The following is a 548,222-nucleotide window of genomic DNA, read 5'->3' on the forward strand; positions in this document are numbered from 1 at the left end:
ATGATGCAAACCAATGTACAGAATTTGTAAATATAAGTATGTAGATAAGTGTATATATGACAGCATCTAGCTTTAGATGGCCCACAGCAAACTTAGGAGTTTGCGTAACTAAAATGGATAAAGACAAAACAATGTGTAAAGTTAAAACAGAATGAAGTAAGCATTTAGACATGTGTAATATACATCTGTATATAAGAGAGATACTAAAGCATTATTTTTTTATCATTTTTTAGCCACACTAACTATAGTACAGAACAAGGCAGATTTCCTGAGGAAGGAGACAGCCGAAACGCGTTGAAGGAATTAATTCTGCGTTTACATTAAGTTTCTTACAATGATTGTGTGGTTATTTTAAAATAAGCAACTATTTATGTGATAATCTCTGAATGTTTTGTATATGATAATGTTTTTGGTAAACAAAAAAAGTAGATATATGAGCAAAAGTACAATAAGTTAAAAAAAAGGTAAAAAAACAGAAACTTATAATATTCTAAAAATCAAAAAAATAAATAACATCAACCATAATTATATGGGTGAAGAATGATTTATTGTCAAACACATGTCTAAATTACTCTTAGATTAACAATACACGAAACCCGGTGTGCATTTCCCCCTTTTTTAAAAACAGAAACTTTTAAGGGCCTTATTCAAAAAGGACAAGTCCACGGAGTTAAACGTCTTCTCGAAGTATATTAAAAGAAGTGCACAGGGATCTCCTATGGGTTGAAGGTGGGCTAGGGCCTCATAGACGGGCCTTATACAGTGGCAAGTGCCATGGTTGGGCATAAAGCTGCATTGGTCTGGGTGGATAAGGGTAGTCAGAACTCATTGGAATCTTAGCGAGGACTTAAGCAAATATTTTAATTTGTGAATTGATGAGTGATCCAGGCTTAAATGAGTCACACTGGTTTGCATGTCGACCGTACTTGGGGATGGCCATGATGGTGGCCATATTGAGTTCTGATGGAAAAATATAATTCGTGGTTGCTTCAGTGTAGACTTTGAGCAACCGAAGGAAGAGAATATTTCTGAATTTATGGTAGTACTTCAGGGGGAAGCCTCCTTGTCTGGGCATTTTGCTGTAATTCATCCCTTGCAGGGCCTCGTCTATCTACTCTACTGTAAGGGGCAAGTCTAGATTACTTTGAAAGGAAAGCGAGATCGAAGGAAGAGGAATATATAGCAGGATGGAGCTGGCTTGCTCTTGTAAAGGTTGTGGTTGCCGAGCATAGAGTGTTTGATAGTGTTAGGCAAAGACAGTTGCTATCTTTATGGAACTGCATCTTCTTTGGCCCATTGAATCCACGATCGCAGGGATTATTCTGGAGGCTAGCCAGTAGAGCAGCTTCCCAGTTTGATCTCTGTGTTCATACACTCACCTCCTTGATGCCCTCCAACACTGGAGGACCTCTTCTAAGAAGGTCTGACGTAGTGAACTGCTAGCGTGATCAGTTGACAACAGAGTTTCTGACATTCTTTTCAGACATTGACATTTTAGGCTCAGGATTTAGGCTTCAAGATGGTTCATTGGTTCAGCTTTTCTTTCTCTTTAAGTTTGACATAGCTCTTCGCCATCCCCTTATGGTGGCTTTGCCCACTGTCCATAATGTACCCATTGAGGTCACTGTACCCGGGTTTATGTCAAAGTTGGCTTGGAGTTCAGTAGACAGATAGTCCAGACATTGGTCAGCTCTTAGATACCACACATTAAGGCAGCAAATGGGTCTTTGGCCCACTTCAGCCACCCGGACATTAACAGTAAGCGGCAAGTGATCTGAAATACCTCTGGGGAGGATAGTTGCTGCTGTTACATGGAGAACATCCATCACAGGCACGAGAAGAGAGTTGATGCAGGAGAGTGACTTGTGTATTGGTGAAGTATGAGTATTCTCTGTGACATGCGCCCCACACACTCCAGACATAACACAGACCTAGTGACTCCATCCAGTATGTCAGTTGCTAAGCTCTTTTCAAGCAGCCTGACATGGGGTGAAGAGAGGCAGAAGAGTCCATATATAGGCCAGGTGAGGCGTTCAAATCACCCCCTGAAATTGTTACCCCTTGTGGGAAATTCAGGATGGTTGCTTCAATAATTTCTAGAGTAGGAATGGGTAACTGGGGTAGCATATTGATACTTAAAAGGTTGTATTGTTTCCCTTCAAGGAGACCCTCCACCCCCACAAATCTACCCTGTGAGTTAGAGGTAGTGGCTGTTGCCACCAGAGAGAAGCTCCCATGGATAAGAATGTCCCCTCTCTTGAATCCCCACGCAAACCCTACTTGAAAAAATCTGTCAAAGCCAAAGTACCTCAAGAAGGAACATTGGGACCCCAAGAAGTGAGTATCTTGCAGCTTAAGGATCGCTGGCAAGGTTTGTTTGGCATCGTAAAGAACAGCTGTCCTTTTAATCTGATCCAGGACGCCATTAACATTTCAGGGAAATAATTGAAAAGATGGTAATGGGGGTTGTGGGATGTTAGTATAGAGGTGATTAGTCAGTATAATTCCCCAGATAATCGACCCAGAGGATAGAAAGGGCTGCTCAGTGGACATGGAGCATCCAGTGGTCATATATGAGTGCAAGGTGTGTGAAGTGTGAGCATGGAAAAAAAAAACAGATTTATACTGAACTTCCCAACCCCCAACAACCCGAGACCTCATACTTTTTTCTTTGAAGCATCTGCCACCCTGTAAAATCCAATTAAACAAACCATTGCAACAACCTATGTAAGGCATTTGAAATGGACCTTATCCTATTTAGGATACCCTGCCAAGTCAACATAACATCTGTATTCATAAAGAGCAGGTGAGAGCTCTATTTGTGATGGAAACATTAGAACTGCGGCTCACAACCTGCCGTCAGTTAGCAACATAACCCTAGTCCGTGGGCCTTCTGCACCAAAATCGTCTGTTTTTGTGAACACTAGGTCAGTCTGGGTTGGCTCGAGGTTGGCTTCACAACCCACCTTACTGCTTGAATATTTTATTTTTCAGACCCAGAGGAGTGGTCAATCCCAGTTTCATCTAATTTCCCACTGGGATATTGATAGCCTTCTCAGTTTGAGTTGCACATTGGTCGATGGTGGTTTAAATATTTGGTCACGGGAATTTCGGTTCTGGGCAACAGCACGTCTGAGATCTTTTCTTTCAGTCACTCAGTTCCAGGCTACTTTCGGAGTTTCAAAGTGAAAGCGAGAGTTATAGATCACTTTAAGATTGGTGGGGAAGATTAGCAAAATATTGGAGATTCAGCGAACAGGGCTTCTATTAACTTTGTCAAATGATTTTCTGGACATCTTCAATAATCTGGGAAGATCATGATGCGAGTGTACTGCAGTTCCAGGTTTTCGACTTTCTGCACCAGTCTGAGGATGGCGTATCTGCCTCTTTAATTACGTATTTGGGCTATCATGGTGCACGAGGAAGCACCCAGAGGGGAGTGTTAGGCCAACCATATATGAGCCGGCTCATTGCAAACTATGTTGACAATTTCCCTTTCAGTATTCTGGAATTTCTTTGGGCTAGTAAATTTGACGTCTTCCAGGAATCTCACAAACCTGAAGTTATTATGTCTTGATCAGTTTTCAGCATCTTCTGCCCTGTCTTCGACTATTACTATCACAAAAAGGAGTCTGGACATGTTATTGTTAAGAACAGGACAAACACAACAAGATGATGACGAGTGCCGAAACTTTTCAACCACTCACCTCCAGTATATGTCCCACTGTAAACCTGATTGGGGAGGGCTGCGGGCTACAGACGATAGCTTAGGACATTCAGATGTCATGTATTAATCTTAATGTTTAACTTGTAATTTCTCAAGACTGTCTCCGTTACTTTGCCATCTATTAGCGCCAAGACACCTTCGGTAAATGCTGAGCTTTATAAATGCCCATAACATAAGAATGTTTCCGTTATACAGTCTATTATTGAGAATAAAACTTTTAAAAGGTATAACTCTTTTTTTTATGTTATCACTTGTGTCATGCAGTTTTTGAGACCCAAACCCTTATCACATACAAGATTAAACCTCGAGTGCTCGACCACACTACTCACTGAAGAGTCAACATCCAACCAGAAACGCTTGGCATCCACTGATATGTAAAACAGTATCGAGGGGCCTATGAAACAGTGGTAAACAGTTAATCCATAAGAGCTATCCACCAATGACTGCCCCAGTGGCTGTTCTCTCACTTCTCTTAGACACAAAGCTGGCTACACAAACAGTTGTCCTGGATGCCTCCAACTCAACTCTGATAAAACCGAAGTACTGATCTTCGGGAAGAACACCTCTGCCTGGGACCAGAGCCGGTGGCCTGCAGAACTCGGACTCACATGGACCGACCATGCACGCAACCGCTGCATCATCCTTGACAGCCAACTCACTATGAAACGACAGATCAACGCAGTCGCCTCCTCCTGCTTCCACACACTTTGCATGCTCCGCAGGATCTTCAGATGGGTCCCAACCAACACCAGGAAGACCGTCACTCAGGGTCTCGACACCAGCTGCCTCAATTACGGCAATATTCTCTACACAAGCATTTCCACATAGGTCCTCAGAAGACTCCAGACCGTATAGAAAGCTGCAGCCAGACTCATCCTGGACCTTAAACAAACCCACATCACCCTCCACTTGAGAGAACTCCACTGGCTCCCCATCCAGAAGAGATGCCAGTTCAAAATCCTCACACAAGCCCACAAAGTCCTTTATGGATCAACCACTGACTGAACTTCCACCAACCCTCTAGACAGACACCTGCGCTCCTGCTCGCTCACCCTCACACAACCCCCGCATCCGTCACAACGGCAGCGGTGGCCACTCCTTCTCCTACATCGCTGCCAAGACCTGGAATATTCCCCTCTAGCTCCGTATAGCCCCTTCGCTGCCAGACTCCAGAACGAGACTCAAGACCTGGCTCTTCAACGGAGACACAGAGCCCAGATACCCCTACGGGTGACAGTGTTGCGCTTTACAAATGCTGTTGATTGATGGAGCTGCACTCTGACCACCTCGCCCTCATCCTACGACAACTACATTGGGTCCTCTACCAGCCTCCGTTAAACGCAATCCAATTTTAACTCCTGCATGCAAGAACTGGTGGTTTGGATGAGTGAGAACTGCCTTAAACTGAACAGGAGTCAGACAGAGGTTTTGGTTGTTGGTAAGGCACCATCTGTGTGGACATCGGCATGGTGGCCTCAGTCCCTGGGTCCCGCCCTGGCTCATAGTGATCAAGTTAAGAACTTAGGGGTGTGGTTGGACCCCAGGCTCTCGTTTGAGCTTCAGACGAGGCGGGTGGCAGGAACTTGTTTTGATATCTTGCGTAGTTTGCCCAAGACCTTGGACATCCTGCCCACTGGAGCTAGGAAGAGTATGGTTCATGCCTTAGTAACTTCAAGGTTGGACTACGGGAATGTGCTCTACCTGGGGGCCAATGTCAGCTGTGTACAGAGGCTTCAGCATATACAGAATGCAGCAGACCGCCTGGTTCTGATGCTGCCCAGGAGAGCATCTTCAAGGAAGGCGTTTGTTGCTCTCCATTGGCTCCCGATTAAGGAGCGAATCCAGTTCAAAGCTTTGTGTGTGTGCCACTGAATCTTGCAAAGGAAGGGGCCCGCATATCTATAAATTCTTCTGAGTCCGTATGTCCCCTCCCGCCAGCTAAGATCTAGTGGGATGGGACAGGTTACTGTCCCTAGAGTCAAGACCGTAAGGATGGGCGGGCGCTCCTTTAGGTTTGTGGCAGCTCAGCAGTGGAATAGACTCCTGTGGGGGCTTCGGATGGAGACATCGAAGGTGACCTTCCATAAAAAGCTGAAAACTTTCCTTTTTCCAAATGAGTAACGTCTGAGGTTGCTCTCCGTTCGGGAGGTGACCTAAGTATGATGTTTTTATGTGCTTTGTGCCGCAGTGCGGGGACACACTAGTAAAGTGTAACCAAGCGCTTTATAAATGTCATTATCATCATCATCATCATGTATACCTTACTGTGTGATCAGCCCCCTACTCACCTCACAAAACTAGATTACCTTTCATACATCCTCCAAATCGGCATTCTTTGCACAGGGCTGGCGGTCCAGGAAGTCCAGAAAGGACAAGAAAATAAGGATTCCATGTCTATGAACCGAAGCTTTGAACCAACTTAACCTTCATTCTAGACTCATCCACTTGGAAACAAAAGTGTTACCGTTTCTGCAGCCATGAGAATAACTCGTCTGGCCAGTCCTGACCAACTCACACTTCCTCAGCTCCCCACCTCGCCTCAATTTCACTGCATGTTTGTGCACCCCTGTGGCTCTGTAATGGTCTGGTTGCACACCAGACACATCTGTAGGTGCATTATTGTGTTGCGGCAGAGGTGGATGCGGATGCCCTATATATCGGAGATTTTAATAACCCGATATCCATGTTTAAGGTATACAAAGGAAAGACACACTGGTCGCTTGTGGACAACAGAATCATTTGTCTGCTCCATTTAAAGCTAAATAAAGAGTACATTCAGGGCAGCATTCTTTAACCTATGAAACCTAAATTTGAACACTGACTTTTAAAGGGCACCTTACCAGGATCCTGGTGTGACCATGGTTTACTTTAAAGTTGAAATTTCGTATGTGTGAGGTATTCAGTATGAACTTTTAAGCTGTGATCCAACAAACGGCTGAATGTAGGCGGAGATAGTGATTGAAGTCCCTCTTTTACCAAATCCATTGTTTGGATATTTCTGATGTTAGGATTTCCGGACACATGTTTTATGAAAGCCTGTAGAAGGTGGCTTGGACCACTCATTGCCACCGAAACGCGTTGCCTTTGGTCATTTTTATCTATTTGTTATTTTTTTATGTTATGTTATTCTATATGTTTGTATGCATATAATATGCCCTTTAACTGTGATTTGGAAATTAATGCGGATTACATTTTTTACCTGCGAGAAACATATTTATTTAAAGTGCTTCACAGCAATGAGAACATTTTGTTTAAATAGATTGCATTTACTATGTGAATGTGTAACTTAATGCTTTGTACTGACATTTTTTATATACACAAAATACTGTTTTAGATTGAGCAGCTATTTAGCAAATAAAGCATTTTTATACTGTCCCTTGGCGAGTGCTATGATTTCTACATGAGATAGGTGTGAGAGAAAAGTGAGTATTCTGGTATGCTATTGACGAGTCCCAAAAGGAATTTTCTTTGACTTGGTGACATCTGTAGGCGCTACATACATACCATTGATAAAACAAACTGTGGATAAAATAAACAGATTTGTTCATTCTGCCCATGCCTCAGCAGTGGCATGAAACCTTCGTGAACCCCATTGAGCTTAAGTGCCTGTGGCTCAGCTGAACATCTGTTAGCGCGGAGTGTCGTTGCCACTATACTCCCATGGTATACACTTTTGCACAGTGAAGCAATAAAGAAAGCACCAATTATTGAAAATGAAGATTGTGCATTGTGAAATATTTAATAATTCCGTATTCTGTCCAGGGTGTGCTCGGTAGGAAAAGACAGGAAATATATTTCACAAATGTCATAGTTCACGTTTAAGGATTTTCAGTTCCTGAATGAATGAAAAGAACAGATGTGTCCTGATACCCACCGCGTGCTTCTCACTATATTCTATTTATTTTGGGAATGTTTTAATCTACAAAAGTATTTTAGCAATAACCCAAGCTTCGGCTGAAGGTGCCAGGACCGTTCCTGCTGGGTACTGGATAGAGAATCTCCTTTCGACAGGCTTCACGTGGTGTCACATTCAGGGTGTCACTTCGGAGACCGACCATGTTGCAACACCTACATGTATCTTTATGTCCAAAGTACCAGCCCAGCAAGTGCCAGGGCTTCTTCTGACTTTCCAGTTAATAGAATGAGTGAATGAAGAAACTTGTAGAGCACAACAAATATCCGGAGTCGTCTTGGCGCTATAAGACCAGGCACCCCAGTGTAAGAAGGTAGTAAGAAATAAATCATTCACTCTGACAACCCTTGAGAGTTGCACCAGTCTACTGATGTCATCACCAGAGTGAGTGGCAGCTGCGGGAGCCTCTGGTGTACCATTCAGAGTGACGTCATCACCTGAGACAGCATGAGCCCCTGGTTTTTATCATACACCGTGACGTCATCGCCAGTGCGTGGGAGGTGCAGGAGTACCAGACAGCTCCTCCCTCACTGAGTGTACACCTTGGTGACGTCATTGTACTTCCCTTCGGGCGCCTCGTAGTTGGGGATGGGCGGGGTGTGGCTGGGCCCCTCGCTCTCGAAGGGGAAGAGCCCCGAGTCTCTGCGCACCGCGGCCTGGTATAGCTCCTCGGACTCCAGGCGCAGCTCTTGCAGCGCTTTGGCCTGGGCCTCCATCAGGGAGGTGATGGCGGCCATCTCCAGCCTGTGCTCCTCCTGCTTGAACTGGGACCATCTCTTGAGCAGCACGGCGCGTCGGTCGCTCTCCTCGATGGACAGGGCGGCGGGGGCCCGGACCCTGAGGGAGAGAAGCACAGGAGAAGCATCAGATCAGTGACCCCCAAACCTGGGGGCAGCAGTAACACATCAAACTTCCAATGGAAAGGGGGCTTCTGGCAATCTGAACATGCCCACAGCTTCAGGATGCACAATCGTCAGTTTTAAAGTTGTGGACTCACTGAATGGACTCTCACCCCATTCGAATATCACTGTAACACATAAGCTTACTTTTTTCTTTTTTTAGACATGCTGGTTTAGAACCATTTTTCGATGACGTAAAAGTTAATCAGGGTCTGCAGTCTATTCACAGATAACACACTTTAGGGAGATCGGGCCAGATGTACGAAGTGCAAACTAGCGCCTTGCAAATTGCGACTCATTTGCAACTCGGAATTTGCGAGGCGCTATTTTGCATGTACAACTGTGTTTAACACCGTTTGGGTTACCCAATGGGGTTGCAAATTGCGAGGCTAATGAATATTAATGAGCCTCTCGCAATTTGCAAGCCCATTGGGAATTACAGGCCCTCCCAGGTATGGTGGCCTGCTGGGCTCAGCAGACCACCATGTCTGGGACTGCTTTTAAATAAAGCATTTTTTTTAAATGCAGCCCTTTTTCCTTAAAGGAAAACTGAATGCATTTAAAAAAAGAAAAAAAAATGTTTTCGTTTCATTGTTTTAAGGGCAGGTAGTGACCCCTGGGGACCCCTTCCAAATTGCGACTGCATTACCACCTTCTTAAAGAGGGTGGTCATTTGTGAGTGTTTTGTCCGCAAAACATTCATACATGGGGTTGCGGTCGCTATTAGGAAGGGAACGCCCTTTCCTAATAGGGCCTCTCAATTCCTAAATAGCGTACGCAAATAAATTGCGACTCGCTATTTAGGAATTGTACTTAGCCCTTCCACAATTTGCATGCGCAAACGGGTCGCAAACCCGTTTGTGCAGGCAAAATAGTGTCGTACATCTGGCCCATAATATTTTATTCGAAGGAGGCATAGTGCTCTCTCTGTCTATATCTATTAGAAGGCGCTTTCCTGTAGAAGGCACAGCCAATGGAAATATGAATCTAGACAGATGACATAAGTCTGCCAAAGTTAGCTCAGGAGATATATAGCTGGGCAAAGAACCATGCACTCTCAGAAGCCACAGATCATGTAAATATAAGATGTAAATAAAAAAGGGACCATGCAGTATTAAGAGTGTGGGACCTAAATAGGATATAAGCTGCCAATTGGAATCATAGACATCAAGGATCCAGCCTACTTTAGCTGAATCGTGTGCTGAGTGGGCGCTACGAAGTCCTCAATGGGGATTAGCTCCGGGGCCACGCGCTCCAACTTCTTCAACTTCTTCCGCAAGCGGTCTCGGGTTGCCAGGTCTCGTCTGGGGTCCACTCTCTTCTTTTTCTTGGGTTCAGCCCTGGAGGAAGAGATACATAATGAAACATTTATTCTCAATGGGACTTATACAGACAAAAGGACTCCTGCAAATGGTGCTTTCATGAAAGCCCAGTTGCTTGCAGACACTGCTCCTTCCAGAAAAATTTACATTTATCTTCTATTCCATTAACCAGAGTCCAAAGGTATTTCTCACCGGAGGATGCCTCTTATTTTATGTAACGTGCACTCCTTAGCTAAACACCCTTACAAAATCTGGGACGTGATTACCTCGCACTCTCCTGAGGTTTGCTATTTCACGGAAACTTGGCTGAATCCCGCTTATCATCCTACCGTAAATGTTGCTATCCCAGAAAACTATAAATTCATTCACCTAGATCGCATCGGGAAAGTAGGCGGCGGAATTTCCATTGCCTTCAAAAGCCACCTCAATATATCCTGGGTCTCCACTATGACAAACGAGAACCTAGAAATAGGCATTTTCAAGGTCTCCAAATCCCCCACGGAAAGCTGGTTGGGAGCACTAGTCTATCGTCCTCCGGGCCCAAAAACTGACTTTGTGGACACTTTAATTGATTACATAGCCATCCAAGTCCTTGCATCAAACAAATTCTTGATGTTGGGAGATTTTAATCTGCACTGCGAGCCCAACACAAATCAAGAGACTACTAATTTTCTAGGTGACCTGGAACAGTTAGGACTCTCACAAAGAGTAGTAGGCCCCACACACCAGGCAGGCCATACTCTGGACCTAATATTCTCAAATATTGAGCAGTTAAAATGCGATCCACCGTGGCCTCTTACATGGACCGACAAATACATGATTAAGTTTGCAATGACCAACTCTGCTCTGCAATCCTCAAAACAGTTGATGGTCAGAAAACCAACATTACGTAGACCCTGGCATAAGCTTACGACCTCGGCTTTTAATCCCTTTTTTCAGGCCGAGCAACTTACACAATCCCACGACCTAGAGGTATCAGACATGCTGTCATCCTTCAATAAAGCTCTTGAAAATTGCTTTGACAAAACCAGTTCCGACAAGCAAAAACCCCAGATCCACCCCTAGTCGAACGCTCCATGGTATTCGCTAGAGCTGCAACAGCAAAAATCCTCATGCAAACAATTAGAGAGACACTGGCGAGCCTCAAAGTGTTCTCAAAGTAGGCTAAAGTTTAAACTAGCCTTAAACAGCTATCACCGAAATTTAAAGACGGCCAGACGCCTATACATCCTGAACCAAATTGAGAATGCCAGTAACTCCTCTAAAACACTTTTTAGCATTGTCAGAGACTTCACATCGCCTGAAGTCTGTAAACAATCACCAGTGGAATCCCAGGAACTCTGTGATTCCCTATCCACTTTTTTCAGGAAAAAATCTCAATGATTTACTCAAACTCCCCTTCACCTGACAATTCCACCACTCCCACTTTGTCCAGCTTAAAAGGCCCTATTATCAGGCCAACTTGTTCCTTGGACAATTTTTCTCCAGCCACATTAGAAGAAGTGATTAAAGCACTAAATGTAGCCAAATCAGGTTCCCCTGCTGACCCGTGCCCCCCAAAAATAATGACTCTCCTATCCCAGTGCTGCGCACCTATTATCCAAAAAAATTTCAACCTCTCCATTCAATCAGGCTCTATCCCCAACTCCTGGAAGGAAGCGTTTGTCAGACCCATTCTAAGAAAAGCCCTGGCGAACCCACAGGAGCTCAGTAATTATCGTCCCATACCACTGCTCCCCCTGTTGGCCAAAATACTCGAAAGTATCATAAACAGACAATTAAGCAGCTATCTGGAAGCCAATGATATCCTGGACCCCTCGCAATCTGGGTTCCGCCCAGGCTTTAGCACAGAAACTGCCCTCCTTGCTGTCACTGACTCCTTGAGGCTGGCCGAGGATGCGGGGGGATCGGCCATCTTGATCCTCCTTGACCTCTCTGCGGTTTTTGATACCGTTTCCCACTCCCGGCTCGCGGAGAGATTAATGTCTTATGGCATTCATGGCCAAGCCCTTAAATGGCAAAAAAACTTCCTAACAGACAGAGCCCAGACAGTTATCCTGGGCCCGTTTCACTTAGATAAAACAACTTTGGACAAAGGTGTCCCACAAGGCTCCTGCCTCAGCCCTACCCTCTAACATTTATATGGCCCCATTGGCTGAGGCAGTAGAAGCACTGGGTTTTGAAATGGTCTCCTATGCCGATGACACCCAGCTGCTGTTCACCATCCGCCCGAACCCAGAGCCAGACAGGCTCCGTTTTACTAAAGGAATACTTGCAATATCAAACTGGATGACTGACAACTTTCTCCAGTTAAATTCGGGTAAAACGGGGGTAATACTGCTGGGGAAGGCCGCAAACATCTGGAACAAGGAATGGTGGCCGCCACAACTGGGTGCCCCTCCTGTCTCAAAACAGCATGTGAAGAATCTGGGGGTGAAGCTAGACCGCTCACTGACTATGCGGGATCATGTAGCAGCTACTACTGGCTCCTGCTATTACAGTCTCCGCCTACTCCGGAAAATCTTCCCATATATCCCTACTGACCACCGTAGAACACTGATTCAAGCGATGGTGATCAGCCGCCTGGATTATGGAAATGCCCTCCTAGCCGAGGTTGGGACTACACTCCTAAATAAACTCCAAGTCATCCAAAACACTGCTGCAAGAATGATCCTAAACATGCCTGCTGGTTCACCGTTACTGCCCCTGTTAAAAACTCTGCATTGGCTGCCGGTAAAAAAATGCTCCATTTTTAAAATCGGCTGCCTGTCCTTTAACGCTCTAAACGGTCGAAGCCCCAAATATCTACAAAAAAAAACTAAAGAGATATACCCCAGGTCGCCTGCTGAGATCGGGTACGGCAAGACTGCTAGAGATCCCACGCATTCGCCTTAAGCGAGCGGGCGGGATGGCTTTTTCCTACCTTGCCCCGAAATATTGGAACAGTCTCCCCAAATTCCTCAGGGAACTCCCACTGTACACATCATTTAGGAAGCACCTAAAAACCTTTTTGTATTAAACGCCTCTCAGCTCATCGGATGTCCAACTATGTGCGTCTCTAGGCAGCGCCGAGATGCCCCAGGGTGATTTGAGCGCTATACAAGAGCAGCTAACATAACATAACATAACATAACAAGGCTCACAGCTGCAGACTATTCCAAGCCTGGTAAACACTGCACTGTGGCCCAACAGAGGCAGAAGCAAAAGGGGAGTCAAATATATATTCTTTAAAAAACGTTTTATTGCACTAAAATGAAGAGAAATGGTCAGGAGTGAGAGGAGCTGCCATAAAGGGGGACAATTATGGGGTACACAGTAGTGGTAGCAAATGCAAGAGGTGAGGGAGGAAGTGGCACCCAGTTCTTATTCCAGCTGCTAGAGGGAACCAAAGACACAGTAAAGGTAAAATCAGAAAAGGCAACACAAGCTAGGGTTTGGTGCTCATCCACAGGTGTTGTGTTCTGGCATGGGTGGGATCCGAAAGTGAAAGTCCTGGGTAGAACAGAGAGGGTCAGCTGAAGGGATAGCACAATAAGTTAAGATAACATTGAGGCACATGATAGGGCTACCCTGCCTTTAGCAAATATCACTGCATAAAATTATACCTCCCTTCTGAACTCACTATCCTTTTGGAACAAATAGGGCAAGTTTAGAGGCCTCATGTACCAGTGTGAGCTCTTTTCTCTGTGTGGTACTGACATCATGGGGTGTGTGCGTCTCCGTCTTCAAAAGAATAAATATTGCAAGTGTTGGAGGCGGGAGATAGTGAGAATATCAAATGGGGCCAAAACATCAAGGCCTAACTATTGAGAAGCAGAATATTATGAAGGTCAGAACATATAGGTTTAATACACTTATACTCACACTTTCCAAATTCCAGAACAATGTCCTTGGTGGCTTATTTACTTCACCCATAATATTAGCTATCATAACTGACGTCACTCACTTTATTTACATTAACATACATTCTAAAGCATTTCCTATCACAGAATCAACGGATCAATATATGTTATAGGACCGAATACAGACCGTTTTCCTAACCCTCTGTTGTTTATAGGTGTGTGGTAAATAGGCAGGAACCCACAGTCATGTATGTGTATATACATTCACCTAAACCTGCTACACCAATCATCAAGAAAAGGATGACATGTTTTGGATTCAAAGTTGTTCGAACAAAATCATCTTCATTGGGGAGATGGGGCACTGTATGTGCCCCAGAATACCTTTTGATTATCAAGTTCATGTTATTTACATAGATAAGTTAAGGAGCATGTCATTTCACCAGTTACTACCAAGTCAGCAATTTACCTCATGGGAAGAGACGTCCTGAGAGTTAGCACTGAAGCCTGCCAGTGGCTCGCGCGCGTCTGCAGAGGCCATGTTCTATGGGAACTAAAAGTGACACAAAATACGAGGTCAGTTCAACAGCAAGCATGCAGAGAACACTGTGTATCTTCTTCAACAAACTCATGAAGCCATGTTATCTACAATAGAAGGTTTGGGTCCTTGAGACCATTTAATCTGATACTGGTCAGCGCCGCTCGCTGTGGAGGAAAACAATTACTGGACCCTGACCCTAACAAATACAGGATGTACCATTCTAGCTTAATTGCAGGGTATACCATTCTAGCTTAATTGCAGGATATACCACTCCAGCTTAATTGCAAAATATACCACCTAGATTAATTGCAGGATACACCACTTTAGCTTAAGTGCAGCAAATACCTCTCTAGTTTAATAGCAAAATATACCACAATAGCTTCATTGCAGGATATAAAGTTCTAGCTTAATTGCAGGATGTAGCAGGTTAATTAAAGGATATACCACTCTAGCTTGACTGCACCATATACCACTCTAGCTTAATTGCAGCGTGTACCATTTTGGCTTAATTGCAGCATATATATCACTAGCTGAATTGCAGGATATACCACCCTAGCTTAACTGCAGCATATACTACCCTAGCTTAATTGCACCGTATACCACTTTGGCTTAATTGCAGCATATATCACTCTAGCTGAATTGCAGGATATACCACTCTAGCTTAACTGGAGGATATAGCAGGATATACAACCCTAGGGTGATTGCAACTACATTGCAGGATATACCACTCTAGCCTGATTGCTGCACATACCACCCTAGCTTAGCTGCAGGATATATTACCCTAGCTTACATGGAGGATATACCACTCTAGTTTAATTGGAGGATATACCACTCTAGTTTAATTGGAGGATATACCACTCTAGTTTAATTGGAAGATATACCACTCTAGCTTAATTGGAAGATATATCACTCTAGTTTAATTGGAGGATATACCACTCTAGCTTAATTGGAGGATATACCACTCTAGCTTAATTGGAGGATATACCACTCTAGTTTAATTGAAGGATATACCACTCTAGTTTAATTGGAGGATATAGCAGGATATACCACCATATGGTGATTGCAGCATAATCCACTCTAGCTTAATTACAGAATATACAACTCTAGCTTAATTGCAGGGTAGGCCACTCTTGCTTAATTGCAGGATATACCATTCTAGCTTAATTGCAGGATATACTACTCTAGCTTAATTGCAGGATATACCATTCTAGATTAATTAAAGGGTATACCATTCTAGCTTAATTGCAGGTTGTACCATTCTAGCTTACTTGCATGATATAATACCATTCTAGCTTAATTGCAGGGTAGGCCACTATTGCTTAATTGCAGGATATACCACTCTGGCCTAATTACAGGGTATACCACTCCAGCTTAATTGCAGGGTATACCACTCCAGCTTAATTGCAGGGTATACCACTCCAGCTTAATTGCAGGGTAGGCCACTCTTGCTTAATTGCAGGATATACCACTCTAGCTTAATTGCAGGATATACCACTCTAGCTTAATTGCAGGGTAGGCCACTCTTGCTTAATTGCAGGATATACCATTCTAGCTTAATAGCAGGATATACCACTCTAGATTATTTGCAGGACATACTACCCTAACTTAATTGCAGGGTATACCACTCTAGCTTAATTGCAGGGTAGGCCACTCTTGCTTAATTGCAGGATATACCACTCTAGCTTAATTGCAGGGTATACCACTCTAGCTTAATTGCAGGATATACCACTCTAGCTTAATTACAGAATATACAACTCTAGCCTAATTGCAGGGTAGGCCACTCTTGCTTAATTTCAGGATATACCATTCTAGCTTAATTGCAGGATATACCACTCTAGTTTAATTGCAGGGTAGGCCACTCTTGCTTAATTGCAGGATATACCATTCTAGCTTAATTGCAGGATATACAACTCTAGCTTAATTACAGAATATACAACTCTAGCTTAATTGCAGGGTAGGCTACCCTTGCTTAATTGCAGGATATACCATTCTAGCTTAGTTGCAGGATACATCATTCTAGCTTAATTGCAGGGTATACCACTCTAGCTTAATTGCAGGATATACCATTCTAGCTTAATTGCAGGATAGGCTACTCTTGCTTAATTGCAGGATATACCATTCTAGCTTAGTTGCAGGATATAGCTTAATTGCAGGTTATACCATTCTAGCTTAATTGCAGGATATACCATTCTAGCTTAATTTCAAGCTATACCACTCTAGCTTAATTGCAGGGTATACCACTCTAGATTATTTGCAGGACATACTACCCAAACTTAATTGCAGGGTAGGCCACTCTAGCTTAATTGCAGGATATACCACTCTAGCTTAATTGCAGGATATACCATTCTAGCTTAATTGCAGGATATACCATTGTAGCTTAGTTGCAGGATATAGCTTAATTGCAGGTTATACCATTCTAGCTTAATTGCAGGATATACCATTCTAGCTTAATTTCAAGCTATACCACTCTAGCTTAATTGCAGGGTATACCACTCTAGATTATTTGCAGGACATACTACCCAAACTTAATTGCAGGGTAGGCCACTCTTGCTTAATTGCAGGATATACCACTCCAGCTTAATTGCAGGGTAGGCCACTCTTGCTTAATTGCAAAATATACCACCTAGATTAATTGCAGGGTATACCACTCCAGCTTAATTGCAGGGTATACCACTCCAGCTTAATTGCAGGGTATACCACTCCAGCTTAATTGCAGGGTATACCACTCCAGCTTAATTGCAAAATATACCACCTAGATTAATTGCAGGGTATACCACTCCAGCTTAATTGCAGGGTATACCACTCCAGCTTAATTGCAGGGTATACCACTCCAGCTTAATTGCAGGGTAGGCCACTCTTGCTTAATTGCAAAATATACCACCTAGACTAATTGCAGGGTATACCACTCTGGCTTAACTGGAGGATATAGCAAAGTATACCACCCTGGGGTGATTGCAACATTTTCCACTCTAGCTTGCAGCATATAACACTGTAACTTAATTGCAGGATATACTACCATAGTTTAATTGCAGAGGCCGGGTCAATGAATACTGGTGCTCTTTCAGGAGGCTTAATGTGTGCTTATGGCACAAAATCCTGAAATATGTTGTAGTATGTATTTGGTATCTGTATAGCACGAATTAAGCCAGAAGGCAGGAGAGCGCAGTGAAATCAAAGGAAGAGATACAGCCAACGAGTGATAGGAGAGGTAGCTGGGTTCAGACGTGGACGGTTATGTTACTGCATAGTGCTGTAGTGTCCTTTAAAATGTTGCGGCTTTTTTCGCAATTGGAGCAGGGTTGAGTAGTTCTGGTGGATAACAGAGATGTTCTTTAAGATCCTGGCTGCATAGATGGTGGCAGATCAATAAACAATTTTTAAAAAGCCAGCAAGAACATTACATACACAATCTCTATTACCAAGGTGAAGTGTTAGACCAGGGTCTGCAAAGTTACAAGAATAGGTAGCGCAGGCCCTGAGATAGTTCAGCTGGGTAACCACCCATTGCTAAGACGTGTTTAAACTGCAGGCTACATGTTATTATCCACAGCAGCCTATTCAATATCCTTAGAGGAATAAAATAACCAACTTGACTGACACAAATATTACATATATATTTTTCTTTTCACAACTTGGAAGATGCTTGGCTCCACCTCTAAGTGTTGTACACATTTACGACAAAGTATGTTTCATTTTCATATTTTGACACCTCCCTTTGGATATCTTTTTAGTCTTCGACTGCTGTTTTATGTTCCAAAAGGTATCATTCTTATTCTATTGGATAATAATATCGTACAAGTGGATCATGGAGGCTGAAACGCTTCACGAGGCCTAGCAGCTCTGCCCATTTCTGAAACACTGTAGACTCTCCAGGTCTCCACATTTGGCTTTTCGCTTACATCAAGAGTACTTCCATGTGTCTCTCGGGTCTTTAACCTTCTGCATTATATAATCTTTCTGACTGGAGCAGCAATGAGTACACATGTAGAGTGTACCTGTTGCACCATGGTAATGTGGCGTCTATTTGTTTTAGTGAATGTCTGAAAAAGGCCTTTCTTGGCAGAAAACATGTTGAAGTCAGGCATTTGCAGTAATAGCCTGTGTGTATATAGATCACTGTATGCTTCATTAGTAGTTAATCTAGTTTTAAGCTTCTCGTGTCCCACTAAAAGCATGTATAGCATGTGGCACTTGGTGGTTACAAGGATATGTAAACACAGGCTAATTAAAAAGGTTTGAGTGCAGAGTAAAAGAACAAGTGCAGCTTTTCTCCTACTCAACCAGAGGTTATGGGGGTATATTTTTCTTTCTTCCTTGCACTGGGGTATGCTACACCACTGGCCTCCATTCCTTTCACAGTGTCAACTGATGTGCATATGTCCAGTTCTGCTTCGCCAAAGACACAAATAATGTATGTAAAAGCCACCGAAGTCATCTGCGGTGTACCACAAGGATCATCACTCAGTCCAACCCTCTTCAACGTTTACATGAGTCCACTCGCTTCCATCGCGCGTCTACACAACCTTAACATCATCTCCTACGCTGACGACACCCAGCTGATCCTTTCCCTCACCAAAGACCCCAACACCGCCAAAACCAATCTTCACGAAGGCATGAAAGAAGTAGCTGTATGGATGAAAAACAGCCGCCTAAAGCTTAACTCGGACAAGACGGAAGTGCTCATCCTAGGATCATCCCCCTCTGCCTGGGACGACTCATGGTGGCCTTCGGATCTGGGCTCAGCACCCATACCCACAGACCACGCACGTAACCTTGGCTTTATCCTAGACTCCTCACTCTCGATGACCAAACAAGTCAACGCCGTCTCAGCCTCCTGCTTCAACGTACTTCGTATGCTCAAAAAAATCTTCCACTGGATCCCCGCCGAGACTAGAAAGACTGTCACCCACGCACTAGTCACTAGTCGACTAGACTACGGAAACACCCTATATGCCGGAATTACAGCCAAATCACAGAAAACACTCCAACGCATCCAAAACGCATCAGCGAGACTCATTTTAGACATCCCTCGCCAAGATCACATTTCCAGTCACCTGAAAGACCTCCACTGGCTTCCCGTCAACAAGAGAATAACATTCCGTCTCCTCACCGACGCACACAAGGCCCTCCACAAACTAGGGCCCGAATGCCTCAACACTCGACTATCCTTCTACACACCCAGCCGCCAACTAAGATCCTCCAATCAAGGCCTCGCCGCAGTTCCACGTATCCAAAGATCCACCATGGGAGGTAGATCCTTCTCCTACTTAGCGGCCAAGACCTGGAACTCACTCCCCACTCACCTCCGCCTTACACAGAACCACATCTCCTTCAGAAAAGAACTTAAAACCTGGCTATTCGATAAATAATGAACCCCCTCCGCAAGCGCCTTGAGACCCTCTGGGTGAGTAGTGCGCTATATAAATTCCTGAACTTGAACTTGAACTTATGGCTAAATGCATGAGATAAAACATTTTTTTAAATAAAAAAAAGAATATTGCATATTGCTCGGGTCGCGAAACCAATAGACCAATAATGCCCGTCCTGACTCTGCCATATACAGTGTTGTCCGTTGCCTTTGTCATGTGGTGAGAACATCTCTGGTCTGCTCTGCAGTCACCGTACTTTCCATAGGGGCATATCAGTAATGCCACCAAGGGAGCTAATCATCAGATGAGCATCCTAAGGAAACTTAAAAATTTCCTCCGGCAGACTGACTTAAAAATGGTGGTACAAACCCTAGTGCTACCAAGATTGGACTATGAAAGAAGCTCCAATCTATGCAGACTTCCCAAAAACAAGCTGGCCACGCTGATGGCATCTCTTAACACTGCGGCCAGACTGGTATCTGGGACAAAAAGAAATAACCACATTTCTCCGACTTTGAAAGATCTGAACTGGCTACCCTACGAGGCAAGAATACAACTAAAGATCGCTTGCATGACTCCTAAAGCCCTGCATAGCAATACCCCCAGTTACTTAGCACAAAAGCTAGAGCGGTCGGGAGGATGCAGACAATCGTGAAGTGCGAGTTCACTACTACTGAAACCACAATCCTTCCACAAAAAGAGAACCAGTTGCAGAGCATTCTCAGGTATGGTACCATAGATTTGGAACTCCTTACCTCCAGATGTACGCAGAATCTCTTCCTTTACCTCCTTCAAAAAAAGAAGTAAAAATGCTTCTAATGAACAAATTCACATCCTAAGACTTTAACTCATACGTGACCATTAGCCACATATGTTATCCTATATACTACGGTCTACCTTTTTTGTATTGACTGTTGAATATTGAATGTATGTATATTACCCTAATCATCTAATATTTCAAAGCAGTGTAATGTAAAGCGCTCTGATATCATTTTGGGTCATGTTTGCGCTATATAAAACTTTATAAATAAAAATATTTTGCTATTTTCTCCTCTGCAAGCTCTTGTTTCACAGCACCCCATGTCCATCTTGACTCCACGCTCCCCATGCTATGTCTTGCCTTACTTACTAGATCTGCTCCACTAAAGCATGGCTAGACCATCCTGTTCTCGTTTCGCCCCGCCTGCTCTTTCATCTCTTTCTCATTCCTAACCGGCCTATTTTCGCCCATCATCTACTGAAACATTTCGACCTTGCCTGCTGCCCTCTCCCAGTGGCCTGTTTTGGCCCCATTCTGCACTTGAGTTACCGGACTTCCAACCCTAGATGGCCCTAACCCTGCCCTTGTCCAGTCTGCACCCCAAACCGGCCATGCCCCCCACCCCCCAACTTCTGCCCTTGCCTTGCATGTATATGCTCAAGCCTTGTTTAGCCCTGTACCATGTCCTTTCTGGCCACCTCGATCTCCCTCCACGAGAAGTGCTGCACCCAGGGCCGCACCTGCAGGGCAGCCCATGGCTGGTGCTGCTATGTCTCCTGGGGGGCTGCTGAGAAAGTACCAGTAAGGCCCTGCTTCCCCATCAGCACCCTGATCCGCTTCCCCTCCGACTCACCACACCCGGGATTTGAGCCCCCCCTATATACCCGGAGACTACTCAGATCCTCTTCAGCTCATCACATCTGTTAAATGTCCCCAAGATCCGCAGAGTCCCATGGAGTGGCCGTTCAGTGCCTTTTCTAGCCCCTAAATCTGGAATACTTAACCCGTAGAGGAATAGTACACTTTCCCCTTCACACTTTTACTCTACCTGCCATTACCCCGCAGTTTTTACACCGCAACATCTTTTACAACACAGGGCTTTACACCGTAAACTATTACAACGCATTCCCCATTAAAACGCAATTTGCTTTTCTAACTCCACCATGGCGTTACTTTGGGGAATGCGTTGTAATAGTTTGCAGTGTAAAGCCCTGCGCTGTAAAAGATTTTGTGGTGTAAAAACTGTGGGGTAATGACACTGCGGAATAACACATGCGGGGCAAGGAATGTTTCCCCCTTAGAGTTACCTTACTGGAGCATGAACTTCCCTTCCGAAAAAGCTTTGAAGACTTGGTTGTCTAGGAACTAACTCTACCGCACATTGATTTGATGAGTTGCGATGTCGGCTTCAGCGCTAGGAGGCCTTCGGGTAGCCAGGCGCTATATATGTAAAACTCCAGACTGGACTAGAGCAGACCAGCGGCCAGCAGCACGGTGCAGCCCCATTAGCATTAAAGCCCTGCCACCTCTCCCTGATCCAGGTACTCTCACCAGACCATGGGATCAGTCTAGCCACATTGGCCTGCCTGCAGCCAGCAGTATGCACAGCCCTTGTAGCATTACTGCCCTGCCACCCGCCCCACATTCTGACTCAAGTGTTCTCAGCATACACCGCATACACAAAGCAGCGCCCTTCCAGAACCGTGATGGAAGCCCAGGCACCTGCTATGCCCTTCTACATCCCGTCCTGCCTTCCTTCCCTTCAGACTGGCACAGCCTGGTCTCCTGCTCCACCCAGGCTCCTGTAACCTCAGCACCAGCCCTGCCTGCTCCAGGACCTCTCACCAGACCCTGGACCCCTGTAGCAGCTCCCCCCCCTTCAGCCAATAGCCCAACACAGCTCTGCTGCCACCACACAGAGCTTGGCTGTGCCCTTCAGCCACCCCTCCTGTAACCCTGCTTGCCCCATGTCTCCCACCAGACCCTGGACCTCTGTAGCAACGCCCCTACCTCCCTGCGACCAGCAGCATGGCACTGCCCTGTCTCCAGCCGGCCCAGGCTCCCCTAACCTCAGCACCCAGTCCTGGCAAAGCTCTGCCCCAGGTCTCTCACCAGACCCTGGACCCCTGAAGCAGCCCCCCCCCCCCTCACCCCTCCCCTTCAGCCAATAGCACAACAAGGCTCTGCTGCAGCCCCACAGAGCTTGGCTGTGCCCTTCAGCCACCCATTCTCTACCCCTGCTTGACCCAGTCCTCTCACCAGACCCTGGCCCCTGCAGCAGCCCCCCCTTCAGGCAATAGCACAACACAGATCTGCTGTACCCTCACAGAGCTCGGCTGTGCCCTTCAGCCACCCCTGCTTCCCCAGGTTTCTCACCAGGCCCTGGATCCATGCATTAACGCCCTCCCCCCGCAGACAGCAGCATGGCACTGCCCAGGCTCCTGATACCTCAGCACCAACCCAGCCTCCCCTTTATTTTTATTTTATTTTATTTATTTTAAAGGATTTATATAGCGCTGGCTAGACCCGGAGGTATCAGAGCGCTTTACACGAGTATCAGACCATAATTGCAGGTTACATCGTTACAAAGGTTACACAGTTATTAGAGCCTGGCTACATAGTGACAAGTAAGGTCGCGACAAACCAAAAGGACATATACGTAAGGGAAAAAGCAGGCCAGGGGAGAGATTCAGGGGAGGTTGAGGTAAGAGCAGGGGAAGTAGGCAGAGAATGCAGGAGGGAAAGAGGAGGGGAGGGTGAGAAACACAGCATGGAAGGGGGAAGGGGGCGTAGACACACACCGGTAGACGAGTCAGAGCTGCGTCCAAAGTCCAGTAAGCTGTGATCCCAGGGGGAGTGGTATCATTTGCCCATCTCTGTTGCGAGAGGCTCCCTAAATGCAGTGGACTCTCTCAGAGGGGTCTCTCAGACTCCAAGGCCTACATACTGGATCCTTCCCCAAAAAGGGGAGTGGGAGTGCTTTGGCAAGGGATGCCATACCATACCTCAACTGTGAGTGGCTCCCTAGGCGCTATGGATTCTCTCAGCGGGTTCGCTGAGACTCCAGAGAGTAAATATTGGATTCTTCCCCAACAAGGGGGGGGGAAGGAGTGCTTAGTCAAAAGGCACAAAAGGACAGGGGGCTAGGCGGTGTAGCGGGCAAGGGGAAAGATTCGGGTGAGAGGGAATAGGAGCAAAGGAAGTAAGACAAAGAAAGAAAGTGCTAAGTGTGAACAGATAGATCGATAAGATACAAGGAAAAAGGAGAGTTACAGAAATATGATGGGGGGGGGGGGGGGGGGCGAGACAGGGATACGAGGAGAAAAAGTCCGGTTGGGTAGGTGACGGTCAGGGCATGAACCTGTAGTGTAGTTCCTATATTCCCAATAGGCTCTGCGCATTGGAATAACATAAACAGCAGTGTAAACGTAGGACTGAGGTCATCTAGTTCTCTACTGACTATGTTAGACTTAATTAGTTTTGCCAGCTAGCTCAGAGGTCACTAGAAACTTTCTCGAATGAATAGGGAGGGGTTAACTTCCCTGATTTCGACAAGAAGGGATTAGCTTCTGACAACCATATAACATGACAACTTTGGTCCCCCAGAATAAGGAGTATATCTCCAGAGTTGTGTGAAAACAATAGACAGCTATTTCACTCAGTCAATCATGCATGCTTAATTTCACCAGAGTGCAGAGAAAGAGAGAGACGGGCGTTTTCAATAAAAGGTGTTATTTTATTGAGCAGTCTTCTTTCTCATGCAAGAGAAATGAATTGCCACAATTGCAATACTTATCATTAAGTAAAGTGCGTACAGTAAAAGAAATATGAAATAATACTGTAAAAGCATTGATATGGTTTCTTAGCCATATGCTACTTGAAAACTGATAAAATATTTACATACATAAAAACATTGACTAACGAACTCAACTGGTGCTTCTAAGATACGCCTACCCCGTTGTACCTGACCTAAGCTGAATACGTGGGAAGGAGTAAGTAAGTTGCAGTTTTAAGTTAAGTTGGGTTTTTGCCAAGAATCTGAATCAAGAATTCTCTTTACGGTTTTAATCAGCTCCGTACCTTGGTTATAGAATGAAGGAGGTCTTGTATCTCTTTCTCAGGACTCGATCTCCCAGTTACCCGCAAGGGTGACTGGAAACATCGGAGCTGGATTTCTCGGCGTGAGAAAAGGCAGCTTCTTTCCCGGTGTGTCAAAGGGGAGGGACGGCTTCCTTCGGCTCTCGCATCATCTGGCCTTCGGATAAGTAGATAGCCGCTCTGCTCCACACCACCATGTGTTGCTTAAGGCAAGTGTTGGTATATTTATACACTGAAGGTGCTGTGTTTGACGTAAGGTTGGACATAAGACGTCAATACAAGATGTCACTAAGCAGACCCCCCAGGATATAGCGGCATGGATTAGCAAATTTTGCGGCACAAAAATTGAAATTTTGCGGCACAAATATGAAAATTTAGCGGCAATTTTGCGGCATTTTATGTGGCCATTTTTCCTACAACAAACACAGATATCTTAGTTTTTTTAGTTACTTAACAACATGAAGCTATGTATATTTGGTTTCTTTACAATGTAGACACTTTGGGGCAGATTTACAAGCCCCTTGCGCTGCTTTTACGCCGCCGTTGCGTCACATTTGTGACGCAGCGGCGGCGCAAAAGATGCACCATGGTGCAGGGTATTTACTATGTGACGCATCTCCCAGATGCGTCACGTTGCAAAGCCTTGCGCCAGAAGAGGCGTACCATTGCAGGTCAGTTTGTGTCTTGCAATAGCCTTAGAGCTTGGTGCCACTGTACCTGCTGCACTAATGATGGCTATACCCATCGCCCCTTTTATTAGTAAGCACGTTAAATAGTACAGTGTATTTTGAACATGATCTGATATCCCACCGGATGCCCGTTCGACAGACCTAAACACTAGAGAAAGAGCAGTCAAAACCGCCAAGTGGTCACTTGTTAAACAGTAGCGAACTGCATGTTGGTACTTGTAGTTTTGTTGCAAATGTCAGCCTGCAAATCGTCTCAGATTTAAAAGCGGGGACTGATTGAAGTTGACACCCATGACATGGGGCCACTTGACGCCCGCGTTAAATTTCTCGCCTCTAGGATTTTTCCCATGGCTCACTCCCAGGGGGAAATGGTCTGCAATAGGTGAGCTCAACCCTCTGACTTCATCCCTTGTCCAGCGCGCCTCTGCAGATACCCCGTCCCGTGTGCGCCTCAGCTCTCTCGGCTGAGTGGTTCTGTCTGTTTATCTCGAGGGACAGACATCTCTGCACGGCGCCCGTCTCCAAGCCAGCGAATAGGGTGACCAACTGGCATTGGTGCAAATTCAGGACGGTGAGTGTAAAAATTCAGGACAAAGGGTCAAAATTCAGGACACAAATTCAGGACAGGAGCTCAAAATTCAGGACAAAACTTCAGGACAATAGGTACGTTTTACAGACACATCAGAGGTCGCGCAATAGTATATAAGTAAGCCCAGCCATTTCCAAACATATTCAACCATTTGCAAACCTATCCATCATGTATCCTTCCATCTATCATTTCACTCATCCATCCCTTCATCCATCCCCTCATCCATCCTTTCACTCATCTCCATTATCCATCCACCCTTTCACCCTATCCATCTGTACACTTATCCATCCACTCTTCATCCCATCCATCCATTCACTCATCCATTCAGCCATTTACCCTTTCACCAATCCAGCCATCCTTTCACTTACTAATCCTTCCACCCATCCACTATTTTAGTCATCCATCCATCCTCCCTTTCTCTCTCCATCAACCCTTTCACTTAGCCATCCTTCCTTCCATCCATCCTTTCACCCACCCATCATCCATCCATCCATCCATCTGTCCTTCCCCTCACCATCTGTCCTTCCCCTCATCATCCATCCTTCCCCCCATCACCCATCCATCCTTCTCCTCATCCATCCATCCTTCCCCTCCATCCATCCTTCTCCTCATCCATCCATCCTTCCCCTCCATCCATCCATCCATCCATCCTTCTCCTCATCCATCCATCCTTCCCCTCCATCCATCCTTCACCTCATCCATCATCCTTCCCCTCGTCCATCTTTCCCCTCATCCATCATCCAGCTACCCTTCCATTTCTTAATTTTCTTAAATTATAGACTGCATGTTTGAAGAACCGAGGTTTGCTTTCAATTTAGTGACAGTAATTACGCTCTGTGAAGAGAACCACGTGCTGCCTCGGTGTAATCAGGGGTGTAATCTGGCCGAGTCTCGGATGTTTGGGGCCCTGGGTAGAAATGGAATGTGTGAGCCCCCCTCTAAATAGCAGAGACATGACACATTGCCTCGTACAGGAATTCACAGACGCAGAGCGCTTGCTGCCCCAGAGCTCGAGAGACAACCCTCCAACCTCACCTCTCCCTAGCCCCTCTTCCACCTGCTGGTGCGAGCTGCCCTCCTGGGACCCTGTGACCTCTGCGGCTGGCCCCTCTCGGGCTCTCCGTGGCTGGATAGCTGAACCTGTCTGCTCCTTAACAAGCACGTGCGAGGTGGGATCAATGGGGCGCAGGCTAGCCACTGAAAGGTGCTTTTATCTGATAATTAGCATCAACTTGGAGACAAATTGATTGTTGGCTCTGGGTAACAAGAGGGAAATGGCAGTCGCGGATTCCACCATCAGGCAGGGCTGTTTGCATGTGAATAGATGTCGCTGCTCCTGAACCTGCAGCCCCTCCCTCTCAGTCACCTTCGAAGCACCTCTTAACAGGTCATCAAGGGCTGGAGGTGTGAGGGTTGCAATCCCGCTGTGCCTCTCCAATGCTGCTGATAAAGCAGACCCCCAGGATATAGAGAAAAAAGCCGCGATTTCTACAAAAATGCCGATTTCGCTGGCATTTTTGTAAAAATCATGGCATTTTTTAAAAAGTGCCGATTTCGCGGCAAATCGCGAAATCGCGATATCCTGGAGGGTCTGAGTAAGAACGGGACGTTCTTTTAGTGCTCGCAGGAGTTCTATGACAAATGAAAACAAAGGCATGGGGAATTCCCAGGTTGCTGGAGGTTTGGTCTGTTGAAAGAACTCGTTGTGCTCTCTAGGAGTCTAAGGAAGTAGCCTTGCCGTATTTGGGCTGCATGGGCTATGACTAAATATGGGTATGATTCTTATGCCTTTATAAGGACATGATTTATTATAACCACATAAGGGCATAAATCTGGAATATTTAATTAGGGTCCTAGATACATTCACAACAAACCAAGGCCGATCTCCTCAATAGCTGAACAAAGCAGCTCCACCGGGCGTCAGACATAGTGCTCAGACTCCGCAGTCAGGATGGGGTTTAGGAGTACTCAGAGATTGTCAAATTGGCGGGGGGGGGGGGAGAGAAACCACTGTCCGAATTCACACAAGGGAAGCTGTAGATAACAAGTTCGTGTCAAAAAAGCTCTGTATTACAGACCAGAACCCACGTCAGCAGCCTATCTCTATACTGAAGTAAAACCACTCTTCAGAACATGTACTTCAGTAAGTGGCACAAACATCAAGGGGGGTGGTTTAATTGGGTCAGCCTCCTTTACAAGATGAGAGACATCAAGGGCTGTTCAGCAAATCTCCCCTCCCTGCCCCATGAGCTCTCAACGGACCCTGGACCACTGAAGCAGCCCCCCCTTTCAGCCAATAGCACAACACCGCTCTGCTGCAGCCCCACAGAGCTCGGCTGTGCCCTTCAGCTACCCCATCTCTATCCCTGCTTTCCCATGTCTCTCACCAGGCCCTGGATCCGTGCATCAACGCCCTCCCAGCGCCAGCAGCATGGCACTGCCCTGTCTCCAGCCTGCCCAGGCTCCTGTAACCTCAGCCCCAGCCCTGGCTCCCCTCCCTGCCCAGGAGCTCTCACCAGGCCTTGGATCCGTGCATCAACGCCCTCCCTGCAGCCAGCAGCATGGTGCAGCCCTGTCTCCTGTAACCTCAGCAGCACCAGCACCAGCAGTGCTCCCGTGTGTCACACTCTAAGAGCTCCGGCCGGAAACCGCTGCCGCCGCCTTCGTTCCGCTCGGCACTGGGAGGGAAACACGGAGGGCGGGGTCAGAGGGCCAGCCCTCATTGTTCCTCTGGTGGTGAGGCGGGGAGTACCACTGGAAGTCTAGACCAGCCTGGTGGGCACCGTGCAGAAACCGCAGACACACAGTGCTGTGCAGGCAGGAAGTGTGCCAGGACCCAGGCTGGGCTTGCACACTGTCCACATTACATATTCACCTCAGCTGCATCTGCAAAGCTTAACTACCGGCAGCCATGTGTTTTTTTTTTAATGTTTAATATTCTGACATTATCAGATAATACTGATGGAAAGTGTTTATTAAAATATTTTACAATTCAATAAAAATGTTTTCAGATTTTTTTTTGGGGGGGTGTTTCAGAAGCACTATTCAGTAGCATCTATCTTGTAATGTTTTAATGTACGAGCAGATGGGTCAATAATGCAGTTATGTTAATCTTTTGAGGGGACTACAGACAGACTTACCTTTACTAGAATTATGGGTAAGAATTATATTGTTGTGGAGCGCCTGATGGGGTTTGACATTAAAAAAAACAAGTATTTTCAGAATAAATGCATTTTATTTTTACATTTTCATAATCATCTCTTACACCAACTATGATGGTGGGCTCTACAACACAGCTTTGCAATCCTCTACAATAATACAATCATATTGTAACAATTGCTTTTATGTTGCTGCGCGTGACTTCTTAAAATGCTCATCGTTACTCTTTAGCAATATATAGTGCCTGGTTACTGGTAGCCCATTAAATTGCCATCCAATCGCATTTATAAGTGGTGTGACGTTTATCACACTCGGTAATCAATCACTAGATGCAAAAAAGTTTGTACCCTTTGTTAAATTTCTGCAGGTCAAATCTGACGGAATTTAATGGTTAAAATGTCTGGTATTTACCAGGACTGCAGGATTATGGTGAGGTAAGGACAATATTTACTGCATTCAGTACATTCCTAAACATCGGTGTCAGATTTGTATCAAGTGTTAGAATTATCACATCCAACACATGAAGTGGCAGATTTACAATGAGAATCTGTCCACATTTCCCGAAACCTGTTTTGCCTTTATTAAGCTAAATACAGAAAATGACATAACACTGACTCAGGCACACATTATGAGGTGCTTCTTAAATTGTTATATGCCAGAATTCCCAAATTTTGAGGCAAACACAACAGCTCCATAATTTTCCCCAGGTAAATTATTTCAGGTCTAATATAGATCCCTGTGAAATTAACTGGAGAAAACACTCTGATAAGCAGATTTTAGTAAAAGTAAGTACTAAAATCCACATTATTCCCCACATTGGGAAAAATAAGTTATAAAAGGTACTATTTATCTCACCTAATAAATTACGACTCCTAGGGAGTGGCCCTTTTAGTGGTGGGCAATGTCCTCTGATTACTTGAATGAGGCAGTTTTTGCCTTCTAGTACTTAGCCTATGTATCTATGCCTATCGACTTTTATAACACATACTTAAAACTAAATGGAGGGTCGTACAGGTGATGAGTGGTACAGTGTTATGTACATAGGGTGGGTGGCGTAAGGAGTAATAAACTAAAGGAAAATGAAAGCCAGAGGCTGCAAGGCCCTAACATAGAATGGAAAGTGGAACAAGGAGAAGAGGTGGCAATTTTAGATAGTTTGATGATCAAGAAGTCACAGATGAGATGTCTGTTGTTTGAAGACCACATCTTGACATTAATTTGGTCTACCATGATATCCCCAGTTTCTTCTTGAAAACATCTGCTGGATCCAGAAAGAAGATTGTTTTAGGTTATGCCTTTCCTCTTGGCAAGATTTCAATTTGTCTTTATCAACTCAGATACGCGCCCAGGGTTCCATATTAACATGTGAGTTATTAAGGCTTAAAGAGTGCCCTGGTTCCATTGCACTGATTATCACATGCAATGGAATCCAACAACGTAATGTTTGGAATTGATCTGGTGTAATAAATATTACCTGTTCTGAGTTGACCCTTCAACAATAGGACATTACAAGGGGATTTTTGTGCTTTGTGCGTCAAAATCTGCATGTCTCTGCGCTTGCTAAGTATTTGACTCTGGTAAATGTTGTTAGGTTTGACTTGCTAAAATGTATCAGACAGATGTGGACACCCCTTGGAATTTTGCAGGAAACTCATAATTGAGACCTAAATGTTTAAATGGTGGTGCTGGAACATCTGGTATTAGCACTTTAGAATTGTTTATTCAGACATCTTCAGTGTGTGATCTAAGATTTTCCTTTTCTGAAAATCAGCTTTGGATCACCTTGACTATTCTGTAACAACACTATCGCTGCCATTTACCAAGTCCTTCCCCAGAACTTGGCCCCAGAGCAACCAGGAAGTATGCCTAACCAATACTGCTCCAAAAGCCTCGCTAGGGTGGCAACCTCACTCCATATTATCATTGATACCGTTTATAATCCTTTCCTTTCTCAACTACAAATCATTGCTGTCAGGAGTGTTTATCTAATATCTAAAATGCATGAAACCATGTCCTTCGGATAGTCACCTTAGATTTGGCCATGTTTGCCTTCCGTTTAGGGAACTTGCAAGTCAACTGCAAATATCTCAAGCCTCACTCATCATGCGTGAGACTCACACATTTTTAGACTGTGTTGAGCTCTCCCTCACAATAGGTAATTGGCTTGTCTGGTGAGGTGGGTTCTCGCCTGATCTTTAAATGTGACTGAGTGTAGAGCTGTACATGGCACAGACCTGCTGTAGAGGCTTCAGGGTACCCCATTTCTTGTGGTGTGGAGGGCTCATAAGTCCCCTCGGTTGATGGGATGAGTGCTGCTCCACTACATGTATAAGTACAGTGAAGTGTGTTTACTGACGTTTTGAGGCTTCCATCGTTCCAATGACGTCACGCATTTTCATGCCGAGGGCCTCGTGACGTCATTTCCGTGACGTCATCAGCACGCTCACTGGCTCCCCCCGGAAGTTTTCGGGAGCTCGAGAGCACTGTCCACCTGTGACGTGGCGACCTTCAGAGCTCCTTGTCAGAGGGCGCCCCTCCCCCACCGCCTGGGAAGCCGCCACCCGCCGCCCTCACAATAGGCCTCTATCCCCGCAGGCGCTGCACCGCCCGCCCCCGGGGCCCCGTCACAGGCGATTGGAACCCCGGGGCCCCTTCCAGTCCATTCCACAGGAGCCGCGGCTCCTGGCAGTCTCAGCCCCCCCCGCCCCCACAAAGGCCGCGACCCCCACGGCCGGACCGTCGAGTCCCCAGGCCTTTGTCACAGACCCCCCCCCCCCCGCCGGGCCCAGTTCGAGGCGGGACCCTCGGGTCCCCAGGCCTCATTCTCAGCCCACCCCCCTCACAGTATCTCCCCCTCACAGTAATCCCCCTCCCCCCCCTCCCGGCCGGAACCTCGGGGCCGGGCCCTGTTCCCGGCCGGACCCCTTTGCGCCGCGCTCACTTCCTGCCGGGCCGCAGCTCAGGCCGGGCCGGGGATGGAGCGGCGCTGAGGGGCCGGCGGAGGGCGGGAGGGCGCGGAGCGGCGCGGCAGGCCCATGGAGGGGCTCTGGCGCTGAGAGGCCCCCGCGGGACACCCCCGGGGGGCAGGCGGGCGGACCATGAAGCTCGTCAAGCCGGCCTGGGTCAACCACAATGGTAAGTGGGGGGCAGTGGTCCTGGGAGGGCAGAAGCGGGAAGGGGCATCTACGAGCGCTGGGCTTCTAACTGTGGGGTTCGAGGGTTAGATCCAGGGGTGTCAAGGAAGAGTGGGTACCTGAGGAGAGGAGCGGGCATCCCTGGAGGGCGAGGAAGAGAGGGACCACTTGCACAGGGCAGTGTCAGACAGGAGCCACCTGCACAGGGCAGTGACAGGGGGCCACCTGCACAGGGCAGTGCCAGACAGGAGCCACCTGCACAGGGCAGTGACAGGGGGCCACCTGCACAGGGCAGTGCCAGACAGGAGCCACCTGTACAGGGCAGTGACATGGGGCCACCTGCACAGGGCAGTGACAGGGGGGCCACCTGCACAGGGCAGTGACAGGGGGGCCACCTGCACAGGGCAGTGACAGGGGGGCCACCTGCACAGGGCAGTGCCAGACAGGAGCCACCTGCACAGGGCAGTGACAGGGGGCCACCTGCACAGGGCAGTGACAGGGGGGCCACCTGCACAGGGCAGTGACAGGGGGGCCACCTGCACCGGGCAGTGACCGGGGGGCCACCTGCACAGGGCAGTGTCAGACAGGAGCCACCTGCACAGGGCAGTGACAGGGGGCCACCTGCACAGGGCAGTGACAGGGGGCCACCTGCACCGGGCAGTGTCAGAGAGGGGCCACCTGCACAGGGCAGTGACCGGGGAGCACCTGCACTGGACAGTGTCAAGTCAAGTCAGTAAATTTATATAGCGCGCTACATACCCAGAGGGTCTCAAGGCGCTTGAAGAGGGGTGGGGAATTACTTCTCGAATATCCAGGTTTTAAGTTGCTTTCTGAATGCTAGGTGGTTTTGAGTGAGGCGAAGGTGCGTGGGAAGTGAGTTCCAGGTTTTGGCCGCTAGGTAGGAGAATGATTTTCCTCCCATGGTGGTTTTGTTGACGCAGGGAATAGCAGCGAGGGCTTGGTTGGAAGAGCGAAGCTGGCGGGAGGGGGTGTAGAAGGAAAGACGTGTATTGAGGCATTCGGGTCCAAGTTCGTACAGAGCTTTGTGTGCGTGGGTGAGGAGGCGGAAAGTTATCCTCTTATTGACGGGGAGCCAGTGGAGGTCTTTCAGGTGATCAGAAATGTGTTCTTTACGCGGGATGTCTAATATGAGTCTGGCTGATGCGTTCTGGATGCGTTGGAGTTTTTTCTGAAGTTTTGCGGTGGTACCGAAAGGCCACCTGCACAGGGCAGTGTCAGAGAGACACCACTTGCACAGGGCAGTATCAGAGAGAGAGGCTACCTGCACAGGGCAGTGACAGGGGGCCACCTGCAAGGCCACCCCCCACAGGGCAGTGTTAGAGAGAGACCACCTCCACAGGGCAGCGTCAGAGAGAGGGGCCACTTGCACTGGGCAGTGCTAGAGAGGGGCCACCTGCACAGGGCAGTGACAGGGGAGCACCTGCACTAGATCGTGTCAGATCACCATCACAGGGCAGTGCCAGAGGGGAGCCACCTGCACAGGACGGTGTCAGAGGGGAGCCACCAGCACAGGGCAGTGACAGGGGGACACCTACACAGCACAGAGTCGCAGCACCTTCACAGGAGAGTGACAGGGGAGCACCTGCACAGGGCAGTGTCAGAGAGAGGTCACCTTCACAGGGGAGTATCAGGGGTGTCGGCACCTGCACAGGGCAGTTACATAAAGAAGTCTGCTGCCCAGGGCATTGACAGAGTGAGGCCACCTGCACGAGACAAGGACCAAAAGAGGCCACGTGGTAGGGCAACAGAGATTTTTCACCCGAACAAGATAATTAGAGTAAGGCTGTATGCCCATGCAACAGACATAGTCTTTGTGCTCAGTGATGGGGCACAGAATTACTTAATGCGCAGGGTAGAGGCAGAGAGAGGCCACCTGGGCAGGGATAGGGCTGAGAATTGCCACATGCATTAGAGTGATGACAATTCGGGGTGGGTATAAAGAAGCTTCATGCACATGGACGGAGGGTGCGGGGGGGCTGAATGCACTTGGAGATGATACGGAGGCCATATGTAAGGGGACGGTAAGAAGAGAGCCTACCTAAACATGGAACAGTGTTTTTATAAATTGATGGGGTCGAGAACTGACCTCTGCACATAAAGACTCCACCACACTCCTCCCCCGCACAGGTAAGGATCCTGGAAGTCACCGAGTGCTTTAAAAATGAATACCATGCCAGATAGTCTGATTCTTCTTTCTAACTGAAGTTCTCACAGGATGGGAGTTCAGGGGTCAAATTTATTTCCCCACGGGGCCAATTTGACTGCAGAATTATAAACTGATTCAGGGGAATGTACGGTGGGTCATTTTGCTACCACTAGGAATTGCATGTGTAATCACCTGTTTGCAATGGGGTCAGAGTTCTGAGTTGTATTGTGGTTACCACACTAAGTAATTACCCAGTACATTAAATACCTCACCCTTTGTTGAACTTTAGCGGGTCAAAAGGGGAAAAAAAGTACGTTATTTACCGTAACATGGATTTTGGTGCTGTAAGCACCAAAAGCTACATGTTAGGTCCCAGAAAGTCAGGCTAGGTGCTATCTATCAGACCTGATGAATTCCAAACCTTGGGGAGTCAGATTTTAACTTGTTATAAATAGCACCGACTCCCTACAAAATTACAATCAGGCCTTATTATTAAACGCTTCTGACAAATAGAGGACAGGAGACAGGCTTCACCTTTGTGTAGCATGCAATGGGTGTTGAGTATTTTCATTGTTGTAGCATATTTTCAATTACTTGTCCAGTGATGTTTGGTCGGTGACAGGTCTGAAACTGATCATGTGATTGTGATCTGCATGTGGTTTCTTTAGGAAGGGGAGAAGTTGCCGACCTATTTTAAATATATCTAAGAAGATGCCAATTTAAAGCCAATAATTAATAAGCAAGCACCTGGCCTTTGCTAAGTTTCCAGAAGTTATTTTTGATGATTGTTACTGGAATGATGATGTTGTCACCTTGGATTGTGGAAATTAGGGTCTTAATAACTTTAGTTTGGTATTCTTCAGATATTGGGCGAAATATGGACCTGGTGTTAGTAGAGATCAGTGATAATCTATTTTAATGTTTGTTTTAATTTTGTGAATTGTGTGTTGCAATGACACAATTTCTGGAAAGCTTGCAATTGATATGCATTTCAACTGAAACGGAAGTAGGCCCTTTAATCAATTTGAATTAATTGTAACTGTGAGTGTGATGTTTGCATGCTCAATATTTATTGAATAGAATACGTTTTTTTAAGGCAAAGCATTTGTAAAATTCTATAGACCAATATTTGTTTAAGATAATTTCATCTGTGGTAATCTATCGACTGATCTTATAAATGAGAGGTGAATTAATACTTGCCTAAGACCGGAATATCCCTAGGAACGTAGACACCAACATTATTGTTGTATACTATCTCTGACACGAGATGGCACGTGGCTTGACCCGGGATATCTCGTGTCAGTCGCTTTCTGTTTTGTGCACATGCTACTGCATCTTTCAAATATGTATGCTGTGCGTGTGTTTGGAATGATGCGGCATTAACTGATTGGACTGGACTTACTCCAGACGTGTTTTAATAAACTCTCTCTTCAACAAGCTTCCTGAGTCCTCCAGTCTTTCCTACAATTATCTATGTAATGAACACCAATAACGTACAGACCAGTAGTTATCTTAAGACAATATTAATGTGAAACTTAATTATCAGTATTGTTTTCCATGCTAGTGACTGATCTGGCCGAGGAGAACAATATCTTGCCACTTGAACAAACTGGCTTCCGTAGGGGGCACAGTACTCTAGACAACCTCACCACCCTCCATGTGGTAACTGATAAATACGTGCAGGTGAGAGGGGGGGTGGTGTATGCGGCTTTTATTGATTTCTCCACAGCGTTCGATAAAGTGGACCGTAGAACGCTGTGGAGAAAATTGGCAGCTCTTGGTGTTCCATCCTATCTATTGGAGCTTGTTCGTACACTCCATACAGAGACTTAGTGTAGTGTCTTGCAAGGGGGCGAAAGGGGGCTCTCCCATCAAATTTCTTCTTTGAATGGCCTTAAACAAGGCTGCCTATTGGCTCCCCTTCTGTTCTCCTTGTATACTGTAGACCTGCCTGTTGCCTTGTCCGTCAGTGAGGGTATTGCTCCAGTGATTGGGGGGACCCCAATATCTTGCTTGATGTATGCCGATGACGTCCTTATTTTAGATCTGACTCCCAAAGGCCTTGCAAATCGGCTACAAGCCCTTCATGTTTTTGCTGTTGCTCATTGCATGAAGATTAACATATCAAAAAGCAAAATTATGTGCATAGCCGGGAAAAAGAAGTGCCGATCTGAAAACTTTGGATGGTATATCGGCGGCCAAAAACTGGAGGTTATTAAATCTTATACTTTCTTGGGGAAAATTATTGTGGCTAACTTGAGCGAGAGGCCTCATATTGAGCATAGTTCACGCAAAGCCCTCGCCCATGGCAAAGGTTTAAATTCCCTCTATCAGGCCACTGGAAAAGGCACTTTTCGTGCTTACTGGAGGTATATAGGTCCAAAATTCCCGCTACGATACTATATGGTATCGAACTTATAGAGGTGAAGTATTGGGACTTTTGCCATAAGATTGAAGGGAAACTCTTAAGATCCCTATCCTCTCTAAATACCGCGTGCCCGTTGGCCGCTTGTAGGCTCGATTTCGGTCTCGGGAGCAGCTGGGTACAGGGACTATGTGCCCTAGTAAGATGGGTGGCCTGCCTGGCTAGAGCTGAACTGGGGACGATGAGAGCTCTCCTCAGAACTGAATTACTGGGTAATTTCAAAGAGTTTTCACAACTTGTAAGGAACTTTAGAAAAGCTGTAACTCTTCTAAAGTTAGATGAAAACACCTTGTTTTTGCATTCTCCCTTACAGTTAAAACTCTTATTAAAACAGGCCTCGTGGGAACTATGTTTTCAGTCAGATAAGAACATAATCTATGAAAAAAGGGATGTAGACCTTCTCCTTAATTCTTATTCAATTAAGTTGGCCCAACCCTATGTCACATGGAACTTGCCGCATGGTATCCGTCGATTATGGTTTCTTTTACGTTATGATCTATTACCTTTAAATCTACTTTTATCCAAATGGTACGGTTCTTCTCCTATGTGCAATTTATGTAACCTGAGCACCCAGGATCGCATGCATGTTTTGTTGATCTGCCCTGCGCTTCGTATATTGCGTCTCAGATGGTTAAAACCTATTTGTCTCCGTCTGGGCATCTCTACTCTGAACAGCTTTCTCCAATCACTTTATTGGCCTCCTAATGAAATGTTTTGTTTCTATATTTTTAATTTTTTTAAAGGTTTTTTAGCTATTTATTAATATGTTTCTGGAGATGTTTGACATTCATTCCTGTTGTAGATTTGTCATCGTATGTTATTTTGTATTCAAATGTGTTTTTGAATGTCATTACTTTGATATGTACTTGTTCTTTCTTTTATTACTGTGAATTTTTATGTGGCCCTCTTTGAGAGCCAAAACATAATAAAATAAATTGAATCTCTCTTCAACAAGCTTCCTGAGTCCTCCAGTCTTTCCTACACTGGCGACGAGGGAAAAGGACATTATATTACCTAAATCTCTTTAATTCTCAAGAAGATTTCATTAACGGATTTAAAAAAAAAAAAGATGATTCTCGCTTTAAACTATTTCTGAGCTACTGGAACCTGCGGACTTCTACAGACTCGACTCCAGCGACACTCGTTTCCGTCTTCTGAGGTATTTAAATTAATTATCAATTTACCTCGAAGATTTCGGAGAGTTGTCTTCAGCGCGAGTTTCTTTCTGCTCGAGCTCCAGCCAGCGCGAGTCCTTTACAGTGCGCGAGCTACGTGGACTTGAATACAACGCAAGACTACGTCATACGCTTTCAAAACAAGGCCATCTCCTTTAAAAAGAAAGCAATTTCCATAGCGGCCATCTTAGATTGGTAAACTCCGTTTGTTTAGCATTTTTTTCTTTTGAAGTCCGTTTTTTTTCCCTGAAATCAATTCTACACGATGGTTTCTCAACTCGACCTTATCTAAAGGTATTATTTTGGATTTTACACGATTGTTCTTCAACTCAACTCTATCTATAGGTATTGTTTTGGATACTTATTTCTTACACATCAAAAGTAACTTTTAACATTAAACATTTTAACATGAGTGGAATTGTTCCTCCTCCTTCGTTTTTGGCCAATAAAGGCGACCCTCCCATAGAATGGGAAATATGGGAACCTGTTTTCTTAGCTTATGTTGAGGTCATGGAAGGTACTGAATGCGAACCTGAGAGGAAATTATCTCTTTTAAAACATTGTCTTGGGGGGATTGGATTAAAAGAATTCGTCACTCTTCCAGCTTTAACCAATCCTGGTGAAAAGGATGTGTATGAATGTGCAGCAGAACAATTAAAAATTAGATTCGGAAAGAAAAAGAACATTGTCATGGAGAGATTTATTTTCTATTCCCGCAAACAATCTGCAGATGAACCAATTGATGATTTTGTATCTTCTCTCAGATCACTTGCTGTGACTTGTGATTTTGAACATATTACCTATGAAGAAGTATTAAGAGATCAAATACTGATGAGAACAAATAACAAAAAGGTCCAGGAAAGACTTTGGACAGCTTCGGATATGTCTTTAAATGCAGCCATTGATATTGCAAGGTCAATTGAACATTCTGAGAAGTTTGTGAAGGAAATAAGAGGAAGTGAAAAAGGAGATGTTTTTAGCTTTTCCAAAGAAGGAGAGAAATTTAAGAAACCGTTTACTTTTAAAAATGAATTTGCTAACAATAAGAGTGACTAAAAATTTAAGTACACTAAAAGTGATAAGAAGAGCAATACTCAATGGATTTGTTTTAGATGCGGAAGTTCAAATCACTTAGCAAACTCTAAAATGTGTCCTGCCCTTGATAAAATGTGTTTGAAATGCAATAAGAAAGGGCATCTAACAAAGTTTTGCAAATCCACTACCAGGAAAGTTAATATTGTCCAAGATTTTGATGACTATGATTCAAATGAAAATGATATCAATACTGTTATCAATATTTGTGGTAGTGAAGGTGTAAGTAAATTTCCATCTTGTGACGTGATTATAGATGGAAAGACAATTAATATTTTTGTTGACACTTGTGCATGGTATACCTTATTGGGTTTAGATGTTGTAAAAAAAAATTGGCCAAACAAAATTTTACTTGAATCTGACATCTCTCCAGGGGGTTATACTGGACATAGAATTGAATTAGTAGGGTACTTTTGGGGGAAAATCACATTTGCCAGTGAATCCACATATGGTAAGATCTATGTCGCTAAGTCTGGGCAACCTTTGTTAGGATGGCCACACCAGGATCAATTGGGCATTAAGATAGACCCAAGAGCCAATCCTCCAGTTTACTCCGTTGCAAACACCAACGACCCTGATCGTAATCTCATGCTTGATAAATTGAAATCTGAATTTTCAAATGTTTTTATTGGGAAACTTGGTCAGTATTTAGGTTTTAAACACACTATTAAACTCAATGATGGTGTTGTTCCTGTTCGGCACAGTCAGGAACGTCCCTCTTACCTACAGGGATAAACTTAAAGTTCTACTCAAAGATTTGTGTGACAAAGACATTATTGAGCCTATTGAGTCCTCGCCGTGGGTTTCCCCGATTGTGATTTCGGTTAAATCCAACGGCGAATTGAGGCTCTGTGTAGACCTTCGCAGTTTAAATAATTCAATTTGGGTGGATGCTCATCCCTTGCCAAATCTTCATGAGATGGTTTCAACATTAAAAGGTGCTGAGATTTTCTCGTGCATAGATTTGGCAAGTCCTTATCATCAAGTTGTCTTGGATGATGATTCCAAAAATCTGACAGCCTTTATTACGCCAGAAGGTCTTTTCAGATATAAACGCATGCCTTTTGGATTGGTAGTGCCGCTTCCGTTTTTCAAAGGCTAATGAAAGAGACACTTGAAGGGTTGACAGGGGCAATCGCCTTTCAAGATGATATTCTTGTATTTGGAAAAAATGTGGAGGAGCACGATGATAATTTAAGAAAAGTTATATCCGCATTGTCCTCTAAGGGTCTTACTCTTCGTCTTGATAAATGTAAAATTAGAGAAAAAGAAGTGGAATACCTGGGACATTCCATAAGTGGTGCTGGGATTAGACCTAAGCAAAAACACATTGAAAGCATTATCAAAGCTCCTGTTCCAGTTTCAAAAGTACAATTGGTAGCATTCTTAGGATTAATGGAATTTTATGGCAAATTTATTCCAAATTTCTCTTCTAAAGTTGATTCCTTTAGACCACTTTTAAAGAAAAATGCAAGGTTTTTATGGTCTGATGTAATGACGGAAGCATTTCAAAATCTGAAAGCCTTTGTTGTGAATGCACCTTGTCTAAGACCTTTTGTTGTTGGAAAAAAATGTACCATCATGGTTGACGTAAGTAGCACAGGGTTAGGGGCTGTGCTCATGCAAAATGACTGCGGAAAAGAGTGGATAATTGCCTATGCTTCAAGGGCGTTGAAGGACGCTGAAAAACATTATTCAGTCATTGAAAGAGAGTTATTAGCGTCAGTTTGGGCAGCTGAACATTTTAAAACTTTTCTGTGGGGAACAAAATTCACTATTAAGACTGACCATAAGCCCCTTATTTACATGATGGCACCGGGTGGAGGTCGAACCTTATCGGCTCGCCTTGCCAGATTGGCTTCTAGACTACAATCTTTCCATTTTGAGATGGTGTATGTAAAAGGGAAAACTAACATTCATGCTGATTGCATGTCCAGATTGCACACTCCTTGTGATGTTCCTTGTGATGATGATGAGTGTGAAGTAGCTTTCACTTCCCAAGACATTATGTTGGTGTATGGGGAGAAGTTTGATTTGAGTAAGGAGTCCTGGGTAAGAGAAATGGAGAAGAGTATTGAATTAACTGAAGTTAAAAATTACATTTTACAAGGATGACCAGAACAAAGGAAGTTTTCAGGCGAGATGATGAGTTATGCTAAAGTTCAGGATGAGTTAGCAATCGAAAATGGGGTTCTCATGAGAGGTGATACATTTATTCCTCCCTTTTCTTTGAGAGACACTATCATTGGTATTGCCCATGAGGGGCATTTAGGAATCTCGTTTACTAGGAGACGTATAAAAGACTTCTTTTGGTGGCCAGGAGTAGATGGTTGTGTGGAACACTATGTCCAAAAATGTTCAGAATGCGCCCACAGTGATAAGTCTGCTGTCCCTTTGCGTCCTGAACCTTGTCCTGTGGAATGTCCTTTCGGTCCTTGGCGGAAGTTAGGTCTTGATTTTATTGGTCCATTTTCTGTCTTACCTGAACATGAGAGATTTGGCATGGTTTTGATAGATTATTTCTCAAAATGGCCAGAGGTAAAAATGGTTAGGGAGATAACAACTAGAAATGTAGTAGAGTTCTTAGATGAGACATTTTGTAGAGAAGGAATTCCAGAAGAGTTAGTGGCTGACAATGGACCACAATTTACCAGCAAGGATTTTCAATGTTTTATCACCAAATGTGGGATTACGCACAACAAAATTGTTGTGTTCCATCCTGAAGCCAATGGCCAGGTTGAAAGATTCAACAGAGTTGTGAAGGAGGCTATCCAACTTTCTGTTAAAGGTCACTTGAACTGGCGTAATGCTCTTCAGTCTATGTTATTGTCTTATAGAACATCTCCCAACTCTGTCACTCTGGTTAGTCCGTTTGAACTTTTAAGGGGTCGGAAACCCAGTACTCGTTTGAATCCATGGTGGCTGAAAAGAAGTTTGAGTGACCATTGTGGTTTTTCAAAGGTAGATTATGATTTGGTTCGAAACGGAATTAGCGCATATAAAGATAAGATGAAGAAAAGGATGGAGGCAAAGCAGGGATCAGTGAGTAAACACGTCATTTCTGTTGGTGATTTTGTTCGTATTAAAAGAAAGGAAGGTGTTTTGAAAGGGGGTCAAATTTGGTCACGTCCAAAGGAAGTCATTGAGGTTTTCAAGCATGCTGTCAGAATTGAGGATGGGAGTGTTTGGAATTTGAAAAGAGTTTCCATATTTAAAGGCAAAGATACTGTTGTGTCAAACGATGGCAGCAGTGCTTTATTTAAAGGCAAGGATGCTGTTGTGTCAAGTGATGATAGAAATGTTTTTTTTTACTTTGAATCTGACAGTGGGGTTTCTGGAAATGTAGAAATCACTTCTGGGAGTCTTTTGAGTGAGAATGTCACCCTTAGGGTTGTAACGACCACTCCATCTATTGTATCCTCAAAAAAGTGTCCTAGGTCTCACCGCCTTCCTGAAAGATACAAGGATTTTGTCATGAATTAAGATTCTCTAGAACTGTATAGGCTTTGTTGTTTAAAATTTTATTGTTATGTTGTTTTTTTTTTTTTCTTTTCATTTACAGGAAGGGAGGTGTGTTGTATACTATCTCTGACACGAGATGGCACGTGGCTTGACCCGTGATATCTCGTGTCAGTCGCTTTCTGTTTTGTGCACATGCTACTGCATCTTTCAAATATGTATGCTGTGCGTGTGTTTGGAATGATGCGGCATTAACTGATTGGACTGGACTTACTCCAGACGTGTTTTAATAAACTCTCTCTTCAACAAGCTTCATGAGTCCTCCAGTCTTTCCTACAATTATCTATGTAATGAACACCAATAACGTACAGACCAGTAGTTATCTTAAGACAATATTAATGTGAAACTTAATTATCAGTATTGTTTTCCATGCTAGTGACTTTTCTGTTGAATGCGTGAATCCTGATCATATAACGAGAACCTGAATGACACTTAGCTTAGGTTCTCATTACGAGGTACATGGAATTACTGTAAAGTAAAATCACCCTTTGATACTTCTGTAAGTGTAGGACCTTGGGGAGGATTTATTTTCCCGTTATGAGTTAGCAATCAGATTGTGGAATAACATGCAGATGCAATTTACTGCACCCAAAATGTGCACATTTCTCCATTACTAACCTTGTTTCCCCGGCAAGCTATTGCCGCAAATCTGCAGTTAACATGCTGAACAATTTTACTCCATCAGAGTTAAGACCTGTGCTCTGCTACATTCTAATTGTAATGTCATCAAAAGGACAATGGTCAAATACCTCAAGAATAGTTTAAACCCCAAAAAGTGGGGGGAGGTGTGGGACAATTGGAATGAATACAGAGGTAACATCTGTGAAGCCCCCCCGCCCCCAGCCTCGACGGACGGTACTTGAGGCTGATGTCTAAGTTTTTGTAAGGTATAATGTGCCTATGCTATGCCACTGCTGTAATGTTGTTCAATGTACATGATCCCTGGTGCGTCTCAACAACCCGAATGTGCGACTATGTTGGCCGATGTTTGGTCTGTAACCTAAATAAAATGAATTAAAAAAAAAAATCAGTTGGAGATAGTGGGATTGCTTTTACAACCTAGAACGTATTGTTAAAATCCCTAGAATTCAGCTGAAAATGGACCTTTTATCTTTTTCAATGTCGACCAGTGAGCACCTGGAGTTAGGGAAAAAGAGAGTTATGGAATATTTGCCTCTCGTACGCTCCGCAAGTGTTGAGCCCTACCTCTCTTTTTATTTTTGTCACACAAAAATGTTTTATCTTATTAGATTCAGCTTCTGCATTGAACACTTCTTGGTTTCCTACCCACGCAAAGCTTGTTGTGATGCTAGACTGGATTTATGCCTGTGTGACTCTAAATCAATATAAAAAATGATTTTTTTGTCACTTGTATACCAAACAGAGGCAGGATTTTATTCTCCCCCTATTAAAACTCCTAAATATCAGGAAGTGTTGGTCTGCCGTATACCACCTCCAGCTCCTAAATATACATGTCTAATGGTTTACAGATATATTTCAACAACTGTTCGCTTACGGAATGAGGTTGGGAAATGACCCTTAAATCTATTCTGATTTTAACAAACAGTTTTTGAACATCATGGTTTTTAGGGATACAGTGTTGTTTTAAAGATTAATATATGTTGATCTATGGCTGTTGTTTGATCATTTTTATCTTTTCTTTTTATTTGTTAACTAGTGCCATGTTGCTATTTGTTGGAATATTAATTCAACTTATCACTGCCACTTTGCTGATTATGAATTGCTGTTGTCAAGAAGTCTATTATGCATTGCTGGTTCTATATCTTAAATGTTTTTAATCATTGGATGTATTCTTTTATGGTTGCAAGTAAGCTGAATAAAGATTATTTGACTGAAAAAAACACTAGAAACTTGTGCAATTCAGCCATTAAACCTTAAAAAAAACAAGCACTGGCGTTGCCAATAGGTTTTGCATTTGGAAAGTTGGAGCTATTGGTTTTGTAAATGGCATTTTATATTTATACATCGTTATTGGCATTGTCAATAACAATATATAAATATAAAATGTAATTTACAAAACCAATAGCTCCAACTTTCCAAATGCGAAACCTATTGGCAACGCCAGTGCTTGTTTTTTTCCCCACTGGTTTGTCTTTTCAGCTGAGCTTTTGTCAAAAATGTGACTTTGAAGACCTCAGGTGCTATTTCGTATTTTATTTTTGTTAGCTGTCTCTCTAGGAAACATTTTATATTTGTACAGATGTTTTAAACTGAGAAAATGTTTTTCATTATGTTCGTTGGTGGGGAGATAGTTCAGCGGGTTCTGCTTTCGCTGCAGATAGCCAACTCCGTGTGAGTTTTACACATTAGAATTGAAGCTGGTCCAACTCATTTCCCCTTCGTTGTGTGGTTGATGAACTGAATGTTATTATAATCGGGCAATAATACGCTTGAATTCCAATTTCCACGTAGGGGATTTAAAAAATCCGTGAAAAATAGTATTTAAAACACCAGGGGATGGATGGATGGAGTGGGATGGATGGATGGAGTGGGATGGATGGATGGAGTGGGGGGATGGATGGATGGATGGATGGAGTGGGGGGATGGATGGATAGAGGAAGGAGTGGGGGGATGGATGGATGGAGTGGGTGATGGATGGATGGATGGATGGAGTGGGGGATGGATGGATGGATGGAGTGGGGGGATGGATGGATGGAGTGGGGGGATGGATGGATGGAGTGGGGGGATGGATGGATGGAGTGGGGGGATGGATGGATGGATGGAGTGGAATGGATGGATGAAGTGGGATGGATGGATGAAGTGAGATGGATGGATGGAGTGGGATGGATGGATGGATGGAGTGGGATGGATGGATGGAGTGGGATGGATGGATGGATGGAGTGGGGGGATGGATGGAGTGTTTTTAGGTGAATACACACACACGTTCACAAGTAATTGATGTATTTAAAAAAAATGTTACCTAAAATAGGGTGACACATCAATAGACAGTTTGCTCTAAGATGATACCCACAGGTATGTGCCTACTAGAAAATGTTAACAAAATTAGATGTTACTATTCGAGTAGAGCCCTGTTTCCAGGTTATCATTGGTGTTTAAGTCTAATTCCAAGTCCTTTAATGGCGGCTTTTATTCATTTATTTTTTACTTCCGTTATCACTTGCAGAGTTTTTGCCCTGCTGAACGTACTGGCTTTGTCGACACTAAACTTTAGAATAGTGACTGCATTTGTCTCGAGACTAGTTTTGTTGTTGCGGGGTATTTCTTAATGGATATGTTTTGCCTTCTTAAAACCACCACATCGTGCGGCGCCGCAGGCTGACTTTTTCTGCGAATCTTGATTTCTTTGCCTTGCTTGGAAGCCGGTTGAATTTAATGAGGCTTCTCTAGTTCGCGTAGTGCGATATTAAGTGGAGAACCGAACGCTTTCCCCATTTGGAGGCGACTATTTTTGTATGCAGATGTGTCTACTGTGTAGAAATAAGACAACAGAACTACGCGATGCACGCCTTAGCAAATGCCACAGAGGTCTGAATATGAAATCCGACTAATAGCTCGCGGAGTTATTTGAAATTCAAAATGCTTCATAAGGGGCTTTTCCACAACCTTCTGTGGGATGGTTTCCAGGGCACAATGCATGTTTACTTGCACAACCTGTGAATGAATGTTACGTTACCAGCATGTGTGCAGCCCCGTCTAGCATTGTTATGGACGGTCGCGTTTTCTCAATCCGGTTGCCCTTGTTTTTTTACAATTCTTTGATTCCCATCCTTCGGCTGTGCATGGCTGTTTGCTGCTTCGGGATCAGCAGAGATCGGTTAAGTGTCTCGTTCAGCAGTGTCTCACGTTGACGTGCCCCCGATCCGCCACCTTGCAGCTTGAATACCGACCAGCTCAAGCAGCACTGTGTGTGGTGGCATCAGAAGGCGCTGCCGACAGATGGACGGCGCCAGCGCTGTGTGTTCCAGCTGCTCCCCTCTCGTGCAGGCAGATTAGTGTACTTGCAGGGCAAATGCATGGCTCTGCAGTTACAAATTTGCTTTCTGTCTTTATATCATAAAAATATGAAAACATATGGTACAGCGGTGTGGGTGCCATGTGCCTAACATCAGGAAGGAAACCTGATGTTAGCGCCTTGTTTAGGTAGCAAAATACAGCCATTTTTATAACGTCTTTATTTACAGTGTCAAATAAATAACATAATAAAGCGTGAATCACAGCTCTGCACAGATTCGATACTCATCATAATTTTTCACAGACATTTTATATTACAGTCTTGTTTTAACTATTCGGTCTCCAAGATATACAATCTAAAGGGCATGCCCATCGCAGGTCCTTTGTTGTCCAATACATACACAAGTGTACAAGACCGGTTTCATGGTTATCACACCTCATCAGTCCGTTATGGTTTGATTCTCTGGTAGCACTTGTGCATGCGACCCATGTCTAGGTATATCCGTCCCACTTAGGGTGTTGCGATAAAGGACACAAAAACTTGATGGATGGAATGCTTGTATTAATCTCACTATTGGCAATTACTCTGGGCCACATTCCAGTCCATTGTTAGTTTACAAATCTTTTAGGGGCGGGGGAGCAGATCCCTTTGAAGCACGGCCTCGCAGCCGTGAAAGAAGTGTGAAACAGCAGGGATTAAGTAGATGTAATTAGCGCGCGCTGGGGTGAATGCCTGAGGCCGAGCTGCCTGATGCAAGGTGGCTGGGAAGCAAATGGCAAGCTCGTGCATGAGCACATGCACTCTTGGAAATCAGCCCGATCGTTTGACGGCTTATTTGGCTACTATACTCTCGTCCTATTATCCCTTGCGGGATTAATAGGATGAGCCCTATCCGCTATGCATTTTTCATTTACGGATCAAGCTCGTTAAGTAACATGGCTATCACAGAGTGGTTTTAAGAACATCTAAAAAAGAGGGACAAGTAAGTATGACAGCTGGTTTTGAAGTGCTGAAAACAGTGTTCATATGTGCCTTGCTGAGGGGGGCTGGCGGCCGCTAAAGTTTTTGTTGCAAAGAGATAGCTGGGCCAGCCGGCAAAGGAATTGCTGCCTTTTCTTTCCCCAGCGTTTTTGCAGCTCTGGCGACAAATTTGGTGAACCGGATGTTCTGTTTTGTGTTTTCTTGAGTCCTAGCTGCCATTATGGCCTGACGTCATGTACGAACGCCTAGTTCAGTGGTTCCCAAACTGTGCGCCACGGCTCCCCGGTGGGCCATTAGAACATACGAGGGGCGCCGTGCACATCTTGGGAACCTGGAAAAGGTAGTATTTTCTGCGAGTAACCCATTGCTAACCAGAGTCAAAATTACATTTATCACGGACATCACATTGCACATATAGTGGTTGAAACCTCCCCAACCCCTGCCTGGTTCTTCAAGGTGTAATGAAATGAAATACCTTCACCTACCTTCACCTACCTTCTGACAGGGCTGCTCCGTCAAAGCATCATCTCCCATTATGTACTTGTTAACTACACAAGCCTGGCGGTTTCCAAATAATAAAGATGAAATAGTTTTACAGATATACAGGTAATTGACGCTGCTTCCCTCTGCACTCGCAACCCCGTGTCCTCTCTCCCTCCAGAGTTTTCCGTGTTCCTTTTCACTTCTGAAGCCACTGTGTGCACCCTTTCACTAATGTGCACCACTCGGATGAAGGACATTTTTAACAGAGTGATAAAACGTTATATTTATTTTAAATAACTCCTTTCTTAATTTATCTAGATCACCTAGTGCCAGAAAAACAGTACCTCGGTAACCATGTGCTTTATAAATATTTAAAATAAAGTATACCAGACAGTCCTCTTCTCACTGTCTGACACCTCACACTCGTGCGGGACCGCAGCTTTTTTTGCGCACATCGGCGCTGGCGAGAACAGGCTCCGATTGGTTGGTTGTTTTATACTCCTACTTGAAGCCACCATCGTTGCTAACTGCTTCTAGAGAAATCCCCTACTACTACTGTAATTAAGTATTTGCTAGTCTTCCTGCATTATGAGTCCACACTCTCCAAAGACCTCCAAATGCTGTTGTCCATTTGCTCTCAGGAGGAAGAGACCATGTTATGGAGGACCAGAATAGTTTGCCATTGCTTCAAATGTATTCATGGGCTTTCCTCATGCTATATAACTCAGACAGTATCTAAGGAGCAAAAATAAACTCCCTAACCCTCCCTGGATGGAACTCGATTCAAAAGACAAAAAGTCTGCTTTCCCACAATTTCCTACCCAGAAACATCTGGGAAATCTCATTCCTTTGCTCCTTCAAAAAAAGGAACTACACGTGGCTCTTTACTAGGTAACTTAAATATCTGCTCCAAGAGATCCTAAGGTAGTGAGCAGAGGCTGGGTTTATATCCCACCACTACCCGAATAAAATTAAAATGGCATAAGGGGGAGCCAAGGCCAAAGGCCAATAAGTCAAGGGAGCCGCAGGTCGAAAAAGTATGGGAACCACTGGCCTAGTTTGATCCACTCCATTCTCAATAAGGTCCTTCTGCCATGTAACAGAGCTGGGCATGCGCAGGCTACGTGTTCTAAGCTTTGAGAGTGGTAGCCGCATTCCCTGCATTCGGTTTTGTGACTAAGGAGCCGCCATTGTGGCAAATACTTTAAAAAGGGCCATTCGCCTAGCCTTAGGGCCATGAATTTGACCTTCCAGAAGAGTGAATAAGTACTTAATAAGTATAAGGACTAAACTCCTGGTTTGTAATCGGAGACAACGGCCCAAGCGTGCTTCCTTCTGGACAATTTTGCTCTGTCGGGGTGGAAAGACCAGAGCCGAACGCTTCGCTTGACTACGCTCTTCATGGCTTGTTGTGGTGGATTTCTTCCCTAATATTCCGAGACTCAGAGGAGCTGTAGGGATTGGTCCAAGTGGTGCCGATATTTTTGGCTAGATGGGCTGGTAGATATTTTGTTCCAGATTTTGATCTCAAGACTGTCATCCCGGGAGTTACGCAGTCTATTGCAGAACTTGATCAAAGCGCCAGCCTCAATGCCATTGTGATCTAGCAGGCATAGTTCTAATCTCACTTGTGCCGGAGATGAAGACCGCGGCAGACGCCATGCTCGCTTGAAGATTCTGGTGGTTGATTTATTTAGTAAGATGTTAGTTGAGCCCATCATAATCTCGTGACCATATGATAAGGAATTTGTGATCTTGGCCTTCATCACTTTGAGCAGGGGGGTTAGGCTTGGTCCTAGTAGGTGTTTTGAGATTTTTACCGACGCAACCTCCAGCGACAGTGCTTTAGCCTTGATGGCGTCTTTTTGTTTGGGGAGAGAAGCTCTGGAGTCAAGAAAATTCCCAAATATTTATAGTGTGGAACTGTGTCAATGCTTTTGTTGTTAAAAAAACACCTGCTTTTCCGCTGCTTCCGTTTACTAAAATTAATTTTTTTTGTTTTTGACACGTTTAATTCGAGAGCGTTTTCAAGTGTATGGGGAAGGAGTTAGTCAAGAAGCCTCTGTAGACCAACCTTTGTGTGGCTAAATAATATGAGGTCGTCGGCGTATAGCAGATTGCTGATGTGGGTCCCGTCCAGTTAGTGCGGATCAGAGTTAACCTTGTCAAGTAAAGGTGATAAGTCGGAGAGAAACCGGTTAAAAAGGAGGGGTGCTAAGATGCAGCCTTGTTTAACAGCGCTTCCTGTTTGGATCTTTTTTTGAGTTCTGGGACCCGTCGCCCAATTTCATCCTTATCCAGGTCTGTGTGTGGAGTTAGATGATGGCTTGTAAGAGGGCTGGGGGTATACCCCAGCAGACTAATTTTTGCCATAGGCAACCGCGTGGCACTCAATCAAAAGCTGCCTTAAAGTCAACGAAGCAGCTATATAGTTGCATGTGACGGATGTCAGCCTTCTCCATCAATACAGATAATGCCAATAGATCGCTGGTTGTGCCTGACTTGGCTACGTAGCCGGTCTGGTTGAAGGGGAGACGCTGTGTTGATTCAACCGAGGTTGTCAGTTCTTCTAATAAAATGCTGGTGTAATATTTGGATTCAATATCAAGGAGGGCTATCGTTCTATAATTTTTTGGGTCATTTCTTTTCCCACTTTTATAGATTGGATGAATGATAGCACCTTTCCAGGAATTCCGGGTTGTGGCCGTTGAGCCTGCAGTGTAGGAACAGTGGTACAAGGAGACCTGACCACAATGTTTCATCTGACTTAAACAAGGCCTGGGGTAGTCCGTTGGGGCTTGGTGCTCCATCTGACCTCCCCTTCCTAATAATCCGGGTGATGGTGTTTATTAGAATTCTGTGTGTCTTTGGTGTCCCTGAGGTAGAGTCGTTTTGTGGCTTCTCGAGTATGGATCTGTCCAAGTCGCCTTCAACTTTAGTAGTAGGCCCAGTTGTTGTATGGCGTTTTAGATTCCAAATGAAATTTACAGATTCATGCCCTTATATAGGTACAATTCGTGTTGCCCTTATATAGGCATAGAAATCAAGCCCTTATTTAGGCATAACCCTTGCTACCCAAATACAGGCATGGCTTCTTCCATCCGTTCGCCAAACCTCACAACGATTTCTTGGAAAACCAGACTCTTAAGCAGAAGGGACTACCCCTAGCCTGGATATTGATTCCTCCAAGAAACTCATTATTATGCATGAACAACTATTCCTTAGGGGTTCATCCATGACGTTCATATGCTCGACTTTACCTCAAAGGTGGCATTCCTAAACACCTTGAAGGTATAAATATACCTTCGCTTACCATGGCAAAGCAGGGTGTGGTTCGGTGCAGTTCGACGACCTACTTGCCCAACGCAGCTCGCTACAGCAAGTGCTGAAGGAAGCCGACTCTCCAGCTGACTCACTGAAAGGAAGCTGTCCTCCTCTGCTGAGATTCCAGCTCCAGTGTTTCTGACTTCCCTTGCGGGGTGTTGGGAAATTGAGTCCGAGACAGAGCTACCAAACCTCCTTCATTCTAAGGTATGGAGCTGATTAGAGCCTAGAGAAACCTTTGGTGATTCTTGGCAAAACTAAACCTAAGCTAAAGACCACACTTAATTCTTCCCTCGTACTAGACCTAGGTTAGGTACATTGGGGTAGGCGTATTTTAGAAGCACCAGTTGATTATTTTAGCCTGTGTTATTTATGTATGTATTTTTATATGGCTTAGAAACCATACAATGCTATTACATTATTTTATATTACTGTTTGCGCTGAACGCATTATACTTTGCATTCTGTCTAACGATTGTAGCAGTTCACCTCTCTTGTATGAGAAAGAAGACTATTCAATAAACCATTTTTATGGAAACACCCATCTATTTTCTCTGCAACTCTGTAGAAACGAAGGATGCACGATTGACTCGGTAAAATAGTTATCTATTGTTTCCACGACTCTGAAGATATTTGTTCCAGTCCTAGGGAAACAAAGTTGTCATGTTTATGCGTTTGTCAGAAACTAATCCCTTCTTGTGTATTCGAGAAAGTTTCTAGTGACCTCTGAGCTAGCTGACATTCACAATTAAGTTTAGTATATTCGATAGAGACATACGGACATCAGTCCTATGTCATATCTATAGGGTATATTATTCCAATGCGCAGAGCCTATTGGGAATACAGGAACTTCACTACACAGTGTTGCCTGTGGCATGGTCATCGGTGGGTGGTGGTCGGGATTTGAATGTTGAGTGAGGACTAGGGGTTTGTGGCTTGCTTGAATTTTCTCTAAAGTGATTAAATAGAAACTTAGTCCAGTCGTCAGCACTTATGTTTGCAGTGATATGTCCACTTCCTCCTAGTTGGCCTCTGTTTACAAGGGCCCAGAATAACTTTGTGTTGGAATTTTTGCTGGCGTGGACTAGCATCAGCCAGAACTGGTCTGACGCTGATTGTTTATCTTTATGCACTGATGCCTTGAAAGCTTTTTGAGCTTGCTTGTAATGGTTAAATAAAATTACATTTCCTGGGCTTTTTCTGGTCCAGCGCAGGGCAGCATTTCTTAGTTGTTTTAAGGTTTTTGTTGCAGGAGAAATCCCAAGTTGACGGGGATCTGGCCGGGGATGGTATTTAGATGGAAATTCATTTAATAAACTGGTCACAAGCGCTTCCCATCCGTTGATGATGGGCACGCCCTTTTCACCTCGTGGACTTAGAAGATGACAGCATTTCTCCATGATAGTGGGGACAGCGTTTGACAACCATTTCATTTGTCTTAGATTCTCCGTTTGACTGTCTGATATCGTGTGGGCCAGTGCGTGGTGGCGAGGCATGTTGAAGGATAATGATATTATTTGGGGTCGATGATTACTTTTCCCCCAGTGCTGCAATGTAATGGCACATAATTAGGGTGATAAATATAACAAAAGGGGGAGTGGAGAGAGGAAGTGTCCACCTGGACACACAAGTGGATTCGATCTCCACGGCCACAATTTTCAAAAGGAATCCACCTGAGTACGATTGGTATGGTCCCTACAATGGTGGGGAGCACACTGTGTTCTTTAAATACCCCTCACACACGAAAGGGCCCTTGGTTTCATGCTTTCATCATAAATGTCTTCGCATCCCTCTACGGAATGCGGTGTGCTGCTAACCAACGACTACGCGGGAGCACAGTTGTAATAACTATGTGTGGTGCGTGAGGGTTTTAGATGGTAAGTGAGTAGTGGGGTCAGATGTGAATTAATGCGTGAATGTTAAAAAATACCTGGCATGTGAGGGCTAAAAATATTTTAATAAACCTCCGTGCTGGTATTGCTAAAAAGAGTGTGGTGGAGGTATTTTTTATTTAATGTACAATACCTCTCGTGTGCGTCGACATGTTTCGAAGCGTAAAGCTTCTTCTTCAGGACGGGGTGCACAGATCCCCACCTTACTTACTCCGCAGAGTGCTATTAAGCACAGGGTCCCTCCGTATTACAGGCTCATAAAGCAATTCGCCAATCTGTAGCAAGTATGCACTGTTCCTTCCTTACCTCCTTGCTCTTTTTACACCTCAGCAAAAAACCTCTCTGGAACATCAATCAGTATGATAGTGTGTGTTTTATGTTATTCGTTAGTCAGTCATGTACGTGTCTATCTTTTTTCACAGGGCACTGCACTGGATTAGGATGACATATTATGTCTAGAGAGTGCTTTTTCGCCTTTTTAGGTCATTAGCCCGGCCTGCTAGATGTTGCAACTAAATACCCCATGTACCTTTTTTCTTCCCTGTGTTCTTTTGGTTTCAGGTCCACACTGCAGGAACTTTTAATTTGGAATCTAGTAATTAGGCACATTCAGACTAATAATGGCATTTATTTCACATATGTTGTTTATTTGACAACAGTACTCTACCATGACGTGAGTATGGTGGGGATCTGTGCACCCCGTCCTGAAGAAGAAGCTTTAAGCTAAGAAACATGTCGACACACACAAGAGGTATTGTACATTAAATACAAAATACCTCCACCACACCCTTTTTAGGTCTTGCGGGACGTACTGTGCGCATGCACAGTCGAGCTCGCAAGATTTTAAGTTTCAGAGTGAACTTCACTAGCGAGGGTTAAGCCCCGCCCCTCTTCTCCATTGGCTGGCCTCCTAAACGGTGGCCAGCCATTGGAGAAGAGGTCCTAGTGATGTTCTTCTTTCTCTTTTAGCCCCGTCCTTTTCAGACTGGGCTCCCTGACTTACTGCTGTGATAAAAGGTTTCTTATCTTCTTTATGGGGTGACAGATTGCCCTATAAAGAAGATAAGAAAACTTTACGCCAGCAGCAAGTCAACCCGAGCCCGTCCGAGTGGGACGGGGCTAAAAGAGAAAAGGCTGTTCTGCCCTATTAATGGATGCTTGTCTCGTCTTAACATTATCTCTGTTCGGGTTTTAAAAGACTTTTCGTGACCCATAGTGCTGCTCTTGCAGGAGAAAAACAGTAAGGAGATAAAACCCATGCTCTGCCTTGTGAAAATCTTCAGAAGAACAGCCACGTGTGAGGTAGGAGGGGCATCGACTTTTCAGGGGGCACAGATGCGTAGAGGCGCAGCTTAACAATGAATAATGACTCAGGGCGACACTGAAAAGCATGGGCAGCGCTGAGAGATGGTTACATGGGTCTTGTTAGCTGACATCTCTATGATCTTAGACCATAGAGTCAGCAGGCTGTCGAGGGAGCGGCAAACACAGACACTAGGCTAGAATGTTGGACACTTCAGGGTGCAGCGAGAATGTTACGCGCAGGTAAACCACAGATCACCAGTGCCGAGAAGCTCCCGGCTACTAGCGCTACATAAATATCACAAAAGAAAACTCGCAGTGGGAAACGATGACGCACTCAATTCAGCGATGACATCACAGACTTCGTCAGCCCACATGCCCTCGCCTCCGAGAACTACGTTCTTTTAGGAGACTTCAACTACCACCTTGAAAACAAACACGACAACAACACCACCACCCTTTTGGACAACCTGGCCAATCTCGGATTCAAACAACTTGTTGACACCCCCACCCATGTAGCCGGACACACGCTCGACCCTATCTTCACCTCCAGCAAGCACATCTCCTTCGATCGCACCACAGCCCTCCACTGGACGGACCACAGCTGTGTTCATTTCAGCTACAAAACCTCCCTGACCCACAACCGCCCACAACCTATTCCTCGGAGAAACTGGAACAAAATCACTTCCGACCAACTCCTCACATCACTCAACCAAAACCCTCCCACCCTCTCATTGGACCCAAACCAAGCGGCCACCAATCTCAAGCAATGGATCACCCACAGTGCTGACGAATTAGCACCCCTGAAAAAGCACCAGACCAAATCAACCAGCAAAAAGGCTTCCTGGTTCAATGACGACCTTAAAAAATCCAAGAAGCTATGCCGCACCCTGTAGAAAACATGGAGAAAAAACCCGACCACAGACATGTCCACCCTCAAGGCAGCCACCCGCAAACACCACCAACTGATTCGATCCGCCAAGAAATCAGCATTCAAGGATCGTCTGGACAACAACACTCACAACAGCAAGGAACTTTTCAACATCGTCAAAGAATTCACCAACCCCACCGCAGCATCCAACGACATCACTCCCTCCCAAGACCCCTGCGATGCGTTATCCTCCTTCTTCTACAACAAAATTGCCGACATCCACAACAGCTTCGAGAACACTCCCAGCGTTCAACCCTCCCCACCCCCCTCAGATCCTACTCCGCCAACTAACAATCTGTGACGATGATAGGACAGCCCCTTCAATAGCTCCCACCCAGAAGTTGTGTAACTCTCTGAATGAATTTTTCAGAGAGAAAATTGTAACCATAAAACGCAACATAGCTAGCTCTCCTAAATCGTCTCCTTTGGATGATATTTTTAATAACCCTATTACATTAGATACCCTTCCTGCTATAGACCCTAAAACCTTTTCCACCCTCCTGGCACGGGTCAAGTCTGGCTCACCCGATGACATCTGTCGACCCCACATTTTTGCAGAGATTGGGCACTCCATCCCTCACGGGATCCTTTCTCTGCTTAATGACTCACTTGATCAGGGAAAGGTACCTACAGGGTTTAAACATGCTCTACTGATTCCCTTGATCAAAAAACCCGGTCTTGATCCTCACGATCCATCTAACTATCGCCCGATATCCTTGCTGCCATTCCTTTCTAAAATTCTGGAGGCACACGTTGCTAGCTGTCTCTCTAGCTTCGTCGAAACCACAGGCTACCTGGAGCCCAATCAAGCAGGGTTTCGACCAGGGCATTCGACTGAGATGGTGACACTGGCGGTCCAGAATGTACTGAGATGCAATGCAGACAAGGACATTCACCAAGCACTGGTACTTCTTGACCTATCGGCTGCATTCGACACGGTCGACCACACCATCTTGGTCGACCGTGTCGAACAGGCAGGCCTGAGAGGCTCGGCACTTAGATGGCTGAAGTCATTTATCTCGGATCGCACCCAGGCAGTGAGAGTAGGAACCTATACAGCCCCCAAAATCAAAAACGAATGTGGAGTCCCTCAGGGCTCGTCCCTGTCCCCACTTTTATTTAATTTATACTTACGACCCCTGCTATTTTCATTAAAAAAGTTTAGAGCCTTAATTTTTAATTATGCAGACGATCTGCAACTGATCTTCTGTTTGGACTCCCCTGGCGCGGCCACCGAATTTCGGGAGGCCATGGTCCACATCCAGAGATGGATGGGCCTAAATCACCTGAAACTCAACCCAGGCAAAACTGAATTGATTTTGCCTGGGAAGAGTGAACTGTCTTGGGGATCACATTTTTGGCCTCCAGAGATGGGAAACCCCCCGGCTAAGTCCCAAACAGTTAAAAGCTTAGGAATCACTTTCAACGAAGATCTTTCGCTCAAAAGTCAGGTAGGGACTGTGGTATCTGCAAGTTTTTTTCAACTTCGTAAGATTAAGAAGATCGCCCACCTTTTAACCCACCCTGCTCTGATTCAGGTCATTATCGCTCTTGTGCTGTCCCGTCTGGACTACTCTAACAGCTTGTACTTGGGTCTTCCAGCGGGGCAGCTCAAGAGACTTCAACTGGTCCAGAACCAAGCGGCCAGGTTGATTTGTAAGATTCCTAAGTGGCAGTCCATTAGACCGGGACTGGCCAGTCTTCACTGGCTGCCAGTAGCGCAGAGAGCAGCATTTAAAGCGGGATGCATTATCTTCAGGGCTCTACAAGGTAAGGGCCCTGGATTCATTAGCAGCCTGCTTGTCATTTACACTCCCTCTCGCGCTCTCCGCTCAGGCCAAAAGAACCTGTTAGTGGTGCCTCAGATCAGGAAACAACGCCAGGGAGGTGGATCTTTCCACTTCCTGGCCTCCTCCCTGTGGAACTCTCTGCCACCGCCGCTAAGGCTTCATGAAGATCTGTTGGCCTTTAGACAGGCTTTTAAAACGTGGCTCTTTAAGCAAGCTTATCCTTAGTTAAATCCGTTTTTTTCTGTTACATGTTATGTTTTGCTAGTCTTCCACAGCGCCATGAAGCCTACGGGCGTTCGTGCGCTTAATAAATTTAATTTAACATAACATAACATAACCTTAGCGCCCGGAACCCAATCACCACTGAAAACACCATCCGCCTAATGAACTCAATCCACTCTGTCTCGCCAACCGATCCCTGCCCCCACCACATCTTCAACAAAGCGGACTCCATCATCGCACCCCATCTCCGTGATGTCATCAACTGCTCGTTCAACTCTGCCACCTTTCCAGAAAGCTGGAAACACGCCAAACTCAGCGCCCTTTTGAAGAAACCCACAGCAGACCCCTCTGAACTTAAAAACTACCGACCCATATCCCTCCTCCCATTCCCGGCCAAAGTCATCGAGAAAGTCGTCAACAGCCAGCTCGCCGCCTTCCTTGAATCCAACAACTCCCTTGATCCATCTCAATCCGGGTTTCGAGCCAAACACAGCACCGAAACTGCCCTCATTGCAGCTACTGACGACATCCGAACACTACTGGACAACGGTGAAACTGTTGCCCTCATTCTACTCGACCTCTCTGCCGATTTCGACACAGTCTGCCACAGCACCCTTATACAACGCCTCAGCAACATCGGAATACAAGGAAAAGCCTTGGGCTGGATCACCTCATTCCTCGCTGGGAGAACTCAAAGAGTCCGACTTCCCCCATTCAACTCTGAGGCCACTGAAGTCATCTGTGGCGTACCACAAGGATCCTCACTCAGCCCCACCCTCTTCAACGTTTACATGAGTCCACTTGCCTCCATCGCGCGTCAACACAACCTTAACATCATCTCTTACGCCAACGACACCCAGTTAATCCTTTCCCTCACCAAAGACCCCAACACCGCCAAAACCAATCTTCACGAAGGCATGAAAGAAGTTGCCGAATGGATGAAACATAACCGCCTAAAACTCAACTCAGACAAAACGGAGGTGCTCATCCTAGGACCTTCCCCCGCTGCTTGGGACGACTCTTGGTGGCCTTCCGCTCTGGGCACAGCACCCACACCCACAGACCATGCACGTAACCTTGGCTTCATCCTAGACTCCTCTCTCTCGATGTCCAGACAAGTCAACGCAGTCTCATCCTCTTGCTTCAACGTACTTCGCATTCTCAAAAAGATCTTCCGTTGGATCCCCCTCGAGACAAGAAAGACTGTCACCCACGCTCTGGTCACGAGTTGACTGGATTATGGTAACACACTATACGCCGGAATCACAGCAAAATTACAGAAAAAACTCCAACGCATCCAAAACGTTTCAGCGAGACTCATATTAGACATCCCTCGCCAAGACCACATCACCGGACACCTTAAAGACCTCCACTGGCTTCCCGTCAACAAAAGAATTACATTCCGCCTTCTCACCCATGCACACAAGGCCCTCTACGATCTAGGACCCGAATGCCTCAACACTCGCCTGTCCTTCTACAAACCCACCTGCCAACTAAGATCGTCCAATCAAGCCCTTGCCGCTGTCCCGCACATCCGAAAATCCACCATGGGTGGCAGATCCTTCTCCTTCCTTGCCGCCAAGACCTGGAACTCACTCCCCACTCACCTTCGCCTTACTCAAAACCACATCTCCTTCAGAAAAGATCTTAAAACCTGGCTATTCGACAAATAATGAACCCCTTCCCCAAGCGCCTTGAGACCCTCTGGGTGAGCAGTGCGCTATACAAATGCCCGAACTTGAACTTGAACTTAGTTTTTGAAAAATAGTTTTGCCCCAAAATGATATAATTCCGATAAGGCAGTATCTTAAATCTGACTCTTTCTCTATTTTGTCCTGTAAAAAAACAACATGGCAAGAAAAAATAAGAGTATCCCTGAGCACTGCGAGAGAACACACTTGGAGGGCACAATCCGTAACCCCTATTGCTCCCCACCCATGGCAAGTGGCCAGCCCTCAATCAATAAAAAAATGTAAAGTGTTGTTACAATGAGGACTGATGCGTTTATAAAATATACATGAAAATATGCACAGGTACTACTCCCACTAGCAACATGCAATGGGGAATCAAGTTATGACTTTTGATGCAATTGCGCAAGATTGGTCGAAATAAATAGCAGGCGTTAGTTTTATTTACACACTTCGTGAGTTTGGGCATCATAGCTTACCTCAGACACGTGCTGGGCAGCGCTGCCAGTCAGAATCCGACAAGATGCTTGGTCCTCACTTCTGATGCCACCTGGGGAGAGAGGTACAAACACGTATTTATTCCAACGTGACGCGCAGAGGCTGAAGAGCAGGTGCCCTCCCGAGACGTGGATGCACATGCCCCAAGTCCTCGAGGGCAAAGGCCTGCCCTGCTGAACTGACAAATTTAAAAATATTACACATGAGAGTAAAGGTGTATATTGCAAATAACCCCCCCCACCCACCCAACCAAAAAACTAAAATACATAAATAAAAACACAGCTGGTAAACACACCTGCAGCAGATTTTAATTTGGGCTGGACTGGTGCCACCCCAGAAGTCACTATTTGTATTACATTATGTATTTATGGCATTTATAAAGCGCACTAAACAGAACAACGATGAGTTAGAAAATAGCACGTTGACGTTTTTGAGGCGCCAAACGATGCACTCTACAGATGCCCCTAACTACTGTCTTGTTCAAAAATATAGATTTGGGGACAAACATGTTACCCTTTGTAAAATGTTTAGTTATTGTACAATTGTTCAGTTTTGTTTATTTTTGTTTACCGATGCCTTTATCTAAAATAATTTTATTTCAACTATGATAGGGATATGATTGGTAACTGTGGGGTGGGGGCACTGTGATAGCGAAATAAGTGCAATAAAAAAGTCAGGCAAGTGAGAGAGAGTGTCTGTGAACAGTGGCTTTTTTGTATAGTGATACAATACAATGGACGCAGTATCGGGGAGTTTTAAGAGCTGATTGTGCCCAAATTCGCAGGGCGGTACCAAACATTCGGCAAACTACACTACATTAGCTTCTGCGTTTGAGGGTGTGTCTGGCTCTGTGTGTGTGTGTGTGTGTGTGTGTGTGTGTGTGTCTGGCTCTCTGTGTGTGTGTCTGGTTCTGTGTGTGTGTCTGGCTCTGTGTGTGTGTGTGTGTGTGTGTCTGGCTCTGTGTGTGTGTGGCTGTGTTTGTGTGAGGCTCTGTGTGTGTGTTTGTGTGTGTGTGTGTGTGCAAATGCAATGGGTCTCGCATTTGTGAGAGATTAAGCTATTGGCATTGTAAATGACAATGCCATTTATTTATCTGTTTTCCAAACCAACACATACATAAACATTTTGTCATTCACAATGCCAATAGCTCTAACTTTTGCAAAGGCGAGACCGTTGCATTGTAAATGCTTGTTAACAATACCAGCGCAGAGGTTTATTAAAATATTTTTAGCCCTCACATGCCCGGTATTTTTTAACATTCATGAATTAATTCACATCTGACCCCACTACTCACTTAACATCTAAAACCCTCACACACCTCACATAGTTATTACATCAGTGCTCCCGCGTAGTCGTTGGTTAGCAGCACGCCGCATTCTGTTGAGGGATGTGAAGACCCCTATGATGAAGCATGACACCAAGGGCCCTTATGGTGTGTGAGGGGTATTTAAAGAACACAGTGTGCTCCCAACCATTGTAGGGACCATACCAATGATACTCAGGTGGACTCTATTAGGGTGAACATTTCACTGTTCGCCAGTGTGAAGTCCAGAAATTAGTGGGTTCATCCATTGGTTCTTCTCCAGGCCCGGGGGTGTCTGTGGGTGAGTGGAGGACCGCTTATTCGCCCAATTTAGATGGTTTAAGTCCAGGCGGTAATGTTTGCGTGGCGAGGTGTGAGAGGACTGCTGAAAGAATGATCCCGAGGTCTTCAAACTGGTTATAAAAGAGGTTCGTATTCAAATCTCCAGAGATTAAACATGGTATGTGTAGTATCTGGTATTTTCCCTTTAAATGTCTCGTTCTTGCATGCCTTCACATCTTGTGTATCCTTTTGAATTCTGGAGTTCTGTATTCTACAGTGCACTGTTAAAATTCTATGATGTACCTTTATGTCATTCTACTACCAGACACTGAAGTACATGGATGTGCTTTTTTCTTACATTAACCCCTTCGCTGCTGATGACGAGCTCAGCTCGTCATCAGCCACGGGTGGCGTGTGCTGATGACGAGCTGAGCTCGTCATGTAATGCGGCTTTTTAAAAAAAGCCGCACAGCGCAAAAATCGCCGCAGCAGCGATGCGGTTAAAGCTACAACTTAAATATAAGTTATTGGACTTCTTTGAATACTACAAACTGGCGACGATCGGGATAAAGAAGAACAAACCCTTGTAATTTATAATTTTGGATCCATGATACCAACTCTTCATTTTTATGCCGTTTTCTTCTTCATGAGAAAATTTTTGTTCAGCTACATTATTGTACTTCTACTTCAGCTAACCAACGAAGCATCCTACGATTCTACTCCTGTAAGCCATTGAAATATAGATATATATATATTTTTTGAAATATTTTACGATTATAAAAAAAGAAGAGGGAAAGAAAAACAACTGCTGGAGCTATATTAAACTACTCGAGAACTGTGAGTAAATATACAAGTTTTCGTGAAAACTGTAGCATTTAGTGGATTTTCTCGCACTCTGACACTGTGCGTTAGTGTTTACCTTCAAACGCTTCCTTCGTTGTTGCATGCTACCTTGCGCTTCAGTGCTCCATTGCGCTAGTGCTTAGCAACGCTTCAGGAAGACGTTTTCCTCGCACTTGTGACACGTCAGAGGTCAATCAACGTGACCCTACGCTACGTGTACGTGCAATCAACCTGCCGCTGTATTGGATTTCTGTGAGTTTATGCTTTTAGCTTCATTTCTTCTACAGGCTATCTCGCATATTTAATGCGAGCATCGGCATCTCAACACGCGTCAATTATTGAAAGGTTACGCTGCTAACACCTTCATACAAGCACATCAGTACTTCGTTTTCTTCTTCATCTTCATTGTTTTTGGCAGCGTTACTAAGAAAGTGAAGCAAATTTGTAAGTTATTTTTTATTTATATTGTTCCATTTTTTTTTCTCTTCATTCAATTAATTTGTCTTCACTGGCCTCATGACAAACACTACTCCTGCTTCCAGAAAGCTGGAAACACGCCGAACTCAGCGCCCTCTTGAAGAAACCCACAGCAGACCCATCTGAACTTAAAAACTACCGACCCATATCCCTCCTCCCCTTCCCCGCCAAAGTCATTGAGAAAGCCGTCAACAGCCAGCTTGCCGCCTTCCTCGAATCCAACAACTCCCTCGACCCCTCACAGTCCGGCTTCCGAGCCAAACACAGCACCGAAACCGCCCTCATCGCAGCTACAGACGACATCCGAACGCTACTGGACAACGGAGAAACAGTGGCCCTCATCCTACTCGACCTCTCTGCCGCCTTCTACACAGTTTGCCACAACACCCTTATACAACGCCTCAGCAACATCGGCATACAAGGAAAAGCCTTGGACTGGATCATCTCATTCCTCACCGGGAGAACCCAAAGAGTCCGACTTCCCCCATTCAACTCCGAGGCAACTGAAGTCATCTGTGGAGTACCACAAGGATCTTCACTCAGTCCCACCCTCTTCAATGTTTACATGAGTCCTCTCGCCTCCATCGCGCGTCAACACAACCTTAACATCATCTCTTACGCCGACGACACCCAGTTGATCCTTTCCCTCACCAAAGACCCTAACACCGCCAAAACCAATCTTCACGAAGGCATGAAAGAAGTAGCCGAATGGATGAAACATAGCCGCCTAAAACTCAACTCAGACAAAACGGAAGTGCTCATCTAGGAACCTCCCCCTCGGCCTGGGACGACTCTTGGTGGCCTTCTACCCTGGGCACCGCTCCCACACCCACAGACCACGCACGCAACCTGGGATTCATCCTAGACTCCTCTCTCTCGATGTCCAGACAAGTCAACGCAGTCTCATCCTCCTGCTTCAATGTACTTCGTACTCTCAAAAAGATCTTCCGCTGGATCCCCATCGAAACAAGAAAGACTGTAACTCACGCAATGGTCACGAGCCGACTGGATTATGGTAACACACTATACGCCGGAATCACAGCAAAATTACAGAAAAAACTCCAATGCATCCAAAGCGCATCAGCGAGACTCATATTGGACATCCCTCGCCAAGATCACATCACCGGACACCTAAAAGACCTCCACTGGCTTCCCGTCAACAAGAGAATTACATTCCGCCTTCTCACCCACGCACACAAGGCCCTCTGCAAACTTGGACCCGAATGCCTCAACACTCGACTGTCCTTCTACACACCCACCCGCCAACTTAGATCGGCCAATCAAGCCCTCGCCACAGTCCCGCGCATCCGAAAATCCACCATGGGTGGCAGGTCCTTTTCCTTCCTGGCTGCCAAGACCTGGAACTCACTCCCAACTCACCTCCGCCTCACTCAAAACCACATCTCCTTCAGAAAAGAACTCAAAACCTGGCTTTTCGACAAAAATTGATCCACTCCTTCCCCAAGCGCCTTGAGACCCTCTGGGTGAGTAGTGCGCTATATAAATCCCTGAACTTGAACTTGAACTTAATGTACCTAGTACTAGTTCGATGCCTACATCTGCTTCGTGTATTAATATAAACATTAGCACACCTAAAGACTTTTTTACTTCACTTGGAGAACCAATTATAAAATGGTCTGAATGGAAAGAGTACTTTTTTAATTATATTGCTACTTTGGAGGATAATGTTGGACTATTATCTCCTGAACGGAAAATGCGTATGCTTTTACATAGTTTAAGTCCTGAAGGCTTGAGAGTTTATAATCAGATGCAGAAACCGGATAGAGCAGGCGATGTTGACATCTTCAAAAATGCAATTTCTGACTCTCCTACTGTTTGTATTGGTGTTACCAGACGAGCTTTCTTCAAAAGAAAACAATTGGAAAATGAGACAGTGGAGGAGTACGTTTCTCAATTAAAATTGCTAGCCATGCATTGTAAATTTGGAGTTCTGCACAATGAATTTATTCGTGATCAAGTTGTTGTGTGTTCTAAGAATAAAAGTATTCAAGATAGACTATGGATTGAGGGAGAATCTAGTCTGAAGGATGTGATAACTTTATTGAAAAAAGCTGAATTATTTGATAGAAGCTCTAAAGCTTTAGCTGATCAATCTGGAGCTACTACTTCTACTTCTACGGTTAATAAAGTTTTGGCAAAAACTAATAAGGAGTTACCGGACAAGAAGGATGATAGGAAGTTTCAATCTAATATGAATTCTCTCAGAAATTCTTATAACTCTAAATCCTTCTCCAAGAAAATGTATAACGGTAGTAATTCTTTTTCCTTTGCTTGTTATCGTTGTGGAGATAAGAGCCACAATGCAGGGTTTGAGAAATGTCCCTCTAGACCTGTTAAATGTTTTAATTGTGGGGTTGTGGGGCATTATGCTAAAGTCTGTAATAGAAGTTCTTCACAGCCATCTAAAGTTTCCAATGTTAATGATACTGATTCTTCTGATTATGATTCTGACAACGATACTCAATCTACATCTGAAAAGTTTCAATGCAATATGGTGATATGTACTGACAAGAGTGTTGAAAGTTACTGTTAAATACAGTGCATTGTTGTGGATAGTGAAATTTTCTATTTGTACTGTAGGGATTTTAGAAAATTGTTATGTGTTTTTATGGAACGTAATTTAGGAATATTTTTTTTGTTTGTTTTAGTAAAAGGAGGATGGTAGGTATTTGTTGTTTCAGAAAAAGGGAGGATATGTAGTATCTGGTATTTTCCCTTTACATTTCTCGTTCTTGCATGCCTTCACATCTTGTGTATCCTTTTGAATTCTGGAGTTCTGTCTTCTACAGTGCACTGTTAGAATTCTATGATGTACCTTTATGTCATTCTACTACCAGACACTGAAGTACATGGATGTGCTTTTCTTCTTACATTAAAGCTACAACTTAACTATAAGTTATTGGACTTCTTTGAATACTACATATGCTGCTGTATGTACTTAGGATGTTGCATAAAATTTCGATCAAGCAGTCCAGTTTGAATTTTTTCGCGCGGGGGCATAGAGAGATGAAACCATTTAGCAGTAGTAGCTTGCTCTCTGACCAAATCACCACCTTCTTAAAAAAAGAAAAAGCAAGGCTAAAGGCTTGAGCCGGCAGAATTTAAGACCAGTCTCCAAACATCTAATTCTATCAAAATTTATGAGAAGGCTTGCCTCTACACATTTTCTAGTCCACGTTTCTGAAAACAACTCGCGCCAATATTTTGAAGTAAGGATGGTTTTCCAAGATTTTGTATAATTTTTTTTGTTTCATATTTAATTCAAACGTATATTAAGGTTTTATTTTGAATGGTTACTTTAGTCCATGTTACCCCTTTAGGAAAATCATGTCTCAATACAAAAATATATCATTGATATTTCTAGTTTGCATAATGTCTTTGAGGTGGTATCACTTCCTGCTAGACAGTGCAAAACAGCATTTGATCTGGGCCTGCTCCTCCACTGCTAAGACATAAGTTTCTGCCACAGTGAGACACACTGTTTTTTGTCTGAGATCCCGCCTCAGCATAAGAAAGCAAAAGACACACAATTGATGGACAGAATGCAGAACAAATCAAAACATTCACCCTCAGTCAAGAGATTTGGGTTAAATCCATCATTCTTTTGCTCACCATGCCACCCCAGTTTAGACCTGGCCATATGCAAATCAGTCTTGACCCTGTGCCTCATAGGAACAGTTCAGCCCGAACTGCCAAGCCAGGTCCTCCCTGGACCGGAAACAAGCATCCTAGGACTGGTTTCGGGGTTTCACCCCTATTCAGCCAGGCTTGATTCCAGTGGCACAGTGAGCCCAGGACCGATGTCTGGGCATACCTGGCGCACTAAGGGCGAGAAAGCAAAAGACACACTATTGATGGACAGAATGCAGAACACATCAAAACATTCACCCCCAGTCAAGAGATCTGGGTTAAATCCAGTCAATCCTGAATTCCTCCTTTTTTTGCCTAGAGAGATATCCTCAGATCATTTATGGCCTATAGTATAGTTTTAGCAGATGAGGTCCACCCCTACTCGCTTGGGGTCTGGAAAGTCTCTGAGGTGGCCTCTACTGCATCATGAGATGTTTTAATATAGTGTTCTGGTTTGGTTTGACAGTGATGGGTGGGTTTATAGTTAACCAGGTCCCCTTCAGCCTTTGTGCAGAGGGTGCAGTCATGACCTTTCTCCTGTTCTCTTATCCTGTAGAGGATTTGCTGCTACGCCCCTCAGCTCCTTCTGGTAGTTGCTACTGTCCCTCGTGTGCTGCTGACCCAGTGGTCAGGATTTCGAGGCCCTCCTCCGCCTGCAGGCTTCCGCCTGCGCCTCATCCCTGGTGGTCCAGTGGTAGAGCATCACTACTCTGCTGCTTGAATGCCCTTCTGTCTCTCTTTCTGCTTTTTATGTCTCTGTTTCCACTTTTTCTCTTTCTCTTTAATTCTGCCTTTTGACTTTGCTTTCTCCCTCGTTGCCCCTGCAATCTCCCGCGCCCCCCCCCCCCGCCTGTGTCCTTCTCCCTTTTTAGGTCTCGCCCTATTAATCGCTCAAGCGATAATAGGGACGAGAGTATAGAGGCTCAACTAAGCTCTGAAACCATCACGGATTTCGTCGAGTGCATGTGCTCGTGCACGCGCTTGCCCGAGCCTCCTGCCTCCGAGAGCTTAGCTTCACTTTAAAGGGATCCGCTCCCCCGCCCCCTGCTTCACACTTTTTACGGCCGCCAGGCCGTGTCTCGCATTTCTCCTCCCTCCCTCCCCACAGCAATGCCAAGAGCTTGTCTCATTAGTCTCCCAGCGGCCGGCACAGGCTTACTTTCCCCTCTACTGCCTTAGTATCATCTTTATTATATTAACAGCATATACATGGGCTCTGTTGCTTCCGACGTTACTATACCGCCAGCCGCATCCCTTTTCAGTTACCCGCCGCATGTCCCTAAATGTATACAGCTGATTCCGGTGCTACCGTCATGCCAGCCGCATATACTTCGGTCAGCCGCATGGACCAATTTGTGCACAGTTCACTCTCGTGCACACCCTTACCCGCAGCATCTCCTGCCCCATTTCTGCTTCTCCGGTACTGGTGCTCACCGCAGACCCTTCACACGGCTCACACCCCTGCATTCAGTTTACCATGCCATTTCCCATCTTTCCCCCAGTGTTTTTTGGGCAGTACGCGTGCACCCATTGAAATCTCGGCCTTTGGCCCGTTTTTAGGTCGAGCTTAGAGCAGCTTGCTTGACTTTTTGTAAAGGGTAAAAAAGTGCTTCCTACCAGTTTAGCTGGCCTGAAGCTTGAGTGCATGTGTGCGTGCACGCGTCGCCATCTGGCTCCTCCGTCACAAGTCAATAAGTTGCTTTCCGATAACTTTCACTTTCGTAGCTTGGATTGTTGTTCACGATTCAGCAGTGTTTCTGTGCACATTTGTTCCGTTTTACATACCCAGAACTGGGGTAGCCAAAATTGTCGAGTCAGTAAGGAAGAATGTATTTAGGTTAGGCCCCTTTAGCTTGCAATATATTTAAGCATTTTGTCTTTGCTCTTCAAGGTCAAACATGCTCTTACAGTTAAATATATTCTTTTAAAATCTAAAAGGGTCCCCTGTACCGACTTCAAATCTCTTAATGACCTCGGAGATGAAAAAAAACCCAGATCTTTTTATTAGACTTAGCAGGAACGGCATCAAGGACTAACTAAATTAAGGTAATACTGGCATCATTAAGTACTGAATCAGTGAACGTGGGTCTCATCATACAGTGTTCACACGTTTCAAGTTTGGTACATTTAAATAATTAACATGACTGGTTCCCCAAGCTCTGGCTTTCACCAGCGGAAATCCTGCCTACTAGCCACCCGCATCTTTTTCTCCACTATTCAGTATTCATTTATTGGAAACCGATCTATGCATATGAGTAAGTTGTTGCAAAACGTGCACACAGCACATCAAAACTCACGTCTGAAAAGACGTCAGTAAAGGTCAATAGAAAGATCTATGAAAGGCCGATGGGCAAAGGCTTTCATCGCGACAGGGATAATGCCGATATTCATCCTCCCAAGAACACTGAAATGAACATCGGGTCAATTAGGTAGAAGTCCTTCTGTTCCCAACATTGTTAACAAGCTTGGCACGCTGGGTGGACATACTACTGCTCCTATTGAATAGGTCTTCAGTTGTCCTGCTTATTTAATTGTCCCTCAGTTTTACCTTGCCTCAGTTTCTTCTACATTTAAGCTCATTCAGACACCGAACCCTATGGTGTGCCAGTGCAGCTAAAAGTCGCGATAGCAGAATGGGAATCATACACCCTTTGCACGCCGACATTTGCTCCCCGAGCCGCCTGCCTCTGAGACCTTCACTTCAAAGGGATCCGCTCCCCCGCCCCCTGCTTCACACTTTTCACGGCCGCCAGGCCGTTTCTCGCATTTCTCCTCCCCACCTCCCCACAGCAATGCCAAGAGCTTGTCTCATTAGTCTTCCAGCGGCCGGCACAGGCTTACTTTCCCCTCTACTGCCTTAGTATCATCTTTATTATATTAGCAGCATATACACGGGCTCTGTTGCTTCCGACGTTACTATCCCGCCAGCCACATCCCTTTTCAGTTACCCGCCGCATGTCCCTAAATGTGCACAGCTGATTCCGGCGCTACCGTCCTGCCAGCCGCATATGCTTCGGTCAGCCGCATGGACCAATTTGTGCACAAAAGATGTTAATATTTCACTTCTGTTCTTGGATTTTCATCACAATAAAATACACTGAACATAATCTTCCCAAAAGTTATTTACAAAAGTTTAAGCTATTGCCATTATAAATTACAATAACTTTTATTTAAGTATTAATCATTAAAAAAATAAAAGCCATTGTTATTTGTAATATTAATACATCTAAGTCATGAAAAAACAACACATATTGCATTACAAGTGTCAAGTTTGCGAAAGTTAAAACTATTGGCATTGTAAATGACAAAGCTATCAATTTCGTGATTTTCAAAACCAAAACATAAATAAAAAATTGTCATTTACAATACCAATACCTCAAACTTTCCTAATGCGAGACCTATTACATTGCAAATTCTTGTTGCTTATTCTGTCTCTTTGAGCTATTCTCTTTTATTCTGCGCTTTGGCTTTGCTTTTTCCTTTTTCCTTTACTCCTGTTTTCTCCCTCGTTGCGATACCCTGGTCTGCCCCCCCATGTGTCCCTTCCTGGATTTCCCTGCCTCCCATCTGTCTAGCAAGGATGTATGTTGTTACAACGCGATGTTTTACATTGCAGTACTTTAAGACGCATGTTTTAAAACGCAAGTCGTTACCACGACTTGCATTGTTGGGGGCTGGATAGTGAATAGTTTAATTTACTATTCCAACTCCAGTCCCCGTGGATAATAGAAAAGGAGTTGGATAGTAAATTAAACTATTTACTATCCTGGAGCGCCCCCCAGCGCAATTCATTGTTACAACTTGCGTTGTAAAAGTTGCGTCGTAAGGGAACTGCGGTGTAACATCCGCGTTGTAAAGGATGTTCCCCGCCTAGCCCCCATAGCACTCCTTAATTACGGCCACTGCACGGATGTGCAGCTTCCTCACCTAAGGCAAAGCCCGTCTGTGCCCCACCGTGCCCAGTGCCAGAGTCCCTGGTTTGCGGACATTCCACAACTACGACGCCAGCACTCTCCTTGCCCACAACCCTAGATGCCACGCCCCCTGCTATCTAGCATCACCGAAGAAGCCCCATGGAACGTACGCCTGCCGGAACTGCAACCGTGCCTTTACCCACACCAACACACCAGCTCCTCTCACAGCCCAGCCGACCAACAGCACACCCGACCATCTCAACTGCATCCTTCTCAACATGCGATCCCTCCACAAACACCCCACAGAAATCTGTGACCGCCTCAACGCCACCTCAACTGACATCGCTTTCTTCACGGAAACCTGGACTAACCCCTGCTCCGGCCCGGACCTCGCCATTGACATCCCTGCCGCTACAAAATCACCCGCAAGGACCGTCCCGATTGCCCAGAAGGAGGCATCGCCACTGTCTACAATAACACCATCCGACTGACCGGGCACTCTGAGCAACCAACAAAGACCATGGAACACCTCCACTACCACTTCCAGTCCCAGACCAACCCCACAACACGACCCTCCATGGCACCCTCGTCTGTAGGCCCCCCGGCCGACTGCCCTTCTCCAAAGCCATTGTAAACCTCATCACACCCCAGGCTCTGGCATCCACCGAATACATCCTTCTTGGGGACCTCAACCACCACATGGACAACCCCAGCAAACAGGACATCGCCTTCCTAATGGAGAACCTCACCAACATCGGACTCGAGCAGCTAATCACTGCACTAAACCACACAGCCAGACACACACTCAACCTGTCTTCTCTGCAGTGGGACTATCTGCTGCAGCTACACAACCAAACTCCTGGATCGACCACCACTTCGTACATCTCGCCTTCACCACACCTACCGTACACCGCCCACTCCGTTGCAGCTGGATCAAGGCCACCGAAGAACTTCTCATCAACTCCCTCAGCACAACCACTCCGCCAAAGCCAACGGATGCCAACACTGCAGCTCGCAACCTCCACCGATGGATCTACAACTGCGCAAACACCCTGGCACCCCCCCAGAAAAGACCGCACAAGCAACCCTCTAAGAAAGCCTGCTGGTTCACTCAAGCCCTCCACTAATCCAGATGCACCTGCAGACGACTCAAGAAGAGATGGAGGATCAACAACAACCCCGACCCCGGAAACCCACGCTACCTTCAAATCTGCCATCAACACACGACTTCCTCCTCAAAACCACAAAGAAAACGTCCCTCCAAGACAGAATCAGCGCCATCGCACAAAACAGCAAAGAACTCCTCACCATCACCAAGGAGTTCGCAAGGCCCAACAGCTAGACCACAGGTGTCCCTTCCTCCCAAGACCTGTGCAACAAACAGCTTTGACACCCTAGACCTTGCCCGCCACCAGCGCACGCAACCACACCACACCGCACCCCAACTATGCCGCACCCCAACAGACTGTGCTCTGCTGCACTCTGCTCACAACAGAGGACACGCTCAAGACCATGAAGAGCATCCACTCATTAGACCCGTCTGATACTTGCCCGCACCACATCTTCCACAGATTAGCCGCCAACCCCCACCTAGGGCACACCTTCAACTGCTCCATCGAAACCTCCACCTTGCCCGACGACTGGAAACACGCAGAGACCACCCCCCTGCCCTCAGATCCGATGGACCTCAAGAACTTCATATCCATCTCCATCCTTCCCTTCCCAGCCAAGATCATCGAGAAGGCCATCCACGCTCAACTCTCTGCGTTCCTAAAAGTAAACCATGTCCTGGACACCTCCCAATCCGACTCCTCGCTGCCATCGATGACATCCGCTCCCTCCTCAAACCGGGGCAAATCCGAAGCCCTCATCCTGCTGGATCTCTCGGCCTACTTTGACACAGTCTCGCAATGCACCCTAATCACAAGTCTCCACGACGTCAGCATTCGCTGCAGGGCACTGGACTGGATCCATTCCTTCCTCACCAGCCGGACTCAGCAAGTCTGACTACCTCTGTTCCTCTCAGAGACTAAAGAGATCAGCTGAGGAGTGCCCCAGGGTTCCTCCCTGGGCCCCACCCTCTTAAACGTCTACATGGCCCCCCTTGCAGCCATCGTCCGAAGCCACAGACTCAACATCATCTCCTACTCCGACGGCACCCAGCGGATCCTCTCCCTCACCAACAAACCTAAAACCGCCAGAATGAAGGACGTTACTACCTGGATGAAAGCTAGCTGCCTCAAGCTGAACTCTTAACAAGACTGAAGTACTCATCCTGGGACCCACCCCGTAAGCCTGGAATGACGCTTGATGGCCAGCCACACTGGGACCCCCTCCCACCTCGATGGACCACGCATGCAACCTCTGCATCATACTGGACTCATCGCTCACAATGAACCGCAAAATCAATGCAGTTTCCTCAGCCTGCTTCCACATGCTCTGCATGCTTCGAAAGACTTTCAGCTGCATCCCCACAGAATCTAGAAGACGGTCACACACACACCCATCACCAGCAGACTCAACTACGGCAATGCACTCTACGCCGGCATCACCCAGAAACAGCTCAAGAAGCTACAGAACATCCAAAACTGGTCCTCGAAATCCACTGCCTCAGCCAGATCACGCAGCACCTTCGACAACTCCATTGGCGTCCAGTCAATAAGAGAATGACCGTCAAGCTCCTCACACATGCCTACAAAGCTCTCCATGATGAAAGACCAGCATACTTGAACCACCGCCTCGCATTCCACGTACCTGCCAGACAACTCGGTTCCGCCAAACTCCCCCTAGCTTCTGTGCCCGGGATCCACAAGACCAGAACCGGAGGCAGATCCTTCTACCTCATCACCAAGACCTGGAACTCCCTGCTCCTTCACCTCAGGCAATCCGCGTTGCTGACCCAATTCAAGAAGGACCTCAAGACTTGGCTCTTTGAATGATCCTACACCCAGAGGGACCAGCTGACCCCCGCCCCTGCGCCTTGAGACCCTCACAGGTGAGTAGCCGTGCTCTACAAGCCCCTTATTGATTGATTGATTGATTGATTGACTGATCGATTGATCTTATGTGCACTCACCCCCCTGTATCTGGTCTGTCATCACTCACAGCTTGCTAAGATCGCTAATTAATATTCACTCCATCACCCTTCCCATGTTCAGATCTAAAATTGGTAGAGCCACAGGAGCCAAGCGAACCCCCAAATAGAGACCACAGGCAACTGCGCTTCCTGCCCCTCCATCAGCCTTCCCAATGGGAATAGCTCAGATTTATCCAAATTAATCCTAAAACGTAGATCTCTCCGAACATCTGCATAATTTTGAGTAAAATATGTGCAGAATAAGCCGGTTGTCGAAGGTATTCTAAAGCATCATCTGCATAGAGGGAGACCACATGGTTGGTGGCCTCTAAGGGTATGCCCCACATTTGCATCATGCTGCTCAGGGTTTCTGCCAATGGCTCAATGGCTATAGCGAACAAAAGCGATGACAAATGACATTCCTGTCGGGTGCCCCTGTATAATTAAAATGAATCTGAAATCACCCCCCCAGATCATACCCTAACATATGGAGCAGAATAAAGTAAATGAAGCTATCAAATAAATCCAGAACTCGCCTCTAGTTTCTGGAGCACTTGCCACAGGTATGAGCAATTTACAGAATTAAATGCTTGCTCAATGTCTAGCAGTGCCAGAGCCAAGTCATCTGTCAAAAGCTATGGGGCGTGCCACACATGAGCCAGTTGCCTTAAATTATGAGCAGTACTGTGCCTAGGGATGAATCCAGACCGACGAGTATATAAGTTGGGGCAGATGTGGGAGGAGTCGAGCCACCAGAACTCCGCTCAGCATTTTTACATCTATATTTCGAAGCGATATCGGTCAGCATGAGGAAGCATGCGAAGGATCTCTTCCGAGTTCAGTATCATGACCACTAGGGCTTCCCTGATGGAGGCTGGCAAAGAACTGGCATTTAGGGCCTCATTGTATACCCCTAGGAGTTGGTCTGCCACTGATTTATGATAAAATTCCACCGGCAATGCATCACTACCCGGGGTTTTTTGCAGGCTTTAGATGTGTGATTGCCGAAAGGATTTCTTCCTTTGTAATTGGGCCATCTATGGTCTCCATGGCATCCAATTCAAGGCTCGGAAGCGCAACACCTGTAAGAAACCCACAGATTCCAGTCACATGTCTACTCTGCCATCTTGTCTTGCCACTCCCCCCAGTGTGGATATGGAGCTTGCTGTACCTATTCCTTAGTTGGTGTCCAGGGCACCTCCGCCCGTTCCCGGGTCCTCAAGGGTAGGGGCGAGTGTGGTTGCCACCTGCCCATGCCTCCATGACAAGAAAAGGCCTAGCGCAGCCTCATGTAATTGTGCTCAGTATTGTGTGGAGCACCTTGCCCCACCTGCCATCTTTAGTGTGGCCTTGCTGAAGGTCATGTTCTCTTTTTTGATATTTTTCAGGCCATGGCCAAAATGTAAAAAATATGAACCCCTCACTATGCCCTTGGATAGGTGCAGCAGGCTGTTACAGAACCAGGTTAGGCTACTTGGTGTTCAGGATGTCTGCAGATGGTGGGGATTGCAACAGAGATACTGGATTATACATCTGCCATCTGGACTGGCTAGCCAGGCCTCTCGACATAATAAGTTAGTTTCTCACATTAATGCAGTGCACTTTGAGATTGTTTGTATTGTTTTATTAGATCACCCATGTCTAATGACCAATAATTTATGCCACAGTGTTAGATCACCAGATGGTTACTTAATGTTTCTTTCAGAAAGAATTGCAAGATCTAATATACATCTTTATAAACATAAGCCAGGAGTCTCTTTGGGTATATGACATGAGGGGAGTCATTTTCTGATTTACAGGGAAGATGAAAACCAAAAGTTCGAACAAATAGGAGGTGACTTTGATATACCATAAGTTATATTATCTGGGTAGATCATATTCCCCATTCACTAGACTAAAGGGCCTACAATATAAACTTAATTCAGTGTGAATTGCACAGGAACTGTTTGCCATGCTTTAAATTAAAGAGGCTTATTGTGAGTGAGAGAGAAATGTAAGAGATCATCCTGCTGGTGTTAAATTAAACAAGCATTTGCAATGCAATAGGTCTTGCATTAGGACATTTTGAGCTATTGGTATTGTAAATGACAATTTATTTTATTTCTGAGTTGGTTTTGAAAATAGCTAAATTAATAGCTTTGACATTTACAATGCCAATAGTTTTAACTTTCGCAAATGTGACACCTATAGCATTTCTAATGCAATATGTGTTGTATTTACGTGACCTAGATGTATTGCTATTACAAATAACAATGGTTTTTAATTTTTTTAAATAATTAATACTTAAATAAAAGTTATTGTAATTTACAAGAGCAATAGCTTAAACATTTGTAAATAACTTTTGTGAAGTAACACAAAATAGTTACAGTAAGTATTTGACCATGAATGAAGCCATAATGCATGCGCTACAGAAAAAAATGAAGAAAACAATAAGAGAAAGGGGGATATGGAGACAGGACGAAAGACGACGATGAGAGAAATAGGAGGCAGAGGGCGAGAAAAACGAGACATCGAAAAAAACAAACAAACAAGCATACACTGCATTCCAAACGGAAACACATACAATAGTTTGGAGGCCCTTCCTCACCCCTCGGTGTGAGGATAGGCTCTCTGCTCTGACTACAACATCCAGAATGCATCTGGGGGTAAAAATAATTGCTTCAGAGATCGGAAGTAGTCTAAAGTGGAAGATGCTAGGACAACAAGCACGGAGGGTGTGGAGCAAGAGGGGTGGGGTATAGGAAATAGATAGACTTGGAGAGGAGAGGTTGGAGGGCAGTGGGAGAGAGATGGACAGGACAGGACAAGAGGGGATTCGTCAGGAAGGACTGGGAGGAGGGGAAGGGAAGGGGGAGGAGGGAGGGGAGTGGAGGATAGTTAAACTTTAAGAGGGAGAGAAAGAGAAAGTTGTCAGAGAATTGGAAAAGAAGGAAACAGGAGAGTGAAGAGAGATGTCAAAGAAGATTGGGGGTAGGGTTAAAACGGATGGGGATAGTGGTGAAAAAAGAGTGTGTATGTGTGCAACTCTCAGCTGTTGTCTTTTGTCTCCATTCGCAAGATGATAATAGTGTCCACAATTACAAACATGACCTGCAGTGCCAGGTGACAGGCACTCAATTTCATCGCTATAGTTATTGATTTTTAGTGCGATAAATGCATATTTGCCCAACCATATACCATAAGCACCGAGTTGCATGAAGAAACAAACACGCTTTACGTACAACTTGTCATGTATGAAATTAGCATGAATAGTATAACATTTGCAGTGTGCAAAATTATAAATCCATACGCACATTTTGTGGAAGTTGTAATGTTTACCACCTCCACAAAACTTAGCCTGCAACCAAAATTTTCAGACAGAAAGATTTTTTGTTGCGAAAACTTTTTTGTGTGCAACAAATGTCCCTTTGCCCCCCTAAAACTCAATTTTTGCAGGCATCACGGGACCCAAGTTAGGTAATTTCTCATCCAATATTTTTTTTTGTAAAAAAAAACAAAAAACTGTCAATTTCATGAAGTTGTTCCATTGGAAGCGCTTGGCTGCCTATGTAGTTAGGTCCACGCCATATAAATACCACAATAATAAAGACATGAATAGGACGAAGTTGTTTTTGGTTTTTTAAAACGTCTACAGTTGACGAAGCTCAGCTTTGTAGAGTGAATCAGAATCAGATTTCTCTATTCTCTGGTGTTGCAGCTGACACATCATAGATTGAAATATTTTTTTATGTTATCTATTGGTAATTGTCGCCTTTTAGCAGATAGCTGCCAGGGACATCACAAAACCGAAGCCGACTTTAGTCTATGAAGGAAAAGTTCGGTAGGGGACTGCCGAATGGCGCTGCGATGCCCTGCCAATGGCAGATTACGCGCTATAGGATTGCTAATTGACAGTAACAACGTACTTATACATTTAGTAAAACAAAATACAAGAATCCAACATAAAGACACGACTTTTAAATGAATAGCACATTGGATGAAATTAGTTATGGTCATTCTAGAGGCACATTTGTGCCAAGGTACCTGTGCCTTAGGCAGTGTATGAAGTATTGTAAACGTGTCTAAACAGACCTGTGCGGTTTTTGGGTGCTCGGTCGGGCGCTTACGTTTAGTATTGGTATTAGCCGGCTTGGTTTCAATACTACACACAGCAGCCGTGCAGGGTCATGTTTAATATGCTTTAAGTGTGGGGCTGGAAGTCTGCAAAGACTGCTGTGCAGCTCAATAGATTCCAACAAACCTGAACTTTTTCAACGCGAGTGTCTGTGGGAAGGAGGCAGGAGCAGGATTAAATCCGGATTTAAAACCGCACATTGTAAACCAGCAACCATAGACCTCTAGCGCTGCGAGGCCGCTGAGCTCCAGGATTTAAAACTGCACAATGTAAACGAACAACCACAGCGTCTAGTTCCTTGAGGCCGTTGAGCTCCACGAGGTAAAACCGCACAATGTAAACCAGCAACCACAGACCTCTAGTGCCGTGAAGCCGCTGAGCTCCAGGATTTAAAACTGAGCAATGTAAACCGGAAGCCACAGACACCTAGCGCTGCCAGGCATTTGAGCCCTATGATATAAAAAAGTGCAATGTAAACAAGCAACCACAGCTTCTAGTGCTGCGAGGCCGCTGAGCCCCTGGATTTAACCTGGGCAATGTAAACCAGGAACCACAGCCTCTAGTGCTCCAAGGCCGCTGAGCCCTGGATTTAAACTTGGACAATGTAAACCAGCAACCACAGAACCTTTAGCGCTGCGAGGCCGTTGAGCTCCAAGATGTAAAACAGCACAATGTAAACCGGCAACCTCAGACCTCTAGCGTTGCGAGGCAATTGGCCTCTTGAAACGTCTAGGTCCTCTTTCTATGCAGACCACAGGGTCCGGAGGAGGAAGAGTGGGAGAACGGCAAATCAGGAGGGAGTGAAGCCTGAATAGGTATGAACTTTGAGCAGAGATGGAGCGGTAGAAAAGGTGGGAAGACAAGAAGAGAAACCGCGGGCATAACTCTGCCTCCACTGTTGTACTATGAGTATCACTGTACAAAACAAATCATCCTGCCAGCTTCACAAAAGCGGAGCAGAGGTCAGAGGAGCACCGCCGGAAGATCCCTCAGGAAAATATCCACTCAGGAAGCAGCGTCATGTAAGACGATATCTGATTGGCTGAGAAGACTGTGTGCTGATGGGCTAAATGGGCCGAGCCTCTGTCTGCTAATGATTTTTATTGGTCTGGGAATGTCTGTCTAGAGCAGGCTCAAGGAGCAGGGGAGCGGATCCCTTTGAACTGAAGCTCGAGGCCGTGAAAGTGAAAGTAATTAGTTGGGAGGAGAAGTGAGGCCGAGCGCGCACTGCGCACGCTGGGGAAGCAACAGATGCCTGTGGGAGGGAAGCTGATGGCTTTGATGTGGATGCGCTTTCCACACGAGTGCATCACACGAACTGTCCCAAATCCGCGATGGTTTCAGACCTTGGTTTGCCCACTATACTCTTGTCTATTATCCCTTGCGGGATTAATAGGCGAGACCTAAAAAACTGGAGAAGTGTGCATCATTATCAAGGATTTTTCTAAAGAATCACATAAATGATCATGATATTGGTACACTTGTTAAAAGATATTACCCAACACTGTATTTTTAGGTCTCTCAGATCTGCGTTGCAGGGCATGCGTGCTGCTCGCTCTGCGAGATCTCTTGTGATGAAGGACATTTCAGAAGAGGACTTGAAGCCCCGTCCCTCATTTCATTGGAAGGCTTCATCGTTTATGGTAAACTGTGGCCTTCCATTGAAAATGAGCCTTCTTTGTTGCCTCCCTTTCTGGGACGGCCCATCTGGACTGGATTGCCTGCTTTACGGCTGTCGTGAAGCAATTTCTTATCTCAAGGAGTCGTGTTATATAAACATGCCCGTTGAGATCCAGTTCAGAGGGGCCATCTCAAAAGGAGGGCGCCGTGTGTTTTGCATCAAGTGAAAGCGCGATGCAAAAATAAACAACGACTGCCTTTCCGCAATGGCGAGCATGTGTTCTTTACAGCGGGTGCCCTCACTCCGCCGCTGCCCTCCCCACTCCGTCCATACGCTTTTTGCCACTCAAAACTGCGGTGCCGTTGACTTAAGCGCTGCAGCGCAGGTGGTGAAATGTCCGTCGGCATAATTAGAGCATGCTGCGCTAAGCCATGTTTTCAAAGCCATTCTCTGCGCTTTGACACATCGTTTGATCTTGTTACCTCCACTGGGAGTTTCTGAGATCGGCTTTCCTGTAGGCTGTCCGAATGTAGGTATTCTTGAAATGTGTTAGCAGGTTGCGACGTGGGAGGTGGGTCGGATTCACAATGGGTCTGGTAGGCATTTTTTACGAACTCTGTGTCAGAACCATTCTAAGACCCTGTTGTCGGGGTACATTGAAGCTGGCTTTGGGTTGAGCGATCACCGATCCTGCTTGGTTACGTTTCATCCTCTGGCTGCATCAGAGCGGAAGTTACTGAGGCCTGAAATGAAGGTTCATCAGTCGGCTTTGTGCACCGAGCATCCTTTCTCAGCTGCCTTCGCATCGGAGAGCAGCGCCTCCCATACAAATGTAGGTATTCTTGAAACGTGTTAGCAGGTTGCGACGTGGAAGGTGGGTCGAATTCACAATGGGTCTGGTAGGCATTTTTTAAGAACCCTCTGTCAGAACCATTCTAAGTTCCTGAAGTCGGGGTACATGGAAGCTGGCTTCGGGTTCAGAGATCACAGACCCTGCTTTGTTACCTTTCATCCTCCGGCTGCATCAGTGGAATTTTTATCTAATCGCGCAATGGCAACAGCTTTTTTTCTTTATTTTAGGACTTCTGCCCTGTGCCTATCTGTGAGTGAGGGAACAAAGCAAGGCGCATACATACCAGTGGGCGTGAGGATGGCACATAGGCTTCTGGAAGGGAACATGGCACGATTTTGTAGGCCTTTACGCGCACACCATGCGCTGTGCTACCCTGGCCTTTAAATCAAGCACGTCGTCCATAGAACTGCCTGCTCTACACACACACATTTGCGCTTGCAGTGGACATCGCCGGAGTTCTGGACGGCACATGCTTATTCTCTGTCCCTGTTTATCTGGCACGTGCGCGCTTCCACCCAGCGGCAGCCGTGCATGTCTCCAGCCGTGTATGTCTCCACCTCGTGCCTCAAGTTTAACCTGTGGCGATTATTAGAGTCGAAGGGACACGCCGGGTGAGCTGCATGCAGTCACATGCCTGCATGTGCAGACTGGGAGGCTCACAACCCACTGAACAGCGGCCTCACAGGGGTGCATGGTGGATGCAAGGAGTGGGATGACTGCGCAGGGAACAAGAGTGCCCCTCAGTAAGATGGACGCCTTCAGAGTGGACGCTGTCTTCCCACACGCAGGCAAGGATTCACTCTGGGAGCAGTGGGGCAATATTGTGGCCGTGCTACAGCAATTTCTAACTATTATTTAGTGACAAATTAGAATAAATGATGGATATTTGCACAATTTAGTTACGTTATTACACAGTGTACTGTTAGCAGTCAGGTGACGGATACAATCTAACTCCACTAACTAAAAGCATGTTGCATCTGATGCAAATTACGAACCGCGGCTGCTCGGTCCCAGTGCTTTTCTCGTGCACTGGAAGGGCAGCACACTTGACCAACTGTGTCCGGGGCAGTAATATCTCTCACCCCCAAACGCACACACTTTCAGTAGACCGGTTAGAAGGGTTTGCCAATTGTTCAATTGCGCTCAGACTCTGGGGATTTGATTTGACATCCTAACATATGCTGGCGTCGCCCAGTGTGTGATAATTGACTAACACGATAGGACCATTTAAACGGAAAGGCCCAGGACGGCGGATGTTTTCTAGAAACACGAAGGGCACAGTGTGCATATGGAAGGAGGTATGGCTGCTATTCGGGAAGAATAGGTTTCTCCCTGGAGCCTGATGGGGGAGAGGGATGGTGGTGAGTGTGCGATGATGGGTGGGGTCCGATTGAGCGAGTTTTTGGTATTTTTTTGGGGTCGGAGTTTGTGTAAACGTTAGCAGTTGCAGTTGGTATCTCAAGCCACGCCGTTGAGTTTCATCTTTAAAACAGTTCGAGATTTCTCTAACTGCAATACTTGCAATGTAATCTATTTGATTAAATGTCCCTGTTTGAAATTGTATATTGGCCAGACAACGCAGTAAATAAAAACATTGATTGGCCAGCACCGAAGTAGGATCAGGTGCAAAACACCGAATGCACCATTGGTAGAACACTTCACACAGGCTAATCATGATGAAGATGACATTCAGTGGACAATTCTCAAAGTACTGAAACTACCACAAAGACGGGGCAACATGGCCCAGCTATTGAATAGAGAAGAACTCAAATCGATAATTCTCTTTGATACCATCAGGAACGGGCTAAATAGGACTGAAGACTGGACAACTCTGCTTTGAAGCTCAAATAACTGAAATAACTATATCTGTCTTGGTTATAGTTGTCTAGAAGTTGCTCCCACGCTGCCAAAATGCCTTGTATATAATTCATTTTGAAATGTATTACATCTGTAGAATATATCCACGAAATGCCGTTTATTCACCTCGTTTTATATATATATTTTTTTTAAAATGCCTCTGTAGAAAAGGTACATTTTGACCAACTTTGGTTACACTTCCCTTTTTGTCACTTTATTCTACACTTTAAAGTAATTTCACTCCAGGCACGTATCACCGTAATTACTCTGTCAATTCCAGCCTTTTCCCAGTAATCGCGCGCCCAACTAACGTTCTGGCATAGTCAACCCCGGACCGCTTCAACTGCGGATAGAAGTCTTTCCACCCTTTCCATCCCGACACTCACTCAAGATGGCGACAGCGCGTGGTCTATTTAAAATTCAACCACACGATAGATTCCCAGTTCCTGCCATCGTGCCTTGGAACTGAAGGCAGACCGTTGCCGCTCTGCATTGAAGGTAAGAGACGCCGCCGGCTCCGGCTGCCCCACACCTTACTCGCTGGTAATCCTCGCTCACTTGCGGTTCCTAACGCTCTACATGGGTCTCCCTTCCCTCTCTTCCCCCCCCCTCAGCATTGCCTACGCCCTAACACCGCTGACATACCTCCAGTATCAAGGAGGTAGGGGTTGCACCTTCCCTACCAAAGGCTGACGCTTAATTCAACCAATTTCTACTCCTCGAGTGGTCTACAAATCCAAGGTACGCACTCCGCACGGCCAATTTTACAACATTTTCACATAAGGGTATGGCAGCTCATCAATCTAATGTAGCACCTATTTCCTTATTACAGTGTGCATAAGCCGCCGCTCCCTATTACTGAAGCCGCTCCGCGGGGTTCCTCAACCCCTCATTACACATTCTTACGAGGCCCATTGTGCGGTAAGCTCATTATTAATTATGAAACCCGTCCCTAGGAACTCACAAGCTTCAGTTGGAGCCACGCCGCTGCATGCCAAGTTAGCAATTGTTGTATTAAGGCATGATTAGTGTTGTGCACTTCACCACCATGTCCCGCAGAATTACGATCGATCCTTCTGGCACCTAATGAGCAACTCCACCACTGCATGCAAATCCTATTATTGTGCCAAAACTTTGTGCTCTTTGAAATTCTGTCTTAACTATAGCCATTATCAGTACCACCATCTGCAATTTTAAGCGAATGCCTTTGTCACCAGCCACTGCACACCGCTTCCCTGTTTTTAAACACAACGTGAGACTGGGTTTCACATAGGATTTATGTGCTTTACTTAGCACGGTCATTCATTACTTCCTTGTTCCTCTCACACGCCGTTTTTCGAATACATCTTATCGGTCTGTTGCCAATTTAAAACAGTTGCTGACCTGTTGTAAATCTTGTTACTTACCTGAAATCTTGACAGGCTCCCTGTTGTTTGTTTACCCTTTTCAACCCAACAGGCATTGTGGTCTATACCAGGCAATTTTAATTGTTCAGTCCTGATGATGATCCCTCTATTTAATGAGCTTGGGATCGAAACGTCGTCGACAATTCAAAATAGTGCTACTATGGTCCAATGTGCATAAATAATGTGGTCACTATTTTTGTTAGCTTGCTTTATTCCTTGACTAGTACAGGCTACCTTAGCTCCAATTTTGCCTGAAACCTGTTTTGTCTATTGTTTGTTTGCTCCTTTTCCTCTGTATCAGGTGCAGGATTGCGTCCCGTTGTATATATTTTTTTCTTGTATTACTTGATATTCCAAATATATTGCATATTAAAAATTCTCTGTCCGGCTGGACATTGAATATATATAGTACCCACTTAGGTCTATATCTCATTTGTCTTTTATACTTTCGCTCTAAGGACCATTGTTTGCATCTCAGAGAAGCACAAATGATTAACAAGGTGTAATTATTCTAGCAACTATTCAGTACTTTTTCAAGCACATGGAAAGCAAAAGAATTCAGTGTCAGCACGTACATGGAAAAAATTCTCAGACAACGTTGTACAAAGTTAGGTAGAGTTAAAAAAAATTCTGTACTCCTGTTCATATCATATAACCTTTTCCTCAAATGGTCCTTTAACATAAGTTCAACATTTTATAATTTCCTGCTATCACTAACCTACAGTATCAGTAGTAGATAATTTGGATGGACCCTTCATATCATGATAGTGCTGCATTTTCAGATATTCTCCATTATAGGGTTGGCAGCAGGGAAAATAAGAAACAAATGGGACTTTGTTAGAAAGCTAATCTGTGAGGGCAGTAACACTAATATTAATTAAATTCTGTATTTCTTCTTCTTGCATAGCATATTGAGTGGTGGAACAGAAACTGGAGGGGCCTTATAGGCTGAAAGAAGCATTCTGCAGCACATGGGAATACAATTCACACAAAGACAGCACCCTTAAAAAATCCCACCTATAACCAAGGCTATCACTAATAGTTTCCAACCCCATGTGTGTAGTACTTCTGACCAACCTGACCAAGTCCAACCTCCAGTATCCTAATGTTTTTCAGCAGCAATTTTGTGAAGTTTCTGAATGGCTAAATTCACATTAGGACCGTTATCTGGGTTATACTTGCAACCTTCACTACCAATTAAGTGGCATACTCCCCCCATCTCTGCTAAACGAATGTCTAAAACCATACGATTTTGAAGGGTAACGACCAGTAGCTTGTATTTCTACATTAATGTTATTGAATGCACCACAGTCTTATTGCTAAAAGCTTCCACCACCCTGGTCAATTGGCAAACATGTACACTACTGGCCATGGGACCCCAGAAAGGCACCAGGCCCTTCATTGCATCAATAAATTGCTGCAGCTTGGTATCTGTCTGGTCAACCGGTACTTCCCGTTTATTAAGCCGATGTGTCTCGTGATAATCAGAGGGTGCAAGGTAATTGGGAAGGAGAATAAATGCAATATAGCATCTGCCATCATTCAGAGCCAGACATAAGCCTGATTACCACAACCAAAATAGGTGTTTTGCTAGGCAACAAATGATGGGGAACAAGTGCAATTTAATATCACTGTACTGGAGCAAATACTATTCCCAACAGCAAGGGGCCCTTCACCTTGAACACAAAAGGGAGCGCTACTTGCATGCTCAGGTATGGGTATCAAGCCACCATGGACAGCTTTCTCACATTAAAGGATAATAGTGGAGAGGAGTTGTTAAATTCCTCCCTCTCCTTTACGGTGCCATAGATGCTAACAGCATTTGGCCAGCGTAGATCATAGAGGTGAACCCTAAACTAGCTCTGTACAGTCTTATTAGTAACTTTGATATAGGAAGCTAAATTTAATTCCCACCAGGCAATGCAAGACCTATTGGAGAATAAAAGTCGGGAATAAGAGATACTCTCCTTTTGACTGAAGATGGCAAGAAGCCACATATCCAACAATCTGTAGCACTATTGCCAAGCTGGGCATTATCTAAAACCTGAATTAATGTATTCACATATTGCAAACGGTGTGCTTGCTTATGAGGGGCAATTGTTATGTACTGATGCTCTGGTATTGGTGTGGTGACTGATGTCACTGACTTAGCGACTGCGTGGTTTTCTTCTAACCATCAGAAATACCCTAGCATTCCTAATGTGGTGTTCTGTGTTTTTTGATAATAACAATTTTCACTTTCTTGGTCCACAATTATATACCAGACACTGGAGTCTTCCCATCCTGCCACAGATCAGAGCATGACATCCCATGCGGTCTCAGTTCAATATTCCTAGTCTTTCCCATAATGTATTTATCGTATATGAAGTACAAATACCTGTTCTTGATGATTGTTCGATGCTTCTCTTAATATTTGTCTGTATGTTCAGACTATTCTTTTTTTCTTCTCTTTTTTACCCTTCCTTGGATAGATAACCTTGTTTCTACAGGCCTCGTATTTTTTTCTCTCAAAAAGAGAAACCAATCAAACACACCTAACAGCCAAAAGCAATGTAGCATGGCTAAGACCTCCTAAAAATCCCTACCTATTTTACCAAAGAACATTAAGAGCTCCCAGTGTCCTTCACTTCAAAGCCTCACTGGCAAGCTTATGTGCAGGTTCCTGCGTGGGTGTTCTTGACCCATAGATAGTTTTTTCATTCAAATCTATTGTTTTTGACAGTCCTCGGTCTCAAATTATACCTAGGTGAATCCCAATCCGAATGCTCAAATAGAGGTATTGGTATCAATTTGGGCAGTGTGGATGCACTACTTCGCCTTCTACAACCAGCTCCCCATCATTATAAGGTACATGCTGTGGAATTTGTTCACTTTCCAAATCAAGAATCCCCTTCTTCACACATTGATCATAGGACAAAGGCAGTGGAGCTTTCTTGACGTGGTGGCATGTAACCAGTGTTTGAGTCCCATGCACTTGACAGCAGTTTGATTGGCCAGTAACACTTGTACCGGTCCTTTCCAGGGTGGCTCAAGATTGGATTTTCTCTGGAATGTGCGGGTGAAGACCCAGTCTCCAGGTCTCAGTCTACGACCTGGACTTTCAAGATGAGGAGGGAGACTGATCTTCACTTGTGAATGAATCAAACGCAAATGTTTAGCCAATTGTTCACAATAGTCAACCAGCAAGGGATATGCAATTTCTGAGAATTACTTTGGTTTAGGTATACCCTATACATTTGCAGGTCTCCCTATGATAATTCATAGGGAGATAAACCCATCTGTGAGTGTGCAGTGGCGCAAATAAAAAGCAACGCTATTGGTAAGGCGTCGGGCCATTTCAATTTTGTTTCAACGCATACCTTTCCCAGTTTTCCTTTCAAGATACCATTGTATCTTTCTACTAGGCCTGCAGCCTGTGGATGGTGTGCAGCGTGAAACATTTGCCTTATCTGCAAGCCTTTGCAGACCAGGTACATCACTTGGCCAATGAAGTATGGCCCATTGTCGCCGAAAGAACTCTGGGCAAGCCAAATCTCGGGAAAGTTCTCCTCCACCTACTAAAGGTGCAAACCACCACTAAGACCTAATTAAGCTTGTCCACTAGTTCCATTTCTATGAAATCCCTTTGCAGGACTTCAAAGGGAAAATCGGGGTGTATAAAATGGCCGGTCGGGTCTGGGGTACCCTTTCCTGGGTTATAAGTAGCGTATATCATCCATATTTTGACATGGGACTCTGCTACTCTGGGAATCTGTTCCTTGAACCATACATGATCTAATGTAGCCACTACTCCTTTGGCACTAATGTGATTTGGGCTGTGTGCCATAGTAACAATAGCGTTAACATAAAAATTAGGAAGCATCCATCTTTGTTTCTCTGACAGATCCATCCAACAACCAGTATCATCTAATCTGCCATACATCTGACATGCCTCTTTCTCTTCCATGGTACTTTCCTGTTGTATCTCTCTAGCACATTGTAAGGTATTGTTAAACATTGGTACTCCAGGGACCCAGTTTGTTCTGTAGCATACATTAAACTATATTCAGATCTGACTTTTTGCTTGGCTGTTTCATCTGCAAAAGAATTTCCCTGACCTATGTCATCAATAACCTTTTTATGGGCACTGCACTTAACAATGACAACTTTTCTTGGTAGCATCTGGGCATCCAATAACTTTACTATTAATTCCCCATGCTGTATTTTAGCACCAGGTAAGGTCAAAAAACCAATTTTTTTCATAATCGCCCAAATGAGTGGGCAAAGCCAAAGGCGCACTGTACTGGCTGTCAGTATAAATATTTACAATCAATTCACATACCCGTGTAAGGGCAATTACTTCTGATGACAATGGCGGCATTTTTCATGACTCTACCGCTGTTTTCAAAGTGGTGATGGCCTATGCAGCAGTGTTTGTATCATTTGGTAATTTGAAACATAATCATCCACAAACAACTCTCCCTGTGGGTCAGATATGGGAGTATCAGTTAAGTCTACCCATCTGTTGGTCTCTTCTTCAGTGGTAAACACACAATCATGATGTTCTTCCCCTGAATCACTGGGGAGGGGTAGCACTGCGGTCTTGTACAAAACATTGCAACATTTCAGAATGATATTTGGAGCACAAATTGGTAACTCATACCTTGTTAAGCGGGCACTGGTCAGGTGCTGGGTCTGAGTTTTGTTTAGTAGCACATCCACAGCGTGCGGTACCATAAATGTCAAATCGTGACCTAGAACATATATTTCAGATTGTCTGACCGCAGCAGTTGCTACTGAGCGCAAACAATTTGGCAAAAGCCTTAGCTACTGGATCCAATGTGGAGGAAAAATAGACACAAGGTCTATTCCTCCCCCATGGGATAGTGTTGAAACAGATAAAGCACAGCCATCTTCCTCATGGATAAACAAACTGAATTCCTTAGCATAATAAGGGTTACTCAAAGCAGGTGTATTGCATAAATAATACCTTAGTTGTTGAATAACATGCTCACATTCCTCTGTCCAAGGTAGTGGGTTACTAATATTCTTAGATGTTAGAGCAAACAAAAGTTTTGCAATTAAAGAGAAGTTAGGTATCTATTGCCTGCAAAAGGAAGTCATAACTATGAAGGTGCGAACATCAGATTGGGTCTGGGGAAGTTTTATTTTCTGTACCAAATTAATTCTTTCTAGGTGCAGTCTTCCACCACCCTTTGACAGGAGGTGACTTAAATAGGCAACCTCCTGTTTACTATATTGGATTTTAGATAAGAACACTTTATGTCCTAGGAGTGCTAAATGATGTAGCAAATTAACTGTTGTCTCCTTACAACCTTCCTCCGTATCTGAGACAATTAATAAATCATCATTGTATTGGAGTAATACAGAGCCTTTTGAGGGGGTAAAATGGTCTTATTGTTTCTTCAAAGCTTGACTATATATACTAGGACTTTCTGTATACCCCTGAGGAATTTGAGTGAATTGAAAGGAACGCCCTTTGAATGAAAATGAGAAAAGGTGTTGACTTCCTTTAGCAATGGGCACACTAAAAAATGCATTCTTGTAAAATAAAGCACAGTAAAATATTTGGCTGAAGACTGAATCATGGTAAAAATAGAATTCATGTCGGGAACAAAAGGATATTGGGGTATTACAACTTTGTTAATGGCTCGAAGACCAATCACTAATCTGTATCTATCATGGATTCCCTCTGTGTTTTTATTAAGAACAGGAAGTATAGGACTATTACATAGGTTGCCTTCTGTTTCTTTTATTATCCCCTCATATATTAAATCAGAAGAAAACATCTTTGAGACCTTCCTCTCCCCCTGAGATATTTTGTATTGAGGAATGCGGGGTAAGGGAACAACTTGTTTAACTGTGATTACTATGGCATCTATTTCCATTTTACCAACATCATTATCTCCTGTTGCCCAGACCGTTTTATCAATTATCTGTAATAATCCAAGGGCATGGTGAGCAAAAGAATGCACAATGTCAGCACGTACATGGAAATATTTCTCAGACAACGTTGAACAAAGTCTGCTAAATGTAAAATAAAATGTCTGCACTCATGTTCATATCATATAACCTTTTCTTCAATTGAAACTTTGTTTCTGGGCCCATCACAATTTCTGAGAAAAAGGCTCTAGAAAGTGAAGATTTACCCTTGGTCTACCCTACTGTAAACAGTTGGGCACTTCATCTAGAATGCAAGACTGTTGTTTTGTTCCTCATTTTGTGTTAGAAAGAAGTGGGAAGAATTTAATTCTGTATTTGTCTCATCATTTTTTTTAATTTCTTTCAGGGAAACCAATTTTTTCTGTGGATATCCATCCAGATGGCTCAAAGTTTGCAACCGGTGGACAGGGTAAGTCTATTATTTTGTAAGATTGTTGCTCCTAGCCTGTGTACTAAAGCACTGATTTTGAACTTGATTTATCATTGGTGCAATCTTGGATCCTTTTCTAGTCTTTAAATCCGGGTCTACATTCAACATGATTTAAAAGTTCTTTGTGGACTTTGTCCTATAGCAACATTGATTATTGACTGCTAGAAATGGGTAAAAAGATTAAGAACACAGTAAAATGTACTTCTGTATTTACCTTTGTTCCCCAAAATTATAACATCTTGCATTTTATTTGTCATGTGTTGTTTGAAAAAATCAATAGAAATGACCTAATAAAATGAATAAAACTGTTCATTTTTGCCTAACTAAATGTTTGTATTCGAAAACATCCAATACAGGCATGTTTGTTCAACCGTCATTTGATATAATTTGTGTCTGGGGCCTTTCTCTCACCGATTATGATAATTCTTTACGTAAAAAAAATGTTTACCTTCATTTTAAAATGAAATTTTAATTCATGGTACCACAATATTCAAAATGTAGGGGGAGAACGGAGTACAGTTTGCTGCAATTAAGATCCGCTATGTATTAGAAGTACACAGTACCAACTTTTTGAGAGACTAAAGCCCAAAAAAAAGCTGATTTAAACTTCAGCGGCAGTGTCTTTTTGTGGTTTTTGGAGTGAAATTACTTCTTTTAGGGTGAGTTTCTTTGTCAAAATTACAAATACACCAAGGCTCTATCATCACTCAGATTTCCAAAATTGACAGTATTATCCCTTTACATCAGTTAAAATATTAGGTAGGCTTTTGAGAAATGTACCCACGTTTCCAAAATTTACAAGGTGCTTATAATTAAAGTTAGTATTGTTTTGCAAGTATGAAATTGTTACAAGTTTGGATGGTCGTGAAATTTTCGCAAGTCCACTTTGATCAGTTATGGAATATTTATGTGCTTTTGTCAAGGTGACGCAAGCACTCTCTTTATTTAATATAAATGTTATTAGATTTTTCTGATATGCAGTGGTTAAATAAGGGCAATCAAGGAGGACCATATAGTACACACTTTTTTGCCTTTATATATCTTGTGTGCGGGGATATATGCCTGACGTGACAGTGATAAGTCTGTTCCAAATTAGTGCAGTACAGTTTGTGTGTGTTCCAAATATAATACAACTTACACCATGTGAGAATGAATACCAAGTTATCAAACACAAAGAGCTAGAAACTTTCTCCATTTATCCTAAGTTAGATAATTTGATTTTTAATTGTACCAAAATGTGACTGTTTATCCATTAAGTGACTATTGTTGTTCACATACATCGTTCTTTAGTGGATTAAGAAGTCTTTAAGGATACAAAGTTAGTCATATGGAGTCATATTGTTGTGTGCGTATAAAATCCATTGAGCATATGTAGGGCTTTTTTCAGAGTAAGGCTTAGAATTATTAGATGATTAGCTGGATCTCCTTCAAAGAATTAAACCTTCTCAGTCGGATAGATAGCCTCGCCAAAACGAAACCATCCTTGCAACAGTGGAAGTCCATCCCCTCCTCTGCCCTTAAAAGAAACAAAGGACCCTCTAGCTCCAAGCTGGTTGGGAGCAGAATTTGATGACCCTAACAACTTCCATCCTATAACTATCTTCCCTTTCTTGCTAAGATTCTGGAAAGCTGTGTTGCTTTACAGCACAAACTCTTGTAAAAAAAATAAGCTATTATATGAACTCCAATCTGTTTCAAATCCCGTCACAGTACAGAAATGGCTATTGTAAAAATGACTGATGATACCCTGCTCATCCTTGATGAAGGCGGTTCCTGTCTGCTCGTCATCCTAGACCAGTCTGTGGCCTCTGACACAGAAAACTCCCTCCTGCATGTCCTGAAGATTAACACCAACAGATATTTTTTCCAACCCATGAGGCCGATGCCAAGGCTTCCCCCAAGGAGCAATCTTTCCCCCCACCCTACTCAGTATTTACATAAAGCCTGTAGACCATTTTCTTAACAACGTTAACATCAACCTCATTTAAAATATTATCCCGCGTGGGCGTGGCCAAGATGGCGGCGAGGTAGGGAGCAACTTGCGGAACTCCCGCCAGTCGTCCACCACATATAGCGGCACATAGCTTCTTGGTGAGCCCCCGACCATCCGGAACTGCAGCGGAGTATGCCATCGAGCCCCCCTGGCCCTAACGGCTCCGGGGGCTCCGCCGATTGACTCCTGTTGGCGCCGGAGGCGGCCGACCGCCGGGAACCGAAGCAGGCCCCGCAGACAGGGGCAGACGTTAAGGGGCCTAACTTCAACGTGAGCACCGGGGCGCTGCAGGCCTGCGGAGGTGTCGGGACCGGTGACCCGGGATTGGCCCCCACTGCTGCCGGGGGCAGGCGTGAGCGTCCCGGAACTTCGCACAGCTGGCGTGGCGACCGGTGCAGAGCTGGACTAGTGGTCTTTGTCCAGCGGGGAGGCCCACTGCGCTTGAGGACGACGACACGGCCCAGCGGCTCCAGACGTCAGAGGTGAGGCGGCGAAAGGGGCATCGAACGCGGGGGCGGCTGAACCCCTGGAGCAGCATTTGAACCCCAGTGGTGGGTCCGGGGACAGGCCGCCCATCACCCCAGACCCTGGCACGCCAGTGGGCCCCAATGGCGAAACCAGGGGCGTGAACAGGGGCACAGCGAGTGAACCCATGGCGGTAAGATCAGGGGCACGAACGCTGCCCTGCGAAAGGACGGACCAAGACACGCAGCGCAGGCCAGGCAGGGAGTGACACAAGGACTGCGGCTTGCGAGGCCTAGTCCTGAGAGGTGAGGAGCGCGGAGGCGGCGCCAGGGGCCCAGCAGCTTCGTGTGAGGCCGGGGAAGTGGAGGTGACCCGGGGGAAGCGGAGCACGCCTGTGATGACTATATAGGTCGGGAACCTTGGGCTGGAGGCGTGTGTATCGGCGGTCTACGGGGAGTCTCCCGGAGAGCCTGGCAAAGATCGAGCGCCCTTGGGGACCCCCTGGTTCAACGTCCGCGGAAGGGGCTGAGACGTGAGTGGAAGGTGCACTGCCCGACCACTCCCTGGCCATCGTCTACACCAAGGGAGTCCCCCAGGAGAGGCGGCGGGCCTGCACAGTGGGAGCGTTGAGCTTACTTGTGGATTGTGGTGAGAGAGGATCTCCCCTGGGCCTGGACTGGATCTGCTGCTGGCTGCACGCTTTGAAGCGGAGAGGTTTGAGCAGTCAATATCTCGCTCCTGAAATAGCACTGGCGCCCTGAGGATTATGTCCACGGCCAGGAAGCGGAAGCCGAAGTCACTATAAGAACTTTTTGAACAGACCTCCTCCACCCCTAGGGCCCCGAACCCCTCGTCTCTGATGGCGAATACGCAACCCCGTTCCGAGGTGGGAGAAGTACCCATCACAAAGTCATTTATGGAGTCACTTTTCAATACTCTCCGGTCCGACGTACAATCAGTCAAAACAGAACTGACTGCTGAAATGCTGGAAATTCGCAGAGATGTGGACAGCGTGGGTGAGCGGGTGGCCACTCTTGAGGGAAGGAGCGATGTGGTGACGACGGAGCTGAATGCTTTGCAGCAGGAAGTGATACCTCTACAAGATCAGCATCTTGATATGCAGGTTCATCTGGAGGATCTGGAAAACAGGTCTCGAAGACATAGCATCAGGATCTGGGGGGTGAAAGCTTTGGACGAGACCAGGGATCTCTTCGCCTTCACGGAGGGCTTGTTCAGACACATCCTGGGTGCCCCGGCGGATTCCCCATTATCCTGGACAGAGCACATAGGGTTGGCCCGCCTCGTGCATCCAACGCTCCTCCAGCGGACATTTTGGTCTGCCTGCAAGACTTTAAAACAAAGGAAGCAATATTGGCTAAGGCACAAAGCATGCACCCTATCTCCTACCAAGACCTTGCTCTAATTACTCTGCAACACTGAAGGCAGTTCCGCCCGGTCACGGAGCACCTCTGACAACAGAGCATCACATACTCATGGGGACATCCATTTCGGCTTATCTTTCGCTTCAAGGACTGGCTACACCAGATGCGCTCGCTTACTGAGGCTTGTCAGCTGCTGGTTCTAGCGGTGCCCCAGGAAGACGGACAGGGGAAACGCGACTCGGAGCCTGGGACTTCACCATCAGGATGGCAGAAACCCCGGAGAAGGCGCAGATTCCGGAAACCGAACCAGCGAGCCATAGAGCAGGGACAACGGGAAGCTCTTGCCGCTGCCACCCTGGCGGGGCCTAATTTGGACGTGGAATGACCGTGTACTATGAGGTTGTTGTGAACGTATCTAGGACCCTAATTAAATATTCCCGATTTATGCCCTTGTGTGGTTATAACAAATCATATCCTTATAAAGGCATAAGAATCATATCCATATTTAGTCATAGCCAATGCAGTTCAAATACGGCAAGGCTACTTCCCTAGACTCCTAGAAAGTACAACGTGTTCTTTTAAACAAACCAAACCTCCAGCAGCCTGGCAATTCCCCCTGCTTTTGTTTTGATTTGTCCTAGAACTCCTGAGAGTCCTGAAATAACTGCCAGTTCTTAGTGACAGTTCTTAGTGACGTCTTATGTCCAACCTTACGTCAAACACGGCACCTTCCGGGTATAAATATACCAGCATTTGCCTTAAGCAACACAAGGTGGTTTGGAGCAGAGCGGCTATCTACTTACTGTAAGCCCAGCTAATGCGAGTGCCAAAGGAAGCCGACCCTCCCATTTGACGCACTGAGAGAGACGCTGTCTTTTCTCCTGCCGAGAAATCCAGCTCCAGTGTTTCCAGTCACCCTCGCGGGTTGCTGAGAGATAGAGTCCTGAGAACGAGATACAAGACCACCTTCATTCTAAAACCAAGGTACGGAGCTGATTAGATCCTTAGAGAATTCTTGATTCAGATTCTTGGCAAAACTAACTTAACTTAAACTGCAGCTAACTTACTCCTTCCCACGTACTAGCTTTAGGTTAGGTACACAGGGGTAGGCGTATTTTAGAAGCACCAGTCGAGTACGTTTAGTCAACTTTTATCATTGTATGTAATTGTATATATTTTATCCATTTTAAGTATCATGTGGCATCAGAAACAACCATATAAATGCTTTTACAGTATTATTTCATAATACTCCTTTTACTGTACACACTTTACTTTATGATAAGTATTGCAATTGTGGCAATTCACTTCTCTTGCATGAGAAAGAAGACTGCTCAATAAATAACCACTTTTATTGAAAACGCCCGTCTCTCTATTTCTCTGCACTCTAGTGAAGCTAAGCATGCACGATTGACTGAGTGAAATAGCTATCTATTGTTTTCACACGACTCTGGAGATATACTCCATATTCTGGAGGGAGCAAAGTTGTCATGTTTATGCGGTTGTCCGAAACTAATCCCTTCTTGTCTAATCAGGAAAGTTAACTCCTTCCTGTTCATTCGAGAAAGTTTCTAGTGACCTCTGAGCTAGCTGGCATACTTAATTAAGTCTAACATATTCAGTAGAGACCTAGTCGACCTCAGTCCTACGTCTAAACTACCGTTTATGTTATTCCAATGCGCAGAGCCTATTGGGAATATAGAAACTACGCGACATGGCGCCCAACGTTTGGTAAGGCGATAATCTAACGTAAGATACTAGAGTAACTCAGTCGTGCTTTTCACACAGACCCCTTTTCCTGTAAAAACTCCCAATTGACGTCTGGAGTGGGTGAAAGGTTAATATCCGCCGAAACTTAGTAGGAAGAGATTCCTATGTATTAGTTTTTGGTTTAGTCAATGTTAAAGGATACAGTGTTCCAAAATATTGTGCACCTAATCTTTGTTTACTTTAAACGCGCTCTGCCATCTTTCATTAAACAATGTCAACTAACGGCGACAACAACGAAACCGGTGGAGCTGTAGTAGATGCGAATCAACCGGGTGCAGACGTTACAGGGTTTAATGAAGACGACTAGAATGCTATAATCATCCCGGTCAATATAAGAAAAACCATAACTATAAAACTTCTAGAAATGGAGTATCATCAAGAGGTGGTACAGTAGTATTGGTGGTAGAGGCCCATGAATATCAGCAGACAGAGGTATTCTATTCCTGGATAACTTTTCCAGCAGCACATGCTGTGACACGCGAGTTCCACTACTACAAAATAGAGGAATACTCTCCTTTCGAGGAAGTTGAAATTCCACTAACATACCAAGAGCAGCTGCTCTGGTTTAATGGCGCCCTAAAACATCAAAATCACATTACCAGTCTCGGTCCACTAGGTAGACCAGAAGCCACATGGCCGGTTCTAGCCAGCTACACACCACATCCCGACATTGAAAAAATGTCATGCGGAGAACTTTTAGTTCAGCTAAAACAACTAATTAAAATACATAGACAATTGGTCCAATATGTCATGCGGACTTCAACAGTCCAAGCTGCAATTAAAATTCCACAAAACACCCCTCAACAGGGGAACACAAATGAAATTACACCACAGAATATACAATCATGTCTTGGTAAAATACCCGCAAAACGGGAACAAATTCCATTCTGGTTAGCTCAAAAAATCACTCAAATAGAGGCAGTATTTCCTGATACTACCCCTCACGAAAAATACAGAATCCTGACTATCTGTCTTCCAATGAGGATCGCACCACATGTGGAGGACTGTGACACTTGGGGCACAGTCTTTGCTTCTATCTACACAAAGACACATGGTGTTCCGTCTATGGCGGTTATACCAGATGTACTAAGACAGATTCAAAATGAATACGGTCCAGAACATGCTTTAACTATAGGTATGAAATTACTGAAAGACTTTAAGCAGGTCTCGGCTATATTACTAGCCAACATAAAAGGAGAGGCAGCATCTGTGGCGCCAAAAATTGAAAGAAACAGATATAGCAGACCAACCTTTTGAACTTGCCAGAATAATTGAAAAATCCTATGAAGAATTAGGTAGAGATAGTTTGGGTGGTAAACCAGTAAAACCCCAACTAATTGAAAATCCTGAAAAAACTTTCATTAAAAATAACCTCAATTCACAAAAGAAGAAGTGGGAGGGTAATAAACAAACCTCTCCCAGAGAAAAACAGTTTCAGACCAGAGGAAGGTCTCCCCAACGAAGAGATAGATCTCCAGAAGGGGGGGGGCAAGTCTCCACAACGGGAGCCCTCTGAAAAAAGATACAACCTTAGAAATAGGGACAATTTGAGAAAACCTGACAGATATCAAGAAATTGATACACGTCCCTCTCTATCTTTTTAGACTTCCTCAAAGAAATCGGAAAGAAGAGGACGGTCAGAACATAAAGAAGAGCACGTCAAGTCCAAAGACAAAGAACCTGCTCATCAAAGTAAAAAATTACAATTTCAGAAAGAAGGTAGCCAGTATTAAAGTAAAACATGCCGAGAATTCTGAGGACACAACTGAAAAACTGAGAGTGGGCCCAGACAATGCTAGACAGCGCAGCAGAAGTGACCATCGCTCGCAAGATCCTGATGAATCTTCTGGAGACAGTGGACACAAATGAATACATTCAAGTGGAAACTGCAGACACCCGAGTTAGCGTGCCCCATAAACTATATGAAATTACATTACGTATAGAGGGAGATAAAACTAGGAAAATAAAAGGTCCCTTCTGAGAAAATCTATCTAAAGATTATGATATCCTTCTAGCAGAAAAGGACTGGCCACCAGAGTTTGTCAGGGAGTGCCCACATGGCGAAGAAATGATTATGCCTGACTTCTCAAATCACATTCCAATTCATAAAAATACACATTTGCAAGAAAATGGGCAGTGGCCCAAGCACCTGCATTATATAAAAATCATGTAGGATGGGATGAGGATTCTCCTCCCCATAAAATCCAGTTAAAAAATCAACCTACTGCACAGAGGCTGTATCCTGTTAAGCAAGAAGCTAAGAAACAAGTTGGAGAAATCTTATATCAACTTGAATATCAGGGGGTGATTGAAACATGCACCTCACAAATGAACAATTCTTTGTTTCCTGTCTCCAAGCCAGACGATTCAGATAGTCTAGTTTTTGACTACAGACACCTAAACTCCTGCTGTAAAACATTTGCAGTACAAAACTCACACAGTGCAGCACTAATGAATTACATTGTGCGCAAGAAATATAAAACAACCTTAGATATTTCAAATGGTTTCTTCTGTCAAAACATAGCACCTTGAAAGCAGATATTTGACCGCTTTCTCCAGCATGGGGACCCAAAAACAATTTTGTCGTCTCCCACAGGTATTCAAGAACAGCCCAGGATTATTTTCAGCCAGGGTAACAGAGTTACTACAAATATACGATGATGAGGCATTATCTTATGTCAATGAAATTTATCTTACTGACAATGACCTGGAGTCTCACTTGAAAAGAGTGAACACCATCATACTTGGGTTCGCATCTGAAGGGTACAAATTCAACTTTAAATAATCACGAATTGCCCATTTAACAGTCCTATTTTTAGGATATGAGTTATCAAGTGTAGGCAAAAGCCTAGCAGACAATCAATTCTAGGTTTCCTGAATTTCGGAAGAACATACATTCTAAATTATGCAGAGAGGGTTAAACCTCTATACGAACTAATAAAACCTGATTTTAAACCAATTATTTGGACTCAAAAACACACAGAAATTTTAAGATCATTACAAACGGACATGTTAACTAAAACAAAACTGCAAACACGCGCAAACGAACTAAACCTTGTAATCCGAGTCATCCCAGGAAGATGCGTATTCACATGCCTGACCTCTAATGAGGGAGAAACGGTACCAATAGCTTACAAATCACTCTTGTACACACAAGCTGAAATGAAATTCAGTTCTACTGAAAAAATTCTAACTGCGGTTCAAACTGCTGTAGCAAAAGAAAGAGCCCTAGCCCAAGGGAAGAGGATATCTGTTTTAACAGCAGTATCAGCCCTTGAGGCAGTAACAAGACCAGGCATTCTAAATGCTATAGCTCTAGATCCAAAATGGATACAATGGGAAAATTCTCTTGCTACAGAAGATGTGAAGCACGCTTTTGATCCGAAAATGAAAAATCTAGAAGATCTGGAATACGAACATGAATGCCCTCTGTCAATCGAAATTCTGCCTCTCGAACAGTACACCTGTGTAATCTACACGGACAGATTTGCACAACACTACGTTGTGGGAAAACATATTTACAATGCTGCGTGCGCGATTGTTAAAGGTCGCTGGCGCTTAGGTAAATTCAGACCGATGGTCACTAAAACTGAATCACTCAAACTGTACAGCTCAGCGAGCTGAAATACGATCTTTAAAGATGGCGCTTGAAAATGCAGATCGCGAATTTCCGACACTTGTAGTGTGCGATTCACATAACTGCGTCCGGTCTTACAATAACAGCATGCAGACCTGGATAAAAAACAGTTACAAAGATGAGACAGGTGCCACAATGAAGCATAAGAAACTATGGGAACAAGTAGTTCTTTTGCAGAAAGAACTACGAAAGACTCACGTGATACATACGCAGTCTTCAACGTGATGGCGTTCACGTTGCAGGGAATTCATTGGCTGACAGAACCACAGCGGCAGCTGGTCAACCGGCTTCCGTCGCCACAAAAAAGCGTTCTAAAAAACAAATAGATGGAGAAACGCTACTAGCAGTGAAAGCCTCAATGGAAGGCAATTATGTGGTGTACCTCTAAACTATCCACTCGGCAATACATACATAATTGATGCGAACTCCGTTTCGTTTGCTCAAATCCCTGGAGTGGGGAATAGTAATTCCAAACACGAACCGGAGAGTCTTCTTGATTGTAGAAGCACACATGGGATTGGGTCTGAGGCACCAAGAGATCCTGAAATCTCTAATAGAATTACAATAAAAATACTGGTGGCCGGGGATGAGCGTGCAAATTTATAACTTTGCAATGAATTGTCAGGACTGCAACAGAGATCGCAGTTGTGAACCGGACCAGACACCTGCCCAGACACCTCTATTAGACAGCATCAGGCTATCTATACGCAGACATCCAGACGGAAGAATGCGATCCCATAATTATTAGGACGAGATTCATTTGGATGTGGCCCCAGCGCTCGGCTGACGCCAGAACTGTTATAAAAGATTTGCGAGTCTTTATCGGCACATACGCAATTGGCATGCTACATTCTGACCAGGGTCCTGCCTTTAGCTCTCGGGCTTACAAGGAGGCCATGGCCGGCATGGGCATTGCATTGCGGTACTCTAGTCCATTCCATCCCGAGGGAAATGCGGTAGTGGAGAGAAAAAAACGTGACATAAAGCAATCTATAACAGCGAGGGTATTAGGTTCGGGTGACAGGTGGGTCAAACATCTAATAAGTGTCCAACGTAGTCTTAATAATCTGCCAAGAAATTCTCTAGGAAGTATCACTCCGTACGAACTTTTGTTTGGTACAAGAATGATCATTCATGATCTCGATTGTTACACTTCACTTCAGTGGTGAAACAAAAACCTTTTGATATCCAAGATCGTTTGGCTGATTTACAGGACTTAAATGAAACAAGAAAAAGTCTAAGTAACGAAAAGCAAAAACCAGCGACCACTGAAGAAAAACCACCTGTCCCAGCAGGACCTGTCTGGATTCCAAAGATTGGGGATCTGGTCAGAGAAAAGATTGCGGTGAAGAAGGAATTTGGGCCTTCTTACAGAAAAGCAGTACCAGTCTTAGCTGTCAGCGGAACAAGATCAGTAGTACTACCGCCCCTTGCTGGTAAAAAGGAGAACCGAGTTGTATCAATCGACCTGGTGAAACCACAACCGTGGCCAATAATAAGTAGCAGGCCCAGTGGACTCCCGAGAAATAGCGTAAGACCAAATCTTGCTACAATCCAAGAGGTTCAAACTGAGAGACTAATCACTTTTGATAAACCTGCAGTGAATAAAAAAGGACTATGCAACAATGCCATGGAACAGTTCGTCAAGAAACACCTGTCTACAACGATGTAGCCTCTGACTATACAAATGTAACAAAAGAAAATCCAAAGATCAATGGAAATCCGGAAGCAATCCCACCAATTGACAGAACTGCATCTGGCTACTTCATCAATTTCGATGACTTTTCTGATGATCCAAGTGAACATGGAGACAAGCCAGCAACAAAACTTTCAAAGAAAAAATTACAGAGCTCTTTCATCAACTGAGAGAAACATATCTAATTTCACCATGGATTAAATTATGGATTGTGTTAGGTGTACTTTTCCTCCTTCTGTGGCTCATCTTGGTTTTAAGTTTGGTTAGATTTATTGATGGAAAATATATCACAATGGACACAGCAAGTCAGAACATCAACTTGGTCCTGAAACCACACAGATCTTCTCACATCGAAAAACGAGAACTATCATCAGTGAACATCACAGCCATTCCTACACCTGGTAGTGTAGCATGGGACAAAACTGACTATGAAATCTATGGCCTGGTTGAGCTCTTGAAATATCCACACCAATTCAAGATCTCCTTAAGTGACTTCTTATCACCTAGTACTTTCTCTGATGATTGGGACTTTGAAAATATTAATAATATGATGTCAGATTTAGAAATGTCAGCAAAATTTACAGAACATGATTATTTACAGGGTTCATCGAATTATGAGGAAATGTATTGCTTCAATCCCTTTGGGCATCATTATCTGCGTAAATCTGCTAATCCTAGAAATGTTTTCAGTTGTAATCAGTGGGAACATTGTCCAACTCCGCCAAAAGGCAGTTCGAAATTTTTTTATGAGAAATTCCCATACTTCTCAGGGTTTAATATCACGAATCCAGAAACGTTTTATTTCAAAATGTTAAATAAGACAGGAATGAAAAACATGTTGACCAATACTAAACTGATTTATTCTGAAAAATGTTATGAAAAAATGTCTACATTTGGTTTTGAATTTTGGAAAAACAACATTGAGACAAAAACCATCTGGGGTACAAAAGAGTGGCAGGTACAAGGTTTAGAATCATTATTTAGAGCCTGCATGATCCCAGAACAAAACAACAAAATAAAATTAAAAGAACTACAAAAATGTTTTACAAACTTTTGATCTAGTACCATTGAAAATTACAACTAACATTAGGTCACTATTCATTATTTATAACATTTTTAAAACATTGTGATTTGTCAGATCAATACATGTAAGACAGGGGAAAACTAAACATGTACCTTTACTAATGCTATAGATGTAACATTTGCTAAATTTATAACTATTGGCATTTCAAATAACAAAATTAATACTTTTATAATTTGCAAAAGATAAACAAAAATTTAAAAATATTTACATTTACCACACCAAACGCTCAAACTTTTCTATTGCGAGACCTATTGCATTTCCAATGCTTGTTTTAACTTGAATCTCTGTGCAGCTAGGTGCCAGTGAATACCTTTTGTCCCTTGAGAAATATGGCCATGTTTGCGAAGTTGATAGATCAGCAGAGGATCCTGGTTTTGTTCAACTGGATCCTCCGCATAAGATGTTTGAAAAAACCCAAGTAAAGAGAATTGGCATAGTCCATTCTTGACATGACCAGATCTATTATAACTTGGACCAAGGCGTCAGTAGTAGGATATTTCTTTATCTTCTTATTTCGGCGAAGTTGGAAGAAGCATGAAGATATCACTTAACCAAGCAGCTCATCACTAATGAAGCCAAGAAATTTTAACGACTTCTTTGGAGGGGGTGGGGGCATCTCATTAGGCCAAAAGAACTGCAGCTTCACAAGCATCCGCCCCACCGTGCTGCCGACCAGGAAAGAACCCAACCACCTCAGATGCATCCTTCTCAACACCCGCTCCAGCCGCAAACACGCCGTTGAACTCTGGGACCTACTCGACTCAACCTCCCCAGACGTCGCCTTCGTGGCGGAGACCTGGCTGAACCCCGCCTCGGCACCCGACATAGCAGGGACCGCACCAACGATGCAGGAGGAGGAATCGCTATTGTCTACAGGAACACTCTCAGTCTCGACCAACACCGACGACACCCTCAGCACCGCTTAACACCTGCACTTCCATATCCACACCGACCCCAACACCACCCTCAGGGAAGCCCTCATCTACAGATCCCCCGGACCTTGACCACAGTTCAGCGACTCCATCGCCGACTTCGTCAGGACACACGCCCTCGCCTCCACAGACTACATCCTCCTTGGGGACCTGAACTTCCACCTCGAGAACAACGACACCAACTCCACCACCCTGATCGACAACCTAGCCAACCTCAGACTCAGACAACTTGTCACAACACCCACCCACCCACTCCGCTGGACACACGCTTGACCCCATCTTCTCCGCATGCCCCCACGTCTCCTTCAACCACACCACCGATGTCCACTGGGCCGACCATCGCTGCATCCACTTCACCTTTAAGAAACCCACCATGCACCACGCACCCAACAGATGCCTTGCCCCTGCTGGAGCAAAGTCACAAAGACCAGCTAACCACCACCACCATCGCCCAGAGCCCACCCGCCTACCCCATCCAACCCCGACACCGCCGCCCGCAACCTCAGACAGTGGATCAACGACTGTGCCAACACCCTCGCCTCGATCAAGAAACCCTCCAACAGTCACACCTACAAGAAAGCTAGCTGGTTCACTGAAGACCTCCGGGCCTCCAAGCAAACCTGCCGAAAGCTGGAGGAGATCTGGCTCCGTGAACGAACACCAGACAGCCACGCAGCCCACAAGAACGCCACCCGCAGACACCATCACCTCATGAGATCCGCCAAAAGGGCCTCCTTTTAAAACCGCCTAGACAACTCGCACAACAGCAAAGAGCTCTTAAACATCGTGAAGGAACTCTCCAACCCCAGCTCCAACACATAACGACTTCCCACCCTCGCAAGACCTGTGCGACTCGCTGGCCAGCTTCTTCCACCGCAAGATCGCAGACATCCACAACAGCTTCATCGCCACGACCGCCCGACAACCACTGAGACCTCTGCCCCACGACCACCATCCGCACCAACCGCCTGCTCTCCTGGACCAACATCGACGACTACACTATCAAGATCACGAACACCATCCACTCCGGATCTCCGTCAGACCCATGCCCACACCACATCTTCAACAAAGCCAGCACATCCATTGCACCCTATCTCCGGAAAGTAATCAACACCTCCTTCGAGACCGCAATCTTCCCGGAGAGCTGGAAGCATGCCGAGATCAACGCCTTACTCAAGAAACCCTAGGCGGACCTCAAGAACATCCGGCCCATGTCCCTGCCCCAGTTCCCGGCAAAGGTCATTGAGAGGACCGTCAACGAACAACTGACCCGCTACCTCGAGGAGAACAACATCCTGGACCCTGCCCAGTCCGGGTTCTGCAGCAACCACAGTACAGAGACTGCCATCATCGCCACCACCGATGACATCAAGTCCCTGCTGGACAACGGAGAAACAGCGGACCTCATCCTCCTGGACCTGTCAGCCGCTTTCGATTCGGTCTGCCACCACACACCTTGAACACGCCGCCACAACGTCGGGATCCAAGAGAAGGCCCTGGACTGGACCTCCTCCATCCTCTCCGGCAGAACAGAGCGTCCGCCTTCCCCCCTTCCGCTCCGAAGCCACCGAGATAATCTGCGGCGTACCCCAGGGCTAATCCCTCAGCCCAACTCTGTTTAACATCTACATGGCACTGCTCACCCACGTCGCCCGTCGGCACGACCTCAACATAATCTCCTACGCCGATGACACCCAGCTGATCCTCTCCCTCACCAAGGACCCCCACACCGCCAAAACCAACCTTCACGAAGGAATGAAGGCCGTCGCTGAATGGATGAGGAGCAGCCGACTGAATCTGAACTCGGACAAGGAGGTCCTCATCCTCAGATCCACCCCTTAGGCCTGGGACGATTCCTGGTGGCCGACCGCACTGGGAATCGCTCCAACACCCACTGACCAAGCACACAACTAGGGGTCATCCTCGACTCCTCCCTCTCCATGACTAAACCGGTCAACGCTGTCTCCTCCTCCTGTTTCAACACCCTCTGCATGCTCTGCAGGATCTACAAGTGGATCCCCACTGAAACGAGAAGAACGGTCACTCAGGCCCTTGCAGCAGCAAGTTGGACTACTAAAACGCCCTCTACGCAGGAGCCTCGGCCAAACTCCTGAGACGACTCCAACGCATCCAGAACGCCTCTGCACGCCTGATCCTCGACATCCCTCGCCGCAGCCACATCATACGCCACCTGAGAAACCTGCACTGGCTCCCGGTCAACAAGAGGATGACCTTCAAGCTCCTCACCCACGCACACAAGGCACTCCACAACACCGGACCAACGTACCTCAACAGACAACTCGGCTTCTACACCCCCACCCGCCAGCTCCACTACGCTGACCTCTCCCTCGCCACAGTCCCCTGCTTCCGAAGAGCGACCTCCAGCGGCAGATCGTTCTCCCGCCTCGCCGCCAAGACCTGGAACACCCTCCCCATCCTCCTACGGCAGACCCAAGACCTGCTGACCTTCAGAAAACTCCTTAAGACCTGGCTTTTCGAGCAGTAGCAGCATTCCCCACCCCAGCGCCTTGAGACCCTCACGGGTGAGTAGTGCGCTTTACTAATGAAATTATTTGATTGATTGATTGATTAGACTGGAGTAGAGGGGGTCAATTGTGTAGATTAGAGTAGAGTGGAGTGGGGTACAGGGGAATGGGGTATTGTGCTAAATTAGAGTGGAGTGGAGATTGGAGTGGGGTAGATTGGAGTGTAGTAGAGTGGGCTGGATTAATGTGAGGTAGATTAGACTAGATTAGAGTGGCGAGGGGTAGATCCTGATAGATTGGAGTGGAGCTGGATATATTGGAGTGGAGATTGGAGTGGAAGGGTATATTATGGTGAATTGGGGTACATTGGAGTGGGGTGAATTGGATGGATTAGAGTAGGGTACAATGGAATGGAGTGGGGTAGATTGAGGTAGATTGGAATCAGATATATTGGAGTCTGGTAGATATGAGTGGGGTATGGTAGATTGGGGTATATTGGAGTGGAGTAGAGTGGGTTGGGGTAGATTGGGGTGGGGTAGATTGAAGTGTAGTAGAGTGGAGTGGAGTGGAGTGGTGTAGATTAGCGTGGAGGTTGAGGTAGTTCGAGGTAGAGGGGCCGGTGGCAGATTGGAGTATAATGGGGTAGATTGGGATGGATTGCACTCTTTGGGCAGCACTTCCTTATGGTAGATGGCCCTCAGGTGTGGCCTCTGGCAGTCCTCTACCTTAAAAGTGTTTAGTTATCCAGCACAAGATCCTTGGTGCAACAACATCAACTGTTGCATAGCTAAACACTTATAAGGTACCAAAGGCGAGACCTATTGGCTATGCCAATGCTTGTTTGTATTGCAAGGTAATATCACTACCCTTAGTGAGGCAGTGAATTGCTTTACAACAAGAAAAATAGTACTCGGGAATGAAATGTTAGTGGTTAATCCAGCGGTCATTAGTTAAATAGTTTTGTTTACACTTGTGCTCTTAAAATAATGCCATTATATGCATTAGTGCCGGATTCTTGTGTTTGATAAGTTTTTGGCCTGTGCACGTATGATGAACCATTTCATCCAAACGGAAGAATTCTATATTTAATGGAGTGCTTCAATTAGTTAAAGTAAGTTGCATTTTAATCATGTGATTAATTAAATTGAACTAAAGGAGTTAGCAAGCCATTGTTAGCAGGTGAATTGTTGATTCATGGGAAATATTTAAGAAGTGTGCAGCTGTATTACGAAGAAATTAGGAGATTGTTATTCTAAGGGGGAGGATGCATACAGAGCCAAAGGGACAGAAGGAATACCATTTTGCAAGGTTGATTTAAGAAGAGTAAAGCAACCAAAAGGTGGGTAGGGGATGATTCGATCGACAAGACAAGTGAAGCTCATTTTCATGCAGGTCTTAAAAAAGAACAACAATCTTTTATGTGGGACGGCATTGTCTCCCAACTACGTACACTAATTGTGCAGATGTTTCTTGGTGATTATGTAGGGAACAGCTAGCACTGTTCTGAATCACAGATGCACAGTGGTATTATCTTTGCAGGGATGAAGTTTCATAATGTGGCAGTCTGTAGAGAGAAAATAGTACTGCCAACCGTTTTTTTTCTCTATGCTCGCATTATTGGATGTGATACAAGCATAGAAAGTAAGCTCCTAGCTTGGAATTATTTGTCAGTTTTACCCAAAGGAATTTAGGAACTGTGCTGTTTTCAGAGGAGAAGTGATGATATTGCTTAAATCTTATGAGGTAATGCAAGAGGTAGCCAAGTGTCATCATGGGCTTGAAAATGAATTACGGCAGGGCGCATTAGGGCACGAGGACTACCAGTCTCAGAATTCTCTTAGAAAGGAGTGAGGGGAAGGCAGCGGCCTCTACATCCTGCTGCGCTATAAACCATTTTACACCTACCCATTGCGGGACGCACCAGGCTCGTCTTCGACCGTAGGAGGCTGGGATGGGCCCCCCTGGCCTTGTGATAAGCTGTTCTTCCACCGTGCAAGGTACAAGGTTAGATAATGCCACTAGCTGTGCATACACATTAAGGCCTTTTCATCACCATGTATCACTGTGGCTAGTGTGCCAACAGCTTGTATGAGACAGTACACATCTGGATTGTGACTGGCCTGAAGAAAAAAAGAAAAAAAAGTCATAACCTTGGCAAGCTTAAGTTGGAGGTAAACATTCCAACTAAACCGAAAAACTCCTCTCTGGATGGGTTTATTGAGAGGGCAGTGGCAGTTTTGCAATGCTGTGTATTAAGATTATCTTCTTGGTGGCCCAACCTACCAGTGAATATAGGGGATCAATCTGAGATTTTTGTTGACAGGTAATTGTTGAGTGAGACCCCTCCGTCGACTGCCAGTTGTATTTATTATCTTACATATTAGATTGTACTGTTATGTCAGTTTGTGTGCTGTGCTACTCAAGTTGTAAATGTTTTAACCTGATGTTTTATTGCACTTTTAGGGTTTATTTTCAACCAAATAAAGTAAACTAAAAAATGTTGACACTTTGTTAACTTAAGTTTTCCTGGAAAGTGTGGGGCTTATAACAATTTCAAGAGCTCGTATAACTTTAGAAATGTTGACTGAGGTATGGTTAGTCTGGCTAGAAGGATAAAAGATGGGAACTTTTCCATTTATTACAGGTGAGTAAAATGGCATAATAATACTATTACGTATGTAGGCCATTCTCAATAAATCCTTTTTTTTCAATGTCTAAATGTTCCTCGAGCACTAAGGTGATGCACTGGGTAAGTGTTTACCCAGAACTATCCCAATTACGAGGCCCAATCTCTAAAATACCAGCAAACACGGCTCCCATAGAGAGAAATGTCCTATCCATGCAAGAACTCTCCCATTAGAAACGCCCACCCTTCCTCAACATGTCCCAACATACCAGCCACAATAAAAAAATTATTCAGCAGTCTTCCCGATGTCTGCAGCTCAGGCAGTCCAAAGAGATCTCCCAGCCAGCCTGCATAAATAAGGACGTTCACCACTGTATCTTATCTCAGTACCAGACAGAGGACGCCAATGGTCATCAAACACCTCAGCCTACATGTGCCCTTCCCATCTGCATGCACTGCATGGTGCACCCCCTTGAGGTAAAAAGAAAAAAAAACATATCAGTCAGTAACAACAGAGTCCTTGGGGAATTCCACGGTTTTCAGCAACAATAGCGCATCCATACGTGGAACACCTGAAACAACAATCTGGACAGAAAAACGTGTGCTAGTAAAAGTAAGAACACGCACCACACGTGTCCGAATAACCACCAGGAACCAGCAGGAAAAAAAGACAGACCGTCCACAAATGCTGTTTGGACCTCAGATACAGCACTATGGCACCCTATGTTTACAATGCTCGCGCTAGCAAAAAATCTAATAAATTGTGGGACAAACTACGCATGTTGGTTTTAAAGCACAGAAGAGAAATAATAAAGAAAAACATATTGTCAACTAACTTGCATCAACTAAGAGAGCGACAGAGAAAAGCCCGGGAGTGCTGCATGATTGCGCGCACAGTCTGCTCATTTTCAAGCACTGCACTCATGCTGGTGGCGCGCCACTGCGCGCTCCCGCAATGTGGATGCACCACGAGCACTAGTGTGTGCTTGTAAATTACCAGAGCAACGGCTAAAGGTCCTCCTATTCAGCGCATGCGCGCTGCGTAGGCGAGACCTACAAATTAATATATATCACCTAGTTTTCAATAAAACACTAAAAACCTCCCAGCGTACCATATGGAGAGTGACCATATATTGAGGCTGCCGTTTCTTGGTTTCCCAAATTTTTTGAAGATTGAAGGGTAGGTGTGTGCTCTACAAGAAACAATATCAAAACATATTAGGGTGACCCTTGACTCCATTTTTGCTGTGGTGACCCTATGGTTTTCACACCACTTTAAACCGGACTCACTTCCCCCGCCTATCCCCCCTCACACATTTCCCCCACCCTCCTTCTACTAGCTCCCATATAATCACTGCCTACTCCTACATGCTTTCTCATCTCCACTCTCCCTCTTCGGTCTCACCCTCCCTCCTAACGTTCCCCCCTGCAACCCTGGCATCCCACGCTTACACATCTATCCAAATCCTGTTATGGACTAAATGTACTGCTTATTGTTCTGTTTAGGTATTTACTGTTCTTCACATTTTGCTCATATTTTCTCATGCTTTTCCTTTTTGTACGAACGCTATTTTGTAACTTGTTTCCACTTCCAACCCCTGTAAAGCGCTCTGATACCTCTGGGTCTAGCCAGCGCTATTTAATACCGTTAAATAAATAAATAGCCTCGGACCATTCAACAAGATGCCATGATATGGTGGTTTGCAGAATGCAAACTGTTTTGGGGTCATTAAGATTTGGCCACTTTGTCCTCCATATTTTAGGGTTGGCTCATTTATAAAGTCTAGGTTATAGGCTACGTTATCAGGGGGGTGAGGCCTGTCTTGTAGGTTTTCTGCTTTCAGGAGAGGACCGCTTCACTCTCTTTGGTGAAAGATTTAAACTATGCCTTTTGCAGCTTTCTCAATCCGGTTTTTAAATACCTTTTAGATGTATGGTGAATCGTGTTTTGGCAATTATTCTGGTCCTATTACTGTCCATTCTAGGTTTAAGTTTGTCATGGTGTGCGTGTGAAGAGCCAGAGCCTACTCTTTATGTTCCCTCAATTTAACATAGAGCATAAATCAAGACTTCTTTTTATGAACTATCATGCTACACGTCTCCCTTTTGTTTTTGTTACCAAAGCAAGCAGTGCAGTGCAGTCTCCAAGAACGTAAGGTATGTTTGGAGCAAAGGAACCTTGTGGCCAGCATTCAGTGAAGTAGGTGTTAAGGAATTAAAACTAGAGAGACCGATGAATGTCCACTTTTAGGGTGTACACAGTTAAAAAGAGGGAGATATTTACTACCATCAATACTAATGAAACCTTTGCAAAAGCGACCGGATGTATGGTAATGGTCATAATAATTAAGCACCACTCAGCCACCACAACTACCACCTCCAGAGTATCTCTCCATTACAGAATTTTTTGAGTGGATTGCTACTGCTTTTGAATTTTTTTTGAAGGGCAATTTCCTTGTTAAAGAAGCTTTCGGAATATGGTTGCTTCATTAAAGAATGCTTATGAGCATGGCTGATTCTGGGGAATATTTGTAGGAGCACCACTGCTTTGTTAATGTGTAGTTTTGTCATCTCTTTTGTAAATTGCCTCTGTCTAAACAAAATAACTATCGAAACATTTACTTAACAAAACATACTTTTTGTGGACTACTCGTTGTTAAAAAAGTAATTTGTAAATAGTCCCCAGATTCAGACATATGTACTGCTGGAGAGCAGTGTCCATGCAGTCACCAGTCCTGGGAGTGAGAAATCAGTCCTAAGTGCACTGAGGCAAGAATGAAGGAAACTCAAGGTTCTTTGATGTTGAAGACTGAACTATTGATGTGATGAGGTTAGTTACTAACTGTAAAATAAGAGCTTGGCATGTCTTCAGTATTAAGGAACGGAATGTAATGAGATCAAGGAATCTTTATTTGAGAAATGGAAGAGGCTGTGTAAGGCGGATACAGAAAGAACGCAGCAGGCGATCTGGGTATGGTGAATGCAACTCAAAGTGTTAAAAGGTGTTTTGGACGTAGAATTTAAGTGATTGAAGCTGGGCGGGACTTCTTGGGGTGATGCCAGTGTAAAGACTCACTGCAGCAACTGTGGGCCGGTGAAATGCGTAGTGAATGGGTTCAACAGACGATCACCAAGTGTAAGGACTAGGGGTGGTTCAGATGGTTCGTGAATAGTTTGAGCAGCGAGTCGTCCAATGGATTGACTGGGGGAGAGTGAAGTAGTTAGTGAATGCATTGGACAGAGGGTCACCTGGTACAATGACTGGGTTGACTCAGATGGTTCATCAATTATTTCTGTAAAGTTAACCAGTGTATCAACTGGTAGAATGAAATACTAGGTGAATGCGGGTGGGACAGAGCATTGACTGTGGAAGGGTAAAATGGTTAATAACTTGATCTGGACACCATCATTGTCCCGAACACCAGTATTGGTGCTGGATTTCCCATTTGCTGCATTTCCTATGTACTGAAAAGACTGAAGTGTGAAGGACTTTATTTGGACAGTTAAAGTTAGGGCTGCCACTCAGGGCCACCTTGGGCATTGTTAACTGGTAGAAAGAGTGTCACCCGGTTGCAGTGACTGGGACTGTATCGGATAGCTGGTGAAAAAGCTGAGCAGCAGCATCCTGATTGAATTAGAATTGGGTCAGCTTTGAGCTAGAAATGCCAATGCCATAATGCATGTTGGATATGATATGGACATGTGCCCAGGGTGCATTGTGACTGTCTCACCGGGTTCATGTTCAAAGTGAGTTAAAATTGGAACAAGAGGCCAGACTAGACACACAGGGTTTTAAGCCTATGACACAGTGGGCTTCACTCATCATCCAGATAATGTAATGGGGAAATCAGTGGTTGAGGTTATTCCCTGAGTGTGATATGATGTAAGAGCAAATTTCTATATTTCTCATGGTAAGAAAAATCAGACATTAAAAATTAAAGAGGTTGGTTTTGTTTATTAATTTTCAGGGCAGGATTCTGGAAAGGTTGTCATCTGGAACATGCCACCGGTCCTCAAAGAAGATGCTGAAAAGAATGAAAGTGTTCCCAAGATGCTGTGCCAGATGGACAATCACTTAGGTAGGTGCCTTAAGTTATTTTTGATACACCTCTAGATCCAAAGAAGCGGGTGCAAGGCTGCAGGGCAACTAGAATATTGGTTTCATCAGACACCCCTTGAACTTGCCAAACTGCTTTTATTAAAACTATCATACCGGAAGAAGGAATGGTTTTTCTATGCCTCCGCTTCACCAATAAAGTAACATGATTCCATGAGGTCGGATATATAAGTACACTGCCAAGTCAAGAGAGAGTTAATATTTATTGTAAGCTGAACAGACCTGCCAGGAATTAGCGGTCGCTGGTCTACAAATGATATTTTATTAATCATTACAGTATCTGTTTGGAACACACCGGTTGATCTTTATTTAGTGTTTCAGATGGTGTATTGATTTTTGTTTTTAGGATAGAACACGCCTTCCAGTCCCACAATAATATTGCAGTATTCTAATGGTTATGTCTGATGTACCTAGGTTTTTTGTAGCTGCAAAGCCGGCGATTTGTAAAATAACTTTGAGCTATTTACAAAAGCACTTTTAGGAGTCGTAAAAGTCTGTTAGTCTTGTAAAAGATCCTACTCAAATCTCTAAACGGACGAGGTGTGAAATTGGCACCCCTCACCTAGGTGCGATCTGGAAAGGGGTCTATCAGTGGTTTACGACCGCAGTAGTGGGCTAAAACCGAAATTATTATCAGAGCGCTTTACATGAGCATCAGATCATAGTTACAGGTTACATCGTTACAAAGGTTACACAGTTCTTAGAGCATGGCAACATAGTTACTTGTAAGGTCGAGATAAACAATAAGCACAAATACGTAAGGGGAAAAGAAGGCAAGGTGAGAGATTCAGGGGAGGGGGTTGGAGTAGGGGAAGTATACAGATAATGAAGGTGGGAAAGAGGAGGGGAGGGTGAGAGACACAGCATGGGGAAAGGAGGTGAAGATGACTGGTACACAAACCGGTAGACGAGTCAAGGCAACGTTCAAAGTCCAGTAAGCTGTGAACCCAGAGGAAGTGGTATCCCTTCCCTATCTCTATTGCGAGAGGTTCCCTTTACGCAGTGGACTCTCTCAGAGGGGTCTCTGAGACTCCAAGGCCTACATACTGGATCCTTCCCCAAAAAGGGGAGAGGGAGTGCTTTGGCAATGGGTGCCATACCATACCTCAAGTGTGAGTGGCTCCCTTGGCGCAGTGGACTCACTCAGCGGGTTCGCTGAGACTCCAAAGTATAAATATTGGATCTTTCCCCAACAAGGGGAGAAGGAGTGCTTAGTCAAAGAAGCAGGGTAGTATCTGCTTTGCAAGGTGGCATCTTTCTCTTTGGGAATCATATTGGACAGCCTTTGGGAAATCAGGCAGTGGTCGCACATTCAAACCTGTTCAATGAACGTTCATTAAGCACGTCTTTTTGCTACCCCTGGACATGTTTTGTGAAGGTACCTGTTAGTACATAATTCACATTGCAAATTGCAATCTCATTTGCAAACCATCTCTATAGCAATTCCCAAAGTGCTGTTAAACAGCTAGCTTTATAGATGGCTTGCTAGGCGTTACGATTTCGAAATGATGTGATCACCTCCTATGTCTTCTCCTCTCAAATTTGCTGTTACTGTCAGTTTCATATTTTGACCCCACCCCTTCTATTGTTCGTTTGAAATGGATCTTGCTCCCACATTTTCTCAAAGAGCCCTTACATAAAATAGTCTCCTCTCTGGCACTGCTCCAAGTGAAAGAGAGAAGCCTGCTTTGTGCACAGAAGAATGGGACAGAAATGAAATAATGGAGCCTTAACCTAGCATTGCTCATCGCAACTTCATAACTCAATACCTTTTTTTGTGTTTGTAAGATGCACTCTGTATTCAGTGTGCAGAGCTAATGGAGCATGCTTCTCTGTAACAAAGATTTTAGCAAAGAAAGCCAACTGACTCAAAACATAAACCATTGCTCACCTCCCGTATTCCCATACTTAGCTTTCACTTTTGACCCTTTTCTTCTAATCGTAGTTACCATATTTCACTTGGTAAGATAATGTAAAACACAAAGGTTGTCTGGAAGGGAACCCTATATCACTAGGTCACAGTGTAAGCCGCATGCAGACCGCTTGCAAACCTGTACAATTTGGGGTTTTTTCTAATTCCTCCAAACTCCTTTTGAAACAACTTACACCAACTTTACACCTACTAAGAAACTTGTTCTTGTGTGTAGGTTTTATAGTGGCTCCCAATATTTTTTTGTTGATACAAAACAGTGTATCCTGTCGTAAAACGGCAACTATCCTTTAATCTGGCTTTTCTGTAATCCAAAGAAATCCATAGAAAAGAAAGTCTCATCCTTCACTCTCTCATTTGCAAGGTAGATTAGTAGTTGGCACTTCTGGAGAGATCTGAACATTGTGGGACACACATTGTAGAATCCTGACATGGCCAACCCTGTCTAAGTTTAAAAATCTATACATAGTGTATTTAATGCTTTCTGTGTACAGTAGGAAGTGTTGCTCTGAGTCTTGTTGCAAACCACCAATACCAACCTTGCTTATGTGTTTTCATTCCTTGCTTATGTGTTTTCATTCCAGCCTGTGTCAACTGTGTGCGGTGGTCAAACAGCGGAGTCTATTTGGCATCTGGTGGCGATGACAAGTTGATTATGCTCTGGAAGCGAGCTGCGTGAGTTGAGCTCAGCATTTGGCCTTTATTATTTTTATCTTTAATGCATGGGTGATGGTGTTATTCTCATCTGTAGTAGAATGAAGAAGAACTTGAGGAAGCTTAGGTAACAAATGTATTCTAATCGGTACTTTTCCCCAGCAATTTCTCATCTTAATAAATATCTCCAAATGTCAAACTGGATCAAGACATTTTTCAGTGCTTCCGTTCAGGATTTGAGCGGTGCAGCCATGTTGGTGCAGCCATATAAATTGAAGTACATGGTTCACATAAAGGCATCATTTTTTGCATGCTCCACATGTGCTCTCCGCTCTCAGGTTTCCAGTCAGTAATTTTCTCCGTTTGTTGTTTATTTAGTTTTTGACTTTGAAGCCATAATGGTTTCTAAAACTTTGGATTTTACACAGTGTATATATTTTTTTGTAATATCTTTATTGCATTTCGTTCACTTTCTTGCACTTGACTTGGATAACGTAAACAGCATATATACATTGCCTGCTGTGGGAATGGAAGTAAGCCATGTTCAGTATTGCAGTAAATGACAATATAGCCACCAAGGCTAGTTACATTGTATAGTATCCCCCCACCCAATTAATCGACTCCCAAATTCGGGCGCAGATGTCTCCCCAACTCATCAAATAATATTATATGTGCCATTGGTGGATTTTGAGTATAGTGTCTCACATCACCCGTCTTTACCTCAAATGTGTTAACATATTTCACAAGTACATACTGAGTTGAACGTTAATCAGAACAGTTAATCTTAACGATAGGAGCAACTTCCCTCTCCCACATATGTGTGTGTGTCCATGTACAGTGCAGAATCTAAGCATGTAATACTCTCTGTATGCGGGCAAAGACTCCTATCAGTGTGCCTTCTGCAGTTATTGGTTTCATCACCTGGAACATAGAAGGGGAAGACAATGCCGGGCGCTTTGCCTGCCCTCTATGCCCATGTCTTGGGGGTGGAGCGCCTGGCATGCTGCCTACTGCCTTCAGCCAGTATGGGCTTGAGACGACTATTTGCTCCCTTCTCCAGGTGTGAGTTAACAACAAGCAGCTTTGCTTCCAACTGGAGCAGGAGCGAGAAGAGCATTGCTGGCTCACGCCTGAGGAGGGAGCTGAAGATCTTGATTCTGGCTCCTGTGCTAGGTAAGGAAGGTGTGCGGGGAACCTGCTGGTGTTGCTGGGGCTTGTGACTTGCCCTGCCAAGAAGTCAGCAAAACCACCATCAGGGTGCCTGATTGTGTATGGTCTCCCGGCACCAGACAAAGGTCGCATAGTCAAAGGTTGTTGGGAGCACCCCTTGTGCCCCTGTGGGGCCCAATTTACATATTACTTTCTTCTCTGTGGTGCTCCAGAAGATCAGTGGTACGACCAACACTTTCAGAGCATGTTTGGGGTCTGCAGAAGGAAGTTGCCCTGAGTTTCCTGGAGCCTCATAGCAATGACCCTTGGAGAGGCTTTCCATTAATTCCAAAGCACTCCTAGAGTTGAAGCTTTTGTTCTCAAACTTTGCAGTGTGGGGACTGCTATTGCATGGTCCTATGACTGCAGTAGCATTCTAATCAAAGTAAAAGAACGATTCTGGGACACATTGTAGGAAAGTGCCCTTTTTAGGTTTTGCCTCGCCAAAAAGATGCGCTCTGCGCATCTTTTTCGGCGCAGGCGAAAACCTGATGAGAACAGTATTGTGGCTTTGGCTCGGCCCTCGTCATTGATTGGCTGGCTCCGTAAACGGAGCCTTGCCATTGGACGAGAGGGCCTGTCCGTCAATGCCGGACCAGACACGGGGGCGTTCCCGACATTCTTTGGCTTTTGCCGACGTCACGCGACGCCGGGAACGCCCCCGTGTCTGGTCCGGCATTGCCGGCACTTCTGCGTCTCTTCTCCCCCGTTTCCCGCCCCGTGACTGGCCGGCCGGCCAATCCTAGCGCGGCCGGCCGGAAGTGCCCGCCCCCCGCAGCCCGGGGGAAGAAGGAAGACGGCAAGAGTATACGGAGCTCGCCTGGCCGGGACCCTCAGCAGAGGAAGCTGACAGACAGTGCACGGAAGTAGGAAGTTATGGATTAAGTAACGGGCTCCTGTATTAAATAGTTCCTATATGAATGCCGTGCATGCCAGCGTGCATTGCGGATTTCCTGTTCTCGTGAAATAGGGGGGAGGTACATACATCAAGATGGGGCTTAAGGTAAATGTAGGAAGTTATCCATTATTTAGCAGATATCATGAATTCCCTCAGTGACGCCTGCTCACCTGCGGCTCACGCGCTCCAGGAAGCGGTTGACGAGCTGCTCGTGCCGGCTGCAGATGTTGCGCTGGAAGGCGCTCTTCATGCAGTCCTCCACGTTGCACACCTTGACCCGGCTCGAGTGCCAGCGGATGTTCAGGTGCCTCAGAGCCGGCCCCAGCACGAAATTGTTCCTCTGCAGCTCCGCCGGGGAGTTGAAATTCAGCAGCGGCCACAGGGCAGGGTTCGAGAAGACGTCCAGGAGGTCCCGGCAGGTGCGCGCCAGGCTCCGCCGGCTGTCCTTGTCCAGGAAGGAGAACACGTGCAGGAGGCACTCCCGGTTCAGCTGAGTGACAAGCATGGCCCGGGAGAAGGGCCCGGAGCGGGGCCGGGCCGGGCCGAGAGAAGATGCCGGGACGAGGATGGGGCCGAGTCTCTCTCTCGAGACGGACCAGGCCTGGGTGTGAGGCGGGAATTATGAGGAGACCCGGCCTGTGGAGAACCCCCACGATGGGGAAGACCTATAATGAGATGGGATAGGCCTGACCCCGTGACCCGAACACTACTGTGTTGAACAATCTATAGCATTCAACGGGGCAGGCGCGTCCCTGACCGACCAGGTCTATACACAGCACTGGGCGCTATGTGGAAAGTGTTACCTTAGATTGCGTTAAACAAGAAAAGGCGAGACCTTGAGGCACAGAAAGTTTGTAGACAAACGCGACACTGAAAGGGGCACAGCTTGGAGGCAGAGCTGGTCTGGGATCTACATAGGGAGGTGCAGAGCAGTGAGCCTGAGAGAGGAGTATACCGCGCAGAGAGTCCTGTAGAAACCAGAGACCGGCCTGTAGGACGGGGTATGTGCACAGCAGCGAGGGCTCCAAGCTAGGAGAGGCGTCTGTACGGAAGAGAGAGGCCTGCAGTGCAGACGGTGCCAGCTCGAAGGACGGGCTGCACCGGAGCAGCCTGTCTGCGGCCTGTGCGGCGGGGAGAGCTCTGCGCCTGCCAGGAGCGCTGGACGCCTGGACATATATGGTCGAGGAATGGAGTTTATTTTAGGACCACAACTGGTGTAGCAGATAAAAAAGAGCCCCAGGCACTCGCTCACCCCCCACCGTCATCTCAGTGTGAACCAGGGAAAACTCTAACAGTGCCATTTTTGCAAAGAGAAAGTGAAAGAAACGTAGTCCACTGGAGTGTGCAATTATTAATTATCACCCTCGTCTAATTGTGTGCAGCAAACCAGGTAAAAAACAGAGAGTTTAAATGCTAAGGAAACGTCCATGTTCTTGCGCGTTGATTCTTGCGTGAACGCCCCCCCTCACCCCATGTGAGTGAGGCTTGTCTTCTAAATATTTCATTTCTGCTAAGAAGAATGCACGTGCAAGCCGCTCACGTCTCCCTAAACCCGAGGGAACCCCTTTATGTGACCCCACAATCACTGGTTTTATTCTTAACCACAAATCTCAATGGCGTTAGTTTCATTGTATCCAAATGTCCACGATAAAATATTATAATGATCCCAGATCTGCTTGAAATTAATTTACCACGCATTGAGAGACCCTGAAAAACACATTGAAAATAATACAATTAACATGGACTAAATAAACTTTCTAACGAGAGAGAGAAACAACGGTCCCTCTTGTGTTATTGCCAAACTTGGGCGGCTTCTGGCTAAAGAATTCAAGCTGCTGAAATGGGTAATAAGACGCATTTTTTAGGAACTACTTTCTAAATCGTGTTTCACCACGGCGAGAAATATTTGCTTTAGAATAACCCCTTGAAAATCTACACGTGCCTCATCTCCAGGGATGCATTTACAATCTGAGGCCGGAGTATGAACATGCCCAGAGATCTGTGGAGGGCTTGTTGCTGCAAACCGGCTGTTCTGTTTCTAATGAATATACTGTGTAGAACGTTTCGAACAGTTGTCAGCCCCCAGACACCCCCCATCTCCGCCCAGTAGCACATGGCACGTAGGTGATAGCAGCCACATTTTTTTCTAGCCAAAACTTACCCAAGGCCTAATTTTGGGATTGAGGGACATGAATCAAAGCGCCTCACGTATTAATTTTTCTGCTAAGAAACTGCGTTTTATTTCACGATGGTGGATTTCCCACCACAGACAGACCACAAGGCAAACTTCTCGCTGTAAAAGTAGAACTGGACCCAAAAGCAGCTGAAACCAGTACCATAAGCGACAGAAAAAGCACAAATTGTATCTCTAACCCCAAAAGTGCTTCGTTGCGTGGATGGCGCACGTTCCAGTAAATAAGATGACTCGGGCAGTGGCCAACAATGACCACGCCCACCCACCATTCAGAAGCGCCGTTGTAGGAGCACCCCTGTGAAAAGGAGGCGTCCCGACTCTCTGGCAAGCAAAAATACTGGGTTATTGTACGCAGAATAATATACCCAACACTTAATAATACAATTACAGGATTCTTTTGTGCTGTAGTATTGCCATAAGGATGACCATGCAGAAAAAATCCAACACCTGAAACAACACCAGGTCGGTAGGAATCCTTCAATCAGGGCTTTAAGTGGGCCGGGGCTCACCGGTGCTGAGCACCACCAGTTTTTAGGTTTTGCCTCGCCAAAAAGATGCGCTCTGCGCATCTTTTTTGCGCAGCAAAAACCTAATGAGAACTGTAGTGTGGCTTTGGGTCGGCCCTCGTCATTCATTGGCTGGCTCCGTAAATGGAGCCTTGCCATTGGACGAGGGGCCTGTCCGTCAATGCCGGACCAGACACGGGGGCGTTCCCGACATTCTTTGGCTTTTGCCGACGTCACGCGACGCCGGGAACGCCCCCGTGTCTGGTCCGGCATTGCCGGCACTTCTGCGTCTCTTCTCCCCCGTTTCCCGCCCCGTGACTGGCCGGCCGGCCAATCCTAGCGCGGCCGGCCGGAAGTGCCCGCCCCCCGCAGCCCGGGGGAAGAAGGAAGACGGCAAGAGTATACGGAGCTCGCCTGGCCGGGACCCTCAGCAGAGGCTTTGATTGTAAATCCAAAAAAAGACTGGAAAAGAGCCACTTTGGTGCCACTGCCAGGGTTGTAGGTTTTCTGTCCTAGCAGCAGTGTTTTGAAGCAGCCACGAGGAGGCACGCATTCAAAGAGAGACGGGAAGCTGGCTAGGACGTGCCTCTGTCTGGTGGTGCATCCCCTGCCAGTAGCAGTCCGCAGTAGCCCCCCAAAGTACGTCGTTTTTAGTGGGGCGCCCCTTTAGTGCTCTAACCTGCCACCTGCAGTACGGGGAGAACCCTCCTGCGAGTATCCCCGGAACAGTCCCTGAAACGCCGCCTGGCTCGCGCCAGGTGCACGCGGCCGCTCGGCTGCAGGTTGTCAAGTGACAGGTGACGGGGCTGTAGTCGGAGAGACCTAAAGCACAAAGGGGCGGGGCCACGGAGCTTGCGCTCCGCAGCCACGCAGGCGTCCACACGGGAAGGCAGGGGAGTCGAGGCGGCGAGATAGCTCAGTGGGTTAAGTCTTTGACGGTTACGGGCGAGTGTACACTGCAGCCAGGTAGGGTGTGGAGTTCACGAAGGCAGACCTATTCTTGCATCTTGACGAATACACCAAAGGCCAGGACCTCTGTGGCGCAGCAGGACGAAAGAGGAAGACCTGCAAGGAGCGCGTAAGCAGCAGGTTGTGCTCATAGTGCTGCTTACCAGAAGCAAGGCCGGTCGTAACAGAGGCGCAGTATCCACGATGCACATGTCCATATTTGATACTCTCACGCACTGTTGCTCTAAGCCCCGAGTCGTCGGAAGACGCTCTGCTTCGTGGGATAAAACACACGGCATCCACCCTGCCCCCGTCTGCAGACGCCAGAAGCGTGCCGGGCTCCGCTCGCAAACACTGATAAGTCACCCTGCCTAAGCTCGCTCCTTCTGTCGTTTGAGGTGCACCTGGGGTGATCCCCAGAGCTGGGGTCCCCTGCGGGGAGGATTTTATGTTCAGTGCTGCAGTGAACAGCTCGCGCCCTTCCCCCGTCCCCTCCTCTTTGATAATAGTTAACCCCTTCGGTGGCACAACAGGTAGGTGCAACACTAGATCACTAGAATACTGCAAGGGTGGCGGTAAGTGGTCAGTGGCTTGTAATGGACGTCAGTCCTTCGGCACACAAACCCTCCTCCGGTATTTCAAAGCACGTCTGCGGGAGCACGACCTGACCCCCTGAGCACAGCAGCTGACCCCTGCACAGCAGAGCTAAGCAGGAGGGGCACAAGGCCGAGCATTCGATCTCACTACCTCTGTTCCCACATAAGTCTGCGGGGCGCCACTGGAGCACTGGCCCCTTCAGCCAGCAACTACAACCTGCACAGAAGCTAACCCATGCACTGCGCAGCAGAGCGAGGCAGCAGGTGCTGCGCACAGCCGGGGCACGAGTTTCCACCTCTGTTTCCACACTACACACTAGTCTGCACAGTACTATTAGCGCCCTGGTGCCATTAACACAGCAGCTCACCCCTGTACAGAAGAGCGAGACAGGTGCAACGCTAGACCGAGCACTCGTTTCCCCCACCTGTGCTTCCACACAAGTCCACAGAGCACAACTAGCGCCCATCTGGCGTTAGCGTAGCAGCTAAACCCTGCGCAGCAGCTACCCCCTGCACACTAGAGCGAGGCAGGTGCAACGCAAGAGCGGAGCCCTTGTTTTCACCACCTCTGTTTCTAGGGCACTCGTATCCACACAAACACCCCATCCATTTCTACACACGTGTGCCGTGCACTGCCGTCTCCCTATCCCTATCTGACAGCAGCACAGCATCACTCCACCATCAATAGCTCACCCCACACTCTGGAGGCAGCCGGCTACAAGGCTGATTAGTGCTTTATGGTGGTCGACGCTAGCCCCACACAAACACGCCTCCAATGTGTCCACGGACATACCCCAGCCCTTATGACAGTGCACGTCGCGGATGGGCGGGGAAAACTGCAGCTGGTGCAGAAATAGTTCATCAGAGTCCCAGGAGCTCTGGTGATAAGATGGTCCGTGCTTAATAGTGAGCATTGCTGCAAAAGACGGCATCACGGGACCCTTAGAGTAGCAGTTAACCCCTTCAGTACACAGGGAGGCTTGGGCGGAGAGCCCGTGCTGGTACATCCGTGCTTGGGGTGGGTAAGGTGGGTTTATGGTGATCGGCACTGTTTTCACACCAGCACGCGCATATAATGTATGGCTACCTCGGGACCACACACACAAGTTAACCCCTTCAACACACAGCAAGGCTCTGCTGGAGAGCCCCTGCTGGTGCCTCACTAGTTTACCAGATCCCCAGGGGGCTGGCGACACGGTGGTCAGTGGCTGAGAGAGGCCGGCGATGTCCTCATAAACACGCCCCCAACGTTTCCCCACTAGCAGCTTTTCACTCAGCTCTTCGCAGACGCACAAATAATACATGATGGGAAAATGAACCGGGCAGCTGAGCCCAGGGCGCTGCTCGCCAGACAGCAGCCCGCTGGCTACTCAGGAACAGGTAGGACTTTTTTTTTTACAAAGTAAGCGCTGACTCCACCTCTTGTAGACTCCTGCAGTTTTAACACAGGAATCTAAGGATCTGCACATGTTTTAATAGAGAACACCCATATTTTGCTTCCAATGTTCCAGAGATGCACGTTTTCCTCCTTTGTCGTTTGCTATATCTCCTAAGAATATGTGGTAGTGAGAATTGTACGGTGACATAAGTTCAGTGTGTTCTTTCAAGGCACGTGCGCCTGTAGCGCAACACTACCTGGTGCTTTACTTTTGGGGCTTGAGAGCTGATTGTTGGTAAACTTGGATGAGTGGGCGGATGGATGAGTGGGCGGATGGATGAGTGGGCGGATGGATGAGTGGGCGGATGGATGAGTGGGCGGAAGGATGAGCGGATGGATGAGTGGGTAGATGGATGGATGAGTAGGTGGAAGGATGAGTGGATGGATGAGTAGGTGGAAGAATTAGCGGGCGGATGGGTGGGTGGAAGGATGAGCATATGGATGAGTGAGAGGATGGATGAGCGGGTGGAAGGATGAGCAGATTAATGAGTGGGCGGATGGATGTGTGAGCGGATGGACGAATAGGTGGATGGATGAGTGGATGGATGAGTAAGTGGGCAGCTGGAGGGAGGGACGAGGGAGCGGATGTATGATGAGGTCGGCGGGCGCCTGCTTTGATAGATGAGTGGGTACCAGAATGGACAAGTGGGCAGCTGGGTGGGTGAATGAAGAGATTGGCAAGTGCATGCGTAGATAGATGAGCGGATGGATCAGTGGCTGGGTGTTCAGATGGGTTAGATGATTGGTTGAAGTTGCTATTGTAAATGACAATGCCATTTATTTATGTTAAAAAAAACCAAATAAAAATAATGTCAAGAGCAATGCCAATAGCTCTAACTTTAACAAAGGCAAAACCATTGCATTGTAAATGCTTGTTTGTCTTGGTCACCCCCACTTCTTGCCACTGGTATAGAGGTTTTTTGAGTAGGGGGTTTGGCGACAGACCCACACCTGTGGACAATGTACGTTGCTTTTGCGTCATCTTTCAGTATAAGCACATATGCTTCTATCGGAATAATTAAAAAAAAGAAAATGTAATCATTTATTGAGAGCATTAATCCCATCTCCGTATTGTTCCATATCGATTATATTTAATGTACAAATAAAGACCACCAAGCTTAATGTTAGTATTGTTCAATTCATTCAGAAAATACTGTCATTAATGTAACAGAGAATTTTGTGAAATACTTTTCTCAAAGGCAGGATGTGCTGCGGTAATACTGCTACATATAGTGCTTGTGCAAAGAGATATTAAAAGCAACAAACTATTTCTTAACCCCTTGCGTGCGGCGCAAATTTTCGTGCTGCGCTGGGGTTTTACAGAGTCGGCGGGATTCGGACGGCTGGGGGCTGTCCTGCGCACACGTCCACCGTGACGCGTGACAGCTCCCGGCCGTCGCGAGCATGCAAGGGGGTAATCAAGATTTCCACCTGTATATGACTCTGTTGCTGGAGGTGAAGATGGGGTCTAGCTTATCTCCTTAGATGTGGGTAGGGTCTGTGATTAGCTGCTTGAGGTGGAAGTTAAGGTTCCCTGAGAAGATGTAGTGGTCAGAGTAGATTGCGGACGGGGTGATGAGGTCTGGGGTAGCTGTTAAAAATCTGGGGCGTGGTCTGTAAGCAAGGGTACCTTCTAATGGTGCTTCTTCTGTCTACATGGAGTTGGAAATTGAGGTGTGCCGTTAACGGAGTTGGGTCGTCTGAGGATATTTTGCAGATGTAAATGTAAATGTAAATGTATTTGAGCTTATATAGCGCACAGCTACCCGCAGTGGGTTTCCCGGCGCTTGCTTAGGGAACCCGTCCTGGTATTCCCCTGTGAGATAACCCCAGCAGGGTATCCACAAGGTGAAAGCCAGGCATCCCGCCGCGAGGGGCCGTTGTGGAGATTAAGCAAGCTATTGCCCAGAGTCGCAGAGTGTGAACCCGTGAGTCGAAAAGGCACCGGAGCGAGAATTATCGAGTCCGTGGAATTTTTAGCCCAAGACCCGCCGAGGCGGGGAATTGAACCCTGGTCCAGGGCCGATCTCAGCTTCCGGGTCTGCCGCCTCTAACCCCTGAGCCACACTTCTCCACATAGGATTAATGTTATCTCCAGAAATGTTTAAATGTTTTTTAAATAATTCAGACGGAACCAAAAGTGTACCATATATGTAAACTGATTGGTTACCCAGGTACTAATCACCACAGTGTCTCCCCATCAGCAGATACTCTTTGCTTCATGTTTGGCAATAAACTAGACAGTTCTGCTCAGATAGTGACATTGTCATCGGTTGGTTTTCTTCATTTGAAAGCATGTAGTAATATTCTTTGTTACCTTTAGACCATAGCTTCCTAATCATTCCTGCCATAATTGGCCCACGTTTAGATTACCTTAATGAGCAGTATTTGGTATTACCCAAGTACAAGCAACAGCAACTTAAGTTCATTTAAAACCTGGCTGTCAGAATTCCTTTGGGACTCCCTAAGTTGGCCATTTCAGACCGCTACACTGGCTGCCTATCGAGGAAAGGGGGACATTAAAAAGAACTTGTATCTATTATAAGGTAGTGCATCGTAAAAGACCATCATTCTTCCATAGAATAATAATTCCTTTTTTTTTTCTTTCTTTTATTTTAATTTTGAGAACAAACATTTGACAATACCAATTCCAACTTACACAGCAGAATTGGTTATTAAGACAAATTAGCAAACAAAATTATTGATCAATATGAGCATACGGTACAACAAAACATTAATTAAAATTGAGAATAAGGAAAACAGAAAACAAGGAGAAAAAAAATAATCAGTACACCAAGAAATCGTAATTCTTTTAGCCGTCCCATTCAGCCACCGGCGCCCAGATCCTGGTTGCCAATTGTCGCCTCCCCCCCCCCCCCCCCCCCCCCCCCCCCCCTGGCACGAAAAAGCAGAAAATTCAAGCCTATGAATAGCTAACAATCTTGCTCGCCAGTGCAAGAAGGTTGGAGCTTCCGGAGACAGCCACTGAGATGTTATACACAGGCGGACCTGCAACATGCAATAAATATAAGGGCTGATTTATATAGAGAAATACTACCTAGTACACTATTTGAACATCAACCCCAAATATCACTAGTGCTGGGGTCAGTACACAGCTAATCTTGAGTGTAGTATTAATAAAGCGCTCAATATCTTCTAAAAACCCACTAAGGGATGGACAGGAATAAAACATATGGATTATGTCAGCTGCCAGCAGCCTGCATCGTGCACAAGCATTGCCCTTTCTGGCACCCCATTTTAGCGGGCGTGTAATATAAATAATAATTCCATACAATTCTCCACAGAACTTGCGTTCTAGCAAAACAAGAAACATGGTGGTACAGTTTCCTTTGCTGCACCCATGCTTCCTCAAACATCACTACTTAGTCAAAAACTTATTTCCTTTAGGAAAGTGTTGAAAACATGGCTGTTCGGGGAAAAAAAGTAAACGAATTAGCTTTGTACAGGTTTTGATTAGCGCTGTGATGCCAAGTAAGGTAAGAGGGCTACATGTATCAAGCTCTTTTTCGGTTGCAAACAAATCTGCTTGTTTACAGCAGCACAAAAAGCATTTTGCGATGTATAAAATCCAAACTGCGATTCGGTAGCACCTTACTGAATCACAGTTTTGGTTGGCGACCAAATACTGAATCGGAACTGTATGTACTAATGTTTTGTGACTAAATTCAGGTTGCAAGAAATTTATAATTTACCGACTACTGAAGTGTAGTGGTAATGCATTCGGAAATTTGAAGGGGTCACCTTGCGACCCCTTTCTGTTTGTGAATGTGTAAAAGAAGGCAGTGGTCCACAGGACCACTGTGTCTTCTTAAAGAATTAGCATTAAATAAAAAAAGTTGCCTTTTAACCCCTTCGCTGCTAGGCCTCCCCCGCTCCCCCGTGCTATGCCTTTTGGCGATTTCGGGTAGTTTGCGCTTGGGCCCCTGGGTATCCACGCCAAATTTGCGTCCTTTAATTAAAAAATCATGGGGATTCTAAAGGTACCCAGGGTTTGTGGATTCCCCTGGAGGGAACCCAGAAATTAGCCAAAATACAGCCAAATTTAGTTTTTGGGGGGGAAAATGGGGAAAAAAGTGCTGCAAATGATAGTGTCTGTTTTTTCCCCCGCAAATGGTATCAAAAAAGGAGTTGTCGGGCTGAAATCACCATTTTCCCAGCTTTTAGGGAATGACAGACTTTTGTCAGAAAACCAAAATATTTTATACAGTTTTGGCATTTTTCTGTGACGTAGCCTATTTTTGCTATTTTTTGTGCTTTCAACCTTCTTCCAGTTAATGGTAGAAATGGTATGAAAGCAATAATGGATCCTGGAAAGCTATACATTTTAGAAAAGTAGACACAATTCTGAATTCAGCAACCGGTCATTTGTGTTAGGTCCTTCAAGGTTTCTTTATAGAAACTAACAGTTAAATCTGAAAGAAACACGTTAGTTAGATTCCTTACCTTAGAATATCCCCAGGCGTCAGACTGGATCCGGAAAGTTTTCGTTAGCAGTACCCCTGTGTGTCGGTAGGCGTCGTCTGCGGCTCCGTGTCCGTCGTCGGCGTTGTGATCGCAGGGAAGACGTCGTTGGAGTACTTAGACGCCGCCCTCGCTCGCTGAAGTCAGTTCTTCTTTTTTCCGAGCCAGCAAGCGCAGATCCGGGAAGAGCTAGTACCCCAGTCACTTTTTGACGAACTTTTTGGTCTATTTTGGACTATCTTTTTGAGTCGACTTCCCGGTAGGGATGCCTGGATTCAAACCCTGCGACGCCTGTCACCGCCTGATGTCGGTGACCAACCCCCACCGCCGGTGTCTCTACTGTCTAAGGGCCGACCACAACGACAAGTCGTGCCCCGACTGCCGGGCCTCGTCCTCAAAAGCTAGGCGGGAGCGATCCCGTAAGCTTCTCGAGCTCCGGCAGTAGGCTCCTCGCCCCTCGAGGCCCTGGTAGAGGAGGAAGTCGAGGGACCGGTCGCGGAGCCGCAGCCATCGCCACTCGTCGAGCCATCACCACTCGTCGGGCTCCAAGTCCTCCGGAAGTCGTCAAAGAAGCGATATTGCTCTTCTGACTCCTCTCGCGCGACTCGGCCCAGGGTTTGGGTGGCACCACCCACGCGGCTACGCCGGAGCCGCAGGCGTTGCATCCGGCCCCACACCCTCCGGTCCCTGGGCTCAATGCGACGCCAGGCGAGATTCAAGACTTCCTCGTGGCCATGAGGAGTCTCTTCCCGCTGTCGAGGCCTGCCGGTGCGCCTATCGGCCCCGCAGGTCCGACTGGGGGTCCTAGCGCGTCGGTGGCTTAGTCGGCGACTTCGGCCCCGGCGCTGCAGGACCCACTGGGACCCAGGCCTGGATCCCGGTCGACGCCAGTTGACCTCACGACTCCTTGCTGGCGCCGACCCCTATGGAGGCACCCCCGGCGCTGTCCTCGGTCGACGCCGTCCCCGGTTTCAGCCCCGGTCTGGGTCCGACGTCGGAACGGCACCACTCGGCACCGTCTGCGGCGCCGATGGGTGAGGACTTCACTTACGACCCGGCTCCGTCTTTTATGCCTGTCTATCAGGACACAGATGAAGGGGAGGCCTGGGAGGGGTCTGAGGACCCTCTGGCACAGCACTGTCAGTTAAGTCCGGACTGCGCAGAGGAGCTGGAGGAGGCCAGTCGCCTTGACACGTCACCAGACACTGGGTTCATCTCTTCTCCCCCCCTGTGGCTACGGAGGAGGGTGCTACGTAGAGCGTGGTGTTGCGCAAGGCGGCCAAGGCCTGGCGCCTTGAGCTCCCTGCAGCAGCCGTGAGGACTAACCTCCTCACTGAGGTGCTTCAACCACCAGTAAGCTCTTCGGAGCCTATGCTGCCATTCAACGAGGCCCTCACTGACGTTCTGATGGGCACTTGGTCCAGGCCCTTCACAGTGCCCCCTCTGGATCGGAATGTAGCCCGACGCAACCGCCTTCTTCGGGCCGTAATGGCATGCGTTGTAATAGCATCTGCGTTGTAATGGCATGCGTTGTAATGGCATGCTTTGTAATGGATCTTGCGTTGTAAAAGTTGCGTTGTGATGGTAGTGCGTGGTAAAAGTTGCATTGTGATGGTTGTTTCCCTGGAGACAGGATGGTAGCTTTGGACTTGCAGGACGCTTATTTCCATATCCCCGTCCTGCCGGCCCATCGGCGCTACCGGCGGTTCACGGTAGGCCACGAGCACTTTCAGTTCACTGTGCTCCCCTTTGGCCTCACCAGCGCCCCTCGGGTGTTCACGAAGGTGATGGCGGTGGTCGCAGCTCATCTGCGCAGATCAAGGGTTCCAGTCTTACCCTATCTCGACGACTGGTTGTTGAAGGCAGGCTCACCCCAGAAAGTCATTTCCCACTTCCAGACTATGGCCGATCTCCTGTGCTTGCTGGGGTTCTCAATCAACATGCCAAAGTCACACCTGAGTCCCTCCCAACGGCTGTTCTTCATCTGAACAGTTCTGGACTTGGCGCAGTTTCGGGTTTATCCTCCGGAGCAGCGGGTTTAGGATATTCAGGCTCTGATTCCGATCTTTCAGCCTTTATCCCGGGTTTCGATCAGGCTGACGCTGTGGCTCCTGGGGCTGATGACCTCCTGCACCCTGCTGGTACATCACGCCAGGTGGCGGATGTGGGCTCTGCAGTGGGACCTGAAGTTCCAGTGGGCACAGCATCAGGGCAACCTGTCCGACTACGTCCTGATCTCGGAGGGCACTGCAAGTCAGTTGCAGTGGTGGCTCACGGACCGCGATTGGGTCAGTGGCAGATCCCTCTCCCTTCCCCAACCGGAGCACACAGTGGTGACGGATGCGTCCCTCCTGGGAAGGGGGGCCACATGGGAGAGGCGGAGATCAGAGGTCTCTGGTCTCCGGCGGAGTCCCGGCTCCTTATCAACCTTCTGGAGCTACAGGCGATCCGACTTGCACTGAAGGCGTTCCTTCCCTCTGTCCGGGCAAGTGTAGTGCAGGTGTTAACGGACAACACCACCGCCATGTGGTATGCAACAAACAGGGCGGGGTGGGGTTGGGACCCTTTGCCAGGAGGCTTTGCGCCTCTGGCAATGGCTGGAACACCCGGGCGTCACCCTGGTGGTTCAACACCTGGCAGGTTCCCTGAACGCCAGGGCGGACAAACTCAGCTGTCGGTGCATGATGGATCACGAATGGCGTCTGAACTCGGACGTTGCACAAGGTCTCTTTCGGAAGCAGGGTAAGCCTTGGTTAGATCTATTCGCCACAGAAGAGAACGCGCAATGTCATCAGTTCTGCACGCTGGAATTTCCAAGGCGGCACTCGCTCGGAGACGCTTTTCGTCGTGAGTGGAGTTGCGTTCTGTTGTACGCCTTTCCGCCTATACCACTTCTGCCCAGGGTGCTGAAGATGATCAGGCGCGACCGGGCCCAAGTCACCCTTGTGGCTCAGGACTGGGCACGAAGATACTGGTATCCCGAGCTACTGAGCATGTCAGTCGATCCCCCGATTCGTCTGCCTCTTCAGGAGGATCTTCTGTCGCAGCAGCAGGGGACGGTCCTCCACCCGAACCTGTCCAGCCTCCAACTCCATGTGTGGAGATTGAGCGGCGGCAATTGAGGCCATTTGACTTACCACCTGAAGTCTGTGATGTCATTCTTGCAGCCAGGCGTCCCTTCACAAAAACAGTATACGCCTGCAGGTGGAACAGATTTGTGGCATGGCGCACAGCAAAGGTTGTGGTTCCCCTTTCTGCCCCTCTTTCAGAGGTTCTCCTCTTTCTTCTTTCACTTGCCCAGCACGGCTCTGCTCTTGGCACTATCAAAGGCTACCTCTCTGCCATTTCAGCCTTCTTAAGACTTCCTGATCAGCCTTCTCTTTTCAAGTGCCCTGTTATAAATAGATTCTTGAAGGGCATCACTCACATGTTTCCTTCTGTTCCTTTCGTGATGCCTCAGTGGGACTTGAACCTTGTTCTATTTTATTTGATGTGCGCTCCCTTTGAGCCACTTCACAATTGCCCTTTCCGTCTTCTTACTCTTAAGACTGCATTCCTGGTTGCCATCACCTCTGCCAGGAGGGTGAGCGAGCTCCAGGCTCTTTCTTCCAAGCCTCCTTTCCTTTCTGTCCATCAGGACGAAGTTATCTTAAAAACACATCCCTCCTTCCTGCCCAAGGGATTCTGGGTAAGGGGCCGTTGGAGGATCCACGCAAACCATACCTCCTTGGAAGCCCCCCGGGTGTCTACTTTTCAGCAATGTGTGGGTTTGGTAGGTTTCCCTAGATGACCGTCTAGCACGGGGCCAAAAACCCAGGTGACCCCCTTTCAAAAGCAGGTGGTTTTGAGATAGGCAATTTTGATGTCGCCTCACTACGTTTAGGGCCCTTGCCTGTTGCGGGTACTTGCGCCTCCCACACAAGTGAGGCATAATTTTTATCAGGAGACCTGGGGGAACGCTGGGTGGTAGGAAATTTGTCTGAGCCCGTGATGCCATACTTTCCCCCACACACAAAAATGTGTGAAAAAACTGATTTTCTTCAGCTAAAATTGAGGTTTGCAAGGGATTCTGGGTAAGGGGACGTTGAAGGATCCACGCAGGCCATACCTCCTTGGAAGCCCCCGGGTGTCTACATTTCACAAATGTGTGGGTTTGGTAGGTTTCCTTAGATGGCCTTCGAGCACGGGACCAAAAACCCAGGTGACCCCCCTAGCAAAACCAGATCGTTTTGACAAAATTAGTTGTTTAGTTCTGCAGCGGGACAATTTTAGCACAATATTGCAAGGAAAATGTGACCGACATTGTGAGTTTTGCAGGACATTGTGGATAAAATAACTTGTTAGAATTCACCAGAGAGACATCACCATGTACTCCCATGGGTTTTCAACAAATTCTACAGTTGGTAGGCTATGCTTAGGTTGAATGTACACCTTAGCAGAGAGACTAAAAAGACAAAGATTCCTGCACAGCCATCTATTCCTCAAACACACACACATACTGGTTGGATTTGGCACAAGGGCGAGTGATGGTTAAGTATATAAAATTTTATTAACAAGAGATTTCTCAAAAATGAAATGCACTGTCAATTAAATGGACAAAAAAAAAAACAATGACTCAGCTCGTGAGCTGTAAAGCCACTTTAAGGCACCAACCGCTTTACAGGCCATTCACACACCTTTCATACTTGATACATAGAAGACCAGGCACGAAAGCAACACATCACAACATTCACAAAAAGGGACAAGGGGCACCCTGCTTCAAAAATACAAAAAAAAATATTACTGCCCAGCCATCGATTCCTCAAACACACACACATACTTGTTGGATTTGGCACGAGGGTGAGTGATGGTTCAGTATATATAATTGTATTAGCAAGTGAATTCACAAAAATGAAATGCACTGTTAATAATTGAAAGGACGAGAAACTGAACCATTGACTCACAGTTCGTGAGCTGTAAAGCCACGATAAGGCACCAACCTCTTTACAGGCCATTCATACACCTTTCTTACGTGTGACACATATAAAACATTCACACCGCCAGCCGAGGGCCCATCACATTACAACACTTCCACCAGCAGACAGCGCCATTCAAGGGCCCATCACTTTCCCACGCCCACATTCTTGACACAGCAACTACACAAACTGACGGATTGCATGGAGTGGCGCTCAGCTAGCAGTATGTGTAGTGACCAGCATCAAGTCACTACTCTCACACCGCCATCCGAGCACTAGTCCACGCACACCACCAGCCAAGCAGCAGTCCATGCACACCACCAGCCAAACGCCAGTCCACGCACAGCGCCAGCTAAACGCCAGTCCACGCACAGCGCCAGCCAAGCACCAATCCACGCACACCGCCAGCCAAACGCCAGTCAACGCACACCGCCAGCCAAACGCCAGTCCACGTACACTGCAAGCCAATCGTCAATCCACGCACACTGCCAGCCAAGCGCCAGTACAAACACACCACCAGCCAAGCGCAAGTCCACACACACTGCCAGTCAAGCACCATTCCAGGCACACCTCCAGCCAAGCACCAATCCAAACACACCGCCAGGCAAGCGCCAGACCACGCACACCGCCAGCCAAGCACTAGTCCACACACACCGCCAGCCAAACGCCAGTCCACGCACACCGCCAGCCAAACGCCAGTCCACGCACACTGCCAGCCAAGCGCCAATCCACGCACACTGCCAGCCAAGCGCCAGTACAAACACACCACCAGCCAAGCGCAAGTCCACACACACCTCCAGCCAAGCACCATTCCAGGCACACCTCCAGCCAAGCACCAATCCAAACACACCGCCAAGCAAGCGCCAGACCACGCACACCGCCAGCCAAGCACCAGTCCACACACACCGCCAGCCAAACGCCAGTCCACGCACACCGCCAGCCAAACGCCAGTCCACGCACACCGCCAGCCAAACGCCAGTCCACGCACACCGCCAGCCAAACGCCAGTCCACGCACACCGCCAGCCAAACGCCAGTCCACGCACACCGCCAGCTAAACGCCAGTCCACGCACACCGCCAGCCAAACGCTAGTCGACGCACACCGCCAGCCAAACGTCAGTCCACGCACACCGCCAGCCAAGCTCCAATCCACGCACACTGCCAGCCAAGCGCCAGTACAAACACTGCCAGCCAAGAGTCAATCCAAACACACCGCCAGCCAAGCGCCAGTCCACACACACCGCCAGCCAAGCACCAGTCCAGGCACACCGCCAGCCAAGCACCAGTCCAGGCACACCGCCAACCAAGCACCAATCCAAACACACCATCAGACAATCGCCACTCCACGCAAACCGACATCACATTTAAGAATATTTTTTAATAGAAGTAAGAAAACAAAAACAAATTGCAAATTGATACAAAGCTACTAACACAACAACTAAAACTAACTGCACTCCTAACCCTTACATTGAACCTATAACTTCTCCAGTTCAATCTCCTGCATCATCACACCACACTGACTAAGAGTATGATTTAGGTGGGGGCAATGACGTAACATACCCTTTAAATGAGGATGTCAACCCCCAATATCCCAAAGAGGATGAGGCATACAGTTTTACACCAGACATCCCTGAGCCTCCGTACTACCCAACAAAACCTTTCCCTACAGAAGATAGTATTGGGTTTAATCATTTATTAAACAGAGCTGCTCTTTACCATGGGGTGTCAATGCACTCTGATGCCATGGAGGAGGATTTCTTACTAGACACTTTTGAACAGTCACAAAGGTCTACTCAAATATTGCCTATGATTAAAGGGGTTATTAAACATGCTCTTGACATTTTTAAAGATCCAGTAAGATGTAGGGTGCTAAATCCCAGAGTAGAAAAAAAGTATAGACCAGCACCAGCTGATCCGGTCTATATTAAGGGACATCTGCCACTAGACTCTTTGGAAGTGTCAAATGCACGTAAAAGAGCTAACTCCCAAACTTCTGGTGACACGCCCCTGCCTGACAAGAAATCAAAAATTATTGATGCGTCGGGAAAAAGGATTGCTGGACAAGCAGCAAACATATGGCGCATAGCAAACACACAAGCCTTACGTTCGAGGCATGTGGGCTGCTGAATTCATATCTGTGCATAGATCGCCGCCTAGTGTTGGGTCCGGATGATTGCACGTTGTTGTCCTGGAAGAGTCTTCAAAGTATCACGAGATAGGTGGCTCCTCCTTCGGACTACAGTGCGCATGGGCATCCTCTCCATCCTCAGATTGTTTTTTTCCACCATTGGGTTTGGATGTACTTTCCTACACTCCAAGTTCGGAATTAACTTCCTCTTCTGTAAAGGCCAACAGGCCTTCGGTTCCGTCGGTATTGTTTAGTGCTCGGTACCGAGACACTTTAGAAACATCTATTGCACTCCGGTCGTCGAATCGGGCCGTGAGGCCTTCTCGACACCACGTGGACCGACCGTCGATGGAACGAAGTTCATTTAAATACTGCCAACAGTGCAGCTCAAAGTTCCCGCACACAGATAAGCATCTCGTGTGCAACAAGTGCCTATCTCTGATCACAAGGAAGATAGTTGCCTAGCTTGTGCCCAGTTCCGGTCGAAAAAGACTATCCGGAATAGACGGGCAGCAAGGCAACAAATGCAGAGGTTGGCGCCAGAACCCAACAACATCTTAGACGATGAGGAAGAACTAGCTAGCGCCGAAGAAACGGATCAAGACGAAGAACAATACTCGGAGCACGATTTCGAAAATTACTTAGAAGAGGACAAACAAATCGTCGATCACGAGGAATACGATCAAGACATCGTAGCTGTTGAAGACGACTCGGATGACGACGAGGTGCGAACTGTGAGTACACCGCCCCATATAGACACTACACCAATATCAGAGACTCAGGTCGAGGCATCGCCACTGGGCCTTAGCCAAGATCAACACTTTCGTTCTACAGCCCCGCCGTACCGGCCGGCTAAGAACATATTTGAAAAGTTCTCTGAGACACGCCAAACGACACCGGTTCCATTGAAACCGAAACTCGTCGACAACACAGTCTTCGGACCAAATGTCGTCGATCCAAAAGTAATTAAGCCAAAGGTCCTCGAGCCGAAGGCCGTAGTCCCAACACAACCTTCGAAGCCAAAGACCGTTGAGTCGACATCGAAGATAAAACCTGTCGAGTCGAGCTCAAAGCCAAAAGCCGTCGAGTCCACCTCGCGGCCCAAACACGTCGATTCGACGCCAAAGCAAAAGCACGTCGAATCAACCTCTAAACCAAAGCACATCGAATCGAGCAAACCAGCCTCAATTATCGACAAAGGGAAAAACACTGTCGACGAAAGTAAAAGGCCGACGCCCAAGACTAACGTCGAACCGAAAGTGAAACCTACTGTGGACAAAAACAAATCGGTCGAGCCGAAGCCCCTCGAACCGAAAAAAGGCATCGAGCCAAAACAACATACACCTAATACACCTAAAGATACTGTCGAACCGAACAAACCGCTTGGTCCGAAAAAGGTGGTGAAGCCAGCTAAAGACATCCAGCCGACAAAAAGTGTTGAGAAACATCAAAAACCGATCCAACCACCAAAAGCGGTCAAACCCAATAAACCTCCAGACCCAAAATCTGGCAAACCAAAGGCTACGGCACCAAAAAAAAAAGACTGTGGAGGAACAGCTTATTCACCCAGACCCCTCCACAGAGGACCAATCAAAGCTGTATATTGACCCAGCAACAGGCAAAGTGACTGTCTGCACAAAAAAGAAAAGGCCTCTGCCAATAGCAGACTTTCCTAGAATACCACTCAAAAAGAAACAAGACTGTGCTACCTCTCCTATCCTTTTTGAACCTATCAGTCCAGCCATGCCTACAACCCCATATGCCCCAGCATCACCTGACTACAACCCAGATGAAGATCAGGATGCAGATGTGGGGTTTGGTTATCCACAAAACCCAACTGGAGACCCCAACCTACAGCCATGGGGTGCAGGAGGAGAACCAGATAATGAGGGGACTCTGCCCATTACAGAACCAGCAGTTTACCCAACTAAGCCATCACCCACTGAAGATACAGTGGCCTTTGATTCTTTACTTGATAGAGCAGCTACTTACCATAACGTAGATATGCACTCTGATGGTATTGAAGAAGACTTTCTTTTTGATACACTCACAACATCTGAGAGACATGTAAAAACACTCCCCATGTTAAAGGGCGTCTTAAAACATGCATGTGACATTTTTAAAGACACTGCTAGGGCACGGGTCATTAACCCTAGAATTGAAAAGAAATATAGGGCTGCACCTATAGATCAACATTGATAAAAGGGCAGCTACCCCTGGACTCCCTAGTGGTGTCCAACGCACGTAAGAGGGCTAACTCCCAGACTACCGGAGAGTCTGCTCCTCCAGACAAAGAGTCAAAAATCTTTGAGGCATCAGGCAAAAGAGTAGCAGCTCAAGCAGCAAACTCCTGGAGAATTGCCAATATACAGGCCTTGCTGGCCAGATATGACAGGGCACATTATGACAGCTTAGAAGAAATTCTCCAACACTTACCTGACCCTTATAAACAGCAGGCAGATGAACTGATACAAGAAGGGAAGCTCATCACCGATGCCTCAATTAAATGTGCCTAGACGCGGCGGATACAGCTGCCAGATCCATCAATACAAGCGTGCTAAGACGCCACGCATGTCTTCGCATATCAGGTTTTAAAAACAAAGTCCAATCCACTGTTCTTAATCAGCCCATCAACCCAGACTTTTTATTTTGTCCAGCAGTTGACTCAATTCTGGACAAAATGAAAAAGGATGCGGACACAGCAAAGTCCATGGGAGCTCTCCAGTCCCAACAACACCGGGCCTCCTTTCGTCGCTCCAATTATAGAGGAGGAGCCAGAAGTAATACATCACAGCAATCCTCCACCTACAAAACTAACACGCAATCCACATACAACAAAAACACCAACAGGGGTGGATACAGGGGCAATAACACCAAAGGAAGGGGTCGTGGAGGCAATGCAAATAGATCCTCCACTAACACCAAACAGTGACTTCTTGGCACTACCTCCAGACCATACAACACCTGTCGGGGGAAGACTACAACAATTTCTGCCGGTCTGGTTAAATATCACTACAGACAAGTGGGTCAGGCAAATTATCCAACATGGCTATTGCCTCGAATTCACTTCAACACCTCCCAACATACCACCCGTGCACCGTCCAATGTCACAGGAACATATAACATTGCTACAGCAAGAGGTCGTCCGTATGCTGCAAAAGGGGGCCATAGAACCAGTCCCACTACAACATCAAGGAACAGGAGTATACTCCCTATACTTCCTTATTCCAAAGAAAGACGGGTCTCTAAGACCAATATTGGACCTCAGGCCCCTCAACCTGTACATTTTGTCAGAGCATTTTCAAATGCTCACTCTTCAACAAGTCTTACCATTGCTTCGCCAGGGAGATTTCTTGGCAACTCTAGACCTCAAGGACGCATACTTTCATATACCAATACACCCTGCTCACAGAAAGTATCTAAGGTTCACCATTCAAGGACAGCACTACCAGTTCAAAGTCCTACCATTTGGTGTCACAACAGCTCCACGAGTGTTCACCAAATGCCTAGCTACAGCCACATTCGGTCCATCACTTGTTGTTTTTGCAATTGCCGCCCTAAGTGCGCTGGGGATGCCCAGACGTGGGTCCCAGGCACTCCACACCACTTGGAGTCAAGCTAGCCGGGCTGATGAGAGGTGTTACCTCGAAACCGGTCCGGTCCTCGGATGCTTGATTCCGTTCTGGGAAGGACATGGCTTTTGTAGTTCGGACTGGACTGTTCCCATGGGGCAACAGGGTCAGAGCTGATTTGCATATCGCCATTGTCTAACCCAGGGTGGTGTGGAGTGCAAAAAAACGATGGATTTGGGCCCAGAATGTGTGACATTGATCCACATTCGGTCCATCACTTGTTGTTTTTGCTGTAGCTACAGTGGCGGCACATCTCAGGAGGCAACACATCCATGTGTACCCATATCTGGACGATTGGCTAATACACGCGCCATCAGCCCAGCAGTGTGCCAACCACATGTCAAAAACCATCCATCTCCTGCACAGTTTGGGGTTCTCGCTGAACTACCCATAATCGCATTTGCAACCCTCCCACTTCCAACAGTACCTGGGGCAACAATAGATACACTGGCAGCAAAAGCATATCCCAACGCAGCACGGATCAACGGAATGCAAACATTGATCCAAAGGTTCAGACTCAACACTCATTACCAGCTCAAGTGTTTATGCAACTAATAGGCATGATGGCCTTGTGCATATTCATAGGCCCTCATGCCAGGCTACATATGCGTCTGCTCAAGAGTGCCTAGCAAGGCAGTGGAATCAGGCTCAGGGGCGATTATAGGACCTAGTGTTGGTGACCAGTCGTGCATACAACTCTCTGCATTGGTGGAATCCACAAAACCTTTGCAAAGGTCGACTGTTCCAAGAGCCTGTCCCACAAACATTGTTAACCGCGGACGCATCCCTACTAGGGTGGGGAGCCCATGTACTAAATTACACAGTCCAGGGACTCTGGACTGTACAACAAAACAAGATGCACATAAACCTTCTGGAGTTGATGGCAATATTTCTAGCCCTAAAAGCGTTCAAGACACACTGTGTTGATCCGGACGGACAACATGACAGCTATGTATTATATTCAAAAACAGGGAGGAACACACTCACCACAGCTGTCACACCTAGCTCAAGCAATGTGGAAATGGGCCATTCAGAGGAACATGTTTCTCATGGCAGAGCACCTCCCCGGCAAGGACAATCAAGTAGCCGACCTGCTCAGCAGACACAGTCAACAAATGCACAAATAGGAGATTCACCCCAAAGTGCTCCAACCATTCTTCCGGAAGTGGGGACACCCGGAGATAGATCTGTTTGCTACAAGCGAAAACGCAAAATGCCAGTACTTTGCCGCCAGGTTCCCACACCCACAGTCGCAAGGCAATGCCATATGGATGAACTGGTCGGGCAAATTTGCGTACGCTTTTCCCCCAGCTCCATTAATACCGCTAGTGGCACGCAAACTACGCCAACATTCACTAACGCTAATCCTAGTTGCTCCCACATGGGCGAGGCAACCATGATACACAACGTTCCTAGAACTGTCAGTGGTGCCTCATCAAAGACTGCGACTCACACCCAATCTCCTAACTCAGAGCCATGGAGAAATCCAACATCCAGATCCGCAACAGCTGAATCTGGCGATCTGGCTCCTGAAATCCTAGAGTTTGGATACCTAAAGTTGCCTCCAGACTTTATGAACATTATCAAGGAGGCAAGAAAACCCACTACCAGGGCATGTTATGCAACGTTTCATCATTTACTGCAGAAACAATAATATAAACCCACTTGAACATCCTCGACCTTATCATCGCCAAAGAGGACACTACCCAAATGGGGGAGATCCAACCCTGAGACTGGTCAGACCACCACATTATCACTTTCTTCATCAATGAAAAAGTTAAACTTAACCCGGCTCAACTCACCAAATCCAAGAGCTGGAAAAGGTACATGAAGAATCTTAACCCTAACTCCTTGCCTCCCCACACCTGCAGTCTCCTCCTTCCCCCTTCGGGCACCTCTGATGTTCAATCACTGACCGACCTCTACCTCGATTCTATGAACTCAATAATCAACGAAGCCGCCCCCCTGCAACTGAAGAGAGTCTCCACCAAAAACTCGAACCCCTGGTATGATGGTAGACTCAATGAAGACAGGCGCGCTATGCGAATGGCTGAGCGCACCTGGAGATCTGACCCCTCAGCACTGCACCTTAAAACGCTTAAGAACAAGAGAAATGCCTACTTTAGGAAAATCAAGCGCTTGAAATCTGTCTTCTTTAGCCACCAGCTGGACCAAGCAAAAAACCGACCGTGAAAACTGTTCGAACTAGTCAAAACTCAAACCAAGATGCAACCCTTACAAGCAAACACCACAACAAGCGATATTCCACACTGTGAAGACTTCTCTGCTTTCTTCAAGCTAAAGACCGATAACTTAAGAAGTGATCTCATTGATGTAAGCCGATACTCCAACCACACCAGCATGACCACAACTCAACCTAAAAACAACGCATCATGGTCGTCCTTTGACACCTACTCTGAAGAAACAATCCACAAACTGCTCGGCACCTTGAAGCCCTCTAATCACTTCACAGACCCCCTACCTGCCAATGCTGTAAAAGACTTCACCCCCCTGCTCCTCCCACTCTGGACTAAAATCATTAACAGCTCCCTTCAGCAAGGACTCACCCCAGACTCCCTCAAGGTGGGGCAAGTCCCACCTATACTCAAGAAACCTACAGCTGACCTGGCTGACCTACACAATTGCCGTCCTATCACAAATATCCCCACCCTGGCCAAACTGCTGGAAAAATGCGTACAACTCCAACTGACAAAACACATTGATCAGTTTGACCTCCTCAACCCTCATCAATCAGGCTTCCGAGCGAAACACAGCACGGAAACGGCTATGACGCACATAATTGATGACGCCCTCCAAATCCTTGATCGCAATGATTCCTGCCTCCTCATCCTTCTTGATCTCTCCTCAGCATTTGATACTGTCAAACATGAGAACCTACTGGAGCTGTTAAATACCAGAATGGGTGTATCCGGGACTGTTCTCAAATGGTTCACTTCCTTCCTACATAACCGGTCTCAGAAGTTCAAGATCAACAACGTGCTGTCCTCAGCTGTACCTGCAACTTTAGGCGTCCCACAAGGATCTTCCCTATCCCCCACATTGTTCAACCTCGTCATGGAACCACTCACCACCGTGCTGCAAGCATCTAATGTACACTTCCATATGTACGCTGATGACACTCAACTGTACCTCAAACTACAATCCCCGGAAGACATCAAACTTCTGAATTCCACACTCAGAAACACACAATCATGGTTGTCCGATAATCACCTCAAACTAAACGCTCTGAAGACTGAGTTCCTTCTGACCTCACCTCCTGCGAAAATCGCCACCACCCAAACCTGGCTCAATCACCTAACTGCCCTCAATGTCCAACCCACTATTGTGGAATCCGCGAAATCCTTAGGCATCACACTTGACGCCAACCTCAATATGCAGCAGCACATTAGCAAAGCAACTAAAGGAGCTAATTTCCAAATCAACACTCTGAGGAAACTTAAACCCTTCTTCCCAGCTAAGTACTTCCAAACTGCTGTACAAGCCCTAGTCATCCCTCGCATAGACTACGGAATCGTGGCCCTCAGCGGACTCCCCCTTGCAACAACTGCTCCCCTAAGAGCCTCCTTGTAAGCTGCCGCGAGACTCATCACTGGTTCTAGAAAACATTCGCATATATCCCCTGACTTGAGATCTCTGAACTGGCTGCCTGTTGAAGCCAGAATACAGCTGAAAATTGCCTGTATGACACACTCGGCCGTACACCACAAGTCACCCAACTACCTCACTCAAAAGCTGACTATATCTGGAGGCTCGAGATCCAATAGAAGCACAAAAAATCTCCTCCTGAAACCTTGAAGATTCCGGAAGGAAAAAACATACAAACGCTCCTTCTCAGGAATGGCACCCAGGATCTGGAATGCACTCCCTCCTAAAACAAGACTCATCTCCTCCACTGCAGTTTTTAAGGAGGAGGTCAAAGCCATCCTTATGGCCAAGTTCACCTGAACTCTATTATTGCTGGATCAAAGACTTTGCACCGTTGGTGTATTATTGGTTACCTGATCGTTTATTGGTATTATATTGTTACATGTTTGCTATCCTATTTTGCTACTCACTCACTATCGACTACTATATTGTACCCAATAGTTGGTTTAATCACCCTCCTGTTGCCCCTACCCCTTGTTTCTGTAAAGCGCTCTGATATCTGCAAAGATCTTGTTCGCGCTATATAAAACTTTGAATAAATAAAATAAATAAATAAACTCAAAACATAATTTGCTATCTCTTGCACCTACAAGGCTGCAATTTAGCCTATTCATCCATCAGGATACATTTAGCTGCGTTAGCAGCATATCTTCAAAACGGGCAACACCTTTCACTATTTAGGGTGCCAGCAATTAAAGCGTTCATGGAAGGACTTAAACGCGTAATTCCTCCAAGACGCCCACCTTCACCAGTCTGGAATCTAAACATCGTTTTAACCAGACTTATGGGACCACCTTTTGAACCACTACACTCATGCGAACTACAATTTCTTACTTGGAAGGTGGCTTTCCTTATTGCCATTACTTCACTTCGAAGAGTTAGCGAGCTGCAAGCCCTAACTATTCAAGAGCCATTCATTCAAGTACATGCAAATAGAGTTGTTCTTAGAACAAACCCTAAATTCATGCCAAAGGTGGTATCCCATTTCCATATAAATCAAACAATAGAACTGCCAGTGTTCTTTCAAAACCCACAGACAGTAGCTGAAAGGGCCTTCCATACTCTAGATGTCAAAAGAGCTCTGCTATACTACATAGATAGAACCAAGGCATTTCGAAAAACAAAACAGTTGTTTGTTGCTTTCTCACCGCAACACAAAGGCAACCCTATCTCAAAATCAGGTATAGCCAGATGGATCGTTAAGTGCATCCAGATATGTTATTTAAAAGCAAATCACACCTTAACTGTTCCCCCTAGGGCACATTCCACACGCAAGCTAGGGGCATCCATGGCTTTCCTGGGTAATATTCCTTTATACGAAATTAGTAGAGCAGCCACATGGAAAACCACACATACATTTACAAAACACTATTGTGTAGATGTACATTCAAAACAGCAAGCTGCTGTAGGACAGGCTGTTCTCAAAACTCTTTTTCAGACTGCTGCAGCTGACACAGGTAGCCACCGCTAAGGGAGATACTGCTATACATTCCATGCACAGATATGAATTCAGCAGCCCACATGCCTCGAACGGAATATGCTACTTACCAGTATGCGTCAGTTCTTGGCATGTAGGGCTGCTGACATTCATATCGCCCACCCACCTCCCCGGTGTCCATTGCAGCTGTAGCATTCACTCTTTACATGGCCATCTCTTACTATACTATACCCCATCTCTGCCACAATGGCGAAAAACAATCTGAGGATGGAGAGGATGCCCATGCGCACTGTAGTCCGAAGGAGGAGCCACCTATCTTGTGATACTTCGAAGACTCTTCCAGGACAACAACGTGCAATCATCCGGACCCAACACTAGGCGGCGATCTATGCACTGATATGAATGTCAGCAGCCCTACATGCCAAGAACAGATGCATACTGGTAAATAGCATATTCCTTTGACGCTACGACAGGGCTCACTACGACCAGCTAGAAAAGTTAATGGAACATCTCCCTGATCAATACAAAGATCAGGCAGCAGAGCTCTTACAAGAAGGCAAACTAATATCTAATGCCTCAATTAAATGCGCACTGGATGTAGCTGACACAGCATCCAGAGCAGTCAATACTAGTGTGACTCTCAGACGTCATGCATGGTTACTCATTTCAGGTTTTAAACCAGAGGTACAAACTACCATCCTGAACCAGCCCTTTAATCAAAACCAGTTGTTTGGGCCGGAGGTAGACAACACACTAGAGAAGTTGAAAAAAGACACAGACACAGCTAAGTCTTTGGGTGCATTACAATCCACCCAAAATAAAGTTTCTTTTCGCCGCTCCTTCTATAGAGGAGGCTCAAAGCAAACAGGCACAGAGACCACATCATCTTTTAAAACAAATACACAAACCTCCTCTAATAAAGGATACTTTAGAGGAGGATACAGAGGCAACAACAACAAGGGAAGAGGCAGAGGTAATAACAACACCCGTTCCTCTTCCACTCCCAAACAGTGACTTTCCTCTGCCTCCCCTTCAGCATTTCACTCCTGTGGGGGGCAGACTTTCACAGTTCCTACCTGTCTGGAACTCCATCAAAACAGACAGGTGGGTAAGACAAATTATCCACCATGGTTACTGCCTAGAACTCACAGCAACTCCCCCAAACATACCACCCAGGCAGCGTCCAATGTCCACAGACCATATAACCCTGCTTCAACAAGAAGTTCTAGCACTTCTACAAAAAGATGCTATTCAAGTAGTTCCTTTAGAGGAACAAGGAACAGGAGTTTACTCACTGTACTTCCTAATTCCCAAAAAGGACGGGACATTAAGAACAATTCTCGACCTCAGGCCTCTCAACCATTACATACAAGCGGATCATTTTCACATGATCACTTTACAACAAGTACTCCCATTACTACAACAGGGAGACTTTCTGTGCACACTAGACCTAAAGGACGACTACTTTCACATTCCTATACATCCTGCGCACAGGAAGTATCTAAGGTTTGTCATACAAGGACAACACTATCAGTTCAAAGTCCTTCCATTCGGTATCATAACAGCACCACGAGTGTTTACAAAGTGCTTAGCAGTAGTAGCAGCACATCTCAGAAGACAACAAATACATGTCTTCCCTTACCTCGACGACTGGCTTATAAAAGCAAGATCGTTCAACCAGTGTGTACAACACACAAAACAAACAATTCAAACATTGCACGACTTAGGGTTTACAATAAACTACACCTAGTCGCACCTAGAGCATTTGCACGTTCATCAATATCTAGGAGCTTCCTTAGACACATCTGCAGCTCTAGCGCATCCCAGTCAAGCCAGGATTCAAAGTATTCAGAACTTAGTCTCCCTCTTTCAATGCCAACACTCTCTCCAAGCCATAGTGTTTATGAAACTAATAGGCATGATGGCGTCTTGCATTTTCATAGTTCCTCACGCAAGACTACAAATGCGCCCACTACAAGAATGTCTAACACAAAATGGAATCAGGCTCGGGGTCAGCTCACAGACCTGGTGTTGGTAGACAGCCGTACATATCGCTCTCTGCAATGGTGGAACACCAAAAACTTGACAAAGGGACGGCCGTTCCTATGCCCAGTTCCACAAATAGTGCTCATGACAAATGCATCCCTCACTGGATGGGGAGCCCATCTCTTGCATTATACCACACAAGGGCAGTGGAACAATCAACAGAAACAGTTCCACATCAACCATTTGGAGTTGCTAGCAATTTTCCTAGCACTCAAAACTTTTCAAGTACAAATACAAAACAAAGCTGTCCTAGTCCGGACGGACAATATGACAGCCATGTATTATATACAAAAACAGGGGGGGGGACACACTCTCTGCAACTGTCCCAGCTTGCACAGAACATTTGGAGATGGGCCATTCTTCAAAACATACACCTGACAGTAGAACACCTTCCAGGGGTTCACAATCAGATAGCAGACCTGTTGAGTCGTCAGTCACAACAGATTCACGAATGGTAGATACACCCACAAGTTCTACAACCATTCTTTCAAATGTGGGGGCATCCACAGATAGACCTGTTAGCCACCCATGAGAATGCAAAATGCCCAACCTTCGGCGCCAGGTTCCCACAACCACGGTCGAAGTGGAATGCAATATAGATGAACTGGTCAGGTAGATTTGCGTACGCTTTTCCGCCTCTCTCACTCATTCCACTAGTAGTACGCAAGCTCAGACAACAGTCTCTCAAACTAATACTAGTGGCCCCCACATGGGCACGCCAGCCGTGGTTCACCACGCTACTGGATCTCTCACTGGTTCCACATCAGAAATTTCGGCTCACGCCATCCCTGTTAACACAGAACCATGGAGAAATAAGGCACCCAGAACCAAGCCAACTGAATTTGGCGATCTGGCTCCTGAAGTCCTAGAGTTTGGTTACTTAAAATTACCACCAGACTGTATGAATATCATTAAAAAAGCTAGAAGACCCACTACCAGAGCATGTTATGCTGCTAAGTGGAAAAGATTTGCAATATACTGTAACAACAATCACATTGATCCACTGGATGTTTCCATCCAAAATATCATCTGCTACCTTATACACCTACAAAGGGCCAATTTGGCTTATTCTTCCATATGCCTGCATCTAGCAGCAATTGCAGCCTATTTACAAAATAGACAACATCTATATCTCTTTAGAGTACCTGCAATAAAAGCATTTATGGAAGGATTAAAACGAATAATCCCACCGAGGTTACCACCTGCTCCAGTATGGAACCTAAATGTGGTCCTTACAAGACTCATGGGCCCCCTTTTGAGCCTTTACATAAGTGTGAACTGCAATTTCTAACATGGAAAACTGTCTTCCTTGTTGCCATCACCTCTCTCAGAAGAGTTAGTGAAATACAAGCATTCACACTAGAAGAACCATTTTATCAAATACATCCTAACAAGGTGGTTCTTAGACCCAATCCTAAATTCCTGCCAAAAGTGATTACTCCTTTTCACCTAAACCAATCAGTAGAGTTACCAGTGTTTTTTTCAAAAACCGGACTCTGTTGCAGAAAGGGCTTTACACACCGTAGATGTTAGAAGAGCTCAACTATACTACACAGACAGGACTAAATCCTTCAGAAAGACAAAACAACTATTTGTATCTTTCTCTCCCCCACACAAAGGCAATCCCATCTCTAAGGGAGGAATTGCCAGATGGATTGTGAAGTGTATTCAAATATGCTATCAAAAAGCTAAATGTACACTAACCGTTCCTCCTAGAGCACACTCCACCCGCAAACTAGGAGCCTCCATGGCTTTCTTAGGAAACATACCACTAGAGGATATATGTGTGTGTGTGTGTGTGTGTAAAACATACCACTAGAGGATATATGTGTGTGTGTGTGTGTAGTGTATTTTGTAAAGCGCACAGCTGTCCCAACGGGGCGTCCCGGCGCTGTATAACGCTGGGAAACCATTTCTGGCTCTCCCTGTGAGATGCCCCTCCTGGGCACCCCCAAGGTGAAGCCAGGCATCCCAGTGTTGTAGGGGCCGTTGTGGAGATTAAGCAAGCTATTGCCCGGAGTTGCAGCGTGGGACCCATGATCAGAGTAGGCGCCAAGGCGAGAATTATCGAGTCCGCGGACATTGAGCCCAAGACCCTGCCGCGTCGGGACTTGAACCCTGGTCCCGGGCCGGATCTCTGCTTCAGAGTCTGCCGCTCTAACCAGTGAGCCACTCAAGGCAGCAACATGGTCTACAATACACACCTTCACTAAACACTATTGTGTTGATGTGCAAGCCAAGCAGCAAGCTGCAGTGGACCAAGCTGTCCTTAAAACACTATTTCAGTATGCTGCAACGGATACAAGCGACCACCGCTAGGGGAGACACTGCTGCACAATCGTTGCCAAGTGTAGGATCTGCAGCTCAAATGCCTCGAACGGAAAATGCTACCTACCAGTATGCATCTGTTCTTGGCATGTAGAGCTTCAGAGTCCTACACGCCCTCCCGCCTCCCCGGGACTTGTATCCGTTCCAGTACTCATCCTAATTAGATGCACACGGATGGACATCCTTTCTCTTAACTTCTACTAACTCCATCATTTCCCATCATGGCAAAAAACAATCTGAGAATGGAGTCGATGACAATGCGCAGTATTGTCCAAGGGAGGAGTCACCTATCTCATGACTACAAAGACTTCTTCCAAGAAGACAACAACCTGCAATCATCCAAGCCCAACACCAGGTGGCGATCTATTGCTAAGTGTAGGACTCTGCAGCTACATGCCAAGAACTGATGCATACTGGTAAGGAGCATTTTCCATATCACTGCGGTCCGTAAGGTATTATTACACTTGCATTAAATTGCAAACTGTAAACAACTGTAAACAAACATTGGCAAAGTCGACCGGTCGGGCGTTGGTTGCCATCTTTTTAGCTTTGTCAGTACTTGTTACATTTGTTGTGGTCCTCTACGGCCAAGTTAGGTTCCTGCGAGTTCGTACTTTGCATCCAATTGCAATAAACTTTGAGGTTAATGAGACTGACCGCACGTCTCCTCATCTACCGCCTATTTTAAAGCACATGCCTAAGAACTAGTGCTGAAAAAAATGTAAATTAGGATGGTGCTTTTAAATATTATTTACAACTCGTGTTACAGTTAAATTGATTTAAGGTACGTTACTTCTCTGTCTCTCGTGCAAAATGGTGTTTAATAGGAACACATTTTCCTGCATTAAACACCACCCTTTACAAAATACAAATAACACAATGGGTTGTAGCCGCAGGGTGCACTTCATGGCTCCATAAAAGCCAATCTCCTGTTTCTTGCAAACTGATTACACCACTTGGAGGCAGTTTTATGGTTGCTCCAGGAAGGAGAGAGCCCTATAAAGATGAGGAGTATCTGTTTGTTGACCTGCTTATTTTTTTGCAATTTTATGTAGCAGAAACTCGACCTGAAGGAATTTGAGCGGTTTACATAAACACCAGTTGCATGGTTGCGCCAACAAAATGTGCATTTTCCTGCGCCCACTGGAGTGCATTATTCTGTCCATATTAGTAGGTTGGCGGTAATGGCAGCGCTGAGACGCGCGCTTCGCCATATAGTCCAGAGTCGCCTCTACAAGGGGCTAATAGATGTGCCATTTATGAGAACATACACAGTGATAGGGGGGCCTGTGTATGTTGCATGGGTGATTTAGTTTAAAAATGAAAGCATTGCAAGTGTCTGCCACTCAACATCTACATATACAGCTCTAAAACGGTCAATTCTCCATGGGTCCATGTTATATCAATTGCTTCTAAGAAAAAAAGAACATAATGTGAACAGACTGTACTTATCTCCACACAATATTGAATATGTGTTAATATTGCCCTCTAGATAGGCTGCATTGTTATTTCTGGTGATTGATCGAACTTTCATGCACATGACCCCTGTGTACAGAGGAAGCATCCCCAGAAGGTTATTTGATGCCACATGTGTTTAATGGGAGAAAGGTTAGAAAGCATGCAGAGTGTTATATTTTACGGTTTTCTCAGTGTGAGCAAGAGCTTGCACGTCTGTGCCCCAGCTCACAAGGTGTTCATGGAGCCCTGAGCACAGTGCTTGCACAGGTCTGAACCCGGGGTCGGCAGCCATCACAACATGGCGTCCCTGAATTATTCTATGGGAGCCCGAAAAACTCCTTGAATTATTGGACCTAGGCACAGCCTCTGACTTTTGCAGAAATAGCATTCCATGTACCCCGCGATGCAGCGATTCTGGTAAATTGACTACAGACACACAGACACACCTGTGTCTACAAACTACTTTCACACACATCCATACCTGACTTCTGTACATTGACTGTGTCTACAAACTACTTACTCTCACACACACATCCAAACCTCCAAAAGTGGACGGACAACCAGGGGGCTTAATCCTGGATTCCTTACCGGTGTACACCCTGAAATTAAAGACTTATTCAGTCCTACTGTTACACAGCATATACAGCTTAATTCCATAGCGTTCCCTCTTACTAGGAATGTATTGCCTAAAAACCAAGCGGCCCTTGAACAACACCAAAGAGTCATCCACTGCTATTTCTTTCCCTGGAGCATAGATCTCAGAAAATCGGTCAACAAAGTGATCAATGACAGGCCTAATCTTAAAAAGACGGTCACAATCAGGGTGATCTTGTGGCAACGCTAAACCATTATCGACAAAATGCAGCATCCAAAGCAGAAGCAAGTACCTATCACGAATCATGACTGCTGGAAATATAGGGACTGGTAGACCAATATGAAGACATTGATGACTTCCTTAGCAAGCCAATCAAAAAAGTTAAACCAAAGAACTTCTTCATGTCTTCCAGATATATGAGAGTCCACGGGTAGCTCTAGAGTGGGGCCTAAGGCTGGCACTGTTGTCCCTCAAAAACAGTTTGGCATACAAATTAGTCTGCTCAACAATCTCTGCCAAAACACATTGTCCATAAACAACAGAAAATATTTTATCGGCAAAACATTTTCAGTATTTACTCTACACCCTGGAACACCAGTAAGTCTGGCAATGCCGGCTGCACCATCCCGAGGGCAACCTAGAGGTCATCACTTACAATTGAAAGCCTTGCAGCCCCAGGCTGCATGCCCAGATGCTTCTTGCTGCACTATCAGCACGTCAATGTCCTCCACTAAAACAGGCACTTCATCTGCACTAAGAGTAGCTTTATCCGCACTGAGAGTAGCTTCATCATCCAATGATGCCAAGTGGAGAGAAAACTCACTGCCTGAATCTTCCCCTGCCTTGTCTGCCTCAGATGCAGAGTCAGTCTCTGAACCATGGTCAGAGGAAGACTCGAAAAGCATACCAACAACCTGCCGAGCAGTAATCCTGCAGCTAGCCTTTATCCTTTCTAAGAAAGGAGACTGCACAAACAAGTAAACAACAACCAACACTGTGCAAACTAAGTAAGTAAAAAAAAGTGTGCCTGTATTACAAAGATCTATATACTCAAAAACTGTACGATTCACTTGCAAGAGACAGCTACACTCACCAGCACCTACTCTGCAGAGATATAGCAAAAACGATATCCCACTAGAAAGAAAGAACAAACAAGCACTGGCGTTGCCAATAGGTCTCGCAGTAGGAAAGTTGGAGCTATTGGTTTTGTAAATGACAAAGCCCTTTATGTATTTAAAATGATAACCAAAGTGAAAGGCATTGTTATTTGCAATTGTAATGGCTCCAACTGTCGTACTGCGAGACCTATTGGCAACGTGAGTGGCGTTGTGTGTGTGAGTGGCGTTGCGTGTGTGAGTGCCGTTGCGTGTGTGAGTGGCGTTGCGTGTGTGAGTGGCGTTGCGTGTGTGAGTGGCGTTGCGTGTGTGAGTGGCGTTGCGTGTGTGAGTGGCGTTGCGTGTGTGAGTGGCGTTGCGTGTGTGAGTGGCGTTGCGTGTGTGAGTGGCATTGCGTGTGTGAGTGGCGTTGCGTGTGTGAGTGGCGTTGCGTGTGTGAGTGGCGTTGCGTGTGTGAGTGGCGTTGCGTGTGTGAGTGGCGTTGCGTGTGTGAGTGGCGTTGCGTGTGTGAGTGGCGTTGCATGTGTGAGTGGCGTTGCATGTGTGAGTGGCGTTGCATGTGTGAGTGGCGTTGCATGTGTGAGTGGCGTTGCATGTGTGAGTGGCGTTGCATGTGTGAGTGGCGTTGCATGTGTGAGTGGCGTTGCGTAGTTGCGCGGCGCTGCGTAGTTGCGCGGCGCTGCGTAGTTGCGCGGCGTTGCGTAGTTGCGCGGCGTTGCGTAGTTGCGCGGCGTTGCGTAGTTGCGCGGCGTTGCGTAGTTGCGCGGCGTTGCGTAGTTGCGTGGCGTTGCGTAGTTGCGCGGCGTTGCGTAGTTGAGTGGCGTTGCGTAGTTGAGTGGCGTTGCGTAGTTGAGTGGCGTTGCGTAGTTGAGTGGCGTTGCGTAGTTGCGTGGCGTTGCGTAGTTGCGTGGCGTTGCGTAGTTGCGTGGCGTTGCATGTGTGAGTGGCGTTGCATAGTTGCGTGGCGTTGCGTAGTTGCGTGGCGTTGCGTGGTGTTGCGGCGTTGCGTAGTTGAGCGGCGTTGCGTAGTTGAGTGGCGTTGCGTAGTTGAGTGGCGTTGCGTAGTTGAGTGGCGTTGCGTAGTTGAGTGGCGTTGCGAAGTTGCATGGCGTTGCATGTGTGAGTGGCGTTGCCTTGTTGCGTGGCGTTGCGTAGTTGCGTGGCATTGCGGCGTTGCGTAGTTGCGCGGCGTTGCGTAGTTGAGTGGCGTTGCGTAGTTGAGTGGCGTTGCGTAGTTGAGTGGCGTTGCGTAGTTGAGTGGCGTTGCGTAGTTGAGTGGCGTTGCGTAGTTGAGTGGCGTTGCGTAGTTGAGTGGCGTTGCGTAGTTGCGTGGCGTTGCATGTGTGAGTGGCGTTGCGTAGTTGCGTGGCGTTGCGTAGTTGCGTGGCGTTGCATGTGTGAGTGGCGTTGCATGTGTGAGTGGCGTTGCGTTGTTGCGTGGCGTTGCGTTGTTGCGTGGCGTTGCGTTGTTGCGTGGCGTTGCGTAGTTGCGTGGCGTTGCGTAGTTGCGTGGCATTGCGGCGTTGCGTAGTTGTGCGGCGTTGCGTAGTTGAGTGGCGTTGCGTAGTTGAGTGGCGTTGCGTAGTTGAGTGGCGTTGCGTAGTTGAGTGGCGTTGCGTAGTTGAGTGGCGTTGCGTAGTTGAGTGGCGTTGCGTAGTTGAGTGGCGTTGCGTAGTTGCGTGGCGTTGCGAAGTTGCATGGCGTTGCATGTGTGAGTGGCGTTGCCTTGTTGCGTGGCGTTGCGTAGTTGCGTGGCATTGCGGCGTTGCGTAGTTGCGCGGCGTTGCGTAGTTGAGTGGCGTTGCGTAGTTGAGTGGCGTTGCGTAGTTGAGTGGCGTTGCGTAGTTGAGTGGCGTTGCGTAGTTGAGTGGCGTTGCGTAGTTGAGTGGCGTTGCGTAGTTGCGTGGCGTTGCGTAGTTGCGTGGCGTTGCATGTGTGAGTGGCGTTGCGTAGTTGCGTGGCGTTGCGTAGTTGCGTGGCGTTGCATGTGTGAGTGGCGTTGCATGTGTGAGTGGCGTTGCGTTGTTGCGTGGCGTTGCGTTGTTGCGTGGCGTTGCGTTGTTGCGTGGCGTTGCGTAGTTGCGTGGCATTGCGGCGTTGCGTGGCGTTGCGTAGTTGCGTGGCATTGCGGCGTTGCGTAGTTGTGCGGCGTTGCGTAGTTGAGTGGCGTTGCGTAGTTGAGTGGCGTTGCGTAGTTGAGTGGCGTTGCGTAGTTGAGTGGCGTTGCGTAGTTGCGTGGCGTTGCGTAGTTGCGTGGCGTTGCATGTGTGAGTGGTGTTGCGTAGTTGCGTGGCGTTGCGTAGTTGCGTGGCGTTGCATGTGTGAGTGGCGTTGCGTTGTTGCGTGGCGTTGCGTTGTTGCGTGGCGTTGCGTAGTTGCGTGGCGTTGCGTAGTTGCGTGGCGTTGCGTAGTTGCGTGGCATTGCGGCGTTGCGTAGTTGCGCGGCGCTGCGTAGTTGCGCGGCGTTGCGTAGTTGAGTGGCGTTGCGTAGTTGAGTGGCGTTGCGTAGTTGAGTGGCGTTGCGTAGTTGAGTGGCGTTGCGTAGTTGCGCGGCGTTGCGTAGTTGCGCGGCGTTGCGTAGTTGAGTGGCGTTGCGTAGTTGAGTGGCGTTGCGTAGTTGAGTGGCGTTGCGTAGTTGCGTGGCGTTGCGTAGTTGCGTGGCGTTGCGTAGTTGCGTGGCGTTGCATGTGTGAGTGGCGTTGCATAGTTGCGTGGCGTTGCGTAGTTGCGTGGCGTTGCGCGGCGTTGCGTAGTTGAGCGGCGTTGCGTAGTTGAGCGGCGTTGCGTAGTTGAGTGGCGTTGCGTAGTTGAGTGGCGTTGCGTAGTTGAGTGGCGTTGCGTAGTTGAGTGGCGTTGCGAAGTTGCATGGCGTTGCATGTGTGAGTGGCGTTGCCTTGTTGCGTGGCGTTGCGTAGTTGCGTGGCATTGCGGCGTTGCGTAGTTGCGCGGCGTTGCGTAGTTGAGTGGCGTTGCGTAGTTGAGTGGCGTTGCGTAGTTGAGTGGCGTTGCGTAGTTGAGTGGCGTTGCGTAGTTGAGTGGCGTTGCGTAGTTGAGTGGCGTTGCGTAGTTGAGTGGCGTTGCGTAGTTGCGTGGCGTTGCATGTGTGAGTGGCGTTGCGTAGTTGCGTGGCGTTGCGTAGTTGCGTGGCGTTGCATGTGTGAGTGGCGTTGCATGTGTGAGTGGCGTTGCGTTGTTGCGTGGCGTTGCGTTGTTGCGTGGCGTTGCGTTGTTGCGTCGCGTTGCGTAGTTGCGTGGCGTTGCGTAGTTGCGTGGCATTGCGGCGTTGCGTAGTTGTGCGGCGTTGCGTAGTTGAGTGGCGTTGCGTAGTTGAGTGGCGTTGCGTAGTTGAGTGGCGTTGCGTAGTTGAGTGGCGTTGCGTAGTTGAGTGGCGTTGCGTAGTTGAGTGGCGTTGCGTAGTTGCGTGGCGTTGCGAAGTTGCATGGCGTTGCATGTGTGAGTGGCGTTGCCTTGTTGCGTGGCGTTGCGTAGTTGCGTGGCATTGCGGCGTTGCGTAGTTGCGCGGCGTTGCGTAGTTGAGTGGCGTTGCGTAGTTGAGTGGCGTTGCGTAGTTGAGTGGCGTTGCGTAGTTGAGTGGCGTTGCGTAGTTGAGTGGCGTTGCGTAGTTGAGTGGCGTTGCGTAGTTGCGTGGCGTTGCGTAGTTGCGTGGCGTTGCATGTGTGAGTGGCGTTGCGTAGTTGCGTGGCGTTGCGTAGTTGCGTGGCGTTGCATGTGTGAGTGGCGTTGCATGTGTGAGTGGCGTGGCGTTGCGTTGTTGCGTGGCGTTGCGTTGTTGCGTGGCGTTGCGTAGTTGCGTGGCATTGCGGCGTTGCGTGGCGTTGCGTAGTTGCGTGGCATTGCGGCGTTGCGTAGTTGTGCGGCGTTGCGTAGTTGAGTGGCGTTGCGTAGTTGAGTGGCGTTGCGTAGTTGAGTGGCGTTGCGTAGTTGAGTGGCGTTGCGTAGTTGCGTGGCGTTGCGTAGTTGCGTGGCGTTGCATGTGTGAGTGGTGTTGCGTAGTTGCGTGGCGTTGCGTAGTTGCGTGGCGTTGCATGTGTGAGTGGCGTTGCGTTGTTGCGTGGCGTTGCGTTGTTGCGTGGCGTTGCGTAGTTGCGTGGCGTTGCGTAGTTGCGTGGCGTTGCGTAGTTGCGTGGCATTGCGGCGTTGCGTAGTTGAGTGGCGTTGCGTAGTTGAGTGGCGTTGCGTAGTTGAGTGGCGTTGCGTAGTTGAGTGGCGTTGCGTAGTTGAGTGGCGTTGCGTAGTTGAGTGGCGTTGCGTAGTTGAGTGGCGTTGCGTAGTTGCGTGGCGTTGCGTAGTTGCGTGGCGTTGCATGTGTGAGTGGTGTTGCGTAGTTGCGTGGCGTTGCGTAGTTGCGTGGCGTTGCATGTGTGAGTGGCGTTGCATGTGTGAGTGGCGTTGCGTTGTTGCGTAGCGTTGCGTTGTTGCGTGGCGTTGCGTAGTTGCGTGGCATTGCGGCGTTGCGTAGTTGTGCGGCGTTGCGTAGTTGAGTGGCGTTGCGTAGTTGAGTGGCGTTGCGTAGTTGAGTGGCGTTGCGTAGTTGAGTGGCGTTGCGTAGTTGAGTGGCGTTGCGTAGTTGAGTGGCGTTGCGTAGTTGAGTGGCGTTGCGTAGTTGTGTGGCGTTGCGTAGTTGCGTGGCGTTGCATGTGTGAGTGGCGTTGCGTAGTTGCGTGGCGTTGCGTAGTTGCGTGGCGTTGCATGTGTGAGTGGCGTTGCGTTGTGGCGTTGCGTAGTTGCGTGGCGTTGCGGCGTTGCGTGGTGTTGCGTAGTTGCGTGGCATTGCGGCGTTGCGTGGCGTTGCGTAGTTGCGTGGCGTTGCGTAGTTGCGTGGCGTTGCGTAGTTGCGTGGCGTTGCGTAGTTGCGTGGCGTTGCGTAGTTGAGTGGCGTTGCGTGGCGTTGCGTAGCGTTGCGTAGTTGCGTGGCGTTGCGTAGTTGCGTGGCGTTACGTAGTTGCGTTGCGTTGCGTAGTTGAGTGGCGTTGCGTAGTTGAGTGGCGTTGCGTAGTTGAGTGGCGTTGCGTAGTTGAGTGGCGTTGCGTAGTTGAGTGGCGTTGCGTAGTTGAGTGGCGTTGCGTAGTTGCGTAGTTGCGTGGCGTTGCGTAGTTGCGTGGCGTTGCGTAGTTGCGTGGCGTTGCGTGGCGTTGCGTAGATGAGTGGGGTTGCGTAGTTGCGTGGCGTTGCGTAGTTGCGTGGCGTTGCGTAGTTGAGTGGCGTTGCGTAGTTGAGTGGCGTTGCGTAGTTGCGTGGCGTTGCGGCGTTGCGTAGTTGCGCGGCGTTGCGTAGCCTTGCGTAGTTGAGCGGCCTTGCGTAGTTGAGCGGCGTTGCGTAGTTGCGTGGCGTTGCTTGGTTGCGTGGCGTTGCTTGGGTGAGTGGCTTTGCATGTGTGAGTGGCTTTGCATGTGTGAGTGGCGTTGCATGTGTGAGTGGCGTTACATGTGTGAGTGGCGTTGCATGTGTGAGCGTTGCGTAGTTGAGTGGCGTTGAGTAGTTGCGTGGCGTTGCGTAGTTGAGTGGCGTTGCGTAGTTGAGTGGCGTTGCGTAGTTGCGTGGCGTTGCGTAGTTGCGTGGCGTTGCGTAGTTGCGTGGCGTTGCGTAGTTGCGTGGCGTTGCGTAGTTGAGTGGCGTTGCGTAGTTGAGTGGCGTTGCGTAGTTGCGTGGCGTTGCGTAGTTGCGTGGCGTTGCGTAGTTGCGTGGCGTTGCGTAGATGAGTGGCGTTGCGTAGTTGCGTGGCGTTGCGTAGTTGCGTGGCGTTGCGTAGATGAGTGGGGTTGCGTAGTTGCGTGGCGTTGCGTAGTTGCGTGGCGTTGCGTAGTTGCGTGGCGTTGCGTAGTTGCGTGGCGTTGCGTAGTTGAGTGGCGTTGCATAGTTGAGTGGAGTTGCGTAGTTGCGTGGCATTGCGGCGTTGCGTAGTTGAGCGGCGTTGCGTAGTTGAGCGGCGTTGCGTAGTGGCGTTGCGTAGTTGCGTGACGTTGCGTAGTTGCGTGGCGTTGCGTAGTTGAGTGGCGTTGCGTAGTTGCGTGGCGTTGCGTAGTTGCGTGGCGTTGCGTAGTTGCGTGGCGTTGCGTAGTTGAGTGGCGTTGCGTAGTTGCGTGGCGTTGCGTAGTTGCGTGGCGGTGCGTAGTTGCGTGGCGTTGCGTAGTTGCGTGGCGTTGCGTAGTTGCGTGTAGTTGCGTGGCGTTGCGTAGATGAGTGGGGTTGCGTAGTTGCGTGGCGTTGCGTAGTTGCGTGGCGTTGCGTAGTTGAGTGGCGTTGCGTAGTTGAGTGGCGTTGCGTAGTTGCGTGGCGTTGCGTAGTTGCGTGGCGTTGCGTAGTTGAGTGGCGTTGCGTAGTTGAGTGGCGTTGCGTAGTTGCGTGGCGTTGCGTAGTTGCGTGGCGTTGCGTAGTTGAGTGGCGTTGCGTAGTTGCGTGGCGTTGCGTGGTTGCGTGGCGTTGCGTGGTTGCGTGGCGTTGCATGTGTCAGAGGCTAAATGTAGCACAGGGAGACCTCCAGTGGTAAGACAATCAAAAACAACTTAGAAAACATTTCACAGTATTAAGAGATCACACTCATGAACAAGCGTGATACACCTCAGCTAAAAATCATGATAAATAACAACACACATTAGAAGTGAAACTGCAAGTACAGAAGGACCAGCTTTGCTTGTTTAAAACTCCCACTTCAGGCAGATGAGTGTAATGTGTAAAGCGTCTTGTGCACATGAGCAGATCGGAGTCTGGAAGCAAATACAAAGAAGAGGAATGACTGAGGCGCATTGGTGTGAAGCACATCAAAGGGCTTCTCCTCCCCTAATTAGCCGTTCCGGGACAGCCGGCTGGCCGGCCATGAATAATTAGGGGAGGAGAAGCCCTTTGATGTGCTGGGCTGGCTGGCCCTGAATGCGCGTGCATGTTATCACGTGGTTCACGTGAACAGCATGAAAACCGCGGGGCTGAAAGCCCTTTGGTTTGAAGCTGTTTTCGCCACATGAATTCTCGCTCCGCTCGATGCGCTTGCGCACATCGATAGGTCGCGAGACCTAAAAACAAATAACTCACAAGACAACAAAATACACATCGAACACGAATGCAAAATGTTTTTGACACTCAAAAAAACAGAAGCCAAACATACTGCTATTATTACACCATTTGCAAAAAACACATTCATGCAGAGAAATGAAAAACATTTACATTGTATAAAAAAAAGTCTCTTACCAAACTCATGCAACTATACAAACAGCAGAACCACCAGTAACGAAACCGCAACCTGGAACAGTCTAAAGAGCAAAAGCCTTGAAGTAGAACAAAAAGGGAGAAATAAAGCATTACAATTGCAATTCACAAGAAATAAAATAATTAACATTATAACACACTATGTCACTACCCAAATGGGGGCAGAAAGGCCAAATAAAAGGGCCGATCTGCCCCCAGGGTGGGCAGATTACACACAAAAAAATGTCCCCTGGAAGCGACCGTTGCCCAAGGGTTCGCTTCAAGTATATTTATTTTTAAATCCCTGGCTCTAATGGGCTTTTCTGCCCCCCTCCTGGGGCCAGAAACGCCAAAAAATGCAGGCGATCTGTCCCCAGGGGGCTGAAAAGTCTTAAAAATGATTTAGGCCCATAAGGAATCTACTCTTGCCCAAGGGGTCGCTTCCATTTAAAATTTAAAACACTCCCTGGTGTCTAGTGGGGTTTTCTGGAAAGGCCAAATAAACAAACCGATCTGCCATTCGGGGGGCGAGGGGGAGCGCAGAATATACTTTAAAAAAATCTGGCCCCTGGAAGCGACCCTTGCCCAAGGGGTCGCTACCTTTTCACAAAAAAGATATCCCTGGTGTCTAGTGTAGGCATTCCTGCTGCACGATCGTGACGCTGTGCGCGATTGTGTAGCAGGAATGCCCTGCATTGAGACATCAGGGGAGAGGAATTGCTCTTTCCTCTGGAATTGCTCTTTCCTCTCCCCCGATGCCTCAATGAGACCGGATCTGCCCCCTCCCCCCCCTTGCCCCACCGGAGCCCAAAACTCACCTTCTCCTCATCTGGACACCTCGAAACAAATGGTTTCCAGGCGTCCAACGCTTCCTGATTACATCAGCGTGCGCTGTGCTCGCTGACTTCACAGGAGCACCGAGAGGGGGTCGGGGGTGGCAGGGAAAACTCTTCCCCTGCCATCCCTCTCTGTGGGGGCTAGATCGGCTGCCAATGGGGGGAGCGCCAGCGCTTCCCCCATGGGTGGGTGCCATGACGAAGCGGTTCCATCATGAGCACACGCCGACCGTGGCTCATGACGAAACCGCTCCGTCATGAACACGGAAAGGGTTAAGCTCATATCATTTTCTTTTAAGGAAAACAGGTTGCATTTTAAAAAATTCTTTATTTAAAAGTAGTCACAGACATGGGGGTGTTATGACCTCAGCAGGCCTCCATCCCTGTGATGATGCTGATTCCTAATGGGCCGCAAATTGCGACCTACCTCATTAATATTCATTAGGTAGGTTGATTTGCGACAAAACCTTGAATCGCTAAATGAAACTCTGAGTTTCATACATTAGGAATAGCAATTTCCCAATTGTAATTGGCAGAAAATCTCAATTAGGTAATCACTATTCCTAATATTGATACATTTGGCCAAGAGTACTTAATTAAACCTCGAATAATAATAAAATCTATTCTGTGGAAGATTTTGTTATTCTCCAGAGGAGTAGGTATCATAATTTCCAATACCCACTTCAGGTTTGCCACACTTTACTGCAGAACTCTGTCTCCACAGACCTTTGTTAGGCACATTGTGTCTTTTACAGCATAAAGGCAAACACCTTTTAGTGATAATACACAAGTCTGTAATGCAGCATGTGTATTTATATATTATTATTATTATTATTATATTATGAAAGAGCGGCAGATAAACTGATGGGAGATTATGACCTACCGACTCAAGCTTACCCTGAAACGTTTCCTTGCTTTGCACAGGTACATTGGACCAAGTACTGTGTTTGGATCCAGCAACAAACTTGCAAATGTGGAGCAGTGGCGGTGTGTGTCTATTCTCCGGAGTCATACTGGGGGTAAGTACAGGATAAGAGTCACATGCTGCACAATGTTTACTTCTCATCAAAGTAGCGCAAAACCAAGTTTTTCATAATATAATGCCTTTGTTTTATCGTCTTATTTTTTTAATATAGGAAGCAGTTACGTTGGCTCAATGCTCTGCAACTCCGCTTCAGGGCTTTCACTGAAATTGGTATTAGTCACTGACTTGTGCCAGCTTAACTGGTTACAATATTTGTCTTTAACATGCCCACATGCTTGGCAGATCATCTGTTCTGTTTGGAATCAGTAGACATGATTATTCAGCATCGCCGACAGGGTTGTGTGGTGGCCATCAGGGGGTGTTTCTGGGAAAGACTGAGGTTCATTGGTAGAAGTGTGGGTTAATTGTTTTGGTGAAGTTCTGTAGCTCGGAGCCTTGCTTATGAGTTGGTATTGTATCGGGAATGACTGAGAGCATCAGCTGTAGAACAGCTGGTAATTCATTTTAGACATACATCAGTAGAACTGTCTGGAAGGATGAGACTGGAGGGAGTTTTGCATATTATTTGGATTGAGATTTATTTACATATTTAAAGATTGGAAAATATCATGTTGTTATCAAGGTCACAATGATGTAGCTCGGTAGGGCTGTGTGGCTAGCTAAGAATATGACAGATTATTTCTAGTGTCCGTACACCTCATCGCTCTTACCTGAATAAGCTTCTTCTTTAATCTCTTGAATTCTTATATTTAAATGGAATAATCGAAATGCTTCATGGAGCTCACTCTCTGCAGACCATCCTACTCTGTAGCTGATGTACCTATTACTGCCCATGAATCCCATCATGTAGTTGCAGAATGAGCGGCAACGTAGAAGCTGCTGGATCTGGCTTATCATTTGTTTTTCTTAATGATAGATGTGATGGACGTGGCCTGGTCGCCCCATGACGCTTGGCTGGCATCCTGCAGTGTGGACAACACCGTCGTCATCTGGAATGCTCTGAAGTTCCCAGGTGTGTACTCTTTATTTATAACCAAAGCTGCAGACTAGGATCACTTGATATATTTTCATGTGTGATAATGCTTAGGCTTTCTGACAAATAAGTAGGGTACCACAAAATCTCAGACAAAATCCTAAGATCTGGAAAATGCAAAAGAAGAAATTGGAAAGTAATTCATGTTATATTATCCCTCTGTATTTTTACACCAGAGAACTCACGAAAGCGAAGCCGGTAAAGAAGAGGGGGACTTTTCTTTTTCTTCCTAAATTGTTTAACTTTCTGTACTAATTGTTCAGAAATACTCCCTATTTCATAACTTACAATGTTTTCCCCAAATCTCTAATCAGGCTGAACCCGCATCCTATTTTCTTGTGTATTTAATCTGGAAAGAATGATTAAGTGCAAACTTTTTATGAGAGTTGAGCATTTACAATAATCTACCCCCAGCTGTTTGAAGGGTTGCAAGCTCACTCTGTGTTGCCATTACACCTAGGTACTTCTACAAATCATTGAATTTATTGTTTTTTGGGCCAAAGTGGCAGTTTTTCAACACAAATGATGTTTCTTGCAATTAAACATCTTTCATCTATCATACTACTTCAAAGACATAGATTGATGAAATAAGGATGTATTACATAGATGACCTAATCATGGAAAACAGGGGTGTAACTTTGAGGTGAGGATGTGCTGGGAAGAATTGGAAACGAGTGATGAGGTTTAGATGTGAAAGCCTTGGCAAACTATTCTGTATCTTTCTTGGTACTCCATGCCAGTTCATGTTAAGTCTTTAATTTACTTTCCATATTAAGTGGTTTACTTACCCTGACATTTCTTTGTAGTTGGCTGTTAAGTGTGGTGAGAGGCAGAAATGTAAATGTACTGTTTGCCCCAGGATTGGAACTTTCATAGATTCCCATGCAGTGGAGAAGTGTGGCTCAGGGGTTAGAGGCGGCAGACCCGGAGGCTGAGAGCGGCTGTGGACCAGGGTTCGATTCCCGACGCGGCAGGGTCTCGGGCTCAAAATTCCACGGACTCGTTAATTCTCGCGCCGGTGCCTACTCAACTCACGGGGTCACACTCTGCGACTCTGGGCAATAGCTTGCTTAATCTCCACTACGGCCCCTCGCGGCGGGATGCCTGGCTTTCACCTTGTGGATACCCTGCCGGGGGTATCTCACAAGGGAATACCAGGACGGGTTCCCTAAGCAAGCGCCCTGAGACCTTCGGGTGATTTGTGCGCTATATAAGTCAAATTACATTACATTACATTACATTTTACATTTTGTATCATTCCCCGTCGTTGGAATGGGAGTCTCGGTAACAAAAATAACATAGCAGTAGGTACAAAAGAGAAAGAAAAAGGCCTAGGCCTCATTCCCTTTTGTAGCATATCCACCTCTTTGTGTAATGGAGACCAAATCAGGCATCAGCCAATCAGAAGAGCCTCACCCCATAGAACCCTCCTGAAGGAACCTCAGAGCCTCAGATTTTCTACCGCACGTTGTGCTTAGGGAGTCTACTTTGAACTCTGCTCAATCTCCGTTCTTCAGAAGTTTTTTCTTCAGGTTTCTCTTCAAATTGCTAGCTGTTCCTGCTAGGATGTCTGACACTACTCACCCGCAAGGGTCTCAAGGCGCTTGTACGAATACCGCTGTGGAACCCATCCTGGCTTTCCCTATGAGGCGTCCACTCCTGGGCACCCCCAAGGTGGAGGCCAGGCATCCTTAGCGTTGTGGGGGCCATTGTGGAGATTAAGCAAGCTATTGCCCAGAGTTGCAGAGTGGGACTCCATGATTGGAATAGGCACCGAGGCGAGAATTATCAGGTCCGTGGAATTTTTGAGCCCAAGACCCGCCGAGGCGGGGAATTGAACCCTGGTCCCGGGCTAGACCTCTGCATCAGGGTCTGCCGCTCTAACCATTGAGCCACACTTCTCTACTTAGCCAAGGTCCAGGCGAATCTCCTCACCACAATGAAAAGGAGAGGGTGGGACCATCTACGCCTTCTGTGGGTGTGAAGACTGATTCAGCCTTCAAGAAACCCTCTTCTCAATCTTCTGGTAAATCTGACAGAAGTTCCAAGTTCTCTACGATTAAGGCGTCGTGGACGGAGGTTCCGTCGACGAAGAAAGTGAAGGCTAAACTTAAATTGGTCCCGTCGACGGGCAATCGGCGTCGACGGGATCGTCGACGAGGATGGAGTCGTTGACGGCAGTTACGTCGACGGGGGAGTCACTGATGACAGCGGCGTCGACGAGGATGTCGACGACAGCGGCGTCGACGAGGATGTCTGCGACGACAAATTGTTCGGCGACGGTGGCGACAACGACGGTGTCGTCGACGAGGGCCTTGACGGCGACAACATTGATGATGACGACGGCTGGAGTGTCATCAGTCTCATCGTCGATGGCATCGACGACGCCCATCTCGTCCTTGAGTGTCCTTTCGCCGACGACGATTATTCCATTGACGAAGCCGACGGTGGCAGTATTATCCATACCATCGTCGACGGGACCGTCGACTATTTTGTCGTCGGAAAAGAGAATTACAATCTCAATGACCAGAATCACACCGGTTAGCCCCTTGCCACCAGCTTTCCTTTTTGATGAGGATGAATCGGGGGGATGATGATCAGAACTCGTATGGCTATGCAAATAGTCCATCTCAACTTCTGGTTAAGTGCCAGGAAACGGATTCTGAGTGAGAGTACGACCAGGAGTGGCTATCATCATCATTCTGCCCAGCCACAGCAGTACTCCAGACAAGACATGGTTTCTGCACCGTCATCTTTCTTACAGGACCTTCATAACATGCTACAGGATTATAAAGCGAGAAGTGCACATCCTGCTCCAGCTTCGGTTGCACAAGCCATGCCTATCCCTGCAGCTTCCTCTATGATTGTTCCGGAGTTGCCGGCCCAGGGATCACCTCAGCCACAGACATCAGTTCCACAGGCGCCGTCTAGACCAATGGACACCCATGATGATTCCTCGAACGAGGATCAAAATTTGGATGATGTACCTGATCAAGCTTCAGAATGGGATGAGTATGTCATTCCAGACCCGGCATCTCCATGCCCGGATCCGGTTGACTCCCCGCCAGCAGATATAGGGGGTTTCATCAACTGATGGAGAGAGCGGCTGGCAGATTCAAATTAGCAATGCCTTCTGTTGCCACCGAATGTTTCTTATATGACTTTAAGGAACCTTATAAAAGCAACAAGATCCATACCTATTGTCCAGCATCTGTGGCATGAAGGTCTTAAGGCAATGAAAAATCCAGCGACGGTGGTCCCTGTACTACTGCGTCTAGACAAGAAATACAAGGCGCCTGAGGATGGTCCGGCCTCGTTGACAGGACACCCAAGACCTGATTCGGTCATCTCTCAAGCGGCGCAGAGAAAGTCCCGCAATCCATCTGCTCCTTTACCAACTCCTCCGGATAAAGAGGGAAGGAGATTGGACAATGCCGGGAAGAGGTTCTCCTCAATGGTGAGTCTAAGAGTGCGGGCTGCGAATGCCCTGGCGATTTTAGGCAGATATGATTGCCAACTTTGGTGTGATATGTCACCGTACATGGAAAAGCGTCCTCCTGAGTCGAAGACAGAAGCTAGAAAGGTTCTGCAAGAAGGTGAGGCAGCATCAATGGAGATCATAGACTGTGCCATGGATATTGCTATGACGGCTTTTCGTTCTTTGGCTGGGGCCGCAGTCCTTCGTCGCCAGGGTTGGCTTAAGGTGACCTGGTTTAGGCCCGAGATCCAAAATAAAATCTTGGATCTTACTTTTGATGGAGAGGAATTATTTGGAAAGGTGATAGACAACACTCTCCAGGATATTACAAAGATACTGAGACCGCTAAGTTGTTGGGTACGCTTCAGTACCGTAAAGCTCCTTTTAGAGGATCCAGAGGCAAAAGCACCACCTACAGAGGATCTTATCAACAACAAAGGTACTCGTCCTATGGCTCAGGTTTGCAGCAATATCGCCAACCTTATCACCAGCGGCAAGGCCAGTCCTCCAATTACTCTGGACCTAATAACAGAGGGAAACAGGCTCGCCAAGGACGAGATGCGTCCAAGAGACATTAGCAGCCTACTGTGCACACCTCCGCATGTCCATCAGTAGGAGGCAGGGTGTCACGATACCTTCGGAATTGAACCGTTGGGTGCTCAACATCATTCGAAAAGGCCATACTTTGGAATTCACCCACATCCCACCATCCAACCCCTCTGCTGCCATTCCGTCAAAACATCTGCGTCTCCTGCGTCTCGAAGTCCATCAAAGGCTCCTGAAGGGTGCTATAGAGCCGGTTCCCCCCGACCAAAGAGGAGAGGGATTCTATTTCAGGTTCTTCCTGGTGAGGAAGACACCAGAGAAATGGCGTCCCATTTTAGATGTCACGGAGCTCAACACCTATCTCATCTCCCGATCTTTTTTCGGATGGTCTCTCTACAAGACATTCTACGGCTTGTCAATTCGGGAGATTTCATGGCCACACTCAATCTCAAAGATGTGTATTTTCATGTACCAATTCACCCAGCGCACAGAAGGTTTCTACGGTTTATAGTAGCCAAGAGCCACTTTCAATTCAAGGTTTTACCTTTTGGTCTTCGCTCAACCCCCAGGATCTTCACAAAGGTGCTGGTGCCTGTAGCTGTGTTTCTTCGAAGAAATCACTTTCAAGTCTTCCCTTACCTGGACGACTGGTTAATAAAGGCTCCTTCCAGGGAGGCAGCGAGGGAAGCTGTCCGAGCATGTACACACCTGTTTCAAAATCTAGGACTCACTTTAAACTAAGAGAAGTCATCTCTGATCCCGTCCAGGACAGCACGCTTCCTGGGAGCCATCCTGAACTCTAATCTCTCAAAAGCTTTCCCAACCTTGGAGAGGCAAGAGAAATTGCAGACCATGGCACTAGACTTACAAAAAAGAAGGTGTCTTTCAGTACGCCGCTACAAATCTTTTCTAGGGGTAATTTTGTCATGCATTCCTCTAATTCCACACTGCAGATTTAGGATGCGTCCCCTTCAGGAACAACTGGAAATCCAATGGAAGCAAATCCTTGGATAATTCGACTACAAGGTGGCCATGACCCCGACGATGAAAAGAGCGTCCTTGTGGCGGACAAAGCAAGAGAACTTGTCCCAAGGTCTATCCTTCGTAAGCGATCCGTCTCCTCAGGTGGTGATAACTGATGCGTCATTGGAAGGTTGGGGAGCGGTGATGTAAGACCTGCATGTCAGTGGACATTGGTCTCCTCAGTACCGTCGACTCCATATCAATCTCTTGGAGCAAAGAGCAATCAAACTATCTCTTCAAGCTTTTCTTCCACGCCTAAGAGGTGAAAAAGTTCTCATCCGGACAGACAACACCACGGCAATGCATTACGTGAACAAGGAAGGAGGAACCAGGTCTCTCCCATGTCTCAGGAAGCTCAAGAGATCTGGGAATGGGCGATCCTTCATGGAATGTCACTGCAGGCAGAACACCTGCCGGGGATTTTAAACGAGAATGCCGACAGACTAAGCAGGTTATCCACGGTCAGCCACGAGTGGGAGCTGAACTAGCGGGTGCTGGACGAGGTCTTCCGTCAGTGGGGCAAACCGGCAATAGATCTATTTGCCACATCGACCAACAAGAAATGCCGGTCCTATGCAAGCAGGCTTCACCACTGAGGATCATTGGGGAATAGCCTGGTCAAGGACATTTGTCTATGCCTTTCCCCCCATTCCACTGATCCCGAGGCTTATTAGGAAGATCAAGATAGAACCATGCAAGATGATCTTGATAGCCCCTGCTTGGCCGAGACAGTTCTGGTACACGGAGCTCCATCTGTTGTCGCTGGTTCCTCCTCTTCTCTTGAGAACCATCCTGGACCTTCTCACAATGTCAGAAGGGCAAGTTTGGCATCCGAATCCAGAGTCATTGCACCTGACAGCATGGCTTCTGAACAGCGAGAATTTATGAATCTTCCCATTTCGAATAAGATAAAAGATGTTCTCTCCCAGGCTAGAGCTCCTTCCACGAATAAAACTTACCAACTCAAATGGAAGAGATTCTGCATTTGGTGCAGAAAAGAGGGTGTGGACCCTTTTTATTCGGAACCTCACCAGCTGTTTCCCTATCTGTTGTCCTTGGCTAAGACGGGACTTGCCCATTCATCTATAAAAGTTAATTTGGCTGCGATTTTGAGATACAGACTGTAGGAGAGTATGGTCTGCAATCCTATGGTCACCCCAGATTTTAGCTTTTTGCTTCACTGGTTTACGACTTTCCCTGGCTGTGGGCCTGCTAATCAGACCCACAGCCTAGCTGTTCTCTCTCTAAATTGACACCCATGTACTTTAGGTCCATTTACCAATTGGTATTGGGTCACTCTTGTAAGTCCTTGTACAGTGTCCCATAGGTACCCAGGACATAAGTGAACCCAAGGCCTACCAGGGGCTGCAGCATGTATTATGCCACACCTGGCTGGCCATCCAAATCTGACACAACTGGCTGATCAATCAGCTGGGGCGAGGTGGTGTAGTCACCCCTTGCTTTAGATATAGTATACCTATATCTAACCCTAAAAAGGACACATATACTCCTATAAGTCACTCCTATGGCAGGCCTTAACAATCCTTGAGGCAGAGTGCTTGGAATTATGTGAGATGGTGCTCTAGCATGAGCTGAGCCTGTCTGCAGCTTTCAGAACCAATTCCTTTAGCTGTTTCCATGATAACGCTATACCATATACTCGTAAGTGCATTATAATCCTCGCGGTTATTGCTAACTTTGGCATAGCATTATAAAAAACATGTCGAGTGAGGTGTCATACGAATTGGAATACTACCCTCTCGCCAGTTCTGGCGACGGGGGTAGTATTCCACCCTTTTAGAGGGACACGACATGTATGTAACTGTGAACCCCGGTTAATGTTAACTCGAGCCTCAGCATCACAAAATGGATGCTGCCACCACAGACACAAGTCTGACCTCCTGCTGCTGGGAGTCCTTCCAGCGAGGGAGGCCTGGACAAAGGGTTTCCTGCCTTGGGAGGTGCTAGCACCACCCCAGACAAGATTGTGTGTATTAGGTAGGACAGGCCTGAAAGGAATGAGACATGCCTGGGGCACACAAGGTGCCCTGTGCATACACCGGTTCAAACCAGTTGCTGGGGCACTCCAGCCCCAGCTCTGGCGCGAAACCGGACAAAGGATAGGGGGTGTAACCACCCCCCTTCCTGGTCCCACCCATAGGAGGGACCCAGTCATAGTACAGCCCCCTTTAGGAGAATAAAGGTAGGAGCTGGTCCCATTCCAAATTAGATTAATCCTGATTTGAAACTCTACAAGAAGAAACTCTGGACTTCGACGTTCTGCTCCACAGAAGACTGACGAAATCTCCCTGGTGGCCAAGGAGTGACCACCCTGCACTAGCAGGCACCACCAAGCGTTCCAGCGGTTCACTTTGTCGTCTTCCCGAGGGGATCCAGACTTCAGAGCCCGACGAGACCCGGACTTCCAGACCTCCAGACCTTTCCGACCTCTACCTACATCGGCAGCACAGCTGAGATCCGTGGGTGCGACGAGACACGTGGAACCGGCCATCTTGAAGAAACTGCACTTCGCTTCCAGCACGACTTCAGAGGCATCCTCAACGAAGTGCTTTGGGAATTGAGAAGCCCCAGCCCCGAGCAGCTCCTGCACAGAAGATCAGGCCTCCAGCATCCACGAGATCTGCGTGGGGCCCTTTTGCTTGATTGCTTCTCGACGCGTTGTCTGGTCACTTGCCGGCTGGCTAGTGGCCTCCTAGACGACGATCCTTGACATTCACACCGCTGGTCTGGTTGTTCCAGACTTGCCCCTGCTTCCCTGCAAAGGAGAAGCACCCCGGATGCTCCTGGTCCGCACCAGTCGCCTTTTCCACTCACCGCGTGGGTTGCCTTTGCCAAGGCCTGTTGACGCTGAATCCGGAACCAACACCGCCGACAGAGAGAGCCTGCGTGGGACAGTTCGTGCCTCCATCCTGGTCGTCCAAGACACCTCCTGGTCCACGTGGCTGCAGAGTCAAGCGTCCACTCTTCACCTGATCGCGACAACAGCATCTGGTTCCTTCCTGGTTCCACTCCGGTCACTGGCTAGTGACTGTGAACATTGTCCCATCTGCTTTCAGGTCTTCATCTTCCTTGATCCACCCTTGGGTCGCACCGGACATCTTCCTTCTGGCCGCCTGCAGCATCTTTTCTTCCAGGCTCCATGGACTTCAACGCGGAAACCCGACACACTTTGACACCTATGCACCCGCAGCCCGTGGGTGAGGTAACAAGAGCATTTCAGTGCTCAAGGGTAGATTGACTCTCCTAGTGTCCAGATTTCGAGTCGTTTTAGTCCTAGCTAGTCGGAACTGTCTAATACTTACCTTTTCGTAATTTGTACTGTCCATTGACTTTGTTACGCATCTCGCGTGTGAGTTCACACTCTGCACACGCGTCCCGTGGGCCTCCTATTACTTACCTCAGGTTAGGATAGTGTAGTCCCAGCGATCCTACAGCCTCTGGACAGCTCCATTCCTTCTATCAATTTCCTTATACCATTTACTTAGTATATGGTTTGTCATGCCCCTAGGGCACCATTGTAATTTGTGCAACTTAACGTATTTTTCTTAAAAGTCTTGTCATGTGCTTAGCCCTCTGATCTCATAAAGAGTTCAGAGGTGTTTGTTAGTTAATACATGTAGGAAGGTACCTCCTGACTATGGTTGCCCCCAACTTTTTGCCCTGTGTTTTAGCGGTTTTTGACATAGTCGACCTGGGGCCCTGCCAATCAGGACCCCAGGCCTACTGCTCTCTCTCTAAAATGGATTCCATGTACCCTCGGTACATTTCCAATTGGTACTGGGCCACCTTATCAGACCCTGTAACTCAGGGCACAGGTGTACCCAGGGCCTACCAGGGGCTGAAGCATGTATTATGCCACCCCTGGCTGGCCTCCTAAATTTGACACAACTGGCTGCATGACAGCTGGGGCAAAGTCGTGTAATCACCCTTTGCTGTAGATATAGGATACCTATATCTAACCCTAAAAATGGACACACAGATTCCTATCAGTCACTCCTATGGCAGGCCTTGACAATCCTGAAGGCAGAGTGCTTGGAATCGTGTGAGATGGTGCTCTGGCATGAGCTGAGCCTGTCTGCAGCTTGCGGAACCAAGTCCTAATAGCTGTTCCATGATAACGCATACCATATACTCTCCTCGCGGTTAAATGCTATCTTTGGTATTGCTTTATCAAAACATGTCGAGTAAGGTGTCATACGAATTGGAATACTAACCCCTCGCCAATTCTGGCGACGGGGTTAGCATTCCACCCTTCTAGAGGGACACGACATGTATGTAACTGTGAACCCCGGTTAAAGTTAAACGAAGCCTCAGCTCCACAAAATGGATGCTGCCACCACAGACACAAGTCTGACCCCCTGCAGCTGGGAGTCCTTCCAGCGAGGGGAGCCTGGACAAAGGGTTTCCTGTCCGGGGCGGTGCTAGCACCATCCCAGACAGGCTTTTGTGTATCCTGGGTAGGCAGGGCTTTACAGGAAGGTGACTGCTGAGTGGCACCTCAGTGCTCACTACGCATAGGCCGGTCAGAACCAGTTCCAGGGGCACACCAGCCCCTGGCCTGGGGAAAGTCCGGCATGGGAGAGGGGTGTAACCTCCCCCCTCCTAGTCCCACCCATAGGCAGGACCTAGTCACCGGGTCAGCCCCTTTTCTTAGTATAAAGATAGGAGCGGGCCCCCTGTTCAAATTAGATCATCTTTGGAATCAAGACACGACTTTCTGCGAAAGGACATCAAGATTTCTTCTTTCAAGATTCTCCCTTGTGACTAAGGAGTAGTCACCCTGCATCCGCAGGCACCATCAAGAACACTGCGGTCTGCTGCAAGTCCTTCCTCAGGAATCCGACGACACAGCTCGACGAGACCCGGCTTCCCTGGCACCTCTGACCTCTACTCACCTCTACAGCCAAGCTGAGAACCGTGAGTGCGACGAGACCTCGAGGGACCGACGATCGCCAAGACTGCACGACTTCTGCACAACAAGCCCACCGAGTGTCCCTCTGGTGAGTGCTTTGGGGTCCGAGAAGCCCCATCCCTGAGCAGCTCCAGCACCGAAGATCAGCCCTCCAGCATCTCCACGATCTGCGTGGGGCCCTTCTGCTTTTTGCTGCTCACCGCGTTGTTTGGCTACTAGCCCGCTGGCTTGCGGCCTTCTTAACGACGCCCGACGACATCACTGCTGCTGGTCTGGTTGCTCCAGACTGGCCCTTGCTCCCTTCCAAGAGAGGAGCACCCCGGACCCTCCTGGTCCACTCCAGACGCCATTTTGAGTCCACCGCGTGGGCTTGAATTTGCCAAGGCTTTGTTGCCCAATCCTGGGTCCAGCGACGCCGACAGCTTCATCCATCGTGGGACAGCTCGCTCCTCCATCCTGGTCGCCGACAACGCTTCCTGGTCCGTGAGATCTGCAGAGCACAGCGTCACCCACTCACCTAGTCGAGGTGACTACCATCCGGTGCCCTCCTGGTGCCACCTGACTACTGGCTAGTAGTCCCGAACTTGGTCCCCTCTGCTCTCAGGTGTCATCCATCTTCAAGATCCAGGCTTGGATCACTTCGAACTCTCTTCACTGGTCGCCTGCCAGCATCTTTCTTCCAGGCTCCTGGTTCGTCTACGAGGATTCCCGACGTCTTTTGAGACCTATGCAGCTGCAGCCCCTGGGCTAGGTAACTTTGGCATTTCGGTGCCCCAGCATAGCCTCACTATCCAAGGGTCAGAATCCACTTTCGTTTTCCTCCTACCAGGTCGGGTTCGCCCGAGAACACTAACTCTGTGAAATCTAGCTACCATAGACTTTGTCCCGCATCACGCGTGAGAGTGCACACTCTGCACCCGAGCCCCTGGGTCTCCTTGAAGTAATCTAACGATTCTATAGTCAAGTCCTAGCGATTCCAAAGCCTATTAGTACTGTACTTACCTGCTAGTAATTTCGCATTCCACTTTCAGAGTATATGGTTTTCCGTGCCCCTCGGGCATTTGTATATACTGTGCTAACTTAAGTATTTTCGTAAGAGTTTTGTTTTGTGCTGAGTACCCTGTCCTCATAAAGAGTACAGGGCTGTTGTGATTCTTAATAAATATACTGTTTATTTTCATAACACTTGTGTGGTGTCCTTTCACTTGGTGTTCAAGGGGTATATGTGTGGTATAACAGCTGGCTTAACACGCCCTCTCGAGTCTTTAGCCTTAGACTGCTCGTATCCACGCTACTAGGATAGCTGGTCTATAAGGTTGACTTATAAACAATCATCAATAAGGGTTGCTGGACTGATACATAGTGTTCACTAGAATAGTGAGCACTGCATATCAGGCCACCTTCTCACAATACATATCTTGTTTATTTTCATAACTACCTGTGTGGTGTCCTTTCATTTGGTATTCAAGGGGTTATATGTGGTAAAACAGCTGGCTTCACATGCCAAAAGAGTTTAGCCTAAGACTGCTTTGTTCATGCTACCATTAGGATAGCTGGTCTATAAGGTTGACTTACAACCAATCACCATAAGGGTTGTGCGGACTGATACAAGGTGATCGCTAGAATTAGTGAGCATCATATATCAGGCCAACTTCTCACACAGACGTTCTGGGTCTGGACCTTTTCTTTGGTCGTCCAGGATAGTAAAGCAATTTCTCGAAGGATTGTTCCGGGCGTAACCCCCGGTGTGGCCTCCTCCTCCTACTTGGCATCTGAATCTGGTCCTCACTCAACTTATGAAGAGTCCATTTGAACCGATACATCGATCAGACATAAAATTTCTTTCTTGGAAATTGGCTCTCCTTCTTGCCCTCACATCAGCAAGACGTATTGGGGAGTTACAGGCTCTCACAATCCAAGAGCCGTTTCTCCAATTCAAAAGGAACACTGATCTTGAGAACAAACCCAAGGTTCATACCCAAGGTGCCCTCGGACTTCCACTTAAATGAATCGGTTATTCTTAAAGCTTTCTTTCCTCACCCTAATACACCAGCGGAGAGGTCACTACATTCTCTGGATGTGCAAAGGTGCTTAAAATTTTACTTGGATCGCACCAAAGGATTTCGGAAATCCTCCCAATTGTTCATTGCTTTTGGTGGTCCTGGCAAGGGTCTCCCTATATCAAAATAGGGGATTGCAAGATGGATTACCAGTGCCATTCTTCATTGCCATACTGCAGCGGGTAAACCACCTACCGGCAGAGTTCGAGCGCATTCCACAAGCTCAGTGGCTTCTTCAACAGCTCTCTTCGCGGAGGTGCACATCAAAGACATTTGCAGGGCTGCGACTTGGAACAGCGTTCACACCTTTACAAAGCATTACTGCTTGGAATCCTTGCAACAAGAAGACACGGCTGTGGGCCAGGCAGTCCTGAGGAACCTCTTCCACTAATTGGTGAGCTTTCCTTTCTCTCCCACCTTCTTTATTTGCACATTTTGTATCTTCATGTATTGGTGGCTATTACAAGGTATATTTATGCCACAAAATGTCTTTTTTATTGCTAACTGCTTGCTACTCTGATACAAAAGCATGGGAATCTATGAAAGTTTCAATACTGGGACAAGAAAACAAGTACCTTACCTGTATTTTTGGTTCCCCAGTATTGGTAACTTTCATAGATTGCCATGCGTCCACCCACCTCCCAGAGGAAAGCTCAGCCTTCAGCAGATATGGTGACTGTTACACAACGGCTACGAAAATCTGAGGCTCTGAGGTTCCTTCAGGAGGGTTCTATGAGGTGAGGCTCTTCTGATTGGCTGATGCCTGATTTGGTCTCTTTTACACAGAGGCGCATATGCTACAAAAGGGAATGAGGCCTAGGCCTTTTTCTTTCTCTTTTGTACCTACTGCTATGTTATTTTTGTTACCGAGACTCCCATTCCGACGACGGGGAATGATACAAAAGCATGGGAATCTATGAAAGTTACAGGTAAGTACCTTGTTTTCTTATTGATGACTTGTGATCAGGTGTAGGAATCACATGCCAGAATTGTATGCAATGAGGAGAGAAGATTCCGCCAAAATTGTTCCTTATATAAAAACTAGATTGTAGGGTACTTGCATTGGAATGTGATGGCTTGGAAGGGCCTTTCTAATAAAAAATAGTAATTTGGAGTTGGATAATTGTTCTGTAATGATGTCAATAGGGGGATTTTGAGGTTGGTATTTGAGATATGTTAAATTATATAGTGTTGCTTCTTAATGATATGTGCATTAAAAAGTTTCCAGTTTTGGATGGCCTTCTGCAACACAGCTTCTATGATTTATGGTGGTAGAGCTTGACGTGTTCTGGAGCAGTCGTTTTACTCCCGAGTTTTGTTGTTGGCCATTGTCCCTGTTGTTCATGGGTCTGAGGTTGTCAGTGGAATGGACAGAGCAAAATGATTGCAATGGCCACAATGCCTCTGCGGGTAGGTTTCTGAGGTTCAGAACTTCAGTTCATGCCAATTTTCCATGGGTGTTTGGAATTTCCACCGATCTCTAAGTGACAAGGGATGGGAGCTGCAAGCAGCTGAGGGTTAAAAGTTGTAAGGATCTTGTGGAAGTATTGGTCCTACACCCTATATAATAAGTAATAAGGCCAAAGGACCTAGGGCTTTCATCAGGAATACATCAATTCAATTTGTAATGTAAATTTGAAATATTCGTCAACTTGACTCTAATTCAGTCGGGACATGTAAAAAAGGGGTTCTGTATATACTGCACCAAAGTAAGGTACAGTGTGTACAGAGTCCCCAAGAGGTTTGGCAGAGGCTAAAGTTAGATATAACCTTACTCTCTAAAGTGGTAGCTTGATCGAGCAGTAAGGCAGTACAGAGGACAGTGTAAAGCATTTGTTGTACACACTCAGTCAGCAAATGGTCTCACACACTCAAGAACTGAACTCTAGGCCAATTGTTTTGTATATAAAAATATATTGTTTTATTTTAGAACCACAAGTAGGTATAAAAATACTTTCTCTGAATGAGATGCTACAGTTGAATACTTTCAAATTGCAATAGACTTTTCAATGCTATAGATACAGTTGTTGCAATATACAGCCCAATCCTAACACAATAATAACATTGAGCTCAATGGGAATTTTAAGTAAAATGCAATATCAATTACTTTGCGTATGTTTTTCTTACTCTGGGCTGGATACTGTATTCAGCCCTGGTGCATCTCCTGTAAACAGTTGAAATAAATCGTTTTTGTTACACAGTCAATTTTTAAGAATTTCTGTCAAAAACCAGGCAATGTTATCCTATGGAGGAAAATCAAGTTATCGGAAAATCACAGTTGTAATTACTTTTTAGGGTCTGTGCTGGGCACCAAGATCCAGCACTGGGATCTCTTCTGGTAACAGGTGAGTAATTTCGTTTTTGTTGATCGGATGATTTTTAGTGAATATTTCAAAGTTTCAAAACTCAACATTTGGAAGAATTTCCAAAGGTTCTGGGGCAAGACTCTGGGGTCTCCCAGTTTCAGGTAGGTACAGTTGTTACTCCCTCAGCGGCACAGGGGCAGCCGGGTGAAGGGTGAGTAGGCCCAATGTTAGCCTTTGGCGGGCCGGGGGCCTTTGGTTGGTGGCTGCTAGCAGGCAGGCCACGCGGCCGTGGGAGCTGAGCTCCTGGTCACTTACACAGGGCAAGTGGGGAATTAGAATAGAACAGATGCTGCACTTCCAGTGGCACTCGGGCGGCTGGGTGCAGGGTGCTTTTGGGCCGTCGGGCGCCCAATGTATTTCAATCGGAAAGCTGCAAGACTACAAAGGCTGCAAGCTTGGGGACGGAGATTCTTCAGGTGTGACCACCACTTCGAGAGGTAAGTTGGGAAGCTGTAGGTTAGGTAGACACCCAGGAGTTGGGCGCTGGGGGCCGTGGGGCGCTGGGTGCAGGGGTGTCTTTTGGTGCCATTGAAGGGGTCCCTGGTTGTGAGGCTGCAGGCGTCGTTAGGAGCGCCGAGAAGGGTCCTTGGGTGCTGGATTCTTGGTCTCAGTCACCGGGGGGACATCCTCGTGGTCTTTGTCCGCTCAGGCACGGGCTCCGCGGGTGCAGAGTGTGCTGAATTTGCGGTTCCTGGCTGGCACCAGGGGTTGTAGATCTTTGAGCGGAAACACTGCTAGTGGGAGTCCCAGTCTTTGTATGAGCAAGTCAGGTCCTCCGGGGTTTTCGAGGTTGCTGACCACAGGAGAAGCCGGGTTTTAGCATGAGCAGGTTCGAGGGTCGACAGGCCGGTAGGGCTGGGGCCAAGTCAGTTGGTGTTGTCCTCTTGTTAGCAGCTGCACGGCAGGTCTTCTTTCTTCTTGTTCTTCTTTGTAGTTTCGAAATCTGGATCTGAGGAAGGAAGGTTCAGGGTGCCCCTAAATACTAAATTTAGGGGTGTTACAGGTAGGGGAATGTCAGGGACCAATGGGTCCCTTCCCTGTGGTGAGTACACCCCCTATCTGGCCACTCTCCAGTGGGAGGGGGGCAGGAGCCTGTCTCTGATTGGGTAGGGCTCCCCATCCTTAAGATGGCGTTAGCCCGGAGTTGTGCTTCACCTCGCCTCCCCCACCTGAGGGATGGGGTTGGCAAAGGCTGGCACACCCCCTTTCCTCACTTAGGGTGTTCCGCCTGTCTTCTCGCCAGAGTGGGGGTCAGAACCGGTGGGGGCCAGTTGCTGAGTACAGCAAGTGGCCTGGAGAAGCTCACAAAGGCGACCTGGCGAAGCTTCCCCTGCCCATCCTGGGGGAGGAGGCCAGGATGTGCATTGTTGCAGGCCCACGAGAGCGGATGGCTCTCTACCCAGGGGTCCAGCAACTTGTCTGCTGGGTGGCTGCCTAGACAGCCTCTCAATCAAGACACGGGTTGTAGGTTAGTTGCAGGGAGCAACTCTAAGTTGCCCTCTGTCGTGCATTTTACATTAAATCCCACACTGCCATCAGTGTGGCTTTAATGTGCTGAGAAGTTTGATACCAAACTTCTAAGTCTTCAGTGTAGCTATTATGGTGCTGTGGAGTTCGTAATGACCACCTCCCAGCACCATATACTCTTTAATGGCAGCACTGCACTTACAGTGCCCAGGAATGGACCTGGGTACAATAGGGGTACAGGGCTCATACACCTGTACCCACACCACTGGCACCCAGCTAGAGAGGTGACTGAGTTATGCCAGGGCAGTGTTTTGTGGGCATGGCACTCAGGGATGTGTGCTATGTCGACTCTGTGCTTTGTTCTGCACCAAGACACGCAGCCTGCAAAGGCAGTGTGTGTTAGGGCACACAGCCTCTAAGGGTGGCACAATAAGTGCTGCAGCTCTTAGAGGTCTTCCCAGGTCACAGTGCCCTGGGTACCTGGGGGCCCATTTACCAGGGGCTGACCTGTGGCCAGAGGTGCCAATTTGGTTTTGGGGAAAGAACACAGGCCCTGGGACCCAGGGCACATCACGTCAGAGTGCATCAGAAATCCAGCACAAGCGGAGGGGAAGGAGGGTGGGTATTGCAACAGAAACCCACTTTCTCACAGGACATACACGAAATACAAACATATATAGCATGCAACGGGCTGGCTTGCCTATTCCCGCAATGCACTCATCTTGTAACCCTGAATTATCGGGCTTTTATGCTACAAAAGTGGTATAGAGCCATTACTTCCACAGGCACCTTTCCCTTAGAATGTGGATGCACTTTTTCATCATAACCGGAATAATGCGAAAAAGGGATGCCTAGGTGTTCCGAGGTACTTTTGTCGTAGAGAACCCCAGCAGGAAAATATTGAAAGTGCTTCTGAGAATGGAAACCATCCTGATTTTTAGGGACCAGGATGAGATCCGATGATGAAACATGATACCAATAGGGTGTATGGGGATCTAACAAAGAAACAAAAAAAGTTGTGGACTTTTGACAACTAATCTTCCTCTTTTACTTAGGATAACTTTTTGTAATATTGGTTTAATAATGGAGGGTGTATCATAGCCTTCCCTTTCGTTCCCTGGAGGAAGCTGGCTCTCTATGTGCTATATCAATCTGATATACTGTGTAAAGAGTCTTAAGGGTTCTCTTATAAGTGGACAGGGACTTGCTCTGGCAATCTTAAGGTGCCCTATTAGGAGGGGTAGTGTGGTCAAGCAGCCTTAAGCTTAACTGAGAGGAGTGCAAGACATCTGCAAATGCACACAATGATTAATAAATGAAACGCTTGACTCAAGAACGAGATCCACACCAATTTATAAAAATAGCAAGTATCTTTATGTTTAGGCATCAGACAAACATTGTATAGGTAAGTAAGTTTTTAAATATGAATTCTTTTCAGTTCAAAAAGTGGATACAGTGCAATTTTTGAGTGAAGAACTTGTTCTTCCTTCCATAGGAAGACATTGCATAAAACAGGTATAGTACAGCGACTTACGGGCCCAATCTCCAGCAGTTAAGGTGAGTGGTGGGCGAGGTCCAAAGCAGCAGCAACAGTACACCATCAGTATCATGAGGGCAGCCGGGTGCTTATTGCAAATCCGCGTTGGGAGCCCAATGTTATTCTTTGGAGATCGGTCTCTGTGCTGTCACAGCTCAAACGCCCAGCTCTGCCCAAATGCTGCAGGAACGAGGATTACCACAGTCCTCCTCCAGCGCCCCTGCAGCGCACACTGAAATATGAACACAGTGTGCTAATCACTGGGGTACCGGGAGAGGGTGGGAAAAGACAAAACAAGGACATCCAAATGAAACACTGCTAGCGGCCCCTTCCCTCTTGGGATTCATGGGTGAGACTGCGCCTGTAGTTAATATACAAAACAACCATAAGTCATGCAGAAAAGAAAGTTTCAATGCTCATGCATCCCAAATCCCAGCTCCGTATGATGATGATAATAAGAAAATATTCTCACCAGTTCAGCAGGGATAGCTTCCTCAAAAATAAGTAGGAGGAAAATGCAGGAGAATGATTTCTTATTGTACTCAATATCCCATGATGCAATTACTTCCTTGAGCAAGTCTCTTCAAAGATCCAGGGGAAAAAACTCTTGAAATCAGAGAAAAACCCCTCTCAATATAGGCAGGGAAGGAATAAAATCGTATTTTTATTCTCTACTATAGTGGCCACTATAGTTTTTATAACAAAACAAGGAAAACGCGATCCCAACAAATCTACTCGCATTTTGGCCCAAACTCCACATAACGATGCAGAGCTACTACAAAAATACCGGAAGAGCACTGAAAATCTAGCTTCACAGGCAGGGAGAAAACAAGCTAATGCTGCCAAAAGCCAGTGCAAAACACAAGCGGTTCTTCTTTCTAGGTCCTGAGGCTCCCATTAGTGTCATGAAAGCCCCAAATACTAGCAGTTCCAAAAAGCACGATTGTTTGGTCCAAAAAGGCTGCCAAAGTAACGGGGAGAGCAAAGAGCTCCCAATCAGCGGTCCATAAACTAGGTTCCCAAAGGTGGGGAGGTATCCAAAGAGCTCACAAAAATACCTTAGTCTCCAAAAACACAAGATCCTTTGGGTGGGCTGTAACGAAGGTAGATAACAAGCAAAGAAAGAAGCACTGAACCTCCATTAAAGAGGAAAGGAGCCCTGAACATGTGACCTGGAAGCATGAGCACCGAAACAGGACTGCGACAAGAGAGAAAGAATCTGACTAATTCCTGACATGTGCAAAGAGACTGCAGGTTCTGGCTACAAGGCTGGTCCTGCTGAGCCAACAGAGGTGTTAAGGCCTCACAATGCTCGAGGATATAGGGAGACCTTTGGTCCTCTTCTCCATGGGTGCAAAGGAGCCTTTAAGCTTTGGGTTTTTCCTTAATGGAGCAGTTGCAGAAGAGGGTCCACGAGGTGTGAATCCACAATGAACTCTAAGGGCTGAGGGACCTTAATGACACAGTTGGCCCACTTTGACTTGGTGTCAGGTTTTTGCTATTCCAAAGGCCTCTGAGTCCTTTCTTTTGGAGTTGCTGCAAGATGCAGGGAACAGTTCTGCTATCTCATGGGAGGTCTTGGTTCTTGATCGAAGGGATGTAGTTCTTGCACGATTCTGGAATCAATAGCTGCAGGACGAGTCAACTTTGGTGCAGTTTTCTACAATGGATGCTGACAGGTCAGTGGGGCTGCTGCCAGGTCAGCTGCTGCTTTTCTCCTCTCTGCTTTGCGGTTCTTCAGTGTCCTCTCTCTTCTTAGGTCATCAGGAACTGCTCTTCTGGTGCCAGTGGTATCCCAAAATACTTAATTTAGGGGTGTTTGGGGAGTGTAGGGTAGTAGCCAATGGGCTGCTGACCCTTGAGGTCACTATCCCCTGCATATGACTACTTCCTACTGGAAGTGGGGCTAACTATCCAGAATTCTTAAATATGACACACACACACACACACGCACACACACGCACACACACACACACACGCACACACACACGCACACGCACACACACGCACACACACACACACACTCACACACACACTCACACACACACATTCACACTCTCTCACTCTTTTTTTTTGGTGCAGAACTAAGTGAAGAGTCGACATGAGACACGTGCCATGCCTACAACCCACTGCCCTGGCATAGGTCAGCCACCCCTCTAGCTGGGTGCACCATACCGGTGGTGGCGCACAGGTGCATGAGTCCTATACCCCTACAGCGTCTAGACCGATTCTTAGACATTCTAAGTGGAGTAATGTCATTAAAAGTATATGGTGCTGGGAGTTTGTAATTACGAACTCCACAGCGCCATGATGGCTTTACTGAAAACTGGGAAGTTTGGTATCCAAATTCTCTGCACATTAAACCCACACTGATGCCAGTGTCGGATTTAATGAAAAATGCATTCAGAGGACATCTTAGAGATGCCCTCTGAAAACCGGCCATCCTCCGGTGGGTTCCCTGACTGTTAAACACCAGCCTGTCCATACGAGACATGTTTCTGGACCCCTGGGGTGGGAGCCTTCACTCCCTGACCCCACAAAGAAAGCCTTTCCTGGGCGGAGGTGGTCACGCCTCCCCCGGGTCAGGAAGAGCCAACTGTGGCAGGGGAAGTTCAAAGGCCATGCCGCCTTTGTAATGAGACCCCCAACCTCTCCTGCTATCCGAAGCAGGCCCCCTTCCTGTCTCCCCTCCTTTTTGTCGGGAAGACTAGTGGGAAATTTAGCACAGCCCAGAAGGTGTTATATCCTCTGCCAACCCAACCCTCTCTTCACTCCTGAGGCGGAAAGCCGGGAGCATACATGTAAATTGTCGCATTTCTAAAATTTTAATACTTTGAGTGTTATTCTGCTGTGTTTTTAAAATCATTTCGCCTACCTGGCAAAAGCATCTTTTACTCGCTCTGGGAGCCTGCTGAGTGCAAGCAGCGCCTCCCAAACGCCGACATACGCCCCCTGATCGCCACCATTGACGGCGTGCAGCGAGGCCACGACCCCCTCTCTGGCCACGCCCCCCCGCCCAGTTCAAATAGCGCTGAATGAGAGCGCGATTTGATTGACTCTTCACTCCTGAGGCGGAAAGCCGGGAGCATACATGTAAATTGTCGCATTTCTAAAATTTTAATACTTTGAGTGTTATTCTGCTGTGTTTTTAAAATCATTTCGCCTACCTGGCAAAAGCATCTTTTACTCGCTCTGGGAGCCTGCTGAGTGCAAGCAGCGCCTCCCAAACGCCGACATACGCCCCCTGATCGCCGCCATTGACGGCGTGCAGCGAGGCCACGCCCCCTCTCTGGCCACGCCCCCCGCCTCTCCCTCACTATAAAATGCACCACTGGAGGAAGCGCAGCGGGCGAGCGCAGTGGGCGAGCGCAGCGGGAGCGCCGAAGGCGCGCTTAAGGCAAGCTCGTCTGCGCTCGTCCGCGACGAGGACGCGACCAGCGCAGACAACTCTGCTCAAATTTGCTCGCAGCCCCCCACGCTATACGCGGGAAACCCTGATTAACCTGCGTGAATTCGCTCACGAAGGTAAGCTCATCTTTGATGACACTGCCTTTCCACTGCTTGACTTCACTTATAAGGGTCTGCTCCTGGGAGGCCTTCTGAATGTCAGATCACTGCCAAAGCATGCTAACGAAATACTTCTCCTCATAGAATCCCACCACCTGGATGTCCTCTTCCTAACCGAAACGTGGACTCACGCAGACTGCGACATTGAATTAGCATGGGCTTGCCCTCAAGACTTCAAAATTTTGCACCTTCCCAGACCCAAAGGCCGTGGTGGCGGAGTAGGCATTATATATAGAGCCTCCTGGCACATTAATACCATTGACATGGACTCAGTTGCCGGGACTGAGCTCTTCGGCCTTTCCATAAACTGCCACTCCGGAGGCATCTTTACGGCAATTATTTGCTACCGACCTCCAGGGTCTTTCACCTCCCAACAACAGCAAGCGCTACTGACCACCTTCACGAACATGGCAACCTCCCATAATAAATTAATCATTCTAGGGGACTTCAACCTCTGGCCAAACGGGAGCCTAGACACTGGTCTAGAAAACCTCCTGCGAAAGCGTGGGACTCCACCAACTGGTTCAGCAACCTACCCACTCAGCAGGCAACCGACTTGACCTCATCTTTTCCAGTCATGGTTTAACACATTTGAACGACATTCTGCCCATGAGCTGGACAGATCATGCTCTTATCAAATTCTACATTACCACCACAAAAACTAGAAAGCTGAATAATAGCGCCCCATCAGAATTTATTTATAGAGACTGGAAAGCTCTGGAAAAACTGAGTTCCACCACCACCGTCTTCAACGTAGAAGATAGCTTCTCCCCAATCAACCCGGTTGAAGACAACTATAGAGCCTTTTTCACGAGGATAGTATCCACCACGGACTCTATTGCTCCACTAAAAAGATGCAAACCTAAAAGCAGAGCACCAGCCCCATGGTACAACGATTCCCTGAAAACCCTCAAATTAGCCTGTAAACAGGCCGAGAGGAAGTGGAGACAAGGCTACTGCGACTCACACAAAATTAGCTGGAAAAACAAGCTCCTTGAATACAAATCAGCCATCGCAGAGAGCAAATCCACCTATTACTGCTCCACTATAGTCAACGCCGCAAATAGCTCCAAAAGCATCTTCCAGATCCTTGACAACCTTATCCACCCTGACTGTGCCAAGAAAACTATCCCCCCTTCTCAGACCCTCTGCGATAATCTCGCACAGTTCTTCACGAACAAAATTGAGACAATCATTCAGAATCTTGCAACTCCCCCTTCTCAAGTTAATCTAAACTCCTCCGGAGCCGCTATTACCAACCTTGAGCCGCCGAGCCCAGGACACCTACCAAGGGAACGCCTACAGGCTCTCCCCCCTATCCCCGAAGCAGATTTTGAGAGACTGGCACACGGAATCACTTCTGGGTCCCCCCTCGACCCTTTGCCCCCTAAAACCTGGAAAGCGTGCGGAAATGAACTATTCCACACCCTCCGCAAGATCTGTAACCAATCTCTGGGCTGTGGATTTGTCCCCACCCCCTGGAAGCAAGCACTCATCACCCCGCTGCTGAAAAAACCCTCCTTGAACCCCGAGTGCCTATCCAATTTTCGACCTATATCGCTCCTACCCTTTCCAGCAAAAGTGGTGGAACGCTGGGTTAGCTCCTGTCTTTCGGCACACCTTGAGCAGAATCACATCCTGGACGACCTCCAATTCGGTTTTCGCCCAGCCCATGGCACCAAAACGGCGGTGCTTACAGCCATGGAAGAACTTCAGATGCGTGCAGACAGGGGCCACGCAGTAGCCTTGATCCTATTGGACCTGTCTGCCGCATTCGATACGGTTAACCATGTGATTCTGCTGAAGAGGCTCAGAGAGGCAGGGGTCGACGGCACCGCCCTGCTCTGGTTCCACTCATACTTGAGAGATAGAAAACAGGCTGTGTCCCTCCCCCCTTTTCAATCCGCTTTCTCCCCAGTACCTCACGGTGTACCCCAGGGCTCGTCCATTAGCCCGATCCTTTTTAACGTTTATCTAAAACCACTGATCACGTTAATCAAATCCCACAGATTGAAAACGGTAAACTACGCGGACAACACCCAGCTCATCCTCTCCTGGGAGGGGGAGGACTCAATCTCGATGGAATCGTTCCATGACTGCTTAAGAGACACAGCCGGCTGGCTGCACATGAATTCCCTGCAATTCAATTCCTCCAAGACCGAGGTCCTGTTCTGCTCTGCGAGCCGGATTCCTCGCCTATTTCCTACAGAATTCTGGCCTCCGGAAAACCCAGAAAAACCACAGCCGGTCACTAGTGTCCGCAATCTGGGTGTTATGCTAAACAACAACCTCAGCATGGAAACGCAGGTAACTAAAACAGTCTCTACTTGCTCAGCCCTACTGCGTTCTTTACGTAAAATCATGCCACTACTCCCCGCCCAGGCCCGAGCACTAATAGTCAGGTGCACTATCCTTAGTCGCCTTGACTATTGTAATGCTCTTTTGCTCGAGTCTCCAGCTGTTCTACTGGACAGACTCCAAAGAGTCCAGTCAGCTGCAGCCAAACTGGCCCTTGGTTGGACCAGGAGATCCTCAGCCACAGCAGCCTTAGCCGAGCTACATTGGCTCCCTCTGAAGCAGCGAATTGCTTTTAAAGCACTCTGCCTCGTCTTCAAGGCACTACACGGAACGGGCCCCAGATCCCTACAAAAAATGTTTTCCTGGTACACCCCCTCCAGAACTCTCCGATCCACCTCAGCCTGCCTTGTGTCGGTACCCAGATTTAACAAGGTAAGGACCGGGGGAAGATCCTTTAAAGTGGCCGCAGCCAAACTTTGGAACAGTTTGCCGGTCGACATTCGCCAAATTCCAAAACTCCTGCCTTTCAGAAAGCGAATCAAAACCTGGCTCTTCCCCAAACCCGTTCACTGCTAACCCCCTAATTAGCCTCCCGTCTCTTTCCATCCTAAGGAGTGAGCCTCAGCGCCAGGATACCTGTTAGGTGACAGTTGCGCTATACAAGTGTTTTAAATAATAAATAAATAAATAATAACCCCTCAGGTGGTTGAGGCGCGGTGAAGCCCACTCTTCAGTGTCTGCCATCTTGCAGATGGCAAGCGCTCCCCAATCAGGATTAGGGATTGTGCCCACTCCCCCATGTGGGGTGAGCACACTAAGGGTGTAGTCCCCCTAAGGTAAGTAGCCCATTGGCTTCTGACCTTGAGACCTCTAAAACGCCTCATAAATACAGTAATTATGGGGCATCCCGAAACCCAGAAGACAGATTCCCGCAACCTACGAGGAAGAAGGGTGAAATAAGACGCCCAGCAGAGGAGACTGCAGAGAGGAACTGACTTGGCCCCAGCCCTGCCGGCCCGTCTGCAGTTTTCAAAGATCCTGTGCCAAAAGTTGCCTTGTCCTGCAGCCAGCGACCTTCAGAACCCTAGGAGGACTGCCTGCCTTAAAAAAAACGTATCTCCTGTGAACTGCAGCTCTGTTCAAAAGAAACACCCTAGACAGACTCTGAGCCTGCTGAGGACAAAGACACCAGACACAGGGACCCAACCCTCCACCAACGCCTACGGCCCGAATCCAGATGGCCCACCATTCCCAGCAAGGTCCCCCAGCGCTCCAGAGTCCTGAGTCCACCGTGGGTTGACCACTCCATGACTCCCTGACGTCACCTGCAGCCTCTCCATGGAGACCCCCCCAAAACGCGAGTAGCCTGATAAGGTGAAAACCGGCCTCAAAAGACACGCCGGCATCCGGTCACCCTGCAGAAGAGCACCAGAGGTGCACCTATGTTTCTGAGCCCGCCAACTTACCTGGCCAGCTGTTGGTTCCACCCGGAAGACTTCCTGGACAAGCCTGCAGCTCAGAACTGGCAATACCCATTGAAAACAGGGCACCCGATGCCAAAACAGCACCCTGCACCCGACCGCCCTAGTGCCATTGAGGGTGCTTGAAGAGTACATCCTTGACCCTGGGGGAACCCTGGTGCTAACCCCAGAATACCAACTCCCACAACAAAGTACTTACCTGTAAACCAATAACTTCATTTCCTTCCATAGCATTGACTGCTTCTCATTGACAAATCTTCTAAGTGTGGAGTTGGTTTGTATGAAAACTGGAAAAACTGTAAATATCCAAAACTGGGGGGCGTGGCTAGCAGCCGATCATGGCGCCAGCATAAGGGACGAGCTCCGCAGCTGAAGCGGCCTCTTCGTCTATCCGACACACAATCCGATACAATTTTCAAGCCCTACAGGAGGGTACCAGAGCCCAGGACCGGGTGGTGTAAGCAGCGACAAGCGGCGTTTAAATCCGACGTCTGGAGACCGAGAAACGTCGTGGCTGCGGTTTGGCCTACTCCGACCTCCGGAGCCGGGGTCTCCCCTGGTCGAGTGGCCCAGCAGGAAGTGCAGGCAGACCTGGGAACCTGGACCGGAAGTGCCCGCAAACCGCGCAGGACGACAAGACGAGTGCCTCCCGGGCAGCCAGACGCGGCGAAGCACGCAGGCCACAAGAGTGTGACGGACAACAGCGCTATCGCCGGTGCCCCGGCCATCCCCGACATCGAATAGGCGGCTGTAAGTGTGAAGGATCCTGCGACGTCGAGGGGCAGCCGCCATTTTACTAGACCGAGGAAGTTGGTGCGCACTTGGTGAATACAGGCATTCTTCGCCCTACAGAACACCCCACCGAGGCTTGACCACAATACATTTGGTTTTGGTAGTGCGACCACGCCGCTCCGGACACCCTGGAGCGGAGAGGCACGAGGAGCACGAAATCCAACGGTATGGCGGGGAAAGGTCCCAAGGGCGGCGCCACACAGACCCGCATTGAAAGGTACACCTCTGACAAGCCAACTACCTCCCCGGTAATGGGGAAAGATCCGGGAGGCAAGACTGCTGATACCCCGGGAGGTAAGAAGGCGACACTGGACGATGTGATGCATGCTCTGACTCAACTACAGGCGACAGTGGGTGCGATCTCCACGGATGTCACCTTGCTTAGGGCCGACCTCCACAAAATGTCGGAGAAGGTTAAGAACATGGAGGTGGTTACGAAATCCTTAGTGGAAGACGTCTCCGAACTCCGACGGGAAATGGGGAAGATGGCGCAAGACAATAAAATGCTCCGTGAGAAACTTGATGAACAGGAAGGGCATTCTAGGCGGAACAACATCCGTATTATTGGCGTACCGGAGTCGGAGGGACTCAAAGCCATGGACCTATTTGTGGAGAGCTTGATCACGGACGAACTTAAACCGAAAGGCTTGTCTACCTTCTCCATTGAAAGGGCCCATCGAGTACCGGGAGGTCAACCAAAGCCTGGGGCAACTCCGCGGCCCATAGTAGCCCGTCTATTTAACTTCTGCGACCGGGACGCCATCTTGCAGGCGGCCAGGACTTCTCCTCCTATTAAGATACAGAACGCTACTATCGCCATCTTCCCCGACTACACGGCGGAGGTCGCACGTCGGCGACGAACCTTCTTTGATGTTAAAAAGGAACTGAGGTCACGAGAACTACTGTACTCCATGCTCTTTCCTGCAAGGCTTAGAGTGGTAGCTGAGAACAAAACGTGGTTTTTCGACAACCCGGAGACGGTACAGGAATGGCTGGAGGGGTGGAGGCCGGGACAGAACCCACGACGGACAAATCGACCCAAGAAGGACCGAAATGCAGGTCAACGCCAGGGCTCCCAGGCTTCGGGAGGTGGACCAGAGAGCAGTGAATCCTTGGGGGCAGACGGCGGCCAAGAAGAGAATGAGGAACAGTGATCTTCAGACTTTACTACTTTTATAGACTTTAATGCTGTACAAGCGCGTCCCATCATTGGACACTGGGTGAAGGGCCTCCGAGGGTGTGAATGAGAGACTGCCGGCAGCGGAGAGTCCCTCACCCCAATGCGCAAGTACACTGTTTTGGGGATGGGATATGCACTCTGCTCAGTTGGGGGGGCGGGCAGTTCTGAGTCCGTGCAGCAGGGGGGCAGGGAGGGGGGTGGGTAGGGGCTCGGGAAGGTTTGCAATTCAGGGCCCTTTGGCCCTGCGAGTTTTTGTTTTATGCACACACATGCTTATTGGTATGTTTCATTCTTCTGATAGCATCTTGTCTATTTGGGACGGTGAGGAATTGGAATGATGGAAGGGGTCACATCTACCCTACACTTGTCTCCGTACGCCACCTCACTTACGGCGGGGGGGCCTCATGGCTGTTCACTACTTTTCTCATGACCGGTATAGATAACCATACTACACCGACCCCATTGCATGTCATGCCGTGGAACGTCAGGGGTCTAGGGGACAAGATCAAGAGGGGTCTGGTGTTACAGGGTATTAGACGACAGGGACCTGCCCTGGTTCTTTTGCAGGATACACACCTGACGGGGGCAGCCACGAGGGCTCTCGATAGGCGAGGTTATCGTATGATAGTTCACGCGGAATTTACTTCAGGGTCCCGTGGCACGGGTATTTTGCAAAAGAAATCCTCCCAATTTATATTGAAGTCAACAGCAGTCGATGATCAAGGCCGCTTCGCGGCAGTCCATGGCCAGTGGGAGGGGAAATTGTTAAATGTGGTCTCCGTATATATACCGCCGGCACTGCACTCAGTAGCCCTGCCGGACCTCGGCAGATTCTTGCTAGATCTCCCTGATGGGGAATTGCTCGTAGGTGGGGACTTCAATATGACACTCACAGACACCCTCGACCGATTCCCCGCCCGAACACACACAGAGGGTCCCAGCAGGCTACAAACTTTTTTGGATGCACAGGGTTTGGTGGACATATGGCGTACACTACACCCAGGTCAGCAACAATATTCCTATTACTCTGCCACCCACAATAGTCTTTCAAGGATCGACTACTTTTTCATACTGGGCAACGGACATCTTACCATGGCCGAGGCAAGCATACAGCCCAGAGGCATCTCGGACCACTCACCGATCACTCTGACAGTCACCACCACAGGCACTAAACGACAACGGATATTCCCGATCTTCCCGGGATATCTTAAAGTCCCACAGATAAGTAAGGACCTGAAGAAAGCTACCCGGCTTTACTTTGAGGAGAATCGGTCCTCGGTAGACTCCCCCTCCACATTATGGGAAGCGTACAAGACCGTGTTTAGGGGCCAAGCCATCACCATCATTGCGAACCACAAGAAAACACATAGGAAGGAAGCATTAGATTTGGGGTTGGGCCTCGAAAGGGCCAACACCGCCCATATGGCAAGCCCATCGGAGGACACACTTCACGATTTACAGGCTCACCAGCGTCGCCTCACCGACCACTTGAGAAGGGTAACGTTGGCGGACATTGCCGCGACTCAACACAGGGTCTACGATATTAGGGACAAAGCTAGCAAACTCCTGGCGTGGCTGGATAAGAAGCAGGGGGGAGGGAGGAATATAGTACAGCTCACTGACTCATATGGCGTCGTCCATACCCACCCAGGCGATATAGTGGAGGTCCTGGCTGATCATTTTAGTGATGTGTACACTCCTGCGACAGTGGTAACAGAGGATGAAGCTCGAGATGCCCTTGAATGTGTGCCTCTACCGAAATTAACAGACGAGGCGTCGAAAGATATCGACGCACCCTTGACTGTCGACGAAATCCAATTGGCCATCGGCTCCCTTCATTCGGGTAAGGCTCTGGGCCCCAATGGGGTACCCATTGAGTGGCTTAAAACTATGTCAGAATCCCGGAGTACGCCCCTTCTCCAGATGTACGAAGAGTGTAGGTTGAAGGGAACATTACCGCCGGACCAACGGATGGCGACTATTGTAGCCATCCCGAAACCGGGTAAACCCCCCAGCAATTGCACGTCGTATAGGCCTGTCTCCCTCCTGAACCCAGAGGCCAAAATAATAGCTAAAGTACTGGCGAACAGACTCCTGCCGTGCTTAACTCAATTGATTCACCCAGACCAATCCGGCTTCATGCCGCATCGAAGTACGGCCCTAAACCTTCGCAGGGTACATGGGGTTGTGGCGAGGCTCTCGATGCTACGGGAGCCGGCCGCAATACTATCACTGGACGCCAAGATGGCGTTCGACATGGTAGAGTGGAATTACCTCTTCGCAGTGCTCGCACGTATGGGCTTTGGTCCGGTGTTCATCTCCTGGATACGTATGCTTCATAAAGACCTCATAGCCAGAGTGGTAGCTAATGGCCATATTTCTCGAACCATACATTTAGGACGTGGCACACGGCAGAGATGTCCACTTTCGCCCCTCCTTTTTGCTCTGGTTCTGGAACCGCTGGCGGTTACTATTCGTACCACGCAGCTCTTGAGGGGGGATCCAATGGGATCCACATTGGGAAGATAGAGTGTCCCTCTACGCGGACGACATGTTGATATATCTCACCGACCTGGAAGACAGCCTTCCCAACCTCCTGGCTCTATGTAATTCACATGGGCGAGTATCAGGGTACACCATCAATTGGGCAAAGTCGACAATCTTTGAGCTCAAGGGGCCACTTCCGCCACTCCCGGACTCCTGTCCGCTGGAGATAGCACCCTCTTCCTTTAAATATCTGGGTATCCATATTACCCGCGACGAGGCGGAGTTTGCACGGCTTAATTTGCAGCCTCTCTTGCTCCGACTCCGTAACGACGTGCAACACTGGAAAGAACTCCCACCGACATTGCTGGGTAGGGCGGTGTTATTTAAAATGATGGCCCTGCCGCGCTTTCTGTATGTTCTTGAGAACGCCCCACACTTGATACCGGACAGCTTCCTCCAAAAAATAACGGCACAGATCACGGGCCTGCTCTGGGGGAACCGGCCAGCCCGGATCTCATAATCAAAGCTGAATAGGAGTTGGTACGATGGGGGCATCGCATTGCCCAATATACGACTGTATTATTGGGCGGCCCAACTTAAGATCCTTTATCAGTGGCTACACGCCCCGCAAGATGATCCAGCGTTCAAGGCTGACAGGGCACAACTGGGCACGAACAGCCTGCTGGCCCCTCTATCACCGCGGCATTGCGGCGAAGCTCATAGTTCCCACGAAACACACTGTTCACCTGTGGTACAAGGCGCAAGCGAAACTAAAATGGGATGGGACCATCACAAAACTTACACCTTTATGGGACACTAAGGCACTGGGACATCTGCGGCGCACTAAGGGCTTTACCCAATGGGATAACATCGGGATTTCAACTGTGGGGGACATGTGGACTAGAGAGGGGGTGGTTTCCTTTGCAACTCTTCAGGAACAGTATGAGCTGGGGGATAACGAACTATACAGATACATACAAATTAGACACGTCCTACAGGCGGCAATCCCACCAGACACATCCCCACCAGAATCCTCTCCGCTAGAAGACCGTCTGCTCACGGACTTCTTACAGGAGGGTGCAACCTCGCTGACATACCGCAAATTGATCAATAACTTACCTGACCCACTGGAGAAGCTAAAAGACAAATGGATGACTGAGGTCGGAGACCTAGACGAGTCCGATTGGAACGCAGCAATGGCGTCTCCCCGTGAGGCAGGTATATCCTCCAAATTCCGCCTAGTGCAGTTAAAAATTCTACATAGGATTTATTACACCCGCACGACACTACACAAATTGCAAAGGGCGGATCATCCCTATTGTCTCAGAGGCTGCGGGGCAGAGGGCACGTTTCTGCACACGCTGTGGGACTGCCCATGCATTGTTAGTTATTGGCAGCGGGTTCTACGTACCATCGCACAGACACTTCACACCTCACTCGCACTGGACCCGCGGATGTGTCTACTGAATGTGTGGGGGCCTACTGATCTTACCTTCTACGCAAGGGCGTGGACCACGATAGGGCTGGTCACGGCCAAACGAGACATCGCACAGAAATGGGGGTCGGCGGACCTACCCACATTGGCGCAATGGATCCGGAATATGGACATGCTCATGCTGACAGAAAGAGCAGTGTACAAACTACGGGACAACCCTCGTAAATGGAACGGGGTCTGGCAACCGTGGAATTCCTACAGGGGGGATATATGTGAGCCGCTGGAGGAGGAGGATCTTGAATGTTCTGATGATGAAGAAGAACTCTGAATGGGGTTTGGGACAGGATGGGGGGCAATATACATGGAGGAATGGGATGGTTTTGTAGTAGGGGTTTATGGCGGGGGGGGTAGGGAAGGGCTCAGGGTACGGAGAATGTGTGATTGGTCCCTCACATGACAACTATGATGCTAGATGCTATACCGAGTCTAACTTAACGACCTGCCGATTCATGTGTGCACTTTCTTCTAGTTTATGTTCAATGTTACACAAAAAACACAAAAAGCAAATTGTAAATTTTTACGGTACATTTATACGCTCCGTTAATCTGGTCACTTTGATAAATGATGCTGCTACATAATCAGAAGAGGTCCGAAAACACACGCACTGTCTATATTAACTTTGTACCATGAGCCCGCCTCAGGGTTGTAAGCATTTATGTGATTGATGATGATACTATTTGATTTTTGCAACAAAAATAAAAATTAAAAAAAAAAAAATATCCAAAACTGTATTGCTTACCTTTTGTCTAGGAGATGTCCCAGTGTGATATCTAGGCATATCACACTGGTTAGCAAAAGTAACTTAAAAAATAATCCAATAAATAACATGTACAGTATTCTGTAAAGTAACTAAAAAGTAATTTACTTGTAACTCAACCAACTGCATTTGAACCTTTATTCAACTAATTGACTGCATAAAAACTTGCGAAGTATTATTTCACTTACCTGCACCAGGCTTGGCTTGGTTCTATAAAAAAATAACTAAATGTTTTTTATACAAACAAATTGGTCTGAGTTTGTGAGTGTGTGACATAATTTCTTGCCAGAGTATGTACAACAAATGCCTAACACTACCCTCTGATAAAGCCTTACTGTTCTCCTATACCACAACAAATAGAGCGTAAGGTGCTATCTACTTTTAACTCTGCCTACCTTTGGCGTTTTATTGGAGTCTGTGCACACTATACCTTACTTTGGTATAGTAAATACAGAGCCAGCTTCCGACACCCATTACCAGCTTGCTGCATCTTTTTCCCAGGATTGTTTCCCATTGAAACCAATGGGGCACCCAGTGCCAAAAAGCACCTCTGCAACTGTCCACCCCATAACCTACCAAGGTAACATGTTGGTGCTGCAATGGACCTGGCCCTATTCTTACATTAACTCCAGAAGATTGTTCCTATAAGTTGCTGCTAAGTACCTGTATGCAGTATATGTGTTCGTCTTTATAGGGTAATACTACATACAGCATTAAAGACGATACAAGTGTATTTACCAATTGTCCTAACAACTTTTATTTTAAAAAGTACTTACCAAATAACGAATTTCTTGGTGTCAAACATTATATAAAAATACATGTTCTTTTTCTACATCGGTGTGGATCTCCTTAATTAAGTGTATGTATCATTTATTGACTGTGTGTATACAACAAATATCTAACACTGCTCCTTGATAAGACTAGGGCTGCTCAACCACACTACCTCAAAAAGAGCACCTTCCCCTTATAGGGGATACTGGGACTCTCCAAACAATATATCTTGTTTAGGTATATTATATAAAGAGCCACCTTCCTACACATACCTAATAATAAAAGCACCAGTTGTCGTGAACTAGACTTGACATTAGTAGTATCCATCATTGATCATTGACAAAAAGTACCAAGGCCAAACTCTTGTCTAATGTTAGCCGGGTCTGGTGGCTCAGTGGACTAATGCATCCACTGCAGGGGCCTGTGTTCGACCTCATGGTCACAGGTTCAAATCCCAGCGGGTCCACTCATCCATTTGCGGTCGATAAAATGAGTACCATTGAGTTGGGTAACAATATACATCTGTTATTTTAGCTCCAAGATGCCCTGTTGCTGGGGTAAACGTGCGCTTTACAAATGCACGTGTTAGGTTATGTTATGTTATTGTCCTGCTGAAGATTTTCTTTTAAAAGGACACCACTATAATGGGAACTATTGCTTTGGACAAAGCAGGTTAATTGTAAATGTTCAGCAAGATTATCTGTAAGCTTAGTTTATCTTTTCTATTCTGTGTGTTAATTTTAACCGTCCTTTTAATGAACATTTCTTTCTGATAGAAATTATTGCCACCTTGCAGGGGCACTCGGGCCTGGTAAAAGGGCTGACCTGGGATCCTGTGGGGAAGTATATTGCCTCCCAAGCTGATGACCGCAGCCTGAAGGTGTGGAGGACACTAGACTGGCAGCTGGAAACCAGCATCACAAAACCCTTTGATGAGGTAGGTGTCCTGCATCTCACTGATGTGCATCTGATGGCATTTACGCTAATCCGATCATCCCATTTATTCTTTTCTTTAAGCAGACTGTGTTTTTTTTACAGTAGCTCTGTTTGTGTTTGATTTGTTGCAGCATGAGAGGTACTCTAAATCTATATTCAATTAATTTTTTAAGGAACATACTACTTACATACTACTTATATTTTAACAAGTATATGTGCATGTTTGCTTTTATATGCACATGCATGTATGCGGATGCATGTTTGCGGTGTGTGGTAATTTTAGCACCTCGAGTAAAGACCCATAGCTCTTTTTAGGGTTGAAAATTTTAATCTTGGTACATTCTGGTACCGTCTAAGAATGGGGAATCAAACTGATTTTTTGACTTTATAATCTGATCCAGGAGAGTTTTCCACATGGTCTCCTCAAAAGATTAAACATCTGTAGGCCGTAGAAACAGCAGACTTGATGGCATATAGGGATCTCAAATTTGTGAGTTTGGACAGACCACATGGTCATTATGGGATTTTAAGGTGTGCCGTTAAAGATCAGTATTGTCAGTAAAGATGCTTATTTATTGTTTCAGCAGTAGCCTTAACAAATGCAAACATAAAGAAGATAATAAAAGCATTAGAGAAACCCTTCAAAGAAGGTAAAAAGTATGAAGAAACAAAAACTACCGAGAGGGAGACATAAAAAGTGAAATTTCATGCATCATACCATCAGATTAAGATAAAGTGGTATTGACAAGCACATGCATAAGATAACACTTATGAAGTTAAAACCCTTCTGTAAAGGGGACATAAAAAAAGATAAACACAATTTAAATTTCATGCATCAATAAAGATGTCTTTTGTCTGGCCTATTCTCTATTCCCAGATCAATTATGTTTTCATTAGTGCTGGTGGATCTTTGTTTACAGTTAATAACATTTGTCTTACCTCCAGTATATAAAACGCCCAGGGTTTTGAACAAGCATGTCTGTTTATTGGAGCAATAAACGCTTGTCATTTCCATATTTGAAGAAAGGTAGTGCTGTGGCCAAAATGATCTGATGCTTCCCCTCTATCATTGGTATCGGCACAGAGGTGTTCATAGATTTATGTGCCTGATGACCTTGGGTATCTTTATGGTCTCTGACAAGATTTCTAGAACCCTTTAACGACAAGTAGCGCTCACCTGGTTCCAGTTTTGACTGAAGCAATGAAAGAATGAACTTCCTAGCCACATACTGGATTTAGGAGATGAAACTTGTAAAGAGTTGTTTCTTTCAGCCCCGGAAGACTTGTATGTTCGAGGCATGTGGGCTGCTGAATTCATATCTGTGCATAGATCGCCGCCTAGTGTTGGGTCCGGATGATTGCACATTGTTGTCCTGGAAGAGTCTTCGAAGTATCACGAGATAGGTGGCTCCTCCCCTGGACTACAGTGCGCATGGGCATCCTCTCCATCCTCAGATTGTTTTTTTCCGCCATTGGGTTCGGATGTACTTTCTTTACTCAAGTTCAGAAACTTTTCTGAAGGCCAAAAGGCCTTTGGGGTCGTCGGTATTGTCATTTCGATCGGTGCCGAGTACTTTGTTCCAGTTCTTTTCGAGCAGGACGTCGAAGAGAGCCGCGTGGCCTTTTCGACACCAGAGGCCCGATCGTCGATGGAACGGAGCCCGTTCCAACGATGCCCCCTTTGTAATTCTAAGTACCCACACATCGATGTACACACGGTGTGCAACAAGTGCCTATCTCCGGAGCACAATGAGGCTAACTGCCTAGCTTGTGCTCAATTCAGGTCGAAGAAGACGCTTAGACTTCGACGCGCAGCGAGGCAGACGATGACGAAGCCAGCGCCCGACCCGGTGAATATCTTCGATGAAGAATACAAGCACATGATAGCCCGGCACACTCTGTACATAAGTTATTACAAATTCAACAACAGTTCAAAGGATTTTGTTCCTAATGTAAGTCGATGTTCGCTTTCAAATCATTCTTTATTTTTCATTCTTTAAAAACTTTTGGAAACGCCACTTTTGAAACCGCCAACGCGTTTCGTCCCATCCAGGGACTTCTTCAGGGCTTGAAATGTAAATACAGAATGTTCAAATTGGTATTCTTTCATATATTCATAATTTGTAATTTTTGGGTTCTAAGTTTAGTGCACTTCCCCATATTTAGATGTGGTATTGGCAGGAAAAGAATCCTTGATAAGAAACAATCCCGAACGTAGTAATTCCGGTCCTGCAAAAGGGGGGTCCTCAGATGTGTTCGTCTGGTGTCGACCAGGAAAGCACAGACGAAGAGGTCATCGAGACTGAGGATCCAGAACAGCAGTCGGATCCCGGTTCGGAGCATGACCCAACTATTATGAAGACGACGAAGAAAACGTCGAGGATGAAAACGTCATCGAGGTAAGGGACGACGCATCAGCCATCGGAGCCGTCGATGACGACTCGAGCGATGAACCAGGCCCAACAGTGAGTACGGGGCCCGGTACAGACACTGAAAGAATTCCAAGGGCTCAGGTCGAGGCATCGCCAAAAGGCCTTAGCCAAGATCATGACGAACATTCTATAGCCCCCTATAGAGCAAGGATTGTTAACCCCAGAAGCGAAAGAAAATACAGACCGGCACCTGTGGACCCTACATATATTAAGGGACAGCTGCCATTGGACTCTTTGGTGGTATCAAATGCTCGTAAGCGTGCCAACTCATAAACCACTGGTGATGCTCCTCCTCCAGACAAGGAGTCTAAGATATTAGAAGGTTCTGGGAAAAGGGTGGCTGCTCAAGCAGCTAATATATGGAGAATTTCTAATACACAAGCCCTATTAGCCAGATATGATAGGGCTCATTATGACACACTAGAGCAACTGCTACAACATTTGCCTGATGTCTACAAGGAGAGAGCAGAAACACTGATACAAGAGGGAAAACTCATATCTAACGCATCCATTAATTGTGCGCTAGACGCAGCAGACACCGCAGCCATGGCCATCAATACAAGTGTCATGCTCAGGAGACATGCTTGGTTACGCATCTCTGGGTTCAAACCTGAGATTCAAACCACATTATTAAATCAGCCTGTGAACCCTGATTATTTATTTGGTCCTGATGTGGACACAATATTAGAGAAGATTAAAAAGGACACAGAGACAGCCAAGTCTATGGGTGCCTTGCAGTCACAACAATTCAGAGGAGGCTCCTTTCGTCGCTCCGGTAATAGAGGAGCTGCACGAGGCCAGGCATCCCAGCAGACTCCATACAATAAAGGGAGCACGCAGACCACCTATAATGAAAACAATAGAGGTGGATACCGTGGCAACAGCAACAAAGGCAGAGGACGAGGGAATAACAACACCAGATCCTCCGCCAATACTAAACAGTGACGCCTTGTCACTGCCCCCAGACCATGTAACACTGGTCGGGGGACGATTACAACAGTTCCTGTCAGTCTGGGAAAGCATTACCACAGACAGGTGGGTGAGACAACTTATCCAGTACGGCTATTGTCTAGAGCTAACCTCCACTCCACCCAACATACCCCCAAGACACCGTCCTATGTCCGCAGAGCACATACACTTATTGCAGCAAGAAGTCATCAGCATGCTGCAAAAAAGGGCCATAGAACTCGTACCTATACAGCTACAGGGGTATACTCGCTGTACTTCTTAATCCCCAAAAAGGACGGGTCTCTCAGGACAATACTGGACCTCAGGCCCCTAAACCAATACATCTTGTCAGAACATTTTCACATGCTCACTTTACAGCAGGTTCAACCATTGCTCAGTCAGGGAGATTTCCTCGCAACACTAGACCTAAAAGACGCATATTTCCACATACTGATACATCCAGCACACAGGAAATATCTCAGGTTTACCATAAAGAATCAGCACTACCAGTTCAAGGTCTTGCCTTTCGGGGTGACAACAGCCCTCAGGGTGTTTACCAAGTGCCTAGCGACAGTAGCTGGACACCTACGGAGAAACCATATTCACGTCTACCCCTATCTGGACGACTGGCTTATCCAAGCAAAGTCAGCCCAGCAATATGCCAGCCACATGTCCCGCACTATTCACCTCCTTCACATCCTCGGATTCTCATTAAACTACCCAGATTCTCATCTTCAACCCGCCCACGTACGACAGTACCTAGGAGCGACAATTGACACTCTGGCAGCAAAGGCACAGCCAAACTCAGCAGGAGTGCTTAGCACGGCAGTGGAACCAGGCTCAAGGACAATTAAAAGACCTAGTGTTGGTGACCGGTCGCGCATACAACTCTCTGCATTGGTGGAACCCACAAAACCTTTGCAGGGGACGACCGTTCCAAGAGCCTGTACCACAAATAGTGCTGACGACGGATGCATGTTCTCCATTACACAGTGCAGGGACTATAGACGACATAGCAAAAGAGGATGCACATCAACCTGCTGGAACTGATGGCAATCTTTATGGCAATGAAGGCGTTCAAAGTACATTTGTGCAACAAAGTCGTGTTGATCCGGACGGACAACATGACTGCCATGTACTACATACAGAAGCAGGGAGGGACACACTCTCCACAGTTGTCACATCTAGCGCAAAGCATGTGGAAGTGGGCCATTCAAAGAAACATATTCCTCATGGCGGAACACTTCCCAGGCAGGGACAACCAGATGGCGGATATGCTCAGCAGACACAGCAACCAGATCACGAGTGGGAGATACATCCCTCAGTGCTACAACCGTACTTCCAGCAGTGGGGTCACCCAGAGATAGACCTGTTCGCCACAAGGGAAAACGCTAAATGCCGAAGCTTCGCCGCCAGGTTTCAACATCCGCAGTCTCAGGGCAACGCGATATGGATGAACTGGTCAGGCATATTTGCGTACGCTTTTCCCCCAGCCCCGCTCATACCACTAGTGGCACGCAAACTGCGACGACACTCAATGACACTCATCCTAGTTGCTCCAACGTGGGCGAGGCAACCGTGGTACACCACGTTCCTAGAACTTTCCGTGATGCCTCATCAAAGGCTGCGATTAACACCCAGTCTTTTAACGCAGAGCCATGGAGACATTCAGCAGTCAGATCCGCAACAGTTGAACCTTGCGATCTGGCTCCTGAAGTCATAGAGTTTGGTTACCTGAACTTGCCTCCTGACTGTATGAATATTATCAAGGAGGCAAGAAGATCTACGACCAGAGCATGCTGTGCGGCAAAGTGGTAACGATTTGTCATCTATTGTAACAATAATGACATAAATCCGCTAGATGCATCAACTCAAAACATCATATGTTATTTGTTACATTCACATAGATGCAATCTAGCCTACAGTTCCATACATATACATTTAGCTGCGGTGGCAGCTTATCTTCAGAACTGGCAGCACCTTTCACTCTTCAGAGTACCTGCTATTAAAGCTTTCATGGAGGGACTCAAACGAGTGATTCCTCCAAGACACCCACCTTCACATGTCTGGAACCTGAACTTGGTTCTAACCAGACTGATGGGACCACTTTTTGAACCTCTACACTCGTGTGAAATACAATTCCTAACGTGGAAAGTGGCTTTTTTAGTGGCGATTACATCACTTAGAAGAGTTAGTGAGCTGCAAGCCCTAACTATTCAGGAGCCATTCATCCAAATTCACGCAAATAGGGTAGTGCTACGTACAAACCCTACATTTATGCCAAAGGTGGTATCCCAGTTTCACATCAATCAAACAATAGAACTGCCAGTGTTCTTCCCAAATCCAGATTCAGTGGCAGAAAGAGCTCTACATACACAAGACGTTAAGAGAGCTCTCCTGTACTATGTAGACAGGACAAAACATTTCAGGAAAACTAAGCAACTTTTTGTTGCCTTTTCACCACAGCACAAAGGCAACCCCATTTCCAAATCAGGTGTAGCCAGATGGATTGTTAAATGTATCCAGATCTGTTATCAGAAAGCTAAGCGCACATTAACAGTTCCCCCAAGAGCGCATTCAACACGCAAGTTAGGGGCATCCATGGCTTTCCTAGGAAACATTCCTCTAGAGGAAATATGTAGAGCAGCCACATGGTCTACCATACATACATTTACCAAACACTACTGTGTAGATGTACACTCCAAGCAGCTGTAGGACAAGCTGTTCTCAAGACTCTTTTTCAGACTGCTGCAGCTGGCACGGACAACCACCGCTAAGGGGGAGACTGCTATACATTCTATGCACAGATATGAATTCAGCAGCCCACATGCCTCGAACGGAATATGCTACTTACCAGTATGCATCTGTTCTTGGCATGTAGGGCTGCTGACATTCATATCGCCCGACCTCCTCCCCGGTGCCTGTCGCAGCTGTAGCACTCAGAATTAATCTCTAGCATGGACATCACTTATTGTATCATACTCCATCCCTGCCACAATGGCGAAAAACAATCCGAGGATGGAGAGGATGCCCATGCGCACTGTAGTCCAGGGGAGGAGCCACCTATCTCGTGATACTTCGAAGACTCTTCAGGACAACAATGTGCAATCATCCGGACCCAACACTAGGCGGCGATCTATGCACAGTTATGAATGTCAGCAGCCCTACATGCCAAGAACAGATGCATACTGGTAAGTAGCATATTCCTTATATGGCTACAATCGCTTCACATTACACTGCAATGCCATTGGATTCTCATGCTCTGGATAGCTCTGAATGTAGAACATCACTTCTACCATTCTAGTCCAACTTCTTCTGTTTCAAATCCCTCTTTCCCCAATTGGTGGAATGTTTTTAGTCCCTAACAGACAACATTACCACTGTGTTTTATTTAAATAAGCAAGGACATAGCAAGTATGATTCCCTTAGTCATCTGGCTGTTTGTGATGGATCTTAACGCCCCTTTGCTTGCAGTTCATCTAGAAGGAAAGTAAAGTGTTAAAATATGGACTCTGATACATTGCAGCGGCTCCATCATGTTCCACATGAGTGTTGGATTAATCACGAAGTGTTGCTGACTATCTTCAAACGTCAGGGGCTAATGCAAACCTATGTGTTTGCTACTCAGATCAACTCCTGAAGTCGAGTGTCTGCCTCCAGAGGAGTACGACTTGGAGGGTGTACTCTTCTTGCATTTATTGGGAATGTTGCATTATTCTTCCCTGCAATCCGTCAGTTATGAAGTTATGCAGACTACTTTGCAGACCAACTTTTCCAGAAGGATTAACTGCTCCATTTTAACCCCACAAATGTTAGTTCTTGTTTCTTTAGCTTTTCTCAAAAAACAGGTTCATATCTTTTCAGGTTCTAGAATACCTAGTGGAGCATATAGAGTTGATCCTACACCCTCCTCCCCCCCCCCCTAAGCTTAAGGTCTCCAAAATAAACCAGTTTTTATTTATTTTTAGAAATGTGCACATTGGAGAAAGAGGGGATCCAACAGGAGGCTTTAAGGTTCGTAAACTAATGATAGGCAATGCTTAAGAGAGCCAGGGAGCAGAACACATTTTCAGTTGGCTGCCGCAGGAATGAGGGGAGCGCTGTACTATGTAAACAAGGATATATCTGGGCATCTTGCAGTAACTATCTTTTTAGTGATCAAAAAAATACATGGCTATGAGAAATCTCGAGTTTCTGCAAGAGTTGTAGGCACATCTACAGGTGCAGACCTTTCATTGCGTAAGCAGAAAATTTCAGTTTTGAGACCTCTAAGAGGGGATGCTTTTACTTTTTCAGTGTGGAGGGACAACTCATGTCTTGCGCCTCAGCTGGTCCCCAGATGGACACTACCTGGTCTCAGCTCACGCCATGAATAACTCTGGCCCCACGGCTCAAATTATCGAGAGGGATGGATGGAAGACCAACATGGATTTTGTGGGACACCGAAAGGCAGTCACAGTAGTGGTAAGTTGGCCGCACAAATATCAATGAGCAATGAAACACCATGCATGAGAAATGGTTGTAGCATAGCATTGAAAGAGTTGCTGGGGGAATCATAATTATCATCTATGAGTATTCATTTGTAGAGTGTTGAAACTTTAGTGGAAGCAACCCTGAAAATGTGCATACTGTGCCTCTGTAAAAAATATTTGTTACTGAAGCGCAGTCGCAGCTCTTTAGTAAAGATTTACACCAAACCCCATAGAAAATTCCATCTTTGTACCTTGTAATTTTATTCTCCCTTGACCAATCTGTACCATATTTTGAGAAAACATGTATAATAGGATATTTACCAAGTTGCCAAATTTGGTGCAGCTCAGTCAAACGGTTCATCAGTTACAAGAGGTCCAAAATTGTTTTTCAGTAGTCTTTACAAAGGGATTGGCAATAGAAATCTTTTCTTATGTACAACTGTAAAATCACTGAATGGATGGTTACCAACCTTTATGGCCTGGCAGCCTTTAGGACATTCAGGGTCTGATTAACAAAGGGCCTCCGCACTCTTGATGGAGGCCACAAAGTCGTGTCCAGTCCTCTGTCCTTAAGTTACCCATTGCGGGGGCCCCGCCACCACTGCAAAGCCTCTGCCACGAGTGTGGAGGCCCGCTCTGAATCTTTTATTGGTCTGGTAAAAATCCTTTCAGATGTTTTGGAGATACTAGGCAAATTGTGAGTTTCTGGTATTTCTGCCAAAGTTTCCATGGTCATGGAAAAGGCTTTGCAAACACCAAGAGCACACACAGACATTCGGAGATTAATTTTTGCATGTGCACTAGGCTTTCAGCTGTATTTTACCCCTTACTGTTGGCAAGTCTAGTGAGTATAAGCTAACAAACAAAAAAAGCAGTGCAGCCGCTGGATAGTCGATGCTGCTGTACTCCTTCTCTCCTGCCTTGCTGGCTGATAATCTGCGGAATCGGGGGCTCTTTGGATCGGCATTAGATCTCTTAACTTCCTGGTCGAGGCATGTGGGCTGCTGAATTCATATCTGTGCATAGATCGCCGCCTAGTGTTGGGTCCGGATGATTGCACTTTTATAAAGGCCAAAAGGCCTTAGAATTCGACGGTATTGTTATCGCTCGTTAGCTCTCGACTCGATAAAGCTTTCCATCTCGAATCGGTCGTCGATGCGGGCCATTGGGCCTTTTTTAGACGTGGGCCTGCTGTCGATGGAAAGGAGCCCGTTTAAAAGATGCCCACAATCCCACTCCAAGTTCCCGCATACTGACAATCATCAAGTATGCAACAAGTGCCTTTCTCCAGACCATAAGGAAGAAACCTGCCCCGCCTGCTCCCAGTTTCGGTCGAAGAAAACCATACGGAATTGATGGGCCACTAGGCAAGAGATGCAGAGACAGGCACCGGAACCGGACAACATCTTCGATGATGACCAGGAACTTCAAGAAGCTCCACATTCGGACCTAGAGATAGTCACCGTCGAGGACTACTCGGACCCCGATGACAAGATCCCACCGGGGCAAATCGTGAGTACACTGCCCCCAACACCGATTACCCCGTTACCAAAGGCTCCGGTCGAGGCATCGCCAAAAGGCCTTAACCAAGATCCAAAGAAACATTTGCCAGCACCGCCATCCGCCTCTGCTCCGAAACCTTCAGAGACCCCAGGGCCAAGTACCGCAATCCCAAAGAAGGATCCAGAGCCTAAAAAGGTCGTCGACCCGAAGGCCGTCGACCCCAAGAAAAACGTACAGCCTAAAGACTTCGATCCAAGGAACACCGTCGAGCCGAAGAAGGCCGTGCAGCCTAAAGGCTGCACCGTACCTCGCATCAACAAGACCACCATGGGAGGCAGATCCTTCTCATACCTGGCTGCTAAAACATGGAACTCACTCCCCACTTACCTTTGCCTTACCCACAACCACCTTGCATTCAGAAAGCAACTTAAAACGTGGATATTTGACAAGTAATCCTCCTCCCCTCCCTAAGCGCCTTGAGACCCTCTGGGTATGTAGTGCGCTATATAAATTCTTTGACTTGACTTGACTTGACTTGACCCCAAGAAAAACGTCGACCTAAAAAAGGCCGTTGAGCCGAATGGCACCGACCCGAAACAAGCCATCGAGCCCAAAAAAGGACGCCAAGCCGAAGGTCGCCGAACCAAAGAAGGTCGCCGACGGGAAGGGTGCCGTATCGAAGCCTATAATCCGGCCGGAGAAGGCTATCGACCCGAAGACCAGTGCTCCAAACACACCAGTCGATCCTAAAAAGACCATCGACTCAGGAAAGGACAGTCAACCGAAAAAACCTGTCGAGCACAAGAAACTTGACGAACCGAAAGACCCGGTCGACCCGAAAACACTCGCCGACCCGAAAAAAGGGCCGAGCCGAAAAAAAGCACTAAGGCACCAAAAGTCGTCGAAGCAGAAGGTGTTGTCGACCCAAAAAAGTCACAACCAAGAACAGTGGAGGAAGAACTCTTCCATCCTGATCCAGAAGACGACCGGGCAAAAATATATATTAATCCAGAGACTGGTAAAGTGACAATCCTGCACAGGGAAAATAGGCCACTGGACACTGACTCTCATTCCCCTATTCCACTAAAAAAGAAGGACTTTGGGACTTCTCCATCTAAACCCTTCATTCCATTCTATCCCATTATGCCTACTACTCCTATTCCTCTTTACTCTCCTTCTCACTATGGAGACAATGAGGGGAACACAGGGGAGGATCCTTAGCCTGATTATGATTATCCACAAGATCCTGAGCCACAAAATGAACCATGGGAGGAGCCAACTGACCCTTTTAACACCCATCCCATCCCTGATGTCTCCTTTTATCCAACTAAGCCTTCACCCACTGATGACACCATTGTCTTCAACCAATTAATAGACAGGGCAGCACAGTACCACAATGTAGATATGCTTAATGACCCTGTAGAGGAAGACTTCTTATTTGACACCTTCCCTTCTTCGGAAAAAAGTGTCAGAACACTTCCTATTCTAAAGGGAGTGTTAAAACATGCACCTGACATATTTAAGGATACAGTTAGGGCACGGGTAATCATTCCTAGGATTGAGAAAAAGTATAGAGCAGCCCCTACAGACCCTACCTACATCAGAAGGCAATTACCATTAGACTCACTAGTGGTGGCTAATGCACGAAAAAGGGCTAAGTCACAGACAGCGGGGGAAGCGACCCCCCCCCCCCGATAAGGAGTCAAAGATACTAGAAGCCTCAGGTAAAAGGGTAGCAGCACAAGCCTCCAATTCTTGGAGGATTGCCAAGCTCTGCTAGCTCGTTATGACAGGGCACACTACGACCAGCTTGAAAGCTTAATGCAACACCTACCTGAGCCTTTTAAAGCCCAAGCTGATGACCTCATACAGGAGGGAAAGTTCATCACAAACGCCTCCATCAAATGATGCAGCAGACACCGCAGCCATGTCGTCTTACTAAGACGACATGCATGGCTGCGTATTTCAGGCTCTAAAAACGAGGTGCAATCCACCATCCTTAATCAACCGGTTAACCAAGACTTCCTTTTTGGCCCTGCTGTCGACACCATTTTAGATAAAATGAAAAAGGACACAGAAACCACAAAGTCAATGGGAGCATTGCAGTTTCAGCAACACAGAAGTTCCTTTCGACGCTCCTCATACAGGACAGCTACACGAGGCAATACTTCCCAAACATCATCATCATCATACAAAGGCAACACACAAAGTTCCTTTACCAAAAACTGCAACAGAGGAGGTTATCGGGGAAACAATAATAAGGGAAGAGGACGTGGAGGCAATAACACCAGAGCCTCCACTGCCACAAAACAGTGACTTCATCACGCTACCTCCGGACCACCTAACACCGGTCGGAGGCAGACTCCAACAATTCCTAGCTGTCTGGAACGCAATTACCATGGACAGGTGGGTGAGACAAATTATCCAGTATGGTTATTGCCTGAAACTAGCTTCTACCCCCCCAAACATACCACCCATACACCGTCCTATGTCCAAAGAACATATCACCCTGCTACAATAAGAGGTGAAATGCATGCTGGAAAAGCGGGTCAAACATTTTGGTCACTCCCAAGAGAGAGAGGTGGGCTGGCGTTACCGGACTTTAAGGCATATTATTGGGCAACGGTCCTGCAATACATCAGAGGTATGCTCGGGGGGAGTGTTACAGTCAGATGGACAGGTAGAGATGGTGTCCCAGACGTATACGAACTTGTAGTGAAAGATTCTAATCAATGGTTACTTACATATGAGGAGAGGAGTTATTACAAAAAAGTAAGGTTCAAGACTTTGGTGGCCGCAAGGTTAGTCTGGTCTGGGATAAGGAGAAAATTAAAACTAGGGAGAATGAACTATTATACCCCTCTATATGGGAACCCATCGCTGCCGGGGGTATTTCATGACCCAGTTATGAGGGGCTGGGATGCATTAGGGGTTAAAACTATTGGGGACCTTATAGGGGCAGCCGGTCTGATCTCTTTTGAGCAGGCACAACGCCTATATAATTTAGGGCGTAGAAACTTCTTTAAGTACCTACAACTGAGGTCAGTTTTGCTAAAGAAACAGGGGGGAGACATGAACTTTCAAAGAATCGAATTGTTGGAATGTGTAAGGGATGAAGGGGGATCCTCTATCTCGCAACTATACGGGGAAATTTGTAAATATAAAAAGGATGATTGTGGTAGAATGTATGAGAAGTGGAGAGTCAAACTAGGTCTAACAGGAAACGAGGCAGAGAAGTCATTAAAACTGTCAAATTCGGTTCTAAGAGTGGCAAACTTACAATCTCAACAATATAAGTCTATGTTTGAACTTTACTACACTCCTCATAGAATAGCGCAGTGGGGGGGGGGGGAAGCGGGGGCATCTGTCCAAGATGCCAATCCACGCAAGCAGATACAATTCATATGTTTGCATCATGCCCCTCTCTAGATATATATAAAAAATCTTTGGAACAATTTTTTGCGGATTCTCTGGGGATTCATTCAACTTTGACTGATGAAGTTATGATTTTGGGTGTAGTGAGGGAGGGTGTAGATGTTCATCACCATGAGTTTCTGTATTTAGCTATGACCCTCAGTAGACTATGCATAGCCACACTCTGGAAGGATCCTAACCCCCCAACATTACAGCAATGGATCTCTCAGGTATTGGCCATATATATCTTACAAATGGCCCTATATGAAACAAGCATTAGAAATGCAATAGGTCTCGCAGCATTAGAGTTAGTGCTTTTAGAATTGTTAATGGGTTTTTTTGTAAATCTTTAGCATGAGGTTGAGGGTGAGTGAGGGTGAGTGAGGGTGAGTGAGGGTGAGTGAGGGTGAGTGAGGGTGAGTGAGGGTGAGTGAGGGTGAGTGAGGGTGAGTGAGGGTGGGTGAGGGTGGGTGAGGGTGGGTGAGGGTGAGGGGTTGAGGGTGAGGGGTTGAGGGTGAGGGAGGGTGAGGGGTTGAGGGTGAGTGGGGGTGAGTGAGGGTGAGGGGTTGAGGGTGAGTGAGGGTGAGGGTGAGGGTGAGTGAGGGTGAGTGAGGGTGAGTGAGGGTGGGTGAGGGTGAGTGTGGGTGAGTGAGGGTGAGGGGTTGAGGGTGAGGGGTTGAGGGTGAGGGGTTGAGGGTGAGGGGTTGAGGGTGGGTGAGGGGTTGAGGGTGAGTGAGGGTGAGGGGTTGAGGGTGAGGGGTTGAGGGTGAGTGAGGGTGAGGGGTTGAGGGTGAGTGAGGGGTTGAGGGTGAGTGAGGATGAGGGGTTGAGGGGGGTTGAGGGTGGGTGAGTGTGAGTGAGTGTGAGTGAGGGTGAGTGAGGGTGAGGGTGAGTGAAGGTGGGTGAGGGGTTGAGGGTGATTGAGGGTGAGGCGTTGAGGGTGAGTGAGGGTGAGGGTTTGAGGGTGAGTGAAGGTGAGGGGTTGAGGGTGAGTGAGGGTGAGGGGTTGAGGGTGAGTGAGGGTGAGTGAGGGTGAGGGGTTGAGGGTGAGTGAGGATGAGTGAGAGTGAGGGTGAGTGAGGGGTTGAGGGTGAGGGGTTGAGGGTGAGTGAGGGTGAGGGGTTGAGGGTGAGTGAGGGTGAGGTGTTGAGGGTGAGTGAGGGTGAGGTGTTGAGGGTGAGTGAGGGTGAGGGGTTGAGGGTGAGTGAGGGTGAGGGTAGGTGAGGGGTTGAGGGTGAGTGAGGGTGAGGGTGAGGGTGAGTGAGGGGTTGAGGGTGAGTGAGGGGTTGAGGGTGAGTGAGGGTGAGTGTGGGTGAGGGTGAGTGTGGGTGAGGGTGAGTGAGGGTGAGGGGTTGAGGGTGAGTGAGGGTGAGGGGTTGAGGGTGAGGGGTTGAGGGTGAGGGGTTGAGGGTGAGGGGTTGAGGGGTTGAGGGTGAGGGGTTGAGGGTGACATGGGCGTCCCAAAAGTGGGGACCCCGGTCAATTGCAGCCTCTTATGTGCCGTTGGAGGACGATGAAGGCATCCCACGGGACAGGTTGTTCAACGTCCTCAGCCCAAGAGGGTCAGCAGCTGTTTGCGCTCACACGTGGGAAATGGGGCCTCCTCTTCTGAGAGGCAGCTTTATAGTACTTTAAGGAGTGGAACATGGTAATAAGTCTCCCTCATACAAAACAGAACATGATACCAAGTACCACATATCTGCGAGGAATGCGTGGAAGGACTTACTACATGCCCTTATCAAAACCCTCTAAATTCTGTCTGCATGCATTGCCCCCTCCCCCCCCAATTTCTGGTATGCCAGGGATAGTTTAAAGCACATAGATAAACATCTCCCACGAAAAGCAGACGTACATGATACACCCAGAAACACCCACTAGATAACAAATACAATTTTAAAACACTATAGCAGGTTCCCCTCCAGTACGGTTATTCAGTGGTTAGGTTCAGAAACGTCATGGCTCTCAGTAAATGCATTTGTTACAAACTGCCACAAAACGCTTAGAAGATCAAACAAGCAGCTCAGCTAGTATTCTAGCACTGAGCACTTATCAGTACCTCATGTCAACCCTTTGACAGCGGGTGACATGCCTGGCCGCCATCTTGAATTGTCGTGTATTCCGATGAGCTGCAATACAAGTACGCCTACTTCTCGGGTCTACATCATAAAAGCATAACGTTCGTACTATCGGCAGGGCTCGGCACTACGTAATACATATGAGGCTAAACCTACTATTTTAACATAATGTATTTACTGTTATACCTAACAATTATTAACTAAGATCTTAAGAGTAATTTCAATGATTTAGTAACGTTTGTAGTACTTTACGCTAATGTGCTCAAGAAGTACCCCATTCTAAAATGGCCGCTAAATTTGCAGTTTTCGGTCATCAAACCCACGATAACCAACATCAAATTGGTTTCTATCTCAGTTAAGGCTCATTGAAGTACAACCTTTGTATTCCTAGTTAATATATGTTTATGCAATCAAGAGCATTTCGAAGCGGCCGTCACAGGTTATCAACTTCAACTTTAGCCTCTCCTCAACCGCGCCTTCCCTCTATCTGCAATCCATTCAGATCGAGTAAGACACAATCCATGTGGCTCGGGGAGTACTATAAAACTGAAAGCGTTTGTGATTGGCTGTGGTAGAGCGAGCGCTCACTGTCCGGCTATCCGATTTGCTGGCATTGTGCGTAATTAAATATGCTTTGCTACTGTGTTTGTGACTGGCTCAATATTCCATGAGCAGCTGTGCCATTAATACAAAACTTTTGAGGAAGGACTGATGAGTAATGGAGCCTGCCGTTAATAATCGTGCTCCTAATTTTGAAGGGATGTCCTCCCCTATAGGGGGTGGCCCGTGTGCCCTGTGCATGACAGTCCCTTCGCGCTATACCTGCCCCCGATGTAACGTGTCTTACTGTGGCTTGAGCTGTTACCGTGGCGTGCGGCATCGTACTTGTTCCGAGGCTTTCTACCGGGATGAGGTGCTTCGGGGACTACAGGAGGCAGCTAGGAGCGAAGGGCGAAAAGGGGATATAGAAGGTATATTAACAAGGTGGAGATGAGGGTGAGCGAGGAGGGGACGGGGGGCGGGGGGGGGGGGGACTTTCACATCGAAGGGCGGTGGGGTCAGGGAGACGAGAAAGGAGCAGCGAATGGAAACTAGCGGCAGGCAGGCAGGGGAGGAGAGGAGGAGGGGGGAGGAGAGTAGGGGAGGCACGGCCTAGCGGCCGTGCAATCAAGTAGTGAGGGGGCGGAGCTGGGGAGCGGGTAAACAAAGACTGACATGCACGCGCCCGTGACTTTTAAGGTCAATGCGCATGCGCATAAGCTTAATGCGCATGCGCATTGACCTTAAAAGTCACGGGCACTGCAAGGAATCGCCACGATTCCTTGCAGTGTAGATAAGAGTGGATAACTCGCAATACTCTCGCCTTGCTCGATGCGCATGCGCATCGACAGGCGAGACCTAAAAAGGGGGAGGGAAAAAAAGAAGCTGGACGGAGGATATGGGCCCCAATAATTGAATGGAAAAGGAGGCTGGGTGAGATATAAGATGAAATGGGGGGAAAGTTTAACGCAATTAAGACTGTATAGTATGTTCTTGGGATGAATTCTTCCCTTTTTATAACTCACTTTTCCCAGTCTATAGCTCTTTGTGTTTTTGAAAAATGCTTTATTTGTTTTGAACCTGATGATAATGCTTTCTGAATTGTAAGTTATTTTTGTTTCTCTGGCAATGTCTTATGAATTTGTAATTCTGATGTTGATGAAAAATAAAAAATAAATTTTAAAAAAAGGAAAAGGGGGCCATAGAGCCAGTCCCTTTCCAACATCAAGGGACAGGAGTATATTCCCCATACTTCCTTATTCCCAAGAAGGACGGTTCCCTCAGACCAATATTGGACCTCCAACCCCTAAATCAATACATACTGTCAGAGCACTTCCATATGATCACACTACAGCAAGTGCTCCCACTACTACAGCAAGGAGACTTCCTAGCAACATTAGACCTCAAGGATGCGTATTTTCACATACCCATCCATCCAGCTCACAGAAAATATCTCCGGTTCACAATAGAAGGTAAACACTACCAATTCAAGGTCTTGCCCTTTCGGGTAACCACAGCTCCAAGAGTGTTTACAAAATGCTAAGCGACAGTAGCAGCACATCTCAGGAGACAACACATTCATGTGTTCCCATACCTGGATGATTGGCTAATACAAGCAAAATTGTACCAACAATGTGCAGAAAACACATCCCAAATACTCCAGCTGCTTCACAGCATAGTCTTCTCCATAAAGAACCCAAAATCGCATCTGCAACCATCCCACATACAACAATATCTGGGAGCCACTATAGATACCTCATTAACAAAGGCATACCCAAATTCAGCGAGGTTAGCCAGCATGCAGATGCTCATTCGCAAATTTCAGCCACAACACACTCTGCCAGCTCGAGTCTTCATGCAGCTCATAGGCATGATGGCCTCCTGCATATTCATTGTCCCCCATGCCAGACTTCAAATGCGTCTGTTGCAGGGATGCCTAGCACAGCAATGGAACCAGGCTCAAAGACAACTAAAAGACCTAGTGTTGGTGGACAGTCGCGCTTACAACTCTCTGCAGTGGTGGAACCCACAAAACCTTTCCAAGGGGCGACTGTTCCAAGATCCGGTTCCACAACTAGTACTAACAGCGGACGCATCACTGACAGGCTGGGGAGCCCACCTCCTTCACTACACAGTACAAGGGATCTGGACAACCAAGCAAAAGAAACTGCATATCAACCAACTGGAGTTGCTAGTGATATTCCTAGCCCTGAAAGCATTCCAGAAATACTTGTACAGCAAGACTGTGTTGATTCGGAAGGACGACATGACCGCAATGTACTATATCCAGAAACAGGGAGGAACACACTCTCCACAGTTGTCCCTCTTGGCACAAAGCATATGGAAGTGGGCAATTCCAAAAGACATCTTTCTCCTTGCAGAACACCTTCCAGGGAAAGACAACCAGATAGCAGACCTGCTCAGCAGGTACAGCCAACAACTACACGAATGGGAGATTCACCCCCCAAGTTGTCCAGCCATTCTTCAAAGAGTGGGGTCACCCAGAAATAGACCTGTTTGCCACAAAAGAAAACTTGAAATGCCAGTACTTTGCCGCCAGGTTCCCACATCCATTGTCACAGGGCAATGCGATATCGGTGAACTGGTCAGGCAGATTTGCGTACGCTTTTCCCCCAGCACCGCTGATGACACGCAAACTGCGGCAACAGTCACTCACGCTAATCCTAGTTGCTCCCACATGGGCGAGACAACCATGGTACACAACGTTCCTGGAGCTCTCAGTAGTTCCTCATCAAAGGCTGTGCCTCGCACCCCATCTTCTAACTCAGAACCATGGAGAAATCAGGCACCCAGATCCCAATCAAATGAACCTAACGATCTGGCTCCTGAAATCTTAGAGTTCGGATACCTTAACTTGCCTCCTGATTGCATGAACATTATCAAGGAGGCAAGACGGCCAACTTCTAGAGCATTCTATGCAGCTAAATAAAAAAGATTAGTTATTTACTGCAACAATAACCAAATCAACCCATTAGATGCTTCCATACAAAACATTATATGTTACCTGCTGCATCTTCAAAGATGCAACCTAGCATACTCTTCAATAAGGCTACTCCTAGCTGCTAAAGCAGCATACCTTCAAAACAGGCAACACCTTTCACTGTTTAGAGTACCAGCAATCAAGGCTTTTATGGAGGGTCTTAAAAGGGTGATCCCTCCAAGACACCCTCCTTCCCCAGTCTTGAATTTAAATATAGTACTTACCAGACTTATGGAACCTCCTTTCGAACCTCTACACTCATGCGAACTGCAATTCTTAACGTGAAAGGTGGCGTTCTTGATTGCCATTACCTCACTCAAGCGAGTTAGCGCATTACAAGCACTAACAATTCAAGAACCTTTCATGCAAGTGCATGCTAACAGGGTAGTTCTTCGACCAAAAACCCTAAGTTTATGCCAAAAAGTCACCTATCTTGTGATACTTCGAAGACTCTTCCAGGACAACAAAGTGCAATCATCCGGACCCAACACTAGGCGGCGATCTATGCACAGATATGAATGTCAGCAGCCCTACATGCCAAGAACAGATGCATACTGGAAAGTAGAATATTCCTTCTGAAACATAGATGACAGACGTTGTTATGAACCAACTTAGTTCTGATCCCATTCTTATGCTCATCTCTTTTTAATCTCGGTCTTCCCTCTGGCCAAATTGATATGGTCTTCTGTATTGCAGGTCCTATCCTAATGGTACACAAATTATCATGTCTATCACCAAGGATATGGAGGCCACTGCTGTCAACTTCAAGAAATGTATGCAGGTTGTAGGGTATTGGATGGGTAGCATCTATCTTAGACTGAATGGGAACAAGTCTGAGGTTTTACTTTTTGGCAACCATTGCACCATTTGGAATAATTCTTGGTGGCCTGAAATACTAGGGTATTGCACATCCTGGCAGACTCCGCTAAAAATCTTGGAGTATTAGTGGATACCAAGTTATTGTCTGACCTTTAGGTCAGTCGCATGGTATCCACTTGTTTTTGGATTATTAGGAACTGGAGGAAGATTTTCAGTTTTTCCCTTTGAAAGCATGCATGCAGGTAGTTCTTGCCTTGATTTCCTCAAGGCTAGGCTATTTTAATACACTTTATTTGGAGATCAATAAAACAACTAGAGCTAAACTACAGTTAGTACAGAATGTGTCTGTTCGACTGATACTTGAAATTCCTAAACACCAATCAGTCTCAGTGGGGATCTCCAAATTGCATTGGTTACCAGTGAGCTAACGCAAGGCTTTATACATTTTTCATAGGGTGGTGCAAAATATCGGGCCCAGAGGACTGAAAAAGATACTCCAGATATATATCCCCCCTAGATATCTTAGGTCTACTAGGTATATTCTTGTAGTTGTTCTTAAATTCAGGAAGTTTAGGTGGGAAGGGCAGCGATTTTCCTGTGGCCACAGCAAAATTGTGAAATTCACTCCCACGAGCCATTAGTGATTTGCAGGAACACAATAGTTTTCTAAAAGTGTTGAAGACCTGGATTTTGAGTCTTTAATTATGGGCTAGCATTTTCTTTTTTCTCCATTATTGTATCTTTTATAGATCCACATGCTTGAATCTTCCCCATAGTCATGGTGGGCGTCTCACAGTAACAGTAGAAATAGCAATACTGAATACATTACCATAGACCTCCATTGGAAAGAAAAGCCAGTTTAGCAACCTTTCAACCTCCTTTTATAACATCCAAAGTCCAGCCAATCACTGCAGAGACCTTCGAGTAACCCTCTACCCAGAGTCACCACACCCCAGATTTCTTACCGCACGTCGTGTGTTGGGGAGTCTCTCTGAGCTCTGCTCAGTGACAGTTTATTTCTTCAACTTTTGACCTCCAGGTTCCAGCTACAGACAGGGTACTTTGAATTTGTGATTTCTAACCATGCCCGGGTTGTTCAGGCCCTGTAAGACCTGTGGGAAGTGTAGATTCATTTCTGAGGACCCCCACAAACGGTGTCCCTATTACCTTTACCCTTAACACAAACCCAGGAAATGCAAATATTGCCAAACATTTTCTGCCAAAATCCTTGAGGACAGGGAGGGTGGGCTGCTTCTCTGTCTTCAGAAGAAAAAAGCAGCTTCAGACTCAGGCTCTGAATCTGAGGCAAAAGTTCAGTCTTAGTCTCAAAAAAGAAAGGAAGGCAGCTCATCTTCTCATCATGGGGACACAAAAGATCCATGTCCCAGAAACAAGAGAAATCTGATGTAAAACTTAACAAAAACCCTCTGGTGGTGACCTCAAAATCTTCCTCCGCACCGTTTTCTGCTTCTTTGACTCCTGTAAAGGATTAATCGTCTAACCGTTGACTGCTTCGTTGTCGAGAGCTATCACTGCAGGTAAGCCAGATGAAGTTTCTACACCGTCAACAGTCTCTTTGCTGATGGGTTGCAGTTAACTTCGATGGCGGCATCATCGTCGACAAGACCTTGACCGCTGACGAGACCTTCAACGTCGCTGACGCTTTCACCGATGACAAGGATATCTCCATCTACTACCACTCTGTCAACGGCATTCACCATAATCTCGCAGACGACAGTGGTATTGACGACGACACCGCAAGAATCAGCCTTCTGCATTCCAGACAGTTACAGGTTTTTCAAAAATGTCTCCTTTACCCCCAGAACGTCTTTTGGACTTTCAAGAGTCTGAGAATGAGGGTTTGTGCTTATAGTCCTTCTTAGTTGAAAGCCAAAAGTCAGGATTCTGATGACGAGGATATTGAGGACGATGACCCTTCCTTTTACTTAGCAGGGGAATATTTGTTGCATTCTTCTGCACATCAGCTGGAATCCTTTCAGGACTGCTACCCCTATGATGACAGAGAAGAAGAATCTCATTGTTTTAGGGAACCATCTGTGAATGTTCCTTTCTGTAGTAGGGCATCTCTGTGTATAGTCATAATCTAGTGAGTAGTCCCGCCCATGTGCGTGGACCCGGGGTCCACGCACATGGGCGGGACTATTCCCCCTAGATTATGACTATAACAGAGATACCCCTACTACAGAACTGGAGTTAAAGGACAGAAACTACTCCTACTGTTCTGTCGCAGTTAATGCGACCTCCATTTGAACCAGTGCACATGTGTGACTTGAATTTTTTTCTTGGGAGGGGGCTTTTCTATTAGCCAGTATGTCAGCTAGGCATATCAGCGAAACCCAAGCATTCAACTTAAAGGAGCCATATCTCCAGTTTCTGGCAGACAGAGTTATACTACATACTAATCCTTCCTTCATACCTAAGGTGCCTTCATCTTCTCTAAACAAACCTATAATCTTGCCTAAGTTTTTTCTAAATCCGTCCTTGGCGGCGGAGAGAGCGGTCCATTCTTTGGACATCAAACGTTGCTTGAAGTTTTATTTTTAAAGAACAAAGACTTTTTGTAAATTCTTTCAATTGCTGATATCCGTTTCTCCACCCAAAAAGGGACGAGCCTTAACTAGGGCCAGTATTGCACGTTTTGTCACTCCAGTGATTACCTTCTGCCATGAAAAGGCTGGCCATCTTTTTCCTGCAAAAGCACAGTCTCATTCAACGAGGAAGGTGGCAACTTCATCAGCACGGATTGCAGGGGCATCTCTACCTGACATATGCAGGGCAGCACCGTGGGCGAGCATGCACACGTTTACAAAGCATTTCTGCCTCGATGGTTGGAGTAAGACAGATACAGCAGTTGGACAGGCTGCACTTCGTTCCCTCTTTGCTTAAGGTATGAGGCGTTTTGACCTCTTGCTTATTTGTTTACGTCTATTTTGATATTTATTGCTTGCATTATATGAACTGTTATGTAGGCATATTGTTATATGGTCTTTCTTGTGTTGTCATGGTGGGATAGTTCGCCTACCCACTGCCGATGTTGGCTTCTAATAATTGATATACTGCTGACTCGTCGGGTTCAAGCATGTGAATCTATAAAAGATACAATACTGGAGAAAAAACAAGTTACTTACCTTAACACTTTGGTTCTCCAGTATTGATATCTTTTATATATTTACATGCTACCCTCCCCGTTTAGGCTCACCATTTTACCATTGAGTACTATTTATCTGTCTGTCTATCTACTTGTGCTCAATCTCAGATGTGGTGACTCTCGCGAGAGGGTTACTCTAAGGTCTTTGCTGTGAATGGCTGGACTTTGGATGTTATAAAAGGAGGTTGAAAGGTTGCTAAATTGGCTTTTATTTCCTATGGAGGTCTATGTTAATGTATTTAGTACTGCTATTTCTACTGTTAATTTGACACCAAGACAACGTGGAAGATTCAAGCATGTGAATCTATAAAAGTTATCAATGCTGGAGAACCACAGTGTACAGGTAAGTAATTCAACCTATGACCATAAGCCCCAGTGTATTTTCTCAAACCCCATGCATGTCAGAGAAGAAATAGAGTGTAACAACAAATGTTTTGCATCTGTCACTTGTCTCTAGATAGGTGTGAATTGCTGCCATACCCCACTCCCCTTGCCCAAGTGAGGGGGGTTTAAAATGTCTTCATCCCCAATTATCTTGCCAAGACTGGGGGTAAAATGATTTCCTCTGACCCCTCCATACTGTCCCAAGTATTGTTTGCATGCGTATATATCAGATCAGTGTCGGTCCTGGAGCTCTGTGCTCTTTGCTGCTGTTGCCCACACCAGATGACCCCTCTATTAATATCTTGGTATTTCTCTCTGGAGAGTGTGGCTCACGAGGAGGTGAATGAATCCTTTATTGTGATAACAGTATAGTGCACATGAACATTTCTATATAAATATATCTGTAAGGTAGGAAGAGCTTTATGTTTGAGGCATGGGAGCTGCAGATAGTACACTGTGCATTAGATCGCCACCTGGTGTTGGGCTCGGATGATTGCAGGTTGTTGTCTTCTTGAAAGAAGTCTTTACTAGTCCCGGTAGGTGACTCCTCCCTTGGACAATACTGCGCATGGGCATCGGCTCCATCCTCAGATTGTTTTTTTTCCGCCACTGGGTTCGGATGAAAGTTTCTCCGCTCTGACCAGAAACAGTTTTTCTGCAACTTCGATGCACAGAACTTCATTAAATAACTACTACCTGCCTTCGACATCGACGGCAGCAACTTTCGATGCCAATGTTTACATTCCGGTCATCCAAGTGGGCCTCTAGGCCTATCGACGCCGTGCGGCCTACACCATATGGAAAGGACTCCGTTCCGAAAATGCCCGAAATGTCAAGCAAAGTTTCCACATAGCGACCACCACGAGATCTGTAACCTTTGCTTGTCGCCAGACCACAACGAGTCGACCTGCGCATCCTGTGCTTCCTTCCGCTCGAAGAAAACCATCCGAGACCGGAGGGCCCGTCAACACAAGATGAGGAGATCAGCCCCAGCATCGGAAGACATCTTCCACGACAAGGCTCCACTCGTTCCCGAAGAAGACTCACCGGATCTCCAGATCGTCTCCGAGGCAGATGACTCAGACGACTCCATTCCATCGGGTCAGCTCATGAGTACTACTACCCCTGCACCACATACATTAAGGCAGAAGGCAAAGGTCAGTACTCCGCCCGCTGGGCCCAGTCGAGACCGATCATCTACTTTGAAAGTCCCGCCTTCCGGCTCGACTCCGAAGAAATCTTCCACGCCTTCCGGTGCCTCGACACCGACCAAGAGTCTTCCTTCGGCTCCTAAACAAGGCCCGGCGCCTCGTCACCGAACAAGACTCCGTCGACACCGAAGCCAAAACACCCTTCGGCTCTGACACCGAAAGAAGTGCCGACACCGAAACATGTTTCGGCACCAATATCGAAACCAAAAGACGCACCGGCGCCGCTCACTGTGCCGAAAACAACAAATCCCGATTCAAAGACCTCCGAGTCCGTGAACAGGCCTTCCAAGCCAAAATCGACCCCTTCGGCGCCGAAACCTAAGCCACAGGACCCTCTAATACCTCCTAAGGCTAAATACACTTAACAACCTACGCCGGCACCGAAAAAAACAGCGCCGAACAAGGTTGTGCCTCAAGAGGACCTTTTTCGACCAGATCCTCAACAGAAAAAGATCTTCATCGACCCGAAAACTGGTCATGTTGGTACCATACCACTCAAGAAGAGACCTGCAGCTACACCACCTACACCTGTGGTTCCTGCCAAGAAGAAGGACTGTGCAACCTCTCCTCTGCACTTTCCTTTCCTGTCTCTCCTCCTTCTCCCACTCCTCCCTATGTTTCACCTCAAAACTCTCCTATACAATCTCCATTATCATCACATTCACCACAGAATTATAATGAATACGATTTAGGTGGAGGGGACGGGGAAGGAGACAATACATACCCTGAAGGTGAGGGCACATGGACTTTTTGCATACACCAAACCTGTACCTCATGATGTCCATGAGGCACCCTCATACCCATCTAAACCTTCTCCTCCTGAGGTTACTATTGGGTTAGGCCAGCTGATCAACAGAGCTGCTACATATCATGGGTGTCCCCATGCATTCTGAGGCCATTGAGGAACATTTTCTCTTAGATACTTTTGAGCAGTCTCGGAGATCCGCTCAAATTCTTCCCATGATCAAAGGGGTGGTTAAGCATGCTACTGAGGTCTTTAAAGATCCTGTGCGTACCAGAATTTTAAACCCCTGAAATGAAAAGAAATATTTGTAAAGCGCTCTGATATCTGCAAAGATCTTGTTCGCGCTATATAAAACTTTCAAAATAAATAAATAGACCTGCACCCTCAGACCCAGTCTATATTAAATGACACCTACCACTAGACTCATTAGTGGTGTCCAATGCACGTAAAAGGGCCAATTCTCAGACTTCTGGTGAAGCACCTCCGCCTGACAAAGAATACAAGATTATTGATGCGTCAGGCAAAAGAATAGCTGCGCAGGCTTCCGATATATGGCGCATAGCTAATACGCAAGCCCTCCTCTCCCGTTATGATAGGGCTCATTACGACCAATTGGAGAAATTGCTTGAACACCTCTCAGATCAGTATAAAGATCGAGCTACTGACCTCATACTGGAAGACAAATTAATATCTAACGCTTCCATCAAACACAGCATCTAGAGTTATTAACACCAGTGTCGTCATTAGGAGACATGTGAAGCTGCGCATTTCGGGATTTAAGCAGGAAGTACAAACTACCATTCTGAACCAGCCTTTTAACCACAACCAGTTATTTGTTCCGGAGGTAGACACTACCCTCGAAAAAATGAAAAAAGACACTCACACTGCCAAGTCTATGGGGGCCTTACAGTCTACCCCAGCTCGAGGCTCCTTTCGTCGCTCCTTTTACAGAGGCGGCTCCAAACAAACTGGAACAGACACTAACACGTTTTTCAAGACACAAACCTCCTCTAACAAGCAATCAAAAATTCTCCATCCTGTTAGACAAATTAAAATGACTGATCCTGGCAGAATCTCGATAGTGTTGTAGAGTGCTTGCATAGCAAAAACTAAGCAAACACAATGGATCTCCGAAACGTTTCAAACACTCGACCCCGTCACAGATATGGGTTGAATCCACTGATCCAGCGGTAATTTCACGGTAATTTCTCAATGCAAAACATAATGTTCGAGGCATATGAGCTGCAGATCGTACACTATTCATTAGATCGCCTCCTGGTGTTGGGCTCGGATGATTGCAGGTTCTTGTCTTCTTGGAGAAGTCTTTGTAGTCACGATATAGGTGACTCCTCCCTTGGACAATACTGCGCATGGGCATCGGCTCCATCCTTAGATTGTTTTTTTCCGCCACTGGGTTCGGATAAAAGTTTCTCCGCTCCAGCTAGAAAAACTTTTTCAGCAACTTCGAAGCGCAAAAACTTCCTACAACTAATATCGAATATACAACTTTGGCGCCATCATCTCGATTCCGGTACATTGATGCGGGCTGTTGGGTCTATCCACGCCGTGCGGCCTACACCAGATGGAAAGAACTCAGTTCAAGAAATGCCCGGTATGTCGAGCATAATTTCCACATAGCGATCATCACGAGGTCTGCAACCTCTGTCTATCGCCAGATCACGACGAGTCGACCTGCACAGCTTGTGCGTCCTTCCGATCGAAAAAGACCATCCGGGATCGGAGGGCCCGTCGACATGAGATGAGGAGATCAGCCCCAACACCGGAAAATATCTTCGTGGACGAGTATTCGCCTGATCTCCAGATCAAATCAGAGGCGGTGGACTCGGATGACTCGATTCCGTCACGTTAACCCGTGAGTACTCCTGCCCCTGCACCACATACACTGCCCAAGACAAAGGCAAAGGTCAGCACTCCGCCCAAGGGGCCCAGTTGAGACCAAGTACTTCCTTCTAAAGCCCAGCCTTCGAGCTCGGCTCCGAGGAAAATAACTACGCCTTCAGGTGCTTCGGCACCGACCAAACTACACGTGCTGATTCCACCACCTCCATCCTCACCGAAGCCCAAAGATCCTTCGATACCGAGGCCAAAAGACCCTTCGGCACCGAAAGCGAAAGATCCTTCGGCACCGAAAGCGAAAGATCCTTTGACACCGAAGCCTAAAGAGGTGCAGGCACCGAAAGTAGCTCCGGCTCCGAAGCAGTCGACTTCCAAAACTAGAGAGGGAAAGCCAGCGCCTGACGCCACAGAACCGACAAGGTCAGCTTCCACTCCGAAGACTCCTGCTTCAGTGCCAAAACCCACGATTCCGAGGTTCCTAAGTCCTCGGACACGCCTACCAAGCCGTAAACAACACCTTCGGCACCGAGAACTGTGCCACAGGACGCTGTAACACATCCCAAGGCAAAACGCCCAAAACAACCTCTGTCGGAACCGAAAAAATCGACGCCGAAAGAAGGTTATAGAGGAAGAAGAACTGTTTAAACCAGATCCTAAACAAAGGAAGATCTACATAAACCCAAAGACTGGACATGAAGGTGCTATACCTCATAAAAAGAGACCAGCAGAAACACCACCTTCACTTGTGGTTCCTGCCAAAAAGAAGGACTGTGCAACTTCTCCTATGCACCCTCCATCTCTTGTATCTTCTTCCTCTTCTGTCCCTCCTTACATATCACCTCAAATCTCTCCTGTCCCTGCTCCTGCACATCACATTCACCACAAACTGATGAGGAGTATGACTTAGGTGGTGGAGAGGATCCACATGCAGACCCAGATGCATATCCTGTAGATGAGGATGTCTATACTTTTCCACCACACAATGTGCCTGATGTCTCTGATCCACAGTCATACCCGTCAAAGCCTTCTCCTCCAGAAGACAGCATTGGTTATTATCACCTCTTAAACAGCGCTGCTCTCTACCACAAAGTCACAATGCATTCTGAAGACATTGAGGAAGATTTTGTTAGATACATTTGAGCCCTCACACAGATCTACTCAAATTCTTCCCATGATTAAAGGAGTCATTAAGCATGCTCCAGAGATCTTCAAAGATCCTGTACGCACTAGGGTATTAAATCCAAGAATAGAAAAGAATTATAGACCTGCACCCTTTGATCCAACCTATATTAAAGGGTATCCTCCACTAGACTCTTTGGTAGTGTCCAATGCAAGAAAAAGGGTGAATTCACAGACTTCTGGTGAAACGCCCCCACCTGACAAAGAATCCAAAGTTATCAATGCGTCAGGTACAAGCTACAAGCTACAAATATAGGGCGCATAGCAAATATACAAGCCCTTCTCTCACGTTATGACAGGGCTCATTACAACCAATTAGAGACACTACTACAACACCTCCCAGATCAATATAAAGATCAGGCAAGAGAGCTCATACAAGAAGGCAAGTGAATTTCAAATGCCTCAATAAAATGTGCGCTAGATGTCGCAGACACAGCAGCTAGAGCCGTAAATTCTAGTGTCATACTCGGAAAACATGCGTGGTTGCGCATTTCAGGGTTCAAACAAGAGGTGCAAACCACAATTTTAAACCAGCCTTTTAATCAAAAACAATTATTTGGCCCAGAAGTAGACACTACACTGGAGAAAATGAAAAAAGACAGACACTGCAAAGTCTATGGGAGCTCTACAGTCAACACAGACTAGAGGTTTTTTTCGTCGCTCCTTTTATAGAAGAGGCTCCAAACAAACTGGAGCAGATACAACAACTTTCAAGACGCAAACACAAACATACTCTAACAAAGGGTATTTTAGGGGAGGATACAGAGGCAATAATAACAAGGGAAGAGGTCGCGGTAACTACAACAATCGCTCCTCCTTCACAACTAAACAGTGGTTTCCCTCCGCTCCCCCAACAGCATTCCACTCCTGGTGGGGGGCAGATTAACACAGTTCCTGCCTGCCTGGAACTCCATCACTACAGACAGGTGGGTGAGACAGATTATCCAACATGGCTACTGCCTAGAATTTACAGACCCCCCCCAAACATACCACCCAGGCAGCGTCCTATGGCTATAGATCTGACTCTGCTTCAACAAGAATTTCTAGCACTTCTACAAAAATATGTTTTTCAACTAGTCCCATTAGAGGAACAAGGAGCAGGGGTTTACTAGCTGTATTTTCTAATTCCCAAAAAAGACGGGACACTAAGACCAATTCTCGTCTTCAGGCCCCTCAACAACCATTACATACAATTAGATCATTTTCATATGATCACTCTGCAACAAGTGCTCCCACTACTGCAACAAGGCGATTTCCTTTCAACGCTAGACCTGAAGGACGCCTATTTTCACATTCCAATACATCCTGTTCACAGAAAGTACCCAAGGTTTGTAATACAAGGACAACACTATCAGTTCAAAGTCCTTCCGTTTGGTGTCACAACAGCTCCACGGGTGTTCACAAAGTGCTTAGCAGTAGTAGCAGCACATCTCAGAAGACAACAGATACAGGTCTTCCCTTATCTGGACGATTGGCTCATAAAAGCCAAGTCATTCCACCAATGTGTACAACACACACAGCAGACAATTCAACTGTTGCACAACTTAGGGTTCACGATCAACTACACAAACTCGCACCTAGAGCCTTCGCACGTGCGTCAGTATCTAGGAGCTACCAAAAACACGTCTACAGCTCTAGCGTATCCCAGTCCAGCCAGAATACATAGCATTCAAGCCTTAGTCTCGACTTTTCCACACCAACAGTCTCTTCAAGCAATAGTATTCATGAGATTAATAGGCATGATGGTGATGGAGCGGTAATTTCTTCTGGTAGTTTCTCAATGCAAAACCCTCATGCTACCTCTAATTTACCGCTCAAAAGGTGTTGGGCCCTTCACACCATGTATTATCTTCAGGAGACTTTTAATAAAGATGAACAGTCAAAATACAATTATTATTGTAAGCCAATAAAGAGAGTTGTTGATTATTTTAAAGGGTTTTATTTTCTAGTCAAAAGTTAATTTTTCTCTGACCCTTTATTCATTAATAAAATATCAATCAGGTTACAGAATTTGGAAAACAGGAAAAATAGCATTAATACAGAACATATTACAGTCTGCATATAAGCATAACATATAGGAATGTGGCGCAAAATGTCATTCAAAATTCTTAAAGAGTTTCTAAGAAAAATATAGTCTTGCAAGGCTAATCAAAAATCAAATAGTTTGCAAAAATCTAGAGAAATAAATGCATAAAACAAATAAATCTTTTCAGACCTAATTAATTAGTCAAAGCATAAACCTATAGTTTAGCATCTAAATCTAAAAAGCCTTTCTATCTGCTTGGTGCCCTGTGCATCTGTGTGTCTAAAAAGCAAAAAGGAGCGAGACAGCCCGCCCTTCACCAGACCTCAAAGGAATGTGGCCTGAAGTGCCAAGATATGACGTGGAAGCAAGAAACCTCCCCCTGACACTCCTCGGACGCCACTCCTCCCTTCAGCAATCTCCCGGGACGTTTCTCGTACCTAACCCATAGAATGAAGCAAAGCCTAAGCCAAAATGAGCAAGAAGCCAGCTGAGCTAAGAAAGCCAGCCCCTCCTCCGGAGAGGTCAGTTTTTATACACAAAAGTTTGGCAGACTACACAAAATGTTGCTGTTAGAACTGGCTATTTCTGGTAGGCTAAGGCTGACCCCAAAGCCAGGCAGAAACCACCATTCTAGTCAGGGCAAGGAAGTCACACACCAAGATAACCTCTGCTCACCCCCTTGGTAACTTGGCACAAGCAGTAAGGCTAAACTCGGAGGCAATGTGTAAAGCATTTGCGCCAGCGCACAACAGCAACAACATACTAGGCACACCACAAAAGAGACTCCACACAAGGTTATTATAAAAATAACTTTTGTATTGTAAAAACATATCAGATAAAATCACACATATACATTGTGCCAACTGGCACAGGCAATATTCACAGGGATTATGTACACCAGACAGGGCCACATGGGCGCCTGTCAGAATCAGATGTAGAACTTCTAGATAAAGTGTAGAATATAAAATCACTTCTAGAATAAAGAATAAATGTAACATAAAATATTAATCAAAGATAACCACCAGTAACCACTGGTAACAGGAACCAGGACCTTACTAGGACCACCTGTACTAAGAAAGAAGAACCACCTAAGTATCACTCAGCATTAGGGGTCTAAGAAAGGATACATTACTCATGATGTAATAAACCTACATTCAGAGGAGTAGAAAAGACAACCACCTAAGAATAACCACATTTAGGGGCATAAACCAGGACACCTTACCCATGATGCATGAACACATTCAGAGGAGTAATAAGGAGAAACACATGATGACTAAACATTCAGAGGTGTTAAGAATAGAGCACATGATGCAATAAAATCACATTCAGGGGTGCAGCGCAAGAAGACACATGATGACTAAACATTCAGAGGTGCAGCGCATGGAAAGGAAGACACATAATGCATAAACATTCAGAGGTGCCATAACATAAGTCAATAGCGCAAAAACACACAGTAGGCAATTACTATTTAAAAGCATAGAAATCACATTGCGCCTACACTACATAAGCCACTACCTGTGGCAGTCCCTAGGCCAACTGGCCTTGTGGAGCAAAGATGCCCTGAGTCCAAAGTCAGGGTGCGCTGCCATGCAGCGCCAGTCCAAAGTACAAAAGCCTAAACGTGGCAGCTGCCCACAAAGTGCTGGGCAACTGGGAAGGCCGGGCACCACTGTGCCCTCTCTGTCCCACACAGGGGGACTCTCTTGAAATTGCGCCTAAACGGTGCAGCTGCCCACTAATTGCTGGACAGCTGGGAAAATCATCAACACTGCAGCTGGGGGCTCTCACTAGCCCCTAGACAAACTGCGCCAGGGTTGGAGCCACACAGGCTCTGTCGCAACACATGCCCCCAGCGTTGGAGCTCTCAGGCTCTGGTCTTAGAAAATGCCCCCTGAGCCTAGCAGGCTCTTGAAAATGACGGTGGGGTCGTTGGAGCCCCCCTCTGGGGCTCGACATCACTCTCTGGGCTTTATACTGAAAATGCTGCCTGAGCCACTCATGGGCTCGAGAACGCAGTGCCCACTGAGCCTCCACCGGCTCTACACAACGCTGGGGCGGCCCACTGCCATCCGGGGCCGCCCTATCTCCCACCAACATCTTGTGGCTCTAAATACGAAATGCCCATTACGGTGGGGCGATCCGGGGCCGCCCTAGCTCTGCAGCACACAACCGGCACCGCCAGCCCCCTTAAGGAGCCCCCACAGCCCTCTTAACTCACCGGGCTGTCTTGCAGGCAGGGGCTCCGGCTCTCTCTCGGCTGCAGCGGGCGGCTCCTCCTCACTCGCGGTGGGGGCAGGCACCGACAATGTGCCTCGCGCCCCCTCCGCTCCGCTCCTCCAGGCGCGCCTCCTCCTCCTTCTCCGGGGCTCCCTCAGGTCACGGGAGCCCCGTAACGGCCGCCATGCTTCTCTTCTCCCCCGGGCCCGGCGGTGATCACTTCTCGGCACCCTGGCTGCGGGGGCGGGACTTCCGGCCGGCCGCGACCGGATTGGTCGGCCGGCCAAGCGCTTCCGGGTCACCGCGGGCAGCGCGGCGGCCCCTCTCTAGCTAGGCAGGCGGGGAGGCATTTTAAAATATCGGCAATACCGAAAAGTACAAATAAGCGAGGTGGGCACTCGCAATGTAAATAAAGCGCTCCTAGCGCTACATGACGACCCACAGCGCTCCCAGGAGCAGGAATAAAGCGCTCTTAAGCGCCAAAGGAAATCCAAAGCGCTCCCTGCGCCAAGAAAGACGAATCCAGCGCTCCCAAGCGCTATAGCCAAAAAAAAGCACTTCAAGGTGCTTAGGGGGGCAGAAAGTTCAGCAAAGTCCCCCCCTCAGCCCAGGCAAGGCAGAGGGGTCCCCCCAGAAGTCCTCCAGGCATCCAGGAGCTGGGCAGCGCCCGCCCCTGGTAGATTCAAGTCAGAAACAAGAACATTTTGGAAGGGGATACAACCCCTTCTTATACAGTGCAAAACCTTTGAAGTACTTTGAAGTCCTTTGAAGCAGGCAGCGTGAGAACCAGCTGGACTGGTTTAGAGGGAAGTCCCCCTCAGTATCAGGGACAGAGGTGTCAGTCGCCCAGCGGGAGGTGGAGCCAGCTTTGTAGTTACACAGGAACAGCCCTTCACTATCAGGTGCCACCTCCTCCCACTTCCCTGGCAGCAGATGCTGCCTTTCATCCCTGGGCTGACTCAGACAACCTCCTGGGCTCTCCAGCCCCTGTCATCCTCAAACCAGACAGTCAATCCACAAGCAGGCCCATGCACTCTGGGCCAGGCTCACCAGCCAATCACACGCTAGCAACAACCTATACAAATATGCCAACTTCCAAAAGTAGTACTTCTAGACTAGACACAGTCATGTCGCATACATCATTTTGCAGCATTCACTCTCACGAGTTGATACATACCAAACTCGCCCCTGCACTCCCCACACATCAGGAACTACCATGGGCATACATACTCCCCATTCATTCCTATGGGAGGGCAGGTCACTCACCACACATACAGAGAGCTCATGCACTTTACACTGTACCACAGTGAGAAAGTGCGCAGAGGCCTAAAATCACCAATACCAGGTTCCATAAATAGGCTAGGAAAACGCAAAAAGTCTAGGGGTGAACCTGCCTAATGGGCCGGGTCCAACAGTTGCATTTCAGGAAAACCTGTACATGATTGGTCAGTCATGATGGCATGAGTTTGCACAACCCTGACTCATTCTAAAAACCTGACTAGATCAGTTTTAACAAAAGAAGCATACATAATAAATACATTTTATAAGTTTGCAACAATTGCTAGGGAAAATGTTTCTATAGTTTTCCTTCCTTCCTGCCAAAGCGCAGCAGGACGGATACTTTATCAAACTGGTACATTGGCAGAATCACAAGAATGTACAGTTCAAGGTGTCCTTGACTTCTTTGTGGTTTGAGTCAAGCTGCCACCGTCTGCGCATGCTCTCTTCTCTTTCAAAGCAAGCCATAGCCTTGCTGGTTTCACAGGCAGCCATTTAATGGTAGCCCCCAAAATAAAACAAACACAAAGATAATATTAGTTTCATGTTTAAATGTTTATCTAGCCAAGCTACTAGTGTAAAGCAGCTTTTCTATTATTTATGAAAATAAATGTGCAATGTGCAACAAAGTAAAAGAGAGGTTATTAACTGAAAATATTTATCAAAATATGCAACAAGTCAAAGTCTATTAAGACAGAAATAGTGGATGTAGATTATAAGGGATGAGCTGGGAAGAGAGAAACACATTCTATTAATCTTCAAAGCTAAAAAGGTCACTTTTCTCTACATTGCAAAAACACATGTTAATTCAGCAAAAGCATTTTAGACTGAATAGGCCTCACTTTCATATTTTTCATGTGCCATGTTTTCAACTTGCACCAAAAGGTGCGTGGCAATTTAAATGCAGTCTGTCTGGAGCACAAAAAATAAAACAATGCCTGACTGCAGATGAAATCTGCTCCATCAATGGCATCTTGCATCTTCATAGTACCACATGCAAGACTGCAAATGCGTCCATTACAAGAATGTCTGGCACAAAAGTGGAATCAGGCTCAAGGTCAGCTCACAGACCTGGTGTTGGTAGACAGCCGTACGCATCACTCTCTGCAATGGTGGAACACCAAAAACTTGACAAGAGTACGGCCGTTCCTCGAGCCTGTTCCACAAATAGTGCTCACAACAGACGCATCCCAAACAGGATGGGGAGCCCATCTCTTACACCATACTACTCAAGGTCAATGGAACAACCAACAAAAACTGTTCCATATCAACCATCTAGAGCTGCTAGCGATATTCTTAGCACTCAAAACTTTTCAACTTCAGGTACAGAACTAAGCTGTCGTAATCTGGATGGACAATATGACCACAATGTACTATGTACAAAAACAGGGGGGGGGGGGCACACTCTCAGCTCCCAGCTCGCACAGATCATTTGGAGATGGGCCATTCCTCAAAACATATATCTGTTAGCGGAACACCTTCCAGGAGTTCACAATCCGATAGCGGATCTGTTAAGTCGGCAGTCACAACACATTCACGAATGGGAACTACATCCACAAGTTCTTTCACCATTCTTCCAACGGTGGGGGCATCCACACATAGACCTGTTTGCCACCCACGAAAATGCAAAATGCTCAACCTTCGCCGCCAAGTTCCCACACCCACGGTCCGAGGGCAATGCACTATGGATGAACTGGTCAGGCAGATTTGCGTACGCATGCGCGGGACACCGGAAACACAGCCATATATGTGCCCCACATATATGTATCGCTATATATGTATGTGTGTGTGTGTGTGTGTGTATATATATATATATCAACTGCAGCCTTATACACACCAGAGCTGAATAATGCTGTAAGGACTCCTCATTATATCATAAAAGCATACATTAGAAACAAGGAAAAAAAACAGCAAAACATGTTTTGAATCTGTTTTATTGCTTAGCAGTCAGAAGAAACTCTCACATAGGACTGAAAGCATATACAGCTCCCAGGCTGCATTGCAGAAACAAAGACTGAAAAGCTAACTCATAGCAACATAGAGCTAAACTGTCACTGTGCCTTTAAGGCAGTCATGACCCCCAGCTTCCCATCATGCCTCAGGGGTGACAGTTAGGTCAATTGTTCTTTCCGGCTCCTTCAGGAAGGATCCTGGTTACACAGCTCCACTTCTTTCTGATTTTAGTCAGAAATAATCTTCACTTTTTTGAACTCTTGACTTACTTTGACATTTTTCACCTTCTGAAGTAAGGTTCTGTTTTTTTAAACTATTTTAGGCATTTTTTTCCACTCAAAATGCCTTCACTTTTTGACCCCTGCCCTTCTTGTGGTAAAAAGGAGGCCAGGTCAGACTCTCATGAAGTCTGTATCCTTTGTTTGCCTAAGGTCCATGACCCTAAAGCTTGTCCTCTTTGTCATACCCTGTCCAAAAGGACTTTAAAGGACAGAGAAAGAATTTGTCTATATGGGCTGGCTGAAAAGTCTGCAAGAGGCAGGTCGCCCGTGAAGAAGGGTTCCAAGAGGTTGAGATCTCCATCTAGAAGCAAGATCCCTCACCCTTCGACCTCAGCGTCGGGCTCGGCGCTGAAAAATATACCACCGGTAGGTCATTTGTCCAAGAAAATGTCATAGACGGCGGTCTCGCCGTCGAGAAGACATCGACATTCAGGTACGTCATCGACGTCGATGACTCGTGATCCTCCGTCGTCGTCAACCCGGCGACGATCGGCGTAGAGGAACAGAAGCCCTCCGCCATCATCAACTCGGTGACAATCGATGTAGAGGAGTATCAACCCTCTGCCGTCGTCAACCCGGCGCCGATCGGCGTCGAGGAGTAGGAGTCCCCCGCCGTCCTCAGCACGACGTTCGGCGTCGAGGGCAGGCTCCCCTCCGTTGCCGTCAGTCCATCGGCGGTCGACGTCGAGGGGCAGGAGTCCTCCGCCGTCGTCAACCCGGCGACAATCGACGTCGAGGATGGGAACTCCTCCACCGTCGTCTCGACGACGATCGGCGTCGAAGATCGACACCCGTCAGCCGTCGTCTCGACGACGATCGGCGTCGAGAAAGAAGAGCCCTCCTCTGTCATCTCTACGACGATCGGCGTCGAGGAAGAAGAGCCCTCCGCCGTCGTCAACAAGACAACGTTCGGCGTCGAGGAGCAGAGCCCCTTCATCTGCACAGCGCCGTTCGCCGTTGAGTCGACGTTAGACAACGAGACGAAGGGAGGTCCAGGCGTCATCTGCAAGGGAGCCGACGTCCAGGAGTAGAGAAACGTCGAGACCGGTTCCAACATCAGACAGGAGATCACTGTCGAGGAGGTCTGGTTCGACGTCGAGAGACGCACGTCTGACATCAAGGTCCACCTCGGTGAGGTCCAGAGAAGGATCCGTGGTTCTGGTGACGGAATCTGCGTGTCACCATTCTTCCTCTCATTCCTCCAGACGAGATCAGCCTCTCCAGAAGGGCGTTCCAGCCGACCTATTCATAAGTCTCCAGCTCATAAGTCTCCATCTCACAGGGAGGCTTCCCCTGCTGTGCACTTGTCTCCAAGATGGCTTCTCCCCCTGCATCACTGGGACAAGTAGAGAGGGGCGACATTGTGGATGCAGGAATATGCCAGTCCCATCCACAGGTCACCGTTACAAAGGTTGGTGCAGGAGGTGGACAGATCGCGTTCCCCAAGACATGAGGAACACACAGGCAGGTCCAGTGAACGAAGACCTAGTTCTCATTGCAGAAGGAGAAGGACACTGTTGTGGTCATCTTCTTCCACCCTATCATCGAAGAGGGATTATTCTCCTACCCTATCGGACAGCCCTGTTTCGAGGGTATCTCCGATAGATGACATCAACACCTACCATGATGTTCTTCAGAGAGCGGCTCAGAAGCTGAACATCGAGATGTCTGCCCCTCAGGTGGCAACAACGGTGATCTTTGAGACTCTAAATCAGAGGGCAGCATTGTGAGAAGTTGGCCTGATATATAATGTTCACTATTCTAGTGAACACTTTGTATCAGCCCAAACAACCCTTATGGTGATTGGTTGTAAGTCAACCTTATAGACCAGCTATCCTAGTAGCGTGGATACGAGCAGTCTTCGGGCTAAACTCTAGAGGGCGTGTTAAGCCAGCTGTTATACCATCACATATACCCCTTGAATACCAAGTGAAAGGACACCACACAAGTGGTATGAAAATAAACAGTGTATTTATTTAGATCACAACAGCCCTGTACTCTTTACGAGGACAGGGTACTAAGCACACAACAAAACTCTTACGAAAATACTTTAAGTTGCACAATTTACACAAATGCCCGAGGGGCACGAAAAACCATATACTCTGAAAGTGGAATGCGAAATTACTAGCAGGTAAGTACTGTACTAATAGGCTTTGGAATCGCTAGGACTACGTTACTGAACCTTCAGATTACTATTAGGAGGCCTAGGGGACTCGGGTGCAGAGTGTGCACTCTCACGCGGGATGCGGGACAAAGTCTATGGGAGCTAGTAAAGGCAAAGTTTGTGTTCTCGGGCGAACCCGATAAGGTAGATCGAAAATGACAGTGGATCCTGACCCGTGGATAGTGAGGCTATGCTGGGGCACCGAAATGCCGAAGTTACCTAGCCCAGGGGCTGCAGCTGCATATGTCTCAAAAGATGTCGGGAATCCTCGTAGACGAACCAGGAGCCTGGAAGAAAGATGCTGGCAGGCGACCAGTGAAGAGAGTTCGAAGTGATCCAAGCCTGGATCTTGAAGATGGACGATACCTGAAAGCAGAGGGGACCAAGTTCGTGACTACTAGCCAGTAGTCAGGTGGCACCAGGAGGGCACCGGATGGTAGTCACCTCGACTAGGTGAGTGGGTGACGCTGTGCTCTGCAGATCTCACGGACCAGGAGGCGTTGTCGGCGACCAGGATGGAGGAGCGAGCTGTCCCACGATGGATGAAGCTGTCGGCGTCGCTGGACCCAGGATTGGGCAACAAAGCCTTGGCAAATTCAAGCCCACGCGGTGGACTCAAAATGGCGTCTGGAGTGGACCAGGAGGGTCCGGGGTGCTCCTCTCTTGGAAGGGAGCAAGGGCCAGTCTGGAGCAACCAGACCAGCAGCAGTGATGTCGTCGGGCGTCGTTCAGAAGGCCTCAAGCCAGCGGGCTAGTAGCCAAACAACGCGGTGAGCAGCAAAAAGCAGAAGGGCCCCACGCAGATCGTGGGGATGCTGGAGGGCTGATCTTCGGTGCTGGAGTTGCTCAGGGTCGGGGCTTCTCGGACCCCAAAGCACTCACCAGAGGGACACTCGGCGGGCTTGTTGTGAAGAAGTCGTGCAGTCTTGGCGATCGTCGGTCCCTCGAGGTCTCGTCACACTCACGGTTCTCAGCTTGGCTGTAGAGGTGAGTAGAGGTCAGAGGTGCCAGGGAAGCCGGGTCTCGTCGAGCTGTGTCGTCGGATTCCTGAGGAAGGACTTGCAGCAGACCGCAGTGTTCTTGATGGTGCCTGCGGATGCAGGGTGACTACTCCTTAGCCACAAGGGAGAATCTTGAAGAAGAAATCTTGATGTCCTTTCGCAGAAAGTCGTGTCTTGATTCCAAAGATGATCTAATTTGAACAGGGGGCCCGCTCCTATCTTTATACTAAGAAAAGGGGCTGACCCGGTGACTAGGTCCTGCCTATGGGTGGGACTAGGAGGGGGGTGGGTACACCCCTCTCCCATGCCGGACTTTCCCCAGGCCAGGGGCTGGTGTGCCCCTGGAACTGGTTCTGACCGGCCTATGCGTAGTGAGCACCGGGGTGCCACTCAGCAGTCACCTTCCTGTAAAGCCCTGCCTACCCAGGATACACAAAACCCTGTCTGGGACGGTGCTAGCACCGCCTTCGACAGGAAACCCTTTGTCCAGGCTCCCCTCGCTGGAAGGACTCCCAGCTGCAGGGGGTCAGACTCGTGTCTGTGGTGGCAGCATCCATTTTGTGGAGCTGAGGCTTCGTTTAACTTTAACCGGGGTTCACAGTTACATACATGTCGTGTCCCTCTAGAAGGGTGGAATGCTAACCCCGTCGCCAGAATTGGCGAGGGGTTAGTATTCCAATTCGTATGACACCTTACTCGACATGTTTTGATAAAGCAATACCAAAGATAGCATTTAACCGCGAGGATTATAATGCACTTAAGAGTATATGGTATGCGTTATCATGGAACAGCTATTAGGACTTGGTTCCGCAAGCTGCAGACAGGCTCAGCTCATGCCAGAGCACCATCTCACATGATTCCAAGCACTCTGCCTTCAGGATTGTCAAGGCCTGCCATAGGAGTGACTGATAGGGATCTGTGTGTCCATTTTTAGGGTTAGATATAGGTATACTATATCTACAGCAAAGGGTGATTACACGACTTTGCCCCAGCTGTCATGCAGCCAGTTGTGTCAAATTTAGGAGGCCAGCCAGGGGTGGCATAATACATGCTTCAGCCCCTGGTAGGCCCTGGGTACACCTATGCCCTGAGTTACAGGGTCTGATAAGGTGGCCCAGTACCAATTGGAAATGTACCTAAGGTACATGGAATCCATTTTACAGAGAGAGCAGTAGGCCTGGGGTCCTGATTGGCAGGGTCCCAGGTCGACTATGTCAAAAACCAGCTAAAACATAGGGCAAAAAGTTGGGGGCAACCATAGTCAGGAGGTACCTTCCTACAAGCATCTCATCCATTACTCCCCTTGGTTCCCGGCCTTCTGGAATCCATGATGGACATCTTCCTGACATCAGCTACGATCAAGGTCGCACCGGCTCAAATTCAGAAAATATACAGGCCGGCTTCCTCGGACCCTGTCTTCTTGAAGACGGATCCGCCTGCAGACTCGGTGATCATTGCGTCCGCGAGGAAAACTCATGCTGTGGCTGCGTCTTCATCGGTTCGACCCGATAAGGAAAGTAGGTCCCAGGACTCTTGGGTACGTAAGGTGTGCGGCTCAGCAGCTTCATCATTAAAGATCTCCAGTGCAGTAGCCTTATTAGGTCGCTATGATAGAGCCTTGTGGGGCTCATTGGACCGCTTCAAAGAGAAGCTGCCAAAAGAGGATCAGAAGGACTTTGAAGAGATCATCACCGAGGGGTCACTTGTTGCCAACCAAGTGATCAGTACGGCACCGGACGGCGCTACTCTATCGGCGCATTCATATGCCCATGTCGTTTGTGTCGGAAGATCCTCCTGGTTGAGGCTGACAGCACAATAGCCAGATGCACAGCAGAGAATCCTAAATCTCCTGTTTTCCCGGCTCCTCTCTGTTTGGCAACCATACAGATGAGGAAATGGGCAGGATGAAGACGGAACTGAACACCCTCAAAGCCGTGGGCTTGGAGAAAAAGGAGTACAAACGTCGATACAGACCCAACCAGCGCAAGGGATACCAGCAGAGGGTTCAAACCCCTCAATTGTCCCAAGGAAAAAACCAAGGCAAGTCGCAGTACCAGTGCCGTAAATCCAACAGAGGTAGAGGTGGTCACCAGCAACAGTCCTCTACCACGGCCAGATCAGCAGGGAAGCAATGAGCAGGAGCTTCCTCTGGAGCTGTTGCCCACTCCAGGGGGGGGAGGGGGGGGCGGACCTCCAAGATGCGTACTTCCTTATACCCATTTTGCCACGTCATCGCAAGTATCTGCGGTTTGTGGTCGGAGTCAAGCCCTATGAATATAAGGTCTTGCCCTTCGGGCTGAAGTCTACCTCGCGAGTCTTCACCAAGTGCATGACAGTGGTGGCGGCCGCCCTTCACAGAAAAGGTCTGTTCGTCTACCCTTAGACGATTGGCTCCTCAAAGAGCCATCTCCTCAACAAGTGAGGAGCGATTTCCAAATCTGTCTACAGCAACTACACAAACTGGGTCTTCATGTCGGCATGGAGAAGTCTGTACAACAGCCCACCCAGACGATCCACTATCTGGGATCGAATCTGGATACAAACAAAGGAAGAGCATTTCTGTAGTAGGGGATCTCTGTGTATAGTCATAATCTAGTGAATAGTCCCGCCCATGTGCGTGGACCCCGGCAATCAAAAATAATCTCTTAAGTTGTCAAAATAATGCAGAAACTGCAAAGACACTTAAGAGAGAATTTAAAGACAAATAATGCAGCCTATATCCACAGGCTACACTGTCCAGTACTTCAACTAGAAATTCCACCAAAAATCACCACACACAGCACAGCCTGCTAGTTTCTACCATAGAGAAACTTGCCTCCCCCAGTCACAGACCCAGGAATGATAGAGAGGAAGGCAGGGACAGACAAGCCCCATAGGCTGCCATTATGTGGCTTAAATAGGATACTGTGCCTTTAAGAGAACTTTCCAGAACTTCTCCCAGTATCCCAGAATGCATAGCAGGTCCCTCTACTTTCAGTTCTTTTTTCCGGCTCCTGCTTACAGGACCCTGGCATTGAGCTCTCCCTTTTACAAGGGTTTATTGAATTCGTTTTTTGCACTTTTAACTTTTAAAAGTGTTGCTGTTACTGCTTGGTGTTCTCTTCTCACTTTTGTGCTGTTTTTAGGCGTTTTGGGGCTCCGAAATGCCTGGCCTTTTTGTCAAGTGCCCAGCATGTGAGAGGAAGAAGGCCAAAAGCGACCCCCATGATGTCTGCATCGTGTGCCTTCCAGAAGATCATGGCCCTGAGGAGTGTGTTATCTGCCAGCAACTTTCTGCTAGGACCCTCAGGGACAGATTGAAGATCAGGCTGGCTGGCCTGGAGGATAGGCGCCAACGTGCTGCAGGTGGGTCTGGGCAGCCTGGGAGGGATCCCTCTGCCTCTGCTGAGGCCCCTGGGGGGCTCCCCAGGGGCAGGAAGTCCAGCCAACGATCCCATTCTCCGTCGGCGTCGATGGCATCGACGACGGCGTCGAGAGGGATGACGACGGCGTGCTCCCCTTCTCCCCGGGGCTCCGGGTCGAGACGGCGCGACGGCTCGACGGCGAAGGAGAAACCGACGTCGAGGCCGCCGTCGACGTCATCGTCTTCGTCGACGTCGAGGTCATACCGACGCCGAAGGCACAGTGACGTACATCGACGCTCGCCGTCGAAGCGGCGCCGACGCTCGCCGTCGAGGCGACACCGTCGGTCGTTGTCGAGGCGACACCGTCGATCTCCGTCGCGACGACACCGCCGATCGACGTCGAGGGGCTCCTCGACGTCGGGAACATCAAGGCGACGGCGGCGCTCGTCGTCGAGGGCGGACCGCCCGACGTCGAGAGGACGGCGAAGGTCGACGTCGAGGAGTCGGCGTTCGACGCCGAGGAGGAGGCGGTCGACGCCGAGGAGGAGGCGGTCGACGCCGAGGAGACGGCGCTCGACGCCGGAGTCCAGGAGACGTCATTCGACGCCGGAGAAGCGTCGTTCTGCGTCCAGCAGACAGCGGTCAGCGTCGGGGAGCAGGTCACCCGCTCCAAAACGGCGGAAAAGGGACTCTAGTCCCAGGAGTCACGCTGCTTCCAGCGGTGGTCGCAAGAGGAAGAGGTCGCCTGCGGATGGGGATGGATCTCCGCGCCCCTCGCCTGGAGGGACACCGGGCTCGGTGTACTCGGAAGTGTACACTCCGTCCCGGCCCAGGACTCCGACTCCTCCCCCCGTTCCTAAGGAGGACCCTCCGCCCAAACCACCACTGCCTTCAGGGGACACTCCTCCACCTCCGGTCCCTCCGCATGGGCCCGCACCGCAGCCGAAGGTTCCTCCTCCGAGGTCCACTTCCCTGCCGTCCCTGCCTGCTCCTCCCAAGGGGACTCCGAAACCGAAACCCCGGGAGGAACCGAAGACGCCTCGTGATGAGCCGAGGAAGACCCCTCCGCGCAAACCGAAGGAGCGCCCACGAGCTGGCAGGTCTCGCTCTCGCTCTGGGCGGAGGGACAGATCGAGGCACAGATCATCCACGAGATCGAGGCACCGCCATAGGAGGCGCGAGTCTCGCTCTCACACGAGGTCCTCTGGGACCAGGGATTATTCACCTACCCTATCGGGGTCTCCGGACACCAGAGTGTCCCCGATAGATGACCTGGTGGCCTTTCAGGACGTACTGTTGCGGGGCGCAGCGAAGCTCGGCATCTCCCGGACGGTGCCTACACCGAAGACATCGGTCATCTTCGAGACGCTGCATCAGAGGCATCTGTCTCGTCCTCTCCTGCCCCTGGTGCCGGGCCTGGAAGAACCTGCTATGGCTCTGTTTCTCACCCCGGCTGTGACGAGGGCGGCCCCTTCGAGATTACTTAAGAAGTACCGAGCTCCCGAATCGGATCCGGCCTTTTTGAGGGCTGAGCCTCCACCTGACTCCGTCATCGTCACGGCGGCCCGCAAGCAGCATGCCACCACCCCGACCTCCACGGTTCCCCCGGACAAGGAATCGAGATGGATGGACTCGGCAGGAAGGAAAGTTTGTGGTACTTCCGCGACCTCCATGAAAGCGGCGAGTGCCACGGCTTTGTTGGGTCGCTACGACCGCGCCCTCTGGGACTCCCTTGAGCGCTTTGCGGAGCATTTGCCCCGGGAGCAGCGTGAAGACTTCACGGAAGTCCTGAGCGAGGGGATGCTGGTAGCCAACCAGATAATCAGCGCGGCTGCGGACTCTTCCCTGTTGGCGGCTCACGGATTTTGCCACGGGATCAACCAGCGGCGTCACGCATGGCTCCGGCTTACGTCCCTGAAACCGGACGCACAGCAGAGGGTGGCCAATCTGCCGTTTTCCGGTGGGACCCTCTTCGGGAAACATGCTGATGATGAAATGGCCCGCATGAAGGCAGAGGCCGAAACGCTGACGGCTGTGGGCCTGGAAAAGCCCAAAGAGACCAAGAAGCAGTACCGCCCCTTCCAACGGCGGTTCGGCGGACAGGGCCGAGGTCGAGGACAGGCCTCAGGACACTCCCAGCAGCAGCAGCAGTTCCGGAAGCCGTTCCAGAAGCGGCAGAGGGGCAGGGGAGGCCAGCAATCGGCTCCGGCGCCCAAGGGCCAGGCGGGGCCCAGGCCCTAGGAACTTACTTCCCCCGGATCCGTTACCCACTCCGGTAGGGGGAAGCATCCAACTTTTTCTGGCAGAGTGGAGAAAAATTACTCAGGACAAGTGGGTGCTGAATATTGTTTGCAATGGATACAGTCTTCGGTTCACCAGCCCTCCTCCAGCTATTCCCCCGGTCAGCTCGCAGTTTCAGCTGCGCGAGCTTCAGGCGGAAGCGGATATCCTGTTGAGGAAAAGGGCGATAGAAGACGTACCTCGGTCTCAGAGAGGAAGAGGTCTGTACTCCCGGTTCTTCCTGGTTCGCAAGAAGGACAAGAACGAGTTCAGGCCCATTCTGGATTTGCGACAGGCAAACAAATGGATTCGCAGAGAAAAGTTCCGCATGCTGTCGTTGCATCAGATTTACCCTCAGTTGCAACAGGGGGACTGGCTTTGCGCTATAGACCTACAGGATGCTTACTTCCATGTGCCCATTGCACACAAACACAGGAAGTTCCTGCGGTTCCAAGTCGGCACCAATCACTATCAATACACAGTACTCCCATTCGGACTGAAGTCTGCGCCGAGAACGTTCTCGAAGTGCATGGCGGTGGTAGCAGCACACCTGAGGAAGAACAAGGTGTTCGTCTACCCGTACCTGGACGATTGGTTGATCAAGGCATCCTCCTTCTCGGAAGCGCGAGCACACTTCCAGAAGACGTGCGTTCTCTTGAACAAGTTGGGGCTGCACATCAACATGGCCAAGTCTGTCCCGACTCCGGTCCAATGCATACAGTACTTGGGAGCCTCCATCAATACGCTGTCAGCAAGCGTGTCTCCTTCGGAAGAGCGACGATTATCACTCCTTCGAAAGGCTCAGGCTCTTATGACGACTCCATCTACAACAGTGAGGACGGTGTCTTCTCTACTGGGATCGATGGCCTCTTGTATCTTCCTGACGCCACACGCACGGCTGCACATGAGACCGCTGCAGGAGTGCTTGGAGGACCAGTGGGATCAGAGGAAAGGATCTTGGGACGACAAGATTCGACTGTCACTGCATGCTCTTCAGTCTCTGAAGTGGTGGTGTTCGGCGGAGAATCTCCTCAGAGGGGTTCCCTTTCACAAGGACATTCCCACGCAGACTGTCGTGACGGATGCGTCTCTTCTGGGATGGGGAGCGCACTCCGGGACTTTGCAGATTCAGGGCACGTGGTCACCGATGGAGGCCACGTATCACATCAATTTCCTGGAACTCAGGGCTGTTCACTTGGCGCTGAAGGCCTTTCTTCCGTCCTTCCAGAACAACTCTCTGCTTGTACAGACGGACAATACCACCACAATGTATTACCTCAACAAGCAGGGGGGCTCGAGATCGCGCACACTGTCACAGGAGGCGCAGACGATCTGGCACTGGCTCCTGGCCAGAGGACTGACGATAACGGCCACCCATCTACCAGGTGTGCAGAATGTTCAGGCAGACGCACTGAGCAGACTGCTTCAGGAAAACCACGAATGGGTCATAAATGACGAAGTACTAGGAGAAGTCTTCGCAAGGTGGGGAACTCCAGACGTAGATTTGTTCGCCACCGCCGAAAACAGCAAGTGCAGAGACTTCGCCTCCAGGTACTTCCAGCAAGGGACGCTGGGGAATGCGTTATGGATCAACTGGACGAACGGCTTTCTGTACGCCTTTCCTCCCATTCCCCTGATTCCGGCGGTACTCATCAAGCTGGCCCGGTCCAGAGCTCGGATGATACTCATCGCCCCGGAGTGGCCCAGGCAGTGGTGGTTCACAGACCTTCTTCACCGGTCTCTCCTTCCTCACATTCGGCTGCCGTGCAGGCCGGACCTTCTCACGAAGTTCGGGGGACGGATGTTACACCCCAACCTCTCGTCTTTGAGTTTGGCGGCATGGCTCCTGAGATAGTGCAATATGGCCATCTGAATCTGCCCGATGACTGCATGGACATACTGAAGGAGTCTAAGAGACCTTCCACTCGGACTTCATATGCTTACAAGTGGAAGAGGTTTTGTATCTGGTGCCATTCTAACAACCATGATCCTACGACCTGCAAGGAAGATGTCATCCTTCCTTACCTTTTACATTTGGCGCAGTCTGGCCTTAGTGTCCATTCCATTAAGGTACATCTTGCTGCATTGACTGCCTACAGGAAATGCCCTTCGCAGACTTCCTTTTTCCAGATCCCTGTGATCAAAGATTTTCTGGAAGGTTTGAAGAAAGTGTTCCCTCCTGTCAGGCTTCCCTCGCCTTCATGGGAATTGAACGTGGTGCTGTCCAGATTGATGAAGGAGCCTTTTGAGCCTATTCATAGGGCTTCATTGCAGCACCTGTCCTGGAAGGCGGCGTTCCTCGTGGCCATTACATCGGCCCGCAGGGTGAGTGAAATTCAGGCGTTGTGTTGTAATGAACCTTATACTGTATTTCATGCTGCTAAGGTTGTTATGCGTACTCACCCTAAATTTCTTCCCAAGGTTATTTCTGATTTTCATGTCAACCAGACCATAACTTTGCCTACGTTTTTTCAGAACCCTTCGTCCCCAGCGGAGAGGTCTCTCCATTCTCTGGATGTTAGGAGGGTGTTGAAATTTTATCTGGATAAAACCAAGGATATTCGTAGGTCTGACCAGTTGTTCATCAATTATGGGTCGGTCAGGACGGGTCTTGCGACCTCGAAGCAGTCCATTTCTAGGTGGATTGTGTCCTGCATACAATTGTGTTACCAAAAAGCTAATAAGACCTTAGGAGGTAAGCCTAAGGCTCATTCCACCAGGGGCAAAGCTGCCACGACAGCTCTGCTCCGTAATGTGCCGATTGCGGAAATCTGCAAGGCAGCCACTTGGAAGTCGGTTCATACCTTTGCTAAGCATTACTGCCTGGACGCTGACGCCAGGGCAGACGCTCAGGTTGGGCAGGCTTCGCTGCGGAATTTGTTCGCACAGTAGTGGCGTTATGGATTTTTTCTCCACCGCCGCTTTGGTGTGGGGATGGGCTTGCCATTCTATTCACTAGATTATGACTATACACAGAGATCCCCTACTACAGAAGGAGTAGTTTCTGTCCTGTAACTCCAGTTCTGTAGTAGGGGTATCTCTGTTATAGTCATAAGCGCCCGCCCTCCTCCCCGGTGGAGATTTTCATCATGTACTGAATGCGACAGGTCTGGCATGCTTCGCCTTCAAAAAGAACTGAAAGTAGAGGGACCTGCTATGCATTCTGGGATACTGGGAGAAGTTCTGGAAAGTTCTCTTAAAGGCACAGTATCCTATTTAAGCCACATAATGGCAGCCTATGGGGCTTGTCTGTCCCTGCCTTCCTCTCTATCATTCCTGGGTCTGTGACTGGGGGAGGCAAGTTTCTCTATGGTAGAAACTAGCAGGCTGTGCTGTGTGTGGTGATTTTTGGTGGAATTTCTAGTTGAAGTACTGGACAGTGTAGCCTGTGGATATAGGCTGCATTATTTGTCTTTAAATTCTCTCTTAAGTGTCTTTGCAGTTTCTGCATTATTTTGACAACTTAAGAGATTATTTTTGATTGCCGGGGTCCACGCACATGGGCGGGACTATTCACTAGATTATGACTATAACAGAGATACCCCTACTACAGAACTGGAGTTACAGGACAGAAACTACTCCTTCCTACGGAGGAGAGACTTTCCTCAATTCTGCCTAAGACGCGCCGAAGACAAGCCAAAGAGAAGCCCGTCTGCGCCCGTCCGCGACTGGATGGGCAAGGGGCCATGAACCCAGATCCATCAGACTGGGATTCTAACGTATCCAGGCATATTAGCTATTCGGCCCAGTCATTGCTAGATTTACAGGCTACCCCTTTGCAGGGCTGCGCCAGGGAGACCTGGCCATGTCCAGAAAGTCCGTTTTCATGCCGGCACTGTCAGTTTCAGGCCTCATATGTCAATCAATCTTTAAGCCCCCCAGGCTGCCAAACACTCACCAAAGGGGTGGAAGAACCTGCTTTGTAATGTGAGATCCCTGCCAAAATATCATACTGAGGTTTGGGACGTTATTTCCACTGCATAGCCTGAGCTGTGCTTTCTGACGGAGACGTGGCTGAAGCCCCACTCTGTCCCTGCAATCGCCATGGGTATCCCAGAAGGATATAAAATGGCGAGGCTGGACAGACCTATAAAAACCGGTGGCGGTATTGCCATAGTTTATAAAAGTGGGATAACCATCTCCATATTGGATCACAGTTGCACCGCCAACATGGAACTGATGATCTTCAGGATCAATACCCCCTCAAAGGCTGGTTGGAAAGGGGCCTTGGTTTACCACCCACCGGGCCCATGTACGACATTAGCCATCTCTCTAGTCGAAGCATTGGCCCCGCATATTTAATCCGGCAATGATTTTCTATTGCTGGGGGACTTTAATGTACATAGTGATTTAGCGGACAACACTGAGGCCCAGTCCCTTCTAGCCGATTTATCTGTACTAGGACTGATACAGCAGAATAAGGGCCCTACCCACCTAGCGGGCCATACATTAGATATGGTTCTGTCCAACTCCCCCAAGATTGTGTGTAATCCCCCCACGCAGGTCAATTGGACCGACCATTTTGTTATTGAATTCGCCATGTTTAATACAGCCAAACCCAGCAATCGACCTGCCCCCCCACCCTTGCTGCGTAGGCAGTGGCACAAAATATCTCAGGAAGTTTTTCGGGAGACACTTATTGAACCCCAAATTACAGCCTCGGACAACATAGAGATGACAATGTCTAAATACAAGCATGCCATTCTCACTGCGGTGGACGCCATAGCTCCTATAAAATTATGTAAGCTGCGTCCCGCACAACGGCAGGAAGTTTGGTTTTCTGACCATCTACGCTCTCATAAAAAGGCTTGCAGAAAGTTAGAAAAGACCTGGCGATCATACCGCTCTGAGGACGATAAAAACTGCTATTACACCGCCTTGGCCTTGTATCATAAGAATATCAGACTGGCCAGAAAGAACCATATCGCCTCGCAACTTGCTGAGGCGGGCAACGCTCCCAAGGTGTTGTATCGGATTGTTCAATCCTTTACTAAACCCACTGCTTGTGAGAGTCTAGATTCATCATCACAACAATTATGTGATGATATCTCTCTATATTTCCCCAACAAAATAGAGATGATTTATGATAAAATCATTAGCACTAGTCTCTCCTCGAGTTGCCCTTTGTCATCACCTCAGAAGAGTGGGGCCTCTAACTCTCTCTCATTTTCTGAGTTCCCGGCTGTCTCCCTGGGTGAGGTAGAAGCTCTCATGGGTCAAATTAAGAGTGGATCCCCTCTAGATCTTATCCCGGCTAGAGTTGTGCCATCAATAGGCAAGTCGCTCGACCCTATGATCCAGTCTTTAGTCAACCTCTCTCTTTCCAAGGGTAGAGTACTTCAAGAGTGGAAGATGGCTCAGGTTAGACCCATCCGTAAAAACTCGGCCATCCCCTGAACGGAACTGTCCAACCTCCGTCCCATTTCTCTCCTCCCGTTTCTGAGCAAATTAACGGAAAAGCACATCAATACTCATCTGTCGAGCTTTATCGAACAAACTGGAGGCCTGGATTACTCACAGTCCGGCTTCAGGCCAAATCATAGCACCGAATCAGCTCTCCTCTCAGTGACAGATGACATCCGAATGTCCCAGGATAAGGGGAACTCGATGATTCTGGTGCTGTTGTACCTGTCAGCAGCGTTCAATACGATATCCTATGACATTCTGCTTAGTCGCTTGGAAGAGGTGGGGCTTGAAGGTCGGGCACTGTCCTGGATGAGGAGCTTTCTATCGGGCCGTACACAGTGTGTTAGCATGGGCTCATTTCGATTTGCTTCTGTTGAGCTCACTAAGGGGGTGCTGCAGGGCTCTTGTTTGAGCCCGACCCTTTTTAACATCTACATGGCCCCCCTAACTGGCCTTAAGAGAACATACGGATTCACCCCAGTGCCATACGCTGATGACACTCAGCTTCTCTTCCCTTTTAAGACACTTAGCGCCACGGTCAAACAGTCCTTCTCTGAAGGTATGAACGCCGTAGCGAGATGGATGGCCTCAAATTTCCTACAATGTAATTTGGGAAACACCGAGGTGAGGCTCTTTGGGGAAGCCACATTAACGGATCAACGGATCAAATTTAAGACCTGCTGTGTTGTTTACAAGGGCCTACACGATTTGGGCCCTGCGTATCTGGCTGGTAAGTTTGTCCCCTACAGCCCAGTACGCAACCTTCGTTCCAGCAACCAGTCCCTTCTTCAAATTCCAACCATTAGAAGGGCTAGACAGGGTGGAAAAGCACTCTCCTATCTGGGCCCATGCCTTTGGAATAAACTCCCTGACTCCCTTAGGCTGTGCACCAATCATTTGACATTTAGGAAACTGTTAAAAACATTCTTATTCCAACCTTAGCACCTCCTCTAGCTCTCCAGTTCTTCTATCTCTGAGCTGTTTTCTTGCCTTGGCGCGGAGATACTCCTTCGGGAGTCGATTCCAGCGCGGTACAAACTCAATAAATAAATAAATAAATGCAGCAGAAGTGCAAGGCTCTGCTTCAGACTGATCGCCCAGCAGTCCGACAAGTGGCATCTCTGCTGGGGTCGATGGCCTCCTGCATGTTTCTCATCCCCAACGCCAGGCTGAGAATGCGCCCGTTGCAACAAGATCTAAAAGACCAGTGGGACCAAGCAACGGGGCGTTGGGAGGATCGGATCGTGCTCTCCCAAGCAGTGAAATCCTTCATCAAGTGGTGGACTTGGCCGCAGAATCTGTTGGTGGGAGTCCCTTTCCATCAACCAGTTCCACTGCAATCGTTGATAACGGATGCATCTCTACAAGGATGAGGGGTACACATGAGGTGCCTTCAAATGCAGGGCTGGTGGTCCACGAAAGAACAGTCCTACCACATAAACATGTTGGAGCTACGAGCAGTCCATCTTGCTATGAAAGCTTTTTTGCCTTTGATCACGTCCAACTCGGTCCTGATCCAAACAGACAACACAACCACCATGTATTATCTAAACAAACAGGGTGGTACGCGCTCTCGCCCTCTCCCTGGAGGCTCAAGCGATCTGGCACTGACTTCTGGCTCGGAACCTCTCCATAGTGGCAGTGCACCTTCCGGGAGAGCAGAATATCAAAGCAGAAGAACTCAGTCGGCACTTTGAAGATCAGCCAGACTGGGTTCTGCACGACGAGGTGGCGGCAGACATTGTCCAACAGTGGGGTCGTCCATCAATAGATTTATTTGCAGACGACAAAAACAAAAAATGCCACGCCTTCGCATCCAGATTCCACCGTCCAGGGACAAGGGGGAATGTGCTTTTGATGGATTGGTCACAGACATTTTCCTACGCCTTTCCTCCTCTGCCTCTGATCCCGAAGGTGATGTCCACGCTCATCAGATCCAACATGAAGATGATTCTGATAGCTCCAGACTGGCCACGGAAGTGGTGGTACCCGGACCTTCTTCAGTTATCTGTACACCCCCAAAGGAGGCTACCGCACAGAGGGGACCTACTGACCAAGATGGACGGGAGGATTCTCCATCCCAGCCTTCCCTCCCTGAACTTGGCAGCATTTCTCCTGTGGCCCCACAATACGGACACTTGAATCTGCCGCACGACTGCATGTATATCCTGAAAGAGGCTAAGCGACTCTCCACAAGAGCGTCATACGCTTTTAAATGGAAGAGGTTCTACCTATGGTGTGTTGAAAATCATTTTAACTCTACATAGGGGCAGGAAGACGTCATTCTTCCCTACCCCCTATATTTAGCAAAAGCGGGTTTGAAATATGCCTCAATCAGGGTTCATTTGTCAGCCATTACGGCATACAGAAAGTCACCCAGCCAACCTTCCTTTTTCCACATGCAGGTGGTTAAGGATTTGTTGCAGAGGTTGAAGAAAGTGTATTCCCCGGTTCGAAACCCCTTTCCTCCCTGGGATTTGAATCTGGTGCTGTCTAGATTGGGTCCTCCTTTTGAGCCCATTCACAAAGCCTCTTTACAGCACCTGATGTGGAAGGCCGCTTTTCTGGTAGCTATTACATCAGCGCGCAAAGTAAGTGAGATCCAAGCGCTGTGTGCAAAAGAACCTTATACTGTGTTTCACCACAACAGGGTAGTGTTAAGGGCTCACCCTGCTTTTTTGGCGAAGGTTATATCCGATTTCCATATTAATCCGTCAATCTCCCTAACGTCTTTTTTTTCCAAACCCTGCGACTCCTGCGGACAGGTCGCTACATTCCTTTTACCTCATAAGAGTGCTTAAATTCTATCTGGAGGTACCTAGGGCATAAGGAAATCGGATCAATTGTTTCTGAATTATGGTGCTATCAGAACAGGTTTCCCAGCCTCCAAAAGATCAATTTCAAGATGGATAGTGTCCTGTATAAAATTGGCTTACCAGTTGGCGCATAAACCCTTGTTGTTGTCTCCTAAAGCACACTCCACTAGGGGAAAAGCGGCCACAGTAGCTTTCTTGCATGATGTTCCAATGTCAGAAATTTGCAAGGCTGCAACCTGGAGATTGGTTCACACTTTCACAAGGCATTATTGTCTGGAATCCGATTCCAGGGCTGATACTTAAGTGGGCCAGGCCTCCTTGAGGAATCTATTCGGATAGTAATCTATCTATCCAGGCTTAGTTATCTGAGCTGATTGGTTAATTTACAGTTATGTTTCCTTTACCTGCAGGTGGATGAGGTGAGGCTCGCTATTCTATTCTAGTGCTTATGACTATTGATGAGGATCCCCTGGAAAAGAAGGATTAGTTACTTACCTGTAATCCTAGTTCTCTTCCAGGGGTATCCTCATCAAAGTCATAAGCAACCCTCCCACCTCCCCCGGGCAAAAGATCATTGTGTGTTTTTAATGAGGTAATGTCAACTCTTTGTGTCATGGCTTTTTGAGTCACCGCAAAGAACATTATGGGAAGCTGGGGGTCATGACTGCCTTAAGGGGCACAGTGCCAGTTTATCTCTATGTTGCTATGAGTTAGCTTTTCAGTCTTTTTAGACTGTGTTTCTGCAATGCAGCCTGGGAGCTGTATATGGTTTCAGTCCTATGTGAGAGTTTCTTCTGACTGTTAAGCATTAAAACAGATTCAAAATATATATTGCTGTTGTTTTTCCCTTTTTGTAATGTATGCTTTTATGATATAAGGGGGAGTCCTTACAGCATTGCTAAGCTCTGGTGTGTATAAGGCTGCAGTTGCTTATTTCATATATATGTATATATATGTATATATACGTAGAGATACATATATGTGGGGCACATATATGATTGTGTTTCCCGGGTCCCGCACATGGGCGGGAATATTGTAGTGCTTGTGACTTTGATGAGGATACCCCTGGAAGACAACTAGGATTACAGGTGAGTAACTAAGCCTTACAGAATTGAAAAAATAGAATTAATACAGAACATATTATAGATTGCATACTATGCCCTCCATAAAGAAAGGGAAACCACTAATTGTATGGCATTCAGAACTCTTAAAAGATTTTCAGGAAAAATATAATTCAAGAGTGAGTTTTGCCAGGCTAATCAATCATTAATATTTAGCAAAAATCTCACATAAAGAAAAATAAATGCACAAGACAAATAAAATTGTTTCAAAGCCAGTTAGTCAAAAGCATCAAAGTCTGTCCTGATCCTTCGCCTCCCTAAAATATGTGAACAAAGCCCGCTCCTTCCTCGGTCTCCTCAGACGCAATCTACACCCAGTCTGCACCGCGACGTTCAAGTACCTAACCCAAATTATGCCTGGTCAGAGCTGCTCCTAACACGCCCCTAAGGGGTCATTATTTATACCCTAATTCTTGGCTGACTATACTATACTAACAATATTGCAGTTTCAATAGAAACTCACACTGTGATTGGTTGGTTCAGGTGACATAGGGTTAGCATCCTGTTCTCATCGCAAGTCCAACCTATACCGGTTCTGACAATAGGGGCTTAATGCTAAGAACAATATACATAACATGTATCAATAAGAACATCTCTTGCAACATCTTAAGCGACAAAATGTATCAATCAATTTCCTTCTCGCTTTCACATCACACACAGGGATGACACACTTCCACATATACTGGTAGGTTGACACGGTGACAGGAGTGTGCAGATCATTGTGGCCTTGACCAAAGTGTCTTTACTTGAGGCACTTGGCAGTTCATGTATCTGGTTCTGCGCATGCGTCTCCCATTCAACACACTGCTGACAATTCTCAGCCATGCCGGATTCCTAGGCAGCCATTTATTGTGGGCCCCAATGTATACTAAAGCAAAACAAACACAACAGAATATTAATTTTTGAAGTAAAGCCCATTATGTTCACCTCCCACCATTCTAATATAAATTGTATTAATTATTACCTAGCGAAAGCTATTAATTTAAAGCAGCCTTTCTATTATTTGTGCACAACATGCAAAATGTACAGTGTACAACATCGCATAAACATGCACTAGTGCACATTTTCAAAGCACAAACAGTTAATACATGCTCATAGCAACATGCTCTAATGTTTTAGATAGCTTTTCATGCAAAATGCATTTGCCCCACTTGTAGTGTTGGTGCATGGTTGACTAATTAGTACCTATTATAAGAAAGATGTGTTATGAACATAATATGCGTTGTCTAAATATGCAAGAAAGCCAAGTTTCTTGAGACTGGAATAGAGGAACAAAGGAACAAAGGACTTTCATGGAGAGGAGACAGGAAGAAACATTCCATTTCTTATCTCAAGGTTAGTGAGCTGCTGCTTAAAGCAAACTTAAGTCATGTGCTGCTATACACTGCAAAATACCTGTTCTTTCAGCACAATTATGTGCTACTTTAAAAGTTAAAAAAAAATTCTCAAATTAAATGTACATTCTATAGTGAGGTTAAATCTACACATTTTAACCACCATGGATTAATTAATTGAGCATGGGTTTTAAATGAAAGCGTTTCAGACTGAAAGCATTTTGACCATGCCTCTTTTCAGGTTTTCACTTGCCATGTGTTTTCATTTGCACCAAAATCTGCGTGCCATTTTAAAATGCTGTCTGTCTGAAACACAAAACAGAGCAATGCTTAATCTGATGAAATCTGGCCCATCACCACCATTGTTCTTTAGCTCACTTCAGGATATGGACATCAAGCTCCGCTTACTTTCCGCCTATCATTTTTAATTGGCTCCTGTCCCTGTCCTTTGTAAAAGTTGGCTTTTTATTGGTCATTAGGCTTAGTAGTCCCTCCTTAGTACCGCCTTGTCTCTTCTTGTAACCTCCCATGAAGACACCCCCAGTTTCATGTATTGTTATGCCCTAGGTTTGAACTACAGCCTCAAGGCACTATTTTCTATAGTGTGGAGTAGTGTGGCTCACTGGTTAGAGGCGGTAGACCCAGAAGTAGAGATCGGCCCGGGACCAGGGTTCAATTCCTGACGCGGCAGGGTGTTGGGCCAATGTCAGTGGGCTCGATAAATCTCGCCTTTAGTGCCACTCTAACCATGGGTTCCACTCAGCAACTCTGGGCACTAGCTTGCTTAATCTCCACAAACGGCCCTATCAACGCCGGGGATGCCTGGTTTCACCCTGGGGGTGCCCAATAGGGACCATATCACAGGGAAAGCCAGGACGGGTTCCCCAGCTTATACAGCGCCAGGAAACCTACGTGTAGCAGTGCGCTTTAAAAGCTCAAAAAAGTTATTAATTAATTTATTGAAGGCCTTCAGAGAGGACACTCACTAGGTCCAAAACTAGGTTGGCAGTGGTTACTTTACTAGCTAGCACATTTATATTGGACCTTCTATAAATTTCCCTTCATCAGCTCCACATAGAGTACAACCTAATCCGGAATTAATATAATAATTATTTTGTCATATTTCAAAGCTACTAATTGTATATATGGACATAGCTATTTGAATGTACTTGTGGTACTGTCTTGCATGCAATGCATTATGGGTAGCGTGGATTTACCATATCTTCTGCAGGGTGCAGTACCATATGTGACCAAACGTTTATGATGCTCAATAGGGACCTCTAGGATCAGCTTGCGGTACTGCACCTAGACAAGCAGTGCTGGTGCCTTTCTCACTAGGGACCTCTAGGAGCAGCTTGCGGTACTGCAACTGGACAAGCAGTGCTGGTGCCATGCTCACTAGGGACCTCAAGGAGCAGCTTCCTGTACTGCACCTAGACATGCAGTGCTGGTGTCTTGCTCACTAAGAACCTCTAGGAGCAGCTTTCGCTACTGCACTGAGACATATACGGCTGGTTCCTGGCTCACTACACAAGCATTTGCAATGCACTAGGTCTCGCATTACTGAAAGTATGAGCTATTGGTGTTGCATTATTATTGCTACGCCAATACCTCAAACCATCAGTAATGAAGACCTATTGCATTGCAAATGCTTCTTTTATTTGTCTTTTATTTGTCGTCTAGTCTCACGATGTTGTAGTTTGGAGGAACCAATAGATCCATGCATGGCGAAGATGATTCGGTGAGTCATGATTCTGTTCAGATCCCCACGTCTATCTCTTGGCAATATGAGTTTGAGGATGTCAGAGGCATGCTTCACTGCTGATCGTCAGTTGAGTAGTAGGCCTAAGAGAATTTGTGTTGTGATGAAAGATACTCTCTTCAAGTTATGGATGTTGAACTTTCTATTTTTCGGTATGGATGTTCTACTTGCGTTGCTTGTAACCGTTCCAATTTTGTTTTCGCCTCCATTGCAGGGGAGAATAGATGAAACGGGTGTCGACTCGTAGGTTAGTTGTAAGGCTAGACTTTCATCATCCGATAAATACTTAAGTAGTTTGCGAAGGCGATATTACCTATTTGACAGCGACATGGGTGAAGGTTTAGGCTTGCTTTGTAGTTTGAGTTCTGATTTTTGAATGAGCTTGATTTTTAAGAGTGAGGTGTAAAATGCTCTTAATTTCGAGAGTAGAGTTTTGAATGGTCTGAGATGTGTTGTCGGTTTGAAGTTTCAGTGATTCTAGATCTGTTTGTGTTGACTGTGATGGATCCGAGAAGTCCTAGGGGTTTGAGCTAGGTTTTCTAGAAAATGTGATGCCCTTGTGAATAGGGCTAGATTTAGACCTACCAGTAGTTATTTTTCTATTCGGAGGGGTGACTAAGGGACCTTTTCTATTTGTAGGGGTGACAAAGGGACCTTTGGTGGAGTTATACGATGAACTCCACTTGACGAAATTGTGTGATACTAGGCAATTGGTACATTTCACGTTTGGCTTATATTTCTTCATTACCACATATGAGAACTCCTTAAAATGTACGAGTTCAGGATCTGTGCTGTACAAAACCTTCTCTTGTGTTTTTTTTTTATAAACTATAATGTTGTTCCAATTATGTAACAACCAAGGCTACACACAAGGTGCACCAGACAAATCCTTGCCTCTTGGTTCACTAACTAAATACCTCTCAATGGGTGATCTAAACTGATCTGCTAAGGTAAAACTCTCAAGCGTATTAATAAAATATACTTTTTTTTAAGTTTGCAGAGACTGTATCATGTTTTTACATGTTTAGTGCAAGATGTCTTTAAAACTAAAGGTGTTCCTAAAGATAAGTTGACTAGGACACCGTTTTACTAAAGTATGCCTGTTTGTTTCACAGCTGTCTAAATGTTCCTGCTCTATCAAGGGAACAGCAGCCCAGTGCGTTTTTCTTTGAGCCGTGTTAATGAGTTGTACTTTCTTGATCTTGCCCAAAGAAGCGCAAGAGCAGGAATTTGCAGCTGTTCTTCGTGGTTGTTGGGGACAAGAATAAACAAGAGAGGCAGGGAAGTAAGGAGCTAACATCCACTGATCTTGAATATAAGAAACTGAGACAAATAAGAGTAATGCAACTGCAGTTTGGAGGTGGAGGTGGAGGAGGGAGAGCAGGGCTTTGACTAGGAGGAGCAGGGGCACACAACCAGTCACAGAGATACAGACTTCAACCTCCTATTGGATGGCAAGAATCCCTTTGGTCACTCAGCGAATGACATACTAAATAGTAAAGAAAAGCATGGTCTCTACTATGTCAATGAGCTTTATCTAGGCTATAATGACCAGACTGTTATCTTCTTCTATTCACCAAGGCTGTGTGTACTGCCATTTGGTTCAAGCCTTTTGCTAGCTCCTCCTCCCTGACCTCCTCGCCGAGTCCAAGAAAAAGAGGGGCAGCCCCAGTGTGCGAACTTGGCCATTGCCTAACCCAAAACATCCAGTGGCAATGCTGCCCACCAACCTTTTATGTCAAGATGCACCCTAGCTCATTGGAAGGGAATGCTTACCACCATGTCCACAGTGGTCCTAAATCATGCAAAATTCCTGTTCTCACTTGTCAACCGTGCAGTACCCTTAGAATCTTATAGTTGTAAATGACAAGATTCCCCTTTTCTCAGTAAGCATTGAAGCTCCTCTAGAGTTGCTTTCCGTTAATAAATAGGTGGGAGGATTCTGCCACATTGTGGATCTGTAGGACCTTAATTTCTCGAAAGGGAGCAGTTCTTCCATAGACAGTAGTACAGAAGAGTGTCTTTGGCTCGGATGTTGGCAGCAATCCACCACAGCCGGTTTTGCTCAGCAAACTTGCAGTATGCATAAATCCACGTACCTGTGCTTTTGGTTTGTCCTAGGAAATCTGCACTTCCTGTATGGGATGGTCACCTCTGGTTTCTGTGGTATTGTTCTTGAAACTGTTAGTGCTATTGCACTATTTTGAACCTTTGGATTGTTCATTTTGACCCCTATCTGGATGGCTTTGTCTTGTCTAGAAACCACCATCTAAGGACCTGGGTACTTACTGCTTTGCCTTCTGGACACTTATGAATCTAGGGTTTATCCCAGGCCATTCGGAACGACTGTCTGATCTTTTCTGAAAGTTTCAGCTCATGTGGGCATTCTGCATATAACACTTCTGAAAGCCACCTCACCTCGAGAGAGGTAGGGGTTATAAAGGAGTGTCCACCTATTTTTTTGCTCTGCAACCTTTATTGGTTGCATGGGCTATTTGGACTTCAGGTGTCTTGTATCAGCATGTTTCTCAATGCTGAATGAAAGAGAGCCTCTGACAGTATCACCAGGTGGAACTCTTGGACCATGTGTCTGGTTGCTAAAACATACTTTTTCAGTCTTCCCATTTCCCCTTCCTATTTTGAGCTGATGGGCACTTGCTACTCTTCTGTAAGTAGGCAGCCCTCTTTGCTTCCAAAAACTTGCAGGTCTGACCACCAGAAGGATTCTCCAGAGTTCAGATGTGGGCCCTCTGCAGTGATCTGTCAATAATTGCATTTTGGGACAGATAAGATGCATCCTGTTAGAGTTGAAACTGGTCCTCCTAGCTGCTGTGGCCTTTCCTAAGTGAGGCACTTCAGACGGAAGCCCTAGCATCTCCTCCTGCGTCAGATAGTCATAATTCACATGGACAATCATGCCTTCCTATTATTTTTATTAGGAACGCACAGGCACTTCTTACACTTCCCTGTCTGGGTCTGTGGTAGGGGATATATCTCTTAAGACTCTTCTTTCTGTTCCATATGGCAAGGGTGTACCTCCCGAAGGTAGTCAATCTGAACATGTGCCTTCACCCTGCTTTTGAGTGGGAGCCAAAATAAACAGTCTTTGACTCCCATATTTGATGCTTGAGATTGAGTACCTTGTTAAACTACCCCGCTGATCCCCTTCCCATTTCATTTCAACACCATGTTACAGAGCTTCTTCTGGGTAGATGGGGCCTTCAGTTCTTTGTTGATTGCTTTCATGATGGCAGGGCCTTGAGAGTTCTTTTATGGCTCTCCTCTGTCCTTACTACAGTTCAGTAGAAGTTTGAGATACTCCGAAATGCTTGTGGCTCCAGCTTTGCTACACCGGGTGTGGTTCTTAAAGCTGCTGCACCTCCATTAAGGACAAGGATTCTGTCCCCCAGAAAGAAGGTCATTGAGTAGAGAGGAAAGTGGTGACGTCAAAGCCTTTTCCTGCTCTGAGCATAGCTGCAAGTCTGTGAAATAACACTAAACACGCTGCTGTACAGCATCAACCTGCTCATTTTCTAAACACAGTAACAACATGTAAAAATCAAGCACAGAAAAAAAGAAACATTAACATGTATTTGACAAAAGAATAAGGCAGGAAGAAAGCTTTAATGGATTAAATTGGCATATGCCTCTTTATATAATGCAGACTTTGTCTTCATCCCTTCCCCAAACGAGAATGTGACATCAGAAGAAGTCGGGCAGAGTAACCTGTAGATCAATCACTGCTGCAATTGAGCAAAGCTATAAATGTTGCATTTCTTTGCTAGTGGAAAGTAACATATGATGTTAGGTCTGAATTGGACAGTTGCCTTTGTGATATATCTACAGATGCCTCTTTCTATCCTTCTCTCAATTCTCTGCTCAGGCCAAAGGTTGACGGTACCCAAAATAGAAGACAGCCTAAGTAAACAAAATACGTACAAAAATGTAATAGGTCGCTGTTAAAAGTTTAATATCTAAAAAAATCTAGTCGAAGTTAAAAACATTACTAGTAAGGAGGAAAAGAAGTATTGTATTTGAAAAACGTTTTTGCTCTTTTAAAGCTGTTATTCTTAATGTTTGGTTTTCTGTGTCTCCAGTGTATTTCAATATTCTTTGTTTTTGTTCCAGAAATTCAATCCCAAAATCTTAAAAAAAAGGCAAAAGAATGGGAGTTCAGCAAAATCAAGTAATCCGTACTGCTGCTGTGCTGTGGGTAGCAAAGACCGGTCTCTCTCTGTCTGGGTGAGTTGTCTTTGTTATTCTACTTGGGTAAATGAGAACTGTGTAGAAAATGGATTAGAGCAGTACGTTTCAAATGCTGTAGAATGAATAATTTATGTGCAAGAACCATTAAAAACAAATATCCCATTTAGATGGAGCATGTGACTTCCAATTAATATTAAGGAATTTTATAGTAGATTTGGATCTTGAAAAAGCAGGCATATCCAGTTTTTATTAGGTTAAGATGGAGGAAAACGAAACCCCGTCCCACGAGCCTTGAGCTATACCAAACCTGGCATTGACTGTTGATGAGCCATATGAGTTCTGTTCCAACTAATGTCTTGATGTGGTGCAGAAATTTTTTTGCTCTGTTAGTAGTAGAGTTGTTTTCCCAGATTTCACGCACAAATTGGTAAGCCTTATTGAAAAGGTCAATTTGGATTGTTTACTTATCTGTTTTGCTGTGTGATTGTGCTTTTGATGCAGCTGCTAAAGCTGATTCTTTATATGATATATCAAAAAGAGATATATTGTGTAAAGAGTGAGGGGTTCACTTATGAGTGGACAGCGGCTTGCTATGGCAATCCAAAGGTGCTCTTCTAAGGGGTAGTGTGGCTGAGCAGCCTTAGGCTTATCACAGAGAAGTGCAAGACATCTGAAAATACACACACTGGGCAATAAATGAGACACATGACTCAATAAGAAAATTCACACCAATTTAAAAACAATGACACCTATATTTATATACTTGTAGGCACCAGAATCAATTTGTTTAGGCAAGTACGTTTTTAAGTAAGAGTTCTTTTCAGTTGAAAAAGTCACCACTTTTTAGAAGCTGCAGTGTTATCCTATGGGAGGAAAAGTCAATGCAGTATTCAGGTACAGTACAGCGACTTACAGGACCAAACTCCAGGAGTTGCCGTGAGTGGTGGGCAAGGTTTAAGATCGCATCAGCAGAGGGGGGCGTGGTTTGCAAGCCATGAGCACCGACGTGCGCCGCTGAAGCTCCGGCGCCATCGGGGCAAAATCCTGCAAAATTTGCCTTGGAGACCCGTGGGGGGACTAATTAGGAGACTGTATGTGTGCTTCCTTCCCCGGCTTCCCTTGAACCGACGGGTGAGGGGAGAGACGGCCCGCAACACCGAGCCAAAAGCAGGGCGGCGCTCGGCGGAGGTGCAGCATTGAAAGCCGGGACACACAGTGCGAGGTGCAGCCGCCCGGCCTACAGCTGAGGTCATCAGAAGTGTCGGAGGCTCCCAACCGAGACCACACAGAAGGCGGTGAAGGACTCGGGCGCGACCAAAGATCACGGAGGGCCCCCGGAGGTGAGCGGGCGCAGTGGTGGAGTGCGGAGCGACGCCGCCGAAGGGTCTGTTGGGCGCTCGGTATCGCCACCCCCTGGCCTTGAACTCTCCATTGGCCCTCCAGCACCGAGAGGATATCGAGGGCTCTCCTATGTAACGCCCCACCCCGGCGGTGAGTGGATCACTGGGACTGCACGTGGGCCCAAGAGGGCCTGGTTCACCCCCTGGAGGGAGACGGCGCACAGGTGGAGATAAGACACTGCTGGACACGAGCAGAGGAAGCCGCTGGAGGGTGATCTCGTGTCCCCCCCCTCTCCCCCTCCATATCCTAGGAGGACGTGGTATATTGCGGCTGCGCGTCCCTGAGGTGGCCTGCGGGGGCAAATGTGTTCGGGGCCGGCGGACATACTGTGACGCCCCTCCGCCCTGCGGACGGCTGGCATGAGGGCCCCCTCCCAGATTCAATCTAGCGGGGAGCCGCCGGGGTGGAACCTACCCAGAGGACTTGACACGGGGAGTTACACAGGGCCAATTACTGGGGTCTACAACTACCGATAAACACTGGGGACTGAGACCACCGTAACAATGGTCCGTAAGGGAGCGAAGCCGGCGGAGGATCCCGGAGAGCTGCCGACAACCTCCACAATGCCACCAGCCACCGAAAATGGGGCGCCGCAGCAGCCCGGAACGGAGCGCCAGGCGGAGGGTCCTCAGATGGATAAGTTGGACATTATCCTGAAAGAAATCAGGGATTCCAGAGCGGTCCTTGAGCAACAGATGGGCACCCTGACGACCAACTTGTCCCTACTGAGGGCGGACCATGGTAAATTGGCGGACAGAGTGAAAGACCAGGGCCTCTCCATCGGCGCGATCACGCCAACTGTGGCGGAACACAGGTCTCCATACAACAACTCCAAACTCAGGTGGCCTCTCTCATGGACCGGGTGGAGGATGCGGAAGGCCGCAACCGCCGGAATAACATCCGCGTTATAGGCCTTCCGGAGAGATGTGAGGGCCCCCAGGCGGCAGACTTTATGGAGCAGTGGTTCCGGGATCACGTAGCGGAGGAGGGCTTATCGCCACACTTATGCATGGAAAGGGCGCATAGGATCCCGACGGGCAGGCCAGACCCCGGACAACCCCCGCGCCCGTTGATAGTGCGGATTTTGAGCTACCGAGATAGGGATGTCCTGCTGCAAAAGGCCCGGGAGAAGTCCCTTATCAAGTATGACAATCACAAAATCTCCCTTTATCCGGATTACACCAACATGGTTCAAAAACGTTGCTCCTCCTACCTGGACGTGAAAAAGAAACTACAAAAAGCTAACCTCAAGTACGCATTGCTGTTTCCGGCCCGTTTAAAAATCATACACGACAAGAAAACGCACTTCTTAGAGAGTCCTGCAGATGCCGAGGAATGGTTGGAGGTGATGGGCATAGACGGGAGCCAAGGACCCTCCGGGAATCTGATGTCGGACGATTGAGGAGGTCTCGGGATGGGAGTGGGACGGAGGCCCCCAAACCACAAAGAAATGGAAGGAGCCGCGGCCCGTCGAAGACACAACAAAAGGAGAAACAACGGGACGCTTTGGTGGTGGCAGGCACATTCAGAGAGGATTCCCAGAAGATATTAACGGTCTCGGAGGACAGTACGGTCCACTCGGACTCGGACCACAGTGTACTGCTGTTCCCCAGTGTCACGCCCGGCACTGCAGATGATGTGATGGACAACTGTGGGGGGAAGTCCAGACCGGAAGCAGCTGAATGGCCCAAGAACCATATCGTATTCCCTACTAGTTTTTTCATCTGCTTTATTCTTAACGATGAGGGCTTTGAGGAGGGAGGTAGGGGTAACAAATGTGGGTGCCACTGTTATTTGAAGAATATTTCCTGTTATCACTGTCTGGTCACGGCCACATGTAAGGTGTAACTGATACACGGGCGACTTGAGATTTCAATCCCCCTCTGACTATTGGTAACATTACCCCATGACGGCAGCCGTAGAGCTGGCGGAGCCCGCTGGGCTGAAGGTACAGATAACAATGGTTCTCTTCCAGGGGATACTCATTAATAGTCATAAGCACTGAATTATCTCCGCCCATGAGCGGGAACCCGGAACAGATAAACAATATACATATACATGTGTAAATATAACCAAAAGTACATAGTACTAACTAATTATACACATATACATGTATAACAACCATAATATGCCGCCTAACATTAATACATAGGCTAATCAAACCAAACCTTACACACGTTCTGAAGCATGAAAATATGCTGTATATAAATGCAATAAACAGGCATGAGCCTAAAATGCATTTCATAACCATGAGAAACCTTTTATTTTCATCAAAGAACCTGTTGTAAACAGTTATTAGCCTAAAAGGCTGCATATGAAAAAATGTCTGTGTACAGAAAATCAGACAGGCCCCAGAGAATCTGCACACTTTGCCTTTAAGGCCTCCAGGAGAACTCTGTTCCCATCATGCACCACAGGTGACAGGTCAGTTCTTTTTTCCGGCTTGTTCTGTGAGGAACCTGGAACTTGAGCTCTGCTCATTTGTAGTATATCAGCGTCTCCAGAAGGTAGAACTGAAAAACATCGACTCCAGGGAGCGTCGCCATCAAAAAAGGTGCGCTCAACGTCGACATCCAGATCGCCGTCAGCAGTGTCGGCGTCGAAGAGGGCTCCGTCGACGTCAAGGACTTCGCCGGTGAGGCAAGGTTCAGCGTCTCGACAGTCGCTGTCGAAATCCTTATCGACGTCGAGACATTTGGTGTCGATTGCAGTAAGGACGACGTCGGGAGTGCAACGTTCGACGCCGAAGGATCGTGAACGGTGTCGAAGGATTCGACGTCGAGACCTAAAAAGAGATGCTCAAGGTCTCCATCGCGACGTAGGTCGACGTCGATGCTTGCTTCGGGCTCGGAGCATGGAGTGTCTAGGTCTCCCCCACCTGAACACAGGTCGACGTCGAGACTATCAAGACCAGCCTCTCGGACCTCACTTAGGTCTTTGTCGAGGTCGGAAATAAGTCCAGAACCTATAGTGGAGTCTTCACCGCATGATCAGCAAGACAACAGATCTGCGGTGGGGCAAGAGACTGTGCACCAGGACTCTTCTGTGGTGGTTCATTCGGGCTCAACCTCAGGGCAGGTGTCAGATGACAGACAATTGGTGCCCAGACAACGGACTCCTTCTGGCTCATCGGTCTCTGAGCACAGTGCAGCTTCCAGAGCTTCCAAGTCTTCAGCAGGGCTGAATATTGTGCAGGTGTCACCTGAGGCTTCACCTGAGCATACAGAACGGCCTGTTAACTTGTCACCGAGGTGGCTGGAAAGTCTTAGACATTGGAAGATGCGTCCGGTGATGGGGGAGAGAGCTCCGGTCCCTCGGACGGAGCTGCATAGAAGATCACGCTCGAGATCCTTAGTGAGAGAGAAATCACGTTCAAGGAAGCGTAGGAGTCCGAGATCGGCACCTCCTCAGAGAAGACGTAGAACCCCTTCTCCATCTTCTACATCATCTTCGTCTTCTTCAGGATCTTCATATAGAGACTATTCTCCAACTATATCATCTACTCCTCCTTCCAGAGTGTCTCCCGTGGATGATTTGAGCACATTTAATGATGTGTTATGTCGTGGAGCGAATAAATTCAACATCAAGATGGCAGTTCCCCAAGTAGCAACGTCAGTCATCTTTGAAACCCTGCATAACAAGACGACTGGCAGGCCTCTTCTGCCGTTAGTGCCCGGGTTGATAGAACCAGCAATGAGAACATTCCTAACTCCGGCCACGGTGGGTTCAGGTCCGTCTAGGATTGCTAAGAAGTACAAGGCTCCAGAAGAAGATCCAATGTTTTTGCATTCTGACCCACCTCCAGACTCACTTATTGTGGCGGCAGTCAGAAAAGCGCATTCTGAAGCATCTACCTCTTCTGCTCCACCTGAAAAGGATAGTAAGAGTATGGATTCCTTGGGGCGAAGAATGTGCAAAACCTCAGGGTCGGTCATGCGAGTGGCCAGTGCAGCAGCCTTATTGGGCCGCTATGACCGTCTGCTCTGGGACTCAGTGGCTCGTTTTGCAGATAAACTCCCTAAGGAGGATCAGAAAGACTTCCTGGAAATAATGGAAGAAGGAGGATTGGTGGCTAACCAGAGCATTAGTGCGGCTGCTGATGCGGCGGATCTGTCAGCTCATGGTTATGCACACGGTGTTTGTGCTAGACGTACAGCTTGGCTTCGCCTTACGGGCTAAAGCCGGAGGCTCAGAGGAAAATGGTAAATTTACCTTTTAATGGTTCGACTCTGTTTGGATCTCACGCTGACGACGAGATGTCTAAAATGAAAGTGGAGTTGGACTCTCTTAAGGCCGTAGGCCTTGAAAAGAAGAAAGAACTTAAACGTCGGGGTAATTTTCATCCCTATGACAAGAGATCTATTCAGCAGAGGAGCCAACAGATGAATTGGTCTTCGCAAAATCAAGGCCAGAATCAACAGAGGTCGCAATTCCAACAGCGACGGCCTGGACGAGGCAGAGGCAATGGAAAAAGGCAGCAATCATCTGCTACCAGCAGCCTCAAAAACAATGAACGGAGGCTTCCTCTACAACTGTGTGCCACTCCGGTTGGAGGAAGTATTGTGTGTTATCTGGACGAGTGGAAACAGATCACAAAGGACAGATGGGTGCTGGGTATCATTCAGAGCGGGTACCTTTTGAGATTCAAGAAGCCACCCCCTGTCATGCGTCCTCTAAAGATGGTACAGTGGAATATAAAGCGCTTACAACAGGAAGCGAACGTCCTTCTGAAGAAGAAGGCCATAGAACCAGTTCCATCTCAGCAGAGAGATCAAGGCCTGTACTCTTGATTCTTTCTCGTAAAGAAAAAAGGTCCAGTTACGGATTTCAGACCCATTCTGGATTTGAGACGGTTGAACAAATTCATTCGGAAGGAGAGGTTTTGAATGCTGGCTCTTCACCAGATCTTCCCTCAATTACACCAGGGGGATTGGATGTGCGTCATCGATCTGAAAGATGCTTATTTTCATATTCCGGTATCCAGAAAACATCGCAAGTTTCTCAGGTTTCAAGTAGCGGCTCATCATTATCAGTACGCAGTGCTTCCTTTTGGCCTGAGATCAGCTCCCAGAGCATTTTCCAAATGTATGGCAGTAGTGGCGGCTTGTCTTCGAAAGAGACAGATTTTGATATATCCGTACTTAGACGACTGGCTTCTGAAGAGTTCATTCCCATCGCTTCTAGAAGAACATCTGTCGATATGCCTCCAACTCATGTGCAAGTTGGGTCTGCAAGTCAACTACAAGAAGTCCATAATGAACCCCACCAAGAAGATCCACTACCTGGGTGCTCAATTGGACACCGAAGAAGAAAACGTGTGTCCTTCGGAGGAGAGGTGGTCATCCATCAAGGCAAAGTGTTTGCTTCTCCTTCAGTCTGCACGTCCGAATGTTCGGCAAGTGTCCTCTCTCCTGGGGTCCATGGCATCGTGCATTTCTATTGTGCCAAACGCACGTTTGCAGATGCGTCCTCTACAACAGTGTCTGGAAGATCAGTGGAAACAGAGGACGGGATACTGGGAGGACCAAATTCATCTCCAACAGTCTGCAAGAGATTCCATCCGGTGGTGGATGAAGAAGGCACACTTGATGAAGGGAGTTCCTTTTCATCAGGACCCACCAACGCAGACTCTGATAACAGATGCTTCTCTCCAAGGTTGGGGGGCACATATGGGCCCTCTGCAGGTACAAGGGCTATGGTCAGACTTCGAGAAAGGATATCACATCAATCTGCTCTAACTCAGAGCAGTCCATCTTGCTCTCAAGTCCCTGGCGCCATCGCTACAGACTCACTCCCTCCTGGTGCAAACAGACAATACAACTACAATGTATTACTTAAACAAGCAGGGGGGTACCAGATCCAGGACTCTGTCCATAGAAGCCCAGACCATCTGGCATTGGTTACTGGCGCGAGACCTGTCCATAACAGCAATTCACCTGCCGGGGAGTCTCAACACACAGGCGGACGACCTCAGCAGAGACTTCGTCGAAGCTCACGACTGGGTTCTCAACGAAGATGTCGCGCACAGCATTTTCCAGGATTGGGGAACACCAGACATCGATCTGTTCGCAGACGTGGCAAACGTAAAATGCCCCGTCTTCGCGTCCAGGTTCTACCAGAAAGGGTCTCAAGGGAATGCCCGTGTGATAGACTGGTGTCAAAACTTGCTGTACGCCTTTCCACCGACACCGTTGATACCAGCAGTGATCAATCGGCTGTACAAGACCCACTCCAGAATGAAACTGATTTGCCCAGAATGGCCACGCCAGTCGTGGTTCCCAGATGTCCTCCAGTTGTCAATAATGCCACACAGGAGATTACCTTGTCGCCCGGATCTTCTGTCCAAACAGGAGGGGCGAGTGTTCCATCCCAATTTGCCCTCCCTGCGCTTGGCAGCATGGCTCCTGAACTCATCCAGTACGGGCATTTACAGCTGAATCCGGAGTGTATGAACATCCTTAAGGAGGCAAAGCGGCCTTCTACCAGACAATCCTAAGGATTTAAGTGGAAGCGCTTTTACCTTTGGTGTCAGAGTAAGGGTCTTGATCCTATTCATGGTCAAGAACAGGTGATCTTGAAGCTCGACATCGTGATGGCCGCACGGTAGCTTGGCTCCGCCGGCCTCCCTGCCCAAACTCATCTATCCTGCCGCCCATCCTGCCCAAAAACGATAACATTTTATAGATGAAAGTCTGCTGATACTTACCACCCGTCCTGGTGGCTCCGGCGTTCAGTGGGTCCGCAGCGGCGTCCTCCCAGGAAGTGCGGCCTCTGTGGGGTGGAGACCGTGGCCTTGCCTTCAGCGAGTAGCCGGCGAGACTGTGTCGGTGGCGGCCTCGGCTGGAGGCCGGCCGGAAGAGGCCGTTGTGCGAAAAAGCCGGAGGCAACTGAACGCGCCTGGGACTACCGTCCGGTGATCCAGAGGTGAGGTGCGGCAAGTTGTGTGTGGGGGACGCCGTGTTGGTGGCTCCCCCCCTTGTTGCCTTGCCCGGCCATTCCGAACTTCATCGCTCGGTGGCGGAGAGTGGCTCCAGCGGAGCGGTGGCGCCGGCTGGTCCCCCTCTTTTGGTGGCCCTCATTTCTGCATAGAGGTTGCTGTTTGGATGCTTGAGGGGGATCCCGCGGGGGCCCTGCTTGTGAGCCCGCCCCAGGTGTTGTCTCCGAAAAGACGGCGCTGTAATCGCAAAATGGCGGCTGATGCCGTATGCTGTGGAACGCCCCGGGATGTCGATGCTGTACCTCTGTACTGTGCTGGGGCCTGCACTGGGGAGCGTGAACCCACGATTGGAGACGTCCTACGAGCGCTGAAGATTTGGCAAGTGACCTTGGCCCGGGATTCTTGTGTGCAAGACAATGTGGTGACCGCCATTGCTCCCGGGCTGTCCCTCAGAGATGCGGATGGGCCCGAGGTGGTTGCTGTTTGTTTCCCGCATTTTGGTGGGGGTAGCGATCTCTTGGTTCGCATGCGGGAAGATTTGCTGGTGATCATTGACACTGGTGTACATGACTGCCGTAAACAGCTTTTGCATTACCGTCGGCCGAGGAGATCCCATGGGTTGCTTCCATTGGCCGTTCAGCGGCTGCTCCACGGCCTTTTCTCTCCGCATTGTTTTATGCCTGCTACTTCAACATACATCGTGGCGATAGCTAAGAAAGGACTGGGGTGAGCCCGGTTCTTAATCCGGAGGACTGCTGTTCGGTGCACGGAGTTATGGACTGCCCCAAATTGAGATAGTTTGTTGAATCCTTAATATGTATGGCTACCTGAAAACATGCCAGTTTAGTTTTGGGCTGCACTACTTGTTTGTATGGGCGGGAGGTGGGGGCCGTGCGCCTTGTTACATGGTATCCTCCCCCCTGGCTTTCTTTTTTCCCTTTTTATCTGTTTTCTTTCCCTTTCCCTATATTATCTCATTCTATATTTCGGGCTCATGTTTAGGGCGACAGGCACGCTGCTGGGAGGGGTAGGCCATAGCCTTCTGCAGGGGTGCAGGGTGGGGCGGGTGGATTGGGGTCTATTAGATAGTTACTTGTTTCTATGGCTCTTTTGTGTCCTTCTCTTGGGTCTCCATGACTGTGCGTGATTCCCGCGGGGTGAGTGCCTGGGGGGGGGGAGGATTGGGTATTCCTATATAATATGGTACTTTCAGGTTCTGCTTATCCTGACTTAGCCGCCCCGCCCCTAAGAATGTTTGCTGTCTGGATTGTTGATCGCCATTATCGCCGTGGGGCGGGTACTGTAACGTGGAGTCACCTTTTCCTTTTTTCTAGTATTTTCGTTTTCTTTTACTCTCCGGGTTGGGCTGTATAATGATTGCAACTTTATCCGTCTCACCGATAATTTGACTATTATGAGAGTGATGTTCTGCTTGTCTTTGGGCACATGAGGTTGCGGGTGGACACTGACCGAAGAAGAATTGCAAGGGCATCTATGGCTTGAACGCTTTGGACTATTCTGTTGACAGATCTATGGATTCCCTATTATAATGTTGTTGGCTCTGTTCCCTGCCATGTGCACCAGGACGCTTATTGTACAACCGATCCTTTATTCTTTTCACATAAAATTAACCTTCTGTGATCCTGTGCCGGGGGGTTACACTCAGTTAGCATTATGGACTCGCAGCATTGTGTAGTATTGCGTAACCACTCCGTACTTTTTTTTTATATTGGTGCTTTCCAGTTTGTTCTGTGGCCGGCCTCTGTGTTGTAGGCCCGTATTTGTATGCAACCATCTACACAAATAAAGGTTTTCAAAAACAAAAAAACAAAAAAAAGAACAGGTGATCTTGCCTTATCTTCTTTACCTTGCTGAATCTGGTTTGCAGTTTAGTTCCATCAATGTTCATCTTGCTGCAATAACGGCTTATAGAAAGTCGCCAAAACAGGTATCTTTCTTTCGGATGCCTGTTGTGAAGGATTTTCTGGAGGGGTTGAGGAAGGTGTTTCCTCCAGTCTGGTCTCCTTTTCCACCTTGGGAGCTTAATGTGGTGCTGACTAAGTTAATGGGCCCCCCCTTTGAGCCCATACATAAAGCGTCTTTACAACACTTATCTTGGAAAGTAGCGTTCCTGGTGGCCATCACTTCTGCTCGTAGTGGAGCGAAATCCAGGCTTTGTGTTGTAATGAACCGTACACAGTTTTTCATGGAAACAGAGTGGTACTCAGGACTCATCCCTCTTTCCTGCCTAAAGTGGTGTCGGATTTTCATATTAACCAATCTATAACATTGCCTACTTTCTTTCCAAACCCTTCGAGTCCGGCTGAACGGGCTCTACATTCATTAGATCTGAAAAGGGTTTTGAAATTTTACTTAGATAAAACAAAGTCTTTGAGGCACACGGACTGTCAGTTTGTGAACTATGGTCCTACGAATACTGGTTTGGCAGCATCCAAGAGATCCATTTCTAGATGGATAGTGTCATGTATCTTACTGGCTTATCAGCTAGCCCACAAGTCGTTATCAGGTAGACCTAGGGCTCATTCTACGAGGGGGAAAGCTTCTACCACAGCTCTCCTTAGGAATGTGGATATGTCAGAGATATGTAAAGCAGCTACTTGGCGTTCAGTGCATACGTTTACACGCCATTACTGTTTGGATTCTGATGCACAGACTGATGCGCAAGTGAGACAGGCATCACTCAGAAATGTGTTTGCTACTTCTAGTTAAACACTGTGGTTATAAAGTGTGGCTATGCATTTATCTGTTCGCTCGCTCCTGGTGGGTATGAGCTTGCTACTCTATTCAGTGCTTATGACTATTAATGAGTATCCCCTGGAAGAGAAGGATTAGTTACTTACCTGTAATCCTAGTTCTCTTCCAGGGGTATACTCATTAAAGTCATAAGCACCCTCCCGCCTCCCCGGGTGAGCAGTAGCATTGAGGTTTATCGTTTCAATATGTATTATGAAGGTTTTAAGTGCAGATTCCTGCTAAAGTTTACTGTACCGTACAAAAGAACTGACCTAACTGTCACCTGTGGTGTATGATGGGAACAGAGTTCTCCTGGAGGCCTTAAAGGCAAAGTGTGCAGATTCTCTGGTGCCTTAAAGGCAGGGTGCCAGTCTGATTTTCTGTACACAGACATTTTTTCATATGCAGCCTTTTAGGCTAATAACTGTTTACAACAGGTTCTTTGATGAAAATAAAAGGTTTCTCATGGTTATGAAATGCATTTTAGGCTCATGCCTGTTTATTGCATTTATATACAGCATATTATCATGCTTCAGAACGTGTGTAAGGTTTGGTTTGATTAGCCTATGTATTAATGTTAGGCTGCATATTATGGTTGTTATACATGTATATGTGTATAATTAGTTAGTACTATGTACTTTTGGTTATATTTACACATATATATGTATATTGTTTATGTGTTCCGGGTTCACGCTCATGGGCGGAGATAATTCAGTGCTTATGACTTTAATGAGTATACCCCTGGAAGAGAACTAGGATTACAGGTAAGTAACTAATCCTGCTCGACCACCCCCCGATGGCGAATGCACAGGATTCTTAGTCCTTTTACGTTTTGTTACATTGTTGGGCTCAGCTTGTTTTTTAGGCTGCCCCGTTAGAGTTCTTTTTTGTGTTTTAGGTGGGGGGAGGGTAGTTTCCTGGTGGCGGTCACATGGTGTTCGAACCGGTGGCTGGTTGCGGATCAAAGTCAGGTACACGTATGAATATGGCTGACGCAGTGGGGAAGTATAAAATCACGACCTGGAATGTGAGAGGGTTGGGGCGGTCCAGAAGCGACACAGGATACATGCATTTCTGCTGCGTCACCGCACGCAGATTGCGTTTATCCAAGAATCCAACCTAACTGCCTCTGAAGCTATAAAAATGAGGAGGAAATGGAGGGGTACAATTCTGACTACAACATATTCCGACTTCTCTAGGGGAGCGACAATATGGATTAGACATGGTACACCCTTCCTTGAGGTAGAAAAGAGAGTAGATGACCAAGGAAGGTATATAGTAGTGAGGGGCACGCTAGACAATACACCTATAGTACTCGGATGTGTATATGCTCCGAATTTTGATCAGGACAAATTCTTAAAGAAATTAGGTCTAGCGGACTGGACGGACACCCCCTGGATACTAGGGGGGGGACTGGAACATGATCATGAATATCGACAAAGACAGGTCACACCCTCCCCTACAAATGGCAGGAGTTTCCAAACTGACGGAATTGTTTTGCACTTGGGCGACTGGCTGGGGCCTGAGGGCCGCCTGGCGAGCCTCCCACCCGGAGAGCAAGGAATACTCTCATTATTCGTACACACATGCCCTCCACACAAGGATTGACAGGTTTTTGTGCTCTGAGGCCCTGATTGCCAAGATTGATAGTCCAGAATACCTAGCAAAAACCTTTTCTGATCATAGGCCCCTGACACTCACTATCTTTGGGGCAGAGTTCCTACCCCGGCTCCCACCTGGCGACTAGATCCGCTTTTATTGGAGGATGGCCCTTTCAGAGCGTCCATGTCCGAGACGCTAGATAAATACTTCTTAGAGAACTGGGGCACCGCCTCCTCGAATTTGGTGGTTTGGGATGCCATGAAGGTAGTGGTTCGGGGGGGCAGCGATTGGACAGTTGGTAGGAGCCCGACAAGAAACCCTTAGGAAGCTGCAGGATATAGAAGATAGATTGAAGAAATTGGAAAGTGAGGTGGGGCTAGACCCTACCAAGCGTGGGGAGTTGCGGCTAGAGAACATAGAACATGCTGACACACTTGAAACACTGCGCGCCATAGACCACAGGGAATATCTACGCCGACAGCACGCAGAGGCGGATAGATCGGGTGCGCTGCTGGCTCGTCTGGTTAGGGAGCACCCAGACATCCCGGTGATAACTAGGATACGGACACAGGATGGACACATAGTGGGTACGCAAACGGAGATTAACCGCGCATTTTATGATCACTTGACTGCTTTATACACACAGCCTGCAGTAGTTGACCCTGATCAGATCGCCGCCTTTTTGACTGATCTCCCATTCCCTGTCCTGACCGCTGACGCCCAAAGGGAACTCGAAGGTCCCATAATGCAACAGGAAATCCGGGCGGCCATTAAATCCTTGAACCGCAAAAAGACATCGGATGGACTCCCAGTGGAGTTCTACGCGACATACTCGGACATCTTGGTGCCAATATTGGAGAGAGTGTATCGAGTGGCACTGACAGAAGGCCGCCTGCCCGATTCCACGATGCAGGCATTAGTTGTCTCCCTGCCAAAACCCGGGAGGGACAGCCTGGACTTAACGAATTATAGACCATTGTCCATGCTCGCCACGGAATACAAAATTCTCAGTAAAGCGATAGCTCGGCGATTGCAACCTCCCGACTCTGGTCCACAGAGACCAATGTGGGTTCCTCCCGGGCAAGAGCACCTCTATGAATACACGTCGACTGCATGCACTTATGGCGACCACTCCACAGGACCTGCCCAGGGCGAGTTGCTTAGCCTTAGATCTCCGACAGGCTTTTGACTCCCTAACCTGGTCGTTCATGTTCTCGACCTTGGAGAGGTTTGGATTCCCGGCCTCCCTCCTGGCATGGATCAGATTGCGCTATACTGCTCCCATGGCCAGGGTACGAACGGGGCGACATATTTCAGATAAATACACAATCCACCGCGGCACTAGACAAGGATGCCCATTGTCTCCGCTGTTATTTGTGCTGGCTCTGTAACCCTTGGCCATTGCACTAAGGGCTGGGATAGTGCAAAGAGGAATACCAAGCGGTGGCACTCAGCACCCACTGTCCATTTACGCGGACGATATCTTGTTGTTCCTCAGAGACCTGGAGGCGGATCATGCCCCCATATACGACATTTTTGAGAGATTCTCTGCAGTTTCAGGCCTAAATATAAACCACGAGAAGTCCACTGGCTTCTATTTCAGAGTCACTCCGGACCCAGGTGTAATATGGTTCGGCGCCAAAATTATCCCACGACGATTATAGCCCACAACACATTTAAATATCTGGGGATTCAGGTCTACAGACAGCAGGAAGATCAGATATAAGGGAACATCAGGAAAGCCATAACAAGACTTCGAGCTTCTGTGGGGTTTTGGACGACGCTACCCTTATCAGTCATGGGCAGAATTGCGATCTCCAAAATGGTAATGCTCCCCAGACTATTATATTTCTTTGTTAACCTTCCAGTGTTTCTACCTCAACCTATCTTTGATGCTCTTAATTCCCTGCTGACCACCCTGATCTGGGGGGCGGGGAGGCGACGAATAGGGCTACATAAGCTACAACTGGGGACCAGAGCCGGCGGGATGGGAGCTCTGGATTTTCGGGGCTACTACTATGCTAGCCAGCTTCAATGGCTCTCATATTGGACGAAGGGGCGGAACCTTCACAAAATAGGTTACGCGACTGACAGACTGAGGCGTGGGGAGCTCCATACCCTGCTCCTCCCCAGAAGCCGCATTCCTGCGGAATGCCACCCGCTTCTTCACACGGCGCTGAAAGTCTGGCGAAAGACCCTAGCATACACGGCCTCGGCGGAGACGTATGCGCCCAACATCCCGTTACTGGGCATTCCGACGCCGCAGGGTAGACTTACGGTAGAGTACTACGACCATGGCAGGAGTCGGGCGTGGAGGTAGTGGGTGACTTTTTTGCTGATGATCATCTCCTCACCCACGAAGCCTTCTTACAGGCCACGGGTGCCCCCCCTCGAATGTACCTGCTGCACGCCACAGTCACACATTACATACAACACAGATGGGTGCCCCAGCGCCTGCAACCCCCACAACACCAGCTGGTACACTTAATGTACCTTATGGGATCGGGAGGGCATCTGGTACAATGGCTGTATACAGGAGTTAGGGCACACGCTGCAGCATCACTCACCACCCTCCAGCACATTTGGGCACAAGATACAGACCAAGTCCTCTCCGACAAAGAAAGACCACAATTTTAGAACATCCCAGGCGGGTATTCGTAATGTCCGGTTCAAATTCATACAGGGGGTGGTCCTGCATAGAGCATACCTGACCCCCACTCTGCTACATAAAATGTTCCCGAATTCTCCCCATACTTGTCCGCGCTGTGACGAGGATGAGGCCGGGCTCCTTCACATGGTATGGTCTTGCCCACGACTCCGGGGATACTGGACAGGAGTGTGCCGGACACTGAGAACAGTTACGAACCTCCCGGTGCCTGAGGAGGCACTGTACTGCCTCTTTGGATTGCGCAGAAGGCCCAAAACACTGAAGGCTCAACTGAAACTACTGGATTTGGCTCTGCTACTAGCAATTAGAACAATACCAATGAGGTGGAAATCACGTAGGCCGCCTGGGTCACACCTCTGGCAATCGGAAGTGCTTAAGTGGGGACGGGCGGAGGGGACGATACTTCGGAGGGAAGAAACACGAGGCCTTAGGAAGTTCCCTATATCCCAGGAATGGGAGACTATGCTCATTACAATGGAGGGGGAAGACAGAACACAAACGGGGGACAACGGGCGGGAGGGTTAGATGAGAGCAGTCACACTTCATATGCCGCACAACAGTACGCCCCAGTCCCACTCACACTCACTCACGCTAACTTTAACCACAAGTCATTATACCCTACGAGTTGGCACATGTTAGCGCCTATGCTAACCGGAAAGGAACCCATTTTTAGGTCGAGCAGACCTACCCTCAATGCGTGAGCATTGAAGGTGTCTGCTTCAGACCTATTGTGGCCCGTTAGTGAGAATGCTGGGAATGAGGACACCAATCTGTTACGAGCTCGCAGTTTTCACCGCGGGAGCGCGCGTCTGATCCGCGCATGCGCAGAGTCCCCGCGCATGCGCAGAGTAACTCACAGCCCTTGCACAGACGCAGGCAGGCAGCCCCCACCCCTCTGCATGCATGCACACACAGGCGAGCGCATGCACACAGACACTCGCTCACACACACACACACACACCCCTCCCCCACAGTCACACACACGCACACCCCCCTCCCCCACAGTCACACACACGCACGCACACAAAGCCCGCCCGCCCGCACTCGCGCGCGCACATGCTTTCCCCCGCCTCCCCCCTCCCCCGCTCAGCAACCCACTCACCGGCTTCCTTCGTGCGGCGGCTCTCCTCAGCTGCAGGGCCCGGCAGCAGGACTCTTCTTCCCTCCTTCGGCACCGGGGCGCAGGGTAGGCTCCTGCCTGCTCCGGTGCTCCAAACACGGCGGCTCCGTCCAATCGCGGCTCTTCCGTGGGAGGCGGGGTAGGCTCCCGCCCTCCTACTTCCTGTTTCCTGTTGTCGCGCCGGCCTGCCTGACTTCCTGGTCGCAGGCCGGCAGAGTGACGGAAGGCGGTGACTTGCGGTATTTATTTATTTTTTTACATTGCTTTTGTGCCACTGTATGGTGCGCACAAGGACACTGGCATCTGTGCAGCGATATCTTAGAGATTTCATCTCCGGTGTGTGCGTAGCTTTTGGTGGTGCAGCGAAAATACTTCACTTTGGCACAAAGAAAGTTCGAGCGTACGGAAAACAACCACTTTCCCCTATAGGTATTGCATTTTTTTTAAGCTGTACCAGTTATTGCCCCGTCCCCACACACCGTAGTATAACAATAAACACACTTGCAAGTTATAATGTAAAGATGTAAGGCGCAAGGCACAGGCTCATATACGTGCGCGCCCACTGGGTTGGTCATCCTTCAAATGTTACTAAAATGATGGGGATTTATGAAATACATCAGTTTGTGCCACTCTTTCACTTCTCTTTCGTTCTGTTTTTCCTTATGCTACACATACAGTGTATCTTGTCTTGGCACAGTATCCCGGCTGTCTCTCCTCGGCATCCGTACTGGATGCAGGGTTGTCTGAGAAATGTTGCCTCAAAGCACGTCTTGTTGCTGCCTTGGCCCCTCGGTGGAGTGCACACAGAGTCCTGTTCTCTGGGACCTCGAGCACGTCACGGGGGTGCCCTCCAGGAATGGGGTGGGGGGGATACAGGCATTGGAAGTGGGCGCTCTGACCTCTTCTGTAGCGCCATTATCAAGCAGGGCCCCCACTGGCTGCACAGCACGAGACGACACAGAGGCGGCAAGTAAGAGTATGCTTTCCATGTAGCGCGCAGCCTGAACTCCGGCGCCTTAAGGCACTTTCGGTGTAATGTCTATGGAATGTGATGAAATAAGGTGGCAGCGGTCAGCGCCCTGCGTGAATGAGCAAGCTCCTCCCATTGCATGTGCCCTGTGGTCCTTACCCTGTCTGTGCCCAGGCCGTTCACACTCTGTCCGTGTGCTCTCAGCCATGGCTCGCTGTCCACGCAGCGGGTTTGCATTTGCCTCGTGCTCCCCACCCAGCATGTTATACCTCACTATCTGCACTTTTGTTCCAAGCGCCTCTCTTGCTGCCCATGAAGTGTCTCCAAGCTCCTCCCCCTGTTCATGCCCCTAAACCCCTCATGTTGTCTGTCCTCCTGGGCCGGGCTTCTCACAGTGTCCTTGTACGCACAAGGACCTTCACGTGTCTAAACGTGTGCCCCGCGGTTCTCACACTTTTCACAAGCACCTCGCGTTCCGTGCCCACGTGCCCTGGACTCCTCACACTGTCCTAGTTCTACAAGGCCCTTACTCTGACTGTCCGTGTGCCCCAGGTTGCTCCCACTGTCCTAGCTCTACAAGGCCCGAGCCTGGGATAAGCACTCCCTGGAAGCTTCTCACACAGAATGGGCGCTTCCTTGAAAACTCTTGATTGAGGGTGCAATTCCTGCAAGAAGTCTTAAGAATGGGCGAAATGGAAGGCCATCCATCCCATAGGGCTCGTGGGTGAAAGCTCTTATCTTGCAGTGCAGTGTTACGCTCCGTGGGCTTTCTGTGCAGCGTAACTATCTGTTTATTGTCATCATGTTTGATTTGAAGACCTAGAAATGGTGTACTATTGCAGTTCTGTGTGGGTGAGTTCGAGATTGGGCTGGAGACTGTTGAGATGCTGCACAGATAGGGAGGGCGTAAGATAAAGGTGCATCTTGTGAGGCCTAATTAGCGAACTGACAGTGGGGTGCAGGGGACGTCTACTGAGCATTCAAATAACCAAAGGGGAAGTGAAGAAGTAATGCTTTTTTAAAATTTGTTTATTGAAGTTTTCAGTATCACACAGCGTAGTTGCATGACAAGCAGTGCAAACTAAATCCACAGTAACACAAATCTTTTAAAGGTACAATTGGAGATCAGATGATACAATTAGTGCACTGGAGCGGCCCCACTCTGTCAAGGCAGTACAAGCATGTAGGGTAACATTATAACACAGTATTACAGATTGTCATTCAACACCTCGTAGGGACAGTAGGAGTCTGGAGTAACACATATTCCCTTTGAGGGGCCCATATATCTGTTGGTCTGGATGTTACTGGCAGTTCCTCAGCATATAGTTCAAACTGTTCACGGCAATATACCAGGTCCTTAATACACTCATTAATTTTCGGAGCAAATTTACTTTCCCAAGTGAACGTAATCTGCCTCTTGGCGAGCAGGAGGGCAACTCTAACACATTCACCCATGGTGGCCTTTAACTGAAGAGGTAATGCTTACAGAGCATAAGCGGTGGATACGTCCTCCTCTAGTCAATATGTATCAAACAAAGGTATCCACCCTTAAAGAAGTGTTCCTCCAGACTTCGGGTGTCTCCTACACTGATGGAAAGCACACAGCTTTGTTCAAATGCCCCCCCACCCACCAAAAGGACCCATGGTGGCATGCTGACCCCGATGATGAAGGATGCCACCAATGGTCCTTTTGGTGGGTGGGGGTATTTTAACAAAGCTGTGTGCTTTCCATCAGTGTAGGAGACTCACGAAGTCTGGAGGAACATTTCTTTCCATTTCTATAAGGGTGGATCCTTTTTTAGGTCTCGCCCTGGAATTCGCATCCGAAGGATGCGTCCAGGGTCGGAGACTTATAGTTATCGGACACGGGGGAATGAGGACAAGAAACTGTCACAAGCTTTTGAAGGCAGATTTGGGTGCGCGAACGCGCACGTTCCGTCCTGCGCCGTGCCGTGCACTTCCCTCCCATACTCCCAGCAAGTCAGCCTAACGCGCATGCATGCACACACACGCGCACACACACTTACACAGACACGCAGGCACCCAGACAGGCAACCCCCTCCCCCCCCCACAGTCACACACACACACGCATACACACAGACTCCAAGACACATACACATACACACGCACGCTCACACACATACACATACACAGCCCGCCGCCGCCGCCGCGCGCGCACACACATGCCCCCCACCCTCGCAGCCCAGCAACAAGGCGAAGCCCCACTCACCGGCTTCCTTGGTGCAGCGGCTCTCACCGGCAGCAGGACTCTTCCTCCCTTCTTCGGCACCGGGGCGCAGGGTAGACTCCTGCCTGCTCCTGTGTTCCAAACAATCGCGGCTCTTCCGTGGGAGGCGGGGTAGGCTCCCGCCCTCCTACTTCCTGTTTCCGGTTGTCCCGCCCGGCCTGCCTGACTTCCTGGTCGCAGGCCGGCGGCGGACTGCAGCACGCGCTTAAGTTATGTCAACAATCACAGATCCTGCTGTCATGCTTGGCCCCGAGGTTAGTATCAGCCTCATATTTAAAGGCGTATGGAGAAAATGTTGTGAATTATTAATAGAGGTTAAAAAATTTACATATTGGTGCCCGCAGGTTGGTAGTTTAACCTATTGAAGCTTCTCCGGAGGCGCCCCAAAATGTGAGAGTTGGAAGAATCAATTGTTCGTATGCATGGACAGCCGAGACTCAGTTTGAGGATGTTTCTAGATGACTGTGGATTGTATCTTATTAATGCGCTACGATATGCTTGTTTTAGAAGTCCACATGTTCTGCTTTTGAAGTACCTACTTTTTGCTGTCATGTTTGAGCTTGAGTTTGAGTTCTCATCTTGCTACAGAAACGAGAGCTTAGACACTTAAGCAGTGTAAGCAGAATGTGGCTATGTTGTATATTATGTATAAACAAATGCAGTTGTAATAACCACTTGGAGGGAATCTCCAAGCTCTGACAACTGTGAGTGATGTTGCAACCCCAAGTTATTTCATTACTTTTATGTAAAATGCTGGGGCACCCCAGAAGGGGTCTCAGTGAAGAGCTAGATTGTCAAAGCTTTAAAAAAAGGACAAGACCTCCCAAATTCTTCTCAGCAAAAAGACTGAGGGTTGGCCCAGGCACAGTGAAAGAGCACCCCCGTTCCCACCCTCAGATTAAATCTAAATGTAAGGTTTTTGTGGGAATAGGACATGGTGTGAGAGGCCGAATATCTGGTACTAGTTGCTGGTTGTCCTCAGCTGGTTAGAGCTCCCCACACTGAGACCCCCCTCACACATTTGTGGATGGAGTCACAGAGAGCCTGGGCGGTATCCATCTTGGCAGCAGGTGTGTTCAGGATCTCACACTGATCTCGTATTATTGCGCTCTCTGATACACTGAACATAATTTCACAAAAGTTCTTTAGAAAAGTTTAAGCTATTGGCATTATAAATTACAATAACTTTTATTTAAGTATTAGTTATTTAAAAAAATTAAACGCCATTGTTATTTGTAATATCAATACATCTAAGTCATGTAAATACAAAAAATATTGCATTACAAATGCTATAGGTATCACATTTGCAAAAGTTATAACTATTGGCATTGTAAATGACAAAGCTATTAATTTAGGTATTTAAAAAAAAAACATAAATAACAACTTTGCCATTTACAATACCAATAGCTCAAACTTTCCTAATGCGAGACCTATTGCATTGCAAATGCTTGTTGATTCTCCTATTAGACGTTTGCCACTGATGGACAGCCAGGAGCCGACTAGTTTCAGTACGGAAGAGGGTGGGGGGAGGGTGGTGGGTTGTTTGATCGACAATATGACATTACCTCATGATGTAGATAATATGACGTTATGCAACAAAAGTTGATGTATCAATCTATGGTACTCTATGAATGTCACTATTGTACGATATGGGAGTTTGCACTGGGGTGAAAATACAAAACCCGGCTGTTGCATTGACGATATTTACTGTAATGTTTTGTCTGATGACAACACGGCTAAGAATAAAGTTCTTTAAGAATTTTTTTTTTTTAAAGACAGCATCAGCAGAACACCACTAGCGGCACTAGGGCGGCCGGTTGCAGAGGTGCAAAACAGGGTTCGGTGCCCAATGTTCCTCTATGGGGATTGGACTTCGCATAAAGAGGCTCGGACTGGGAAGCCAGTCGGGCTGAACTAACAGGGGGGCTCAGGCCTCATGGTGCTCGGGGACATAGGGACACCTTTGGTTCTTTTCTACACGGACCAGGGGTGACCAGTGAGGAGGTATCTTCAGGCATCTGGTCTTCCTTACTGGTAGCAGTCGCGATAGAGGAGGCCTGCTTGCTGAAGCTGCAGGTGTAGTTGGAAAGTTCACTGGGAGCTAAACCATTATGGACTCGGTCTCTGGAGGGCTGGGGACCACAATTATACTGTTAGCCCACTTCAACTGTGGCTTGAAGCGACAGGTGCTGTGGGGTCTTCAGGTTTCGGTGTCTACGATCCCGAAGTCCTCTCAGGCGTATTTGGTTATCCTCAGAATGTGGGGAAGCAGGTCCGCTACCTCTCAGGAGGTATTGGTTCCTGGATGAAGTTCTAGCAGGTCTCCCAAGCTTTGGGGACTCAGCAGCTGCAGCGCAGTTGTCGAAGTCCGCAGGCAGGCAGGCCAGCAGGATTGGCGCCAAGTCAGATTCTGAGGCTTCAGTTCTTGCTTTTGCAAATCTTTACGTCCGTCTTCTTCTTTCAGGTCGGCAGGATGGGATTTCCTGGTACGAGGGGCTCTCCTAAATACTGAAGTTAGGGTTGTTAGGGGAGTGTAGGGTGGTAGCCAATAGGCTACTGACCCTTGGGGTTACTAGGCCCCCTACATGACCATTTCCTCTGGGAAGTTCACATTCAAAGGCAGGAGCTCATTTGAAGCTCACCGGCCTAGGAGTGCTGATCAGTAGGGCAATTTGAGGGAGGGGATTTAAACACCCTCTTCCCATGCAAGCTTTGTTACTGACCTTCTGAGAGTAATAGCCCTCATCGTTGGAGGTCAGGAATCTGTTTCGGGTGGCAGGCTGGCAGAGACAAGTCAACCAACACACCAGAGGCTGGTAGGGTATCAAGGGGGCACCTTTAAGGTGCCCTCTGGTTGCATGTAATAATAAATCCAACACTGGAATCAGTGTTGGTTTATTAATACGAGAGGTTTGATACCAAACATCCCTATTTTCAGTGAAGCCATCATGTAGCTGGGGAACCCGTTTTCACCAGAGTCAGGGTCATGTTCTAAATGGCTTCCCTGTTTACTTGCACTGGCAGTAATGTAACTGACCAGGACAGAAGCATATGTGCTCATGCAGGTGTGCCCTCACATGTAATATTAGGCACCTTACTTTAGGCCTGCTGTGGGGCTAACAGGGATGTGTGCCATGTCATGTTTTCACTTTTGGATGAACAAAAACACGCGTTCGGCAGTGCAAGTCTTTCATGTGTTTGGCGAGGAGTCACTAAGGGTGGCCCAATTCGTGCTGCAGCTCTGAGAGAACCTTCTTTAGTACCTCACACTCTAGGTACCAGGGGTACCATTTACTAGAGACTTAACGAGAGTGCGAACGATATTGCCAATTGGTGGAAACTATTGTACATTTTCAGGGAAAGAACACTGGTACTGGGTACCTGATTAGCAGGAACTCTGTAAACTTCAGTCAAAGGTGCATTAAATACCAGGCAAAAAGTGTGTGTGTGTGTGTGTGGGAAGGGGGTGTGGAGGACTGCATTAAAAACCCAATTTCCTACACTAAGGATTTTAATTGTTTTGAGATTTAGGTTTTGGTTGGATGGCAAGAGCAATTTTTATGTCCCCCGCATTGGTTGTCTGCAAAGATCTCCTAGTGTGTTAGGAACTTTAAACATTTGCCAAGCCATTTATTAAACTTAACATTTTTACAGAGTAGGGCCATCCTAGTGGTGAATTAGCCTATGCTTCCCAATTGTAGCACAATATGCTACTGTCCAGAGTTGAAAACAGTCTTCTTAAGATGCCAAGGTGAAGGGTCAGGCTCAGAAGTTAAGAACAATCAACAGGACCATTGTGTGTGCAATTCAAGGACTCTCAAGTGTATATGAATTTGCCTTGCTAAAGTGACTGATCAGCAAAACAATTAGTCAAAGAAAATTCACTTTCATACTTTACTGTTTAACTCTTAACTCGGAAGCCACTCTTACTTGAAGAGGCTTGAACAGAGGGGGAAGGCTAATATCATACCTTCAGTCACAAGCTCGATTTGATCAGAAACATTCAATGTTAACAATAGGTTAACATGTCTTTATGAGGACACAATCCTGCTACCCATCGGTGGGACACTGACAGCTTGTTTCAGGACCTAGCACAGCAATTATTTATTCACAATTGATATCTACGTTTTTCAAAGCTATTCTCACCACCCTCCCCATCATCAACATCACTTAATTAGTTATGTCTATGCATTATAAAGACACAGAACGTTGAACACGGATTTGTTAAAGTACGAACTACCAGCTATGCAATTTACAGTAGTTTATTCACTTATCCGATTTTGAGAGTGTGAGAAGTTGGCCCGATATGCAGCATTCGCTATTCTAGCGACCACTATGTATCTTTCCAAACGACCCATATGGTGATTGGTTGTAAGTCAACCTTAGACCAGCTATCCTAGTAGCGTGGATACGAGCAGTCTTCGGGCTAAACTCTAGAGGGCGTGTTAAGCCAGCTGCAATACCATCACATACCCCTTGAACACCAAGTGAAAGGACACCACACAAGTGTTATGAAAATAAACAGTATATTTATTAGAATCACAACAGCCCTGTACTCTTTATGAGGACAGGGTACTTAGCACAGAACAAAAGCTCTTAGAAAATACTTCAAGTACACAATTAAAAACAAGTGCCCGAGGGCACGGAAAGTTTAGTGGTCTCGGGCGGACCCGATAAGGCAAGACGGAAGCGAGGGACTCGGGACCCTAGAGTAAGGAGGCTATGCAGGCACCGAAATGCCGAAGTTACCTAGCCACGAGGGCTGCGGCTGCACAAGTCTTACAGGCGTCGGGGGTCTTCGCTGACGAGCCAGGAGCCGGAAGAAAAGGAGTTGCTGGCCGGCGACCAGTGAGGAATAGTTCGTAGTGATCCAAGCCTGGATCAGTGATCGTTGATACCTGAAAGCAGAGGGGACCAAGTTCGTACTACTAGCCAGTAGTCAGAGGGTACCAGGAAGGCACCGGTTGGCCGTCACCTCGGCTAGGTGAGTGTGCGACGCTAGGCTCTGCAGTCTCACGGACCAGGAGGCGTTGTCGGCGACCAGGATGGAGGGGCGAGCTGTCCCACGAAGGTTGATGCTGTCGGCGTCGCTGGGCCCAGGATTGGGGCAACAAGCCTTGGCAGATCTCAGGGCCACGTGGTGGGCCTAAGATGGCGTCTTGAGTGTACCAGGAGGGTCCGGGGTGCTCCTCTCGAAAAAGGGAGCGAGGGCTGGTCCGGAGCAACCAGACCAGCAGCGTTGGTTGTCGGATGTCGTCAAAGAAGGGCACAAGCCAGCGGCTAGTGACCAGACAACGTGCTGAGCAGCGAGCAGAGGGGCCCCACGCGATCGTGGAGATGCTGGGAGACCGCACTTCGTGCTGGAGCTACTCAGGGTCGGGGCTTCTCGGACCCCAGAGCACTCACCAGAGAATTGCTTCGATGGTCGTGCTGACTAAGAAAGCGTGCAGGTTTTGATGCTGGCCGGTCCCTCGAGGTCTCGTCGCACCCACAGATCTCAGCTGAGCTGACGACGTGGGTAGAGGTCAGAGGTGCCAGGGAAGCCGGTTCTCGTCGAGCTGGGCCGTCGGATCCTTGAGGAAGGACTTGCAGCAAACCGCAGAGTTCTTAGATGGTGCCTGCGGGTGCAGGGTGACTACTCCTTAGCCACAAGGGAGACATCTTGAGCAGAGTCTCGAAGTCCTTTCGTAGAAAGTATTCTTGATTCAAAGATGATCTGATTTGGAAGGGTCCCCGCTCCGGCCTTTATCCTAAAGAAAGGGGTGGGTACATGACTAGGTCCTGCCGTAAGGGTGGGACCAGGAAGGGGGGTAGTTACACCCCTCTCCCCCTGCTGGACTTTCCCCAGGTCAGGGGCTGCGCGCCCCTGGAACTGGTTCTAGCCGGCAGATGCGTAGTGAGCACCGGGGTGCCACTCCGCAGTCACCTTCTTGCAAAGTCCTACCTACCCAGAATACACAAACCCTGTCTGGGACGGTGCGAACACCGCCCTCGACAGGAAAACCTTTGTCCAAGCTCTCCTTGCTGGAAGGACTCCCAGCAGCAGGAGGTCAGACTCGTGTCTGTGGTGGCAGCGTCCATTTTGTGGAGCTGAGGCTTCAGTTAACTTTAACCGGGGTTCACAGTTACGTACATGTCGTGTCCCTCTAGGAGGGCGGAATGCTAACCTCGTCGCCAGAATTGGTGAGGGGGCAGCAGCCCGATTCGTATGACACCTTACTCGACATGTCTTGATAACGCAATACCGAAGTTACCGATATGATACGCGTTATCATGGAACAGCCATTGGGTCTTGGTTCCGCAAGCTGCAACCGGGCTCGGCTCGTGCCAGAGCCCAATTCACACGGTTCCATGCATTCTGCCTTCAGGATTGTCAAGGCCTGCCATAGGAGTGACTGAGAGGAACTCGGTGTCCATTCTAAGGTTAGGTATAGGGATACTACACCTACAGCAACGGGCGAGTACGCCACGTGGCCCCAGCTGTCGTGCAGCCAGTTGTGTCAGATTTGGAGGCCAGCCAGGGGTGGCATAATACATGCTTCAGCCCCTGGTAGGCCCTGGGTACACCTATGCCCTGAGTTACAGGGTCTGATAAGGTGGCCCAGTACCAATTGGAAATGTACTTAAGGTACATGGAATCCATTTTACAGAGAGAGCAGTAGGCCTGGGGTCCTGATTGGCAGGGTCCCAGGTCGACTATGTCAAAAACCAGCTAAAACACAGGGCAAAAAGTTGGGGGCAACCATAGTCAGGAGGTACCTTCCTACAGAGAGTACCCACCTTGATCAATGTAAAAATACTGAAGACTATAGTCTTTATTTCAAGAAGTGAGTTGCATATATGCTTCTGAAAAATAGTCTTGTTTTATTTTGCTCCTGGGAAATATAAGACCAAGATGGATCACATAAATACTGTTAAGAGATTTGAAAGTGAAGCTGCTACCTAATATGAGTCTTTACTTTGTACAACAGAATTCTAACTTGAGGAGTAGACATCGGTTGTGTGTGAAGTTCAGAAATGAGTATTTCTGTCAAAAGTAAGAGACATTTCCTACAAGTAGTCTGGGTAAAGCAATGTACAGATATCTTTGTGCAAGGATGTGAGGGGGCATACATTATTTGTGACTCACAAACATCTCATTAATTAGCTACAAAGCTAGCACTTCATGCGAATGGTGGTATTTTCTAGCAGCGTGCATTTGACACCATGAAACATTCTGTTCAAGGCATATGAACTGCAGATCGTACACTATGCATTAGATCGCCACCTGGTGTTGGGCTTGGATGATTGCAGGTTGTTGTCTTCTTGGAGAAGTCTTTCTAGTCACGATATAGGTGACTTTTCCCAAGTCCTTCCGTTTGGTGTCACAACAGCACCAAGGTTGTTCACAAAGTGCTTAGCAGTAGTAGCAGCACATCTCAGAAGACGACAGATACACGTCTTCCCTTATCTGGACGATTGGCTCATAAAAGCCAAGTCATTCCACCAATGTGTAGAACACACTCAGCAGACAATTCAACTGTTGCACAACTTAGGGTTTACGATCAACTACACAAAGTCACACCTAGAGCCTTCGCACGTGCATCAGTATCTAGGAGCTACCATAAACACGTCTACAGCTCTAGCGTATCCCAGTCCAGCCAGGATACAGAGCATTCAAGCCTTAGTCTCCATTTTCCAACACCAGCAGTCTCTCCAGGCAAGAGTGTTCATGAGGTTAATAGGCATGATGGCATCCTGCATCTTCATAGTACCACATGCAAGACTGCAAATACATCCATTACAGGAATGTCTGGCACAACAGTAGAATCAGGCTCAAGGTCAGCTCACAGACCTGGTGTTGGTAGACAGCCGTACGCATCGCTCTCTGCAATGGTGGAACACCAAAAACTTGACAAGAGGACGGCCGTCCCTCGAGCCTATTCCACAGATAGTGCTCACAACAGACTCATCCCTCACAGGATGGGGGAGCCCATCTCTTACACCATACTACTCAAGGTCGATGGAACAACCAACAAAAGTTGTTCCATATCAACCATCTAGAGCTGCTAGCGATATTCTTAGCACTCAAAACTTTTCAAATTCAAGTACAGAACAAAGCTGTCTTAATCCAGACGGACAATATGACAGTGATGTACTATATACAAAAAAAAAGGGGGGGACACACTCTCTGCGACTGTCCCAGCTCGCACAGAACATTTGGAGATGGGCCATTCCCCAAAACATATATCTGTTAGCGGAACACCTTCCAGGGGTTCACAATCAGATAGCGGATCTGTTAAGTCGTCAGTCACAACAGATTCACGAATGGGAGCTACATCCACAAGTTCTTCAGACATTCTTCCAACAGTGGGGGTACCCACACATAGACCTGTTTGCCACCCACGAAAATGCAAAATGCCGAACCTTCGCCGCCAGGTTCCCACACCCACGGTCCAAGGGCAATGCAATATGGATGAACTGGTCAGGCTGATTTGCGTACGCTTTTTCGCCTCTCCCCCTCATTCCACTAGTGGTGCGCAAGCTCAAACAACAGTCTCTCAAGCTCATACTAGTAGCTCCCACGTGGGCTCGCCAGCCGTGGTTCACCACACTACTAGACCTCTCCCTGGTTCCACATCAGAAGTTACAGCTCACACCCTCGCTGTTAACACAGAACCATGGAGAAATCAGACACCCAGACCCAAACCAACTGAATTTGGCGATCTGGCTCCTGAAGTCTTAGTTTGGTTATCTCAACCTACCACCAGATTGCATGAATATCATTAAAGAGGCCAGAAGACCTACTACCAGAGTGTGTTATGCCGCTAAATGGAAAAGATTTGCAATTTATTGCAAACCTAATCGCATTGATCCACTGGATGCCTCCATCCAGAATATCATTTGTTACCTTTTACATCTACAAAGGTCTAATTTGGCATACTCTTCCATACGCCTACATCTTGCAGCAATTGCAGCCTATTTACAAAACAGGCAACGCCTATCTCTTTTTAGCGTACCTGCAATCAAAGCATTCATGGAAGGATTAAAGAGAATAATCCCTCCCAGGCTGCCACCTTCCCCAGTATGGAACCTAAATCTTGTGCTTACGAGACTCATGGGACCCCCTTTTGAGCCTCTGCATAAATGTGAACTGCAATTTCTCACATAGAAAACTGCTTTCCTTGTTGCCATCACCTCTCTCAGAAGAGTAAGTGAAATACAAGCGTTCACTATACAAGAACCATTTTTTTCAAATACATCCCAATAAAGTGGTTCTCAAATCTAATCCAAAATTTCTACCAAAGGTTATCTCACATTTTCACCTAAACCAATCTGTTGAGTTACCTGTGTTTTTCCAAAACCCAGACTCTGTAGCAGAAAGGGCCTTACATACGTTAGATGTTAAAAGAGCTCTACTATACTACATAGATAGAACTAAATCCTTTAGAAAAAGACGAAACGATTGTTTGTATCTTTCTCGCCTCCACACAAAGGCAACCCTATCTCCAAAGGTGGGATTGCCATTTGTCACCCCGAGTGAGATGGGCATGCTCAGACGTGAGCCCCATGCTCTCCACACCACTGGATTCAAGCAAGCCGGGCTGAAGACGGCTGGAATGCCAGAAACCGGTCCTCGGAAGCTTGTTTCCGGTCCAGGGAAGGCATGGTTTGGCACTTTGAGCTGGACTGTTCCCATGAGGCACAGGGTCAGACTGATTTGCATATAGCCATGTCTGAACTGGGGTGGTGTGGAGTGCAAAAAAACGATGGATTTAGGCCCAGATCTCTGTACTGGGGTGAATGTATGACATTGTTCTGCATTCTGTCCATCAACTGTGGTTTTTGCATCAAAAAGCTAAAGGCACACTAATAGTTCCTCCTAGAGCACACTCCTCGCGCAAACTAGGAGCCTCTGTGGCTTTCTTAGGAAATATACCACTGGAGGACCTATGTAAGGCAGCAACATGGTCTACACCACACACCTTCACTAAACACTATTGTGTTGACGTGCAAGCCAAGCAGCAAGCTGCAGTAGGCCAGGCTGTCCTTAGAACACTATTTCAGACTACTGCAATGGATACAAGCGACCACCGCTAGGGGAGACACTGCTGCACAATCGATGCATAGTGTACGATCTGCAGCTCATATGCCTCGAATGGAAAATGCTACTTACCAGTATGCATCTGTTCTTGGCATGTAGAACTGCAGAGTCGTAAACGCTCTCCGGACTTGTATCTATTCCAGTTCTCATCTTACTTAGCTGCACACGCATGGACATCCTTTTTCTTACTGTATCTCTACTAACTCCATCATTTCCCATCATGGCGAAAAACAATCTAAGGATGGAGCCGATGCCCAAGCGCAGTATTGTCCAAGGGAGGAGTCACTACACAGACTTCTCCAAGAAGAAACAACCTGCAATCATCCGAGCCCAACACCAGGTGGCGATCTAATGCATAGTGTACCACTCTGCAGCTCTACATACCAAGAACAGATGCATATTGGTAAGTAACATTTTCCTCTCCAATCAGCATAACCTAGTTAAGAAGGCACTTTTGGTAGGAAAGATCAACGTGTGTAGTTTGGTCATAATTTTAAGTTAAAGTGTGGCCTTAAAATTTCTAAAAGCCTGCAATTATTTTACCGGAATTCCAGCCTCTTAGGAAAGCCCATAGGAAAATTGATTTTTAATGAGGCATCTTTGTTTATTCAGATTTCCGAGATGTTTGCCACTTTCATAAGAACACTGAAATCCCCTTATGGTTCTCAGTTGTTAGGATAATCATTTACACATGAGGAAACTGTATGCCTCTAGGTCTGTATTTCTTAATGAAAGACTGTCCTAAAATGTATTTAACTTTTTCTCTCTTTTATTCCTTTTATAGCTGACGTGTTTGAAAAGGCCTTTAGTTGTTGTGCATGAGCTGTTCGATAAGTCCATCATGGATATCTCATGGTAAGAGCTTTCATATAATTATAAAATATTTTATGAGGGTTAAGAAACTTGTTCTGCTTCTGTTTCACTGGACATTGAATGGGCTCAGCATCTTTGGGGGGGGACTGGTCCTGCTAGCAGGAGCAGTCCCCCTTTCTGTCTCACCCCCTTTTCCGCAGGAAGACAGGCTGGAAAATCAGGACAGCCCAGAAGGTGTGCCCACCTCTGCGAGGTGAAGCCTGCTCTTCAGTGCTTGCACTTGACATGGACCCTCCAATCAGGGTTAGAGATGGTGCCCACTCCCCCACGGCCCTGAACACCCTAAGGGGGTTGTCACCCTAGCGACAGTTAAGGCCCATTAGCTACTACCTCGAGGCCCCTAAAACACCCCCTAAATACAGTCTTTAGTGGGCAGCTCTGAACCAAGAATTCAGATTCGACTCGATAAGAAGAATGAGGCCTGAAGAGCCATGCTGCAGAGAAGAGGACGATGACCACTGCTTTGGCCCCCAGCCCTACCGCCTGTTTCCTGCTTTGGAACCCCAGCAAGCTAAAGACTGGCGAGTCATGCAGCCAGAAGCTTCCAAGAACTCTGCCTTCTGGTGTCTACAGTGGACACCAGAATTGTCCAACAACAACCCAAGACTACAGATCTAGCTGGAACTGCAAGTCCTCACCACTCTGCACCTGACGCACCGGGCTCAAGCGAGTTGGAACTAGCATTGGCCGACCTCTGTCCTTCTCCTCGATGCCTGCAGTTTCCTCCTGATGGTTCCTCCTGACCGGAACCGTGGAGAAGACCCCTACACGAAAAGACACCCCTTCATCCACAGCCCCTGAGCCGTGGGCTGCCCGACCAACGGTGTCCAGCAACTCTCCAACGTCACCCTCTAGACGTTGGTTCCCTTTTTTCTGTCTTCTGGCTCCAGCCTGCAGCCTTTTTCCTCGACCAGCAGCCTCCATAGGAAAGCACTGGGCACCCGACACCACCGAAGCACCCGGCACCTGGCCGCCCGAGCGCCTCTGGTGGTGTAGGATTGGTGCCGACCTGGAACCTCCCTTTGTCCTTACCTTAACTCCAGGAGCTTGCCTCCCAACACCCCGTGGTCTGCCCGTGAGCAGCCACCAACCGAGGTGCCCCTTAGCCTCATTGGCTAACCTTGGCACCATTGCACTATGCACCAGCCCACCCTAGTCGAGGTGCACCCCGCATGCTGAGCGAAACCTTGGGTCTACCCCCAAATACTTAGTTACCAAAACCGTTGACTTAACTGAAACTTAACACTGCTTTTTCCTCCATAGGATTGCATGGTGGGTTTTTCTCAGAAAAATTTTGTGTTGAACCTCTCTTGTACTGCAAGAAATTAACTTAAGTCTCTTCAAATGAGTTAACCTGCTTGCTAATGTACTACAGTGCCCAAACTGTGTGTTTTGTGCAAAAGTAGAAACGTAATTGAAAAGTAACTACAAAGTAATCTTAAGTAATAACAAGTATTCTGAAGAACTTACAGCCCATTTTCTTGACTGCAGAGTAATTTGTATGGTCCTACCAAACCAGAACACACTGTATCTTTAAAAGTATAATTGTATTGAAAGTATCACTGTCCTGCTACTGAATACATTTTGGTTCTAGTAATAAAAGTAACAAAGTAACAGCTTTTTATACAAACAGTTGGTCTAAGTTCATTCTTTGGGTGCGTAATTGGGTTAGTCATTTCTTACCTGAGTGGGTACAACAAATGCTTAACACTACCCTCTGATAAGCCTGACTGCTCAACCACACTACCACAAAAGAGAGTAACTCATTTTCTACTTTAGCCTCTGCTATACCTGTGGGGATCCACTGGATTCTGTGCATGCTATACCTCACTTTGGTTTAATATATACAGAGCCATCTTCCTACAGCAGAGGTATTCAAACTTTTCCAGGTTGAGCCCCCCAGCTGAATTCCCCCAGATGTTGGGCCCCCCCACCACCCGACCGAAACCTCAGGAATCCGGCACACCACATGGTCGACTGCCACGCGCACACCACGGGCCATATCCGGCAAACAATGCTCAACACAACAAGAGTGCCTAGCAAACTGCAGGCCTGTGAGTGGGTGTGGCAAAATGACAGAGGCGTACCACACAGCTCAAAACACAATCCTCCAAGGCAAAGGAAGTCATCACAACCCTCCCCATCCATCATGTACACCTTGTCATCCACCAACTCCCCCACCATTCATTCCTTCCCTCCATCTGTGCCCCATCCACATCCAAACCCCTTCAACCACTTGAAAACCCATCCACCATCCATCCCTCCATCCATCATATCACCCATCCATCCCTCCATCCACCCCGACACCCATCCATCCATCATCCATCCATCCATCATCCATCCCTTCACCCAATCCATCCCCTCACCAATCCATACACTCTTCCACCCATCCATCCACTCATCCATCCAACCACTCACCCCTTCACCCAAGCTATCCTCCCATTCATCCATCCACTCCTCCATTCATTCATCCATCCACTCCTCCATTCATCCATCCATCCACTCCTCCATTCATCCATCCACTCTTCCACCCATCCACTCACTCACTCATCCAACCACCCACCCTCTCACCCATCCAGCCATCCCCCACCCACTCATCCATCCACCCACTCAACCCCCCACTCATCCATCCACCCACCCATCCATCCCTCCCGCTCTCCACCCTCCCCCCACTCATGCATGCACTCTCTGACCCATCCATCTCCATGCTCCTCTCCTCACCCATCTATGCACACACCTGCCCATCCACTCTGCCAATCATTCATCCATGTCCTCACTCATCCATCCATCCTCCCCCTCTCTCTCCATTCCCCCCTCACCCAGCCACCCATCCCTCCATCCACCCTTCACCCATCCACCCACTCATCCATCCACTCATCCACTCATGAATCCATCCATTGACCTCTCACCCACCCCTTCACTCCTCCATCAATCCCCCCGTCCATCCACCCTCCTCAATCACCCATCCATCCCCACATCCTCCCCTTCACTCATCCATCCATCCACCCCTTCACCCATCAATACATCAATACATCCATCCATCACCTCTCTCATCCATCCACCCACCGACTCGTCCACCATCCACCCCCCATCGATCCATCCACCATTTCACTGATCCATCCATCCCTCCACCCATCCATCTACCCTTCCAACCATACACACATCCATCCATTCCCATCCATCCCTCCACTCATGCATCCATCCTCTCTCCCACCATCCATCCACCCCTTCACCTATCCATCCATCCCCTCACTCATCCATCCACCCCCCCACCCATACATCCACCATGTCACCCATACATCCACCATTCCACCCATCACTCCACCCATACATCTATTCACCCACATGGCAACATAACGGACGTCTGGTGGCCGGCTCCACCCGACATCCCTTGCTCTCCCTCTAGCTGCCTCGGTCTCCCTCGCTCTCCTTATGTCTCCCTCGCTATGCCTCCCTCGCTCTCCCTCTGTTTCCCTCGCTTTACCTCTGTCTCCCTCGCTCTCTCTCACTCTTCCTCCCTCGCTCTCCCTCTGTCTGCCTGTCTCCCTCCCTCACTCTCCCTCTGTCTGCCTGTCTCCCTCCCTCACTCTCCTTCGCTCTCGCTCTGTCAGCCTCTCTCTCCCTCCCTCCCCCTCACTCTGCCTCCCTCACTCTCCCTCTGTCTGCCTGTCTCCCTCCCTCGCTCTCCCTCTGTCTGTCTGTCTCCCTCCCTCCCTCGCTCTCCCTCTGTCTGTCTGTCTCTGTCTCCTTCCTCCCTCCCTCTCCCTCTCACTATGCCTGTGCGTGCCCGGGCTGACACAGCTTCTGGGCACACACACACTCAGCCAGCCAGCAGCACCCGAGCACTTCAGACCTTTTTAAGAGACCATTTGCATGCTAATGAGGCTCTGTTCAGCTCTTAGGCCCCTGCAGCCCCACTCTGACGGAAATCGCCCGCCCTCACAGAGAGTCTCTACATCGTGCTGCACAAAGGGAAGATCGGAGAGGAGCGCGCGCCCCCCCCTGGGATGGTGCCACGCCCCCCCAGTTTGAAGAACCCTGTCCTACAGCAAGCAAAAAGGTCACTCTGCAACTCACCCTCAGAATTTGTTTGTTGAGTCCTTTCAGATAGTGTATTATCAATTAACTATTGTAAAAGTAGCATCCCTCTCCTGTCTGGAAAGGCCATCTAATGATTGTTTCATCAGTGGTTATGAAAGTGTTTTTCAAATGCAACCTTCCTAGTTTACTTGGCAGCCTTCCTCCCACTAATGCAGAGGTCTTCAAACTTTTTGATGCCGAGACCCCCTTGTAAAACCTTCTTAGGCGTAAGGACCCCCTTACGACAAAAGATTCTAGAAACTGGTACTCCTCATCATCAACAACTATCGACAACCATAAATGCGCCTGTTAGACCTCATCACATCCATCCATCCATCATTCATCCACCCACACTTTCACACATCCATCCACCCTTTCATCCTTCCATCCATACGTCCATCCTTTACCTATCCACCCATCTATTCATCCACCCACCTTTTCACACATCCATCCATCCATCTTTCATCCATGCAACCTTTTACCCATCCATCCATACATCCATCCTTCATCCATCCACCCTTTCATCCTTCCATCCATACATCCACCATTTCACCTATCCATCCTTCATCCATCCACCCTTTCATTATTCCATCCATACATCCATCCACCCTTTCATCCATACATCCATCCTTCATCCACCCACCCTTTCATCCATCCATCCACCCATCATTCATCCCCCCACCTTTTCACACATCCATCCATGCATCCATCATTCATCCATGCAACCTTTTATCCACCCATACATCATTCATCCACCCACACTTTCACACATCCATCCACCCTTTCATCCTTCCATCCATACGTCCATCCTTTACCTATCCACCCATCTATTCATCCACCCACCTTTTCACACATCCATCCATCCATCTTTCATCCATGCAACCTTTTACCCATCCATCCATACATCCATCCTTCATCCATCCACCCTTTCATCCTTCCATCCATACATCCACCATTTCACCTATCCATCCTTCATCCATCCACCCTTTCATTATTCCATCCATACATCCATCCACCCTTTCATCCATACATCCATCCTTCATCCACCCACCCTTTCATCCATCCATCCACCCATCATTCATCCCCCCACCTTTTCACACATCCATCCATGCATCCATCATTCATCCATGCAACCTTTTATCCACCCATACATCCATCCTTCATCCATCTACCTTTTTGTCCTTCCATCCATACATACATCCTTCATCCATCCACCCTTTCATCCATCCATCCTTCATCCATCCACCTACCCATCCATCCATCCATCCATCCACCCATCATTCATCCCCCACCTTTTCACACATCCATCCATACATACATCCTTCATCCATCCACCCTTTCATCCATCCATCCACCCACCTTTTCACACATCCATCCATCCTTCATCCATCCATCCACCCTTTCATCTTTACATCCATCCACCCACCCTTCATCCACCCACCCTTTCATCCATCCATCCACCCACCTTTTCACACATCCATCCATCCTTCATCCATCCATCCACCCTTTCATCTTTACATCCATCCACTCATCATTCATCCACCCACCTTTTCACACATCCATCCATTCATCCTTCATCCATCCATCTACCCTTTCATCTTTACATCCATCCACTCATCATTCATCCACCCACCTTTTCACACATCCATCTATTCATCCTTACATCCACCCATCCATCCTTCATCCTTCCTTCCATCCATCCATCCATCCACCCACCCTTCACCCTTCCATCCACCCATACATCCATCCTTCATCCATCTACCTTTTTGTCCTTCCATCCATACATACATCCTTCATCCATCCACCCTTTCATCCATCCATCCTTCATCCATCCACCTACCCTTTCATCCATCCATCCATCCACCCCCATCCACCCATCATTCATCCCCCACCTTTTCACACATCCATTCATACATACATCCTTCATCCATCCACCCTTTCGTCCATCCATCCACCCACCTTTTCACACATCCATCCATCCTTCATCCATCCATCCACCCACCCTTTCATCTTTACATCCATCCACTCATCATTCATCCACCCACCTTTTCACACATCCATCTATTCATCCTTACATCCACCCATCCATCCTTCATCCTTCCTTCCATCCATCCATCCATCCACACATACATTCATCCTTCATCCACCCACCTTTTCTGTGCCTCTCTCATGGGGGTGGGGTCAGTATCTCTCTGTGTCTTCTTCCTTCTTCCTCTCTCATGGGAGGGCATCTCTGTGCTTCCCTGCTTGGGGGGTGGGGGTGGGGGGGGGGGGGGGGGGGTCAGACAGGCTGTATAAACACCTCATGGTGAAGAACAGTTTCAGGCACATTTCTCCTGCACAGGCGCCAGGTATGTGGGACTTGAACCAATGACTGTAATGTCCTTCTGCTGTTTGCTATGTGTGTTTGTAAAGCGCTCTGATACCTACGGGTTAAGCTAGCGCTATATAAAACGTTAAAAATAAAAATAAACCCCACAGCTAAGTCCATTGATTGAACTCAAAGGGCTACAGCCTCCTCCCCCAGACACCCCCCCCCCCCCCACTCCCCAGCACGTGTAAGTGAGCCCGGCTGAAACAGCTTCGGGACACACAGAAAGGCACACCCGAGTACTTCACAGGTCTTCAGAAGACCTTTATTGTTAATGAGGCGTGAATTAGGCCTCCACGGGGATCACCCGGCCTCAATCAGCCTGACGCCAGGAACTGCTGCACGCTCCAACAGAATCTGCGACCCCCTTCCCAGGACTCCACGACCCCCCTGGGGGTCGCGCCCCACAGATTGAAGACCTCTGCACTAATGTGTGGCTGTTAGTTGCTGGTTCTCACTTCTAAAACAACTCACAAGTACTGCATCAGCAAGAGAAATTTGTGGTATCCAAGAATTGTTTACAAAAGCGATGGAGCTATGGTTCTAAGTCCTACACAAGACGCTGTTTGTTTCAGCAACTCATATTGCCTCAGTTGTAAATTTGAAGAATAGTGAGAACTCTGTCTCTAGCTTCTGATGCATTTCTTTGCCACTTGGAGAATGTCAGTGTGCCTTTTTCTCCATCTGGTTTAATTGAAAGTATGTATGCTTGAGGCATATAAGCTGAAGATCGTACACTATGCATTAGATCGCCACCTGGTGTTGGGCTCGGATGATTGCAGGTTGTTGTCTTCTTGGAGAAGTCTTTGTAGTCACGATATAGGTGACTCCTCCCTTGGACAATACTGCGCATGGGCATCGGCTCCATCCTTAGATTGTTTTTTTCCGCCACTGGGTTCGGATGAATGTTTCTCCGCTCCGGCTAGAAACACTTTTCCAGCAACTTCAAAGCGAAAAACTTCCACAAACTTCCAAAAACTACCTTCGACATTGAAGACAAGGCTCTTCGACAACATAACTTCCATTCCGGTCATCGAAGTGGGCTGTTAGGCCTATCGACGCCATGCGGCCTACACCACATGGAAAGAACTCTGTTCAAGAAATGCCCGAAATGCCAGGCAAAATTCCTGCATAGCGATCAGCACGAGGTTTGCAACCTCTGTCTATCGCCGGACCACAACAAGTCGACCTGCACAGCTTGTGCGTCCTTCCGATCGAAAAAGACCATCCGGGATCGGAGGGCCCGTCGACACGAAATGAGGAGATCAGCCCCAGCGCCGGACAATATCTTCGACGAGGTTCCGCTCGTTCCAGAAGAAGAGGACTCGCCGGATCTCCAGATCATATCAGAGGCAGATGACTCGATTCCATCACGTCAACCTGTGTACCTCTGCCCCTCATACACTGCCCAAACGAAAGGCGAAGGTCAGCACTCCGCCCAAAGGGCCCAGTCGAGACTAAGCACTCCCCCTTAAAGCCCAGACTTCGAGCTCGGCTCCGAGGAAGACAACTACGCCTTCAGGTGCTTCGGCACCGAGCAAACCACATGTGCCGATCCCACCACTTCCAACAGCACCGAGGCCAAAAGACTCTTTGGCACCGAAACTAAAAGACTCTTCGGCACCGAAACTAAAAGACTCTTCGGCACCGAAACCGAAAGACTCTTCGGCACCTTAACAGAAAAACTCTTCGGCACCGAAACCGAAAGAAGCTTCGGCTCCAACGCCGCCGCCGGCTTCTAAAGATAAAGATGGAAAGTCAGCTTCCACTCCGAAGACTGCCGTTCCGGTGACAACACCTGCAAGGCCGGATCCCGAGGTCCCGAAGCCCTCGGACACGACTGTCAAACCGAAAGTACCACCTTCGGCACCAAGAACTTTACCACAGGACACTGTAACACCTCCCAAGGCAAAACGACAAAAACAACTTCTGTCGGAACCGAAAAAATCGTCGCCGAAGAAGGTTGTAGAGGAGAAGGAGGAGGAAGAATTGTTTAGACCAGACCCTAAACAGAAGAAAATCTACATAAATTCAAAGACTGGACATGTCGGTGCTATACCTCTTAAGAAGAGACTATCAGAAACGCCACCTACACCTGTGGTTCCTGCTAAAAAGAAGGACTGTGCAACTTCCCCTATGCACCCTCCCTCTCCTGTATCTCCTTCCTCTCCTATCCCTCCTTACATTTCACCTCAAATCTCTCCTGTAGCCTCTCCTGCATCCCGCATTCACCACAAACTGATGAGGAGTATGACCTAGGTGGTGGGGAGGATCCGAATACAGACCCAAATACATATCCTTTAGATGAGGATGTCTATACCTTTCCACCTCATAATGTGCCTGATATCGGGATCCGCAGTTATACCCATCAAACCCCTCTCCTCTAGAGGACAGCATTGGCTTTAATCACCTCTTACACAGGGCTGCTATCTACCACAATGTTACAATGCACTCTGATGACATTGAGGAGGATTTTCTGTTGGATACTTTTGAGCCATCACACAGATCCACTCACATTCTTCCCATGATCAAAGGAGTCATTAAGCACGCTCCAGAAATATTCAAAGATCCTGTGCGTGCTAGGGTATTTAATCCAAGGATAGGAAAGAAATATAGGCCTGCACCCTCTGACCCAACCTATATTAAGGGACATCCTCCATTAGACTCTTTAGTAGTGTCCAATGCAAGAAAAAGGGCGAATTCACAGACTTCTGGGGAAACGCCCCCACCTGACAAGGAATCCAAAGTTATTGATGCGTCAGGTAAAAGTATTGCTGCACAAGCTACAAATATATGGCACATTGCCAATACACAAGCCCTTCTCTCACGTTATGACAGGGCTTATTACAACCAATTAGAAACACTAATGCAGCACCTCCCAGATCAGTATAAGGATCAGGCAACTGAGCTTATTCAAGAAGGCAAATTAATATCCAATGCCTCAATAAAATGTGCACTAGATGTCGGAGATACAGCTGCTAGAGCTGTAAATACTAGCATGATATTCAGGAGACCTGCATGGCTGGGTATTTCCGGGTTCAAAGAAGAGTTGCAAACCACAATTTTGAACCAGCCCTTTAACCAGAACCAGTTATTCGGTCCAGAAGTAGACACTACACTGGAGAAAATGAAAAAAGACACGGACACGGCATAGTCAATGGGAGCCCTACAGTCCACACAAACTAGAGGTTCCTTTCGTCGCTCCTTTTATGGAGGAGGCTCCAAGCAGACTGGAGCAGACACCGCAACATCTTTCAAAACACAAACACAAACCTCCTCTAATAAGGGATATTTTAGAGGAGGATACAGGGTCAATAATAACAAGGGAAGAGGACGCGGTAACAGCAATCGCTCCTCCTCCACAACTAAACAGTGACTTCCACCGCTGTGGGGGGGGGCGATTAACACAGTTCCTGCCTGTCTGCAACTCCGTAACAACGGACAGGTGGGTGAGACAGATTATCCAACATGGCTACTGCCTAGAACTTACAGCAACCCCCCCAAACATACCACCCAGGCAGCGTCCTATGTCTACAGATCACCTGACTCTGCTTCAACAAGAAGTCCTAGCTCTTCTACAAAAAGATGCTATCCAACTAGTTCCATTAGAGGAACAGGGGACGGGGGTTTACTCGCTGTATTTTCTAATTCCCAAAAAGGACGGCACACTGAGACCAATTCTCGACCTCAGTCCCCTCAACCATTGCATACAATCAGATCATTTTCATATGATCACTCTGCAACAAGTGCTCTCACTGCTGTAACAAGGCGATTTCCTTTCAACACTAGACTTAAAGGACGCCTACTTTCGCATTCCAATACATCCTGCTCACAGGAAGTACCTACGGTTTGTAATACAAGGACAGCACTATCAGTTCAAGGTCCTTCCATTTGGTGTCACAACAGCTCCAAGAGTGTTCACGAAGTGCTTAGCAGTAATAGCAGCACATCTCAGAAGACAACAAATACACGTCTTCCCTTACCTGGGCGATTGGCTCATAAAAGCCAAATCATTCCACCAATGTGTACAACACACTCAGCTGACAATTCAACTGTTGCACGACTTAGGGTTTACGATCAACTACACAAAGTCGCAGCCTTCGCACGTGCATCAGTATCTAGGAGCTACCATAAACACGTCTACAGCTCTAGCGTATCCCAGTCCAGCCAGGATACAGAGCATTCAAGCCCAAGTCTCAACTTTTCAACACCAGCAGTCTCTCCAAGCAAGAGTGTTAATGAGCTTAATAGGCATGATGGCATCTTGCATCTTCATAGTGCCACATGCAAGACTGCAAATGCATCCATTACAAGAGTGTCTAGCACGACAGTGGAATCAGGCTCAAGGTCAGCTCACAGACCTGTTGTTGGTAGACAGCCGTACGCATTGCTCTCTGCAATGGTGGAACACCAAAAACTTGATAAGAGTACGGCCGTTCCTCGAGCCTGTTCCACAAATAGTGCTCACAATAGACGCATCCCTCACAGGATGGGGAGCCCATCTCTTACACCACACGACTCCAGGTCGATGGAACAACCAACAAAAGCTGTTGGATATCAACCATCTAGAGTTGCTAGCAATATTCTTAGCACTCAAAACCTTTCAGCTTCAAGTACAGAACAAAGCTGTCTTAATCCGGACGGACAATAAGACATCAATGTACTATATACAAAAACAGGGGGGGGAAACACTCTCTGCAACTGTCCCAGCTCGCACAGAACATTTGGAGATGGGCCGTTCCTCAAGACATATATCTGTTAGCGGAACACCTTCCAGGAGTTTACAATCAGATAGCGGATCTGTGGAGTCGGCAGTCACAACTGATTCACGAATGGAAACTGCATCCACAAGTTCTTCAACCATTCTTCCAACAGTGAGGGCAACCACACATAGACCTGTTTGCCACCCACAAAAATGCAAAATGCCCAGCCTTCGCCGCCAGATTCCCACACCCAAGGTCAGAGGGCAATGCAATATGGATGAACTGGTCAGGCAGATTTGTGTACGCTTTTCCGCCTCTCCCCCTCATTCCACTAGTGGTGCGCAAGCTCAAACAACAGTCTCTCAAGCTCATTCTAATAGCTCCCACATGGGGACGCCAGCCGTGGTCCACCACGCTATTAGATCTCTCCCTGGTTCCACATAAAAAGTTACAGCTCACAACCTCGATGTTAACACAGAACCATGGAGAATTCAGACACCCAGACCCGAAACAACTGAATTTGTCGATCTGGCTCCTGAAGTCTTAGAGTTTGGTTATCTTAACCTACCACCAGACTGCATGAATATCATTAAAGAGGCGAGAAGACCCACTACTAGAGCGTGTTATACCGCCAAATGGAAAATATTTGCTATATATTGCAAACATAATCACATTGATCCACTGGATGCTTCCATCCAAAATATCATTTGTTACCTGATACATCTACAAAGGTCTAATTTGGCATACTCTTCGATACCCAATCAAAACAAAAATTTTTGGGAGGGTCAAAGGGGTAATGATTTAACGACCTGTCTCCTCATGCCCCTGTACATGAGATAAAACACACAAAAAGAGGAGACCAGGTCTGTAATGGTGTGCTGTCCTGACTGGTGCAAAAAGAATCACACTGATATGCGTGCAAGGAAGTGTGTTGCATTACACAGGGCAAGTAAAGTCCCATCAGACCACCCTCATGGCGGCATATCATCATGTGGGAGACGGGCAATTGCTCCGTCTACTGCCCATACCATCAAGAGGCAGTGCCTGTAGTCACAATTGTGTGCGATCTACAGTTAGAAAAAAGAATGTGCAGTGCTTAAAGAAAAATGTGCATGATTAAAAATGACTACCTAAACTGGAAAATTTTCTTTAAAGCATTAGTGTAGGTGTCAAGATTAAAAACGCGCGCCTAAAATTCAAAAAATGTAAGAGTACATTATGGCGCTGTGCAGTATGGTCGGTCGACTAGTTTCAGCTAGACAGAGAATTGCTCCAGCTTTCATCAGGACCTTGTCAATTAGTAAGCTACTGCAATACAATGTGAAAATTATTATTCAGAAGTGCAACCACATTAGATTCACACAACAGCATGTAGTATCCAGTATACTTAAGGAGGCAGAGACATTAAAACCTCATTATCCGATGTGGGCAGGAAGGGATTCCTCTTCCCAGCTTTCTGTGGGTGAAGACCTCACCTCGCCCGGCAACCGCTCGGGAAATGGAGGCCCCGCTCTCTCCGTCGGTGCCCAACGCTCAAAGTCGAGCGGAAGGGGAGGCCTCCGCCTCCCCTTCCGCTCGACTTTGAGCGTTGGGCACCGACGGAGAGAGCGGGGCCTCCATTTCCCGAGCGGTTGCCGGGCGAGGTGAGGTCTTCACCCACAGAAAGCTGGGAAGAGGAATCCCTTCCTGCCCACATCGGATAATGAGGTTTTAATGTCTCTGCCTCCTTAAGTATACTGGATACTACATGCTGTTGTGTGAATCTAATGTGGTTGCACTTCTGAATAATAATTTTCACATTGTATTGCAGTAGCTTACTAATTGACAAGGTCCTGATGAAAGCTGGAGCAATTCTCTGTCTAGCTGAAACTAGTCGACCGACCATACTGCACAGCGCCATAATGTACTCTTACATTTTTTGAATTTTAGGCGCGCGTTTTTAATCTTGACACCTACACTAATGCTTTAAAGAAAATTTTCCAGTTTAGGTAGTCATTTTTAATCATGCACATTTTTCTTTAAGCACTGCACATTCTTTTTTCTAACTGTAGATCGCACACAATTGTGACTACAGGCACTGCCTCTTGATGGTATGGGCAGTAGACGGAGCAATTGCCCGTCTCCCACATGATGATATGCCGCCATGAGGGTGGTCTGATGGGACTTTACTTGCCCTGTGTAATGCAACACACTTCCTTGCACGCATATCAGTGTGATTCTTTTTGCACCAGTCAGGACAGCACACCATTACAGACCTGGTCTCCTCTTTTTGTGTGTTTTATACTCTTCGATACGCCTACATCTTGCAGCAATTGCAGTCTATTTACAAAACAGACAACACTTGTCTCTGTTTAGGGTACCTGCAATCAAAGCATTTATGGAAGGATTAAAAAGAATAATCCCTCCCAGGCTGCCACCTTCTCCTGTATGGAACCTAAATTTGGTCCTTACGAGACTCATGGGTCCCCTTTTTGAGCCTCTGCATAAATGTGAACTGCAATTTCTCACATGGAAAACTGCTTTCCTAGTTGCCATCACCTCTCTCAAAAGAGTAAGTGAAATACAATGGTTCACTATACAAGAACCATTTTTTCAAATACCTACTAATAAAGTGGTTCTCGGATCTAATCCAACATTTCTTCCAAAGGTTATCCCACCTTTTCATTTAAACCAATCTGTAGAGTTACCTGTGTTTTTCCAAAACCCAGACTCGGTAGCAGAAAGGGCCTTACACACGTTAGATGTTAAAAGAGCTCTGCTATACTACATAGATAGAACTAAATCCTTCAGAAAGACAAAACAATTGTTTGTATCTTTCTCTCCTCCACACAAAGGCAACCCTATCTCTAAGGGCGGGATTTCCAGGTGGATTGTTAAGTTCATACAGATATGCTATCAAAAAGCTAAACACACACTAACAGTTCCTCCTAGGTCACACTCCACTCGCAAGCTAGGAGCCTCTATGGCTTTCTTAGGAAATATACTACTGGAGGACATATGTAAGGCAGCAACATGGTCTACACCACACACCTTCACTAAACACTATTGTGTTGATGTGCAAGCCAAGCAGCAAGCTGCAGTAGGCCAGGCTGTCCTTAGAATATTATTTCAGACTACTGCAATGGATACAGGCGACCACCGCTAGGGGAGACACTGCTGTACAATCGAGTGTACGATCTGCAGCTCATATGCCTCAAACTGAAAATGCTACTTACCATTATGCATCTGTTCTTGGCATGTAGAGCTGCAGATTCGTACACGCCCTCCCACCTCCCCGGACCTGTATCCATTCCAGTTCTCATCTTACTTAGATGCACATGCATGGACATCCTTTTTTTCTTACTGTATCTTTACTAACTCCATCATTTACCATCATGACGAAAAACATTCTACGGATGGAGCTGATGCCCATGCGCAGTATTTTCCAAGGGAAGAGTCACCTATATTGTGACTACAAAGACTTCTCCAAGAAGACGACAACCTGCAATCATCCGAGCCCAACACCAGGTGGCAATCTAATGCTAAGTGTACGAATCTGCAGCTCTACATGCCAAGAACATATGCATACTGGTAAGTAGCATTTTCCTTACCAACTTCTTGGATTTTACTCTAAGCAAATCTCTGGAAGATTTATTACGTTTGGTCTGGTCATTTTATCTATATTTTATCTTCCATCCTTTTCCTGTTCTGCCCAGAGTGAATAACTAAGTAAGGGATCATCATGACTGTCTTTGATTCGGCTAAGTGGGCTTCCATGACTCTAGAATTCAGCCTTTGTTTGTACTCTTGGAAGCTGCCGCTCAGGGAGGTATTTCAGCCACTAAAGGAATTACAGTGAATCATCTGGTTGTTCGGACCCTCTTGCATTATGCTTAGCAGCTGTGAGCGGGATCTGGGGGACTTTTTTAGCCTGAGTAGATTGTAAAGGTAGTCCTCGGTGCTAGATATCCATGTTCGGAAAGGTTGAATAGTTTTTCTCATAGGTGCTAGCAAATAAAAGGAGAACCTCTTGCCAGGTATAGAGGCAGGGAAAATTTCCCACCAGAGCCTTTTTGACAACCTTTTGGGGCTCCAAACATGAGAGCTACTTGATTGTGACTAGTTTTGCATCAGTGTGTTCTAGACCTTGACTTAACACTGAAACATTCTTGCTTGTGCACCATTCTTTCTGCTGGGAAAGTGACACCCATTCTATATGACCCCATTAATTCTGGATTAATTCCTGATAGGGACATTATCCCACTAAGAGGATTTAGCTGTTTTTTCAGTATTTAGCTATGTTTTTTACAGAAAGTTGCCTCTGCGTGCCATCTTCACTCTGATTGCTTTCTCTTCCTTTTATCTGCTTGCTCATCTGTTGAAGGTGTAGGAGTGATTCAGTTGTCTTGACAGTAGTAGGGCATTGATTTTATGTGGCATGATTAAAATGCCTAGAATTGCTGACAAACTTTTTGTGGGATATTCTGATTTTCGGATGAGGGTGACAAAACATGATTTGCAGATAAATCATCTTATATATTGCTGTGTACTATTAGCTACCTCATAGAGAATCTTAATAGCGAATAAGGGACCACTCTGCAAGAGGTAGGGTAGCCATGTCTGCCCTTCGGACAGTGGTGGCTGTCTCGAGCATTTGTGAGGCTGTAACTGGCTTTTGCATTGCATGTTTACTGAGCACTATTGTCTTGGCTCTGACGGGAGAAGTTAATATTATTTCCAAGCAGTAATTCAGCATTTCATGGTTTCTTTTGTTTTTTTCAGACCTTTCTACTGTTGAAGACATTGCTGTGAGACTTTATAGATGAAGATTCTGTGGGAACAGGTGTTCATTAGAACAAGCGTCTAACCCTTGGTAATGCTTTTTCTGATGGATGCTCTCATATTCCTGCAGAATCATCATTGCCCTCCCAGCTCCTATTTTCTGAGGAAATTCTATTTTTAGCTCTGCCATCTTTGGTTATTGTTGTGAATTTGCACTAACATTTTGAACTGACCCTTGTAAAGTTGGATACGTTTGAATGGATGGCTATAGAGAGGGCATTGCCTTTATACAGTTCATTGCTTTCAGATGTGATTCCATAGCACATCTGTAGTTGGTACTGCATTGAAGCCATCTATGCCAGTTGACGGAATTGCTGGTAAAGTTTTGGATACCGAGAAACAAATGCTAGAGTTCAGGAATCTGTGGCAAGATAGTGTAGGTCTGAAAAAATATTTTACAAAGGTAACAACAACTTGTTCTGCTTCTGTTTCACAGGACATTGAATGGGCTCAGCATCTTGGTGTGCTCCATGGATGGATCTGTGGCTTACTTGGACTTTTCACAGGATGAGCTTGGAGATCCTCTGAGTGAAGAAGAAAAGGTACTCTCCATTTCTGGCTCCTGATAGCAGAGGCGTCTGTCTGGTGAAGTGTGGGCAGATATGTGAGCCTCCGTCTGCCCCGCCCTGATAAAACCTGCTCATTGTAACAAAGTGCTGTCTTTTGTTTACTAAGGAAGCCGAAGTGTACCAAATCACTATACATGTTTGAGGCGTACTTCCATCCTCTGAGCAGCTTTGAGTGCCATTGGTTGTGTTGGAGTACAGATTCTCTTGCATTGGGTGCCAGCAAGACGGAGTGGATGTTTTGATGCTCTGAGTAACCATTTGTAGCCATAGTCAGTGCATTGCACAAACCACTCTGTAGCTAGTAAGCACAAATCAGCTTCCCATCTGTATTTGTAGGACCAATAGAGTATTCAGGAGGTTAATCATGCACTATGATTGTAAACATTAACTCTCTGTTATGGCTGCAATCTCCAGGCTTCAACAGCGCCTTGCTTTCAATGTCAACTAATGTCTGCCATTGTATGTTCTGTTCTGTGCTTAGCTGTGGATCATCCCATTTACCATCCAGTTTGTCCTCGTTGTTTCTCACTTACTTCGTGAGATTGACATCATGATGGTCAAGAGGTGCCTTTTATAAATCCCACAGAGGGTTTCTTTGGATAGTTTGTGGTTGTTGGAGCTTTGCATCCTTCAGAGATGGCACTTCAGGTGGGTGTTTCTCCTCCGTGGAGTCTGCGTGCGATTGCACAAACAGGGAAGTCACTTACCCAATTTACCTCTTGATGTGTGGCACAAAACACAGCAGATGGGTTTTATTGGACTTGTCTGGTATATACTATGATTGTTGACTGTAGAGTTGTTTCTGACATCAAGAACAGATTGCATTTCTATTGTTCATGCAAAACATCAATGTGCCACATGGTGATGGTACTGTACTAAATGAGGAGTGTTGTGAAATAGGTACGGCTTCAGAGTTAGATTTTTGTGTCTTTCACAAAATGTAGGTGGCATGTGCAGACATGCACTTAATGGCTCCTCGTAGCAGTAGCAAAGGTGTGGAGAGGTTAGCTGCAACCTAGCTTGGGTATAATTGACTTCCAAACATGATGTGAGTGGTGAGGCTCCTCCTGTTATTTTATTTATTTGTTTTTGTTTTACTTTCCATTTACATAGAACACCATCCATCAGACAACGTACGGCAAAAGCCTGGCAATAACCACAGAGGCTCAGCTGTCAACCACCATCATTGAAAACCCAGAGATGCTCAAGTACCAGCAGCGGCAGCAGCAGCAAAAGATTGAAGAGAGAAATGCAGCTATCAGGGAAGCTTCTACCCCCAAGGTGACCAATATCGTGAATGGTGAAAGCCTTGATGACATTAGGAAGGTAAGAGCTCTTCTGGAATCTGTGCAAAGGGCCACCACTGCTGGAGGACATTGTAGACTTCTGTACACTGCATGTATGCATATGTTAATCTGTTATCATGTGCTGGGTGAAAAATGTCTGACGCTGAATAGAGCACTGGCTGCTCTTTTAAGGCAAGAGACCGTTATGGCTACTGGAAGATCAAAATACAGTTCCCATTATATATTTTGGCCATAGATTGGAGACCAATGCTTTTGCAGTCCCTTTGCTTTTCCAACTAATTGCAGTCAGTGGGGCTCAAATTCATACTGTCCTCTGACAATCCAACTGACTCCAACATGACAATGTGCAGAGTAAATACTGTCTTGGCCCTTGCGGGTGAGTTTATTGCTGAGAAAGTGATGATTTCTTGCAATAGTAGCTGGCCCTTTCCATGTAGACAGTAAATAGGAACAGAACAGACCCGGCAGCATGAGCTTCCTTGAAATGCCCTTGCATGGGACCTTAATTCTGTTCTGTTCTGGCAGGCAGTGGCATCACTCTGCGTCCGCCATCTTTAAGAACTGCCAACATGGTTACCAACTGATGAGCCACTCTACCTTTCAGTAAGCTGCATAGTTTTTAGGTTTTGAACCTATAATCTGACAATAAATACCAGTTTAGTAAAATAAACTGGACATTAATACTTGCACCACAGCGGTGTACACATGCAACAAATCAAACTGTTCTCTTTTAGACTGCTACATGTTCTTCCTTGTAGAATCTTCTGAAGAAGCAGGTGGAGACGCGGACACCTGATGGTCGAAGAAGGATCACGCCTCTCTGCATCGCTCAATTGGACACTGGGTAAGCTGGTGAAATCTGGTGCTGCTTTTGGTGTTTTTGTGGCCTCACATCAGCCTGAGCCTCTGTGTCAAAACACACTCACTTTGAAGAGAAAATCTATTGTAGAGTTACATGCTGTATCTTTTACTGTAGGTGGTGGATTTAAAATTAGTGTAGGGACAGAAGCTACGACTTGTCAACTGGAGAGCATGGTTGAAGCACCTGAATGAATTTTCCCCTAAATGAACAGGATTCACATAATGTGCTTATGTTGTATAGTAACCTCTTTTACAACAACAACAAATATTTGAACTGATGAATCGTGTGTTCCCACTTTTGGTACCCATGGTAATTCAATCACCATATGATTGCAAACCGCTTGAAATCCATATGGTAAAGACTACTAAAATTGATTCAGCAAGTTAAGGGCAAGTTGGCTTAGCTTCTTGGCTTAGTTTCCAGGCAAACCTCTGAGTGAGTAATCTTGAATTTAAAATAAATCTCTATGACTGACAAAATGGCAGGGTTAGGAGGTCTTCTTTGGGACTGCTATCTCACTGTTGTCCCTAGATTTTCTTGGAGTGGTCTTATAGTGGAGGGCTTGAGATCTGCCAATCTATACCAGTCTGCCTATTCAATACCAGTCACCCAACTTTTAAGAGTTGGGTGACTGGTATTGAAGAAAACATATTGAGTGTTAGTATTCAATAAAAAATAGGCTAGATCTCAGCACCCAATTAAACCACGCCAAAGGTGTTGGGAGACTTAAGTCCTACACCCTTCCATCCCCCTAAGAAAAGAACAAAGTCTGCCAGTACGTCTACATCTGCCAAAAGGAGGAAGAGATTAAACCCTACAGTGATATAACTGCAAAGTAGGAGGAGATTAAACCCTGCAGCAATGGTAACTTTAACGGAGGAGGAGATTAAACCTTGCAACAAAGGTAATTTCACTTGTTCATATTAGATAAGCACCCTAACAAAACCTACAGGAATCAAGGAGGCGATATTGAAAATAACAACAGCACCATCCCTCTACCCAGGAACACTGAGAACCAGACAGTGGCAGATAAAGACCTGCATGATCTTACCACCCGCAGAAACTAAAAAAAGGCATTGGCAGAATGAGACTTGCACCATCCACCTACACAGAGGAACCAAGAAGGATGTTGTGACATAATCAAGCATGTCTCCATCTATAAGTACTAAGGATGTGTAAGTGCCTGAATGAGTTCTGCACAATTTCACCATCCATGAACAACAGAGAGGAGAAAGTAACAGAATAAAGGCTCTATAATCTTGCTACCCAGAGCAACTAATGTAGAGTCAGTGACACCGTGAGAACTGCACCATTTCACTAACCACAGGAACTGAGGAGGAAACAGTGACAGTATGAGAACTGCACCAGCTCACTAACCATAGGAGGAAACAATGACAGAATAAGAATTGCATCATCTCGCTTCCCACAGGAACGGAGGAGGCAGTATTGAGAGAATATGGCCTGCATCATTCTATTACCCACAAAGAACCAAAGAGAAAGAAGCAATAGAATGTGATATGCACCATTTCACTGCTCACAGGAACCGAGGAGGAGTCGGTGACAGAATGAGAACTACCTTAATAGTCAGAGCCTTCTATCATGGTACTATTAAATGTTAACACTTTCCTGTATGTAAATGCTATATTCCTCCAGGCTTGACATGCATTCAAGTATGAAACTCTTATTCAAACTTGCATTCCCCTTATCTCGGCTGGTTTCTCCCATGTGTTGCATCCTTGGTACTCCTCAAAAAACCCACTCATTATTTATTCTTCTCTATATTTCGGAGTTAAAAATATTATAGTCCAATCTGTTACATTTGTATTTCAATATTTAGCGATACTTAGTGATGCAAATTTGGGGGAAGCAGAAACCTTTATAGGGAGGAGGTGGTCTGCACAGTGAAATTACTAAGTTAATTGTGATAAATTGACCCCCTTGAGAAGCTATTTTTGTATGCTCAAAATGCAGTCTGGGTACAGGGGGAATTCATGACTTTGCATCTTTACATATGGATAAATAGGTAAAACAATAAATGAGCTTTTCAGCAACATATGAGTAGTAATTGATTAAATTAGGGTTTAACAACTCTCAGTATACTTGAAGAGTACCCATGGTACAAATCACGATATGCACCATGAGAAAGACTAAGCCATCTTACCGCAAAGTTGAAGTGAAACAGCGTCAGTGAAAGAAAAAATATGTCCCCACCATCTCATCATACAAAGGAGAAGTCAGTGACAGAATGTGACGTCTGCTATCTCACAACTCACAGGAATCAAGGAGGAGTCAGTGAAGGAATGTGAGCTCTACCATCTCACCACCCACAAGTTCCATAGGAGTAAGTGTCAGAATGTGACCTCTATTATCTCTACCCTCTATTATCTCGCCACCCACATGAACTAGCTTCATTTTCTCACTACCCACAGAAACCATGGAGGAGTCAGTGACAGAATGTGACCGCCATTATCTCATCACCCACAGGAACCAAGGAGGAGTCGGTAATGGAATTGACCTCTAGCATCTCACCACTAACAGGAACGAAGAAGGCGTCAGTAACAGAATGTGACCACCACCATATCACCACCCACAGGAACCAAGGAGGAGTAAGTGACAGAATGTCACCTCCACTATCTCTCCCCCCACAGGAACCAAGAAACAGTCCGTGACAGAATGTGACCTCTATTATCTCATCCCCTACAGGAACCAAGGAGGAGCCAGTGACAGAATGTGACCCCTACCATCTCACCGCTCACAGGAACCAAAGAGGAGTCTGTGACAGAATATGACCTTCATTATCTCACCACACACAGGAACCAAGGAGGAGTTGGTAATGGAATTGACCTCTAGCATCTCACCACTAACAGGAACGAAGAAGGCTTCAGTAACAGAATGTAACCCCTACCATCTCACCACCCACAAGAACCAAGGAGAGGTCAATGACAGAATGTGACCTCTATTATCTTATCACCCACAGGAACCATGGAGAAGTCAGTGACAGAATGTGACCTCCACCATCTCTCTAACCACAGGAACCAAAGAGGAGTCCGTGACAGAATGTGACCTCCATTATTTCACCACCCACAAGAACCAAGAAGGAGTCAGTGACAGAATGTGACCCCTACCATCTCACCACCCACAAGAACCAAGGAGGAGTCAGTGATAGAATGTGACCCCTACCATCTCACCGCTCAGAGGAACCAAAGAGGAGTCTGTGACTGAATATGACCTCCATTATCTCACCACACACAGGATCCAAGGAGGAGTCGGTGACATAATGTGGCCTCCACCTTCTCACTACCCACAGGAACCAAAGAGGAGTCTGTGACAGAATGTAACCCCTACAATCTCACCACCCACAAGAACCAAGGAGAGGTCAGTGACAGAATGTGACCTCTATTATTTCATCACCCACAGGAACCATGGAGAAGTCAGTGACAGAATGTGACCTCCACCATCTCACTAACCACAGGAACCAAAGAGGAGTCCGTGACAGAATGTGACCTCCATTATTTCACCACCCACAAGAACCAAGAAGGAGTCAGTGACAGAATGTGACCCCTACCATCTCACCACCCAGAAGAACCAAGAGGGAGTTAGTTACAGAATGTGACCCCTACCATCTCACCACCTACAAGAACCAAGGAGGAGTTAGTTACAGAATGTAACCCCTACAATCTCACCACCAAAAGAACCAAGGGGAGGTCAGTGACAGAATGTGACCTCTATTATTTCATCGCCCACAGGAACCATGGAGAAGTCAGTAACAGAATGTGACCTCCACCATCTCACTAACCACAGGAACCAAAGAGGAGTCTGTGACAGAATATGACCTCCACCATCTCACTAACCACAGGAACCAAAGAGGAGTCCGTGACAGAATGTGACCTCCACCATCTCACTAACCACAGGAACCAAAGAGGAGTCTGTGACAGAATATGACCCCTACCATCTCACCACCCACAAGAACCAAGGAGGAGTCAGTGACAGAATGTGACCCCTACCATCTCGACACTCACAAGAACCAAGGGGGAGTCAGTGACAGAATGTGACTTCTACCATCTCACCACCCACAAGAACCAAGAAGGCATTGGTAACAGGATGTGACCGCCACCATCTCACCACCCACAGGAACCAAAGAGCAGTTGGTGACGGAATGTGACCTCCACCATGCCCAACCCACAGAAACCAAAGAGGTGAAATTGATAGAATGTGATCTTCACCATCCCATAACCCAAAGGAACCGTCTGAGACAAGATGGGAGCTCCACTTTCTCACCACCCACAGGAACCAAGAAGAAGTCAGTGACAAAATGAGATCTCCACTATCTCACCAAAAGAGGAGGTAGTTGAAGAATAAGACTTGCATTCTGCGATGGAATACATGATCACAGTGACAGACCGAACCCTGCACTATCTCACTACCTGTAATCACCGAAGTGGAGACTACAGCAGTATAAAGGATTGTACCATCTCGTCATTTGCAGAAACTGAGGGCAAGGAGTTGGCAGTGGTAGAGTAAGAGTCACAACATCTCATCACCTACAGAAATGAGGAGGGGGGAATGGCAGAATAAAAGTGGCACTTTCTCACGCTCCCCAAGTACAGCAAGTAGGGGGGAATGAAGGAATTAGACCTTGCTGTTAAATGTTACTGTAATGCCTGTTGGTGTGCAGGTGGGGGAGGATTTGCTGTCTATACAACTGGTGGCCGTAGGCTTTATTCATACTTTTTGTTCACACTTGTTTTAATCCAAACAGCTACAAAACTATTTTTTGTTTCTTTGTTCCAGTGACTTTTCCACAGCCTTCTTCAACAGCATCCCAATATCTGGGTCACTTGCCAGCTCCATGTTGTCCTCTCAGAGCAATCAGCAGCTAATGTCTATAGACTCCACGGTAACAAACTCTTTCAGCACTACCAAACTCCCTCTACAACCAGTGGTGAGCACCATAAAGTCAGCAGATGACAAGGCAAACAAAGACAGGTCAGTGCATGGGACTGGGGCTGCTTGATTTTGACATATTGAGGCCTTGAAGTGAATGCTCCAGTGTTATATAAGCTATGATGAGAAGGACATTAGGATATTACCAAGGTGTCATTTTGTCGGTGGTTCTGATGCCGCTCATGACACCCAGGTTTGAGGAACGCACCTCTGTTTTTCTCAGCTTAGCACCATTCAGTGTTAAATGTATGGTGGCTGTGTAGGAGACAGTTGCAAAAACCACAGTTGATGGACAGAATGCAGAACAATGTCATACATTCACCCCAGTACAGAGATCTGGGCCTAAATCCATCGTTTTATTGCACTCCACACCACCCCAGTTCAGACATGGCCATATGCAAATCAGCCTTGACCCTACAGTCCAGCTCGAACTGCCAAGCCATGTCTTTCCTGGACCGGAATCAAGCATCCTATGACCGGTTTCTGGCTATCAGCCGTCTTCAGCCAGGATAGCTTGACTCCAGTGGTGTGGAGAGCATGGGACTCACGTCTGAGCATACCCATCCCACTCCACACCACCCCAATTCAGACATGGGCAGGGAAGGCATGGCTTGGCAGTTCGGGCTGGACTGTTCCCATGAGGCACAGGGTCAGACTGATTTGCATATGGCCATGTCTGAATAGATCCTATATACATCAAGGGCCAGCTACCCCTAGACTCCCTAGTGGTATCCAACGCACGTAAACGGGCTAATTCCCAAACTACCGGAGAGGCTGCTCCTCCGGACAAAGAGTCAAAGATCTTTGAGGCATCAGGCCAAAGAGTAGCAGCTCAAGCAGCAAACTCATGGAGAATTGCCAATACACAGGCCTTGCTGGCCAGATATGACAGGGCACACTACGACAGCTTAGAAGAAATTCTCCAGAACTTACCTGATCCTTACAAACATCAGGCAGATGAACTTATACAGGAGGGAAAGCTCATCACCAATGCCTCAATTAAATGTGCCCTAGACGCGGCGGATGGTTCAATCCACAATTCTTTAATCAGCCCATCAACCCAGACTTTTTATTTGGTCCAGCAGTTGACTCAATTCTGGACAAAATGAAAAAGGATGCGGAAACAGCAAAGTCCATGGGAGCTCTCCAGTCCCAGCAACACCGGTGCTCCTTTCGTCGCTCCAATTATAGAGGAGGAGCGCGAAGTAATACATCACAGCAATCCTCCAGCTACAAAAGTAACACGCAATCCACATACAACAAAAACACAAACAGGGGTGGATACAGAGGCAATAACACCAAAGGAAGGGATCATGGAGGAAATGCAAATAGATCCTCCACTAACACCAAACAGTGACTTCTTGGCACTACCCCCAGACCATATAACACCGGTCGGGGGAAGACTACAACGATTTCTGCCAATCTGGTTAAATATCACAACAGACAAGTGAGTCAGGCAAATTATCCAACATGGCTATTGCCTAGAACTCACCTCAACCCCACCCAACATACCACCCGTGCACCGTCCAATGTCACAGGAACATATAACACTACTGCAGCAAGAGGTCTTCAGTATGCTGCAAAAAGGGGGCCATAGAACCAGTCCCACTACAACATCAAGGAACAGGAGTATACTCCCTATACTTCCTGATTCCAAAGAAGGACGGGTGTCTCAGACCAATATTGGACCTCAGGCCCCTCAACCTGTACATTTTATCGGAGCATTTTCATATGCTCACTCTTCAACAAGTGTTACCATTGCTTCGCCAGGGAGACTTCCTGGCAACTCTAGACCTCAAGGACGCATACTTTCTTATACCAATACACCCTGCTCACAGAAAGTATCTCAGGTTCACCATTCAAGGACAGCACTACCAGTTCAAAGTCCTACCATTTGGTGTCACAACAGCTCCACGAGTCTTCACCAAATGTCTAGCTACAGTGGCGGCACATCTCAGAAGGCAACACATCCATGTGTACCCATATCTGGACGATTGGCTAATACACCCGCCATCAGCCCAGCAGTGTGCCAACCACATGTCAAAAACCATCTATCTCCTGCACAGTTTAGGATTCTCGCTAAACTACCCAAAATCACATCTGCAACCCTCCCATGTACAACAATACCTGGGAGCAACTATAGATACACTGGCAGCAAAAGCATATCCCAACGCAGCACGGATCAACAGCATGCAAGCATTGATCCAAAAATTCAGGCCCCAACACTCAGTACCAGCTCGAGTGTTTATGCAATTAATAGGCATGATGGCCTCGTGCATATTCATAGTCCCTCATGCCAGACTACACATGCGTCCGCTCCAAGAGTGCCTAGCAAGGCAGTGGAACCAGGCTCAAGGGCAATTACGGGACCTAGTGTTGGTGACCAGTCGGGCATACAACTCTCTGCATTGGTGGAATCCACAAAACCTTTGCAAAGGACGACTGTTCCAAGAGCCTGTCCCACAAATAGTGTTGACCGCGGACGCATCCCTACTAGGATGGGGAGCCCATGTCCTACACTACACAGTACAGGGACTCTGGACTGTACAACAAAAGAAGATGCACATCAACCTTCTAGAGCTGATGGCTATCTTTCTAGCTCTAAAAGCGTTCAAGACACTTATGCAACAAAACCATGTTGATCCAGACGGACAACATCACAGCTATGTATTACATTAAAAAACGGGGAGGAACACACTCACCACAGCTGTCACACCTAGATCAAGCAATGTGGAAGTGGGCCATTCAAAGGAACATGTTTCTTATGGCAGAGCACCTCCCAGGCAAGGACAATCAAGTAGCCGACCTGCTCAGCAGGCACAGTCACCAAATGCACGAATGGGAGATTCACCCCACAGTGCTCCAACCATTCTTCCGGAAGTGGGGACACCCGGAAATAGATCTGTTTGCCACAAGTGAAAACGCAAAATGCCAGTACTTTGCCGCCAGGTTCCCACATCCGCAATCGCAGGGCAATGCAATATGGATGAACTGGTCAGGCAAATTTGCGTACGCTTTTCCTCCAGCTCCATTAATACCGCTGGTGGCACGCAAATTGCGCCAACAATTGCTGACACTGATCCTAGTTGCTCCCACATGGGCGAGGCAGCCATGGTACACAACGTTCCTAGAACTGTTGGTGGTGCCCCATCAAAGACTGCGACTCACGCCCAATCTTCTAACTCAGAGCCATGGAGAAATCCAACACCCAGACCCGCAAAAGCTGAACCTGGCAATATGGCTCCTGAAATCCTAGAATTTGCATACCTGAACTTGCCGACAGACTGCATGAATATTATCAAAGAGGCTAGAAAACCACTACCAGAGCATGTTATGCAGCAAAGTGGAAACGTTTCGTCATTTTCTGTCGTAACAACGATATTAACCCACTTGATGCTTCAACTCAAAACATCATTTGCTATCTCTTGCACCTACAACGCTGCAATTTAGCCTATTCATCCATCAGGATACATTTAGCTGCGTTAGCAGCATATCTTCAAAACAGGCAACACCTTTCACTATTTAGGGTGCCAGCAATTAATGCGTTTATGGAAGGACTCAAACGTGTAATTCCTCCAAGACACCCACCTTCTCCAGTCTGAAATCTGAACATTGTTTTAACCAGACTTATGGGACCACCTTTTGAACCTTTTGAACCACTACAATTTCTTACTTGGAAGGTGGCTTTCCTCATTGCCATTACTTCGCTTCGAAGAGTTAGCGAGCTGCAAGCCCTAACTATTCAAGAGCCATTCATTCAAATACATGCAAATAGAGTAGTTCTCAGAACAAACCCTAAATTCATGCCAAAGGTGGTATCCCATTTCCATATAACTCAAACGATCGAACTGCCAGTGTTCTTTCAAAATCCACAAACAGTAGCTGAAAGGGCCTTGTATACTCTAGATGTCAAGAGAGCTCTGCTATACTATATAGACAGAACTAAGGCATTTCGAAAAACAAAACAGTTGTTTGTTGCTTTCTCACCACAACACAAAGGCAACCCTATTTCAAAATCCGGTATAGCCAGATGGATCGTTAAGTGCATCCAAATATGTTAATTAAAAGCAAAACGCACCTTAACAGTTCCTAAGAGGGCGCATTCCACATGCAAGCTAGGGGCATCCATGGCTTTCCTGGGTAATATTCCTTTACACAAAATTTGTAAAGCAGCCACATGGACAACAACACATACATTTACAAAACACTATTGTGTAGATGTACATTCAAAACAGCAAGCTGCTGTAGGACAGGCTGTTCTCAAAACTCTTTTTCAGACTGCTGCAGCTGAAACAGGTAGCCACCGCTAAGGGAGATACTGCTATACATTCTATGCACAGATATGAATTCAGCAGCCCACATGCCTCGAACGGAATATGCTACTTACCAGTATGCATCTGTTCTTGGCATGTAGGGCTGCTGACATTCATATCGCCCACCCACCTCCCCGGTGCCTGTCGCAGCTGCAGCATTCACTCTTTGCATGGACATCTCTTACTGTACTATACTCCATCTCTGCCACAATGGCGAAAACAATCTGAGGATGGAGAGGATGCCCATGCGCACTGTAGTCCGAAGGAGGAGCCACCTATCTCGTGATACTTCGAAGACTCTTCCAGGACAACAATGTGCAATCATCCGGACCCAACACTAGGCGGCGATCTATGCACAGATATGAATGTCAGCAGCCCTGCATGCCAAGAACAGATGCATACTGGTAAGTAGCATATTCCACCCTCCCTCCCTGGGCCCCATGCGGGGGACTTAAAGCAACCAGCGCCCAGCCCTGAACAAAATGCGAAAAACTTGAGCTATTTTTGCTGTGATCTCTCAGGACTCCCATCCCCCAGTGCCACTAAAATTACAAAACAGGAGGGAGATCGCACAGCCCATCATCCATGAGCCATTAATGGCTCCGGGGACTCCATTCTCAGGCCGGCTCACATACTCTGTCCCGGGAAGCCCAGTCACACAGCCCCCTTCCCTTTGAAAAGGGGCCCTGGGGATAGTGGTCCCCAGGGCATAAATGGTCTCAGTGAGGGGGGCTACGTGCCGCCCTCCTTTTTAAAGTACTTGAGGCCCTGGTGGATGGGACCCCAAGGGCCTAATGAGGTTCAGGTAAAGTTGTGGGCCATGTGGCCCCTGTCCCCTTTAAAATAGCATGGAAACAAAAAAGGAATGGGTTGGGAACAGAGCCCCTCGTGACATCAGGCTTACCCTATCTCCACCAGACCAGGACCCCATTGAGGGTAGAAAGAACACTTGACACCAACGCAAATATAAACAAAAATAATCAAAGGAACTGGTGGGTAGTCAGTCTATCCTGCCATCAATCTGCACCCACACTGTAGCCAAAGACAGTCTTTCTGTCCCCGAAACCCAGAGCCTGAATGCTGCAGCCATCCTCATTTGATTTCTTTGGGCATAGGTTTACATATTGATTGGCCAAGAAGGGGTACATACCCAAGATAGACTCTTGGTTGCCTGGAAATGGAGGGTGAGCTCAATGCCAAAGTTGTCAAGACCCACACTCCATTCTGTTTCTTGTTTTTTTCCATGATGGACTGATGATCTTTCTGCTTCCCCCTGCACTGGGCTGAGCAGATCCTAGGTAAATGCCTTAGTCTGCCTGTGAGGTGGCATGAAGCCCACAAGACCACCAGGGTGAATTTTTTTTTTAAAGTATGAGTGGTGAATGTCTTGCCAGTGGTGCGGTGTTTGGGATGTCTGTTTGTTCATTAAAAGTATCAGGCAGAATAATTTATCTCATCTGTTCAGCACTGTTTTTGATGTCATCCCCCTCAATGTTTACTTTCACTGTGACTCCCTCTATCTTGCTTTTGTTTTTCTACAGCACAAACACTACCTCAGCGACCGTCCCTATTGCACCATCTTCCCTTTTAACATCCTCAGCCAAAATTGAGCCGATGAAAGCACTTGATTCACGATTCACGGAGCGCTCTAAAGCCACCTCAGGGACTTCTGGTATCATTCACATAAGCCCGGCTGCTATGGACAGGTATGGATCAGTGAGCAGGTGAGAACTGCCAACAGTCATTCAGTTGTTTTAGTTATTTAATAGATATAGCATTAAAGTACATACAAATGTTGAAAGAACATGAGCGTAAAAGCAGAAGAATTCACTTCATCGATGCTCAATAATTTCAGAAGACTATCCTGTTTTTTTTAGGTTTTTTTTTTTTTAACTGTTTATGAACCCAAGAATTGAATTCGCTTATTAACCCTTTCACTGCTGGGTGTTTGCACACCTCTGTGCCAGAGATTTTTTTAAAAACACAAAATGTCATAATGTTTTCCTACCACCTGTCCCTATTTGGTCTCTTTGATCACTTCTACAAACTATATGTTGTTTTTCTGCACATTTCAGGCTATGTATTGGTGCAAACATTGCATCAATATTTGTTTGTGGCCCGAAGATATAATGACAAATTTAGAGATATTTTAATATTTTGTAAAAAAAATTGCTCAATATTTTGATGCATTTTTCAAACGGACAAGGATACAGCCTGGAATGGTAACCAATGAGATGTTCCACTAAATGTCTGGAGTTTTGCAATCCAAAATTTATGTAGGTTTTCCTACGTAATGTAGACTGCATAATCAATTATGTAATTAATATTCAAGCAGATCACAAAAATTGTGGTGGAGTCACTTTTTATTATATGACAGATATCAAACTCAGGCAAGCATAAATCTATAAATTTTCTAATTCAGTATGGCCTAAAGAATTTGTTGGTGCAAGCCGGACCTCCCTTGCCCTGACCGGCTGGCCAGTAGAGCACTCTGAAGATGATGTTTCCAAACATTGTAATTCTCTTCAGGAACAAATGTTTTCAATACTTTATAATTCCCTACAAGGCTCCCTTGAACAAGAACATTTCCCAGCCATGACTTTACCGTAATCTTTTTTTCTGCTTGGTCCCCTGAGTGTGGTGGTGCCAGACATGTATGGGTTTTCTGTTGGTTCAGGGCGTGCATAGGAGATAAACTGAGTGCTGTTCATTTTGGAAACTTGGAAAGCAGCTACAAGCAAAATGACGGTCAAAGGTAGTTTGCTTTCACACCCCCTAAAGAGTGGCCAAGTTCTTTTGGCTGGAGTGGTCATCCTAATTCCAAAAACCACTCAAACCATTGTGCTAGCCTATCTGGGTCCAGAATATTGCCTGTTAAATTCAGAGTCAGGTTGTAACCCCGAAGTCAATTTCTCAGTATGAACGCATCAAGACATTGGGTTCAGTGGGCATCTCCAATGCCACCAATACCCCTGGCAGCGGGCAGTCTCAACCACCACCATTATATGGGCCCCTAGTCACTCAATGGGTGTTGGAACAGTAACACCTCTGTCTCCATAATAAAATAACTATTTGGTATCTGGAGTAAGTGCTAGAGTTTTCCTTTGTTATAGTCTGTAAAACACAACCCTTGCTTGTGCTGATTCGCAGACCCTCCTACTGGGGTTTGTTGTGTAGGTATTAATTTACGAGGTGAGTAATCTGCAGGTGAAAAGTATCCACAAGAAACATCTTTACCTAAGGTTAACAACTTTTGTACATTCCCTCACTGCTGTTTTGCACCCACTTGGAAAGGAACACCAGCACAGTCTCACAGATGCATGCCCTCCCTCGCTGCTTGCCTGCATCCAACTGTGAGTGGATCCCTGACTGCTCATAAAAACTGTGCCTGTTTACCTATGCATTAAAACGTGGACCAGCTATTCAAACTGCTGGTTCATCTTTTAACGCTACACTCCATGAATTAATAGGAGCAAATTCATCCCTGCACTGGGAAGAGCGCATTGTATTTGTTATGGTACCACCACGTTTTGCATTGGATGTAGCATCAACAGTGGCCTTGTGCCATTTTACGGAATATAGCCCCAGGAATCTAAAGACCAGCGACACCATTAATGTGGAGTCATTGTTTAGTTGATAGGGTTTTGATCTTGGTAATTTTCACACTTTAAAAAAAAAAATGGGATGCTGGATATTCAGCAGCTGAAGCTTATTTCCGTTTAGTTTCAAGCTTGCTGTCCCGGGGTATAGAGCGTTGGCCTACAAATGCTGCTTCTTGTACAGAGCCCGACTTTAATGAGAAATGTCCTCGCAAGAAGCATAGGTTCAATGAGTTACTATCCACCTTGTTACCATGAACCCTGGGGCCTATTGTTAAACGTCTGGCAAAATCACAGAGCAGCGGACCCTCTGATTTTTTTAGTACATAGGGCAGGCCTAAAAAACAAGCTGGGTTGAATAGGCTTGGCTTGTTTCAGATAGTATAAAACTTGTATGGGATTTATCACAAAACTTGTATGGGATTTGTCACAAGTGATAGATATGTTTGTAATTTAAAGTTCACTTTCGTCCTAGACTTTTAAGCACTTAAGCCAGGGGAAGAGGTTTCATAACATATTTGATACTAAGCAAATTATGTGAAACATAAACCTAGTTTGTCCATGCCTTATAATTCCAACTTCCCTCACCAGCCTCCTACCCCAAGTGATTCCTTGCCAGCATCATAGCTGTTCCAGGCTTCAAATTGTAATTCTCGCAGCATATGAGCCAATATTGAGCTGCTATCATATTGTTAATTGGTTGTTTCTTATTTATTTTTGACATACTCAGTTCTTTGGATGCTGTCTGGGAGTGAGCAGTTTGTTGGTGTTCACAATCTTTAATACCTTTTATTTCCAAGAGTAAAGTTTCATGGCTCTGTTTTTTCTTTGTGAGCCTTTAATTAGGAATAGGATCACTGGGCTTGTTTATAAACTGACATACCTAGAACTTTATTGCAAGACTTTGAATGGTGCTAACTAACCTGGATATATTTTTCACTTCTCTTACCAGATTAAAAGATCAAAGCGCGCTGAAAGAGGCGAAGCCCCGAGATGTGGTGGAGAGCAGCAGTGACAGCGAGGAGAAGATCCCTGCTGCTAAGCCACTTTCCAAACGCAAGTCTGAGGCAGATGCGGAGTCTGTGGAGAAGAGGAAAAAAGGCCGGCCACGGAAAGACAATAGACTGGTGCCTTTGTCCATTTCTGTTCAGGTGCGGATGGCTCTGTGTGGCACAATGTGTGAGGCATTGTTTACCTTCCTCGTGGTTTCAACACATAATTTCTCCATCAAATAAATCGCTCTTCAGTTTAATAAAGTACAATGGGTTTTATAATACAGAGCACTGTTCAAGATAGTACTGAAGTAGTTTCACAGGTGACCTACTGATCTGATGAAGACTACTAGTTGTAGATTCCTTACCTTTAGAATTCCCCCCAGGCGTCAGTCTGGAACTGGAGATTTTTCAATAGCAGTACATTTGTGCGTCAGTCAGTGGGATCATTCGGCTCCACGTCTGTTGTCTTGGTCGTGGGCACCGGGATGATGTTGCAAGACCTATATTGACGCTGCCCATGCAGGCTGATGTCAGTTCTTTTCTTTTTACGCGCCAGCCTTAGCGCAGATCCAGAGAGGTCTGGCATTTTTACGACTTTTGTCGACTTTTTTTGAGTGATGGACTCCTGGTGCTTTGAGGATGTCCCAGCGAATGACCGGCTTCAAGCCTTGCTCCTCATATCATAGGATGCCATGGCATCTCTTGTGCCTGGAGTACGATCACGACCCGAAGTCATGCTCCGAGTGCCGGGCCACGAACACAAACGCTTTGCGGGAACGGTCCCAAAAGATGATGGAGGCCTGACTCCACTTCGTCCTCGTTCACGAGGAAGGTCCTGAGGACGGTCACGGATGCCGCACTCCTCATCGCATACAAAGTGTCGGAGAGGTCAGGAAGACACACGAAGAAGCATTGGCGTTCTTCGATTTCACCCCGACCATCTGCCGACGCGATGCGAAACTCTGAGCGTCAAGGCTCAAAAGCTCCATGTGAGAAAGTGCCCTCTTTTGCATGGTTGTCCCCACTTTTTTGCTGAATTGCTGATGTGCTTTGACTGAGTGTGCCCTGGGATCCTGCTATCCAAGGACCCAGGGATTATGTTCTTTCTTTAAAATGCATTGAAGCCTAAACCCGATTGGCATCTCTGGCCACAGGTCATTCCCTGGTAAGTGGTACCACAGGTACCCAGGACACTGTGACCAGAGAAGGTCTCTAAGGGCTGCTGTACTTATTGAGCCACCCTTAGAGGTCATGTACCTTCACACTCACACACTGCCTTTGCAGGCTGTGTGTTTTGGTGCAGACCAAAGTGAAGAGTTGACATGGCACACATCCCTGTGTTCCATGCCTACAACCCACTGCCCTGGTATAGGTCAGTCACCCCTCTAGTGGGTGCACTATACCAGTGGTGAGGGTACAGGCGCATGAGCCCTGTACCCCTACAGTGTCTAAGTCCATTCTTAGACATTGTAAGTGCAGTGCTGCCATTAAGAGTATATGGTGCTGGGAGCTTGTCATTACGAACTCCACAGCACCATAATGGCTACACTGAAAACGGAGAAGTTTGTTATCAAACTTCTCAGCACATTAAACCCACACTGATGCCAGTGTGGGGTTTAATGAAAAATGCACACAGAGGGCATCTTATAGATGCCCCCTGAAAAATAACCTACCACTAGTGTCCAGGCTGAGTTGCTGCTTTCAGCTGCCACAACCAGACATGTTTCTAGACCCCTGGGCCGAGAGCTTGCTGCTTTCGGGGCCTGAAACAATTCACATCCTGGGACGAGCTGCCAATCCTCCTCCCCCAGGATGGGCAGGGTTCACAAAGGGGAAGCTTCAAAGGCTTGCTACCTTTGTGAGCTTCCCCAGGCCACTTGCTGCTTTCAGCAACTGGTGTTCATTGGTTCTGACCCCCCAGGAGAACCAGTGGGAAAAACAAGTGAGGAAGAGAGGTGTGTGCACCTCTGCCAACTCCACCCCTCAGGTGGGGGAGGCGAGGTGAAGCACAACTCTCAGCCCCCCCCCCCCATCTTACAGATGGGGGAACTCAGCCAACCAGGGAAAGGCTTATGCCCCTTCCCACTGGATGGTGGCATAATAGGGGGTGGAGTGTGTAACATATATTGCAGTATTATACCACAAATTATACTCTATTTTCTCTTGTAGCCTGCACACTTGTCACTTTTTCTTCCTGTGCACTTTTTACTACCTCATGTATTTTTGGTAGCCCACATTTTTACTACCTCATGTATTTTGTTTGCTCACAAGTGTCACAATTACCTTGTCTACCTCATGTATTTTTGGTTTCTCACAATTTTTACTACCTCATGTATTCTTGGTTGCTCTCAATTATCACTTTACCGTATGTAACGTAATGTATGCCTCTGCAATCTGTTGCTCGTGTAATGTTCTCAGTTTGTATCTTTTCTGTTCCTATTGTGAAGCGCTCTGACACCTTCGGGTAAAGTCCGCGCTATATAAAATTGCATAAATACAATAAATAAATAAATAACCTTTTTACCTACCTGTAAAGCCACTAAATCTTGTATTTGGGAGCACCCCTGAACCTTGCTTCCTCAGACCAGAAGAAACTACAAGAAGAGAAGGAGGACCGAACAGCTGTGCCGAAGCTGACAAGAGGAAGACGTCCACTGACTTGGCCCCAGCCCTACCGGCCTGTCTCCACCTCGAACCTGCTCCTGCGAAATCCCAGTGTGTCCAGCAGCTAGCAACCTCGAAAACCCCAGAGGACCTGCCTGCCTTCAACTACAAAGACTGTGTCTCCTGTGAACACCGGATTTGTTCATCTCCAACTTCTGGCTCCCTTTGGACACCGCGAATCCACACCGCTCTGCACCCGCCGTCGACGGGCCGAGCTAGAGTGTGCAAACTCCACGAGAAGGTCCCCCCGGCAATCCTGACCTGATATCCGGTGACCCCTGACCTGCCTCCAGCCAACGCCTGCAGCCTAAATCCCCCCCAACCTTTGCCGGATCTGGTAAGATCTGACCCTAAAAGGCACCCCTGTACCTGCTGCCCCACGGCCTAAGGGTGGCCAAACCGATGGTGCCTAACCAAACCCCAACATCCCAACTTACCTCCTGAAGTGGCTGTCGCTCCCAGAAGACCTTTGTCCCCCAGCCTGCAGTGCCTTTGCAAACCAGAGGTTTCCCATTGCAAACAGGGCGCCTGACGTCGAAATAGCACCCTGCACCCGGCCGCCTCATTTGCCCTGAGCTAAAGTCCAGGAGCTTTGCTCCAACAACCAAGTGGCCTGCTCGTCTGCATCCACCAACCGTTGGCCCCTTATCTCCCATTGGATAACATTGGGCCTCAGCAGTTTGCACCTGGCCACACTAGTGCCGCTGATGGTGTAACAAGAGTGCATCTCTGACCCTGGGGGACCCCTGAGTCTACCCACTGAACCTCAACTCCCACTACTGAATATTTACCCTAAAACCGATAACACTATTTTCCTCCATAGGATAACATTGACTGTTTTTCTTGGCAGTTTGAAAACCTAAAGAAATTCTTTAAAGGTGTACTAACAAAAACATTTTTACTTACCTGTTTACAGGAAATGTCCCAGTGTAGGATCCAGGTATTCTACATGGTGTAAGAAAAGTAATCTCCAAAGTAACTTACCTGTAATTATACTCAAAATCCTATACAAAGTATATGTACTGTATTTACAAAACATTGCATTTCTCAGAAACAATACTGTAAGTTAAAAATAAAGTACATTTACAAGTGCAATCCAAACTGTGTTACAATCTGTATATTTACTGCAAAGTACTTATCACTTACCTGTGCCAGGCGTGCTTGGTTCTAGGAATAAAATAACTCAAAGAATATTTTTATACAAAAACAATTGATCTGAAGTTCAGTCTTTGAGTGTGTGACTTCATTTGCTGACTGAGTGTGTACAACAAACGCTGAACACGGTCTTCTGATACTGCCTTACTGCTGGACCACACTACCCCAAATAGAGAGTAAGGTCTATCTACTTTTACCTCTGCCTACCTTTTGGGTTTCACTGGACTCCGGGCACACTATACCTCACTTTGGTATAGTATATACAGAGCTAGCTTCGTACAATCCATCCTCGGGGCTCCCTCTGAAGCCATGTACCTCATAGAGCTGCAGAGTCAGTTGGGGGCCCTAAACCTTTGACGCCGTCTGTCACGACTCTGGAGGGCCCCCATGGATCTGTTATCTGATCCGGACCAAGTTGGTCAATCTTACTTCGAAGTTCCTCCGACGTCTGCCCTGGTGATGGCGCTCCCTATGTCGACTGTGCCCCTGTTTGGTGTTGAACCCCTGCTCGTCCCTGAAGTGGACATGGAGCCGGACCCAAGTTGATCAACGTCTGTTCTGACTCCGGAAGGAACTTTAGTCCCTGTGTTAATCCCCTGTGCTGATTTTATTCCATGAGGTGGTGAGGAGGAATGGTAGGGGCATCTGGACCCTTTAACCAACCAGCTTGAAGAACCTATGGACTGGCGGAAACCTGGGTTAGGCCAGTGGTTTGGACACCTCCCCTGACTTTGGCTTGCTTTCTCCCCTTACCGTAGCTAAGGAGGAGTGAGCTTCCTAGGTCATGGTGGTGAGAAGGGGGGCCCGAAGTCCTTGGCCTCGAGCTCCCTTAGGTGGCAGTTAGGACTAACCTCCTGACAGAGGTACTCCAGTTTGTGACCTCCACTTCAGAACCGCTTTTGCCTTTCAGTTAAGCCCTTACTGATGCCTTTATGGTCACATGGTCCAAGCCCAGCACAGGGGCTCCGGTGGAAAGGACAATCGTCCTCTGCCTTTGCCCTGCTCCGGGCAACCTAGCATTCCTTACGCAACATCCCTCCCTTGAGAGCTTGGTTGTCCAAGCCTCATCTTCAAAAGGCGCGTTTCCTGCTGCACCCCAAATAGGGAGTACAAGAAGCTGGACTATCTTGGGAAGGGAATGTTCTCTTTCTCCTGCTTGGCATTGTGGTCCGTGAGTACCGCCTGCCTCTTGGGCCGATACTCCCATACCATCTGGGATACAATTGCGCAGGTGCTGCCTCGGTGCCCGGAGGAGGCCCGGGCTGTTCTTGCCCAGGCAGTTGCTGATGGGAGAGACGCCATGAAATTCACTATGTTGTGGACTGGACACCAACATTTGCCTCGTCTGTAGCACTCCGACTCTACGCCTGGTTGAGGACTTCTGACTTCTCGGGGGATGCTCAGTCTACTTTGATGGACATGCCCTTTGATGGCACCCATCTTTTCGGCAACAAGGCATACTCTGTGCTTGAGCGCTTCAGGGAATCTTGAGCTACGGCCAGATCCTTGGGCCTCACAGCTAGCACCCATCCCCCTCAGTCTGCTTTTCGTCCCATCCGTGGCTACTTAAGGGGCTCCCAGCCACATCCTGTCCAGACCAGACCAGCCACCAAGCCATGCAAGCTGTCCAAGTTCTGCGTGGCTGCGTCGATGTGGGTCAGGGAGCCAGCGGGCGAGCCAGTACACCCTCCCCCACCTCCCCCAACCCCCCCGCCGGCACCCTCTCTCATCTCCCAGCCCTCCTAGTCTGATGTTTCAGGCCCATCAGCAGCCAGTCGGAGACAGGATTAGCCATCATCTCCTCTGCTGGCAATCCACCACCTTAGACTGGTGGGTTCTGCAGATCGTTCAAAGGGGCTACTCCCTCCTCTTCGATACTACCCCTCCCGCAGTGGCACCCTTCTACGACCGTATGTCGGAAGATCACTAGGCGCTTCTCCGCGAGGAAGTGACAACTCTCTACTTCGCTACTTTCTGGTGCCCAAGAAGGACAGAGGCCTGCTTCTTATCCTAGACCTCTGGACCCTCAACTTCTTCCTCCGAAAGCAGAAGATCAAAATGTCCTATCTGCCCTCAACCCAGGAGACTGGATGGTAACTTTGGACTTGCAGGACGCTTATTTCCATATCCCCGTCCTACCCACCCACAGACATTACTTACGGTTTACAGTGGGCCACAAGAACTTTAAGTTTACCATGATCCCCTTTGGCCTTACCAGTGCCCTTCGGGTGTTTACAAAGGTGATGCCGGTGGTCGCAGCTCATGTGCACAGATATGGGGTGCCAGTCTTCCCCTGTCTCTACGACTGGCTGTTGAAGGCGAGCTCGCCCCAGGCTGTTGTTTCCCACTTCCAGACTACTGCGGACCTCTTGCATTCACTGGGGTTCACTATCATTGAGCCGAAGTAAGACCTGAATCACTCTCAGACGTTCCCTTTCATTGGGGTGGTCTGTACACAGTGCAGTTTCAGGCCTATCCTTCCCAGCAGCGAGTCCGGGATATTTGGGCTATGATACTGATGTTTCAGCCTCCATCCTGGATATCAGTGAGGATGACTCTGAGGCTTCTGGGCCTTATGGCCTCATGCATCCTGCTGGTGGATCATGCCAGGTGGCATATGTGTGCTCTGAAATGGGACCTGAAGTATCATTGGGGAATCTTTCCGACTATGTCAAGATCTCAGAAGGAACTGTGCACCAACTGCTGAGGTGGCTAACGAACCAAGGTTGGGTCAGAGGTAGATCCCTCCCCTAACCAGATCTGAAGGTGGTGATGGATGTGACACTTCTGGGATGAGGTGGCCACCTGAGAAAGGCGGAGATCGGAGGCGTCTGGTGTCCGACGGAGTTTGGTTCTCCATATCAACCTTCATGAGCTCCGGGTGATAAGACTGGCCCTGAAAGCATTAATTCCTTCTCTCAAAGGGAAAGTGGTATACGTGTTCACAGACAACACCACTGCCATGTGGTACTGCAACAAACAAGGCGGGAGTGGGGTCTTGGACCCTTTGTCAGGAGACTCTCCACCTCCGACATGGATGGAACATCAGGGTACATCCCTGGTGATTCAACACCTGGCAGGTTCTCTGAACGTCAGGGCAGACAAACTCAGCAGTATGTGCCTGTTTGATCACGAATGGCGGTTCCATCCAGAGTTGGCGCAAGGTCTTTTTCAGTAGTGGAGAGAGCCTTTGTTAGATCTGTTCGCCTCCGAAGAAAACACACAATGTCAGCAGTATTGCTCGTTGGAGTTTCCAAGGCGGCACTCATTCTGCCATGCTTTTCGCAGTGAGTTGAGCTTTGGCCTCCTCTACGCCTTTCCGCCTATACCACTTCTGCTCAGAGTGCTCAGGAAGATCAAGCATGACCGAGCTCAAGTCATTCTTGTGCTCCGGATTGGGCACCGGATTAGGTATTCGGACCTTCTGAGAATGGCACTGATCCTCCGATCAGACTGCCTGTTTGAGAGGTTCTTCTGTCGCAGCAGCAGGGGACAGTTCTTCATCCGAACCGGTCCAGCCTCCACCTCCTTGCGTGCGGATTGAGGCGGCAGTTGACAACTTTTGACTTTCCACCTGAAGTCTGTGATGTCCTCTTGGCTGCCAGGCATTCCTCCACTACATCCGTATACGCCTGTAGATGGAACAAATTTGTGGCATGGTGTGAGAAAGTGACTCTATATATACTGGACCAGAATAAGGTACAGTGTGTATAGAGTCCACAAACCCCAGAGGTATAACAGAGGTTAAAGTCAGGGCTGACCTTACTCTCCAAAGTGGTAGCTTTGTAGAGCAGTAAGGCAGTACCCGAGGACAGTGTAAAGCATTTGTTGTACACACTCAGTCAGCAAAGGATTTCACACACTCAAGGACTGAACTCCAGGCCAATTGTTTTTATATCAAAAGATGTAGTTGTTTTATTTTTAGAACCAACGGGCAAAAAAATATACTTCTCTCGATATGAGTAATCTCATGTAATTACTTTGCAAAGAGGCAATAACTTTGTGAACACAATAGATACAGGGGTTGCAGTAGGCAACAATTCTAAACAAACTAAAGCATTGCATTACACAGGGTTTCATCATATAAGTACAGTTGATTACTTTGTAGATTACTTTAGTAGTTCCAGGACTAGATCCTAGATGCAGTCCTGGAGTCTAAGCTGAAACCAATTTAGTAAAAACGTTTTAGTTACTGTAGTGAATTTTAAGGAATATAAAGCGGTTTTTAAAGTTCAAATTTAGAAACTTTTCAATGGAAATCTGGCAATGTTATCCAATAGGAGAAAATTCAGGTTGCAGGTAAAGTATGATCTTGTTACTTTTGTAATCCAGTACTGGGCTCCTAGGGCCAGCACTGGGGTCTCAACTTAAAACAGATAAGTAATTGCGTTTCAGTATTTCGTTTGATTGTTAAAGAATATTTCAAGTTTTCAAAAGTAGACACTTTCATAGAAAAGCAGACAATGGATTCCTATGGAGAAAATACAGATTACTAGTAAACCCGGTAAGGATTACTTTAGCAATTCAGTACTGGGCTACAAGGTACAGTACTGGCTTCTCCCTTGATCACAGGTGAGTACTTCGAAATTCGGGTGATTTTATATGAATATTTTTAGTTTCCAAAACTTGACTCTTAGAAGATTTTTCGAGTCAAACCAGTCAATGTTATCCAATGGCAGGTAAGTGAGTTACCGGTTTCCAGGTGAGTACTTGGCTGCTGAAGTCAGGGTTCTGGTCATAGACTCAGGGGTCCCCCAGTGTCAGGTAAGTTCAGTTGGTTCACCCTCAGCGGCACAGGGGCGGCCGGGTGCAGAGGTAGTTAGGCCCAATGTTATCCAATGAGGGAAAGGGGGCCTGCGGTTGGGGGCTGCTGGCTAGCAGGCCACGCGGCTGTGGGAGCTGGGCTCCTGGTCCCTTGCACAGGGCAAAGGGGAAAGTGGGATAGGACAAAGGTGGCACAGCCAGCGGCACTCGGGCGTCTGGGTGCAGGGTGCTTTTGAGCCGTTGGGCGCTCAATGTTATTCAATGGGAAAGGTCAAAAGGGAACAAAGGCTGCAGGCTCGGGACGGAGACTCTCCAGGGGCGACCAGCACTTCGAGAGGTAAGTTGGGATCTTGGAGCAAAGGTAGATACCCCAAAGGGAGGCACAGGGGGCTGTAGGGTGCAGGGGTGTCTTTGGGTGTCGGAAAAGCTTACCCTCAGCTGGTCGCGGTTGGGGGGGGGGGGAGCCCTGGTGCTGTGTCTGCAGGCGTCGTCTGGTTCGTCGAGGAGGGTCTTTGGGCACTGGACTTCGGGTCCCAGTCGCCGGGGGGAAGTCCTCCTGGTCTTGGTTCACTTGGACACGGGCCGGGCTCGGCGGGTGCAGAGTGGGTTGGTCCGGAGCTTCCTGCCTGGCACAAGGGGGGGTTGTTGCAGCAGAGCCTCTGCTGATGGGAGTCCCTATCGTTAGGAGGGTCAAGGCAGGCAGGTCCTCTGGGTGTCCCAAGGTTGCTGTCCGCAGGAGTCGCCGGGATTTGGCAGGAGCAGGTTCCAGGGTCGACAGGCCGGTAGGGCTGGGGCCAAGTCAGTGGTTGTTGTCCTGTTATTAGCAGCTGCACGGCGGGTCCTCTTCCTCTTGATCTTCTTTCTACTTTTATTTCCGGGATCTGAGGAAGGAAGGATCAGGGAGCCCCTAAATACTGAATTTAGGGGCGTTATAGGTAGGGCAAGGGCAGGGACCAATAGGTCCTTGTCCTGGGGTGGGTACACCCCATAGCCTGCTCATCTCCTGTGGGAGGGGGCAGGAGCTTAGCTGTGATTAGGCAGGGCTCCCCATCTTCAAGATGACCGAAGCCCGGGGTCGTGCTTCGCCTCGTCTCCCCCACCTGAGCGGTGGGGCTGGCACCCCCCCCTTTCTGACGTAGTTTTTCCTGCCAGAGTGGGGGTCAGGACCTGTTGCTGGGTACGACCAATTACTTGTGAAAACATTCAATTAATGAGAACAGAAACAAGAACTCTCTGATACATGACTCAAGCGCGCATACGAGAGGAAAGAAGCACCTCCGTCTGTCCTGGAAAGTAATTTCTTCAACAAGAGTTGATTGGCATGAATGCCACACCGGTCTCAGGCTGAAGTTATCCGGTCTGTCCCATATACTGTCCCCCTGTCTTGAGAAAGACCCGCCACGACCACCAACCGGGGCGCAATAGGGTCGAAACGTCGACGAGCATCATAGGCCCAGAAAGACTGGGATCCGGATAGGAACTTTAGGAATCCTTGGTTCAAAAAGCATTGTCTGGCCAATGAAGAAACTTGTATCACCTGTACATAGATTGCACTGTATATCTTGCTATTCACTGAGCACCTTTCACCGAAAGTCACTTTTTATTTGACAGTCACTACAAGCATTGAATGTTATCTAAGAATGAATACAATTTAGATACCAAATGTTTGAAAGCCTTTAATACAATTGATTGAATACATGACTTAAAGCTCTTGAGTGTTCATTGATTTATTCCTCAAATTGTTGGACTTGTATCAGAGAGTTCTTGTTTCTGTTCTCATTAATTGAATGTTTTCACAAGTAATTGGTCCGACCCAACAGAACCGTTTTTTATCTAAACCATAAATACCCAGGTTCTGAGGGACACAGGGTTACCCCTTTTTCTTAACTACAGTTGCTGGGTACAGCAAATGGTCTGGAGAAGCTCAGAGAGGCGGCATGCCTTTGAAGCTTCCCCCTGCCTATCCTGGGGAGGAGACCTAGCACCTCACCCAGGATGTGCATTGCTGCAGGCCCAGGAGAGCGGGGGGCTCTCCACCCAGGGGTCCAGCAACATGTCTGCTGTGTGGCAGCCTCTGCAGCTACTCAGCCCAGACGTGGATTGTAGGTTAGATTTTCAGGGGGCATCTCTAAGATGCCCTCTGGTGTATTTTACATTAAATCCCACACTGGCATCAGTGCGGGTTTAATGTGCTGAGAAGTTTGGTACTAAACTTGTCAGTCTTCAGTGTAGCCATTATGGTGCTGTGGAGTACGTAATGACAACCTCCCAGCATCATATACTCTTAATGGCATCTCTGTACTTACAGTGCCCAGGAATGGCCCGGGGCACAGTAGGGGCACAGGGCTCATGCACTTGTGCCCACACCTCTGGCATAGGGCACCCAGCTAGAGGGGTGACTGAAGTATGCCAGGGCAGTGAGTTCTGTGGGCATGGCACACAGGGATGTGTGCCATGTCGACTCTTTGTTTAGTCCGGTACTTAGACACTCAGCCTGCAAAGGCAGTGTGTGGGTGTCAGGGTACAGGGCCCCTAAGGGTGGCACAATAAGTGCTGCAGTCCTCAGGGGCCTTCTCTGGTCGCCATTCCCTGGGTACCTAGTGCAGTTTCAGGCCTATCCTTCCGAGCAGCGAGTCCGGGATATTTGGGCTATGATATCGATGTTTCAGCCTCCATCCTGGATATCAGTGAGGATGACTCTGAGGCTTCTGGGCCTTATAGCCTCATGCATCCTGCTGGTGGATCATGCCAGGTGGCATATGGGTGCTCTGAATTGGGACCTGAAGTATCATTGGGTGCAGCATCAGGGGAATCTCTCCGACTATGTCAAGATCTCAGAAGGAACTGTGCACCAACTGCTGAGGTGGCTAACGAACCAAGATTGGGTCAGAGGCAGATCCCTCCCCTAACCAGATCTGAAGGTGGTGATGGATGGGTCACTCCTGGGATGAGGTGGCCACCTGAGAAAGGCGGAGATCGGAGGCGTCTGGTCTCCGACGGAGTTTAGTTCTCCATATCAACCTTTATGAGCTCCGGGTGATCAGACTGGCACTGAAAGCATTAATTCCTTCTCTCAAAGGGAAAGTGGTGCACGTGTTCAGACAACACCACCGTCATGTGGTGCTACAACAAACAAGGCGGGAGTCAGGAGACTCTACACCTCCGACATGGCTGGAACATCAGGGTATATCCCTGGTGATTCAACACCTGGCAGGTTCTCTGAACGCCAGGGCAGACACACTCAGCAGTGTGTGCCTGTTTGATCACGAATGGCGGTTCCATCCGGAGTTGGTGCAAGGTCTTTTTCAGCAGTGGAGAGAGCCTTTGTTAGATCTGTTTGCCTCCAAAGAAAACACGCAATGTCAGCAGTATTGCTCGTTGGAGTTTCCAGGGCGGCACTCGCTCTGCCATGCTTTTCGCAGTGAGTGAAGCTTTGGCCTCCTCTATGCCTTTCCGCCTATACCACTTCTGCTCAGAGTGCTCAGGAAAATCAAGCATGACCGAGCTCAAGTCATTCTTGTGGCTCCGGATTGGGCACCGGATTAGGTATTCCGACCTTCTGAGAATGGCACTGATCCTCTGATCAGACTGCCGGTTTGAGAGGTTCTTCTGTCGCAGCAGCAGGGGACAGTTCTTCAACTTTTGACTTGAAGTCTCTAATGTCCTTTTGGCTGCCAGGCATTCCTCCACTAAATCCGTATACGCCTGTAGAAATTTGTGGCATGGTGCACATCAAAAACTGTTGATCCCTTTTCTGTCCCTCTTTTAGAGGTTCTGTTGTACATACTTTCTTTGGCCCAGCAGGGCTCTGCTTTGGGCACTCTTATCTTGCAGCTATCTCTGTATTTCTGAGACTTCCAGATCAGCCTCCCTTGTTCAAGTCTCCCATTGTAAATAGGTTCCTCTGGACCTTACTCACTTGTTTCCTCCTTCTCCTTTCATAAGAGCCCAGTGGGATTTGAATGTAGTCTTGACTTTTCTTATGTGCACTCCTTTCGAGCCTCTTCATAATTGCCCTCTCAGGCTCTTAACTCTTGAAACTGCTTTCCTTATTGCCATCACCTCTGCTCGCAGAGTTAGTGTGCTTCAGGCTCTTTCATCCAAGCCTCCTTAACTACCTGGCCATCCGGATAAAGTAGTGCATCGAATGAAAGCTTTGTTCCTCCCTAAAGTGGCCACACCCTTTTATGGAGACAATCCATCATTCTGCCCAACTTTTACCCGCCCCCGCATCCCTCCAAAGAGGGGGAGAAACTCCACCGCCTTCATTTAAAGCCTATGTTGTCTTTCTATCTTGACCGTACCATAGGCTTCTGGGTGTATGATCAACTCTTCATCTGCTATGTGGACGCCAGAAAAGGTTGGGCTGTGCAAAAACAAACCATCTCTGAATTAAAATGTGTTATGCATTGACGAAGAAGGGTCCTCCTGTGGGGCTGCATGCTCACTCCACGAGAGCAAGAGCGGCAACCACTGCGTTACCATGCAGAATCTCTAGAAAGCTGTGTAAGGAAGTGGGTTTCTGTAGTAGTGGTTCTCTGTGTATAGTCATAATCTAGTGAATAGTCCCGCTCATGAGCGTGGACCCCGGAGCAATCAAAAATAATCTCTTAAGGTGTCTAAAAATGCAGTCCTGCACAGACACTTAAGAGAGAATTTAAATACAGATAATGCCGCCTATATCCACAGGCTACACTGTCAAGTATTTCAACTAGACATTCCACCAAAAACCACAAACAGCCCAGCTTGCCTAGTTTTCTTCATAGAGAAAAACTTCCCCTTTTACCAACAAAGCCTCTGGAATGATAGAGAGGAAGGGGAGGACAGACAAGCCCCATAGGCTGCCATTATGTGGCTAAAAAAGGGATACTGTGCCTTTAAGAAAACTTTCTAGAACTTTCTCAGTATCCCAGAATGCCCCATTTACTTTCAGCTCTTTTTTCCGGCTCCTGCTAGCAGGACCCTGGAGCATTAAGCTCTCCCTTTTTTGGATTTATTGTAAGAATTTTGCACTTTTATAGTGTGTGAGTGTTTACACTCGACGTGTTTTGGTGCCCTCTTCCTTTTCTAGTATTCTGAGCACTTCTTTTTTGTCAAAAATGCCAGCATTGTTTGATCAATGCCCGGAGTGCTCTAGGAAGAAGGCCAAGTCGGACCAACACCCGGTGTGTATCCTGTGCCTCCCTTCTACTCCTCTACCTGAGAAGTGTGAGATTTGCCAGACCTTCTCCTCCAGGACCCTGAGAGACAGAAAGTAGATCAGGCTCCAAGGATTGGAAGAAAGAAGGCTGCAGAGTCAAGGTGGGTCTGGGCTGTAGGAGAGTAGGGTCTGCAATCCTATGATCACCCAGATTTTTTTGCTTTTGTTTCACTGGTTTACGACTTTCTCTGGCTGTGGGCCTGCCAATCAGACCCACAGCCTGGCTGTTCTCTTTCTAAATTACCTCATGTACCCTAGGTGCATCTACCAATTGGTACTGGGCCACCTTATCAGACCCTGTAACTCAGGGCATAGGTGTACCCAGGGCTGCCAGGGGCTGCAGCACGTATTGTGCCACCCCTGGCTGGCCTCCTAAATTTGACACAACTGGCTGCATGACAGCTGGGGCAAAGTCGTGTAATCACCCTTTGCTGTAGGTGTAGTATGCCTATACCTAACCCTAAAATGGACACACAGATTCCTATCAGTCACTCCTATGGCAGGCCTTGACAATCCTGAAGGCAGAGTGCTTGGAATCGTGTGAGATGGTGCTCTGGCATGAGCTGAGCCTGTCTGCAGCTTGCGGAATCAAGTCCTAATAGCTGTTCCATGATATCGCATACCATATACTCTTAAGTGCATTATAATCCTCGCGGTTAAATGCTATCTTTGGTATTGCTTTATCAAAACATGTCGAGTAAGGTGTCATACGAATTGGAATACTAACCCCTCGCCAATTCTGGCGACGGGGTTAGCATTCCACCCTTCTAGAGGGACACGACATGTATGTAACTGTGAACCCCGGTTAAAGTTAACTGAAGCCTCAGCTCCACAAAATGGATGCTGCCACCACAGACACGAGTCTGACCCCCTGCAGCTGGGAGTCCTTCCAGCGAGGGGAGCCTGGACAAAGGGTTTCCTGTCAGGGGCGGTGCTAGCACCGTCCCAGACATGGTTTTGTGTATCCTGGGTAGGCAGGGCTTTACAGGAAGGTGACTGCTGAGTGGCACCCCGGTGCTCACTACGCATAGGCCGGTCTGAACCAGTTCCAGGGGCACACCAGCCCCTGGCCTGGGGAAGTCCGGCATGGCTGAGGGGTGTAACCACCCCCCACCTAGTCCCACCCATAGGCAGGACCTAGTCACCGGGTCAGCCCCCTTTTTTAGTATAAAGATGGGAGCGGGCCCCCTGTTAAAATTAGATCATCTTTGGAATCAAGATACCACTTTCTTCGAAAGGACTTCACGATTTCTTCTTCAAGATTCTCCCTTGTGGCTAAGGAGTAGTCACCCTGCATCCGCAGGCACCATCCTAAAGAACACTGCGGTCTGCTGCAAGTCCTTCATCACGAATCCGACGACCCAGCTCGACGAGACCCGGCTTCCCTGGCACCTCTGACCTCTACTCACCTCTACAGCCCAGCTGAGAACCGTGAGTGCGACGAGACCTCAAGGGACCGACGATCGCCAAGACTGCACGACATCTTTACTGCAAGCCCACCGTGTCCTCCACTGGTGAGTGCTTTGGGGTCCGAGAAGCCCCGACCCTGCGCAGCTCCAGCACCCAAGATCAGCCCCCCTGCATCTCCACGATCTGCGTGGGGCCCTTCTGCTGTTTGCTGTGCACCGCGTTGTTTGGCTACCAGCCGGCTGGCTTGTGGCCCTCTGAACGACGCCCAACGACTTCACGACTGCTGGTCTGGTTGCTCCAGGCTGGCCTTTGCTTCCTTCTTCAAGAGAAGCACCCCGGACCCTCCTGGTCCACTCCAGACGCCATTTTAGGTCCACCGCGTGGGCTTGAATTTGCCAAGGCTTTGTTGCCCAATCCTGGGTCCAGCGACGCCGACAGCTTCTATCTTCGTGGGACAGCTCGATCCTCCATCCTGGTCGCCGACAACGCCTCCTGGTCCGTGAGATCTTCGAGTCAAGCGTCACCCACTCACCTAGTCGAGGTGGCTACCATCCGGTGCCCTCCTGGTGCCCACTGACTACTGGCTAGTAGTCTCGAACTTGGTCCCCTCTGCTTTCAGGTGTCATCTATCTTCAAGATCCAGGCTTGGATCCGACTGAACTTTCTTCACTGGTCACCGGCCAGCATCTTTTCTTCCGGCTCCTGGTCCGTCTACGAGGATTCCCGACGTCTTTTCAGACCTATGCAGCTGCAGCCCCTGGGCTAGGTAACTTCGGCATTTCGGTGCCCCAGCATAGCCTCACTATCCAAGGGTCAGAATCTACTTTCGTTTTCTCCCTACCAGGTCGGGTTCGCCCGAGAACACTAACTTTCTAATTCCTAGCTACCATAGACTTTTGTCCCGCATCTCGCGTGAGAGTGCACACACTGCACCCGAGTCCCCTAGGCCTCCTAGACATAATCTAACGATTCCCTAGTCAAGTCCTAGCGATTCCAAAAGCTATTAGTACTGTACTTACCTGCTAGGAATTTCGCATTCCACTTTCAGAGTATATGGTTTTCCGTGCCCCTCGGGCATTTGTATATACTGTGCTAACTTAAGTATTTTTGTAAGAGTTTTGGTTTGTGCTTAGTACCCTGTCCTCATAAAGAGTACAGGGCTGTTGTGATCTTTAAATAAATAACTGTTTATTTTCATAACACTTGTGTGGTGTCCTTTCACTTGGTATTCAAGGGGTATATGTGTGGTAAACAGCTGGCTTAACGCGCCCTCTCGAGTCTTTAGCCTTAGACTGCTCGTATCCACGCTACTAGGATAGCTGGTCTATAAGGTTGACTTACAACCAATCATCAATAAGGGTTGCTGGACTGATACATAGTGTTCACTAGAATAGTGAGCACTGCATATCAGGCCACCTTCTCACATTGGTGAGCAGCGGTTGGGATTTGAGCTTGCTGTTGTTTTACCACACGTATCCTAAGAATATCTTGTTGAAAGATCACATAAGTACTGTTAGGTACACATAACTAAAGCTTAGAATACTCTGAGTTCTACTGAACCAGCTGTTGTAGCTCCTCAAGGCTTAGCACACCTTGGCTGCAACTCTTAGCAAGGGATCAGTAGGTAAACACATAGTGTAGGTAGGTGCATCACTTACACCACACTAGAAACAGTATGTCGGACAAAGGAGGAAACACTGAGGTTCCCCTTGTGTCAGTTGACCCTCCACAGGTCATCCCTTCAAGATATACTGCGCTTAGCTTCCATGAGTTACGACAAGTGTGTACCTCTAGGAAGATTAAGCAGGGGTCTAACCCCACAACTGCCTTTCTGATTGGTCTCTTAGAGACTCATGATGCAAGGAGGGCTGGTAACCCAGACCCTTCTAATTCAGATGGCAACATGCCCTCCTTACAGGGTCCCTTTGATGCCCAGGACCATCCTCTTCAGGAAGCAGATGATGCTGATGATGAGGATGATGATTTGGTATCAGGGGATGAGGCAGAAAAGGAACAGGTAGAAGTCAGCAGACTAACCAGGTCCAACTTAAGCAGACATGAGATGGGCACTAGGGGACCCTTGGGGCCACTCTCAGGTCAGCTTAACATTGGGAATGGACGAGATAGATCTCTATCAAGAGGCTCTATCAGATCCCTTCATACCAATGGCTCTCAACGTTCCTCTCAAAGGGGAATGACATCTCCCCAGAGGAGAATGTATGAAGCTAAGGAAAAGGCAGCCAATCTGAGGATTGAAAGGGAAGAACTTGCCCTGGCCAAAGAGAGGCTTGCCTTTGCTAGAGAGCAACAATTGAGTGGGACAGTCCCCACTGGTGGCAGCATTGTACCTAGCAATAGGGAAAGGAGTTTTGATACAAAACACCTTGGTAAGATAGTGCCCCCCTTTAAACAAGGGGATGACATCCACAAATGGATTACTGCTTTGGAGAGGGCCTGCACTGTGCAAGGTGTTCCCCCAAGTCAGTGGGCAGCTATCTTGTGGCTCTCCTTTGAGGGTAAAGGAAGAGACAAGCTCCTCACCACAAGGGTGGAGGATGCTAATGATTACCAAGTCTTGAAAAATGCACTGGTTGATGGGTTTGGCCTAACCACTGAGCAGTACAGGGTGCTGTTCAGGGATACCCAGAAAACTCAGTCTCAAGATTGGGCTGACTTTGTAGATTGTGCCACTAAGGCTTTTGAGGGCTGGTTGCTGGGCAGTAAGGTTACTGATTATAAAGGATTGTACAATTTGATGATGAGAGAGCAAATTTTAAACAATTGTCAGAACCAGTTGTTGCATCAGCATCTTGTTGACTCAGATCTGACCTCTCCCCAAGAATTGGGAAAGAAGGCAGACAGATGGGTTAGAACAAGAGTTAAACAGAACCAGGGCCAGAATCAAGGTGGTCAGAAGAAAGCAGACCAGAAGGGTAAGGATTCGAAAGGGGAACAAAATGACCAGAAGTCTTCGACAGGTCCCCAACAACCCAAAGAGGGTGGGGGTCAGGCTCCCCAAAAGAAGAAAGAAGGCCAATCTAAAAGGTGGTGCCAATACTGCAAAAGTAAAACTCACTGGTTTAGTGAGTGCACCAAGAAAGGAGGAGGGCAGACTCCTGCCACTGCAGCCCCTAAGGCACCTGTGCCCCCTAGTACAGCCAGCAGTGGTAGTGCACCTCCCAAGGGTTTAGTAGGGTTAACCCTGGGTTCTGAGGGGAGTGACAACTTAGTTGGCACCCTCACTCAGGCTGTCCTTGTCAGTACAGGGGATATGGATATGTCCCCTGACATAAGTCCCAATACTTTGGGCAAATACAGACAGACACCTTTTATTAATGGAAAAATGGCTCAGGCCTATAGGGACACTTGTGCCAGTGTCACAATGGTGACACCTAGCTTTGTGGACCCTGGACAGATCATGCCAGGTACAGAATTCCTGGTGACCAATGCAAGCAATGTCACTACCAATCATAGTATGGCAATTGTAGCTTTCTCCTGGGGAGGGGTAACTGGCCAAAAGAAGGTTGTAGTTAGTTCAGACCTCCCAGTGGATTGTTTGTTGGGCAATGATTTGGAGTCATCACAATGGTCAGAAGTGGAGCAGAGGACTCATCTGGAAATGTTAGGTTTGCCAGCACATGTGTTTGCTGTGACTAGGTCACAGGCCAGAAGATGCCCCACTGAACAGGTGCTGGATCCTGGAACAATGGACCAGACACCTTCCAAGAAAAAGAGCAGTAGGGTTAAGGCTGTGCCTTCCCCCTTGCCCCAGGTTGTGGATCAAGTCTCAGAGGAGGCTGACCTGCAGGAATTGAGGGAAACTGAGCCTAGAGAGTTTGAACTTGATCAAGTTGAATTCTTGGGTTCAGGGGGACCCTCAAGGGAAGACCTGGGGAAGGACCAGTTAGGCTGCCCTTCTCTTGAACCCCTCAGACAGCAGGCTGCTGCTGAGGCTGCTGGGAACGCCACAGGTACCCACAAGGTATACTGGGAAGATGGACTCCTGTACACTGAGTCAAGAGACCCCAAGCCTGGCATGACCAGGAGGCTGGTTGTACCCTTGTCTCAGAGAGGTTTCCTACTTACCTTGGCCCATGAGATTCCCTTAGCAGGACACTTAGGCCAGACAAAGACTTGGGACAGGCTTGTCTCACACTTTCACTGGCCTCACATGAATGAGGATACCAAGGAGTTTTGTCGCTCCTGTGTCACTTGCCAAGCCAGTGGTAAGTCAGGTGGCACAACAAAGGCCCCCCTTATACCAATGCCTGTGGTGGGGGTGCCCTTTGAAAGAGTGGGGATTGACATTGTTGGTCCAATGGAACCCCAGACAGCATCAGGGCACAAGTTTATACTGGTGGTAGTGGATCATGCCACCAGGTATCCTGAAGCTATTCCACTTAGGACCACCACAGCCCCTGTGGTGGCAAGGGCCCTAGTTGGAGTGTTCTCCAGAGTGGGCTTCCCTAAGGAGGTTGTCTCTGACAGAGGTGCAAACTTCATGTCAAGCTATTTAACTGCTATGTGGAAGGAGTGTGGTGTCAATTACAAATTCACTACACCCTATCACCCACAATGCAATGGGCTTGTTGAAAGGTTCAACAGGACCCTAAAAGGGATGATTCATGGACTACCTGAAACACTCAGGCGTAGATGGGATGTCCTGATGCCCTGCCTTCTGTTTGCTTACAGAGAGGTCCCACAAAAGGGGGTTGGCTACAGCCCTTTTGAACTTTTGTATGGGCATCCTGTGAGAGGCCCCTTGTGTTTGGTGAAGGAAGGATGGGAGAGACCTCTCAAAAAGCCTGCAACCAACATAATGGACTATGTACTTGGTCTCCGCTCCAGGATGGCTGAGTATATGGAGAAGGCATCAGAAAACCTTAAGGCCAGTCAAGAACTTCAAAAAGCTTGGCATGACCAAAAGGCTGTCCTGACTGTTTATCAGCCTGGACAGAAGGTGTGGGTGCTGGAGCCAGTGGCCCCAGCAGCACTCAAAGACAAATGGTCTGGGCCCCACACAATCCTTGAGCAAAAGGGAGAGGTCACCTACCTGGTGGACCTTGGAACTCCCAGGAGTCCCCATAGGGTACTCCATGTCAACAGGCTCAAAGCATATGTCGACAGGAAGGACATGAGCTTGCTCATGGCCATAGATGAGGGACAGGAGGAAGAGAGTGACCCTCTCCCAGACCTGCTCACTCAGAATCCTGATGATGGGTCAGTAGATGGTGTTGTCTTTTGTGGCAGCCTCTCTGAACATCAGCAGAAAGACTGTAAACAGGTTCTTCAGTCTTTCAGACGTATGTTCTCTCTGACACCCAGTCAGACCAATTGGTGCACCCATGAGGTTGACACTGGTGACAGCCTGCCAGTCAAGAGTAAAATCTACAGGCAGCCTGATCATGTTAGAGACTGCATAAAAACTGAAGTGCAGAAAATGTTGGAATTGGGAGTCATTGAACCCTCAGATAGCCCTTGGGCTAGTCCAGTAGTTCTAGTGCCAAAGCCTCACACCCAAGATGGTAAGAGAGAGATGAGGTTTTGCGTAGACTACAGGGGTCTCAATGCAGTCACTAAGACTGATGCCCATCCAATACCAAGGGCAGATGAACTTATAGATAGATTGGCTTCTGCCAACTACTTAAGTACATTTGACTTAACAGCTGGGTATTGGCAAATCAGGTTAGCTGAGGATGCCAAGCCCAAAACAGCATTTTCAACCCCTGGTGGGCATTATCAATTTGTGGTAATGCCCTTTGGTCTGAAAAATGCACCTGCCACCTTCCAAAGGTTGGTGAATCAAGTCCTTACTGGGCTGGATGACTTCTGTGCAGCATATCTAGATGATATTGCTGTCTTTAGCTCCACCTGGGAGGATCACCTGGTCCACCTGAGGAAAGTGTTAGAGGCTCTGCAAGCAGCAGGCCTCACTATCAAGGCCACCAAGTGCCAGATAGGGCAGACACAGGTTGTATACCTGGGCCACCTTGTAGGTGGAGGCCAGGTTCAGCCACTGGAGAGCAAAATACAGTCAATCAGGGACTGGGCTCCTCCAACCACCCAGACTCAGGTTCGAGCTTTCTTGGGCCTGACTGGATACTACAGAAAATTTGTCAGGAACTATGGTTCCATTGTGACACCATTAAATGAACTGACAAGTAAAAAAATGCCAAAAAAGGTTCAGTGGACAGCAGGCTGTCAAAAAGCATTCGATGACCTAAAGCAGGCCATGTGCACAGCACCTATCCTTAAGAGTCCAGACTACTCCAAACCATTCATTGTCCAAACAGATGCTTCTGAGTTGGGTGTGGGAGCTGTTCTTTCTCAACTGAATTGTGATGGTCAGGATCAGCCCATTGCTTTTATAAGCAGAAGGCTGACCCCCAGAGAGAAGAATTGGTCAGCTATTGAGAGGGAGGCCTTTGCTGTGGTTTGGGCCCTGAAGAAGCTGAGGCCATACTTGTTTGGCACTCACTTCAAGATTCAGACCGACCATAAGCCCCTCTTGTGGCTAAATCAGATGAAGGGTGAAAACCCCAAACTGCTTAGGTGGTCCATTTCCCTACAGGGGATGGACTTTACAGTGGAACATAGACCTGGTACTGATCATGGCAATGCCGATGGGCTCTCCAGATATTTCCACTTAGAACAAGAAGACTCACCTGGTCAAGGTTAGCTTATTGTCCCAAAGTTTGGGGGGGGGTCATGTAGGAGAGTAGGGTCTGCAATCCTATGATCACCCAGATTTTTTTGCTTTTGTTTCACTGGTTTACGACTTTCTCTGGCTGTGGGCCTGCCAATCAGACCCACAGCCTGGCTGTTCTCTTTCTAAATTACCTCATGTACCCTAGGTGCATCTACCAATTGGTACTGGGCCACCTTATCAGACCCTGTAACTCAGGGCATAGGTGTACCCAGGGCTGCCAGGGGCTGCAGCACGTATTGTGCCACCCCTGGCTGGCCTCCTAAATTTGACACAACTGGCTGCATGACAGCTGGGGCAAAGTCGTGTAATCACCCTTTGCTGTAGGTGTAGTATGCCTATACCTAACCCTAAAATGGACACACAGATTCCTATCAGTCACTCCTATGGCAGGCCTTGACAATCCTGAAGGCAGAGTGCTTGGAATCGTGTGAGATGGTGCTCTGGCATGAGCTGAGCCTGTCTGCAGCTTGCGGAATCAAGTCCTAATAGCTGTTCCATGATATCGCATACCATATACTCTTAAGTGCATTATAATCCTCGCGGTTAAATGCTATCTTTGGTATTGCTTTATCAAAACATGTCGAGTAAGGTGTCATACGAATTGGAATACTAACCCCTCGCCAATTCTGGCGACGGGGTTAGCATTCCACCCTTCTAGAGGGACACGACATGTATGTAACTGTGAACCCCGGTTAAAGTTAACTGAAGCCTCAGCTCCACAAAATGGATGCTGCCACCACAGACACGAGTCTGACCCCCTGCAGCTGGGAGTCCTTCCAGCGAGGGGAGCCTGGACAAAGGGTTTCCTGTCAGGGGCGGTGCTAGCACCGTCCCAGACATGGTTTTGTGTATCCTGGGTAGGCAGGGCTTTACAGGAAGGTGACTGCTGAGTGGCACCCCGGTGCTCACTACGCATAGGCCGGTCTGAACCAGTTCCAGGGGCACACCAGCCCCTGGCCTGGGGAAGTCCGGCATGGCTGAGGGGTGTAACCACCCCCCACCTAGTCCCACCCATAGGCAGGACCTAGTCACCGGGTCAGCCCCCTTTTTTAGTATAAAGATGGGAGCGGGCCCCCTGTTAAAATTAGATCATCTTTGGAATCAAGATACCACTTTCTTCGAAAGGACTTCACGATTTCTTCTTCAAGATTCTCCCTTGTGGCTAAGGAGTAGTCACCCTGCATCCGCAGGCACCATCCTAAAGAACACTGCGGTCTGCTGCAAGTCCTTCATCACGAATCCGACGACCCAGCTCGACGAGACCCGGCTTCCCTGGCACCTCTGACCTCTACTCACCTCTACAGCCCAGCTGAGAACCGTGAGTGCGACGAGACCTCAAGGGACCGACGATCGCCAAGACTGCACGACATCTTTACTGCAAGCCCACCGTGTCCTCCACTGGTGAGTGCTTTGGGGTCCGAGAAGCCCCGACCCTGCGCAGCTCCAGCACCCAAGATCAGCCCCCCTGCATCTCCACGATCTGCGTGGGGCCCTTCTGCTGTTTGCTGTGCACCGCGTTGTTTGGCTACCAGCCGGCTGGCTTGTGGCCCTCTGAACGACGCCCAACGACTTCACGACTGCTGGTCTGGTTGCTCCAGGCTGGCCTTTGCTTCCTTCTTCAAGAGAAGCACCCCGGACCCTCCTGGTCCACTCCAGACGCCATTTTAGGTCCACCGCGTGGGCTTGAATTTGCCAAGGCTTTGTTGCCCAATCCTGGGTCCAGCGACGCCGACAGCTTCTATCTTCGTGGGACAGCTCGATCCTCCATCCTGGTCGCCGACAACGCCTCCTGGTCCGTGAGATCTTCGAGTCAAGCGTCACCCACTCACCTAGTCGAGGTGGCTACCATCCGGTGCCCTCCTGGTGCCCACTGACTACTGGCTAGTAGTCTCGAACTTGGTCCCCTCTGCTTTCAGGTGTCATCTATCTTCAAGATCCAGGCTTGGATCCGACTGAACTTTCTTCACTGGTCACCGGCCAGCATCTTTTCTTCCGGCTCCTGGTCCGTCTACGAGGATTCCCGACGTCTTTTCAGACCTATGCAGCTGCAGCCCCTGGGCTAGGTAACTTCGGCATTTCGGTGCCCCAGCATAGCCTCACTATCCAAGGGTCAGAATCTACTTTCGTTTTCTCCCTACCAGGTCGGGTTCGCCCGAGAACACTAACTTTCTAATTCCTAGCTACCATAGACTTTTGTCCCGCATCTCGCGTGAGAGTGCACACACTGCACCCGAGTCCCCTAGGCCTCCTAGACATAATCTAACGATTCCCTAGTCAAGTCCTAGCGATTCCAAAAGCTATTAGTACTGTACTTACCTGCTAGGAATTTCGCATTCCACTTTCAGAGTATATGGTTTTCCGTGCCCCTCGGGCATTTGTATATACTGTGCTAACTTAAGTATTTTTGTAAGAGTTTTGGTTTGTGCTTAGTACCCTGTCCTCATAAAGAGTACAGGGCTGTTGTGATCTTTAAATAAATAACTGTTTATTTTCATAACACTTGTGTGGTGTCCTTTCACTTGGTATTCAAGGGGTATATGTGTGGTAAACAGCTGGCTTAACGCGCCCTCTCGAGTCTTTAGCCTTAGACTGCTCGTATCCACGCTACTAGGATAGCTGGTCTATAAGGTTGACTTACAACCAATCATCAATAAGGGTTGCTGGACTGATACATAGTGTTCACTAGAATAGTGAGCACTGCATATCAGGCCACCTTCTCACATGGGCATGCTGGATCTGCTTCCTCTGCCCATGCTGAGGCCTCTGGGGGGGCTCCCCAGCGTCAAGAAGGCCAAAAAGCGGCGCCGTTCTCCGTCGACTTCGATGGCGTAGAGAGGCATGACGGCGATCTGCTCCTCGTCTCCCCAGGGCTCTGGGTCGAGGCGACGTCCGTCGTCGAGGGGACTGACGAGACCGCTGTCGAGGTCGTCGCAGAAGACATCATCATCGTCGTCGACGTCATCTTCGACGTCGTGAGGATTCCAGACGGTGTCGGCGCTCGCCGTCGAGGCGAGACCGCCGTTCGTCCTCGACGTTCGGCGTCGAGAAAGAGATCATCACATTCAACGTCAAGGCGCAGGTCATCAGCGTCAAGGCGGCGAAGCCCGTCGTCGAGGCAGAGGTCGTCGACGTCGAGACGACGTTCGTCTGCGTCGAGGAGGCGTTCTTCTACGCTGAAGAGGCGCTCTGCGCCTAAGAAGAAGAGATCATCCTCCAGGAGGCGTTCTAGAGCCAGGAGTCCTTCCAGATCCTCTGGGGCACGACGGCGACGTCGGTCACCGACAGGCTGCGCTGCCTCTCGATCGCCTACACCAAGGAAGAAGATGCGGGAGTCACCGGGCTCGGTGTACTCTGTGGTATACTCGCCCCCCCAAGCCGAAGTCACCGACTCCTCCTCCACTGCCTAATGAGCCGCAGCAGCGCACTCCTTCGCCACCTCCTCCTCCTGTTCCTCCACATGGACCGCCACGGGCTCCAAGGTCGGTCTCACTGACCCTCCCTACGCCGCCTAAGGGAGCACCTTGGCCGAGGTCCCCGGTCAGGCTACCACCGCAGGCTCCGCCGCAAGCACCCGCGGAACGCCCAAGACCCAGAAGACCTAGATCTCGCTCCAGACCGAGAGGCAGATCCAGGAGTCGCCGTCGTTCATCGACGAGATCCAGACGACACCGCAGGATGGGGTCGTTCTAGGTACACCACAGATTCCTCCAGCGCAGGGAACTATTCACCAACTCTAGCAGACTCCCCTCAGACGAGGGTATCCCCTGTGGACGACGTGGTCTCCTTTCAGGAAGTCTTGTTGAGGGGTGCGAGCAAGCTGGGCATCCAACTGACTGTGCCCACGCCTACGATCTCCGTAATATTTGAGACTCTCCACAAGAAGCACCTATCTAGGCCTCTGTTGCCCTTGGTGCCTGGATTAGTGGAACCCGCCATGGGGCTCTTCCTCACTCCGGCGGTGACGAAGGCAGCCCCCTCCAGACTGCAAAAGAAATACAAAACTCCTGATGCAGACCCGGCTTTCCTCCGAGTGGACCCAGTTCCGGATTCCGTCATTGTGACGGCGGCGAGGAAGCAACACGCCACCACCCCGTCTTCAAGTGTACCTCCGGACAAGGAGAGTCGCTGGTTGGACTCAGTGGGCAGGAGGGTATGCGGGACGGCGCTACCTCCATGAAGGCTGCCAGTGCATCTGCGCTGATGGGGCGCTATGATCGGGCGCTGTGGGAGTCCCTCCAACAGTTCGCCGACCTCCTCCCCTGGGAGAAGAAGGAGGATTTTATGGAAATCCTAAATGAGGGATTGCTGGTGTCGAACCAGCTGATCAGCGCAGCTGCAGACTCTTCGCTCTTGGCAGCCCACGGGTACTGCCATGGAGTTAATCAGAGGCGCCACGCTTGGCTCAGATTGACATCACTGAAGCCTGAAGCCCAACAGAGGGTGGCCAACCTGCCCTTCTCGGGCGAGATCCTATTTGGGAAGTACAGGCCTATTCTGGATTTGCGGCAAGCAAACAAGTGGATTCGCAGAGTAAAATTTTGCATGCTGTCTTTGCACCAGATTTACCCTCAACTGCAAAGGGGAGACTGGCTGTGCGCGATAGACCTATAGGATGCATGCGATTCCAAGTCAGTGCCAATCACTATCAATACACAGTGTTACCGTTCGGGCTGAAGTCTGCGCCCAGGACCTTTTCCAAATGCATGGCAGTGGTAGCGGCACACCTGAGAAAGAACAAGGTGTTTGTCTACCTGTACCTGGACGATTGGTTGATCAAGGCATCCTCCTTCTCGGAAGTTCAAGCGCACTTCTAGAAGACGTCCGTTCTCTTGAACAAACTGGGGTTGCACATCAACATGTCCAAGTCCGTCCCGGCTCCGGTCCAATGCCTACAGTACTTGGGAGCCTCCATAAATACGCTCCTTCGGAGGAAAGACGTTTATCACTCCTTCGGAAGGCTCAGGCTCTTATGACCGCTCCATCTACGACAGTGAGGACGGTTTCTTCTCTACTGGGGTCGATGGCCTCTTGTATCTTCCTCACGCCACACGCATGGCTACACATGAGACCGCTGCAGGAGTGTCTGGAGGATCAGTGGGACCAGAGGAGAGGAAACTGGGAAGACAAGATACAACTGTCTCTGCATGCTCTACAGTCTCTGAAATGGTGGTGTTCAGCGGAGAATCTCCCCAAGGGGGTTCCCTTCCACAAGGACATTCCCACTCAGACTATCGTGACGGATGCTTCTCTCCACGGCTGGGGAGCGCATTCCGGGGAGTTACAGATCCAGGGAACGTGTTCCCAGACGGAGTCCACGTAGCACATCAATTTTCTGGAACTAGGAGCTGTTCACTTGGCACTGAATGCCTTTCATCCGTCCTTCCAGACCAACTCTCTGCTTGTACAGACGGACAATACGACCACGATGTATTACCTCAACAAGCAGGGGGGCTCGAGATCGCGCACCCTGTCGCAGGAGGCGCAGGCGATCTGACACTGGCTTCTTGCCAGAGGACTGACGATAACGGCTACTTATCTACCAGGTGTGCAGAATGTTCAGGCGGACGCACTGAGCAGACTGATCCATGAAAACCACGAATGGGTCATCAACGACGAAGTACTCGGAGCCGTTTTCGCCAGGTGGGGCACTCCAGACGTGGATCTGTTCGCCACCGCCAAAAACAGCAAATGCCGAGACTTCGCCTCCAGGTACTACCAGCGGGGAATGCTGGGGAATGCGTTATGGATCGACTGGTCGAACTGCTTTCTGTACGCTTTTCCACCCATTCCCCTGATTCCGGCGGTGCTTATCAAGCTGGCCCAGTCCAGGGCGCGGATGATACTGATTGCCCCGGAGTGGCCCTGGAAGTGGTGGTTCACTGACCTGCTTCACCGGTCTCTCCTTACTCACATTCGGCTGCCGTGCCGTCAGGACCTCCTCACGAAGTTCGGGGGGCAGATGGTGCACCCCAATCTCTCGTCTTTGAGTTTGGCGGCATGGCTCCTGAGATAGTGCAATATGGCCATTTGAATCTCCCTGCGTGTATGGACATACTGAAGGAAGCCAAGAGACCTTCCACTAGGACTTCTTATGCGTACAAGTGGAAGAGATTTTGCATCTGATGCAAGTCCTAGAATTATGATCTAACGACATGTAAGGAAGATGTCATCCTTCCGTACCTTTTACATTTGGTGCAGTCTGGCCTTAATTTTCATTCCATTAATGTTCATCTCGCTGCGCTGACTGCCTACAGGAAATGCCCTTCACAGACCTTCTTCTTCCAGATCCCTGTGATCAAAGACTTTTTGGAAGGCTTGAAGAAAGTGTTTCCTCCCGTACGGCTTCCCTCGCCTTCATGGGAATTGAATGTGGTGCTGTCCAGATTGATGAAGGAACCTTTTGAACCTATTCATAAGGCTTCGTTGCAGCACCTTTCCTGGAAGGCGGCGTTCCTCGTGGCCATTACATCGGCCCGCAGGGTGAGTGAAATTCAGGCGTTGTGTTGCCAAGAACCTTATACTGTATTTCATGCTGCTAAGGTTGTTATGCGTACTCGCCCTAAATTTCTTCCTAAGGTTATTTCTGATTTCCATGTTAACCAGACCATAACTTTACCTACGTTTTTTCAGAATCCTTCCTCTCCAGCGGAAAGGTCTCTACATTCCCTGGATGTCAGGAGGGTGTTGAAATTTTATCTGGATAAAACTAAGGATATTCATAGGTCAGACCAATTGTTTATCAATTATGGGTCAGTCAGGACAGGTCTTGCTACCTCAAAACAGTCCATTTCGAGGTGGATCGTGTCTTGTATACAGTTGTGTCATCAAAAGGCTAATAAGACCTTAGGGGGTAAACCTAAGGCTCATTCCACGAGGGGCAAAGCTGCCATGACTGCTTTGTTACGTAATGTTCCCATTGCAGAAATCTGCAGAGCGGCCACTTGGATGTCGGTCCATATTTTGCTAAGCATTACTGTCTGGACTCTGATGCCAGGGCAGATGCTCAGGTTGGACAGGCTTCGCTGCGAAATATGTTTGCACAGTAGTGGTGGTTTCTCCACCGCCGCTTTGGTGTGGGGATGGGCTTGCCATTCTATTCACTAGATTATGACTATACACAGAGATCCCCTACTACAGAAGGAGTGGTTTCTGTCCTGTAGCTCCAGTTCTGTAGTAGGGGTATCTCTGTTATAGTCATAAGCGCCCGCCCTCCTCCCCCGTGGAGTAAGATGTTCATGTTCGGAATGCTACAGGTCTAGCGTTATACGCCTTCAAAAAGAACTGAAAGTAAATGGGACCTGCTGGGCATTCTGGGATACTGAGAAAGTTCTAGAAAGTTTTCTTAAAGGCACGGTATTCCTTTTTGAGCCACATAATGGCAGCCTATGGGGCTTGTCTGTTTTCCCATTCCTCTCTATCATTCCAGAGGCTTTGTTGGTAAAAGGGGAAGTTTTTCTCTATGAAGAAAACTAGGCAAGCTGTGCTGTTTGTGGTTTTTGGTGGAATGTCTAGTTGAAGTACTGGACAGTGTAGCCTGTGGATATAGGCTGCATTATCTGTCTTTAAATTCTCTTAAGTGTCTGTGCAGGACTGCATTTTAAGATACCTTAAGAGATTATTTTTGATTGCTCCGGGGTCCACGCTCATGAGCGGGACTATTCACTAGATTATGACTATAACAGAGATACCCCTACTACAGAACTGGAGTTACAGGACAGAAACTACTACTCCTGTTGCAGTAACTCCCCCACTTTTTGCCTGATAACTGATGCACTTTATCTTGGTGTGACCTGGGTCCCTGCCAATCAGGTACCCAGGGCCTGTGTTCCTTCCCTAAAAACTGTACTAAAGCCTAAACCCAATTGGCATCTCTGGCCACACATCAGCCCCTGGTAAATGGTACCCTAGGTACCCAGGGCATTGTGACCAGAGAAGACCCCTAAGGGCTACAGCACTTATTGGGCCACCCTTAGGGGGCCTGCACCCTGACACCCACACACTGCCTTTGCAGGCTGAGTGCCCTGGTGCAGAACTAAACAAAGAGCTGACATGGCACACATCCCTGTGTGCCATGCCCACAAACACACTGCCCTGGCATACATCAGTCACCACTCTAGCTGGGCGCACTATGCCGGTGGTGTGGGCACATGTGCATGAGCCCTGTGCCCCTATAGTACCCAGGGCCATTCCTGGGCACTGTAAGTGCAGTGATGCCTTTAAGAGTATATGGTGCTGGTAGGTTGTCAATACGAACTCCACAGCACCATGATGGCTACACTGAAGACTGAGAAGTTTGATATCAAACTTCTCAGCACATTAAACCCACACTGATGCCAGTGTGGGCTTTAATGCCAAATGCACTACAGAGGGCAACTTTGAGTTGCCCCTAAACCTAACCTACAATCCACGTCTTGTCTGAGAGGCTGCCTAGGCTGACACACAGCAGACATGTTGCTGGACCCCTGGGTAAAGAACCATCTACTCTCCTGGGCCTGCAACAATGCACGTCCTTGGCGAGATGCAAGGTTTCCTCCCCCATGATGGGCAGGGGAAGCTTCAAGGCATGCCGCCTCTGTTAGCTTCCCCAGGCCCCCACCAGTTCTGACCCTTACTCTGGCGGGAAACCCCAAGGAATGAAAGGGGGTGTTCCAGCCTCTGCCAACTCTACCCCTCAGGTGGGGGAGGCAAGGTGAAGCACAACTCCGGGCTCTCGCCATCTTGAGGATGGGGAGCCCATCCCAATCAGAGATAGGCTCCTGCCCCCCTCCCACAGGAGAGGAGCAGGATAGGGGGTGTACTCACCCCAGGACAGGGACCCATTGGTCCCTGCCCTCACCCTACCTGTAACGCCCCTAAATTTAGTATTTAGGGGCACCCTGAACCTTCCTTCCGGAGATCCCGATTTGAAACCAGCAAGAAGCTCAAGAAACCAGAAGACCTGCCGTGCAGCTGCTAACAAGAGGATGACACCAACTGACTTGGCCCCAGTCCTACCGGCCTGTTGATCCTTGATCCTGCGAAACTCCGGCGACTTCCGTGGTCCGCAACCTCAAAAACCCCGGAGGACCTGACTGCCTAGAGACTCTACCAAGACTGGGACTCCCACGAGCAGTGGTTCGGCTCAAAAAGCAACACCCCTGGTGCCAGCCAGGAACTTCGAATCCAGCACACTCTGCACCCGCCGAGCCGGGCCTGTGCCTGAGTGGACAAAGACCCTGAGGACGTCTCCCCGGCGATTGTGACCTGAAATCCAGTGCCCAAGGACCCTCCTCGATGACCCAGATGACACCTGCAGCCTCACAACAAGGGACCCCTCCAACCGCGACCAGCAGAGGATAAGATTTCCCGACGTCAAAAGACTACCCGGCGCCCCACAGCCCCCTGCGCCCAACTCCTGGGTGCCTACCTATCCTCCAACATCCCAACTTACTTCTTGAAGTGTTGGTCGTTCCGGAAGAATTGCCCATTGCAACAACTGTAACTACAGTCCTTAAGTCTATTGCCTATTTGCAAAGTATTTAAACTAAAGTTATTCATTCTGAGAAAGTATATTTTGATACCTTGTTGGTTCTAAAATAAAACAACTATATATTTTGATACAAAACATTTGGCCTAGAGTTCAGTTCTCGAGTGTGTGAGACCATTTGCTGACTGAGTGTGTACAACAAATGCTTTACACTGTCCTCTGATACTGCCTTACTGCTCAAATCTGATATCAAAGTGAGGTATAGTGTGCACAGAGTCCAGTGGAACCCCAAAGGTAGGCAGAAGTAAAGGTAGATAGTACCTCTGTCTCTATTTGTGGTATTGTGGTTGAGCAGTAAGGCTTTATCAGAGGACATTGTTAAGCATTTGTTGTACACACTCAGTCAGCAGATAAATTCACACACTCAAAGACTGAACTTCAGACCAATTGTTTTTGTATAAAAATATTCTTTTAGTTGTTTTATTTCCTAGAACCAAGCAAGCCTGGCACAGGTAAGTGATAAATAACTTGCAGTAAATGTAATACAGTGTGGATTGTAATTGTATATGCACTTTGTTTAGACTCAAAATATTGTGTGTTTTTTTTTTTTTTTTTTTTTTTTTTTTGGTAGACCTTTATTGCACATTATTCATATACACAGCGGTGTGCCTACAACCCACTGTCAGGGCCGGCCGCAATCAGTGTACCATACAATATAGACAAGCTTAGTAACTTACATCATCTGCACAAGTGCATGATCCGAAAAACCTAGCTCATGAAGGCACCACAGACGATCTAAATGCAGTGTTCAAAGCACACCAGTAGATTTTGGCCGTATAGCCCTCATGTGATCTCGGTCTCATTTTCAAGTTTTGCAGAAACAAAGTCAAGCAACAACCAACCCCAACTCCCCCCCAACCCTTCCCATCCTGGTCTGAGTGAGCATTCCAAGTTCGATGTGTACAGTGTCCAAAAGTCAGCCGGTCCAGTAGACGGCAAGAAGCACGTCAATAGGGTAGGCAACTATCAAACAGTCTCTCCCACTGTACACAAACCATAGCGAGGCACCGGAAGGCAACTGGGCCATGCCAACCTCCCATAGCACACGTAAAGACCCCAATGAGTACCACAGCGCATACATACTCCACAGGACATTCATCTCTCCCACACTCGGGTTGCACTCAAGCAGATTCCCGGTCTCCCCCTGACAAGTCAGCGGACGCACTCCTCTCGCTATCAGTATCAGCTAGGGACAGCATATAGAGCGTAAACGGAGCCCACACGTCTCGCGGGCGAGACTTCTCCGGCATTCCCTCATAGTAACAGTGCAGTTGGTCCCTGCAGTAAGCCATGTCAGTCAGCCACAGCTGCACATCAGGCGCCCTCCTCCCTCCCCATCCTATAGCAACTCTCCTCTTAGCCAATTGTAGCGCCAGCACCACAAGCCGTCGCGATTGCGCTGACACACCAGAAGCAATGCCCAAAAGACAGAGGCGCACATCCAGCTTAACTTCAGTCGACGTCATGACAGTCAGCCTCTCGGTCACCGCCCTCCAGAAGTCATACACACGCGAGCTTCCCCAGGCCAGGTGCACAAAGTCAGCGTCATCAGTAACACACCTGCACACTGAGCAGTAGCCCGAAGACCATATCGAACCAGCTGAACCGGCGTGTAATACCACTGATGTAGAAACTTATAATGCAGAAGGCGGAAATTATAGACTCAAAATATTGTTAATGAGAAATGCAATGCTTTGTAAATGCAATAAATTGTATAGGATTTTTAGTAAAATTACAGGTAAGTTACTTTTGAGATTACTTTTCTTACACCGTGCAGTATGCCTGGATACTGCCTTGGGACATTTCCTGTAAACAGGTAAGTAAAAACGTTTTTGTTAGTAGAATTTTAAAGAATTTCTTTAGGTATTCCAAATCCACACTTAAAATATTTTCACAAATAAACAGTCAATGTTATCCTATGGAGGAAAATAGTGTTATTGGTCTTAAAGTAAGAATTTGGTTGTGGGAGTTGGTGTTCTGGGGTTAGACTCGGGGGTCCCCCAGGGTCAAGGGTGCACTTTTGTTACACCCTCAGCGACACTAGGGCGGCCAGGTGCAGAGTGCTGAGGCCCAATGTTATTCAATAGGGGATAGAGGGCCTCTGGTTGGTGGCTGCTGGCGAGCAGGCCACAAGGTTCTGGGAGCCAAGCTCCTTGTGTTAGGCTCAGGGCAAAGGGGGATCCGGTTTAGCACACAAAGTGCACCCAGCATGCAGGGAGCTGTTTTGCCGTCGGGTGCCTTGTTGTTTTCAATGGGGATTTTCGGTTTTGGTTTTTAGCTGCAGGCTCATCTAGAAAGACTTCTGGGAGGAACCAACAGCTGGGCAGGTTAGTTGGAAGGCCTGGGGGCTTAGGTGCACCTCGGGTTCTTTTGTCCAAGGTGTAGGGCGGCTGGATGCAAGGTGTCTTTTGTGGTTGGATTTCCCCTTACTGTGCCATTCTCAACTGGGGGAGGAGGGTCGGGCTGAGAACAACTGAGCTGCAACTGTTGGTCAGAAAGAGGGATAGGTGTGATACAGCAGTGTTACCCTAGCAAAGGTTAAAGTCCCCAAAGAAGATGTGTGAGGCAGAACTGGTTGCTCTCAGCAACGAGTTCTATCAATTGTTCAACAAATACTAGATTATCTCCTGGCAGGTTGATAAATAACATGGAATATTGTGGCTCATGTAGTTTGGGCAGTGAATATTTTTTAGTTACGTTTGGTTGCTGTAAGTTTCAATAAGGGAATAACTGAAAAGTTCTTACCTTTGTTCCTGACATAGAATTGAAGATGAGTGTCATGAAACAATTTGCACTGAATTACACGGTTTGGTCAAGTAGAGAAGCAATGATTATTACCACAACATAACTGCCAGTTGATGTCATTGCCTTTTTTTCCCCAGATGCTTACTCCTTTAGTGCTCTGTTTCCGGTAACTATCTTTCACTTGTCCTTCTGCCATGACGCAGAGCATTGCGTTTATGCAACTGCTAATGTGATTTCAGGGCCCATCAATGGATGGGGATTAACAATTTATTTATGTGAGGCATGTGCCAGGCCTTAATATTCAAGATTTGCACCCTAAAATATTGTGGCCGTAAAAGATGTCACCGTCTTGAAGTTTATTCTCTTTCTGTCCAGCCCCAGGTTACGCCAACGACAGAGAAGGAAGTAACTTGTGTTGCTGCTCCAGCATTAATCCTCAAATTGCCATCTCCAGTCCTTCAAAAATCCTTTACCCTCCAGGTAAGTAGACACACCCCAGAAATAAATATTGTATGAAAAGCATGATATAGCAATACAATCTCACTGTGCTTTATTTATGTCTCTGGTAACTGAAGCTGTTGACTTATTGCGGAACTTGTGGATGTAATCTATTTCTTTAAAACCAGTGGACCAGTTTAAGGGTTTGTCATGGTGAGTATATGAATGACCTCCTATGAAGATTTAGAGAGGGTCTGACAGAGTGCAGTGTGGTGATACAGAGACTGACTCTCATCTATGGAGTATTAAACTGTGATACAACTTGCATGAAAGGAAGGCTGACAGTAAGCGGCGATAGGTTTAGGACGAAGATAATGTGGCCTCTTCTGTTGGTTTGTGTGATGACCTTGGCTAGACAATTCAGAACTTTTTTTAGTTTGACAAGTAGATAAATTTGCGGTCCTTCTGACAGTTTTTGCAGTAATGCGTTTTTTCCATTAACTATGGTGAGAGCAAGTTGTGTGGTGTTCAATGGTAATGTGTCTTAGTAACTTGGGTGTATTGTGTGGACATTATTGGACGGTTGTGGGTGGATGTTGTGGTGTAGTATTGGCTGGATTTTGTTTTTAGTAGTGGCTGGACCTTACCCTGTAGTACTGGCTGAACCTTATGTGTAGTACTGGCCGGACCTAATGGTGTGGTAGTGTTAGGTAATTAAGTTGTGGTAGTGGATTGGTGTTACGATGTCGTGGTGGCCGGACATTATGGTGTGTTATTGGCATTTTGTTTACCGTGCAATTTGACATTGGCAAGGACTCGTCTTGCAATCGATAATCTCAAACCTTACCAATTGATTATGGTTGCAGGTTGGAGCCTCACTCATCCTGTGATGATTTGTTCTGTTCAGGTCCTTGTCCTGTTTTGATGGCTTTGTCCTATTCATTAAACTGTTGGTGCATGACTTTAATGTTAGGAAGCATAGGGCTTTACTAGTTGCTTGTGCGCTTTGTAGGTTAGTAGATACATCCATTGCCCAGAGGTGTGCAGGTAGACAGAGGTTCGAGGTTTTTTTGTGTGTCTATGAAGTAGAAATTAGAAACTATATATTATCGCAAAGTAGTGACTTGGTATTATGTTCTCTGGGTTCATTGATTGCAACTGTGTATTGTCACTTTGAGTGTCATTGTTTTCTTTGCATCTGCGTTTGCACTCCTGGATGTTGATGAAGCAGTAGGTTTAGGAGATCATTTTTATGAGCCATAAGAGTGAATCCATGTTTCCCAGCATTGAAGATAATCAGTCCTTGCATTGTGTCGCCTGTGATGAGTGTTCTGGACAAAAACATGGTTTTTGCATGTTATGTGTGCAGCAGTAAAAGTTAAGGCCTACGAGGGCTGAGATGCTCTGTAGTTTTTTGAAGATGTTGAACATAGCTGACAAGTGTATTGTGCTTCCGGGAACAGGAGAAAGACCTGTAATGTTGAAAAAGAGCAGCCTCTTCCCTTGGTATTTGTTCAACCCATAATATCCATTTTGGATATTTTTTAAGTATTGCTAAATGATCTATTTTAGAATGTATATCACCTCTTGAAAGTTCATTAATACTTTATTGGATAAATAGAAGGAAATCCTTTGTTTAGTGCACTCTGTGCCTCTTGGGCCATTCGTGGATATATTTGCATACTACCCAGCATCGTTTTCCTATAGTATTTACAAAATCCACATATGTATTGGTCAGGAACTAAGCTATTTAGCCTTGTTCTTCCTTCTTTTAGGGACACTAAAGAGATCCTCCCCAGTCTTGCATCATAAAGCCACCTTGTCATATATGTTCTTGCATCATAAAGCCACCTTGTCTATATGTTCTCAACAGGTGCTAAAGAAAGGTTTTGCCTCTTTTCCTATTTGCAGATCAGCTCCGATCCCTCAATGTATATAGAAGTCGAGAACGAGGTGACATCTGTAGCAGGCTCAAAACTGAGCCGGTTAAAGTGTATCCGCGAAGGAAAAGAATGGGAAACCGTTCTCACAAGTCGAATCCTGACAGCAGCTGGCAGTTGGTAAGAGCTTCCAAACCTGACCTGTGGCTCAGCGAACTCCACCACCTTATGTTTACATCACTTTGTTTGATCAAGTTCAGTTTACTTCTGCTCTGCTGCTAGAGACAGGTGATGTGTTGATGAAGTCTGGATGTTGGGTGAAAGTCCTCCTCGTAGCTTTGTGAAGTTGTGCCACCATGACATGGGCAGTTCTCTTTTCAGCCCTTTGTGTTTTCCCCCTTTTGAGCTCTATAATGATGCAGGCTCACTGGAGATGTTCCCATTTACCAGATTTTGCAACTTAAATGCTTGATCTTGGTGTCAGAATCGAACCCAAAATGCACTTTCTTTTTCTGAGAGTGGCTCCTGTCATTTTTGGAGACTTGACGGCGAGGGCAACTTATTTTGTGGTTTTTGGCAAAGGCCTTTTTGTTTGAGTGCCTGCTGGGGGTGTTCTCCCTACAGGCACCCCCTTGTAAATTCTTATAATCCCTCTATGACTGGCATCCTTTGGCTTCATTATTTCACATATGAAGAGTGCCTCTGTTTAAATATCCTAGACTGCATGTTCACGCCTCCTGCCCCACCTCCCCAAAACTATTTCAACCTGTTATGATGTGGGAGAAAGGCATTGCCTTTCCTTTGTATAGTTCGTGTTTCCCTTGCTACAATGAAGCTCACTCCTTCAGAAATTCCATTTCCTTTATTGATGAAGATATCCCCTGAGAACGGCTCGCCAGACAGGAGGTCAGAAAACCGCACATCTGAGCCAGCTCAATCTGAACTTGGTGTGGACGGCAGGGAAATTTCAAAATCTGGCTACCAATAGCAGGAAGATATTCTCTCCATCAGGACTGGGGGAGCATTTCCGCTTTTTAAAAACGACAGACTTCCTGTTTCTCTCAAGGTATGTTGCCTTGTCCACCATAGGAGTGCAAGTGCAACCACCTCCGGTAGTACTTTTTTCAATGTTTGTCTCACTAGCAATGAGGCCCTGTGCAACAGCATTAGGTGAGTAGATGGTGATGAACCAGGAATGCAACAGAAACCTCTCAGAAACTTCCTGCTCCTTGGTTTTTCAAGAGAGTAAATAGTAATACCTATCTGTCGGTGATGAAGAGCTTGTCAGAAGGAATGACCTGATTCAAAGGATGTTCAAGGCCCTCAGCTGACTGCACAACTGATGTGACGTAAACAGATTGAACCTGCACATGAACCACATGGTTACACTACCCAGCTGCTTATGAGCAAGCATGCTTCATATCAGGAATTTGTGTGAGCGAATAACCCTTAGGAGTACAAATGGTATTTCTGATTTTTACGACAACAGGACAGCAGCTACAGATTGCTTATTGCCCTCTTGCTTCCACTTCTGAATATGGTTCTCTGCCTTTTGTTTTTGTTTTCATTGTTTGACCCCTTTGCTTCACCATCTGTGAGCATGCAGAAAAATTGAGGGGACTGGTAACAGATCATATGGTCCTCCAAAGTCTCATGGGGTTGTGTGACTCCACCAATGTCGATCATTTTACGCGGACACTATTAACGTGCTGTTACTGAAACTTTTTCTGGATTAACTTTTTTTTACCTACAAAGAAAGTCATAAAAGGAATCCTATCCATCAATATTCTTTTTACCATAATTGGAAGAATGGAGGCCAGATTTATTTATTTTACCTTAGAGTGCATGATGAGGGAAAGTAATTGCATAACCCTGCTGAATTAATTTGGAAATGTATACTCTAGCTGGAACCCAAGAATACTGTAAAGCAGCCAGAGTATGCAGGTTCGGATTTTTACACTAATATTAATACTACTCAACCAGCAGTAGGACCCAGATACACTGTCATCTTAAGATTAAAAAACTAAACCTGCACAGAAACCTAAAATGATAACCTCAGTTGGCACCAGAACAGAATAGTAAGCTGGAAAAGCAACTGGCAGATAAAACAGCAGTCTCAAAAGGACACTATACTTCAGTACTATAAAACAGAGCTCCCGAAAGTGGGAATGGCAATACAGCGCTGTTACTTAGGAAAGCTGAGAAATTACCATTGGGGAGTTTAAGCGACATCAACCTGGAGAAGCGCAGAATTATGAGAAATCAATCCTCTTGAAATAAAAATATTGTATTATATGTGCATTTATTTAGCTTTTCAGTTCATTGCCGGATAGGTGTCACTCTACACTGTGGGTTGTGCTTGGTTGGAAAGATGTTGCATTGTAGTGTGATCAGTATGTAAATTGTTTTGATATTGTTTGTGATCACCAGAGTGAATTTGGTTTCCTTTTTTTAAACGCTGCTCCTAAATGTGTAGGGAAAAGAATATAAGCGAAGGATAGAATGTTAAAATAGTTGCTTTTTCAGTGATTATTCTTTCCAATTGCGATGTGATCACCCTCTTGGTAAGTGTTATGTGTCAGATGTGGGTGCTTCTTTGCATGGGCTTTGCCTTCAACACTAGTGTGACCTCTTGCATCTCAGAAAAAAGATCAGCACTTCAGGTCTAAAGCGAATACTGTTGTCAGTGACTATTATGTTCGTGGAATGTAGCTGTAGATACACACGCTGTGCATCTCTTAACTGGTGTGGTCTCTCTCTTCCTAGTGAAGTGGTTAGTGTCGCCTGCGAGAAGAGGACACTCTCTGTATTCTCAGGCTGTGGACGACGGCTTCTGCCCCCAATCGTCCTCCCGTCCCCCATCTCTACCTTGCACTGTACAGGCTCCTATGTCATGGCTCTGACTGCAGCTGCTGCTCTCTCTGTGTGGTGAGTACTCAATGTCAACTGGATTGAAAGCAGTGTTTGTAAATCTTAGTAGTTTTACTACAAGCAATGTCAGTAAATCAAACATCAAAATTGTGTGGGGCTCGAGGAGTTAGGTTATGGTGAGAGGTAGTGAAGAGACCAACTTCTCCAGAATGGGTTGGAGTGCAAGGATGAACATAATTGGAGAGAGCAAGCATCCTAGTCTTGTACTTCTGTAGAGAGCAATATTACTAGAAAGCATCCATTGGTAATAATATTAGCTCTGGGTCGGGGGTACATTAATTTGATTGTTTTGATTACTTTCTGTGGAAGGCCATACTGTTTCAATGATTCATACATCGACTCAGAGACATACGACTCAGAGACATCGGGGTGGAAGGTATCGCTCTGGCATGGCTCTCGTCATTCCTAAACCACCGCACCTTCCAGGTCTGGGAGAATAACACCCGCTCCCTAGCTATCCCCCTCCAGTGCGGAGTACCACAGGGCTCTTCGCTGAGCCCGACATTATTTAATATCTACATGTCCCCACTGGAGGAGGTAGTGATTCCGTTCGGAGTGAAGATTATTAGCTACGCTGACGATACCCAACTGGTAGTATCCCTATCCCTATCCCATCCCAACCAAGAACCACCCAATCTTCACAACTGCCTTTCTGAAATCCATGGGTGGATGAACAAATCAGCTCTGAAACTCAACGGATCCAAAACAGAAATCATGCTTCTCAGTCAAAAGGGGCCCACCCTTCCCCCAAACATCTGGCCCATCTGCCTGGGAGAACCCCCGGCCCCCAAGGAAGAGATCAAGAGCTTGGGAATCTGGATAGAGAAAGACCTGTCCTTTAAAACCCAAGCTAAAAAAAACGCTGGGATCTGTTTCGGGCTTCTCAGATCAGTCAGGAAAATTCTGCCCCTGCTCCCACAAATCTCCCGGAAACTGCTGATCCAAGGCCTGATCCTTTCCAGGTTGGATTACAGCAACACCATCTACCTTGGAGCACCTGAAGCCACCCTTAATAAACTGCAAAGAATTCAGAACGCCGCGGCCCGACTTCTTACCAAAACCCCGGCCAGATCCTCGGCCAAACCAGCTCTGAAACTCCTGCACTGGCTCCCAATAAAAGAAAGAGTCGAATTCAAGGCTCTTTGTCTGGCTCACAAACTCTTACAGGACAAGGGCCCCCCCATACTCAAAAACGTTATCACGCCCTATAAAGCCACAAGATCCCTCTGTTCAGATCACGAACACCTGATTACAGTCCATAGAGTGAGAAGGGCACGTACAGGAGGCCGGCGATTCTCAGTGAACACGGCTAGGCTATGGAACACCCTCCCTCTCAAACTAAGGACGGAATCCGATCACTCCCGCTTCAGGAAACAATTGAAAACTCACCTCTTCCCCTGATCCACTCCTACTCCTCTCCTTGGCACTCCACCATCTCTGCTGTCTCGGTTTTAGCGCTGGGATGCTTCCGGGTTACTATGCGCTCTACAAAACCCACATTCATTCATTCATTCATACAGATATTTCCATTCAACCCAGGCAGCTGCCTCTTTTTGGCGTTAAGGGCAGTTCCACACAATCACAACACCATCACCAAAACCGGTCTGGTCTTCTTTGATTGTGGTATGATTTGTTACAGTCAGGAAGCTGGTGTCTTCGCAAAGCTTTTTACAGTGTGTTTAATTTTTGGTGATCTTTGTCTTCTTTCGGTATCAAAGTTACAGGAAACATCATTTACAACAAAGTCTTTTCCACGCATGACGTTATCAACGATCCACTTACCCCGCAAACGTTTCTTCAGCGCGGGTGCCTTCCACGACCGTCTTTACCACGCAAGTGGTATTCCTTTTGGTCGTCCTGCTTGTAAGTTCTGCGTGGCATTGGGGGGTTGGGGTGGTCTCCCCCCCCATAAAAAAATAAAAAATAAAATGAGCAGGCTACATACATTAAAAAAACGCACTACAGTGTCATTTAAAAGTAAAAGAAAAGAGCCGCACCAAAGACGTGGCGTGTACGTCATAATTGTAGTCCTTTTTTTAGTTTTGGTAGACGTGTTTTGACGCATATTTCAATGGTGGATGGAAGTAAGAGCTGCTGAACGTAACGTTTTTTAAATGCGATGTTAGAACTTGCGTTCTAAAAAGCTGCGTGGTAAAGCCACTTGCGAAGTAAAATTCGCGTGGTAATGCCATGCGGAGTATTTGTATTCGTGGTAAAGTCATATATTCCAAAGTTACATTAGACTGTGCGGAGGAGTCTTGGGTGAGTGATTATTGACAAAGAACTTGAATGGACTTGTTAATCTTTGAAGTAGATCTGGTAAGAAATGTTGGTCGAATTGAAGGTTGTATTGTGAGAAAGTGCCATCCTTCTTGCATAGGTATGCCCCCACTTTTTCCTGAACTGCTGATGTGCTTTGACTGAGTGTGCCCTGGGCTCCTGCCAATCATGTGCCCATGGCCTGTGTCCCTTCCCTAAAACTGTGTTGAACCTAAAACCCAATTGGCATCCCTGGCCACCTGTTAGTCGCTAGTAAATGGTACCCTAGGTACCCAGGGCATGGTGACCAGAGAAGACCCCTAAGAGCTGCAGCACTTATTGTGCCGCCCTTAGGGGCCCTGTACCCTGACACCCACACACTGCCTTTGCAGGCTGAGTGTCTAAGTACAGAACTAAACAGAGAGTCGGCATGGCCCACATCCCTGTGTGCCATGCCCACAAACCCACTGCCCTGGCATACATCGTCACTCCTCTAGCTGGGTGCTCTATGCCAGTGGTCGGGCACAGGTGCATGAGCCTTGTGCCCCTACAGTACCCAGGGCCATTCCTAGGCACTGTAAGTGCAGTGCTGCCATTAAGAGTATATGGTGCTGGAAGGTCGTCATTACAAGCTCCACAGCACCATGATGGCTTCACTGAAGACTGAGAAGTTTGGTATCAAACTTCTCAGCACATTAGACCTGCATTGATGCCAGTGTGAGATTTAATGTATAATGCACCAGAGGGCATCTTAGAGATGCCCCCTGAAACCTAAACCTGCAATCCACGTCTGGACTGAGAGGCTGCCTAGGCTGCCACACAGCAGACATGTTGCTGGACCCCTGGGTGGAGAGCCCCCCGCTCTCCTGGGCCTGCAACGATGCACATCCTGGGTAAGGTTCTAGGTCTCCTCCCCCAGGATGGGCAGGGGATGTTTCAAAGGCCTGCCGCCTCTGTGTGCTTCTCCAGACCTTTTGCTGTACCCAGCAACTGGCCCCCACCAGTTCTGACCCCCACTCTGGCGGGAAGACTGGCGGGAAAACCTACGTCAGGAAGGGGGTGTTCCAGCCTGTGCCAACCCCACTCCTAAGGTGGTAGAGGCGAGGTGAAGCATGACCCCGGGCTCCGGCCATCTTGAAGATGGGGAGCCTTGCCCAATCACAGCTAGGCTCCTGTCCCACTCCCACGGAGAGGAGCAGACTAGGGGGTGTACCCACCCCAGGACAGGGACCTATTGGTCCCTGCCCTTGCCCTACCTGTAGCACCCCTAAATTCAGTGATCGAGGCATGTGGGCTGCTGAATTCATATCTGTGCATAGATCGACGCCTAGTGTTGGGTCCGGATGATTGCACATTGTTGTCCTGGAAGAGTCTTCGAAGTATCACGAGATAGGTGGCTCCTCCCCTGGACTACAATGCGCATGGGCATCCACTCCATCCTCAGATTGTTTTTTTACGCCATTGGGTTCGGATGTACATTTGTTAACTCGAGTTCGGAATCTATAGAAAACTTCCTTTTGGCCAAAAGGCCTTTAGCTATCGTCGGTATTGTCTTTGCGATCGGTGCCCAGTACTTGTTCCAGCTCTGTCCCCGAGCCGGACATCCAGAGGAGCCGCGTGGCTTTTCGGCACTGAAGGCCCGGTCGACACCAGAGGCCTTATCGACGATCCATCATGGAACGGAGCCCGTTCAAGAGATGTCCCGTTTGCAACTCCAAGTATACTCACATCGATGTCCACCCGGTGTGCAACAAGTGCCTGTCTCCGGATCACGATGAAGCCAGCTGTATGGCTTGTTCTTGGTTCCGCTCCAAGAAGACGATTCGCCTTCGACGCGCTGCGCGGAAGGAGGCCCAGCAGACGGCACCTGACCCGGTGAACATCTTCGATGCCGAGGAAGACGAGGGAGTCGAGCAGGAAGTTCGAGAGAACCTGTCTGATCCTGCATCAGAGATCGACTCCAGTTACGACGCAGATGTGGAAATGGTCGATAATGAAGACGTCGTCGACGAGGAAGGAGATGACAATGAGGCCTTTGGGGCGTGGAAGATAGCTCGAGCGCGGAGCTAGGCCCAACCGTTGGTACGGGGGCCGCAACCAATTCACTCGATAAGGCTCAGGTCGAGGGATCGCCACATGGCCTTACCCGAGATCGTACACTTGGTTCTACAGCCTCGCCTCAAGGCCCGGCTACGGACATTTCTAACGAGCCATCGGTTGACCGATCGAAATTGAAACCGAAAGCATCGGTGTCTACACAACCGAAAGCACTGGACGCTAAATCGAAACCAAAAGTGCGTATTGCTTTGGTCGGTTCGAAGACCTCTGAACCATCGGCACCGACAAAGCAGAAGAGTGTTATCGACCCGGTGAGGTCGCTAAAGGTTGTCGAGCCAAAGACCGGGGCACCGAAGAAACTGGTCAAGGACGTCGACCCGAAGAAGTCGGCGCCGAAAGCTGTCGACACAGACAAGGGACTCGGAACTCAGAAAGTTCTCGATCCTAAGCATCGACCCGACAAGGCTAAAAGCAGTACAGACCTAGAGTCCACACCTGGCGGTGGCTCGAAGGAACCCGTCGAGTCAACACAGCCATCCGCCTCCTTTTCGAAGCAGGTGTCGGACTCGCTGAAACGCATTAAAGAGAAGGCTACTACTGTCGGACCAAAGGCTACTCCACCCCCGAAGCCGGTCAGTAAACCTCCAAAATCGTCGTCACCCATCCAGTTCATGCTGCCGCCAAAGGTGGTACCTAAGGCCTTCGCCCCTAGGACGGCCGTCGAAGCGACCAAGAAGGTGTCCATGGGGCCGAAGCCTACAACTGCGGAGGTGGCCACCAAGCATCGACAGCCTCCGCCTGAAGATCAGTCAAGGCAATTCATCGACGCCGAGACGGGTAGACTTTCTATTTTCAAGCGAAAGATCGCCCCTGAACAGCCTATGGAGTCATATAAAATTCCATTAAAGAAGAAGAGGGATTCTGCTACGTCACCTCTTCTCTTTGAACCTATAACACCACATGGCCAAGACACTGCTCCTATCTCGCCCACATACTCAGATGTGGAGGCAGGGGATGGTGACAATGAGGAGTACAGTTATCCTGTAGACACTGATCCTGAAGATCACACTGAACCCTGGACAGACGCTGCTGACCCAGGAGATCCACACACTGCCCCAGACAGTCATGTCTATGCTGTGAAAACCTTGCCTACTGAAGACACGGCTGCGTTTAATGCACTTATTGAAAGAGCAGCAAAAAATCATGATATCCAGCTCCATGCTGACCCTATTGAAGAGGATTTTTTGTTTGACACCTTCTCAACCTCAGAGAGAACTGTCAAGACTCTACCAATGCTAAAGGTGTCCTAAAACATGCTGGCGACATTTTTAAGGAGACCACAAGGGCGAGGGTGATAAACCCCAGAATTGAGAAAAAATACAAACCAGCACCTGGGGACCCTACGTATATCAAGGGACAGTTGCCGTTGGACTCTCTGGTTGTTTCCAATGCCCGGAAGAGGGCAAACTCACAAACAACGGGTGATGCTCCTCCCCCTGACAAAGAATCGAAAGTGCTAGAAGCATCAGGGAAAAGGGTGGCAGCTCAAGTGGCCAATATCTGGAGCATCTCCAACACACAGGCACTCTTAGCCAGATATGACAGGGCTCATTATGATACACTTGAAACCCTGTTACAACACTTGCCAGATGAATATAAGGAGGCAGCAGAGATGCTAATACAAGAAGGGAAACTTAAATCAAACGCATCTATCAAGTGTGCGCTGGACGCAGCAGACACCGCAGCCAGGGCAATTAATACAAGTGTGATGTTACGGCGACATGCCTGGCTGAGAATTTCCGGTTTCAAGCCCGAAATTCAAACCACCATAGAAAATCAACCTGTTAACCCTGATCACTTATTTGGCCCAGAGGTGGACACCACCTTGGAAAAAATCAAAAAGGACACTGAGACTGCTAAGTCTATGGGGGCTCTACAGTCGCAGCAGTTCAGGGGTGGTTCCTTTCGTCGCTCCAACAATAGAGGAGCTTCCAGAGGGAAGCTGTCCCAGCAGACACAATACAGTAAAGGAGGCACGCAGACCACCTACACCAAACAGAGTAGGGGTGGCTATCGTGGAAACAGCACCAAGGGCAGAGGTCGTGGAAACAGCTCCCAGTCCTCCGCCACTAACAAACAGTGACGTCTTGTCACTGCCCCCCGACCATAACACACCGGTCGGGGGAGACTGCAACAGTTCCTGCCGGTCTGGAAATCCATCACTACAGACAGGTGGGTGAGGCAGCTTATCCAGTACGGTTATTGTCTGGAGTTAACATCCACTCCACCCAACATACCCCCAAGACACCGTCCTATGTCTACAGAGCATTTGCTATTATTGCAGCAGGAGGTAGTCGTCATGCTGCAAAAAGGAGCCATAGAGCTCGTGCCTGTGGAAGAAAAAGGTACAGGGGTGTACTCACTGTACTTCTTGATCCCAAAAAAGGACGGGTCCCTCAGACCCATACTGGACCTCAGGCCCCTAAACCAGTACATTATATCAGAACACTTTCACATGCTCACATTACAGCAGGTTCTACCGTTACTCAGTCAGGGAGATTTCCTCGCAACATTAGATCTGAAGGATGCATATATCCATATACCGCTTCACCCGTCACACAGAAAATACCTCAGGTTCACCATTCAGGATCAGCATTATCAGTTCAAGGTCCTCCCTTTCGGAGTGACCACGGCGCCCAGGGTGTTTACCAAGTGCCTGGCGACAGTGGCTGCACACCTACGGAGACAGAACGTTCACGTCTACCCTTATCTGGACAACTGGCTTATCCAGGCGAAGTCGGCCCAGCAGTGTGCCGCCCACATGTCTCACACCATTCACCTCCTTCACGATCTGGGATTTTCACTGAATTATCCAAAGTCCCACCTTCAGCCCGCCCACGTACGGCAGTATCTGGGTGCGACAATAGATACTCTGGCAGCCAAAGCACAGCCAAATTCAGTGAGGATCAACAGCATGCTATTGCTGATGCAACAATTCAAACCACAACACTCACTTCCAGCACGAGTGTTAATGCAGTTGATAGGCATGATGGCCTCCTGCATCTTCATAGTCCCGCACGCGAGACTACACATGCGTCCGCTTCAGGAGTGCTTAGCACGTCAGTGGAATCAGGCTCACGGACAGTTAAAAGACCTAGTGTTAGTGACCGGTCGCGCATACAACTCTCTGCATTGGTGGAATCCACAAAACCTTTGCAGGGGCCGAACGTTCCAGGAGCCTGTGCCACAGATTATTCTGACGACGAACGCATCTCTCCAGGGATGGGGAGCTCATGTACTCCACTACACAGTGCAGGGACTATGGACCGCACAGCAGAGGAAGATGCACATCAACCTTCTAGAACTGATGGCTATCTTCATGGCGATGAAGGCATTCAAGGTACATCTGTGCAACAGGGTTGTGTTGATCCGGACGGACAACATGACGGCCATGTACTACATACAGAAGCAGGGAGGGACACACTCTCCACAGTTGTCTCATCTGGCTCAGAGCATGTGGAAGTGGGCCATTCAGAGGAACATCTTCCTCATGGCGGAATACCTCCCGGGTAAGGACAATCAGATGGCGGACCTGTTAAGCAGGTACAGCCACCAGATGCACGAGCGGGAAATACATCCATCAGTACTCCAGCCGTACTTCCAGCAGTGGGGTCATCCAGAGATAGACCTGTTCGCCACAAAGGAAAACGCCAAATGCCAAAGCTTTGCCGCCAGGTTCCCACACCCACAGTCGCAGGGCAATGCGATATGGATGAACTGGTCAGGCATATTTGCGTACGCTTTTCCCCCAGCACCTCTAATACCGCTGGTGGCACGCAAGCTGAAGCAACACTCGATGACTCTCATCCTCGTTGCTCCAACGTGGACACGCCAACCATGGTACACCATGTTTCTAGAACTATCAGTGGTACCGCATCAAAGGCTGCACCTCACACCCAGGTTTTTGACGCAGAGCCATGGCGACATTCAGCATCCAGATCCGCAACAGCTCAACCTGGCGATCTGGCTCCTGAGGTCTTAGAATTTGGCTACCTCAACTTGCCTCCTGACTGTATGGATATTATAAGGGAGGCAAGAAAGCCCACCACCAGAGCATGTTATGCGGCAAAATGGAAGCGGTTTGTCGTTTATTGTGCCGACCACAACATCAACCCGCTAGATGCATCTACTAACAACATCATTTGTTATCTGTTACATCTATACAAATGCAATCTGGCCTATGCTTCCATTCGTATACATTTGTCCGCAATAGCAGCTTATCTCCAAAACACGCAGCATCTCTGACGTTTCAGAGTGCCTGCCATCAAAGCCTTTCTGGAGGGACTCAAACGAGTTATTCCTCCCAGACACCCACCAGCGCCTGTCTGGAACCTAAACGTGGTCCTCACCAGGCTGATGGGTCCACCTTTTGAGCCTCTACACTCATGCGAGATTCAATTCTTGACGTGGAAAGTGGCTTTCCTAATAGCAATCACATCGCTACGACGAGTTAGTGAACTTCAGGCACTAACTATCCAGGAGCCATTCATTTTTTTTTTTTTTTTTTTTTAAATATATTTTTATTGCAGGAATCAGTAAAACAATACAGTAACGACCAGTATCGTATTATAAACAACTTATACAAGATATAGCCCACCGACCCCCTTCCATAACGTTGCTATATAGCCAATCAGCACACATCCCTGGGGTTGGGCGGCAAATGCAGCTGGGGTCAGTAGGATGCTGGAGCTGGTCCGGATAACACACTGTCCGTCATCTGCTTTTCTAAACAAACCCCAAAAAGAAACCCCCCCCTCAAAATTCCCAGTTACTGTGAAACCCCCCCTCCCCCACCATCAGCGCCAGGGAGCTCAGCAACATAGGATCCACTGCTTGACCCACGGGGAAGGTAATAGTGCTGTCAATGCTAATGTTTAACGGGACTCGGGTCGAGTTGCTTCTTCACTTTCGGAGTCGCTGGGGGTACAATAATCTCTGAGGGCCTGCACCAGCGTTTCCCATTCTAACGCGGCCTCCTGCGCCTTCTCGTTGCCCTGCCTCCAAGCCAACTGATACCGCAGCGCGCTCTCACCCGCCGCCCATTTCAAAAGCTCACTGTGCCATCTGCTGCCTGTAGGACCAGCTCGTGCCTTCCAGTTCCTGGTCACCTCTCGCTTAGCAAGCAGGAGCCCCAGGTCGATAAATTTACTGGTGATTTTATTCCGGGGGGTATGGGGGAACCAGTGCAAGAGCCCTACCGCCACATCGAATGATAAGTGCCTCCCCGTCACCTCTTCCAGAGTCGCCGCCACCACCTGCCAGTAGGACGTCAGTCCTGGACAGGCCCATAGCATGTGTAGGAGGTCCGCCTCCTGAGCCGGGCACCTAGGGCATTCCGCCGAGGCCGTGGCAAAGTAACGCCTGATCTTTACCGGGGTCAGGTACGCCCTATGGAGAACATAATAGTGGACCAGTTGGAAACGGGCGCCACGTGTGCCCTTCCAGGCACGTCTCACCAGCTGGGACCAGGTCGTCTCCGGGATCTCCCTACCAATGTCCTCTTCCCAGCGGGACTTCAGTGTGGCGAGAGGAACCAACCCCTCGGCAATCAACCTACCGTAGAGGCAAGTGACCGCCTTCACCGTGCCCGCCGACATCATGACGTACTGGCACACCTGAGACAATTGAGGTTCCTCTAGCCCGTTTTGCCAGTGCGCCTTGATCGCTCGCACAATGGCCGAGTGCAGCAGAAAGTCGCCCCGGGGGATCCCAAAGCGGTCAATGAGATCCTGAAAGGACAGGAGCGCTCCGTCCTCGTACAGGTCCCCGACGAGCTGTAAACCGGAATCCTCCCAGTCCGCCAGTCGTGACCAATCTCCTCCGTGTGGGAGGGCCGTCAGCATCCCCAATGGTATTTCAGGCGCATATGGCGTCCGTAGGCGACCTCTGTTATGAGCCCGATTCCAACAGAGTCGGACAGTCCGCTCCTCCATCGACAGGTCCCGTAGGACTAGGCGCTGTCGCAGCGCGATAAAGGAGAGGACGTGCCTGGCCATACCCGTCCCTCTACCGTCCTCCGGGCCTCTGAATTCCCTGGCTATCTCCTGGGTGTAGGTCTGGAGCTGCGCCGCTAGGTAATACTTCTCGAAATCCGGCACAGCGAGCCCCCCCTCGTCTTTCGGCCTCATCAGGGTATTGAGGGCCACCCGCCGCCGGCCCGTTCCCCAAAGGAACCCGACCACCATAGAACGCAAGCGACGAAACGTAGCCGGTGGGACCCAGATCGGCAAAGTCCGAAAGTAATACAATAGTCGGGGAGCGCCACCATTTTGAGCAGGGCGATGCGTCCCGCCACAGAGAGCGGCAGCGTGGCCCAAAAGTCCATGCTACCTCGGAGTGCTCGTATGCAACGGGCAATGTTTCCATCTAGGAGGTCGGGTTGGTCGTGGTACACAAATACCCCAAGGTATTTAAAGCAGTCGGGCTCCCATCTGATCTCCTTACTTAGCGCAGGAGTGGGGGTACCCCTACGCATCGGGAAGAGGCAGGTCTTAGACCAATTCACTCGGAGGCCTGAGACCGCTCCGAACTCCGTCAGCGCTAATTCCGCTCCCCGTAATGCGTCGACCGGGTCCTCCAGGAAGAGCAACAGGTCGTCCGCATAGAGCGAGACGTAATGTGGGCCCGCTGCTGTCCATAAGCCCGTATAGTGGGCTCCCGAGCGAAGATGCATCGCTAGTGGCTCCACCGCTAGTGCAAAAAGAAGCGGGGATAAGGAGCACCCTTGCCGCGTGCCGCGCTCCACCGGATATCGCGATGAAATCAAAGGGCCCGATCTAACCCTGGCCGAAGCGGAAGCGTAGAGGACTGCTGTCCATTTGACAAATCCCTCCCCGAGGCCGAATTTCCGTAATACCGTGCATAGGTAGTCCCACTCCAGGCTATCAAAAGCCTTCTCCAGGTCCACCGATAAGACTACCGGGGACGGGGCATCCACAAATGGTTCCCCAAGCAAGCGGAACAACCTTCGGATGTTCATGGTCGTATTTCGCCGTGGGATGAAACCGGCTTGGTCTTCATGCACTAGGGAACTCATATGTCCCAGCAACCTCGAGGCCAAGATGCTGCTCAATATTTTGTAGTCCACCGTCAGCATTGAAAGGGGACGGTAGGACCCCGGGTCAGACGAGTCTCGGCCTGGTTTGAGGAGAGGAACCACCAACGCCTCACACATCGAGCCAGGGAGACGACCCAATCTCTTCGCCTCCCTGTAGACCACCAGTAATCGAGGGGCCAAGAGGTCAGCGTAAGCTGCATAGAACTCCACCGGAAGGCCATCTAGGCCCGGGGTCTTGTTCCTCGCCATCCGTTTGATGGCCCCGCGGATCTCCCCTAAGTCGATGTCAGAACCCAGGGTTTCCGCCACTCCCTGTCCTACTGTTCGGAGTTCCAGTGGGCTAAGATAGTCGTCAAGCCGGTCTGGGTCGCGTGCGGAGCGACTGCGGTATAAACTTTCGTAGTAATGCCGGAAGCAACTAAGAATCTCCGGTTGGGTGCACACCTCGGTCCCATCCGCCCTACGCATATTTGTCGTCGTTTGGGACTGGCGCGTAGGGTTGGCCAACCATGCCAGTAACGCGCTCGACCTGTCGCCCTCCGCAATAGACCGGACCGTATAGGCCTTATAATCGAAACAGCGGAGCCGTTCGACCTCCACCGCTACCTTCTCCCTCGCCTCTACCGTTTGTGTTTGCAATTCCGGGTGTCCGGGGCGGCTAATTTCGAGCTCGCGGAGCGCTCGGTCCGCTGTGTCTAAGTCAGCCAGGATAACACGCCGCATGCCCACCTTCTTAGAGATACAGTAGCCCCTCACCACCACCTTGAAAGCGTCCCATTCGAACGCCCTAGTACTCGCGGAGCCGCCGTTGGACGCAAAATAATCCGTGATTTTCTCCCCTAGGTCCGCCTTGAAGACACTGTCCTCGAGGATCTCGGGACGCATCTTCCAGGTGGGTACTGCCGGTGTCCCTGGGAACCAGCGAATGTCCAGTAGGAGGGGGTTATGGTCCGAGATGGTCCGCGATAGGTACTCCGATCGGACCGCTGCCGAAACTAATTCGGACGAACCAAGAAAGCTATCTAGTCTGTCATGCAGCTCATGAAGGCTCGAAAAGTATGAATAATCTCTAGACGCGGGGTGATGCGCCCTCCAAATGTCCGTCAAACCCCAGCGGGTCTGCCAATCTTGACGGCCCTTAGCCGCCCGCCGGACCGGGGAATCGGGGAGCGGGGGATGCGAGCGGTCTATGTCTACATCCACTACAGAGTTAAAGTCTCCCCCCAGCAGGAGGGGCCCGGCGAAAAAGTGGGCCAGCGAGCCCGATAACCTGGAAAGGAAGGCAGTCTGGTCCACGTTAGGAGCATAAACACAGCAAACGTTCAGGTCCCTCCCTCCTAGCGTGCCTGATATGGCCACGAAACGCCCCTCTGGGTCCAACACTGTCCTCGTGACCTGGAAGGGGACTCCTGCCCTAATCCATATTAGTGCCCCCCTGGCATAAGCAGAGTACGCCGTGGAAAAGACCTGCCCTCGCCACCTACGCTGAAGCGCCGCCCCTTCCGCCTTGTTCAGATGCGTTTCCTGCAGCAGCGCCATTTGCACTCCCCTACGCACTAAATAAGCATGGACCTTGTGACGCCTGGACATAGTGTGAAGCCCCCTCACGTTCCAAGTAATACATTTCAAGTTAGCAACATCAGCCATTGTCCCAGAGTGTTCTTGCACAGTCTCCCCGTTCGGGTCCCCACAAAGAAAAAGCATCAATCCTCCCAGCGCTGACGGCGGCCATTTTCCCCAACCAGAACCAAACCACCCAAAACCAATAAAGCCCCCCCCCCAACCCCCCCAGAACAGGACCCAAACTACACCATCTAGATCCCATCCAAACCTCTATGGAGATCAACCCCAAAATCCCCACTAGTCCTACGGTCGCCACCGTAGGAAGGCCTTATGGGCCAGGTGCGGGCTGAGCGGAGGCAGTGGGCCCTCGTCGCCCAGGCTACCAGGACTATAGTAAGCCCCCCCCTGTGTCAAAACCTTCCGGGGCAAGAGCAGCAGCCCCCCAACCCTCCCTCCTTCGTTGTCAGCAATAAAGAACGGCAACCGCCTCCCCCCTGCCGGGCCCCCACCCAAAACAAGGCAGCATATCCCGTTACCCTTGTCCGTCCAAAAGGTCCTCCACTGATTTCGGTGTGATCACCGGTGTATGGGTACTGTCTGCCACTGAGTCTTCCGAGTCCGATGGTGCCCCCTGAGCACCCGGGTTTTCTTCCTCCTCCTCGATGACTTCGCCTCTTGCTCCCGACAGTTCCGACAGAACTTCCAACACTCCCCTCCGCTCCGATGATGTCTCCGCAGTTGAGGGCCCACCCGTGCGGCCGCGGCGGTTCCTGACCCTCTTAGATCGCCTCCTTTGTTCCGGCTCCTCCGCCTGATGGGTCGAGGCGCTATAACCATCTTTCCCTGTCCGGTACAGTTCGAGCCAGTCACAGACCTCCTCTGGGGTGTCGAAGAACTGGGTTTTGTCGTCGACAATGACTCGGAGCCTTGCGGGAAATAGGAGTGAATATTGGATGCCCTCACTCCTGAGTTCACGCTTAACCGCCAGGAAGGAGAACCGCTTGCGCTGCGTCTCGTAGGTGTAGTCAGGGAAGATATTCACCTGACTGTTTGCAACCTGGTACGGGCCATTGTGCCTGGCGGCATTTAGGATCAGGTCTCTGTCCCGGAAATGTAGCAACCGCGCCACCACTGGCCTCGGGGCTCGTCCCTGCTGTGGGGGCCGTGCTGGGACTCTGTGGGCCCGTTCTAGAGTGTAAAAGGAGGACAGGCCCTCCGGGACCACCGTGTCTCGGAGCCAGGTCTCCAAGTATCGCACCATATCGCCATCCTCGATTTTTTCCGGCAGGCCCACCACCCGAATGTTATTCCTCCTGTTGCGGCCTTCCGCATCCTCCGCCCTCCGTTCGAGGGTCTCGATTCGGGACATGGCATCCTTTATCGTCGCAGCCAGGGTTCTCTGCGCCGGTTCTAAAGTCTTCACCGTGCCCTCCACCTCCTTGACCCGGTCCGAGAGTTTACCATGGTCTGCCCTAAGGAGGCCCAGGCCGGTCGCCACCTGGGCAATGTCCTGTTGGAGGGCCGACCGAGTTGCCTCTATCGCTTCCAGTACACGGTCGAATTGTTGCTGGAGTGGTGCGCCACCAGGTCGTTTAGGGTCTCCATGCTCTTCCTTGTCCTGGGCTTCAGAGTCTGAGGTGGTCTGGCTGGATCCCTTGGCTCCTTTAGGTTTCCCCATGCTGCCAGGGGCTCTCTGCGAGGGTCCCGGAGTGGGCGTCTCCGTGTACAAGTGTCCAGCACGACCTTCCCGGGATTTCGTTCTCAAGTCTGGTACGGGCGATCTCCTTCTCCAGAGCCTGTGGAGACTCCGCCGCTTCGGCTCACGCCACCGCCACGGCGTCCGAGGGCACCGATAAGGGGGCGGAGACAACCGTCGCCGAGTCGGGCAGGCCCGTTCACCCACTATAGTTCCGGGGCGAGGGCCACCACCTCCCTCGGTTGACCTGTGGCGCCAGAGTGTCGCGCCATCCATGTAGTTGGGCTGGCCAGGAAATCGTAGCTAGTTGCGGAGTCGCGGTGCAGACCACCGCCTTGAACAGAGGGCACCCGCGCCCGGTGCCCTCTAGTGCGTGGGCACCCGCCCGGTCGTCTAATAGAGTATGAACCCGTTGTAGAAGGTCCGAACCTGCCAATGTCCAATGTCTAAAACAACTGAGGATGGTGAAGCCGGGTGCCAAGTGACACCCGCGCGACCTCCTCAACTCCGTATTTTCGATCAAGGGGACAAAGGGGTCCGGGCGCCATGTTGGGTCGCACTCCGCAACTCCGCAAACTTCGGCATTTCTTCGAAGCCACCCCCGTCCAAACTCCACCAAGGCCCCCGGCAGGGTGTCGTCGCCTCGCTCAACCGAATGCGGGGTCTGGGGCGCCCCTCAGCCTCCGATGTTCAGGATAATTTCGGGCTTAGTCCCGGAGCCGAGCTCTCAGGCGACCATCGCCATCGGCGCCCAAGCCACGCCCCCCCCAGGAGCCATTCATACAGATTCACTCCAATAGGGTGGTACTCCGCACTAACCCTAAGTTTCTGCCTAAAGTGGTTTCACAGTTCCATATCAATCAAACTATAGAACTGGCAGTGTTCTTCCAGAATCCTGAGTCAGTGGCAGAGAGAATGCTCCACACACTAGACGTCAAAAGAGCTCTAATGTACTACATAGATAGGACCAAAGATTTTAGGAAAACAAAACAACTGTTTGTTGCCTTTTCGCCACAACACAAAGGCAACCCCATTTCCAAATCAGGTGTAGCCAGGTGGATCGTTAAGTGCATTCAGATTTGCTATCAAAAGGCCAAGCGTACATTAACGGTTCCCCCAAGAGCCCACTCCACGCGAAAGTTGGGGGCCTCCATGGCTTTCCTTGGAAATATTCCTTTAGAAGACATATGTAGAGCAGCCACATGGTCTACCACACACACATTTACAAAACACTACTGCGTAGATGTGCACTCCAAACAGCAGGCAGCTGTAGGGCAGGCTGTTCTAAAAACACTTTTTCAAACAGCTGAAGCTGGCACAGGCGGCCGCCGCTAATGGAGGGACTGCTATGTATTCTTTGCACAGATATGAATTCAGCAGCCCACATGCCTCGAACCGAATATGCTACTTACCAGTATGCATCTGTTCTTGGCATGTAGGGCTGCTGATATTCATATTGCCCGCCCTCCTCCCCGGCGCCTGTAGCGGCTGCAGCACTCAGATTTACTCTTAGCATGGTCATCACTTACGGTGTTACACTCCATCTTTGCCACAATGGCGAAAAACAATCTGAGGATGGAGTGGATGCCCATGCGCACTGTAGTCCAGGGGAGGAGCCACCTATCTTGTGATACTTCGAAGACTCTTCCAGGACAACAATGTGCAATCATCCGGACCCAACACTAGGCGGCGATCTATGCACAGATATGAATGTCAGCAGCCCTACATGCCAAGAACAGATGCATAATGGTAAGTAGCATATTCGATTTAGGGGCTCCCTGAACCTTCCTTCCTCAGAGCCCGATAAGTAAAGAAGAAAGAAGATCAAGAAGAAGACGACCCGCTGTGCAGCTGCTAACAGGGCTACACCAACTGACTCTGCCCCAGCCCTACCGGCCTGTCGATCCTGGAACCTGCTCCTACTTAATCCCGGCGACTCCTGCAGACAGCAACCTTGGGACACCCGGAAGACCTGCCTGCCTTGACCCTCTTAAAGACTGGGACCCCCATAAGCAGAGGATCTGCTTCAACAACCATACCCCTGGTGCCAGCCAGGAAACACAAGACCAACCCACTCTGCACCCGCCGAGCCCGGCCTGTGCCCGAGTGATCCAAGACCTTGAGAACGTCCACCTGGCGACTGGGACCCGAAGTCCAGTGCCCAAAGACCCTCCTCGATGAACCAGACGACGCCTGCAGCCTCAGAACTAGGGACGCCTCCAACTGCGACCAGCTGAGGGTAAGATTTCCCGACGCCCAAATACACCCCTACACCTGGCGCCCTGCGGCTCCCTGTGCCTTCCTTTGGGGTACCTACCTCTTCTCCAAGATCCCACTTACCTCTCACAGTGGTGGTCGCACCTGAAGAATCACTGTTCCCGAGTCTGCAGCCTTTGTTCCCTTTTTACCTTTCCCATTGAATAACATTGAGGACCCGATGGCTCAAAAGCACCCTGCACCCAGTCGCCCGAGTGCCTCTGGCAGTGCACCCTGTGTCCTATCCTACTTTCCCATTTGCCTTGAGCAAATGACCAGGAGCCCAGCTCCCACAGCTGCGTGGCCTGCTATCCATCAGCCACCCACTCTCATTAGATAACATTGGGCCTACCTACCTCTGCACCCTGCTGCCCTCTGTGCCGCTGAGGGTGAACCAACTGTACCTCCCTGACCCTGGGGGACCCCTGAGTCTATGTCCAGAACCCTAACTTCACCAGTCGAGTACTCACCTGGAAACCGATAACTCACTTTCCTGCCTAGGATAACATTGACTGGTTTTACTTGAAAAATCTTCTAAGTGTGAAGTTTTGAAACTCTCAAATATTCCTATAAAATCAGCCAAGTAACAAATTTTGAAATACTCACCTGGAATCAGGAGAGAAGCCAGTACTGTACCTTTCAGCCCAGTATTGAATAACAAAAGTAAGTTTAACCGTACTTACCCATAACCTGAATTTTCTCACATAGGAAACCATTTACTGTTTTTTCTCTGAAATTTCTTCTGTCTACTTTCGAAAATTACAAATATTGCTTAAAAATTGTACCAACTACTGAACCGTAAATACTTACCTGTCTTAGGTAGAGACCTCAGTACTGAACCTAGGAGTCCAGTCCTGGGTTACAAAAGTAACGAGAACCCACTTTACCTGTGACTTGAATTCCAGTCCATTGGATAACATTGCTAGTTTTTCACTAAAAAGTGTCAACTTTTAAAATACCTTTTTATTCTTTAAAAATCACTGCAATAACTAAAACGTTTTTACTAAACTGGTTTCAGCTTAGACCTCAGGACTGAATCTAGGATCCAGTCCCCGAGTTACCAAAGTAATCTATAAATTAATCAGCTGCATTTATGTAGAAAAACCCATTGAGCTCAATGTTATGTTATGTTAAGTAAATTTATTCAGCGCAACAGCTACCCGTAGGTTTCCCGGCGCTATGGAACGTCAAAAACAGAGAGGGAGAATGCCAGAGAAGTGATCTATTGATTAAAGAGCCAAGTCTTTAGGTCCCTACGAAACTTATAATATTGTGGTTCTGTGCGCAGCGAGAGTGGCATGGAGTTCCAGAGTACTGGGGCCAAGTATGAAAAGGAGCGTCCCCTCATCCTGGATTTCTTAATTCTAGGCACTAAAAAGTAGTGCTGATGAGCAGAGCGAAGGGATCGTGAAGGGTGGTAGTGGTGCACCAACGCTTGAAGATAGTGTGGTGCGACTCCGGCATTTATCCTATGCATAAAGAGAGAGATTTAAACTTAATGCGACTTTCCACCCTAAACCAATGGAGATCACGAAGTGCAGCCGAGACTGACATCTTTGCAAGAAGATTGCAGAGCAGTCTGGCGGCCGCATTCTGGACTGTTTGTAATCTGTTCAACACCCCCTTGCCCACTTCTATATACAGCACATTACCGTAATCAAGCCTAGAAGTGACAAGCGCCTGAATTACCGTTCTCTGAGTGGGCAAAGGAAGCATCCAGAGTATCTTTTTGAGCCATTTCAGTATGACAAAACAAACGGAGGCTGCTTTACTTGCTTGTTGTCTCACGGTAAGCTGGCCATCAACCACGAGGCCCAGATTACGGGCAGATTGAACCGGGGTTGGAGGAGGCCCCATGTGAGGGGGCCAATGTTGCGGGCCCCATAGGATTTTATCTTTGCCAAAGAGCAGAAGCTCCGTTTTGTCCCCGTTTAGCTTCAGTTTGTTGTCATACATCCAGCTGGCAATGTTAGTGAGGAAGTGTTATTATCAGACTTGGTAGAGAAAGAGTGAATAAGCTGGGTGTCATCGGCGTATGAATACACCGTGAGCCCTGCATGTTCTGCTAAATGTTAAATTGTGTTTAGAATTGTGTTGGCTATTGCAACCCCTGTACCTATTGTGTTTACAAAGCTTATTGCTTCTTTGCAAAGTCATTACCTGAGAGTACTCCTATTGAGAAAAGTATCTTTTGATACCTGTTGGTTTTAAAAATAAAACAAGTATATCTTTTGATATAAAAACAATTGGCCTGGAGTTCAGTCATTGAGTGTGTGAAACCTTTTGCTGACTGAGTGTGTACAACAAATGCTTTACACTGTCCTCTGGTACTGCCTTACTGCTCGACCAAGCTACCACTTTAGAGAGTAAGGTCACACCTGACTTTACCCTCTGTTATACCTCTGGGGATTGGGGACTCTATACACACTGTACCTTACTTTGGTCCATTATATATAGAGCCACTTTCTCACATATATCCATCAGGTGCTGTAGCTTTTTTTGAGTGTTATGGCCTTGATGGGTTCTTTGCCGTGATGTCCCCTCTCAAGAATATTAAGTGTTTGTGACTTAACCTCCTTGAGATAATGTCTGCTTTGGTCCTGGGTATGAGTGCTTTTACTATTTATTGAAATGGCAGAAAGTATTGTTAATATCGGTGTCCTTGTTTTTAACAAGACTGTCTGTGTCGCTAATGGAGGCAATTATTTTCCTTTCTTATTATTGTTTGTTATTTTGCCACCTCCATTGCCTGCCCTATAATACTTTGCTTTGACTGAGAGAAGGAAACAATCTGTGTTTCGTGAGATGATCAGCATTAATTTGAATGTATAGATCTTTTAATTGTTTGATTGCTTTTAAAGTGCACAGATTTCTGTTTGAGGCTTTTGTCCCTTACAAGGCAAATAATCTCTCCCTGCAAGGTTACACTTTGAATGCTGGTTCTAGCGGAAATAGGGTACTTGTTGATTTGGAAGAATTCTTTTGAGTAGTCTGGAATTTTTGGATGAACTTTTTGTCATCAATTAAAATAATATTCTATCTACTACATGTGTTTGTGTTCTAGTGGGTGGGCATATCAATAAACATCTAAATCGTTGTGTGATCTAAAAGTTGGATTGGGACGATTTCTGCATATCGTGAAGTTAAGCAGGTTCTTATCACCAACAGGATTTCCTATCCAGCAGCATTGTACCTTCACTAGCTAAGATTAGGTGTGCATCAGTGCATAGATCTTAATAAGGGCAAACGTAGAGCCTACTTACCATTTAATGTCTGCTGGGGATGAAATTTGAGAAGCTTTGATTTTCTTGTGATGTAGTCTGGTGACTTTTTTTTAAACATCGGCTTTCAAAAGAAAGTACCCTTTCTACTCGTTTTTGTTTCAGTTTAGAGGATTCCGCTTTATCCTGGTAAGTTTCTTGAATACAAACAGCGTGCCTCCAGCTGGCTGAGATGTAAGAGGATCTTTTGTCAATTACTTTTGGTTTCTTTTACATTCCCTTATACACTGTTTTTTAGGTCTCGGCTAGAAACGCGTGAAGCGCGTTCTCGCGAGAGAACTATAGCGATCGTTTCACCCGAGAAAATCCGACAAAACGAGACAAGAGCTGTGCACGCGCGCAGCATTGTGAATGGGAGAGGGAGCGACAAGAGCTGGCCACGCGCAGATTTGGTAGCGCGCACGCTCACGGCGCCAGCGTCTCCGCCGCGCGCTGATAACTGCTCTCTTCCTGGCCGGCTTTACGGAAGGCAGCATGGCGTGCGGTGCCACTCTGAAGAGGCCCATGGAGTTTGGAGCCCTGCTTAGCCCCCAGTCCCAGTCCCCTAAGTGCAGGAGGTGCGCCCCGCTGCCTGGGTCCCCTGGGGGACATTCCCCGCAGCGGTGTGGTCTGATGTCCCACGGCGAGGAACAGCCACATGGAACACCACCGCCTCTGCCTTTCGTTGGGGAGCGACGCCTCACCCCAGGTAACTGCAGAGGAGGTTTAGGCCGGGTGGCACAGGGAAAGCGAAGACATGGGGGTTATCCGTGGACAGTGATCTGATGATGCACCTCGGGCACAGGGCTGACGCAGTTATTCACACAGCTCTGATGATGCACCTCAGGCACGGGGCTGACGCAGTTATTCACACAGCTCTGATGATTCACCTCGGGCACGGGGCTGACGCAGTTATTCACACAGCTCTGATGATGCACCTCGGGCACGGGGCTGACGCAGTTATTCACACAGCTCTGATGATGCACCTCGGGCACGGTGCTGACGCAGTTATTCACACAGCTTTGATGATGTACCTCAGGCACGGGACTGATGCAGTTATTCACACAGCTCTGATGATGCACCTCGGGCACGGGGCTGACGCAGTTATTCACACAGCTCTGATGATGCACCTCGGGCACAGGGCCGACGCAGTTATTCACACAGCTCTGATGATGCACCTCGGGCACGGGGCTGACGCAGTTATTCACACAGCTCTGATGATGCACCTCAGGTACGGGGCCGACGCAGTTATTCACACAGCTCTGATGATGCATCTCGGGCACGGGCCGACGCAGTTATTCACACAGCTCTGATGATGCACCTCAGGCACGGGGTCGACGCAGTTATTATTCACACAGCTCTGATGATGCACCTTGGGCACGGGGCTGACGCAGTTATTCACACAGCTCTGATGATGCACCTCGGGCACGGGGATGACGCAGTTATTCACACAGCTCTGATGATGCACCTCGGGCACGGGACGGACGCAGTTATTCACACAGCTTTGATAATGCACCTCGGGCACGGGGCAGACGCAGTTATTCACACATCTCTGATGATGCACCTCGGGCACGGGGCCAACGCAGTAATTCACACAGCTCTGATGATGCACCTCGGGCACGGGGCTGACTCAGTTATTCACACAGCTCTGATGATGCACCTCAGGCACGGGGATGACGCAGTTATTCACACAGCTCTGATGATGCACCTCGGGCACGGGGATGACGCAGTTATTCACACAGCTCTGATGATGCACCTCAGGCACGGGGCCGACGCAGTTATTCACACAGCTCTGATGATGCACCTCGGGCACGGGGCAGACGCAGTTATTCACACATCTCTGATGATGCACCTCGGGCACGGGGCCAACGCAGTCATTCACACAGCTCTGATGATGCACCTCGGGCACGGGGCTGACTCAGTTATTCACACAGCTCTGATGATGCACCTCGGGCACGGGGCTGACTTTTATTCACACAGCTCTGATGATGCACCTCGGGCACGGGGCTGACGCAGTTATTCACACAGCTCTGATTATGCACCGCAGTTATTCACACAGCTCTGATAATGCACCTCAGGCAGGTGCTCACAGCTGTTATTATTCACACAACTCTGATGATGCACCTCAGGCACGGGGCTGACGCAGTTATTATTCACACAGCTCTGATGATGCAACTCAGGCAGGTGCTCACAGCTGTTATTATTCACACAGCCCTGATGATGCACCTCAGGCACGGGCTCACAGCTGTTATTATTCACACAGCTCTGTTGCGCTCTCTAATACTCTTTACTAATAACTCTCTCCTACTCACTTTCGACTTCTCACTCTACTACTTACTGTGTGTGTGGGTGCTAATGCAATAGGTCTCGCATATGTACGTGATGAAGCTATTGGCAATGTAAATGACAATGCCATTTATTTATGATTTAAAAAAAAAAAATGAGCAATGCCAATAGCTCTACCTTTAATGCTGCTGAGACCATTGCATTGTAAATGCTTGTTATTGTCATCTGTCAGCTCTTCTGTCATGTCTGGGTGTAAATTAAGAATTGCAGAAATGTATGTCTTTAGCAAATGAGTTGCTTAAGTTTACATTCTCAGTTGTTTTCTGCTTTTCCCTTCACCTAATATGAGAGCGTGTTCGTTCAAGAGAAGGGCTTCAGCGAATGTAGGTTTGTGTTCTATTGCTGGAAGATGACACATTTATTTTCGATATACACACTACTGAACGTAGCCAACAGAGCCATCAAACTAATGATGTAAAAAGCATTGAAGGGTTGTGTCACTCTCCCAGAAGGGCGCTGAATCTCTTCATTTTTATTGTCTGGCTTGACAGTGCAGCTGTTGCTAGACAATTATGCGAGCATCACTTTAGAGGAGCTTTAACTCCGCCCACATGTTGGTAGTCGGGAGTACATGTTTTGATTGGGCAGACGTTGTGTGCTTCCACAAAAGTGCTTGCTCCCCACAGCTTTACTCATCTAGTTCATTGGTCCAGTTGGCTGAGCTTAAACTTTCAGGGGCACACACTTGGCAGTGTAATTGTGTTTGGTTTTCTCTGGCAGCAGCACAGATGGGAGGAAGGCAGTCATTAACCTACATAGATTATTAGGTCTGTCTTGACAGTATATCTATCACGTGACCTTTAAACCTACACATATATTATTCTACAGTTCTTTGCTTCCACACAAATGCATATTAATTTCTATACTATTTATTTGTAATGCTTTACATTGCGATACAACATATCTTTAAAGCCAGCCCTATTGGCATTTCCAATGCTTATTTAGATTAGTTTGGGTTAGTAGTTGAACTTCCTGCTTATGTAGCTGTTTCTTTACATGTATTTTCAGTCATGTATTACTTCATTGAGTTAGATTGCCATTTACATGGTATCCTGTCACGATCTGGTAGATTGTTCTTTGAAAGTTGGTCATGGTCTAGAAATCGGGATGATCTGGATGATTTCATTTCCAACTCCTGTTCTGAATCTTTCTAAGAACAATATTCAGTCTTCATGTTCCTCAAATGTCTTGGTCCTGTCTGTGTATTTGTAGGAAGCTGCCTCTGTGTATATACCAAAGTCCTATATAGTGTGCAGAGTCCAGTGGATCCCCAGCGGTATAGCAGAGGCTAAAGTAGATAATACTTTAGTCTCTTTTGTGGTACTGTGGTTTAGCAGTCAGGCCTATGAGATTCTGATGTTAAGCATTTGTTGTACACACTCAGACAAGACATGATGGCCCACACTCGGACTGAATCCAGACCAATTGTTTGTATAAAAATATATTGTGTTGTTTTATTTCTAGAACCAAGTTGTACTTAGTAGCAGGTAAGTTAAAATCTTCATACAATGTTACTTTTCAAATCAAAGTGAACACTGGCTTTGTAGGAACATTAAGATTACTTTTGCAGTTGAGAAAACGATTTGTAAGCTCTTAAAAAAACTCTTACAAATTACTTTTAGACTAACTTTGGATCACTTCGTGATTATTTTTCTAGTTTTGCATGAAACAGGCTCTTAACACAGTTTGAACAACACAGGACATCAGCAAACAGGTTAACCCATTTAAAAGCACTAAGCTACCTTTGTTGCACTACAAGACAGTTCAACACTTCGAAGAATTTCCAGAAAAAAAACCATCATACAGTCCCATGGAGAAAAACGAAGTGTCAAGTTTACAGGTAAGTAAACTGTTTTAGGAATAGGGTTTTAGGGGGTAGAACAAATGTTCCCCAAGGTTCAGGTTATCATTTAAGGTGAACCACCAGCAGCACTAGGGTGGCTGTGTGCAGAGTCCTGGGTGCCAATGTGAACCAATGGGGTTGGGGGCACCTCGGTTGGGTCTGCTCACAGGCAGGCCGCTCGGTCTTGGGAGGCAAGCTCCTGGGGTTAAGTTAAGGGCAAAGGAGGTCCCAAGTTGGCACCAAGACTACACCACCAGCGGCACAGGGGCGGCCGGGTGCAGGGTGCTTAGTTGGTATCAGGAGCCCACTGTAATCCTATAGAGGTTGTGGGTTTTGAATTCCGGCTGCAGTGTCGGTCCAGGAAGGCTTCTGGGAGGAACTAACAGCTGGGCAGGTAAGTAGAGATGTCCCTCGTCGTCAGGACACTTTCAGATCGTGTCACCCGGACGCAGGGTTGGAGACTGCAGGGGTGCCTTTTGACGTTGGGAATCTGCTTACTGGTCCTGCCGCGATGGAGGAGTGTTGTTGTGAAGAGTCTGCAGGTGTCGGCACGGAACCTTGTGGTACTGCAACAAACAGGGTAGGGTGGGGTCGTGGACCCTATGTCCAGAGGCACTTCGCCTTTGGTTCAACACCTGGCTGGTGATCACAATTGGCGACTTGACTCGGAGGTGGTGCAAGGTCTCTTTCAGCAGTGGGTAGAACCTTGGTTAGATCTATTCGCCACTGAAGAGAACGTGCAATGTCATCAGTTCTGCGTGTTGGAGTTTCCAAGGCAGCACTCGCTCAGTGACGTCTTTCATCGCAAGTGGAATTGTGGCCTCCTGTATGCCTTTCCACCTGTGCCACGTCTACCCAGTGTGCTGAAGAAGATCAATCGCAACCCGGCCCAAGTCACTCTTGTGGCTCTGGACTGGGCACGAAGAGTCTGGTACCCCGAGCTCTTGCGCTTGGCCATCGATCCTCTGATCAGACTGCCTCTTTGGGAGGATCTTCTGTCGCAGCAGCAGGGGACGGTTCTTCACTCGAACCTGTCCAGCCTCCACCTCCTTGCGTGGAGATTGAGCTGTGACAGTTGACAGCTTTCAACCATCCTCCCGAAGTCTGTAACGTCATCTTGGCAGCCAGGCGTCCCTCCACTAAGATGGTATACGCTTGTAGATGGAACATATTTGTGGCATGGTGCACAGCAAAGGCTGTGGATCCCCTTTCTGCCCCCCTTTCAGAGGTTCTCATCTTCATTCTTTCTTTGGCCCAACAGGGCTCTGCTCTAGGCACTCTTAAAGGCTATCTTTCTAGCATTCCGGCCTTTCTTCGCCTTCCTGATCAGCCTTCTCTTTTTAAGTCCCCTATTGTAAGCAGATTTTGAGAAAAGCATTACTCATCTTTTTCCTCCTCCTCCTCCTCCTCCTTCTTCTTTCGTAATGCCCCAGTGGGACTTGAATCTTGTACTTACTTATCTTATGTGTGCTCCCTTTGAGCCACTACATAATTGTCTTCTTCGTCATCTTCCTTTAAATACTGCTTTCCTGCTTTCCATCACCTCTGCTCGCAGGGCGAGTGAGCTACAGGCTCTGTCTTCCAGGCCTCCCTTTCTTACTGTTCATCTGGACAAAGTGGTCCTTCGCACTAGGCCCTCTTTTCTGCTCAAAGTGGTTACCTCTTTCCACATATGTCAGACCATCACATTGCCTACCTTCTTCCCGCCGCCGCACCCTTCCAAAGAGGAGGAGAGACTCCACCGTCTGGACCCAAAACGTGCGCACTAAAGACTTCCAGGTGGATGATCAATTCTTCGTGGGTTATGTGGGCCCCGCTGCCGAGAAAGGTCGGGCAGTGCACAAACGTACCATCTCACGATGGGTTGTCCTATGTATCAAGATCTGTTATTCTTTGGAGAAAAAGGAACCTCCAGTAGGGCTGTGCACCCACTCTACCCGGGTGACTGCAGCATCTACTGCTTTAGGACGTTGAGTTCAGTTGGATTCTCAAGTATTAGGGTGTCTTTCATAGATTCACATGCTTGAATATATTCCCCGTCGTCGGAGTGGGAGTCCCACGGTAAATAAAATAGCAATAACATACTCATAATATGTATATGTAAAAACATAACACATGAAATACACATTAGAAAAGAGGCAGTAAATGCCTAGACATAATTCCACATAGGAATACATGGGGAGAGAAAAAACACTTGTAGTCTATTCCTGTTATTATGTTTGTCCAAACTGTAGCCAATCGGGCGACAGCAGCCCTCCAGAACCTTCTCCTCAGAGCTCAGTACCTCTATTTTCTACCGCACGTCGTGTGAAAGGGAGTCTCCCTGAGCTCTGCTCAGTTTTCTCTACTTCTTCAGGTTTTTCCTGTGTTTTCAGCATGTCTTCAAGTAAGAAGTCTCTTTTTAGACCTTGCTCTTCTTGTGTAAAGCTACGCCTTTATTCAGAAGGTCCACACAGTAAGTGTATTTACTGTCTTTACCCCGACCATCATGTGGGTAAATGTAAGTTCTGTAGAACTTTTTCTACACAGACTCTAAAGGACAGGGAAGGTAGTCTCCTGCTGTGGCTTCAGAGACTTAAGGATAAGGCTAAATGTACTTTCTGATGCTGAAAGTCTCATTTCTGGTCGTTCCCAAGCAGCTTCAAAACGTAGTAGTGTGCAGGAGTTGCCCTCTCCATTCATTAAAAAGAAGAAATTGTCTCTTTACTTTCTTTCTTTGGCCCCTGCGGTATCTTCACCTCTTCCTACTACTTCCACGCCCACGAGACCTGGCTCTCAGGCGTCTGCTGCGTCTTCTTCTCATGTTCCTGTGAGAAAACACGTTTTCTGCGTAGTTGGTCGTCCCGACGACGAAATCTGCCGTCTTCGGCTCGTCGACGATGACGTCTGCTTCAGGATCGTCGACAACATCGTCGTCGACGAAGGTAACCCTCAGTTTCAAGACTGTGCCATCTGTCATTCCGATTGCTTCGTCGTCGACGAAGAAAACACCACCGTCGACGACCAAATCATCGTCGACGAAGAGTGCTAAGAAATCAGCTTCGTCATCCCGTCGACGACCGCTCCGGTGGAGTTTAACTTGAGACAGTTGGTTGTCATCCAGTTGCTGATGGTTACCATACCATGGTGAAAATTTGCCGCAATTTCATCTCCGTTATTTTTTATTGCTAAAATCAACTGGGTGTCGTCCACGTAGGATGTTAGGCTCATCCCAAAGTCCTTGATGACCCTTGCTAAATCTGTCACATAGACATTAAATAGCGTAGGACTTAGGGATGAGCCTTTGGGGACGCCGCAGGGAAGTGTCATCGGGGCGGAACTAAAATTACCCAGTTGTACAGTTTGGGTGCGGTTGGAGAGAAAGGAGGAGAGAAGATCTTTGGCCTTGTCCTGGATACCTATGCCACTGACACGGTCGATCAAGATGTTGTGATCGACCGTGTCAAATGCAGCAGATAGGTCGAGCAGGACAAGAGCTGCTGTTCCTCGTTGGTCGAGAATAGTTCTTATCTCGTCTGTGGCTTTGATAAGTGCTGTTTCGGTACTGTGGTGTTTGCGAAAGCCAAACTGGGTGTCATCTAGTAGGGAGTGATCCTCGATGTATTGGGATAATTGTGCGTACATCAATTTTTCTGCTAGTTTTGCTGCGAAGGGCAAGCTGGCAATCGGGCGATAGTTGTTAGTGTCCTCGGCGTCCAAATGTGGTTTTTTCAATAGGGGTTTAAGAAGGGTGTTCTTCCATTTGGCAGGATAGACTCCTGTGAACATTTCTGTGAGTTGGGGGGCTACTATATCTATCGCAGGAAAGAGAATTTGAGGTGGACAGGGATCATAGGCTGAGCCTGATTTAATGGTGGTCATGATCTTAGAAACCTCAGCTATATTGGTAGCTGTAAACTGTCTAAAAGCAGGCTGGGTGGAATTAAGTGATATGGTTTGAGGGGGGTGGGAGTAATCAATATTCCTATGAGAGAAATTAGTGTAGATGTTGTTAACTTTGTCGTAGAAAAAGCTGGCAAGATTATTACAGAACAGCTGTGAGGGAGTAGGCAGTGATTGGGGAGGTAGCTTGGAAAGTTTGGATATGACCTTATACAGTTGTTTATTGGAGTGTTTGGCTTCCTCAATCTGGGTAGAGTAGTAGAGACTTTTTTCTTCCAGAATCATTTTTTTATATATAGCAAGTTCATTTTTGTAGAGAGATTTATCCTCGGGGGTATACGTCTTTCTCCAGTGTCGTTCTCGATTTCGACATATCTGTTTTTGTTTTCTAAGGGCGTTGGTAAACCAGGGGGCTGAGGGAGAGTTGCGATTTTTGGAAATAGATTTTGTGGGTACTAATTTATTCATGGCTGTTGTGAGCCAATGGGTGTATTCATTGGCGGCTATGTTGGGGTCCTTAGAAATAACTGGCTGCGTTAATGAATGGGTTTCCATAAGTAATTGATTGTCGAGATCTCTCCATGATTTAAAAGTCCCGGAGTGTGTAGTGACGTTTGTTTGTATGGGAGAATTAAGTTGAATTTGAAACGTTACAGCATGATGATCAGACCATGCTAGTGGCAGAATTTCCTTTATTTTGATGTTTTTATCGTTAGAGAATAAGCCGTCTAGCGTATGGCCAGCTTCATGTCATGAGTGCTGCTAGGAACTAATTGCGTCAAACCCAAAGATTCTAGATTTGATAAGAGTCTTTTGGTGTCTTTATCTTCCTGATTCTCTAAGGCAAAGTTGAAGTCACCTAGAATGGTGGTTGTGTTATCAGTCGCTAAAGATTCAAGGATGTCAGTGAAGGAAGCTAAGAATTCAGTTTTGCTACCTGGTGGACGGTAAAGTAAAATGCCTTTAAGGCGTTGAGAAGGTGTGAGTATTGATGAGAATTGTATAGCTTCACATGTGGTAAGAGGAACTGAACTTATAGAAGTTTTAAAGTGGTTACGATATATTATGGCTATTCCACCACCTGTTTTCAGGGCCCTATCTTGCTTAACCGCATGCGCGCTAGCGGGTTTTCCCGCTGCTCGCTGGAATTTCAAAAATCCCGCGTTACGTGACAAAGCCAGCTCGTCATGCGTGCAGCGCAGGTAATGCCCATGACGAGCTGGTTTTGTCACCCGCATCGAAGGGGTTAAGAATGTTATAGCCTTCTGGGACTGCGACTAATGGGTCAGGCTCTGATGAAGGATTGGTCCATGTCTCAGTAATAAAAAGAAGATCGAGTTTTAAAGAAAAGATCAAGTCTGCAATTTCTTCTTTGTGTTTACATAGCGATCTTGCGTTGATAAGAGCAGCCAAAATGTGGGTAGTTTTTTGTTTGTGATTAAGAGGTAAGGAGTGAGTGGTGTGAGGTTCGAGTGCAGAAGAGATTTTAAAATGACAGTGTGTACATGCTTTTGGGAGGTAGGAGTTATCATTAAAGGTAAGGGCGGTGCCAGGGCATTTATCCGGGGGGCGCAGATTTAGTAGGGCCTGCCGAGAGTATCCTCCTTTGAACACAGAATCAGTAGAGCCAGGGATTGTGGCCCTAGGCCCGGGCCAGGCGCGGATGGGTGCAGACGGGCTTGTCTTCGGCGCGCCGCCGGCGCACCCGCTGCGCGGACGGGAAGGCCTAGTGCTTTTATACATGTTCAAGGGGGAATTAGAGGAGGGTGGGAGGGGTCCAACAACTGCACCGCACCCTTACTTCCCAGCAAGATGGCGGCTGAGGTGGGTCGAGTCAGGTGTAAGCGCCTGAAATTCGGATGCGCTGTGCGAAGGGAGAGGCAGTTGACAACCTCGGAGCGACGCTAATCTCGCGCCGAGGTACAGGGGGGAGTACTAATTAAAATTGTGCCATTAAGATATGTACAAGTTTTAAAAGACGTTATTCGCTAGTCAATAACGTGCAGTTGAGCTGATAGAGGGATAGAGCAAAGAGCCCCCGGCTTTCGCCTCAGGGGAGAAATGGACAAATGTCACCACGAAAGTGTAACATACCCTTAAGTATCCTGGGAGGGCGGGAGGGGTCCAACAACTGCACCGCAACCCTTACCTCCCAGCAAGATGGTGGCTGAGGTGGGTCGAGTCAGGTGTCAGCGCCTGAAAATCGGATGCGCTGTGCGAAGGGAGAGGCAGTTGACAACCTCGGAGCGACGCTAATCTTGCGCCGAGGTACAGGGGGGAGTACTAATTAAAATTGAGCCATTAAGATATGTACAAGTTTTAAAAGACGTTATTCGCTAGTCAATAACGTGCAGTTGAGCTGATGGAGGGATAGAGCAAAGAGCCCCCGGCTTCCGCCTCAGGGGAGAAATGAACAAATGTTACTTCCCCACCAGATCGGGAAGGTCGTCGCCTGGACGCTATAGGCCGTAAGTTTTCCACAATGGCCTCCACCACAGTGAGAGCGGCCAATGCTTTGGCTATTTTGGGGCGTTACGACCGCGAGATGTGGGCAGACATGACTGCTTTTGTGGCTTTGGTTCCAGATGCTTCCAAGGCGGAAGCCTTACAAATTCTCCAAGAAGGGGAGAGAACACCGGAGGAGATTATTGACTGTGCCGTGGATATTGCCTGTGCTGGTTTCCGGCAGCTCGCTGGAGGGGCTGTTCTACGCAGGCAAGGTTGGTTGCATTCCACATCCTTTCGCCAAGAGGTACAGGCGAAGATCCTGGATATGCCGTATGACGGCAAATCACTTTTTGGAGCACATGTTGATGAGGCATTGCAATCTATCAAAAAAGACACTGACACTGCTCGCTCTTTAGGAACCTTACAATTTTGGAAACAGCCCTTTCGGGGTGCACGCGGACGCAGCACCTCTTCTACTTTTCGAGGAGGAAGCAATCAATATCGCTCCTACAACCAAGGCAACCAACACAACAACAATAACCAGCAACAGTCCTCCCGTCAGCAGTCTTGTAAGACCTATAGGAGGAAATCTTCTTACAGAGGATCTTCTCCCAAGAGACAATGACTTGCCTTTAACCCAAAGAGTTGGAGGTCGAATCTCCCTGTTCTGTTCTCAATGGTCCTCCATCACTTTGGACCCTTGGGTTCTGGACATTGTAGAGAAGGGCCATGCTTTAGAGTTCATCAAACTTCCTCCTCCCACTCCACCTTCCGGCCCCCCACCAGCCCACATCAAGGAACTCTTCCATCAAGTTCGCCTTATGATACAGAAGGGTGCCGTCGAAGTGGTGCCCAAGTCTCAAAGGGGGAAGGGATTTTATTCCCGTTTTTTCCTTATCAAGAAGAACGGGGATTGGCGGCCGATATTGGACTTGCGAGCACTCAACAAGTATCTCAAGTGCCAATCCTTCTGCATGCTAACGCTGGTGGAGATCTTGCGCTTACTCTCAATGGGAGATTTCATGGCAACTATCGACCTCCAAGATGTCTACTTCCATGTTTCTATTCTTCCGCGACATCGGAAGTACTTGCGATTCCTCGTGGGACCGAGGGACTTCCAGTTCAAAGTGCTGCCTTTCGGCCTATGCTCCGCTCCTCGCGCCTTTACAAAGGTGTTAGCTCCTGTGGTAGCTTATCTGCGTCTTCAGGGTGTCCACATTTTTCCATACCTGGACGACTGTCTCCTAAAGTCACAGTCTCGCACGCAGCTGCTTCAGGATACGCGCCTTTGTCAGGAGGTATTTCGCTCCCTCGGACTTTCTATCAACACCGAAAAGTCCCAGTTACATCCAGCTCCCTGCAAGAACTTTCTAGGGGCCACATTGGATACAACTCTTCCAAAAGCATTTGTGTCTCCGGAGCGTCAACAAAAGATTCTTCAATCGGTGTCTCTTCTACGGACAAAACAGTCCGTTTCAGTCCGACTATTAAAGTCATTTCTAGGGATGGCGTCATCGTGCATCGCACTGATCCCAAATTGCAGACTACGGACACGCCCCATTCAAGAAGAATTGGATGGACAGTGGCGTCAGGTCACCGGTTCCTTCAACGACATAGTCTGTATCACCGTTCGCATGAGGGCGGCTCTCAAATGGTGGGCGCAGCCATCCAATCTTTCGGCAGGGACTTCGTTCCTTTCCAACACTCCGGACCTTACTCTAACGACGGACGCCTCGTTGGAAGGTTGGGTTGCACATCTTCAAGGCCTGTCCATAAAGGGCAAGTGGACTCTGCCTCAGAGAGCCTGGCACATCAACAGGCTGGAGTTGATGGCCATTTTTCTAGTGCTCAAGTCATTCCATCCATTGATTCAAGGGGAGTCAGTCCTTATTCAAACGGACAACACAACCAGCATGCATTATATAAACAAGCAGGGCGGAACAAAATCTCCAATCTTGTCTCAACTGGCGCAGTCGATCTAGGACTGGGCTCTAAGTCACCACATCCCTCTCACCGCAGTTCATCTTCCAGGTGTCTCCAACATCCTAGCGGATTCCCTCAGCAGGTCCACGTCATCGACCCACGAGTGGGTGTTACATCAACCAACACTCAAGTTGATTTTTCGGCGATGAGGTCGTCCATCACTGGATCTCTTTGCCACACCAGAGAACCGGAAATGCCCATCTTACGCAAGCTGGCATCCCCACCGAGGGTCACAGGGCAATGCCCTTTTGATGAACTGGTGCAATCTGTTTGCTTACGCTTTTCCTCCAATCCCTCTGGTGCCTCGAGTATTGTGGAAGATGCGGAGACAGCCTTGCCACATTCTTCTGATCGCTCCCAGATGGCCTCAACAGGCATGGTTCTCGGAGCTACTTCTTCTATCCCAGTGCGAGCCCATCCTTCTTCATCCTCGGATGGACCTCCTTACGATGGACAAGGGTCAGATTTGCCATCCGGACCCCTCTTCTCTGAATTTGTCAGCCTGGAACCTGAGCACCTTGAATTTGCCCATTTAACCATCCCGCCGGACTGTAGAGACATTCTCGCTCAGGCCAGAGCTCCGTCCACGGTTAAAACCTACAAGCTTAAATGGAAAAGATTCTGCCATTGGTGTGCAGCTGCTGGTGTCCATCCCATTCGTTCAACGCATGCGCAGCTCCTCCCGTTCTTTTTACAACTGGCTCAGTCTGGACTTTCTAATTCAACTTTGAAAGTTTTTCTGGCGGCAATTTCCCTCTTCTGCCAGGATGGCTCCACCTCACTCTGTTCCTCCAGAATAAAGCGTCAATTTTTCAAAGGATTGTTCCGCAAATTCCCACCAATTCGGCGCCCTCCTCCTTCTTGGCGCCTTAACATCGTGTTAGCACAACTAATGAAGGCACCATTCGAACCTATACACAGGGCTGACTTGAGGTTTCTCACTTGGAAGGTTGCTCTTCTCCTTGCGCTGACATCACGTCGCGTAAGTGATATTCATGCTTTCACTATAAATCTTCCTTTTCTTCAATTTCAACAGGACTGTGTAGTGCTTCGCACTAATCCCACCTTCCTGCCTAAGGTGCCTTCGGATTTCCACATCAACGAACCTGTTTTCTTAAAGACTTTCTTTGCTAACCCACAGTCTCCAGCGGAGCAGCGCTTGCACTCCTTGGACATTAAAAGGTGCTTAAAGTTCTACATCAGCTGAACGGCCCCTTTTCGCAAATCTGATCAACTGTTCATAGCTTATGGACGCTTCCACAAGTGGAGTCCAGTTACCAAACCTACTGTTGCTCGTTGGGTTTCCTCGGGCATTGCTTTCTGCCATCAAAAGGCAGGCAAGCCTCTATACAGTCTTCAGTGAGGGCCCATTCCACCTGGCGATGTAGTCTTGTTCGCCGGTGTACCGCTGCATCAGATCTGCAGAGCAGCTACGTGGTCCAGCAGGCACACGTTTACGAAACACTACTGCCTGGGTGCCATCAACGAAGCAGATACTGCAGTAGGAGAGGCTGTGCTTCGCAATCTTTTTCAATAAGGTGAGCCTTTGTCTTCCCTCATCCATTATGGTTTACCATTTTACTGTTATGACTTGCATGACTATATATATATATATATATATATATATATATATATATATATATATATATATATATATATATATATATATATATATATATATATATATATATATATATATATATATATATGTCTGTTCATGTGTATTATGACTATGGAAGCTTTTTCTGGCTATTACTGATTTCTATTCTATATTCAAGCATGTGAATCTATGAAAGACACCCTAATACTGGAGAAGAACAATTGTTACTTACCTGTAAACAGGTGGTTCTCCAGTATTGGTGTCTTTCATAGATTCACATGCGACCCACCCTCCTCCCCTCAAAGGCTCTCTTCTCCTCATAGACTCTATGGTCACTCTTGTGCTACGATAATCTGAGGTACTGAGCTCTAAGGAGAAGGTTCTGGAGGGCTGCTGGCACCTGATTGGCTACAGTTTGGGCCAACATAATGACCGGAATAGACTACAGGTGTTTTTTCTCTCTCCATGTATTCCTATGTGGAATTATGTCTAGGCATTTACTGCCTCTTTTCTAATGTGTATTTCATGTGTTTTGTTTTTACATATACATATTATGAGTATGTTATTGCTATTTTATTTACCTTGGGACTCCCACTCCGACGACGGGGAATATATTCAAGCATGTGAATCTATGAAAGACACCAATACTGGAGAACCACCTGTTTACATGTAAGTAACAATTGTTGTTACATCTGCTAGGCAGCCACGTGGGTATCCCTGCACACTTTCACAAATCATTACTGCCTGGACAGCCAAGTCCGGAGAGACTGCATTTTCGGCCATTCAGTTCTCTTGGACTTCCTGGTGTGAACTTGCTTCACAGACCGACCTCCGAGGTTGGCATTGCTATTCTATGGTAAGGAATCTATACCTACGGTCTTCTTAACACCTTGGATGCTTGAGATATCCCTCTGCTGTGCTGGGTCATAATGTTAATGGGTGTGGTCATGACGAGCTCAGCTCGTCATGAACACCCTAGAGGTATACCTCATGACGAGCTGAGCTCGTCATGAGCATCGCAGGGGTTAAAGGAAAACGGGATGCATTAAACAAAACAAAAAATAATGAAATGTTTTTGTTTCATTTTTTAAGGCCTCTGCCTGCCCTTAAAAAATATTTTCAGAGCCTGTCACAAAGCGGAAGGGGTCCCTTGTGGTCGCAAAACATTTGTACATGGGTTAGAGAGTCGCTATTTGGAAGGGAACGCCCCTTCCAAACAGCGGGTCTCTAAACACTTTTTTGCGATTCGCAATTCATTTGCCACTCGCAAAATTGTGTTAGTACATGGCCATACCAATTTTAGCCTGTGCAAACGGGTCGCTAACCCGTTTACGCATGCTAAAATTGGTGGTACATCTGGCCCTCAGACTCTTACCTTGGAACCTAGCCGATATCTGTACCAAATTGTACAAAATACTGATGAATGGAAGGCTTGAATTAATCACTGGTTATTACTGGGCTGCAACAAATCAATTGTTATTTTGCACTCTGCCACCTCAGTTTGTACCCAGCCGTATTCAAATCAATCTTGACCCTATTCCAATAAGAACAGTCAAGCTGAAACAACGAGGCTTATGGTTTGAAGTAACTCTTGTGATTTGCATGAAATGAGGTTTTGAAATAGGCAGAATCAAAAGTGGGACATGTGATGCTACGTAACTTGTTTGCTTAAGGTGTGAACTGCATTACCGCCTACCACTGTAATGTTTATTACTGCTATGTTAGTCTTAATCAAGCACGTAAAACTATGAAAGATCAAGTGGTAGTAACTACAGTTCCCCAGCATTGGCATCATTCATAGATTCTTATGTGACCTTTCTTTCTTCCCCTTTCATATTGTGCAGTTAATTGACAAAGCAAACACAAGAAGATGATGGAAGGAGCGCTGAAACTTTTCAGACACTCTCCCCCAGTCATAGATCTGGGTTGAATCCATCATCATTCTTTAGCTCACTTCGCCACTTCAGTTTAGACCCAGCTATATGCAAATCAGTCTTGACCCTGTGCCTCACAGGAACATTCCAGTCGAACTGCCAAGCCAGGTCTTCCCTGAACCTGAAACAAGCATCCTAGGACCGGTTTCTGGGTAAAACCCTTCATCAGCCAGGCTAGCTGGCAAAGTGAGCAAGGGACCCACGTCTGGGCATACCCTGCCAACTTAGGGCGAACAAAGCAAACACAAGGAGATGATGGACGGAGCGCTGAAACTTTTCAGACACTCTCCCCCAGTCACAGATCTGGGTTGAATCCATCATCATTCTTTAATTCATTTCACCACCTCAGTTCAGACCCTGCTATAAGCAAATCAGTTGTTACCCTGTGCCTCATGGGAACAGTCTAGCCCGAACTTCCAAGCCAGGTCTTCTTTGAACCGGAAACAAGCATCCTGGGACCGATTTCTGGGTAAAACCCTTCATCAGCCAGGCTAGCTTGAATCCGGGATGGATTTAGGCACAGATCTCTGTACTGGGGTGAATGTATGACATTGTTCTGCATTCTGTCCACCAACTGTTGTTTTTGCATTTATCACCCCGAGTGGGACGGGTATGCCCAGACGTGGGTCCTGTGCTCTCCATGCCACTGGGATCAAGCTATCCTGGCTGAAGAGGGATGAAACCCGGAAACCGGTCCTAGGATGCTTGTTTCCAGTTCATGGAGGACCTGGCTTGGCAGTTCGAGCTGGACTGTTTGCATGAGGCAGGGTCAAGACGGATTTGCATATGGCTGGGTTCAAACTGGTATGGCATGGTGAGCAAAAAAACTATGGATTTAGGCCCTGATCTCTGTACTGGGGTGAATGTATGACATTGTTCTGCATTCTGTCCATCAACTGTTGTTTTTGCAGTTAATTGACAAGCCAGAAAATGTGATAGTTGGAGTCTATGAGGGTAGTGGAGGCCACTGTGTCTCGAACTGGTTATTCAATGTTTGGGTCAAATAATTATGTTGAGAGACTACTTGTAGTGAGCGGCTGTTTCATTGTTAAATAGTGTACAGGAAGTCTTTTTTCATAAGGTAAGCCTCATGCCAGCCTTCCACTGTTATCTATGAAAGAGTAAATGCCGGGGAAGGAAAAAAGTTACTTAACTGAAAATTCTCTAGGATTGGCTAATGTCGTAGATTGGCATATGACCCACTTACCTTTCATAAGGGTCCAGTTAGTTGATTATTACACTTAAAGGTCTAGAACATAAGGTAGTTGGAGCCGGTTATGGGTTAACCTCAACGGATTCAAGAAACCAGTTGCTTAATGTTTGCAGCACACAGGTTGTTGAAAGTTATTTGAATCATTTTCTATAAGGTTGTTATGCTTTTTAATTTGCAATGTAATCTGTTAATGTTTGTTCTTTTACTAATCCTCTTGCAGGGATGTCCATAACCAGTGCGTCATCGTCAAAGAGGAGTCCCTGCAGACTATCTTATTAGGTATGGCCTTATAATCATTGCATTAAATGAAGAAAGGGTTTTAAAGTTCTGTGCAGATGTGGATCATAAACAGTTAAAAGTTCTTGATAGCCAAGTTGGAAGTGTGGGCCATGCAGTATTCAGATAATACAGAAGTTGTAGGAGGCCCACTGAACATATCCTAGCCTCTAATCTATGATCAACAGTAGACAGCGAAGTGTCCCAGTCCCCTGCAGATTACTACACTCCCAACACATGAAAACACTGCCAGCTAATTGCTGATATCAAAAGTTGCAGTGGTTAGGTCAAAGGAAAAGTACGAAACCTTCTTGCACCTAAAGGTTGTGCTTCTTGTCTTCCTGTACTGGCTAGTATGAGGGTGGAGCTCAATTGCGTTTTTGCTCAGCAACCTTAGTCCTGGTCTACCGAATCCTTCCCATAAAATAAGCAAGAGCTGTTTTACGCACTTTGCTGGTCTGGTTTGGTGTTCACTGCTGATTAATGCATTTGGTATTGCCCTGCTGAATAGAGGGTTTTGTACACACACCTGATTTCTCCTTTAGAGTAAGATTGGTAAAATATAATATGCCTACTGTGTTGGGTGTTTATCAGCCAGTACAATTTGATTCCTAGAAAGTGATTTTTTGATCCTGGTTTTGAAACGCACAATGTTGTCTACAAAGCAGCTATTCATTGTACATTGTTGCTGCTCCTGGACACTTCTTCCATTGCAGATGCTGCGGTTAGCCCTGTGGCACCCAGCAGCATCTCACTCTGATAAGAGCCAGCCACTGCTACTTTTGTGCTGCACAAAAAGAATTGCCCAGAACATGGGGCCCGATTCACAGAACTAACTTTGGTATTCACAGAAGTTAGGAGTTAGTCTTAAGTTTGTCTTAAGACAGACTTAAGACAAAATCCCGTCTTGAGTCTGTCTTGAGTCTGTCTTGAGTCTGTCTTGAGTCTGTCTTGAGTCTGTCTTGAGTCTGTCTTGAGTCTGTCTTGAGTCTGTCTTGAGTCTGTCTTGAGTCTGTCTTGAGTCTGTCTTGAGTCTGTCTTGAGTCTGCCTTGAGTCTGTCTTGAGTCTGCCTTGAGTCTGCCTTGAGTCTGCCTTGAGGCTGCCTTGAGACAAAATCCTAACTTCTATGAATACCAAAAGTAGTAAGTTTAGGATTTTGTCTTAAGTTAGTTCTGTGAATCGGGCCCATTGAATCTGCTCATTATTGCACCTGTTGCAGCACTAGTGACCACCTTTTTTTTTTCACAACAAATTTTATTGATAGAGTCAGGCATAGTAAGAAGTGTGGCACCCCACAGTCAGGAGAATACCACCAGGCATTTTGATACAATTACAGCATAGGACCAAGCGTCCAATCGAGGAACCAAAATAAATCAATAATACGAGGAAACATTTACACCCGCCCCTACCCCTTCAACCCCAAACCACCCAACTCCCCATATCCCTCCCTGTAACCCACCCTAACCCTGTGCACGTGTGTACGAACTGTGTTGATGCTTGGTCGTGATGTGGCAATTCTAGGCGCAAAGTACGGGCTCGCCGGACATTAGGGGGCTAAAGATCTTCCTCAGGTTCCGCCGGGGGTCCAGCGTCAAGCCCCTATAATCTGCCCACCTCTTCCATACCTTAAAGTGCTTGCGGGGGCATCCTCGTGCTTCGAATATCGGTCGCTCTAGACCCATACAAAAGTCCAGTCCAGCTCTCCATGCACTCAGGGTGGAGGCCCTCACATCCTTCCAAGCTCGGGCCAAGTCTCTTTTGGCAACCACCAGCCCCAGGAGTAGCAAGTGTCGTTTGTAGATGTTTCCACCAACCCCCTCCAGGATGTGCAGTAGGCCCAGGCGATGAGTACGAGGAAGGGTCCAGCCCAGCACTTCAGACAGGCAGCCCCACACACCCCTCCAGAAGCCAACCAGCCTAGGGCACGACCATACCGTATGGAGCAGCGTGCCTACTTCCACCCCACAGCGCAGGCATTCCGGGGACTCAATCAAGCCTGCTTTCCACAGACGCTCACGGGTGTAGTAGGCCCTATGGAGAATTTTGAATTGGATTAGTCTAAACCGTATCGCAATGGCTGCCCCCCTAGGGGATTCCAGGGCCTCCCGCCAATCATCCTCATCCAATGGACCGATATCTGCTTCCCAAGCTGTCTTTAGAGGAAGAAGAGTGGAGGAACAGTGGGTGACCATCGTCTGGTAGATACGTGAGACCTTCTTATCCCCAAGGTCACCCATAAAGACCTTCGCCTCAATCGGACTAAATTCAGGGAGTGAGTCAAGGTTGGCAATACTGGGCGTTAGTACGTGTCGGAACTGTAGATACCGAAAAAATTGGGACTGGGGCATATCAAATTCGGTGCTAAGCGCCTGGAAGGACTTGAGCGTCGTTCTGGACATCACATGTCCTAGCTGTGAGATTCCGATCGTGTCCCAGCCATCGAATCCCGATAATTTAGATAGTTCGGGTAGTAGGCCGTTACGCCACAGTGGCGTTTCAGCGGTCAGCCTGCCCCACCAGCCCATGCGGCGTAAGGCCTGCCGCCACACAGCAAAGACGAGTCCGGTGACCCTCGGCAACGATTGGCGCAGCCGGGGTGAGTAGAGGATGGTGTGGAGCGTATTGTCGCCCATCAACGTGCATTCTAGGGCATAGGCCGGATCTCCACCGTCTCCATACCACCATTCGTTCAGGATGAGGAGGTGAGCGGCTTGGTAATAAGACTGTAGATCCGAGGTGGCCAGACCTCCACAGTAGGTGGATAAGAAGCACGTACGCAGCGCTACTCTGGCTGCTCCTCCAGCCCATAGAAAGCGGCCCAAGACTGAATTGACCTGTCGAAACCACTGGGGTGTGATCGGCTAGGGATGGTTCTGCAATTGGTAGAGGAGGCGCGGGAGCGCAACCATCTTGAAAATCGCAGATCTGCCAAATATAGACAGGGGCATCCGAGACCAAGTTTTCACATCTGTCTGGACCCGCTCCCAGACGGGCAATACGTTGCGTTCCCAGGCAGTGTCTGCCGATTCGGATAGAAACACTCCAAGATACTTCAGACCATCTGTAACCACCCGCTGTCCCGATGCCCAGGGATCCGTCACTGTGCCACCTCCCAGTACCCATAAAGTGGATTTATGCAAGTTCAGGTATAAGCCCGAGACCTCCCCAAAGAGTTGCATAACTTCCAACACACGTGGTCCCGAGCGCTGCAAGTCAGTAAGAAAGAAAAGGACATCGTCCGCGTATAACGCAATTCTATCCGACCGATTGGCATTCCACACAAAGCTCCGTATCTGCGCATCAAGGCGCACCCTGGCGGCCAGGGGCTCCATGGCCAGAGCAAATAAGTAGGGGGAAAGCGGACACCCCTGTCTGGTCCCACAACCAATGCGAAACATCTCCGACACTGCCCCCGCGGCCCGTACCGAGGCCGTTATGTCTGTGTAGAGTAGCTTGACATATGACAAGAAGACCGGGCCCAAATTGAGACAGGGCAGGAGTGCAAAGAGGTATGACCAGCTAACAGAATCGAAGGCTTTGTTAATGTCGGCTAGCAACAGTGCCGCCAGGTCTCCCGTGGCCCCTATGGCATCAATCGCTGCCTGTGCGCGTCGAATGTTATGTCGCGTTGCCCTGTGAGGCATGAGTCCGGCCTGGTCCGAGTGGACCAGATCCGTGATATGCGGAAATAGCCGATTCGCTAGGGCCTTAGCTATAATCTTAGCCTCTATATTGATTAAAGAGATGGGCCGATATGAGTCATGCCTATCGGGGGGTCTACCTGGTTTCTGAAAGACTACTATTTCAGCATGACCCCAGTCCGGGGGCAACGTGCCCTGTGTACGTGCCATCTCGATCGCCCGGCGATAATGGGACCCTAGCTGTACGTGAAATTTCTTAAAAAACTCACATGGGTAGCCGCTCTGGCCAGGGGCCTTCCCAGCATTAAGTTGTCCCAGGGCGTCGCCCAGCTCCTCCGCTGTAAGGGGTGCATCCAGGGTCCTCCTGGTCTCATCCGACACCGTTACAGGCGGCAACTCATTGAGAAACCGGGCTACCTCGTCCATCGACAATTGGTCGCACGGGGCGTACTGGGTTGTAAAGTACGTGGCAAAGCTCGCCGCCAGCTCGTTTGGGTCGGTTAGGACCTCTCCGTTATCGTTCATGAGACCCGGCAGTGTAATGGGCTGGAGGTTGTGCTGGCAGAGTCTATGGAGCATTGTGTATGACTTATCCCCCCATTGGTACACCCTACTTCGTGTGGCCAGCCACGCCTGTTTGGCCTCATCCATCAAGATAGATGCGTATGATTGCTGTGCCTGGAGAAGCAGCCGTATCTCGACGTTGCCGCTCCCTTCACTGGTCCGCTGTTCCAGGGTTGCTACCTGCGCAGCCGCCTCTGTAATCTGTTCTCGACGCCTTCGACTGGCCGCGGTGCACCACACGATATCTACACCCCGTATGGTGGGCTTCATAGCCTCCCACACCACTCCTACATCGACGTCCCCAACCAGGTTTTCTTGCCAATAGAAGTCTATGGCTTCTCGCAAGTGTTTAACATAGGCAGGTTGCTGGAGATGCCACGAGGACATCCTCCATCTAAACGGCTGCCGTTTCCGAAGGAGTTCCACCCCAACCGAGACCGGGGAGTGATCGGATAAGCCCCTCGGCAAGATTTCAGCGCTCTTCACCCTGCACAAGCACTCCCTGGGCACAAACACATAATCCAGCCGCGAGAAGGAACCATGCACTGCTGACACATATGTATACTCGCGTACTGTAGGGTGCATATGCCGCCATGTATCTATCCAGCCCAGCCCCTCAATCATAGCATGCAGTCTGGTGGGTGGGGGGGAGGGAGGGGGGGTCTCAGTCACTACCTGGCGCCTCCGGCGATCCACACATACGTCCATCACGTCATTCCAATCCCCCCCCAACCACTGCTAGTGACTCAGGAATGTCCTCCCACACTGTGAATAGCTTCTCAGCTAGGGCCCACTGCAGGGGGGGGGGGGGGGGCATTAACACTCCCAAACACCACGGACTCAGTGCCCACCATGCCTTTAACAAACAGGTATCGTCCCTGTGGATCTACCCATTGCTTCTCGTGGACGTACGCCATCCTGCGGTGTATCAAAATGGCCACCCCTCTGGACCCCCTGGAAAACCCCGCATGAAAAACTTGATGATACCCAAACCTCTGTAGACCCAGTACTTTCGAGCCCATCATGTGAGTTTCTTGAAGCAAAAGTACATCTGCAACTTCCTTTTTCCCCCAGCGTAATACTGCCCCACGTTTAATTTTGTCCAGCAGTCCCCTGACATTCCACGTAATCACTCGCAGAGATTCCTCGGGGAGTCTGAGACATTTCAGCCATAGTCAAGTGGGATCCACCATGCGGGCCCCTTGCACCAACGCCACTCATCGCGCACTGTACGGAACACCATTACGAAACACACGTGCAGCTTCTTCCACCCACCCCAGCACCCCAACAGAACCTGAACCCCCACCCTCTCCTCCCTACCTCCCACCCCCCAAACACCCACCAACTCTGCAGCCCCACATTCCCAAACAGTTCCCATCCCCAACTCAGCAGCCACGTCCCCGGCCACCCGCCTCCCCCCACCCTATACCTCAATGAACCATGAAGTACCTGTCGCGGCATGGGTAGTCCCGAGACCAAAACAGAGGGCCCGGGCCCATCCATGCCAATGGATCCCAACGTCCCAAAAAACAGTGAACTCATCCCCCCTCCCCTAGTGCCTCCCACATTGGTAGGAGATTGGTAGCCCCTACTATGTAGTCCCCGAACCCCACCCCACAACCCCACTCATGATCAGTAGACAGTTGCAATGTAACCCTGAGGCAGCAATAAGGCATCCAGTCCACTGAGCCCCTGGCGACCCGATGCAGTTAGTCAGGATTTGCAATATCAAATGTAAAAGGGGGAGCCGAGTCTCCATAATCCTCAGTGATCTGTTCCAGAGTGATCCGAATCTTCGGTTCTACCACTGTCCTGCGTGCCATTGACTGAGGCCGACCGCTTGCGCGATTTGGAACGCCTGTTCCTGGCTGTTCGGTCTCTCTGTTCCTGCGGCGACCCCCTAGGAGAGCCCGGGTTTAGCCCCGGTTGGGAGTTCGGCCTGATTCGCACCGTTTCATCGGTCCATTTGAAGAGGTCCTCCGGAGTGTCGAAGAATAGTGTCTGCGACTGGAAGATTACCCTCAGACGCGCTGGGTACAGCAGGGAGTACTGGAGCTTAAGACCTCGCAACTTCGCCTTCGCGTTCATAAAAGAGTGGCGCTGCTGCTGTACAAGTTTAGTGTAGTCAGGAAAGATCATTATCTTCCGATTTTCATAGAGGATGGCTTCCCTGGTTCTAGCTTCCTTCAAAATGGCGTCTCGGTCATGATAGTTCAAAAGCCTAGCGATTACCGCCCTAGGCCGTTCGCCCTCGGGTGGCCTCTGCGTCAAGGCGCGGTGTGCGCGTTCAATGACGAAGCAGTTAGATAGAGCCCCCGGGGGCATCCATGTCTCCAGCCACTGCGTGAGAAATTGTTCCATGTTGCACTTCTCACATCTCTCCGGAAAGCCAATGAAACGGAGGTTGTTGCGGCGTGCGCGCCCTTCAGCATCCTCCACACGGAGCGCTATGTTCCGCTGCACAGTTTCCATCGCCGCCATTTTCTTTTTAAGGGTACTCACGTCATCTTCCACAACTGACACTCTGGATTCGGCCTCTGTAATTCGTGCCACTGCATTTCTCAAGCCTTGGCGCACCAGGGTCACATCCGCGCCCACTGCCCATATTTTGGCGTCAAGCATGTCCCTTGACTGGGTGACTCACAGTTCTCCGCCAGTCGCCCGGCAGGCCAGCCGCTCCCCGGCCCGTCCACCGCTGTCCAGTCTCACTGGGACTTCTGCCCCCCTCCGAGTCCACAGGTCCCCTGGTAGACGCGGGGGCCGCGAAACTCGAGGCCCCGGCTGCACCCGGGTCACCAGGCCGCATCAACCGCTCCGGTCAGCTCACTGCTCCACCGACTCTTCCAGGTCCAGCCGGGCCCTGGGAGAAGAATCGCTAGCAGCCCCTCGGCGTCCAGGATAACCAAATGCCGCGGCAACTGCTGGGCCAGCCGACCCACTCCAAGGCTCCCCGGCCGGGGAGCGCCAAAATCGAGGCCCCGGCTGCTCCTCAGCGCGCTAGACCGCACTCCTCGCTCCACTGTCTCGTCCCGCTCAATTGCTCGGGATCTCCGCTGACCACACCGGAGGGTCCCTGGCACCTCTGGCAATATCCGCCCCGTTCGGGTTGTGAGTTTTGGGCTCGGGGGCCAGGATTAATTGCCGGATCAATGGCGGGCCAGCGGGCCAGCGGGAGCTCTAACAAGCTGCGACCGCCATCTCCGCTTGCGTAGCCACGCCCCCCTTAGTGACCACCTTTAATGAGACAAAATCTGGGGGTCCCCAGAGCCACAGGCATTGGATTTCTAAACCTCGATACGAGGGCTTAGTTCCATGCATCAACCATGAATTAGATAGCCATTTGGAGCGCAGCCTTGACACTAGCTTGCATAGCCAATCGGTCTTGCCTTTGGTTTAGCCATACAGTACATTATCCTGATTACTAGGCCTTGAAAGCCAGCAGTTGTCATAGTGCTGCTGCTTGTCTGGTATAATTATCCCTAAGCACATGGAGCATGACTTTGAGTTTGGTGGTAATGCAAATTTCTCCACTTTCTGAAAGAAATATTAAACGCAGGTCAGAAGGTCTAAACCCATTAGATAAAATTGTGTCACAACTGATTTCTGTTCTCCAGTCTGGTCATACACAATTAAGATACCATAACAAATTCGTACCAGACTGAAACTTATGCTTGACAAGTAGTCTGTATCAAATTGTTGTTAACCGAAATATGTGGAGCTAGCATACAGCAATTAAAATTACAATCATAACTCTCCTACCGTGCTTCCAAAATTGTACAAAATAAGTAAATTTACAAAAACAAAATGTACAGTGATCAATTCTCTAACCTGCTACCATCCTCCCCTCCCCTATTGTTTATAAACCGGTTTCAACTGAATTCCACTACTCTTTGGTCCTTTATGGCCACGCTACATTAAATACGTAAAATATACAAAGAGTAGTGCGAAACGCGTATTTCCAATAAATACATCAATAACCATGTCTACATCCAAGATTGATGTCACATTAAAGTAATGTCAAGCAGCTGTCTAAGTTCCCACCAAAAAGGGAATGTGGCATAAACTGTGGATTTGTTTCACAGAACAAGAAGCAGGGGTTGGGCGTGCACCATTGGCTCTCAGTATAAAGCAATATTTACACATTTGAAATGCTGTTGATGTTTTTATTTTAGAAATAAAACTGCTGGTTTGCTGGAATATGCTTAATTCCTGTGCAACCTTAATGTACATAATGGTAATGTATATATAGGTGAATAATAACAAGGTCATTGATTAATGAGCAATCAAGATAATTACATAGCCATTCAAGCTAAATAACTGAACAAAACTATCATCGGCCCACGGCTGGTGGGAGGGCACAGTGACCTCTGTACGGGGACAGCTCTAGAGACTGAAAAAGACACTGAGAAAAAAGTGGTGCAACTTCAATTGTAAAACTTGCAAAAGAATTCACAGAATGCACGCAGCTCACTTAGCATCAGCTCTTCCACAGTTGAACAGCAACAGAAACTAACCACGGAGACATTGTGTCCTCATGGCCAGCCATGCTTCGCGGTCACCCGCTGAGCTTGCATTAGGCAACAGTCGATACACAAACATTCATCACCGCGGAATGGTAAAAGGCTTTCACAGTGGAACACTAGTGAAATCGAGAAAAGAGTAGGACGGAAAAGAATGCAGGTGCAGCACGAGGAGAGGGAGTGAATGGTAGTACCAGTGGAGTTGGCAAGAGTAAGGGAGGAGAGCGAACAGCACCAGCAAAGAGCAGAGGAATGGCGGCAGGCGTGAATTGAGCACCGGGCAAATTCATGAGTAGAAAGTAAAATGGAAAACAGCAGAAGCCGACAATTCATGTGGCGATGCCCCAGGAGGGTGAACGAGTTACAAAAAGGCAGGTCCGGGAAGACAAATTACCCACTGGCAACCTAGAAATTTTAAAAGACAAGCAATTAGACAAATGAAAAGTGATGGGCGGAGTTCAAGCCCACAAAGTGCATACAACAGAAAATCCTGATCGCACAATCGCTGTCTGTGCTCGACCTAAAAATGTTTGAAAATCCTCGTTCTAGTGCATAACATATGTATGATAACCACACAGAATGTGAAAATAAAAGCAGTCAAGCAAGTAACTGTCTACAAAAACTCTTTCTGTGTTCATAACATTACTGTAACGGTATGTATATGTGTATTTATATGTGTAGGAAGCTAGCCCTGTATATACTATACCAAAGTAAGGAATAGTGTCCACAGAGTCCAGTGAGTCCCCAAAGGTATGGCAGAGGTTAAAGTAGATAATAACTTACTCTTGATTTATTGGTAGCTGGGATTAGAAGTTAGGCTTATCAGAGGGAAGTGTTGATGCATTTGGTGTACATACTGATACTAGGCAGGAACAACCACTCAATGACTGACCCTAGGCCAGTGTTTGTAGAAAAATATAACTTTAGTTTTATTTCTAGGAACCAAGTTGAACTCCGTTACAGGTAAGTAGAATTTTATGCAGTACTTTCAAATTACTGGGCAGTGGTGCGTAGGCATGGTACCCAGGAAAGTGTGCCATGTAGACGCTTTTAGTTTAGCTACACCCCAACACGTAACCTGCAATGGCAGGGTGTTTGGTGTGGGGTCCTTTAGGGTGGGACAATACTCCTGCAGCCCAAAAGGACACTGTCTGGTCACAAGGCCCTTGGTACCACTGGTACGTTTGACAAGGGACAGAGGTCTGCCAATTGTGGAAACAATGGTACAGTTTAGGGAAAGAACACAGGCACTGGGATCCTGATTGGCAGAAACTCAGTGTACACTCAAAGTGCATCAGAAATCTGGCAAAAAATGGGGGAGTTACTGCTACAGAAACCCACTTTCCTACAATGTGGTATTCTCTTGTACTTACCTAGTCATTTGCAATTAGTCTTTATTCGATGATAAACAATCATAAAAGACACATATAAACAGCAAGGTAAAAAACCAAGAAGTGACTTTTTAAAACAATTAAAATGACACATGAAAAAATTCCATTAAAAAGAAAAGACATGTCAAGCAAATAATACATATAATAAAACCTTTTGTCTTATGACTAGATAAGAATTCCTAGAAGGAAAGGAATAACCATAGTTACGCAGGTTTAGGTAAAAGAAGAAAATGTTCACAATCTTATAAGCTTATAAGCAGGTTAGATAACAATAAGGGTTTAAGTGGTGTCGACTAGGGAAGGCCAGTCAATGCCCTCGAAAACTTGTTCTGAGCTTGGACTAGGAACTAACTTTTCGAAGCCCCAGGGTTCGGCTCCATAGATTGAGGCTTTAACCTTTCTGCAGTCTGATGGTGTCCTGGCTACAGGTGTAGCAAAAACCACCAGGGGTGTTGAGCTTGTCTGCAAGATAAGCAGAGTTGCTGGTCTTGATTGCTTTGTAAATGATTCAGCTGGTTTTTAAGGTCGAGCAATCTGGTAATAGGAGCCAGAGGAGTTCCATTGATGTGATCATATTTCTTTACACACTGGATAAGATGTGCTGCAGCATATATGATGCCTTTAAACGGTGCCAGTGTGGAGTCTGGGAGCCCATGGATTAAGGCATTACCATAATCGGATGTAAAGAAATGAGGAGTTGAAGCTGCCTTCCGGAAGAAACAGTTAACATTTTCTTTGAAAGAGGGAGGTACCCAGCCATTTTTTAGGTCGAGGACTGTAGGCTGTGCTTGCGCAGTGTCGGTCCGGAGATTTAATGTTTCTTAGAATGGGGGCTTGAACCCGCTCCTTTTCTCCATTGGCTGGCTTCCTAAACGGAGGCCAGCCATTGGAGGAGAGGGGCGTCACTCCGTTCAAGCCCCTTCTTTTTCTGATTCGGGGGCGTCTTTTTTTGCTTCTTTCTCTCCTCTTCCCATTGGCTGGAATTTTACCTTCCATCCAATGGGAAGAGGTAAGAAAGAAAACCACGCCCCCGAATCAGAAAATTACGCTGCTTTCTCCGAGGCATTTCTGCCTCGCCTCAGAGAAAGATGGTGGTGTCATGGCGTTGTGCAGGTACTTTTTTTGCCGTCTGTTCCCTTGCTGTGGGTCTGTTCCCTCGTGTTTTCCGCCCTCTCACCCCCCCCCCGTTGTACGTCTGTCCCCTCATGCTTTCCGCCCCCCCGTTGTGCGTCTGTTCCCTCGTGCCGCCCCCTCATTGCTTGTGCTTGCTCTCCTGCCCCCTCGTTGTTTGTTCTGCCTCTGTGCCCTGCTTGTGATCCAGTTTTAGTGCCTCTGTGCCCTGCCCTGCTTGTGATCCGGTTTTCGTGCCTCTGTGCCCTGACCTGCTTGTGATCCGGTTTTCGTGCCTCTGTGTCCTGCCCTGCTTGTGATCCGGTTTTCGTGCCTCTGTGCCCTGCCCTGCATGTGATCCGGTTTTTGTGCCTCTGTGACCCCCAGGCCCCTCGTTGCTTGTGCTTGCTGCCCCCTCGTTGCTTGTGCTTGCTCTCCTGCCCCCTCGTTGCTTGTTGTGCCTCTGTGCCCTGCTTGTGATCCGGTTTTCGTGCCTCTGTGCAGGGTACAGGAGCCATTTCTGACTTGTATGGGTCGTAGTTAACAGTCTGATCTTCTCTGCAAAACTGGCACCCGCAGGCTGACAAACATCCCAGAGATTCGACGGAGCCAGGATAAGCCCCCCGTGCTGTGACTGTACATGCACGTCACGTGATGCGGTGCCGTTGCTAGGGACGCCCCAAGGCATGCTCCTCTAGTAGGAAGGAACTACAGACTGCGTAAAGGTTGTTGACAAGCTGGGAGAAGAGGCGGCTCGTCGCCTGGCAACGCCCAGCGCCCTCTCTCAGAGAGGTGCCTTGTCAGCCCACTTGTCAGTGGGGAGCTAAGGAGGCGGCACCCTGTGATCGACCACTCGCCTCGCACCCCCTGCCCACCCAACTCTTACCCACGCTGAGCCAAGTGGGAGGGAGCAGAGGAGTAGCACCCTAGGCAGTCGCAGCAGTGCAGGAAGAACGAGACCCTGAATCCAGACACCCCTCCCTTCCCCACGTGAGTGCGCCAGGGTTATGCGAATGGTTATTATGAGATGGACGGGTGTAGGTTCCGAAGGAAAGTTGTTGACCGACGGTGAAAACAATCTGTGGTTGTGTTGGCTAGTGTGTTGACAGTCCCTGTAATTTTTACTTTGGAAGTGTAGCAAGGGGGTTAGGTTACGTTGTTTCTTCACTTTCATTTGTCACAATTGTTCACCATCACTTGCTGCTCACCCCGTCCCCTCGTTGCTTGTGCTTGCTCTCCTGCCCCTGCCCCTGCCCCCTCATTGCTTGTTGTGCCTCTGCGCCGCCCTGCTTGTGATCCGGTTTTTGTGCCTCTGTGCCCCCCTTTCCCCCTCGTTGCTTGTGCTTGCTCTCCTGCCCCTGCCCCCTCGTTGCTTTTTGTGGTGCCTCTGTCCCCTGCCCTGCTTGTGATCCGGTTTTTGTACCTCTGTGCCGCCCTGCCCCCTCGTTGCTTGTGCTTGCTGCCCCCTCATTGCTTGTGCTTGCTCTCCTGCCCCCTCGTTGCTTGTTGTGCCTCTGTGCCTCTGCTTGTGATCCGGTTTTTGTGCCTCTGTGCCCTGTTTGTGATCCGGTTTTTGTGCCTCTGTGCCCTGCTTGTGCCTCTGTGCCCTGCTTGTGATCCGGTTTTTCGTGCCTCTGTTCCCTAGGGCGTTACTGGGCAGAGAGCTCTGTGTGTGTGTGTGTGTGTGTGTGTGTGGGGCTCTGTCTGTGTGTGTGTGTGTGTGGCTCTGTCTGTGTGTGTGTATGGCTCTGCTTGTGTGTGTGTGTGTGGCTCTGCTTGTGTGTGTGTGTGTGGCTCTGTCTGTGTGTGTGTGTGTGTGTGGGGCTCTGTCTGTGTGTGTGTGTGTGGCTCTGTCTGTTTGTGTGTGTGTGTGTGTGGCTCTGTCTGTGTGGCTCTGTCTGTGTGTGTGTGTGTGTGTGTGTGTGTGTGTGTGTGTGTGGCTGTGGCTGTGTGTGTGTGGCTCTGTATGTGGGTGGCTTTGTGTGTGGCTCTGTCTGTGTGTGTGGCTCTGTGTGTGTGTGTGTGTGGCTCTGTGTGTGTGTGTGTGTGTGTGTGTGTGTGTGGCTCTGTGTCCGCTAATACTCTCTACTACTCTCTAATGCTCACCTATTGCCATTGTTAATGACAATACCATTTATTTATGTTTTTTAAAAAAACACAAAATGAAAAAAATGCCATTTGCAATGCCAATAGCTCTAACTTTAATAAAGCCGAGACCATTGCATTGTAAATGCTTGTGTTTTGTGACATTGTGGTCCTTGATGATGAAACTGGTATCTAAGATGAATTCAAGTGACTTGGCATTCAATGAAAATTGTGGTTCAAAGCCACTTAGGTTCATGTGTGAGAAAGTGCCATCTTTCTTGCATTGGTATTCCCCCACTTTTTGCTGAACTGCTGATGTGCTTTGCCTGAGTGTGCCCTGTGCTCCAGCCAACCAGGTACCCAGGGCATGTGCTCCTTCCCTAAAACTGTGTTGAAACTAAAACCCAATTAGCATCTCTGGCCACCTAGTAAATGGTACCCAGGGCCCCTCCCACCGGAGAGGAGCAGACTAGGGTGTGTACCCACCCCAGGACAGGGACCTATTGGTCCCTGCCCTTGCCCTACCTGTAACACCCCTAAATTCAGTATTTAGGGGCTCCCTGAACCTTACTTCCTCAGATCCCGGTAAGAAAAGAAGAAAGAATATCAAGAAGAAGACCCGCCGTGCAGCTGCTAACAGGACGACACCCACTGACTTGGCCCCATTCCTACCGGCCTGTTGACCCTGGAACCTGCTCCTGCTAAATCCCGGCGACTCCTGCGGACAGCAACCTTGGACAACCCGGAGGACCTGCCTGCCTTGACCCTCTAACAGACTGGGACTCCTATGAGCAGAGGCTCTGCTCCAACAGCAACCCCCCTGGTGCCAGCCGGGAAACGCGAATCCAGCCCACTCTGCACCCGCCAAGCCCGGCCTGTGCCTGAGTGATCCAAGACCACAAGGGCGTCCCCCCGGCGACTAGGAACCGAAGTCCAGTGTCCAAAGACCCTCCTTGATGACCCAGACAACGCCTGCTTCCTCCGAACCAGGGACCCCTCCAACCGCGACCAGCCAAGGGTAAAATTTCCCGACACCCTAAGACCCCCTTGCACCCGGCGCCCCATGGCCCCCTGTGCCCTCCTTTTGGGGTACTCACCTCTTCTCCAAGATCCCAACTTCCCTCTCGGAGTGGTGGTCGCACCTGAAGAATCTCCGTCCCCGAGTCTGCAACCTTTGTTCCCTCTGTACATTTTCCATTAGATAACATTGAGCGCCCGACTGCTCAAAAGCACCCTGCACCCAGCAGCCCGAGGGCCCCTGGCAGTGCAACCTTTGTCCTATTCTACTTCCCCATTTGCCCTGAGCAAGTGACCAGGAGCCCAGCTCCCACAGCCGCGTGGCCTGCTAGCCAGCAGCCACCACCCGAAGGCCCCCTGCCTCTCATTGGATAACATTGGGCCTAACTACCTCTGCACCCGGCTGCCCCTGTGCCACTGAGGGTGTACCAACTATACCTTTCCGACCAAAATGTTGTGAGGGAGTAGGCGGCTGATGTGTAATCTTGGAAGGCTTGCGCATGCTCTGTAGTCCATGGAAAGGAACTGTCTGATATGTTTTTAGTGGTGAGGGCAAGAAGAGGTTTGACCGTGGCTGAAAAATTGGAAATCCACTGTCTACAGTATGAGGTTAGGCCTATGAAGGCTCGCACCTGCTTTTGTGTTCGTGGGGCGGTCATAGCATTGATAATGTCTACACGATCAACGGTGAGCTGCCTTCCCTCCTTCGGGAGGAGATCACCTAAATAGGTCTCTTGACAAAACTGAAGCTTTTTCAAAGAGACTTTGTGGTTATGTAGGGCAAGGTGGCATAACAAACATAGAGTAGCTTCTTTACATGTTGGGGCAGAATTTGCAGCAATGAGGTCATCAACATAATGTAATAGTGGGGAATTATCAGGGAGTTCCAAGGAATCTAGTTGACTTTTTTAGGGCTTGACTATAGATACTGGGGGTCTCAGTGAAACCTTGAGGGGCGCGGCAACATCTAAAGCTCCGCCCACCAAGGGAGAAACCAAAACAAATGTCTGCTGTCAGGATGTATAGGAATACTGAAAAAGGCATTTTTCAGGTCAATGACAGAGAAATGCGTGGCGTCAGAAGGGACCATCGTTAAGAGGGCTGTAATGTCGGGGACAACAGGGTATTGGGAGCTTGTTATTTTGTTAAGGGCCCTCAGGTCAATCACGAATCTGTATATTTTAGGGGAGAGAGCATCTCCATTGGTCTTTTTAAGAACCGGAATAATGGGACTGTTACAGATATTGCCACGTGTCTCCTCCACTTTGCCCTTGTCCATCAATTCAGATATTATTGTTAAAAGGGCTATTTCTCCTTCCGCGGATAGTCAATACTGCCGGAGGCGGGGGAGAAGTTCACCTGGCTGGATGCGTTCCACATGAGGGGGTATATTGAGACACCCCACATCAGTGTCTGATGATGCCCAGAGGGAGGAAGGTGAAGATTGTAACTCTGGTGGGAGGGGACTGAACAGATACATGTAGGAAGATGCAGTGGGGGAAATTGTTAGGGATTTGTATAACCTCTATGTGTGTAAAGCGCTCTGATATCCGCAAGGATCTTGTTCGCGCTCTATGAAACTTTCAAAATAAAATAAATAAAAATAAAGTAATCCTAACCCGGGTTACTAGTAACCTGCATTTTCTCCATAGGAATCCATTGTCTGCTTTTCTATGAAATTTCTTCTAAGTGTCTACTTTTGAAAACTTGAAATATTCCTTAAAAATCGTACCAACTACTGAAACGTAATTACTTACCTGTCTTAAGTAGAGATCCCAGTGCTGGACCTAGGAGCCCAGTACTGGATTGCTAAAGTAACAAGAACGTACTGTACCTGTAACCTGAATTTTCTCCCATTGGATAACATTGCTAGATTTACACTGAAAAGTTTCTAAGTGTGAACTTTTAAAATACCTTTTTATTCTTTAACAATCATTGCAATAACTAAAACGTTTTTACTAACTGTTTTCAGCTTAGACCTCAGGACTGGATCTAGGATCCAGTCCCCGAGTTACAGAAGTAATCCATAAAGTAATCAGCTGCATTTTTGTAGAAAAACCCATTGAGTTCAATGCTAAATTGTGTTTAGAATTGTGTTGCTTATTGCAACCCCTGTACCTGTTGTGTTTCCAAAGTATATTGCTTCCTTTGCAAAGTCATTATCTGAGATTACTCATATTGAGAAAAGTATATTTTGATACCTGTTGGTTCAAAAAATAAAACCACTATATCTTTGGATATAAAAACAATTGGCCTAGAATTCAGTTCTTGAGTGTGTGAAACCTTTTGCTGACTGAGTGTGCACAACAAATGCTTTACACTGTCCTCTGGTACTGCCTTACTGCTCGACCAAGCTACTACTTTTGAGAGTAAGGTCAGCCCTGACTTTGATCTCTGTTATACCTCTGGGGTTTGTGGACTCTATACACACCGTACCTTACTTTGGTCCAGTATATATAGAGCCACTTTCTCACATCATGCCATTGAGCCAGGTTTAAGCTGTTTGCTGTTCTCCGCAAATAACAGTAATTCTGTGTTGGGTTAAGCTTCAGGGTGGAGCTGGACATCCAGATGTGGATGATGTGCAGGTAGGGCTTGGGCATTGGATATCTGAAGCCAAGGACATTTTCAAGTGCAGTTGTGCACCCTCGACATACTGGAAAATGTTTATGCTGCTACCTGTGTGGAGAGCAACACACGGCTCTTCCTAGTTTTTGAGTCCAAGCTGAGATTTTCATCCCAAGTCTTAATGCTTCTCTAATGGGCTTGATGTGTTGAGCTCCTGTTTGGCCCTCAGTAGTCTCATGTGCATCCCAGTTGGCTTACCATCATACAGATTCCCAGGTTAGATATGTATATCTGAGACTATGTGTAGGCTTTTTTCATATGTAGTTTAGGGTCCACATCTAAATTCAAAAATGTATACTCCCAGACACCCTGTATTTGATATTTTTTTCTTTTTCCTCCCCTTCACTCTCTTCACTGCACCCTGGCCTCTCAAATGATTTGCTTTGAAATGCTGCCAGGGATTTGAAACTGAAATTTAAGAATGACTAACACCTTTGGGGACCTCTTTCCAGGTGGCCATATTGGGACACATCGTGACCTGGCTCTTGACATAAAATTATCATATATGGACAGATTCACTCTTACTAGACTGCACATCACTTTGCATACAGTAATGCCCTCCTATATTGTATCACCTGTGGAATTTCCACCTCTCACACTACCCAGGCGGCTCCGACCTGATCACTAAACTCTATGCTTAGCCTTAAAACATGTGTGATGGGGGGGGCTTACCGTCACTGGGAGGAAGACCTGGGACACCCACTCTCAGACAAGGATTGGGCTTACAACAGCTGTATGCAAATAAATGTGAATCTCCTAACCATCGCCTCAAGCTGCTCCATATCTGATTCGTCCATAGATCCTATGTCACCCCTCAGGAAATGGCCAAGTATGATGCCTCCAGGTCCTCGCCATACCCCAAATGACATATACCTGGAACATACTTGGTCCACAAAACATGGTCCTGTCCCGTGATCGCCTCATATTGGACATCAGTGTTTCAAGCGCCATCACTTACGATTTCCACAACCCTTGCACCATCCCCATGCTGGCCCTGCTAGGTAATGTCTCCAACATCCCGGCTAGCTCAGCAGATTCATAGCTATTGCCCTATTATTAGCCAAAAGGGAAATTGCATTGCACTGGGGAAGTCGGTTCTGTCCCACAAAAGAGGCATGGCTCTGAAGTATGACCTACTGTGACATGCAAAGTGAGATATATTCTACCCTTCAACCTCCCACGTCACGTCCTAAGGATATTTGACAAACATTTCAGGCCTACCTATTTGCCCTGCAATCTGACTACCAAATGCTATCCCTCCCAACCATAACCGTAGCACCAATCCCCTCACCCGCAGTACTCCCCTCTCCTCCTCTGGTTGCCAGCACTCACATTTCCGTAATGCCGTCACATCAGAGCTCCCCTCTGTTTCGGGCATACACATACTCCGCACCGATATACCACACAACCGCATTAGCACTCAAATCGACTGACTGAGATCACACATCACTATCTCCTCCCCTCTTTTCTCTTCCCTCCACTATATTTACTGAAATTCTGTATGCTGTTGTTTTTCCACAACAGTTCGCCAGATTGCTACAAATTGTGATTTATAGGCATGATTTATAACAACGCCATGTCAATTAATAAGCGGCTAATGTAGCAACTTACATTTTTTCAGAAATGATCATATTGTCAACTGTATGCTTTGATGTTTCTTCCCCAATAAAACAATAAAAAATAAAAAAAAGATTAACCACCCCTCTGCTTCTTCCATCACCGCTCTTCTGAGAAGTCTGCTGCTCAGTGTCGCCCAGTAACTGCATAGTTAGTGCCATATACATTTTTAAAAAACATTTATTTCGCATACTGTAAATACAAAACTATGTAATGCAATGCAGACCGCAGAGCATGAATAAAACAGCTGGGTTGAGCTGAAGGGCGATATAACACTCAGTGTGTTGTCATTTTTTATTTTTTAACCTCATTGGAGTCCTCATTACATAACCAGCAGAATCACATAACACACAGTAGTGCTTTTATGTCTGTAGTATGGGGAGAGAAAGTAGTTCCCGCAGCAGTGCGCGCAACAAGTGCCCAAGTCCTCATTCAGTCTAGCATTGCTTCTGGTGCTCGCCATATGTAGTTCTTCGGCCTTGTCCAGTCTTTTGTGTCCTTGAACCCACTCTGCTGTTGGGGGCGTGCCTATGTAAGCTAGTAAATGGCAGTTCTACGGAAAGGCAACAAACAAGCACAATGCCATAAATCTAAATCGCATCTTACCCTTTTGCGGCTGTGGGTTCAGGATGAATATGCAATGCTTAACAGAACTGTGGGCCACCTGCCAGGCCTCTCCCCACAATTGTGTCCACTATTCGCCGACCATTTGTCAGACCACAGCATACAATCCCACTATTCGCACTTGACATCAAGGACAAGAACTCCCACAGGCGTGGAATATCTTGTGAAGGAACTTGAATTGGTTGAGCTTGAATTGTGCATTTCCTGACACAGGCTGTACCCCAGTCAGCATCTTTCAGTGGTGTTTGCAATCTTCATCCCATTTAAGATTCAGCATTAACAGTGATACAGATTTTCAATTCTGCATTGCTCCACAAAAGACAGGTAATGCAAAGCCCACTTGTTAGACTTCTATAACTCCTGCAAGAACCCTTGATTTAGGGTCCTTGCTGGAAATCCACTCCATGTCTGTCTCTCTACCATAGTCAGTCAGTTTCAAACCTCACAAATGAAATATGTAGCCCATTTCCACTCACCCCTCCTTTATCCACTTGGCTGCGTACATGACTGCCTGCAGAGAGTCAAAGTGTAGGAGTCCACATAATACAGAGTTTTGATGACATGGGCACCTCCCAATCACCTTATGCTCATACCAACGTCCATACATGCAACATCCAACCAAACAAATATGACATTTGTACTCATCACTCTGCTCTGGGGCAAGTGAAAAGCAATTTTTTAAATCAGTATTGCCATATGTACCAACTATCAGGTTAATTTCATCATTCAACACCTTACTTTGGCTAACTTGGCAAATACTGTATCTTTTTTAGCCAAGAAGTGAGGCATAGCCATTTCATATGTGCATTTAAGTGTCTCAAGTTCAGCATTATAGCATGTCCAAGCCTACCAAAAGTTCCTAAAACACCCTCATTGGGACTGAACATAGCACTCTTTCCAAACGAAAGCATCTGGGGACATCATCCTTTTGATTAGTGCTTTATGTCCCATCAGTGATAATGGAGGCGCTACCAGAATGAAATACAACCCCACACCACATGTTCCGCCATTCTAGACCTATCGGGGGGAATGTTACCCTGTCCCCACTCACCAACATACCCAAAGGGATGTTGAGTGACTTCAGCTACAGAATCAAGCAAGTTCATTGGTGGAGGGTTGAGAAGGCTGCATACCCTGATCTTTAACGCTGGCAATTGTACCTTTAAATCCTTGACACACCTGATTTCAATTCCTAGATAAAATACCTTAGTTGAGACAGATGTTCAGGTTCACTCATTAACTCACTTATTATTTGCCTGCGTCTATTTAAATTTTTTTTTATACATTACTTTATAATCGAATAAATTCCACCAAATAGTATTCCAGTGTGTGTGTGTTTCCATATGCTTGCAGGATTGTGAAGGCCAGTATTAATTATAATGTGGCGATTGCTGCCTCTATTTACTTCTTAGAGTTTGTTTACACTGATATATGTCTTATTAACTGATGGAAAATTACTGTTAAATCAGACTTTGGAGGCACCACCCCTATGTTATTCCTCTTATAGGAGTTCTCCTGGCATTCCATTGTTCTTGATCTTTTCAATAACATCTTTTGGTCCACTTTGTATTTTTCTTTTCATTTTCTGCTTGCACTTAACCCATTCCAAGGCATTAAATTAGTTTGTATTTTTCTGTAGAGGGTGACACAACCGTTTTACAGACGCTGCTAACTCAGAGGGGTATTCCGGTACTCAGCTTGTCCAATGGAAAGGCATACTGCTTCAATCCATCTCTTTCCACATGGTAAGTGACAAGTTGCACTCTAGCAAAGAAACACATACATATGTGCAAGTGGATCGTGATAGGATATTTTCACAATCGATTCATGTCAACGGATCCATTTGTTAGTCTCTGTCAGGGCCTAAAGTTGTGCACATAGTGTTTTTTAACATCCAATTTTGCAGATTGGTTAAATTATAATTTTCCAACCGTAAAGTAAAAGGCTCAGGTCCTATGGGCAAGGTGGGGCCAATGATCATACAGATTACACAGAACTGACCCTGGTCTTAGAGGAGTGAAACCTGGCTGAAGTGTAAGGGAGGCAGAGGCCAAATTTCCAGGTTTGCCCACCAATAGCATCTCCAAGGACTTGCATGGGGCTTTTGTTTAACTTTTTGATAGACTGTACTCCAAGTAGCCAGAAGAAGGCACATGCAAAAAAAGTAAATCTGTGATACATAAGCAGCAAAAGAAGGTTTAGATGTAAGTAACTTGTATAAAGTGAATCTTTTCTGGTACACCTGCAGTGCATTGTTCCTTCATGTAGTGGATGGATCCGGAAATGTCTGTCTTTCCCTTTTTTTTTTTTTTCTCTTGGCCATTAACCAGTAGGTTATTAACGCCATCCTCATATGTTGTCAGATGTATGCCCCAGTGTGTGGTCGCCATCTTCAGATTCTATTTTTCACTGCTGTGGATCCCAGATGGTTGGATTCGATCAAAACCTATGACATATTGGGTTTTCAAGAAACTTGGGATATGGAGGGCGATTTCTGGGTAGACGGGTACAAATCTTATTGTGTGCAAGCCCAGCATTCTCCCTCGGGTAGAGCTAAAGGGGGTCTTTTACTGTTTTCCCTTGCCTTGACGGGAACCCACAAATGGGTTAAGGTGGGCACCCCTAACTGTTTAGCAATTAAATATGCTGTCCATAATTCACTCAAATTGCTGGTGGTTAATTTTTATTACTCAGCTGATTGTTGTATGGAAAATGAACATTTGCTAATATTGAGACAGTTTTTAGAAACTTATCGTGAGAGTCAAACCACTTATCACCCGATTATTATTATGGGTGATTTTAATATTCACCTTTGTGATCAGAGCTGCCAGGGGGAAACTGATCCTATTGGTTTAGTAAGTTATGCCTCGTTACACTTTGAGCATACACGCTCCGGGGAATGTTTGGACGATCTCCTGGCAGAAATGGATCTTCATGAACCAAGTGACACTGATTTATCTGAAAGGACCCCTACATTTATAGCCAGAGGGTGCAATACTGTTATTGATTTTATATTTGTCTTTATCCCTTCTACCGAAGGTTATTTCTTATAGTGCCAAATGGTCATATTATAGTGACACAACCCATTTATCCTTGAGCTAGACAGAAGCTGCGGATTTAAAGGAAATATACGCAAACCTAGAGAGGAACTTAGTTTTAAACCCACAGATCAAGGCAGGCGGGTAAAATGGGCGAAAGTTCTACCAGATTCTTTTTTTCAAGAATTAGCCACAAAGGTAGAAGATAAGATGGCTATATGCCTGGATAGGGCGACCGAGGGATTAGTAGTTCTGGGGGCCTTTGAAGGCATTTGTGATCAGGTAGCTACGGACCTGACCTATTCTGTTAGGCTCGGTCAATTTAGGGGAGAGAGATGGTTCGATAGCAACTGTTCCAGCGCACATCATAATTTGATGACCGCTTTAATAAAGTCCCCTCAAGATAGAAGCCACTTAGCGATACTCAGAAGGGAGTACAAGTCAGTACTTTCTACTCTGAAAAACGAAATCAAAAGAGAAGCCTGGATTGCCCTAACATCGGTGGAAGTTTTAAAAGACAGTAGCAGTTTCTGGGCCATTGTGAACCAACCTTTTTTAGGTCGAGCCTAGACGCAAGCTATGCGAAGCATTGCTTAGTCTGCTCGACAACTATTGTCACCCGTTTCTGGAAATGAAGACACGAGTCGGACACGCGCTTTTCCATTCTCAGTTTTGACCGCGGGAGCGCGCTTCTGAGACGCGCTTGCACAGACGCACACACAGCCCCTGGTTTCGCTTGGCTCGCATGCACTAACTGCGCACACACACACAGCCAGCCCCCACCCCCCTGCACACACACACACAGGCGCGTGCACACATACACACGCTGCCGCCCCCACACATACACAAGCTGCCGCCCCCCCACCCCCTTGCACACACACACATACAGACACGCACACACACAGACACGCACGCATACACACGCCGCCGCCCCCTACCCCCCCTGCACACACACACCCCCCCGCCCCATGCCCCGGGAGATCTGCCATACCCCCGAATCGGTACTTACTGGTTAGGCGCCGGAGCGGTCAGCGTAATCTCCACCTCTTCTTTCTCGTACTCCGGCCGTCTAGAGAGTCAGGCTCCTCTGCAGCTCCGGAGGCTCCGGGTGGAGGAGGCAGTGGTGGGAAGGCGGGCCCGGCTTGAGGGGAAGGACCGATAGGATCATCTTCCGCTGGGGAAGAAGGTGGCGAGAGTGGCTGCAAAACCGGCAGCTTCCCCCAGACAGGGGGCGCATCCCCGCCAGCCTCCGCCAACATCGCAGGGAGCGGCGGTTGCAGGCCCCCAGCGTAGGAAACCGGCCCCGCGGTGCACACACTGGGCGGGGGGCACTACCAGAGGAAGAGGAAAAGGGGACGAGACCCACGACGCGCAACACGGCACAGGGAGGCGGTGCGCACCAGGCCTCTTTGGCTGCCTGGAACGTGTGCGCGCGCTCCCCAGCCTGTCGCGAGCACGCCTCCTTCTGGCTACTAGCTGTGCGTGCACTGTCCCAGCCGCCGTGGTCACAGCGGGCCGCCTCGCCTCTCAGCTGGATTCGCTGCCGAGGGCGGGGTGGGGGGCGGTCCATAGGTTCTATCTGCCTTCCCCGTTGAAAAAGAGGGCTCTTCCCATTCTTTTCATGTCCGGACTTGTTATTTTTTTATACTCAACATTTGTATAGCGCACTGCTGCCACTTTTGCATTCTCGAGTCGAATCGCTCACTCAATCATATTTCGTTTCAAACACTGGAGCAACCTTGCACGGTTGGAAGTGTGCGTGGTTGCAATGTGGCTAATCAGCATGGGAATGTTAAGGTGGCCTCTAGAACATTCTAAGTGCCACGTCAACGCGTGCAGATTGATGGTGCTCTTAAGCTTAAGGGCCTAATCAAGGCTTTATCAATTCTGCAATATGAACGTCACAGGCTCGATTACAGCAGTAGGCCTGCACATTGATTGTGTAAATTGTGCACCCACTCATTAGCATTAGCACAGGGTGGGCTAATAAGCAGATCCTCATGTAATACCCCATTCCTTAGAATGCAGAATAACATGCTATAGCCATTCCGATGTCTGCAAAAGCTCATATTTGCTCTTTTGTCCTGTCGTTTGCACAAGGTTTGACTTGTTTAGTTACAAGAGCAAATTTGCTCCCGACTTTAAGCTATTGCCATTATAAATTACAATAACTTTTATTTAAGTATTAATTATTTAAAAAAATTACAAGCCATTGTTATTTGTAATATCAATACATCTAAGTCACGTAAATACAAAACATGTTGCATTACAAATGCTATAGGTGTCACATTTGCAAAAATTTAAAATATTGGCATTGTAAATGACAAAGCTATTAATTTCGCTATTTTCAAAACCAACACATAAATTAAAAAAAAATCATTTACAACACCAATAACTCAAACTTTCCTACTGCGAGACCTATTGCATTGCAAATGCTTCTTTCTGATGTAGGTAATACCCAGATTGAATGCAATATCACCAAGGATCAATGGCGTGGCCATTTATGAGACACCTAAATGTGCGGATCATGCGATTGTTCATGTTACAAGAGGGTCCACCACCGATTTGACATTCTGTTAGGAGAATGTAGAACTGGCCATTAGGAACATGACGAGCAATAAGGCTCCTGTCCCGGACGGAGTCCCGGCAGATTTGTATAAGTTGTATCCCTCATTTTGGGCCAAAATTTTGACCAATGTTTTTAACGTTTGTGCTAGACAAGGTTTTCCTCCCTCTTGGTCATTATCTATAATTGTGCCCATTTTTTAAAAGGGTCAGAGCGGGGATATCAGATGTTAAAGACCTATCTCCCTAATTGATTCGGCAGTAAAAGTTTTAGGTAGTGATTTTGGGCAAATTAACTGGTTGGCTGTACGAAAATCAGGTTGTGTCCAACATTCAGTATGGTTTCAGAAGTGGCAAGGGGACCCAAGACCAGTGTCTCAATTTATCTTTACTAGCTGGGAAATACACCTTAGCTGTCATTTATGGACCTGTTGTCAGCCTGTGACTTGGTTAACAGGTCAAAACTGTGGTTAATTCTGACGGAAATGGGGATAAAAATCAGTGTAGTCTCCTTCCTAGCTGGCTTGCACCAGGATCTCACTGCTAGGGTAAGGATTGACCAAGAGGGTAATTGCACTAGGCACTTAAGGTCGGGTCGGGGAGTAAGACAAGGTTGTATTTTATCTCCATTGCTTTTTACTCTTTATATTAATAATTTAGGGAAGGTTTTAAACTTAGCTAGTCTGGATGTTCCGTTAATAGGTCATGACCGTTGCCCAGTACTTCTGTACGCCGACGATGCTGTTTTATTAGTGCATACATCAGTCGGCTTACAGAAGCTTTTAGATGGCTTTGGGCTTTTTATGAATTCTCTGGATCTTAGGGTAAATACTGCTAAATCCCATGTAATGGCCTGAAAAAAAGAGTAATTTGAGAATCTTCTTTTGTGAAGGTATAGAATTAACCAGGGTGCCCTCGTTTACCTAATTGGGGGGTTTGTTTGATGAAAGAGGGACCTGGGCCGCACAACATAAAGTTAAGGCTAATGCCATGGCTAGGGCAATTGCGGCAGTGAATGGTTTTGCTCAGCGGTTGGGGCAAAACCGGTAGAGGGCATTATAAATATTCATTAATCTAAATGTATAGCAATAGCTACTTATGGCTCATCTATCTGGGGCCACAGGCCTATGGAGGGGTTGCAGATAATGGAGAACAAGTTTCTTCGCAATCTTTTGTCTGTCCCCCAATCTACTCCCACCTATGCTGTACATCAAGAACTAGGAATGAGCTACATAACTGATATACTGAAGTTAGCCCCAGTTATCTGATGGTTAGAAGCGTGGCTTAACCCACAACTTGACTTAAACCTCAGAATTATAAGAGACTGTCAGGCATATGCATCAATATTGCCTTTTGCGATTCCTTAATTGCGAAAAATAAGTAATCGCAATTAAGGAATTGCAAAATGCAATGCATCAAGAAATCGCTAAATAAATTGCGATTTCTTAATATTCCTTAATTGCGAGTCGCAAATTGCGAGTCGCAATTAAGGAATACCTCCCCATTCATTCCTATGGGCCTAGAGGCCCATAGGAATGAATGGAAGGACATTCTCAATTTGCGATTAGCAATTAGCGAATCGCAAATTGAGAATGCGATTTCAAGGGTGCAGGGGTGTCCAAAGGACACCCTATTGCACCCCTGAAATCAATCTGTACACATATGTTGTACACACACATGCCCTAAGGGCATGTGTGTGCACAACATGAAACTTTGAAAAATGCACAAAAGTGCATTTTTCAAACTTTTCGCAAATTACCATGAGGTTCAACCTCATGGTAATTTGCTCCCCCTAATTGCGAAATCGCAATTTTTTTAAGTTTCATGCATTGCATTTAAGGAATCGCAAAATGCGATTCCTTAAATGCAATCGCAATTTGAGAATTCGCAAATATTTGCGAATTCTCAAATTGCGAGGGCCTTCACCCTTCATGCATTCCAAAAGCAGATTTTGCGATCGCAAACGGCCGATTTTTGCTATTCGCACCGTTAACGATCGCAAAATCCTTTGATGCATGTGCCAGTTAGTTTCTCTGGATCAAGCGCAGAAGATCCCGTGGCTATTTTATATTAAGAATTTATTAGCTGGCGTGAGCCGTCAAGATCTTTTTGACCATCCAGATAAAATCGAGAAAGTAGATCTCGAGTGGGTCAAAACACAGCTCCTGAATTTGTGGTCAAGTGAGCGAGAAGAGTTGGAGTTAGGAAAACCGTCTGTCAGAGCACATTATTTATTAAAAAACGCACCCATGATGGAACTATATTTGAAAATTGGTAATAGGCCATTCCATCGCTTGCTCTTAACTAGGTTTCGTTTTAATCTTATTCACTTCTTTCTAGGTAAATCGCAGGGGTCGTGCAAACAAAACGAGCTAGGGCCTTGTGCCTGTGATAATTTTTCAGCTCAAAATATATGCACTTCACCATGTTCTGTGAACATTATAGTGATATCAGAAAGAAGTTCTTATTTCCTGTTTTAAAGAGAAAGGGAGGCATATGAGCTTCAGATCCTACACTTAGCAATAGATCGCCACCTGGTGTTGGGCTCAGATGATTGCAGGTTGTTGTCTTCTTGGAAGAAGTCTTTGTAGTCACGAGATGGGTGACTCCTCCCTTGGACAATACTGCATATGGTCATCGACTCCATCCTCAGATTGTTTTTTTCCGCCACTGGGTTCAGATGAAAGTTTTCCGCTCCAGCTAGAAAAGACTTTTTCTGCATTTTCGAAGCGAGAAACTTTAGATAAACTTATTTCGACATCGAATAGACTTTTCGACATCACCAGCTACATTCCGGTGCGTCGACGCGGGCCATTGGGCCTATCGGCGCCGTACGGCCTACGCCTTATGGACAGAACTCAATCCACAAAGAGCATAACACACTGAACGGTTCAGTGGTGGTCCCATCCTCCTAGGACCACCCCAAGCAAAGTTATTGGCAAAAATACAATGCCAACCAAAGGCGCCCAACAAAGCATTATGGGGCGAGATTCTAGAGTGCAGTGAATTTTATAGTATTATCTCTCAGCTGAGCTGGGAGAGCCTGCCCCTTGAGGAATGTTTTGATATTGGATATTATAATACCCGAGTGGGAGGGTATGCCCAGGCTTGGGTCCTGTGCTCTCCATGCCACTGGAGTCAAGCTATCCTGGCTGATGGTCCTAGGATGCATGTTTCCAGGCAGGGAGGACCTGGCCTGGCAGTTCGGGCTGGACTGTTGTCCAGTGGGCGCAGGGTCAAGACTGATTTGCATATGGCTGGGTCAAAACTGGAATGGCATGGTGAGCAAAAAAAAATTTAGGCCCAGATCTCTGTATTGGGGTGAATGCATGACATTGTTCTGCATTCTGTCAATCAATTGTTCTTTTGCCCTAGTATGAAGCATGACACCTCTCTGGGTGTGTGAGGGCCCTTGCTGCTTATAGGAGCTATCCCACTCCCGTCCCTCATTCCGCACTAAGAGCCCCCCCCCTCCTCTGTATTGCGACCCCAGCCTCTGCTACTAGCAGCAGATGGCAGCCCCATGGTTCAAACAATACCTTTGGTGGGAGAATCGGCGAGAAAACTAAGTAAGAATAGGAGGTGTGCCCCCACTTGGCCAACTCTATCCCTCAGGTGCTGGAGGCAAAGTAAAGCACATTTTTCCGTATCCACCATGTTGAAGATGGTGGGACTTATCCAATCAGGGCTAGGACGGTGCCCCGCTCCCACAACAGGCTGGCATAATAGAGGGTGTAGACACCCCAGGTAAGGACCCGTTGTTCCCTACCTGTCACTCCCCTGTAACGCCCCTTAATCTAGTTCAGGTGGCACCCCGGACCCTGAAGCCAGATTCCTGATGACCTACGAAGCCTGGACACCGAAGAGGCGCAACAGCAAGAAAGAAGAAGGACCCGTGACTGACTTGGTGCTAACCCTGATGGCCTGTCTTCTGCCTTCCACCCCTGTTACAAAAGTCAACTCGTCCTGCAGGCCCAGCTACCTCCAAAACTCTGGAAGGACTGCCTGCTTTCAATTAAGATCATGATCTCCTGTAGACAGCTGACCTGTCCAAAAGAAACCAACTCTAAAGAAAAAGAACTCTGCCCTGAGGAACCGCAAAACCGCCTACCAGACCCACTTCTTCACCTGATGCCCATGGCCCTAGTCCAAGTGGCCCATCGATCCTGTTAAGGTTCCCCAGCGATTCTAAGCAAGAGTCCATCATTTGACCCATACCGAACCCCCACATCAACACCTGCAGCCTGTGTACGACAACCCCCCTACGGTAAGATTTTTCCAATGCCAAAGGATACCCCTGCACCAGAAGTCCCTAGGCCTTGGGGAGCTTGACCAGCGGTGTCCCCTAGTCCCCAAGCATCAGTAATTTCCTGTGCATCTGTAGGTTTTCTTTGTTCAGCCCCTGGCCAGAACCAGCACCTTTTTTCCAAAACCAATTCCCCCCCTTCCCCTCTGACCCCCCCCCCATTGATTTGCATTAGCACACAACGGTGTGTTGACACTCTGCACCCGGCCGCCCCTGTGCTGCTTAGGATGTAGATTTGTTGCTGTCTTGTGCCCCCCCCGTGCTTACCTTGACCACCGGAGACTGTGTTACGAAACAGTATTGCTTGCTAGTAAGCAGCATATCTTAGATTACCCTCTTTCCCCATTGGATAACATTGGCACCAGAATCCAAATTTGAAAGCTGCACCCAGCCACCCCAGTGCCGCTGAAGGTGCAGAGTTGCTACTTACTTGAACCTTGTGTGGTGTTGATTCTTTATCCTAAAAGGCAAGTCTGTAAGTTGTATACTTACCTGCAAAACTACATTCTTGTTTTCCTCCTGCAAGTTAGCATTGATGAACTGAAAAATTGCAGTGTCCACTTTTGAAAGTGAGAAGTATTTCTTTTGAAAAAAGTACTCGCCTTTCAACTCCTTCGCCGCGGCGTGAATTGCTTCAGTGCGGGGGGGGGGGGGGTTGGGCTTGGCGCTACAGTACTCATGACGGCTCCCGTCCTTCCTAAATCACGGTGGCCGTGTGCTCATGACGGCTGGGATCCGTCGGAACGCCGCCCACTGATTAATTATCCAGCACAGGCAGGGAATTAACGTCACATGGACGGACCGGCAACGTTCTGACGGCTCCCGGGCGTCATGAGCACGCGCCTACCGTGACTCATGACGGCCGGGAGCCGTCATGAGCACCGAAAAGGTTAAAATAAATCTTGGTCTTAAAATAAACCTAGAAAGACACTTATTTTTCTAAAAGTGGTGTAGATCTCCTTTTTGATTTATGTGACATTTATTAGTCCCTGTGCGTACAAATGTCCTACACTCCTCTGTGTTAGGCCTAAGGTTGCTCGACCACATAACCACAAATAGAGCATTTTGGGTTTACATTGAGCCATGTACACTTCTGGGGAAATTTCTGGACTCTTTTCACTATATAACTAGATGACCTATTGGTCTACGCCCTAGAGAGAAAAAAGAGAGAACGGTAGGATAATTTCTGGACCCAGCTAGTCGATGACTGCTTAATGCACAACAGCAAAACGATTATTATAGGGAAATAACTTTTTCCTCCTTTTCATTGAAAGATGATGCACCTTTACAATGTAATGCGGAAACCCTCCGAGGTGCAGGTACTTCAGTTTTATACAGAAAAACTAAAATTAGGTTAAAACAGATTACGAGTTGTAGACAGTACTGTTGCAAGGTATAGGCAATCTAGTAGGAGGCAGAGCAAACCAGTGCAATAACAGGCCGCATTCAGAGCTAAGAAATGAGTGTGATCACAAGATTGAGAGCAGGCAGTCGGGTATTCAATAAATGAGCAGGTTCACTGCTAGCTTTGTATTAATATTTTTCCACTGAGGGAATTCGTTCCACCCTCATGCTGCACTTGAGAAGCGACCCAGGCTTACTTTTCACTATCAGCCACCCACTACCAGCACCACAGCAACCATTGAAACGACTAAAAGCCCTCCCTAGAAAGGTCAGCCTGAACATCTGTCCCTTACTAGCCAGATCCTCCACATCATAAAATGAAGGCTACTGCTAACAGGGCTGCATGTCGCTAGCATTCAGAGTAGGGTCATGATATGTTACTGCTCATCTTTGGAGTATTTTATCCACACTCTATTACAATACCTTTCTTTCATCTCTAGGTTTCAGAAGTTAATCCTTTTAGAATACTGCTCATTTCGAGAGTGTTGAAAGTCAGATCCTGTTAGACCACTGCTCATTTCTAAAGTTCAAAGCAGAGCCCTCTTATAGTATTGACACTCTTTAGGGTCTACAAATAAATTAGGTTGAACTACTACTCTATCCCGAGAATAAATCTGTCAGGACCCTGTTCTTCTCAAATGCAGCTCAGAATCCTGTTAGTAAAAATGTGCATCTATAGAATTTAAAGTAGAGCCCTGTAAGAATACTTCTCATCTCTAGAGTTTATACAGAACCATATTAGAGGGCTTATCGCTTAAGTATAGAACCAACCACTGCACATCCTTACCGATTACAACCAGTTCCCCTTGGTACGTTGCTCGTCCCTTTGTTGCAGTGCAAAAGTCTTCTAGCAAGCTGTTCCACTCTAGAATTAAAGCAATATTCTATTACAATATCATCCTTTCTAGAGTTTAGAGCAGAACCTTGTTCGAATGTCACTCAGATTCAGAGTTAATGGCAGAATCCTTTTGGATACCACTCATATCGGGAGATCAGAGCAGAATCCTTCTGGGTTTTGACCAGAATTCCTTTTCAGTACTGCCCATCTCCCTATGCAAATGAAGTTACTGGGTTTTTTAATGCAATGTGTGTATGACCAGTTTACATGATCAGACATGGACAGATGTATTGTTGCATGCACCGTAACAGCCTTTAACTCCAGGATGTATTATGATTCAGGCACTTGCTAGAGCAAAAATGCCCTGGCTGCTGACCTTCCCATTGCCTATTTGGGACTATTTTGCTAACATTTTTTTTTCCTTTTCTTTCAAGGAACCTGGTTTCCGATAAGCAGGACTCGCTAGCGCAGTGTGCAGATTACAGGAACTGCCTGTTGTCCCAGGATGCCATGCTGTGCTCAGGACCTCTAGCCATAATACAAGGATGTACCTCAAAGTAAGCATGATTGACCTGTCTGTTAGTGCCACTGAAGAGAATGGTCAGTGCACATTATACAGTTTAGTCCGTAAAGGCCTAGAGTGAGACCATAGAGGGTTGTAGCTGATACTTACAAACAATAAATGCTGCATGTCATTAATTGATCTAAGGTTCTTATTCAGTCCCAGACACCCCTACCAAGTCTTGTTTGAGTACATCAGGGAGAAAATCTAAGTATATGCAAAATCGTTATTGATTTCCTTTAATTTTATAAACACCAGATTTTCACTCTAGATTCGGTTGTACCAACTAGAGTTCTCTGTTTCCTTTCATTGACCACTTAGGCCTTGATTATGGTGAGCCTGGTAATTTCCATATGTACAGTAACTCCGCTTAGGAGTTTTACAGCAAATGCTGCACTACACCCCTGCCTTTGTCTCCAGGTAACTTCAGCAGATCAAACCTGCCAATATTTACTGAGAGGCAAGGGGGCAGTATATATTGCGGAAAAAAGGATCAGTAATACATAGTCATGCAGAATTTGGTACAATGAGCATTTACAGGCAAAACCCCAAATATGCGCTAATTATAACATCTGAAAAATTCCGAATGCCCTTGATGTTGGATTTTATTTTGCGCAGGATTTATCACATCCAACACTGGGGCATTCGCTATAGAGGACTTAGTTTTACAAATTATTAAACACTGGTACAGGCAGTAAACCTGTTACCCATGTTGGTTTGTGTTGCAGTCTGCAAAAGATGTTGGTGGAGTTTTAGAATGTCCTTTGTTCAAAGTTCGTTCTCTTATGTGTTTGAGCTCCTCCGCATGATGTATAGAACATCTTACTAAACGTATATGGAGCCTCAGAAGTAGACACTTCCTCACACTTTCATGATGGAGCAGAAGATTTATTCTTTGACAATCCACTATAGACCTGTGTAAAAGTAGGTTTGCCTAAAACCAGTTCTACGGTTTGTGGGTTAGGACAACTGGACTAAAATATCTGTAGAACTGATGTCTCCTCTTGTTCATTTGTCAGCTCTGGAAGGCAGGCGGCTCGCTTGTTCTCCATGCCTCACCTGGTGCAGCAGGCGACTACACTGGCTTACCTGGAGAATCAGACGGCGTCTGCACTAATGCTACAGTCTAGCCACGAATATCGGCACTGGCTGCTCATCTATGCACGATACCTGGTGAATGAAGGTGAGTCTTCAGTATACATGTTACCTGTATTCACACCCTTGTACCTGTATTCACACCCTTGTACAGCTTGGTAACACTCCCAGAAGATGTTTACTGGCTTGCTTTTGTGCAATATACATCTTCTATACTACTATTATAAAGAGAGAACTGGGAACCTTTGAGGCGGGTAAACTCGGGAACCACAGCGCCAATCCAAACACCAGATACATCATTGTAATTGTCAGGGTCTGCAGATGGACATAGGCTATATAAAATAAAAAAATATACGTTCTCTAAAAAATTTACGATAAAAAAAAGTAGTCCCTTGGAAGTAGCGCCGGCCGCGACGTGCGTGCTGACAGGAGCGCGGGGAGGAGCGGCGTACAGGAGCGCGAGGAGGAGCGGCGGACATGAGCGCGGGGAGGAGCGGCAGACAGGTGGGGAGGAGCGGCGGACAGGCGGGGAGGAGCGGTGAGGAGCATCGAGGAGCGGCGGACAGGCGGGGAGGAGCGGTGAACTCAGGAGCGGGGAGGAGCGGCGGCTGAGGTAGGTGAAGCAGCCGCGGGTGCGTACCGGGGGACCCACAGACAACGTCGGGGCGGGCGGGGGGCCTGAAGCCTGATTGCTCCCACGGACAACATCGGAGTGTGCCGGGGCCCTAAAGCCTGATTGCTCCCGGACAACGTCGGTACGGGCTGCTAGTATATATATATATATATATATATATATATATCCACACCCACACATGCTCTCAGTAAGTCTTGAGATAGGCACTGTAGGAAGCTGGCTCTGTATATACTAAACCAAAATGAGGTATGGTGTGCACAGAGTCCAGTGGAACCCCAGAGGTAAAAGTAGATAGGACCTTACTCCCTTATTTGTGGTAGTGTGGCAGAGCAGTAAGGCTTTATCAGTGGGTAGTGTTAGGCATTTGTTATACACACTCAGACAAGAAATGATGTCACACGCTCAAAGACATGCACTCAGAGGGCACCTCAGAGGCGCCCCCTGAAAACTTACCAACAGCTTCTAAACCAAGGATCTCTCATGGACAGTCACAACGGATTAAACTATCTATGAGTCAAAGAATACAATTAAAAGGACTCAAAAAATCAATAAACGGCTTGCTAAGATCTCTACCCCATGACCCACGTAATATTACACTCATTTCCTACGTGTGGGAACAGAGAACCAAATTAAAGAGGCTGAAATGGAATATTAATAACAACAATGAACAGGACCTCTGGGACAAACTCTTGCATAACATCAAGCACAACACCAGTGATAGATTCTGGGAAACAGTAAATAAAATAACACACGAGGAGGAGCTTCGCCGGCGATCAAGATGGCCGCGTGAGCTCGGAGCTCCGAAGACCTCCCGATCCTCCGCAATAATCCTGATGCCTATCCTGTCCCACAACTGTGGGAATCGACTGCTAAGTGGGTCCTGATGCGGCGCCCGCTTTCGGAGTGAAAATCGGACATTCCTGGACCTCGTTAGCCCGACGGACCTCGGAGGCTCCGCCCGTGTTATTGGCGACTGCCGAGGTGCACAGCGGTGCTTCCACATGGACACTTCTTTGTCTGCGCTTGGTCCCTCCGATATGTGACTCTGGTATCTGAACGCCCTGCCACTCGGCCGGAGTACCGGACCCTGGTGACATCATCGTGTGCGTAGCGCACCTTCCACTGGGTTTCTTTGTCCCTGCTGATCATCTGGTCTGGGTGAGCCAACATGGCGGGCAGAGGGGATCCGGACAAAGGCAAGTCCCAACGGGTCAACAGAAAACCGTCCCAGTCCCAGTCTACCATTCCAGAGCGATTCTCCCAGACGAAAGGCTCGCCGGTACTGGCGGGCCGCGCTAAAGACCCGACTAGGGATCGATCACCGGATGACTCTGAGATAACGCTTCGGTACGTTATGGGAGCGATCACGGGAGTACAATCGGAAATGCACACTCTCCGAGAGGAACTGTCCAGCAAGGTCGACTCCCTGAAGATTGAGTTGAACCTCATTAGGACTGACCTCGGGAAAACCAACGACCGGGTCAAATCGTTGGACCTCAAGACGACTAGCCTGATCACTGATGTGTCTGATATCCAGACGGAGGTGCGCGACCTGAAACTGGCGAACGGAATGCTGGCGCGCCGGCTGGACGATTTCGAAGGCCGTGCGCGGCGCCAGAACGTCCGCATTACTGGGGTGCCGGAGAAGGCCGAAGAGGACTCGGCGGAACTTTTCGTGGAGGACCTGGTGCTTAAGAACTTGGTGCCCGGGGGCTTGAGTAAGTTCTTCTCGGTGGAACGGGCTCACAGGATACCGGGGGGACCGCCGAAGTCGGGCGCCTTCCCTCGCCCTATCATCGCACAGCTCTTTAACTATAGGGACAGAGACGCTATCCTGCAGGCATAGAGGACCGCGGGCCCTCTGCGTTTCCAGAACTCTGAAGTAAACTTCTTTCCGGACTTCACTCAGGCCGTGCAGAAAAAACGTCAGAGCTTTGCCGGGGTGAAACGGCGGCTGAGAGAAATGGGCCTGCGGTACTCCATGCTCTACCCTGCCAAGCTTCGCATCGAGCGTGACCACCGGACTTTGTTTTTTGACTTTCCAGATGAGGTGGGACACTGGCTGGACACCCTGCCCCAGGAGCGACACGAACCGGCCGACCAGACGGAGGAGGCCACCGGGGGCGCGGAAGCGCAGGAATGATGGTACATCGTTGAACTTTCCGCGAGCTGAGTGACCGTATGAGACTTCAACTTCCGACACTGCTGCTATTGGTTTTGACTCTTTCTGTTACTAATATGGAGGATGACGGGGGGCGATAGGATGTCTCCTTTCTCCTCTGTGGACTTCTTGTAGATTAGTTAAGGGGCGACAGGCACACTGCTAGTTGGGGTGGATTATAGTCTAATGCAGGGGTGCAGGGTGGGGGGTAGTTGGGGTGTGTTTTTTCAACTTCTTTTTCTGACTTCCTTTTTGTTCTGGCTGAGGGTTCACTGGACTGCTATGTCGCTGAGGTGGGCATCTTTGCGGGTGGTGGGGAGGGGGCGGAGCGTCCTTGACGATGGGGGGTAGATCTCTAAATTTACTGAGCTGGAATGTCAACGGGTTGGGGGACCGCATTAAGAGGGGTGTTGTTTTGCAGATGCTTAAACGTTGTTCGCCTGATGTAGTTTTCCTACAGGAGACCCACCTAGTGGGACACACTTGCAAAGCTCTGAACAGACGTGGTTTCAAAATGGTGGCACACTCGGGGTTCTCCTCGGGATCGCGAGGGGTGGGCATCATGGTGCGCATGTCCCTCCCGTTGGAGGTGGAGTCTGTGATTGCGGATGAGAGAGGCAGATATGTGGCTGTGGTGGGCAAATGGGAGGGCCGCACACTAGTTTTGGTTTCAGTTTACATTCCCCCGGGGCTACAGGAAACTACTTTCAGGGACCTAGCTGCCGCCATTTTGGGTCTCCCCGAGGGCCTGTTGCTGGTGGGTGGGGACTTCAACTCCGTCGTTTCCGGAACCCTGGACCGCTTCCCATCCAGAGACCTGCGTCCTTCCCAGTCCTGGCTGCCTGATTTTCTGGGTTCCATGGGGATGGTTGATTGCTGGCGGTTGATGCACCCCTCCCAGAGACAGTACACGTTTCTCTCCGGTGCCCATGGTAGCCTGTCTAGGATAGACTACATCCTCACCCCGGCTGCCCAGGCGCAGTCCGTCTCCACCGCGCGTCTTCTGGCTAGGGGCATCTCGGACCATTCCCCAGTTTGGGTTTCCTTCGACTTCCAGATTCCCGCGTCATCGCGAGTGGCTCCCATTAACCCTTGGTACTTTCGCGACCCAAAGACCAGGTCGCTCCTGACCAAAGCAATGGATCGGTACTTTGCCGAGAATACCGGCTCAGTTGACTCAGCCGTCTCCCTCTGGGAGGCTTTCAAAACCGTGCTGCGCGGCGAGGCCTTCTCCTTGATTGCGGAGGCCCGCCGTCGGCGGGATGAGGACGTGGTTCGACTGGAATCCGACCTTGCTGAGCTAAACTCCCAACTGGAGCTGGATCCATCCCCCGACCTGCTTCACGCTCTCTCCCTTAAACAGTCTGAGCTCCGGGCGACTGCCACTGATGCGGCGAAAGCCCTGAGTAGGGAGCAACAGGGCAGGATATATGACGCGGGAGACAAGGCTGGCAAGCTCTTGGCGTGGCTGGATAGAAGGGAACTCGCGTCTCTGGTGGTTCCGGAGTTGGTGTGTGCGGATGGCCTATCCTTAACGGACCCGGCGGCAATAGTTGGATCCTTCGCGGATTACTTTGAGGAGGTTTACGCCTCTGTGGACCCCCTTCCGGAGTCCGCGTCGGCCTCCTTTTTGGAAGATATTGAGCTTCCCTGCCTCTCGGATCTTGAGCGAGATGACATGGATCGGGCACTGACGGCGGACGAGGTGGCCTTGGCTATTAAGTCCTTACGCTCTGGCAAAGCGCCGGGGCCCAACGGCATCCCGGTTGAGCTTTACAAACTTAGGGCAGACTCGCTTGCCGTGCCTTTGTTGAACATGTTCCTTGAGGCCCGTGAGGTGGGAGAACTCCCCCCCCCGATCAGCGGTTGGCCACCATTGTGGTGATACACAAGGAGGGGAAGCCGCGCGATCTTTGCCGGTCTTACCGACCCATTTCCCTTTTGAACGCCGAACCTAAGATTCTGGCCAAGATACTGGCTAACCGGTTAGTGGGCGTGATCTCGGACCTGGTCCACCCGGACCAGTCCGGCTTCATACCGCACCGGAACACGGCGCTCAATCTGAGGCGGCTTCACGCGGTAATGGCACGTGTACACCTGCTTCGTGAGCCTGCTGTCCTTGCCTCTCTCGACGCCACTATGGCCTTCGACTCGTTGGAGTGGAACTACCTGTGGGCAGTTTTGGCCAGGTTGGGGTTTGGGCCCGCTTTCATCGGCTGGGTCCGACTATTGTATTCCGCACCACTGGCCAATGTAGCGGTTAATGGTCGGTTGTCGGCCTCTTTCGCGTTGCACAGAGGCACTAGACAAGGTTGTCCGCTTTCCCCGCTCCTATTCGCCCTGGCACTTGAGCCATTGGCGGCTTGGATCAGAACGCACCCTGATATCTCTGGCATAACGTGGTCCCCGGGGTTTGAGGACCGGGTGTCGCTCTATGCTGACGACATCCTTCTATACCTCACTTCCCCCTGTCACTCGCTTATAGTGGCCTTCGATCTCTTGGGGACCTTCGGGGCCCACTCGGGCCTAGTAATCAACTGGGCTAAGTCCTCGCTGTATGTACTGTCTGGAGATACGCCGCGCCTCCCCCGGGGGTGCTCTATACAGGTAGCCCAGCAGGGATTTCGGTATCTGGGCATCTATGTGTCACGGGACTCCCGAGCCCGTTATTCGCACAACCTCCTTTCACCATTGGAGCGGCTGCGCCGGGACGTCGAGGGCTGGAGAAAGTTGCCGATCTCCCTTATGGGTAGAGCCGCCCTCTTTAAAATGATGGCGTTGCCTCGCTTCCTGTATGCCCTGCAGAACACCCAGGATCCCGTGCCAGCGAAATACTTTGCGCAAGTCGAATCCCTGCAGCGAGCACTGCTGTGGGACGGTAGGCCACGGATCTCGCTGGCCAAGCTGACTATACCGAGTTATGATGGGGGCATTGCCCTGCCTGACGTGCGGCGCTACTACTGGGCGTCCCAACTCGCGGCAGTCAACCACGGCCTCTACGGCCCGGCGAGCAACCCAGGCTACGCAATGGATCGGTGGCTCGTGGGAGGTGGGAACTACTACAGAGCGTTGTACTCCAGGTCTCTGGATCGGAAGCTTACGGGTCCCACTAAGACTATGGTTCACATCTGGCGTGCAGTCACTAAAACTTTGGGATGGCAAAATAAAGTTACCATGGCCACCCCGCTGTTTGATTCGGACATATTGGGGAAGTTATGGCATACTAAGGGCTTCGACAGGTGGGACACCATTGGGATATCCAAGGTTGGAGACATGGTGGCCAGGGGAAGGGTCAAGTCGTTCGAGGTGATGCAATCAGAGTTCCAACTGGCGGCAACGGAATATTTCCGACACGCTCAGCTTAGTCATGCCCTTTCCCCCTACGTGTCGGGGGTGGAAGCGATCCCCGAATCATCTCCCCTGGAAGATCGGGTGTTGGACGGCCATATGCCGGACAGCGCTATCTCCCTAACTTATAAAAAGCTAATTAATGTGCGAGTTGACTTGTTGGTGAGATTGAGAGAGCTCTGGGTGCATGACGGTATAGAGGTGGATGATGAGGAGTGGCAATCGGCGATTTCCTCTCCTAGAGAGGTGGCTATATCGGCGCGTCTCCGCCTGGTGCAGCTGAAGATACTGCATAGGGTGTATGTCACTGGCCCCAGACTAATACACATGGGGCTGTCTACGGATGGCATGTGCCGACGGGGATGTGGTATGCTTGGGACCTTCCTACACATCATATGGGAATGTCCTGGTGTGACCCGATATTGGACGAGTGTGCATGACGTGATGGCAGAAGTGACTGGTGTGACCCTGCCGGCTGAGGCCCGGTGGTGCCTCCTCAACATCTGGGGCCCGACCGACTATAGTGTAGCGCAGACCCGATGGGTCACCTTGGGTAACATGGTGGCCAAAAGGGATATCGCCCAGAAATGGGGTGCGCCTGCTCCCCCCTCGCTCAGCCTATGGGAATCAAATATGGACTGGTGCATGCTACGTGAGAAGACGGTGTATGTGGCCAGGGGCAAGCCCAGAATGTGGAGGTCTGTGTGGAGCGCCTGGAATTCCTATAGAGGTGACATTTGCGACCCCCCCGTGGAACTAGATTCCGAGGCTCAGCCTTCCCCGTAATACCCCCTACCCGTGGTTCTACTTTACATATCCTGTAGTGCTACCTCCCACGTGATTCACTGTTGACATTCTTATTGTGTGCTACCTTGGGTGTGGAGCCCCCGACCTCCTCCCGCTACGAAAGCCCGCTGTCTCTGCATTGTCCTCAGCCTACCTTTCTTTCTCTTCTGTTGTCTTTCGTGCTTCCTGCACACCTCTTTCTTTTGGCCTTTTAGGCCTTTCTACCTCATGGTTTATTTATTTCTGAGTTCGACTTTATTTAAAAACTAAACCTGATTGCTTCTGCTCATGGTATTGTGCACATCCTTTCCTGCTGACTCAATGCTGCCTGGCCTCCGGGATGTATGGCTGAATAGCGGTGTACTTTTTCTACAAATAAAGGTTTTCCACAAAAAAAAAAAAAAAACACACCTGAACCATGTGGGCCTCACCTCCTACATACTGAAAGAAACATGGGCAACCTATCTAAAGTCCCACTTTAACAGCCAAAGTTTCACTGCCTCAACGCCGGGGAAGACCAAAACAGCTGAGCATGAAGTTGATACCATCTACTGTAGCAGGGAAAGCGGCAGCTTCCCTCCCGCAAACCCTGAAGCTGGTTCATGCTTAAAGGCAATCAGCATATCTCAACCTATTGGACGGACAAGCTATACAGCATCAAATGTGCACATGCCACTGATCAGCTCTTAATTAAAAAACAGATCAAGAAGGGAAAAAAGGAGGGAGCACCGGGGCCGAACGGTATTCCACCAGCAGTGTTCAAGGAAAAACCGGAGGACTGGGCAAAAATACTGCATTCACTATTTCTTGAAGTATGACATCTGGGCATAATTCCAGACTCTTGGAAAGGGTCGATCATAGTGCCAATCCACAAAACGGGCAGCAAGAATTTAGTAGCAAATTATCGATTAGTAGCCCTGATCGATAATGAAGCTAAATACTTCGCGCTACATTGCTGGAGGAACTGTCAACTTGGGCAGAAAACAACTAAATAATCACGCTTAACCAGACAGGATTCCGAAAAAGCACCAGCACAATAACTAACATCATTGCAATGTCACTGTTAATGGACATGGCAAAAACCAAGCACATGCAGCTCCATGCCTGTTTTCTTGATTATAGTGCCGCGTTTGACAATGTGGATAGGCCCAAATTATGGTCAAAGCTAGCCAGATGCGGCATTCCCAACAATCTTCAATCATTGAGCATGCTCCTACATTTCAACACCTGGGTTCAAGTAAAATTGGGCTCAGGAACGCATCTCTCAAGGAAAATCCAAACATCGAAAGGGCTGAAACAGGGTTGCGTGCTGGCTCCCATGTTATTCAACCTATTCATGGCAGACTTAACCCTGGCACTTAACAACTGCAACTCGCACGCACCCAGATTAGGGGGTTCCCCAATATCTAATCTACTCTACGCGGACGACGTTGTCCTACTCAGCTACACGGCAGTGGGCCTGCAACATCTCATGAATTCCCTAGAGGTCTATGCAGAAGAAAATTGTCTCTCAATAAACTTAAACAAAACAAGGACCATGACAATTAACAAGAAACTAAAAAAGTCCTATTAGTGGCTCCTGGGTAAGAAACCCGTTGAGTCAGCAGAGGCTTACAAGTATCTGGGTATATACATAGACAAAGAAGGTTTACTCAGCTGCCAGCAACAGGAGATCAAAAGGAAAGGGATGATTCTCGCACTCTCTCTGAAAGGAGTCTCAGCCAAACTACTGGGCCCCACTCTGAATCCACTCTTGATGATAGCCCGGGCCAAAATATTACCTTCTATTACTTACGGCACTGAGGCACTGTGCGGGAGAGCTAGTAATCTGCTGGATAAAACACTTGTTAAAGCATATAGAACAATGTTCAGCCTCCCGACCTACACCTCACCCGCACAAATTTGTCTGGAGTTTGGTCTCATAAAGCAAACTTGGGCCAGCTACGGAGCTTTCATTAACTGCTGGCACAAGATTAGGTCAGTAAACCCTAACACATTAAACTATCTCCTCTGGCAAGAGATCCAACAGAGGCAGAACTCATCCGCAGGCCAATATCTTGAGGAGGCTTTGACGATCACAGGCCTCTCTCCCTTATGGGACACACATTGCCTCCATTCGGTGTTCAGAAAAACGGTGCGGAAGACGCTCTCCTTGCTAGAGGATAAGGCGACCTTCTTGTTTAAAGCGCCTGCCGGATGACCTTGGCCACATACAAGTCCTTAGCCCCACAACATTACTTTAATTTGGGTTATTCAAAAATACTGAAACAAAATGTTTTTAAGTTCAGACTAGGAGTGTTACCAACCACGCAGCAGCTCCCTCCCTGGAAAAGGGAGCAGACTTTTACTCTTTGCAGTCTGTGCAACAAGGATCAGGGTGACATCACACACACCATCTGCACCTGCACGGAGCTGTGTGAAGAAAGGAGACCGCTGCTAAAAATTCCCCTCAGTCAAAGAGGGATCAGGTCAAGGAGACAAGCTGCCCTGGCATGCTTTGATCCCTCATCAACACAACTGACCACTAGGCTAGTTAAATTTCTCGAAGCAGCTCGCTCAAAAATGCCAAATTGATCGTCACTTTGTAGACAATCGCTCTACGGGGGAAATTTCACTAAGTGACCGGATAAATTCATCAGCGGACTGCATCTTTCCACAGGCAGTAAAGACAAAATTAGCCGGGACATTAAAACTGTAATGACACAGAAATGTCTTTTTGCAGCTCACGTTGTGACGTCCATGAGGGAGCATGCACTTTTTAAATATGGAACATTTTTTATTATGGTTGTATATTTGTATGCATTGCAATGGTTTTAAGTAACTATGCAAATAAAGTTTTACCTCTTACAAACCGTGGTGTGGTCTCCGACTGGCTTTAGGCAGCCTGCAACCAACAGACATGTTTCTGGATTCCTGGGTCGAGAGCCCCTGCTCTCTGATGCCAGAAACAAAGCCCATCGTGAGCAGAAGTGTCACACCTCCTCCCCTAGGATGAGCACAGTACTTGAGAGAGAAGCTTCAAAGGACGTGCTGCCTTTGTAATTCGACCCCAGCCTATGCTGCTAGCGCAGATGGCAGCCCCGGTGTAAACCGCCACTTTTGGTGGGAGAACCTTTGGGAAAACTTAGTGAGAATAGGAGGTGTGCCCCCCTTCGCCAACTCCTCCACTCAGTTCCAGGAGGGGAAGTAAAGCACATTTTTCAGTACCCACCATCTTGAAGAGGGTGGGACTTATCCAATCAGAGCTACGGCATTTTCCGCCTCCCACAGGAGGATAGCTTAATACAGGGTGTAGACACCCCAGGTAAGGAACCCATTTGTCACTACCTGTCACTCTCCTATAACGCCCAAAAATCTAGTATTTAGGTGGCACTTTGAGACCCTGAAATCAGATTCCTGACAACGAACAAAGCTCAGACGCCGAAGAGCCACAACAGCAAGAAAGAAGGACCAGTGACTGACTCGGCGCGAGCCCTACCGGCCTGTCTGCTGCCTTTCGCCCCTGCTACCAAAAGTTGACTCGTCCTGCAGGCCCAGCTACCTCCAAAGTCCTGGGAGGACTGCTTGCTTTCTATAAAGATCAACGTACTCCTGTGGACAGCAGACCTCTCCAAGAAGAAATCAATTTTAAAGCCAGAACTCTGCCATGAGGGACCACAAAACTACCTCCGGAACCACCTCTGCACCTGACGCCCATGGCCCGAGTCCAGGTGGCCCACCGGTCCTGCAAAAGTTCTCAAGCGATTCTGAGCTAGAGCCCACCCTGGAATTACCCCTGCCTGGCCCTACCTTGACTCCTGCAGCTCCAATCCAAAGACTCCGCCTGACCGCGTACTGCCCCGTAAGCTTTTACCCACGTAAAAGGATACCCCTTCACCCAAAGCCCCTGTGCCTTGGGGAACTTGATCAACGGTGTCCCTATGGCCCTTAGCTTCAGAACTTAGCTGGACAGCTGTGGGTTTTTTAGGTCCAGCCTCCTGGCAAGCACCTGCAGCCTCTTTTTAAATCTGATCCCCCCCCCCACATTGAATTGCATTGGGTGCCCGTCACTGTGTTGGCACTCTGCACCTGGCTGCCCCTGTGCTGCTGAGTGTGTAAGTTCGATGCTGCCTTGTGCCCCCCGTATTTACTTTAACTCCAGGAGATCGACCCCTGACATCGCTTTACTCACCTGTGAGAAGAGTATCTTTAATCACCCCCAGTCTCCATTGGTGCCCGACCCCGAATGTGACCTTTGCACCCGCCCGCCGCTGGTGGTGCACTCTTGGTACTAATTTAAAACTTGCCTGGTGTTGACCACAGTTCCCCGAGGACTGGATTTGTAAGTCCTGTACTTATCTTCAAAACTTCATTCTTGTTTTCCTCCCATAAGTTAACATTGCTGAACTGAAAAATTGCACTCTGTCCACATTTTAAAGTGAAATGTATTTCTGTTGAAAAACATACTTATCTTATTAACAGAGCTACCTGGTTTAGCTATAGGTGAGATGGGCCATGGATTCCCTCCTTGGTCTTCACCTACCCAGTCGGACTTTAGACAGACTTCTATCCGTCTCTCTGCATTGTTTCTTCCCTTTTCCTCCCTCTCGCACCTCCCCTGCCCCCTCCACTACTTTTCTCTCTCCTTTCTCTCCTCTCCTATTTGTATTGCCTATTTTTTGGGATTTATTGTGTAATTATTGAACTTTTTATGTTACATTGTTGATTCTCATGTAAAGCGCTTTGATACCTCCGGGTCTAGCCAGCGCTATATAAAACTCTTTAAATAAATACCACAAGTAGGACACTTTGGGTTTACGTGGAGCCCTGTACACTTCTGGGGAGTCTCAAGACTCTTTACACATTATACCACTGAGTAATATATCACATAAACAGCCTGCTTCCTACAGCCTGTTTGTCTATGACTTAGATACTGCATGCCATTGTCTTTCTAGGAACCTGTTATCTGTATTTTAAGGTCAGCTGTCAAAATAACATAAACGATCTTGTCTGAATTGACATATTTGTTTATAGCAATGCGTCTTAAGGCTAACATACTGATGTATATAGATTGTCAGAAATTCCACAGGTCAGTGGCTGATATTGTGTAAGCTTTTTGAAGTAGCACTTGAGAGTGAGAGAGTGAAACTTCTTTCAGGTTGCAGATCTCAGATGACCATAGCACCAGATTCCATCTTGACTGAAGCCTCCAGAAGACTCTGTGAAGGATTTCCCCTTCACTAACCCAGACTATTGCCAAGATTGTGTTCTTGCACAGACATAATCTCCTTGCTCTTGTGCTCGAAATAGCTGGCAAGCTATTCCAAACAGGCAACAAATTATGTTCTTCAGCTATGCACACTATCTCTGAAACTCTGACTTATTATTTACTCATCAGATAGAACTAGCATAGCATTTAGAGTTAGCACAGTGAGTGTATTAAGGGACACAAATTGCGCTCTTACAATTTTTCCCTGTCTTCACTGTTACTGAAAAGCTTAGCTGCGTTGTATCTTCTGTGCTGGTACCAATATTGTGTTCAATAGACTCTGGAGTTTTAAAATAACAGTTTCAAAATAAATATGTTGAAATACATATTTGTTTCTAGTGATCTCGAGTGTATAAGTCATTAATGAACAATCATTTGGATTACGACTGCTCCCTGTTAGTAACCCAAAAATATTGACACCACTTCAACTATGCACTAGTTGTGGTTCTGAGGGGCTACATAACCTTCACATTCAAGCATTGGTGTATTGAACTAAGTTCGCGCGTGTCACCAGTGTGTGTGAAAACAAACCTTGTAGAGCTTCTATCATTTTGAAGTGTCAATAACCCGACTCCTTCAAGACCTAGAACACTTTGGTGATATCGCAGGACTTGAAAGAAACTGAGCTGTTTCCACTGGGAGACTCACTAGTGTGGTATGAGAAACATATCCAGAGGTGGGACCTAATCTGGGAGATGGATAGGTAACACCCACAACAGAGAAGCCTTCAAATGTTCAGTAACATGGTGGGACATGCTGCTGCAATATGTCATGGAACAGGTTGCACTTGCCAAAATGTCTTCCGTCCAAGGTGCCTGATCACGATGCAGAGCTCAGTCCAACATTTTTCAAGAAGTTGGTCAGATTAGTGGTGTTGCTGGTTTGGGGAGAGAAATTGACTAGCATTAAAAAGGGGGCTTGCAGCTGCCTGTCTTAGAGGCCTATTATGTGGTGACACCGATGCAGAATGTAGTTTGATGAAGAGCAAAGTAGGTTAACTGGTAAACCAGACTACTGAGGGAATGGATATCTGAATAATACATTTGTCGCTTTTTCGGAGATAAGCAGAGCTACAGGGTGGGACATGGGGAATGCTTAAAAGACGCCAAATTACAAGAGAAATATGAACTGGTTTCCCTGAGGTTCCGTAAACAAAGGAGGCCCTAATGGCAATGCAAAATGTAGCAAATGGCAAAAGGCCGGTGTCTAACCTTTATATAGTCCTAAAAGAGGACAAAGGTGGAACTATCCTGGAGAAAGTTAGAACATAGTGGGAAAAAGATAGCCTAGAGCCCATCATGGGCAGACTATCAAATCGCCTGCTTGCAAGGAAACAAAAATAATAATACAATTAAAATAAAGTAATTGCAGATTAATATGTGCACAGTTTATTCTATCGTACCCCCAAAAATGTAGGAAAGTATTTTTGGGGTGAGCAGCAGCATATCCGACATGCTTTCTGTACATTAGGTGGTTCTGCCAAATGATAGAGAAATCCTGGACTGAAGTGATCCATAATTAGCAGGAAGGTAACCACAGTTTACAATTACGCAAAGTACATCGGGTGTGGTACATAGACTGAAGAAAGGTAAAATAAGATGTAGGTTTGTGGCACTGAAAGCAATCCCTCAAGTGCAGGCATGGGTAAGAGGTGTGGTGCGTGGGCAGTGGCAAATGCTGCGGGAGCTCATAGAAACAGACAAAAAATATAGCAGATGATTTAGCAAACTGGTCAACAATGATAAAACAGCTGTTAAAGGCTTCAGAAGCAAGACCACCATGAGAAATGGAGCAGTAACATGAGAAATGCAGGAGGGGGCAATTGTGGACCATCAACAATATGTAGGAAGACACTAGATTGAAATGATTGTATGTACTGAGTACTCCGGTGTATTGGTAAATAATAAAGGCATGAAAATAGTAGGCCATCACACAGTAGAAAAGTTGGAAGCAACCCTAGATGTACTGTATGCATATAGACTTGATAATGCAAGGCTTGTGATGGGGTGGGAACATCATGGATAAAAGAGACTGTAATTGACTAAAATTGATTTCAGTGTTATTTTATGATATGTGTAATGTTCGTAGTAAAATGCAAAATAAAGTTGTTGTTTTTTTAAAAACACTTACCACCCATAGTGTATATGACCTTTTGTACTGTGCTTCTGATGTTGCCAAATACATTGTTTCCAGTCATTAAAGCTCACGTCTTGCTCATGGAAAACATTTCTCTATTTTTGTGCAGGCTTTGAGTTCCGGCTTCGCGAGCTCTGCAAGGATTTATTAGGACCAGTACACAACTCAGCTGGAAGTCAGTGGGAGTCAAGAATACTGGTAAGATCAAGTTTTACATTTGCATGGAACTATGTAAACAGTCAAGATAAACATGTATGTTGTTTCCTGTTGTCCTCTGTGAAGTATGAAAAGAGGGCGTTGTGTAGAGATGGAGGCATAGCTCGCTGCTGCCTGCATGGATCTCCTGGTTCAGCATGTCTTATGCCCAGAATAAGCTGCTGAAGATCTACTGCCTCTGGTGCTTTCCCAAACACTTTTGGCATCTGTCTCTTTACAAGAAGGCTAGCAGTGTCCCGTGAACCCAAATGGCCTCTCCATCACTTTTGGCATCAAAGGCCGAGCTCTGAAGTGAGCACCACTTACTACTGTGGTGAGCCTTTGTGAAAGGCTTAATGTGATAAAAAATATAATGGAACGGCAATTAATGAGATTTATTTATGCATATAACTATTACAGTTAATCTTAATATGTCCCTACATTAACCTCAACCCTCTGTCTACATATAGGCCCTGCATGGCAAGTTATTATCTTATTATGCTCAATCATGGTGTTACTAAGTATTAATAGGTTGAAGGGGAAATCTGAGCCATCTGCCCTTTACTATCCATCATACAGAAAGTTAAGACGAACCCCCTCGATTAATTTTAGCTTCTTTTTATGTCTGTCAGTCATCAGGGTCTGCATATATCTGTCAGTTACGGCTAATAATCCCCAGTTCACAAGTTCCCCAAAGTTCAGGTTTTGAAGCCTCTCTGGATTGGGATGTTGCAGTACTTAACATCTTGTGTTTTTTCCGCTGACCGGTTCGGATGTAGTATCTTGTGCTCTTGTTCGAGTCTCCATCGGCACCCCTTCGGTCTAGTATACATAATTATATGGTATTGTTTAGATCGGTATAGTTTATATCTCTCCTAGATTTTGTAGCAGGGTTTCGACTTGTCTCTTTGGCCTACGGGCTGGGCAACATTACTCAATTTGAAAAGAGACCGAGAATGACCTGCTAATGGAACACACTCCTTTCCATTTGTGTCCGAAGTGACACTCCGAATACCCTCACACCAACCAACATCCCGTTTGCAACTTATGTCTCTCGCCTGATCATCGAGAGGACGCCTGTGAGACCTGTAAGTGTTTTCGGTCTAAAAAGAATCTTCATGATCGGAGGGCTAGATGTCAAGAGATGTGCAGCGCAAGCAAATGGACGATGTCCCCAACATCTTCGGTCGACAAGAGGAGGAGGAAGAGGCTTCAGCGGCACAAGAAGAATCCCTCTCCATACATGACTCAGATACCCAGTCTCAATCAGAAATTAACTCAGCCACTCTTCAGCCAGCACAAAAACGTCTCGTGAGTACATCTACCCTTGCTCCAAAATCCAAATCATCAGCCTCTACTGAGAAAACTGCTCACGGCCCACCACTGCCCACAAGCCATGGCGTGCACCGAAAACTTGACTCTGAACCCTCGCCCTCCGGCTCGGCCCGGAAAGCTCTGCCTACAGCAAGGGCCTCTCTCTTCCTTCTATCTGAGACCAAAACATCTCACTCTTCAGTCTCAGCATCGAAAAAAGACTTGTTCTTTCGGAAACTAAACTTACTCCACCCAAATCAAAGATTTCTCCACTGAAAAGCTTTGTTTTCATTCTGAAATCTCCCCCAAAGCTTATCCTCGAGCAATTTCACCAAAAGCTCAACTAGAAACAAAAAGCATTTCAAATTCAGCCTGGAACAAAGAAAATTATGGTACAGCCACCAAAACAACAAACTCCTTCGAAGCAGTTGAGTTTGATAAGGCCTTTGACGTTCCAGTTCAACCCCTAAAGAAAAAAAGAAAGGATGCTGCAACTAGTCTATTGCACATTCCCATTCCTTCTTCCCCTGTTCCACAATCAACACCTCCACCACCCACCCCACCAACTCACTCCCGACCATTATCGAAGACTGATAATATATATCCATTATCGAAGACTGATAATATGTCTTCTCAGTAAATAATAGATGTGGATGAAGACATCCCTCATGACACACAACCAGTGTATTCTAGGGAGCATTATATCATTGATCCTCATGTTGACACTGATCCTTATTTATACCCCAGGCGTCCATCACCACCTGATGATGCAACTGCCTATCAGGATCTCATATCCAGAGCAGCCACTTTTAATCAGGTACCTTTATATGGAGAAGTGTGGCTCAGGGGTTAGAGGCGGCAGACCCGGAATCTGAGATCGGTCCTGGACCAGGGTTCAATTCCCCGCCTCGGCGGGTCTTGGGCTCAAAAATTCCACGGACTCGATATTTCACGCTCCGGTGCCTTCTCGACTCACGGGTTCACACTCTGCGACTCTGGGCAATAGCTTGCTTAATCTCCACTACGGCCCCTCGCGGCGGGATGCCTGGCTTTCACCTTGTGGATACCCTGCCGGGGTTATCTCACAGGGGAATACCAGGACGGGTTCCCTAAGCAAGCGCTTAGATACCGTGTCGGTGATTTGCGCTATATAAATACATGTACATTTACATTTACATTTACATATAAGGACTCAATACTGCGGGATTTCCTCTTTGAAACATTTCCATATGGTCACTCTTGAAGAGATCATCCCTTTATTACAAAAAGGAGGTTTTATGGCAACCTTAGATCTAAAGATCGCCTATTTTCATATACCAGTTCATCCTGTACACAGAAGATACTTCAGATTTTTATTTCAGGGAAATCATTATCAGTTCAAAGTTGTTCCCTTTGGAGTCACTACAGCCGCAAGACTATTCCCAAAGTGCTTAGCAGTTGTGGCAGCACATCTGCTCAGGGAAAACATTCATGTCTTCCCTAATCTAGACAACTAGCTAATCAAAGCAAATCCATTCATACTTTGCAAACAAAACACTCAAAAGACCTAGGTTTACTACATCAACTAGGGTTTTCTGTCAACCTACAAACATTGCATCTACAGCCAGCTGCTACTCAGGTGTTTCCAGGGGCCACCTCAACACAAATCTAGTGTTAGCTTCCCCAAACACAGACAAAATATGTAATATACTAACTTTAATTCAGACATTTCCAAAAGGAACTCACATTCCAGCCAAACTATTCCTTAGACTTTTGGGCATGATGGCATCTTGTATTTATATAGTCTCACATGCCAGACTCAACATGAGGCCTCTACAACGTCTGTCCTTGCAATGGACTCAGTTACTGGGTCAACTTCACGATCTAGTGTTGGTAAACAGCCGCACGTATCCCTCTCTGCAATGGTGGAATCCACAAAATCTATCCAAAGGGCGGTCGTTTCAAGACCCAGTGCCACAAATGACTCTGACAACAGATGCTTCTCTAACAGGTTAGGCAGAACATCTCTAAAGCCTTACTATTCAGGAACTGTGGGATTCCAAACACAGGAATCTTCATATCAGTCACCTGGAGCTTCAAGCTGTTCACATGCCTCAATCAGATTGTTACTTACCCCCCCTGCCCACTCCGCATCAGATCAGCGCCAGGAAACCCACGGTGACAGTGCGCTCTACAAGCACTCCTTAACATAACATTTCATAACATACCCTGAAAGCATCTGTTCTTGGCATGTAGTGTAGTGCTGTAGATTCAAATGTGCCATCCCTCCTCCCCAAATTCTTGTGCAGGTTGCAGTTCATATACTTTATCTCATACTAATGCATGGCCATCTCAATGCTTACATACAAAACATTCTTTACATTTTCACCTACCCACTGCAAAACAATATGAAGATGGCATCGATAATGATGAGCAGTATTCCCAAGAGGAGCAGTCACACAGCCTTGTGACTCGAAGAACACTAATTGGAACAAAAACAACTTGTAATCATCCAAGCCCAACACTAGATGGCGGACTTATGCAAAGCATGTGAATCTACAGCACTACATGCCAAAAGCAGATCCTTACAGGGTAAGTAACATAACCCTTTCCTGTGTGCAAGGGAACATGCCCCTCCTAAAACGACAAGTTTGAGGCTTGTAGGGACTGTTGCAAGTAGATATCTGTTAAAGATCCCCACAAGTTATATCTTGGGTTTTGGGCCACGACTTCGTTACCGAAGTGTGTGCCCTTATATACCCAAAGCCGATTCGGGATCGCATGGCATACTGTATGTGGCTAAACACTTGAAGTCGCATAAATCCTGTTCCCGGCTGAGGTCTAGAGCACTGACCTTTTCCTGGTCTGTGGCCGCTCCAGTGACAGGTCTACAGTGTGGTCCAAGTGGTAAGTCATAATCCAAAATGAAACCTAAGAAGTCCAAACTGGCCTTACCTTATGATAATGTTGGAGGACCTCAAGGTGTCCCCTAGTGCCCCACAGAGGAGCGATTCTGTAGCTGATCCCGATGCACTACAAATTTGAGAGACTGTTGGCGATGCTGCAAGATGTTGATGCACTCGAGTAAGAGATGTTGCGAATCTTTGGCACAGACTCGTTCCTTCTGGCACGCCCTGGTCCCCAGGGATCCACAGAGGCCTCCAGTCTGCTTACCGTCAACAGGTCCGTTATCTGTGTCTCCCATACCCATTTCGGGTTCAGCTCGGACTCAGGAGGCAGCTCCACATCCTGCACCACTATCCACCCCAGTTCCTGCCACGTTGACGCCACCACCTACTCCGGAGAAGAGCGCTGATCCTGTTGTCCTGTCTGACTCCAAACCCTCCTCAATCTTGTCCAAGAACAGTCCTGATACGACAGGCCTGAGTTCAGTCTGACTCAGACTAAACATCACTTTTGCCTAGGAGGCACCTTCCAGAACACCCAACAACTTTTCAGATTCAAACTAAAGCCAGCCAGCCTTTGGCGAGGATGAAGATGATTGAAATGGATTTCCCCCACAATACCATTACGATAATTTCTATTTGGGCCTACATGAGACCAGTAGTCTGTACACTTCGCCCGACACTGGGTGAGGTTCCCCTGGTCCCTCAAAAGAAGAGACAGACTCATTTATTGTGGTGTCGCAGACAGCTAAAGTCCCAGACTTACAATTGCCTTCTGACGAAGTTAAAACTAATGACCTCACTGAAGCTCTGCAGCCTGGACAGACTTCGTCTGAGCTCTTGCTGCCTTTCAACAAAGCCTTTCTCATATCCTCTTGGCACCTGGGCTAAACCATGTTTCTGTCTACCTGTAAATAGACAGGTAGCATGACACCACAGACCTGCTCTGGGCAACCCTCCTGTTTTTGATGCACCACCCTACTTTGAGTTTCCATCAGCTGATTCAACCTTAACTCTTTCAATATAACCCCTTCAGATAGATAACGGAAGAGACGTAAGGTGTTCGAGAAATAAGTGTTCTCTTTCACTAGCCTCGCCCTTTGGTTAGTCAACATCAGCAGTTTGCTGGACAGATACGCCCATGCTTCATGGGACTCAGTTGCAGAGATCTTGCCAACAGTCCCAGAGAAGTTCCATGCAGATTTGGCACTGATTATTCAGGTTGGCCAGGACGCCACCATATATGTCATTTGATCAGTCCTGGACTCGAACAATGATTTATTTTAATGTTTATGCTTAAATTAGGGAGAGTGGAGGGGAGCGGAGTTCCACTAAGTTGTTTTCCAACTCCGCAGAACTCTGCATAGTGGCACTACGCCAGCTCCGCCTGGGCTTAATCCTGACACTGTCTGGGAAACCAACTTGTGCACAGAAACAGGCCTGGGACGTCCAAAATGGAACCCACAGGCCTCCGGCACACTGATTCACTTATTGATATAATGCATATACTACAATAGTCCCATACACAAACAAGCACAACATACGCCTGGATGGGCTTAGGTGACAAAGCAGTGTATAAATCTGATTGCAAATTGGTGAGACCCAGCCTGTGTCAAATAACTCCTTTTTAGTAAATGATGGAAAAGCCCTTCTATTTATAGAATTGTGAGGGAAGATCTGTAAGTAAGACCTTTTCTTTTTCTGCCACAACTCTCCCATGTACAGCGTACAGGCCCTGTACCAAGATTGGGTTACTCCAGACTATGTTTAAAAGGATTGGAGCACAACAAGCTATGGCTTTTCATGTTTAAATGACGTGTGCACTCGAAAATACATGTTTAAGCTGTCTACCCCAGATATGGAGCACTATGTATTATGTTATTTCTTTCTATGACGTACATTCTCCGATTGCTTGCTAACTCAGAAAGCCTTCTTCCATTATACAACTAAACCCTGCATATAATATTGACCTTGACCTACTCCTGCTTGATTCCTCTTTTTTCTTCTTCAGAGTGACCCTCTTCTTAACTTCCATTCTCTGCAAACCTTCTGAGAATAGCCTCCTCAGTCACATGCCTGCCTTAATCTTTCTTCTTGTAATTCTGCAAATGACTTTTACCACATTTCATAGATCACATTCAATCCTCTCCTCTTTAAAGCTCTATTCCTGTAATCTTACGTTGCCTAATCTCCGCCAGCCTATCTATCTCACCAGCCATTCAACTGAAACCACACAGCCCCCATAATGATAACACCTATCAAGTATTAATATATCACATAGTAACTGGAATAAATGCATGCAATTTTTCTTTAGAGCACATGACGAAACTCAATAACCAATGGGTTAACCACTAACCTTGGCATTTGGAGTACGGTGCTACTCACTGTAGAGCGCTCCCAACGCCTCTGCATGGTTAGTAAGAGCTATACAAATCCAATTACAATTATAATAGAGCGCGTCCTGGCCACCGAAATTGGAACCGGAGATTACTCCTATTTCCTTGTGCCAGAAAAGGGAAGAGGTCTTTGTTTAGTTTTAGTTCTCCCACCTCTCAATTTCTTCATGCTCAAGGACAGATTCAGGGTCCTCAGTTGGCCCAGGTGCTATCTGCCCTGAATCCCGGAGTCTGGATGGTGGCATTCGACCTTGAGGACGCCTATTTCCTGGTCCCTGTCTTGCAGATCCACATGCTGTATGTGCAGTTCAAGGTGGGCTACAAGCATTTTCAGTTTGCCATGCTCCCTTTAAGCGTCACCAGTGCCTGTCTGTAGGAACTGGGGTCACCAGGTCCCCGGGGGGTAGCTTGGCTCGAGCAGGTAGGCACCCGAAAGCTTAGGTGTTAAGTGACTACACAACACACGCATCCACTGAGACAATAAATGCACGCAATAACTGAGACCACACCAGTAAGTTTTTGTTTCCAATCCATTCATTTTATCTAAAACCAAAATTAGGGTGATCAATTACTCACTACATTAACCCCATGGCTGCTCAGCATATTCCCCTGCTGTGCTGAGAAATCGTTATTCCCATCAGCTCGTCATCAGCCTGGGAGGAGGCTACTCCATGACGAGCCCAGCTCGTCATGAGCCTGGAAGGGGTTAATACATTTCATGGGATAACTGTGGGCTTTCATTTAGCTCTTCATTTTGCAAGTGTAAACATTTCATTACTCCGCATTACTGGTTTCATTAGGGTATAACCAAACATTTCCTGACGCAGGGCTGGATATGGCATTAAAGATCAGGCAACTTCTCACAGGCAGGCATAAAACTACTTATGCAAGAATAAAACATTTCCTTAAGCAGGAATAAGCAGTGCATTAAATGAGGATAAAACATTTCATTAAATGTAAAATATTTCATTAGTCGCAGTAACCATTTCTTTTCATTAACCAACTGTAGCCCCCTTCGTCTAGACGTTACTCAACATTTCATCAGGGAGGCAAACAGTGCATTAGGCTAGATTATCCATTGCAGGAAACAGGAATAACCACTTCATCTAAACCGGTCACGTCAGCCAATATCACTCCCCCTAGCAAGGGGTTACTCAGTTTTTTCAGTTTTTTATAGTCTTTATTTCGAAGTTTTCCTTCATAAAAGACATAACATACATAAAAATTTATCAGAAACAAAAAAAAAAAGAGAATGATATTAATCAAAATCAAAATTTAAAAAAGATAAACCTTAATATAAGCAAATAACCACTTAATACATTTTTTTTCTTTAGCAGTTATCAACAAAAAGCTATACCAACAATATCTGGAACAGTTTCCATTATACACAATGTTAGAACCAACGAATATAACAGGCAATATGTCCCAGATCATAATCAGTCAATTTCAGTTTCGAAATAATCTAGTTAAATTAATGATGGACGCTACTTGCTAGCTTCTTTGATATACCTTGCTCGGATTACCCAAGCCCATCCAAGATATTTTGCCAAACCAATAGACACCCACTCAGCTGTATTAGTTCTTAGAATGTGTATTGCTTTTTTACACACCCGTATTTTTGTTCGTCGACAAACTGGTTTGAGCCACTTCAGACGGGGTGCGCGATAGGCATGACATTCGAATAAGAAATGGCTCTCAGTTTCGTTAACTTCTAAACAAAAGGGGCAATACATTTTCAGACTATTCTGCCATTTGTTAGTAAATTCCCTAATTGGTAAGGTGCCTACTCTGAATTGATGATAGAGTTTTCTATCTAGGCCTTTGGTGATGTTATCCCAATACGTCTCAAGTTGGGGAATTACTTTATAAAGCAAGAAGGAACTGGTAAGTGAAGAACCAGCTGAAAGTGAAATCATATCATTTTTAACAACTGACCAGAACAACTGTTTAAACTCATTCTTTGAGGGAAAGGTTTGATTACCTGGATCTGACCAATGTAACGGTAGACCCATCTTAAGGAGGGTTGCTTTAATACTTTTGAACCAGGGTATATATCCTGAGCCAAAAGACAGTTGAACCTCCCGAAGCTCATTAGCAAACATTATCAGTTCTGGGGTAGACCAAATTCTTCTCCATAAAGCAACCATTCTAAATAGAGCTTGATTTTTAAGAGATTGGCAGCCCATATCGAGCAATAGTGGGATTGCGGGGGTTGAGGGCGGTAAACCTACCAAGCTTCGAAAAAATTTGTTCTGAATTTTATCTAGTGGTACAAGATCAACATGACCCCATAGATCAGAGCCATAAAGAACGGCCAAACTAATTTTGGCCTTATAGATTTTTGTGGCAGGAAGTACTCTTTTCGTGAGGGAGCAACGCTGTTCCTTCACGAGACACCCTGATAACCTAGCTAGTTTGAGGCACATAGCCTCAATCTGTTCTCTCCACCGCAGTCTATAATCAATAGACACGCCTAGGTAGGTCATTACCCATACTTGCTCTAATGATACTTCGTTCATGGTAACATAACCCTTACGTGGTTTACATTTTGTAAATACCATAAACTTGGTTTTCGAGACATTAATCTCCAGATCATTTAGTTTACAAAACTCCGTGAATTTATTAATGGCAGTTTGCAACCCCACCTGGGTTTTGGCCAAAATCAGGGTATCGTCGGCGAAGATTAAAAGTGGGAATTTAGTCCCTCCCAATACGGGGGCATCAGATGAAACAGACGAAAGGAACTCCACTACCTGATTAATAAAAAGAAGAAAGAGGGATGGTGCCAAGACGCACCCTTGTCTAACTCCCCGCGTAACAGGGAATGACTCCGTTACTTGGCTTTGGGATCCCCATCTCACTCTCGCAAAGTTATGATTATGTAACCTAATCGTTAAGTCTAATAAGTCAGGGGGCATTCCCATTTTACTTAGTGCCAACCACATCTTGTCTCTAGGGACCAGGTCGAACGCAGATTTTAAATCTACGAACGCAGCGTATAATGTACCTCCTCCTAGATGCACCGTCTTCCAGTAAATCATGGTGAATCTGACTACCTGGTCGATAGTGCTTGTGTTGGCTCTAAAGCCTGCCTGTAGTGGGGACAAGATATTTTCTTCCCTCGCCCATGACTGTATTCTGCCTAACAGCAATCTGGCCATTACTTTTTGTAGTGCGTCGATGAGGCTAATGGGGCGATAATTCGCCGCACTAGACTTATCTCCTTTCTTATGTACTGGAAGAATCTCTGCCCCTCTCCAAGATACCAGGATATCTGCTCCCAAAGCAATGGCATTAGCCAGGGCAGTGATATATGGGACCCAATTTTCCATATCATATTTAAAAAGGTCTACTGGGACACAGTCCATCCCGGGTGCTTTGCCATTTTTACTTAATTGTATCGCTATCTCCGTCTCACGTTCACTAAAAACCACATGTCCGCAGTTCACCAACTGTGGAAGAATCAACATTCCCTCCTCGCTGGGATTATCATTTATTTGCTTACCACAAAACTGGGCTGAAAAAAACTCAACCCACGTATCCGCCGAGACATGGTTAGTTGGGGTTTGCTGATCACCACATCCTCCCCATTTAACTACCTGCCAGAATTTCAATTGGTTACCTGATAGACTGGCCTCATAAAGGTCCTGCCAACGATTATCATCCCATATAGTTTTGGCAAGTTTTAGGGTTTTTCTGTACTCCGCCCTCGCAACTTTAATTGCCTGAGTATCCCTAGTTTTAATTACAGATATCAGGCGATTATGCGCCTTCCTACAGCTTGCATCATACCATTTTGCCCCCAAATTACCTTTTTTTTTTATGTTTAAGACCACCTTTAAACGTAAAATGGGTTTTTATTGTGGTAAATAATGATTCATGAATTGGGCCTACCTGATCAAGAATGCCCCTATTTGCCAGTATTAGCTCCAGCTTTTCAGTAGCCAATATGACATCCTTGGAGATCTTAGACAGAACTCTAGGGTCTTCCACAATCTTATCCCAGCGAAGCCTACGACAATCGTTACTAAGGACTGCATTCGCTGTTGTATAGATATCAACATTTTGTTTTCTATCTATGCCCAATTCGATTTTTAACGTGATTGACAAAGGGTTATGGTCACTTTCGGGACGTGCAATTACTTCCATATCTACCAAAAGATTCCAGTACTCCATTTTAAATAAGCAGTAGTCAATACGGCTGTTACTGTAGCCATTGTCGAAAGTGGGATTTCCTACAAGGTCAGACTTGGACCTCCCATTGGCTGCCCTCAAGTTCCACTCCAGACATAGCCCAAGCCAATGTAGCACTGCCTCTGTAGCTTTAGTAACTGGTGGTAGAGTTAGGCTGGGAATGTTCCAAAGCTGGTCTGCTTCCTCATAGCAACCATCATCCATAGACAATATGGGCTCGATTGTACAGTTCAAATCACCCAGTAACATTACACAATTGTCAGTACCAATGTCATTTAACAAGAGTTCAAGATCATTCATCACTTCAGGGCATTTTCCCCCAGATCTTCCCCTTGCATAAACATTGATCACGAATAGATCCCGAGTTTCAGCCCTAGTCAATTTCAAACCCATGAGATCATCATTCGAAGTTGGTAACTCATATATCCTGACATTTAGCGATTGGCGAACCCAAATTACAAGCCCCCCAGACGGCCGTCCCCTTGGGCCTTTGTGAGCTGGTTTGTAAAAGTTCAAAAAGCCCAGCCGGAAAAGTGCTTCCATCGACCAAGATTCTTGAAAAACCATGACATCATATTGCTCTGCAAAGATCCCCCAGTCAATCTCAACCATTTTACCCCTTAGCCCTGCAATATTCCAAGACAGTACCTTTAAACAGTTTACAGGCTCACAAGGGGGATCAGTCGGTAAAAGAACTGGTAGGTCTATTAATTCAACTGGACCTTCACACGACACATTAGACACAATAGAACACATACCCTCAGTATATTCTTCTACCATCAAAACAACATGAGAATTATTACTCAAGTGGTCGTCCAAAATTTCCACCACATCAGTTCCTGGGGAGATGACATCTTCCACTAGCTCCCGTGTACAATTTAGAATTGAGGGTGAAATAACCTTTGTCAAACCTAGATGTCCCTGGTCATTAACCATTAATCCACTATCATGTCAATCTACTCCATCCAACCAACTAAGTGGAGCAAATCGATTTGAGAGGTGGGGCCGGAACAAAGGATGGATGGACACATCAGGAAAGGAACGTTCTCTTGAACCATTCCCAATAGGGAAATGATTGTAGTTTGAGACAGTATTAATTTTTGGGTAGAAATATTGTAATGATAGGGTCTGTACATCACCAATGCGACCAAATCTGGGCTCTCTGCAAATAAGTTCAGCAACCCAAGGTTCTCTAAAACTAATAACAATGCAGTCACCCTCTAGATCTTTTTTACTATATCCAACCCACTCTACTCTTCTGACATTGAGTATAACTGCCTTCGTGGGGTGCGGTAGGGGTCGGTTCTTATTTAGCCAATAGTTAACTTTGTTACGTAATTCATTATAAGATTCCTGTTTACCTACTTCCAAGGGAGCCACACCAGTTAAAATAACAGTATAGGGTAGTGATTCCGGAGGAAGGTTCACATTACGTTTAGTACTAGCCGTTCTAGGCTTTTTATTGGCTGGATTAGTTTTAGGTACAGGCTTGGGGGTTTTAGGTATAGTGCTAAGAACGGGGATGGAATTATTTGCAGTAGAGGGTTTACTATTTCTATTTACTACAGAAACCTGGGTATGTCCAGAATTAGTTACTTGATTAGAAGCACTTGGGGCATTTGATGGCCCAGTCGGTTTTCTTATAACCCCATCAGTTACGTCCTTAACTTGCTCAGGGGGAATTACTTGTGGCACTACCAGGACTGAGCGGTGTAATAAATTGTTTGAAATGGACATGTTTTCTTTAATTAATGTTTCCATTAGGTCCATTTTATCATTTAGGAGCCTTGTTCTTTCAAAGATAGGTAGTAGGAGTGATTTGATCAAGTGCTCAATTTTCCCCAATAAGGTGGCTTCAATGCCACCATCAGCAGCGTTAATACTCCCTGGGGGTTCTAAAAATCTAGAAGACAAAGAGGGTTGAGGAATGACAGCAGAGGTTGGGCTTTTCGGATGCGGAGTACCCTCACTATGGATAGAATCCTCTCTTTTCCTTTTGCTCGTTTTACAAGCGGACTGGTTCTCCAAAGACTTGGGGTGAGAATTAATAACAGAACCAAGTGTATTATCAGGGGGCTGCTTTACTAGGTCGCTAGCCTTATTCACAGGAGAATGTCTAATGGAACTACTTTCTAACGAATTGTCAGAATCTGAGTCTAGGTCCCCAGTATCTTCTACCAATACGACATCCTGATTAAGTGTGGTCGAAATAACATCTCTAGCATTTAAAACAACATCTGTCTGGTCAGTTAATGGGACCGGGGAACGGGCATTATGAATCGGTCCTAGTGAGGAACGCCTACCAGTCACCAAGTCCAACGATAGGCGCTTTTCGACCAGGGCGATTTCATTTTCCAAAACGCGAGTAGTGCGCTGGAAGAATTGGTCTATGGTGCCAGTAAAAACCCCATTAGAAGTAGACATCTGCACTTGCCTGACTTTCCCAGAGCGAAGAGGCATATTAAAAGGTGTGGGAGCAAGTAGATTAATATACAAATATTAAAAAACAAGAGGTATACCGAAAATAATTGGAATTTCATAAAATACCCAAGATCACAATGAAAATCATCAACAAAACAGTTCAATTAATAACCTCAGGAATCAATTAAAAACAAAAAAAGAATAAGGAACCAAAATCCAAAAATAAAAATATAAAGGGATTAGCCCTGCCCGGCCTCGATCGGCCTCGGACGGCCGCTGACGGCCCCGCCCTTGTCCCGGGCTTCTCCCGCGCTGCGGGAGTACTAATGGCCGATATAGATTAAACACACAAAAGGTGGGAGGTGTAGGAGGGGTCGGGGAGAGCGGCCCAGGTGTTGACGATCAGGGCTGGCTGGCGCTCCTGGGAATTGCAGTCCCAGTTGGAGCACACGCACTCGCTCGCAGCCCCGGGGAGTCACTGTCTTCGCCGTTCCCTCCACAAACCTTCAGGCTGCTGCAACAAAGTATCTCTAGCGATGCGGGACCCGCGGAGCGGGTTCCGCGAGAAGTAAAGGTAAAAGCAGGTCAATCCCAGACGGATAAGTCTAAAATCTGCAAAGCGTCCCACACGCTGTCACAAGGGAAAATGCTTATGAATCCTCGGTGGAAGGGTAGGAGGGGTCGGGGAGAGCGGCCCAGGTGTTGACGATCAGGGCTGGCGGGCGCTCCTGGGAATTGCAGTCCCAGTTGGAGCACACGCACTCGCTCGCAGCCCCGGGGAGTCACTGTCTTCGCCGTTCCCTCCACAAACCTTCAGGCTGCTGCAACAAAGTATCTCTAGCGATGCGGGACCCGCGGAGCGGGTTCCGCGAGAAGTAAAGGTAAAAGCAGGTCAATCCCAGACGGATAATCTAAAATCTGCAAAGCGTTACTCGTTTAACTGGGCAGTCACTGAATCCTCCCTGAGGATTCTCCAATTAATACAGGGCACCTGCCCAGTTCCATAAGCCCTGCGGGCATCACGGCAGTCTCCCACGGGGAGGGGCAATCTCTGGGCCTCCCCGGGGGTTTACCTTTTTGTCTTCGGCCCGCTCAGGGCCCTTGCGTAGGCTCAGGGACTGGGGAAGGACTTCGGACCCTCGTGGAGCCCTCTAGTTAGGCCCGCTCTGCTAGGGGGACCGGTCCCGGGCCTCCGTCAGGCTCCTCCAGCCACGGGACCAGTCGGGGGCAAAGCGGCGTCTCGTGGAGGGCTACAGGTACTCTTCGAGCCCTCCGGTGTTCCAGGGCCTGGGATCCAATGGGGAGCGAGGGCGCTGCTTCACTAGCCAATAGCGGCGCGGCCTATAGTAGCGCGGCGGCAGGGACCAGTCACAGCGTCTCTTCCGACGCCCCCGTCACGTGAGACGAGCAGTGAGGCTTCAGGCCTAGCGCGACCTGTTCGAGGATCGCAGCGGCCTCCTCACACAGTCGGGCTGGGCGCAGCCCACAACAGTACGACGGCGGCCCTTTTTCTGGTACCGGGAGCCGGGGCAGAGGTCGGTGATGTTGTCGCCTCCCAGGGCACGGGGCTGCAGGAGGGAGCAGGCCGGCTCAGCGGTAGGTGGAGCGGCGCTTGTGGTGGCACAGCGCTCAGGAGCCTCCGCGCCAGGGCGTGAAGTTGAGCAGCACTTGGCAGATATTTAGCGCTTCAGAGACACCATAGCCTCGAGGTTCACAGCGAGCTCAGGGGCATGAGGGTCACTAGCACTTCAGTGCTTCTCACGGGCACAGTGGGGGAAAAGTTAGCACCTCGTGGAGGCAGCGCTCCGGGCCCAAACACCGCGCTAGCTTGCACACAGCAGTTCTTGGGACCACAGCAGGTCTGGGCAGTACAGCGCTTTACAGGGGGCTACAGCAGGGGAGCGCTGGATAGGCAGCACAGTCAATTCAGGCAGTTCATTCAGGGGGAGTTAGGCAGGACATCGCAGGCCCAGGTGAAGGCAGGAGGGTGCAGGTGCAGCACAGTCCAGTGTTCGAGGCATGTGGGCTGCTGAATTCATATCTGTGCATAGATCGCCGCCTAGTGTTGGGTCCGGATGATTGCACATTGTTGTCCTGGAAGAGTCTTCGAAGTATCACGAGATAGGTGGCTCCTCCCCTGGACTACAGTGCGCATGGGCATCGCCTCCATCCCCAGATTGTTTTTTTCCGCCATTGGGTTCGGATGTGTTTTCGGTTCCGTCTGTCGGAATCGATAATAGTTTAACTTTCCTAACTCGAGACCAAAAGGTCTTTAGGCTTGGCGTCGGTATCGTTTTTCGTTTGGGTTTGACTATTCTTCAGCTCCGAACTCTTGCTACCCTTCCGCGTGCTGTCGGCGCGGACAGGCCTACACGACGCTCCAGACATGGAACGAACTCCGTTCAAGAGGTGCCCGGTGTGCACCTCCAAGTATTCACACCTCGATGTGCACCCAGTGTGCAACAAATGTCTGTCGCCGGACCATGACGAGGACAGGTGTATGGCCTGTTCAAAGTTCCGGTGTAAGAAGACTCTCAAGCTTCGTCGGGCCGCTAGACTCCAGGCCCAGTTATCAGCGCCCCCGCCAGACAACATCTTCGAAGAAGACGTTGGAGACGACAATGTCTTTCAAGTTTCGGACTCTAGCCCGGCGTCGGAGGAAGAAAACTACGACGCGGGAGACGAGGAGTTTGATGAAGTAGTCGGTGAGGTAGGGGACGACGATGGGGTCATTGCCACCGTGGAGGATAGCTCGGAGGAGGAGCATCCTCAGACTGACTCAGGGGTCAACCCCCGTTACACGGCCCAGGTCGAGGGATCGCTTTCGGGCCTTACCCAAGACCCTGTTAACCGTCCCACGGCCTCGCCTCCGGGCCCGGCCACGGACATTTCTGATGTGCCACTCCCGTTGAAGAAAACGAAAGTGAAGCCATCGGGGTCTACACCAACGGTTTCGAAACCGAAAGTGAAAGTCGCTCTGGTGGGACAGACGGCTCCAGAGGCCTCAAAGTCCAAGAAGTTCAAAATGGCCGACAGCAAGAGCCACGCCAAGATAGCCGACCCGAAGATCCAGGTGTCGAAGCCGAAGGCGAAGACGTCCGACGCGGCCGCGTCGGCGCCGAAGGGGGTCGAGGTCGATGACCCGAAAAAGGCTCAGAAGAAGCGTCGGGACGGCGCCGAAGATCTGGCTGCGCCGGCTCCGGCCGTCAAGGCCAAAGATGGTGATGTGTCGGCTCCGAAGACCGTGCCTTTCACCGACCCGACTCCGGACTCGGGAAAATCGCTCGAGCCGGTCCAGCCCTCTCCGGCCTTAGCCAAAAAGGTCGTTGAGTCCCTGCAGAGGATTCGGAAGGACGCTGAGGCTCCCGAACCGAAGGATGTGACGCCGAAGCCTACACCAAAGCCGGCAAAGGCGCAGACGCCTATCCGCTACACGCTGCCGCCGAAGACGACGCCGAAGGCTTTCGCTCCGAAGCATGGGGCTGGGGTGCCTTTGAAGGTGGTTTCAACGCCCAAGGCGTCCTTGGTGGTGCCGAAGCATCGACTCCAGCCGCTCGCAGATGAGGAGCGTCGGGAGGTTATTATCGACGCCAACACCGGGAAGCTCTCCCTCCTCAAACGGAAGATCACCACGGAGCCGGTGTTGGAAAATTATCGTATTCCACTCAAAAACAAGAAGGACTCTGCGGGTACTTCTGCCCCTATAGAGCCTGCATCTCCACATAATTTAGAACTTTCACCAACGCATTCCAACGCTGGAGAAGGTGACGGAGATGAAGAGGACGAGTACAACTATCCAGCATACTCGGATCCAGAGGAGGTACATGAACCTTGGTCCGCCGGAGGCGACCATGAGGACCCGCACGCCGGTCATGAACCGCAGCTCTTTGCTCCAAAGACTTCTCCCACAGAGGACTCTGCAGCCTTCAACGCTCTGATTGAGAGGGCTGCAGCTAATCATGATGTAGACCTACATTCAGATCCTGTGGATGTCGATTTTTTGTTTGACACTTTCTCAGTGGCTGAAAAGTCGGTCAAGACACTGCCTATGCTGAAGGGAGTGCTGAAGCATGCGCCAGAGGTATTCAAGGAGCCCACTCGGGCGCGAGTCATCAATCCTCGAATTGATAAAAAATACAAGGCAGCGCCCACGGATCCAACGTACATCAGGGGACATTTGCCACTGGATTCTTTGGTGGTTTCCAACGCACGTAAGCGGTCGAACTCGCAGACAACGGGTGACGCTCCTCCCCCAGACAAAGAGTCAAAAATATTTGAAGCCTCAGGGAAAAGAATTGCTGCGCAGGCAGCTAATATTTGGCGCATTTCGAACACACAGGCCCTACTTGCACGCTACGATAGGGCGCATTATGACACCCTGGAAACACTTCTGCAGCACTTGCCTGATCAGTACAAGGAGGCAGGTGAAATGTTGATTCAGGAAGGGAAGTTGATTACCAACGCTTCCATCAAATGTGCGCTGGACGTGGCTGATACCGCCTCCAGGGCGATCAACACTAGCGTGTTGCTGAGAAGACATGCGTGGCTTAGGATATCCGGATTCAAACCAGATATACAGACAACAATCCTGAACCAAACAGTTAATCCTGACCACCTGTTTGGCCCCGAGGTGGATGCGACACTTGAAAAGATGAAAAAAGACACGGACACTGCCAAGTCTATGGGGGCCCTCCAGTCTCAGCAGTTTCGGGGTGGTTCCTTTCGCCGCTCCAATCACAGAGGCACCTCAAGGGGTCAGGCATCACAGTCCACACAGTATTACAAGACCAACACCCAGACCTCATACACCAACAAGAGTAGAGGTGGTTACAGGGGCAACAACATCAAAGGCAGGGGACGTGGAAACAACAGCTCCAGGTCCTCCACAGCCAACAAACAGTGACGCCTTGTCACTGCCCCCCCACCACACAACACCGGTCGGGGGGAGACTCCAGCAGTTCCTGCCCGCGTGGAAATCCATCACCACGGACAGGTGGGTCAAGTCTCTTATCCAGTACGGTTACTGTCTGGAACTTACTTCCACTCCACCAAACATACCTCCAAGAAGCCGTCCTATGTCCGGCGAGCACTTGCACTTGTTGCAGCAGGAGGTTCAAGTCATGCTGTAAAAAGGGGCAATAGAGCTCGTCCCACTGCAAGAAAGGGGAACAGGAGTTTACTCTCTGTACTTTCTAATCCCCAAAAAGGACGGATCCCTAAGGCCCATCCTGGACCTCAGGCCCCTCAACTGGTACATTCAATCGGAGCACTTCCATATGCTCACGTTGCAGCAGGTCCTCCCCCTGCTTCAACGGGGGGACTTCCTGGCTACGCTAGATCTGAAGGATGCGTATTTTCATATCCCCCTGCATCCTTCCCACAGGAAGTACCTCAGATTCACGATTCAAGACCAGCACTACCAGTTCAGGGTTCTGCCTTTCGGGGTCACCACAGCGCCACGGGTCTTTACAAAGTGCCTGGCAACTGTGGCAGCGCATCTAAGACGCCAGAACGTCCACGTCTATCCCTATCTAGACGACTGGCTCATTCAGGCAAAGTCGGAACAGCAGTGCGCCGACCACGTGTCCCGCACCCTTCATCTCCTGCACGATCTGGGATTCTCACTGAATTACCCAAAATCCCATCTCCAACCCGCCCATATACGGCAGTATCTGGGCGCGACAATAGACACTCTGGCAGCCACTGCGCAGCCAAATTCAGTGAGAATCGCCAGTATCCAGACGCTGATCCAACGGTTCAGACCTCAGCACTCGCTTCCAGCGAAAGTGTTCATGCAGTTGATAGGCATGATGGCCTCCTGCATCTCCATCGTCCCGCACGCGAGGTTACATATGCGTCCGCTTCAGGAGTGCCTAGCACGTCAGTGGACTCAGGCTCACGGGCAACTAACAGACCTAGTGTTGGTGAGCGGTCGGGCATACAACTCTCTGCATTGGTGGAATCCACAAAACCTTTGCAAGGGCCGACCGTTCCAAGAGCCTGTGCCACAGATTATCCTGACGACGGACGCGTCTCTCCAGGGATGGGGAGCGCATGTACTCCACTACACAGTGCAGGGACTATGGACACTACAGCAAAGGAAGATGCACATCAATGTACTGGAACTGATGGCGATCTTCATGGCCTTAAAGGCATTCAAAGTACATCTGTGCAACAAGGTCGTGTTGATCCGGACGGACAACATGACTGCCATGTACTACATTCAGAAACAGGGGGGCACACACTCTCCGCAGCTGTCTCATCTGGCTCAGAGCATGTGGAAGTGGGCCATTCAGAGGAACATCTTCCTCATGGCAGAGCATCTCCCGGGCAAGGACAATCAGATGGCGGACCTGCTCAGCAGGCACAGCCACCAAATGCACGAGTGGGAGATACATCCATCAGTACTCCAACCGTACTTCCAAAAGTGGGGTCATCCAGAGATAGACCTGTTCGCCACAAAGGAGAACGCAAAATGCCGAAGCTTCGCCGCCAGGTTCCCACCCCCGCAATCGCAGGTCAATGCGATGTGGATGAACTGGTCAGGCAGATTTGCGTATGCTTTTCCCCCAGCACCTCTGATACCGCTGGTGGCACGCAAGCTCAGGCAGCACTCGATGACTCTCATCCTGGTTGCTCCAACGTGGGCTCGCCAACCATGGTACACCACGTTTCTAGAACTGTCCGTGGTACCGCATCAGAGGATACATCTCACACCCAGCCTTCTGACGCAGAGCCATGGCGACATTCAGCACCCAGATCCGCAACAGCTCAACCTGGCGATCTGGCTCCTGAAGTCCTAGAGTTTGGCTACCTCAATCTTCCTCCCGATTCCATGAACATCATTCGGGAGGCAAGAAAGCCCACTACTAGAGCTTGTTATGCGGCTAAATGGAAGAGGTTTGTCATTTACTGTGTAAACCACGATATTGACCCGCTAGATGCTTCCATTCAAAACATCATTTGTTACCTGTTCCACCTGTATCAATGCAATTTGGCGTACTCTTCCATCCGCATTCACCTGTCTGCTATGGCAGCATACCTCCAGAATAGGCAACACCTGTCACTTTTTAAGGTCCCTGCTATCAAGGCTTTTCTGGAAGGACTCAAGAGAGTCATTCCACCAAGGACCCCACCAGCTCCAGAATGGAACCTCAATGTGGTTCTTACAAGGCTGATGGGTCCTCCCTTTGAGCCACTGCACTCTTGTGAGCTTCAGTTTCTGACTTGGAAGGTTGCTTTCTTAGTAGCAATTACATCGCTACGGAGGGTTAGCGAGTTGCAGGCGCTCACCATCCAGGAACCTTTCTTCCAAGTACATGCTAACAGGGTTGTACTCCGCACTAACCCGAAATTCTTACCCAAGGTTGTATCTCAATTCCATATGAACCAGACAATTGAGTTGCCAGTGTTTTTCCAAAACCCAGAGTCGCTGGCGGAGCGGATGCTCCACACCCTTGACGTTAAAAGAGCCTTGATGTACTACGTTGACAGGACAAAAGATTTTCGCAAAACCAAGCAGCTTTTCGTTGCTTTTGCCTCACACCACAAGGGAAACGCTATCTCCAAAGCTGGGATCGCTAGGTGGATCGTGAAATGCATTCAGATCTGTTAGGCTAAAGCTAAACGCACTCTCACTATCCCACCAAGAGCCCACTCCACCAGGAAGTTGGGGGCCTCTATGGCTTTCCTAGGTAGCATTCCCTTGGAAGATATTTGTAGAGCAGCCACATGGTCTACCACACATACTTTTACTAAACATTACTGTGTAGACGCGCACTCCAAACAGCAGGCAGCTGTTGGTCAGGCTGTTCTCAAAACACTTTTTCAGACTGCTGCAGCTGGCACGGGCGGCCGCCGCTAATGGAGGGACTGCTATGTATTCTATGCACAGATATGAATTCAGCAGCCCACATGCCTCGAACTGCAAATGCTACTTACCAGTATGCATCTGTTCTTGGCATGTAGGGCTGCTGACATTCATATCGCCCACCCTCCTCCCCGGCGCCTGTAGCAGCTGCAGTATTCATATACATATATGCTCATAGCATGGTCATCACTCACATACTTCACTCCATCTCTGCCAATGGCTAAAAACAATCTGGGGATGGAGGCGATGCCCATGCGCACTGTAGTCCAGGGGAGGAGCCACCTATCTCGTGATACTTAGAAGACTCTTCCAGGACAACAATGTGCAATCATCCGGACCCAACACTAGGCGACGATCTATGCACAGATATGAATGTCAGCAGCCCTACATGCCAAGAACAGATGCATACTGGTAAGTAGCATTTGCAACCTGGTTGATCCCCAGTAGTCCTGGTTAGCGCAGGGAAGGTTCTTCTTGGCGCTTCTTGGTTCTGGCGCCCTTTGGGGGAAATGGATTCTTGGTTTCTTGAGGGGGGGAAGGGTTGAGTTGAAGGCTTTCCTCAGCAGGTCACTTCTGATGGTCCCTGTGTTCCCCTCCCTCCGGGCTAGATCAGTGGGCTAGTTCAGTGTTACTCACACAGCTTGGTGGGCAGCGCCTAAACCCAGTCACCCCCAGTGGTATAGGTTCCTGACTAGGCCCGACCGCCTAAGTCTCCTGCGTGGGTCCCCCAGATCAGTGATGCCCCAACTGACTAGAAAGTTTCCCTCCCTTTCCTTTTATTGTGGCAGTTGGCAGTTGGTGACCACTCCCCTATTCTGGAAGGTTCCAAGAGCTCCCTCACTCTAGCTATGGGCAGGCAGGCATTGTTACAATGTTTAGGGGTTCCAGCCAGCTCCTGGCTACTAGAGTGTGTCTAAACAGACCACGCTGCAGTAGCAGGGGTCAGTGGCAGCCATTTTGGGGGAAGAGAGCACCTGCACCTTGGCATTGGTTAGCAATGGAAAGGTGCCCGGAGACCTAAGGCCAACAAAAAGAAGTTGGGAAAAATGAGGCAAATGCGGAAGAAAATAGGGAAAGACCACCCTAGAGCTGACAGGTCTAACGCCGTCTAGTGTTTACAAAGGTGATGGTCACCGCATTTCTTCACAGGTCAGATGTGCCAGTCTTACCCTACCTCAACCACTGCCAGTTGAAGGCAGGTTCACCACAGTCAGTCATGGACCACCCTCAGATGGCAGCAAACCTCCTGACATAGTTGGGGTTTTCTATCAACATTCCAAAGCCACGCGTGACTTCTTCACAAAGGGTTCCTTTCATCAGTCTCATCCTACATACAGTGCATTACCAGCCCTTCCATACGGATCAAAGAGACCAGGAAATTTGGGCTATGATCCCGACGTGTTAGCCTTGGTCATGTATATCAGTGAGGAGGAATCTGAGGCTTCTTGGACTATTTGCCTCCTGCATCATGCTTGTTGACCGTTTCGGGTACCATATGCGGGCTCGACAGTAGGAATTGAAGTCTCAGTGGGCCCAGCACTAAGGCAGCCTGTCAAAGTCCATCCAGGTTTCAGAGGAGGCTGCAATAAATCTGATCACCACTGCAGTTGGACCAGTGGCAGACCCCTTTCCCAACCCCCTTCCTCCCCAGATTTAGTAGTGGTGACGGGCACATCACTGCTAAGTTATGGAGGCAATTGTGTTTTCATATTTTATTTTTCTTCTCATTTCCTTCGTATGGCTTGTACATCAGCAGAGATACAAGCTCTTGTTACGAATTATCCCTATTTGGATTTCCATTTAGATAAAGTGTTACAAACTCCATTTTTATTCCACAGAATTGACTCTAATCAAGTAAATAACTGTTTCAGTTTTCAAACTTAGACTCCCTTTTTCCTATGGTAAGGGAAATCTTCACCAACTCGGTACTTACAGGGTAGGTGTAGGAAACTGGGTTTTTGCTACAGTACCCCCCACTTTTTGCCTGGTATTTGATGCATCTTTGTCTAAAGTGTCCTGGGTCCTGCTAGCCAGGTCCCCACTACTAGTGTTCTTTCCTTAAAAACGGTATACAGTATCTTTTCCAATTGGGGTTTCCCCAATTGGAAAAACCATTCAGCACCCTCTGTAAGTCCCTAGTAAATGGTACCCCTGGTACCTTGGGTCTGAGGTACTAAAGAGGGTCTTTAGGGGTTGCAGCTCGATTTGTGCCACCCTAAGGGACCCCTCACCAAACTCATGCAGGGTTGCCATCGCAGGCTCCCTGTTTTGATGCATACAGAAGTGAATACACGACATGTCACACATCCCTGTGTGCTGTGTCCCCGAACACTGCATGTAATATTTGTAAGTCACCCATACAGCAGACCTGACAGCCCTAAGGTAGGTGCTGAATATTACATGTGAGGGCATATCTGCATGAGCAGATATGCCCTTGTGCTGATCAGTCTAGTTACTGCCTCTACAAGTGATCAGGGAAGCCATTTTAAAGCATGTGCTGGACACTAGTAAAAACAAGTTCCCCAGCTATGTCATGGATTCACGTAAGTCAGGGATGTTTGGTATCAATCATCTCGTATAAATAAACTCACACTGATTCCAGTGTTGGATTTACCAATACATGCACACAGAGGTGCCCCTTGAAAACCTACCAGCCTCTCCTGGGCTCACTGACTGGTTTCTGCAAGCCTGCCACTCGAGACGCTGTTCCAAACTACTAGGGTGAGAGCCTCTGTTCTCAAGAGGCCCAGAACTAAAGCCTGCCCCGAAGAGAGTGTCACAACCTACCTACAGATGACCCGCTGATTAGCCTTCCTGGGCCGGCAAGCTTCAAAGAGCTGCTGCCTTTGAAATGTTAATCTGGCTCCCCTCACAGGAGAGGAAGCCGATCCCCTTGTCCAGATCCCCTGTGGCACCTGGACAGGCGGGAAAATTAGCTAGTCATGTAGGTGTGCCTCCCTTAGGTTAGTACCACCTGTAAGGTGGGCTAAACTGAGGTGGACATGACTTTTTAGAAGTACTTAGGAATTCTGGGACATTGCTATGCCCACTTCCCACAGGAATTGGTCATATTACGGGTGTAGTGATCCCAAGGGTCAGAAGCCCATTGGCTACTACTCTACACTCCCCTAATGCCTCTAAATTCAGCATTTAGGGGCGCCCTGGTACCAGAAAAACAGATACTGATGACCTAAGAAGAGACAGGGCACCGAAGAGCTGCAAAAGCCGAGGAGAGAAGAAGCATGTGACCTGGTACCAGCCCCGCCGGCCTGTCTTAATCCCTCGTCAAAAACTGCGCCAAAATCGACTCGTCCTGCAGCAGTTCTCCAGAAACTTGGGAGAACTGCCATCCTTAGATAAAGAAAAGACCTCCTGTGGAACCTTGCACACCATTCACCTTAGCTCCTGGAGATTGGTCCAGCAAGTCGCTGTACTACACCTGTTTGAAGAACTTGTTCTTTCTTTCATAAGATAACATTAGAAAACTCGAAAATTGCAGTGTCCACTTGCCAAACTTAAAAGAACTCATATTTAAAAACGTGCTTACCTGAACGAATTTCTTCTGATGCCTAAGCATATATAAAGATACGTGCTATATTTCATAAATTGGTGTGGATCACCTTCTTGAGTCATGTGTCTCATTTATTGACCATTGTTTGTATTTCCAGATGTCTTGCACTCCTCTGTGTTAAGCCATAGGCTGCTCGACCACACTACCCGTTAACAGAGCACTTTGGGATTGCTGCAGCAAGCCCCTGTCCACTCATAAGGTACCCCTGGACTCTTTACTCTGTATGTCAGATTTTGATATATCACATAAAGAGCCAGCTTCCTACAGTGGGTTTTGTTTTGCACTTGGTATCAAGCCTGGTCTCTCCCAAGACTTGATTTGGATTCTTATGCGATGGGCTCAAACCCTTTGTGTTAATTCTCCGAATGCAGCAGGCTGATGGATGGGTTAACCAGTTGCAGATGTTTCTCTGGACAGCAAGCCAGGCCTCACGATTCTGTGCAGCGCGGCAAACACAGCATCCTGTAATGACAATCCCTCTCCAGGGTTAAAAACGTAAGGATCCGGTTTTATGTGAGCATAATGAGTGAGCAGTGGGGCCAGTGTCAAAGTCCAGCCTCTCCCCACTGTGCACGAGCACCTGCTTTCATATTCATATGAAGGACAGCCCCCTAGCACTTCCCCCTCCCTTCCTCCCCCTCTGGATTTCCACTTAATAACTCACTCCCGATTTCTAGGCTGTTTCAAACAGAAGCTTCAATCCTATTAGAAAATGCCTCACGTTGGCAAATTCTGAAGTATTTAATTCCAGATGCCCATAACTGTATCAGTTTTGCCCTCAGTGTCCAAGGGAAGTCTGTCTTTATCTGTTGGGGAAGGGAGTATGTATGTTAGCTGATATGTTATTGTCTGAATTACTATGGGTTGAGGGAGGGAGTGCTTACACGATATAGGATTCGATCAAGCGCAGCTAACACTTGACCTGGTGACCTTTACAGTACCTCGAAAACTAAGAACACATTTGTTTGAGCTGGTGCTAGTGCGGGGGTACATCATGTGAATTTTGCTGTTACACATTAAACAGTCAGAATAGAAGTGTAATTACAGGAAAGTAGAAATAGCCATCAACATGAAGAGTGTGGCAGTCGACTGGTCTATCGGGCAACTTCCTTCAAACATATATTCAAGGGCATGTACTCTTTTCACAGAATTGCATGGCTGCCAGAATGCTGATCCCAAGTGCCTTTTCTCATCATTCACAGCACCCACCTAGCCACCACCTCTTAATCCTATCAAGTACTAAAACTCTACAGGACCAGGACACATCAGGAGCATTAGTTGGTGGTGCATGGGTATTTCAAGTTTAGAATGATGCTGCTGCCAGAGACCGATCCAGAAATGGTTGACTGAATCATGCATCCTTTTACTTTATTGTATCAAGTTTCTGTTAAAAGCAAAGCTTGCCCCATAGTACTATCACTGAACCCTCCTAAATGAAGTAATTCAGTAACTCAGTCCAGTACACAAGATGGGGCCCATGCATTCTCCTACTAAGATTGTACTGTGTGGATATGCGAAGAGATTTTTGTGTGAGCATAATAAATATTTTTTTGTTTTCAATTATTCAGGGCCTGCGGAAAAGAGAGCTGTTGAAAGAGCTTCTGCCTGTGATTGGACTTAACCTACGTTTCCAAAGGCTTTTCACAGAGTATCAAGAACAGTTGGAAAGCTTGAAGGACAAATAGCGGTGCCAGGCCTTTCCGTTTGTGTCAGTTTTTTGTTACTGAGGTACCCATGCCTATGTTTTAGGTATGCTGGATCAAGAGCGCAGCAACCCGACTGGGAGATGGAAAATCCTCGCTCACCACTAGCTTCGAAGGGTGGACAGGCTCCAGCCGCCATCTTTGAACGAGCCAGGAAGAGGATTCTTTTCCTAGAAGCTGGCGATGGAAGGATGCAATCGAAGGATCCACGAGGCAGGAGGGCAGCTATGGCATGGTGGGCTCTTAGGGTTTCTGAAAAGCTAATGTGGTGGCCTTGTCTTGGAAGCTGGGGATGGCGATGGTGCTTCAGGAGGGCGTGCTGCTAGATCGGAGAAGGTTTCGCTACCAGGCAGGCTGGCACACAGCACTTGGGGAACCGTGTGGAGAGTGGTAAAGGACCGATGTTCTGTTCTATAAAGGTTGTCCGCTCGCAGGCCCCAGAGTCCTAATTTAAGCAACGCCTTGGATGACAACATGCACTCTGCAGTCATTGGATGCTCATGCACCGTAAAGACAATAGACCAAAACGGGGCTGGGCGGACATATTATTTTTGTACTAGAATTTGCTAACTTACACAATGAATTTGTTTTTGGCAAATAATCAGGATTCCTTCCCTAAAGGTGCATTTTGAGTAGGATATAATTGAATTCTAATTATGACCGCAGCGTTTGCTAAGCAATTTGACCACAACTGAATCTGTCCTGGTTCGGTTTTTAATTTTTAAATGTTTGTAAATTAGACCTTTTTGGTTGTTTTTTTTTCATTTCCTTTTCTATGAACAGAATAAATAAATAATGCATTGTTATGACAAGCTCCTTTTATTGAGAACCTGGAAGCTGTTGGAGAGCTTGATGTGGAGTGTTTAGACTTTCCTTTGCAGAGAACATAGGAAGGTTGTTTTCAGTGGGCCTCAGAACAAGACCTCTGAGGGTTAATTCAGGTGGCCTCAATTGACGTACACAGCAACAGTGTAAATGTTTCTACTTCACAAAAGTGCTACATTAGAGGTGATAGCAGTGCAGGCTTTTCTCATACACACCCACCAGCACAGATACAGCAACGTGTGCAGTGCACGTGTCTGCATACAGGAGTGCAAGATGGATGGGAACAGTGCAGACATCAACCTAAGGCCTGCAGTTGGAGAGGTGCAGCTTAGTTGAGACAGAGTTTGTACACCACCACAGCTATTCAGCGGGAGACCTGCAAAAACTACATTTAAGTAAATACAGTAATTATCCAAACATATCTCTAACCCTTAATTATTTTGACTGCAATAATTTACATAACCTAACCCAAATGCTAACTTTAATTGTTAATGCATTTAAAGTAAACATATTTCTTCACCTAACCCTTTAATAACCCCAGCGCTTATTAATTAACTGTAGTAAAATTACGCCTTTAAGTGTCGAGGGCGTTACATTCACTTCCGGTACAACACCTCTGGAGTGCTGAGTACATAGACGCTCCTTCTCAGGAATGGCACCCAGGATCTGAAACTCACTCCCTCCTGAAACCAGGCTCATATCATCCATCACACTCTTTAAGAAAGAAGTAAAAGCTATCCTCATGGCTAAATACACTTGAGCTATTGACGTCAAGGAAAGACGTTGGTTTTTAAGTAGCTGCACCGATATGTATTATCTGGTCGATCCCTGCGATTATTTGTATTACTTGTGTTGTTGATTTACCTGTCGGCCTATGCTTTCACTTTTTTGTACCACTTGCATTATTGACGTAACTGTTCTACTGTGCTTCCTCCTATGCCTACCCCTCCCCACTTATTACCTACAATTACGCCATATCTAATGGCTTGTTATGTATGCTCTGTAAAGCGCTCTGATATCTGCAAAGATCTGGTTCGCACTATATAAAACTTTCTAAATAAATAAATAGATGTGACATCCATGCATCCAAGGGCTATCCCGTCCTACTGAGTCCTCAGGTGTCTTTGGAGGGCATCCCCTGAGCAGGGATCCACCCACTGGACAACCAGGGCATGGATTCATGGGGAGCGACACCCCAGCATCTCTACTTGCTGTCCTCATTACAATGGACAGAAGCAGCCTTTCAGTTCCCCCTGAAAGGCGTATTGTGGATTTACCTAAATCTGTTCCCCATAGGGCTAAAAACACCACCAGACACCATGCAAATATATAATAATGAGTTGATCTGGGTCTGGCCAATATTTGGATTGAGCCACAACCAAAGCTAGTCGTGTGGTGGAGCATTGAGGCTGAAAGGCCATTTAGGCCTGTGAGTAAATGATAATAGTGCATTCGGAAATGGAATAGGGTGAGGAGTCGGCCTGCACTTACATCAGACTTAATTGTCACAATCTCTTTTATGCCTAAATCACTTTTGACCTCCTTGGGAGAAAATTGGCCTGTTTACCTAAAAATTGTAAACCTCAGGTGGATGAAATCTGTGATCCGTTGGTTGTGGTGTCTCTTATTTACCCAAAGTTGTTTCAGACTTTCATATATATATCAAGCGATATCAGTACCAGTATTTTTTCTTTTTTTTTAGCTTTTTCTCCATCAGAGAGGACACGTCTCAAATGTTAGTCCTTACATTTGTTATGAACAGATCTAAGGATATTTGGAAGACAAACCAGTTCTTTGTTAATTACAGCCCTCTCAGAATTGGTATAGTCTACTCAAAGCAGACTGTAACCAGGTGGATAGCTTCATGTTTTGCTTGTTGTTATCAGTCCGCTAACAAGCCTTTCCCTAGGAGACCTAAAGCGCAAGAGACAAAGCAGCATCTCCTACGTGGGTAAAAAATGTTCCGCTGACTGAAGTTTGTACGGTAGCCGCCTGCAGCTCAGCACACACTTCTAAGGATTATTGCTTAGATGAGAGTTCAAGAACTGACATTTTAATAGGTCAGTTAGCATTAAGGAGTTTATTTGGCAAGTGCTGCTGCAACAGGATATATTCCTGCTGTTCTAGTTTTCTGCACAAGAAAAATGTCTTTCTTGCTAATTACTCCAGTATTGGAACTTTCATAGATTCCCATGCTTGTATCATTCCCCGTTGTCGGAATGGGAGCCTCAGTAAATAAAAAATAACATAGCAGTAGCTACAAAAAAGAAAGAAAGGCCTAGGCCTCATTTCATTTTGTAGTATATCCTCCTCTTTTTGCAAAAGAGACCAAAAACATGTAACAATCAATCAGATTAGCCTCACCCCGTAGAACCTTCCTGAGAGAGCCTGAGAGCCTCAGATTTTCTACCGCACGTTGTGCTAAGGGAGTCTCCACTGAGCTCTGCTCAGATTTCTCTACAACTTTAGATTTTCTCATCTGTTTCTCCTCAAGGATGTCAGATAAGGAAAAGAAAGATTTATTTAAAGCCTGTGCTACTTGCTCTAAGAAAAGACTTTACATTGAAGACAAGCATAAAGACTGTATCCACTGCTTGTACCCTGATCATAAGGCCACTGATTGTAAAATCTACAGGACTTTCTCCACCAAGACTCTGAGAGACAGGGAAGGACGGCTGCTAACCTGGTTGCAGAAAATGAAGTCTCGGAAAGAAGTTCTATCAAGTGACAGTGATGATTCCTCCTCAGCTGCATCTTCAAGGAGGTCTAAGAAAAGGGATAGGTCTTCCCCTTCAACTTCATCTGAACCCCTGCTAAGGTCTCACAAAAGACCTTTGATAGATCTGAGAGGCCCAGTCCCAAAAAAATCTTCTCACCGAGGTGTAAAGGAGAGGGAGGGACTAGTTACTGAGGTACTTCCATCAAAGAAGGTAATACATGGTCCTTCTGTTTCCTCACCACCACCTGAAAAGGAAAACTATTCAAAAAAACAGCTTCATACCTCTGGAAGGAAGATCTGAGAGGAAAAACCGTCCGTCGACGACGACAATATCGGGTACGTCGATGACAGCATCTAAAAGTCACCTGGTGTCAATTCCAGCTCCATGGACGGGCCCTTCATTGAGAGCTTCGTTGACGACGACTTCTGAGATGACTTTGTCAATGCTTCAGGTACCTATCTCTATGTCGTCGACTATGTTGACAACCTCGACGATGATGGCGCCGACGATGGTGTCGAAGGCGACGATGTCGATGACTACGGCTACGATGATACTGACGACGAGCTCGTCGACGGGACCGTCGACGATCAGCCCATCGTCGTCAATGACTCATTCTCCGTCGACGATTCCTTGGACGACCTCGTCGACGATTCAAAAAGCCCAGATTTCTATTAAGACACCAAATCACTCCTGAAATGACATCTCCGAGAGCGACACCCTTACCTCCGGCTTTGGTCTTGGAGGAAGAATTTTCAGAGGAAGAGGAAGGTCCTTATGGGGTTGCTTACAGCCCGTCCCAACTCCAGGTGAAGTACCAGGACTCGGATTCTGAGGATTACTATATTGAACAACAACATTATGTTCAACGAGATAGACCTCAGGATCAGACACAGCTGGGTATAGTGGTCATGCCTTCCTCACTTATTAGTGACTTGAAATTTATGTTACTGGATTACAAGAGAAAGTTTCTGTCTCAGATTTCTGAGCAAACAATGCAACCACCACCTCCACCAACCCCGGCCATTTCTTCAGCTGCAGTGACTCCTCAGTTGCCTCGACCTCTGGAGCCAGAACCAATGGAAAGTCACCACGATATTGTATCTATGCATGATGATGATTCATCAGATGAAGATCGTAATGTGAATCAGGTCCCGGACCCAGATAGAGAGTGGGACGATTATGTCATTCCATATCCGGCCTCACCATTGCCTGATCCTATTGATTCTCCTCCAGCAGACATTGGAGGATCCCATAATCTTATGGAGAGGGCTTCCAAGAGGTTTGGCCTTCCCATTCCAACCGTGCAATCGGAATGCTTCCTTTATGATTTTAACGAGCCTTTCAGGAAATCCATCCGTTCAATCCAGATTGTGGAGCATGTATGGAGTGAAGGAATTAAGGTGATGCAGTCTCCAGCTACAGTCATCCCTGTTCTTCATCGGCTGCAGAAAAAATATAAGGCTCCTAAAGATAGTCCCGCTTGCCTGACTGGTCAACCAAAGCCGGGCTCTCTTATCTCCCAGGCGGCTCGAAGAATCCATCAGCGCCCCTTGCCACACCACCAGATAAGGAGGGTAGGTGCGTAGACAATGTGGGGAAAAGGTTTTCCTCAATGTCCAGTCTTCTGGTTAGAGCGGCAAATGCGCTTGCAATTTTGGGCTGATATGATCGCCAAATGTTTTGCGATTTATTTCCATTTATAGACCAACTACTAGATAGTTCCAAAGCAGAGGCAAAGAAGATACTAGAGGATGGAGAACGCTCTTCTTCAGAAGTGATAGATTGCGCTATGGATATTGCCACCACTGCCTTTCGTGCTTTGGCAGGTTCAGCCGTTATAAGACGTCAAGGCTGGCTTCGCCCCGAGGTTCAGAATAAGATCCTGGACTTATCATTTGATGGAGAAATGCTTTTTGGAAAGCATGTAGACGATGCGCTACAGGACATCAAAAAGGACACAGACACGGCAAGGTCCTTAGGGACATTTCAATACCGCAAGGTTCCCTTCCGGGGTGCAAGAGGAAAAGGTTTTTCGCCTTACACAGGAGGTTACCGACAACGCTACTCCTCCTAATGGCAATCTTCACAGTCGTACAAACCCCAGTACTCTCAACGCCAAGGTCAATCGGCGTCTTTCTCTCGTCAACCGTCAAGAGGACGACAGGGTGGGTCCTCCAAATCATCTGATTTGGCCACACAGAGTTTCTAAATTTTCCACCTTCCAGAGCCCCTCGCGCCACAGAGTCAAAACATCTGAATCTTCTACATCTCGAAGCTCAGCAGCTTCTCATCAAAGGAGCGATAGAATCAGTACCTCAGTCCCAACGAGGAAAAGGGTTCTATTCCAGGTTTTTCCTGGTTCGCAAGACAGAAGAAAATTGACGCCCAATTTTAGACCTGAGGGAGCTCAACACCAATCTCATAAAACTCTCGTTTCGGATGGTATCTCTCCAGGATATTTTGCACCTCCTGAATCCTGGCGATTATATGGCAACTCTGGATCTCGAGGACGCATACTTCCATGTTCTCATTCACCCAGCACACATGAGGTTTCTACGCTTCTCAGTAGGCAAGAGCCACTTTCAGTTCAGGGTCCTACCTTTTGGACTCAGATCCACTCCACGGATATTTACAAAGGTATTGGCCCCAGTAGCAGCGTTTCTTAGAAGACAGTCACTGCAAGTTTTTCCCTACCTGGACGATTGGTTAATGAAGGCTCCATCTTCTCAAGCAACCACAAAGGCAGTCGAGAGTTGCAATCAACTTTTCAATCATTTGGGTCTAGGACTCCGAGACATATCAGTCCTTCTTCTATCCAGGTTGGCCAAGTTTCTGGGGTCCATTCTGGATACGACTTGTTGCAAGGCTTTCCCTTCAGAGGAAAGGCAGAGCAGGCTGATTCTTTCTGCCAACCAATTACAAAAAAGACAAACTGTCTGTCCGTCAATACGAATCTCTTCTAGGATCAATGTCATCTTGAATTCCCTTAATTGTGCATTGCAGACTTTGTATGCACCCCCTGCAAGAACATCTGGACATGCAATGGCGCCAGGCAGAAGGTTCGTTTGACGACAGGAGAATGATCACTCCTCTCATGAGAAAGTCTGTCAATTGGTGGACCATCAGAAACAATATCGCGAAAGGTCTCACTTTCAAAGTTCCTCCTGCTCCTTTGGTTCTGACCATGGATTCCTCTCTAGAAGGCTGGGGAGCAGTTTTGCAAGATCTTCAAGTAAGTGATCATTGGACACCAGAGCAACACACCTTCCATATCAACCTTCTGGAGCTGAAAGCGATTCGTTTAGCTGTACAAGCCTTCCTTCTGAGGTTTCGGAATTCCACTGTCCTGGGCCGTACAGACAACACAACGGCCATGCATTATGTGAACAAACAAGGCGGAACAAGATCTCGGCTTCTTTGCAGAGAGGCTCAGGAGATCTGGGAATGGGCAATTCTTCAAAAGATCTCTCTCTCAGCGGAAAATCTTCCAGGGGCCCTCAATACGACAGCAAATACATTGTCATCTGAGGTCGGTCTGTCATGAATGGGAACTGGATTAAAAAACTCTCGATGGAATTTTCACTCGTTGGGGCACTCCATCCATAGACCTGTTCGCTACACCGGACAACCAGAAATGCCGGTTTTATGCAAGCAGGGATCACCATCGAGGGTCGTTAGGGAATGCTCTTCTGATGGCCTGGTCAGGCGCATTTGTTTCTGGAGTAGGGGATCTCTGTGTATAGTCATAATCTAGTGAATAGTCCCGCCCATGTGCGTGGACCCCGGCAATCAAAAATAATCTCTTAAGTTGTCAAGAAATGCAGAACTGCAAGACACTTAAGAGAAAATTAAAGACAAATAATGCAGCCTATACCCACAGGCTACACTGTCCAGTACTTCAACTAGAAATTCCACCAAAAAAACCACACACAACACTGCCTGCCCAGTTTCTTCCATAGAGAAACTTGCCTCCACCAGTAAAAAGCCTCTGGAATGATAGAGATGAAGGCATGGACAGACAAGCCCCATAGGCTGCCATTATGTGGCTTACAATAGGATACTGTGCCTTTAAGAAACTTTCCAGAACTTTCTCCCAGTATCCCACAATGCACAGCAGGTCCCTTTTACTTTCAGTTCTTTTTTCCGGCTCCTGCTAACAGGACCCTGGCATTGAGCTCTCCCCTTTTTCAAGGGTTTATTGGATTTTGTTCACTTTTTGCTAAAAAGTGTTTGAGATTTATATTCCTTAGTGCTTTTCTTCTCTCCAGTGTGTTTGTTCAGGCTTTTTAGGGCTCTAAAATGCCTGCTCTTTTCGACAAATGCCCAGTCTGTGGGAGGAAGAAGGCCAAGAGTGATCCACATGAAGTCTGCATTATCTGTCTCCCTTAGGCACATGTCCCTGAAGACCGCGACATCTGCCAGCACCTTTCAGCAAGGACCCTGAGGGAAAGGCGGAAGATTAGGCTTCAAGGCCTTGAAGAGAGACGACTGCGGGCTGCAGGTGGGCCTGGGCAGGCTGGGAAGGTTCCCTCTGCTGAGGCCTCTGGGGGGCTCCCCAGAGGCAGGAAGACCAGCAAGCGGTCCCAGTCTCCGCCGGCGTCGATTGCCTCGACGACGGCGGAGGTACTTTAAAGCATATCAGGCAGGATTTCACAGTGGAGTTGTCTTTGCCTGCCATCTATGTGCTAGGGGAATCAGCTCCGTCAGTGAAAGTGGCATATATTTTGTCTACCTTGCCGACAAAATGATCAGCTATGGAATCACATAGCTCGCTGGAGTAGTTGTCTTGCGCTCGAGTCTGGTCGGGACCGTTCACTCTTTGTAGATGGAAAAGAGTTCTTTAGTGGGGTTGTCGGCAGATTCTATTCTCCCCTTAAAGTAGGCACCTTTTGCTGCTCTTACTAATTTGTGATATTTTTTTAGTTCTGTAGTGTGACTTGCTTTCTAGATTGTAACTTTTCCTCCATTGTCTTTCCAAATTTTTGCATTTTGCTTTAGCTTCTTTGAGTTCTTGAGAGAACCAGGGGGCAGTTTTGGTCAATCTTGAGGGAGGTTTGAGTGTCCAAGGAGCTACCTTATCTAAAGCATTGGACATCCAACTTTCATAATTGTTACACGCCTCTTGCCAAGTGTTGCTAGGGGGCGGTGGTGTCTCAAGTAGGGCAAGCTTAAATGTCTCCTGCTTGAACTTTTTCCAGTCTCTACGTTTCTGGGGTAAGGGATTATTAGTTCTGTTATCAGGAGGAATACCTTCTATTTCAAACAGAATGATGAAGTGATCAGACCAGATTGTTCTAATCGGGGAGGAGACGTTGACACCCTCCCAGTTAGCAAAGATGGGGTCCAGAAGATGTCCTAGTTGGTGCGAGGGAGATCTGGATTGAAGGTTAACTTCTAGAGCTTTTAGTGCTTCTGCCACAGTCTGAGCCTCCTTACAGTCCGTATTATCGAAGTGAAGGTTTAGGTCACCTAAGATAAGAAATTTTTTGTGCCGAAGTGCCGGTTGGGTTATCAGTTCGGTGAGTTGTTCGCCGAACTGTGCCGCCCCTCTAGGTGGGCGGTATATAAGTAGTCCATTGATGATGTTTTTGGATCCTGCTTTTATAGTGAAAAAGCCGCTTTCGCTATTAGGTAGCGTAGCCTTCAATAAGGTGCACTCTAACTCAGTTTTGTAGATGAGAGCTAACCCCCACCTCTCTGTTTCGGTCTATCTAATCTGAGTAGGTAATATCCTTGAGTGGCTTCGAGAGCTTCAGGCGATGAAGCACCGTCTAGCCACGTCTCCGTTAGAAATAATACATCAGGACTTTTTTCCGTTAGTAGATCATAAATCTCAGTTTTATGCTTCTTCATGGATCTGCAATTAAGCAGCAACGTTTTTAATTTAGCTGTCTCCCTTATATTTTTCTTCAAGGGAAGAGGAGTGTACTTACAGGTCTCACAAAAGACCTGTAAAGAATCTATGAAAGTTCCAATACTGGAGTAAGAAAACAAGTTACTTACCTGTTACTTTGGTTCTCCAGTATTGGTAACTTTCATAGATTCCCATGTGCCCACCCTCCTCCCCTGGGAAAGCTCAGCCTTCAGCATGTTTGCTATACTGTTACACAACGGCTACGAAATTCTGAGGCTCTCTCAGGAAGTTCTAAGGAGCGAGGGTAATCTCATTGGTTGTTACATGTTTTTGGTCTCTTTTGCAAAAAGAGGTGGAGATGCTACAAAATGAGATGAGGCCTAGGTCTTTCTTTCTCTTTTGTACCTACTGCTATGTTATTTTTTTATTTACGGAGGCTCCCATTCCGACGACGGGGAATGATACAAGCTTGGGAATCTATGAAAGTTACCAATACCGGAGAACCAAAGTTACAGGTAAGTAACTTGTTCTCTTATGGTGGTATCACCAAACTATGGACATAGAGGTGCCTACCTCCAACTACAGATTGACTCCTGTATATCCAGAAGAATGGCTTCTGTTGCCCCTGCGTGTGGGTGGGAGTTTCCTATATTTATGACTTCAGTGAGGCTTCCTATGACGCAGAGCTGAAACATTTTTTTTGCCTCAGCTTGGACATGAATGATATAATTATACCTTATAAATAGGTTTTCCTAATTTCCGTTTCTATGTATTGTGCATTCAGATTTGTTTCCCCAAGAAGGATTAAACTCGGTGGTTATAGGTGTTACTCTAATCTTTTTGGTATGGGACTTTGTGCTGGGTTTATTATGCAAACGGGCATTTCGCCACCTGCACTGCAGCTCCTAATTAAACAGCGCAGCAGTTGGAGGTACCAAAATGCCTGTGAGCAGGATGGAAAAAGGGGGGCATGGGACACCCCAATTGTTAAAAAAAACAGCAACAAAGGCAGTCACCGCAGGACAAAAAGCAGTGTTGAGACTGTCAGTGTTTGCTTCTTGGTGAAACGTCAGCAACTCTGTTTTTGTTCTCAAATCTTTCTTTGCTCTGTACAAAATCACACGGTTGGTATTTTTCAGGGGTTATAAAGAATTGTTCTTTAATTTCCTTACTTCCCTGTTTATTCATATTTTCAATTATTCCTTGCTTTTTTATTGCTCCTACCTCCCCTTCTTTGTACCATTTCCTTGAATTTGTTCGTTTAAGTAACATTTCATTATTTGACCTCACAGCCTAATTTCTCAGTAGTCAAAATCTTATTTCCAGCAGTCACCTCCTACCTCAAGTCAAGGAAGTGGATGGATACACATACGTTTGCATCTCTTTAACTGTGTAGCAGATGGTTGATTGTGGGTATATTACACAGTTTTCTGCTACTCTGGTCTTTGGACAAACTGCAAAGATGAGCTGAATGAAGATTTTCTACTTACAGTATGAGCTATGTACTGCTGGGCACTCTGTGCTCCATTAATACAAGTCAGCATCACACTGCTCTGTTTTTTGCCTCGAGATACAGAGAGAACCGCGCTAATAACTGTATTATTAGTAGGTGATCTGAGCCTATTTCTGCATTGCCTGGTCATAGGGAAAATGCCTGCTAAGGATTTAATATGCCTACTCTTCGATATAGGTCCTTTGCTGCCGACAAACCGTGCTTCTGTATGAAGAAGCAGTTGAGGACGAAAACTTTATAACCTGAAGGATGTTGTAGGGCATTTGCTTATGGAGTTCACATCACATATGAAGTTTACTTTGCACTGTTGGGTCTTATCTAGGGGAGTTTGTGTTTATTTGAAAGCCAACAGAAGGATATCCTAGCATTGATTTCTCCCAAACACGTACACCTTAGATTTTTTTTTTTTTTTTTTTAGAGTTTTATAGAGTGCGAACCAGACCCTAGACATCGGGTATTAGAGTGCTTTACATAGCACCAGTTTTGTTACAGATGGACACGTTTACTTTTGAATTGGCACGGGAAGATTAAGTGATTTGCCCAGAATCACAGGATGTTGAGTCGTTGCTGAGACTCAAACCTGGTTCCCCAACTTCGAGGTCGACCGCTCTAGCCGTAAGGCTACATCCTCTCCTCGCTTTCATTGAAAGCAGTGTGGCTGTGCTTCTACCAGGTATGTATAAGAATTGCCCTAGGAACGTCATTGTTACTCCAGTAATGGAATTTTCATAGATTCCCATGCCCAGTATCATTCCTCGTTGTCGGAATGGGAGTCTCGGTAGCCAAAATAACATAGAAGTAGGTACAAAAGAGAAAGAAAAGGCCTAGGCCTCATCTCATTTTGTAGCATATTCACCTCTTTTTGTAAAAGAGACCAAAATAATGCAACAACCAATCAGATAAGCCTCACCCCATTGAACCCTCCTGAGAGAACCTCAGAGCCTCAGATTTTCTACAGGGATGCACTCAAAGGGTTGGTAAAAGCGAAGCTGCAATTTTCAGCGCCATCAATTCTAAGCTTCATTTTGAGCTGAAGGATGTAGGAATCGAAGTTGAACTTGTTGACACTAGAGGATGACTCCTTCCTACTTTAGTGCTCGTGTCAGAACCATTCAATGACCAGTTTTTCCTGGAATTGCACTGTTGAGCAGCTCACACACTAACTCCAGTGGCAGCTGCCAGCTATGGGGAGTGGTGAGGCAGGCAAACTGCTACTGCCAGCAGCAGTAGTACAGCAATCTGTGCAAGATGGGAAACGGCCACTACAACGCTGCCGTTTCCATGCATAACTTAACCACGCATGCATTACAACGCAGGCGTGGTTACAACAAATAGCCTTTACCACACATACCTTTACTACGAGATACGTAGTAAAGGCATGTGTGTAAAAAGGCTAAAATTACAAAAGGGGGCTTGGAGGGTTTCCCACCCCCCCCCCCCCCCCCAAAGAAAACATGCATGCAAAAACAAGCGGGCTTCCCCCCCCAAAAAAAACACACCTGTGGCGATGTGGAGGCAATCTGCGTCGTTAAAGGAAACCGAAAGACACTTCCTCTTTACGACGTGCAACTTCAACGCAACTCGGAAGATCAGATTTTAGGGTTAAGGGCAGGGAAGGGGTATTTGTAAGAAGGGTTTAGGGGTGGGGGAATAACCTTTACCAAGAGTATGCCCTTAACATGCATGAATTTACAAAGAAAATCGTTGTAAAAGTATGCATGGTAAAGGAATATTTGTGGTAAAGGTTATGCGTGGGAATGGCATTCGCGTTGTAACGAATGCCTGGTAACGGCATGCGTTGCAACTGAATGCGTTGTACCAACATACAACCGTGCAAGATCAGCGGGTGCCAGTGGCCTGGAGCAGTAGTGAATACATACACAGCACTGTGACTACAAACACAAACAAAATGCATCACAAACAGAAAATAAGGCACTTACCTGGCTTCACTCCTCGCTCTGGTGCTGATCTTCTTTCCTGCAGCATGAGCCCAGCCAACTCCCTTAACCAATACTGAAGCTCCTCTCATGCTGTGAGAGCAGCGCCAAGATTGGATGGAGCAGGCTGGCTGGCGCTCCTTCAGTCCCAGTAGGCCTGTGCTTGATATCCACCCAGCAGTCTTAATACTGCTGGGTGGAGATCTTCAAAGTGTGCATGTCACTTGGGCCAGCTCAAGACAACTGTCCAAAGTGACATAAGCACTTTGGAGCATCGAGCCACCCACTGCTTCTGTCCTCTGCTGCACGCCTGCATGTCTATGGGCTTAGCTGGCGCTGATACAAGTGTGCACATCAGACAAATAAAATGGCAACAAAATCTTTTTATTGCCATTATATTTTTCCTGAGCAGCTCACACCAGGCGGGGAGTGGTGCTCACCTGCCCAAGTGGACAAATCACTGCTGCCTAGCACAGAGGTTTTCTTAGTTATTGTACTAAAAACCATAAGGCAGGTTTCAGCAAACAGCACAGATAGCCCTTCTGAACGTGTGTATAGGCAGTCAATATGTTGATGGCTCGTTTAGGCATGCTTTTTAGACCATCATGATGTCAACGTAGGTAAAGGCGTTTTGAGCGCAGTGTTTCATGAGAGGACCTTGAGACTGGAGGCATCCATATGCACAGTGATCTCTTTTGCTTCTTTGTTAGTAACAGAGCTTTGAAAAGGTACATTCTGTAATGCCCTGCGAATGAGAACAACATCATGGAGATGCCACTCCCCCTGGTATAAGATGCTGGGCAGAGTTCAGCTGTGAATCCACTGGCCATCATACTGCAACATGCAGTGAATAGTAAGCTAAAGCTGGACGATATGAGGCAGGCTCCCAAAACTGGAGTGAAGTAGGTAGTGGGGGTCCAGCGACCTTGCTGTTGGTCACATGGAAATATTAAGTGTCCTACAATAGCCCGCACGTGTCAGACTTGGAGCATTTATCACAGAAAAGAGGTTAAAGATATGGGCTGCAGTTCTGCTTCATGCAGTATGGCCCCTTTACTAGAGGTTGAAAGCACTGCCTACTGGACACTGGGGAAATACATAATGAGGCGTGTAAAAATGTAAAGGGAGTGGAGGGCAGACTCCTATTCGGATCAGGTTGTACCTCATCCTTTGGGCTCTAAAAGCTCCCCATTCATAGGGATCAATCACACCCCATCAAAAACAGCTTTTCCCCTCTCACTGGTGGGGTGATCCTCAGGTTATTTCCACCTATCTGCCCTCCAGGGGAGGGGAGGTACTAGTAGACATCATGGGAGTAAGAAATGAAAGGATCATCTTTCCTGGCATAGGGTGGGCTTCTCCCTTAACATCCATAGCCAAAACAGTTTTTCTCCTTCCTTGGGGAAGGAGGGGAGGGCATTGGTGGGCGACTCCCTCTCGTCTGTCCCACAGGTGATGGTAAAGCACCACTCAACGTCAGGGTTTCTGGAAATTGGGGTAGCAGGGCCCCCACCTTTGTAGCAATGTCAAGCCCCACATTCAAAGACCAATCCCATATTCGTGGGGGATTATAGCAGGGGGTCACTTTCCCTCACTTCTACAAGGGAAATGGAAAGCCCATTGGACCACAGGGATTGTGAATAGTGCAGTGGGCCTCTCATGGCACAGGCGTGACTCAACCAATTTATTTATTAAACTTATAAGGCGCAAACAGCTACCCAAAAAGGGTTTCCCGGCGCCGAGACACAGCACAGAAAGGTGGTACGGGTTCACTGGGGTCGTTCAAGATTATTGATCGAACAACCAGGTTTTTATTTCTTTCCTGAACTTGGAGTAACTAACCTCCTTGCGTATATGGGGCGGAAGTGAATTCCAAATGGACGGACCCTGATGGGCAAAAGATCTCTCTCCCATTCTAGAGAGTTTGAACCTAGGCACACAAAAGTTTGCTGCCGATTGTGACCGTAGGTTTCTTTTGGGAATGTAGGGATGAACTAATGCCTGTAGATATTTAGGTGCTGTGCCTGCTTTAATCTTGAACATATAGTTCAGAGTTTTAAATTTGATCCGGTTTTCCACCCTAAGGCAGTGCAGTTTACGCAGGTGGGAGGAAACACTGGTGGTTTTGGGAATTTTACATAAAAGTCGGGCAGCCGAGTTTTGGACAAGCTGTAACCTCTTTATGACTGCTTTATTTGCACGTAGGTACAGGATGTTCCCGTAGTCAAGCCGAGATGTAACAAGGGCATTGACTACGGTTTTCTGGGTGGAGATGGGCAGCATCCACAGGATCTTTCTAAGCCACTTCAGGATGGTAAAACAAAGGCCTACAACCTTGCTGGCCTGTTGTTTCATGGACAGAGAACTGTCCATGATTACCCCCAGGTTCCTTGCATGAGTGACTGGTGTTGGGAGATTTCCCATCTGGGAAGGCCAATGTGCGGCATTCCAGAGATCTCGTTGTTTGCCCAGAAGGAGGATCTCTGTCTTGTCTCCATTTAATTTCAGCTGGTTGTTAGTCATCCAGATGAAGATGTTCTGGAGACCTTGTTTAAGGAGAGACGGGGATAGTAGGCTGGATTCTGACAGAGAGAAGATGATCTGTGAATCATCTGCATATGTCATGAGGGTAAGTCCAGATCTCTCCACTAAATCTACCAGAGGTCTAAGGTAAAGGTTAAAAAACAACGGGCTGAGGATGGAACCCTGTGGTACTCCGTGGGGGGAGTTGAAGAGTCCAGCGCACTCTGTGGATGAGGTAATTTGGAACGTCCGTTGCTCCAAAAAGGACCTGATCCATTTCAAAGCATCGCCACAGATCCCGTTTTTTCCTAGCGTGGTTATTAACCTTTCGTGTGACAGTGTCACAGGCTGCGCTCAGGTCAAGAAGAATAAGGGCAACCGTTTGACCGTCGTCAAGGAGTTTCCGAATGGTTTTGGTGACTCCCAGCAGAGCGGTTTCCGTGGAGAAGCCAGCTCGGAATCCAGACTGAGACGGATGAAGGAGAGAGTTTTCTTCAGCAAAAAGAGTGAGGGCGGAGTGCACGTGTCTTTCCAGATATTTAGAAAAAGCAGGGAGAAGTGAGATGGGTCTGTAGTTTGACAGTTTTCCAGGGTCTGCTGTTGGTTTCTTTAGTAGTGGACTAACCTTGGCATGCTTCCAAAGTGTGGGTACTGTAGAGAGTTCCAAGGAAGAGTTTAGTGTGTCCACAATGATTTCAAGGGAGGGCGTGTCCAGTTGTTTCATTATATTAATAGGAATAGGATCGCACGGGAGCCAGATTTGATGGTCTTAAAGATGGACTTTAGAGTGTCGATCGTAATAAGCGGCCAGTGTTCTAAGGTCTGATTGACACTGGGGGTATACTTCAAGTCAGCCTGAGAGGAAGTTTAGTTTTGTTACTGTTGATTTCTACGATTAGATTATCTATTTTTTCGGTGAAGAAATGAGCGAGATCCTGACATTGTCTCTCGTTTAGTGGGCGGGCAGTTGCTGTAGTTTGAGCCCCTGCTAAATCTTTAAGCGTATTGAACAGTGTTTTTGCTCTCTTTACGGCTTCCATGATGGTATTAGAGACGTACAGGGCGCGGGCTTTCTTGCATGCTGTGTGGTATAGGTTTCTTGCGTTTTGATACCTCCTTTTTTTATCAGGTGCGTAGTCTTTCCGCCACTGTCTTTCTAGTACCTTACATTTGGATTTCTCATCTTTAAGTGAGTCGTTAAACCACAGGACTGGGGGACGATGTCTATTGCCCTTAGTGTGAGGGGTTGGTAGGCAAATCTCAGCCGCATTGCTGAGCCACTGTTGGGTAGCTATTGCAATACTTTCCATGCCTTGACCTTTATTGGGCGGGTTTTTGCTGAGTTTTGAAATGTCAAGAGTTTTCCAGTTTTTTCTTAATGAGGCAGGGAAAACAGTCTGTGTAGAAGAAACGGCTGGTAGTTTAAGATTAAATTTAATTAAATAATGGTCAGACCAGCATACGGGAGTAGTGTCTTGCCAAGATAGTTCAGGGAGATTAGTAAATAACGGGTCGAGCAGATGTCCGGCATTGTGAGTAGATCCCGAGTTTAGAAGTCTGATGTTTAACGCTGTCAGATCTTCTAGCAAATTTGTGCAAGTCGTGTTCAATTGGTCATCCAAGTGTAGATTTAGGTCTCCTATAAGTGAAAAAATGTTTGAGGCCAAGTGAAAGGGTGTGATATAGTTAGCCAACTTGGAAGCCCATTGAGTGCCGTTCCCGGGGGGCCGGTACATCAAAATGCCGGATAGCGTAAAGTTTGGGTTTATGGTAATTTTAAAAAATGCGGCTTCACAGTCTGGGATATCTACAGGCTCAAAGGTACATATAAGTGATTTGTTATAGATAATAGCGATTCCACCACCAGTTTTTAGAGCTCTGTCCTTTCTAACAATTGCATCGTTGAACGGGAGAGCAGTGGCCACATCGGGACCGGCGCCTTCATGTAAGCAGGTTTCAGTCAAAAATATCGCACTGGGTTGGTCATCTAGTATCAGATTAAAAATGTCTAGCTTATGTTTAGGTAAGGAACGTCAGTTGATACTGTAGAATAAAAAGTCTTTGTCATTGGGACAGGCTTGTTTATGGCGCTTTCTGTATCTAATTCTGCGATCGGGATGAGGTTGAAAATTAGATAGTGTAAGACTACAGTTGGGGCAGGTCGCATTTCCTGTATGATGTACTTCGAGTATAGTCAGTGTAAACAAAAAAGTTTTCCTTTCTGTGTCATTCACTATACATAGACTCTAAACCTGATTATACAGTTTTGGATAAACCCTGAAGCATATATCTCCACACACAAATTTTAGATGTTACCTCGATTTTATTTTCTATAAAACTGGCATTTGATGCCAAAGTTCATAATTTTTCATACATTTAATACAATATTCATAATATATCCAAAAATTGTACACAATGTACATATTAAAAACAAATTACAATTAAAAAGTCCTTTTGTCGACGCGTTTCGGTGTCTTGTTCTTATTTTGTAAACACCTTCCTCGGGACAGGTCAATATTTAAAAAAACATCAAATCTGAAAACAAATAAATACAATTAATATCCCAAAATTTATGTGCGGATTTCCCTATACTTCATCTAGACTTATAAGTATCATAATAAGGTCAAATGAGTCTTACTTAAAAACATGTATCTCAGATTTTTCAAGTTATCCTTCGAAGTTGACCAGTAATAAACTTTTGGTCCTTCTTCCAGGGGTTCAACGGGACATCCTCCTGTATTTAGAGATAGCATAAATAGGCTCCTAAGTATGGGTCATCTATTCATAGAAAACGCTTATCCCTATTTTACTTGTTTGCAACTGAAGTAACTGGTTAAACTACTTACATTTATATCAGTATTTTAATCACATGGTATTTTTCAAAATGCAGGGGCATCGTCTTGGGTACTGTTGCTCCTGAGGGGAATTGATTCCTCCTTGGCTATTTATATTGAGTACGCCTTTATCTTAATAGTGCCACCTTTCAATTCTCGGTGTACATAGATAGAAATGCACCTACAATTAAAGAGAAAATTTCATCAGTGATTCTACATATATCTGTCGATTTTTTGTTAATTAAAAGACTGAACATCCTAACTCGATGTTCATACTCCCATTTCAGTTTATACACCATCATTCTCTTCACTTTTAGTTTAATTTAAAATCCAGGTGTATTGACAGGCTCGTACCTCCCTGGTAAACCCACATGTCTAAGGGATAGAATTAGAACGTCTAGCGTTTCATAATTCATTAGAAACAATCTTCTTACTGCCCATATCGGTTACGGAAAGAGCTCAGAATTCTAACGCATAAAAACCGTTGGAGCCAATTTCTAATATCAGGCTTCTAACAACAAACGGTTCCGGTTATACGTCTAACTGCAGGCTCACACACATCTAAGCTGATTCTCGTGCTCCCGAGTGTGTTGGCGTATTCCATACCTGGCGAAAAAACTAATAATCGAGTATAGTGTAGTCGCCATGCTTAATGGAGCGCAGCGCTTTAAGCTGGTCAGACTCATTACCTGCTTAGTCCGTGTGGGGGAGACATAGCCCTCTGCCCCGTGCCCCGACCGGGCCCGGACGGGCGCAGACGGGCTAGTCTTTGGCGTGTCTTCGGCGCGGTCGCTGCGCGCAACCGCTGCGCGTGTTTGGGGGCATCAGTGTAATGTAGAGGCAGTGCTAGCATTCAGCACCGCCTCCCCACACTCTCAGCCAATCAATACCCGGCACGGGGAGGGAACCCGGAAGAAGGTAGCGCCCTGCACCCTCCACTGCAATCAAGCCTAGCGCTTGCGGTGGACCGGGGTAGCAGGGGCGGCAAAGATCGCCACAAGATTCTCGTGAGCAGAGTGCAATACAATTATTAAAAAGTAAAGTGCATCCGTGCGAGTTTAAAAACAAGATTCACACACAGCTTTTAAAATAACCAGGATCACGCTCTCAGTGCAATTCTTAAATCAATTTACACAAAAAGCTTTAAGTTACTTCAAGGTCGCGCAGCGAACGTAAAATGCGCGTGTCATTGCCATTTTGTCCTTAACTGGTAAGATTTACTGGTACAGGCCCCCAACGAGTGAGGCACATGGGGGTGGGAAAGGCTGGATATAGGCATGCTGTGTGACTTGGATAAGCACTCAGTTTCTTTTTCTGTCGCTTGGCCATAACTAATCGCTGTATGTAGCGGTATGTGGTAACGTAGCCAAAAGGCAGTGGAGCTTTTGAGGGAGTGATTGTAGAGAGAACTACCCCAGGGTGAAAAGAGCAGGGATAACAACCACAGTGAGCACTCCCAGTGCATCTAAAATGAAGATTGTAGATAGAGGCCAGAGCGGTGCACTCTTTATGCCAGGAAGCCTGTGCTGCCTTCCCTATTCCTTTTCTGTTGAGTGCTAAAAGGGATCCCTTGAGTGAAGGAGACTTTTCAGCACCTCCCATCCTCCTCCAAAGGGTGCCCATCGGGGGTTGGACCCCTGCTCTACTCTCCAAGGGCAGCTGGAAGGGCCATGGTGTGTAGAAGCTACAGCGAGGCACACCATGGAAGCCCATTTTTTCCTCTCTGTTTCTATTCTCTTTTTTTGTATCTTCACCAGAAATGCAGATGTAACTTTGAGGGCACAAGAAACCCAGCGCCCTAAAAGGATTTCTGCGCAGGGTTTGAAGGAGGACTGCACCTCCTGGGCATGCATCTTTTGGTGAGGACACCAACGCCCTCGTTCAAGGATTTCTGCTCCGGGGTGATATTTCATCTCAAATCTATGAGCAGGATTCCCCAGAGAGTCGCGGACATTCAGGATACAATCCGAAAGCTCTTTGCTCAATTCTGGGTTCCAGTGAGGCTTCTTGGAATCCTAGCCTCATACATCCTCCCCATACTATTATCATATATGGCACATGTGTGCTCTGAAGTGTGACTTCAGGTGTCAGTGTGCCCAGCGACAGGGGTTCCTCTCCTACTCCATCCAGTTGTTGGAGGGGACTGGTCAAGATCTTCTGTGATGGCAGATAGTGCCCAACTGACCTGCAGCAGGCTAATTTCCATTCCCCACGGACACCTCACAGTTGTGATGGATAAATCACTACTGGGTCAGTGGGAGGTGGACATCAAACGCCTCGGGTCTCTGGCTGATGGCCAGCTCCACATCAACCCTTTGGAACTTCGGGCGCTTCATCTGGCGCTGAAAGTTCTCCTGTCTACCATCAACGTACACCTTTCGGTGTGCTGAACACGATTCGCACAACTTTGTTAGCCCGTGGGCTCCCTTGTGATGCCAGAGTATTTATTTCCTCAAAAGAATTTAAATCCATCTATTGTCTGCATGTACTTTTAATGATTAACCAAGTTTGTTTTGCTACAATGGTTCGATATCATAAGTTCATTGTTCTTTTGCATACATGAATATCTTTCAATGTTACATCACATTGTACAGAAAGCATTGACATCATTATGCAATAAATATGACACAACTTGTGTGTGATTTCCAATGCATTTTTGGTGGTTCCACTCTTCTTCAGGGGCAGCTGTGAATATAATAACAATTGTGTTACCGTATTTTTAGGAACAATGCTCATTTTTTAAACAAAAAAAAACAAATGAAAAGACAGTGGTGTCAAGGCTCTGCTGTTACGTAATATTCTTCACCACATGTTGCTGGTTATTATTTCAAACATGTTATCCATCGTACACAATGATATCTGTTCTTTTTGGTGATTCCATGAAACTCCTAAACAAACAAAAATAAGGAGAAAGCAAAAGAATTAGAGAAGAACCTTTCAAATTGTGCTCAGCAGTCAAACCAAAAAGACTACGTGACCTAATAGTGTACCATGAAACACTACCAATATCGACTTGCACCAGAACCTCACAAGTTGTGCTCAGCGGTCAAACCTCATGTGCACAGCACAAAGCAGGTACTCACTGGTGGAAAAGGAGGCTGTGAGTCCCCCGAGAGTGGATAGCTGACACCAACACTATCATCTACATGGGGTTTCTTTGGAAAGCAAACAAGCAATTATTCATCTATGGATTGTGACCGCCCCATGAAAACCCGCTCATATCCTTTTACCCCGTTACTTTTGCGGGATCCGTTTTGCCTCTGCGTCTAGGAGCTGGACTGTATGGAATTCACCTTGTTCGGTAGGGTCCCGCCCAGCTCTTCCCTTGGTTCGCACGACCCGTGGCAGTAGCAGTAGCCCGTAGCAACAAAAAGAAAACAAAGAAATATGTAGATCAGGACAGCCGTCCTACTATGTAACTCAAGACACCAGGGACCGGGAGTGAGGGAGACACCTTTCTTCTTGCACAGAGTGTAATCGCACACAAACAGCGAGGATCGGTGCTCGAGTGCTCGTGGGAGGGGAGGGGGTTTATGTACAGGGAGGATTTACACTGCGTACAGGCCAAGGGTGTAGGACCTAGTATCCCACGTTCAGGGCCGTCTCTTTTCCCAACCCAGCCCGCTACTTTGCCCCGTACCTGTTCCAGCCACGCTCCTCCCCTGGGAACGTGGCAGGGCGACTCATGGTGCTGTTGGCCTCCTGGCTATGATGGTGTGGTAAAGGGGCCCAGCCTTCGCTCTTCCTCCTCTTCTTCCACAGTCCGGTCTCTCTCTCGGGTTCTCCAAGCTACGTCGTTTTCTCCTCCGGTAACGCTGTACGCCGTCTTCCTGGAGTCTCCTTCATTTGACGGCCCAGGCGTGATGACGTCATGAGGGGGCGGAGTCTCGTCCTGCAGGAAGCCCCAGTTAAAGGCGCCTGCTGCCTGTTCCTCCTCAATGGACAATAAAGTTTGTGATTGAGGGAGCCATTTCTCCTGCTGCAAGGGGGCAAGAGGAGGAAAGAGAGGTATAGCAGTCCACCTGTCCCCATTTGTCTTTGTCTCCTCACTGTATTGTCCCGCTACATCACACGCACACTTTATTTTCCTTCAGAAAAGTCAATGGGAGAAGCATTGACCGCCATGGAACACTTGTTTTCTGTTTGGATTCCTGCCGCAGCCTCTCCTGCAGGGAGGTCAGGTAGGGCACCCAGGGCAAAAATCAGCAAAATAGCCTTTGACAGAGCCGGGAGAGTATGGTACCCAGAGTTACTGTGTTTGAGCATTTGCCGTTCAATTCTGCTACCAGTTAAGGAGGACCTTCTGTCTCAGCAACAGGGGAGGATCCTTCACCTGTGTCTCTGCAATTGACATCTTCATGCGCAGAGACTGAGCGTCAGCAATTTGCGTTCCATCCAGGGTCGGATTGGGATCACAATTTGGCCCGGGCACTGACGAAAAAGTGGCCCACGTTAAGGGGGCGTGGCCTACATTTAAGGGGCGTGGCCTACATTTAAGGGGCGTGGTCTATATTTAAGGGGCGTGGCCCACATTCGAGGGGCATGCCCTTTCATGAAACACCATTTGGTTACTCTTTGAGGTCTAATTTGTAGACAAATATTTAGTAAATTAAGCCTTTTAAAGCTTACAGAGCAAGTAACATTGGTAAAGACTAGGAGCACTGCAGTACAGATAACTGAATACTTACTTGCAGTCTTAACGCCCTGCACAATGTCGTTGGATACTCTTTCCTAACCAGCTATGTCCTAGACTCTAATCATCACATAAACCAGAAATCTAGTACAAAGTCAAGGAGAAAGGGTAAGACTGGAATCTCTGGTAATAGAACATGTAATAACAAAAGTAAGAATTCACAAACGAGGAAAAGGCAGTCTGGGGTGTAAAGAATGCTGAAAAAATGTATCTGTACAATCTAGTCATACATTTATTTCACAGTCAGCAGGTGATGTCTATATACAAAAAACACAGTTTTATTCATATCTGTTGCTGCCTTAAAGTCTGGGCCACGGGGAGTGAAATAAAACAATTGCCTAGGATCACATGATCTGATTAAGATACGAAACCAGTATTAATGCCAAGTTGTTGGTATCACATTGTGCAATTCAGAAACTAGATGTATATGCCTCACTTCCCTTACACTCACCTTACCCCCAACTGCAACTCATCTGGTATCAACATAGCTCTTGGTCATAACTCAGACCAGATGTTGTTGCTCCTGGCAAAATGTTTGTGAGCACCTATGTTCAGGCCTATATCATAATGTAATACAATCTGGAATAATGCTGCAAAATCATTCCTTGGGTAAATTGTGTACATTAAATTGCAACAACATTTGACGTGGAATTCTGTGTGCAACCTGCCTATTTCTCACATTTTTAGTGGTAAGGGTGATTTGGTTGTTGTTTTGTGAGCTAGCACACAATATCACAATAAACCATACGGGCATTGTGTTTGCAATTGTAGCTTTAGTTATGTTTACTTATGCCATTCTTTCAGCAACAATGAAAACCAATGCGATGTTCTGAGGATTTTCACCATTCCATTGGAGGAAATCTAATAATTTCCTCCTTATATAGAAGAAGCAATACACACACTCTGTTCTCTGAATCATGGTACAAGAGACCTGCAAACAACTAGTGCTATTGGTTTTAAATATTCCAACCGTGTAACAATCCCTCACAATTTTTCGCATGTCCTCCATGTGTAAGACACATTATGTAGCACCAACTCTGAAGCACGTTCTGGGGCCCACATGCATGATAACAAAACACAACCAACCAGAAAAAGTTGTGCAATACCCTAAAAACTAATCCCACCATGGTCCCTTTAAATACCCCTGCACCCCATAATCATAACCCATCCTAACCCTAAAAATACACCCTGCACCCTAAAACCCAAGCCTATCCCTGAACCCTAAAAATACCCCTTTACCCCAAACCCCAAACCTATCCCTGAACCCTAAAAATACCCCTGTACCTCAAAACCCAAACCTATCCCTGAATCCCAAAAATACCCCTGTACCTCAAAACCCAAACCTATCCCTGAATCCCAAAAATACCCCTGTACCCCCAAACCTATCCCTGAACCCTACAAATACCCTGTACCCCAAAACCCAAACCTATCCCTGAACCCTAAAAATACCCCTGTACCCCAAAACCCAAACCTATCCCTGAACCCTAAAAATACCCCTGTACCCCAAAACCCAAACCTATCCCTTCACCCTAAAAATACCCCTGTACCCCAAAACCAAAACCTAGTCCTGAAACCTAAAAATACCCCAGTACCCCAAAACTATCCCTGAACCCTTAAAATACCCAATCACCCTAAAACATATACCTCAGAACCCCAAAACATATACCCTATATACCCATACTTACCTTATCCTAACATATACAAAAAAACATGCTTTTATCATTCATGCATTTACGAGTTTCGTTGTAAATGTATGCGTGGTAAAAGCATATAAAATGTAATGCCATGCGTTATAACGGCATTGCGGAGTCCTAGTAGATTCGTAATAAAAGTATGCGGAGTGATGGTATGCGGCAAGAAAGATTCGGGATAATGGGTGTTTACTGTCAGAATGACCTACAAACTACAAAAAAAAACTAACCAAAACTTACTAAATGATATTTTTGGCATATAGAGAAATATGCCCCTTGTCTGCATTTTGGATTAGGCCTTTAAAATAGAGTTAAATTGTTAACTGGCACATGAAATGGAAATTTTGTATCGGAAAAGCTGTGTTAAAAATATGGACATGTTTTTATAAAGTGTCCTCTTTAATTATCATGGTCCCTTTGCAGAATCATAAAGCATGAACAAATGGTTATTTTTTATAATTTTCTCACCATTTGACAGTTTTATGTAGTGTAAATTCAGCCCAAGACAAAGGCTATTTGAGTTCTATTCATGAGTACCAATTACAGTACACATGATCTGATTTTTTATTTAAGGGCCTGGGCGAGGAAGTGATCTGCCCAGAATCACAGGCTGTTGAGCAGACCCTGGGATTCAAACTTGAATCCCCATCTCTGCAACTCTGGCGTTAGGCCACCTATGCCTATGCAAAGATAAGGAATGAAAGTGGGAGGATACTGTTCTTGCGCAGGACACAGGCCCAAGGTGACAATGGCCTACATGCTGAGCAACTAAAAAAACAGCAAGGCCCCTTTCTGTCACAAAATTATTCAAGAACTTCAGTGCAGGAGCACCTGAAAAGAAGGGAAGCCCCTGCTATTACTAACCTACTTAGCTCAAGAGCACATGAACAGCAGTATGGCCCCTGCAATTAGTAAATTAATCAGCCCTCCCCAGCCCTCCAGGCCCCAGGGCAATGTCTTGGCAGGGGAGCACAATGGTAGACAGGGGAAGGCTGAGGTGAAGATGGTGGGAGTTCAAAACATCACCTAGCCCCCACAGCCAGACCCATTCTTCCTCGCCCACTGTGCCCTGAATCTGAGGGGCTGTGGGCGAGGTGTTAAGATTAACACTGTTTCTCGGCTGCGTGGGCCCCAGGGGGGCCGAGGTGGAAATGGCTCAAGGCCTGAGCAATACCTGGCCCCCAGGGAGGCCGATTTTCGCAGACAATCACCGCTCCCCAGCCCACCCTTGGCGTGATTGCTTTTCAGAGGCAGGGGGTGAAGTGAGGCCACAGCTAATAATCACTGCATGGCACACAGTGAAGCGCTTTCATTTCTGTCTCTGTTTCCGTGCGCTCTGTGGGCCGTTTTTTTTTCTCCCCTTCCCAAGTTCACAGAGAGCAGATAGCAGAGAGCACTCTCTGTGAACTGAAAAAGGGGAGAAAAAAACCGGCCCACAGAGGGCACTGAGACAACGGCCCTTCGGCCGTTTCCCGAATGCCCGCCTTGCCAATCCGACCCTGGTTCCATCTGCTGGCCGCAGTAGTTGATATCATCCTTGCAGCACAGTGCCCTTCGACAAAGTCCATCTATGCTCGAAGAAATTGTGGTACGCGTCATACCGACCCTCTGCCTGCCAACGCTTTCGATTGTTTGTTTTATATTTGGCCCAGCAAGACCTTGCAGTAGGTACATTTAAGGTCTTTCTGTGTTTTCCTGATCAACCATTGCTACTTAAACCACCTGTTTCATCAAAGGTCCGACACGTTTCCCCAAAAGCTGTTCATCATGCCACAATGAACTTAACCTTTATGATAAAAAAATTTTGTTGCAAGTCTTTTGAGCCTGTGCATAACTGCTCACCCAGAATATTGGGGCATGAAATAGTGTTCCCAACCCTGTTCATCACTGCGCACCGTGTGGGTGAACTACAGGCGCTGTTAGTACAACCACCCTACACTACCTTGTTCCAGGACAAATTAGTGCTCATGACCCGGGTGGCCTTCTTAAAGAAAAGATGAGGAAAGACTCAACCCTAAAAGGGCATTGCGCTTTCAAGGCTCAACCCTAAAAGGGCATTGCGCTTTCACACCAACCGTATAAAGCACCATTGTGTGGAGGACCAGCTCTTTATTGGATTTTCTGAAGCAAAAAAAGGGAAGGCGGTGCAGAAAAGGAACCCCATTAAGTTGGATAATCCTCTACATCAAAATCTGCTATGTGCTGGCAAAGGAACTGTGGACTGGTTCCACTTGGCCCAAGGCCGCTACGACGGCTTTGGCATGAGGGCGCTGATTGTGGACATCTGCCAGCCAGAGACGCATTCTTTTTTTTTTTTTTTTTAAAGTTTTTATTAGCATTTTGTTATCCGGAGTGTACATTCATCAATAAGCATCAATAAACATTAATCTTCTCCACTGGTAATACTTCAATACAGCATACGGTTCTCAGTGTACAGGGCAAAGAATTGTAGTACTTTTAGAGGTGCACAATGGTTAACTTCAAACACTTTGCTCCCTCCCCATCACCACTCTCAGGTTGCAATATGTACATAACACAGTTTCATCTCTTGTTTTAGGGGCTATCGGCGGGGTCAGATAATGCTTGCGGAGGGTCACAAATATTCCCCCGGGACTCATTCCATCGCCCCCATATCCTGGACCATTTTTTTGGACATCCCCTGTGGGTGTATACCGCTCTTTCCGCCGCCATAGCTGTGTCCATGTCGTTTTCCCATTGTGTCAGTGTGGGCATTATCCCTGAACCCCAATTCCTGGCAATGTTCCGCTTAGCAATTGCCATCCCAAGCGCCCAAGTCTGCAGTCCCAAGTTGAGGTCCGTGGGTTTCCAGATATTTAACAGGCAACATCCGGGGTCTAGCTGGATTTCGACCTCGCCCACTCCTGAGATTTCATTTAAAACATATTCCCAATAGGTTTGTATTTTTGGACACTTCCATATAATATGAAAGTATGTCCCGAGTAGTCCGTAACCCCGTAGGCAGAGTGAATCAAGCGTGTGTCCCAACTTGTGTAACATGGTGCGTGAGTAATATATGCGGTGTAGCACTTTTAGTTGCACTAATTTTAGCCGAGAGGGGATCGCTGCCTCTCTGGCAGAGGTAGCACGTCCATCCAGTCTGTGTCTTCTATGTCTCCTAATTCTGCCTCCCACTTGCTATGGAGAACCACCGTGAGGTCCGGAGGATTGTTGACTAGTTTATGGTATGTTAGTGATATGGCGTTTTTGTCTATGTAGTCGTTGAGGAGTCTGTCTTCGAGTGGGGAAGATTCAGCTAATTTGGTGCCTGGAGGGATTGCACTCTGGAGTGCGTGTCTGATTTGGATGTAGCGGTATAACTCAGTCTCAGCCATTCCATATTTCTCTTGTAAGGTTGCGAATGTAATCATTTCTCCCCTCACCCACAGGTCCCCTATTTTTGTAATGCCAATTAAGTCCCATTGCTGGAACCCCTTAGAGTTGGCCAGGGTGCCAAGGCGGCGTGTTTCCCAGAGTGGGGTGGCCAATGTGAGCACTCCTTCCCATCCCAGGGTTCTCTGTGCTGTATGCCAAATTTTTATCATATGAGCCGTAGGGCCTGTGAGTGTATGTCGTCTTTTGTTAGTATAGAGGGCCTTCATCAAGTGTTCCACTGGCAGCACGCTTCTGTCCAATCTATATGCTGGGTCTTGCTGTGGGGCATGTAGCCATTGATTAACAATCATCAGTTGCGCGGCCCAGTGATATAGTTTAATACTCGGTAAGGCTATTCCCCCGTCGTACCAACTACTTATCAATTTGGATTGCGCTATACGGGCCGGTTTCCCATCCCACAGCAATGAGGAGATTTTGGCGTCAATGGCTTTGAAATAAGAAAGAGGAACCGGGAAAGGGGTGTTCTGGAGCACATAAATGAACCTGGGGAGTGCAAGCATTTTGAAGAGTGCTGCCCTTCCTAGAAGTGTCAGCTGGAAGGATCTCCAATGTGTAACATCCGATTTGAGCCTCTTGAGGGGTTTTAGTAAATTTTCTTCCATGAAGAGTGATTCTAGTGGGGTGACATATATTCCCAAATATTTGAACCCTCTTTTCGCTACTTGTAATGTGCAGCCAGAGGGAAGACTAGGCATCTGGCCATGTAATAGGTACAGGAGTGATTTTGTGCAATTTATGGTGTAACCTGATACTGCTCCATATGTTGTGATGACATCTAGTAAGGCCTCCAGTGACTGCGTTGGGGACGTTCAATATATCAGTACGTCATCAGCATATAGGGAGATTCGGTCTTCCCAGCCTGCCTCCCATGTTATCCCTCGGATCAACGGGCCTGTGGGTATTTTTGTCGCCAGTGGTTCCAATATAAGCGCGAAAAGAAGCAGGGACACGGGCATCCCTGCCTCGTCCCTCGCCCCGGTGTGAACTCCCGTGAAATATGGCCATTAGCTACTACTTGGGCTATAGGCGCTGTGTATAGCAGCTTGATCCAGCCACAAAACTAGGGGCCAAAACCCATCTTTTGGAGCACTGCAAATAGAAATGGCCACTCCACAAGGTCAAACGCCATTGTGGCATCTAATGAGAGAATGACCGCATCTTCCCGCATTAGGTGAGTGCGGTTAAGAATCGTTAAGACGCCTTAGGTTAAGGAAGGTGTTGCGTCCAGGCATGAAGCCCGACTGGTCCGGGTGAACCAGTGTCGTGAGGTGAGGTTGTAGTCTGAGTGCCAATAGTTTTGCCAATATTTTTGCGTCCGCATTCATTAAGGATATCGGACGATATGAAGAGGTCTGTTCCGGAAGATTCCCCGGTTTGTGGATCGCCACGATTGTGGCTAACCTTTGGTCTCTGGAGAGTGTGCCTTGTGATAAACAGTCGTTATACATGGGGAGCAGGTGGGGGGTGATCTTTTGTGTGCCTTTTTTTTTATAGAGTTCCACCGGAAGTCCATTTGGACCCAGCTCCTTCCCGGTGTGAAGCGCCGCCAGTGCCTTTCCTAATTCTTCTATTGTTAAGTCTTCCTCAAGTGATTGCACATCTTCTGATGATAGTGTAGTCAATGGTATGTCTTGTAAAAATTGTGTACAGTCCTCTATCGTCAGTGTGTCACGCAGTGTATATATCCTTTCAATAACAGGTGGCCAGTTCTTCTACTATTAAGTGGGGGTCCGTTGTGGTTGACCCATCTGCTAGCGTTAGTTGGGCGATCCACCTATCTGCCTTTTCTTTCCTCTCTAACCAGGCGAGCATTTTCCCCGTCTTGTCCCCTAGCTCATAAACTCTATGTAGTGTATCAGTATGCTTAGTTTTCGCCATATCTTCTGCGTACGCTCTGTACTCCTGAGTTGTTAGAGTCAAGGTGTGTGCCGTGGTATTTGTGGGATCTAGCGCGTGGGCAGTCTCTGCTCCCTGCACTGCAGCCTCTAGGGAGTCAAGGTTTTTTCTGTGTTCCCTCTTGTGCCATGTAATAGTGGAAATGGCGTGTCCGCTGATTACCGCTTTGTACGCCTCCCAGAGGACGGACGGTGAGTCTACTGTTGATGTGTTTTCCTCAAAGTATTGGACAGTGGATGTTGTTAATGCCTTGGCTATCTTGTGATTGTTGAGGTAGCCGGGGTAGACCGGGTAGAGTCTCTGTCTTCTAGGGAGTTGCGTAGTATAAGTAAGCTGAATCGGAGAGTGGTCTGAAATCTCTCTTGGTAAGTGTTCTATAGCTGTTAGTCTGCTAATGTCAATATGTAATCTATGCGGGAGGGACTGTTATGTGCTCCTGATGTGCTCCACACGTCTGTCAGTCCCATGGCATCTAGAAATTCTCTAAGAGCTTGGTTGGGTCTAGTGGCTTCCCTGGGTGGCTTACGGTCTAAAGCCATGTCAATCACAGTATTTAAGTCTCCCCTTATAATCAATTCTTCCTCTGGGAGATCAAGCAGGAATCTCCCGAGGTCCTGAAAGGCTGTCTGATGGAGTGTCGGGGGGATATATACAGAGACCATGTTATAAATGCGTCCCTCCCATTGGCAATTGATTGCCGCAAATCGTCCCGGGTTGTCCGTCCAAGTGTTGGTGAGTATCAGTGGCGAACTTTTATGTATTAGGATACCAACCCCTCGTGACCCTGAGGAGAACTCTGCATGCGCGGCCATTTTGAAGCCCCATCGGTTTAATGCTTTACAGGTCGTGCCCGTCAGGTGCGTTTCTTGGAGCAATGTCTCCGTGGGGGCCTTCCGCTTTAAATATTGCAGTACCAGTCCCCTTTTGATTTTGTGTCCCAGCCCGTTTATATTCCATGAGATGAATGTCGGGGGTGAGGGAGGGGGTGGGGGGAGCGTCTGTGGTGTCTGAGTGCCATTCCCGGTTATTTCACGTCGTGTCATAGTGTGTGGTGCAATTTCTGCCTCATAGCTGCGTTCCCTGTCGTAAGTAAAGCAGAGTGCTTGCCCTCCCTCCAAGTGCGTTCCAGTGTTGCTAATGACTGCCCCGTAGGTGAACAGTGTAGCGATGTAGGTGACAGCGATAGTTCCGGGAGAGACTGTAACAGTCGAACCTTCATACCTGTTCGTGTATGCATGTTCCATTGAGTCAACAATAAGCGTTTATGGAGAGATTGAGAACTAGTCAACTTAGAACAAAACAAAAGAAAACTTACAGCATCTAAAACCCTTGCCCCCCTCCCTGCCTCCCTGCCCGGCGGACCAAGAACTTCCACCACCCCAACTGAGCAGAGTGCTTATTAACCCAAACCAGCTGCATTGTTCGTGAGGGTGAGACTTCTGCAACCTTTAGAAACCCTCCCTCCCCCTGAAATGTTCCACGCGGTGCCGCATTAGTTCAATGTGTCCTACCTGCGGGAGTCCCTGTCCCTTGTCTCGATATCTCACCTCATACCGTCCCTTCGAGATTAGGGGCCGTTTGTTATCTCGCCTCCGCAGTGTTACCATCCCACCTTATGCATTGTCCAGGATAGTAGCACCTGAGCACAGTGTCATATAACGTGTGGCTTGTTGTAGATCGCGCTCCGTAGATGTCTCCATTGTGACGTTTCCGCTTCGAAGTTCTCCGCTGTGTACATGTCCGCCTCCTCAGCAGTTGTTGTGCCTCGTGTCCCAGTTCTTGGGCCCTTTAGCCGGTCTCCAGCCATCCAGCCAGTCCTGCGCTTCCCTCGGCGATTCGAAAAACCACGCTTTTCGTTCTGACTCAACGCGCAGTTTTGCCGGAAAGTTCATTGAATATTTCAGCTCTCGAATGCGGAGTTCTTTTTTTATATCCGTGAAACTTCGCCTTTGCTGTGCCACTGCCGCAGAGTAGTCAGGAAAGAAGGCGACGTCCGAGTTGTCCATTTTGATCGGCAGGGTAATACGTGCGGCTTGCAAAATGGCATCACGATCTCTGAAATTGAAGATCCGCGCCAAGATGGGTCACGGTGGTGCTCCCGGTCTTGGCTTTCCCCCAGGTACTCGGTATGCCCGTTCTACCGAGAAATAGCTGGACAGTCCTTTAGGCTTAAGCTGAGTGTGGATGAGTTCTTCCACAAATAGGTCTAGGCCTGGACCTCCTGCGGATTCCGGGACACCCACCAGGCGTACGTTATTGCGCCTTGAGCGGCCTTCTTGCTCGTCAAGCTTAGCCTTCAACATGTGGTTGTCATCTTTCAGTTTCTTTACTTTTTGTTTGAGCGTCGTTGTGTCTCCCGTGAGTTCTGTCGTCGCCCTTTCAACCTCTATCAGGCGATCTGCCATCTTGACGAAGTCTGCCCTCAGTAGGGAGATGTCCGTGGAGATTGTGCCCATCGAGGATTGCATCGTCTTTAGGGCCGCCATTACGTCCTGCAAGGTAACCTTCTCAGCGTCATCAGATTCGCCGTTCGGGCAGGGCGGCGTTCGCGGTGTTCCTCTCCTTGAGTTGTCCGGGGATCTTTACTATATACATATTTGTCCAGTCTCGGAGCCTGCTGGGCTCTCGGCCCCCTGCCACTCATTATGTCTGTCCTTGCGTAGTATACTTTAGGAGAACCCCACTTGGATAGGGAATAGGCTGCTCGATAGCAGTTCTGCCGGTGGATCCTCTTTAGCTCCTGTCGTCCCCTTCCACTGTGGAGAGATTGGGCCGGGAAAATGACTGATCCGTCGGGGTAGGGCCTGCTTCAGCGTGTCTGCAGTGGCGCTCCCCAGTGTCCTTGCGACTGATGGTCCACCGACTGATTGTCCGTACCCTGGGCGCCTCGCCGGCACCTACCGGTCAGTTGTGAGCTAATGAGACGTTTGACGGCACTGGGGGAACCCGCCTGTACCAGGTGTCTAGACCTGTAACGTCTCCCCACTGTTGTGCTATGTGAGCTTCGTTAGTGCTATATTACCGCGATTATGTCGATATCTGCAGGCCAGTAAGATTTCTACGCCCCTCTGAGCAGTGTTCCACGCGCTAAATGCCAGCCGGCGCTAATGGCGCGAATGTTCCCGCCGATGGACTCCAGGCGCCACTTACTACATACAGGCCATGGCTCTCCTTCACCGATTGTATGCAGGAGTCTTCACTTTTGTGCCCCAGTCAGAGCGACTTATGGTTGGGCCCGGATCTCTGCGTCTGGGCCGCCGCCTTCTGTCGACAATGTGCGCTCCGAACTGGGCTCCCCGCGTCCGGGACTCGCTGGCACTCCAGTCCCTGGTTTCGGCGCTGAGATAGGCCGCGATTTTCGCTGCCGCCCTGCGGCGTAAATTTCAGGAGTTCCGCGGTCGGGGTTAGTGGGGTGTGCACCGGAGGTCCTCCCGCCTCCGATTTTGGTGTGCAGCACCGTCTGCGTGCAGGATTAATGCTTGGATGTGATGGGGAAGGGCTTGTTAGTTACAGAGCTCCGTTATGCTGCGGCCATCTTGGCTGGTCGCTAGCCACGCCCCCCGCATTCTTAAAACACAACTGCCTTGACAATCAAGTCTGACTTGAGGATCACTTTGCCCACTCTGTTCTGCAAGACTTTGCTGTCTGAGTCTACTCCTCAGACCCTTCACCTTTGGGAATTACTGCTGTGGTATCTATCTCAAGAACATGTTACTTACCTTTGGTCATGCTCTTTCTGGTGGATACTCTACCTAACCTCAGATTCCTTGATTACTTCCCAGCTCCCCTTAATATGTAGTGATTCATGAGCATCATAATAAGGTTCCAGTTTAGATTTTGGCATTATGCTACCTGTTGGAACTGTTCTGCGTCTGTGGTGGCCAAAGGAAAAATATTACGGAACTGACATCAGCGCCTAGGGGTGGCACTTGTATGTGGCTGTGCTCCATCACTTACAGTGCTGTACGGAGTCACTGCAGAGCCACATGGCACTACCTATTGGCATGTGGGAGGATTGTTGGATAATTCTACGGATCCAATTTGGCGAAGTGGATTTTCTTATGGTGTGTAATCTGCTTTTAGATAGAGAGTGACCAAAAAGAGCGTTAGTTATTTATACTTGTGTCAAAATGTCGGTGCACTGAATACGATGATATAAAGGAACACACCTTACTGCCTCCTCATTACCTGGATAATGGACCAGACTTGGGCCTTCAGAATGTTAGTGGTCTTAATACCGCCCAGGGACAGACATAAGCTAACCTTGGGATCTTTGAAACGGTCAGCTTCAATGGCTCTGTCATCAGGAATACAGCAGCAGTCTTGAAGCTGCCTTTGCTGAGCCTAGTGCTTAAGTCTAACTTATTGACTGAAAGTAGCCAGCCTTCTGTCACCACCGCTGAATCGCTGGTGCCATTCTGTGAGAACCTGTCACCATGTGTATAAACGCGGTGTCTGGGTCGCAGCAACGTGGGCAAGTATCAGATGAGCACGGGTACATTTGTGCCAACCTGTGTGGGATACTGTTGGACTTTGCCCTTTTGGCAGGTTCACCCCTAAACTTTTTGCTTTTAATTGTGACCTGATACTAGTTGTTTTTGGCTTCTGCGCACTTTAACCCTGTGTCCCAGTGTAAAGTGTGTGCGCAATCTTAGTGCGTGTGGTGAGATTGGCCTGCCCTCCCATAGGAACGCATGGGGAATGTGTGTGTCCATGGTAGTTCCTGATGTGTGGGGAGTGCATGGGTATGTGCGAACTCGTGAGATTAAATGCTGCGCGATGGTGTGCGCAGATTTAATGTGTCTAGTGTAGAAGTGCCACTTCTAGAAGTTGGCATGTCTGTGTAGTAAATGTGAATTGACTGTCTGGCTTGTGATTGGCTGGAGCTGGCTGGTGTGCCTGGCTCCAGGAGTCAGGATGGGTTTGCCCGGTGGTGAATGGAGAGATCTGCATGTTGACGGCAGGGAGGCACTGCACCTGGGACCTGAATAGGGCAGGGCCTTCCCTCCACAATGCTGGCTCCGCTCCCTGTGGTTCGTCTGATGTCCATAGCCTGCCCTGTGAATAGGGAGAGGGGCTGAGCACAACAAAGTGCTCCAAAACCAGTTGCATCTGGTTTTCCCTTAACCCTGTGCTACCAGACAAAGGAAATATGTGTATAAAAAGGGGCTGTGACCCCATGAAAGGTGTGCTCTCTTGTTCCTGACTCGAGGGGGGCCTGCTGCTGCTGGGCGCCAGGAGGAATCGCCACTGGGGCCAGCCTCCCTGCTGGAGGGCCCTGTGATCTGGCCCCTGGGCCCAGCCTCTGCCCCCCCCCTTCATTTAAAGACTTTACTGGACTTTGTTTCCTCTAGCGCCTTGGGAGCATTTTATTTTTATCTTCTGAGGAGTGCGTTATGCTTTCACCTTGAAGAAGCGCCTTGTTTCTGCCCTGGAGGCCTGCAGGGGGCCTGCAGCACGAAGCTGCACCATGTAGGGATTCCCCCACCTTGCCTGCACTCCGAAGGAGAAGGTGCCCATCCTGCATTCTGGGCGCTAAGTTAATTATTTCAATTAATACGGGTGCCCACCCGCATTTTGGTGACCTTTTATCGCGAGTGTCTACCCCGCTTTATATTTTGACTTCAGAGGGAGCCTACCCCTCGTTCTGCCCTTATCGCAGCTTGCAGTGACTGGGAGGGCCGCCGCGCTTCTGACAGTGACCCACATGGCCCTGTCATGTGTATATAATCCCCTGTAAATACTGCCCAGTGCCAGTTGGCACAGTGTAATTGTGTGATTTTGATCTAATGTGTTTATGGTAATACAAAGGCTATTTTTATATATAACCTTGTGTTAGCCTTAGCCAACCAGAGATCCTATTTCTAACAGATACGATATGTGTGATGGACATAATTGAATTGTTTGTACTTAAGTCTAGCATTTGTAGAAATGATATTTGGGACCCCAAGTCTCTGCTCCCATGGTTTGTCAGTCAGTGTCATCGAAAGTGTTGTGCCCAGTATTCTCCGAGTGCTGTTAAAGAGGACGCAGTGTCCAGTCTTAAAGAATTGTACAACATGGTGATGGCCTGTATGCCAGTGCCATGCGTAAGTAAAGTTAGAAATAATCTGGAGGTCTTAGGTTCATGTCTTGCCCCACACCCTATGTAGCTGGTGAGTGAGGGATGCATACCCCAGAAAGGAGCCATGAGGTATCCCACAGTCCTCCATAAGGGTTTCGAACGTGCATAGAGTTGAGTCCACAAACCGGTCCCCCACTGTATTAATACCTGCCCCAGACCATTCCGTCGCCTCCAGATGATGGGCCAATGAAGAACTGCTAGGGAGCACCCAAAGTGGCATGTCGGGTGCATAAGGTGGTAGAGGTTGCGCTCTGTGCAAGTAACAGACAGAATCCCGCAGTGTGAGGAGGCCTGAGCGGGGCTCTCGTGAGTCTGGAGAGAGAGCCCCACAGCTCTAGCAAGGTCCACGCAATTGCCTGCCTGACGTCGGGGCTCCCTTGTGAGCGAGGGGAGCCCCGCCCCTCCAAAACCCCGAGGAGACAGTCGACGTCCTCACTGAGGCTCCCCTAGCGAAGGGAGAGCTCCGCAGCGGAAGTGAGGGAGACCGGAGATCGCGCAGCCTGCTAGAGGAGCCCCCGCCAGAAGAAGTCGCCCGGGAAGTTGAAACGGGCTGGGGGGCTCCGTGGGTGCAGGATTGTCACCAGGTAGGGCAGAGTGACCCTGCCTACCTCCTGAGTGGGCCCGCCGTTGCGGGCCGCTCCCACCTTGGCAGACCGCCTGTCCGCCTGCAAATTGAGAGTCCCCCGAGTGGGGCTCACCGGCACAGCTGGGGCCGCTCTCTTTGTTCTTCCGGGGGCAAGTTCTTTTTAATTGTTTAAAGGCGCGAGTGCGTTCCAACGGTTGGGGGCATTTTCAGAGCCCCGGGGCTCCAACATCGTTAGGGGCCATTTGTTTCCAAGTCCCAAGGAGGACTTGGAGGCACATCTTTCATCAAAGCCCCAAGGCGGACTTGGGGGCATATTTCCTTTTAGAGCGCCCGTGGCTCCAATGTTTGGGGGCACATTCTATTTTGTAGGAGCCCCAGAGGAGAGCCAGGAGGCACGCTTGTGCCAGGCTCAGTTTTCCCAGCTGCCCAGCACTTAGTGGGCAGCTGCAACGTTTAGGTGGTGCTCTTCTTGGTGATTCTACAGTTGCCCAGCAATTAGTGGGCAGCTGCCACGTTTAGGCTTTTCTTTTGCGCACCTTTGCTGTCGCTGCTTTGTGCAGCGCGCCCTGACTGTTGTTGGACATAGGGCAATTGAGCCCCTGTGGAAGGCCAGTTGGCATGGGGTCAGTATCTAATGGGATTTTTGCGCAATGTGAATACCTACTATGTTTGTGATGACAATTGCCTAATGTGATTTATGCGTAATGTGCATTGCCTTTATGCCTGTGATACCTCTAAATGTGTTTTCATGCTTAAGAGGTTGTTTTGCCTAGTACAGTTTATACTAGTGAGTTTGTTTACCTGCGTGATTTACTGTGTTGTGTGTTCCTACCTTGTACCAGTGGTTACTGGTTGTGTCCTACGATTGTTATTTTGTGCTACAATTATTCTATGTTCTAGAACGGCTATTTCTACTAAGTGCTGATTCTGACAGTGGCCCATATGGCCCTGTCATGTGTATATAATCCTCTGTAAATACTGCCCAGCGCCAGTTTGCACAGTGTAATTGTGTGATTATGATCTAATGTGTTTATGGTAATACGAAGGCTATTTTTATATATAACCTTGTGTGGAGTTCCTTTTTGTGGTGTACCTAGTGTGTTGCTGCTGTGTGTGTGTGTGTTGCGCAAATGCTTTACACATTGCCTCCGGGATAAGCTTGTCTGCTCGTGCCAAGCTACCAAGGGGGTGAGCATGGGTTATCTTGGCGTGTAACTCCCTTGCCCTGACTAGAGTGGTGGTTTCTGCCTGGCTTTGGCACAAGCCTTAGCCAACCAGAAATCCTATTCCTAACAGATACGATATGTGTGATGGACATAATTGAATTGTTTGTACTTAAGTCTAGCATTTGTAGAAATTATATTTGGGACCCCAAGTTTCTGCTCCCATGGTTTGTCAGTCAGTGTCGTCGAAAGTGTTGTGTCCCAGTATTCTCCGAGTGCTGTTAAAGAGGACGCAGTGTCCAGTCTTAAAGAATTGTACAACATGGTGATGGCCTGTATGCCCGTGCCATGCGTAAGTAAAGTTAGAAATAATCTGGAGGTCTTAGGTTCATGTCTTGCCCCACACCCTATGTAGCTGGTGAGTGACGGATGCATACCCCAGAAAGGAGCCATGAGGTATCCCATAGTCCTCCATAAGGGTTTCGAACGTGCATAGAGTCGAGTCCACAAACAGGTCCCCCCATGTATTAATACCTGCCCCAGACCATTCCGTCGCCTCCAGATGATGGGCCAGTGAAGAACTGCTAGGGAGCACCCAAAGTGGCATGTCGGTGCATAAGGTGGTAGAGGTTGCGCTCTGTGCAAGTAACGAGACCAACAGCCGCAAGCTGTGGACATTAAAACGCTGTCCACCGTCTTCGGCAACTCAGTCCCCGATCCAAGCAGCCACTCAAAAACTGTGTGTTGTCGAAGTCCTGTTGCCCAGTTCCTTAGTTCTGTAGTGTTATGGCCGGCCAATCAATGCATTTTTGTGTGTCCGCGTAGTATTGTTTGTAATTGGGGGCTCCTAGACCCCCCTAAGAGAGTGGGACATAACGTTTGGAAACGGATAGTCGTAGTCTATTAATGCCCCAGTTAAGAAATGTTTGTAGTGACTTGAGGTCACGAAACAATTTTTGAGGTAGCAAAAAAGGAGCAGAGCAGCTTGGGCAACAGCATTTTAGATATTGCTATGCATCCCATAGCGGAGAGCGGTAGTTCTATCCAAAATGTTAAGGAGGACCGAGCATTGGTTATCACCCTGTCCAGATTACCGTCAAATCCAGTGTCGAGTGGTAAACTTGGACCCCCAGGTATTTAAAAGTGTTCCAGGGGAGCAGAGCCTGTGCTATTGGGAAACGTTTGATGTGGAAAAATAAGTGCCGGTCCCCACAAATGTTATGTTATGCTAATCGCACTTATAGAGCGCACGGTTACCCTGGGGTGTCCTGGCGCTAAGCACTGCCTGCTGGGGAACGTGAAGATGTGTGCTACTGGGAAAAGAGCCATGTTTTCAGCCCTTTTCTAAAGGAGACGAGATCTGGGCCATTCCTGAGATTAAGGGGGAGATCGTTCCAAGCCCCAGAGGCACAGATGATAAAGCTCCTGCCTCCCCAGTTAACTTTTTTGAAGAGGGGACTAGAGCTTGTTTAGCTCCTGTTGAACGTAACATTCTTCCAGGGACGCACCACTGAAATGTACCCCTCAGGAAATCCGGTCCTACTCCGTTAATGGCCTTAAAGACAGTACAAAGTGCTTTGAAACGTACTCTTTGTTTGACCGGGAGCCAATGAAGTTGCCTAAGTTCCTCCTTTACAGAGACAAATTTTAGAGTCCCTGACAGAAGTATGGCCGCAGCATTCTGGACAAGTTGAAGCCGATTAATATGTTGTTTTTGGGTATTAAGATATAAGCCATTACAGTAGTCAAGGCATGACATTATAAGGGCCGTTACCACGGTCTTAAGGCTGTTTTCAGTAAGAAAAAAATTGATTTTTCTTAGGATTCTGAGTGCCAAAAAGCAGGCCGAAGTCACCATACTTGTCTGGTCACCCATGGTGAGCTTATTATCCAACACCCCGAGGTTATTTGCTTTCCTAGTGGGTGAGGGGCAGGGTCCCAGGTCTTCCGTCCACCATTTAGGGGGTTCACACAAGTGGATTGTTTCCAAACTTAATCATCTTGGTTTTGCTAGAGTTTAGTTTTAGAAGTTGGAGGACATCCATCCAGAGACGGAACCCGTACAATCGTGGAAACGTGCCCCGGTTTCATTTTCCACACCCGCTGTCAATGACAACACTATTTGAGTGTTGTCAGCATAGGAGGTGAGTTGAAAGCCAAAGGATCTAATGACTCCTGCCAGCATCGGGCTAAGCGACGAGCCCTGTGGCACCCCACATGGGAGGGAAAATGGCTTTGACATTTTACTGTCCAGATCCACCGTTTGCAATCTATCAGATAGAAGAGATTGCAGGAGTTTCCATGCTTGTCCTTCTATTCCTACGTCAGACAGCCGGTCCATCAACACTTCGTGGTGGAGCGAGTCGAAGGCCGCGGACAGATCCAGCAGGATCAGTATGACATTGCCTCTCTTGTCCAGGGCCTCTCTAATTTTTTCTGTGGATTTTATTAGAGCCAACTCAGTGCTATGATCTGCTCTAAACCCGTATTGGGACTGGTCAAGGGTCTTATTAGATTGAAGGAACGCACTGAGTTGAATATTCATAGCTTTTTCCAAAATGTTGGCAGTGAGTGCTGGTGGCCTCCACTGGCAACTACCGACTCGAATTAAGCACTGGTCCAGGCAAAACTTCTATGACTTGGTTGCCCCAACTAGGTGCATGGGTGTTGTAATCCAGAGAACGTCTGGAATGTGTTCCATTGGGTTCTCAGCAATTTTGATGGATATATCATTAGATGGTGAATGGTTCTTTGGTGAAAAGGCTGAATCTGATGGATTTTTCTACCTGCAGATTCCTCACCTTTTAAGTCCTTTCCTGGCACCAGACTTTATTCTTTACAGAGTAAGGAAGTGCAGGCATCATCCTCCTCAAAGAAAAACCTGGGAGCCTACCGTACAGCCCCTCCTGATTGTGAGTCCAAAAGACTGAAGCAAACAGGAAGGTTTCCTTTTCTGACAGCCGTGCTCTGGCACCCTGTGAGAGATAGTTGTGCCAAGCCTTCTGGCTATTTTAAGAGATCACTTTGCACAATGGACAAGATGGGCCTCAGCAGATCCTCAGATCAGGACAGCACACAGTGAACTGGGTGCCACGCCTAATGTGGTCTTCTGTTGCTATCCGGTGATGTGCCTGGTTATATTCCACTAGCTTTTCTGGGGATTCCCAGGCCAACTTGATGTGTATGCCATTTAGTGGCTCTCGCCTGTTAGAGAGAAAGTTAATTGGACCCTTGGGAGGTTCAAGCAGGGTTGAGCTATAGTTAGTTTCCTGGGGCTGGCCTCCCATCTTAGTCAACTTCACAGGGAGTACCATAGGTTTCACAGCCACTCTAGGGGAACATTCTTTTGGCGGCACCAGGCATTTCAACCATTGCAGCAGCTGGAGCTATTCCTGAGACAGTACAGGTGGCTCAGTGGCTCGCAGGGCCATCACAGCCAGCAGCAGCATCCTTCCTCCACTCCCAACCCACCTGCACAACTCCCTCGGCTCACCCCTAAAGGAGCATGGGCAGCCTCTGAGAGTAAGGATATCTTAGCATCTTCGAATTGTAGGGCCATCACAATAGCCCGCTGGGATCTACAGATAAGGGTAGAGCTCTGACCCCCTTTCCAGGAGTTTTCTTCTCCACCTCCTCCTGTGTCTTGTACCGCTTCATCAGATTATGCCTGCATACTGAAGCAGGTAACCTCAACTCTGCAGAGCAAATGAACCATACAATTGAATCCAAAACACAATATTAGGAAGTGATGTTTCTCCTGTTACTTTCCTGTCCCCGATAAGGACATGGATTTATTGACCTTTGGGTCTTATATGCTTTCTTTCGCAATGAGAAATTCAACATGCTGTCCCTTGCTCAGGCTAATTTGGCTCTGAAGCAGGGAGATTGAATGGTGTCCCTCAACTTGCAGGATGTGTATTTTAACCCCTTCCATGCTCATGATGAGCCCACCTTGTCATGAGTCACAGTGGAGCTGTGCTCATGACGAGCTGGGCTCGTCATAACAGCCGCGGCCCGCCCACACGCAATTGATTCCCCGCCTGTAAGGGAGAATTAATCAGTTGGCGGGATCGTGACAATATAATCAAGGGGGGGCGGAGGAGAAGCTGTGATCCATTCAGCTTCCTTGTTATGATACTGTAACGAGGTGACCGGGACAGTACCTAACACTGAGGGCGGAGGCAGAGAAGTATCCTGGTGGTCAGTAAATGATGAAGATGTCGTTAATCCTTCTTCACAGGACGATTCCTTTTCCTGGCACAGCACGTCGCAAGAAATACAACGCGGCCCCTTTAACTGGACCACGGAACAGGAAGCCGGGACTGCCCATCGTGACGTGGCCTTCGCTGCATTGGTTAAAGCCCCGGAACTCTGGAGATCGGGGTGTGACGTCACCGACTGGGAAGTAGGTGCGGGAGAAGCCGAGGAAAACGCCACGCCAGGACGAGAAGCAGACGAGGTATTCTACACGCCAGGACGAGAAGTAGACGAGGTATTCTCCACGCCAGGACGAGAAGCAGACGAGGATACCGCCGCTCCAGGACGAGAAGCCGACGAGGACGGAAGCAGAGAGGCCCTGACTGAAGCAGACGTGCCAGGAGGCCAACGAGACCGCGCAGCGCCGTGCCACACGCCCGCGGGAGGTGTGTGGCTACGACAGGTACGGGAGAGAGTCTCGAACTGGGTGGGAAGGAGGGGGCCGTTGCCTGCGGTAAAAAGCCCTACAAAACCCTAGAACCCCGCACTTCCTTTTTCCCTGATAATACCCTCCCTCACTTTTATGCACGTACATTCGGAATTACATTAATACGCACTTGAAGGTGTCCCTCACTCCCTTGGTACCCTTGGCAGTAACGTGGAGGACGTGACAGTAAATTGGTCCTTTTTCTCTCTTTTGTTTCCGGGGACAACCACTGAGAGAGGCCTCTCTGAAGGAAACGCTATCCTGACACCAGAAGTAGGAGAGGAAAGGAATACCCCTCGACAGTCAGCACCACGGATCCTGCCAATTTTGCAAGAGAAAGACTAACCTTACGTAAAAAGAAACTGTATGTTAAAATAAAACCCTCCTTACCAAGACATAGTGTCCAGACCATTCCTGACCCGCCGTTACAAGTGGTGTCAGAAGTGGGATTGCCAGACCCCCACCAGCAGACCCTGATGGAGCAAGTCATTAAACATTTAATCGAAGGACAAGACAAATTGGAATGGGCCATAAAAAATCAGATCTCTGTAGCCGACGCAGACAGAGAACTATTCAAGACCGCTCTTACCGCCCAGATAGAAGGTCTACAGAAGGTAGCCCAAACCCCAGTAGTGGAAGGCGAGCGTAGGGCCGGAAGTCCCCATCCTTCCGGAGTATCGCTACAAAAATATGTTCCTGGGGAGGACCCTGATGCCTTCCTCTCAAACTTTGAGAGAGCTGCTCAAGCGTGTGGATGGCCCCCAGAGAAATGGCCATTTTTTTTAGCTCCTTTGTTGACTGGGGAAGCTCAGGCCGCTTACCAGGTGGCAAATCATGCTGGAAATACACCTTATGGAACAATTAAGGGAGTTATCTTGGATCACCTGGGATTAGATCCCGAGGCCTATCGGGTCCGCTTTAGGAAGGAAAGAGGAGTAGCCGGGGAAAATCCCAAAACCTTGTATCTGAGACTAAAAATGGCGGCCGAAAAATGGTTACAGCCCGGCCAAAGAAGCAAAGAGGACGTTATGGACAGCATAGTCTTAGAACAATTCATGGAGGCGTTGCCTTACGGAACTCAAAGGTGGCTACGCCAACACTCTGGATTAACGGTGGCCCAAGCGATTGAAATGGCTACCAATTATGCACGAGCTCAACCCAGAACTTTTGCTTGGGACTCTGAGAAAAACAGCAAACTGGCGGTAAACCTGAGAAGTGAAAAAAAGAAACAGGAGATACCCCCTCCTGCCAGACCAAAACCGTTGAGGCTGGATAACGTTCCCTTTAAAGGACCCCAATGTTTTGACTGTGGGGAGTGGGGACACATCGCTCGGATGTGTCCAAAGAAAAAACCGACAGAGGAGCCCATGGAGGTCGGCTACATTCCCCGAGCTGTCATGTACTCAGCAGAAATGGGTCCCTCCTTCTATGTACGTATTAGGATCAACAACACCAATATAAGGGGGTTGCTAGACTCAGGGTGCCGGCAATCAGTAATACAAGAGAAATTGGTTCAACCTACCCAGATTATACCTAATGAGAAAGTGCACATCAGATGCGTGCACGGTGATGTACGTCCTTATCCGGTAGCGCGGTTGGTCATAGAACCCCAGAATAGACCCCCGGTGAAAGTCAAAGTAGGGGTCATATCCACACTGCCTGAAGATATCATTCTGGGCGTTGATAACCCCGACTTTATGACTCTATTCCAAGATAAATTGTCAGCACAGCGACAGACAGCTACCGCGTACCTGGTAAAGGAACCTTGGGTTATGGATAGAAATTTCCGCTTTGCCCAGGCCAATGATTCCACCCTACTGAATGCTTGGGAAGCAGCCCACGCTGCTCAAACTCTCCCTTCCCCAACATATCCCAGATTCATAATCCAAAAGGATTTATTGTACAGAGAAGGGAAGGCAGGGGATGACCTTCAGTTGGTAGTGCCATCTGCCTTTCGTGAACAGATACTTTATTATGCTCATTCACATCTTACAGCAGGGCATTCGGGGGCAGAGAAAACCACCCAGAACATCGTACGACATTTTTTTTGGCCAGGACTTTACAAGGAGGCGGAAATGTTTTGCAAGAAATGTGCAATCTGCCAAAAAAAGAACTTGACACGACCTCAAGCTGTCCCAATGCAACCTATGCCACTCATGGGAAAACCGTTTGAAAGGGTGGGGATGGACCTTATCGGTCCATTACCTCGCACTACCAGCGGGCATACCTATGCTCTGGTCATAGTTGATTATCATACTCGGTTTCCTGAAGCATTTGCATTAAAAGCTCCTACCACCAAGAATATAGCGGACAAAATGGTTGAGTTGTTCGCGAGAGTAGGATTCCCAAAAGAAATCCTTACCGATCAAGGGACCCCATTTGTTTCAAAACTAATGAGGGAAGTGTGTAAGCTGTTGGATGTCCACCAAATTAAAACCTCAGCTTATCATCCTCAGACGGATGGCCTCGTGGAGAGGTATAACCGTTCTTTGAAAACCACTTTGAAGAAAATGCTTTCCGTAGAAAACAAGGATTGGGACAAACTTCTACCACTAGCCCTGTATGTATTAAGGGCACAAGTGCAGAGTAGTTTAGGATGTTCATCCTTTGAGTTGTTATACGGAAGGCAACCCAGGTCTCTATTAGAGATAACCAAAGAGGCTTGGGAACAGGGAGGCTTGGAGGAACAAAGATCTCTCCTAGACTATACGCAGCAACTGCAGTCTAAACTGGGGAAACTCAGGGATTTGGCCTATTCCCATGCAGAACAGAAACAACAAAAACAAAAATTCTACTACGACAAAGGGAAAAAGTGGCGCACGCTTGACAAGGGAGATTGGGTGTTGGTGTTGCTACCCTCTTCCACTCAGAAGTTTAAAAGCGAGTGGTTAGGACCCTACCCCGTAATTGAGACGATAGGTCGAACCACCTACAGGGTCCGACTGTCTCCCTCTAGAACCCAAACCTTTCACATAAACCTGCTTAAAAAATGGATCGGTCCTCCTCCTAAAGCAGCCCATTTTGGTCTACCAGTTTGCGAGTCCCCAAGTACTTTAGACCAGTTGCCCATCAATCCAGAACTAACGAAAATAGAAACGGAGGGGTTGTTACAGACTCTCAGACCCTTTTCCTCCATATTTTCGGACACCCCTGGCCTAACTCACCTGACAGAACACCAGATTCAGACAGTGGAGGGAAAGGTAGTCAAGCAGCGACCTTATAGAATTCCGGCCGCTAGGAGAGAGGATGTACGAAAAGAAGTCAAAGAAATGCTTAAGTTGGGAGTCATCAGGCCCTCTCATAGCGATTGGTCATCCCCCATAGTTATGATACCAAAACCTGATGGGTCCACTCGTTTTTGTATGGATTTTAGGGCTCTGAATGCCATATCGGCCTTTGATGCCTATCCTATACCAAGAGTGGACGAGCTAGTAGAAAGGATTGGAGAAGCAAAATTTATAACTACACTGGACCTTACAAAAGGTTACTGGCAGGTGCCACTGAGAGAGGAGGACAGGAAAAAAACAGCCTTCTCTACTGCGGAAGGGCTCTACGAATTCAATGTACTACCCTTTGGATTACACGGAGCACCTGCCACCTTTCAAAGGCTAATGAACCGAGTCCTCTCTGATCTGAACCAGTATTGTTCCGTCTATCTAGACGACATTGTAATATTCAGTAAGACATGGAAGGAACATTTGGGACATGTTCATAACGTCCTACAAGCTCTTGATAAGGCAGGGTTGCATGTTAACGCAAAAAAATCAAGAGCAGCCTTTCCCAAGGTGAGGTACCTAGGATTTCTACTCGGTGAGGGTGTCATAGCTCCCCAAGAAGAGAAAATCAAGGCGATTAAGCAGACCCCCTTTCCATCCTCCAAAAGGGATTTGAGAGGATTCTTAGGCCTTATAGGCTACTACAGACGCTTCATTGAGAACTTTGCTGCTAAAGCCAGTCCCTTGACAGACCTCCTTAGTAAAGCGTCCAAGCCTTCACAGCTGTTACGACCATCAGAGGAGGCTAGGGAGGCGTTTGAGGCCCTCAAAGAGGCGATCACTTCCAATCCCGTGTTAATACCTCCTGACTTCACCAAAGAGTTCTCCCTAGCTACTGATGCCTCTGAGGTGGGGATTGGTGCTGTGCTGTCCCAAGAAGGGGAAGACGGTATCGAACACCCGGTGTTATTCCTAAGTCGCAAGCTGCACCCCAGGGAGCGGAAATATCCTACTATTGAACGGGAATGCTTGGCTATTAGGTGGGCCGTGGATAAACTAAGGTATTATCTGGAAGGTCGTCCCTTTGTACTCTATACAGACCATGCGCCATTACAATGGATGCAGCGGAATTTGTCCCTCAATCCTAGGGTTCTCAGGTGGTCCTTGTTTTTGCAGCCCTTCTCTTTTGTAATCAGACACCGCAAGGGGAGGGACAATGCTAACGCTGACTTTTTGTCTAGATCGCCCCTTCTCCCCGATCGGGAGAATCCAGGGGAGGAGGTGTGTAACGAGGTGACCGGGACAGTACCTAACACTGAGGGCGGAGGCAGAGAAGTATCCTGGTGGTCAGTAAATGATGAAGATGTCGTTAATCCTTCTTCACAGGACGATTCCTTTTCCTGGCACAGCACGTCGCAAGAAATACAACGCGGCCCCTTTAACTGGACCACGGAACAGGAAGCCGGGACTGCCCATCGTGACGTGGCCTTCGCTGCATTGGTTAAAGCCCCGGAACTCTGGAGATCGGGGTGTGACGTCACCGACTGGGAAGTAGGTGCGGGAGAAGCCGAGGAAAACGCCACGCCAGGACGAGAAGCAGACGAGGTATTCTACACGCCAGGACGAGAAGTAGACGAGGTATTCTCCACGCCAGGACGAGAAGCAGACGAGGATACCGCCGCTCCAGGACGAGAAGCCGACGAGGACGGAAGCAGAGAGGCCCTGACTGAAGCAGACGTGCCAGGAGGCCAACGAGACCGCGCAGCGCCGTGCCACACGCCCGCGGGAGGTGTGTGGCTACGACAGGTACGGGAGAGAGTCTCGAACTGGGTGGGAAGGAGGGGGCCGTTGCCTGCGGTAAAAAGCCCTACAAAACCCTAGAACCCCGCACTTCCTTTTTCCCTGATAATACCCTCCCTCACTTTTATGCACGTACATTCGGAATTACATTAATACGCACTTGAAGGTGTCCCTCACTCCCTTGGTACCCTTGGCAGTAACGTGGAGGACGTGACAGTAAATTGGTCCTTTTTCTCTCTTTTGTTTCCGGGGACAACCACTGAGAGAGGCCTCTCTGAAGGAAACGCTATCCTGACACCAGAAGTAGGAGAGGAAAGGAATACCCCTCGACAGTCAGCACCACGGATCCTGCTAATTTTGCAAGAGAAAGACTAACCTTACGTAAAAAGAAACTGTATGTTAAAATAAAACCCTCCTTACCAAGACATAGTGTCCAGACCATTCCTGACCCGCCGTTACAGATACCAAAAAAATCAAGTGGGGAATGGATCACTTGTCCTGCGTAACCAGGGTTTTTAATTTTTCGTGTAGTATACCGATAAAAAACCCTCATTCACATACAGAGAATGGTGGTGGCGGTATATCTTGGTTCTCCGCCTAACTCTTAAAAACGTGACAGCATCATCATAGGGTTAGTTCTCATGCTTCCTCCGCCCGGAGGTGTACCCCTGGTTAGTGCAGTAGTGATCAGTGATATAGGGGTCTCAAAAAAGTGAGAGAGTTGTTAAAAAACTCGTATAAGCGGATAAGAGATTTAATAGGTCTGGATTCAAGGTATTTTAAAATTAGGTTCCGTGCGTGATGGGATTTTTTAGGAATCTCCAGCACCTAGTATGTCCATAAAAAAAGGTCGACATGCTTTAGCCCTTGTTTTTGCCCCTGTGGGTCAAGTGGGCTTTCTTCAGGACCTAGAGTGATTTTTTTGGGATCGTGACTAACCCAGCTCGTCATGAGCACAGCTCCACTGTGACTCATGACGAGCTGGGCTCATCACGAGCACCGCAGGGAAATTCACAGATGGGGTATCTGCAGTTAGTCTCCACCAGAAAAGGCATTACAGAAGGTAAGTAGTAACTTGTTCGTCTAGCCCACGATTGTGATCACGTTGAGAGTCCACTATAGTGCACCCGGTTCCTGTACAACCTGATTCTGACACCATACCGCCACTTCATGGAGCCATCCTCAGAATCTCCATCATCTTTATCCTTCTGATTCGGACCAGAGTTTACCTCCCATAGAAGACAATGAGGATAGCAGTGGGATTGATACCTCCCTTTGCAGGCAGGCTCCAACTAGAAGAGAGTGCAACCTTTGCTGTGGTAACTTGACATGATGCTAAGGTCTTGGACCCACAACTACCTTCTGTTGAAGTTAAAATGAATGTCCGTACAGAAGTCCTGCAGCCTGGACCTGTATCCTTCAAGCCCTTATTCCTATTCACCGACATCCTAACTCATACTCTGCTGAGCACCTGGTCTAAGCCTTGCTCTTGTCCACTGGTGAACAGCAGACAGACTCATTTAGGAGAGGCTGGAGCATAAGAGTTCTGTATGACTTTCTGCGTCTGCCTGTCCTGCCCCGAGAACTGAACAAGAGGTCGGAATAACTGGCCCCAAGCCATCCTATTTGCTCCAGATTGTTATGTTATGTTAGGAGCATTTATTCAGCGCACAGCTGCTCCAGCGAAGGAGCGTCCTGGCGCTTGACAAGGTATCCAACACAACCAAGGGACCATAGACTAAGAAAGGGCAGGCTCAGGGAAATAACAAAGCCTTGGGCCACGAGAGTGTGGTACCTGGAACTGATGGGCGTGAACATCTGTCCTCTGACCAGGTTATTGCTTTAGCAGGATCTTCTGTAGGTGCAGCAAAGCAAGATCCTGTACCCAAACATACGTAATCCTCCATGCTTGGAGATTGAGCAGCATCAGTTGACTGCGTTTGATCTACCACCTGAGATTTTGAATGTTATCCTTGTTGTCAGGCTTCCCTCTGAAGTCCATTTACGCTTGGACTAATTTGTGGCCTGGAATGGAGTCTGCAACACAGTTCCCGTACAAGCCAAACTGTTGGGTGTTTTGTTGATTGTTTTGTCTTTGGCCCAACAGCGTCTTGCTACAGGGTATATGTTGGCCTTTTCACCGAACTTACTGGTCTTGTTTAAATCACTTAAGGTTTGATACACATGTTTCCTCCCATACTGTTTGTGATGTCACAGTGGGGTCTTAACTTGGCCCTAACGTTCCACATGTGCACCCCTCTGACCCTATGCACAGCTGTTCCTTGTGTATTTTGACTTTGAAGACTGTTTTCCTAATTGCGATCACTTTGGCCTGTCCCATCACTTAACTCCAGGCTCTTTCAGTACAACTGTCCTACACCGCCTCTTTTCCAGACAAATGGGTGTTGACGACCATGGCAGCTTCTTGCTGAACCTCATGACACTTTTACACACTGGACAATCCATCATTCGTCCAGCATTCTTTGCCCCACATCACACCTCGAAAGAGGAGAGGAGACGCCATTGGCTCGATCCTAAAAGGGCCTTAAGCTTCTACACTGATCACACAAAGATCATTGGGAGGGCTATCGGCTTTTTTGTGGAGGTTTTTGGGGCAAAGAAAGGCAAGGCGGTGCAGAAAATCAATCTGGAGTGGCAAATAGTCCCTTGAGTTAAGATCTGCTACGCAATGGCCAAAAAGAAGCCTCTGGAGGGTCTGAGAGCCCATTCCACCAGGGTTAAGGCTGCTACCACTGCGTTTGCGTGCGGAGTGGTTATGTGACAGTGTAGTAGAGATGTTGCCACTGTTGCTGAAAGCTGATAAGAAAACTTTCACAGCTGCCTTGGCACGCAAAGTTACGATGCCGACACAGTCGTGACTAGGGTTTCTGGTTCCAGCGCAGGGGATGCAGTCTAGTCTGTTGGTTGTATCCTGTGTGTCAGAACCGTGCCCCTGGAAGTCCACGCATGACCGCAGCCATGTTCTTGGACACGACAGATTACAAAAGTAGCATCTAAGAGAGCCACGGTGCCTGCTGTTTTTAGGTCGAGCAGCAGAGTCTGCTCGAGACCTATTGTTGCCCGTATCTGGGAATGTAGACACGAGTGTGCCGCGCGTTTTTCCATTCTCAGTTTTCACCACGGGAGCGCGCCTCTGAGACTCGCTTGCCCAGATGCACGCAGAGCCCCTGCTTTTGCTTGGCTTGCATGCAAACACGGCGCACACACACACAGCCAGCCCCCACCCCCTGCACACACACAGGCGCGCGCACACATACAAACGCTGACGCCCCCCCCACACCCCCTGCACACAGACACACACATACAGACACGCACACACAGACACGCATGCATACACCCGCCGCAGCCCCCAACCCCCCCCTGCACACACACACACACACACAGACACACCCCCCCCGTCCCCCCTTAAGACTAAGCCCTACTCACCGCATCGCCGCCACTCCTGACTTCGGCTGCCACCGCAGGGCTCTCTTTCAGGGCATGGGAGCCCCGCCCGTGTCACCAATGCTGCTCTCTGGCACTCCGTGGATGCGGGCTTCACGCAGAAGGCGGAAGTCCCGCCCCAAGACCAGCTTCACGCTGCCGAACTTCCGGTTGCTAGGTTTTGTTTTGCAAATAAATTACATGCATCCCCAGACACATGTAAATAAAAAAATAGACATTTCTAATTTGCAGCTGCTGCCTTCAAACTCTGTCGCTGAGCTTGTGTTTTTTTGGATCCATTTTACGGCGAGCAACTAAATCAAAACAACCGTGACGTCTTGTTTTATATGTGCTTGTGCAAACTTATTTTTCCCAGAGGAGGTAAGAGTTGTGAGTACTGTATGTTGCACAAAAATAGACTGAAATCATGCCCTACACCTTCTTTTGAGTGGCAGAGCCTGCTTCGCACTGTCTTCAATCTCTGTTTATATGTTTTTCTGATTATTTCTTTAAGACAAGATTGCACGCTTTCATCTCCCTCGCCCTCCATCTTGCTTTTGTAGAAGTTCAGTTCATTGGGGAGACTTGTTGAGTCACGCAGTGTGCCAGCCCTAAGTGAGTACTAAGTGGGATGGGTCTTTGCTTTCGGGCACGGTAATAACCCAGGAAATCGCATGCTTCTACTTCCTTGCAACCCTTGAACTTCCGATGCAGGCTGACAAGGCGCCATTGCATTAGGGGCCGGAGTTAAAAGCCTAATGTTGTATTAAGAGTTGCCAGACTCTGAGAGGCCAGGGCTGGAAGGATTCTTGTCTCAGCATTAATCGCCTGCAGCTGGCACGCCTGATTAACGCCAATTAATGCAGCCAGGAGAAGCAGCTGCTACCCTTTGCATGCTCTTTTGTACCCCTAGCAATACTCCTGCTACCCCTGGTCTTAGGGATCATGCAGGCAGCGTCAGGAATAGGATGGAACCCGTTTTCTACCCCGTCAGCAGCTAAATGTTTCATGTTCAGAAGGTAAATGTGGGTCAAAGGCGGAGGTCGAGGTGGGCAGGAACTATTGGGATCAGAGTTCAAGCTTTTTTTTGTTTTCTACACGTAGTATATATATATATATATATATATATATATATATATATATATATATATATATCGGCTCTGTCCTGCCTATGGCATGTATTGTATTGTAGCTGAATGTATGTATGTATGTATGTTCTTATATAGCGCTCGACTTACCCTTGGGCATCTCGGCGCTTGCATTGGGAACCCGTCCTGGCTTTTTCCCTGTGAGATAACCCGTACTGGGCATCCCCAAGGTGAAAGCCAGGCATCCCGCCGCGGGGGCCGTAGTGGAGATTAAGCAAGCTATTGCCCAGAGTTGCAGAGTGTGAACCCGTGATTCGAGTAGGCACCGAAGTGAGAATTATCGAGTCCGTGGACACTTGGGCTTAGACCCTGCCGCGTCGGGAATTGAACCTTGGTCCCGGGTCTGACCTCTGCTTCAGGGTATGCTTGCTCTAACCAGTGAGCCACACTTCTCCATGTATATAGTGCTTCTTACCTCTGAGGGAGTACACTAGAAGAGGGGTAAGCTCACTTCACTGCAGAGAGTGCATCATGGGAAGAGTGCAGATTCAGAGTGCAGTTTCAGAGTGCAGTTTCAGAGTGCAGTTTCAGAGTGCAGATGCAGAGTGCAGTTAAAATGTTGCTAGGCTAGGGCTTTAAAGACACCCCAAACGTGGAAAAGACTGCTGTTTTTCTTTGGTTTTGTCCAATCTTGTCCAGACGGTCACGCCTAGTATGTTTACAACTATCTTTTCTCCTAAAACATTAATATGCAGGATTGCTGAGGAGTCTCCCCTGTCAGTCCTCGTGGTTGTTTTTTGTGAAGCCCCTGCAAGAAATGGCCATAAAACAATTGGCTGTTTCAGTTGTCTAGAAACACCACAGATTCTGCTTGACCTGGGAGTGCTCCATGACTTGCAAGTGGAACTTCACAGACAACTACATTAAAAAAAAAGCATTAGCAATGCAATAGGTCTCGCATTTGCGAGAGTTTAACCTATTGGCATTGTAAATGACAATGCCTTTTATTTGTTTTAAAAACCAACACATAAATAAAAGACATTGCCATTTACAATGCCAATAGCTCAAACTCTAACAACTGCGAGACCTATTGCATTGTAAATGCTTGTTTTAAATAGTTTCCTACTTACCTGATGTCTGTTTGTCTGGCAAGAATATTTTCTTGCTTCTTCTTGTAGGTTGCTGGTCACGACCTGGCTTCTTTGGTGTTTTTCCATTGCCTACATTCAGTGTAAAGGATTACTCCAACGAAACCTGCAAATATAAGAATTAAGGGAGCCCTTACCAACAGATGACTGCAATATAGAGGGGGTAAGGCGCCCAATATAATTGTTATGTAGAGTTGTATTTACCTTACTGAATACTTTCCCTGTGCTCATCAGCATCCATATTTTTGAAGTTCCTGAAACGTAAGACAGCATATAGTTGGATTGGGAAACGTGCACTTTTCTCCCATAAAACTATTAATTTGTGTTGATATGAAATACGTTTTTGTTTGAAGCTCTTCTAATTTTGTCTACAGCTAATTGTCAGCCTAAAGGATGAGTACGTGAGATTTAATGTAAAAGAAGCCCATCACAAAATTAAATTAACTACAATTCCAGATCATGTGCCGCCATTGAATTGAGGAGGCGACCGAAAGACACGCGATTGCTGCAGAAAAACAAGATTGATTGAGGAATTATCTGTGGTTTAACTCGAACTGTCTTATAGAAGGAAGGTACTACCAAAAACGAGATCTTGATGGACTTTACCAAAAGAAACATTTAACTACTTGGAACTATGAAAGGTATTTAGTGATTTTTGGGTGATTCCTGGAAATATGTTTGGTACCAGATAACTGGCAACCACATACCACACACAATACCACAATATGGTAGTGGAAATTTCTATGGAAATTGCAGATTCTTAAGAGTTCACATAGACAGAATAAATAGGCATCAAGTTACAGCAAGAGAACTGTTACATAGAGAAAAGTTAGGACTGTGTAAAGGTGACTGCAAACGGCTGCTGGATCTGAGAATGTGCCTAGTATCAAATAAACAATGGAGGTCAAATGCTCCAACATGGCGCTAGAACCACTTATGCATATTACAGTCTTTCCACATAAACCAATACATAAAATGGAAATGGACAAGTTATGGCAATCACAGGAAGAAAGACTCATGCCGGGTCTGCGAACGTGATGAAAGGTAGGATTGTGTAACCCTGGTTGTAAAATGGCTCTGAGCTTCACAAAGATCACGCCCGCCTCTGTACACGAACATCAATTACCGACGGTAAGTGGAAATTGGTGGTGATATGTTCGAGCACAGAAAATACTCTGGAAATGTAAGTGATATAAGTTTAAAATGTTGTTTTCTAGGCTAGTACTTTTTTTTTTAATGTTTATATAATTCGTCTTTGCAGGTATGTTAAATGAACATTGACAGTTTTTTTTGAACGAATGTAAACGAACGTGTGTAAATATGTTAAAATGATTTGTTTATATCTACAGATACCTTGATCGACTTTGACCGTTTACCTGATTAAAATAATACATTTTCGGAAATGCATTTATATTATATTACAAAAACAAAATTATTTTTGATCATAAATAAAGAAAATAGAACAAATTTAAGATTTCATCAAAAGATTCAGAAGAATCGCTATTCCTTGAACTCACGGGGACACAATTCAGAATTGTGATCATTAAAAGGAGTTTACTCTGTGCGAAGGTGTGGCCGTAAACTGTCCAGCTTAATAAAAGGTATCCAGACAAGTTGTATAACTTTATAAAACGGAGTGTAAAGGTGTATGTATTATAAAGTCCATTGCAGTTCTTAACCATGTGGTTTATGGAACACTGCTTGCATGTCTGGTTATTGTTGGTTCTTTTTCTTACTGGCTGGCCATATTAAACATGTCATGATACGGCCATTTTAAAAAAGCGGTAAGTTTAAAAAAATGTATGATAGTACATTAAAAAGAAAGGTGTGGCCTGGTAGCAAATTGTAATGCTAGGCTCTCAAAAAAAGAAAAAAACTGTTGAAAAAAACCCACAACGGGGAGCGATAGGATGCGAGTGGGTGGTGAAGCAACGTACAAGCTACAGGTGGAGCAACAAATAGTGCATGGGAGATTTGGACGGTGTGAGAAAGTGCCATCTTTCTTGCATTGGTGTGCCCCCACTTTTTTCTGACTGCTGATGTGCTTTGACTGAGTGTGTCCTGGGCTCCTGCCATCCAGGCACCCAGGGCCTGTATTCCTTCCCTAAAACTGTGTTACAACTAAAACCCAATTGACATCTCTGGCCACCTGTCAGCCCCTAGTAAATTGTACCCTAGGTACCCAGGGCATGGTGACCAGAGAAGACCCCTGAGGGCTGCAGGACTTATTGTGCCACCCTCAGGGGCCTTGTACCCTGCCATCCACACACTGCCTTTGCAGGCTGAGTGTCTTAGTAAAGAACCAAACAAAGAGTCGACATGGCACACATCCCTGTGTGCCATGCCCACAGAACCCATTGCCCTGGCATTCTTCAGTCACCCCTCTAGCTAGGTGCCCTATGCCAGAGGTGTAGGCACAGGTGCATAAGCCCTCTGCCCCTACAGTACCCAGGGCCATTCCTGGGCACTGTATGTGCAGTGATGCCATTAAGAGTATATGGTGCTGGGAGGTTGTCATTACGAACTCCACAGCACCATAATGGCTACACTGAAGACTGACAAGTTTAGTACCAAACTTCTTAGCACATTAAACCCGCACTGATGCCAGTGTGGGATTTAATATAAAATGCACCAGAGGCATCTTAGAGATGCCCCCTGAAAACCTAACCTACAATCCACGTCTGGGCTGAGTGGTTGCAGAGGCTGCCACACAGCAGACATGTTGCTGGACCCCTGGGTGGAGAGCCCCCCGCTCTCCTGGGCCTGCAACAATGCACATCCTGGACGAGGTGCTAGGTCTCCTACCCCAGGATGGGCAGGGGGGAGCTTAAAAGGAATGCTGCCTCTGTGAGCTTCCCCAGACCATTTGCTGTACCCAGCAACTGGCCCCCACCAGTCCTGACCCCCACTCTGGTGGGGAGACTGGCAGGAAAAACTACGTCAGGAAGGGGGGTGTGCCAGCCTGTGCCAACCCCACCCCTCAGGTGGGGAAGACGAGGTGAAGCACGACCCCGGGCTCCGGCCATCTTGAAGATGGGGAGCCCTGCCCAATCACAGCTAGGCTCCTGCCCCCCTCCCACGGGAGAGGAGTAGGCTAGGGGGTGTACTCACCCCAGGACAGGGACCTATTAGTCCCTGTCCTTGCCCTACCTGTAACAACCCTAAATTCAGTATTTAGGGGCTCCCTGAACCTTCCTTCCTCAGATTCCGATAAGAAAAGAAGAAAGAAGATCAAGAAGAAGAAGACCTGCACTGCAGCTGCTAACAACAGGACGACAACAACTGACTTGGCCCCAGCCCTACCGGCCTGTCGATCCTGGAACCTGCTCCTGCCTAATCCCGCGACTCCTGCGGACAGCAACCTTGGGACACCCAGAGGACCTGCCTGCCTTGACCCTCTTAAAGCCTGGGACTCCCATCAGCAGAGGCTCTGCTGCAACAACACCCCTGGTGCCAGCCAGAAAGCTCCGGACCAACCCACTCTGCACCCGCCGAGTCCGGCTTGTGCCAGAGTGATCAAGGACCAGGAGGACGTCCCCCCGGGAAACTGGGACCCGAAGTCCAGTGCCCAAAGACCCTCCCCGACGACGCCTGCAGCCTCAGGACAAAGGACCCCTCCGACCGGGACCAGCAGGGAGTAAGATTTCCCGACCTCAAAAGACAACCCTGCACCCGGCGCCCCACGGCCCCCTGTGCCCAACTCCTGGGTGCCTACCTATCCTCCAAGATCCCAACTTACCCCTCGAAGTGTTGGTCGCTCCAGAAGATCCTCCCTCCCCGAACCTGTAGCCTTTGTTCCCTTTTCAAGTTCCTCATTGAATAACATTGAGCGCCCGACGGCTCAAAAGCACCCTGCACCCAGCCGCCCCAGTGCCCCTGGCAGTGCAACCTGTACTCTATCCTTCTTCCCCATTTGCCCTGAGCAAGTGACCAGGAGCCCAGCTCCCACAGCCGCGTGGCCTGCTAGCCAGCAGCCACCAACCGAAGGCCCCCCATTGGATAACATTGGGCCTAACTACCTCTGCACCCGGCCGCCCCTGCACCGCTGAGGGTGAACCAACTGTACCTACCTGACCCTGACTGGTTTGACTCGAAAAATCTTTTAAGTGTGAAGTTGTGAAAACTAAAAATGATCATATAAAATCACCCGAATTCTGAATTACGAAGTACTCACCTGTGATCAGGGGAGAAGCCAGTGCTGTACCTTGTAGCCAGGTACTGAACCGCAAAAGTAATCCTAACCGAGTTTACTAGAAACCTGTATTTTTCCATAGGAATCCATTGTCTGCTTTTGTATGAAATTTCTTCTGTCTACTTTTGAAAACTTGAAATATTCTTTAAAAATCATACGAAATACAGAAGCGTAATTACTTACCTGTTTTAAGTTGAGACCCCGGTGCTGGCCCTAGGAGCGCAGTACTGGATTACAAAAGTAACGAGATCATACTTTACCTGCAACCTGAATTTTCTCCTATTGGATAGCATTGTCAGATTTCCATCGAAAAGTTTCTAAGTGTGAACTATTGAAATTGCTTTTTATCCCTTAAAAATCACTGCAATAACGAAAACGTTTTTTCTAAACTGTTTCCAGTTTAGACCCCAGGACTGAATCTAGGATCCAGTCCTGGGATTACAAAAGTAATCTATTAAGTTACTACCTGCATTTATTTAGAAAACCCATTGAGCAATGCTAAATTGTGTTTAGAGATCAGTTGCCTACTGCAACCTCTGTACCTATTGTGATTACACAGCTTATTGCCTTTCTGCAAAGTACTAATCTGAGATCACTCATATTGAGAAAACTACATTTTGACACCTGTTTGGTCTAAAAATAAAACAACTATTTCTTTTGATATAAAAACAATTGGCCTGGAGTTCAGTCCTTGAGTGTGTGAAACCTTTTGCTGACTGAGTGTGTACAACAAGTGCTTTACACTGTCCTCTGGTACTGCCTTACTGCACAACCAAGCTACCACTTTTGAGAGTAAGGTCAGCCCTGACTTTAACCTCTGTTATACCTCTGGGGTTTGGGGACTCTATACACACTGTACCTTATTCTGGTCCAATATATATATAGAGCCACTTTCTAACAAAAGGGAAAACAGTACGAGAGAGAGAGCAAGAAAACACAAACACTCCCTTGGAGGGATGAGCTCTGAAAGTAGTTTCCTGAATGTAGGCACTGGAAGGATACAAGTAATTCACTCAAAAGAATGAAAACAAGCTATGATCCTGGGCAGGGACAAACAGGTGTGGCAGAAGGAATGCCATTAAAGGAGAAGCAAGTAAATGTGATTGATATGGAAGCCAACCAATGATAAACAAAGGGCTGGCCCAAAGCCCAATGTAGGTATTGGTATTACCCGAAATAGGCCTTTGACAAAAGACAGCTAAAAGCTGGCTATAAGTGAGGCCTAAAAAGCATAAAAGACTGATGCCACCATACAGACCTGTGCCTTTTATGGCTTGGTTGATGCCCAGAAGATAGGGAGAAGCCTCCGCTGGGACTGCCACAGTGCACCTAGAGACACAGGAGAGCTATTGTTGCAAAACAAAGTCTCCAGACCCTCTTTGGCCCCTAAAGGATATTCAAAAGGTGAGAAATCCGCAGGCTTAAAAGAGGCATTTTCAAAGCTTGGTAAGTTGTTCTTCTGTTACTGAATTCCTGTCCATGCTCATATATATTCCAGATGAGAGCCCATTCCTCTGCACTGACTGAAGACGAGGAAGCTGTACTGCCCTGGAGCAGAGTAAATGGACAGGCTCCTGATTACGAGTACCTGGAGCAGGGCTCAGCAAGATGGCGCTATGGCGGACGGTCCTCTTGTGAGAGTGAGTGGCTCTAGGGCCAAGAAGAAGAAGAAGGTCAGAATCAGCCCAAGAAGCGACTGCGACATCAGGTCGAAGAGCTACAGAGACACGTTCCAAGAGTGCGACAGTGGTGAACCTGCACCCTACAAGATCTGGCAGCGCCTCTCAGGAGCCTGCGTCTGCTCAAGTCCCGCCATGGAGAGCACTGGGATTTTTACCCTTCACTCTAGGTCTTTTGGTGGCAGTCTCCTGTGCTGTGAACAGTGGCCCTGATTTCAGGACCATTCAAACCCATCCCTGCCCAAAGAGGTCAAGACACAGTCCCATTCAATCTATACTGAGGACTCACAGGGCCAGCGAGAAACCCAGGGTTCCCCTATGGAAAACAGTAAATATAGGGGTTTATGTCCCTGCTGCAGACGTTGCATCTTGGGTTTTACTGCCCCTTGTCATAGACCTATCACCAAAGATCTATTCTTCAAAGAAGATCTAGACAGGATTACAAGAATGTATCCTTTGCTGGGTCACGTTGTGACTGAGCTTCTAACCCATTATCACTTCTTACAATGATCATTCACTGCTCCACATGACAACAACAGTGGAGAAGCAAGTGTCTAAAGTGAGAACTCGGCTGTCACACTGATGTGCAATAGAAGCAGTGGGCACGGAGCACCAGTGGTACACGTCAGTAGCCACAGGGAATTGATGTTCAATAGAAGCTGTGGGCACGGAGCACCAGTGGTACACGTCAGTAGCCACAGGGAATTGATGTGCAATAGAAGCTGTGGGCACGGAGCGCCAGTGGTACACGGCAGTAGCCACAGGGAATTGATGTGCAATCGAAGCTGTGGGCACGGAGCACCAGTGGTAAACGGCAGTAGCCACAGGGAATTGATGTGCAATAGAAGCTGTGGGCACAGAGCGCCAGTGGTACACGGCAGTAGCCACAGGGAATTGATGTGCAATAGAAGCTGTGGGCACGGAGCGCCAGTGGTACACGTCAGTAGCCACAGGGAATTGATGTGCAATAGAAGCTGTGGGCACGGAGCGCCAGTGGTACACGTCAGTAGCCACAGGGAATTGATGTGCAATAGAAGCTGTGGGCACGGAGCGCCATTGGTATACGTCAGTAGCCACAGGGCATTGATGTGTGTTAGAAGCTGTCGGGTTGAGCACCAGTGGTAAAGTCAGTAGCCACAGGGAATTGATGTGTAATAGAAGCTGTGGGCACGGAGCGCCAGTGGTACATGTCAGTAGCCACAGGGAATTGATGTGCAATAGAAGCAGTGGGCACGGAGCACCAGTGGTACATGTCAGTAGCCACAGGGAATTGATGTGCAATAGAAGCAGTGGGCACGGAGCACCAGTGGTAAACGGCAGTAGCCACAGGGAATTGATGTGTAATAGAAGCTGTGGGCACAGAGCACCAGTGGTAAATGGCAGTAGCCACAGGGAATTGATGTGCAATAGAAGCTGTGGGCACGGAGCACCAGTGGTAAACGGCAGTAGCCACAGGGAATTGATGTGCAATAGAAGTTGTGGGCACAGAGCACCAGTGGTAAACGTCAGTAGCCACAGGGAATTGATGTGCAATAGAAGTTGTGGGCACAGAGCACCAGTGGTAAACGGCAGTAGCCACAGGGAATTGATGTGCAATAGAAGTTGTGGGCACAGAGCACCAGTGGTAAACGTCAGTAGCCACAGGGAATTGATGTGCAATAGAAGTTGTGGGCACGGAGCACCAGTGGTAAACGGCAGTAGCCACAGGGAATTGATGTGCAATAGAAGTTGTGGGCACAGAGCACCAGTGGTAAACGTCAGTAGCCACAGGGAATTGATGTGCAATAGAAGTTGTGGGCACAGAGCACCAGTGGTAAACGGCAGTAGCCACAGGGAATTGATGTGCAATAGAAGCTGTGGGCACGGAGCGCCATTGGTATACGTCACTAGCCACAGGGCATTGAAGTGTAATAGAAGCTGTGGGCACGGAGCGCCATTGGTAAACGGCAGTAGCCACAGGGAATTGATGTGTAATAGAAGCTGTGGGCACAGAGCACCAGTGGTAAACGGCAGTAGCCACAGGGAATTCATGTGCAATAGAAACTGTGGGCACGGATCGCCAGTGGTACATGTCAGTAGCCACAGGGAATTGATGTGTAATAGAAGCTGTGGGCACAGAGCACCAGTGGTACATGTCAGTAGCCACAGGGAATTGATGTGTAATAGAAGCTGTGGGCACGGATCGCTAGTGGTACATGTCAGTAGCCACAGGGAATTGATGTGTAATAGAAGCTGTGGGCACAGAGCACCAGTGGTACATGTCAGTAGCCACAGGGAATTGATGTGTAATAGAAGCTGTGGGCACGGAGCACCAGTGGTACATGTCAGTAGCCACAGGGAATTGATGTGTAATAGAAGCTGTGGGCACGGAGCACCAGTGGTACATGTCAGTAGCCACAGGGAATTGATGTGCAATAGAAGCAGTGGGCACGGAGCACCAGTGGTAAACGTCAGTAGCCTCAGGGAATTGATGTGCAATAGAAGCTGTGGGCACAGAGCACCAGTGGTAAACGGCAGTAGCCACAGGGAATCGATGTGCAATAGAAGCTGTGGGCACGGAGCGCCATTGGTATACGTCAGTAGCCACAGGGCATTGATGTGAATTAGAAGCTGTGGGGGTGGAGCACCAGTGGTAAAGTCAGTAGCCAGAGGGAATTGATGTGCAATAGAAGCAGTGGGCACGGAGCGCCAGTGGTACATGTCAGTAGCCACAGGGAATTGATGTGCAATAGAAGCTGTGGGCACGGAGCACCAGTGGTACATGTCAGTAGCCACAGGGAATTGATGTGCAATAGAAGCAGTGGGCACGGAGCACCAGTGGTAAACGGCAGTAGCCACAGGGAATTGATGTGCAACAGAAGCAGTGGGCACGGAGCACCAGTGGTAAACGGCAGTAGCCACAGGGAATTGATGTGCAATAAAAGCTGTGGGCACAGAGCACCAGTGGTAAATGGCAGTAGCCACAGGGAATTGATGTGCAATAGAAGCTGTGGGCGCAGAGCACCAGTGGTAAATGGCAGTAGCCACAGGGAATTGATGTGCAATAGAATCTGTGGGCACAGAGCACCAGTGGTAAAGTCAGTAGCCACAGGGAATTGATGTGCAAAAAAAGCAGTGGGCACGGAGCACCAGTGGTAAAGCCAGTAGCCACAGGGAATTGATGTGCAATAGAATCTGTGGGCACAGAGCACCAGTGGTAAATGGCAGTAGCCACAGGGAATTGATGTGCAATAGAATCTGTGGGCACAGAGCACCAGTGGTAAAGTCAGTAGCCACAGGGAATTGATGTGCAAAAAAAGCAGTGGGCACGGAGCACCAGTGGTAAAGCCAGTAGCCACAGGGAATTGATGTGCAAAAGAAGCAGTGGGCACGGAGCACCAGTGGTAAACGGCAGTGGCCACAGGGAATTGATGTGTAATAGAAGATGTGGACACAGAGCACCAGTGGTAAACGGCAGTAGCCACAGGGAATTGATGTGCAATAGAAGCTGTGGGCACGGAGCACCAGTGGTAAACGGCAGTTGCCACAGGGAATTGATGTGTAATAGAAGCTGTGGGCACGGAGCACCAGTGGTAAACGGCAGTAGCCACAGGGAATTGATATGCAATAGAAGCTGTGGGCACGGAGCACCAGTGGTAAAGTCAGTAGCCACAGGGAATTGATGTGTAGTAGAAGCTGTGGGCACGGATCGCCAGTGGTACATGTCAGTAGCCAAAGGGAATTGATGTGTAATAGAAGCTGTGGGCACGGAGCACCAGTGGTAAACGGCAGTAGCCACAGGGAATTGATATGCAATAGAAGCTGTGGGCACGGAGCACCAGTGGTAAACGGCAGTAGCCACAGGGAATTGATATGCAATAGAAGCTGTGGGCACGGAGCACCAGTGGTAAACGGCAGTGGCCACAGGGAATTGATGTGTAATAGAAGCTGTGTGCACGGAGCACCAGTGGTAAAGTCAGTAGCCACAGGGAATTGAAGTGCAGTAGAAGCTGTGGGCACGGAGCACCAGTGATAAACGGCAGAAGCCACATGGAATTGGTGTACAATAGAAGATGTGGGCACGAAGCACCAGTGGTAAACGGCAGCAGCCACAGGTAATTGATGTGCAATGTGGCTATCTGAGAGAATACACCTCCCCAACCTCTGTCACTCCAAAGCCAGTCAGTCAATACACATCTTAGCAGCGACACACAGGATGTTGAAGTAAGAAAATCCCTACTTTCTAAAAGTGGTATTTTCAAACACAAAATGGAAAAATCGCCTTTACTAAAAGATCCATCTTTAGATTCTGAGTTCAGGCATACTAAGCTTTATGTTCCTATCTGGTCCCATTGGGAAGTTATATTTATAAGATGTTTTAAATTAACTCCCATGCTTTCCTATGGGTCAGATAGCCTTTAAATAGTGAAAAACGAAATGCACTGTAATTCACTACCAGGACATGTCACACACATCAGTGCATGTCCTACCTTTCACATACACGGCACCCTGCCCACAGGGATACCTTGGGCCTACCTTAGGGGTGACTCACATGTAAGAAAAGGGAAGGTTAGGGCCTGGCAAGTAGGTGCACTTGCCAAGTCGACATGGCAGTTACAAACTGCGTTCAGACTCTGCAGTGGCAGGTCTGAGTTACATGTTCAGGGCTACTCATGTGGGTGGCACAATCAGTGCTGCAGGCCCACTAGTAGCATTACAGGACCTGGCACGCTCAGTGCACTTTACTAGGGACTGACAAGCAAATCAAATATGCCAATAATGGAAACACCAATCCATTACACAATTTACACAGAGATAAGCACTTTATGGTTTAAATCTTTGTATTAATTTTCAGACAAAATAAGAACAGGACCCTCATCTCCTGTGTCAAAATGCAAAAGAGCCCACGAGGTCGCAATGTATAACATTACCACAGGCAACAAGCATGGAGAGGGTCGACAATCAACAAGAGAGAAACAAATAAAGAGTTTCCCGAACTAACCCCCCACCCGTCCCTTGTCCACCAAAAAAACTAAATTGGAAGGAGAAAGGAAGAAGGGGAAGGCAACACACTGTTCAGCGGTGTCTTTTACATTTTTTCGTAAAACCATCACTTGGAATATGCGTGTCTTGGTGACGCAGTAGTCCAACATACCTGGGGCATGTCAACTCCCGAAACTTGGATACCAGGAGAGTCAGGAAGGGCCGCCAAAACTCAGGGAACTCCGACCCCCTACCAGCCAGTGTAAGCGTGAGTTTCTCCATACCCAGCACCACCCAAAGACGTTGAAGCCAACCAGAGAGCGTGGGGAGTTGGGCGGTGCGCCAGTGGATCAGGATGTTCTGCAAGGCTGCTCCTATGGCAATCGCTATCAGCCAACCCTTTCGGGATTTAAGTGGGTACGTTAATTGGTTAGGTAGGCCCAAGAGTACGTAGGAGGGAAGGCGAGGGAGTTGAGTTTCTTAGTGAAGATCTATTTCATCCAGGACCTGGGACCAATATGGATGTATGTGGGCGCAGCTCCAAAGGACGTGTTCCAGTGTGCCTCTCTCCCCACACTCCCTCCAGCATAGATCGCTGCGTTGAGGGTCAAAGTGATGTATGCGTTCCGGCGTATAGTACCAATAAGTAACTATCTTGGTCAAGGTCTCCGTGAGGCCCATATGGTACGCCGAATGCCGTGCCCTGTGGTAAATGCCCTCACATTCCTTGTGGCTTAGGGTTCTCCCCAAATCCCTCTCCCATCGGGTGCGGCCTGCATTATAGGTGTGTATGGTGGGGCTTAGGAGCATCTGATAGAGATCTGATATGATCCTCTTATCGGAGGTGCGAGTTACCAGCCACTTTTCATAAGGAAGTTGTAGGCGTTGTGCTTGTGGTCTAATGTGAGGGTGTAGTGCCCAGTGTCGGACCTGAAGGTATGACAAGCGTTCTGTTTCGGGGAGGCCTTAGTGTTCCCTAAGCTGTGGAAATGGGATAATACCCACTAAATCAAAGAGATGACCCAGGGACCTGCAAGGGGAAGAACGCCAGGCTTGAAAGGCTCGGGCTTCAGTACCGGGTTGAAACTCCGTGTTATCGAATAATGGCGTGAGCGGTGATGGGAACGTAGTCAGTTGTGCATGAGTATTGGTGCGATCCCAGGATTCCATGAGGGTGCTCGTGATGTATGACGCATAAAGATTAGATGGTCGGTGAGTTTTGTGGAGGAGAAAGGGAATCCCTTGCAGTGGTCTGCCAGCTACTGCCTGGTTCTGAAACAGCCAGTGCTTTTCTGATTCCAGCCGCTACCATTCTACCAAATATCTGAGCTTAGCAGCATGAAAATATGACTGAAGGTCAGGTACCCCCACTCCTCCCTTCTGCGGCGGTAACATTGCGACCTGATGGTGGAAACGCAGCTTGCGACCATGCCATATAAAATGCGAGAGGTCCGCCTGTGTCTGCTGGATCCATCCTAATGGGGGTCGGAGTGGAAGGGTCTGGAATATGTATAAAATTTGAGGGAGTATGGTCATTTTAGTAGCTGCTATCCTACCAAGCCAGGATATTGTGCAATGTTTCCACCGGTTCAACTCCTTCATGACGCGCGTTCGGAGGTTGGAGTCGTTAATGTCGGTGGTGGCCTGAATGGTGGGAGCAAGCTGGATGCCTAGGTACGGAATCGCCTCAATTGACCACTGCATCGGGTGTTCCTCTGGGAGGTGGGCAAGAGCACTTGGAGACAGGGAAAGACTGAGGGCCAGCGATTTATCCATGTTCATTTTAAAGCCCGACCCTTGAGTAAATTTGTGCAGTTCCATGAAGAGGGCTCGCATGGACGTGATCAGGTCCGAGAGGGATAGCAGTACATCATCAGCATAAAGGCTAATGGTGTGGGTATCTCCCCCAAATGTAATCCCTGTTATTAGAGGATGGCGACAGATTTTGAGTGCTAGGGGTTCCATATAGAGTGCGAATAGGAGGGGGGACAGGGGGCAACCTTGTCTAGTGCCCTCCCAATAGTGAACCGGGAAGACGAGTGGCCATTGACGCGGACCGTCGCCATTGGCGATCTATAGCAGTTTAGGATGCGAGTGCAGAGCTTTTCACCCAAGCCAGCCGCGATCAGCACCATCTCCAAATAGGGCCAGTGCACCCTATCAAAGGCCTTTTCCGCATCTATGGCCAGAAGCATATACTCGCCCTGGGTGCGGGACCCTTTCTCTATTAGGTGTAGTATGCGCTTAGTGTTGTCGCTTGTCTGCCTTTGTGGAATAAAGCCGGTCTAGTCAGGTTTGACCAGCTGTGCCATGTAAGGTGCTAATCGGGTCGCTAGGATGCTGGTGTATAGTTTAATATCGATATTAAGCAATGAGATGGGTCTATATGCACTACAGGCCGTCTTGTCCTTTCCGGGTTTCGGGATTACGACCACCGCTGCCTCTAGCGTCTCCCCCGGAATTGCGCCAGTGTGCTCGAAAGTGTTGAACAGTCGTGTCAGAGTGGGAGTCAGTTGGTTGCAGAAGGTCTTGTAGAAGGCAGCCGTATAGCTGTCTGGGCCAGGTATTTTACCCATTTTGAGGCGGGAGATTGCGGAAATGACCTCCTCCACTTGTATGGCCCTGTCAAGATAGTCAGCTTGTGCTGGGGAAAGGGAGGGCATGCAAGACTCAGCTATGTAGTTCGCACTACACTGGAGATCAAGTGGGTCTCCGGTGTAGAGATCTGCGTAGAAATCCCGAAAGATTTCAGCTATAGTCGCTTCATCTGTCACTGGCTGGCCCTCCGGCGTATGTATGGTCTAAACCCCCTGTCGCTGTCTAGCCTAGCGGAGCTTGTTGGCAAGGAGGCGGCTGCACCTGTCCCCCCGTGTAGTAAGAGTGTCGAAGCCTAAGGGCTGCGTATTCTGCTATATCTTGATCTCGGGCTGCAAGTTGCTTCTTCTCTAGGCAAAGTTGGCGCCATGCTCTAGAAATCCCCGTCCCCTGATGGAGTTGCTCAAGTTCCGAGACCCTCTGGGTACGTTCCGCCCTCTTACGTTCCCTATCACGATTGTGGGCTGAAGAGATCGCTATGAATTCCCCCTGGAGTACTGCCTTTAAGGCTACCCACTGCGTAGCTATGGAAGTGTCCGGGTTAGCGTTAAGGGAATTCAAATCTGTGATGGCTTTCTGGATCTGAGTAAGTACTGGTGGGAGCTGCAGCAGTGTGTCGCGCAAAGGCCATTGCCTGAGAGGGCGTGGTAAGCATGGGAGGTGAAAACTGGCCAGGACTGGGGAGTGATCCGAAAGAGAGGCCATCAATATATCTACATTGGTTATATGAGTCTGGAGGGAGGAGGAGCCCAGAAGATAGTCCAGGCGCGCATAGGTTTTGTGTGCCCCCAAGTAAAAGGTGTAACTGCGAGTGCGGGGGTGAAGGTGGCGCCAGAGGTCAGACAATCCCAGCTCCTGGAGCAGTGCTTGCCCTGAGGACGGGAATACCCCGGCTTGGTTCGTCCTCTGGCAGGAGCGATCTAGGTCATTGTCAAAGACCACATTGAGGAGCCCCCAAGCAGTAAATGTCTATCTGAGGCAGCGGCCGCTTCCCGTATAGCTGTGAGGAGGAATTTCGTTTGCCCCTTGTTAGGTGCATATATAGACCCCACAACAAAGGTAATTTCTCCTTGAGAGAACTGGTATGTCAGTGGGCGACCACTGATATCTGCTTGCTTCTGTAGAACCCTCCCTGAGAAGGACCGGGAAAATAGGATGGCCACTTCTGCCGATTTCGTGGCGTTGGAGGAGAACAATTGTATGGGGAATGCCTTAGCCCTCAACCTATGGTGATCTTTGGATAGGAGGTGGGTCTCTTAGAGTAAACATATGTTGGCCCTAGAGTGCTCAAGGTAATGAAGTATGGCCCTGCGTTTGATCGGGTTGTTCAGGCCACGCACATTAAGGGTAAGAACTTTAAGAGAGTTGTGCGCCATCAGAAACCTGGGATCGGGGCTACGTGCGGTACGCAGCGCTGGCTATGTTGTGCAGCAACTAATCCGTTAATATGGAAAAAAGCGGAAGGTGGCCAGTGGTGTAGAATATGATAGTTTGCTAGGGGTACCCAGGGGAGGTGGACGAGGAAACGCAAACCCAAAAGGGTATCATGTGGCATCAAAGGAGGTTGGTAAAAAGGTGTAGTTGTGAATGCAGTGGAGCATAGCGTGCCGCAAAGTGTAGGAGATCCAGCCAGTTGGTCGGCAAAGGAGGCATAGCAGGTGGAGCAAGCAGGGAAGGTGGACGAGGGAACCCAAACTTAAAAAGTTCCATAAAATCAATAGCAAAACAAGAGTCCCAACGGGCGACAAAAAAAGCCCCAGACTATGTGGGAAAGTCAGGTTCTGGATAAATTGTCCGCCCTCCCGGAAGAGCCGGGAAGTCGTCAGAGTGGGACTCGTAGTGTGACCCAAGGGGAAGGTCTGAGTCCCACAGCTGCTCGCCCGTGAGCGGAGAATCGTCGTTAAGGGCAGCTAGGTGTCAAGTCCTCAGTCGGCAGTATGGCTCGGGTCCGCCAATGCACTAGCAGCAGAGGTGAGTGCTTCTTGTTGGCCTTTCACAATGTCTTGTTTGTCCGGTTTCCGGAATAGCTGCCGTCTTTTGGGTCATTGCCACCCAGAGGGAGATGTCTCTGGCTCCGACTCTGCACCCCGCTGTTTATCCTCGTCGAGGGGCACAGTTAAGCCCAGCATTTGGCAAGCTTCAATGAGGGAGCGCATCTGGTGAAGTTTACCATTGAATCGGAAAATAAGGCGGAACGGATGCTCCCAGGAGTATGTTATGTTTTGTCGCCGGAGGTGTTCCGTCACGGGATGGAATTGACGCCGTCGTTGTGGAGTGATAAGAGCAAGGTCCTGGTACAACACCGGGGAGTGACCTTGGTAGGAGATAGGGTGGAGGGATTCTCGCCTTCGAAAGGATAGCTTCTTTAGTTTTAAAGTCCTGTAAACAAACAAGGATATCGGCGGATGGGGCGTTAGGCGCCCGAGGTGGACCAACTCTGTGAGCTCTGTCCAGAACAATGGGAACATCAGCAGAAGCCGCTAAAATGTGGCAGAAAAGTCATTCTGTGAAAGCGAAGAGATCTTTGGTTTCGTCAGTCGTCACGGTGTCGCTTTTAACTTCTAGAGTGGCAACCCGCTCTCCCACGCTATCCACATCTCTGCGGATTTCTCGCATCTCAGCAGTGAGGTCCGTTTTCACATTTTGTATATCTGCTCTGAGGGTATTGAAGAGCGATTCCAGGAATGCTTTAGTAATATGTTCGCCTCTAGTGTCGGGCTGAGCCTGAGGGGTCGCCATCTGTGAAGACGTGATTGGTAGATCAGGATTGGACTGCGCCCTCCCAAAGATATCTTTCAAGAACTTCTGTTTCCTCATTCTGGCCGAGGACATAATCGTGAGGGCTCTTTTGCAGCTAGCTAACCCACTGATCAGTACAGCGGCTGAAGGGGCCCTGAGCCCAGCCCGGTGTATCTCGAGAATTCCCACTATGCCGCTCCCTCCACTGGGCAATCACCTCTCACCTCCTTGCTTCCGGATCCCCTCAGGCCTCCTCCGGCTGCTATACCAGTCCGCTCCAGCCACAGGCCCTGCTCCACCAGCACGCAGATCCACCAGCACGCAGATCCACCCAGCAATGATCGGGGAGTGCTCCAGCAGATACCCGCCTCAGCTCCAGGCAGCTCAGTGTCCGAGAAGCATGTCGGTGCTGCAACACTGTATAGCGAGCCCCCAGATGGGAAGGGCCTGCTGCTCCTCAGGGAGCTAGTGTCTCGTAGTCTGCCAGGTAGCAGCCCCAGGGCTTGGGCTTATATTCTTGCTGTGCCCACCATGTGCCTCGTTCTCAGAGTGCGCCACCCAGCGCTGTGTGTTCAGCCTCTACGTTCACCCAATCCGCCTCCGCCCAAAGCCGACTGCCTGCTGCCAAAATCGAGACCGGGGATCTGGCTGGGCCCTGCTTTGTGAGAGAGCGCGGGTTCCACCCCTAGCAGCGCCGCCCCTCCGCGCCTCAACTGCCACTCACTGTGTTCGTGGGCCGAAAGTCCTTCACTCCGCTATGTCCAGAGCGGGCGCCTTCAAGGGATCACTGGGCCGCGCAGGGCCACGTGGGCGTCTTCAATCCAGGATCCCGGCCCGCCTCGTCGCTTCCCCCGTTGCCTGTGGGATAGGGGGATCGTCAGATCCTGCGACGTATCCTGCGCAGGAACGCAGCTGCTGGAGCAGGAGAGGGAAGGACCTGCCTCTCCACAGCCCGCTGATGTGACCAAGCACATAGGGCCCGAGCCGGCCGACCGACTCCCGTACTGGCGCCGTTGGCGTCCACCAATGCTGTTGTAGGCCTCCCGCTCCGAGGAGTCCCGCGGGAGGCGTCGCTGAGCCCCAGATGCAGCAGAGGCGGTCCGCGGGTTATCCAGAATGCCTGACGGGAGCCCTTACAACAGAAGCTGGCCTCGACGGTGTCCCGGGTGGACTGTCCCTGATTCGAGCCCTCCGCTGAGGCCTGAGTCCCACGGGCCCGCCGATCTCCACTCCGCTCGACGCTGCCGCTGATTTCCTGTGTTCACAGCCACCCGCCCCGAGCACCAGGAGGACCGATGCTGTGGGGGAGTTTTTCAGGTCCAAATTACGCTATCGCGACTCTCCGGGAAACAATACAACGATATGTTCGGCGGGCGGCGAGAAGGAGCTCTAAGGAACACATCATACCTCGCCGCCATCTTGGCCACGCCCCCCAGCATATGCACTTTAGCACTGGTTAGCAGTTTTAAAGGGCCCAGAGTCCTAAAACCAACAACAGCAGGTCAGAAAAAAATAGGAGGAAGAAGCAAACAAGTTGATGGATAACCCTGCAAAAAGGGCCATCTCCAACAGTTTGTCACTGCTAGGTGCATAACCCTTAATGATGCCAATGTGCCTATGATGTGTATGCCAGCATGCTCCTTACTGGGAGAACTAGAGGCTAAAGACTATAATCAGGAGAATTGTTTTGTACCAAGCGGTAGGAAGCGGAGCGCTGTAGGTGGATTAGAGTGGCGTACCTTCTGATGAATGTGTGACTACGAAGGACACCACCCTTCCCTTCACCAAGTTCGTGGTATCCCCTAAAGCATAGGGTGAACGACAATGTGTATATTTATATCCCAGGTAGGACCCACTTGGGTTGTGTTGTAGGTGTACTTCTACACGGTAGCACATAGCTTAGCGGTGGACACCTGCTCTGGTTCTGATAGGGATCCGACAGCCCTGACGAATGCCCCAGACAGTTTAGGCTTTCAATGTGAGCAGAAACATGTTGGCTAGGAGTACAATGGACTAGAGTCATTATCCTCTTTGGTCTCCATCACTTGTACTGTTTTTAGAGTTCTTCAGGTCCTCAATAATAAAGGTGATAACTGAGGAACCTGAAGGTATTTTTAATTAAACTGGATCCCAAGCTTGTCCTGTAAGTTTTATGTAAGAACTCCCTCCTACCGCCAAGTCTTCACGGGGGTTGAGTCCGCCCTGGTAGTACCATCTTACTAGGTGGGGAGAGGATGCCTATGATGAAGCATGACACAATATTGTTTGTGAGGCATCTTCTTACATTAAGGATGCCTCCTTGATCTGATTGGCCCTGGGTGAACTGCCGTAGACAGTATCAGAATCCAACCTTGGCCGTCCGCTCGCTGTGTTGGTTAAGCAACACTCTTATTTTGTGGTTGAGAAATTGTTTTGTATACATTAATATATATTGGATTGGCACAGAGCTCAGAATCTCTAATTCTTTCTGTATTGGAATGGGATAGGTTCTAAAATGGATTATTTTATTTCCCAATCATTCAAATTGAAAGTTTTTGGTCAAATGTAGATAGGAAGAACAGAGCGTGTTCTTAGTGTTTGGTGTCAAAGAATCATTAGAACACGTCATTCACCTATGTCCACACTTGATTGAGCTTCAGATTTTTTTTACATCTCTTTTCAGGGAGATCGGCTGCAGAGCTGTCTGCGGGGCTATTGCATTTTGTTTTAGAGGTGATTCCAATAAATCAATTGTTTGTTGAGTTTTTCAGGTCAGCGCTTGTTTGAACTGATAGAGTAAATAAAATTTATATTTTTTATTCTTTTATTTTTTTTCCAAAAACCTTTATTGTACCTTCAAAGTTACACAGCTGAAGGCCTACAACCCGGTGGGCTGGCCGCTATAACAATCCGTTAACCATGCTGCAGCAGCACGAAGTCATTGTTAAAATATCAGTCATGGTAAACATCAATGTAACTGCATCAATGAAAAGGCACATTGTATGCAACATAAGTCCAAGCATTAGTGGTTTTTGATTTTCTATTTTTACAAAAACAACAATAAATCAAAAGAAACTCTAGGAATCACAATGTGGTCATGTATTGATCGGTATCGGTCGTATGTGACTATTTCGTAAAATGTACCCCCTCAGTACCCCTCCCGTTCCCACTAGTACTGCCTGAGATGTATGGTAGTGCGTGTGCATATACCCCTGTCGAACTATATTCCCTTGTAGCCTTCCCCATTTGATCCTGCGTAATATCACAGAAAACTGACCATTCCCGTGGTCCGTGGCCTCCACCCCATCACATTCTTTAAGTACCACTAGTCCTCCTCCCCGTCCTCATCCGACACATCCTGGTCTTCCTCCGGCAAGGGATCACATATCTCTCCTCTGTACACATTCCAATTGGTCCAGATTTTGTTCCACTTTCCCGGACAGGCTCGATTAGAGTACACCGCCCTTTCCGTTACCATCACCCTATCCATGTTCAGGCACCATTGTGTCTTGGTTGGCACTTCTGCCGCTCCCCAGCGTTGTGCGATATCACGTTTTGCTTCCATCAATCCCACTGTGACCCAAAGTTGACCATATCTAGAGAGATCAGTAGGTTCCCATACATTTAGGAGGCACCTCTTTGGTTCAGGCAACAATGAAATCTCCAGAGTCTGTGAGATTGTTCGTAGTATTTGTCTCCAGAACTCCTGAACCCGGGGACACTCCCATATGGTGTGAAAAAATGTGCCCTCCTCCCCGTACCCACGAAGGCAATAAGGGTGTTGTGTTCTGTGAATGCGGTGTAGCATAGTCCTCGTGTAGTACACCCTATGGAGCACTTTCAGTTGTACAAGTCTCAGTCGTGCGGAGATGCCTACTTCCTTAGGCGATGCTATCGCCTCATTCCATTCACGCTCGTCCATTTCACAGGTTGTCTCCCTCCCATTTCCCCTTTAAAGATGTTGTCGGGTCCGGCAAGTTGTTAAGTAGTTTACGGTATGTGAGTGACGTTGCGCGTTCGATCATAAAGTCAGTGAGGAGGCGGTCTTCCAGTGGGGATGATTCTGGCAGATCTGTGTCCGGGGACAGAGCAGCGAGCAATGCATGTTGTATCTGAATGTATCTGTATAGCTCTCTTTCACTCAGGTCATACAGTTCCCTCAATCTATTGAAAGGTACCACCCCTCCCCTCTCCCAGAGATCTCCCACTGTAGATATCCCTATAGTGTCCCAGTGTGTGAACCCCCTGCTGTTCCTCATGTTACCTAGGGCTCGAGAGTCCCATAGTGGGGTAAGCTTGGTTATTCTCCCCTTCCATCCCAGAGCTGCTGTCGCTGTATGCCATATCGTCACCGTTAGTCTGGTGGGCCCCACCAATTTGCGCATTTTACGTAGGTCATATAACGGAGCCAGTAAACTGTTAGTGCCCAATTGTGCCCTGTCAGCCTGAAATGCTGGTTCGTTTTGTGGAGTGTGTAGCCACTGGTTGATGAGTTTAAGATGCGCCGCCCAATAATACAGTTTTAGATTAGGCAACGCGATACCGCCATCATACCATCCTCTATGCAGTTTGGGTTGTGCAATGCGCGCCGGGAGGTTCCCCCATAGGAGATTGGAAAAAATCTCGGGGCCACCGGGTATGGTGTGTTTTCAAGTACGTACAAAAATCTGGGCAGGGCCATCATTTTATACAGTGCATCCCTTCCTAGTAGCGTTAGTGGTAGACCCGACCAAAATTTAACGTCCTGCTTGAGCCTTTCTACGTGGGGCCCCAGATTTTTGTCCATAAACTCCGAGGGGTCACTAGTAACCTGGATACCTAAGTATTTAAATGACGAGCCTGCTATCTTCAGAGGGCACTCTGCACTGAGAGCCGGGACCTGCCCCTTCAGAACATACAGTTCTGATTTGCTCCAGTTTAACGTATATCCAGATACCCTACCGTGACTATCGCAGAGATGCAATAGAGCCGGTACCCCGCTTTCTGGATCTGTTAGATATACCAGCATATCATCAGCATAGAGTGACAGCTGGCCCTCCCAGCCCTCCGCCCAGCATATGCCCTTCAAGAGGGGCGAGGTCCTTATTAGAGTGGCAAGGGGTTCCAATGAGATTGCAAACAGCAACGGCGAGAGGGGGCATCCTTGTCTCGTACCCCTCCCCAGTGGGAATGTTCGCGAAATATGTCCATTTGCCACTACCTGAGCTACCGGGTCAGTGTATAACAGTCTAATCCACGTGATAAAGCGGGGGCCAAATCCCAAACGTGACAGAGCCTCAAACAAGTTTTTCCACTCTACAAGATCAAATGCCATCTTGGCATCAAGGGCCAGTATCACTGCTTGTGTTGTAATCGATTCCGCCCTAGCCAGTACTCCGTGCAGTCTGCGCAAATTTAACGCTGTATTTCTGTGAGGCATAAATCCGGACTGGTCCGGGTGTATGAGGGACGGCAGATGAGGCAAGATCCTGGTCGCCAGGAGTTTGGCGAGAATTTTAGCTTCTGCATTAAGCAGAGAGATGGGGCGGTATGAGGAGCATTCTTCAGGCGGCTTCCCTGGCTTGGAGATGGCCACTATAGTCGCCATTCTCTGGTCCGGTGGAAGTATGCCTTTCTCTAGACATTCCTTAAACATCCCTAGTAGATGTTTGCTGAGGCTCTCAGGCGTTGCTTGATACCATTCTATAGGTATGCCGTTAGGTCCCTTCGCCTTACCCGGGTTCAACGCATTAATAGCCATTTGGATTTCGTCAGCGGTGATGTCCGCTTCCAACTCATTTGCTACCTCAGATGACAACGTTCGGACCTCTATCGGCTCTAATGCTTCTCTGGCCATCTCAGGTGTAATCACGTGTTCAGGGGTGTAGACCCCTTCGAAGTGGGTCGCGAGCTGTTCAACTATCTGTTCTGGATTCGTAAGCACCCTCCCCAGATTGTCTTTCACTCGTTGGATTCCCCTGGAGCTCCCCCCCTTTTGTCAAGCCACGCCAGCATTCTTCCTGCCTTGTCGCCCACCTCGTAAATCCTATTCTGAGTGTTGGTTATTTGCTCCTTTACTTGGAAACGTAAGTGGTCGTTGTATAGCTGCTGTTGGATGTTAAGTGCGTGTAGGGTGGCCGGAGTGGGGTGATGTTCATGTGTCGTTGTCAACTCTCTCAACGTTAATTCCAATTTGGTCAATTCCTGAGTCTGTTCCCTTTTGTAGCTCGTGATTGAGTTTATTGCTTGTCCCCTTAAAACCGTCTTATATGCCTCCCAAACTACTTCGGAGGAGCGCACTGAATTCACATTCTCATCAAAATACTGTATCGTTGCTTTTTTGAGAGCCTCGCGAACTTGGGGAATCTTAAGATATGTAGAGTGTATGGGGTATATGCGTTTGCGTGTCTTCTCCTGAGTGGAGATCGTAAGAGTGAGTGGGGAGTGGTCCGAGATCCCTCGAGGATGAATTTCAACTGCGTCTATATGTTGGAGACCATCTCCCTGTTACGACCCACGGAGGTGGGACGCTATGAACACTGTCCAGAGCCATGTTTCCGGGAAAGACTACACATCCCATGATTCCCGGGGGAGAGCGACGCGTCTGGCGATGACGTCAGTTTCAGGAAGTTCAAGACGGAGTGAATCCTGCATCGCCTCGCCGTATATTCTGTGTCCGGATTGATGTTACGGTAGGATCCCCAGTCCAGGATTGTGGCTGCGTATCCTTTTTTGGTGCTTTTCATTATTCCTTCGCGTTCCTTGCTGTGTTCTTTTGTAGCGTGTTCCGCTCAGGGGAAGTTCCTCTTGGCGGTTAGCGGAGCCTTTCCAGTGGCTTCGTGATCAGAGACCAGTCGTCCTTGTTGTTCGGATTTTGCCTAATCCTAGTTAGGCTCTTGCTGGTATTTAGGTTTTACGAGGAGGCTACAGATTTAAGCCTTACGCTTTGACTTTTGATTATCTTAACACGCGCAGTGGATGTGCTAGAGTTATTACTTGAGATCCCCGTCTGCAGAGACTGCGCATCTGTGGGGGGTGATTTAAAGAACCTTGTTTTCTTTGAACTGGAAGACTGCTTTTCTTTGGGGAAACATTTCATGTACTGTATGCTCGCTGGTGCAGGACCTTACCAGCCGGGTGTAAAGACAGTGAGGCTTTGGGTGACGTAACCCAGAAGTCGTTTATGTGTGAAGTTCTACAGAAGCAAAAGTCTGTTATTTGCTGTTTACTTATCTTTTCACAACAGGGGTATAATGAGCTTCGCCTGGCTGGCTGTTTTCCATTCTGCCCTCTGTTGAAGCCCCTGCTATTAGCAACACTGGTATGTGAATGATACCATAGGGAGATATTACATGTAGAACTGTGCAATAATTAACACGCAGTGTCTTGTGTTCCTAGGATTGTGCTGTTATTTTCTACCATCTGAAGGCCAGGCAAAGCCAACCCTATCCTACCCTCCAGGTAACTAGAGTTTAGCCATAGGGCGGTACAGAGTAGAGAAGTGTAAGAAGTTAGGTTATATAGGTTACGAGACAGAGTGTGATTGTTTGCTTCTTGTTCTCATTTCAGCTTCTCCGCCCTCCCGTTCCTGCCCTGCAGTTCCTGTTATCCCTCGCTTGATCCCCACTGTGTGTCTGTTATTGTCAGACCCAGAGGTTATCGAGAGGTGGAACCCTTTTGGCATCGTACCATCCTGAGGACATTGGGACCTGACAGAATATACGGCCCAAGAATCTAGTCCTCCCGGTGTTACGATATCATGACCACCCTCGAAGACTTAATGGCCGCATTGGCCATAGTGCAGACTGAGTTGCAGGCTTCCAGGGCGGAAACTGCAACGTTGCAAGCACAGGTTGATAGGATGAATAGAAACCCTTTCAATGCAGGCACCCAGCCTACTTCTTCTGTGGTAGTGGAAGTCCCCGCCCCGATTCCATTGGCCGCTTCAGAACGATTCCATGGGGATAGTGATAAGGTGCAGGTTTTTCTCACTCAAGTCCTTTTACACTTTTCCTGCAAACCTAAGGTCTTCAACACTAACCATGCAAGGGTGGCCTTTCTCATATCTTATTTGGGTGGGGATGCTGCTCAATGGGCGGTACCTCTAGTTAAGAAAGATGATCCATTGTTAAGGGATTGGGAGGCCTTTAAAGCTGAGTTCGAGAAAACTTTCAACCGCAGGTCGGCCACCTTGTCAGCAGATAGGGACCTACTGGGGTTACGACAAGGAAATAGGGATCTGATAACATACCTTAATGATTTCCGAAGGCTAATTACTGAAACGGACTGGCCTGAAGGCAAGCGACTAGCCATCTTTTACAATGGATTGACTGGAGAGATGAAAGACGCCTTGGCCCCAATCGACCCCCAACCCAGTACTTGCGAGGATATGATTAGCTTGGTGCTGAGGTTGGACCATCGCCTCAGTGATAGACGGGGAGACACTAGGCGAAAGGACAAGATTAGGTCTAGTTATGAGTACTCCCGAACAGCAGAAGCAACGTCCGCGGTAAAACCCGAGCCCATGGAAATAGGAGCGGTTAGATCCCCTCTATCGGCGGAGGAAAGAGAATATCGAAGAAAGAGGGGATTGTGTTTATATTGTGGCAGGAAGGGGCACTTCATACGCGAATGCCCAACAAGGACAAAGAATCGGTATGAAAATCGGAAGGTGTCTGTTTTGTCTTCTGAACAGGAGGCGGGAAACGAGAAGGCTTGAAGAGGAGTGAAGGGTGCCCTTCAAGTAAGTTGTATATCCCTTCGTTGGATAGACAAAACACAAAAGAAGCTATACATTTCTATGTGGATATCGGAGTGGACATACAGGAGAAAAGGACCTGGATCAAAGCAATGTTAGATTCAGGGGCGACTGGTTGTTTTATGGACCAGGCCACAGCCTGTAGTCTGGGGTTGGAACTGCAAGAGCAAGAAACCCCTGAAGCTGTGTTTGCGGTCGATGGGCGAAAATTGACATTCGGACCTATCAGGTTACAAACCAAGGAGCTCTGTGTGACCATGGCTGTAGAACATCAGGAGAGGTTGATCTTCAACATTATTCACGCACCGCAGTATGGGGTGATTCTTGGGCTACCATGGCTTAGAAGACACAATCCCGCAATAGATTGGGAAAATCAGGTACTACATTTTTCTTCGGAGTTCTGTCAGAAGAATTGCTATCCGATGAATCCAAGTCCAGCTATCGAATTGGCTAGCATTCATCATATAGCCACGGCAGTTGAACAGAATGTGGTACTCCCTGCTGTATATCAAGATTTGGCAGAGGTCTTTAGTGAAACAAAAGCAGAAACACTACCCCCCCACAGACCGTATGACTGCCAAATAGATCTGATTCCTGGGGCCAAAATACCAGCAGGACGGGTGTATGCTCTGACGGAACCAGAGACTCTGCATCTCAGGTCATATTTGGATAAACTGTTAGAGCTCGGATTCATCAGGGAATCTAAGTCTCCGGCCGCCTCTCTGTTATTTTTCATCCCGAAGGCCAACGGTGATCTTAGAGCCTGTGCAGACTACAGAGCATTAAACGCCATAACAGTGAAGAATAAATATCCACTCCCCTTAATCACGGTATTGTTGGAGCAGGTGAAGGATGCAGTGATATTCACTCGGCTAGACCTAAAGGGAGCGTATCACTTAGTCCGAATGAGGCCCGGGGATGAGTGGAAGACAGCCATAAAGACACGTTTTGGATTATACGAATATTTAGTGATGCCCTTTGGGCTGTGTAATGCTCCAGCAGCCTTTCAATTCTTTTTGGATGACGTTTTGAAGGAGTACTTGGATCGTTTCGTCATCGTATATATAGATGACATTTTGATTTACTCCTCCACCACTAGTCAACATACGGGTCATGTGAAGACGGTATTACGCACCTTATTGGATCATCGACTATACTGTAAGCTCAGTAAGTGTGAGTTCAACGTCACCTCAGTGGAGTTCTTAGGGGTCATGCTCACACCACAGGGCCAGGAGATGTCCGAAAGGAAGATATTGGCAGTCAAAGAGTGGCCTACACCCAAATCAGTAAGAGACATCCAGTGCTTCATTGGGTTTGCGAATTTCTATCGCAGGTTAATCGAAAACTTCTCTGCTATGGCCTGCCCTATGACGAGACTGCTAAAGAAGAAGGTGGCATTCGTTTGGACCGAGGAAGCCCAAAGAAGTTTCGAGGAGCTGAAGAAAGCCTTTGTGTCGGCACCGGTACTGATGCATGCAGACCCTAGCAAGCCTTTTATAGTGGAAGCAGATGCTTCGGATGTAGCTGTAGGAGCGGTATTATCGCAACGTCATTCTGACACGGGCCAGTTGCATCCAGTAGCATATTTATCGCGTACGCTAAATCAGGCTGAACGAAACTATGTAATAGCCGAGAAAGAACTGCTGGCGATAAGAACAGCCTTCCTAGAATGGAGGCATCATCTCATGGGTGCGAGACATGCAGTAACTGTTTATACAGACCATCGCAACTTACAGTACATGGCTGCAGCTCGCCATTTGACGCCTAGACAGATGCGATGGATGATGCATTTCGCTGAATACGATTTCATCGTGACCTATAGGCCGGGAAAGGATAATAGAAAGGCAGATGCATTATCGCGACAACATACTAAAACGGACACTGCAGACAGAAAGGAAGAAGCCATCATCAACCCGGAGAAGGTTATAGGGGTCACATGTACCCAGATGTTTCTACGCAGTGTTATGAGCAATGTACAGAAGGAGGAATGGAAGAAATGGTTACAAGTACATAAAGAGTGGACCATGGTGCAGGGTCTCCCCATGCGAAAGAAACAGTTGCTATTACCTATCCAGGCCCTACGGAAGCAAGTGTTTCAGTGGTGTCACACGGCGCCTTGTGCAGGACATAACGGCTACAGCAAGA

The 548,222-nt window shown here is 47.6% G+C and overlaps 2 protein-coding genes and 1 long non-coding RNA gene across 5 annotated transcripts; 1 reads left to right on the forward strand and 2 right to left on the reverse strand.

Moving 5' to 3' along the window:
• Nucleotides 1-7,447: 7,447 nt before the first annotated feature.
• Nucleotides 7,448-28,476, reverse strand: MRPL40 (mitochondrial ribosomal protein L40). Of its 2 annotated transcripts, none has more exons than XM_086942646.1 (4): nucleotides 28,263-28,476; nucleotides 14,170-14,253; nucleotides 9,724-9,879; nucleotides 7,448-8,477 (listed from the first exon to the last, which is right to left on the reverse strand). In XM_086942646.1, the coding sequence occupies exons 1-4, from the start codon at nucleotides 28,307-28,309 to the stop codon at nucleotides 8,168-8,170; spliced, it is 597 nt and encodes a 198-aa protein (XP_086798772.1). In that variant the 5' UTR covers nucleotides 28,310-28,476; the 3' UTR covers nucleotides 7,448-8,167. The 2 variants fall into 2 exon arrangements, with proteins under 2 accessions (XP_086798772.1, XP_086798773.1); XM_086942647.1 differs by lacking the exon at nucleotides 28,263-28,476 and adding an exon at nucleotides 28,134-28,216.
• A 3,395-nt stretch (nucleotides 28,477-31,871) lies between these two features.
• On the forward strand, nucleotides 31,872-468,848 carry HIRA (histone cell cycle regulator). Of its 2 annotated transcripts, none has more exons than XM_086942648.1 (25): nucleotides 31,872-32,040; nucleotides 89,148-89,210; nucleotides 111,268-111,378; nucleotides 113,931-114,021; nucleotides 158,592-158,686; nucleotides 159,569-159,664; nucleotides 192,700-192,860; nucleotides 200,536-200,703; nucleotides 253,720-253,833; nucleotides 284,366-284,436; nucleotides 300,866-300,971; nucleotides 302,112-302,324; nucleotides 303,064-303,149; nucleotides 307,959-308,153; nucleotides 313,966-314,148; nucleotides 316,976-317,174; nucleotides 351,567-351,671; nucleotides 353,541-353,689; nucleotides 356,276-356,437; nucleotides 394,119-394,177; nucleotides 415,012-415,117; nucleotides 425,958-426,080; nucleotides 427,105-427,268; nucleotides 441,603-441,691; nucleotides 467,908-468,848. In XM_086942648.1, the coding sequence occupies exons 1-25, from the start codon at nucleotides 32,004-32,006 to the stop codon at nucleotides 468,022-468,024; spliced, it is 3,063 nt and encodes a 1,020-aa protein (XP_086798774.1). In that variant the 5' UTR covers nucleotides 31,872-32,003; the 3' UTR covers nucleotides 468,025-468,848. The 2 variants fall into 2 exon arrangements, with proteins under 2 accessions (XP_086798774.1, XP_086798775.1); XM_086942649.1 differs by having other exon boundaries at nucleotides 313,966-314,130.
• A 16,873-nt stretch (nucleotides 468,849-485,721) lies between these two features.
• LOC147678884 (uncharacterized) lies at nucleotides 485,722-489,861 on the reverse strand. Its single transcript, XR_015300988.1, has 3 exons — nucleotides 486,261-489,861; nucleotides 486,053-486,148; nucleotides 485,722-485,949 (listed from the first exon to the last, which is right to left on the reverse strand). It is a non-coding gene; the product is annotated as an uncharacterized LOC147678884 (long non-coding RNA).
• Nucleotides 489,862-548,222: the final 58,361 nt, after the last annotated feature.

The sequence above is a fragment of the Lissotriton vulgaris genome, chromosome 11 (assembly GCF_964263255.1).
Source record: "Lissotriton vulgaris chromosome 11, aLisVul1.2, whole genome shotgun sequence".
In the NCBI taxonomy this organism is placed as follows: domain Eukaryota; kingdom Metazoa; phylum Chordata; class Amphibia; order Caudata; family Salamandridae; genus Lissotriton; species Lissotriton vulgaris.

Excerpts from the sequence above, each read along its gene's own strand:
- MRPL40 (XM_086942646.1), bottom strand. The coding sequence starts at position 28,309 with ATGCTGCTGGCTGCAGGGAGGGCGTTGATGCACGGATCCAAGGCCTG. Across the intron at positions 14,254-28,262 it reads ATGCACGGATCCAAGGCCTG|TTCCCATAGAACATGGCCTC; the intron begins GTGAGAGCTCCT and ends TGTCACTTTTAG. Across the intron at positions 8,478-9,723 it reads CAGCACACGATTCAGCTAAA|GGTCCGGGCCCCCGCCGCCC; the intron begins GTAGGCTGGATC and ends TCTCTCCCTCAG.
- HIRA (XM_086942648.1), top strand. The coding sequence starts at position 32,004 with ATGAAGCTCGTCAAGCCGGCCTGGGTCAACCACAATG. Across the intron at positions 159,665-192,699 it reads GAATGCTCTGAAGTTCCCAG|AAATTATTGCCACCTTGCAG; the intron begins GTGTGTACTCTT and ends TCTTTCTGATAG. Across the intron at positions 427,269-441,602 it reads ACGATACCTGGTGAATGAAG|GCTTTGAGTTCCGGCTTCGC; the intron begins GTGAGTCTTCAG and ends ATTTTTGTGCAG.